This window comes from Doryrhamphus excisus, chromosome 11, assembly GCF_030265055.1.
Source record: "Doryrhamphus excisus isolate RoL2022-K1 chromosome 11, RoL_Dexc_1.0, whole genome shotgun sequence".
NCBI lineage: Eukaryota > Metazoa > Chordata > Actinopteri > Syngnathiformes > Syngnathidae > Doryrhamphus > Doryrhamphus excisus.
The window spans coordinates 5,981,130-6,489,464 of record NC_080476.1 but is presented as its reverse complement, the minus strand read 5'-3'; the positions used below and the strand labels follow the sequence as shown (position 1 = coordinate 6,489,464).

The window sequence follows — 508,335 nt, the reverse complement described above, 5'->3', positions numbered from 1 at the left end:
AATGTTATATTAAGGGCGGCACAGTGGTTGAGTGGTTAGCGCGCAGACCTCACAGCTAGGAGGACCAGGGTTCGATTCCATCCTTGACCATCTCTGTGTGGAGTTTGCATGTTTTCCCAGTGCATGCGTGGGTTTTCTCCGGGTACTCCGGTTTCCTCCCACATTCCAAAAACATGCTAGGTTAATTGGCGACTCCAACTTGTCATAGGTATGAATGTGAGTGTGAATGGTTGTTTGTCTATATGTGCCCTGTGATTGGCTGGCGACCAGTCCAGAGTGTACCCCGCCTCTCGCCCATAGACAGCTGGGACAGGCTCCAGCATACCCCGCGACCCTTGTGAGGAAAAAGCGATAGAAAATGAATGAATGAATGTTATATTATCCACTTCATTGTCTCGATTGCTCAAGTACCCCCCCCCCACGACTCTAATGAGGATAAGCGGCATAGAAAATGGATGGATGCTTACACATTAAGCCAGGAAATCCTTGAATCATCCATATTATTTATGGCCGCACAGTGGTTAGCATGTTGGCCACGCAGTCAGGATCTGGGTTCGAATCTTCATTGAGCATGAACGTTAGCTTAACTGGCCACTCTAAATTACCCAGAGGTATGAGTGTCAATGATTGTTTATCTACATGTGCCTCGTGATTGGCTGACAACAAGTCCAGGGTGTACCCTGCTTCATGCCTGAAGTCAGCTGGGGTAGGCTCCAGCCTATGTTATCTGTATTACGTGTGGGCGGGTGCTTTAAATGTTGATAGAACACACTAACAATGAACCACCCCGTATTTGTCTCCTTTCTTCCTCCTCGTAAGCACAAGCAATGATGAGGCATTCAAGTGTACTGCATATTTCTGAATTTGTGCTTTTTTCAAATCTGGAATGGCTGCAAAAATGTTGTCAGAACTTTGATAACTAAGGTGAGAAACACTATTGAATTCAAGTACGAACAATAGGATTGGAATGGTTCCTTAGGTAACAGGTTGCAGGGGGAATGGTTTAAGGGAGACACATGACGGAAAGTTAGCTGGTCTAGTTTATCATTATTTTTGTTTTTTGCATGCAAATCTATAGTTATCTATAAAATATGTTTTCTCAGGGTATTGAATTGATCGTAACTGGACTGTTCTTATAGAGGACGAGGTGGGACACACACCAATAAGACTGGATAGGACAGCTCTAGTCTGAGAGCCTGGTGCAAGATCCAATCTATTTATCCTGTAAAGGAGGAGGCAGGTCCAGACAGGATTGGCTGCCTTTTTAGGGGGTGTCAAATGACACTGGTGACACCCACCTATAGTCTTTGAGAATGAACGGAAGAGGCCTGCTCTTCTAAGACGGCCTGTGCAGTCCAGTTGGGATCAATTCAATGCCCTGAATGAATGGCAAAATGTGTTTTTGACTGATTGGATGAATATTAATTGTGTTCATTTGTTTTTAAAACAGAGGTTCCACTGTCATGCTAAAACAATGTAATGTAGGTGAAGGTGTGCTATGAAGTATAGTTACCTCAGTTTTGTCTTACAGGAGACAAATAGTTTAATTGATAGTGTTTCATTTTGTGTTTAGAATGTAACGGTAATAGTTTAATTTAATTTGAACATGCATCAAATTACAATTGAGTGCATCCCATAATCAGTTCACAGTTCCACATGTCCAAAAGGAGTAGGAAGAAGCAAAGCTTATTAAATCCTACCCCTCCATCTGGTACTTTTACAATCAGTAACTGTTACATTTGTTCATTTCCTGCTTTCCTAATATAATTATAATAACTGCTTGTATTGTTTCTTGAATTGGCTCATCGTTGTGCATTGTTTGAGGTCCTTACTCAATCCATTCCATAGTTTGATTCCACATACTGAAATGCTATGGCTTTTTAACGCAGTCCTAGCATATAAGTGTTTCAAATGTAGTTCTTCCCTGAGATCATATTTCTCCTCTCTTGTAGAGAAGTATTGGATGACATTTTTAGGTAATTTGTTGTTTTTAGCCTTAGCATTATTTTAGCTGTTTGAAGATGAACTATATCAGCAAGTTGAAGTATTTGTGATTTTAGAAATAAGGAGTTATGTTCTCTGTAGGCGGCATTATGAATCATCCTGTCGTACATTTAGCGAGTGAAGATTGCTTTTATAGTTATTAGCCCATATTTCCACACAATAAGTAAGATAGGGTAGAACCAGAGAGCAATAAAGAGTGTGGAGTGATTTCTGATTGAGAACAAATTTTGCTTTGTTCAATCCTGAAATATTTCTGGCCACCTTATGTTGTATATTTGTAATATGAGGTTTCCAGCTCATATTTTCATCTATTGTGATCCCCAGAAATTTATTTTCGTTCACCCTTTCAATGTCCACACTGTCTATTTGTATTTGCTGGCGCGTGTCCTTTCTGCTGTTACCAAACAGCATGATTTTAGTTTTACTAAAACTGTTCAAGGACAATCTATTATCATCAAACCATATTTTTAGTGTGACCATTTCTTCTCTGACCTTTCTAATGATTTTGTCTGTACTCCCTCCAGAACAAAAGAATGTGCCACGAGATTAAAAAAAAAAAAAGGCCAGACTTGACCCACCTGACATAAACCTTAATTATTGTATAATTTGTACATAATAAAGCCTCAGTCGTCATATTTTTATTGTACCATTACCCCTCTACTAGCATCTCACTACAGCTATTTTAGCAATGATGTGTGTGAGTGTGTGTCGCACTCCTGTGGGCACTAATCACCCCCCATACCCACAATGATTCCTCCTGCTTTCTTTGTGGCTGTTCAGCTTCCATCACACAAAGGGCAGTGTAGTGGAAAGACGGTCACCAATGAGACAAGGATGTTGCTTTCCTACTGCTCTACTGGAAACAGCTTCAGGCTGGGACTCACTATTTATTCAGTGCACGGCCACTCAGTCTGCACTACATGCCAAATACTCTATTATAAAGTAAGACTAAAATAGTAGAATTATTTATCTGGAGAGTTACATTATTTGGCTACAGCGAATAATTGAAATCAATATTTACTTTGATGTACCCACATTATTGACATGATAATCAATAATCATAGAAAAATGTGTAGGAAGCTGTCCTGTCAGAGGGACTTAACAAGCCATACCATGTAAAAAGAAATAATTACAATACACCATTTATTGTGATTAGAAACTATTGTGTTTTGTGTAATTCTAGCAATAAATTGAGTTCCATTAACAATAAAAGATGATTGATAATTAGATGTTTTTAAGGAAGCAAATTGAAGGTATTATTTTGCCTGATTGTTTTTCTCTTCCAACCTCCAGGTGGCACCATAAACCGTAATTTCTTTGTAAGTTTGTTATTCAATGGACTGGACTAGAACAGCGCTGGCAGTGGTCTTTGGAGGGGCATTTCCCATCTGGCAACACTAGAATAACTACTGTTGGTTTCCTGAAACTGTCATTTAAAATAATACAAAATAACTTAGTAAGCAAAACACATTTGTGACAAGGATGTACTTCAAAGTTCCTATAAGGAAGCAGTAAAAGTATAAGACTATTATATTGGTCAAATCGTGTTTCTCTGCTGGCGTTCTTTAGGGAATGATTGACAAGTACTTCCTTTAGGGAGGCGGTCAGCGTGTATGGAATAATAATGACAGGCTCCACTGTAGCCTGGAGTGAAGACATTCTATGGACTACGAGTCTTTTCATGTATATTAGGATTGGATTGGATTTGGATTCACGGTATTTGATTCGGTTTTCATTCACCGATGAATTATGAAACAGAGGTTCTAATGTATTTTTTTTTTTAGGGGGAAACAAGAGGTAAAATAAGTGTAATAAAATACATGCATCTTTTATTTTCCCAGACAATGGTGTGTCCTATTTTCAACTACAATGACACCCAGTGTTTTTGTTTTCTTCCTGCACAAAACAGTCACCTTTTGCTGTGAGTGTTACATTTTTACGAACCATACCAAAACTATTCATCACCACACAGGTGAAGGTGGCGGCCAGGTCCTCAAAGGTGACATTCTTCAGCAGCAAACTCCCCTGCTGAATTGTACCATTCATTAAAGTGGATCTGAAACATACACACAGAAATAAATATATATGCATTACAAATACATGCATGAGTTTGACGCGGAATACAGAACTCACATCTCCAATTCGGTTATTCTGTCATTGCTCTGAATGTCTTCAGGGAATGAGCCGTTGATGAGCCAGTAGAGGAGCGTCACATCATGCACACAGTTGGTCAAAGCTTCACAATGTAGAATCAGAGGCTGGCCTGTAAAAGAAAACCATCCACACACATATATAGTTAGTAAAAACTATTGTAATACACTCAGTAATTGTTATACACGGGCTAATATTGGAGTTAAAGTGAATGTGTATCTTATAGAGGGGAAGGATTCCAGAAATTCATTCATTCATTCATTCATTCATTCTCTACCGCTTTTTCCTCACGAGGGTTGGGGGGTGCTGGAGCCTATCCCAGCTGTCTTCGGGCGAGAGGCGGGGTACACCCTGGACTGGTCGCCAGCCAATCACAGGGCACATATAGACAAACAACCATTCACACTCACATTCATACCTATGGACAATTTGGAGTCTCCAATTAACCTAGCATGTTTTTTGGAATGTGGGAGGAAACCAGAGAACACGCAAACTCCACACAGAGATGGCCGAGGGTAGAGATCCCAGAAAATGTGCAACAAAAATGTAGTCTTACCTGGTTGAGCTTTTACTTGAATGTGGTCAGGTCCAATGATAGCTGGAGATGCATATTCAGGAACTGCAGGACACATGACTACCATGAATAACGACATAAAAACTGAGACAGAAAGCCACAAAAAAACAGCCTACCTGGAGTGACATCTGTCAACAATAAAGTTAAAGACCCCAGAGCTGTAGAGGGAAATGACTTTTTATACAAGCATGATACGCTGAATGTGATGGTGTTGGTTGACAGAGTTACCTTTGAGAACAGATGACAGCGTCATGACAACTCTTCCAGTGGTTCTCTTGACTGCTCTAAACGTACGTGGGTGAATTTCTTTATATACACACATAACAGGCTATCCACTTCCTCGTTGCCTTCTCAAATACTGGTCAATGTTCAGGTCTAACTTAGGGGATTTCCTCACAGGGTACTTTACTCGTTTATGTGGAAGAGATATATTAACTCAAACTGTCAATTAGATTTGTTTCAACTGTCAAACACTGACGTCCAAAATTACCTTCAATTACACATATATACAAGTTTTTGTATCTCTTATGATTTGTAAAAAATGAAATCTAAGTATACAACATGAAGTATATTTATATACTTGGAAAAAAGCGTGTGTGTAACAAAACATTTACAAAAGCAGCGACATCATGATTATGAACATCTTTACTGGGCCATTCGATGCACAAACCAATTAAGATGTGAAGAAAATGCTGAGAAATTGACAGGAAAATCGTATCACTAATCAATTGAAACATTAGTACTGGTAATGTGTGTCTATAAATATATACAAAAAGTACAGACACTTCTTTTTTGTTTCAGTTCATTGTTAGGCTCCTTGTCATTTCAAATTGGAGCATTTTCTTCTTCGTGTAGTCAGTATGTCCGTTTTCCACACTGGTGGCTCACTCCAGACCGAGCACATAGTTGATGCCTTGCACAATGCCAATAATAACAGGCTGCCAGGCCACCAAGTAGCGAAGCCAGTCTAAAAGTTGTCCATACATGACGTGTGGTCTCTCCCAGCTACAACATGTCAGGTTAAGGAAAAAACTCGAACCCAACTACTGTATTATATACGCTGACAGGTCACAAAATTAGGTTGGCATTTTAAATGAATTCCAAGGATGTACCTAATGATATGAGCAGTGAGTATTAAGTAAAACAGTGCTGCAAAACTCCACAATCTTGTTAGAAATACTGGCTTTGGTAATGTCCTCAAATAGTCACCACATTTTGCTATTGGGGCTGTAATTACTACTGATCAATATAAGATTTTTACCTCAGCAAAAGACCGAAAAAGACTGGCATTGTATTTGGGGTCCAGAGATTTATATATCGCCCCAAGTAAGCCGGAGCTTTTCTATCCGTCACACAGTCACACAAGGGACTTGGCGAGATATATCCGACCGGCTCAAAGGTAAACAAGTTAGCAAACAGAGACGTTATGATGCTAATTTTAAGATAATTGCGATCACTGAAGCAGTACATCCTTTTGAAACAGTACATCCTTTTTAACTACCACCTAGTATTTAGGGGTTCATTTTTATTTTTTTACTTTTTAATTTGGCCTTTTCTCACTTTTCTTCCTCACAACAACACCATGTGTGCATCACATTGTGTGGGAACTGCGCACGACTGTTGGCGTTAAGAAAACTTAAAAAGGCCGTCAAGTCTCTGTTTTGACTATCAGGACGCGACAGTACTCTGCAACACGCATTTTAAATACACAAATGAGCGGTTAACTAGTGGACAAGTGGTTAACAACATTGTCACGTCGACTAAATCATAATTTGACCTTTTAAATGCTGTTTGTTACTTAAGCAAGTATTAGAATAAGCTGCATATAGCTTGTGGTTGTCGGCAGTGTCAGTTGTCTACAGTCACAAAAAGGAAGAGGAACTTTTTTTTTTTTTAAATATATCATACCTAAACTCAGCAGCTAAGCTTCCTCTAAGTGACACGAAGATTTAATAATCTATAGTAAACAGACAGGAATGGGCCGGTATGGTGTATCCCATGAGAACAGGCTGTCCAGCTACCCAAGGAGACAATGTATTACGTATACTTGACAAAAGGATACGGGTTACTGAACATCCTCTTCAGGTCCACCTTCTCTTTGCAGTACGGGCACATCTGCTTCTTTCCCACGATGCACCAACCTCTTATACAGAATTCATGAAACCTGGATGTGAAGTTAAGGCAAATCACATCTATACAGGGAATTAGTATGAGAGGAAAAGCCAAACAAAAGTAAAGCACAATTGTGAAATGATCAAAAAACTTGGCCGTGAACAACTATTGGAAAGTAGATCTACATCCTCAAAGAAAAAAATATAGCTGTGCATGTCATCACTTTTAATCAGACGCGGTCAGAGATTCCTTTAACAATATCTTTGTAATTGCGGAACTCCACTTCATCATACCGCTGTAACTTGTATTGGAGCAATGATCATTATGGTACTCTGGGACATCTTACATTAGCACGTAGGTACTGCAAGGTTACCCAGCATGCTTTGCTGGTTGTAAATGTGGCCATAGTTTTGCATGTACGTTGGTGTGTCTACGTGTTATTTCAATACTCACATAGTCCGTGTGCTGTAGTCGCATTGTGTGCTCTGTTTGTGTTGACTTTTTGTGCTGGTATTGCTCGCAGTGCAAGTTAACTAGGATGACCTCCTGTCCATTTGTGCTGTGTTGGCAGGGGGTGTTGTTACTTTTGCAACTCAAGCTCAGCAAAATATACTGACAAACTTTATTGGCCGTCTTCTATGAAAAGGGGTTTCAAATAGCACTGTGCTGTTGCAACCTTCAAAAGTATTAATAGATGACAAACCGCTGCATAAAAAAAAAAAAAATCTCTTCAGAACGAAAATGTAAGATTATAACATCATCGCAGTGACAGAAATTTGTTTTTGAAATTTGTTGGTTTTTTTCTTCTGAGGCTCCATTACTCATTATGTACAACTCCTGACATATTTTCCAGTAATCGCTGCTGTAAAAGACCACAATGAATTCCACAGAGGAACACCCCATTTGGAAAGACCGAAACAAGAAACAGTGCATTGTTGACACTGATGTAGTTGCTTGTTACGTTACTTGTGGTTCCGGCAATAAAATGTAGAGGAAGTGAGCTGCTTTACAATGAACCAACTTGCATAATAGCAGTAGTAACATAAAGGTCGAGCGGGATGTACAGTATTTCCCTTTCACAGCCATGACAAAGCTCCTTTGATAGAAACACATGTATTTGTCCTTCATTGCAACAAATAGGTAGTAGCGTTCAGCTGGAATAAAGGATACACATGGTTGCAGGATAACCTGTATGTGTTCTCAATAATGCCCTCCTCGCTGACATCAACAAGGATGGCCTGACCACATACAGCACAGATGTTATCAGACAGGTGCTTGGTTGGCATACCAGACGCACTGTAATACTACAAAAGACAGAGACAGAACAACAAACGTTACTTTTTGGTTACCAGCCATCACATCCATGAGGAGCAAAGCCAATCTGCTGCTTACCCCGACTGTTGACGCCATGAAGTCAGCACATATCTCTGCAAAGTCCCTTCCTAGGACTCCGTAGTACAATCCGTAAAATAGGAGGGACACACCGAAGTCCATTGCATCTTCTGGCTTTATCCTGCACAGTGAGGACATTTCTTGGTGAGCATCGTATAATTCAATTAACTCATTCAATACCAGCCATCCCTCTTGGTGCAAACCATTTTTGATTATTTTGACTGATTTTTTTTATTTTTTGGCTATACAGACACGGTTTGTACCAAAAGAAAGTTTGGACTCTCATCTTTCATCAGGAAAAAACAAGCCTGTTCCTACCTTTTCCCTTCTTTAGTAATCAGCAGTAGAACAAAGGTACGTTTCAGTAAAATATCAGTTCAACAAAAAAAACTGAGAAAAACAGCTTTTTGTGAAAAGATGCATTTCAAGCATAACTTTCACTTTGACACCAATTTAGCCACACTTATTTAGCCAAAACAACTATAATACAACAAACACAAAAAATGGTTGTTTTACATGTAAATGACCATTTATTTACAAATATAACAGCATCAACTATTTACAATATTTACATTTGGAACTGAACTGTGTTTGCATACGCATACAAATGCATAATAATAATATTTCCCCTCAATGCGTAATCTCTTCAAGGCTACAAGATTCCCTGCCGTTTCACTTCCTGGTTTCTACAGGCAAATATAAAATGCACTTCTGTCACCATGTGGCCGTTTTTCCAGCCTAAAACTGCACCAAACCCGCTCTCTTTTATTGTGGAATTGCGCCATCACTTCCTTTTGAATCTAGCGCAAAAAATCGAAGCAAGTGGTCAGGTTGAAAACGTTACTGGAGTGTCAGTACGTCTTACCAAGTTAATGGAACCACTAAACTCATGCAAATAACAGCTGATATGTTAATTGTTGTGTTGGGATACTACAGCTTAACTACACAATAGCTCTATTAAAAGAATGCCTTCGCAAAGGTAACAATGCTCAGAGCTCTATTGATTTTACAATATGTTTATCAATGTGGTTGTAGTCTAGAGTCGTGTTGAACTGCACTGCCTGATGCCGAGGTTTTATATTATATATATTATATAAAAATTAATTTTATATCAGAAATGTGTTATTTTAAAAGTATTTATTTTCTCCAAAAATAGATATGTTTTCTGCAGGTGAAATATACATCATATACAGTTTTTTGTGCTGTTTTTTTCCCCTCAAAATCTGTTCAGCCAGCCTCAACAGTCAAAACTTGCAGTTTTCATTGGCGTATCAGTTACTCTCCATTTTTCGCCATTCGGCGGTGGTCTTGGACTACGACAGTACTGGTTTACTGGACTGTCATTATGGCAATACAGTATACAAAGGGTGGCAAACAGCACCACCTGTTGGCAGTGAAGTGGAACATACTGTGTAGGACCGTGCAGCTCTAATTTGAAAGTTTAGGAAACAAATGGTTGTGGCTAGAAACTGAAAGTGTTAAACAGAAGTGAAACTCATATGACCTACCTGAATATAAGATTGATACCAAAAAGAGTAAACATGACAACAGTGTAGCCAACTATTCCTGTGGCATAGCTGATCTTGTAGAGGAGGAGGAACCACTTATACACCAATCTGCAGCAGCCAAGAAGACCATCTTTTAGGGATTCAACTTGCACTTCAAAAGGAACAGTCATATGTGGTCAAATGTCATTTTACCTTGGCGTCGTGCAGGCCAGAGGCTTGCGAGTGGCACGGTAAGAAATGTATGCTGTGATGACAGAGAAGATAAACCACGTGGTCAGGAACCTCCACCATTGAAGTTTGGTTGTAAAGTAGAGAGGAACTACCCACATCTGGAACAGAGTCACCAGCTACAAGACAGAGTGCACATGTTGACGGATGGATGTACACCAGGGTGAAAAAGTTACCAGAGAATATTAACTAATAGAAGTAATAATAGTATTGCTTGTAGGAATGGGCACTTGGAAAATTGTCAATCAATCATAGGGAAGAATAAAAACAATCATAAAAACAACAATATAGTACCTCAAGAGGTATAACATCCATATCACAACAACAGTAGTTTTATATTTTGGATGGACAATGACACACACACACACAGCCAAGCAAAAATGGGGCTTTTTCATTTGTGCGTATTATAAGGTACATGCATGCCCATCTACCGCTGTTCAAAATGAAAGACACTCGTGAGTCTATAACTGCGTATTCTATTGTTAAATATAGTTTAAAAATATAAGATGTCATACATCTTTTATGACGCACACCAAAAATCAGTTTTTACTGGTCCATGCACAAATGCTGAAGGTGGGAGCTTTTGAAAAAGTCCACCCTGGAGTCTTTCAAAAGCTGAGTTTAGAAAGACCAAACCCTTCATTTGCATGTGGACGAGAGGACAAAAAATGCACCGGGATGGCCAATAATATCTGTTGACTGATATTGACAGCATTTTTGGGGAAACTTTTTTCATTAATTAAATGGCCTAAAAATGCAAGTAATCGTCCCAAAAGTTTTTTTTTTAAGTATTTAACATTGTAATTGGAATGCCAAAAGCTTTTAAATAAATTGAGACAAAAAAAAACATATGGAAATGAAAATATTTAGCACTTTGGCACTTAAATAAAACTCACAATCATAACCGATATCAAATATCAGGTCTCAGCAAACAAAACTGCACTTGAATAAATAATATTAGGCTTAACACATAGTGAAAGACACTGTCTGTGAGCGTGCACCATTTTTTACTGTTTTCTTTGTATTTACTTTGCCAACGAAAAGTCACAGTAAACATTGATTGTCGGGTGAAGGCTCTGCTGCACCTTGACTGGTAGGACAGGATGGTTGTGTTTGAGATGTGCTATACCCTTCTTCATCATCACTACTTTCCAGCAAATGCCACATACCGATTTGTCGGCGTTCAAGCGCTCCCCTTTCAAATTCTGTTCAAAAAGTATTTCGTATGATGAAGGCAGTGGCTCAAGTTGGCCCACAGCTGCCCATCATGAATGATTTGGTGGGCAAAGCCGTTTACACTTTGACTGTGACTGCCAATCACAACAAGGATGCCATCTTGGTGAAGATTTCGGCTTTGCAAAAGCAGTTGCATCAATTGGGAGACCAGAATGGACAATAGGGTGGACTGGTCTATTGGAATGTGGCTGTCCCGAACTAACCCAAACAATATTCTTAATCTGGATTTCGGCGTCCCCACCACGGCTACTCATGGTCGTGTTGTGAAAACAACTTCTCCCAAGAGATTGCTGCAGCGGGACGCTCTGACCCTCCATTATGTCTTCACAGACACCTGTTGTTTCTCTTCTCTGGGCCCACCATGGACTTCTCCATGGCAACTGCTGTGTATCGCAATGACACCCTGCGAACTGAGCTCCAGGTTTGGGCACCTGACGGGGGAAGCATTGCAGGCCACGCACTCATGCATCCAAAGACACACTTATGCATTGCACTTCCCCCCACATCCAACGCCTTCACCGCAATATCCCCCCGATATGTATGGACGGATGATTGCACTATTTAGCTTGTATAAGAATAAAGGGCTTGCTCTTGTGCTAACACTAACCTGGCCTCTGAGCATCCTCACCTCCACCTACTGAGACAAAGAGGCTGAATGACTGAAAAAGCTTCTGTCAACGTCAGTCTTGGTTGATATTGGTAAGTGCTACACAATATCGTCGTATTGGGAAAGTCCATTAAGGCAAAAAAAAACGACTGGACCTGAATTCACTGTGCCCCCAGCTGCTACCATAGGAAAATCATTCATACTGCTTCAATTATATTCCATCACATAACTTTGGAGATGAACAAATCCAATTACAATTCAAACAATACATTCAACTCATTGTTAAAGTCATGGAAAAAGCACACCCAATTGTCATCACATTGTGTTGTTTCTTACATTGTAAGACTTAGAGTGTCTCTGTTTCCACTGCACAAGGACAAGCTGGGCGATGACCAGGGTGACGATGAGGATCAGCACCATCTCGGCGTGCATTGCCTCATGGCCTTTATGTTTGGCATGCATCTTGGCATGCTCCACCCTGTGAGATAAACAGGCACATGATCACCTGAGCACTGATAAACATTTAAAGCTATCTACAACAAAAGTGTGCTTTTATAACTGCTGTGCATTTTGAGCCTCTTGCTGGCCATAAATGGGAACTACAATTTGACAATAATGACAATAAATCATTTTTCAACTTCTACCTGTATTGGGGAAATAGTGTTGCAAAGACACAAACCTCCACTTCTCTTCTGGCGAAAGCTTGGACACGTCAAACTAAATAGAAGGAGACACAAAGTCACACTTAAGGAATGTTACCACCAGTTGCCTGACTGAATATTACCAACTAAGACGCCACCTAGAAACAAGGGATTATCCTATACACACAGTGACATTTACCAGAAACACAACTGAGAGGCGTGGCTGGTGTTTGTGATGTCTGCTGTTGGTCATCACAATGACATCAGTGGTGTGACCCGCCCAGGTGATTGACTGACTGACTAGATTGAATCTTCCATTTTGAGACTAATGGCTACACCTTTATTGGCAAAAGGAGTTCTTTCGTTCAGCTCTATTCCTAAAGGTCACAAAGTCAGCAGTGTGACATTTTAAGCGTAATTTTGCATGTGAATATTAAAGGGAAACTGCACGTTTTTTGGAATATTCATTTCCTTTTTCTGTGCATTCTAGTACGAGAAAACACGTTAATATGAGCTAGCTAACAACAGACACCATGGGAAATGCCTATTTTGACGCTACAAAAAAAACGGCAAGTGTTCCATTTACATAACTGACATATTAACCACGCTACAGTGATATTATTATTGTAGCTAACATGAAAAACTATTTTTAATCAGGCGGACTAACAAGACACCTCGCTAACCACTCGCCTCAGCATCATTCACAGACGGAAGAGTCTCTATAGAGAGAAAAGAGCTCCCCAATGAGAGCGGACACTGTTGTTGAAGGAACTAGCATAAGTATGTGTATCAATGTGCCTAGAAAAAAAGTTATGGTTGTTTTAAATCATCAAAATACAGCAAGATACTCAGTGTACGTGTTAATGCATGATCACAGCATTTATATCAAACTTATATCAACGTTGTTAAGAGTATTTCTTGAGGGCTTTGTAGTTAAAATAGGTGTCCCAATGACGTGCAGTGTTAGCTAGGTGTTATTAACTCGTTTTCTCATGTTTTTAATACAAAGAAAAGAGAAATGCATGTGTTCATGTTATATGGATTATAACTAAATCCATTTTTAGGGCAACTAAAAAAAGTGCAGTTTCCCTTTAATAAAGAGACAACAACTAGTTAGCCTCTAAGTGAAAATGACCTTCTTTGCTTAGGTGAGGAGTGACTGCAAATATGTAGCCTAGCAGCAATATAACTAGCCTAGCAGCCAACCATGCATTTCACTAATGGGTGTTTTCCCGTTGTAATGATTTGTCGAGTGAAAAAAACATATGGAAGGTGAAGGTGAGAGTGACGATACAATGGAAAGAGGCATAACATTTCCGTTTGTAAGCAGAAGGCTTAGAGGGGAGTAAGTGCTGACGTTGGGCTAAATCTTTCAGCACAAGCTAACACGGCGTTTGCTAGCCACTACCGCTCAGGACCGAAATGCACTCCGCCTGTCCTAACTGTCACGTGTACGTGCGTGTGGTGCCTTACACTCACATGGATGGGTTCATCGTGATGGTTCAGTCCATGGTCGTGATCCACACCATCTACCTCTACCTCAAACACCCCGGCCATTTTCGGAGTGCTGCTTTATCTTTCCGGAGCCATTAGCCGTGGCAACTTGTCATTCGGTCACTTCCGGTATGCTATTTCCTGGTATGACCTTCACAATAAGGTCTTGGCTTTTATTGCAACATTGACTGTACATTGTCAAAAATGTTTGTACATGTCTGCTTATATATAAATAAAATTACTGTGAAATTATTAGAAATTGATTTTTCATTTAGTGTTTACTGAACTACACAGAGTACTAGGCTTTTATTGGGAGGAAGATGAAGCATACCTTGTGTTTACTGGGTGCACACTTGATAATAATACACTTTTTTCCAAAAGATGTTAAAACTAAAATAACCTTTTACACTTTAATTTAATAACCATCAAAGACACATCAACTGAACCAGAGCCGGCCTGTGTGGCACTCTAGAGTACCCACCACAAAATTAAAATCATGTAAATCAGGGAAAGAATAACAATAGTGCAGTCATCCCTCATTTATTTTCTGCGGATTAAGATTCAATATTAATAAACTCAATATTTTTGCAGTTAGAGCATAGAAACTTTTTATGACTTTCTAAACGCGAGTTATAACATGTTTGTCCACATCTGCTGGGTCCCTCCAGCCGCATCCGCTGCATTCTGAACCACAGATACAGCAGACTCCCTGTTCTGTGCCCTTGACATTCCTTTGAGGTGACAAAATGCAGACACTCGTCCGTCAGCTCAGCAACACTGCTGAAATCAGTGTGCTCAATGCACGTTTCAAGTGTGGCGCAAATGCTCACTTGTCACTGTCCATGTGAGCTGTGTGCCGAACTGGGACATGCCAAGACTGACCAATCTAGATGTAAAAATAAAGCGTATAATAATGAGTTAAAACTATTTTTTACTTATTTTGTTACTCATTTTATTATACTTATTTTGTAACACTTTGTGTATATCTCTAGCAACATTCACTGCTTTTGAAGTCATTACAAAACTGCAGCATTTATGTAGAATATGGAACCTATTATTTCAAGTCAAAACCTGTTGTTTAAGAATTCGCGCCACATTTACAACAGAAATGGCAACCGGATGTTGTCAAAGCCCATATGGTGGATGATGATTGGCCAAAAAGACCAGTGAAGTCTCTTCTAATTGGTCGAGAATGTGACGACAATGCCGTCTTACTGGTTTTCGGTTTGTTGGCGCTCTCATTGTGAGATTCAAGTGTGTCTGTTGTCACAACCTGACATATAACTTCTAATTCTTTCCATCTTACCGCAAAGGCAAAGCCAGCAAACGCAACACGAAGAAACTGTCAACATGCATGTGGTTAAACGAGGTAAGACGGCTCCTTTTCATTTACGTTTTTTGACAAATCATTGACATGATTTTAGAAGAGTGCTTTTTAATAGTCTTAAATGACGTGTTGGTAAATAAATGTATTAAATCTTGGTTGCGAAGATGTATTTTCTACGTTTTCCGGGCTGGTTTACGCGTTGCCTTCATCATATTCAAATATGTTATTTAAATACAGCTTTAGATTCTGGCGTTTTTTGTCAACGGCGTTTGACCTACTTTTATTGTTCCAGCTTGATTGACAAACAGCTTTTGTCTATATATTTATTAGAAAGTATATACACCCACAAAAACGTAATGTTGTTACATACTGTTGGCGCGAAGTGCTCTTTGTTGTTGTTGTTGTCAGACAGGTGTCTTTTTTGCCTCATTATTGAGGGCGGGGGGGCAAAGTGTAGCTCATTTGCCCGCAGCTATTCCGAAAATAAAACTGGAAAACTACATTAAAAAAACTGCCAAAAACGGGGAAAGTAATGAAGAAAAAGTTTAAATCTTGTTGACGTCTTAGCATATCTACGTTGGTTGTTTTAGCCTAGGCTAGGGTGTCTCAAAGGGTGGCCCACGGCTAGTTTTTTTTTGGCCCACAACACATTATAGAAATAAGGCTGAACTGAAAAAATATATAAATAATGTGAAAAAAATATATAAAGATATATATATGAGATATATATTATATTATATAGCTATAGATATTTAGCTATAAACAGCTAAATGCTATTTTTGAGTTATGTCTTTAAATACTGAACATATGCATATATATATATATATATATATATATATATATATAGTGAATGTGAATAAAAAAATTATATAAGTGGCGGGGGTGCTGGAGCCTATCCCAACTGTCTTTGATTTTATTTTATTTATTTATTTTAGTATTCAACCCTCCATGGAAAACGTTTGTACACCCCTGAATTAGACCAATAAGATTTAATGTGTTGCACATTGCAAATATATGCATATCATATACCAAGAAAGTGACAATTAACTTGGCTGATGTGTTTTTTTTTAAATCCCAGATGGACACCAGGAGGCAGTTAGCTTTGACAAAATCACATCTCGCATCCAGAAGCTTTGCTATGGCCTCAATTCTGACTTTGTGGACCCCGTAAGTTCACATCATTGGTCAAACTGTTGAATCAACAAGTGTATGCCTCATTTTCTTGTCTGTTACCACAGACCGCAATCACAATGAAGGTGATCCAAGGTTTGTACAACGGCGTGACCACTGTTGAGCTGGACACTCTGGCAGCAGAGACCGCCGCCACCCTGACCACCAAACACCCTGACTACGCCATCCTGGCTGCACGTATTGCCGTGTCTAACCTGCACAAAGAGACCAAGAAGGTCTTCAGTGGTGAGTTGGACATCGGCTGAATCTCATTATTGTGTGTCAATCATCATGAAGACAAGCTGACGTGTTTTCCTTTTTTAATGATGCTGAAGATGTCATGGAGGACCTGTTCAGCTATGTCAACCCCATCAACAAGCGTCACTCCCCCATGATCTCCAAGGAGACACTTGACATTATCCTTGAGAACAAGGCAGTAAGTTACTCATGGTAAAAGATATGTTTGAGTAGTAGGTGTGAAAACTATATTATTGTTATTTATAATATATACATATACAGTATATTGCATGTAAAGCAAAAAACATCTATTTAGACAATCGTGTATTTTTTGAGAAAATAAGCTATTACAGAAATTATGTTGTAATTTTAAGGAGTGAAGAAGGTACATAACATTTCTGGTAATATTAATTCCATCCATTAATTTGCTATACCGCTTGGTCCTCATTACGTTATTAGGGTGAACCGGAGCCTATCCCAGCTTCAGGCAGGAAGCAGGAACTGGGTACATGCTGGACTGGTCCCCAGCCAATCACAGGGCACATATAGACAAACAACCATTCAGACTCACATTCATACCTACGGACAATTTGGAGGAGAACTTGCAACCTCCACACAGAGATGCCCAAAACAACATGATGACTGCAGCAATTACAACTTCAGCCTAACCATTAAACTTATGATAGTTGAGTATTTTGTATTGTCATCGTGATCACAATACTCTGTTTTCTTTTTCAGCGTCTCAACTCTGCCATCATTTACGACAGAGACTTTTCCTACAACTTCTTTGGGTTTAAGGTGACCTTGCTGCTTAAATAAACACTAGTGAAACATCCTACACTGACAATCTAAAATGTCTTCCCTTTTAATCCGTAGACTCTTGAGCGATCGTACTTGTTGAAAATAAATGGCAAAGGTAAGGATGACTTTCAAAGTGTTAGTGAATCAATGAAGAATCATGCAGGGGTATTTAGTTGTCTTTCATTTTTTAGTGGCCGAGAGACCCCAGCACATGTTAATGAGAGTGGCAGTGGGGATCCACAAAGGAGACATCGATGCCGCTGTTGAGACATACAACCTACTGTCAGAGAAGTGGTTCACACATGCCTCCCCCACTTTGTTCAACGCTGGTACCAACAAGCCACAACTGTCCAGGTGACAACGAGGATCCAGACAGCCGGTGTTTCCTGTTTTCGCTTCAATTGAATTCATTGTTGTTGTTTTGCAGCTGTTTCCTGCTGGCCATGAAAGAGGATAGCATTGATGGCATTTATGACACACTGAAGCAGTGCGCCCTCATCTCTAAGTCAGCTGGGGGCATCGGACTGGCCGTCAGCTGCATCAGAGCTACCGGCAGCTACATTGCAGGGGTGAGTTTCTGCAAACATGAAGTCATGGTTTTGGTCTATGAAACAGCCAGTGTATTACGAAATGCATTTCTATTCCAGACAAACGGTACCTCGAACGGACTGGTTCCTATGCTAAGGGTCTACAACAACACGTCACGTTATGTTGACCAAGGAGGCAACAAGGTCAGGATGGCACTCTTTGTCATACAATGGAACCTCCTGAGGTTGAACACAATCAAAACAGGTGGCCAGTTCACCTCAGATTAGTTTGGATATAGAGGCCTATTTAGGGCTTAAACCTGGATTGTGTGCAAGTGTAGCTCATTTGCCCGTAGCTATTCTGAAAATAAAACTGGAAAACTACATAAAAAAACTGCCAAAACTGGGGAAAGTAATGAAGAAAAAGTTTAAATCTTGATGACGTCTTAGCATATCTACGTTGGTTGGTTTAGCCTAGGCTAATGGTTTTTTTTTTTGGCCCACAACACATTATGAACTGAAAAAATATATAAATAATATGAAAAAAAATTATAAAAAAGACACAATATAAAGATATACTATATATTATATAGCTATAGATATTTAGCTATAAATAGCTAAATGCTGTTTTTGAGTTATGTCTTTAAATACTGAACATAAGCATATATAAATACATATATATATATAGTGAATGTAGAGATTTAAAAAAAAAGTGGTGGGGATCCTGGAGCCTATCCCCCGTCTTTGATTTTTTTTTAGTATTCGACTATCTATGGAAAACGTTTGTACACCCCTGAATTAGACCAATAGGATTTAATGTGTCTTAAACCTGGATTGTGTACAAGTGAACAATGGCAATTGAAGAGAGAAGGTGATGGTTCTGGAGCTGAATCCAATCTAATAATTACAATTATGATTTATGATATTAACAGCCACTTTTAGTGCAAATGTCAAGGAGAACGTCACTGTCAAGCTAGCAGGAGGGTTTTGGGGGAGGGGGGTTCAGTTACTCCCAATTGACTGTATTTGCAGACATAAAAGGGCTGGGTTTCAAGCATACCGTTTAAAAAGTCACCAATAAATATGACTAAAAAATAAACATATTGAGAGTTCAAATGATCATAGTTAAATACTCTTATAGTGTTATAGTGTTTAAACCCCTCCATCTTTTGCAGTGTACTTTCCAAATGCAAGCATTAAAGGAGATGATTGGACCATTCTGTATGTTCTTACCTTTATAGAGGCCGGGTGCGTTTGCTGTCTACTTGGAGCCATGGCATTTTGATGTGTTTGACTTTTTGGATTTGAAGAAGAACACGGGCAAGGAGGAGCAAAGAGCCAGAGACCTGTTCTTTGCCATGTGGATCCCAGACCTCTTTATGAAACGAGTGGAAAGCAATCAGGTGAATGTCAATGAATAATAATAATAATCATCTTAATATTAATAATAATACACTTTACGTTACTTACTCCTCTCTTGCAGGACTGGTCCCTGATGTGCCCCAATGAGTGTCCCGGGTTAGATGAGTGCTGGGGAGAAGAGTTTGAGAAACTCTACACCAGGTGACTAATTTGTCATCTTTAACAAACACATTATGTGGTGCCAACATACTTTCATACTAAATCCTGTATGTTCCTCAGATACGAAAAAGAGGGACGGACTAAGCGCGTGGTGAAAGCTCAGCAGCTGTGGTATGCCATCATCGAGTCCCAGACAGAAACCGGTACTCCATACATGCTCTACAAGGACGCCTGCAACAGGAAGAGCAACCAGCAGAACCTAGGAACCATCAAGTCCAGCAACCTGTGCACAGAGATTGTCGAGTACACCAGTAAGGATGAGGTATGACGGGTAGAAGTGGATCTGTCCTATATTATTTACTGGCAAATGTCAGAACGTCTCCAAATCCTCTTCCTCACTATGCAGGTCGCTGTGTGTAACTTGGCTTCCATCGCCCTCAACATGTACGTCACGCCAGAGAAGATCTTTGATTTCCAAAAGCTTGCATCCGTCACCAAAGTGATCGTAAAGAACCTGAACAAGATCATCGACATCAACTACTACCCTATACCTGAGGTACTCCGCACTCGTGTACTCTTAGCCGTCGATGTGGTGATCACTTATCGGACTATCCCTTTGCTCTGCTTTGCAGGCTGAGAGATCCAACAAACGGCATCGGCCAATAGGAATCGGCGTTCAAGGTCTGGCCGACGCCTTCATCCTGATGCGTCACCCGTTTGAGAGCCAGAAGGCCCAACTGCTCAACATCCAAATATTCGAAACCATCTACTATGCTGCTCTGGAGGCCAGCTGTGAACTTGCTGCAGAGTTTGGGCCATATGAAACCTACGCTGGTTCTCCTGTCAGCAAAGGGGTAAGCAGCTTTTAATAACAATCCCAACGTTTCAGTGCTAACCGCTTTACTCTTCAGATCCTTCAGTACGACATGTGGCAGCGAACACCAACAGATTTGTGGGACTGGAGAGCATTGAAGGAGAAAATAGCCAAGTAAGTCCTACTGATAGTCAACTGGAGCAACTTCTCGTGTTTGGTTTCTTCGGACTGACTCTGTTCGTCCATGTGTGTCCTCCAGGCACGGTGTGAGGAACAGCTTGCTCTTGGCCCCCATGCCCACAGCCTCCACGGCCCAGATTCTCGGCAACAATGAGTCCATCGAGGCGTACACCAGCAACATCTACACCCGCAGAGTGCTCTCGGGGGAGTTCCAGGTCAGAGATCCTTGCTTGTAGTCCTGCTGAGTGCACATAGAAAGTAACTGAGGGATTCCTTTGCTGTTTCAGAGACACCTTTTTTCATTATATATTTCTGCTGTAGTGTAAGAAAATAAACAAATATACTTGAAGTAAATATGATTTAATATTTAACACTTGGTATTTATCCTGACCAATCACTGTGTGTGTGTGTGTGTGTGTGTGTGTGTGTGTGTGTGTGTGTGTGTGTGTAGATTGTCAATCCTCACCTGCTGAAGGACCTCACAGAGAGAGGCCTGTGGAGCGATGACATGAAGAACCACCTCATTGCTCAGAACGGCTCCATCCAGGTAACACCAACACTGATTAGCGTCATGGTTGCGTTATGATTGACGTTGCTTTTTCACAGGCCATCGAGGGCATCCCAGCAGATCTGAAGCAGTTGTATAAAACCGTGTGGGAGATCTCTCAGAAGACTGTCCTGAAGATGGCGGCAGACCGTGGCGCCTACATCGACCAGAGCCAGTCTCTGAACATCCACATCGCTGAGCCCAACTACGGCAAACTGAGCAGCATGCACTTCTACGGCTGGAAGCTGGTAAGTCAAAACGACAAGAGACCTTCCCCCGAACGCATTCCCCGAATCCAAAGTCCTAACACTGTGGTGTGTGCAGGGCCTGAAAACTGGCATGTACTATCTGAGGACCAAGCCTGCTGCCAACCCCATCCAGTTCACACTGAACAAAGAGAAATTAAAGGACACCCTGCCAGCTCAGAGTTCAGAGACCAAAGAGCGCAACGTTGCAGCAATGGTGTGTTCACTCGCCAATAAAGACGAGTGTCTCATGTGTGGCTCCTAGCTCCATCGCTTGATGAGCACCACTTCCTCATCTTGAAACACATTGTAAATATATTATATCCTCACGGTGGATTTTTTTGTTTGTTTTAAACATGCAGGTTTGTGGTTATTTATTATTTGCTTTTGTGTACATTGTGGATTATGTGGAATAACAAAATGCAATTATTATTTACATCCAAATATCCTATTTTCCGGACTATCAGTCATTTTTGGTCTGGTCCTCTGATTTACACTACATAACGAATCCCCCCCCCCCCCCCCCCCCCCCCCGCCCCACACACACACCGACACCCAGAAGAGTGCGCAGTAGGCATGTGTGCCAGTATCTGCTAATCCTATCACTCCTGGACCACTGAAAATGTACAATGTAAACATCAACTGAGAAAGATGGAACACAAACGCCCCTAAAAAGAAAATAATTCTGCAGATTACATGTTGCAAATGAACTAGTTATGTTGTTTGAACTATTAATATGTTATGTCACCTGTTCTTCATTTTATTATTACTATAACTTGCCTTTCAAGATGACAAGGCTCTTCTTGGGCTCTGATTTTAAACAATAAATCCAACTTATATGTTGTTTTTTCTTTGTGCATTTTTGTCTAGTGCGACTTATAGTCCGGAAAATCTGGTATGTTTTGTTGGTTTTTTTTTTTTTAAAGCATTTTGTCAGAATAATTAACTTTACATCTTGACAGGGCATTGAACTGATCGCAACCAGACTGTTCAGGTTGTCTTAGAAGACGCTTCACCTCTCATAGGACTGGTTCATGCTCAACTACTAGGTAGGACAACTCTAGCTGGGTGTGGGTGCAGGATCCTAAGTATTTATCCTCCCAGGGTAGAGGCATGCTCAGACAAGAACGGTTTCACTCTTCTGGTGAAAAAGATGCAGTGGAGTGGGGCCCTCTTGTCGTGGAAACACTTGTGTGACCACCAAAACAGTCCAGTTGTGATCTGAGAATACAATGACCTGGATAAGTGAGAGCATTCATAGTCAATATTTATAAGTACTTTAAATATATTAGACACTATCGTCACGTAATTTAAGTTCAACTCCGACATCTTCAAGTATACAGCATGTCTTCGTAATCTGCCTTGACAGAAAGAATACTCTTTGACATGTAGATATGAATTATTACTGTCGCTGCTAACGCACACATAACTGCACTCAATAATGTATGACATGAGGCAAAAGTTTGAGGACACTTTCCCTTTTAGTTGAATGCAAAAGTGTCTCCAAAGTTGTGACTGTACATTTGGAAATGGGGCCTTTGTGTTGATGTGATTATATAACACAAAGAGTGGATAATGTTTTGTGGATAAAACTTTGTAATTCATCACACAAATAAATATGAACAAAATGGAGTTCTGTGGTTGCCATGGGAACTACACTAAACACTTCCACGCATGTCAACTATGTGATTTAGTGACAGGATAAAATACAGTGGCATACAGGCAAGGCGCTTACTGTTTTTCCACTGGAATATTTTGGATGCAGTCCGCCGAGGGGACACTGAAGGCTTCAGGTGATGAATTAATGAAGTGGCGTGTTTATAAAGTACATCTCATGGGGGCAGAATGAAGCAAGCTGAGACCTCTGTTACACTGTGGCATCAGGTGCATACACACTTACACAGGTTTTCATAGCTGCAAACATGGAAATAATACTGTGGTGTGTAGCCCCTTCCTGATTTCTTATTTTCTACATAGGCCAAAGCCATTTCTAAAGTTTTGGGGCTCCAGCAAACCACAGTGAGAGCCATTTTCCACAAATGGCAAAAAGATGGTACAGTGGTGAACCTTCCCAGGAGTGGCCGCCCAACCAAAAAGACCCCAAGAGCGCAGCAACGGCTCATCCAAGAGGTCACAAAAGACCCCACAACAACATCCAAAGAACTGCCGGCCTCACTTGCCTTAGTTAAGGTCAGAGTTCATGACTCCACCATAAGAAAGACACTTAGCAAAAACAGTAAAATGTGGTGGTGGTAGTGTCGCTAACGCTTGATTGCAGTTGTTGCTGCTAAGGGTGGGCCAAGCAGTTATTAGGTTTAGGGGGCAATCACTCTTTCACACAAGGCCATGTTTGGATTCCCCTCCCTTCATAATCGAACGTTTCATTTAAAACTGAATTTCAGTTTGGTTGACATTGATTCAATTTGTTTGATGATATATAATTTTTGCCCCTGTGCTGAATGTTTGCCAGTGTCATCATGGTCACTCATCCCTTCAGCCTCATCAGGCTGGCCTGACTATGTTTTTACCATTCATTCATTCATTCATTTTCTACCCCTTTTTCCTTATGAGGGTTGTGGGGGGTGCTGGAGCCTATCCCAGCTATCTTCGGGCGAAAGGCGGGGTACACCCTGGACTGGTCGCCAGCCAATCACAGGGCACATATAGACAAACAACCATTCACACTCACATTCATACCTATGGACAATTTGGAGTCACCAATTAACCTAGCATGTTTTTGGAATGTGGGAGGAAACCGGAGTACCCGGAGAAAACCCACGCATGCACGGGGAGAACATGCAAACTCCACACAGAGATGGCCGAGGGTGGAATTGAACCCTGGTCTCCTAGCTGTGAGGTCTGCACGCTAACCACTCGACCGCCGTGCCGCTCAACGGGGTGTGTTTGAAGGCTCGGGGCGGCCAGATGGCGGGAGGGCGGCCCGCTGCTACATTTTTACCAATGTTTTTAATTTATAAGATAAAGTGTCACCAAATTTCCATGATTAACAAAGATGCAACACCAAATATGATATATACATGTTAATCTAATGTTTTTATAAATATTTGATCAATAATTATTATAGTTTTACATGCAGAAAGCAATACAAAATAATAATAACTGATGAATGAATGGAAATTATTGTTGATGCGGACTTCCTGTACATCCTGGCGAGATTTAATTCAATAGTGTTTGTCATCGTTATCAATGTTCTTTGGCCCCACGGTAGATTATTTAGCAGTCGTACTCCAAAAATACACAGACAATGAGTGGGCAATCCTTAGGGTGTTTTAGGGACACTCGATTTCGTGGAATGATACAATATTGAATGAAAACCATACAAATGTTCTATGATACAACAACCGGGACCAACCAAGGACTATACTATCTAATATTTGGGTCAATACAGTATTTCATTAATAATAGAGCCAAAGCTGAATAAAAACATTGGACGACTTGGAAGCCATTTTCTGTACGGTATCTCAGTTTGGATGAGTTTGGTGTGGAAGAACTAACCCAAACCCCTTCCAACAACTTTAGGATGGACTAGAACAGAGATTAGCACAAGCCACATATGTTTTAAGAGAGGCTACTCACATACCCCACCGTCATGAACCAATCCTTCCCCTTCCTGAGAAGCAAAGCCAGTGTCTGTGGAGCTGCCGCTGCCGGATGGTGAAGGGATGCTTTTCTGGCTCGCAGGCTTTTCACCTCCATCGCATCTCTCGGCAGCATTGGGCTCGAACTGTCGACCTTTTATCCACGGAGGCTCCACTTTGTTATCCGGCAGCGATCCGTCTTTACGTTTGTTCAGCTCATTTTCCGTGTTGGCCTTGTTGTTGCTTACTTTGGGAAGTTTGGTCGTCTCTGGGAGGTTCTCCCCTCCTCTTCGCTTCTCAGACTCCAACATTTTCTCTTCTTTAGCTTCATTTCCTGTTGTTTCTTTCTCCAGTTGTGTTCTGCCCTCCTCCATCTTCACCACCTCGGAGTCAGACGCATGCTTCGCCTCTATCGCTCCACAGTCGCCATCCTCATCATCACCCCCTCCCACTTTTATTTTGTCCACCTCGTCCTCTCCTTGATGTACTGTTAGATTTTGTAACTTATTTTTCTCATCCAGACCGCTGTTAAAACATCTGAAATTGTTCTTGGCACCAAAGATGTATCTTCCCAGGAAAGACGAGCCGTCTTTGGACCCAGCATCGTCCGCAGGGTGTCCTCCATCCACTACATGCTGATGGACCACTTTCACGTCACTGTGCATCCTCACGATGGCTTTGCTCAGCTCAGTGATGCGATTACCAATATCTGGTAACAAACGAGATCAATAATGCCATGGGGTTTCTTTCTGCTGTTTTCTCGCTTTACATGAACTCATGAAGCACTTTAGGATTATCATTCTCAAGTGATATCTTATATTTGATGGGTTTTATTTTTTTTAATATAGGGGATTCACATTTGCGGGTTATTAGCAAAAGATAAAAATAAATTTGAAAATTATGTATACATTTTTAATTCATTTAAAAAGTAATTAAAAATAAAATAAAAATAAATACATTTTTTAATTATTTATACATTATTTTTTAAATTATTTTATTTACAAAAATCAGATAATGCAGCTTTTGTTTTTTTACATTATGTGGGTGGGTGTAGGGATTCTACAGCGGAATCTAACGTAATAATTACATTATAATTATAATTAATCATTGCATTTATTGCAAATGTTGATCCAAAATTGGAATAGAACTTCAATGTCACGCTAGCAGGAGGGTTTGGAGGGGGAGGAGCCAGCCAGTGTGGCGTAACACAATTAATGTGTTTTACAAGTTTTTGAGATTTGGGTTAGAGATTAATCCATCCATCCATCCATCCATCCATCGTAAAAAAGCAATGATAGATGATTGTGATTTGATGTGTTACCTTTCCTCTTGGTCTCTTCAAACTCCCTACGAGCAGATTCGATGTATCGCTGCACCAGGGCTCGGATCACTTGCTGACGGTACGGTAGCTGGCTGTCCTCAGAGCCCTTCTTGTTGGACTTGGACACACACATGATATTAAATGTAGTACCATAAACAAATGACATATAGACACATTCCATCTTACCAGTGAAGCTATTGGTGGGTATTTCCTCTCAGCATTGCAAGTGAAGCAGCAGCAAACACGTCGAAAGATCCCCCTGATTTAAAAGAAAGAAATAAACAAAAAAGTACTTTCTGTGCAGATGTGTGTTGTTTTGAAGCTCACCTTAAGATGTAAAAGAAAGCTTTAGGGGATGGGATGATGTTGAAGGGGACGGGCATTGTGAGACCTTCTCGGAAGTAACTGAGATACAGCTTTGACCTGGCAAACTTCCATTCCACGTCTGCATCATCCTAGAACAACATGAATGGAGCTCCGTTAAAGGGCCTAGCAGGAGGGAAAAGGAACAAGTCAACAATGGTTTTACCTCAATTTTTTGAAAGGAGTTAGTGATCATAGCAATAAGCATGTTGAGCAAGACGATGACGATGACCAGCGTGAAGATGCCGTACAAAGTGCGGCCCACAAACTCGGCCAGGACAAAATGTGGCATGTCCACATAGTCCTGGTTGGCAACACCAAACATGGTCCAGAACAGGAAGTGGAATGTCTCATTAAACCTGCATGTAGAGGAGAAACAATCAATAGTCAGGATCTCAAAATGTGATCCATCCAACCATTTGCAGCTTATCCTCACAGGGGTCGCAGGGGTAAGATCCGGGGTACACCCTGGACTGGTCACCAGCCAATCACAGGGCACATATAGACAAACAACCATTCACACTCACATTCATACCTATGGACAATTTGGAGTCACCAATTAACCTAGCATGTTTTTGGAATGTGGGAGGAAACCGGAGTACCCGGAGAAAACCCACGCATGCACAGGGAGAACAGAGATCATGGAGGGCAATAATTACATGGCTCGACTGGAAGACCAAAAACCAACAAGTGTCAGAGTGTTTATCCCCATCATACTCACAGCCTCGGGTGGGGGGGGGGCCATATTTGCATTTGATCTTGGGGTATTTTAGTACAGTAGTACCTCATTCGTAATTTGTTATTAATTTGTTCCAAAAGGTCAAACAAAAACCAGAAGCTATACAAACCTATGCAACCTTTTTCTTGTAGGAAATAATGTAAATACAGTTACTCAGTTTCAAAACACTCAAAAATGTTTATAAAAAATACATATATACGTTTACATGCAAAAAATGAGGAATGTATGGAGCTTATTGTTGAAGCAGACTTCCTGTACATCCTGGTGAGATGAAATTCAACAGTGTTTCTCACCTTGTTTATCAAATGGTGATTGGTACTCCCAATTTTATTTGGCCCCATGGTGGGTTGTTTAGCAGTGGCACTCCAGAAATGTGGTTAGCGCGCAGACCTCACAGCTAGGAGACCAGGGTTCAATTCCACCCTCGGCCATCTCTGTGTGGAGTTTGCATGTTCTCCATGTGCATGCGTGGGTTTTTTCCGGGTACTCTGGTTTCCTCCCACATTCCAAAACATGCTAGGTTAATTGGCGACTCCAAATTGTCCATAGGTATGAATGTGAGTGTGAATGGTTGTTTGTCTATATGTGCCCTGTGATTGGCTGGCGACCAGTCCAGGGTGTACCCCGCTTCTCGCCCGAAGACAGCTGGGATAGGCTCCAGCACCCCTGTGACCCTCGTGAGGAAAAAGCGGTAGAAAATGAATGAATGAATGACTCCAATGCAAATGTTATGTTTGTGTCCTAAACTAAGCATTTTCAAACATAAAAATTGTCAATGAATAAATCAGTGTTGTTTCGTGGTTGCCTATGAACTATTAGTCAAATAAATGATGGTATGCTTCTGGTCTAAATTCAACATTTTCAAGCATAACATTGCTTAAATGAACTAAAAAACAAATATAAGGCATTCAAAAGACACATTCAAATACATGTTGATATCACTAGGGGTCAGTAATGTCACATTGATGAGTCCGTATTATGTCTTATTTAGGGCTGGGATTACTTATTTTTTCCTATATTGTGTATTCCTATATATATAAGTGTAAAGGTGACAATAGGGGTGTTATATCATGTCTAGTGGACTCAAACTATTTTAAAGTATGTATTTAGAAGGCTGTAAACAAGTTTCTATGCTCTAACTAAGAAATTATTCCATCAATAAATAAGGAATCCTACTTTGCCGAAATGTACTAATCACGGTCAGGTTCAGAACCAATTAACAGTGATAAACGAGGGATTACTGTACTGCTGTATATACTATACCTTAAGATTGGTGACACTTGGATGTTGTGTGTTCTCTCACCTGCCAAGATGTGGTGAGATGACATAGGGGACGTAGACGTTGTTGATACCACAGAGGAAGGCGGTTCCGATGATCATCAATATGAACATGAATCTAAAGACAAGGTAAGGATTCAGATGCAAACATCAAAGCTGTATGACAGAAAAGGCGGGCATAGTGTTATCACCTCATCATGTCATCAATCATCTTCCCGATGGAGATCTGCAGCGTCCCCAGGGACTCATGAGCAGGGAGGATGTAGGCCAGCCTTGTGAAGCTCATCATGCTGGTGACTGCAAACAGAACCTCCGCAATCAACTGAGGGTCCTCCTGACGCCAGTCGTCACGCACTGCAACACCAGAAGCAAAGATCTTGTGAAGAAAAGTCACTTGATGATGTAAAGCGATGCCTCCTTGTTTTCACACCAGTTTGGGTGAAGTAGACGCACTCCTCTGTGCCGTCAGCATCAAGGCACAGGAAATGTCCTTTCAGCATGATGACCACACGTAAAGCAAAGGAGGCCAAGTACATGCTTAGCACCATCATGTCCAAGCAGTTCCACCAGTCCAGGAAGTAACTCCTCAGGCCCTCAATCCACACTTCCTTACACTCATACCAGAAGAACCCTAGTCAGACAACAACAACAACTTAGACATGAGTCGATGACATAGGCACAGAGGTCCAACCCACCAGAAGAGCATGCACCCACCGACTACCCACACCATGTGGAAGGAGCTGTGGAGAATGTTCTGCTGCCTTGATGCAAATTTATCTCGATACATCTCCATGGTGATGGATTCACCAAGCAGCGTGATGAGGAACCACAAATAGGAGGCCGAGTGAAGGAGAAACTTGATCACGGGGGTCCTTAGGATCTTTCCAACCTGGTGACAACATAAGATGTTATCCATCAATACCGATACTGGCAGCAGCTTCTTCTCCTGGATGCATTCACAGACAAACGTTTTGTGCTCTTATTTTAGTTTTAGGTTTTGTGGTCAACTTTACTGAATAGTAGTCAGTACTACAATTTAGTTTGATGAGGTCTCACAGAAAACCCTCTGGGTAGGAAAAACACAATATATACTACACATTTACACGTTTCTCTGCTGATTGTTGTATCTTAAAGGTCCTACAAATAAAATGTATTATTATATTTTGTAACTATATTGACATGAATATAAATATTTTTTCCTGGTTGTCTGATATTCCGGTTTAGAGATTAGAGATTAGAGATTAAAGACATGCAAACAAACATCTAGCGCCAAATTAACTTCTCTCCGGAGCTTTTCTTCCTGCTACTCACATCAGTGACCTGATGACATACAGAGTGTGTCAAACATTGTTAACATTGTTAGCAAACAACTGTCAAATAGTAATATAGGATATAAGAAATCTATCCTTTTCATTGTAATTAAACAGTTATGTCATTGATATTGAAATTGTACAAATACGTATATTAAAAACTTTTTTTTTTAACAATATTTTTCTAAAACTGAAGGGTCATCTTAAATTGTTCCCTATCCATCCATCCATCCATTTTCCTCCGCTTTTCCGGGTCCAGGTCGCAGGGGCAGGAGTCTAGGGAATTAGGGAAACCCAGACTTCCCGGTCCCCGGCCACCTCCTCCAGCTATGGGGTCCGGGAGGACCCCAAGGCGTTCCCAGGCCAGCTGTGAGACATAGTCCCTCCAGCGTATCCTAGGTCTGCCCCGGAGCCTTTTCCCGGCTGGGCATGCCCAGAACACCTCACCAGGGAGGAGTCCGGGAGGCATCTGAACTAGATGCCCGAGCCACCTCAACTGACTCCTCTCGATGTGAAGGAGAAGCGGCTCTACTCTGAGCCCCTCCCGGATGGCTGAGCTCCTCACCCTCTTAAATTGTTCTCTTATTTTAATAAAAACTTTATTTCAACTCTTTACAACCAGATTCAAATTGGATTTATATTATGGCCTGGGGGGGGCATTTGTGGCCTGCAGATATTTTTTTTATTTACATCAGGGGTCTCAAACGCGGCCCGCGGGCCAAATGTGGCACGCAGAACACTAGTTTGAGGCCCCCGCCTTGATATGAAAGTTTAATGTTAGTGCGGCCCGCGCAAGTTTGATATGGATGCTGTATGGTATCATGTACCCAGAAAAAATTATTACGTTTGATTAATGTTCATGTTAAAGGTTAAATAACTGTTAATAGTTATCGTCTCTATCCGTGTGGAAGTGGTAAGTTTTTGGCTATTTAAGTTTAAAGGAAATAACTTGAAGGCTACCGTTTAGGTCGCTAGCTCTCTAGTTTGCGAGTTAGCATGTGTCTCAAGACCCTGCAGTTGCGCAATATGTTGTAAATAAAAAGAGTATAAATGTGACTATAGTCGTGTTTTGTCATGTCTACAGGGCTCTAATAATGCTTTGTTCATTTTAATCTGAAAAAAAATATTTGTCTACCCACCAACTATATGTGGTTTCTTAAGTTTTTATTTGCCGTTTTATTATTAATATTAATATTATTTATTTATTTATTACTGATTGATCGATTTTCTTTATTCTTGATTTGTTTATTTATTTTTCATCTTATTTTGTGTAGAAAAATAAAAAGTAAGATATTTGAGAACAGTGGAATGTTTTATCAGAGCTTTTCTTGTAGAAAATTGGAACCAAAACGAAGTTTTTTAAAATTTTTTGTTTTTAATAAATGCATTTTTTTTTGGAAAACCTGATGCGGCCCAGTCTCACCCAGACCCGAGCTCCAGTGGCCCCCAAGTAAATTGAGTTTGAGACCCCTGATTTACATTATAGAAATAAAACTAAACAAAAATGCATAATGTAAGAATGTATCACTTTTTTGCCATTTTACAAAATTACAAATATTAAAACTATCCCTTGCATCCTTTTATAGTAAGAAAATGGAAAACGTTTGGACAATGAAAATATGTTTCTTTCTATGGCCCCTTGTGGACAATGCAGTATTGAACACCTGTGCATCCATCATCAGCGTGTGTAAACACCTTTGACTTTGGTGCAATCCAGTAGGCAAGGCAAAGGAGGGGCATGGTGAAAAAGATCCCAATGGAGACGAAGAGCTTCCAGGCTGTTCTGCTGCCTCTCCATCCTGCCAGGTTGCCGCACCAGATTGACGACAACACCTGCTGGCAGATGGGGTGGGCCACAAACTGCACAAAAGAACAAACACACAGAATTGATCAATATACCAGATTAAGTCTTCCTCACATCTCCGGCCAACCTGTTTCTGGTTGTAGTTGACAGCCAGCCGCAGACGTGACAGGTTGGGTATTCCCTCCTCGAAGGCCTGCTCGTCCAATGAGTCCTGGCTCTCGTCTCCACAGCTGTTAAGAATGGTGGTCACCTCGCTCTGGTTGCGACACATGCCAAGCAGCTCCACTGCAAACTCTTGACAAAGCTCTTCCAGGCTCAGATACTGCGGCTGCGGAGGGAAGCAACCGCAATCAAAACAATCATGGAGACGGACATCTGCAAGCGACCACTGACCTTGAACTCTGGCTCCTTCTGGGAGAGCTTGCGAAGCTCCCTGCTGAGGCTGAACGCACTGAGCATGGCGTCGTCAGAGGTGATGGAGAGGTAGGCGCGGCTGGCGATGCCACGGTAGGTGTTGATGCGGGACAAGGAGAACTTGAGCAGGTCATACTGACGCCCGTTGCGACACTCCAGACAAGCGCAGGAAATTTTGTGTGGCCACGGGATGCCATGGCCTTTTTGTGTGAGCATGGTGACGATGTCGTATAGATCTTTCTGACAGGCTAACGTCAGCGGGGTCACACCTGGGGCAAACTGGGAGTTGTCGATGGAGTGGTCAAATATAGCCTGAGAGAAGGAGCGCACGTCCATCTTGTTCCCTTTCTCCTGGTCCAAGCGGTCCAGCAGGAGCTTGACAACTCGCGGCTGGTTAGTATCCACGGCAACGAGCAGGGCCTCGTGAATCTGACGGAAGTCGAACTTCACCCCCTGCAGGAGGGCATCCATGACGCCCTCGCTGCCCAGGCGGATGGACAGGTTGAGGGCCTCCCTCCATAGGCGGTCTTCCGAGTCATCCAGCTGGCGAATGATGCCATCACCGGTCTTCAGAAGACCGCATACCAGCTCGATTTTTCCTTCCTGTATGGCAGCGATGAGTTCCGGAGGGAACTGCATCTTCTTGTTCATGATCTCGCGCCATTGATCTGGCTGAGAGACAGCACAGAAAGATGCATTTTTTAATGAAATAGCAGCTTAAATGAAAAAAAAATCTACTAACGTGTAAACAAGAGTACTTACTGTGAGGTTTTCCATATCCTGATTTTCCTTTGATCAGCAATTTTGAAACACAAGACATACAAGAAGATGTAAAGGGTGTTCCAGTCCGGAGAAGAGAACACTTGTGTTTAAGGGACTAACACTCAATTACTCCCATCAGTGCCCCATGTGACCCCAGCCAATTAAAATGTAACCGCTTCCAAGTGTTTCACGCTTGGCTAACAAGAGCCCACCCACCCACCCAGCCCAAACTGTTTCTTTGAACTGGGCTCTCCTTCTTTGACAAGAGTGCCCTGCTATCAATTAAAACAGTTGTTACTGTGCAGGCAGCGCTCATTTCCCAGGAGGAGCTTGGGGGAAAAACAACAACGACGGGCTTGGGTGCATAGCAAAAGCGATGAAAGTGATGCTTCCTCCTTTCAGTTACTTTTACCAAGAGGCTGGGTATGATTTATTGGTTTGTTTGAAAGTGGAACAACACAGTTTATATAATGGTACAATACAATATTCAGTATTGAAGTTATACAGAAAATGGACTGAAGTACAAGAAGTTTCTGATGTCTTTGCAGGCAACAATCAAGTGCAAAGACAAGTAAACGTCGCAAGGAATGAACAGCAAAACCTGGTAAAAAAAAAAAAAAGAAGTCAAAATCAGAAATCAGTATATTAAAAAGGAACTACCTGAACAAAAGTAAATATTAATTTAAAGACAGACAAATTACATCTCTAGGAGCTTTTTTTGTTTCTTTAAAGAGGGAGGTTGGCATATTTATTTGCTCTACATGGCATATAAATCCCTGTCAATTACTTTCCTGGTTTCAAAAGACTTAAGAAATACAAAAAACCCTTGTCACTCAACAAAACAAACATTTTTTTTTACTTCAAAAAAGAATGAGTAATTATGTATAGTATGTATATGAGTCCATATAATCTCTGCAATTCTCATTTAAAATAATCATTTTTAAAACTGATTGGCCAGATTTGAAGCAAATAAATCATGATTTAACACTGCAAATGTCACATTATGATTGAAACATGAAAATAAACATACAAAGTCAGTATTGTGTCGCAGTAAGGCTGCTCTTAAGCCAAACAATGTTTAAAAAAAAACAAAAACAAAAGGCACCTAATCTCACAGCCAATGATAATTAGGTTAAAACCCTCCAAACCTATTATTGACATATTGCTCTTTAGGAAAAAAAAAGTTAAATACAAACTAAAATCACACACTAAATGTACAGAAAAGCTCAAGTTTTCAAGAGTTGACATTGTGACAAACAGTGCAGGGTTAGTTCAGTAGTTTTTATTGCTTCTCCCTTCGGGATTCTGCATCCTCCTTCATCCGACTGCAAGTGGAGTCTGTGTAGAAGGAACGGAACAGTGTGAATGAAATATTCCCTGTAAAATGATGCACGTCAAATAAAATGAAGTGTCCACTTACTCATCTCAGTGAGCCTCTTCATCAGTGTTGAATCTCTGCCAGATTTGCTATTTCAATCAAAGTACACAAATCATCAACCATCCATTACAGACATGTATTTCTACATTATTTCAGATAACTTAAATCTTTTAGCTCACTAAAGGTCATATATATTATAGTATTTTTCAATTGTATCCCACAGTAGTGTATTGGAAGAATGGCGGCCAAAATCTAGCTTTGATGCTGTACTTGAGGCAGTTTAAAAGCCCAAAGGGAACATGTCTGTCCCTTCAACAGGGCATTTGTTATTAAAAAAAACCCAAAAAACCTTAAACTGTAATATGGAAAGCAGGAAGTGAACAAATGTAACAGTTACTGATTGTAAAAGTACCAGATGGAGGGGTAGGATTTAATAAGCTTTGCTTCTTCCTACTCCTTTTGGACATGTGGAACTGTGAACTGATTATGTGATGCACTCAATTGTAATCTGATGCATGTTCAAATGAAATTAAACCATTACCATTACCATTAATACTAGTGAGTGTGCCTCCAGGTAGTCTATTGCGTACTTTATTACTTTATTATTTATTTAAGCACGGTAATGGTAATGGTTTAATTTCATTTGAACATGCATACCAAAGTACAAGGTGATATGACCATATAATGACATAACGGGTACCAGAGTAACTGATGATAAAGTGTTAGTGACAGTGATATGTATAGCACATCATGACTGGTTCAAGACGCTTCATCCTTGTATTTAGCAAACATCAACTGCTTGTATTGTTTCTTGAATTGGCTCATCATTGTGCATTGTTTGAGTTCCTTACTCAATCCATTCCATAGTTTGATTCCACATACCGAAATGCTATGGCTTTTTAATGTTGTACTAGCATATAAGTGTTTCAAATTTAGTTCTTCTCTGAGATCATATTTCTCTTAACGATGCTAACAATTTCTTGAATTATGTGTAAACGTACAACATTTCCAACCCACCTTCCATCAGCTTCATCTTGCCCATCAACATCAAATCTCAACCTCTTCAGAGGCTTGGGAGTGCCTCCCATATCCAAAGTTCTCTTAAAGGGGCGTTCGCCACTGTTGACCATCTGGTTGATCTTCTGGAAGCGATTGGACTGCTGCGTATGACAACAAAGCATAAAAAAATGACTTTGTAATTGTTTATCAAGAAGAGGCTGGATATAATGTGCTCAGAAGTAAATATACATACCCCAAAAGATTCCCCAATGGACACCAGCATCCTGTAGAGAGACAAAGTTAGCCATAACTTGAGTGAAGCCGACAGACCAGATTGTTGCGCTGTGAATGCTGACCTGCTGCGAGGAGTCATGATGCCAGGTGACATGCGCGGGCTTTTCATGGGTGAAATGTACACGTTGTTGCTTCCGGGGACACGCAGAGGAGAGCTGGGGAATTTATAAGGGCTGCGTGGGATTTGTGGGATTGGAGAGAGGGTCGGCGGCTGGAACAAAATAAACAAGTCAAGTATTGCAGGCTTGACACTCTACTTTAAAGGTGTGCAGAATGGTTAGCCTATTTTTTTACTCTCTGTTTGTTATGGTACAGTCTGGAATGCTAAACATTTTTCCCCTCAAATCTACCTTAACAGTTTGGTTTGGTTTGGGTCTCCTGTATTTTATTTCTTAATTTTATTAAGAAGAAGGAGGCAGCAAAGGGTGAAGTGAATGTTTATTATTGCCTTTTCCTGCCCTGTACCCTCAAATGCTATGATGACGCTGTAATGATAAATCTGCTCACCCAATGAGAAAAAAAAATGTTTTATGGAGATAATTATAGTTTTATACGCAGAAAACAAATCAATATAATTCTACATGACAAATGGATGGAAGTTACTGTTGATGCTGACTTCCTGTACATCCTGGTTAGGATGGTAAGTCATGTTTCTCACCTTCTTTATGAAATTGCTGACATTTGCAGCTTTCTTTGGCCCTGAGGTAGGTTATTTAGCAGTCACATTTAATAAATAATGCAATAACAGTGAATCAGCAACGCTGCAAACATTTTCAATGAAAACCAAGGTTTGGCTGTATTTAATCATGGTTATCTTTGTTTTTCAGTGTGCTAAGCAAAATAGGGGCTGCACGGTGGACAAGTGGTTAGCGCGCAGACCTCACAGCTAGGAGACCCAAATTCAATTCCAATGTTCAATGTTATTCCCGTGCATGCGTGGGTTTTCTCCGGGTACTCCGGTTTCCTCCCACATTCCAAAAACATGCTAGGTTAATTGGTGACTCCAACTTGTCCATAGGTATGAATGTGAGTGTGAATGGTTGTTTGTCTATATGTGCCCTGTGATTGGCTGACGACCAGTCCAAGGTGTACCCCACCTCTCGCCCGAAGACAACTGGGATAGGCTCCAGCACCCCCGCGACCCTCGTGAGGATAAGCGGTAGAAAATGAATGAATGAATGAATGATTGAATGAGCAAAATAGGCACTATGAACTAGGAAGTGGCATTTGGTTCGCCAGGAGTGTTGAATGTGTGTGTTTGAGAGTGTCTCACCCTTTGGGAGGCATACTGCAGGATGTTTGTTTTCAGCCTCTGCATGAACACCTGGTTGTAGAATACAATGATGGAGTCATAGTGGCCCTCTGTGATGAGCACATGCTTGAAGGTCTGCATAACACACATATACACACGTCAAGATTCACAAACAAGCTGTGTTTGATGATGAAGTGATGAAGCTTGTCAAGAGCTGACGTCACCTCCTGACTGGTGTTGGGCATGTTCTTGTATGACGACACAATGGTCTTAAAGCGCAGATCAACGCTCTTCACCTTACAGATGGCATACATGGCCGACATCATCAACTAAAGAAGGAAAGTGGAAGACATGCATCATGAGAACAAAAGAGAAGTAGAAATGATACAAATGGAGATTTGAGGCTACCTGGTCGAGGTGACGGTCTCTCATCAGCTCGTACTCTTGCTGCAGAGTGTGCTGGAAGAGCGTCCAGATGATGGGCTCCAGCTCCGGATGGGAGGACAGGAGATAGGAGCAGAGCATCTTCAGTCTGATGTAGGCTAGGCGGTACACTGTAGGGGAGGAAACCACACATGAGATGCAACAATTAAGAACATCTCAGAATAATAGAACCGAGCAGTAAGTGGTCCAAAGCAAACAAAAAAAGAAACTACCTCCACTCTAATATTTATTACAGCTGCTTGTACATTTCTTTACAAGCAGCTGGTGCCGGTTTGCTACATAGCACCGCTGAGGTGCCCTTATGCAAGGCACCAAAACACAGAATAAGGCAACACTCTCACTCTGATGTCTCTCCCTTACCCTGTGCTCACACTGAATCCACTGCGGCTCCGTTGCAGCCGCTGGAAGCATTCCGCAAGATTGAAATCCCTGTAGGCTCACACTAGCGCTGTGCGGTGCAACTATGGCGGACGTATGGCCAAATGGAAAGAATCTGTTTCGGTTCTCACTTTTTTCGGACGCCGCAGACACCCAAGCACCCTCATATCATTTCATCATCATATCAATACAAGAACCTGCTAATAGTTACAGTACCAAAGTCAGTGTGAGTAGCACTTTGCGGCAAGCCAGAGTGGATCAGGACCAGAGTCGCAACGGATTCAGTGTGAGCGATTGTTGTGGTTCTTCCATATTACTGACAGCATGTAGAAAGGTGCTCTTAAAAGATAACCTTTAGAGCTAAAACTTACATTTCTTATAGAAGAGGCTGAGAGAGTTGGACCTTGGGTGCTGAATGTTCTGGCCAGCAGGCTGTGGGCCAGGCTGGTTGGATGGTGGAGGGGCAGTTTGAGACCCAGGATTGGCGGGGGAGTCAGGAGGCAAGATGCGAAGGCCCGGACGAACAGGGGAGAGATACCTAGCAAGACAAAGATGAAATTATTTGATAAAAATCCATGAATAAAATACCCTTGAAATAAAGAATTTCTTAAATTGTGACATCAGCCGGTCCATCCACTGGTCTATTCCATTCTACAAGAAGAACAATGCCAACTGAGGTCTCTCTACTTCCACTTCTCCATTGCAACAGACAAACATTGCAACATCACAGTGTGCAATCAAAGTGACAAGCTATGACTAAACTGTGCTATTTCATTCTAATCCGTGATGTGCACTGTGACTCCTTTTGACTTTTTTTTTTTTTTACTTTAATACAGGTTGCTCATTAAGAGGATGACCAAATAAAGAGACCAATTAAATTTTGGTTCATTATCATAGCATCTTTTCTGTCGTGTATTTCAAGTAAATGTGCAAATTCAGCAATTTTTACTTAAGAAAATGGTAAAAACAATAGGTATCATACAGAAAATACTTATTGTATGTTATTGTTTTTTTCTCATCATGACAAGTCACTGATTCTAACTTGCAGTCGGTCAGTTTGCAACATTCGACTGACAATGCACAGAAAATGAGCTACCAAGCGGCCAGATGGACTCACAGGTCAGCGGCAGTGTGGTTGTGCTGTAGTGGTTGGTTGAAACTGGCGGTCGTCTCCGCTTGTTCCATGGAGCCGCCTTCATGCTCCTGCTTCAACAGCTCAAAGAGAGGAGAACCCTGAGGAAGCAAACAAAACCAAAAAATAATTTTAAATAAATAAAATATCACTGATGATCAATTAATTACATATAGAGAAGATAAGGACGTTCATTTTGATGCAGAGAGGGGAAAAAAGTAAGTGATAAGAATGCCTTAAAAGAGCTTGCTCTGCTAGGGCAAGCACTAACACATTATCACAACAATGTGGTAGATAAGAGCTCTGTGAGTGTGAGTGTGCATTTCATTGCTGCTATGCTGAAAGATCATCACACAAAATAATCTTATCAAAGAAAACTATGCAGTAAGTAAAAGTAAAGTATTTCACAGAACATATCGGCATGTATACAGCAGGAGGCAAACGGGGATGAGCCCGTGTCGACACATGGATGTGGTTTCCACAGATCATGACAGCTACAGGTATGGACCTGCAACTAGAGTGTACCTCTTACGTGTACTGGCCACACCCTGTTGACGCCACCAGTCTGCCTTGTACTTGACAGCACTTACAATATTCAGTGACACGTGACCAGAAGTCAGCTTTCACTTCCTATTTGACAAAAAGGGAATCGTTACTGTAAACCTGGCCTATCCCGTACACAAATATGTTAGCAAGTTTGACAATCTGCTCTCAGGGACACATATTCAAATACAGCAGCCAATAGAAGAAGCCTATTCAAACATTGTGGAATTGCAAAACCCTATGTGTATAAATATTCAAATTTAGATGCAAAAACAAGGTAGCAATGGGAGGACTTTGGCCCTGGTAGAAGCTCCTCCCTTTGTGTTTCACTTCTTTTGTGTCGGATCGTCTGACAACCAACAGTTTGTAAAGATAGTCACGCCCAGCAGGCTCACTGCTGGGACACACGGGAGAGAAGGAAAGATCTCTTCGTCTTTGGAAGGCTGAGAAAAGACTTTCAGCAAAAGTCAAGCAGGAACTTCACACCACTGAGGATTAAACAACGTGCAGGACAGCATTCACAAACGGACTACAACCAAGGAGTTTAGTGGGCAAGTGACTTTTCTTCGGCGGGTTCCTCTCTCCCAAGTGAAATGCAAACAAGTGGGCTGTTACAGAATATTGAATAAACGGGTTTTCTGCCTGGAGATGACTTAAAAGTGCTCCACTCTGCGCATGTTCCAGACTCCCTGACTCGGTCTAAACATGTATAACAGTTCCCTACAAACGCTGGGTGCCACTCACACTTTTATGAAGTGCAACAAGAGCGATGACTTCAAATACCCTCTGTACAGCACCGTTTTCAGCCTGGTGTTTGTGATTGGATTCTTCTTCAACATGGTGGCCGTTTACATTTTTGGGTGCACCCTGAAAACAAGGAACGAAACCACGACATACATGGTGAACCTGGTCGTTTCAGACTCTCTCTTTGTCCTCAGCCTGCCTTTTCGAATAGTCTACTTCATTAAACGGGAATGGATGTTCGGAAGTGTGCTCTGTAAGATTTCTGTGGCGCTTTTCTACACCAACATGTACGGCAGCATCCTCTTCCTCACTTGCATCAGCGTTGACCGCTTTCTGGCTATTGTGCATCCATTCCGATCCCAGGCCATTAGGACTAAGCGGAACGCCAAGCTGGCCTGTCTCACGGTGTGGGTGTTGGTTCTATCTGGAAGTATACCTACAGGGTTCCTTCTGGACACCACTTCACCCAAAAATGTCAACGCCTCTTCAAACTACTGCTTTGAAAACTACTCCAAAAACCAGTGGAAGTCTGAGCTCTCCAAAGTGGTGGTGTTCATTGAAACGGTCGGCTTTGTCATCCCGCTGATGCTGAATGTTTTCTGCTCCATGATGGTTCTACAGACTTTGAAGAAACCCCAGACCATCAGCCGCGGTGGAAGCATCAACAAAGCTAAGATTCTGAGGATGATTGTTGTACATCTGCTCATCTTCTGCTTCTGTTTCATCCCCTACAATGTCAATCTCATGTTCTACTCTCTGGTCCGCTCGAATGTTCTGAAAGGATGTAACGCGGAACACGTGGTGAGAACCATCTACCCCATTTCACTGTGCATAGCCGTGACCAACTGCTGCTTTGACCCAGTGGTTTACTACTTCACCTCAGAGACCATTCAGAGCTCCATCAAACGCAAGTCCACGGTGTGGCACAACGGCGTTAAGCTTCTAGATAGATTACAGGGGGACAGTGCACAGAGCAGCCCAAATTCTACCCCAAAAAGTCTGGCCCTGAAGTCATTGAGAACCAGATTCACAGACACAAACACTTTACAGTCTAGTGAAAAATCTAGCATCTGACAGAAGAAATTGAAGATTGTTGGTGACATTATTCCTGATGTCGGAATGGAAACTGATGACTGGGACTTAAGACATTGCCCCTAATAAAAATGAGTCTGAATACGCATGCCATGGTGACTATACTACACTCATTTTAGACTGACTTCTACAAATGAATGTGGACACTTCCAATCAAGTATCAGTGTTGGCACATGAAACAGTACATATAGTTTTAGTCTTTTTATGTTGTTGTTCTGCAACGAGTATTAAAGCTGTTTGGATGTACTCAGTCGTTTCTATGTACTTTTGGCCTCCCTCGAGGCTATCGGGTACTTTATTGGTACACCCTCATCAAGACAGTCATGACTGGCTCATGCCACAAACAATGACACAATAGCTTTAAGGTGTAGTCAATGATTAACACAACTATAGTACTAGACAAAATTTCAATATTACTGCCAATGGTCATAACAAAACAAGTCATTCAAATATGTGATAAAGCCAGCATACCTAGTTCTATATGTTACATATGACATGTTCTCTGAACCTGCAGAAGGTTATTCTATTCTACGTACATTTTGAAATTCATAGTCTTGGTGAAATGGAAAATCCATGGTTGTACTTATTACATTATTGAAGCATAGTGTTGATAAAATCAGTCTTGGATAACATTTGGTCTTTTCTGGACTGATTGGGGTGGGGGCTGTAATTGCATCCTATAAAATGAGTTGTACCGAGTCATTATTGATACGCACACAATTTGTGCTACACAGATACTACTTACACAGTATAGGAACTTTGGAAATTGAATAACAAACGTCACCCTATGTGTCCGCCGCCATCAAGCGTGTTGATTAGCATGGGAAGCATCTTGAGCGGCTTCAATTTTGCTTATAAAACATGCAAGCTGCAAAGCAAGACCCTAGACTATAAGCCTAATTACTCCACGTGAATAAAATGGTAAGTTAATTATCAATATAAAAATCTTGTGGTGTCCAATCATCACGATTGTTATTATGCATTATTAGGGACATTGGCAGTGAGCGCAAGGTTTTATTTGCTACTATTTTTCATGAACTAAACATTGTATGGTTATGTTGTTTATGACATGTTAGGTCTTTAGTTTGCCGTTTTGACAAATGTGTCATATACGAAAGCAAAATGGAAAGAATCAAAGCTTAAAACAAACACAAACAAATCCCACAAAATCTGAGAAACCACTCAAATGATAATGTCTAAATGTCTGACAACAGTAAAAGCAGTCTACGTGGGACATGGTGTGGCTTGAATGCATGTGAAATATTTGCTGTTTCTTGTAAAAGCTGTGCGCTGTAAGTGTGTGTGTGCTACATTCCTGGCAGGCCGCTCACCCCGAGGGTCTACTCTGACACTGGCAAATGCATCACCACCTGTAAAACATCAGCATGCAAGCAGCAACATGCCTCGAGAAATTTACCGGATTACTCACCATATTGCATGTCACAAGGGTTACAACCAAGGACAGAGATCAATTGCGATATATCGATCGGGCGTTACCGTGACTACAAAAAATGCATTTGCACATGTGAAAACAAAAAATATATAAAAGGTGAATTGATCCTACTCCAGAGCAACCAAGCGAAGCCCACTAATGCCCCAGCAACAAAGGTCTGAAAGACAGATAATAAATTTTTACAGCTTCATCTAACATAATCATTGATTAGTGGTGATTACCCATGCATTTTATATTTTAAAGTGCATTTTATCTGATGCCTCCTGGAGATGAATGTAATCTAATCATTACAACAGTCATTCTTAATGCAAATTTTGATCTGAAATTGGAGGACAACGTCAATGTCCTTTTTTGTGGGCGTCTCAATTACTCACAGATTTTGCGGAATGTAAACAGGGAATCTACTGGATCACTGGATCTTTTTCTAGAATGAACTGAATTCTAGATTGAAATGTCTGTTTGGCAAAACATTCTCAATTGTTTTTCTAACTTGACATAATATTTTAATACTCGGACGAGTGGTTAGCACGCAGTCCTCACAGCTAGGAGACCTGTGTTCAATTCCACCCTCGGCCATCTCTGTGTGGAGTTTGCATGTTCTCCCCGTGCATGCGTGGGTTTTCTCTGGGTACTCCAGTTTCCTCCCACATTCCAAAAACATGCTAGGTTAATTGGTGACTCCAAATTGTCCATAGGTATCAATGTGAGTGTGAATGGTTGTTTGTCTATATGTGCCCTGTGATTGGCTGGCGACCGGTCCAGGGTGAATCCCGCCTCTCGCCCGAAGACAGCTGGGATAGGCTCCAGCACCCCAAATTTTGTGGGCTAATTTAGTTAGAATGAAGCCTCTTTTTCCAACCACAACCTCTTTTATGAGAAAAGGAAGTGAACACAAAAGTATTGTTGACCGTCAAACATTCAGCCAGCCCTATCTTCTGGGTTTGTCTCCTTCTGCAAATTTACTCTCAATAAAAGCAGTGGACTATTTGATTTCATTATGTTTTCACCCGCCATGGGTTTCATTGCTCCAACAGAAGGTCATGAAGGTCTTCTCACGTTTTATGTTCACATATAACAACCTAATTTCCTCCACTGAGCTTCACTGTGGACACGAGCTACTGATTCATCTTCTATGAAGTTACCTTCAGCCTGGCTCTGGGTAGACTGTGCAGAACCGGACTCTCTTCTGCTGACATGGTTTTTGTGGTCTCTCTTCTGCTGAGAATCCACTATAACCACCAAAAGGCCCGAGCTCTGGGGTGGCATACTGTAGTATTTTCTTCCTAGTGCACCCTACAGCATCACGGTGATGCATGGTGCTTGTTGCGCAGTTGCAATCTGGTGTTTGGTGGTGGGGCTCAGTCCTTGCCTGTTGGACCCTTCCTCACAGCGCCGCAGCACGGACATAGAAACAGCCCTGGGTCGAACCATACACCCTCATACTCTTCTACAGTGAACACCCCATGCTGAGTGCTCTCTGCCAGTCACACAAACGCAAATGCAGCCAGCAATACTGGCAGGCTTTCACCCACATCTACTGCCAGCTACTGGGTGGTGGGCATCTTCTTGCTCTGCTTTGTCCCCTACCATTCTGCTCATGCAATGTGTCGTTGTTGTGTCTGTATGTGCTGTATGTGCTAAAGCTCACTGACCGTCCTCCATGCGATGCGCTCCATGATGAGGTTCTCGCAGGTCTCCAGATGTTTGACAGTGTCTTTGCTGAGAGTGGGGTCAGCTTTGATGAAGCTCTCAATGACTTTGTAAAAGTCAAAGGCGGTGAGGTTCAAAACGTCCAAAATCCAAGGGAAGCACATGTCTGTTTCGGCCAGGTCACCAACACGTCCGTGATTGAATCCCCCCGTCTTAAAACTGCTCTCTAATCCAGAATTGTGAACCAATATTAGCGCAACGTGTCAATACACGGCAATACATGACAAGGTTTGTATTAAAAAAACAAACACATACTGTACCTCCATATGTTGCCATGACAACCTCCAGAGCACAGGCCAAGAGAGAGGTGTGGAATGTGGAGTTGTTGAGGAGTTTACTGGAATGAAGGACATGTGATATAAGGCCAGGAATGCTTCACCAGATATCACAACAAGAGAAAGCACACAACTTCCAAAGTTTAACCCAAGTAGGGAGGAATATTAGTACCTGAAATTTTGCACAGACAGCCGTTTCTCTTCCTAGAAAGCAAAAATAGCATCAAGGACAATCAACACCAGAATCAGTCAATGCCTCATAATTCCAATATTACAGTTCTACTATTCTATTTACAGAATATTTCTTGAATTTGAATCAATCATACCGATTTTAGCATTGCTTCCATGACTTTGTAGTAAAGTTTGACACCAAGGGTAAATCTCTGAAAGAGAAAAAAAATGCAATCGCAGTACACAGTACAAGTCGCGTGGCACTCTAGATGAGTGTTATTTTATACCTGCTTGCCGAGGGCAATGCAGCGTGGGCCGACTGCCTTGGCAAATCTCTGACTGAAGGTCTGTCCCAGTGTCTCTAAGCGCTTCAGCACATCCTGAGTTGGGTCTGTGGTGCAGTTCTAACCACAGCAAAGAAAGGGGAGAAGCAATACAGATGAATTACCACAGAATGGATCCCAGCACATCCACAATTCGGCATGAGCACATTTTGGGTCAAAAATGTTCTCCTCCAAAAATAAGCCATGTTTTCAGCAGAAAATATATACAAGTCTGTAAAAATGTATAAATATGTGCTGATAAGGTAAAATGAACAGAATGACTGTACCAGCCCAAAATTTTGAATTTTTTCCGCACTTTCTTCTGTGATCCTTGAACACACCGTTGTTGAGTGTTGCAAAGTGTAAGTGAAACTTAATATAACTTTCTACAACCTAGGTTACCAAAGCGGGGTACGTGAATAAAAATGAAAAGGCTTGACAACAATAGTGCCGAACACTGACATTTACGTAATGCATTCGAATGCGTCCTATGAACAGCCACAGCCAGTAGTACAGGGGAGATGAAAGGTGACGGCATGAAGTTGTTCATTGTTCTGTGTGCATCGGATGTCATTTTCTGAGCTGAATGAGCCAGTCATTTGTTTGTTGACTGGATGCACTGACTATCGTAGAAAGCCCCCAATTTTGCATGTAAATTTATGCTTTCACGACTAAGGTTCTACTTTGAGCATTGCAGCCACTTTGTTTGGCGGCCCTTGAACACACCAAGTGAGATGCAGTTTAAAACATATGTGTATCAGTTTGTGTTCATCCTTGTTCATAAATATTAATGTTGTGCTTAAATGCACAGAGGTGAGCTATGTGGAGCGACATTTTGGGGGTGTCTTTAATTATTCACAGATTTTCGCTATTCGCTGGTCAGTCCGGAACAAGCATTTACTGTTCAACAGACATTTAAATTCTTGCAAACACAAGACGCACCTTGAAATAGGTTGCCAAGTTGGTAGATGGTTGGTCACCACGAGAGGTGAGGTCACCCCTCAACTGCTGAATGGAGGTCATAGCAGCTCTGAAGACAGAAAACAATCTCAAAAACATAAAAGAGCCATCACAATCTGACATGTGAAATACCATACTGGAAGGATAACCTACGTTCCATCTCAGTATTTAATTATACTACCCTTGCATGTTGTATTGTCTTCAGGGTTGGGCATGGCGTTTTGAATATGAATGGGAACTGGCACTAACATTCCCATTCTCCTGAGCTAGTTTATTTTCGATTCCTAGTTTCGATGCCCAGTCCACTAACTGGAAGAAACTTCCGTCATTCTGGCTGGGCTCCAGGCACCATTTCCAGGCTACTGGATGCCCATTTCCCCGCTGCACTTCCCCAACTCCCATGAGCCTCTGTGGCCATGGGCCAAGCAGAACACCCTGTCATTGTGGTCGGGCTCCATGCACGATTTCTAGGCTGCATGAAGCTCAGTTCCCGCTAGACTTCCCTGTCTCCCCTGCAGCCTCGGTGGGCTGCTCCAGGCTCAACACCTTGTTGCTTTGGCCGGCCTCCAGGCACCATTCCCAGGCTGCTGGAGGCTCTTCCATGGAGCCTCTCTAGGTATGCATAACAGCCTGCCTTTACTGTCCAAGCCCAAGCACTCACACAAGAGGTTTTCAAAAAATAAATACCTTTTGTGAAAGTACTGCCGTGGAAAGAAACTTCAAGAACCTCAATTATTCAAATTCAAACAATGCCCAACCCTGTTCATTATACCACACTTGTATATCACACCAATATCTTTTTATGCACAATGTGACCATCTGGTTTCACACAAACCCTATTTGAATCAAAAAAGTAAATGCACTTAATATTTTGAATCATCTTATACATCATATAAGATGATTGTATTAGTATTGAACCAAATGTACTACTTTTTCGTTGGGAAAAAAATCAGGAAAAAACAGATGGCAAACGACTTCTCCCCAGTGAGACAGAGCCTTTCAACCTGCTGATTAATTAGAGCAACAGCCACCTACCTGATGGGAGTCTGAGGAGGAGGGCTGGCCACGGCGTCTTCATCCAGCAGGTTCTTCTTTGGCGTTCTCTCCATTTGTACCCTGGAAATCCATGGATATAGTTTTTGATTTTTTTTCCTTCATCTATTAGGCGACACCACAAGGCAGACTTTGATCCCAAAAACCTTACGTTTCCACTTTAGCCGCAAAAATGGTCTCATCATTGTCCAAAAAAAGCCGTCCATCAATGTCTCGACTTTTGAGGTAGTGCTCATCATACTGTTGGTTGAGGCTATTGACCTGTGGCAAGAATTGAAGCTATAGGTTAGTAATTTGCTCCATGGTGATATTTGTATTTGTGTTATGCAGTTACATGAACGGACATTGGGTGCAATTTATTTGTGTTAAGAGTTTTGATGTTTATGGAAAGTTGCTTTATCTCATGGTTTTACTGTGAAAATGTACGACAAGTATATAATAGAATAATATATTACATGTATATTGTGATGTTGAAGCATCAGTTGGTAAATCGGTAGGTAAATGTGCTAACAGTGCCACAGTGTCAGTGCCTTACAAGTGAAAGACCATTTACCATCCATTTTGTATGCCGCTTATCCTTACTAGAGTTGCGGGTATGCTGGAGCCTATCCCAGCTCTGGGCAAGAGGCAGGGTATAGTACCAGTCCTTTGGACTGGACTGGTCACCAGTCCAATTATTCACACTCACATTCATGCCTAGGGACAATTTGGAGTCAATGTGCCCTGTGATTGGCTGGCGACCAGTCCAGGGTGTACCCCGCCTCTCGCCCGAAGACAGCTGGGATGGGGAGAACATGCAAACTCCACACAGAGATGCTCAAGCGGAGATTCGAACCCAGATCTTCCTGATCTCCTGACTGTGGCCTACAGTGCATCTGGAAAGTATTCACAGCTCTTCACTTTTTCTACATTTTGTCATGTTACAGCCTCATTCCAAACTGTATTAAATTAATCTCTTACCCCAAAATTCTACACAAAATACTCCATTATGACAATGTGAAAAAAGGTTTTTTTGACATGTTTTGAATTTATTAAAAATAGAAAACAAAAAAATCACATTTACATAAGTATTCACAGCCTTTGCTTAATACTTTGTTGATCCACCTTTGGCAGCAATTACAGCCTCAAGTCTTTTTGAATATGATCCCACAAGTTTAGCACACCTATCTTTAGGCAGTTTTGCCCATTCTTCTTTGCAATAAGTCTCAAGCTCCATCAGGTTGGATGGGAGACGTCTGTGCACAGCCATTTTCAGATCTCTCCAGAGATGTTCGATCGGATTCAAGTCTGGACTCTGGCTGGGCCACTCCAGGACATTCATGGAGTGGTTCTGAAGCCAATCTTTTGAGATCTTGGCTGTGTGCTTCGGGTCGTTGTCCTGCTGAAAAATGAACCTTCGCCCCAGCCTGAGGTCAAGAGCGCTCTGGAGCAGGTTTTCATCCAGGATATCTCTATATATTGCTGCATTCATTTTTCCTTCTATCCTGACTAGTCTGCCAGTTCCTGCTGCTGAAAAACATCCCCACAGCATGATGCTGCCACCACCATGCTTTACTGTAGGGATGGTATTGGCCTGGTGATGAGCAGTGCCTTGGTCACCTCCCTGACTAAGGCTCTTCTTCCCCGATCGCTCAGTTTCGAAGGCCGGCCAGCTCTAGGAAGAGTCCTGGTGGTTCCAAACGTCTTCCATTTACGAATAATGGAGGCCACTGTGCTCATTGGGACCTTCAAAGCAGCAGAATTTTTTCTGTATCCTTCCCCAGATTTGTGCCTCAAGACAATCCTGTCTCGCAGGTCTACAGACAGTTCTTTTGACTTCATGCTTGGTGTTTGTGCTCTGACATGCACAGTCAACTGTGGGACCTTATATAGACAGGTGTGTGCCTTTCCAAATCATGTCCAATCAACTGAATTTACTGCAGGTGGACTCCAATTAAGCTGTAGAAAGATCTCAAGGATGATCAGTGGAAAAAAGATGCACCAGAGCTCAATTTTGAGCTTCATGGCAAAGGCTGTGAATACTTATGTAAATGTGATTTCTATTTTTAATAAATTCAAAAAAAGTCAAAAAAAAAAACTTTTTTCACATTGTCATAATGGAGTATTTTGTGTAGAATTTTGAGGTAAGAGATTAAATTAATACAATTTGGAATGAGGCTGTAACATGACAAAATGTGGAAAAAGTGAAGCGCTGTGAATACTTTCCGGATGCACTGTACATGCTAAATACTAATAATACTAATAATAACAAATACTAATACTAATTATATATAATTAGTCACCGTGCGGCCACCATTTATCATAATAAATATAAATTTTTTGATTGTAAATTTGAATTACTTTAAACCAGCAAGACCCTTCACTTTGTCTAAGGCATTGCAGGTTTTATAGTCTGCTTATAAAAGTATCACACAACAGTTGTCTCTTAGTGGGGGTGTTCTCGGAAAAATAATTTTGCTCAGGGTCCTGCAGAGGAGCGTGTCGCCGTCAGCAAACAGTGGTGTCCTCTCTGTGTAGGTGAACTAAACGCTCGAGTAAACATTTTCCTGACAGCGCCCAAGTGACAAGGACAATAAACACCTGTCATGTGCTTACATGTTCGACAACTGAGCAGCTGGCAAAAAGCGAGCGCTAACATAAACAGTGAGAGTGGCTTGAGGCTAAACAGTCCTGCTTGCAAAATTTACAGTACCTGGGGAAGTCCTGAATATTTAGGAAGATCCAGAGAGTCCAGGAAGGCGGAAAAACTAGTTTGGTACACATTTTTAACCTGCAAATACAAATAAGTGAATGAAGCGCAGATGAGGTCAAACAAGGAGAGGAATATTAATATTTAGCTGTTGAGTATAAAAGACCTCATCTGCATTGCAGTCGTTCTCCTTGCACAAGGTTTCAAGAAGCCGCACGTCCACCTCTGGCTCAGGAGGTCGTGCTTTGGCATTGTGCTGGTTGCGACGAGAGGTTCGGGTCACGGGGCTCTGAACTTTGCTGATGGCTGATTCTGACAGAGAAACATTTAAGAAGTTACAACAACAAGACTGACTACAGAAGCACCGATCCATATTTTTTCCACTTCCAATCTGATACTGATACAATTCCGGCACCAGCCAATTAATTGCTTTCATATGCAACCACGCCAAAAAAATGTACATGCAGATGTAGCTACAAGAAAATCAGTGTAGAATACCCCACTCACCACTAGGGCTCCTGTAAGGGATGTGGGGCCAAGTGGAAAAATTCACAATACCGAATCGATATCAGCACAGAACATAAATACTGTTATTACTTGTTTTGTATCAGAAAATGTTTGTCGTGTTCAGAGATTGGGATGTCTGACTGTTTTGTGTTGTGGCGTGGTGGAGGAGGGCGGCTGCATGCATGTGTGGAGACAGCTGATGATATTCATCAAGCTATGTTTACTGTAAGCAACAAGCTGGCAACGTTAAAGCACAGATATGGCTCGTGGATGGTAAATCTCTGCAGGTGAAATCAGAAATGTCCAATATGTAAACTATGCTGGTATTTGAACCCGATACGGATATTGGATCTGATCGGCCCCAACCTGTACTAAATTAAATTAATTTTGTTCAGGTTTTAAATAAAAAACTATCACCAAAACATAGCTCACACGTCTGATTAAAAGGCTGCATAGAAGAGCCTAAATGAAAAAGAAAAAGTAGTGTATTACGGTAAAGAGGCTGCAGGAGATCAGGCGGGCCTCTCTTGATGAATAACTCCAGCGTACACAGCAGCAACTGGAATGATATGACCAGGTCATCCTCCATCTGCAATGCCCTTCCTGCAAGAGAAACATGAACAGCTGTATTGGAGCCCACAAGGGGACGACACAAAGTATCGGGACTAAAACATTCCAATCCAGGCATGGCCACAGAGAAGGAAGGAAGACAGAAAGAAGAAACATCAAGCAATATGGAAATGATTCCATCCAGCGTGTTGACAGCTTGAAATGAGAGTGATTAGTGTTCATGAAAACGGATCTGACCTTTGGCCAACAGAAACATCGTCCAGCAGCTTCGCATGATCTCCTTCTCCCTGGAAAAGCAGGCAGCAAACAATCAGCAAAGCCTTAACATGATACTGAAAGTTGAAAAACAGACGGTGACGTCTTCAACTTACTTTCCTTCAGGTGCCAAAGCAAAAATTCTTTTGCAGGTTCTGAAACAAAACATATATTAGTACCGATTACAATGTAGCCTCCACATTAGGTATTTGTACAATTACTAGTATGTTAGTGTGTTTTCACTAGTACTTACTTCTCAAACCTCTGGTAGAGAGCCAGCGACACATCGTATTTGTTCTCCAGGCGTGTCAGTGCTGAATTCACCTTGGTGCTTATTGTGTCCAAGTTGACATCCAACTTCCGAACCAAAGCCACAAACTGCTTTACACTGAAACATCGGTTTATGTAAGGGGCCACATAAAAAGGGGTTGAAAAATGACATTTGCCACATACATTTGATACATACTTCATTGCGTACACCAAAAAAAAAAATGCATTCTCAAAAATAATAATGCTACATTTTTGGTGACCATATTATTGTGACACTTGAACACAACAGACTATGACTATGAGACACAAAAGGTTCACCCTCTCCGTTTTAGCCTCCTAAAATCTCTTCAATGCATTTGTCACTGGTCGGTTTCCATTTTTGAAAAGGAGGGCTCTGATTACTCGCTAAGTATAGCAACAACGTTGCTATGTTAATAACATTGAGTCCTCCTGCTACATCTTCTTATTCTCTGGCAAGCCAGGTGGCAGTCCCATTATAGTGTGGTTATGAGCATGTGTGAACAGGTAGCGCCTAATTTATTCGTGGTGGTCCAACAATTAACTGCAGAAATGTGAAACACTACGAGACATTATCATGTGCACTACTTACTTCATACTGACTGCTTTTAGGACCTGAGTTATGGTGAAAGGGGCAACATCCATGTCGGTCACAGCCACAAAGAGACAAGCCCCCCAAAGCCTTTTCTGATTTTCCTACAGTTGAATGTCAGAAAACAACACACTTTCAAACTTTTAATCGAGGAAAGAATATTAAAGTTGCTGAATCAGAATCTGTGTAGACCCTTGGGTATCAAGCACAGACTTAATCACACACCATAAAGAGGTGGATAAATGGTCTCTGCTAGAAGGAAAAGTACATTAATACATACCGCAGGTTCATCCAGGGATTCCTGAACAGTTTTGTAAATCTTCCAGGCACGGTCACACACCGTGTCGGACACGTGAAGGCTCATGCAGAGAGCAACAAAGTCAGCATCTTTGTCTCTGTGCCTGGAGAGAGAAGATAGTGAAAACATTTACCACACATCACATATACACTGTGGAGGTTTTCAATTACTTTCAGCGTTGTTTTCAGTTATTGAATATCCCTAAAAGTGAGTCAGGAATTGCAGTCAAATTGAGGTCAAAGAATCAGTAGTTTAGATTTAGTACAGTCCTCTTGGGCATGGAATTCACCATCACGTTCCTTGGCAAGGCACTTGTCACCTTGGAGGTGCCTTGCAGCCCAGTTTCCCAAGGGAGGGGTTCAGGATGACATCACAATGTTACAATACACATTGGAATTTGTGTTGCTCTGAATAAAGCACACTCATGCAGCCTCAGACCATGATGCTACCACCACTGCCCTGCATGACTGCTGGAAAGACAACGATCTTGCTGTTCAATTGTGTCGCCGGTTATTTAGACAGTAATGTGTCTTTTGTAGTGGATAGTAAAGTGGTAAAGCTGTACAATGACTATCTGAAAGTACATCAATTTCTACTTTTCAGTTACTATTGTCCCTTGAACAGATATCATGTTATATGTATTGTGCTGACATATGAGTAGTGTACTGTACTCTTGTGAGATACTGTGAAAAAGTATTGTTATTACTAGTTAGTTTGTCCTCATTGTTACGTACAGTTACACAACTAGACTAAACACCTCATTATACAAGTGCTATATTACTTCTAAACTACTAATTACATTACTCAGCCTCTCTCTGAAAGAGCAGATGTACTACTAGGTTATGTACTACAGATTTAGTACTATTACTACGACAGTACTACTTATTACTATGGCCACCGTTAGCAGTTCATACAACTCTACTATGATATAATAACATAATTATAAGCTACTCTATGTTGTTCATTTCATATATCTTTAATGGTGTCGCTCAAAATTGAACTTTTTGTCCACGATGTTATGGCACAAGGTGTATGTTACAGAAGTATATGTTTACTATGTATGCCGACGTGGGCCCTATTGCATAGTTACAGTGACCACAGCTAGCTAAACCGCTCATCCCCAACGCTAGCTTAAAAGAGCAAACATCCAGCGTATTCGTTTATTTTTATGATATTCTTTGTCTTATAAATGCTGACAAATAGTGACTTCAATAATATGAGAATGTCTTACGTTTTAACAGATAACTCTGGGCTCTGTTTGATGTTCGGAGATGAACTTTTTTCAGCTGTGTTCTTCGTCTGCTTGTTTTGGCTCGTCCCGGCATTACGCCTTTTTGGTGGCATCCTTGCATCCGACTAATAAACAAGTAGACGCGATAATTCTTGATGGATGTTGTATCGAAAATGTAGATATTGTTTACTATATTTAAATCCCACTCCACGGCTTGTGTGTTTGGACGAACACAAGACCTGGATGACTTCCTGAAACCGGGGTTTAGTGGGTGTTAGTTTTGTGTTACCGTTGTGCCCGCCAGAGTGGCGACGCCGTCTGGTTCGCTACAATTGCATGGCCTTCACAATCTGCTGTTTGGAAGAAGGCAACCTTTATCGCTCTATAATGTTTGTTGTCATTTGAATATAATCGTAGCCATTGTGCTGTCCATACCAGCTTTTCATATGGATATTTTACGTTTATCGATAAGTTCAGCAAATGTCGGCATGCCAAAGTATTTGAAACGAACAACCCCAAATGCTGGAGACAAAAACGCGGGAAAGTATTTACGCAACATCCGCTTATTTGCATTTATACCGCCATCCAAACTGATCACAAAGAATCGAACATTAGGAGCCAGAAAATAGTGAATCCATATTAATTACATGTTTCTTATAATTACATTCGTTAAGTCTATACGATAATCCTTCAGTTGTCTTTGCCCTGTTTGCAACAGTTGAGTTTAACAGATGCACAAATTAAGTAGTACTAATACCCTCTTGTGGTAGAATGCAAGCACTATACTTTGTCGATGAAAAGTCATTTTGTGCTGCCTGTGATCATAAATACATGTTTATTTTTTAAACGTAATAATTATATTTATTGAATTATTTTTATTTTGTAGCTTGCTTATTTTACTCAGGCTTACTTTTATTTGACTAGTTTTCCATGCCACTGAAATTCAATCATTTTTTTTTATTTTATTGTGACAGTTAAAAAGCAGCAGTTTAATATAAACAGTCCATGTCCAATTCGATCATCAAACTACAGAAAGAATGGATTCAGACAATTATTTATATACACGTAAAGGAGCACATTCTGTATAAATACTAGAAACATTGATGAGGCTTGCTAGTTAAAACAAAATAAAATGATTGCTGTTTAAACAATCAATGATATGATCTGGTGACTGTCCAGTCATTTGGAAATGTATCTTGTTGTTATTACACCCATGCCTTTTTGGAAGTTGTGTATCCCATTGCACTGGTGTAAAAAAAAAAAAAGAGTAAAATATTGTGGTGGTTGTGTGATGGTCTGGGGCCGTTTTGCTGCTGTGCTTGAGGACCTGGATGACTTGCTGTGATGAATACAGGCATGTATTCTGCTGTCTGCCAAAAATCCTGAAAGAGAATGTCCGGCCATCAAGATCCTGGGGCCCATTGTTGTGTCATTCATCAATGACTCCTCCTCATAATAATGCTCTGGGATCTGTACATCCCGGTTCTTGCATGGTCAGCATACTCACAGACACATCACCCACTGAGCATGTTTGGGATGATCTGGATCAGCATATTAAGAGAGTGTTCCAATTTTTCCCAACATCTAGCAACTTTACACCGCCATTGAAGTGAGGTTAATCAACATTCCATAGGTCACAATCAACAACATGATCAACTATCTATGTGAAGTAAACGTGTTGCACTGCGTGGGGCAAATGATGCCGACTTGTTTCCTAAAACAGTAGAACTGCACATTTTGTCTTTTTCATGTGGCCAGCCGAAGGCACTCCTGTGCAATAATAATGCTGTGAAATCAGCACATTGACATTTAGACAGATTTATGAACAATATTCAGCCTTTTGTGTTTCAGATATTTGAGTGCAGCTCATGAAAGATGGGAACAGTTTCTATTCATGTTGAGTGTAATAAACAATCATCAAATCAGCACCAACTTACATGATAAATAAAAGTTCTAGGAGCAATAAAAGCACACAAAAGCAGCATTATGCAGGGGTAAAAGCGGAGTTCATGTCTTGCATTTTTGTGCCACTGCTCTGAAAGTTTGTTCTAGTGCTACTTATTATGTGTGGGTCCATCATCCACCTGATAGTGACACAAAGTAGCCCTTTGCACTTAGTTGAAGTCTTGGAAAGTCCTTCCAGCGTGTGCAACATGACTGTATGGTTACTTGCACCCCGTTGCTGTTATTTACAGCAACAGCATTTACAGAGGCCACCGCGGCTCAAGCGCTATTCATGCTGCTCGCTAATACTATTGTACAAGGTGAGTTCAAAACAGAGCAAAATAGTTTGCTCATTTCTGTGTGTTTGTCATGCCGTCACGTCCCTCTTCCCATGTCATTGCGTTGAAGTCCATGTCAGTTAGAGTGACGGTGAAAGGAGCCTCCACTCGCTCTGCGTCCACGCGTGCCTCCGCCCTCCCGGCGCTGTTGTTGTTCACCCGCCAGGAGTTCAGAGGTCGAATGGATTTGTGGAAACGCTGAAAAAAGAAGAAGAGGCCCCTTCATAAACCTACCTGCATGGATCCACCTGTTCACCAATTGATGAGACAAAAGTGTGGTACTGACTTCTTTCAGTGATCCAGTTTCCTTGCTGATAGCGATGATGCCCCAGATGGGGATCTGCAGGCAACAGGTAGATGCCATGCACACGCCCAGGGCTTTGCCCCAGCGAGGATACACATAGGAGCCATAGTGGAGGGATGTGTTGTACATCTCGATGAAGATGTAGGTCAGGATGAACTACAGCCACAAGGGGGAATCAAACAAAAGTGAGCAAAGGAATGTTTCATAGAAGTGACATATAAGATGGACGGATGTTGCAGGAAGCAAACATTACACCACTCTCACAAACAGCATAGATGTTGTGCAGTGTAAAGGAAAGGCATTAAAGCAGGACACCACACTGCACACAGCGACCTCTACAGGCTGCAATTGTAAAAGCTACAAGTGATGGGTTTTTGTCAGTGGCATTGATTAGCATATGCTGATCATGTGCTTTTTCCACAGAAATCATTGGCCGATTAATCGGCGCATCCCTAGTACTATACATAGTGTCATGTTTATGTGTTTACTCACCAAAAGAAGAAACGGCGTAAAGAATACCCAGCATGCTTTGAAGTACAACAAGGCTTTACTGCACCAGGGAGGGCAGTGGCAGATCATGTCAAGGATATCCTGGCAAAACTGGTTGACTCCTGATGAACAAATATGACACGATATCATAGCCATTACACAGAATAAGATGTGATCTAACATGTAATGAATGGGATGTCGAACCGTAGAAGAAGGAGATGCCGATGCACATAAAGAGGGTGATGATGATGAGGCCGAAACTAGTGCTGAAGGAGTCGATGAGCGTGAACCAGTAAATGCCCCCCTATGAAGACAAGGCAATGATGAGGATGGAGGATGCAAGTGGGGGGTGAGCAGCGGAATGAAACTTACATCCGTGATCAGCAGAAGTCCCATCAGGTAGAAGCAAAAGCAAAGCATGCCCAGAAACAAGGACTTGTGCTTGGTGTTGCCTCGCAGTTGTGGAAACTCATCCAGCACGGCAGTTGTGATGCCCTCGATGTTGCCAAACTGATACGGTAGAGCACAAAATGATCATACAGTGTGCATGACAGCCCATAAATGATATTAACTTGTGTGTGTGGTCTTACAAGTGTGTCAATGCCAAGCATGAAAAGCATCAAGAAGAAGATAATAGACCAGAACACTGAACCTGGCAGCAGTGCAAGGGCTTCTGGGTAAGCGACAAAGGCTAATCCCGGACCTGAAGCAAAGAGACAAACATCATGAAAACAACATTTGAATTTTGGCAGTTCATCTCTTGGCACATAGAGGAACCGTCTAATGCATTGCTAGGCAAAATACGGCCCACGGGGCCACATCCGTCCTGCCAAGTGTTGAAATACGGCCCGCACGTTCTATCCAAAGTATTTCATTGAAACTTAACATACACCCTGGCATCATGGCTTGAGACAACCTTTTCATGGTTTAGGTAGCTTTTTTTAATCGATTTGGGTACTTGATGTGGTCTTTTGTTTACAAAGTGCTCCTGAAAAAAGGGACACAAGTACATATAGCAGGTTGCATGACACTTTTACAGATACAATAATTCTAGGTGGACTGTTAGAATTATATGTGTAAAATATATAGTCTGGCCCCCCTTCAATTTTGTTAAATCAATGCGGCCCGTGAGTCAAAAAGTTTGCCCACCCCCGGTCTAATGTGTCCATCCCCATTCCACTTTACAATTGTCTTAGTGCTTCATAAAAAGGGTGTGTCTGACTATTAGCACACCCTGTGTTTGATGAGTAAAACCTGAGCCATGTGGAGCTTGGCAAACTTAATTTGGAGGGAAGCATGTCTTTTATTCAAATGACCATAATCTCCATCAAAAAACGAAACCTACAAACGTCACAGTTCCACTGTGCTCTGTTTAAAGTACAACCTGTTCTGTAAGGGCAACCATCAATCCAATGCAATACCAACCTGAATCTGCCACATTCTCAACCGGCACCCCTTTCCTCCACGCCATGTGGCCCAGGATTGAGAATATAGCAAACCCTGCAAAGAAGCTGGTGCAGCAGTTTCCTATGGTGATAATGATTGTATCCCTGTAATCAACAGAATCAAGATTAAGGAACGCTTGCTTGTATTCTGCACAAGAGAGTGGACTAACCTGATGACATTGTTGTCAAATTTATTATAGGAAGCCATGGAAAGCAGCCCTCCAACCCCTATACCCAATGAGTAGAAGATCTGTGAGGCTGCATCATTCCAGACCTGATGAAAATGATGAAAAGAAATCATCTTGAACTATTTTGAAAGGCAGTAAAAAACACATTCCATTTGCAGGTGAAGTACCTGTGCACTGGATAATCGCCCCCAGTCCGGTGTGAGGTAGAAAGCAATGCCCTGAAGAGAGCCCTCGAGTGAAGCGCCCCTGATGATCAAAACAATCAGCACGACATATGGGAAAGTAGCGGTGACATAAACCACCTGAAAGCACAGACAGCACAGGCAGCCATGAGCAGGATGGAAGCAAAGTGTGATGTTACATGATTACGTCTGCTGAAAGCTGTGTAACTGAAGCACCTTGCCGGAGCTGTGAATACCCTTTAGTGTACATAGGAAGATGATGATCCAAGCAGCCAGGAGGCACAGGGCAAGGGGCCATCGAACTGGACCTGGGTCATGAAGTCCCTCACTGTTCACCACACCCAGCACACGCTCGCTAGAGGACAAACATGGAGACATGTGAGACAAAGAAATAAGCCGGTGTTGATCATACCTTCCTGTCTGCATTGTTCCAAGACAACAACACTAATCTTCCCACTGAAATAGTATACAGTCGTTAAGGAGACTAAATATGTATAGTATAGTATTGTTCCTGGTTTATCCTGGTCAATTGGTTCCAGACTCGACCGCGAGCGTTAGAGCATAGAAAATGCATTTATGACTTTCTAAACACTATTAGAGCCTAAAGAACTTTTACACTCCTATTATTATTTGTTTACAATACATTGCACCACTACGGGATCACTGGAGGGATATAACAGGCGGCCACTGCTAGCATAGCAAGCTGCCGAGCATAATAGTTGGCCTCTCTAATTGACTTAAACTCTAAAACTCTAAAATAAGAAAGTGTTTCAAACAGAGTGGGGAGGAAGGACAAATAAGCTTACCACTTCCACATGGAATGGGAGAACCTTTTTTCCCCCCTCACTCCATGTCAGCCATGGCATGTCAGCTCGGCTGTGGTGGCTCAGTAGGCAGTAATTGTAATTTGTGCACACCTTAAGGTAAGAACGCCTCAAACAATGTTGGGTGTGACAAACTGCACCAAATATTATGACATCACTACAATTATCAAAACAGTTAAAAAGTCAAAAATAGAAGAAGCTCATAGGTACAAAACAGTGGCTGGCTCATATCTCACTATACGATGTCAAGTTGTTTTATTAAATCATAATTAAGATGAGGACATTTTATAACATTTTAAAGCTTCAGGCAAGATACAAATGAAAAAAAATCTTATCTAATGAGAGCCCCCAAAATAAAGTAGGCCATTCTCTTTTTGAAATAAATATAGACAAAGTAAAATCTAATCTTTTTTTTAATAACAAACCTATGCTCAATTCCTCAGCTAATAACAAAATAACTAAATATGAAGGAGTGCCTGGTTCAATAGGAGACCTATTATGCTTTTTTCACTTTTCTGACCTATAAATGTAGTTAGAGTGTTGTATTCTCGTGTTAAACGATGCCAAAGTTTCAGATAATGAGGTTGGCGCATTTGAATGCGATCCCTAAAAGAAGTTTGGAATTGCTAAAATGCTTGGTTTCAAAAGGCGTGGTAAAACTACCCCTTTGTGACATCAGAGGATCGGACTTCCTTATATATAAACACTCTGCCCTTCCCCAAGCTCTGCTTCCCACACCCAGGGTTTGTGTTCCATTTCCTATAAGTCACACAGACACTCTCAGTGTTCTGCTTGAACACTTTGAGTTTGTTTGCTGTGAATCAATACCTCTTTAAGTCATACAGTGCATAAATAATCATACATCATAGCCTCTTTGAAAAGCAAACTGACAATGACAGATGGATTGTGCAGAGTGTTTGAGTTTGAGTATTCTGCTGAATGGCTCCACTTACTTCCAGAATATCTCTGTGGGGCTGAGGAGTTCTCCACTAGAGCTATTGCTCTTATCACAGACAGCAGCATTGGCGATGGCTTCACACGACCAAGGCAGTGGGCTCTGGAAAGAGCTACCCAGGTAATAAAACGTCCATGCTATAATGACATTGTAATATAGAGACACCAGCACGGCTACACAGAGCATCCCAATGCCGATACCTGCAACATGGAGGAGAGCCTTTAAGTAATTTACAAAAATAAAACAGAAAATATAATAACATTCAGGAATTTGCATTATTTTCTAAAATCACAAAAAAATATATTAATAGGGGATTGCTGAAGTTCTATATTTGCTGTGAAATATTGCGAAACGGTATAGAGTTTATCATAACGGGCAATATGATGTGAAGCAGTACCACTATACAAAATATAAACTACAGTAACACTTAACTACAATACACTAAATTAAAACTTTCAGTTCAGGAAGAGGATGGGTGATAATATTGAATACCACATAATGGCATACATATTAAACTTCCTGGTAGAAAAGGTGGGCATCACCTTTGAGCAGAGGGCAGCATTTCCACACAGTGATGGGTCCGGCTGATCCGTACTGGCCAAGACTGAGCTCCATGAGGAAGAGCGGAACACCCGTAACAAAGAGCATGAGGAAGTAGGGGATAAGAAAAACACCTGAAAGAGTACAAAGAGGTGAGGGAAGGTGGGGAAGGCAGGAAGGCTGGGGAAGTATAAGCAGGTAGCCTGTTGCATTAGACAGCCACACTAGTAGGTACACACAATCCAATGGGAAGAGCTGGAGCAAAAATTACATCTTAACAGATATAACAATGCTCATGTGCATTATTTCTAGGGATGTCTAATAATACTGGCCAATATTGGCAGAAAATTAGACATCAGTTCATTCTCTATCTGTATCAGTTTTTACTTGTACTCAGTGTTGAATTATTTGTAAGTTTGGCCTTTAGCATATTGTAAATATGCAATTTGCAATGTCAGTAACGTGCTGGTTATGCAAAAGGGATGTAAAGTGTCTCCCTTTAATACTTCTAATCTAATGGGCTCCGTTTTCATAGACCAGGCGGGCCAACGAGGTGTGGCCAGAGCCTTTTTTGTGAATCCGGGGCATTGCGGCGCACCCACACCTCCGTCCCTCCCCGCCGGCACAAGTGGCAAAGAGGGAGGAGAGAAGGCGTGAGATGGTTTAACACAGCAAAGAGTAATCTTAACCAATCAAATGAATGCTTCTCATTGCCTTTAAATGCGCAGGGCCCACTGGACTGCTTATCAGAGGCGTGACCACGTGGACCACCTAGCGGGAAGCATGTAATCTATTCCTGTGTCATGAATTGGAGTACAAAATGAAGTGACATTTACATTAAATACAGCAGCAGGCTAATCCAGGCATCATGCTTGTTTCAATATTTCAACGTTATTATTGTAGGATGCCCACAGTCCTTTCACAGCTCAGGTTTGATGCTGAGCTCTGAGATAAAAAATGAGCATGTCTTTATAAAGACTAAATGCGGATACCCTACTCTTGCATTGGATGTTATTAGATTGTGCAAGGGTACTAATGTTTTATGCCTTTACATTTACTCAAATTGCAACTTATTATTGCCTAGGCAACATTGTCTAAGCAATCGGACATTTCCCTGGAGTGTCATCAAAGAAAACGCTGTCCTCCTATTGAATTAGTGGATTCTTTGTGTTCAATCACCCCATCAGGAAGCATGACTGAGTTGACTGTAAGCCAACATGATTATGAGCACACCCAGAGTAAAGAGTGCCTCATGCTCAAATGGGTGTAACAAATGTTCAAAGCCATACAGTATACATACAGGCATGTGAGGCCTGCAAATGTGCTGATCTCTTACCTCCTCCGTTACGATAGCAGAGGTAAGGGAACCGCCATACGTTCCCTAATCCCACACAGAATCCCAGGCAAGAAAGCAGGAACTCGTATTTCCCACCCCACTGCCCCCTCGGGACGGCATCGTTTGCAAGGGGCACTGGACTCTGGACTTGGGATTCATGCTGGACCTGGGATACAGCTGTATGGCCATTTTGGGCATGTCCATTCAAATGTGAGGAATTCTACAAGCCAAGACATACAAATTAGGGACAAAAATGCATCAAAACATAAAGACAAGACCAGACAAATGTATGCTTATACCCTTTTCTGCACAAAGCAAGGTGTGCTTCAGTGAGTTAGTGAGTGGAGTAAAAAGCCACAGAAGAACTAAGAAAGTCATGTGAGGTTGTTGTCGTCATTGCAAAGGGACCAAATAACTTTTCATGCATTTTAATTTTATGAAGGTGCATTCACACGCAAAAACCTCTCTTCTTTCCCCTTCACTGTCAAAGTTAAGAGGAACTCTTTACACTCCGAGGGGGGAAGTTCGGTGAAGATAACAGCAGTTAGGTGCAATGCCATCACACTGCAGCAGATGAATAACCATAAAACAGTGCATATTTATCTGGTGTACTTTATAACCAGAATTTAGACAGAATTGTCAGGCAGCTGAATGCCCCTGAAGTTAAGCTCAACAAAGGGATCAATTCCATGGTTGTCTTGAGCTTTTTTGGAAGGTTCTTTGTGATGACAGACACCTATGATGGCAAAATGTCTAACAGTAGTGTTTGCACATGTCTTTAAAATGCTCATGTAACAATACCAGGATGGTAATAAACTTGTCACCCCCCCCAAGCAAAACTGTGTGTTTTTGCTGGTCTGTGCCATTACAATAGTTTATTTTGTAGGGCAACCTAACTTCATACAGATACCCCACTTTGTCTAAATTCAACAAAAAGTCGAAGAAGTGTATGATGTGGTGAGAAACCAGTTTCTTCATTTTTCACTTCATCATTACAACTGTGAGGCCTTTTTTTCTGGAAATTGGGATGATGACATATCAAGTAAATACATGGCCAGTATCGTCAATACAGATACCAGTATTAATACTTTTAACTTGAACATTTTTCAAAATTATTGAAATATTCAGTGATGCCTTTAGTTTGTTGAACATGATTTAGATGAAAAAATGACGAACATACTTATTTATGGACAATTAAAAAATATTCAATACAGTAAAGTGGCCGCATGGCGGACGAGCGGTTAGCACGCAGGAGACCGCAGTTCAATTCCACCCTCGGGCCATCTCTGTGTGGAGTCTGCATGTTCTTCCCGTGCATGCGTGGGTTTTTTCCGGGTACTCCGGTTTCCTCCCACATTCCAAAAACATGCTAGGTTAATTGTCCAAATTGTCCATAAGTATGAATGTGAGTGTGAATGGTGGTTTGTCTATATGTGCCCTGTGATTGGCTGGCCACCAGTCCAGGGTGTACCCCGCCTCTCGCCCGAAGACAGCTGGGATAGGCTCCAGCATGCCCGCGACCCTCATGAGGATAAGCAGTATAAAATAAATGAATAATATAGTATAAGACAATGTAATAATATCAACAAAATAATTACTTATTTCCTCATTCTCTTTCATGACATACAATTGTTTGCAGAAAATAAAATAAATAGTGAAAAATAAGTCAACAGATGGAAAAACTACTATTGGCTCTTGTTCAAACTATTTTGGCCTCCTGTGTCCAAGGCTTATTCCAGAGTTTGTAAATAGTACAATACATATCATTTGTATTTATATTATAAAAAAAATACATACTGTAGAAGAGAATTCAATCTCATCACGCTAGTATCGGTCTACGCCGTTATCAATGATATCGGTGTTCGGATCGAGCGGTACAACAGAGGTGGACGGACAGGTCTGACAACTTATTCCAGACTTTTGTTTCGCCGTGTGAGCGTGACAGCAAGCGAAAGCAATCGGAATATAGTCACATATTTGTTATTTTAAAACTAAAAAATACATTGCGTGAAAGAACATGATAATGAACTCTACCTGGGTGATGCTAGCCAACGGTGGATTCCCCAGCTCGCCTCTGCCGCCGTCGTCGTTCATTTCCAATTCCACCCCCCACATCACAGGTGGAACTTTCCTCTCTGATTAATGGTTCCGCATTCTAAACATGTACTGCGGAAGCTCTTCCCTGGGGCACACTGTGGCGCCGCTGACTTTAATGTTAAAATGATGCTTTCTCGTTAGCTTTTAAGTGACTTTACAAGTGGGCCGAAACAGGCCAATGGAGGTGAAGCCAAGGTAGAAGCAGGGCGCAGGTGCAGCAGAGAAACACCTCCCCCTTTTTTGTTGGATGACTTCAGTGGGCGGGGTTAGTAAGCCCGATGTGAATGGCTTTTGTTTACAGTATATGGGGTGGAACCACACCTTATCAACACCCGAGTTGTAATGTATTGCACTGATATAAACTTTTTTTTTTTTGGGGGGGGGGGGGATTTAAATCCATATATCTATTTTTTTTAAGAACACTTGTGCATTAGGGTTACCTGGAGCATACAGTATCCCAGTTTATTTGGAGTGAGAGGGTACACCCTGGACTGGTCACCAGTCAGCATATGAAGTACAGGAAAACTACATTTCACCAAACTTTTTCCATAAGGCTGAATGTTGTGTGGTTACCTTGATCTTTTTTTTTTTTATTATTTTAGCAGCAACTTACCAACACTTTAATCCACGTAATCTCATGATGCTTCTCTAAATCCATCCAGTCTGTTGAGGCTCTATAATTAACAGCCCTGCTTTAGAAATCTGGGTCACTAGATTGAAGCCAGATTCTAGTAGCATCGTGTACTACGCTTTTGACCGAAACTGTAAGAAATGGAAGTCCAAGAACTGGTGGACTGGAGTGTGGATTTTTACCAGGACTCAAACTCAAACCATCCTGTTCTCAGGATGCCATGGAATTCTGATCCACGTCCCGGCATGTGGCATGAACCGACGGGAGTTAAGTCTTGCAGTTCTCACTCATTTGCCAGAGATGCAAGGATGAGACTTGACTATTTAAAGTTCGGATCTCATCCCCAAGTACCCTGCTGTGCCAAAGATGGAACAATGCATAGTGCAGAGAGTGAAAAAGACCAGGGACTACACACTGTTTTGGACTTAGTGGAGCTACTTGAAATAAAGGAAGATGTGGAGGATGAAGAGACATGGTAGGTACCATGGTAACTTGCCACACCAGCTACTGTATGTATATCTATTCAAATTTGCAATTACTGCAGGGCTGTAAGGCTGTGCTAGAAAAAAAATCAGTTGTGATGGTCCTTGGTCATGCCCAGTGTTTTTTGATCCCTCACATGCAGGCTATATGAGTCTCCAAGAAGGCCAGTATCAATAGATGCTGAGTCTCCCCTGAGATGGTGTAGACAAGTCCTGGATAACCCAAGTCCTGAGACGAAAGCTGCATGTCATTTGCTAACAAACAAGCTGAATCAAAGTAAGAAACACAAATGCAACCATTACCTTGGAAACATGTGACTGATCCCATCGCTGACCTTTGTCTATATCCAGGCTCAAGCAAAAGCGTATTCTACGGACACCATACGGACAGTGCATCTGTTTATTCTTATAACGGCAAAAGATCGACAGACACAACACCCGATACTTCCGACAGTTCAGGTAGTAGTACCCAAGTAGCATTTTTGACAATCTGCAAAACATAAGAAATTAACAGCATTTTAAAAAATGTTGGGGGCTGGGATTGAAACCTCACCAGCTGTCTTTAAAGGTAGCAGCTGTACCATTACACCATTGCTGTGTGCTATGCTCTATGCTCCACCTTTGTAGAGATTTTTACTATCCACTGAAAATGACTCACACAATCATGATTGTCTAAATGGCTGGCAACATAAGTGAATAGTAAAATATTGTTGTCTTGCCAATAATCGAGGTTGGTGGTGGTAGTGTCATGGTCTGGGGCTGCATAAGTGCTGGCGGTACTGGGGTGTTCAATGAGGGAAACATGAAGTTTAATGTGTGCTGTGACATTCTGAAACAGTATTATCCCCTCACAGTAAATATTCATTCCAAGGACACATGCTATGTGTTGACTTATTGTCAGTAATAGAGTTACTGTGTTTGTTTAAACAGATACAAATGCTCTGACCGTGCCCCCTGAGTTCATAACTAGCAGCTACAAACTACAGGACATTACAGATGTTCACATCATGGCTCGTATACAAGAGGACAGTAAGTATACGAACCATCCATTACATTCGACTCAGTTAGTGTTGACGTTGGTGTCTGTCATCCATGTTGTAGGTTTACGACAGGACTACATTTCCATGCCCACCTGCCCTGAGCCACAGGTAACACTCAACACTGATGTTTCTATTTAATATTAGATTTCCACAGAGGAAGAAACAACATGTGTTTATGTGTGATCACAGGTCAGACTGCGCCAGCAAGTCACCCAGTTCAAGTTGCTTAAAAGAGCTCAGACTCGAGGTACACAAGACCTTAAGATACTCAAAAATCAATACACTAAATGGCCGCAGATTTCGCATTATTTGGTTTTCATCAACATTTTCTGCAGAAATTGTGCCTGGGTTTTCATATAGTAGTAATGCACGTAACAAACAAGCCTGTTTGTCTTGTACAGTATCATTCTGGCAAATCATGTCCCCAAACAAAGCCGAGTGTCAATGCTGAATAACCTGCCATGGGGCCAAAGAAAGTTGAGTTCCACTAATTTGATAATGAAGGTGCGAAACACGATTGAATTCTATCTCACCAGGCTGTACCGGAAGTCCACAGCAACAGTAAGGTTCCTCTGTTCGGCATTTATAATTAGTTCCGAATTTCATCCATTTTAAAAAAAAACGTCTGATAAAGTGAAATTACCACTGTATTTTAAAATTTTGCAATCAGACTAAAAAACAATTTATATATATTAAATGACAATTAAATCTCAAATAATTATTATTGTTTTTTTTCTACAATGTAAAAAAAGCTGTGGGCCCGGTTTGTTTTCATGTACTTATATTGACATCCTTGCTGTGTACATTTGGGATCAGTCTATTTGCTGCTTGTTAACCGTTTCTGGAAATGACTCAACAGCCAGGACGGAGTCTCCCTTGCGGACCAGCCTTCGCTCACTCCAGGCTGTGAGAAACAGTCGAAGTTTGGACACAGATGACTACCTCTCTGCTCATCAAACAGCAAACACCTCGCTTCCATCAGGTTGGGAAATGTTAAAATGGCATTTATTCTCCTCCCCCGTTTACACAGAAGTGGAAGGGCCATATCAAAATGCGAGCATCTTTGTGTGGAGTGTGCATGTTGTCCAGGTACTCCGGTTTCCTCCCACATTCCCAAAACAATGCTAGGTTAATTGGTGACTCCAAATTGTCCATAGGTATGAATGTGAGTGTGAATGGTTGTTTGTCTATATGTGCCCTGTGATTGGCTGGCGACCAGTCCAGGGTGTACCCCGCCTCTCGCTCGAAGACAGCTGGAAAACCCGCGACCCTAGTGAGGATAAGCGGCACAGAAAATGGATGGATGCCACACAGATGGGCGTCCCACCTCTGAAAATATATCCTCCTATTCTGTGTCATTTAACAGTAATGACGGGCGTATCAATTCTTTAGTATTGCTACATCGATACAAAAATAACAAATGAGTACCGATTACGCTCACAATGCAAACTACTTTTTTTTTTTAAATATGTCAATCTTTTAATCACCTTCAGTTTTTGTCATAAACACCAGCTATTTGATTGATTTTTACCTTTCCCACCAGGCACTATTAATCTATTAGTACTCCCTCATTTATTGCGGTTAATTGGTTCTAGACGCGACCACAGTAAAATAATTCAGCTGGAGTATTTTCATAGATATGACACAGAGCCATCTAGACATGAAATAACACCCCTATAGTCAACAGTAAGCTGTGTTATCATTATCATTATTGTGCCTCTTGTGAGATCATTTCAACCTGCAATAAAAGTAAAGTGTGGCGCTTCCGAGGTGGCCTCACAAAATACTGACACCTAGTGACCAATGTAGAATACAACTTTCACAAGATGGAGGGCTTAACGAATTATACTGTATTTGTATTTTAGTTCACATAGCTATTTTTATGCTTGAAAATGCTACTTTTTTGGGGGAAAAAGCATTTTCTGACTAATAATAGGCCATAGTCAACCATGAAACAGCCTCATTTATTACTTAATGTTTGAAAAAAAGGCAAGAGAGTTGTGGAATTATGTTTGAACTGCAACGTCCATGCACCCTAGGCTGCACTTTGGACACACTTGATCTAATGCATGACTCTAAATATATGTACAGGTAGTCATCTCATAGATATCAAATCTAGAGATGTGTAACATGCATCTAATTGCATGCATTTAAACATAATTTATACATACTTTAGATGCAGATCAGATTGCTGTAATACATATGACTTGTATTAATATAGTATAAATACTAAAATGTTTAGAAAAATGTATATGATACACTCAGCACAATAGCAACAAACTAATAAAAATTTCCAGCTACTTGAAAAAGACTCAACACTTGTATAACCGGGCAAGTTTAGTGTTTCCAAAAAGACGTGCCAATAATAATGACCACAAGTATCAGGCCAACAAAACTAGGCAGCCAAGCCTACACTGTCAAACTCACAAGCCTCTCAAGTTTGCAAACCAAGGTAACACAGTATGTGTCCAATCAAAGTACAGTACTGCTGGCAGTTGTCTTACACTGCAAAGTTTGTTCATCAAATCAGTATTAACGCTCATGAAACTGGAGAACAGCCTCTGGAAAAACAGGCAATCATAATCATTGCACCGCCATTTACACTGAATAGTTAAAAGCATAGTTTGAGAATTACTCATGCCCCTTGCATGGATGCATGGTCTAATCAGAATCAGAATGGATTTATTGCCATTTTCAGCGAAATGTTTCACAATTGTTTTGGTTTTTCTAAACAGTGCAGTGGTGTCACATAAAACAGACTAATAATAATAACACATAAAAATAAAACTAGAAAGGCATGCAAAATAAAAATAAAAAACAGTATGATGAAGAAAAACGAATACAATGAGAACAATGGAACCTTGGTTTGTGTGTTTTTTTGGTTCATGTCCAAAATCGACACAATTTTGCCTCATTCTCTGTTTAGCGTACAATATGGTGCACTTAATGTATTTTTATCACAGACCGGCCTTCCTTGTTAGCTCATAGCTAGCAAAAGAAACTGGCAACAAGACCCAGAAGTTACATTGCCGTCTAGGATGTTTTAGTAAGTAACCATAAATATTAATTAATCCATTTCATTAATCATTCATATGTATTTATTAGGGGTGCTCTGATTGATCTGTATCAGCCGATATCAGTGAAAAAGCACCGTATCGATTGGCTGATACTTGCTTTATAACGCAGGCAACCGCCGCAGCATTCAGAGCAAGCATGTCTGCCGTGAGTGGGACTTTTGTGCGAATGATATAAGTTTTGCACCTTGCAAAACATGCCACAAAATGTTTCACTGCAGTGCGGCTTTAAAAAGCTTGAGATTAGGGCGGCATTTGGGGTGCTTGCGAGCCCCGGTCCCAACCCACTGTAATTGAAAAAAAAAAAAGTGTGGGCAAAATTTGGGGATGAGTACCGCCTCGGTACAGATTTGGGAGCATGCAGACACTATCTAGCACTTTTAGTGCAGGAGGAACTTTCGTTGTGTGGCGGGTTTGCCTCGGGCTATGGAAGATGAGTGGCGCACGTGCCTTCTGCAATCACTTCTGAGTCCGTGAGCACAGTCGTGGTGGGTGCACGTGAGTCTCAGCACTCCCCTAGTTTGGCTGTCCAATGAGCGCGAACAGCACGCGTGGACCGTGACAGGTGAGCGTGTGCACCGTGCTCGAAACGGGCGTTGTGGGCACTGATTACAGCAGTGGTGCAAAGCCTTTTGTCTCCTCTCCATGATGCCGAGGGCACAGAAGAGGGTGTCGGCTGCCTCTGCGGTTCAGAAGGCAGCGGATGTGGCCCAGCAGAGGCGGGCAAACATGCTTTTCATTCAGGCTTTCAGTTAATGTGAGAAGACTAGAAAGAAATGCATTGTGAAATACAAGACTTGAGTTGTAGATAACAGCATTTTGTTCTGGTAAAACAAGCACATATTATAGCCTGTGCATTCAAACATTCACACTGCATGTACCGTATGTGATCGGTATCAGTATCGATATGATTTCACTCATGGATGATCAGGATCAGCAGCATAAAACCCTGATCGGAACATCCCTAGTATTTATATGCTTTCTGGAACAGATTAATAAGATTTACATTATTTCTTGTGTGAAAAATGGATTTGGTTAGTGTCCGTTTCATTTAGAGTCAGACCCTCTGGAACATATTAATTACACTAACCAAAGTTCCACTGGGAAAGATAAAAATACTAAAAATATATACACATTTACTGACATAAAAAGTCGCATAAAATGATGTACATTGGTCTGATATTTGGTGTTCGCTATGGGGCGGTGCGTAATCCTTGTATGTGGAGTACATACGAGAACTCCAGTACACTTTCCACAGCAGACACTAAAATAAACGGTAAGTCTGCAGGAGTAGTAGATCTGATGTTAACGAGCTCTTCACATGCGTAAGAGCATGTGGGGACACAGCTTACACACAAGAACATATAAAACAGGGCAGACCAAGACACAAGACTAGCCTTACACGGCGCCATCTTGGTCCTCATCATCATCATCATCATCATCATCATCAAATCGTAGGGTAGAGATATTTCAAACACACGTGGAAGATAATTTCTTCCATCCCTAGCTTTTGGGTTGGCACTCCTTTTGTTTGTGTCCTCCATGTTGAAGATATTGTGCAGGCTGTTAGTCAGGCATCTGAAATGATAACATAACATCTTACATTCATGAAATCGTTGCTACTATAAGAACATTTTATTATCCATAGCTGCAAAGTGAAGATAAAGTTCACACACCACTTATTTAATTTAGCACACAATCACTGACCTTTGAAGAGACTGCAACTTGTTCAATGATGATGATGATGATGATCTGCTGTGCAATACTGAAGATGAAGCGGTGTACTGCACAGCAAAGAAGAGCAGGGTTACTGCTCCTCTGAAGGCACCGCTTCAGAAGGAGAGTATTCGAGTGGTGCGGTATATTCGGCAGGTGTGTAGTCGTCCTCTTCTGCTGAAGGAAAACTCGACCTCGGTGTCGGGTGTCCGGGTGTGTGGCTGAAGAATGCAGAGATGGACAGTTGCTGTCGCTGTCTTTTCATCTGCGTGAGGAGACTTTTGTAGGGTTCCATCGCTCCATCAAGTGCATTCCGGAAGCGCAATGCGCGCATCATCTGTGGGTCCCATTCGTCAATCATGTCCTGAACTTTCTTAATGGTTCTCGCGACTTGTGTGAGACGCTCAAGTGTCAGGCCAACTTCCTCCTCCTCGCCACCGGGAAACTCTGGCTGCTCTTCCTCTTCCTCCTCCTCCTCCTCACTCTCAGAGTTAGTCGTCTCCGCCGTATCCTCGCCAGTTAAGGGATCCAAATGAGTCTCCAGCAGCTCATTCACATCATTGCTGGTCATATCTCTGAAACCTTCACCTCCAAGCATTCGGCCTAGCCTAACTGCCTTAGCCACTGCAGAGTTGCTTATATCCTCCGGGGTGACTCCTGTGTTGTCGTGGACAATTTCAGGCCATAACTTCTTCCAGCTGGCATTCACGGCTTCCATATTCATGTCGTTCAACGCGGCCTGGATATTCTTCAGACAGTTCGTTATGGTATACTGCCGCCAGTGCTCCTTCAGCAAGAAGTTCTCCTCAAGGTCCATGGCTTCCACAAGTTGTAGCAGGGTGTTTTGCGTGTAGAGGGCCTTGAATGCGCGAATAACGCCTTGATCCATGGGCTGGATCAGCGAAGTGGTGTCAGGAGGCAGGAACTCAATCCGCACCCCCTCGTAGGACAGGTCATGGGCATGACCTTCAGCATTGTCCATGAGCAGAAGGACATTAAACTCGAGTCCCCTCTCAGCGAGATACAGCTTGACTTGGGGGATGAAACATTCATGGAACCAGTCCGATGTCAGCTGCTTCGTGATCCGGCCCTTGGCGTTGTACATCCAATGCACTGGCAGCAGGTTCTTGTTTTTATTCTTGAGGGCCCTCGGGTTCTTGGCCTTGCAGATTAAGGCAGGCTTGAGCAAAAATCCTTCAGCATTCCCACACATAATGACAGTCACACGATCCTTGTACGCCTTGAATCCACAGACCTTGGCCTCATCCTTGAAAATGAATGTCCGGGAAGGCATTCTTTTCCAGAATAGTCCTGTTTCATCCATATTGAACACCTGTTCTGGATGATAGTTCCCCTCCTCAAGGATGTTCAGGAATGTGTAGTTCACATACTCCTCTGCTGCTAACTGGTCCGCAAAAGCAGTTTCTCTGTGGAGAACCACACTCTTCATCTGGTACCTCTTCTGAAACTTATCAAACCAACCCTTGCTCGCTGTGAATGTTGCAGAAGACGTCCCGGGTTGAGGTTCGTCCGTCTGGTCCGCCGTAAAGTGCTGATAGAACTGCCTCGCCTTCTCCCGGATGACCAGCGAATTCAATGGGATGTTTTGCTTGCGGCTATCGTTGATCCAAACGGCAAGGGCGGACTCAGTTTTCATGATGAACTTATTACGGTTTGTCATGACGCGCTTTGCCTCCTTGTTTAAGGAGACAGTAGCCGTTACACGGATCTTCTTTTCATCTTTACAGATGGAACGAACGGTGGACTCGTTCAAGCCATAATGACGGGCAGCCTCAACTATTTTCTTGCCATCCTTGATCATATCCAAAAGTTTGACCTTCTCCTGGATGGTAAGCATCTTCCTCCTCCGCTTTGTGACAATGCCAGAAGGCTGAGAAGAGGCAGCACGTTTGGGGGCCATCGTGGGACTTTGGCCCTTTCCAAACGGGAACGCTCCTGGGGTTTTGTATTTCTTTCAGCAGGTTGAAAAATCCCGTCCACACAGTGTGGGATTCGCAAATAGTCACATCCACATGGGAATGGATCACTGGGTGAAAACGATGTAATACATAAGGCACACCTACATGTGGCGCTGTAAACAGACACACAGACAGAGCCATGTGACACACAGAAGCAGAATCCTCCATTTGTCTAGACTGAAGACGAAGTAGAATTTCTTCAGCGAGTCACTTAGTACAAGACAAAAACATATCAGGAGATATGGGAGTCATGCCAGTCAGAATATTCAGATGTTACTTTTTCTGTCATGGCAATGTCGTTTTCAATAAGCGGTGTTTTGTCACCCAGAACGAATTTTAAACTACATATACTCACCGTTTTGACCTGAATACATTCCCTGTGTAGACAGACGCTTACATAAAACATTTACTCACAAGAGCAAAGATACGTAGGATGCGTAGCGATACAGAAACACCTATGAGAGAGACAAGCATGCAGGATTGGATGCTGCATGAGGCTGAGCCAATCAGTGGCCTCGAAACTTAACAGTACCTCTGATAGGCTTGGTTTCTTCAATCAGCCAATAGTGTGTCTTGTATGAAGTTATGAACCATTAGTTAATTGAATGAGTTTTCTGAATTTGTATGTTATTTCATTTAGCCATTAATATGCTTGAACACATTTCATGTAGGCCAAAGACATGTATAATCTGCGTACGAATACGTTTTTATTAACAATTAGTCAACCACAGAACACCAATGATTTTTTAAATGAATATTTTTAAGAAAACTGCGATAGTGTGAAGCGGTGAAAGACTATACAGAGTACTTACAAATATGCTATACCGACAACATGCTAGTCGGTGGTGGTATAATCAATATATCTTCCATAGCACCGGTTCATGAGTTTGAAAGGCTTAAAGTTGTACTTAATTTTTCAAGCACTAATTTGACTCAATGTGGTCAAACACGTAATATAAATCCGATACGAAATTTAACATGAAGTAGTAATAATCTACCTAATACACCCGGTATCTTTCTGAGGGCGTACTCTTTTTCATCGCTAAAATACGTATTTTGTAACGTTGCTAATTATAGCTCAGAAAGCTAATATGTGTAATATGCCATAATACCGAAATTATTGTTGTAGCAATAATATAGCAACAAAGGACAAGCCGTATTCCGAAATTGCCCCCCAATTGGCAATATTTGGAAAGTGCAAACGCAAACGTCACCGTTTGAACAGTCATCAAATATATTTACATTTCAGCAAAATGAAAGTTCATTATTACCTTAAGTGCAGCATTAATAATTCCGGTTGGTAGAACAGTTCCCTCCATCTACATGTCTTTGTCCGTTTGGACTTGAACGACGGAGGCGAGCATCTAGGCTTCTCCTTAGCATTGGCGGCTATCTGCTGCTAAATTAACACGGTAAGCCCAACTGCACTGTTGTACTCGTCTTAAATGTCAATTTTCTGCAACGAATCCTCTCGTTTTTGCTTTCTACACGGTACACTACCCATACTTTTGGAGAATCGTCGGTACGTCGAATGTATACTTCCTGTCCCTCACTTGAAATGTGCACGTAAGAAATTGGACTGCAGATGTATGGCTCCGTAGCATGTACCGTTACACCCCCTAAAAACTAAGAAATCTGAAACATTTGTACATACTTGTGTTACTACTAGTTGTGACGGAAACGTATGCCCACTTCGAGTTCTGCATCCTGTACCGCAAGACTGTAGTTTGGATGTTTACTTCGCCTGGCTGCACAGCTATCGAACTAATATATAGCGTTATCTGCTTACACACACAAGTACACTTTCGACACAAGACAATTATACAAGACAAGACAAGTGAGCTTCTGCGAAGTACAATTCAGCATTAATAAATTGAATGCTTTCGTTGTTACAGCATAGAGAGCTTGTTTGTGACTTTCTCAATATGATTTTCTATCATTATTAGAGTCGTGACATGAAAATAACACCCCTAAAGCCCCCATTACACTCCTAATAGCTTTGTTTACACCGCATTGCAGGCTTCGGACATAAGAGACGGCCTCCGCTAGCATAGCAAGCTACCAAGCTAATTAGTTAGCTTTTATTTAATATGACATTATGGAAGTGTTTCTAAAGGAATGGGGAAGACTGACAACAGTAAAAAACGAACTTTCCACTTCCACATGGGACAACTTTTCACTCTATAATATCGGACATGTCATGGCTCCATGCAATGTGAAGGTAATGTAAAGTACAGTACAACACTTACAGCTTGTTTGTTTGTAACACCGGCACTACATTAATGCACATGCAGACATGCAGTTTCGCTGTCCCATTCATTTTAAAGCCATGTAATGCCTTCCCCCTCCTTCCCGCTGATAAGAACACCACGGGTGCACACTTTGTAATATTTTATCTTATATTGCATACACATCACATATATACTGTACATATATGCATACTCTCACATGCCACTCACCTTCATCGCTGCTCTTTTCCGTCAAAACAGACGAAACACTTTCGGGCTGTTTAAATATTTTTTCGCGCGACATGTTGATCACATGATGTGGCTTAATACGTTAAGTTTCTAAACACACCAAAAACAGTTTATTATTCTTTTGATTTGTGTTTTATGTTGTAAACATATTCGATCCATTAACCCTCTTGAGTTGTTGTTTTATTTTTTTTTTTTTCATTTAAAGTTAGGCGAAATGTTAACACACGGTGAGTGGTCAGCATATTGATCTGGGTTGATCTCGTGTGGAGTTTGCATTGCTGTTGAGTGGGTTTCTCCGTGTAACATTCATGTTAATTGGCGAATCCAAATTGTGCGTAGGTATGAATGTGAGTGTGAATTATTGTTAGTCTATATGTGCCCTCTGATTGGCTGGCGACCAGTCCAGGGTGTACCCCGCTTCTCGCCCGAAGACAGCTGGGATAGGCTCCAGCATACCCGAAACACTAGTGAGGATAAGCAGCATAGAAATGAATGGCTGGAAATAAAATCCATGTTATCAAAAAATCTGGTATTGTTCGTCACGAACAGCTACACAGAGAAAGCTGCGTTTGTATGAAAAGGCCTCGTGGGCTTGGCAACTTCACTGATTGGTCTATGCAGCACAAATGAGTTACTTCACAAATTCTGCCTAGCAACAAGTAGATTTGAATATGTGAGCTGACCAGGACAACAAAATTGTGTGATTTTTCACAGTTAAATTTTATGAAACTTTATGCTGTTCAGATTATCTATAGCGTGATGGTGTGTAACACTAAACAATGGTTGTTTTAGGTGGTTCCTCTTCCAGAATGGGGCGAACTTGCGAGTCATCATTCCTTCCAACAGCACCCAAGAACTCCAAGGATGCATCACAAAGGTCGTCAGTGCAGACGACAGCCATGAGGGAAGTGCAAAGGTCTCAGTCGCTCAGCCCCCGCAGGCTCCCCCACTCTGCCAAGAGATATTTGTCTTTTACCTCATGTGTTCATGCGTCACCTGAGAGGACAACCACCATAGCTTGGGGCAGCAATATGCCATCCACTCAACGGTAAATGTTTATAGCAGGATGAATGAAAGGTTGGCTTTCTTTAAGCATGGCTTCAGCATTGTAAATTATTATTATCATGACAAAAGTGTTTTAGGTGCAGCTATGAGATGTGCCGTTATAATCTTCACTTATGATTACGCTTTAGCATTGAAAGTCAGTGTCAAAACTATTGTGTTGTGTGTTATTCTGAACCACGTGTCAATAGATGTACTGTTCTCCTTAATGTTTATAGTATTAAAGGGCAGTGCAGTTGTGTATAATATAGATAAGCGAAGCCTCACTGAATAAACATTTTTTTTCAGAACTATAAATGATGTTGGTTCAGTGAAATAGTATTTCTGGCAACGAAAACAACCCCAGACGAGTGGATGTAGCAAATACTAACGGTGTCAAGCTAAAAAGGGCCGTCAGTCATTCAACCATATTATTTAAAAACATATTACACAACATGTTCACTACTGTGTTACACGCATGATGGTTGACCTACTGTTGACAGTGTGTGAATCAGTCATCACTCCAGTTTAGGATATATAATGACTCAAAATGTAAAATAAACAAATGTACAATGGAAGAGCTAATGGTTAAAGTTCTAAAACTGTACAATATATTCACACGACTCATCTGAAATGGCTGTCTTCTAAAATGTGCCTTCAGGCAGTTTTTCTTGAGTCTAGTCCGAGTCCATGTCACTGTCGCCCCCGATGGATCTGAACTCTTCACTCTCCTCATCCTCACTGAGCTGAACCTGAGAGAGCACAGCGGGGCCTCGCCTCCGTGCGTCTTCCTCTTCGTCATCCTCCTCCTCTTCACTGTTGCCGTCATCTTGTCTGTCTGCTCGTAGCTGCCATAGCTGAGACAAGAGAGGGACAGACAATGTAAAAAAACAAACAAAAAAAAAACTACTTCCTTTTGGTCTACCGCTCTCCAAGTCCATGAATGATAGTTTTGCATCCTTCTCATCATGACAATGCAGCTACATCATATTCACAGATGCATGTGAGTATTCCCATTCATCCATGTCATTGAAACCACACGTGATCAGCGTATGCCTCTCAAAGTTAATTACAAAAAATGTGCATGTGTGCTGTGTCATGATAACCCATATTGAGCCAACAAGGGATGTACTTGGTCCCGTATTGCTGCGAGAATCAACACTAATCTGTAAATTCTCAATGGTTTCAAGTGACAGCTTGACACAGGCTATGCCAACTTGTTTGCATCTTTCTTTATACACTTTGCCTAGCTGTCACTAGCTGTTGTGTTGTTCGCTCTCCTCCAACTCTTTTGCTCCCCTCATCCTCAATAAGACTAACCTGAGAATGTGGAGCTGGGGCTCTTCTCCGTGCGTCATCCTCCTCGTCTTCCTCCTCCTCCTCGCTGATACCATCGTCATCTGCGTTTCCCCTGCTCAAGGGCTGCATCTGACTGCGGCTCTCTGTCTCATCAAAGCTGCCATAACTGAGAAGCAAAGGGGAGTGTAAGAACAGTAACAGGAATATTGCAGAGTATATATTCATTTATAGCGGCCTGCCACTAATAAATTTGAGTTCCCACAAATTGTTTTGGTGGGAGCTCCACTCCAAATTCCCACATGGTACGCATTAAAAGTCAAAGACAGGAAGTGTGTTTTGTATCCGTAATCAAATGCAAACGGTCAAAAAAGGCTAAGTATTCAGCATGCGAGCGTAGATCCAGGAATGCAAGGCAGGTCCCCAAGCTAAGGAAGTGTGCAAACTCTGCAACAGCGTTAAAACTGGCCACATTTTGCCAGGACAATGTTGTCACAGTTTCATGTCAAAAGGAACGACTACTAATGGGTTTAAGAGGCTCTTGGGCCCAGTGTACCTGATGTTGCTGTCTTCCATGTGGGGCCCGTCATCACCCCCGTCTCCTTCATATGACATCATGCTCTCATCCTGCTCCATGCCCATGCGCGCTGTGTCCTGGGCTCGCCGTGGTGGTGGTGGAGGTCGCACCTCGACTTCTCTATCAGAGTCGCTGCCACTCTCTGACAAATGAATAGCTGAAGAGAGACAGGCCAGAGAACTGGTAAAACGGTTTCTTAATAAATATGGCACTGTATTAGTAACAACTCAAGGTAAGCTGTTTTTTCACACACATGAGAACGGATTGTCCCCCTCCTCCTCGCTGGCATCGTCCTCTCCGTCAGACATGAGAAGGTCCTGATACAACACGCTGGCATGGGTGAGTGGATTGGATCTGCGGTCTTCATCCTCCTGGCGGGTGTGCATGCGTCTGCGAGGAGGGAGCAACAGCTCTTCGTCATCTTCGTCGTCTTCTAAATCTCCTTCCGCATCCTCTGCCTGCGAAGGTAAGCATGGGAATGTCACATAAACACATCAACATGACTTTAAATGCTTCAAAGGAAACAAAGGCAATAGAAAACTATAATCAACCTCTAAGTAGACACTAATCCCAATTTAGATTAGCAACCTACTATACAATATTTATCAAGACTAGGGATGGCGGTTAATAGTGGTCAACCGATATTGGCATAACAATATAAATATCTACGTATCTGTTTATCTGTCAGTGCGCAAGTGATTATGTCGTACTCCACACAGCAACAAGAAGCTAGCACAGTATGTCTGTTGGTTGGGATTGTTTCCAAGTTTGTAAATATACAATTTACAATGACTGTTAAGGGCTTCAAGAGAGGCAGGAACAATCATTCAGACTGACACTTAGTTTTAGAAAACTAAAACTCCTCGGTTGTTTGTCAACTTGCTCAACCTTTGAGCATGTGTCAGAGTGCCATCTCTCCTGCCCATTAGTGTGCGTGAGTGACAGGAAGAAAAGCAGTGATTTGCCAAAGGAGTTGTTTGCCGCTACCTACTGGTGTGCGTCTACAAATGTTGACCCCACAGATAAAAGGACTAAGCACCTTTTTGCAGGGAAGTAATTGTCTCTTGAATGTTGTGGAAACTGTCCAAAACAGTGAATAACCTCCTTTGACCCATGCTTGCATACTTCTTGAACACAGTGATGATAGAGGAGTAGCACTCACAGGAGCAGGTGTTTTAGGTTTGCCATCATCTTCCTCCTCAAAGCCTTCAATATCTACATCTGACTCTTCTTCCCTGTTCCTTCTGCTGTGGCGAGCCTGAGAAGCAGAGTAATCACGTTTGAGCGCTAACTAACAACTTCTCCACGTCTTTTCAAGAAACAAGATAGTCAGAGGGGTGAATGACCAGAGCTGGGGAAGCAAGCTTTATCTCGCTCCGTACCTGCCCCCCTCTCTTCTCAGCAGCAACCCCTAGAGGTCCGTCAGAGAAAAGGCCGCCAGGCGCCCTGGACGGGCCTGAAGCACCACTGTCAAACAGATCAGCAGGCTGGCCAACAAAGATGCAAACACAACAGGGAGGTCGACAGGTTTGAAGGAGAAGCACACGGAGGGGATGGGGGTGAAGACAATAACAGTGAGGAAACTACATGACTGCAAAAGTGAGACAGTCTGGGAAGGAGCTTTAGCAGGAAATAGTAGAGGCAGGAGAATTATATGATATGACGAGGAGACAAGAATGCTGCCAGTGTGGTTTCCCAAGTGATATCATGACCTCTAGCGGTTGCTACATATAGATCGCACGTTAAAGTTGACCAAATATATTGACATAAATAGTCAATACCTAGTATACACACAAGTTCCATAAGTTGGCCATAAGTCCACACTGTCAGCCACCTGTTTTGCTCCCTGTGTATAAGTTCTGTGCTGTGAACCGATACCTTTGTCACTTCAGTCCATGCACATGTGGACCAGGCTGTTGTCATACCTGTGTTATGTATGGCGATGATGCTGCACTCAGCCTCTGTAAGTCCATGAATGACCCCTTGGCGGTGGCGATGTCCTTATCCAAATCATCATACTGGAGGCACATGATAAATGCAATCATTACACAGTGAGACATTCATTCATTTTCTACCGCTTACCGTAGCCCAGTGTTTTTTAATCTTTTTGAGCCACGGCACGTTTTTTACGTGGGAAAAATTTTGCGGCACACCAATAACCAACATTATTTGCTTCTTTCAGCTTTTTCCTGATTACGGACTCGCCACAGCAGATCCTTTTGATCCGCATACTAATTTAACCAACAATGTTACAAAATGTCACGTGCATCACTAAGTCTATTAGAGGAACGAGGCAATCAGCTACGTGTTGCCACACGGACGAATATTACATTGCTCTGCCAGTCTTTACACCAATGACACGCGACAATGACATAATATTTGCAGAAAATTATTAATACATGTTAATTAAACAAGTGATATTGAATAATTCCTCACGGCACACCTGATGATTTCTCACGGCACAGTTGAGGAAAATCACTGCTGTAGCCTATCCCAGCTGACTTTGGGCGAGAGGCGCCAGCCAATCACAGGCAGTGATTGAAAAGAAACCTCACCAACATTTCATGGGCTGAAGCTTGTGTGCTTATTTATGTTTACTTTCTGAGCTGGTAAAGCAAAATAAGCACCAGGCTAATGTTGTACCTGTGGTATGTATGACGAGTGGGTCATGTCTAGACTGTCAAAGTCTACGGCATCCAGAGCAGCCTCTTTGGCTGTGGAGATGTCCTTTTCAAGCTGGGTCAAGTGTTCATCATACTGAAGGCACAAGAAAAGGAAATTATTATTAATGAAATATAAATATTGTGTAATTTCTATATTACACACACATTTCATAAAACACTAACTTCCTTTTCTTTCATTATGCAAAGTAATGACTTGGAATACCTCATCCAAGGTCTGTTTGCAGACATTGATAATATCAAGTGCCGTCTTCGTGTATGGACTGTCACGGCCTGCGAAAGACACAGAAAACAAACAATTATATTTTTCTCTTCTTTGGAGCTACACGTCACAGGCTAGTAAACACACCTACCGTTGTACTTGATGCTGTTGGCGTGTATAAGAGTGACATCTGAGAGGAACGCGTCTCTGTTCTGGTATTTGTGTTTGGAGATGTTCTGATTATTCAGGGAACACAAAAAAACATATTTTAACAGGGTTTGGGATATGGTTATGCTATGGACGTGATAACAGTCTTCACCTTGCGAATGGTCTCAAGGTCCATGGGGTCTATGATCACCTTGTAATAATCAGGTACAAACTTTTTGTTGACAGGATGATGGAATGGCCATGACTACATGAGGGGAGAAATGTATTTATTTAACGTTATTCAACAACAAACCAGCACATCTACAGTAAATCAGTAACTTTAGTCAGAACACGAAGGGAAAAGTAAACTTACATCAGGAACGACCATCATCTTCTGGGTAACGATATTGTCCAGAATGAAAGAGAAAGCCACCTGATCGTCATCATCGAGCAATGGATTGATGGCTTTTTCAAGCCTAACCAGTCTGTCCTCCTTCTGTGCATGCACACACAAGCAATTAATTCAGTATCTATTAAAGAAGACATGAATAAAAATATTAAAAATGAGTCTTAGGAGTCCCACGCACCTCTTTCAGTTTTGCATCACAGAGGTCCAGCATCGACTGTGCCACCTGTGTGATTGGATGTTTTGCTCCTAGAATGACAAGCACATACCAGCATGCATGGTTTAAATTCAAAAGTCATTTATAAATGTAGCGGCAGTGTTGTTCATTGTTATGTCTCAAAAGTCTTCACCATTGTATGTGGCACTGTTCTTATAGATGAGCTCAACTGCTTCTCGGAACTCCTCCCTGGACGGATACATTCTCTTGCGCACATTCTCTCTGAGCGTCTGCAGGTCCATGGGCCGTGTGATAATCTTGTAGTAGTCTTTCACAACCTTGGCGTTGACTGGGGTGTGGAACGGGTATGTCTGCAGGGAGCAACATCTTTAAGCACTTTGTGGGAGGAATATGGGAAGAGTTGACTGTTGTTACTCATAATGCTTACATTAGGGTGGTCCCGCATGTCATTAATGATGCTCTCAAGCACAGAGGACAAAGTCACCATAGGGTCAGTGCGTCTACGGTGGATTGCCTTGTGTGGTTTCTAGTATGAACAAAAGTAATAAGTCAAAATCAGCTTGCTTTCATTTCATGTTAAAACAGGCTCTGAAATGTTTTTGCTTACATTGAGGTAATCACAGTGCACAGCATTGCCAACTCGTCTTTTCTTCTTTGGTGGGAGCTGCTGCTTGGGGAACTTGAGCACCAAAGACTTTCTGCGCACTTCATCAGCGCTGCAAAATATAAATGTTGAAAATGAAAAACTCCGTAATAATATTAATACAAATGTTAAAATGACAAAGCTGAATCGCTACCTTTCGATGAGTTGCTTGCCAAGCACGATCTTTGTGCCCTCCACCTTGATCAGCTCCTCGTTGTCATTGTGGATGACTGTCTTTTCTAACTCCTCCTCCTGCTCCTCAGTCATGGCGACTGGGTTAGAAGGTGGTGCGTTTGTCTGATAGTACAGTGGGCAGAACTTGTTGGTCCTCATGTGCCCGATGGCTCCGCAGGCTCCGCACTTTAACTAGGGAAGACAGGTAAAAATTGAGGAGCATGAATACCAATCTGTGACGAAAAAACTCCACCACAATACTTATTAACATCACATCGACATTAAACAAGGAATATTATTACAGAACATTATAAAAAACAATAATGATAATGCAGCGGAGCAATGTTGGCTTCTGCAAACCTGTCAGGCTAGTGGCGCTACCAACAGTTTTGTTGGTTTTCATCTAGTCTAGTAATTGTTGCTTGATCACCTCCTCATCATTCGTATAATGTCTGTAGATGCGTCAACATAAATAATAATAATAATAATAAAGCCAGCATAGCGTTGGTATCGTAATTTACTAGGCATCGGGATCGAAAGATCGGTGCATCCCTGCTTCAAACCAGAAAAGGACTAAAGTAGGACAGAGAAGAATATAGTATTTAATCAGTAAGCTTACTTTTACCTTGAGGTCTGGTCTCTCTTTCATTTTCTTCGTCTTCTTTTCTGGTGGTCCCTTTATCTTGTCCTTCTCTTGATTTCGCTTTAGCCTCCTTAGCTGCTCCTGGATACGACGACGTTCCTTCCTCATTTCTTCCCTGTGCTGCTCGTCAAAGAGAGCAAACTTTCGTCTGAAGCCAAAATAAAACAAAAAATCCATTCACTCAAAAGAAACATTAATTCATGAAGTGCACATGGATACCTTGAATCAAAACATCATCATCATCATTCACAAGAAGGTGTAAGTGGAGGTACTAACATGAATTCATCATCTTTGGTAGTCCTGATCCTGGTGTATGCATCGATGACAGAAGACTTGCGCACTGTCTCACAGCGTACATATTCCTTGCCATCCTCATCCCTGAACGTTCGATAGATCTTAAGTCGCCGTCCTGTGGCTGCAGAATTCAGGCTGGTGACTGATGATGTGTCATCGTCCTTATGGGAGCTGGTGGACAATGAACTGGCTAAAGAGCCGGAGGAAGAAGAAAATATAGTTTGTGCCTTGACGGTGTCTGCCAACCAGCCAACAAGAAGCCGTGACTTACACAAGACTTTGCGTCGCTCTTTGCGTCCCTTATGGTCTCGGTCACTCTCCTCCCCCATCAGCATCCTTTGCAGCTCCCTTCTCTCCTGCTCCTCCCTCTCACGTGACAGCTGTGAGCTGGTCTTCTTGTTCTGCAGCATGTTCTCAATGTTCTTTCCCATTTCCTCAAAGTCACTATCTTCTGCTGAGCTGCTATCAGTGTCAGTGGACAGCACTTCAGTCGACTCCAGCACCCTGCGGCGGAGAACAACAAAGTTAAGTTTTCAACAGACTCAATCAAAAGTCAATTACAATGTCTTACTTGTTCTGCAGGTCAAATATCCTCTGGCATTCTTCCTTGTACCGCTCCTGGTGCTCTGCGACGGAGAAACGAGAACCTCTGGCAAACTTGCTCATGGGGCCTTCTCCTGAACGTGCCTGCTCAGTTGACATGGTTCTCACGACGTCAATCACTTCCCAGCGAGAGAGCTTCTTTATCTAACATATATAAAGCAACACGGTCACTTTCAAGCTATTTAGAAGTCAAGTCAGGTGTTAATGTGGGGAAATAACATACACAATCTAACATTGAACAACATTTTGATTATAAACCTACTTCTTCTTCTGGCACACCAAACTTGCGCAACAGTTGCTTGGCATTCTTCAGTGAGAGTCTCCTCAAATCTGCATCTGTCCCGGTCACTGTCTTCTTAGCAGGCTGTGGCTCTTTATCATCCTAGAGGAAGAAAAAATATATCCGCATTTTTAAACCTCTGTAAATGCAGGTGAAGAACATCTACAAAGGATACACGGCCATTACACCAACAGGAGGAAGATGTTAAACTTACTGTAAATGTTAGAACGCTCAAGCATATGGAAGTAGAAGACTTTGGCCAAAAGACTATCTGACGCAACTTTTAATAGTTATAGTAATAGTGTCCAGTGACATAATGATATTATTATTGTTATATATTGGTAAAATGATTAGTCTTCATATAGTCTACCTCTGTACTAAGACTTGGCGCCAACCTGCAATTGAATACTGAAGTCATTAACAGACTTATGTCCATATATTGATAGATTTACTCATTCAGACCTTCTGTTGAGTGGGCTTATTGGGCACTTTGACGTAGGAAAAACCTTCTCCACAGCCTGTTGGGTCTGCAACACCGGTAACCTCCAGTAGGCATTTCCCTTTCATGGCAGAGATGAAGGCTCTTGTTGTGTTCCAGGGAGCTGTTCGCACCTAGTATAAACAAGAATGAATCAAGAACACAACAAATGTCATATTATAGTAAGGAAAGCATCACCACTGTGGGGACAAGTACCTCATCATCAATCTTCATTTGAAAGTCCTCTTCGTTCTCCTCCTCTGGGGCAAAGAATGATTTCTCACCATATCCAGCATCCTGAAGGTAGGTTAAGGTCAAATTACTCCCAGTGAAGTTTGGGTACGTGATGTTGATAAACAATTTTCGTAGCAGAAAACGATACCTTGAGTCTTTGCTCAGCCACCAGCATGCTATAGTAAGCACAGCACTGCTCTGGAGACACCATGGCTCGGATCTCCTCCTCCGTGGGCAATCTGAAATCAGGCTTCAGCACCCACCAGTTGGAGTCCATCCCTGGCATCAAGAAAAAAACAACAATGTTTCCCATCCATTTGTTTGTGACAGCCTGCCACAAACACATTTGTCAGTAGCTGTCTGTGCTCACTCAAACACATATAGTGTCCCACTATATAAATATAGTTTGTATAACTCTGCTCGTTAACGCACCAGGTCTCCCAGAAAATAAGAACATGCAGCAAGAAGGATGAGTGTATGTGTTGAAGTTAAAGAGCAGAGTTTGTCTTCTATCACCTTGGGGAAGTCATGTCTAATTTTCACTTTTTCATCTCATCAAACATAACTGGGATGCGTTCAAGAACCGCCAAACAAAGTGCAAAATGTTAATGTTTATAATGTAAATATCTGGGTTCTCTGCTGGTTGCTGGACCAAACAACATAATTATGTAATTGTTATATCAAAATTCTGCAGTGCATCCTTCCCCAGTACCGATACTAGGCTTTTCCTCAAGGCAGTCGAGAAAACAATCACCTCAAAATTCATACTGTCTAAAATGTCATCTTACCCCCATAGTAATCCACAGTAAAAATAATTGAGGTCTTTCCATGCTCTGATTACTTTTTGGGAATTCCACTCACACTTCCATAACCTCAACTCTACAGTACAACATGGTCTTGTAAATGATGCACTCTGCCATTGGGAGCATAGTAAATAAGTATACACGCTGTACCTGTACGTTTGAAGTCAGCACAGAGTTTTAGTCTCTTCCTGATGCTGCTCTCAGAATGTGACGGAAATGCTTTCTTTATATCCTCCATGCGGATCCTGCGCGGACGATCCTTGCTCTTCCAGAACAAGCGGTAAATGAACACCTGCAGATAAAGATAAAAGGTGTCTAGTAAGTACGACAGTTCAGCTGTGACACAATTGCAGGAATTGGGCAAGTCATCATACTTGAAGGAAGTCTCTTATGTGGGTATTGGCTCGTTTGGAGTTGGGCCCCGGAACCTCGAATAAGGGGCATGCCTGACCAACCACCATTATGTCCACTATCTCTCTGATATAATAGCCATGGCGTGTTCTGATGACAAGAAAGTCTGTCTCTGGCATCTTGTGCAGGTAAATAGGAGCACGGAAAAGGTTGTTTTCAAAAGCCTAAAGAAGAAGAGGAAATAATCACATTAAATAGTACAAATGTAGCATGCAGCATGAGCTTCATCTATAGGTCATGTTTTGCTAACTTGGAGAAGCTGTCCAGGATGAAGGGAGCCCAGGAAAGGTGAGGTATGGCAGTACACTGTTTCTCCGTATTTGCAATCTGGTGCACCAGGATCCTTTCCGGGTTTCTGAATAATGTAGATCCAAAGAAAGATTAGTAATGTCATCTCATCTGCATCTACAAATCCACTGAAAATAGTACAGACCCTTTTGTAGTAGTTTTTAATCTTAGTGGCCATGCCAACTTGCATGATGAGAGGAGGGTATTCTTCACTATACTCTGCCAAAATAAGATCGCCATCTTTGCCTGTCAAATCCTGCGGGGTGCGCATGAAGAACATGTCTCCACCCCCTGCTGCCTGCCGCTCCTGCTCTCGCATCTGTATTCACAAGGACAAATCAGCGTTTATGCACTTACCTGCACAACTGCTGAACAAGGCAGAACATTGAACATGGCACCACCTTGGCCTTCTTCTTAATGTGCTTGAGCAGAGGCTGGACAGCGTGTGGGCCCGGCTGAGCCAAAGGTCCAAACGAATACTTCTTCAAAGCCGATCTATGGAACTGGCGCAGCTTCATGGGTCCCATGTGGGTGGGGAAGAATGGCTGCCTTAACTCCAGTGCTGGTATGGAATGCTGTTCGAGGACACACCATGATTTATTCATTAGGAAAATGTTGTATATACTGAATGGCTGTACAGTTGTAGCATTCTGTCACCTGAATGATGTTGCCACCGAAGGTGCCCCTAAGACCCTGCTGTTTGGGGTAGTAGAACTCGTCATTGGAGAGATTCCAGGGGTCCTTCACCTCAGGTTGGGACATGTTCTGAGTTGAGAGAAAACATCTTAAAACACACAACACTGAACTGAACAGGGTCTTTCAATGCACCAACATTGTAGTAACATTTCTCAAGGTCCACCTCAAAATCAAACTTCAGACCCAGTGAGTTGACTTGCCTGTTGCGGCTCATCTTTTATCACCCCAGTCTTCCCAAGGAGGATGCGACTCTTTTTGATTGCTGTTTCCTTCTTATTCTCTTTGGATGGGGAATGAGATGTTGTTGCTTCCTTTTCATCAGGAATTTCTGTAAAAAGAAAAAAAAAGATTGATCAGGGATTCTGTTTTAGCATATTGCCACTACTTACTTTTCAGATAACAATGACAGTTTGATTTTAACACGATGAGCTCAGAAATATGAACCTACCAAGAATTATATTTTCATCATTGGGATCAAGTGTAAGAACAGGCGGTGTGAGTATGCGGTCCATCTCCTGATCATCCCAGATGATGTTGTCCTCCCAACGTCCGTACACCAACTCTTCATTGTCAATGGGAAAAATAGAAAACCATGGGGCATCTTCTTCGTGATTGGCTGAGGAGAAGGAAAGAAATAAAAAAAGGCATTTTGGCCTCACATCTTTGATGAAGATCTTAGTAATTTTGTTTCTTGCAAACAAATTTACCATGGTGATCATGGCTGTTTTTGTGCTTAATGCCAGTTATTGACAAAGCTTTGAGCATGGGAGGCGGCGTAGGTGGCACTAATTGGGAATTACTTCTTGTCAGACCTGAAAGGATAAAAACATTCAATATTACTGTGTGCTGATTGTTTCTTTTCAACACTAATGTTGCTGAAGTTTAGATTTATGTCTATCAACATCCAGTTTGCATATTTAAAAAAGCCTCGTGCTCAGTGGCACAGAGTACGTACATTCAGAGAAGACACACATTATTTGCATCTCACCTTGCTGTGCATTGTAAGCATTGGCATTGCGGGTCATGCTGGACGGCAACCACCCTGCAAGACTGGCACGTTGAGTCTTGGTGCCCTTGTGTTTTACATCCTCCCCATTCCAAATAATGTCGTCTTCCCACTGCAGTTGAGTGACCATCAAGAAGAGCTCATTCTCCAGGGTGGATTTATCTTTGTCTCCCTCATTATTGTGGTCATTAGGATCATCACACCACCTCACATCCTACAAATGCATTGAACAAATCATTCGTAAATAAATATTTTTTTGTGTAGTAAAGCTCCATGGTCCTACTAACGTCCTGAGCTGTCTCTGTTGCTTCTGAAGGTGCGTTCTGCTCCATCGGCTCACTGGACTCCTTTTCCTTCAGCTTCAGCCCATAGTTAAAATTACCTCCGTCCTCAGGGACCCCTATCATGTCGTACCAAAGCTGGGCAGGCCCATATCGCCATTCTGCAACTTTAGGTCGCGATTCTGCCTCCTTGTCTCCATCACCGCATGCTTGGGAAAGTTTAGACTCTACAGGAGCCATCATGGTTATCTGGGGTCACAGAAAAGCAGTGACAGAGTCAGTACAAAGACACGTGAAAACACTACTGTGTTACGGTAGCTGGAAAAGTCACCTCATCATCTGAGAGACACTGCTCTGGGGGTGGAGGGTTCGCATACTCGTAAACCCATCCAGATTTCTTATCCTGGCCTTGTTCTGTGAGCTCTCCTTCAGGAGGCGGTGTGCCAGGCAGAACGTCCCGATGCTTCCGCTTTTTCTTCCTGCGAGCACTCCTCCAAACTGATGGCATGTTCTTCCCTGGGCCAAATAGCCTTAGGAACCTCAGCCCCTGGGAGGGTATCCAAAATAGTGCTTGAGGCACAGGAGGACTAATCAGTAGATCAATGATGAGAGGATGCTCTACTGTACCTTTCCAGGTCGAAACTCTGGGAAGAGCTCAGTCACACTTGGAAGTGTTTTGGCAGCATCTTTCTGCATGATGCCAGCGAGCGGAAGGTTAAGCCTATCTGGTGAGCCTCCAGCACCAGAAACCTGGCAGGGGCGGTCTGTTTCTGACTCGGAGTCTGAGGAACTGCTGAAATCAACCTTATCAGCGGTAGAGGATGGCGCTATGATGGACGGCAGGATGATACCGTCACCTTCTTCCCCGACTGTTAGGAGAGGCAGGGACAAATGAGAAATAATAATGATTACTTATTTAATGCTTCGGAATCTGGATGTGCAAAATGTATGTAACATATTTTGGTAACACATCAACACATGATAGCTGACAAAATGTATTTTTCTGTAAAGGCTAATAATAACATTAAAACAGTGGTAATGAACGCGCTCCTATTAAGTAATTCAAAACTTAATTTTGGTACGTAAACACGAGAGTCACTCGAGAAGAATACATGCCACATGCAGCACAAGAATGCAGTGTGTGACTCATGCTGGGTGGAAGAATACAGGACAACATTGCTTATTAGTTAACATGTTGCACTTCATTATATTTCCGAAGCAGCAGTGTGGTAAAGAAAACAAAAGCCATCACCATGGAAGGGAAAACTAACATCCTAAAATGCTCAGAGAGGAGAAATGCCCAGCAATATTGGTCTCCACTGTTTGACTGTGTCAACCATCATTAAGACTAAATATTATTGTATGGTAATGAATGCCAGAGTAGTCATGTGAGACCTGAAGCACACAATGAGCCCACAAAACATCAGAGTGATAATGATCCATACCATTTGTGCCCTGAGAAGTCAGATCATCTTTCTTAACAGCTGTTCCAACACTTGGCGGTGGCGGAGGAGGCATAAGCTTTGAATCAATATCTTCACAATCTGCGTCATAGTCGTCATCATCATCTGTTATGATTGAATTTGACAGAAATGTCACTATAATCTCATGATAATTGCTTTCCTATGTTGCATGACAAGCAAAATTATCCACTTTCATCACAACTATTGTTTAAAGTTGACAATTATATGTATAATGTAAAGAAGAGGAGCTTAAAGAGGACCTGGTTTCCTGCAGGGCTGCAACGACCCCATGGCCTGGCGGTACTTCCTTGTTTCATCTTCAGCAACCTCACTAATGTCAGAATAATCAACTGCATCGTCAGTGCTTTTCACCCAACCTGCACCAAAATTGACAAATTGAGTCTGGACACCCTTCCTGGTGGTAGTCATGCAATTATCCTGAATTTTTCTACTCACCCTCAGCATCCACACTAGTGGAGTTTTTACTTTCCTCTAGCTCACCATCCTCATTGGCTGTGATCTCTGTGATGAGGGAACCCAGACCTAAATTTCCCAAGCCAGACAGATGTTTTTTGGACTCCTAGATACAATAGATATAGGGGTATATTTATATAACAGGAATGGTACAATATATGCAAGCTCTACAGCCTTACTACATTGTTGCTGATACTCACATTGTCCAGGACACTGTCATCCTCCAGCTGACCATCTTCATTTATGTTCCCAAATAGGAAGCCAGTAATTGAGAAAGGGCGATCTTGATCTTCGTCACTGTCGGAGTCGGACATTCTAAAAAACAAAAAAAAACAATAACCACGTAAGACGTCTTTAAAACAATACCGAGGTCATCGCAACAATCCCCTATCACCTCGACTGAATTTTGCATAATAACCTGAGTTAGGAATGTGGAAATATTTTGAAGCATGTACTCTATGTAACATATTCACACGAATGTGCTAGCTCTAACTTTAGCTAATATCAGCTACAAGGCGAAAACCAATGTTTCCACTTACCTGACTTAGCTCTACTCCAAGTTTAGTAGACCATTATTTAACCAGCTTGATAATAAACCCAGAGCTACTAGGCTGCAATATTTCCTTTCGTTGTGCGGCAAAAAATATTAAACTACCAACAGCCGAGTTCGCAACATTTGTAACAACAGGGCATGAAATAAATACTTCCCGAGCGCGTGCGTCAGTTTTGCATAGTTACACGAAATTCCTTTAAAAATATTTCATTACAACGTTTTCCTGAACAGTTACAGTAAAAATATTTTTTGTGTGTACAAAAGCCTGCTAGTCGCAGAAGATAGCTGTTAGCTTATAGCGCAAGTAAACCGGATGGACAATGTGTACTTCCGGTTTCAAAGTACACTCACTCGTAATACATTGCTGCACATCATTTATTCACAACTGTAAAGCGGGTATGTTTATTTTAGAGATATACAGTAATACAACAAAATACATGGTTTCATCTACAGTATGTTATTTTCTTTGTTAGTATTTGAACAAAACCCATATAACAACAATAGTCCAATAACAATAGCTAAATGTTTTTAACAAAATGTGTGGTTAGTATATAAAATACTCACGATCCAAGCTATCACCTTTACGCAAAACCAAATCCACATAAGATCACACTTTAAGCATTGGGCCAACTCTACCGCTCATGTACTAACTGCAAAATATAAAATTAGTGGATCAACAGGTTTTTTAAGGCGTTCTAAGCTTCAGATGATTACCATACTTGAATATAGTTTTTGTTCCTTTATCATTTACTAAAAATTCATATAGAAAAGTAAGCTTAAATAGCTCCAGGCATTAAAACAGAATACCCACACAGTGGTTTAGCCAGTTTTAATTGTTTTAAAACACTTGGTTTTCGAAAAAAATACAAAAGTGTTGTCTGACAGCACAGTATGAAACCAGCCCAATAATGAGAGGTGACAGGAGTGTATCTTTAAAAAGCATCCTCTACATATATGATCATTTCAACTGGCCATACCATACACATACTGTACTTACTAAAACAGATACGAGCAAGAGTTTAAATATACAACAGCTGACCCCCAATATAATACATTTAAAAGTGTTTCTTTAAAAAAAAAATTAGATGTGGGAAATTTAAAAAGTCCCTGGCGGTAAAACCATGCAGAATTACAATCGTTCCACTGAAGTTAAACAGCAAAGCTGTCACACAGTGAGAAGGAGGGCAGCCAAAAGGTATTTTCATTCAGGAGACTTCCAATGTGTTCACTGTTTTTTTTTTCATTGAGTGTTACCGAGTGTTGTCTAGAGATGAGCAGCAACTCAGTAATCACACTCGCCGCATATTTGCATCCATTGTAAAGTTGCACAGGATCTCCCTTTAGGAGAACACAATCATTTAGAAAAATATAAGTAATAGCTCTTGAAGAAACCCGCAAAACGTGGGATAGGTTGACTGTAGATTGTGAGGAAATAAAGGGAATAAGCTAAGAAATACAGTTGAATAAATAAAAAAATATCGCATAATACCCATATAAAATCCAGTGGGGATTTGATGATGCTTGTTACGTGTTTGTTTGACCGGCAGTGTGAACCCACAAGGGTTCCATCGTACATCCACAAGTTGCATCCTGCAAGCCAGTGAAAAAGTCACCCACAAAAAATATCTAAAATATGTCGAGCTTAAGGAGAGTTTTTTTTTGTTTCCATGTGCAACGACATGAAATTTACCAACAAAGAAGAGATCAATGCTGATGGCAAAGGAGGGAGACTTTCACAGTGTGGAAACGATGACGTCACGCTCTATGTCAGCACCCACTGGTTGGGAGAAGTGTTAGGGCAGCAGCAGTGAGCTTCCTGTTCGATCAAACTTTTTCCCCTTTGACAGTGCGGCCACTTGTTTCATCAGCTCTCTGTTCTTGGTCTGTGGAAAACACAAACATACGCCGTTAAAAAGCTTGGATATCCTGCACTGCTTGCTAATGCGGTGACGCCAGCTGCATCTCTTTAGCTCTGGTGTGTGTGTAAGTGAAAGAAAAAAGAAAGCAACGAAAGAAAAGCTCGATTGGGAAAAGTTATTTGGGACTAGCTGTTGGTTTGCATGAGAAGGTGGTCCAATCGGTGTTGCAGCGTAATTCTGGTCCGTAAACTCACGGGACAACTAATTACGGCACGGTGAAACAATGCCCTCATCATCAGCTACACTGAGGAAGGATAACATTGCTTATTAGTGGACTTTTTGTAGTTCTGGTTGCAATGTGACACAGAAAAGGGAAGCCAAATAAAGATTCTAAAAAGCTACAGTCAGGACACAGTCAAGACTCAGCCTGTCACATTCACAGGCAATCAGAAATCACAAACTCTTATGATAAACTACACATAACTGCCAGGTCGCTACAGTATCCTTGAGCATGTTAAAGGATTTGCTTCTAAAAAAGTGATAGCAATAACCAAGCAGGTCTTCTTATTGAGAGGAAAGGGTTAGAGCTTTGTCTGGAAGACCAGAATCAACACTTCTCCCTCCCAATAAGAGACATTATTACCATTTGTCTAAATTCCTGTATATAGTGATTTTTGTCCTTCGTGTGTTCTGTGGGGCTACACGGCCTCCGAGTGGTTAGTGCACAGGCCTCACAGCTAGGAGAACTGAGTTCGATTCCATCTCTTTGTGGAGTTTGCATGTTCCCCGTGGATGTGTGGGTTTTTCTGGGGACTCCGATTTCCTACCACATTCCAAAAACATGCATTGTCCATAGATATGAATGTGAGTGTGAATGGTTGTTTGTCTATTTGTGCCCTGTGATTGGCTGGCGACCAGTCCAGGGTGTACCCCGCCTCTCCCCCGAAGACAGTTGGGATAGGCTCCAGCACCCCCTCAACCCTCGTGAGGATAAGTGGTGAATGTGTTATGTGTGTAGGTAAGAGTCCCATGTGACCAAGCATCTTATGGTCACCGGTAAAGACAAGTGTCATTTACCTGCTGCTGTTCCATCGACTCTTTGTGTGCCTTCTCCATTTGGTTCATCTTGACTCTCATGTTGGACTCTTGATACTGAAAGTCAGCTTTCAGCTCTGTGAGCTAAAAGCAAATGTGCCGGTCAGCAGAAGAAAAAAAAAACAACAACCATCAACAGGACCCAATGGTGCCACTTGTGCAATCATCAACCTTGCGTTCCTTCTCCAGTATGGTCTGATCCCTCTGCTGCAGGAGTCTCTTCAGTGACATCACCTCTTCTTTCAGTTGGCTGATGAGTATGAAGTTGTCAGTACCCCCTGAATCCATGGACTGGGTGATGGAACTACTGCTTAGGGAACAAGGTAATCACGTTTGCCAGTCAGGACCAGGACAGGTGCTGAAATGTGCTGAAAACAGCCTTATCATACCTGTCACCGTTTGATGGCTTCATCTCCAGTTTTGGCTTCTTCTTTGGAGTCTCTTTTTGGATTGAAGATGATTTATGGCTAGAAAAATAGATAGCAGAGAATTAAAAAGGATTGTGTGGCTCCAATAAACACACATGGTTGTTTACCTCTGCTTCCACAATCCTTGCTCCTGCTCAGGACTCAAGCTCCCACTCAGCCTGTCAAAGAGAAGTGATCTTAGACACATACATAAGAGACTAACATACGATTGGGGGGGGGGGGGGGGGGGGGGGGTGTATTGTTATACAGTCATCCCTCGCCACTATGTGGTTTAAATTTCACGGTTTCACTCTATTATAGTTTTTCAAAAATAAATCATGCTGTTTCATTGAATACAGCCTATTATTCATAACAATGATGCATATTAAAGCAAATTTTACATATTTTTTGACTAAATTAAGCATTTTCAAGCACAAAAATGGCAAAATCAAGTATAATACAAATATAAGGCACTAAGTATTGTACACTGGCCAGTAATGTGTCAGTAATTTTACTGTAATCATCAGTGAGACACACAAGTACCGGACTTGAGTGACGGAAGAGGCTCAAATTGTCTCACAACAGTCACAAATCACCCCTAATAAAACCATGGGCTACCGTTGTGACCATTACCCGCGCCAAGCTATGTCATTTCCTGTCTGTTTTTTTGACATTAAGTTGGATGACACCCACATAAGCAATGAAGTCCGTCAACAGCGACTCAGTCTGATCTCGTAGGCATTTTTGTGATGCTAATTTATTATGCTTTTGAATGCATACTGTTTTGAGAAGCCAAACTCTTTACTTAACTGTCCTCAGCACCGAAATCCGACCCGAACGCTGCTCATGACATGAAGTGGGGAGAGAGTCGCTGTTGACGGACTTCACTGCTTATGGGAGTGTAATACAACTTCATGTAAAAAAAAATCTGATTATCCCTTTAAATGGTTTATTTACTCCTATGTCTACTATACTGGGTGATATATATGCATGTAAATGTGACTACAAGTGTGTTATTTCATGTCTAGAGGACTCTAATAATATTAAAAATGTTTTTAGAAGGTCAGAAATGGGCCTAATAACACGGGAGCATACACTATGTGACATACTTGTGGTGAGAGCTGCTGTGTCTGTGTTGGTGATGCTGGTGGTGATGATGCTGCCTGGAGTGGTGATCTTTCTCATTCAGCGATGAGGAATTAGATGAGCCGAAGCCTTTCCTCTGCTCCTTGGTTTTCTGCAGGACACGGCGGTACGAAAGAGTGCAGAGCCAGCACAGCAGCTTCCCATCCACCTGTGGGAGAATATACCCACATAAGACGCACTGTCAGTTTGATAATAACTATTTATGACATTGCATGTGTCAGGTTCGGTACCTTTCTCCTGCCTTCTTCCTTGCGGTCAAAGGCGCACTGCTGCTTACATTGCTCACACGTCTGAGGTGGCCCGTATTTCTTTTCTGAGTTTGTACAACGTTGGCACTTTGTCCCAATGAAAGCTGCGATGATGTTACAGTACTGGCATGGTTTGGGCTGCAGAGACAGACAATGTTCAAAATGATTCTGTTATAATGCCACTCATAAAATATGCACAATTGAAGAGTGTGTTAAGGCTTGTAACTCACCGTTCCAAACTGTTTGACGTTCTGGGCACATTTCTTGCAGATGGTGTTGGTTTTACTGTCCAGAAACAAGCATGCGTTAAATGAATTATATGAATACAACAACATGTAATTGTAAGAATTACCTTTCTTGCTGAAACTCAGATCTGCAATACGTGCACTTCACTATTGGATGGGCGATGCGACACTCCTAAAGAAAGAAAGCAAGCTTTATATATTTTATGTTTTCTTTCCGCTTATCAACATTCATATCAAATCTTTTTCTGGTTAAGCCAGTTTGCTTATTTTTTATGTTTATTTCTACAATGCGCAACATATCCATAAGAGTCACTGCAAACGTCATTATGTGTCATAATAATTCTATTCATACATGAATACCTCTCTGACACACCTGGTAATATGATCGCTTGCATTGACTCCCAATGGATTGTTCCAATTGTACCTAATGAAGTGGCCAATAAGTGTACACAACACAAGTTACTTATAAGTAGAACCTTACTAGTCTCTATAATCTGACAGTGGGACGTGACGTATAAATAAAATGTGTAGAAAAGCATGCTGCCATTTGTAATGTCTCACTTTCTTCATCGTGTTATATAAAATTGTTTACCAACACATCTTATTTATTTGTAGCTATTATGTAATCCCAACCTAGCTAACCCGATGTTTACTACATCCAGACAATAATAACACTGTTATTAGTGTATACTTGTGGTTTACACACGCTTCCATACCTTACACAGCTGCTGGCCCTGTGAGAGCTCCTCGAACGGGTACCGCTGGTTACACTTTGTGCAGGCGTAGAGAGCCGATGTTGCCATTCTCGTCCAACTATTGTCACCGAGCTAAAGCAGTCCAGTGGTGAACTGACGGGATTAAACACACCGTTTCCTGAAGTGGCACTTGCAAATTGGAACTAAGAATAAGGGCACAATGTGGCCGCAACTATAACCTAGCCACTGCTAGCTAGCCAAGCTAAACACTACTGTATAGGAAGCTGGGCAGCAGCCGAAGAACAATAAACTCTAAAAATGTGATCTATATCCGTTCGAAAATCACGTGACCAACTGCTATGGGTCGATCAATGGTGATCCTTGAACAAAAAGCTATGAGCGCAAATGAGTGTGGAAATTGTGTTGTTTCCAGTGTTCCAGCTAAAATATTCTCCTGTTTTCCTCCAGTCTTTTTTTGTATCAACGCCGTCGTCCTCATGTCGGCGGAAGTGCCCGATTACGTCACTGGAAGACAGGAAAGACGAAGTGGTCCTTCCGCGGGATTCGCATTTTGAAAAATATCCACAGCCAATCACATCCACGGATTTACTACAAAACATGACAAACTATCTTAAACCAGGGTCAATTTTGACCACAGTCTCGTGTTGCGCAGTAATTCACACAAGCTAAATACTGTCATTTTGTTTAATTTGGAACTTGGAGCATTACCTTTGCCAATGCAGATTTTTTTTTTCAATAGACATGTTTGGGTTAGTGTACCTAGTGTTGTGGGCAGTGAGTGTAAAATCTAGTAAATAAAGGGATGCTATAGAAAACATGAGGAATTGAATTGGTTCCATGTGTGTCAACAATAATTACGATGATAATTATTCTCTAACAGTGGGAGAAAAACATATATAATATTGTGAAACTCATCTTGCCCAATCATAGTGTTAATCGTAAAGGACGGCGGGTCATTGAGTTGAAATCCTCACACCAGCAAAATGAAGTCATTTCAAACATGACAAATTACACAGTGAGCGTTTTTTAATTAATCATTTAATAATCCTACATTGCTGTTGCCTATGGTATAAATTCTGCAAACAAGTTGGATGTTAAAGAAGTGCTTAGAACATTGCAGCCAACAACAAACTAATCAAAAATATTACCAAAAAATACCAAATAAGTTAAATTATACTGGGTGAGGGGAGAAGCAGCCATCAAGTTGTGTTGTGTTACGTTAGTCATACTGTAAATGTCTTGAGTTTTAATTGGGGTGAAAAGTAAAGGCACTACATTAAGGCAGCTAAGCTGAGTTTATTAGCTATCACTAAAATCACAAAGCGCTTAACAGAATTATTTCATTTATTTCTAAGTATGTGATGGAAAATCTAAGATAAACCGTAAATTATAGCTACGCATGTTTGAGAAAAAAAAAAAACACCCCACATTGCTTGTTTTGGGACAAGGCACATATTATATTCATTCAGATTTAAAAAAATATGCGTTAATATAAATTGTTAGCTGTATTAATATATTGTGCTGACAATTTTCTCAATTTAAAATAAAAGCAGTACAAATCAAGACTTTTTCCACACATAATTATGCGCACGTTGCTCCACTAAAGAAGAAATGACCTAGAGTATTGTATGGGAACAGACATGCCTGAATTCCATGTCCTGAACTATGAAATAAAAAATAATGTTGGCCAGAAGAGATGAACTAAAGAACTCTCAACCACACAGCCAGAGGAATGCCTTAAATTACACATTATGGGCTCTAAAAAAAGACAATACATTTGGTCATAATCTAAAGGAATGTTTGTGAAAACAAACCATATTTGGAAAACTGATCTCAAATAGAAGCAGTGTATGCATGTACATACACTAGCTTCAGCAGCTGTGCCTTAAAAAATAGTGGAAGAGCAGTGTTCTTATGTAGTGTGTTTGACATAAAAATTTTAGAATATCAATACTGTTGGGAGGCCAGTCAATATAATAAATTATGCTAACTATTCTTACACACACACTGTTGGAAGGATACCGAGTGTAACTAGATTAGTAGCCAAACTTTTCGCTGTTTTTTCACCTGCAGATAGTTTGGTGCACGAGAATTTGCAAGTCCTTCTGAGGACTATTTGCCAACCTCAAACAGGCAGACGTGTGGTCAAACAAAGGTCTGCACTGGTGTGATGGATCGTGTTGGGGAGCCCGCTCTGTCAGAGGAAGACGATGCCGAACGATTGGTCACCTCTCTCTGTAGCTCGTCCACTCTCTTCTGCAGCTCGGCACGCTTAGCCAGCAGTTCCTTGTAGCGCTGATGAACAGGTTCCTGGAATAAGGACAGGCACAGGTAATCTACAGAAGGCCCGGGAAATACAAGCCAGTGCTTACCTGAGGCCTCATGCGAGGGTTCCAACGTATGTAGTAGCCCACCCATAGCTCCAGGTGGCGCAAGCTGACCACAGGGAACAGCACATGGTTGGAGAAGTTTACATACAAAGGATTGCTGAACTCCTCCAGCTGGCTGTTAATGTAAGACCACAAGGACACTGTCCTTTTGGGAATCTCCTGTAAAACAGACAGTCGTGTAGTTTCAGTGGCTACTATATGAAAAGACACTGAATAAACATACTTCCTTCATCCTCTGCTGTTCGCTGTTACACAGGAATGTCCCAAACAGGCAGCTGTAGAGGTGGTCCAAGATGGTCACCAGGAAGTATTCGTTAAACTCGAAAGCGGCAGGAAACTGATGAAAGCAGTCATGTTAGAAACACTAAAATAAGGTTACATATATCAAAATGTATTACTAGCAACTTAATTGCACACCTGGCGAGTCAACTGCCAGACACAGTCAATGAATTGAATGAAAACAGGCGAGCGATCTGCATCTGTGTGGTTCTTATCGCCATGGCCAATACGCTGAAACATGGAAGAGTTGGTGATGCAATGGCTGATTTTAAAGTAAGGGTAAAAAAAACACCCGAGACATTACCAGCTGGAAGCGGTGGCCAAAGCTAAGCCATTCTTTCTCGAGTAACACCTGGAAGCCACGAATGGTGCGGTAGTAACCGTCCAGCATGAGCATGGCCAGTGAGGTGAGCTGTGCCGTTCTGTCCCAGCCGTCGCTGCAGTGCACCACCACAGACGTTTTGCCCGATTCTACCTTGTCTGCAATACGCAGTGCTCCTGCAAGGATCAACTACAAACACAGCAGTGTTAACACTATATTTTATGTCGTGTTTTTCATTGCTGTTGCATATCAGACAGCTCACCTTGATGTGCTCAAGCCAGTGGGTAGACTCCAGATTGGAAAGCCAATGAGAATCCTCAATGTTGGGGTAAACAATATCCTTCAGCTTGCGGAGTGACTCTCTCATTACATGGATGTTGTGAATATCCAAGAACACCAATTCAGCATTTTGATAAGCATCCTCGCTTTCATATCCACCACCTTTCATCTACAGAACAAAAACAGTTGTTTAGTACGATCGTGGACCATACTAGTAGTTATTTCCTCATAAAGCAACTCAGACCTTGTTAGCAGCAGCATTGACACTGGGCCTAGCATCAAAAATGAAGAGTTTATGTGATTGGGCATTGGCATCCATAATTGCTTGCAGGTATTTTTCATCCTCCTTGCTACGCTTCCCGTTCACGCCAACCATGGGCTGACTGCATCGTGTCACTGTCGCTTGACTCTCTGGATGAATCCATGACAGCACCTACACACACAGCAGAAGGAAACATGGGTGCAAGATGTCTCCAAAAATAGATGAACCAAGAATGATGGAACATTTACTTACAGGTATCCTACCCTTTGCCCGGAAGGCAGCTACCCGCTTCAGCTCCTCATCGGGGATGTTGACAGGGACTGCCAGAGTTGATGGGTAGGTGTCACACAGCTCATAGTGGTCGTTTACTTTTGTAACCCTCCAACTTTCATTGGGTATGCCCTAACACACACACACACGTAACCAACAATATAAGTTGAAGAAGTCAGCGTTTCCTCAACCACAAATGGTTGGTGGATTAATTGGATGGTGGTAAGATGAATGAACTTGTACTGTCTGCTAGAGACATGTCCAAAAGTGGTCACGATGACATACCTGTCTTTTGTATTCCGAGACTGCGTCATACACCTTCCACCCATTCTCAGGAAACACTTGTCCATACTTAAAGGCAAATATTTGCTGTGGGCAGCGGGAGGGAAATGTATCATTTGGTGCGTGGTGAGAAGCAACAAGAGCCATCATGGTTGACAAATGCAAAAAATTAAAAAATACTGTACATATTCAGTGGTGTGAAAACATATTTGTCCCTTTCCTGATTCCTATTTTCATACTATGCTCTTGGGAGTAATTTTGGTTGGCAGGCCACTCCTGGGAAGGTTCACCACTGTTCTATGTTTTCGGCATTTGTGGATAATGGCTCTCACTGTGGTTCTCTGGAGTCCCAAAGCTTTAGAAATGGCTTTATAACCTTTCCAGACAGATAGCACTCAATTATTCTTATGTTTTAACAGGTGGGGTAATCACATTTTCGCAAAGGGCCATGTAGGTTTGGGGAAAAAATGTGTTTCATTTAAAATCTGGATTTTGTGTTCAGTTGAGTTGTCATTCACAAATATTACAATGTGTTTGATAATCTGACAAACAAGGAAAAAATAAATCAGGAAGGAGGCAAACACTTTTTCCACACCCCTGTGTGTGTGTGTGTGTGTGTATATGTATGTATGTATATAATATATGTATATTTGTACAAGTATACATATCACTCACCAGCCCGTTAGAGACAGGAAACGCAAATTTCATCAACACTTCAAAAATTGACTTCCTGAGCGTGTCATCCACTTGTTTATGAGCAAATCGCAGATTGCGCATATCCTGTAGAGAGGCAGAGCAAGCAGGTCACGGTCATGCACAGGGCTCAGCAGGAGGCTCCAAACACAAGCTTTGTGGCAGGTTCATATCTAGTACCCAGCATTACATTGGACACAAAATTAATTGTCATGTTATCAAAAAGCAATAGATACTAATCTATACTATAGATTAGTATACTATCTATACAATAGATACTAATACTAAACTAATATAATCCTGGTATTCAGGCACCATCTAATCATCCATGATTGCACTTAATGCCGTAATCCCTAAATTGCATAACCAGTGCTTTCATTGCAAATGGCATATTTACAATCCAAAAGGTGAAATAATTTATTGGAAATATTTCCAGACCAAAAACTTGCTGAGCTAGCAAGGTTGTTGCTCTGCATAGCACATGGGTATCATTACATCAGAAAAAATACAATACGGTTATGAACAGACATCTCATTTTTATACCAATACGGGACGATATCAGACATCCCTAATCTGAAAGCATCATGTTCCGACTGACCTTGCAGACGAGGCCATAGGATACATCACCGCGGCTTGATGCACTGCCAATCTTCTCCACACGACTCACAACCCCAAGGGGCAAATCCAACACAAAAGAGGGATCCTGTAAATTGACTGCATGTTAACACAAAAAAATGAATGGATTCAAAGTGGATTTCGAAACCGGATTCAATAGGTGTACCCTGTCCATGCACTTGAAGAACAGTCTGTAATTGGTAACTGTGATAGTTCCACGTAGTGCTCCAGTGAAAGGACAGAAATAGGTGACGTCTTGAGCTGCAATCACATTAAACAACTTGTAGACACACCTGACAAGTCCAACATGTGTTTGCAACTAAACACATACCCATATCTTGCACAGTCTCATTTGGAAGTAAGAGTGGTTCCTCTTTATCAGAATCTCGAAGAACCTATATGAGGAAACATGAAAATCAGTGGTGAAGAACTAGAAAAAGCCTCTCAACACATTTGTTTATGTAAAAAGCATATACCTTTGTATGAATTTTGGGCTTCACCTTAAAACGGAAAAGAGTTGCATGTCAGTCGTGAGTTAATTCAGACATGGGATTAACTCCATATTCATCTTTACTAACCCTGATCTCTGGGGAGAACTCTGCAGCGGTGGCCATAGAGTCAGACGACATGGCAGAGGGGGGTTTAACCTGTGCCGAGCGGTCAGAGCGAGAAGTGGAAGAGCTGTTGTGGGATAATATATAGTGATAGGTTTATACCTGAAATGTCTAGATGGCCAGTGGGGTGGCTACGGCCACCATGTAGCTCTGCCACTGCCTGCACTTGACCAAAGTCTTATTTGTCATCCTGTTTCATTTATATTCTGAAACAATGCTTTTCTGAACAAAACAGGTCACTTTATATAAAATACCAGTTTTCGGATCCTAACAGCGAGGCTTTAAAGAAAAAACTATATCTTAAACTATATAGTTTCACAAGACTTTTTGGTCTTTTTGTGTTACAAAACACAAATGCAGCATCTGTCAAACAATCGAAAGGAGGACAGACATGACAGTTTTGTATTTACTTGCCGGTTATGACTTATAACAAAAATATTTACAATTTTGATTAGCTAGCACTACGTGTGAAACAAAAGCACCGATAGAACATAAACCATTACCAATTTTGGACTATTTTCACTTTAAAATTATCATATAAACATAGTAACAGCTTCTCCATATTAGCGAACGTAAGCTGTCAAATACAGTGGTCACTTCTCGTTCTTGTGGCTTAATTAATTACTTCTGAAAACCTTTAGAGTTACTTTGATAGTAGGTGCTTCGTAAAGTTCCATAAAATTTAATGTTTAAATAACAATTTCTTAGTTTCAAAACTTTTAGCTAGCTTATAAGCTACTGTACCTGGTCAATGAATCAACACTCGGCTGTCGAGAAGATTGCTTCGAGCCCAAACTGTCGATGCTCCCGGCTTTCTCCATGTTATTCTGCTTAAACTTCTCTTTGGTTGATATTAGAAAACCCGAGGTTGCAATAAAGAGCAGTAAACGTGTGTCTAATCCCCCCCTAAGAGTATTGTAAATCCAGAGCAACAAAAGGAAGCCGCCATCTTTCCTCAGCAGCCTCACATTAGCTTGTTTACAGGGATGTGAGACAGCGCCCTCTGTCGGTTAAGGGGCACATGAAACCACAATTCAACAAAAACATTTAAAATCACAATATCCCTTCTCATGTCTTATTGTACATTTCCTCAATATCATTGGGTATAACAATTATTCCAGTTCACACACTCAACACTCGACTTACTATGAAGTAAGATAGCTGTCAAAAAGGTGTGTGCATGATTTTAACCATTCTTGCACTAGTATAACTATGCAAATATCCATCCATTTATTTTCTATGCCGCTTATCCTCACTGTGTATGGTGGAGCCTATCCCAGGTGTGCCCACTGAGAGGCGGGTACACCCTGGACTGGTCGCCAGCCAATCACAGGGCACATATAGACAAACAACCATTCACACTCATATATAAGGACAATTTAGAGTAGCCAATTAACCTAGCATGTTTTTGGAATGTGGGAGCGTATAATACTTATTGTGTGGTGTACATGCTATGCAAATATGTATAATAAAATATTTCAACCATATCATAATTTACTGGGGCATTTTATGACTAAGGAAAAACAGGCCTTATATGATGGCTTATAAAGGCCCTTTGCTTATTGCGTCACAAGACGACATGGGCCTGCAATTTAAAACACCTGTTCTACTATTCCTCACACTTCTATTTTGCTTATTTTCTGGCTTTTTTAGATTAAAGTATACACAAGACATCTTATGTGTTACTTTATTTTACACTTGTGTAGCAAGTAGGAATGTTTCTCCCTTTTGCATCTGTCAAGTGTTTTACTCTAACATTTCTTGAACTTTTTCTTTGACTTTATTTTGCTACCAAATGCACACGCATGTTATCTTAGGGAGTTGACTTTTTTTTTTACACTTAGGTGACAAGAATGTTTGTCCCTCTTGCCTTTATCAAGTTATTTAATGTTTTATTTTGCTTTTGACATTGTAAATGAGACGGCTGTCAACGCAGTTATTTTACAGTGCTTAACTTCTCTTTACACTTGTGTGACAAGAATGCTTGACCCCTTTGGCTATGTCATGTGTTTTACTGTTTTTAAATGTTATTTGGCTTTAGTGTACAAGTTATTAACAAATATAATACAGAATGCATTTTAATGACATTTTTATTGGGACAGAAAGCAATCGGTATCAAAACACATTTCCGCCACTGAAAGAAAAAAAAATCTCAATAGTAAGTCATAATAAATTTTAAAAAGTTAAAATTAAGAGATAGTCATATTTGTGAGATAAAAAGTCAAAATTGTGATTAATTAATAAAAAGTCAAAATTATGAGATAGTCATAATTATGAGATACAAGCATGTGAAGAAGCCTGCACATGCACAGTTTGTATCAAATAACTTTGACTTTGTATATCATGATTTTCACTTTTTAATGTCATAATTATGGCTTTCTGATCTCACAATAATGACTTATCAAATAATTTTGACTCTCATAAGTATAACTTACCATAGCCATATTTTTTTTCAGTGGTAGAAACGGGCTTACAAAAAATAAAAGAAAACACAATAGTTTTTCATTTAACATACTTTTCCATAAATTTCTTGTGGAACTCAGAGCGGAGCGTGTCATTGATGAAGCGTTTCTCCTTTCTTGCTTTGTCCATGCCTTTCGCGCAGTTCTTGAACACAACATCGTCATCCCACCTAGAGAGATGATACAGCAATAAGTCGGTGAAAGTATGCACTAAGTGTTGAAGACAGACTCATTGTGATTGGTATATATTTTACATTACCTCCTTTTGACCTTAAACGTGGTCGGATTCTGAGCCATTTGTTGTTGTTGTTGTTGCTGCTGCTGCTGCTGCCCTGCTAAGTTAATCAATGGATTGCCACTCAATATATTCTCCATGCGGATCCTCTCCTCCTCGGCCTTTTGCTCCCTGTCCTAAGATGAATAATACACCATATACAGTAAGGTAATGTAAGTAACAATGGTGTGTTTTCTTTTATCTAAAAAAAAAATTTACTCTGCGTTCTTGCTCTTCAGCCCGCTCCTTTTTAATCTTCTCCAGCTCCGCCAGAAGAGCTGCAGTGTCATCATCATCGCTATCTTCCTCTGAGTCGTCGTCCTCATCGTCCTATTCATAAACGGGCATTGTTAGTGAGGCAGCTTTTCCTGAATGCATCATCAGTCTTGCAGGACAAGCATGTACTTCAGTAAGAGGATCATCTGCATCAAGATTGGCTGCTGGGATCTGATCCAGTCTGGGCCTCTTGGAGGAGGATGATGAGGAAGATGAAGATGATGTGGTGTGCTCTGGTTCGTTTAAAAAAACGGCAAATACAGAACTAGTAAAACAATTACATAAAAAGATTATTATGAGCCGAGATTTTCCTCAAAGACCAACCTCTTGGTCCCCTCTCTCTGGTCTTCTCTCGTGCAGCAACATGCTCCCTTTCCTCCAGCTCCCTGCGGAAGTCACGGGTACGCACCTCCTCAGGAGCATCCTGGGTAGGCTGCCTGAGAGGAAAAAAACAGACGACCGAATATTTGTACGTGTAGATGACCACACTAAAAACACAAATGAAGCTTTAGTTCATTGAACTACTAACCTGTACTTGATCTTTGTGTGACCTGGAAGATCTCGACTTGAATACTGCTTGGACAGTGCACTCAAATCGCCTTCCCCCTTTCCCCTGCCTCCTCTGGCTGGTTCAAACGTCGGTCTTGCAGCTGTAGTCATCGTGGATGGCTCTAAGATAATACAAATGCATATAATAACTACCTCGTACAATTAATACAATGGAAATGAGTCAAGAGTGTGAGAACAATCCACGGCACATATATCCCTTACCAACAAGGCGAATAAAACATCTGTATATTAATAGCAAGCCATTTTGATCTGCTAAATTATTCGATCTTTTCCAGTAGCCATGAGATGTGAGCTAGCTAGTGATGCTAACAAGCTAACAGGCACACCAGGTTGAAAATGGCGTTTATGAGTAAAGAAAATGCATATTCTCATTATCATCATATAACAAGCATTTACAAACGTCTTAATAAAACTGACCCTAGACCCGAAGCTAGAAAACATGAAGATAAACATAAATGTGTTAACACTTACAGCGCTCCTCCTGCTCAGCAGAAAGGATAAACTTCCGGAATTATTGCGTCACTTCCTGTGAAACAAGAAGCAGGAGGATGCGTTCAGAGACACACGGACAACAAAAAATTATTTCCTCAAAACAACAATTCTACGCAAATTCTGTAGCGGTGGTTCCACTAAATCATATACATTTCTGCTTATTATTACTACTATTAAAAAATCACTAAATATGATGTTTATGAACGCTAATGAATAAATAAATTGATATGAGAGTGTAGTGATGCAATGCAGAAGGTAGGAGGCAGAAAGTCCCACACGATGAATCATATTATTGCTTCACATACCCGAAACGGCGTTATTTTAAGTTCATATTTGTGTCGATGCTTCATATTAATGACCGCTCGCGAAATGAATAATAGAACATGGTGAAACGCTGCTAAAACCAAACATGTAAAAGAAATTTATATCCATATATATATATATATATATATATATATATATATATATATATATATATATATATATATATATATATATATATATATATATATATATATATATATATATATATATGTATGCCACATGAATGCTGACACATAAACAGGTGTTTGTAAATATTCAAAATGGAATGTAAACAATTAGACATACCACAGATGCATTTGTACTTTACTGCTCTATAGGGATTTCTGTATTAGAAGTTCAAATTATTGTGGCAATGCACATTGTCAATGGCTTGAATTTAGAGAATGTGGGAAGCAAAATGACTATTACACATCACCAGTAGGGTAAAAGTAACCTATCTCAGGCTCGTTACAAAGTCCTGATTGCTTTAATTTCCACAGTATGATGAATCTGAGCAAAGTAATTGGTGCCGGCACATCTCCAGAGAGATTCATCAAACAAGATTAAAAACTGAGGGTGGATTAAAATGTTAAAAGGAACTCAAAGTAAAGAGAGGCAAGATACGGGTGTGAAAGTGTAAACAGTAAATCTGATGTCAACATAGTCCTCAGGTGCATATAATTATTTATTATCTGAGAACTAACTTATGTGTGAAGTTGGCTCTTTTAACCTTGTCTGACCCCCAACAATGAAATAATGAGTGCAAGTATTCACAGATTATGTGTACATGTCACCGAATCTCATCGGAATGAACATGCACTCGATTTAATTGACTTGATGTGTACATCAATGCTATTCATTTAATTCTAATATTTGAGAACGCTTAGGGACTAAGTGGACTCTAAGTGGTCAGTGTTGTTGGATAATTTAACAACTCGTGTTGATAAAATCCTAATAGCAGAGCCAGGAAGTCTTCCTGTGTCAGAAGATAAATAAATGACATAACAGCTTCTGAGACAAACTGCCATCTGGGACAGTGCAGTGCAAATAGCAGCTCTAATCATGCGCGGCTCGTTTTTATGTTTGTAAACGCTATATAAATCACTCGATGGATACATTTATGCTACAAAATAATTTTTATCTTATAAACAGGAAACATTAACCCTCCCTGAATGGTTCATTTTAAGAACTTCATGAACTACATCAAGTGACAAAGACAACAGTCCATTTATTAAGGTTAAAAAAAAGTTTAATCATGTGAATTGGTGCAATAACAATATAAAGATATGGTTGTGAAGTAATAAAGCCACCCTCCTCAGTCTGCTACTTCCCAGACAAATTGAGTATCCCTTATGCACTACATTGGACAAAAGTATTAAGGAGCTGGACATTTTGGACAATTCTCTTTGCAGTTCTTTGCAGGAATAGTGCCACAGCGTATAAAGCAAGGTCCGTAAATATGTGGTTGGATGAGTTCTGTGTAGAAAAAGCGGCCCATCAAACAGATCGGGACATGGAAAGCCAGCAGGCCCTCTCTCAGGTTTTCTGGCCTCACAAATAATCTTCTAGAGCAACAGACACAGTTACAGTTGCGAAGGGGGCGTAACTGAGATTCTTTTTTCCATTTCGATTTCCTGTAAGTGTAATGGCCAGGTGTGCCAGTACTACTGTCCATGCTGTCTATCATATGGCCACTTCCAGTTGTTCCATCAGTAGTTTCTTTCAAAGAAATAGAAGCCTTGAATGATTTCTGTGAAAAAGTGTTGTAAATTTCCAAGAAACTCAGCTCTTGGGGCTGCACCATGGTCTAGTGGCATATAGCATATAGGCCACTGGGTTTGAATCTCCCACCTTCCAAAAACATGCATGTTAGTTTAACTGGCCTCTCTAAATTGTCCTTAGGTGTCCATGAACGTGAGCATTAATGGTTGATGGTCTATATGTGCCCTGCGATTGACTGACAACCACCCCTCTTGCCCGAAGTCAGCTGGGATAGGCTCCAGCGGCATTGAATATGGATGAATGGGCTCTTTTATGCTGCTTTCACTTGTCTTGTAGCATAGCATTCACACATGAGAGATAAAAATCTTGATATTACGTTAAAAAATAAGCTTGGTGGTGGGGCACTGTGACATATTTAGGCAGAGGGTCCGGGCGCATTGAAACCCCCCGCAACATGCTGAGCTGGCATGGACAATACTGCTGCATCCGTAGGGTCCATGCTGTGTGGTGACATTAAACGGGCCTCATTAGCCGCAAAGTGGCTCAAGGGGTAGATGCCACATTTCCTAAAACTTTCCTTGACTACCCTGACCCCCTCATCCTCTTTAGCCACTTGATAGGCCCCCTTGAGCACACCAGAGAAGTCCTTCTTGCTGACCGCAAAGAGAGTGGCATCAGTGGTGTTTGCGTCACCTAAGAGTGCTGAAAAACGCTTCCTGACAAGTGGACACAAGCCCGCATCCAGGGGCTGCAGGTTGGGAGAGCAATGGGGCGGCAAGCACAGAAGGATGATGTCCTCCTTACGAGCAGCCTCCACTACCTCCAGGTTCACGGGCGACTTGTGTCCCTGGAAAATGAGCAGCTGTGGACGCTCCTTGGGTGCATACACGAGGAAGTGTCGAAGGAACCACCTCTTGAAAAGCTCAGAGGTGACACATCCCGAGTCTGACCATCCATAGAGGGCGTCTGCTGGTCCTTGTGTCTTGTAGCAAACCCCTCCTGGGTATGCTTTGGAGAAGACAATAAACGGGGGAATGTCCTTCCCGGCAGCGTTAAAGCAAACGAGGACAGAGATGTAGTCCCTGTTCGCTGGTGCTGACTTGCAACCAAGACTGTTCGCTTTGGGGAGAACCACCCTCTTCCGAGCCAGCTGAAAATCCATCTCGCTGCAGGTCCAGATCTGGTGAGACTTGTTCCCCAAAGCGTGAGCTTCCACCACAGTGCTCAGGAGGTGGAAAAATTGATCCACCTCTTCTTTTCTGACATGAACTGTCCTCCTGATAACACTATCAGCAGGTTGAATGCTGATATTCTTTTCTTGGCGTTTTCTGAAGTTCAGCCACCAGGTTTGGCCCAGTTTAGAAAAGGCAACCCTCCTGTGTTGACGCTTGTAAATGGAAGATGCAAATGACACCAACTGTTGCTTAGTAAGTGGGAATCCATGCTTGGACATGTATAAAGAAAACTCCACCAATAGCTCCTCATCAGAGGATGTTATTAGCTGAGCAGGCCCGCTGCGGCTCCCCGGTGTCACCCGTCCACTCACACGGTCACCAAGTGATGATTTTGGGACTCCAAACTGCTTTGCAGCCTGTCTTACAGTACATCTTCCCGACTTCACCTCAACCAGTGCACGTTCCATTGCCTCTTCTGTCCATTTCTTTTTCTTCTTCCTTCCAACTTTCTCAAGATGATTTCTTGATGGCATTTTTCTAGGATAGAGTACAAAACACACGTCACACAACAAGCTAGTGTCTTTACTACTACTACTACTACTACTTAGTTAAGATTTCACAATAACACACTCGATCTTTGACTTGATATGTACACACAAATAAAATGGCAAAACATTTCCCTTAGCTCAGATGTGTATCTGCAGGTGCTTTTACGACAACACCGATTTTCATGAGAAACTAAAACAACAAATTGTAGCAAAGGACTTACTAAAGTTTCGCAGTTAGTACATTGCCAACACAGAGCTGAAGATCAGAAGATCAGAGTTGTACCGCCATTGTTGCTGCGTGTAAACTGCAAATACACAACCCACACAGCATCCGTAACACACATTAAATAATAAGTACACTAAAAACCCTAACTACTCGTGTTGCCGAATAACCCCGAATGTTATTTCAATTACTAAACATCATTTAGATGAACGAGCGTACTGTGAAACTGTTTGTTTGGCAAGTGTCGGTTCTAACCCGGAAATTAATAAACTGCCTTTCAAAATAAGACCAATATATTTCCGGTTACAAAATAAGTAGACGATTTGGGCAAAACACATGGTGCATTCACACACTCAAGAGCCTTTGTGGCTGAAATTCAATGATTTATTTGTATTTATTTTCTTCAGCAGGAATTTTTCTTCCCCTACCGTATGTTATAATTATATTATATTTACAATAGTGAGTCCATACAATAGTTGCAATAGTTGGTCGAGTGCTTAAAATGTTGGCCACACAATAACTGGGGAAAACTAGTATTATTAGACAGTGTATTTTTTTAAATTAAATACTGTGAGGATGCTTCTAATGCCTCTGCAGTCGCTTCTTCTCAAGTCATTCAGAGAAGAGAGACAAAGGAAAACCCAGAGGCACCATCTCGTCTGAAGGAAGCTGAGCAACCATTTTCCGTCTTTGCTTCCGATAACAACAAAACTGCTGATGCATTCCAAAACATGAAAAAAAAATCATATTTACAAAAACAACGGGGAAACTGCAGTGATCTCCGCAGCAGGAGAGCAAGCAGTTGCCAGCACAACTTTGGATGATGTCAACGCACCAACTTAGCAACATGGTGGATTCCAGTGATTGTGTGGTACATCCAAAAAGGTCCATTGCCAGGCAGAAAACCACGATGATACAAATGTGTACGTTAACTGAAACAGTACTGTGCAAAAGTCACCACTAGCTAAGTTACTAGGATAGACAGTTAGCTTGAAGACAACAAAAAGATAGGTACACATTAAAATATGAATTTGCTGTTTTCAAATGTAGTCATAAAACCATCAAAAACAATATTTTGTTTTCACTGAATTTTGGCAGTAAACATTAAAATCCACATTGAATAAAAAGTTAACATATCATATATATGTGGTCTTCTAAACTGGTCACAAAGTGTCAGTAATGTTACATTATATTACATTGATGAGGCACTAGCCAACAGTAAATAAAGAAACAAGGAACACTCCTTTAACATGTGTGAGTCTATATTATGTCTAATTTTCTCTTATTATGTTAACTATATTGTGTAATATGAGTGTAAAGGTGACTATAGGGGTGCTATTTTATCTTTAGAGTGCTCTGATATTGTTAAAAACTGTAGTTAGAAGGTCGTAAATTGGTTTTTCTATGCCATAACTATGAAGATACTCAATTTATGAAGATGTAATCCTACTTTAATTTCTTTCAATTCACATATTATATGTTATTATGGTTCTTTTTATTCCTTATCAATGGATTCTGATGGAGTAGGCATCATTTCAAAGACACACAAGTCACAGAGATCCTGCAACATACTATAGTAATGGTAGAAGTAGATGCCTTTGCTATTTATGCAGAATCTAGCTGTGTGACATCTTGTATTGAAAATCGATACGACCATGACTTTCAATAGAGCTTCGGATCTCTGCCAAAGCTGAATATTCTTAATTTGGATCAGCACCAAATTACGCACACACCTTCATGCTGCAAACACCCACTTGTGAATTATTCACTGATAAATGCAGGAACCTAATCACGCATTGTCAACAAAGCTGAATACAATTCCTGGATCCACACTTATATTCTGAAAAAACAAAACGGTTTGTTTGGCCCCATACCCCAATCTTCCACAGATTAATTCACTTCGTAGTTTATGCAAAACAAACATCCTATTTAAGTCATCACAGTCACCATCTAGTGTTTGTGATGATGTTTTCATTATGTTCCCACTATTTCAGGGATGACATGGGCGTTTGATCACTGATGGAAATGTCAAGATTAAAGCCATTCTGAATGTCGAAAACGCAGGTGGCACACTCAAGGCCAGTGGGTGAGATTTGGCCCGCCATATTGTTTTATGTGGCTTGCAAAAATCTGGATATATTGCAAATTTTAAAAATAATTAATTTTAAAATCATGATTTATGATAATTATTATATATTAATATATATTATAATTTAATCATTAGTTTGTATTATTTAATTGTATTAATTCAATTTTATTTTTAAAGATATTTAAATATTTTTAATATATTTAATAAATATTTTAAAAGGTATTATAGTCCAAAAAAATGAGACACTAAAAAGAAAATGTGTACTGCATACAATTGGAGTCTTATTTTATATCCATCCATCTTGTGAGTACCCCCTTCACATTACAGCAGCTTAGAAATAGAAATGAAAATTAAAAAAAATTAGAAAATTTTGAGTAGTCAGGGTACCGCTTTTATACAAGTATAGCTTTACTGTCCACTTAAAATAACCCCATACACATCCATTATTGTGTTACTGTGTACACATCACAGTCAACATGTCCAAATCTCCCACAGGTCTTCAATGGGGTTCATACTCCTCCTTGGTCACTCCATCACCTTCAGCTTCTGCTGTTTTGGGGCTCCTTATGTTGGAAAACTACTCCTCCGGCAGCACTCGTGCAGCCCCAGACCATGGCCACAACCACCACCATTGACTGACTGTAAGACATCACAACTATTTTGCCACCACTGTTTAGACAATAATGGCTGCGTGTTGTTTTTTTTCCAGATCCATATTGCTATAATATGCAACAAGGTTGATTAACCACAGTTTTATTAAAAACATGGCATCCATAGTTACAATAAAATTACAAAGTTAAAATGTGTAGTTTCCATTCCAACTGGCCACACATGACAAAGCTCAATGAGTAGCTTGCAGACATTAAACATGAGTTATCTGATGGAAAGTTAGCGTGACAAATGGAGGCATTGCCCCCCCATAGTGCATATAGTAAATGGCTTTGTTTCCCCCCCCACACAGTGGTGTTTCAACAAAGCAAATATGTGAGTGACAGTGAGCAGGGCGATACAACACAATCCTCCAGAGGTGCAGACAACTTTGGTACATTCAGTATGAAAACACACAAAGGTGTGAGCCATTTTCCTGGCTCTAATGCATGCATCAGTAAGCACTGAAAGGCGTACATGCAAGTTATGCTTCGAGAGCTGTCACCGCTCTTTGTTATTCCTCAAATGCCACACATCACAACTAATGAAGCTCCGCACAAAAACGGGCAAGCAGGAGATCACACATACGTGAGGGAAATGAACAACAAAGCTGAGAGAATCATCTGAGAGGACGGGAGTCTTCATCTCTCTGTCTGCTGTTCATACTTAGACACAGTGGTGAGAAATATTATTGGAGGCCGCTGAGAGAAGGCGAGCCAGGTTGGCTGTTCCAATGACGGTAAATGACATCTAGTATTGCATGTGGTTGACTGTCCCATCTCACAACCGGAGGACGCCGTTGACTGCGGTGGCGTGGGGCTGCTGCATGCATTAACGTACCCCTTTCCTGCCCAGGAATCGCAAAACTGCATAATTGTAGGTGGCGGCAACCAAATACACAAACTGTGAAGAAAAGATGGAGATGAGAGGAACAGAAATGAGGCTAAATCAATAATACAGCCTTTAAAAAATGATAATGATGACTTTTGGTACTCTGTCAGAGAGCTATTATTTAACAAAATGGTAGTTTTCAGTGGGGTAGAATTGCATAGCATCATACTTAGAGTTGTTTCTATATGGTTACATTTTTTCAAGTTAAGTTAATGAGAGTTGCACATAAAGTTATGCCCAATTGATTCATTCCCTGGCTAAAGTTGGAGTCGATTTTATTCATTAAGTGGCTCAGGGGAACACCAGAAGAAGTATCGAGATCCATCCATCTATCTTCTATAGGCCTCTTGTTCTCACTAGGGTTGTAGGTATGCTGGAGCCTATCCCAGCTGTCTTCAGCCTGGTCGCCAGCCAATCACAGGGCACATATAGACAAACATTTGTTCTTTTAAACCTGTAACATATCCTAGCCAGTATTGGTGTACTTATATTTTTTTGCTTCCAAAAAGTTGTGGATGCAAGTTGCATACAGTCCTGTTAACGGTCGTGAGAAATTGTAAGACCACTTAAAGGGGAACTGCACTTTTGGGGGAATTTTGCCTTTTGGCTACATTCAAAATCCTTAAATGAAACCTGTTCTTTCTCTTTGGGCTTTTCCCTTCAGGGGTCGCCACAACAAATCAATCTCCTCCATCCAACCGTCTTCTGTCTCTACCCTCATGTCCTCTTTCACTACATTCATAAACCTCCTCTTTGGTCTTCCTCTACGCCTCCTACCTGGCAGCTCTAAACACAGCATCCTTCTACCAATATATTCACTATCTCTCCTCTGGACATGCCCCAACCATCTCAGTCTGGCCTCTCTGACTTTATCTCCAAGGCCTCTAACATGGAATGTCCCTCTAATGTAATCATTCCTGATCCTATCCATCCTGGTCACTCCCAATGTGAACCTCAGCATCCGTATCTGCTACGTCCAGTTCCGCTTCCTGTTTTTTCCTCGGTGGCACTGTCTCATTCCTTATATGAACCATGAATACACATTTTTTTCCCTTCTCTGTGCATTCCAGTGCAAGACAACAAGTTAATATGAGTCTGCTAACAACGGACATCATGAGAAGTGCCTATTTTGACACTATAGCCCTAATAAAACGGCGACAGTGTTCCATTTACATAACTGACTTGTAAAGTAACCAAGCTATAGCTATATTATTTTAGTAGCAGCTAAGATGAAATACTATTTTTAATTAGCGGACTACAATGACGCCTCACTAGCGTCATACACAGACGGAAGAGTGGATACGTAGCTCTCAATCTCCACAAAATGCTTGTTTGCTGTCAGTATTTTTTAACCTGAGGACTGGAGCACACGTCTTGCGCTGGAAGACACAGCCATCCCAGCTGTATCTATGATGTTATTGTTGACGGAACTAGCATAAGTATGTGTATCAATACGCCAAGGAAAGAAGTAAATTATCAAAATAAATCCTTATGTGAGACATGAACACATAAGGATTGTGAATGATGGGCAAAAATCCCCCAAAAGTGCGCTTCCCCTTTAAAATCCCCTTCAAGTCACCATCTTCTTTGAAACACTGGAAATGATTCACATTTTAACACACACAAAAAGATCTTTTTTCTGTCATTTCCAGCTCCAAGATACCATTCAGCAAATATAACTTTGGCCAGGGAATGAATAATGTTACGCTTAACAGTATATTTCTATTTTATGTCCACTTCCACTAGTATTGACTGTGACCCAAATGCATGCAATTGATTCAAGTCAGTACTCTCACCAGTGCTAAGAGAGTGATTCCAGCTCCAGCAAATGCAGCAATGTACAGGTCATAGGTGAGGTGAAACTGTGACAAACACAAAATAGCGACACTCATGTCATCACTTGTACTGTACGTAACATTTGGGGAATACTGCATACAAGTGTAACATCTAAATGATGTACTCACTTCACTAGTTTTGCAAATCGATGCCAAGGTCATTCCACAGGCCTTGCCTGGCATTGCATTCCAAGGAAGCAGCCCTTAAATGGAGACATGACATAATATCAGTGATGTTTCTCATACTAATATTGTATAAAGATGCTTTATGAATCATTTAAATGGCTTCTTTCATTCGCTTGAATAGAAAAAGCATCAGCAAGGAAACTATAGTGTAGTCGTCCCATTCTGTCATTAACTGAACAACTAGTTTAGCATCTAGTCTCCAATGATTAATTCATTGCCTTGCAGGATCACATTAATATTCACATCAGGTGTGCATGCGGTCAGTCATTACAGGCCCATCGCACCATATTGCCTGGCGTCCATGCAAATCCATGCATGCTGATTTATGCTGGGCGTTGTTTCAGCCAAGATGTTGATGTCATGGCAGGTCTGCTCCATGTTGAACAAGAAGTAGACGGGAATAGCGGTGAAGGCAAACACGGCCAGCCAGATGAAGGCCAAGATATACGTCACAATGATAAACTGTTGAAATAAAAAAAAAAAAAAGTGGAACGTAAGGTCATGGGAATGCAGCACAGAGCCTCTGGTCTCTGTGTGATAAATGTGATATCATTAAGTATGCTGTCAGACATAATTCTTTCAAAAAGAATACAATGTTGAACAATATGGGGTTCATACATAACAATTGGGGAGAATATTCCTCCAAAGTCACGTTAAATCCATCATCTGTCACGCGTTTCAAAGGGTGAGCAGTTTTACTTTATTAGTTGTACTTTTTGTAGGGTGTTCTTAGAATAATTGACTATTCGATTATTTGATTCTACTATTCTGACTTCATGGGGGGGGGGGGGGGGTACAGATACATAATCAGGTTCTCAATAGTACAGTAAATCCTGTACTACACAGTCAGGCAAAATGATCTGACACATTTGTAGGTTAAATAAAAGGCAAATAAAGTAAAGAAACAAAAAAGTGTTTCTATTTTCCAAAAGTACATAGTATGTCATTTTGTTTCATATAATGCCATTATTTGTAGTTTCTTTTTCAGTTGTTGCCATGAATTGGACTGGTGAGAATATCGCTTTCATTGTGGAAACGTTTATCAAAACAAACCAATCTGTAACTGCAACACAACAAGCGTTCCGTTTGTACTTCAATCTTGGTAGACATGATCCCATGAACACCATCTTGTATGGGTTACCAACTTCAGAACTACTTAATCTGCATTGAAATGAAAATCAACTGGCCGACCTCGCACCGCTAGAACTGATTTAATTTTTAAAACATAATGAAAAACAGAAAAATAAACACTGTTTCTTTACTTTATTTGCCTATCTGTGTCAGATCCTTTTGCCTGACCCTGTACATATGTCTTCACTTCACTCTATGATGTTTTTTCAAACATATATTCATCCCACTGTTGTAAAAATAAAGTGTGACTTGTTAATCAGCACTGGATGTTCCAAACCTGCCTTCAGAATGCTCCAAAGTATCTGATGACATTGCATGATGATCCCACTTGCACCCCCCCCCCCCCCCCCCCCCGTTTGACCTTGCACTCACCGTCAGGCTGAGGCACCGCCCACATTGGGTGCTCCTGAATTCCCCGAAGGTCTGCTTGACTGCGCTCGTCGTGTAAAACCCTTCAGCCAGCAGCAGGATACCAAAGAGGAAGAAGAATGACGCCAGGCCATAGATGACATACTGGAAGTATTGGACACTGGACAGGGGGAGAAAAGGTAAGTCAGACCGGGGACAAAGATAAAGATGTCAAGGGGAAAAAAATGAAGATATGAACTCACAAGGAGGCCAAGACCTCATAGTCCTGCTCATTACGGGCGAAGTAAGTCTCGACCAGGACTTCGGTCTGGGTTAAGGCTTCATGCCCGCATCCACAAAATAGAGCCACTCCTGCATAGAACAGCAAGGTGGCCACCAGAGATGGGTAGGGCACTGCCCCCAAGCACCGGATACAGCAATCATAACAACCTGAGGGGGCATAATATATCAGCACACAGGCGGCACACACCGCACACAGAAGCACACAGCACATCTAAGCCACGCTGGGGGATTCTTTCACCCTGTGGGAGAGCTCGGACAAAAGGTCTGCCTGCAAACCCATCAGCATACACCAGGAAAGAACAAAAAAATACAACTGCAACAAACAAGTAGGCGATCAAACAAAAACAAACCAGCGCTTATTTCAAGGACATGGTGTGCACTCCCCCCGGTGTAAGCAGCTGAAGCAGGTACAAACATCCACAGTGTTAATAAATCAAAGCAGTGGCAGAAATGGGATAGAGGAAAGCACCTAAGGCTTTGCAAAGCCAAGGCTGCCGGACCGGAAACATTGGCTGCTTCTGATCCTGTACTCCACAACAAGAAAGATCCCAAGATGCACACGTCTGCCTGCCTACAAGCAACTGCAAAAGAACGCTTATTGCGCTGAGTTCATCTGCAATGTATCGACGTCTCGATGCTTCTCCACAAGCTGGTCCGGCCCTCCTTGTGGCGGCGGTCACAGGCGTCGCCAGGCTAATGAGCGACGGCGATGGGACACTGACTTCACAGGCTTGAAGAGAGAGTATGTCTTTGTGGCCAAACATAAGGTCGCTATTGTTTTTGCCATGAGACAAAGGGCGGTGATGTCAAGCAAACAAAGAGCTTAGTGCCACACGGTGTAGTAAGAAGCGGCGGCAATGTCAGGCCGTACACGGCTGACTCACACTGGTACCACGCCGCCGAGTGTTGGAGTGGGTGCAAACATTTTTCAAAATATGTCAATTTACTAGGAAGTGACTTTGTATTATACACACTGCTGTCAAAATATAAAGAAGGGTGTTGGAGTTGCAGCAATGACAATGCAGACAGACGCCTACGCTTCTGCCTTGGCTTGGTTACACTTTAAAAAGTATCATTGCGGATGGTTGATGTTAAGAAATATGGACAATTAATGTGCATGTTGTGGGAGGAAAATGGCTTTATTTAGACAAATGCACGTTAGGAGCCATGGGGGCTAGTAAATGGTAATGGTTTAGTTTAATAAAGTAACATGTTTAAACTTTTACATGTTCAAAAAAAAATAGGCATGAAAAGCATTCAAACCTATCATGTGCAGAGGAGGTAACAACTTTAATCAAAAAGTGAATAAAAGTGCTCTTTTGAGTCACCAGTTAACTATACATTATCAATCGCGAATTAATGAATGTGATGTCCAAGGTCAGGAATGCCATTTAAAATATCACATTATTGAAATCCACATTTACACGTTCCCAAACGACATTAATAATAAATGAAAAGGAGTTGTTAAAAATTCTGTTCACTCACCCATGTCCACAAAGAACTTGTAAGGTTATTGAGGTTTCTGCCAGGCGGTTTGGTGACTCTGATATGAGGATATGAGAAGTTATTCCCCGCCACTCCTATATGAATCTGACTCCCGCTTTTGTCTCATCAACAATAGATAGACCACAACTCCCCAAGTGACATCTTAAAGTCACAAAGTCCCATTTCAGCTGCCAGACATTATATATAGAGCCGTGGCTTCAGTGTTGGCCACAGAGGCAGGTCACACATTTTAATGTGTGCTTTTTCTTATTGGACTCTGGTGCTATTTAGTGATTTGAATGCTTGATAAAAGGTAAGCTTTTGAATGTATACACCAACAAATAGGAGCTCTATGAAGTTCAATTTATTTTTATTTTTATTTTATTTTATTTTATTTATTTTTTATTTTTTTATTCATTTAGCAATAGGGTTTGTTGTGGTGGTAGTTTACAGTCAAGTAGAATTCAAAATATTCAACACCTCCCATTGTGATTACATGCTACAACCACAATAATGAACATATTGTTAAATTAAAGCTCTTTTACTGCATCTCAGTTAATGAAAGATTAGTGTTAATAATGTTATTAAAATAGTGTTATTTTTATTTAGTTGTAAAAATAATTTTTATTATGAAATAGCATTAAAATCTAATATCATTTAGATATTACATTAAAAAAATCTAAAATACAATTAATTTCTGTGCAATCAAGAACACCATAGAACATTTCTATATGTATTAAACATTAAAGGTCAATAAACTGATCAATAGATGCAATGCATTGGACTGTATTAGTCTGTATTTACCTTTTATTTTCCAAATGTATTCTATTGTCAACTTGAGCTAACTTATTTACACTCTTTCCCTATTTGTCAGATGACTGTGCACATCCTCAGTGGCACTTCATCAATTTTGAGTAAACAGTAATAAGGAGGTGCGGTGGTTGTAGTTGAAGCAGTATTTTATAAAATAAACAAAGATAAAAGGTGTGCTCAGAGATAGGGGGAAAATAAATCGAAATTCCTGTGTTGGACATTGATGAAGTTGTCTAACAAGGATGACATTGACGGTCAGGTCCAGCTGCTGCCTGCTTCCCCCCCCCCCCTCCCTCTTGTTTGACCCAGTTGATGTCAAAGCTGGGTTCAGTACAAAGGTGCCAGTGTGGAACTGGACAGAACACTGTGCTATGCTCCCTTTTTTTTTTGGAACGAGCCCCTCATCTAATTTTTCCGTGGCCTTTTAAGCACATAGCTGAAATCTTCTATGGTGAGTTTGATTCTATTCAAAAAGAACACTTTGTGAGAAAGCATCACTCATCATCAAGCACTGCCATTTTACTACTCAGTATCCTGGCTGCCTAATAGATCACGCCATCTTCATGACTGATTTGTTATTGAGCAAAGACGGTTTGCATTGTCTGCGGTGAGTTTACACTCTGTTGCCTTTTGCAATAACAGCAATAACATATCAAGTAATTAACGTCTGACGGGGATTAATGGCACCGGCATTGTTAGGCTGAAGATGAAGGGAGGAGAGGAATGATGCCTGTGAAATCTCAGAGAAAACCAAGCCAGAGAGGCCATGGGAGCGATGAGAAGCATTAATTAACCTGAAGGAGTGTATGTGGACACATTTGGGAGATGTGAGTATGCAATTTGTTGACAATCAAAAAAGGGATTAGGATTCTTCAGTGGTCAGATGGAGCGAGTCCTTTATGAATAAAGTATATTCAAATGGGAAGGGGGTGGGGGGAGACGGTGAGATGGTGGGATTATGAATTATCATAACACTATGACTGCCTAAAAGTCATTAGTCAGTGCATAAATTGACTTTGAACAAACACATTTGTCTCCAAGCTGTCCGCCTGCTCACAAATGCTATTAGGTGTAATCACCAGTACAATGTTCAGCACCACGGACAGCTGCAACACATGTACATGCCAATTCTCCTGCATCTCTATTGGACGTTGTGTGCAGTATTGGGCAAATTACTGTCCTTATGAGGGTCGCAGGGGTATGCTGGAGCCTATCCCAGCTGACTTTGGAAGAGGCGGGACACTTTGGACTAATCACCAGTCAATCACAGGGCACATAGAGACAAACGACTTTTCCAATTGGCAATTTAGAGTCTTCAATTAACCTAACATGAATATTTTTGGGATGTGGGCGAAAACCCATTCACACATGGAGAGACTGTGAACTCAGGTCTTCCAGATTTCCTGACTGTGTGGCCAACATGTTAACCACTAATCCACCATGCAGTGCAAATTACATGAAAAAAGTAATTACTTATAGTTACTTGTTACATTCCTAATGGAATTACCTGTCACGATCGTGCATCAGCTTTGTGTAGCGACCCCAGGATGCAGAGAACAGGACCAAATGCAGGTAAAAAGGTTTATTAGTAGTAGGATAAAGCACTCAGGTAGGCAGACAGACAAATGATAATGATCCCACGCAGGGGGAAGCACACACCTGAACTAAATACAAACAGGAGAAATTAGGGACAGGTGTGGGTGATTAGGGCAACAATGGAAGATGAGGCAAGGCAGGAAGTTAATACAAAATAAGAGTGTCCAAACAGAAACTAAACATAAGCAAACTATCACGCGGGAGCCTACACAGGGCATGACATTACCAAAAGATTTACATCTTCATAAATTTAATTAGTTACAAAGGAAAGTAATTATTGATTATTGCGTTACTTTAAAAAAATTGTGCAAATCTGAGAGAAATTACTAAATATGGGCTAGCTAACAATGGATGTCATTGGGATGTCCCTATTTCGAAGATGAAGCCCTCTAAAAAAACTTTGTTTTATCATTTAATATACATGCTGTGATCATGCATTAACAAGTACACTGATGATAATATGTAATACTTACAGTATCTTGTTGTATTTTTATGATTTAAAACATTACCATTGATCACATCACCCATATAGCTTACGCTACTTCAGTCAACAACAGCAGTGTAGATAGAGCAACAGCACTTACTATGGCCGTTCCTGTTGGGATGGATGTGTCTTCCAGCACAGGATCTGTGCTCCAGTCCTTGGATAAAAAATGCTGACAGCAAATGAGCCTCTTGTTGAGTCTTTGTGATGAAATTGAGAGCTAGGTATCCACTCTTCTGTGAGTGACGCTGACAAGCGAGGCTAGCAAGGCATCGTGTTAATGAATATAGATACAGTAAATATTGTTAGCTGCTACAATAATAATATCACCAGCTGTGTGAGAGTCGAGAGTGCTAGCCATTGAGCTGAAAGCCTTTACACTTTACAACAAAGGTCTCTTTTTTAGTATCTGAACGACGCTTTTTGGCTTGTCTCTTCCATTCAGCAGCAGGGTCATCCCTGACCACATTCCAGCAGTAGTCAGCAAGCAAAGATAGATTCCACTTTCCCTGACATCTTTTCTCCATAGCTGCAATCTCCTGATGTAATCGTTCCTGCGCTCATTACTTCTGCAAAGTTCAATGGAAAGAAATTGCAGCCAAGGGCTTCGTAGGACTTCGGGAGGTTTGCCACCAGCTGCTTATAATTATCTGCCAAAAAAACTCTGATGCAAAAATCCATTTCTGCTACTGTTCATGTCAGTTCTCTACATGTATGCATTTTTTTCCACCTCCAAGAGTTAGAATCCTCATTTTATGTGAAAACTCTAAACATATTAAAATGAAATGTATTGGAATGTGCAGACAGGCGTTCAGCTAAAACCCGTTGCTTGTCAACACTGTACGTTTTTGCCTTATTTTGCATAAATTTCCTATTTTGACCAAATACTGTATCTTGGAAACTATAGCCAATCTGCACTTCTGATTTTGCTTGTAGACCATTGTTGCTTGTTACTGGAAAACAACACTGGTTGTATGTGATAGAATTGTTATGCACCCACTGTGCTTCCATACATGTGTTTAAAGAGGCGCTGCTGTAATAATATTTACACGTCCTCTTATCTCTGCCGTCGTAATCCGTGCTGAGAAAAACAAACAAGCAGCCATGAAACAAACAAGCAAGTGAGCCAGCTTTTGGAGGACAGGCGCTCATGTTGGGTAGTGTCAGATGTGACTTCAGTGGAGATGACCTCCTGCTGTGAAGTATGTGTTTTTACGCTTGATGAGGTAACTGAATGTTTTTTTTTTTTTACCCCAGTTCTATTTATCCACACTTTGGTGCTAATCGGAGGGAATGAGAGGGATGTGCAAGAGAGTGAAGTGGGATTAGACACCCATTATATCATCATTTGCAATAACGGCACAACGGCGTTAGGGTAGTTAGGCAATTCTCCACACAGCAGGTAGATTGAATGAAAGCATTTGTCAGTGTCACTCCATTACTTGCATGTTTTGTAGCACATATGTTCATAGTATGTTTGTGATAGTAAAACCACATTAGAGGTGTTAGTCCTTAGACATTAATTATCCTTTTTCTCTAGTAGAAAATGCCCCAACCCCACAAAGAAGACCCAAGGTAACTGTTGTACTTGGTGACTTTGGGAGACAGCTAATAGTCCCGGGCATGGGTCGCAGACCAGTATTGGGTCCTGGGACTCCTATGGACCCTTGAGGGCTGCAGAAAAAGCTTGGCTCTGGTTGAGGAGTGGGGATGCCAGACATGGACCTGATCACCCATATGAGGGTGTCTTATGTAAGATGCGAAACACTCTATGACCCCGATTACATCACTAAAGATGTGTACAGGTTGGACCACGAGGTGTAGTTGCACTTTGCAGTTGGCAATAACCTTCACGGTATCATAAATAGTTGTTTTAAATATTTAGGCTACTTATGGGCAGTGTTAGAAGCACCTTTCGATAACTACAATATAAACATTGTCAATGAATATTGAGCAAGACTGTATATAAAAGTGGCTGCACGGTGGTCGAGGGGTTAGCGTGCAGACCTCACAGTTAGGAGACCAGGGTTCAATTCCACCCTCGCCATCTCTGTGTGGAGTTTGCATGTACTCCGGTTTCCTCCCACATTCCAAAAACATGCTAGGTTAATTGGTGACTCCAAATTGTCCATAGGTATGAATGTGAGTGTGAATGGTTGTTTGTTTATATGTGCCCTGTGATTGGTTGGCGACCAGTCCAGGGTGCACCCCGCCTCTCGCCCGAAGACAGCTGGGATAGGCCCTGCGACCCTCGTGAGGAAAAAGCGGTAGAAAATGAATGAGTGAATGTATACAGAAGTGTGTTTTTTTTAATCAAGGTTTTATCAAAGCTACTGTACATTCTCAACTCTCCAAGCCTACGGTCATGGCCAAAAAGATTCCACTATTTTTAAGTCAAAAATGTCAATGTTTTTGGCCATGGTTGTATAAATTAGGATGATTTGATTGTATTCCATACAGGAAACCACCGGTATCTTCGGCCAAAAGCATCAGCAAGTGTGTGGGATGTTTTCAGCTTTCAGGAATCGTGTACTTATGTATTCTCGTCACATCACGAAGCATTCAAAATGCCATCGATAAAATGCACCTGTATCGGCAACACATGATAGCATACTCACCGGACATGTCACCCATTGAGTAGGCTTCTCTGGATGGGTGGTCACATAGTGACGCTATGTCACCCTTTTTTCCATCTTATTTTCTTGCAACAGAGCAAGCTGTTTATTGAATAATCGGACGCTTACTGTATACAGTTAGATGAAACGGTATAAAAAAATTACAAATACTTTTCAGCTGCACGGTGAGCTAGTGGTTAGCGCGCAGGCCTCACCGTGCATGCGTGGGTTTTCTCCGGGTACTCCGGTTTCCTCCCACATTCCAAAAACATGCTAGGTTAATTGGTGACTCCAAATTGTCCATATGTATGAATGTGAGTGTGAATAATTGTTTGTCTATATGTGCCCTGTGATTGGCTGGCGACCAGTCTAGGGTGTACCTCGCCTCTCGCCCAAAGACAGCTGGGATAGGCACACCTGCAACCCATTCTTTACCCTAAGCGGTAGTAAATGAATGAATGAATGAATTCCAAGCACGAAAAAGTACCCTTTACCACAAAATAACAGTATTTACTGTAGTAGCCAATCACAAAGTATAATAATACTTTGGTTTTAGTCGAAATTTTGCTTGTTGTCACTCCAACCCCAAGCGTGTTCAGACGTGGCACCACCTAATGAGAGAAACAGGTTCAGGAGACATCGCATGTATGCGCCATTTTCGCTCTGTTTTTACTCGACGAGATACAAATACGCTTGTTTGCCCCCCCCATCTGTTTGAGCCTGTGACAACAGCAACTGGATGTCACATCACATGCAACCCAGCAATAAAACGCCATGACATTTCACGTCAGGGCATCTTATAACTCACAATGAATGTTTCTGACAAGACTCATCTTTAGTTGGAAAAATTGTTTAATAGGTTAAATCACATTATGACTGCTTGAAAGAACTGAAAGTTTAAAGTCCATCATGTCCTTGAGAAAAAAGAGAACCCAGGATTGATGTCGTTATGGCCAAAGTCCAAATCACTTTGAAGAGCAGTGACACGTAGCTTTTATGAAACTACATCTTCAATGCCAGTAATTGCGTTGGGATACATACAATTACAATGTAATTACAGGTATCTTTTAGTGTCGCGTTTAGAATATCAATAAGAAATAACAATAAGATGTTATTCTGTACAAACAAGCAAAAGAATTTGTTAGAGTAAGAAAACACATTTCAAGCCTAAAGAGTTCTTCTAGTGAAGCAGAGGTTATATTCTTACCATGTATTAAGCAAAAGAAGAAATACTCCAAAGGAAAAAAGTAGCAAAGATATTCAGATAGACTACAATAAATTACACACCACTACATATGCAAAACACTTTTTTTTTGTTGATAGGAATGCCTAATTTACATTTTTGTAGCACACCTACTCGCCACCCTGCATGGGTGCGCTAATATAAAGTTTGGAGATACTCTTGCTCATGTGGACCTGTACTTCTGTACAGTTTCATTAAGTGAAGGCGTTTTAAAGGAACTGCAGTAAAAATACATTTTCATAAGAAGCAATGAGAAATATGTATAAAATAGCTTCATAATACTCCCCCCCCCGTACTTCTCCCACATCTCATCTTAATCTGTGATGAGTTGTGACATCCGGTAGCTCCACTTGATCAAAATAGACATTAAGAAAGCGCTTCCCATACAAATCCAACTGTATAAACATGATCATTAGTTCAGTCCAGGTAAAGTTCCAAAAAAGCCAAAGTGGAAAATGAGATTTTTTAAAATCTTTTTTGCCTGCCGTCGTTGAACATAAAAATGACTCTCCATCTAAGACTTCCTGTTATGACGTTGCTTGTAAAAGAAAAACAAACATTCCTATTTTATCTAAACATCCTAAATACAGCTATACATTTCTGTGTTTTCGTGTATGTGACAGTGTTTTATACCCGCGTGGTGGAGTGGGTGCTGGGCAGGCCCGCAGAGCTGTAGCCAGCTGGGAAGGTGCTGTATGGACTCATGTTGGAGAGGCCCATCAGTGAGTTAGGGATCATGGTGATGTTGTTGGGCGTCATCAGTGGGATGTCATCAGGAGAGCGGCGCTGGCTGAGAGAGTAGTCCAAGGTGGGAGAGACGTGTATAGGATTGTGGAGGGCCTCGCACTGGTTCCTGGACAGGGTCTCATCCACAGTGGTGGCATGGCCCACGTTGTTTCCTTTGCTGTCACGCTGAGGGCTCGGCTGCTGAGATGTTTCCTGGCGGCTGCGTTTGTCTTTGCGGTAGTAAAGAGCGGCGAAGGCTAGCACGTTGAGGAAGAGCAGAGACGCCCCGACGGCTATGGTGACGCTGAGCTCAGTGGAGTAATCTCTGGGGTTGGGCATGATCAGAGGACCCATCTCTCGCCCACTCTCGTCACTATTTTGGCCCGTGGACATAGGAGGTCGACCCGTGCCGCCGGATCTTTTGCCAGTGGAGTGAGTGGGATCCAGCGGTGTTACCTTGGTGGTGGTGGATGAGTAATGGAACATGTCGTGGAGGTTATAGAGATGTGGAACCAGGTGTTTCCAGAAGGCCACCTTGGTGGCGCGGTAGTGATCACGGATGCGAGGCTTGAGGCCGATGTGCAGGTAGAGCTGGTCATAGGGGTCGTACTTAGACCAGGCCACCTCCTCGAAGCGGTTGGCTTTGGTGTGGATGAACTTGGTGTCCTGGGGGACGGGCTTGTTTGGATCCCTAAAGTAACAACATTGACAAAAAGAACTTAAGTCACGTCAACAGCCACACACGCTAAACACACATCTATTATCTGCTTCTATTCACTATATTTGACATTGTTGGCGAGCCTGTTTATTCCCCTTCTAAATGAAGATGTAGTCACAAATGTAATTCCAATGGTATGATTAATGTAGGATATTCTTATGACACCCTTATCTTGTTTACACAATTACATACTGTAATATATGGCATACAGTGCTCTTATTTTGAACGCCGGAAGTGTGTTGTGTGTGTTGAGAATTTGTCTTGATACTAAGACGAGCTGGGTGCAAGAATAAACATGACTTTTGTCTTTTTTAACTCAGAACCTACATGTTGTCAGCTGGCTTAGTAAAAGCATGCTTACATTAAAGTAGTAAAACACTCATCCAGCAGTCACAAACACAGCAGCACTAGCATGCTCTGCTAAACTTCCATTCAACGTTTTCATAAGGGGGTTTCCAAATTTTTTGGCCGTTATGTTCAGTTTGGGAAGGGGGTGGGTTAGTGTTTGTGATGATGATACTTCCCCACACATACATTCCTTCTCCATATAATGACCCGTTGTCATTTGGGACAAAAACAAACTCCAAACTAATCGCATTGCTTGTTTGTTTTAAAAAAACAAAACATGTTAGGTTACTTGGTGACTCCAAATTTTTCCATAGGTATGAATGTGAGTATGAATGTATCCTCACAAGGGTCGCAGGGGGTGCTGGTGCCTATCTCAGCTGTCTTCGGGCGAGAGGCGGGGTACACCCTGGACTGATTGCCAGCCAATCACAGGGCACATATAGACAAACAACCATTCACACTCACATTCATACCTATGGACAATTTGGAGTCACCAATTAACCTAGCATGTTTTTGGAATGTGGGAGGAAACCGGAGTACCGGGAGAAAACCCACGCATGCTCGGGGAGAACATGCAAACTCCACAGACATAGCCGAGGGTGGAATTGAACTTGGGTCTTCTAGCTGTGAGGTCTGTGTGCTAACCACTTGTCCGCCATGCAGCCTCAAATAGTTTTTATGATTGACATTTATTGGCATATTCAGTTTTTTATAGAAATCGTCCGACAATAATCGGTCACCGGTCGATCAGAGCATCCCTTCTTGAAAAACAGACCTTGAAAGATTTCAAGGTCGTCTTATATTCTAGTCAATATGCTATTTAATCTTGCTTGGATTTAAATATTTGCCGTGTGCCCGTGCCAAATCTGCTGTATCCTCTCTACCTATGCCAAATTCTTACAGTATCGACTGTTGCTATTGACTCTTGTTCCTGGAAAATTGTACACTTCCAACTTTGTGGGAAAAGCTAAGAGAAGACCCTTTTTTACTCCAGCGTGACTGTGCCCAATTGTGCATCCAGGATACTCCATCTTCTCATTGCGTTTTCCAAGACAGATCGCCTTTAGGGGCAGTAAATAAACACGGCTGACAAAGGGGAACTAATGACTGTGCCACCTGTGTACTATAATTCATGGCTGTAACTGGGAACAGCGTATAACAATGTTGCTACAGTACAGCGATGGTAAGCCTGCAGTTTCACTGTTGGCATAATCAAACAAGCAGAAACATAACCAAGTAGGTTTGGGATTGTGTAATATCACCCGCCTCTCCTCAAGGACTCGGTATCCCCTTGATGCTACACTCCTACACGTTAGCCCACAACCATACAGTTTGTACTGCCTTCTCTTCTTGGTTGAGTATTCACGGATCGCTTTATTCATATGCTGATGTTTATTACATACAGCAGATGCGTGCTGTACTCCGATCAATACATGTTTGCCTCTTTAATATGCAGCATCTTCTTTACGGAGGAACGGCGTTTAAGTGTGAATATAGCCAATTTGATCCTAAAACTAAATATGCAGATCATTGTATCTTTATAGCAAGGGGTGTCCAAAGCCCGGCCAAAGAACAAATATGTTTTCACACCCCTCTGATTTGAAATACTAGAGAAAATTATAATATCTATTTATTTATCTGTACTGTACAGATTGAACTTGAAACTGAAAGCAGGAAAAATGCAACAAAATGGAGAGCATGGAAGCATATTCAAGAGTGAAATAGCATGTTGAGTACTATAAATGTGTACAGGTTGGCAGGTCTGCACTAACGTTGAAAGTACTTCCTGCCTCTTGTGTATAAATAAATAAATAAACAATGTAATAAACAATATAAATAAACAATAAATAAATAGACACATTCTCCTACTATCAAAAGCAACCTTATATTTTGGAAAGCTGCATCTGTTTTGAACAAAGTAATGTGCCAAGTACAGTATGAAACTATGGACTAACATTCCATATCAGTCTAATTACAAACTGGTTATATATATATACTGTATATATTCTATATCGGTCTTTTTTGTGCGTCCCTCGCCATCCTATGTCATGTTTTGATGAAGGCCATGGTTAATTTAAAATTTCAGTTACATTTCTAGAACAGGAGTCACTAACTGGCGGACCAGAGCCCAACACAGTCCTAAACAGACTTGGACTGAAAGGTGTGATAGAAGGAGAGAAAGGATAAGAGATATGACGAAATAAGAGAGAAATGTATAGTGAGAGGATAGCAAGATGTATAAGCTGGATACAACATCCATTCATCCATTTTCAATACCACTTCGCGGGGGTGCTGGAGCCTATCCCAGCTGTCTTCGGGCGAGAGGCGGGGTACACCCTGGACTGGTTGCCAGCCAATCACAGGGCACATATAGACAAACAACCATTCACACTCACATTCATACCTATGGACAATTTGGAGTCACCAATTAACCTAGCATGTTTTTGGAATGTGGGAGGAAACCGGAGTACCCGGAGAAAACCCACGCATGCACGTGGAGAACATGCAACGCCACACAGAGATGGCCGAGGGTGGAATTGAACTTGGCCTCATATTAACTCACTATCAAGATCTCAGTGTATAGACTGGTCATATCTTGTTTCATATTCTCTGAATACTGTATTTGAATATAACTGTAAAACTGTTGATTTTGTTAATACTTGGGTTGTTTATATTGTTTATTTTTCTATATTGTGTATTTTGTACTGCTTAACTGACTCTACTCTTGCTGCTGTGCAATGCAAATTTCCCCACTGAGGGACGAATAAAAGCATATCTTATCTTAGCGACGAGGCCTGCGTGCTAACCACTCCCCGCCGTGCAGCCCGCTGGAAACAATTGTCTGGAAAGACAATTAAATACACACGGTGCTTTCTAAGAAGAGATCATTTGGATAGTGAAAATAACCTTTAGATGAATTTGTGTTTTAATTGAAAAAAATATACATACAAGGGACGCAAATGCCCCCCGCGGACACATCTGCTATACCTTGAAGGTTGTCAAATGTTGGTTCAAAATATGCAATGTAAGTTGAAATGTTTGTATGAGCATTGAAAAGAAGGATGGATCCAATTTCTTGCGTTAGAAGAGTTGACAGTAATTGGTTAAAACTGCGCCATTCTTCACGTGTGAGTGCGTGTGAACCAACAAAGAAGAAAGGGAGTTAAGGCTACAAGAAATGACAGCCAGAGTTAAGACCGGCCTTAATTAGGCACACTACTTCCTGAGGAATACTAGTCTTTTAATCACGGTGATGAAGCAGCGCAAGTTTAAGGTCGAAAGTATCCAAATAAATAAGAGCGGCACGATCGAAATCAGGCGATTTAAAAGCGCTAGACTGTAAAATAAGAGACTAAATGAGATTGTGATGCGGCAGCTGTTACTGTTACTCACCCACTCTTAGCAAAGTTGGTCCAGTAAGTCATAACCACGGCGCTGAGCATGATGTCATTCCTGGAGAAGTTGCAAGGGAACAAGTCAGTTGGGCCAATCATGGGGATGCCAAACACGTAAGGCACCTCGTCCCCGTGCGCTGAATCGGACCACACAGGCTTCATGAGGCTCTGGCAGTGGTGGTAGAAGGCGTAAAAGTAAGTGGGTGAGCCATAGCGGGCGTGCAGGTCGGCCGTCACCACTGACGGTTCCACCCATTGGTGGTCCGTGAACAGTGCCACCAAGGTCTTCCTCCTGGTTTCCGGATTGTCCTTATCAGCCCAGTCTGTGTACATGAATTTAATTGTCTCTCTCAGCGTGTCCTTCCCTTCAGGGTAGCCGTACAAGCTGTCCACAAAGTCGGATACGACAAAGTCAAAGTCGCTTCCAGACACGCCGTCCTCAAGGTCCATCACGTTCTCCACAAAGCGCAGTCCCTCACCCTGATTGACACCAAGCATGATGTCATAGTTAAGGAACTCGCCCTGCTCCATCAGGATCTCTGGGTCATCGGGGATGACGTCTCCATCGATCACGGGACCGAAAGCCACGCGGTACTGGGCGGGCTGGATGTCTTGCTCCACCAGCTCCTTGGCAGTCTTCTTCTGCAGACAGGAGACCATGTCCACCGTGTCTAACACGTTGCAGCCCACCCTCTCGGCCAGCATGCGAGTGTACTTGACTGGTTGGTAGTTGACAGCCCAGCTGGACAGAGCTGAACCGCTTTGAATGATGGCTCTGTGGAACAAACCTTGGAGCACAGAATTGCGAACAAAAAAAAAAAACACAAAGGGAAGCCAAGGGAACAGTGGTTAGTGCTTTCATCTCATCTGCATGAGTCCTATTATCATTTGGCACAAACCTTAAGGACACCCCGCCCTTACTGATTTAAAGTAATTGCTATTCATGATTATATCAAAGGCTTGTAAGCGGAATATGTAGGTGGACAAAAGCTAAGGCAGCCTATATGTCATGTACATTGAATATTAGCCAGCTGGGCCTCAATGATAGGAAGCTGGGAGAAGAAACTAACTGATAAAGAAGAATGACGGCCCCTTCTTGTTCGATTTAATGATGTAAATCATAACACATCTCTATGTTGATGCCTGCGTTTGATTCATGTGCTGTCACTGCTGTGTGCAAATGACTGCAAACTAATGAACAGTTTGCAGCTTTGTTTCAGTAAGGTGGTGAAGGTGAAGTTTCCCCTTCATCCATTACTCACACATGTACTGTGACATAAAAATGTTTGATTGCATGTCTCTAACAAGCATGCACACCGCTGGCCACTATGCAATGTCAAAGCATTTAATGGTGATAGTAATATACAGGGTGAGGCAAAATGATCTGACGCATTTGTAGGTTAAATAAAAGGCAAATAGAAACAAAAAAGTGTTTTTATTTTCGAAAAGTACATAAAATGCCATTGTTTTTCGTTTCTTTTTCAGTTGCTGCCATGAATTGGACTGGTGAGCATCGCGCTTTCATTGTGGAAACGTTTATCAAAACAAACCAATCTGTAACTGCAACACAACGAGCGTTACGTTTGCACTTCAATCTTGGTAGACATGATCCCGTACCAGCTCCAAACACCATCTTGTTATGGGTTACCAACTTCAGAGCTGACCTCAAACTGATTTCATTTTTAAAACATAATGAAACAGAATGGCATTATTATTATAACACTTTTTTGTTTCTTTACTTTATTTGCCTTTTATTTAACCTACAAATGTGTCAGATCATTTTGCCTGACCCTGCATAAACAAGCTGCTCTAGTCAATCTTTATAAATGCAGTGTGATGCTCAAGGGTGGACAGGGACAAATATTTGGCCCTGGACTTTTTGGTTCAGAGTTTATGACGCAGTCAGGCATATAAATTGAGTGATACACAGCATCCCGGAATACTTCATAAATCGCTTTTACCTTGGTGACTATGTGTCTGTAAGTAATGAGCAATTATAATAATATGATACCTGTGTGGATTGCGAAATAACATATGTTAGACAGCAGTAGGACACTAAAGCTCTGTCCAAATGGAAATCAGTGAATACAGTAGCTGCATCTGGACAGAACTGGATCACTGAAGAAAAGAGTTTTTGTACTTTTAAAGTCGTATTGGTACTTTTCTTGTATATTTCCTAGCTACCTATTTAGTGTTAAGTTGCTGTGTGATGATTTTAGTGTTTCTCCTGCGATTTCCAGTTTGACAAGCTTGTCCTGAGTTCACGTATAGCTAGAGATTGGCTTCTGCCAAAGAAAAAGCTACAGTTTCCTCACTGACTTGCGAGTGGCACAATATTTAAGCAATTAATAGCAGTTATGAAGTAAAGGAGAGATTGGAACATGGCCACAAATTAACCGCAATGCAAGTTTAAGAAATAAGTAGCGGCTTATAAACCGGAAATTATACTACTACTACTAATACTACTTCTGCGTGTCATTATGGAGCAAAAGACAACAAAACATTAGGAAATGTCGACGGAGGTAAATCATGTCCGTGTAAATATTCAGATATTACGCTGGCTTGTTGTCAAAACTCAATTCTGGCCATGTGACGGCAACAAGGTGGAGGTCGGTCGGTGACGTCATAGATTTTGTGTCAGTGTTTTCAGATTTTCAAAGCCGTTTTAAAAAAATATATTGTTTCAAGACATACAGAATGCCGTTTCCATGTGGATGAGAGGCTGAAATGATAAAATACTGCGCCATTTTGACCTGAAAACATTTTGGATAGCCCCCAATTACTGTATGTCCAGCTTGGACAGGGGTGCCACCAGGAATTCTGGGCACCATGGAATAAAACAATCTTGTTTCGAAAAATTGTTTGTGTTATGTCCTATTTTTTTTTGTCCTATTGTTTGTGTTATGTCCTATTTTTTTTTTTAAATTGTCCTATTTTTCCCCCCCCTTGAGCTTGGAGAGTGTAGATGCTAGGTCAGCCACTGACTAAGTAAACCCACATGTATGAGTTTTAGCCTATTTTAATTCATTTGGGGATACAAAAATGAAGTTTCAGTGTTAAAATATGGCTGCTTGATAAGTTTCTACAGACCGTACACATCCTGTATTAAAACTGTCTTCTTTGAGAACATTCTGACATTTATATACCCGTATATACTTTTATACTTTATTGGGTCCATATTCTTTACAAAAATTATTTCAGCTTCTGTAGCTTGAGTTGTTTAGTCCCTCCCCATGGCTATGTCTTCTTCTCTATTGAATTTAATATTGTTAGGGGCGGCACTATGACAGCCCTTAACAGCCATGACAGCTCTGACTTGATGCTACATGTGTGCGTCATTAAGGTTGGGCGATAATATTTATTTAACGGTACACAGATATAATTTCTTCCAGTGATACGAAAAACGACTTATAGCGGCATAAATGATCATTTTAAACGGAAAAAAGCGGAGTTGATGATGTGTTTTTCTTGCGACATTACACAGTCGCACGCTGTATTGACGACTGTTCTACCAGCTGAAGCACACAGTGTTGAGTACGAAGAATGAGACACAGTCGGCACATCTGCAACTACTCAAAAATACAAAACCGTTTTGCTCATGACCTTACTTTGCTCATGATAAGAAATGTAAACGATGGCATGATGTCATAGTATTTAGCCAAAGACATGATGCCTTTATACTCAGTCGAAAAGGACAATATTTAGCTGTATTACTGTATACTTGAATTCTGAATACTTTGCACTGACCAAGTTTGGTAGAACTCCGATTTCCTCCCACATTCCAAAAACATGCTAGGTTAATTGGTGACTCCAAATTGTCCATAGGTATGAATGTGAGTGTGAATGGTTGTTTGTCTATATGTGTTCTGTGATTGGCTGGGGACCAGGGTGTACCCCGCCTCTCGCCCAAAGACAGCTGGGATAGGCTCCAGCATGCCCGCGATCCTTGTGAGGATAAGCGGTATAGACAATGGATGGATGGATAGTTTGGTACACACTGTTACTATATTGCACAGTAACAGAGTATTTTATTAAATGGGTTCAGGTTTGTAGCTTTTTTTACAGGACTCTGTCAATATCGTCAATCTCGTATGATGACAAGTGGTGTGCATGGAGTCACAGGCTAAGTTCTAGGAGTTGCTACTCGAATAGCGTCACTTTCTTCCTCCGGCGTCGTCATTTATTTACATTTTTTAGGCCACTTGCTATCTTGCCTGCTTCAAAGAGCCCTAGAAGCCTTTGTGCATCTGCTGCAGCAGAGCCAGGGCATCAAATAGAAACCTCACAAAGGACAGTTGCCGCAGCCTCAGTGTAGTCTATGTCATTGATGAAAACACCATAGCTGCTCCGCTTGTGATTCTGGCCAGCTTCAAGGGGAGGACAAAAGCTCCCAATAAGCAACAAGTAAAATGCACTCCTTTGATTCTAGCACTGGATAAAGTGCACACCAAATGATGTGTTATGAAGGTACTTTTATGAAGGTACTTATTGCCATACTGTGGTTGAAACATTGATTTTCTATTCTTAAAAACAACATTACTGCATAACTATTAATCACGGGCATCTAGAATTTGCTGCCTTTAATTACAGTGTAGTGGTCAGCCTGCTAAAGGGAGGAGGCTCTTTAAATGGGCAAGCACACAATGTGGGGGAGGGGACACTGACAAGGATCATAGCAATAACAGGTAAGTAAACACACATATGCAACCACTACTATAATAAACAACTACTCTAAACATGTACTTGTTCTGTTTGGTGGTTTTAACAATAAATTTGTCTCGCAAGGCATGCTGGGAAACACCACTTTCATGGTATCAGGAAATTGCTGTCGTATGCTGTGATGTGATCAGGGTCATGGTTGAGCAGGAGCCTATCCTAGCCTAACCACTAGGCCACCGTGCAGCTCATGCTGTGATGTACCTCAAATTATAACCTTCCTTTCATCAATTGCAGCATTTGACAGCCTTCAAATGATGTTAAAGAGGTAAAAACTAAGATCGATTGACTGCAAAATCAACTATTTTGAATAAAAAAAGGCTAAAATGGCTAAAAAGAAGAATGGCATTATATTGGCCACAGACCTGGACATTTAACGAAGAAAAGCTTTTAGGCTGATTAGATTGATTATAAAAGAAATCATATATTCCACTAAGAGACACTTTATCCAACTCCCATATCAACATGATTCATTCTTATTAATATTCTATTTTATGTTCAATATATTTTATTTCATATTCTCTCTTCATTATTGACCACTTTCTGACAAATCTCAGCTGATAGATCGATTGTTGGAAAGATGTGTACAGTCAAACCTGGGTTTTCCAATGATTAGTTATTTGACAAATATTTTGCCCCGATTTTCATCCACTGCCTTGGTTATTGGACAACATTGCACGTAACAAACTAGTCTGTTTGTTGTTGAACTGCTAAATCACCTGCCATGGGGCCAACAAAAAGGTGCAAGGGTCGGCAATTTGATACAAAAGATGAGAAACACTATTGCACTAATGAAAGAACTCATTGCAAAGTATAAATAATCTTGCCAGTGTAAGTCCACGTTATCAAAAAGGCCCATCCTGGAACTAATGTTGCGCAATGGGACAGATATGGATATTCATCTGATATTTTGGAACAAATTAATAACAAAAACGTATGAATAACAAAAAATGAGGCTCCACTGTGCTTGAATGGCTACTTTAAAAGCATAAATAATAAAAACAATAAATAGCCACCACTTTATCTGTTATAGTTTTCATCTGATTCATTTTTCGTTTTCCAAAATGTTGCCCCGGTTATTGCACGTAACAAACTAGCCTGTTTGTTCTGTACTGTGTCGTATGGTGAAATAAAGTACCCAAACAAATGGCTCACTGTCTGTGACTACTAAATGACCTGCCATGGGGCCAAATAATGTTGTCAGGGCTTTATCGGCAAATTGATAAAGAATGTGAAAAACACCATTGAATTTGATCTTGTGTTATCTATTCGTTATTTATAATTATTTCACACTGTTTTCTGCATGTAAAACTATCATTATTCTCTATAAATGTATTTTTGTTCATATTTTTGGGTGTGTGGAATGGATGAATTGGATTGAAACTGTGTGTTTTGTACGTTTTGGATATTTTGGAATGAATTAGTAACAAAAATCGAGGTTCCACTGTACATACATGATATATTAATTGTGCAAAATCAGAGTAAGGCATGCAAAGGTAATAGCTATAAATATGCATTAGATTTACGCTCGTTTTAATTAAAAGATGTGTAATGATGCAAACATGATGAAAATGATGACTTGATGGCTAATCGTACCTTCTGAGTGGTGGGAAAGTGTTAGAAGGCTCACACAGGAAGCCCCAATTCCAGATCCAAAAACCGTGATGCGCCCCGGGTCCCCTCCAAAGTATCCAATGTTCTTACTGATCCAGCGGAGAGCTTGAATCTGGTCTAGAAGTCCATAGTTCCCCTTTGCAGCCTGGTCTCCGGTGCTAAGGAAGCCTGCCGTATGGAACCAGAACAGAAAGAGTGCCAGTCAAAAGAAGCAATCCAACTTCTCCCCTCATATAAATATGCCATCTCTGTCTCCTGCAGTCTTGACCACTGCAACAGTCGCCTCCGGCAGTTATGGCGCGGGGTCTCTGCTCATCAAACCTGAATGCCCTCCTCGCAAGAGTGACTTCATAAAATTCAATGTGCATAAATAAATAAATCCTTTACCGGGACTTGTCTCTTTTAATTCCTTTCACCAAACCACACAGAGGTCACCGGTGCTGAGAATCGAGCCTGTACCTTATTCCCCCGGTCCTGCGCTGGGACAACACACGGCTTCTGAATGCTAAACACGAGGACAGCAAATTATCTTGACCTTGTGAGTTCTTGTGAATACTTCAATGACCAGCCTGCTAATTATGTACATGTATATCCATGTCAGGCTTTCACAATGAAACAATGTGCAACACATGCTGTGATAATACTTAATATCTCCTTCCCTCTGAGGACAACATTTGTATGCAAATCAATCCATCTGTGTTTTTCTTATACTCTAACGCCTCTTCCAGCAATTTAAGTGGAAATTAATTGGAGGTGTTAAAGTTTACTCTCTCTTTGATCAAACTAATTATCCATATGAAGCACCATTAAAGGTTAGCACACTGAGACGTTTTCATTACCTAATATTCCAATTCTGTAGTTGAGCGTGACGACAACAACGTTTCCATAACTGGCGAGCACGCTGCCATCCATCATGTTCCCAGTGCCTTCCATATAGGAGCCTCCGTGGATGTATACCATCACAGGTCGAGCTTCTGAGTCCCTTATATCTGCAAAGTCAACACACACACACACCGTGAGCAAACAAAAGCGGCAGGAAAAGTGTAAGATGAACAGAACCCTGTTAAAACCTTGTATTACATCGATGTGAGGTATGGTTACACACTGCGGAGAGAAGCAAGCCGAGGTGGCAGATTTATAGCTTGGAAGCTGCGATAACAATAAAAAAATACATGGTAAAATACACTCAGAGGCAAGTGTGTGAATTAATCTCTCAGCAGGTCATAAAGCAGCGATGACGCTCTCCACCATATCTGGTCACGATTGTTATTTATTCTTCTAAAGTAGTCATTCCAGTGACGTGGTACCTCAGGTTTCATTAGGAATTTGTTCCAAAAGGTCCGAAACGGAAACATATGAAATAAATAAATACCCATAGATACCCAAAAATGTTTAAAAATAATTTTTTATAGAGACTAATAATACTTTCACATCCAGAAAACTATGCAAAATAATTATGACTGACAAATTGATGGAACTTTTTGGAACTTTCTGCTGCCGCATATCCTGGTGGGATCATGATGTTATCAAATTGTTGGCACTTGCGACTTTCTTTGCCCCATGGCAGGTTATTTACGTAGCAGTTGTATTTTGCTACAGTGTATGAAATCCAAATCCAATGACATTACATAGAGAATAATTATTGCATTGTATGTGGAAAACATTATTCATTCATTCATTTTCTACCGCTTATCCTCACAAGGGTCATGGGTAGGCTGGAACCTATGCCAGGCGAGAGGCGGGGTACACCCTGGACTGGTTGCTTATGTGGGAGGAAACCGGAGTACCCGGAGAAAACCGGAGAGAACATGCAAACTCCACACAGAGATGCCCGAGAGTGGAATCAAACTCGGGTCTCCAAGCTGTGTGGCCTGCACGCTAACCACTCAAGCCCCATGTGGAAAACAATGTGACATAATTACAAATGATGAATACTACTCCGGTTTCCTCCCACATTCCAAAAACATGCTAGGTTAATTGGTGACTCCAAATTGTCCATAGGTATGAATGTGAGTGTGAATGGTTGTTTGTCTATATGTGCCCTGTGATTGGCTAGCAACCAGTCCAGGGTGTACCCCGCCTCTCGCCTAAAGACAGCTGGGATAGGCTCCAGCACCCCCGCGACCCTCGTGAGGAAAAAGCGGTAGAAAATGAATGAATGAATGAACATCTTAATAAACCTGCACCATGACAAGTCCTGTGTAGCGTCTGTGCCATCAAGACGGAGCGCCCAGTCCGACCCTCTCAGCGACAAAGGTAAATGAAGCCGCATTATGTGTAATATTAGTTAGTTCGTAGTAGTTTCTCATCGTCTTTATCAAATTGCATTAGCACTCGCAACTTTCTTTAGCCCCATGGCGGGTTATTTAGCAGTCACACTCAACAAAAAATGCACAGGGCATGAGTCAGCAATGTGTAGGGTACTTTGTTGGGGAACTTGATTTTGTGGACTGATACAGTACAGGACAAATGGAATAGTTTGTTATGTGGAATATTGTATGACAAGGGATGTCTTCTTCTTTCTCTATACGCTTTTCCCTTCAGGGATCGCCACAGCAAATCAACCACCTCCATCCAACCCTGTCTTCTGTCTCTCTCACACCAACTACCCTCATGTCCTCCTTCACTACATCCATAAACCTCCTCTTTGGTCTTCCTCTACGCCTCCTACCTGGCAGCTCTAAACGCAGCATCCTTCTACCAATATATTCACTATCTCATATCTCAGTCTGGCCTCTCTGACTTCTAACATGTAATGTCCCTCTAATGTACTCGTTCCTGATCCTATCCATCCTGGTCACTCCCCAAGGGAAACTCAGCATCTTCATCTCTGCTGCCTCCAGTTCTGCTTCCTGTCTTTTCCTCAGTGGCACTGTCTCTAGACCAAACAACATGGCTGGTATCACCATAGTTTTGTATAAAGTGAGGTAGTAAATAAAAAACAGTGGCAAAATGTTGGCAAACATTGTCGACCAAAACCAAATCGTATGAGAAGTGGGGTGCACAAAATATTGATATACACTTGGGCCTCAGCTGGGATGAATATGGAATTTTAGAGCTGAGTATACATGGATGCACAAGCTTAAATGTGTGAAGACAACGGATTTGGGCAGGAAGGCAGCACACTATGAAAGTTATCTCAAAGTGTGTAAAAATGGGTTGTTTTTCTATTAAATGGTTTAGTGCCCAGCATAAAATGGCCGGTGCTTCTCCTACATCACACACAGCCTATTTTATGCCGTTTTCTGCTTAACATTGTTGAATATTTGTCTTGTTTGTTTTTTCCAAGCTCCTGTGCCTCCCCTGAAATAATAACACTAATAAAAAATGTGTGAAAATAAGTGAAATGAAAGCGATTCTGTGAAAAGTATACACAAAACATAAAACATAACAATACCTTCTGATATGTGAGTCTCGGTGTGTGAAAAAGATGCCCCCTTTTTCTTGTGTAGGCTCCCTGCAAATGACATGAAGGCAAAAACACAAGTATTGAATTGAAATATGCACGCCGGGGGGTCTCATTCAATATGTTGCACAATCAAGCAAACAAAGCAAACACAAAAAACCCATAAATAATGCACAAAAACACAGCCCATCCCTTTCACTGTCATTTTCCACAAATATCTTGTCTGTATGTGGCCTGTGATTGGCTGGCAACCAGTGCAGGGTGTACCCTCTCTCACCCAACGTCAGTTGGGATAGACTCCGGCATACCCCTGTGATCTTAGTGTGGGCGGCATGAAAAAATTAATGACCCATGTTGTATACATGTTTGTACGGGTAATTATTGTTGAAAGCTGCAGCTTGGGATGACTGAATATGTATGGCACAGTGGGTGGTCCATACATGCATGGCTACAATATTAGGTACACATGCACAAGATAATGAGACCCAATGCAAGGGCTGCATTGATGTATTATGAATACGATTATTGAACAATGGGCGATGGTTTGCAGTGGTGTAGAACTCTGCTGCATCATACTGCCAAGTGTGTCTTATATTTTGCTGCATTGTGGGTACACCTCTCAGTAAACACGAATAAAGACGATAATACAAGGGTAATGTGTCAGAACTGATCATTATCTTTTCTTTAAGTCAGCACAGTGGCACCGTTGTTTTTTGTTATGAATTTGCTCCAAAAGGTCCAAAAATCGAGGCAACTTTTCCCATAGGAAATAATGTAAATCCAATTAATCTGTTCCGGACACAAAAAAATACATTTTATGGAAAGTAATTATAGTTTTCCTTGCAAAATGTGAAATAATTCGAAATGGGGGATGAATGAAACTTATTGTGGATGTGGACGTAGAAAACTGAGGCATATGACAACCAATTTTTTTGAATTTTTGTTGAATATTTTTGCTAAAATGTAACCTCATACAATATTAAATCAAATGGCCAAACAACGCAACCTACGTGTGCATTTTTTATTGTGTGCAGCTGCAAAATAACCCCCTACGGAGCCAAAAAAAAAAGTTGCGAGTGCCAGCATTTTGATAAAGAATTTGATCTCATCTCATTTTTCTGAATGTAAAATGCTATAAAAAGAATTCTCTGCTATAATTTCTGTGTATATGGAACAGACTAATTGAATTGACATTATTTTCTTAGCCTCAGTTTTTGTAAGTTTGGATTTTCTACGAACCTTTTGAAAAGAACTAATAACAAAATCAAAGGTTCCAATGTATGATTGTACAGTATATCAGACAACTACGTGATAAAAGCGAGTAAAAGCTGCAAACAACATCATGTCATACCTGAGGGCATTTTGTACATACCATGAATACAAATGAGGGGAGGGCCAATATCTTGTGTGCTTCTTTTGAACTATATATTATGCAAACATGCATTGAAGTGTTTAATTAAGCCGTGTTTCAGGTGAGGAGACCTTTAGTCAGCACTCAGACTGAGGGCCTCATTAAATGTGGACCGCACCATTTTGGACGGCTTCTTGTCAAGCAGGCTGTTTGTGTGCTGTTGCTACGCTACCACAGCTCGCAGGGGGCTGCGTTCCATACGCAAGCTCAACCAAATGCAGGTTTTTTTTTTTTTTCCAGGATTTTGTCATTCCACACCAAACTCAAACAATGTGGAATAGTTTACGTCTATTTGTCAGCACTAGAGACCGAAGAAAACTCCAGTATTATTGTAATATTGTTTAGATTCAGGGCATACTGTATAGTCATAATGTTCCCTGGCTGCCTTATTTCACATCTCCGCTCCATGTAAAACCAGGACGGATTCAGCAAGAGACAAAAGTTGACTCCTCTACCTCACTAATTGGCCCCCAAAAGACGCCTTGTCTCAACAAGGATGGGGTTCCATAAAATACAAAAGAGAATGTAAGGTGAATGCGATTTTTAATTTGCAAAGAAAAACCCCAAAGTCATTTCCCTCCCGAGTTTGAGGCTCAGTGGTGAAACAGACAGCCATGATGATTCCTCTGCATCACACTGCAAGGTGTCATCCTTTAATATCTAATCTCATCTAATTAGCATACTGCAGCACAGTAATAAGTGACGGCAGATGTGTTGAACAAACCCAGTTTATAATTTCATACACTTTGTTCTGATATGGATGTTTGTGCCTTATAGAAATGGGCAACTTTCTAAATTGTATCACTGCAAGCATTATTTCATTAGATACTTATTTGTGAATAAATTAAGATGAACCTATTTTAATTGCGGATAGTAGGCGAACATAATATTTTGGTCATGATGTTTTCATGGCTATTTTCAGACAAAATAGTACAAATAAATATGGTGTTTTTCTACAACTTAACTTGCATATTGCAGTATTTGTCTTATTTTTGTGACATAACAGTGTTTATGTGTCAAATAGATGACATTAAATTACATTAATGGCATCGTTGTGTTCATTCTTACACAAAATTTGACCTGACATTAGTTTGATGGAAAGAGCATCAGTACTAAAGTGCTATATCGGATGTCAGTAAGAAAGCCAATATTGAGCTATATTGAATATTGAGCTGTATGTGGCTCTGGCCACCCATTGGGGACCCACTATTGCATAACAATATAATAAACCAGGGATTCTCAACTGGTAGATTGGTTGTGGTGCCGTTTTCAGTGGGTGGTGGGGTCTTTGTAAAAAAAAAGAAAGGCTTCTTTTTAAACTTTTTGGATCACTTCCCATACAGATAAAACATGTACTGAAAACCTTTACATACACTTTACACACATACACACGTTGAAACTGTGTTGCTCAACTGATCATGGACTTCAAACTAAATTCAGGGGACCTATTATGCTTTTTCCATTTTTCTGACCTAAATATGTAGTTAGAATGTTGTATTCTTGTGTTAAAGATGCCAAAGTTTCAGATAATGAGGTTTGCACATTTGGAAGTGAGCCTGAAAGAAGTTTGGGATGGCTCAAAACGCTCGGTTTCAAAAGGCGTGGTAAAACTGCCCCTTTGTGATGTCACACAGGAACAGACTTCCTTATATGCTTCATAGTTAGGAAGCACGCGTGACCAATCACAGCAGAGTGGGCTTACCCGGAGGCGGGCCGGCCCTGGACGGAATGAATGAAAACAAACCGTTTTGGCAGGAAGCACAAATCAAAGGAAATACAGCTAGAATAGGTGCAGATTCTGGAAGATCTAAAAAGTTTTCTGTGCGGGTTATTGTGTGTAGCTGCTCTATAGGAAACCGCAACTCAATACAAAGGGTGGAAAAATTAACACAGTAGGTCCCCATTAAAGGGACTGTTTGCATAAATGTAATTTACTAAATAAATAAGATATCTGAGAAGTTCACGTTCAGAATTTCCGCAATTTGGTTTGCCGCTTGTCAGCGAGTGCGTTTCGTTGAGACAAAAACAACTGTAGGATGCCTGGTAAAATACACTGTGGTTATCTACAACCATCCAAAGCAGCAATATTACATGGGATTTAATTGGATTATGTAAACTGTCTGACCAGTCAGGATATGATGTGCTTATTGAAAATTCCGCACAGGAATGAAGCAGACTAATACCTAAACCTTACCTTACGTCAGCAATACCTCACTTAATGTGTCCTAGAGGGGAAATAATCGTATACTGTAGTTTCCTAATGGCTAGACTCTATGCAAAGCATGGCACAGAGGAAAAACCTTGCTAAAAGTATCTTGACTTGATCAGTCAATGTGAATGTGATATGACGTGGTGTCATGACAATGTTATGAATTACTAATGTTTTTGTATGTTGTAGGACCCTTTTCAGTAATAGGCCCTTGTCATCACATCCCACCCCCCTTACGGTGCCTCAAGATTCACATGCGTTAAACACACAATCATCAACAGTCATTAAAAACAAGCAGCAATCGATAGATCAACTCACCGTCCTCCGTCGGAGCGTAGATGTTTAGATATAAACAATCCTCATTCTGATCCTGAATGTACGAAGCAACTGTGTCCAGGTTGTAGGTGAACCATATGGGCATCATTATCTCTGGCACAGTGCTGTGGATGTTCTGGGGGCACACTGGCATGAAGTGGGTGGCGTTCTTGATACCCGACCAAGAGGAGGGCTGATCCGGGGGCATGAAACGCTTCTCACCCACCGGAGGTGCGGCGTAGGGGACCCCCAGATACTGGTCCACGGGCCTGAGCACTTCACTGGGCACGGGGACTCTCAGACCTCTAAGCTTCCCAAACTGGGTGGTGACCGTCGGGTAGAACTTTTGGCTTGTCGCCTTGGTAAATGACCAGCATGAGCATAATATCCACCAGAGAAGAGCACAGTGGGTGATGGTAACAGTCCTTTGCTGGTGTAGCAGGTGCGCAGGCAACAGATGGTCTTTAAACGTAGCCAGCCACATGGTGTGTGTTTGTGTGTGTGTGTGTGTGTGTCAATGGCGTGTCCGCTCGGACCCTTTGCACTGAGCTCGTCACACAGACATCACTCACTCTGCCATGAATGGACCACCACAGATTCTTACTTTCAGTGCAGAACGCACCGATCTGAAAAAAAAAAAAGATTGAAAAAATATTTAAGTTCGAAATATAGCCAAAGGACTTGTAGCAGTGGTATACTGGCATCAAACAATATGTACACTATTACATCAGAAGTAGTTTTTTTTTGGTGTTTAATAGGTCACAAAAGGCCCCCAGGCTGCACTTTAAACACTCCCTGACTACTTGCTTTAACAACAAGTCCTTCTGAGAAAAATGTTATTTTTGGTTTACCAAATCATGCCAGGTAAGTCTTTGCCCTGGAAAGTGCAATGACTTTAAATATACGCCCTTTTGAGAGCCAATCAATATCAGTAAATACTAGCCTTAAAAACAATCATAGCTTGCCATTTGCCGGTACGGCACATTATTGATAGACTAAATAATATTACAAGACATTTTTCTGTAAAAGCTGGCAATCAAGGCAATTTCTTATTTATTTTCTCTGTCGCTGTTCTTTTAATCCAGGGTCATTCCAAGCAGGCTGCACGGTGAACAAGTGGGTAGCGCGCAGGCCACAGAGCTAGCTGGGCATCTCTGTGTGGAATTTGCATGTTGTCCCCGTGCATGCGTGGATTTTCTCCGGGTACTCCGGTTTCCTCCCACATTCCAAAAACATGCTAGGTTAATTGGTGACTCCAAATTGTCCATAGGTATGAATGTGAGTGTGAATGGTTGTTTGTCTATATGTGCCCTGTGATTGGCTGGCGACCAGTCCAGGGTGTACACCGCCTCTCGCCCAAAGACAGCTGGGATAGGCTCCAGCACCCCTGCAACCCATTCTTTACCCTAAGCGGTAGAAAATAATAATAATAATAATAATAATACATTTTATTTGTATAGCGCTTTTCAAGATACTCAAAGACACTTTACAAAAGAATGAAGTTGAATAGAGCAAGTAAACAGAATAAAAGACACACCAAAATACAACATATATTGGTTAATACACAGTTTAAAAAGCGGGGCGGGGCACAGCAGTCAGATATATAAGGTTAGACATTAAAAACAGATTTAAAGAGGTGGGTAAAATGAATGAATGAATGAATTCCAAGCACGAAAAAGTACCCTTTACCACAAAATAACAGTATTTGTTAGCAATGTCCAATAATATCGACCTATGATGATGATGAAGAATGTTGCTTAATGTCTGCTGACGTTGTGCAAGCTCTACACGTTGAAAAGACAGCAGCTGAAAGATGAATTTATGTATTGCCACCTATGCTTTTTTGGTTTATGTACACACCTATTTTCATGGGATTCCATTTTCATTATTCATTATCGCCACAAATGTGTCTTGGTTATCATGCAGCCTAACAAACTGGAGGGGGGGGGGGGGGGGGGTCTGCTTCCTTTATCCCAATAAGCACTGTGCACTCTGTGCTGATGAGGTATTCAAGCACACTGCGTATTCCTGAGTGTTAGACCAATATACTTTCAGACAGTCTGTGTGTTTTTGAATGGAATCTCGCTGCAATAAAGCACCAACACTATAAAGTTTTTGCTTCTTTGCCTTCTCTGCCGGATTTCTGTGTTTGTTGAGTTATGTCCTTCAAGATGCCATTCTGCTCAGCTCGTTGCTTCGCCCTTGTGGTTTTGTTTGTCGTTTGTTTTTTCTACTCATGCTTGTCACAGTGCTTAGGTTTTGTTCAAGTCTTTCTCATGCACTGTAGTTTTGCGTTTATTGCCTTTTCATTTAAGACTGTCTATATTTTGTGAGCCATCATGTCATCCTCTGCTTCTGGGGTCCACATAGACACAGAACCCTTACAAACATGTAACCCTTATAAAGATATAGTACATATAATCCATCTTGCAAACATATTGGAATGTATTCAGGACAAACTGACTAAAAATGCTCATAACACTGTATGTAGATCTCAGTGTTTGAGTAGAGGAGGAATGCGAAAGAGCCATCTGCTGTGATGTTGCAGTGATGCTGTGGAAGCATATAGATAAAAGGTGTGAAACGCCGCTTGTCTCTTATGTAAAAGAAAATTCCCCCAAAACACATTTAAAGTGAAAGAAGATTAAAACATCTTCACTTGAGAGGAGGCTCTCCGATTGACGTTTATCTCAAAGATATCCAAATCTCTCAAATCACGATAAGTCATGTTTGTGCTTCACATCCAAGCGACCCTGTCGGGAGCAGGATTTTAACAATCCCAAAACAAACATGTGTGATGAGCCAATTGAAGCACCAACACACCCTCATATAGAGCCGAATCATTTCAGGTTAATTAAAAGACTTGGTGGGGGGGCTTACAAGCCGTAAAAGTCTATTGGAGCCATTTAAGTTCAATACGAAAAGCTCTGACAGCTGGAAATTGGAGATGGGCATCGATCGACGATGGGGAAAATTAACATTTAAATCAATCATTAAATGTTATTTTAATTGGATGAGAGGGTCTGTATTTGCCACTTCCTGTTTATAGTGTGGATGTACTGGAGCTCAACGTCCCGCTTCTTTTTTAGACAACTATCCATCCATTTTCTATATTGCTATACCGAGTCCCGGGCATGCTGGAGCCTATGCCAGCTGTCTTGGGGCGATAGGCGGGGTATACCCTGGACTGGTCACCAGCCAATCACAGGGCACATATAGACAAACAACCATTCACACTCACATTCATACCTATGGATAATTTGGAGTCGCCAATTAACCTAGCATGTTTTTGGAATGTGGGAGGAAGCTGGAGTTCTACCAAACCTGGTCAGTGCAAAGTATTCAGAATTCAAGTATACAGTAATACAGCTAAATATTGTCCTTTTCGACTGAGTATAAAGGCATCATGTCTTTGGCTAAATACTATAACATCATGCCATCATTTACATTTCTTGTCATGAGCAAAACGGTTTTGTGTCTCATTCTTCGTACTCAACACTGTGTGCTGATTCATTTTCTACCGCTTAGGGTAAAGAATGGGTTGCAGGTGTGCTGGAGCCTATCCCAGCTGTCTTCGGGTGAGAGGCGGGGTACACCCTGGACTGGTCGCCAGCCAATCACAGGGCACATATAGACAAACAACCATTCACACTCACATTCATACCTATGGACAATTTGGAGTCACCAATTAACCTAGCATGTTTTTGGAATGTGGGAGGAAACCGGACTACCCGGAGGACATACAAACTCCACTCAGAGACGCCCGAGCTCGAGGGGGGAATCTAACCCTAGATGTTTGCCCTGCTCGCTGAACACTTGTCCACCATTCAGCCCTTTTAGACAACCTAGTTGACTAAATGAACAGTGTCATACAGGCATATAAAACGTATGGGTATTCTTTGACCCTTTGCTCAAAATCAGAAGCAATACAGGTAGCTCACAAGGTACTTGTTGGAGAGCCCTGGATTCCCATTTAAGGATTTGACTTTAAACATTGCCTGTCCAGCTAATAAGGTTTCATGATGGTGGCAGTTTGAGCCTGGAACAAATTAATTCACTTTGCATTATTTCCTATGGGAAATTTGTTTTATTGACTTGGAAGTCAACCAGCAACACATAATAGATTGTGTTCAACTTTGGAGGTGACAAACAAAAAGAGAAAACAATGTTCTCCTTCCATGACTGCATAAGTTCCCCATCTTAAAATCCTGATGGTCCGTGGCTGCAGTGAGCGCACTTTGGCCATCATTGACTTCTCACCGGCTTGTCAATGAACATGGAAAAAACAAGCTTGTTAACCTAATCAAATTTATTGACGAGTGCTGCCTCCAGCATTGTGAAAGACTGCCGCTGAGAAGCAGCTCTCTTTCCAACCGCTAAACCTATTTAAGATTAAGACGGGAGACAATTTGTGCCGCCCGAGGAACTAATTAGCTATAGACGAGCTTGCTTCTTCCTCTCCTAGTTTACAAATAGCGGCATGCAGCACCTAACTTTTTATAACGCTCATCACTTTGTTGGTTTCATAGAATGAGACAAGTCTTGTAATATCACGGGGGGGGGCGTTCAACGACGGCCTACTGTTCATCCCTGCCTGAGGCCTGCTTTGTTGGCATGAATTAAGATGTATGATCATACCCTTTAGCCAAAAAGGATCTTTCCATACGCTAGCTTTTCACAAAACATTCCAATAAAAGAAGATGAAAGATGATTTTATGCGGATCACGGTGCATCTCCAACATACTCATTAGGAGGTGAAAGAAATCCTCAAATTAAAGGTGCTGCCTGCGTTGCTTAGTTTCTGCAATGTGGTGAAGGTTGGCATAAGCCCGCCCTCTTCCTCCTCCGATACTGCAAGCCACGCCCCATGTAACACACAAGCATGCACATTAGTTATGTTTGCTGTCAGCTAATAATAGCAATTTGGCAAAGTGTAACTATTAATGTTAGATATCGTTGATGGCCTATCAAAACCACACCATGACTCCTAATTGTCAGTTGCTTCTCTGAGACCTTGTGTGTGTACATGCACACGCTTTGGACATGCATGTGTCTACCAGGCAGCGATTAGAGTAACGACCTTGAACGTCACGCATCTTATTCGCCGCGCACAAAAATTTTAGTTTAACTTCCAATTGTGACAAATATATGATATTGATGCTTGATATTGGCTTCACTCTATCATGGTTTTATTCTACTCGGGTCAGCAGGTATCAGTAATGTTACTGTAATGTTCTACGAGACGCACAAGGAGCAGACAGGCGTTTGAATGAGCTCACGACAGCCAAGCTGAAACTCACTTCCTGTCCGCCCACCACTCAGCTACCCTTTGTAGCAACACATGCCAGCATGAGTCTTATTTACTTTATGTCTTAAATGGCTTATTTACTCTTATTATGTCTGCAATATTGGGTAATATGGGTTTAATGTTGACTATTGGACTGTTATTTCATGTGTAGAGGGCTTGAATGTTCAAAACGGTATTTAGAAGGTTGTAAACAGGTTTTCTATGCTCTTCTAAGTAAATATTCCATTCATGGATAATTGATCTTACTTCATATTTTGTATACAAATTATTATATAATTTCCACATTAATGGAATTGCGGATGGAATTGCACTAAAAATGGAATTTGCTGTGACGCAGAATTTCACGGAAAGTGACATAATGTAAATGAAATAAATAATAATTTGTGTGTGGAAATATTTCCCCCGGCGGACAGCTCAATTGTGGTGAAATCTAATCACAAACTCGAGCGCATCAATCCATCCATTTTCTATGCCGCTTATCCTCACTAGGGTCAGGGGTATGCTGGAGCCTATCCCAGCTGTCTTCGGGCGAGAAGCGGCGTACACCCTGGACTGGTTAACTCTAACCCTTCCACACTAATCATGTAAAAATGGTGGCCAAAAAACGTTGCAATGGATTGTGAACAGAAGCTACTGGGGTTAGCTTAGTTTAGCAGAGCATGCTTATCCATCCATCCATTTGCTATGCCACTTATCCTCATTTGGGTCGCAGGGGAATGCTGGTTTATGAGTACAGATAGAGATAGGGCGTCATAAAAATATGATGGTATAAACATGGTATACTGTATACCAAAAGAAAGATTAGACTCTGATCTTTCATCAGAACAAAAAAATTCTACCTTTTTCCGTTCGTCTTTTTCCATTTTTTTTTTTTTTTTAACAAAAAAGGCTTTTTGTGAAAAGATACATTTCAAGCATAACTGAATGACACAATTTTACCCATGTATATTTAGCCAAAATGTCTAACCAACTACGCCACAACATAAATGTTACATGAAAATAACTTGATTTAAATACAAATTTAACACAACACAATTTTTATATTTGCAACTAAACTGTGTGTGTGCACGCGGGCATGCGTGCGTATGCGTGCGTTAAAATTAACCTCCTTTGCAAGATGCCTTTTCACTTCCTGATTACTGTGCAGCATGTAGTATTTCAATGGGAGAAAGTTAGGCCGAGTTCTTATAAAATGAACTTCTGCTCACCTTGTGGTTTTTCGGCTTAAAACTGCATCACTCATGCTCTCTTCTATTGTAGCATTGCATCATCATGTCTTTGTTTTCCAAAAAAACATAATATGTCTTTGGGAGCGAATGAGTTCAATAAACCAGGTGCCTATACAATTTTGAAAACTGCACATTTGTATGTGGCACAAACATCTCTAGAAGAATAAAGTGCACAGTATGAAACTAATAAAGCATGTCATGCATGTATACATTTTCAAATTTCATACCAAGTATTCAGTGCAAGGCTGCACGGTGGAGAGTGGTTAGCGAGCATGCCTCACAGCTAGGAGACCCGAGTTTAATTCCACCCTCAGCCATCTCTGAGTGGAGTTTGTATGTCCTCCGGGTAGTCCGGTTTCCTCCCACATTCCAAAAACATGCTAGGTTAATTGGTGACTCCAAATTGTCCATAGGTATGAATGTGAGTGTGAATGGTTGTTTGTCTATACGTGCCCTGTGATTGGCTGGCGACCAGTCCAGGGTGTACCACGCCTCTCGCCCGAAGACAGCTGGGATATGCTCCAGCATGCCCGCAACCCTCGTGAGGATAAGCGGTATAGAAAATGAATGAATGAATATTCAGTGCAAATTCCATACTGCTAATCAAAAGGCAAAACTTCCAGACTGCGGACATACAGACCTCAGAAGCACGTCATCACTCATGTGCTGACATCTTTATCGGCAGAAAATATGATACCGATGTTAACCGATTTCCTTTTAATGCCAATATCGGCACATTGCTAGTTGAACCTGTTCTTTTAAAGCACTACTAGTAACATACAGTACTATAGCTGGTGGTGTTTTTACATTTTTTGTTTGGAAAAAAAAAGTACTTTGCAGCCGAAGAGAACCAGCATCACCAATTACATTTGGTTAGTTTTTGAAAAGATATGTATTGTTAAAATCAGCCTATTGAATAATACATGCCACTGCTTTAAAAGATTAGCATTTTTCCATTCCATGCTTCCACTTACTGCTGCAACGTTACAGCATTTTATCTGACTGCAGATATGCTTATTGAATACTATACATACAGTAGGGGGGTGGGTGGGGGGCATTTCCAGCTTGTAATCTGTGACGGGACAGATGTTGAGAAAGGCTTTATGACTCATATCAAATAAGCTGTGTCATAAAAGTAAGCCATTTAAGTTTACACACTTTTTGGAGCAATTCACAGCGGAAAGAAGCTGAGATCCTGGATTTATTTGCCTATAACTCAGCAACTGGGTCATTTCTATATATTTATATATAGGTTCAAAAAATGTAAACCTCCATGAACCGTAACGTTTTATTGCAAGGAGCCGCAGATGTTTATGCATCAGAGCGGTGGTCCCCGGGGCTTACTGGGACCTGACCAGTATAAATCACTATATACCACAGACGTGCTTCTACTTAAATTACAATGATTGTTCCAATCATGTTTCACTCTCCACCATTACGAAACCCACATCTACATCAATGACAGGCACACAAATCAACACCTATTTGCCACTAATAAAAAAATCCGTGAGGACATCTTATTGATCAGAATCTGCTGGAGCCTGAGGGGGGTTGGGGAAGGGAGAGGGGGGGTGCGCTCTGGAAAGGCAAGCAATTAGGAAGCACTACAATGTCAGACAACATCACCTGGCTCCCAATGCCCTTGTAATTTGACATGTGTGTACATCCAAACCGATTTAGTGGAATCCCCAAATGTCCCTAAATAGTGTATTATAATGATAAGAACTAATAGCTGGGGAGGACATGTAGCTTCATGTGATCATTAGAGCTTTTTAATTAATGCAATGATGTGGATCATAGAAGGGGGGTTGGGGGGGGACAAGCCACAGCCCAGATAGGATCGGAACACATTAATAATGGCTTGTTTGAACCAGAATGCTGTATTAATAAATATGCATGTGCGAAGTAGCGAACGACCATCCACCGGATCAATGCATTTTCAAACAGATCTACACGGAAACACATGAGGTTAACTCACCTGCTTTTCCAGACGCTGTTAGACGCTCCATCTGTGGATGTCCTCCATTGCTTCCCCCCCCCGCTCGGTTCGGCGATGAGACAATGGCCACCAAGTGAACGGGCGCCTCCGGTTCCCTGTATCAGAGAGCCTACATCAGATCTCTCCTCACATCACACATCTCCTGCTTTGCACAGTCTGCGCTGCTTGCAGGCTTTGCGCATACACGACGCCAAGGTCAGGAGCGCCAACGGTTTTAATGGAGCGCCCACCATAGAGATCTCTCTCCACGGCGCCCACTGGCCGCGCGTTGCTAGGCGACCGCCGGGATACGCCAGTGCATTAGATTCACCCTCAAAACAGCCCAGAAAATCCTGATTTAGAAACCATTAACTAAACACCTAAGAGTCGGACACAACACACACACACATAGTGCTCATATCCCACCTTTTATCTGATAAACAAGCCAGTCTATATAGGAATATATTATTTTTTTATGCTTTTTATACCACATGTACATTTGTTCATAATCAGTGTTTGAAACAAAAAAAAGGTACAAGTTGTGCTCTTTTGATATTAGAAAAAGTAACAAGCACTAATGCAGTGTTGAAAAGCCTTGCAAATTAATGACAGGCCCAAGCCACCGGGCTACACTCCAGTTTAATAAGCAGAGTGGGAGAGAGGCGTATGGGGGTGGGGGGTAAATGTCCTGAGTACAGGTGTGACAGGAGTCCAAGACAGAAAAAAAATTAGACCAAGTTCCTTTAAGATGGACCATGTGTGTTACCATGGCCGATGTCGCTCAAAAGAATAGAAATGATACAAAATCCAAAATACACGTGCATCAATTAGAAAGACTGTAATCATAAACACTGGAACAGTGTAACAGCTGGTGTGGCTGTGTGATAGTACATCAGTAAACCTTACTCCTTGATGCTTTAAGAGCAGCACTGGACAACAAGTTGACAGCTTTTTGTCATGTCCTAGTAGTGTCACAGTCCGGCTTGTGAGTTTCTCGGTTCGACCCCAGGATGCAGAGATTAGGACCCAAATGCAGGTAAAAAATATATTTATTTTCACTATGCAGTAGAACAATGCACTAGCATGGCAAACTCGACCAAAGACAATGAACCGACAACGAAGGGAGCGCGCACCTGAACTAAATAGGCAAGACAAAATAGGAAACAGTTGCGGGAGATAATTGAGAGGAACGGAAAACAGAACAGAGTAACAGAGGAAGTGAAATACAAAATAAGGGCATGAACAAGGAACAGAGGAAAAGACGAAAACTAAAAAGGCTGTCACGAGGGGGTGAAGCCCGATCGTGACAAGTAGAGCTCCAACAATTACCGTATTTTCTGGACTATAAGTCGCACAAGGCCAAAAATGCATAATTAGGTAGAAAAAAACATACATACGTCACAGTTGAGTATAAGTCGCATTTTTTGCGGGTAATTTATTTTACAAACTAATTGACCAAAACAGACATTACGTCCTCTTGGAATGCAAGTTCTAATAATAATATAATAGAGAACAGGCTAATAGGTGTAAGATATGCTGACACAATGCTTATTCAGCTACACAAAAAATAAACATGAACAGAAAAGTTGTCCAGTGTTTATGTAACATAAACAGTTTTTTCATTAATAAGTCACTCTGGAGTATAAGTCACAGAAGGCCAAAAATGCATAATTAGGTAGAAAAAAACAAACATAAGTCGCACTGGTGTATAAGTCGCATTTTTTGCGGGTAATTTATTTTAAGTACTTGACCAAAACACAACACAATGCTAACACAATGGTTATTCAGCTACATAAAAATAAACAGAAAAATAAACAGAAAAGGTGTCCAGTGTTTATGTAACAGTTTTTTTCATTTCTAAGTCGCTCTGGAGTATAAGTCGCAGGAACAGCCAACCTATGAAAAAAGTGCGACTTGTAGTCCGGAAAATACGGTAATCAATGAATAGATTATCCTCTTAAACAATTTGGCATTTGATTCAATTTTTTTAATTAAAAAATGTAAATATCCTTTGATTTATATTTATATTTTTTGTTTACTTAGCCATGAAGCAGAGCTATTATTTTTGTTTATTTTTGAGCTATTATCAGCTTTGAGTTTGTCTTTTCCGATATACAGACCTAATCAAAATCTTTAGACCAGTTGAAAAATTGCTCGATTATGCATTTTGCATATTTGCGAAACAATATGCAAAATCAAGAAGTGGGGGTAGCATTCACACGGTCATGCCTTCCTGATGGCTAAAGCTATAAGAAACTTTCTCTTCTTGAATGTGGTCGGATCATCGAGCTGCATAAGCAAGGCCTTTCGCACTGTAAGACAGTCATTCTACATTTTCTGAAAGATCCTGAGCATTACGGAACCAAAAAGTCAAATGGTAGACCCAAAAAAAATGATACCTGCACTGAGCCAAAGGATCTGATTGGTTGTCCGTCAAGACACAGGGCAGCGGTCCTCAACCCAAATGAACTACAGCGCAATAACCATCAGATGGCATCTGCGGGAAAAAGGTTTAAAAAAATGAATAAAAATTTAAAGTTCTCGTCTCCGTCAACACCACAAAACTGCCCGCTTAGACTTTGCCAGGGTGCACCAAACATGGGACATTGAAATGTGGATAAAGTTTTATTTTCTGATGAGAAAAATGTAACCTAACGGTCCAGATGGCTTCAAACGTTACTGGCATAACAAAGAGATCCCACCTGAGATGTTTTCTACCCGGCACAGTGGAGGGGGTGTCCATCATGATCTGGGGTTCTTTTTCATTCAGTGAAACTGGAGCTTCAGGTGGTGCAGGGTCATCCAACGTCGGGCGGTTACATGCAGATGTTGCAGCGGGCTTCCCTCATGACTGACGGCCCTTGTCTGTGTGGTAACAGCTGGGTTTTTCAGCAGGACAACACTGCGGTTCACAATGCTGGCTTGACCTAGGACTTCTTCAGGGAGAATAACATCACTCTTTTGGACCATCCCGCATGTTCCCTATAGAGAACATTTGGGGATGGACGGCAAGGGAAGTTTATAAAAATGGCCATCAGTTCCTTTGTGAAGTCATCTTCACCACATGTAGCAAAAATACCCTCCTGGAAACACTCACATCAAGCATTCCCAAACCAATTTTTGAAGTGATTAACAGGAACAGTGGAGCTACTCATTACTGAGTCCGTCTGAGAAATTTATTTGTTCTGGTTTGAAGAGGTTTTTGTAATTTTGGCCTTAAACTTTTGATAATTAAGATCCGAATAGATACAAAAAGGTAAATTCTAGCTATTTTTCAACTAGTCTTAGGATTTTGATCAGGTCTGTATTGCGGACCAAACCACTAACTGCGTGTGTTTGGTTCATATTGATTTGATGCGTCTAGGGCCTAACAGACTACTACAGTAATCGAAACAAGAAGCTTTGGATGAACTGACCTAACTCTCGAATCAACTCTCATTTAGAGAGGATTTGTAGATGTCATTTCGAGCCCCGACCTGGGTGGAGGGCTGAACTGCGTTACATTGGGGCCGTGACCCCGGTTAAGAGTGAGATTGAAGGGGGTCGGTGTAACAGACGCCAGCTGGTGTGTGCAATAGTATGCTGGTAAACCTCCATTCCTATTGTCTTAAAGGGCCTAATTACATTGTTTTTTTAACCAAAAAAATTGAAAAAATCCAAAAGCAATCTCAGAGAAGTAACAGCCAATTTGGAGTCATTGTGTGGTCATGATAGATTAGATTAGATTAGATTCAACTTTATTGTTATTGCTCATGTCACTTGTACAGGACAACAAAATGCAGTTAGCATCCAACCAGATGTGCAATTTTATAAGTACCTTAGTAGTAAGTAAATGAAATAGAATAGAGCTGTAAATAGACAGATCTATGTACAAACTATAACAGGCTGTGACTATAATACAGTGAGGATATATACAGGGATATAAATGACTATAATATGGCTATTGCAGATGATACAGATTATAAACAGTATGCACAGTATGGATGTGACAATATATAATAATAATGATAGGATATATATTCAAGATAGCAAACACAACCAAAATCCCCAAAGCTATCAGGGAGTAAGATCTACGCTAGGTAAATCAGTTGGTCTATAATACAGTAGGGTGGCCCTTATTTTCGAAAGTTTGAAAATTCAGTCTCCAAACCCGGATTCTTGTTCCACTCCATGAGAAAACCACGCGAGTAATTTTTTTTTTAAATCGAATAATATTTACCCGGTGCTCAACGACCTTAAAGTTTTACTATATAAGATCATTTTCACGTTCAACGATACAGGGGCTTTGTCGGTGACAAATGCCGCGGCTCTGTTCTCAGGTGCTCTCGTTGGTGGACTATGGACCAAGGACTGTGTGTGGCAACTCTCGTCTAGTGCTCCTTTTCCTCTGTCTAGGATTTGTCTAGTGCTTGGCAGTACTTTTTCAACGTGTTTGCATGTTTCTGGAGTGCGTTCTGATTGAGAAGGAATTCCTCTTTTAATTTATTGAAACTCTTCCCTCCATTGCCCTTATTAATCATGTAAATACCACACATACTTTATGTGCTCATACTCAGTCAATAAACTCGTGAAAACACTCGTGATACGCATTGCGAGCACTTTCTTCATCCCCAAACTAACTGTTGTCAATCCTTTTTCATTTTCAGGCTAAGATGGCTTGTAAGCGACGTTATCTGTGTGCCCCCATAAACGAGATATCTGGAGGCCAACTTCCATCCTCTGGAGAAGTTCTGGGCCTCCTGACCTACAAGTTGGACGTAGAGAAGATGACGGTGGTGGACGCGTCCTGGAAGGTCTCGAAAATTGTTGAGGCGCTGTGGGCTAAGGCTAGAATTCCCATGCAGCGGATTGACACCGTCGTCAAGAACATCCAGACCTTGTACAAGGAGTACACCCTTGTACGCAAGAACAAGGCACGGACAACAGGAACACAAGTGAAGAGGGAGGAGGAGTTCAAGGAGCGCCTGGCGAATCTCTTCGACGTCGCGAAGGCCGGCGCTTTGGAGACAATGACAAACGAGGAGGACAAAGCTTTTCTTCTCGCTCAACGTGAACCAGGACGCCGGGGACGCATGGGAGGGGTGGACACAGCACTAGCTGCCCAAGAACAGCGATCGTCACAGCGGCAAGCGGCACAGGAGGTGAGGAAGCGACGCGCGGAGGAGGAGGCGTCGACGTCCGCGGCAAGAGTCCAGTTGGAGGATTCGTCCTCAACCTCCTCTAGCACCAGCGCCGAAGGAAGCCCCACACGTGGTATCTCCCCAGTCCCACCCAAACGGCCTCGAGCGAACCTCAACATCGTCACCCCGGACGTGGCGGCCTCTTTGGATCGCGTCAAGGTGAGCGACCGTGGCGCAGTGTTCGTCCTCACCGAGACAGCCCGTGCCCTGGGGCACGACACAGTTGAGTACAACATCAACAGGACATCGATCCAAAGCCAGCGCCGTCGTCACCGCGAGCAACTGGCCTCCGCCCTCAAGGAGAAGCTGCGAGTAGAAGGCCCCTTGGTAGTCCACTGGGACGGGAAGCTGATGCCGGATCTCACCAGCAACGCCCACGTCGACCGCCTGCCCATCCTCGTGTCTGGGGGAGGGGAGGTTCAGCTGCTGCAGGTGGCGAAGCTTCCCAGTGGAAGAGGGGCGAATGCAGCGAAGGCCGTCGTGGAGGCGTTGGAGAAGTGGAGCGTCGCTGACCGGGTCGTGGGGATGTCCTTTGACACCACCGCCGCCAACACGGGTCGCCACACCGGGGCGTGTACCCTGATTGAGCGGCAGCTGAAGAGCGACCTCCTCTACCTCGCCTGCCGGCATCACATTCTCGAGCTCGTGATCGAGGCGGTCTTCACGTCGGTGATGGGGCCAACTACAGGGCCTGCTGTCCTGCTGTTCAAGCGTTTCCAGGAGAGGTGGCCCTTCATCAACCAAGGCGGGTTCCAGCCGATCGAGGATGGAGCAGGAGAGGTCGACATCGAGTGGTTCCTTCAGGCCCTGAAAGAGCGGACAGACCTTCGGGACGACTACCGGGAACTTCTGGAACTAACCGTCATCTTTCTCGGCGGCGTACCTCCCCGCGGAATCCGCTTCCGTGCCCCTGGCCCCATGCACCACGCTCGGTGGATGAGCAAGGTGCTGTACTCGCTCAAGGTGTGGCTGTTCAGGGGACAGTTCAAACTGACGCCGAAGGAGGAGCGCGAACTGTTGAGGGTGGCCATGTTCTCCGCCCGCCTCTACAGCAAAGCCTGGACGCAAGCCCCACTTGCTGTCGCGGCTCCGCTCAACGATCTTCAGCTGCTTCAGGCACTGGACGGGTACGAGGACGCGGAGGTCTCCAAGGCCGCGACAAACAAGCTCCTCGGCCACCTCTGGTACCTCTCGGAAGAGCTGGTAGCCCTGGCGTTCTTCGACGACCGGGTTTCATCAGAAACAAAGAAGAAGATGGTAGCGGCGATTGAGGAGAAGGATGGCAACGACACAGCCCAGAAGCGAGTGACCATTCCCGCTTCAGCGATCAGCGGCTGCAGCCTTGAGGACTTCGTGACCTCCAATACGTCCTCGTTCTTCGACAAGATGTCCATCGACAAGGGATTCCTGGCGTTGGAACCGGCAGACTGGAAGAAGGATGAGGCGTACGGCAAGGCGTGCAAAGCGCTGGGGAAGCTGTCGGTCACCAATGACCACGCGGAACGAGGCGTCGCCCTGATTCAGGAATATAACCGGCTCCTGACGAAGGACGAAGAAAAACTGCAGTTCCTCGTCCAGGTCGTCGCGGACCATCGGCGCCAGTTCCCGGACACCAGGAAGGGAACGCTTGCACGGACCGGGCGACAATGAGTGGCTAGCAGCCACATAACCCCCGCCAGGAGAGGAAAGCGGCTAATACTCCCACGAGAGCAACGTGGGAGGGGGACCCGGAGTGCTTGTGACTAGCGTTCGCTGAGTAAAATTTCAGAGTCGTTGAGCACCGGTTAAATATATTCCGATTTCAACGAAACTTTGCACAGCACGTTTCTGGGTCAAAAGGAACAAGAATCCGGGTTTGGAGCATAGACATTATTCGTTTGAAATTTCACCCCCTTACAGAGGGCCACCCTAATAATACAGCCACATCTCTAACCAAGACAAAAATGTCAATTTTTATGCCAACATAGTTTCCCCATTGTTTTTTGAGCTTTGTCAACTTTCCGAAGATGACTCATCAGGAAGCTGGGCGCTGCTTTTGTCATATAAAATCCACAGTGTACATAAATACAGACAGTTGCTTACATATCAAATGCCTCTGGACAATATATATGACTCAGATGCTATTATAAAAGACATATTAGAAACTGCAGGAGATACTATGCCTCTATGTATTACCTTTACTTTCTCCATTTGAGTAATGTAAGAAGTACTTCGGAATGAAATGATGCGTTTTTCTCTGGGGAAAGTCAATAGCGCATGAGACCCTGCCGCCCTCACTGGAGGGAGGAGCTTCACTCGAAGGTAAACTCCAGTATGGGAGACATTTGGAAAGGACACAAGATGGTAAAATGCATCAAAGAGCCCCACAGCGTTCTTCACTGTGGGAAATAAATGCAGTGCTTTGCTGAGTTGCACATTCAGCTGGGAAAAGACCCAGGGGCAGTCCCGGAATATAATAAAGGGATCAGAAAAGGAGCTCCTCGGGATCCCCCAAGAGAAGATGGAGGACTTGGTGGAGGATTACTAAACTCTATTCCTGATGCAATCACAAATAACAAAAGCCCATAGAAAATTGCAAAGAATTCCAATTGAAACAAATAGAATGCTAATTCTTAGCTTAGCCTTGTTGTCTTAATTACCTTTTTGCATTGTGGTCATTTGGACATAGCTGAGTAAGACAGTTAGCAAGACTCATTCATTCATTTTCTACCGCTTTTTTTCTCACGAGGGTCGCGGGGGAGCTGGAGCCCAGCTGTCTTCGGGCGAGAGGCGGGGTACTGGTCGCCAGCCAATCACAGGGCACATACAGACAAACAACCATTCACACTCACATTCATACCTATGGACAATTTGGAGTCGCCAATTAACCTAGCATGTTTTTGGAATGTGGGAGGAAACCAGAGAACCTGGAGAAAACCCACGCATGCATGGGGAGAACATGCAAACTCCACTGAGGGTGGAATTGAACCCTGCTCTCCTAGCTGTGAGGTCTGCGTGCTAACCATTCGACCGCCATGCCGCCAGTTAGCAAGACTACTTCTGTCCATCCATCTTCTTACACTTATCAGAGGTTGGGTAGCAGAGGCAGCAGCCTAAGCATAGAAATCACCTTCCCTCTCCCCAGGGAGGCGTCCAGGAGGTATCCTGACCAGATGCCCGGGCCACTACATCTGGCTCATCTCAATGCTGAGGAGCATTGGAGTTCTACTCTAAGGTTCTCCCGGAGAGTATTTTTAAAGGGAGAGCCCAGCCACCCAATGGAGAACTCTCATTTTGGGCACTTGTTCCTGCGACCTTTCTTGATCCTTTCTTTAGCTTTCTTGATCACTACCCAAAGCTCATGGTCGTTGGTTAAGGTAGGAACTTAAATACACCAATAAATTTAGATCTTTGCTTTCAGCTCAGCACCCTCTTCACTACAACCAGCTGGTGCATAGTCCACGTTACTGCAGACGCCGCATCCTTCCCTCACTCGTGAACAAGACTCCAAGATATGCTGGAAGTCCTCCACAACCAAGAGATGGCAATAGAACATTTCCCGTGCTAATAGCAAGTACTTGGTCTTGCGGATGCTGAGTCTTATCCCAGTTGCTTTACACTCATTTGTAAAGTGACCCAGTGAGAGCTGAATATCACGGCTCCATGAAGCCAGCAGGACCACATCATCTGCAAAAAGCAGACATCCAGTTTCATGGTCCAACCCTGACTGGAGAAACGCTCCAAACCTAACTTATTCTCGGCAATGCAGGCCAAGCTGCCATCCCTGAGACCTCTATAAGGTCTCAGGGAGTGAGAGTTACCAACGTACTTTATCTAATACTAGTGGCCCAAGACTTTTCCTGAGTACTTTTTACAGTAAATGAAGTCTAATAACAAGAATCACACATTCCTGATCCTGCTGTATAGTGTATGTCTAAAGGGTGCCATTTGGAATAGCCATCTATGCATTTGAGCTATAAAGACAATGTAATGATAACGGTAATGGTACAGTGCACTTAAATCAAGACCAATGGAGATTCTTAAAAACTCCCTGGTTGGATCTCAAAGAGAGACATTTGCAGTGTTTGCATATGCACACAGATTGTGAACATAGCATTTATAAACATTCTGTACGATGTGTCAGAGGGGAAAGGTAAAACGTTGCCAATTTTAGTGAACTGAAGAAAACATTTGTGTGGCATTAAACCTTCACTGGCTATTAAAGATCCTTCAAAAAGAGCTGCATCATAATTTGGCCACCTTCCTAATCAGCATCTGTGTTGTGTTTGATTCCTGGTTCCCTTGAATCGTTTCCAATTCTTTGAAATGCACAGCAGCGTTATCTTCAGATAATAATTTGACTAGATAATGGCGTACATCCAGGACGCTTCTTTTTCAGTGATGTGCATACCTGTCAACATTTGCATTTGATAATATGGTAAGTGACATTTTCTAGAAAATAAAGGAAATTCTGGTCTGCAAATGCAAATGCAAGAAAAAAAAGACCCGACTGTTAACTGTGGTGCAACTGTGTTATTTGTTGGGGTGGTAGGAAAAAATAATATAATACATATAAATAAAATACAGGCGTTTGCCAGGAAAAACGGACGGGTTGACATGTGGAAGCAAAGTGAAACCTTCTTTTTCCCATCATAAATCCAATTACTCTTTTACAGATGTAAAATATTACCAAAAATACATTACATAGGGAATCATTCTATGTTTACGTGCAAAAACAACATGGGCTGATCTATAAGAGAGGAGGTAGGAGTACACAGGTAGACTACATCTATGCTATAATCTGAAGGAGATCAGTGACTGCAAAGTAGTGGTAGGTGAAATTGTAGCATAGGATGCTGGTGTGTAGAATTACTCTCATGGTGAGGAAGATGAAGAGGGCAACGGCAGAGCAGAGGACCAAATGGTGGAAGCTGAAAAAAGAAGAGTGTGCTGCGTTTAGAGCTGCCAGGTAGGAGGCGTAGAGGAAGACCAAAGAGGAGGTTTATGGATGTAGTGAAGGAGGACATGAGGGTAGTTGGTGTGAGAGAGACAGATGCAGAAGACAGGGTTGGATGGAAGCTATTGATTTGCTTAGGCGACCCCTGAAGAGAAAAGCCAAAAGAGAAAGAAGAAGAAGATGCAAAATAATTATAAATGATGCATGAATGGCACTTTTTGTTGATGCGGAGTTCCCTTACATCCTGGTGAGATCAAATGTAACAGTGTCCCTCATCTTCATCATCAAATTGCTGGCATTTGCGTCTTCCTTTGGCCTCATGGTAGGTTATTTCAGCAGCCCCACTTGATTAAAAAAAACACAGTGAGTCAGAAACATTTTACATCCAGTGAAACAGTTTGCGTTCAACTTATAGCTTCTACTGTGTTTGGTTGTACCATTCCATATCCTGTACATCAAAAGGGGATTCAATGGCATGAAATTTTAATGAACCCCTGGGGAAAGTGGGTCAACTCGTCACCAAACAAGGTGGCTCTACCAAATTCAGAATATATATGCCCTTTAACAGGCTATATAGATGCACTCTGTCATTGGATTGCCATAATAAATTCATCACTCCAGCAGATGCACACAGCATGTCAAAGTATACAAATGTGAGGCGTTCAATTATTAATGGGATTATCACTTTGCTGTTGGGGGTACTGTGACATATTAATGAATGCACCAGAGCCCAAAGTGGAGCTACATTAACAGCATTAAGCATTAGACCCTCTACCTACACTATTTGTATTATGGAAATGCGGTGCCTTTCCTTGATTATGCAGAAACCGTCAAAGACACCTGGTCGTTCTTGGGGTGGAGGAGACCTTGGCAAAAAAGGAGCAGCTTTGTTAATCACGTTGTTAAGTGCATTTTAACAGAGCCTCCCCTCCATTAATCATCTCAGTGATTTCTTTATCTGGATAAAAATATCTTCTGGAATAACACTAAGAGGCACAAAGTAGTGGAGTCCTCCTAAGTAAGCTCTCACATGAATATCTGTCACATGAATGCTCTTCTGGACCACAGTGTTTACAAAATTCCCAATCATGCAACATTTGATTGTAAATTTCCCTGACTTTTTGAATTCATTTCTTATTTTACTTTACCCTGGTTTGTTTCTTTTTATTGTGCAAAGTGGCGATTGTCATTAATTACATGCAAGAGGAGCAATCATGTGACACATCTTCATTACACACACCAAGATGTATTATTTGTCAAAAAATATGCTTTTATAAGCTTAAAAAGGTTAATTTTTTTTTACATATAAAAGGTTAAATGAATTAAATACAAATACAAAACAATGTACTCAAAGATGTGGATTGTATTCGACACTGGTCACGCAGGTGTCAATAGTGTTACTCTAATGTTCTGTGAGACACACAGGGATCAAACATCTCTTTCAAGTTGCATTCATAGTAACACAAGAGATCAAGTCTTATGTATGTCTTAAAAGACTTATTTGCTCTCATTTAGTCTACTATATTGGGTAATATGAGTGGAAATGTGAATATAGGGTTGTTATGTTATTCTAGAGGGCTCTAATATGATTAAAAAGTGTATTTAGAAGATTGTAAACAGTTTTTATATGTTCTAACTACAAACATATTCCATTCATAAATAAGGATTCCTACTTTGTGAAAATTCAGTTATTATTGTTGGGTCTGGAACCTGGAAATGAACCGCAATAAACAAGGGATCACTGTACATGCAATGGCGAGGCCTGACCCACCTTTTCCAATTGGGCCAAAGGAGAGGGTTGTGCCGGACTTGAGCACTGATCAGAGCACTCGCACAACCTAAACATTCCGAACTTTAGTTGTTAAGTAGGACAGAAGCAAATTAGATTCACATGATATGACATATGGATGTCTTTACTATGATTCAGCAGCCATGTTCTTTGTCAGTGTCAAACAAATGGTTTTGTAATTTCCCCTGCCTATTTGATAAGGATCACCTGCAGTGACCTCGTCAATCATTGTCAGCGCTCATACTAGATGTCAATCAAGCGCTGTGCCCCGCCTCTTGTGCATGGGTCGAGTTTACTAAGGGTGGGCGATACTGCAAAATTAAATACAGGGACCAGGATTACTGATAATCATACTTTTAAAGAAAAGATCGATATAACCCTGGTGTCAACACTGTCGATCTACTCACCTCTACGGTGTTGTCTAGAAAAAAATAAGGTCCAGAGGTAACACAGGTGGACAGTCGTACGTAACAGAGTACGTTTGGAAATTAGATGAACACTTGCGAAATAGCCGGTAAGTCCTGCAAGACTAAATTCAGGGTGCATAAATCGGTGTTCCATTTTGCTTGCTTACCCACAACTCCCCGCGCGTGGTAGCTTTGGCAAATTGGTTTGAAAGTATCGTCAAGTTCTCAAAGTTAATACAAATTAACGTTTGAGCATCAATTTTAGGATAAAACAATATTACAACTAGAAGTAGTATTGCTAGCTAGCATGAGTACAGGAGGAGTAATCACGTAACCAAGGCAAATAATGCTACTCGCGGGAGAATCACCGCCTAAAAACGTCAACAAACCCATTACTTCCGGTAGTGTGAAAGACACGAATTATCTGCACTGATAATGGACGGATATAACGCTGGGAAAGAAATTCTTAACACACCAACCGATTTCATCACATCGGCGAATTCCAGTAAGTTAATAGATAGTTAATAGCACAGTACTGTACTTATCTAGTGGTGCCTGACTTGCATCAGACGCTATGAGACGTCTCATGAAGCAACTACTGGTATCTATCCCAGCTATGTGCCTGGCTCAGAAATAAAGTGTTTTTTCTTAAATTTACTGTGTGGATGCTGCTATAAATATTCAAGAAATAAATACATTCTGGCTAATAATCTAGTTTATGCCCGCTAGGGATGGGCCGATAGATCCAAATATCAATAATAGCGATCAGTACAAGCACGATGATGATGGTTCGAATCTCCGCCTGGGGATCTCTGTGTGTAGTTTGCATGTTCTCCCCATGCGTGGGTTTTCTCCGGGTACTCCGGTTTCCTCCCACATTCCAAAAACATGCTAGGTTAATTGGCGACTCCAAATTGTCCATAGGTATGAATGTGAGTGTGAATGGTCTATATGTGCCCATGGCGTTGAGGGGTTCCGTGGTGGTCCTGCTGGCTTCATCAAGCTGTGACCCTCAACTCTCAATGAATGGTTTGCAAGTGTGAAGCTGAGTGTGTGAGAATCAGCACCACCAAGTTTTCGGGTCGGGGATGATATCCTAGCCCAAGTGGAGCAGTCTAAGTACCTCAGGGTCTTGGACAAGATTGTGGGTTCAAGCAGCTGAAATGAGTTATCTCCGTCGGGTGGCTGGTCTCTCCCTTAGAGATAAGGTGAGAAGCACTGTCATCCGGGAGAAATTCGGGAGTAGAACTGCTGTTCCTCTACATTGAGAGACACTAGATGAGGCGGCTTGGGCATCTGGTCAGGATGCCTCCTGGGGAGGTGTTCAGGGCACATCTGACCTGCAGAAGGCCTCTGGTTAAACCCACGACCGGTTGGAGAGACCATAACTCTCAACTGGCCTGGGAACATCTTGGGATCTGCTTTGGCTGCTGCCTTTTCTACCCAAACTTGGATAAGCGGTAGAAGATGGATGAATGGATTGATAAAATATGTGTTTTGTCGTGATAATAATCATGGTAACAAATTAAAGGCAAAATCACCAAATCATTCAAACTTCAAGAAAAATCTGCAGTACTAGCCCTGTGTATTTACTTGGAATTGAATCGATACCAAAATGTGCAGCATCGCCCACTTCTGTGCACAGCTCAGCCACCTCCAACCCCCCCCCCCCCCCCCCGTGGCTGTTAGAGAGAGTTTAAATAGTGTAGGGATTACAAGGGGTCTGATTGCACATACAAAAAAAATGCTTTGAAGGTATGTCATAAAATGTTTGCTGCATCATCGCTTGTCTTTGCAGGATCTTGTCTGTTGACACCATATATGTGAGCAAAATAACAGGATGAAGAAGCATTATGACAGGTTAAATACTCATCTCCCATCATTCACACAACTGATCCACATTTCATATTATACAGGGAAACCCCAGAATGACCTGGTGCCTCCATCGCATTTTGCATCCAGCGTCCAGGCTGCTGTACGGCCTCCAGGGGATCACATCACCTTCCCCTGGATGAAGCCGAGCGTCCCACTAGCTCCACCGAAAGATCCATGGCTTGTTTTAACTCAGATCCAACAAGACGTATCAACGCTGAGTAAGGAAAATCAATGCACTGTGGTGCTGCGAGGACACAACATAGGAGGGAGGACTCCAGAGGATAACCCGTCAGACTTGAGGACAAGGTACTGCACAGTATGATTTATACGGTCAAAAACACCATCAGCTGGGGGCATGGCAGGTACACAAATGGCTCCATTTGTTCAAACACAGATCCACAGAGGGAGGCGTGCAGTCGTCCAGATGGGAAGCAGAGTGGTGTCTGGAGGCTGGGAAGCACAAAGCAGAGGCTGAGTGGTTGAGGGAGCAGATGGACGCCCTGAAGGACACCGTGCAGAGATACAGGGACGAGATAAGAGTCAAAGACAATGCCATAAGCAGGTAGCAAATGTAGCTTTAGTTATGATTATGTCAGATATTTTTCTAAATCGCGCTGAGATGAATGAGGCCTCAGTGAACACGGGTGTAATTCTACATCAGGCGCAGTCACGATTTGGAGACAATGCGTGAAGAAATAGGTAAGTTGAGGACTGAACACAGCCAAACCAAGGAGGAGCTCATGCACTGTCGTACACAGAAGGAGAAAATAAGCTCGCAGGTAATTCTGTTTACCACCCAAACATTTCATTTTGACAATAATGTTGCCTGTGATCACCTGGGACTTGCTGACATTTCATATACCTTCAGGCTATGGCTTATAAGTTTTAGTTTTGCGGTGCCGCTAATGGCTTGCAATCACTTTAAAATATGAAGATGCGCCTATGCAAAAACATTCCACGCTCACTTTAATGTTTGTGCCACTTGTGTTTTGCAGCTCGAAAGACTTAAGAGGGAGTCTGATGAGGAAATTGCTACGGTGAGGAAGGAGGGGGAAGCAAAAGGAGAGATGAGCAGGCAGCAGGAGGCAGAAAAGCAGTCTTTGAGATTGTCACAGCAACTGCAGCAAATGCAGAAGAAGCAGGAGGAAGAGGTATTTGCAAATGACTTTTCCATTTTAAATATATGCAAAGCAAAGTGAAGCACAAGTGATTCATTCATATTTAATGAGAGTCCTTTGAACAATGTGGCCTGAGCATAGTCTAAAAAACTCACCATCATTTGCATTTCTAAATTCCCCTTTCAGCTGCAACTGTTGAGTGCCTCTCACCGTGTGGAGTTAGACGCATCCACAAAAGCAAATATTGAACTGCAGAGCAAAGTTCAGACTGCCAACCAGGAAGTGATGCACCTCAAAAGCAGTCTGATGATGGTATCTGCGGAGAGAGATGAGCTGAGAGAACAGCTAAGGTTGCTGCAAGTCAACCAAACTTTGATTTTCACATCGCTGAAAGTGATCTGATTTGGGTTTTTCAGGCAAACCAAACAAGCCAACGACACACAATCGGCAACTTTGCACAGCCTTCGGAATTACATCGGCCAGCTGGTCCCCGACACAGTAGAGAAGCAACAACTCAATGAAGCTGTTGAGGTCAATGCAACACACACCGTGTTTGAGGAGGATTAGAACTACTTTTGACTCGTTTGGTAGATTAGTTAAGAAATTCACAACATTTTATTTTTTTTTTAAAGAGGCTGAACAAAGAGAAAGCAGCATTACAGAAATCCGCAGAGCTTTTGACAGTCAGACTTAACTCCATGAGTGAGATTGTCTCCCTTCAAGAAGAGAAGATGCTGAAGAATGTAAGTACTTGATTCTGTAAAAGTTCTAGTCATACTTTTGGGCCGCTCATAGCTTGTAAAATTGTGATTTTTGATAGGGCTGTTTTGATCTGATATTGAGATTGAAGAGAGGCGGGGTACACCCTGGACTGGTCGCCAGCCAATCACAGGGCACATATAGACAAACAACCATTCACACTCACATTCATACCTATGGACAATTTGGAGTCACCAATTAACCTAGCATGTTTTTGGAATGTGGGAGGAAACCGGAGTACCCGGAGAAAACCCACACGCAGGGAATCAAACTTAGGCTAACCACTCGTTCACTGTGCAGCCCAGCACAGAAGCAATTAGGTTTAATATAACCAACCTCCTCGCATATATGAAGCGGCATCACACAGGAAACTCCCACGGGATGGTAGAAATCAATTAGCTATAACAGAAAAGTAGTAATGTTGGCTTGTCCATGTACCTGGGGTGTACGCCGCCTCTCTCCCGAAGACAGCTGGGATAGGGTCCAGCACGCCCGCGACCCTCGTGAGGATAAGCGGTAGAAAATGAATGAATGAATGAAATCCACACAGCAGACATACTAAGCTAGCAAGCTTGTTGCTGTGTGGAACATGACGTCGTCACCATTATCAGTCGAAAAAAACACTGATGTGAACCAATCAAATTTTTACTTAGCTCTAGAAATTAAATGGTTGTTTATGCATTTTATTAATCAATTATAATGATTTTGAATTGTTTTCTGCATGTAAAACTATAATTATTCTCTATAAAATGTATGTTTTGTTATTATTTTGGGTGTCTGGAATTGTTGAATTGGATTATAAGGTTTTGTAGATTGCCATTTTAAATCCAACTATTGGAAGAAATGAATAACAAAAAACTAGTTATATAGGTTCATAGCATTCACTGAAATGCTATATATATGTTTCAACAGGCCTCGCCAGACCCACTGGTGACAAAACGATCCAATAGCCTCCACGTGCTTCACCTGTGGAGGGACAAGGTGTTCAAGCTCTGCGTCCAGCTTCGCTTGAAGGACATGGAGCTGCGAGACGAGAAGGAACGACGTCTTTCCGAGGTATGAAAACAGTATTCTGTCAAGATTCTTCATGGCTTCCAGCATGTGTGAAAACAAATATGTGGTGTATCTTTCAGCTTACACTTATGGACCAACAGCTTCAGGAGGAGAAGCATGGCACAACTGTGCTCCAACGTAGTCTTGACGCCAAGATAGCTGAGCTGGACCAGGAGAAAGTGGAAAAGGAGGTTAGCTCCTCAGCAAGTGGTGTGATTCTATTTTTTAGTATTGACGATACACAATAACTTTGGGTGTTTTAAGGCGTAATGATTTGTCACTGAAAAATGAGCAGATGCCAGGGTGACTTTGACATGTTGGTAACCTACACATGTACATCTAAGTTATATATATTTCACAAACTTTGTGATATAGGTGAAAAGATACATTATTAGTGTGAACTTCAGTCTTTGCTTTTTTTTTTTTCCTCATCTCAAAAAACAGCCTTTGGCTACAAATGGCCCCCGGGCCTCACTTTGGACATTACTGCTATTGATGTATGTTTTTTCTTCTTAGACTTTGCAGCAGCACCTGGCACAGGCTTGCAAGGAGAGCCAACAACTGAAAGAACATTGTCTTAGCAAAGAGGCTGAACACCAAATCACAAAAGAGGCTGTGTGCGGGTAAGGAGGTTGATTCATTATTTTTAATGTTGACACTATATGATGCTGATGTTATTCTCTGTGCCTTACAGGTTCAGTATTGCATTTCATCGTAGAGTGGCTGAAGTGGATGCAGCACAAGCAAAACTCAACACCTTTGGCCAAAGGTTGAATTTTGCCAGAGGCAGAGTAGAGACGGTCCAAGGTGCCGCTATTGTGAGTTGTTTTTAATTTGTTGCACTTGTACACCTCAATGATTTTATTTCACAGCTCTGCTCATGAGGAGAGTCGCTCTGCACAAAGCCCAGCAGGCCAGTAAACAGGCGGAGCAGGCTGCTGAGAGGTAGTCACAGTAAATGTACCTCAATGACTCATTACCCCAGAGAGCATCGGCTGAGATGCTTACCTCTGCTCTCTTGTACTTGTTTGTCCGCAGCATCAGGAATCTACAGACAGAACTTAGTTTGGTGTGTGAAGAGAGGCGCAAGCTCACACAGGAGCTCAAAAGAAGCCCAGAGTTGATTGAAAAGGCACTGGCTGACATGAAAGAACAGTGTAAGCACACTCCCCAACCCAAAAAAACTATCATTCCACACCGTCTGATTCTATGGCGTCTCGCATTGCTTTCAGATGAGAAAAAGCTGAGCCAAAAGCAGAAAGAGCTGGAGCAGACCCGGATGGAGGTGCAGACAGTCATGTCTAGCAGAGAGGAGGTCCAGCAGAATCTGCAGCAGGTCTTGGCCCAGATGGAGGAGAGCAAGGTCACACAGGAGAAGCTCCGATGTGACCTACTCGACCAGAAGGAGCGGAGCGAGCATAGTGAGATATAGCTAACGTTATTTTCACATCCAATGTCACTGTCACTGCTTACTTGGCTGCAGACATAAAAAGCCCTGTGCACACACACTCTAAATTCATGTCAACAAATGACAATGCAGATTTAGATCCCGACATAACAGTGTTTGGCTTGGACAGGATTGACGAAGGCATCTAACATCAGCACTTTCCACAAACATCAAGTGTGTTGTTTTTTTTTCCATGATGTTTTTCGGCTTGCAGTGACAAGCTAAAGCCAATCTGTGATCTTCCACTACAGACGCATGGCTGATATCCAATTCATATTATTATTATTTTTATTCACATATGCTTAAAGTCTGATTATATCTTATTTCATGTGGATTTTTTCTGCTTATACTCCTATGACTCACATCTGAGGTGGCCCATATGGGAGAAAAATATGGTCACTGTGTAAATCCCACCTCATCACAGTGTCCACATATTGATACCTGGGATCTGTCCGCCAAGAAGGCACAGTCGAGGTCACCTTAACTTTCCAAGAGTAGGAAAAAGGAGCAGTCAAACAGCAAAAGTTTTCTCCCAGCAATAGATTTTAAACTCAAAGTCAATGATGTTTGGCTCCGCTTTGCATTTTTGTGATAAATAGCGGCCATGTTTTTTCCCCCACAGCCCTGCAGGAGCGGGTGTCTGAGATCGAGAGTCGCTGTGCTGACAAGCTCAGTGAGATGGAGGTCCAAGTCAATACAGCGAAGAAAGAGCACACCAAAGCAGGTAGCACACATCACCCAATAGCAGACTGCCATTTTAATCCCAAATCCCATTTTATATGATTTTGCAACAATTTCTAATGAGCCTGAGAGGTCCCACATTAGTGTACAGTGGAACCTTGCTTTTTACAAATGTATATGTCTCTATATTTGCGTACTGCCAAAACAGTGACCTAACAAATCTTTTATTTGAATTCAGACAGTTTAAAAGTGCTATTCTTACATTAGACGGCTGTAATGGGAACACACTGTTATATGTCTGTAGCTTTAGTGCTAATGAGCCGTGTGTCTCCTTGAAGTGCTATTGTACAGTTTTTACACATGCATGGTAAGTACACAACAATGCTCCAGGCTTTATTTTTAAGATGTGCAGCGAAGCCTACTTTTTTTTTTTTTTTTTTTACAAAGGGACACATATCACATGATAAAATATTACATTTTGCAAATAGGTGACAGTTCAGGGCGGCACGGCGGTCGAGTGGTTAACGCGCAGACCTCACAGCTAGGAGACCAGGGTTCAATTCCACCCTCGGCCATCTCTGTGTGGAGTTTGCATGTTCTCCCCGTGCATGCGTGGGTTTTCTCCGGGTACATGCTAGGTTAATTGGCGACTCCAAATTGTCCATAGGTATGAATGTGAGTGTGAATGGTTGTTTGTCTATATGTGCCCTGTGATTGGCTGGCAACCAGTCCAGGGTGTACCTCGCCTGAAGACAGCTGGGATAGGCTCCAGCACCCCCCGCGAGCCTCGTGAGGAAAAAGCGGTAGAAAATGAATGAATGAAAGGTGACAGTTCATATGATGCAGACCGTCATGTCACCCAACTTCATTCGCATTTGCAGTCATGACTTTGCGGGAGTTTGAAAGAGAGGTATCCAGGAGACAGAACCACTGGAGAGAAACTGAAGGTCTGCCAGGTGAACACACAAAGGAGGAGGTCCAGCGTAAACAAACGGAAGAAGCTGAGAGGCACAGGCACCAACTGCTGGTGAGACTTTTTCAAAGCAGTTTTGATGTCAATGTTTGACCATCTGTCTATTTGTTTCAGGCTGCTGCTGTTGAGAGAGAGCTGAGCAGTCGCTTCCCAAGAGTTTGCACCTTAGCGCTGCAAAATGGGGCAGACAAACCTTCAGAGAGGTCTCGCTTTGTGGGGCTGGGATCAGAAGGTGAGGGTGATATTACACATTTTATTCCACACTGGCCTGTTCTCACTGTCTTAACTCCAGCAGAGAGGCTCGTTTCTGTATTGGAGGAGCTCCACATGCTCAGTGCTGCGGTGGTAAACAGCTCTGAGGACTCACTAGAGGAAGAAGAGGGGCACAGCTGATTCTGTGACGATTCATCATCTTTATTTTGATTATTTATTGCCTTTGTAAATGCATTGTTTTCATTGAAGCCTTTTATACATAATAAAGTGTCCAGTGAGTATACTGAATATTATTTGGGCATTTATCTAATCACTGCTCTTCCAGCAAGATGTTCAAAATCTATTCAATTCAAGGCAATGCAGGGATTCATGTGGTTGGAATAAATTCCTCACATTTGATAAAACAAAAAAAATCAATATTGTCTAGTTATAGTTTCTCTTACACAAGCCAATTGGAAATTATTTTGCAATTGTTGGAGGGATGCTGATAAACATCATGATGAGCCAGATAATTGAGCTATTTTTCTTGTCTTGCATGCTGATAAATTTTGCAATAGCTTTAACTTCCCACCCCGAGGTGAAACCGTCGATGGAGGGAAAATAAGAACAAAGTCGCGAGTTTCCTACTTTATTTTCTAAGAGCATCAGAAATGATTTGCAGGGACACAGTGCTGCTGGAGGGGTGATTCATCTTACCAAGCAGAGAACATGAAATAACAGTTTTTTTTTCATAGGACATCAGGAGAATTTGAACAGTGCACCTTAGCTTTTTACTGAAGGATGTTGGAGAACACAAGATGCGAAAACAGTCTTGATATGAAAACAATGATGGTGCAAAGATGCTGCCCGTACTAAAAGGGAGTACAATGATTTACCACACATTTAACATCCCATATTTTGACCATTTGTCTAGTTTGATCATCTCGCCTCTCATCAAATGATAATTTATGCCACTATGGGAATCAGTGCATGTATGGTAAGTTTCCAACCGCTAGATGGTGCTGTTGTCAAAGCGATTAGCTTTCAGTCCTTCAGTATTCATTTGAAAAGAACAGATACAAGAAGAAGCGAATAGTGGACTTTATGTATGTAAAGACAGACAGAACATCAATTTGTAGGTACTTCAATATTAAATATTCTACTCTGAATTACAGTGGACCCCTAAAATGTGACGTCAATGGACTTTTATGCCCTCTTAAAAAAAAAATCAATTTAAACATCCATTTAACCACCGTTTACCCCTGTAATATGAATACAGGGGTGTCTTGGTTAACGTTATTAATTCATTCCAGAAGATCCAACTCAAACCAAAACGGACTCTAACCAAAGCAACATTTCCCATAGAAAATACTTTAAATACAATGAATCTGTTCCAGACACTTGCACACAAAAATATATGAAACTAAATATTAATGTTCTAGAACCAATAAACACGCACTTTGTCATTTAATATAGGAAATAACAACAACCACTGGCGCCAAGTGGTGACATATTCTGTTTGATTCTGGCTTCTGCAAATATACTATTGCACGTTTGAATGCTTATGTTTTGTTGTTGGAACCAGAAATAAGTGTTATGGTTATTAGATAATGATGTAGATGTTAAATGTAGATTGGTGCTTCAAGGGTAACACTCGGTGTTTTTATCGTTGGGTTGACAGACTGAACAGGAATTGATAGTGTATTTTTATGCTATTAAAAAAAATATATACATTAAAAAATATTTTATGCTAACAATAAAAAGCCATATTGTACTAATACAATACATGTTTTCAACTATTTTTATTTGAGTTTGATTGAGAGTTGATTGAGTCAAACAAAAAGGTGAACAATAGCAAAAGTGTCCCCCGCAATCCTTCAAAGTCAGCTCCAAACATTTCAGTGCCCTTTAAATTCATTAATTAAAAATAAAACTGTTTTAAAGACGATTATTGTTTTTTTCTTCACTGTTTATTTACTATGCATGTATTTTCAAGACTTGATTATGAGACTTCTCCCAGTATTAGCCATGGCCTACTATTGAAAAAGTTATGACCCAACAGCAGCAGGCCTGTATTATAAGTCAAACTAGATGTTTAATTCATCCTCCTTCTGTGTCATGCTGTGCCGAAAGTCCCTAAAGTCACTTCCTCCAGAGGCCAGTCCTCGTTCAAGTCTGCTCCAGCCAGACAGCCTCTGGAAAATGAGCCAAATGATTTTCCTCTGAAATCTGAAATCTGTTTGTTCACATCATATCCATTTGTTGAATTTGCTTAATCTTCCCTCCATCTTGTCCTCATCTTTCCCATGATGTTCCGGGTTAGTTTTCAATGCAAAAACTTTGGTCCTTTACGTGATGACACTTTGATTCAGTAAATCACGGGTGTAAACAAGGACCAGTAGTGCGTGCCTTAGTGGAGTACCATGGCGAGGTCGTCGTGCTTCACGGTGGCAGGCCACGCTACAGGCGAGGGGAGCGGCCATGGCAGAGCTCTGGGAGGTAGACAGCCAAATATATCCACAGTATACGTAGATGCACGCCATCGTGGACGGGGGGGGGGGGTTGCTTTCTGGCAAGTTATTTAGTTGTTTACTGTACTGAATGGGGGGAAGGTCAGAGGAGAACAGTAGCAGTTTGCTTCTCCTCAGTGATGTTGAAGTGTGAGCTGGAGCTTACCCCAGCCAACTTGGGGGTGACAGGTGGGGTACATCCTGCACTGCAAGGCACATACCGACCATTCACACTAATATTCACACCTATGGATAATACTGTAGGTGTGAGTACATTGTATTCACTCTGCATTTTCATCACTTATCATTATATAGTAATTATTATGAATGTTATGTAATCTAAATGGATTTACAGATTGACATGGAACTCTTGCCTCTGCATCTTGGGATCCTGTACACTGGCCTTGGCCAGCCCTGCTGTATACTGCATTATCATTTTATGTTATTTCAGAATTGGCAAAGTTGAATACAGGGGGTGTGAAATGTATTAGCAATTAATGTGAAATAAAGAATTATGTAGGATTACATAAGTAAACTTCTTCCTACTCCATTTTGTGGAATTGTGTATTGTAGTATAACATTTGCAACTTAAATTCTTGTATTTATTCCCAGCAGTGTGTTAAGGTAAGTTTGTCTCTTGGCTTCACTGTTTCCAGTAGTGTATGTATGTATATATATATATATATATATATATATATATATATATATATATATATATATATATATACTGTGGTGTGAAAATGTGGCATTGTTGTGGGGTCTTTTGCGACCTCTTGGATGAGTCGTTGCTGCACTCTTGGGGTAATTTTGTTTGGTCGTCCACTCCGGGGGAAGTTTGCCATGTGTGGATAATTGCTCTCACTGTGGTTTGCTGGAGTCCCAAAGCTTTAGAAATGGCTTTATAGGTAAGTGTGTTTTTTTTTCTCCCTTAATAAGAAGTTTCATTGAAAAACTGTGTTCAGTTTTATGTTGTCATTGTCGGTATTGTGTTGTCATTGACTAATATTTACATTTGTTTGATCTGAAACATTTGCATGAAAAAGAAATCAGGGAGAAGGCAAACACTTTTTAAAACAATTGTATATTGTCATACTTTGCCACGTTGCCTGACTTACACATGAGGTGTGTTACAAACGTAATCATTTATCTCCCAATACATTATCACCAATACACCGGAACACGGATCGAGGTTGGATTGCAATGTTTACAGTGTGCGTAAAGCAGTTAATGTATGTTTAAAGAATCCTACTTTGTGTAAGTTCACTTATCACAGTCGGGTCTGGAACCAATTAACTGTGATCAATAAACTCATTCTTCAAATACATGTAGATCTAAATATATGGTTTATTTTCATTCATTTTCTACTACTTATCCTCACGACGGTCCCGGTGGTGCTGGAGCCTATCCCAGCTGTCGGGCGAGAGGCGGGGTACACCCTGGACAGGTCACCAGCCAATCACAGGGTACATATAGACAAACAACCATTCACACTCACATTCATACCTATGGACAATTTGGAGTCGTTTTTTGGGAATGTAGGAGGAAACCTGGAGTAAACCCATGCATGCACAGTGAGAAGATGCAAACGCCACACAGAAATGGCCGAGGGTGGAATCGTACTCTGGTAACCTAGCTGTGTGGCCAGCTCGCTAACCACTCATCCGCTGTGCAGCCTGGTTTATTTTCATTTGACTGACCAAAAGAGACACGTTCTCATCTTTCAAACTGCTGTGGTGTCAAATCTAAACTTTTGATCCAAACGAAGAGGGTCGTCACTCCAGGCTGAAAGTCTCTTTTGCACAAAAATACTTTTCTGAACTGCAGTGTGACAGTTTTAGCAAGTGCATATGAGGATAAGATAAGCTGCAGATGTTAAAACAAACCATTAAATAAGATGTGTGATAGTGGAGTTAATTGAAAAGCAATAAAGCGAGGGCTTGTAATTTCAGACGAGGCGCATCGAGACGTTCTGTCTAAAACTTTACAGTGAGCAGTAACTACAGGACGGAGATTGAAAGAAGAAAAATGTCATTGTGGACTTTCATATTGCTCCATTTACTCTGTTTCAATATAACCTTTCTGGGGTGCAAAGTAGAAAACTGTTCACGTTCACGTAAAACACTCTCCTGTGGTGCTATTCATTACCCTGCCCATTAATTTTTACATACTACTTCATTATTGATACTCGTTAATTAGTATTCCCTCAGGTTGTCTGCTCTTTTTATTGCCTTCATGCAGATTGTGAAATAACAGCAACGTAAGCTCCACAGTGATCTGCTGACCACCTAGTAGTAAATACTCTATCCATGTTTTAGACCCCCCCTCTGCCCAATTCAACTCTAAGAATGGATAATGGCATGAGATGTGTGCAATGTTCTGGTTGTTTTTTTAAGACACTGTTTACAACTGCATTTCTCATCTTTAATTAGCCGGTGCCAGGCTTCATTTATGTTATCTGCCCGTGGAGAATGAGGCAGTGCGTGCATGAAAGCGGCCAGGCAGTCCATCCCAACAGGCTTTGGCCCCAGTGTCATCTTAAATTTTGAAATGCAGAGTGGCCACGACACACGTTCCACAGACAATTTCACACTTTATAAGGCACAAATATGAAATGGAAGCTTTTCCTATATTCATTCATTCATTTTCTACCGCTTTTCCTCACGAGGGTTGTGGGGGTGCTGGAGCCTATCCCAGCTGTCTTTGGGCGAGAGGCGGGGTACACCCTGGACTGGTGGCCAGCCAATCACAGGGCACATATAGACAAACAACCATTCACACTCACATTCATACCTATGGACAATTTGGAGTCACCAATTAACCTAGCATGTTTTTGGAATGTGGGAGGAATTCGGAGTACCCGGAAAAAAAACACGCAGCACGGGGAGAACATGCAAACTCCACACAGAGATGGCCAAGGGTGTGAATTGAACCCTGGTCTCCTAGCTGTGAGGTCGCTAACCACTTGACCGCCATGCCGCCCGCTTCTCCTATATCAATTTCAAAAATATTTACAGTATTTAATGACAATGTGCATTGTTAGGGACACCTGCAGTATGATGATGTGCAGGTTTACATCACAACCACAATAATAAACACAGTCATGATCAAAATCGTCCCCTCTCTTTTGCTGTGTACAGTGGATATTCCAAGGTCTGGTTTGATTACATATACAGTATTCCCTATCACATGTACAGTGTCTCACAACAGCGAGCACACCTCTCACATTTCAACCTCTCAGGCGAAAATACCTTCTTTTTCTTTCTCTTTGGGCTTTTCCCTTCAGGGGTCGCCACAACAAATCAATCTCCTCCATCCAACCCTGTCTTCTGTTTCTCTCACACCAACTACCCTCATGTCCTCCTTCACTACATCCATAAACCTCCTCTTTGGTCTTCCTCTACCAATCCTTCTATCTATCTCTCCTCTGGACATGTCCCAACCATCTCAGTCTGGCCTCTCTGACTTTATCTCCAAGGCCTCTAACATGTAATGTCCCTCTGTTGTACTCCTTCCTGATCCTATCCATCCTGGTCACTCCCAGTGAGAACCTCAGCATCCTCATCTCTGCTACCTCCAGTTCAATTTCAACAACAATTATTGTTGAAATAGCTTGCAATAAAAGTTAATATCCAAGTGTCATTCATACTGTACAGTATTGTCCCATGAGAAGATCAAATAGTATGGTTGCTGAAATGTAAGCTTACTAACCCAAAGGCAGTTACCCAGAATGCCTTGCGGGTTGTACATACTAGTATTGTTTTGCATGTGTATATTAGTGTGTACGTACAGTAGTTGTTTGGGTTGATGACTACCTGTTAGTTTTGTAAGGGTATAAATGTCATGGCCATGCAATTTGGTGTGTCTCAAAAATAGACAAATTTACAATAAATTGATTTTATGGGCGTGTCATGTAATCCTCGTAAATAGGAGGCTCTTCTGTATTTCCATGTCAGCAGCCGTCATCAATTCAATCTATCAATTTTAATTGTAAGTATATAATCAGCTGTCCTTTTGTTGACTTCATTATAGTAAGTGACTGATGAGTGGGATGCTAACTGTGTGTGTGTTTTCTGTTAAGCGTGCTACATGTAACACTGGATGTGTCTGTATTTAGGCCACTCCACTCCCTCGGGCTTACAACTTGTGTAATTCTGTGGGTTATAACAAGCAGCGCCATACAGTATATATATAATTATATAAACAAGGTTAAGTTCACAGGATATGCTGGATGACTACTGACAAGTAGTCCACCAGATTGAATTTGGTTGCTCTATAAAATGGGGATAAATCCCCAACAACTAATTGAAAACGTTGCTAATATTCCAATATTTCACCATCATCATCTCCATCATGAGCTGCTTGGAGGAATGCCATCAGCAGCATCCTCATCCTGTTAAATGTACCCACCATATGGCCAAGTCGTCATGACACCCATATTTTATTAACTCTATACAAAGTTGGTGAACAGTTAAGCTCACTTGAATGCCAACAGAGAGGTTGTGTGTGGAGATTTATTTGCTGCACTAGTCCTCTGCAGACAGCTATGTCCCTCTGGTGCACACGTTGAAAAGCAATTTAATTAACAAGGCCATGTTTTAGTCAAGTGAAACCATAATGCATAAATACTGGTGGGGAATTTTGTTGTGTTGTATGCCGAGCACTGAAGTGACATTTCAGTCGATAACGAAAGACTGAGCCTGTTCTGCTGTGCTCGTGTTTCACAGTCTGAGAAGACTGCAAAGATTTCTACACACACACACACACACACACACACGGATCTATGAAATCACACTGTGGGTATAATGGATATTGTAGTACTCCACTAATCGAATGGAAAGCCCAGTGCAGTGAGTAAGCAATAAATGAATAAAGCACTCTTAAATAAAGCCCAAACATGTGTATCTTTAACTAGTACGCACATCTCTATAAACTTAAAGCACATCACAACGATGCATATAATATAATAAAAGACATAAAATGCTATAAGCCTTGGTAGGATTTCATTATTTTTTGAAAAAAAGTACTAATTAGTCACCATGTAAGATTGAACACACAATATAAATTAAATCTACAAGATTGAACACTATTAAAACACAATACAATCACCAATCTTACTTATCTGATCATTTAATTTACTACAGAACAATGAATAACAACTGCCAGCTTTGTCTCCTCTCTTCTGCACTGTTCTCCCTGATCTGTTCAAGCACACTGCGTACATCTCTGTGTTAAGACTTTCAGACACCAATACAGTCATGCTGTTTTGAATTTTTATTCACGTACCCTCTACGGCAATTTGCATACCCCACTTTGTGAACCTATAGTGGTTAGCACATCTACCTTAAAATCAGGAGATGCAGATTGATGCCGTATTATTAATTAATTCATTCATTCATTTATTCATTCATTTTCTACTGCTTATCCTCATGAGGGTCGCGGGCGTGCTGCAGCCTATCCCAGCTGTCTTCGGACAAGAGGCGGGGTACACCCTGGACTGGTCGCCAGCCAATCACAGGGCACATATAGACAAACAACCATTCACACTCACATTCATACCTATGGACAATTTGGAGTCACCATTTAACCTAACATGCATGTTTGTGGAATGTGTGAGGAAACCAGAATCCACACAGACATGGCCAAGGGTGGAATTGAACTCGGGTCTCCTAGCTGTGAGGCCTGTGTGCCCACCACGCCATCCCCGATGCCATATTAATAAAGTTAATATTTTCCTAATTAGAGCGAAGAAAACCTGGTTATGACTTTCTGAATAACATTTTTACCACTATTAGAGCTCTGTAGAATTGAAATAACACACCTATAGTCTTATTTACTCTCCTATTATTCGATGAGATCACTGCAGGGACACATACCATACTGCCGAGCTAACTAGTGTGTATTTATTTTCTTTTTTTTTTCAAACAGAGGAGTGGGAGAGAAGGACACTTTTACATGAAATGGGAAGAAAACTTATTTTCAGTATGTCCAGAGATGCTTTCGGACATGCTGTAAATGTCATGTCTCATCAATGTAACATCACTGATGACTGACTCTAGTGGCCAGAATACTACATATAACTTCCTTCCATCCATCCATCCATCCATCCATCTTCTCCAGCTAATTGAAGTCGGGTCCCAGGGGCAGCAGTCTAAGCATTGAAGCCTGCACTACCCTCACGCTAGTCAAATCAGCCAGTTCCTCCCTGGCAATCCCAGCCCTGTTGAGAGACATTGTCTCTCCGATGAGTTCAGGGTCTTTCCAGCGACCTCCTACTGGTTGGACGTGCCATGCAGGAACCTCCCCAGTAGGCACCTCATCTGGCTCCTCTCAATGCAGGGTTTACTTTTATGAATATATTCATTTATATCATCACTGAATACAGGTCAAAATATATTTTCTGTATTTCCTGTAGTACTATTTGACTGGGAAGAGGGCGCTATATGAGTGGCCAAAAACACTCCTGGGAAACATTCCCCTCATTGAAGCATATGTGGTCATTGGGTACAGTGTACAATCATACCAGCTAAAGCAACACACACACACACACACACACACACTGCAGTGAAGCTGGCAAAACAAGTTTGATACAACCGCCCCCCCCTTTCCTCCCCGCCACCCCGAACTCGCTCTCGCTCTCTTTCAGTGGTCCATTTGCGCGCTTCTCATCCACAGCAAAGGAGCTCCGCGTCTCCGCTCTTCCCTCCTCCAGCAGCACCTCCATCATTGCCAACAAAACGCCGTCTTGCCGTCTTTTACGTTTACAAGCCTTGCAGGGCGCACACTCATATTCGGTGTGTGTGTGTGCACACAAGCCCCCCCCCCCCAACCCACGCATCTTGTGGATTTCTTTCCCGACCATTCCGCGTACATGGTGCGCTGTGCTCTACCTCACCAGGAGTTCTTTTCGCTTCTCGGAGAAAAATGTGGCTGGTCGTAGTGTCGACAGTTTTGTTGTGTTGGTGTGGAGTCTCCAAGGCCGGCTTTCCAAACCAAATCAACATAGGTAAGTTGACTGAGATGCACACAGCTGAAATAGGACCCTGCGTCAAACTCCATTGATTAGCTTTGCATAATTCATCAACAAGTTCATTCAGTGTGGGGGTTTGCTTTATAACGAATCACATTTCTCTTAGAAATGACATGGAAATGCTGATAGCTAATGTCATAGAGCTATAATGAGTATAATGACTTTTTAACATACCATAGCAATACCAGATGGTCGTGAGCACAAATTACATTGGATTGGATGACACCATCAAGTGTCTATTCCATTGCTTCCTGTTCAAAATCTCAAGCAGAGACTTCCTTTAATTAGTTAATCAGTGAAACTCTAGTCTTTGTCCAGCACCCATGAGTCAGTGAAACTCAAGTTATGAACCCGTGAGTCACAAAAACTCGGGTCTTTGTCGACTCGTGAGTCAGAAAAAAACAGAGTCTTCTGCAACGCACAGGTCAGTTAAATTTGAGTCTTAGTCGAGTACTCCGGAGTTAGTAAAATCTGAGTCTCCATCTATAAGCTGCGAGTCGCTTAAACTTGAGACTCAAGTCTTTGTAGAGCACTTGTGATTCAGCAAAACTAGTGTAAAACTCAAGTCTTCAACTTGTCAATCTGTGAAACTCGAATCTTTGTCAAGCACAACTGAGTCAGTGGAACTCGAGGTTTCATCAAGCACCAGTCTTTGTTCCTAAGCACCGTGTCAGTGAAACTCAAATTTCCATCAACCCATGCGCCGTTAAACACAAGTCTTTGTCGAGCCCTCAAGAGTCAGTAAACCTGAGTCTTCATTGAGAACCTGTGAGTTACTGGAACTGAGTCTTTGTGAGTCTTTGTCGAGCACTGATGAGTCAGTGAAAGTCTAGTCTTTGTGTAGCACCAGAGAGTCAGTGAAACTCAAGTCTTCATCAAACCAGTGAGTCAGTGAAACTTGAGTCTTAGTCAAGCACCCGTGAGTCAGTGGAACTCGAGTTGTGTATGTAGTACCTGTGTTTTTATGAAACTCCAGTCTTTATCAACCCGTGAGTCAGTGAAACTCCAGTCTTAGTCAAGCACCCGTGAGTCAGTGGAACTCAAGTTGTCGTAGTACCTGTGTTTTTATGAAATTCCAGTTTTTATCAACCTTTGAGTCAGTCAAACTTGAGTCTTCGCTGAGCACCTGTGAGTGAGTGAAATTCAAGGGCTGAGTGAGTGAATCGTTTCTTTTGTTGAGCCTGTGATGCAGGAAGGGGAAAGTACCCGTGGGTCTCGATTCAAGTAGTTTTAAACTACTTGTTCATAGCTCACATATCTGTAATAATAGCTAAATATTGCACAATTCAGGTGTAGCACATGGTCAGGATGTGTGTGAATGTATGTTAAGGCAAGTGTACTTTGCAATGCATAACAACATGCAATTGTAAGGCATTTGGACTTGGATTCTACCAAGTGTAATATTACTTGTTCCTTGTTTGTAGGTGGACTCTTCATGCGCTCCACAGTCCAGGAGCACAGCGCCTTCAGGTTTGCAGTGCAGCTATACAACACCAACCAGAACGTGACGGAAAAACCCTTCCATCTCAACTACAATGTTGACAACCTGGAGTCCTCCAACAGCTTCTCTGTCACACATGCCTGTAAGTAGTCATGAATTGAACGATCGGCCTACTGATGGAGGTCAAAATGTCATTTTTCATGTGTGAAGCTTGGAATTTGATGCAATTCATATAATTGATGGACATTGTGGTGCAGTGAGATTTATTAGTGTAGTGGACTGTTTGTACTTGCATGTATTTTTCCAGGTTGGAAAAGCTTTGTTTTCTGTGATTGCATTCCCAAATTGCATTTTGCATTGGGATGAATGCCCATAAATTCCATATTGGAGTCTTTACTATGCGCAACTTTCATGGACTCCCACCAAGACTTGCCAGATGTCCAGACAATCTTGTAGCCATGTAGTCCAAAATCACCAGCTGGATGATGGTGCATGATGGGTGGTCATTTGGAAAATTCTCTCTCTCAAGTAATTAAATAATTCCACTGAAGCAATGTGCTTCACTTAGTCGACTATGCTCGAGAGTGGTCATACTGTATACAATCCTGTTGGCCGAAGACTCACTCACCTATTGGCAATGTCAAAATTCCATTCAGACAGTCCATATTAAAAGAAGTTTCTAATACAGTATTTTGGTTAACATCAGGGCAGACATTATGTCCAAACCTTTTAGAGCTTGTCAAAATTGTGTAATATTTTCTTCCCTATAAAGTTGGGGGGGAAATAGGGCTGTCGATCGATAAAAATATTTAATCATGATTAATCAAATTTTGTCCACAGTTAACTCATAATTAATTGCAGATGGCCGTTTTTGAATAAAATTGTATATTATAAATGATTTGGAAAAGGTGTATGTGGGGCAAAATATAACAATTAAACAGCCAGTAAAAAACGATGATTTAACTCAAGTTGTAGGGTTTTTTTTTTGTTAAAAGGAAACAAAACAATTCTTTTATGAAGGTTGAGAGTTCCCCGGGTCTCGTTGGTAAAAGATCATTCATTAGTTCAGTTCAGGGCTTAACGACCATTAAAGATACAACAAACAGAGACAATTATTTAAAAAAACATAACAGCCTAAATGAAATTAAGAGCATAGAAAATCTGTTTATGACTTTCTAAATTGTGGTTTTAACATTATTAGAACCCTGTGGACATAAAATAAAACCATAATACTCGTACTCTATTATTCTTTGTTTACATCACGTTGCGCAGGCTGTGGGATCGCTGCATTGACGTCAGTCATAGCAAGCTACCAAGCTAACTCTCCTATTTACTTATTTGGATTCTAACAAAGTGCCTCAAATGGAGTGGGGAAGAAGGTGAAAAAACTTCCCACTATTTCCACAGACAGCCGTGGTATATACTGTAGAAAATGCTTGTCACCAGGCAACTGCAAGTAGCACAAATGTTGTTTGGTGTTTTATTTTTTTCTATTTTTTACACTGTATGCAGTGAGAGGAGGTCTGAGTTTATGTGCAAACATTCACAATATTCATGTCGCTTTTCTGACCTAGAAATGTAGTTAGAATGTTGTATTCTCATGTTAAACGATGCCAAAGTTTCAGATAATGAGGTTTGCGCATTTGGAAGTGAGCCCTGAAAGAAGAAACGCTCTGTTTCAAAAGGCGTGGTAAAACTGCCGCATTGTGATGTCATAGAGGGGCGGACTTCCTTAGATATAAACTCTCTATCTTCCCCCAAGCTCTGCTTTGTTTACCTGCTAGCAAAGCCACATTTGTTTACAATTCCTAATAACGCCACCATCAGGCAGTGGGTGGAGTTCCTGATTCCCGACCAGAAAAAAAAAATATATTTTAATCTGTCAAAGGCATTTCACACTGGACTGTTTTGTGAACATGAGCCAGTATCCAGCTGGACTAGCCGATAAACTTTCCAACGTTACTTGGTCTTGTGGACTGAGCAAGCAGTAAGTACCAATTTATCAGTGTCCTAACTGTGTTTATTTTAAGTCATGAAACAAAAGCGGTGCATACAGGGAGCGGGGTTGCTAATACCCGTTTCCCACCACAATTAGTGGCCACTTTCGGTTACCAATGCTGTAGAAAACCTCACGCTAAAATGCTAATGCTACTTACAATTGAGCAATGTCTTGAAGTAGCCGCTTTTCTTGAGAAACTTTGGACTGTCCAGTCTCTACTTCCGGATTGGATTCGGAATCCAACACATATTGCTTTATGTTAAAAGCCAACATTTAAAAAAGACAAATCTGCATTTATTATGAACTTCTATACCATTAGCTAGCGGCATAAACCGGAACTCCTTTTAAGTACTCGCTAGTTTGACCAACCAGGCCGTGGGTGGAATACATTAAAACAGACCGTTTTCGCGGGAACCGCAAAATCTAAAGAAATACAGCGGAATAGGTGCAGATTCTGGAAGAACTATAAAGCTTTGTGTGCTGGTTATTGTGGGTAGCTGCTCTAAAAGGAAAAAAATGAGTACAATAGGTCCCCTTTAACAGGACCTGTTAGTGATTATGATTGACTGCAGGTGGTAGTTTCTCTTTAATGGGACTTATGAAAAAAATCTAAGAAGCAGATTTGTCTTATATATAAGCTTCTGACCACAATGGTATTTACTGTGCATAAGTCGTCACACAGTGAATTGCTGTCACACAAAAGTCCACAGCGCATTTATTATTTTTTTGCACCAACAATAAATCACACAGAGGCAAGTCTGCCATTTTACATCATGCGTCTGCGGCATTCTCGGGAGACTTATTGACACGTTGTTGTTGATACATGGGCAGACCATGCAAGTTTGCCTCACAAACATGTCCAAGTGACAGCCTTGCACAGTCAGCTGTTTATTAAACACACTGCAGCTGCAGGGAGGTCACTTATTAGCTCAAGGGCACTCAGGCAGTCGCTGCTACGGTTTAGATGAATATTGTGCCCTTATATGTATGAATTTTGCCAAATGACAATTGAATGTAGCTATTGTGTGATACTGTAATGGGATGTAATGATAGTTCATTGTACTGCATGCACTTGAAAAAAACATTACTGAAAGGGATTTTCTGCATCCTACCATCACTTGAACAATATAATAAAATATTCATATATCAAGTATTTAAAACCGTATTTACTCACTACTGACAGGGGCTCGCTCTTTTCTAGTAACGTCAATGACTTTTTGCCGTCCCATGGCATATTCTCACATGTTGCAAATATGTGAAAATCTTCCTTCAAATGCACGATGAGGTTGGTGGTATTAAACTTCCCTGGTTCTGTGCTACCATGGGAAACTCAACTGCAACGTCTTTTTCGGACTTCAATGAAAAACACACGTGATCATTAACACATGTGATCATGTTGTCATGATCCATGTGACAGGTTGGCTTGTTTATTTTATTTTACTTTGTTGAGTGCTCTTATTTTGTATTTTTTGTTTCCTTGTTTACTTTGCATCCCTTTGGGCACACCTGATACTGATTGGTAATCACTTACCATTTAGTTCAGCTTGGATTTTCAGCTAGTTGCCAGATTGTTGTAAGTTGCTTTGTTCTGAGCTTATTCCACTTTTCCTGATGTTTGCACTTTTGTTGCAGCTTTTTTTTTTGCAAGCTGTGCTGCCCCTACAAGCTTCCATCTTTTTTTCCCCAAAGTGTAAAGGCTTTTTACCTGCATCACACACCACACCAAGACATAACACAGTGGGATCTGCATGCTGAATCAAAGAGCTTATGCTGGATAGAAGTGCTGGTGTGGAGTCTGGAATGGACTACTTGTATTGGCGTGCCAATATTGGATATTTTAAATGCAGGCCGATATATTATGATACTGTTTTTTGGGCTGATATTGAACCAATCTATACTGGATCGGGACACCCCTAGTTTTTGTGATTTGCTTTTTGTCAGAAATTTTCCACATATTTTTGTGTCGTTTTTTTCTACATTAACCCAATTTTCATACAGCATTGCACCCAACAAACTAGTCTGTTTGCCCTGTACTGTATAGTACCTAAACCCTGACTCACTGTCCATGTCAAATAGAGTTTTTGTTTCTTTCTGCTTTTTCCTGAGTATTAAATAACGGGGACAAAAAAGTTGTGACAGCAATTTGATGAAGATGGTGAGAAACACTGTTGAATTCAATCTCGCCAGGATGTACGTATCAACAATAAGTGGCATCCAGTCATCTCATTGTTTTCATTAGTTTGCATTGTTCTGTGTAAAACTACAAGTATTCCCTCTAAGACTGTTTTTCTTCATATTTTTTGGTGGATAAGATTGACATTATTTCCTACAAGGAAACGTTGCCTTGGTTTTTGTACATTTATGTTTCTGGCTTCTTAAGATTAGAAGAAATAAATTAGAGGCTAACCTTTTAGCTTGCTAGCTCTCTAGCTGGCTAGCTTTTTTGTAGACAAAGAATAATAAGAGTGTGATGGTGACTATAGACGTCTTATTTCATGTCTACAGGGCTCTAATAATATCAAAAACTGTAATTAGACAGTTTTTCTATGCTCAAACTATGAAAATATTCCATTTATTAACATTGAATGCTATATCATGGATATTAGCGGTGAAGTGTGGACCCAGTTAACAGCTATAAATGAGGGACAACTGTAATAACGTAAACCAAGGTGCAACTATACATTGACGTAGGGCTGGGTGATATATCGATATTTTAAAAATATCGATATTTCTGTTAAGCACGCTATCAAAAACAAGCAAATAATTCATATCGATATAGACAGGATTAGACGCGAAGGTCTCAAGATGGCACCGCTCGAGTCGTTTTTAGTGTTTAGTAGTGCTTTATTTACATTTTCTTATTATTTTTTTGTGCCATAGCGACCCTTCAAGCAATTCTATTGATTAAAATATTGGCAACATAATCAGTAGGATTACTGTATGAATGCTGAAAAAATGACATTTTTAAAGAAAGTCAACTGAAACTAAAGTTTTTTTTCCTACTTTAGTCATCTGGGTTGCATAACAGCGCGCCAGGCCGCTGGGTGCTTCTGCAGCAAGTGAAAGTGCTGATGATTTTGACACATTTCTATTCTATGGAGAATGATAGGTTAGTCATTCCTGAGCGTTTGCCATGGCAGATTTTGATAATAAAGAAACCACTGAGATGTTGAATCTCCTCATTTCTTCTGTTTTTGCAAAACGTGACTGAAAAGACGAATTACAGGTGTGATGATGTGCTTTGGGCTGTGAACGAGTGGTTAGCGTGTAGGCCACACAGTCAGGAGACTGGAAAGACCTGGGTTTGATTCTCCATCTCAGTTTTCCATTGGCTGGCGATCAGTCCAGGGTGTACCACACCACTCCCCCAAAGACAGCTGGGATAGACTCCAGCATGAGGATATGCGGTATAGAAAATGGATGGATGGATGATGCGGAGTGGAATGAAGATGGCTGCCGTCCTCTGGCTGGTCACTATGTAATGACTCTATACAAATCCCTCCTGGCGAACGTCTCTTATTGGCATTTTGATCAATACATGGAGAGCTGCAGTCCAGCACTTTGCTGTGTGTGTTTGTGTGTGGATTCAATTCTGTGGAAAATCAATTCTCCCCCATGGTCATAGGCACAGCATTTTCATTGTGAAACCAGCATTGTACCAAAGACAAATCTGAAGTGACAATGTATAATAGACTATAGAAACCTGTCACTAATACTGATCCCAACAGAGAGAACTTATGAATCTGTCTGTTGCTGCAGGGAGCCTGTAGGATCATATCAATGTAAGATTTTACATAAAAGTAGGGCACATTGTGTACATAAAACATGAGGTCACATATCTTGGTGGAAAGAGTCTGATAAATAAGCAGTTTGTTTTTCAAAATGTCATTCTGATACTATTTGACCGTAATGAAGAACAGTTACACCCAGCTACAATAAAAGAACATCGCCATCATCCTTTCAGGTCTTAACACAGACTCACCCCTATCTTTGTATTACTGATGATTTGTAGATGGACTTTAAACTATATTTACTCAGTGGCGGTTCCAACTATGGGTTACATGGGTCACATTGCCCAAGGGGACGTTCTCTAGGGAACGCAGCAAGGATCCATCCATCTATTTTCTATTCTGCTTGTCCTCACTGGGGTCGCAGAGATATGCTAGAACCTATCGTAGAAACCCCCAATTCACATTAGATGCGTCATGTGGCGTGGGCGTCATACGCTTTCAAATCGCTTCTATTTTAATCAGTCTGGCAATTCACACCAGCAGTCACGTGCGACTGACGCCTCTTAATGTGAATTGAGGTTTTTAAATCAACGTGACATAGAGATATGTAGCGTGGATTTGGGGTAAGGATGAGAGGAGGGGGAAAAGGTTCACATTTATTTGTGCTCATGGGCGCCCACTACAGGAGGGATAGTGCATAAAACATTTAGTAGTGAGGGGGGTGAGTTCAAAGTAAATTGCTTAAAGTCATCCCTCATTTATTACGCTAAATTGGTTCCAGACTCAGTGAATTTCGGAAAAGTAGTATTCAATAAATGGGATATTTTTATAGTTATGCTATATAAATTTAATTTAAGTGCTAGACCACCGGCAAATAAAAGCCATTGATTAGGCATGAGTGGGTGCAGGTACAAAAAGCGACACAAACACAAAACGTTAAGAATAGGTAACTTGCACCAGGTACAACACATCTCAGTAGAGGAGTTTTTCCTCTTTCCGAATGACTTTTCCAAAAACATGGTATACATGGAAAGGAATATTCCAATCTCTTGTCTGCATGCGCCGCTATTGTCAAAGGGGCATGCGCAGTAAAGCGTAAACATCAACATCACGTGGTACCGGCTTCCCCAAGTTTTTCTTTCACTTATTGGAATAACAATATTGTATTGAGAGTTTTTTGTCCGTCCAGTCTTGAAATTTAGTTTGGATCAAAAACAAACTTTCTGCAGCAGTCCAGTGCCGATTGCTCGCCTCCATTTTTAAAACCGAAGAACGTCTTGAGCTGCGTGATACGTCATATCTGAGCATGCGCTGAAAGAACACATCCAGGATAAATTGAAACAGGAAAAGATAAAATCCAATCTTGTTAATATTTTATAATTAAACATCAGGACATGGGTTATATAGATATATATTTTCTTTTTAAAGACAAACTGGACTTATGAATAAAGTATAGAAGTGTTTAGATTCAGTTAATGCACACCGAAAGCTGCTTGCCAACCACCAATAAACAACAGAAGAAGAAAAACACAACAAGGAAGAACGCACACTGACAACTTTCCGTTTGAGCAGGTACAAGATACCTCAATCGGATTGGGGAAAGGAATATTCCACCCCTGTGAATCCGATTATATGTTCATTCGGATTGGCACTTTTCTTTCGGAATGAGGTGTCCACACAGGTTAAATTCTTTCTGTTTGAGCAAATAAAACAAATGCAATTGGAATATTTGGGTCCATGTATACGTGGCTACTGACAGCAAGGAGAAGAACCAAAGAAAGGCCATGAACCAGCAAAGTCAGCTTGAGTCCTCTGGCCTAATAAAGCCACTGATTGTTAATTGTCACCAGCTGTTACACACTGGTGTCAGGTGACTGCACGTTGCATCCAACAGGAAGTACACCAAAATAAGAGCGCGGTAATGATCACTATAGACATAATATTGTCTCATCAATGCATTTTAATGGAAGCTTTCAATGACTTTACAAGAGTAAAGATGATGATGATGCATCAACCCCTGCTATAGTTTTCTCATAGTTTAGCTTCATGGCATGTCACGTTCGTGCAGATAATGTTCTCTCCTCTGCTATGAGTCAGCTGTTGTGCTGCCGGAAAGACAAATGGCTAATGTTACTAAGAATGTGTATGGGCAGTGGACCAGCCAATGAATACAATACCAGCCACAAGACGCCTGATCCCATCCTGCGTGTCATTTTCTGCCGCTGTTAATGTGGTAAATACTTTCAGACATTTACATTTTTGCGATACATTTAAAGCACCATATAAAATGATTGCATGGAAGGCTGTTAATGCTGGGCTGTCTCAGCATTCACGCTACAATCACATCATCACAAGGCATGGAATAGAGAGTCTGCACTGCACTGTAGATCCTAAAATTATATTCAATAGCATGCATCCTCCACTTCATGCTCACTCATAGATATTTGGCTCATCTGGATTTGCGAGCCCTTGAACAGCAAAGGAGGAGAGTCATACCCAAAAGCATGTCCTATTATTACCATGCTTGGTTAAAAATATCTAAGATACAGCAGCCAAGAGTCCTGTCAACTTGGATGACCTGCCACAAGATGACAAACCCTTAAAGTGTTTTCATTGATTGTATTTGACTTATTTTATTCATCAGAAATGTGTACTCTTTGGTATTCTGTTTTCCAACATATTAAAATACAGTAATCCCTTTTTAGCACGGATAGTAAGTGGTTCCAGACCCAACCGTGATTAATCAATTTCCATAAAGTAGGATTCCTTATTTTTAAATAGAATATTTTCATAGTTATTGCATAGAAAACCTGTTTACAATATTCCAAATTTTTTAAAACAATATTAGAGCCCTCCAGACATCAAATAACACCCCTGTAGTTGCCTTTACACTCATATTACCCAATAGCAGACATAATAACAGTAAATAAGCCATTAAAGACATAGTACAACTTGTGTGCGTTGCTATAAATGTGTTACCCAGGAAAGGAGCCTAAGTGGCACACAGGAAAAAGCCCCTCCAAATCCAATTTTTTTCCACAGAGTAATCTACTGGGAAATCAAAGTAACACTCAACAAAGTCAACCCTCAGTTTTCGTACACCCGATTTTTCGTAGTTTGCTTTTTGTTGAAAATTTTGCCTGGGCTTTTGTATACTACCTCTGTTTTTTTATAACGTTGCACTGTATCATTCTGGGAAATCAAGTGCACAATCAAAACACCCTAGGTGTTGCTCACTCGCTGTCCATGCATTTTTTTTTAATTGAGCGTGACTTGCAAAAACCCACCACGGGGCCAAAGAAGGCACTTTGATCAAGAAGGTGAAATTTTGAATTCAATATTGCCAGGATGTACGGGAAGTCACATCAACAATACGTTCCATCCATTCTTCATTTATAACTATTTTGCATAGTTTTCTGCATGTAAAACTATAATTATTATCTGTAAAATGGATTGTTAATGTCAACCCCAGGAACAAATTAATTGGATTTACATAACTTCCTAGGGGAAAAATTACCTTGGTTTTTGTATGTTGATGACCTTTACGTACCTTTACAAGCAAAAAAAAAAAAACGATTACTGTATCTATATTTGTTTATTTTGTAAATAGGCTAAAACCAACCCATTTAGATATGCTAAGACGTTATATGTGCATCTGGGTTTGCCACAGCGAGTCATTCTTGTGAGTGATATGGCGTATGCTCTTCCACATGCAATCCTCCTCTTTGTCCGCCCTTGGGAATGGCACAGGATATCTCCGGTGGATGAATGTTGGGGCTCTGGCTGGGAATTTAACCTGTGTCGTGTGCATGAAAGACATTGTGTGTCTTTATACCACCAGAACAAGAAGTCAAAAGCCTGTTTCAGCACATTTCGGCACATTTGCAGTATAGTTAAGAATGTGTATTATTACTAGTGTTAAGAGTATTAACTGCTTTTTCTTGTTACGTTATGCCTTTATGCTCTTTTGTCAACTTTTGCTGCTGTCTTGTTTAATTTTCTTTTCAGAGTAAGCCATAGGTCAATAACAACAAAGTGCCTGCTCTAAACGAATCAATAAATGGCTTTAAGTACAGTACAAGCTTTGGAATATCCATTGTGTGATGACATAGTTAGTTTTAAGTGTAAAAAAACTGTGAGCGAGCTCACTGGCACTAGGTGGTCGAGCCATAGTGCTGTAAAATGTATTCTATTCCACCTAATGCGTTTGGAGGCACTAGAGATGTGTTCATTTTTCAATCTTTCAACGTCAGTGCGGCAGCACAGCGACAGTGATGACTCGTGACAAGACGGTCGACAGTACGCTGTGCCACATTGTGGCAGGCTCAAAAAGAGCCTCTTATTTCTGTAAATCCTACCTGAAATTATTCAAGGCCACACAAGGATGCCTTTAGACTAGTGACTCATTCTTTAAATGTGGATAAATGCACACATTTTTATTGCAGTTGAAAGAAAGAAATGACAAGTGCTTTTTTCTTTGTTTTTGCAAAGCAACTAATGAAAAGAACTGTGTGCAACTCCCTCAAAGTAATATTTTTTTCAAAACATGAAATACAACACCACCACCATTTTACAAATGGTGGTTTAATTTAATTTAACAGATTATACAAAAAAATAAGCAATGAGCCGATTGATCAGCGTTGATTTCCTTATTTCTGGGGCATCACCACTCAGCTGATCCTTACATATGAAATCGATCTTATCCACCGATCTACCTCCGTAAAAGTATGAAAGTCAGCCACAGTCTCCTTTTTGCTCTGCTAGACTAAAGCCAAATCTAGCTTTTCGCGCTTATGAGCAGAAGTACTACAAGAAAAATTATGGTTCATGGCATTGGAGGACCAGACATGCTTGGTCGCTGGGCATTTTATTTTTGGTAAGAGGCACAGATCAGGTCTGCAGTGTAACCTGTGCAGTGTCCTAACTCTTTTTTTTAATTTTGTGTAAGTAATGGAACAAAAGTGGTTGTCTGTTTTATGGACCGATATGTTTTTTTTTGGGCCCATGCCGATTTTTTTCCATCACCCTTAGCCAATGGATGATTTTGCTTGGGCCGATATTTGTGGCCGGTACTGCTTTTGCTCCCCCAATGCACATGAAAAAATGACAAGAGGTACCGCGACTGCGTGTGTTGCAGGGTCTTCTGCCAACACAAAAGCTGCCCGGCGGATTCCTGTCTGTAAATTATGCGGCGGAAAAATACATCGAGGAACACACGCGCATATCGGCCGATACCGATTCAAGTAAAGAACACAAATATCGGCCCGATATATCCGCTGGCCGATGTATGGGTCGATCCTTAGTCTGTGTAGCATTATAGAGCGTGCATACAGGAATCGGGGTGCAAATTACAAGTTCACTGAGTCTGGAGTTGCTAATAGCCATTTCCCAACACAATAAGGAGGTCAACCGGAGTTATTTAAGCACTGGTAGTCCCTCAAAAAACGTGTAATGCCCACATTACACGTTACCGATGTTGTAGAGAACGCTAAAAATGCTAACTCTAATTACCATTCAGCGAGGTCTTGTAGTAACCTCTTTTCCTGAGAAACTTTGGACTGTCCAGTCTTGACTTCCAAATCGGATTCAGGATCCAACACATATGGCTGTAAAGTCCTATAAAGTTGGGTTCGGTAGCTATCCGGAAGTCCTCGTGAGCACTTGGGAGTGTGACTAATCACAGCGGAAAGGGCGTGCCTGGAGGCGGGTCGTGGGTGGAATAAATTAATACAGACCGTTTTCGCAGGAAGCACGGAATCCAAAGAAATGCAGCTGAATAGGTGCAGATTCTGGAAGATCTATAGCTTTGCGTGCTGGTTATTGTGTGTAGCTGCTCTATAGGAGTTCACAAGTTAATACGAAGGGCCGAAATATGACCATAATAGGTCCCATTTAAGACATGGATGAAGATTGGTCACAGGGCTCGACAATAACGATGTACCGATGGCCCGGGGCAAGTTCAAACAAAATTCGGGCAAGTAAATCCAATCATTAATATTCCCGTCGGGCAAGTGCACTTTAGCATGCCGTACTGGCAAGAGTTTTTTTTAAGCGGTTCTTGTTGGGTGTTGGTAAAACACGGACTGCGTAATTCCGGTGGTAATTTGTAAACCAATCCTTGCAAATCTTGAAATGGACCAATCAGAATCGTTTATTTAGACCGCGGTCCGTAATCCACAATCCGCGTTTTACCCACACCCGTTCTTGTTCGCGATCAACCAATCAGCGATCGTTTTACTAGGAAAACATCTATCATGGCGTCCCTGCCAACATCGTCTAATTCTTCAACAACTTCTGAAGGAAAACAGCAAAAAGTGATGAACCAGTGCCTCCTAAACAAGTATTTTATTAGCGGCAGCAAATCAAATGATGGCACAGGTGAGTGAATCACATTGCTGTGACAATTTGAAGCGGTCACAATGAAACACCACCCATTAGATCCAATACCAAGTGCTGATTTTGCACAAGCTGCAAAATCTAGCGGTTCAATTTCTCTGTGTATTTTTCTCACCTTTGCTTCACAAATTATTGTTTGACCATTGAGCATTTTTTTCTGGATTAAAAACACTTTACTAGTACACAAATGTGTCTATTCAATGTTTAATTGTGGTGCACAACTTATAAATATCACTGCTTACTACGACTACGATGTGTAAGGTAGCATGTCTGAAAATTGTGGAGATGTATTTAACATACATCCTCCAAATACAATGCATCAGTACTATTATCTGATGAATTATCAGCATATATTGATATATGATATCATTATGGCACTTTTCATTTTACATGGGGCAAGTTCGGGCAAGTAGTTCTCACCTTAAGGATTCCCCATGGGCAAGTAATTTTTGTTTTTAACGTAGAGCCCTGGGTCATTTTCAAAACACAAAGGGAGAATAAGCAAACTCCACACAGACTGTGGGGCCAACATGCTAGCCACTTGTCCACCATCAGCCATGTAAGGTTAATTTTTTTGCTTGTTTCACTCTCTTCCCCTGGGTTCTGAAAGTAGATAAGGTGTTAACTCATTGATTTCACAGGAGATGAATATTTAGGCCTTGGTGGGATCAATGCCCCTGGATTGTTGGTAATAGAATTGCTATTTAGTTATTAATACTCCAGACGTATTTGGTTCTTCTTAGATATTAATTTGAACAAGTATTTGCATTCCTTGTTCAAGTGTCTTGTGAAGAGGCTTGCAGCACTTGTAGCCCCATTCCTCCACCTCCTGTTGTAGTGGTCCTTGGGTAATTATATTGCTGTGCATGGAAAGTCAGCGTAGGTGGAGTGTTAGCAGCCTTTTCACTTTGCTGCAGTGAAATAATAAAGTGTACTTTCTCCCTGCAAGCCTCTAATAGCCACAGGCCATGTCTCTGTGGCGCTGCTGTAGATTTTCTCCTATTATGTTCCTTTAGCACATGAGCCGCATGGAGCTGTGTATCTCAGCTAATCCAGCATTGCTACACTTCTATCTACTATACATTGGGTAAATACCCTGGGAGTCAGTGTGTGCTTTGCAAAGCTATTATCTATCTGATATGCAAGGACGCCGCCAGAGGAGAAACACCTACTTTAAGTCCTAACATACCTTCTCTTATTGCTGTGCTTGGTCAAATGAGACGGATTGCACAACAATGCAGACAATAAGTCAAATGTGAATAGGAAACATTTGACCGGCATAACACAGGTGTCATTCATTTACTGGTCATCATGAGGTACACCTGCGTCGAATGAAATCCAATAAAATGAGATCTATCAACATTCTTCATAAAGATGCATGCGTTGGATTGGCACTGTCAATTTTAAAGGCTTTTTCTTATTGCAGTTTGCAGTGGTTATTGCCAGGGATATGATATTAACATAAAAATGACATACCGGATGACATCGGTTTTGTATTTTGCCAATATTGGCAGGGCTCTACATTAAAAACAAAAATTACTTGCCCATGGGGAATCCTTAAGTTGAGAAGTACTTGCCCGAACATGCCCCATGTAAAATGAAAAGACTGCTATAATGATATCATATATCAATATATGCTGATAATTCATCAGATAATAGTACTGACAAATTGTATTTGGAGGACTGTCTGAAAAATTGTGGAGATTATGTTAACATGGCATGCCATATTACCTTACACATCATAGTCGTAGTAAGCAGTGATATTTATAAGTTGTGCACCACAATGAAACATTATTGAATAGACACATTTGTGTACTAGTAAAGTGTTTTTAATCCAGAAAAAATGCTTAATGGTCAAATAATAATTTGCGAAGCAATGGTGAGAAAAATCCACAGAGAAATGGAAGCGCTAGATTTTGTAGCTTGTGCAAAATCAGCACTTGGTATTGGATCTAATCGGTGGTGTTTCATTGTGACCACTTCAAATTGTCACAGCAATGTGATTCACTCACCTGTGCCATCATTTGATTTGCTGCCTCTAATAAAATACTTGTTTAGGAGGCACTGCTTCATCACTTTTTGCTGTTTTCCTTCACAAGTTGTTGAAGAATTAGACGATGTTGGCAGGGACGCCATGATAGATGTTTTCCTAGTAAAACGATCGCTGATTGGTTGATCGCGAACAAGAACGGGTGTGGGTAAAACGCGGACTGTGGACTGCGGACTGCGTACCGCGGTCTAAATAAACGATTCTGATTGGTCAATTTCAAGATTTGCAAGGAATTACGCAGTCCGTGTTTTACCAACACCCAACAAGAACCGCTTTTAAAAGACTCTTGGCGGTATGGCATGCCAAAGTGCACTTGCCCGACGGGAATATCACTGATTAGATTTACTTGCCCGAATTTTGTTTTAACTTTCCCCGGGCCATCGGTGCATCGTTATTGTCGAGCCGATTGATATCGGTGCTCGAGTGAGAACTCATCAAAGTGCGGCGTGCTCAACAAAGCTTGCTAGCTCAGTGGAGCTGCAACAATGAGTCAATGATTAATCAACTATGCAATTAATTGACAACAATTTTAGTATTTGATTCATTGTTTTTGATGTAAAAATGTAAATATCCTGATTTCAGCCTCTCCAATGTCAATTGTTTTACATTTACTTTGTCATTCATAAAAGCAGACTTATTATCTTTGTGTTTTAGGTAAAAGAAGAGACAGTACAGTACTTAGTTCTTATACGGAAATTGTATTGTTGCTGTTGATAGATGTTGGATATGTTATAATTAGGGATGCTCCGATCGATCGGCCACCGATCTATATCGGCTGGACGGTATCGACATCAGCTGATATTTGCTTTAAAACGCTGATACCCTCTCTCAAAAATGTGTCACCGGGTTGGCGCTTTGAAAAGCTTTAGATCTTCGATGGGTAAGAAAGACAATATCAACCATCTCTTGTTTTTTTCCAAGTGTGTTTTAAAAATGCATTTGTATTGAGAGTATTAGGTATACGGTATCTAAAAATGTGGCAGGTGAGCGGACATGCATGAATAACTAAATATCTGCCAAAGCATGTCACCTCAGGCTGTTGTATTTGGGTGTCAGCGCGCCTACACATTTTAGTCCACTTTAAACAGGCTTTTGTTTGTTTTCCTCTCACAGTGTGAGCCATGTGTGAACACCACAGAGGATGTAATCTCAGTCCAGTTCTTACAGTACTCTGCAAATACTTTGCAAAGTTGAGCAAAATGGCCCCTGTAGCGTGTACTGTGCACTTTGCATTCTGGGAAGCAGCAAAGCACTGAAGCAGCTTGTGGGGTAGCCTTCCGGTCATGGCAACACAAACAGAAACTTTGAGGGTATTGCTCAAATCCTATCAGGATGGTCCCTTTTTCTGACTGACTCTACCCAACATCATACTAGCCCCATTACACTTTAACTGTCTTTAATTATATTGTATAAGACCACCCGGAATATACCACTATTTGGGTCAATATGGTAATAATATGACCCCTAATATACAGGGTCAGGCAAAATGATCTGACACATTTGTAGGTTAAATAAAAGGCAAATAAAGTAAAGAAACTAAATAGTGTTTTTATTTTCAAAAAGTACATATAATGCCATTCTGTTTCATTATGTTTTTAATAATGAAATCAGTTTGAGGTCGGCCGGTTGATTTTCGTTTCAAAGCAGATCCAGTAGCTCTGAAGTTGGTAACCCATAACAAGATGGTGTTTGGAGCTGGTACGGGATCATGTCTATCCAGATTGAAGTGCAAACGGAACGCTCGTTGTGTTGCAGTTACAGATATAATACAGATATAATAAACGTTTCCACAGTGAAAGCGCAATGCTTACCAGTCCAATTCATGGCAGCAACTGAAAAAGAAACGAAAAATAATGGTATTATAAAGAAACAAAGTAAAATGGCATTATATGTACTTTTCGAAAATAAAAACACTTTTTTGTTTCTTTACTTTATTTGCCTTTTATTTAACCTACAAATGTGTCAGATCACTTTGCCTGACCCTGTAAAAACTAGATTGTAAAACTAAGCTTTACTTCTAAGAGTCCACCGCTGATGACATCACAGACGATCAACATAACATAGTAACATGACTTCTGGTTTCGGTTGCCATGTTGTTAGCTCGCTAATAGGATGCTCACGATCTGTACCAGAAACACCATCGGTTCTACACATGTGCACAACATGTCTACATACGGTCGGCTTTTTTTTCTGCGATCACGTGTTAGGCATCTCGATTTGTACTACGCATGTGTAAACTATGTGATCCATTGATCTATTTTACGACAGTTTAGCTTTCTGTTAATAAAATACAGCAAATGCTAATTATGATGAATTTATAAATTGTGACATTCCTAGAAACAACACATCCCAATTCCCATACATTGCTCTGTAGTGGGGCTGCACGGCGGACGAGTGGTTAGCGCGCAGACCTCACAGCTAGGAGACTCCCCATGTTCTCCCCGTGCATGCGTGGGTTTTCTCCGGGTACTCCGGTTTCCTCCCACATTCCAAAAACATGCTAGGTTAATTGGTGACTCCAAATTGTCCATAGGTATGAATGTGAGTGTGAATGGTTGTTTGTCTATATGTGCCCTGTAATTGGCTGGCGACCAGTCCAGGGTGTACCCCGCCTCTCGCCCGAAGACAGCTGGGATAGGCTCCAGCACACCCTGTGACCCTCGTGAGGATAAGCGGTAGAAAATGAATGAATGAATGAATGAATGCTCTGTAGTGGACCTGCCCATTGTGGACAATAATGGGGGATAACGGGCTCTTAAAAGTTATAATTAAATGCAAAGAACAAACATGTCCGACCAGATGCTCCGCTAAAAATCTGTGTCGAAAAAGAGGACAAAGTACTTGATTATTTATCATCATAGCCTCATGTGAGACCTTCTGCTAGTGTAATAATAGAACTGGACTTCTTTGACCCCATCATTTATAAAACAGCCATTTTGGGACAGCAGCTGCATTTTTATGTTGCATCCTCTCTAAGTGACCCTGACAAAGCAGGACAGCTCCTTAATTCTCTTTGGGGAAAACAACCTGCTGCAATTCCTGCGGCATTCTCCTTTATCCTTTATGAGGTGCTGCTTTTTAACAGCAGCAAATGACCAAGCAAAATACAAAACATTTTAGGGCAGCCACTAAAAGAAATGTATGCTTTGTGTTCATTTCCGACCAATAAAGGGACGTATGTACATTTATCACTATGGCAAAAAGAAGACTTATTTTTGCCACTTTTTGTGCAAGATGGCATCCCATCACACCTCACGTACCATCTCAGCGTGACCACTCCTCAAACACTTTTCTCTTGTTTCTTATCGACATGAAGATGTTGAGTTTCTGGAAGATGTGTGGCGGTCACAGAGCTTATGCTTTATGGGATGACAAAATACAATCAAACAAAGAAAGGGAAGATGACGAAAGAAAGACACCCCTCAATTATTAGGCCATCAATTATACAATTCAACATGTCAGAAAAGGAGTAAGGAGGAGCATTTGGAGTTTATTTACGCCTATACGATGTCCTACTACAGCTACATCTCAGGAATTATAAAAAACAGCCACACTTGAAACAAGCCCAAATTATCCAAATTATTTATGAATTTTTTCCATTTCATGCAAATTTGGAAGCTTGGCTAGAATTAGATTCTTAAAAAACAAAACATTTACATAAGCAAGCTACATTGTTACGTTGTTATTGCAGGAGCTAAAACTGAATGGGGAGAATACTGTAAGTCTGGTGCTGGAAGATACAGCCATCCCATTAGTTGGCATCAGAATCAGAATCAGGGACCATTTTATTATGGTCAAGTGCCAAAATTCTTAGTTTTTTTTTTTATCAAGAATGGCACTCAGCATCGTTATTCTCTGCGGGGGTGGAGTAAAAGTAAAACATGTCTTACATGTCTATCTGCATTCTTACTCCATGTCAGTCTTCATGACTAGGTTCTTGTATGTGTCCGTCATTGTTTTGCTACACGTATGAACATGAATTTGCTGTAAACAATGCTATCGCAATTCTATTAAATTGCTTCCCAGTGCCAACAACCAGCAGTTATCCTAGCTATGATTAGATTGTATATAGATTGTATTGTAAACTGCGCTCCACTCGACGAGATTGACAGGTTCCGCTTTATGATGGACTGCTTTAGTTATACACCTCTGCAGTTCTACCATCCATTCATTTTTTTTAAATACCTCATTACCAATACCCTCCTCATAGTATAAGGAAGTGCTTGCTAAGGAGACTTTAATTTACATAAAACCTCTTAAAAAGAAAGTTATGACTTGTGCTTGACCCTGACAGTTACTCATAATGAGGGCACCTCTTACTGGTATTAATCACCTAGATCAGTTGCCGGCAACCCGCGGCTCGGCTCTTCAGCCTCCTTGTTGCGGCTCCCACATCGAGCTCTGTGGGGGTTTTTTTGAACACTGAAGCAGAGGAAATGTGCGTTTTCAAAAAGAACCCGAAATATCAGACTCACTGAGTTCTGCAAGCAAGGGAAGGGGTCTGATTTTCTGAGGAGGCGTTTTTGTGATGCAAATGTATTACTGTTTTGAACACACATGATAAGTCAAACTCTTTACCTAAATGGCCCTAGAAACTAAACGGACCTACGTTCCTCGTCACGGATCGTCGACCAGTTCTGGACTCAAGGGACCAACTGGGGCATTAAGTCAACGTTGCTGATGGGGATGTCATACAACTTCATGTCAGAAAATCCTTTTAAGAGGAATGAAGACATTCACAGATGGGGAATACATGAAAGAATTGTTCATTAAAATATATTTATAAACAAGGAATTATTCCGAAAATTAATGAAATGCTCCTCCATGCAAAGATAGTCAAGGATGAGACCAACAGAACAACAAACATCAGCAGTCGGCAAACTGACATTCATTCTGTGCAATCATATTGAATTGCCTGTGATGAGTCAAGTGATGTCAACGATATTGAGCAGACACACTGATGTGCAGACTTTTGAACTCTGGTAAGCTTTTTTATGTTAAAGTTGACTATGTTTTCTTCTAATTTTACACAAAAAGCCTACATAGTTCAGTGTGCACTCTGCACTGTTGTTGTTTTGCTGCTTGAGACATTTTTTCTTGACTGGAAGAGGAGGTAAAATAACTCTTTTGATGCTAAAGGTTGCCAACCCCTGCCCTGGATAAAACCTGTGTTTGTATTCTGACCAGCAGTGCCCAAAAAATTCTCTTCTTCCTTTTGACAATAAAGAAAATGACATATCTGCTTTGTAGAATATACTTCATAGTGGTATTGTTCCCATGGGAGAAGGCTTGCCCATACAAAAGTCGGTTCCATGGGTGTCTTTAATTTTCTACGTGCAGCATGACCTGAATATCAAGCGCTGTAGCTTCAATTTAAGAATGACATGTTTTATGTTGAACAGACAACATACTGAAATTAACATCTTGCAGGGGGTTCATCCGTATTGGACAGTTGATACAATACCGTTCTTATGATGCTGTTTCTCTTATAAATCATAAAACACAGGTAAACCAGAGTTTCCACGGCAGGGACAGAGACACAGTGCATAAATGAAAGTAATTATGAGGCACAACACACAACAAAACTGCTATTATCAGCATTCAGCAGCTGGTCAGAGCATTTGCCTCAGTTAGTGCTAATCCTAAAACCAGGCGCATATCTCTGATTGTAGCGATGCCCTTTGTTGTGAAAACATTTATTGCGTTCAAGCAAAGCAGATAGTTAACACCTTGTTAGGCCAAGAGTCCATGGCTCGGTATTTATGGTTGGAGCTCATTTCCATGGACCTGCACACAGCGGAGGCTTGGGTGCAGTATAAATCAACGACAGCACAGCCCAGCGCTTGCACATTTGCATGCTCATGTTTCAGTGTGGTACTGATGATCCCCATTATTTCTACATGATTGCCCATTGCATTAAGCCTTGGGACAAATGAAGGGCATGGGACATCACAGCCTGGACATGTTAGGAAACAGCCCATCAATTGATGAAAACCTGACAATATGTACACATTTTTTGTACTCACATGACCCTTTAGCATGCTTTGCTACTCTCCAGGTATGCATTTTGTTCAATTTCATTGTTGCATGAAAAGATTTCGGCCAATCGAAGTATTCATCCGCTTCCGTTGTTCGTGTTCAATTCAATTCAGTCAGTCAGCGCCCAAAAACAATCCAGATAACTGATTTTTACAACCCAACTGTTTTTTGCCTGAGAGGCACAAAGAGGTGATGATGCAACTCCATAATAGAAGAGACCACGTTTGGTGCAGCTTTATATGTATCTTTCCCGTTGAAATACATGCTCCGCAGCAACCAGGAAGCGAAAAGGCATCTTACTGCGTTGCACAAACGAGTTTGAAGGGAAATTGACAGTTCAGTTCAGTTGCAAATGTGAAAATTGTAAATAGTAACAAATTATATTTGTAAAAAAAAACACCCAAGTGGAAGAGTGAGGTTACAGGGAGAAGAGATACAGAAGGAGGATAATTTTAAGTACAGTTCAGAACAATGGAGATTGTGAAAAGGAGGTGAAGAAGTGTGTGCAGGCAGGATGGAACGGTTGGAGAAAAGTGTCAGGCGTGATGTGTGGTAGAAGAGTTTCAGCTAAAATGAAAGGAAAAGTATACAAAACCATGGTGAGACCAGCCATGTTGTTTGGTCTAAAGACAGTGCCACTGAGGAAAAGACAGGAAGCAGCACTGGAGGTAGCAGAGATGAGGATGCTGAGGTTCTTATTGGGAGTGACCAGGATGGATAGGATCAGAAACGAGTATACATGAGAGGGACATTACATGTTAGAGGCCTTGGAGATCAAGTCAGAGAAGCCAGAGGAGAGATAGTGAATATATTGGTAGAAGGATGCTGCGTTTAGAGCTGGCAGGTAGGAGGCATAGAGGAAGACCAAAGAGGAGGTTTATGGATGTAGTGAAGGAGGACATGAGGGTAGTTGGAAGGGAGGGTCCTGAAGGGAAAAGCCAAAAGAGAAAGAAGATGTTGAGGCATTGTTCTTTAAACATTTTGGCAAAATATAGTATAAAATATAGTACAAGGCTATAAAGTTTGTGTCGAAGTGAAAGTTATGCTAGAAATGTATCCCTTCACAAAAAGCCATTTTCTCCCTTTTTTTGTTGACAACTGATATTTTGCTGAAACGTACGACTGATTACAAAGTAATGAAAAAGGGTAGAATGATGATCTCTACTATGGTAACTTAGTTGCATTGACTTGGGATATTTAAGATATTTAGACACATGGTTAAAAATGAAAGCTACTCAATTCTCAATTGTTTTTAACTCAATTACATAACATATTTTATAGTGACTCAATATTTTTTAGTGTAACAATGTTTTATAAAAAAAATGAGCACAGCACGTATTTGTTTTTAGAGTGTGTAACTGTTATTGCATATTGCAGTATTTGTCTTATTTTGCACAGTGTTGGAGAATTGCATCCAGTTGCATCGCCGTAAAAGAAGCATAATGTGTTCATTTCACAACATTAGCTTGAGGGAAGACAGCTAGACAGCTCGACAATATTGATATATCGTAGAGTAAGAGAGCCATTATCAAGGATTTTAAAATATTGAAAATGATTCTTTCCAGTGAGTGTTCCTTAAGTCATCCTGATCCCTCTTTTTCTCTCTCTGTCACCAGTCTGCTCGCAGTTCTCCCGAGGAGTTTACGCCATTTTCGGCTTCTACGACAGGAAGTCCATGAACACGCTAACCTCCTTCTGCGGGGCGCTGCATACCTCCTTCATCACGCCCAGCTTTCCCATCGATGCCGATGCGCAGTTTGTCATCCAGATGAGGCCTGGCTTGCGAGGTGCCGTTCTCAGCCTTCTGGACCATTACAAGTGGGAGAAGTTTGTCTACCTTTACGACACTGATCGAGGTAAGAGCTTCTATCTGGGGGAGGGAAACGCTTGAGTAGTGCAGCGGATCTGCTTGCCATGTTATTATTACAGAATCTAATATGTCTCTCATTGAAATCCTTTAGTCGCCATCATCTGATACATTTAAATCTATACTCTTAATGACCCTAAATGGCTTCACTGCACAGCTGAATGCCTCTCAAGAGAATTGTTGAAAAGTTCCTTGCTTCCGAAGGAGTGAGTCAGCCACAGGTGCAGCCAATCTACCGCCTCCTCGAAACCTCAGCGCCCTCTGATTATCATTTGGCTCTAATTGGATTAGATCATCAAATAACAGCATATTGTAACTTGTGGATGTGCTTCACAGCGCTTTACTCTTTTTATGTAGGCCAACTATTTACAGTCTTGGGTCTGGTCGTCCTCTAAGGGTCTGCGGAGTGGCCCACAAACAGGACACTGATTGGCGGTGGTGCCTAAAATATACTTTATGATGTTCCTTGTGCATCATTAGCATTTCTTAGAGGTGAGATTTTGCAGGTAGCTCCAGGGCGTATCTAGGGTCAAGCACCCCTAAATTTACTAATGGTGATAGCAGTGATAATATTGCGATTTATTTTTATGTTCTTAGTGTTTTAGACTTGAATGACTAGTTTTCTATCACAGCCAACCAGTCTATAGACAGTTGTCTCTCGCTAAATCTCAGTTCAATAACTTGTACTTTCATAAGGAGTTATTGCATGGCTACTTAACCGTTACAAAACAGTTTTTGTAAAGCAAAAAACAAAAAACATACAAATATCAAAATGTCTTACGCATGCTTTGACATTTTCGTATATGCCGCTATGTTAAAATACACCCCTGGAATAAATTAACATTTAAGGTGGCTTTTTCCTCCATTGAAGGCGTGCTTATTGTCAAAGACGGCAATATATTTGGAACTCATTCATTTGACTTATATTAAAAGTTTTGGTTAGAGTACGCTTCGGTTAGAGTTAGACCTTCTTAAATGGAAACATTATGCTAACCAAGGTTCCATTGTCTATCACATTGCCATGCCCAAAATGACATAATCATTATTTACATATTTATAGTATAAAACTAAATGGACTATCATCATATTGACAGACAATGCAGTATGTTGATTATTTTTGTAGTATTTTCTAGTCATTTTAGTCAAATAATATTGAGATATTTTGCAGATTGTTTTTTTTTTTTTTTTTCCCAAAAGAAGAGAGCTAGTGGCGATCCCGACAAATTAACTGATCTCATTTATGACTTTTCGATCTACAATAACAGGCTAAAACACTCAGACAAATGGTAGGTGAGCAACAACAGCACCTTCATTTATTTAGTGACACAGAAAGCATGATGAACAAACCCAGAACATGGTCACTGTCGGCACAAATTATATTCAGTGGTGATCCAGAGATGCGGTTGTCACCTGATATTTAAGAAGCGGCTGACACATGATGCACTTCTTTCTGGAGTCATCTTTAACCTTTTCAAAATACAGCTCCACTTTGGAGGATTTTTTTGTAGCCATTATGAGCCAATAGATCTTCTTCAGGGTTCAAAGCTAGCGCTCATCTCGGATCCTTTGGATTGGGCTACTGAAGCGGGTGATTTTATTCATGTAGTATAGGTCTTCTGATAAAATTACACCATCACACCATAGACAACATAAACAACCATTCAAACACGCAGCTAGGAGACCCAAGTTCAATTCCACTCCCGGGCATCTCTGTGTGGAGTTTGCATGTTGTCTCCGTGCATACGTGGGTACTCCGGTTTCCTCCCACATTCCAAAAACATGCTAGGTTAATTGGTGACTCCAAATTGTCCATAGGTATGAATGTGAGTGTGAATGGTTGTTTGTCTATATGTGCCCTGTGATTGGCTGGCGACCAGTCCAGGGTGTACCCCGCCTCTCGCCCAAAGACAGCTGGGATAGGCTCCAGCACCCCTGCAACCCTCGTGAGGATAAGCGGTAGAAAATGAATGAATGAATTCATATCTTCTTATGGACAATTCGGAGTCACCAATAAACCTAACATTCATGTTTTTGTGGCAGAAAACCGGAGTACCCGGATAAAACCCATGCCTACAGGAGGAGAACATGCAAATTTCACACAGAGATCAAATCCAGGTCTTCCCGATGTCCTGATGATGTCCAGCATGCGGCATTAAACGCACACATAATTTTAAATTCTTTATTAGTACAAATTAGCCTAAATGCGTACCAAAATATGCTACATATGCAACCCCACATGAGGTCAAAATGGGACAATCTTGAGCATGTGCCATTTTTTATATGATTCAAGAGTGAGATTGACAGTCAAATCAGACTCCTCGGAAACTCTGCATAAACTTTTGTCCCACGTTGTCTATCTTAGTTTAATCGTTGTCTTAGTTTCCATCAGCAAAAGGCTCCAGCTTGTAGCAAGTTTGTCATAATCAAGTCTCTGATTATTTATTCACACTCTGATAGGGTGATTGATGAAGTGACTGCCATGCATATCTTCAGTAAACGTATTCTGGTTTTCTGAGGTGAAAAAGATCCAGTGATTGCAGGTAGAAACCCATTTTGTAGTGTCTTAACTAAAAGGATCGTTGTGTTCAGAATGTACTAACTGCAATGTGTGACAGGGTGGCCACCCAAAAACTTCATATACAGAATGTTCTGCCCCTAAAAATGGATTTTTAAACGGACGCTGAGCATTTCTAGGACAAGAGCACTTCTTTTTCCACCACTTCCCCCGCGTCACTTTACATATTTCCATTTCAGGTGGGTGTCTAATCTGCTGCTCACTCATGAAACGGACTCTCAGAGATATCTGATAACACTAGTGGAAGATCTTTTTCCAAACCCTTTTCAACCCACACGATGCTCCAAAAGTGAAACATGTCTTTTTCGGAGTCATGTTTGAGCTCATATTTGGGTGGGCGGGGACTCTATTTTTATTGATCTAACCAGATACCTTTCAGTGGCAGATTGCAGAAGATGATAATTAGGCCGCTGGTGGGGCAGTGACAAAATGATTAAGTAGTGTGGAGCCTCCCTTGGGCGCACTCATCCTTCTCGGAAGCGCGTCGTGATGAGGCCCTCGTGGCTCCTCCTGATTGAGTGACTTTTTTGGCCTGCCGTTTTTTAACACTCCACAGCCAGACGCAGTGTAAACACTGCAGCTTAGGATGGATTCCCACATGCTGCACAGCTTGTGTTTACTGAGAGACACATTAGCCATCCTATTCTGGCTGTCTCCTCCCTGTCAGGCCTTTGGAGCCATGCAATCACCACTCATTCACACGTCAGCTTGACTTTCATTAGACGGAGGGGGCTCAAGAAACGCTAGAATAGGACAAGGAGGCTCTTTGTGACAAAATATGACAGTAGAACTCAGCTGAGGCGTGGACAAAAATAGGGAGACAATGACTCAGTTGGCTTGACGTACTGACTCGAAAATAAGACGATATTTTCAGTCTGAAAAAGACAACTTCTTTTGGGGTGCGTTCATTGGTCGTTTGCCTCACTTAGACTGCCCTGAGTCCTGAGGCAAGTGTGAATGCCGACCACAGCAACGCACCAAACTATGAAGCCATGAAGCCAACCATCTCAGGTGCACTCAGGGGCTAGGGGGGTCGGAGCCAGGTGGGTTGGCTGGCGGGGTTGGTGGTGTGCTTCGGCAATGTCCTGGGGTTTTGCTGGGGTGTCCGATGTTCCCACTCTTCTTTTGTTGTTTTGTCTTATGTAAGATTCTGTGATTATATGTGTGGAATAATGACTTATTGAATTGGTAACTGCTATGGCGTGGAGAAGGGGTAGGATTTAATAAGCTTTGCTTCTTCCTGCTCCTTTTCAGACATGTGTAGTAATGAGGTGTTATGTGTTTGTATGTATGTATATGTATATATATATATATATATATATATATATATATATATATATATATATATATATATATATAAATAGATATTGTAAGTGTATTGTATTGTACGTGTATATATGAGAAACAATAATGTAACATAGTATGCATGTCTGAAATAAATTAAGAAGAAGAAGAAGATCTCAAGCAAACCAGGTAATGGTTGAGTGAGACGTAGAATCATTGTACAACAATTATTTAAGGGACTGTTTGCAACTTCCGCAAGATTCATTTTTCTCAACCCAAAACTATAAGAACACCACTACTGGCTAGCGTATGTTGTGGTGTGCGGTGCCACTAGATTTGGTATCGATCCGATACCAAGTGAATTCAGGGAGTGTATCGCCGATATTGATACCGATCAATCTAAATCTGAAGGAATTTTTCTGATCAGTTAAAATTCAATAATAAAAACAAAATTGTGACAGACATATCGTCTGTGCAGCAATACCATTAATCTAATCTGAGCAGAGCCTTCAGAATCAGGATTGCTGGCCCATTTCACATACACACTATGAGCAATATGGCTGTATTTTTTTTTTTGCCAAACAGACTTCACATTCACCTCTTAGGGCCACATAGCAGGCCCACAGTGACAGCGGCACAATTCTGTCCTCTGATTGGTTGAGCAGAGCAAATGGCTTACTAAGGGGGAGAAATTGACATCTCTGGTGAATAGATGCTCTATATTTTTTCATGTCATTAGATAAATATTGATGTGAACTGCTCAATAATAATAATAATAATAATGATAATAATAGTAATAATGATAATAATATGTTGTAGATGTTGGCTGGTGGAAAGTAGTCAGTAACTTTAGTAAAATTCTAAACAGAAATGTTTTCTATGCTCTATAAACTATGAAACCATGAAAACATTAAATTTTTCATATAGTCCATTCCATAAATAAGGAATCCTACTTCACAGAAATGCATGTACCACAATGAGGATGGGAATAAAACTGCAATAAAAGAAGAATTACTGTATAGCACTTTTAAGATACTCTGACACAAAATTACTTACAAGAATAAGAACAAATAACTATGTAGTAAAATACAAATAGACAAAAAGAAAAAGAAAATACCGAATTAAGTATTGGGTAGTCAAATATTAAAAGCAGTTTAGCTGGGGTGACACAGCGGCCTGCGACACTCCGAAGCCGCACACCACGTCTACCCACTTTAAAGGAAGATGGAGGCAGGCTATGAGGTTATAGTGCTTGACGATCAGGCTAAAGTTCTATCTGTTCTGTTGATCGTCATTATCATGAAATAATGGTGACTATTTTATCATTTAAAATGTGATTAATAAGTGTGTGAGGCATGTATAGGAGACGGGGACCATACTGGATTGGAATATTATGTAATATTCATTCATTCATTCATTTTCTACCGCTTTTCCTCACGAGGGTCGCGGGGGGTGCTGGAGCCTATCCCAGCTGTCTTCGGGCGAGATTGCTCGCCAGCCAATCACAGGGCACATATAGACAAACAACCATTCACACTCACATTCATACCTATGGACAATTTGGAGTCGCCAATTAACCTAGCATGTTTTTGGAATGTGGGAGGAAACCGGAGTACCCGGAGAAAACCCACGCATGAGCGGGGAGAACATGCAAACTCCACACAGAGATGGCCGAGGGTGGAATCGAACTCGGGTCTCCTAGCTGTGAAGTCTGCGTGTGAACCACTCTCCCACCGTGCCACCCCTATTATATAATAATCAGTTATTATTATTACAAATGCTGATCCGAAACAGCATCAACATCAAGCTAGCAGGAGGGGTTTTTTTTGAGTGAAGCCTCAATGGACGTCTCAATTACTCACATGTATGAACTGATGCTTGTGGAACGTAAAGGTATAGCTTGGATCTACTGTATTCTAAATGGAGGTGATGCTTTCCTGTGACAGCAGTCCATGCTGTTCATCTAAAAGGAACTGACACAGCGACTATGATTTGGAAATAATGAGCTTAGGTCTTTTTTCCCCCAACTGTCAACGCTGCTTTATGCAGCCCACTTTTCATTGTATCAATTGACTGTTTGATGAACATAAGTAAGACAAAAGAGGGAACTGAGACAGCTAGTCTGCAAAAAAAAAGAAGAAAAAAAAGAAAGCAATTTCATCAAAAGACGACTCAAGCGCTGCACGGAGTTTATCTGCTGCAATGTGACGTCACCTCCTTGCGGTGGATGAACTGGCTTTGAAATGTCCTCATTTACCAGCCTGCCGGCAGAAAAGACCTCTCGAACTGAGGAACATCTGGTCTTCACCAGCTGGCCACTCAGTGTGGGACCTTGCCGTGCTTAGCTGGTTTACTGCTAACTGTATTTAATGCAATGTAGTCTTTTGTAGCTTTATCAAAATGAAGGGTTGCATTCAGCCAATATGGATTCAAGTTAAACCTCCTCCATCCCTGCATCCTTTAACAAACTTCATAATGTTATGATGGACTACTGTTGAAATGCCCATAAGAATTGCTTCCCACCCCAACCCTCCTCATCGCTTGATATTGACATTCAACTAAGGTTTTGGATCAACATTTGCAATAAAAGTGTAATTGCTAGATTAGATTCAGCTTCAGAACCATTTCCTTCTTTCTGCAGTATGGCTCACACACTTAGGGTTGTGGGGGTGCTGAAGCCTATCCCAGCTGTCTTCAGGCGAGAGGCAGGGTACACCCTGGACTGGTCGCCAGCCAATCACAGGGCACATATAGACAAACAACCATTCACACTCACATTCATACCTATAGACAATTTGGAGTCGCCAATTAACCTAGCATGTTTTTGGAATGTGGGAGGAAACCGGAGTACCCGGAGAAAACCCACGCATGCACGGGGAGAACATGCAAACTCCACACTCCACTCGCCCGCCATGCAGCCCTAAACACAATTATACACAAAGTATATAATGTAAAGGTACTCACCACTAATAAATGATAATGTATGTTCATTGTTGACCATGACACGATCAGGCTTGTTGGTGTTGCGTTGCAACCCCAGGATGCAGAGAGCAGGACCCAACTGCAGTTAAAAAGTATTTTTAATGGTTAATGATATGCAGCAAAACAACTAGCATGCACCTAGTACATACACAAAATTGACAATGAGCCCACAAAAGGGAGGAGCACACACCTGAACTAAATAGATACAACAGAAATTAGGAACAGGTGTGGGTGATAATTGCAACACGGGAAAACAGAATAGGGCAAAGCAGGAAGTATATACAAAATAAGAGCATCCAAACAGAAACTAAAGCGCAAAACTGGAACATAAACAAACTGTCACGCCGGAACCTACACAGGGCGTGACAGTAAAGATGTAATCAGAGTTTCACTTTTGTGTCTCACAGAAAGTATGGTGCATTCCATGACCATGAAGAAAGTATGAAATCTCATGAAAAAACATGAGCAGTAAAGCATAAAAACATAAACAGGTACAAATGTGGGGCCTTTTGTGGAAATTTCACCCCTTATCCTCACATATTTATAAGGCTGGTGTTCTGTGGGCCAAAAATCCATGAATTTGCAGGGCAGTGAATATTGATACGATAGAACTATCCATCCATTTTTGTACCACTTATCCTCATGAGGGTTGCGGGCATGCTGGAGCCTATCCAAGCTGTCTTCGGGCGCCAATTAACCTAGCATGTTTTTGGATGTAGGAGGAAACCGGAATACCGGCACGCACAGGGAGAACATGCAAACTCCACACAGAGATGCATGAGTGGGGAATCGAACCCCCAGTCTAGCTGTGTGGCCTAACCACTCGGACGCCGTGTATCCACTATGGAACTAATAATATCACTTTACTTATGGATAATGTAATAACATGTAACACATGTAATATTATTAACTGAATTTCATTGTATTTTTAATGTGATTGAACTCAATATTACAGTGTAGGCCTACAGTATATATTTTATGTGTATGTATTATTATTATTATTATATAACAAACCAAGAGCCTAGTATGTAGCAAATTGATTGTATGAATGTTTTAGTTCTCAGTCCATCGTTGTAAGGTGGATGAATTGCCCCGTTTGGGCCACATGTTGATGTGTTTTCCAAGGGGTTATTATATACTTAGCATTCATCATAATGATATCACACTGTGCAATCATATCTCCACTGACATGAAGCCTAGCTTTATGTTGAAGTCCATAAAGTGCAATGATCTAACAACCACAACGGCATCGTCCTGCCCCCTCCAACAAACAACAATGACCGGGATGGTGGATACTTAACATTTGTTGTCGATCTCTACAAGGAAACGTCTGATTAATTGCAGATTGCTAAAGAGCTGCACTCAGCAGTCAGGCTCATTAAGAGAGTAGTAAAGAAAGTGGGAATGACTCAAAGCAGCTGTTCCACTCTGTAAACACCTTTACTTGGAGATGGACACATATCATTAATTCTGACCCTGACCCCCAGCTTGTGTACGCCACTTTTTATCCCAGCTTCTAATACCGGGGGGGGGGGGGGGGGGGGGGGGGCGACGCAGACATTCATCAGTCGCTCCCTTCTGCTTTCAAGAGCTGCTTTCTTCCCTCCTCAAGGACTCTTTTGTAGCTCATAGAGATGGTAGAGGAGAAAAGGAGAACAAAACTGTGAAGACACAGCCCGGTAGAGGCTGAATGGTACTTTCCATGGTTTTTCAATTGTGTCCAAAACAAAGAGATGCAGATGTGAAAGCTACATTCGGGTAGAAATCTGCAAGGTCACGCAGGAGTTCTGTTGAATTCAACCACTCTCATTATGAAACCTTTTTAATTGCACACAATAGACGATGCTCCCTTGAGCTTTTGAGACTCATTTAAATTAGAATTTTTATGATAATGTGCATACATACACAAAATCTGACCTTTGGATGGAAAGATTGAATCCATCGTAACCATCCATCATCACTGATACACTCCGGAGTGGATTCCAGACACAAAGGTGACATAGAAACAATTTAGAATCTACGTTGAATTTTCAACATTAAATTAAACAAAGTTGATCACGGGCTGCACGGCGGTCGAGTGGTTAGCACGCAGGCCTCACAGCTAGGAGACCCGAGTTTGATTCCACCCTCGGCCATCTCTGTGTTGAGTTTGCATGTTCTCCCCGTGCATGTGTGGGTTTTCTCCGGGTACTCCGGTTTCCTCCCACATTCCAAAAACATGCTAGGTTAATTGGTGACTCCAAATTGTCCATAGGTATGAATGTGAGTGTGAATGGTTGTTTGTCTATATGTGCCCTGTGATTGGCTGGCGACCAGTCCAGGGTGTACCCCGCCCTCTCGTCCAAAGTCCGCTGGGATATGCTCCAGCACCCCTGAGACCCTTGTGAGGAAAAGCGGTAGAAAAAGCGGTAGAGAATGAATGTGAATGAATGAGTGTCATCGTCATAATGATCATCATAATCATCATAATGAGTGTGAATGGTTGTTTGTCTATATGTGTCCTGCGATTGGCTGGCGACCAGTCCAGGGTGTACCCCGTCTCTTGCCCAAAGCCAGCTGGGATAGGCACCAGCATACCCATGACCATAGTGAGGATAAGCGGCATAGAAAATGGATGGATTTTTCTGTACCATATTCTCAACCATCGACTGGTTGGTGCCGGTTCGCTCCAAAGATTCTGTGATTGGTGCATAGTGGCTCACTGTGGCGCCAAATAATGGCAACATGCCGAGCGAACATTAATTCGGCGCCACTGCTAGCCACTACGCGGCAATCACATAATCTTTGGCACCAACTGGCGCCGGCCCAGTGGACTATTACAGTGCTACGCTGAACATACGGCTGACAGTCCGCGCTTTTGGTCGAGCGGTCAGCGTTCTCGACTCCCATTCCGAAGGTTCTGTGTTTGAACCAGGTGACGCAGGCGCTATCTATAAGCATGAATACCATGCAAGCAGTGCACGAAGACACATTACCCAATTTGAGAAGCACTGTACTAAATCATGTTAACGATTTCACATTCATTCAGTGTAACAAACCAAAATAATTTCTCGATTTTTGCAGCCTCGTAGGCTAGTGACTTTAAAACACATGTTTTTATTCCTTGGTTAATTATTTGCAAATTCAACGTTGAAATAATAAGCACAGCCCCGGAAGTGTAGCTGCAGTTAGACCTACTTTGAACTTCATCTTTGAAGCTTGGTCTCATTACGTATTGTGTAAGCAGCTCAGACATCAAACATACGTGAAGTAATTATTGCAGCATGTAATAATAAGCATGTGCAGTGGAAAGACAATTTACATTAGGGCAAAGGCACTTTATGTGCTGTGTCCATGCACACTTCTTTTTTCTGCAGTTTGCTTTAGGAAATTGCTGTCGTTTGGATAGAAAGACATGTTTGTTTCAGGACCTTGTACAGTTCTTATTGGGCACAGCACTGAAGGTGATGCCTTCAGCGCTGTCAACCTGCATGTGCCCTTTCAGAGGCTTCATGCAGCTGCAGACCAAACTGAAGGATAAAGTGGAATAAATGAATAGAAGAAGATACTAAACACTGACAGATGAGGGCTTGTCTGGTCACGATCGTTGTGTGCTGCAAAAATATACAATCATTGAATCTCTTTTGGGCTGAGTAGTTAGCGCACAAGCCACACAGCTAGGAGACACAAGTTTGATTCCACCCTCGGCCATCTCTGTGTGGAGTTTGCATGTTCTCCCCATGCATTCGGATATTCTGGTTTCCTCCCACATTCCAAAAACATGCTAGGTTAATTAGCGACTCCAAATTGTCCATAGGTATGAATGTGAGTGTGAATGGTTGTTTGTCTATATGTGCCCTGTGATTGGCTGGCGACCAGTCCAGGGTGTACCCCGCCTCTCGCCCGAAGACAGCTGGGATAGGCTCCAGCACCCCCGCGACCCTCATGAGGAAAAAGCGGTAGAAAATGAATGAATGAATGAATGAATCTCTATTGGGCTGAGTAGTTAGCACGCAAGCCACACAACTAGGAGACCCGAGTTCGATTCCACCCTTGGCCATCTCTGTGTGGAGTTTGCATGTTCTCCCCGTGCATCCAGGTACTCCGGTTTCCTCCCACATTCCAAAAAAATGCTAGGTTAATTAGCGACTCCAAATTGTCCACAGGTATGAATGTGAGTGTGAATGGTTGTTTGTCTATATGTGCCCTGTGATTGGCTGGCGACCAGTCCAGGGTGTACCCCACCTCTCCCCCGAAGACAGCTAGGACAGGCTCCAGTATGCTGATCTTTCAGGTTTCAGGACAACCTGTTCTACTTCCTGTGCCTCTCTAAATACTAAAGTGTAAAGTATGTGACTTTGAATGTTCAAAATACCCCAAGTATCAAACTCCTCTCTTAACAGCTCTGTTCAGATCAGCCAGTTTCAAAGGACTGTTAAGTTAAGTAAAAGTGAAAATATTCACTCGGATGTCCTTTGTGGCTGGAATGCGATGTAATGATGATGTGTGACAATCCAGCAACACTGTAGTTCGGCTTAGCCTTTGGCTTAGTAATGATACTGGTTCCGTATAGTTTGTTCTGCAAAAAGACAATGCCGATATAAACTCGGTGTCTTATGTAATTCAGAATACCAAAATCTGAATGGCTTACTGAAAAACGTTTTCGGAAAAATGGAGTAAAGACATGGGTATGCGATGGGCATACAATCCATAGACCCAAATAGTTGTTATTGTTATCTTTACATCCTGCATGCTATGATGAGCCGTGGACCATTTACACCAAGTAGCACCTCAGGTCACACGCATACAGTACATCCAGACAGCTATTAGAGGGAAAAGAAAGAGGATAAGCTATGCCTTTCTTGCAAGATCAGCACAGTGGTTGGGAGAGATTGATGCATTTAAAGTGTATGCAAGCCAAAAATACTGGCCTTGGGGCTCCGCACTCATGAGATGACTGAGTACCACACGCACACACACACTCACAAAGAAGCCCTCTATATTTCTCTTAGATATAAAGTACAGGTTTAATTCCACCTGTACATCAAAGTCCGCCTCAGTTATAGCCAGTCCAAGAGCAATTGGGCAACATTTCTCCTTTTCTCAACTGGTTGTCTCAGCATCTTTGCAGCTGGATAAATGGCTGCATCTTCAATGGAGTGGAGGAGCAAATGAAAGTGTATGGAGGCGGCGGAGAGTGAGGCAAGGAACAGAGGAGTCAGCAAAGCCTTTTTTTTTTCCTGCATGGCCTGCGTCACAAAGCAGCCAATGGCACAGGGGGCCAAGCACTGTCAGCCATGCTGTCAGATGCACCCATGTTTTTTTTTAACCTCATGAAATTCATGCCTCCCTCTTCCTGCATTTTTTTGTGTAAGATCTAGCTTGTCGTATCTAATCTGCACTAACCTCAGTGCTTTAAGGAAGCAGGTGACTAATAGACCACCCCCCCTCCACATCTCTCTGCTATGAGGCACTGCTCGCTTTTACACCGCTACTCTTCCCCTCATCTATTTCAGGACTATCGCTTTCAGGATAACGAAAGGCCATTACAGCAGATGTCTTTTTGCATTATGAACGGGATTGATGTGACATGCGCAGCATTTTTATTTGCTTAAGAAAATACAGGATGAGAGAGAGCGGATTACATTTAAATGTGTGCGCTTTGTTTGTGTTGAGTCTCTTGATGTTACAAGTTGACGGTGATCAAAACAAGAAAACAACAGTGGCACAAATCGGGGCAGGAATGCTCAACATGTTGTCAGCAAATACACATTGACTGTTAGATAAGAGGTGATCTGTTTGCGCTTTTGGCAGGAATGTCCGGGTGATGTTGCAGTGTCTCTTATTGGGAATAGAGAGAGGCTGTGCACTGGGAGTCTGCATGCTTAGGCTAATTCATTAGGCATTAAAGTCTTCTTCTTTCTCTTCAATCTCCTCCATCCAACCCTGTCTTCTGCATTTGTCTCTCTCACACCAACTACCCTCATGTCCTCCGCCACTACATCCATAAAACTCCTCTTTGGTCTTCCTCTACCAATCCTTCTACCAATATATTCATTATCTTTCCTGTGGACATGTTCGATGTCAGTCTAGCCTCACTGACTTTATCTACAAGGCCTCTAACATGTAATGTCCCTCTGATGTATACTCGTTTCTGATCCTATCCATCCTGGTCACTCCCTATGAGAACCTCAGCATCCTCATCTCTGCTACCTCCAGTTCTGCTCCCTGTCTTTTCCTCAGTGGCACTGTCTCTCGACCAAACAACATGGCTGCTCTCACCACGGTTTTGCATAACTTTCCTTTCATTTTAGCTCTTCTATCACTGAAACTCCTCTATTTTAGGCATTAAAGTAGTGTTTTCTCACTAAAAACAATCCTGTTTTTAACTTCAGAGATTTCTAGAGCTTTTTTTCTTTGAGCTTTCTCAGATTTAAAGCTCACAACGTCGGTACAGATGGCTGCTTTAGGATTTTAAAGAGGTCACCTCCTCCAGGGAGGCAGAGAAGGGGGGCGTCTGAGTCACAGATGAGATGACACACTATACACACTACACTATAGTGCCCAAGACACACTGGAGGAAATGTGGTTGGATGCCAACTGTCCCTCGGTTAGTACTTCTAGCCTTCAGAGGAAACCATCTAAGAAGATAAAAATGTTTTAGTAAATAGAATGACTATATAAATAGTCATCTCATAGTGGTTGTGTTTTATGACAAACAAACATATAAACATAGCCCAATTAAGTAATAACCCTTAAAGTAAGAAATTGCAAACGGAAAATGAAATAAATGAATGTAAGTAGAGCGTTTTTTTTTTCAGAGCTGCATATAGCCTTGGCAAATGACATTCCATTTTGAATATGTATTCTTTTTCAGGGCAGGACTGAATAATTGACTCGGTAAAATGCCCTTGATGGTTGTCCTGCCTGCTGGTGCTCATAAAAGGTGCCATCTGTTTACAAAGTCAACCAGAAGACCAAAAGACTTTCAAATGTTCAGCCACTGATGAATCACAACACTCATTTCCACCAAGAGACTTTGTCTTATTTGCCTTTTGACGTTTACAGTTCATATTTGTTTTGAGCTTAATGAAGTCTTTTGGTATTGGGAATTTTAGTCCGACCCAAGCTTGATCTCGCCGGGAAGCTTAAAAGCTAAACAAATGTTTGAGTCCAAAATATCCAGCTTAGCTTAGTTTAGTGTCAGGGGGAAAGGAGCAAGTATAAAACCCATTTGGAAATTCTTTTTCTTTTTTGGCATATTTGAAGTGTTATGCACATCCAGGCTTACAGGGGCTCAGCGGTACAGACTCTAATTGTGGGAGGAGTACTGACACTCAGCCTTTTCATTGCCACAACTAATAATACCGATACTACATTCATGTTTTGGTGTATTTACACTTGATATTGACTTGAGGTTGAGGTCAGATTGCGTCCTGGTTTGGTGTAATTAGCAGCCTCTTAGCCACAAATGCCCGAGTCTAAGGATGTGCTTGTCTTTAAAGGCTACATGTGATTGGAGAACGACTCGGTTAATGTTCTTAACTATAGAGGTCACCGTGTCACCTGAGTCCCAGCCTGTATTCTGCTGTCTTTTTGGTATAAGGGATCAACTCGCACTAGTCAATAGCTGGTTCATGTACCTGTGCATGCATAAAGTATATTATTGAATCAATACACATCAGCTGGCTAATGGAATTCATGGCAATAGCTGACCATTGTCCTGTGCTACAGAGGAACAGCACTTATTCAGCATCCAGGAGACAATCTTTGTTGATGATTGACATCCATCTAGATGTGTCACGATCGTGCATGGTTGCTTTGTAGTTCGACCCCAGGATGCAGAGAACAGGACCTAATGCAGGTAAAAAATATTTATTGCTTGCAATAATAGCAGCAGCAGGATCAAGCAACTCAGAAAGGCAGACGGACAAATGATAATGATCCCACACAGGTAGAAGCACACACCTGAACTAAATACAAACACCAGAAATTAGGGACATGTGTGGGTGATTAGGACAACAAAGGAAGACAAGGCACAGCAGGAAGTTAATACAAAATAAGAGTGTCCAAACAGAAACTAAAGCCCAAGAAGGTAACATAAGCAAACTGTCATGTGGGAGCCTACACAGGGCGTGACAATTTGAGGAGTAGGGTTATAGTCACTAATAATGATGATATATATATATATATATATATATATATATATATATATATATATATATGTATATATATATATATATATATATATATATATATATATATATATATATATATGTATATATATATATATATATGTGTGTGTGTTTTTTAATTTCTGTTGTGATATTGGGGGGTTTTGCAGAAAAACATAAAAAAAGGTGTGAAATGTTTCTGCATGCTTTGAATGGTAAAAAGTAGGACCATCTGGCGGAAAAATAGAAAACATATCAATTCATGGTTAGAAGTCCTAATTACAGTCTTAACGTAATGTTCAGATTTTCTGTGGTTTTCAAATCACCTGTTTTTGTCATGAGGAACAAACAGGTCGTTTTAGGTGCAACTTGACCATTCATTCATTCATTTTCTACCGATTATCCTCATGAGGGGGTGCTGGAGCCTATTCCAGCTGTCTTCAGGCGAGAAGCAGGGTACACCCTGGACTGGTCGCCAGCCAATCACAGGGCACATATAGACAAACAACCATTCACACTCACATTCATACCTATGGACAATTTGGAGTCACCAATTAACCTAGCATGTTTTTGGAATGTGGGAGGAAACCGGAGTACTCGGAGAAAACCCACGCATGCACAAGGAGAACATGCAAACTCCACACAGACATGCCCGAGGGTGGAATTGAACTCGGGTCTCCTAGCTGTGAGGCCTGCCTGCTAACCACTGAAACAAAAGACTGGATGGCACAAAGTACATTCTCTCAACTGTTGGCAACAGGGTAAAAATACACACAATAAGTAGGCCTTATATGCAACTTTTAGCATCAGTAATAAAGACACACAAAAATTGCAGATACCCCTTATAATCCAGTGCGCCTTATGGTGTGTACAATATGATCTATAAAGGCACTGTCACATATTTTGCATCACAGTGACAGAATTGGTGCTGTACCAGAGATGGACCACTTAAACAAGGACCGTTGCCTCAGGCTTGTGGCAGTGACCCAGTTGATTGCAGTCAATCAGTCACTGTTTGTAACCATCAGATTCCACTGACCCACACATAAAACACAATGCTGCACATTAATATATAACAGCAACCTAAATGTGTTTGGTCCATGGATTATGAGGAAGACCGGGGTAGCAGTGACATGTTGTTGCTCCTTGTGCACATTATAGTGGTTTCTTCCTTGGCTCATGCGACACCATCCACAAAGTTGAATAGAAATTAAGCAAAATAAGAAAACAAAGCTTTTTAGAACTGTATGTGGACTGTTGTAGTACTTTAGAGAAAGGTCACATGTGATTGACTAGTCATGGAAAACATGGAAAATGGGAAAAAAGGTAAAATGTGAAGCGGTGAAGCTATTCTGCAAAATAATTTATCCCCTCTTACCTTATGAGTGCAAATGAGTTAAAAGTTCTGGGCAACATTAAGGCACAGTGCATCTCTACTCCCCACTCCCAAGCAATCAAATTTGTATTTCTCGGCACCCCAAGGCTTCCAATTCACTTTGTTGCTAATTTTAGCAACTTTTCAGAAGTTAAAGGGGACCGGATCGGCCCTTTACATTAAGTTGTGGACTCCTATAGAGCAGCTACACACAATAACCCGCACATAAAGCTTTCTTAGTGCATCGTTTCCATGGCTTTCCATGACCTCCGACCCAAACAGTCAGTTTAATTCATTCCACCGACGGCCCGCCTCCAGGCACACCCCGTCCACTGTCATTGGTCACATTCCCAAGGGTTCCGTAGGACTTCAGGGTACGTAGGTCTGCATTAAAAATAAGAGTTTTGAGCCTGACTTCTTTTCGGGGCTAACTTCCAAATGCGCAAACCTCATTATCTGAAACGTTGGCATCGTTTCACACGAGACGAGAATACATTCTAACTACATTTATAGGTCAGAAAAGTGGAAAAGCATAATAGGTCTCCTTTAGGAATTGAGCACCTCCTGTGTGCACATTGTCGTACTATGAACATAACTGAAGTTTTTTTAGCTTTTCAGGTGTGAGAAGGATGTGTTTCTTTATTTGTTTCATGGTGTCACAGGTGATGGCCACCTCTTTGGAAACACTTCTTAAATATGAAATGGTCAGACTTTCCAAAAAGTTCAAGGAAGAGTTTCCTGGAACAATACCAACAATTTCACAGTTTCATCTTCATTCAGATGGAGTTTCATTGCTGCCAACAGCCAATTAGACGACAGAGTATCCTAGTTTGACTTTTTTTTTAATGAATCTGTCTTTTCTGTGCCAGTATTTGTGTAGCAAAATCCCTACTCCTCAAACTATTGGTTGCTCGTTATCATTTCTTTGCAATTAAGCAGTTAAAAAGTGCATATGTATGAATAGGAAGCACTAGATCAAGAAAACAAACTAAGCTTATAAAGTACGATGAGAATAATGACAGAAGGCCAATATGTGATATGCAAATGAACACATTATATTCCTCACTTCTCTGACACTCATTATAATAAGAGGCAGTAAGTAATAACAACATTGATGTTCAATTTGAACTAAATAAGTTATCTTTAAAAGGCTTTTGACAGAAGGCTCTGGCTTCATTTGGGTAGCAGTGGTTCAGAAGATTAGCGGTTTAACCCTCTCTCCCGCCACCCAGTCACTGTCTTTGTGTCCTTGGGCAAGACACTTCACCCACATTGCCTCCAGTGCTGCCCACACTGGTGTATGAATGTGAATTAATGTTTAGTAGTGGTTGGAGAGGCACCAATTGGCAGCCATGTTTCCACCAGATTACCCCCAGGGCAGTGAATGAATAATGGGTTCACTTCATTGTGAAGCGCTTTGGTTGCCTTGAAAAGCACTATAAAATATAATCAGGATTATTATTATTATTATTATTATTATTTGGACTGCTGCTACTGTTCTTATTGTGTAAGCTTTAACATTTATTACATTAATCCTTTTTCTATGCCGCTTATCCTCACTAGAGTATATATATATATATATATATATATATATATATATATATATATATATATATATATATATATTAGGGCTGTCAAATAATACATTTTTAAATCTTATTCATTCATTCATTCATTTATTTTCAACCGCTTATCCTCACAAGGGTCGCGGGGGTGCTGGAGCCTATCCCAGCTGTCTTCGGGCGAGAGGCGGGGTACACCCTGGACTGGTCCTTAGGAGCCAATCACAGGGCACATAGTATAGACAAACAACCATTCACACTCACATTCATACCTATGGACAATTTGGAGTCACCAATTAACCTAGCATGTGTGGAGGAAACACAAGGAGAACATGCAAACTCCACACAGACATGCCCGAGGGTGGTACTAATTCAAGAAAATGGTAAACTTGTTCTATAGTCAATAGAAGTTCATGAAAGTGTAATATTGCAGCTTCCTACAGCACTAAATGATTTTTCACTTATTCCACACTAACTCCATATTGACCCATACATCCCTCCCTCCATTCATCCATTCTTCCAACCATCCATTTTCTATGCCGCTTTCATCCTCACAAGGGCTGCGGGGGGTATACTGGAGCCTATCACAGTTGACTTTGGACGAGAGGCGGGGTACACCCTGGACTGGTCGCCAGCCAATCACAGGGCACATATAGACAAACAACCATTCACACTCACATTCATACCTATGGACAATTTGGAGTCACCATTTAACCTAACATGCACCGTGCGTCCACAAGAAGAAGTATTAAGTTGAAATGGTTAAAATACAAAAGAATATCATTTTTTTGTCATTAATTAGTTCCAAAAGGTCAGATGAAACCAAAACATACGAAAACCGAGGTGATATTTCCCACAGGAAATAATGTCAATATAATTAATCTGTTCCAGATACCCCAAAAAAAGTTATTTCTGAAATTTCTGGCACTCACAAATTTGTGTCGTTCACAGTGAATCAGCGATGCATCGGGTGCTTTATTTGGGCACTTGAGTTTGCGGTGGGCTAGTTTGGTACGAAATCCGTGAAAGTGGACGAACACTGATTCAAAACATTTTGAACGAAAACTGGGTTTGACGTTGTAAATAATTCCTTTGGCATCTGGAAAAATGGCACAGTATATATTTTATTTTTCTTTTAAACAGCAGTGGGTTCATAAGAAGGTCAATGAACAATGTTCTCTCTTGTAAGGGGTCCGTGGTTCTAAACGGTTTGAGAAGCCATAATATTAGGTATCATAAATGTAATCTATAACTGTAAATGTAAATGTAAACCTATAACGTACGTCACATAGCAGTCATTAGGCATTCCAACATTCATATTTACAGGCCCCAGTGAAGTAAACACGACTGCTTTAGGTTTGTAATAAGCAGAAAAACCCATATAAGCACAGAGAGAACATTTCACAAGCTGGTCCGTGACCTGATATGACTGCTGACCATGATTCTTTAACCTCCTGTGTGAACTCTGTGTTGCTGCTCAGCCAGATTAGCATCAGCTTTTCTTTCTAAAATGACTCACCTTATTCCTCCCACTCTTTCCCACTGAGCTCTGCCACCGACTTACACCTATTGTGCTCGCTAAACTGCTTCTTCAGCTCGCCATTTTGACTGCAGATTAGACACCGGCACGCCTGCACATGTGATAGTGTCAGTAAAAGGCTACTGAATGTACAGTGAATCACATTCGAGATTCAGCATTCTCCCTTGCTATATTGTGCTTTTTCAAAAATGTATTAATTAATAAATGACCACGTGGAAGGGGTATGTTTTTTTGACTTCTTTCTTTGTTCTTCTTCCCCATTCCGTTTGGAATCCTTTCTTAAGTTTGGAATAAATCAATTTGAGGCCAAGTAGGTAGCTCAGTAGCATGCTCTGTTTAAGGTGATCTCTTGTGTCCCTGCAGTGATGCAGTGTGGTGGAAATGAAGAATAAAAGGTGACTATAGGGGTGCTATTTCATGTCTCCAGGGCTCTAATAATGGTAAAAATCTAATTTAGAAACAGTTTTTCTGACAATTTTGTTAATATTTATTCCTACTTTGCGGAAATTCACTTAATTTAATTAAATTAACCACAATCAATGAGGGACATATATATATATATATATATATTAGGGCTGTCAAATAATACATTTTTAAATCTTATTCATTCATTCATTCATTTATTTTCAACCGCTTATCCTCACAAGGGTCGCGGGGGTGCTGGAGCCTATCCCAGCTGTCTTCGGGCGAGAGGCGGGGTACACCCTGGACTGGTCGCCAGCCAATCACAGGGCACATATAGACAAACAACCATTCACACTCACATTCATACCATTGTACAATTTGGAGTCACCAATTAACCTAGCATGTTTTTGGAATGTGGGAGGAAACCTGAGTACCCGGAGAAAACCCACGCATGCACAGGGAGAACATGCAAACTCCACACAGAGAGGGCCGAGGGTGAGCTTGAACCCTGGTCTCCTAGCTGTGAGGTCTGCGCGCAAACCACTCGACCGCCGTGCCGCCCTAAATCTTATTAAGTGGTTTTCAAATGAATTATTCTAGTCTGGTGACAATGAGAAGGTGTCATTCTGAGGCTGAACGGAGACATGTTTGTGAGTTATATATATATATATATATATATATATATATATATATATATATATACTGTATATATATATACGGTGTTAGAATTGTACTGCTGGTGATGTGTTCAGGTCATACTAAACGTTTTAAAAGAGTGTCACACTATTTGTGAATGTGGTGGCGCTACACTGTGATGGCACGCCTGCTGTAAAGTCTGCTTTTCTAGTCTGTGGTTGTATTTTGAGTTACTGATAAGCTGCATTGCCGTATACACACCTCTCCAGTAACTAAATAAAATATTTGACACCCCTTTCAGTAGTAGCAATGCAGTTCAACAGCACTGCAAACTGCAGACACCAGAAATAATACTAAACAATGACGACCTGTCAAAAGAGTGCTTTGTTATCTTTGTGAAAGCAGATTTGTTCATGCAGCTCTAGAATTGGATGTCTGTTGGATGCCATTAAAGAGAAAACATGTTGTAGGCCGGCATCTAAATGTGCCACCACTTTGTTCTCCGTGCAGGTTTTTCCATCCTCCAGGCCATCATGGAGTCGGCAGTGGCTTACAATTGGCAGGTGACGGCTCGCTCAGTGGGGAACATCGTGGACCCCACCGAGTACAAACGCATCATCGAGGAGATGGATCGTCGGCAGGAGAAACGCTTCCTCATCGACTGTGAGGTGGATCGGATTAACTCCATACTGGAGCAGGTAGTGAAAACCTTTATCATTCTGAAGGCATGTTTGACTCATATCAATCATTATGCGGTCGACTGGAAGATGGTGTTAAAACAGGGAAAATGGCTGCATTCATTCGGCTTTGTTATTATTGCTTGCTGCTTGTTTGAGGTCACCTGCGCTTCAGGCAGGAGGAGGAATTAAACAGCCTCCTCGTGTTTGTTTCCTTGGCAAGCTGCACTTTTCTCACATGAGTCACACCGACTGTTTGCTTGCTATGAGTGCACTTTGGAGAATATGTGCGGCATGTAATATATTGAAATTCGGAATTGTACTTATTTAATTGGAGCATATTTTCAGTTTGTTTGGCTGTCCAGTACATTGGCTATCCACGTACACTGTTTCTTTCGTGACGAGTATTTCTACATAAAATTATACATATTTTTCTTGGACTGCATAAATACATAAATAAAAGCTTTACAGTGAAAAGGCATTGTGGAATTGCTAGGAGGTGGTTGCCAACTTAATTTCAGTGCTTTAACAACAACCACAGTTGAAAACAAAGACAATCATGCTGTTTGACGGTCGAATACAGCCTATTATTGGTTTTAAAAAATGCATATTGAAGCAAATTTTGGGGGGAAATTAAGCATTTCCAAGCGCAAAAATGGCTAAATTAATGAAAACACATATTCAAGGGATTGAGACTATGTATTAAAAAATGTGATGTTATGTAGAACTCCACACAGGTCAGTAGGTGTCAGTAATGTTACTGTAATGTTCAGTGAGACACACAAATGCCAGGCTTTATTGCTGGAATAACAGGCTTTTATCGCAGGTTTGAATTATCTCACACAGTCACAATTCTACCTAATAAACACACAGGCTACTGACTGCCTTAAGCTAAACAGTAAGCTAAAACTCACCTCTGAACCCCCAATGTGACTTTCAGTCCACCCACCACTCAGCTCCCCTTGAGATCACATTTATAGGAACACACATGAGCACATGTCTTATTTACTCTTATTATGTCTACTATATTGGATAATTGCTGACTATAGGGGTGTTATTTCATGTGTAGAGGTCTCTAATAATGTTAAAAACTGTATTTAGAAGGTTGTAAATAGTGTTTATATGGTTTATATAAGTACACAAAGTTTCCATTTATAAAGAAGGAATAATGTTTTGCGGAAATTCACTTATCACGCTTGGGTCTGGAACCAGTCAATTGTGATAAACAGGGGATTACGGTACATATAACTAAAAGTGGACAATGAAGAGGCGTGCCTAGTTCCTGGTTCATTTACTTCATAAAGTGTGTACATTTTAGCATATTTTTTGTGCGTCTCAGTATTGGGGCTAGAGAAGGAGAGAAAAGGAGACAGAGGGGCGATTGTGGGGACAATAACAGCAAAAATGACATAACAGGACTACAAAGTGACGCTTTGCATTATGAAACTGAACGTGTTTCCAGAAACCTCTGCAACCTCCCCCGCAGTGACGCAGTCCAAAACAATGGCAAATCCTCCAAAACAATGGCAACATGCCGCAGACGTGACACTCTGAAAAGACGTCATTTCAGGCACATTATCAATATCCAATAAAAGCAGCAGAGCTTCCGTCAAACTAATGTCTAATTCAATATCCAATGTAAGTTATAGAAAAAAAAAACGCCAAAATGCTCCATGAAACTCTTTCAGAGTTCGATATTAAATGAGTACGGGTAGAAGACGCCTAACCACACACGCATACCCAGCACTTTATGTCATGCTCCACATGACTTCAGTTTTGGTTTTCCTTAGTTTCCTTTAGTTTCCTGTTTTGTTCTTACGTTTCCTATATGGCCCAATGTACAGGTGATACAATTTAAGTGGCAACACTTTAAATACAAAGAGCAAAATGAAACACAAATTATATACACTCACAGTCAATAGAAACTTTTGAAACAGGATTTTCCTCATATGAATCATATTGCCATACAGAAAAAAAATGGCGCACCTGCCAAACCCAAAGTCACCACAGTCAATGTCGACATCAAAGTCGACGCACAGTGGGGCTGCTGATCCAGGTGTTGTTCCTGTTGCGTGTTTCCTGTGCTGTACAACTGGCACGGTGAAACTTGTCCCGCAGGTGCTGTGACCGGATCGTCAACAGAGCCTGTTGTGTTGTGGCGTTCATGCAGGTTTCTGATTATGGGTTGGGAACAGCCTATACACCTGGCTACCTCGCTGTAGCTAAAACCGGCCTCTGCAAAACACAATGCCCGGATATGTTGTTCACATAATAGACGTGGCATGATGTCCGTTCACTGGACTAACAATACTGGCCGTTTTTGGGCCTCCAAAACCAATTCTCATGTGCATTCAGTATTTGGTCTACTTTTGCACAGAGACCAACCCAGACGCAATGAACGGTGACGACATTATCTCAACTACCCAACCACTAAGCCAACAATAAATCCACACGGTAGAATTACAACCCTCCGACAAATACAACTATTCATACATTTCTACCTCAAAGTTTCTATTGACTGTCAGTATATTAACAGCTTGTTGCTGTATGGAGAACGTCATCAATCCTGTGCCAATATCATTATCGTCAGGAAAACTTGACCAGTATGATGTGATATCTTATTTTTATGCCAATATCAGCCAATATTATCGGACATCCCACCTTTATTTTGCCATAATTGTAATCAAAATCACATGTCATGACTTCTTACTATTACTTTTACCGCATTAGTTGTCTTTGCTGCCATACACATATGTCCACAGATTTTGGAATACTTTGGGAAAAAATCAACCCAGTTGTAAGACCAAGTACATCATCGACCGGCCTTAAATCGCAATCTAACTTAGTTATTGTAAGATTACAATGTTTTGTACATAATCCTACCAATTTCTACCAGATCAGACTGTCTTGTCATTTTACATTCAACATCAGTGTTCGTCCTGATAAGAGTTAAGGATATTCCAAACAGTTTTGTCTTGAAATGAAATTTGTTTCCCGGTCACGAGTACTGTTTGTACGTTCACACGCTCATTTGAGCTAATGATCCTATCACCGCTTGTTCTTTGCTGAAATATCTTCAGTATGTGTGGAAAAACGCCCTCTGCCCTTTCTATAATGATCCTCAGTAATCTCAATTTGGCTTGTTTTTGTCTGACCTTCACTGCAGTTGGATATTTTTTTCTGACGAGAGGAATAGTTTTAGTGACAGCACATCCTGACAGCATGTTCATTAATTAAGAGAGCTTGTCAAGTGCACCCTTTCTGTAGGAAAGGGTGGATAATCTGTTTTTATCAAACCGTCTTATTAGTATAGTCATTTCATCTGGGACTTTAGCTGTTGTGCGCTTTCTCTAGAACAAAAAGCAATAGTATCATCTGCAAATAATAGTAGTCTTTTGTGACGTCATTAATACTCTATATAGGTTGAACAGTTTTGGTTCTAGTCGTGACCCCTGGGGTACACCAACAGACATATTTAAGCTTGCTGATGTACAGTATATTCTTCTAGCATCACATATTACTTCCTGTTTGCTAAGTAGCTTTTGGCCTAGTTCAAAACTAACCTTTCTAATTTTTAAAATTAAGATATTAATTGATTAATTGTATCAAATCCATAAATACTGCAGCTACACACTTTCTGTGGTCTATAGCATTGGTAATTCCCTCAGTTATATAAATTAGGGCCATGGAATTTGTTTATAAAATTGTCCAACCTGTCATGGAATAGCTTTTCAATGATGTAAAAATGAAAATCACAATTCCATTCATAAATAAGTAGTCCTACTTTGCTCAAGCTTTCTTATCGTGGCCAGTTCTGGAACCAATTAACCGTGATGAACAAGGGATTACTGTATTAATTATGACTTTTGCTTTTTTCAGTATTCATTACTTGATTGTCGCATGGTCCTACTGTATTATAAGAAGACATGTGAGATGTTTTGACTACAGGTGAGGTAATTCATCATCTAAAAAAATCTTGGTTGATTTATCCCAATCGTAGACAGGAAGTACACAGATGTAGTACACAGGTGTAATCATACTTTCCTTGGTGAGGTAATTAACCCATCAGAGAATTGGCGTCAGGTCCTGCTGACAGTACCATCTACACCGTGTAGCCCTCAAGTGAACGGGAGGGGGTGGGGGGGGTGGTCTTGTGGGCATTATCTGTCAGACAAGTGTCCCCTCCAGAGAGGCTCAACACGCCTTCATCTCTGGAGAACAATCCCTTATATGAGCTGTGACATCAACACTTGCTTTAATGTAATATCAGCTCCAAATGTAAGTAGGACACACTGTCCCATAACAGCAACAACAATGAGCCTACTATAAATAGCCTAGCCTCCTAGCCAGAGGGAAGATCTCTCACAAAGGCTGGAGTGAGCAAACACAACCGAGATCACGCAGGCATCAGGAGGCAGCTGTTTTTTTTTTTTTTAAATCGCTCTTCAGGCCTCATTAGAATCTACATTTGCACCTGCTTTTATATGTCTTTGCTTGGTGTAGGCATCTATTAAGCAGGGCGGAATAACTGATTTCAGCAGGAAAAGGATTTATATAAATGTAGGTTTCATTTTTCCGACCACCTTTCAAAATATCTGTCTGTCCGCCCTCCTCTGGCACAGAGATAAACACCTCTAAGGCCTTTCATCAATAAAAGCAGCGCAGTGGTGTTCAAATCACTGGCAGAAGGCCAGCCACCTCCAGCCTCTTCAGCACTCTGGACAGAGTCAAAGCGAGAGAAGGGCCGAGAACTGATGGGAATTGTGCCACATTGTGCAAGTTTGACCTGTTTTGAGTTGTGTTTAGACTTCCCATGAGGGAAGAGGCAACATGGAGTTGTGAATGGAATCAATGACACAATCTGCGGCATGACTCAAATGAAGCGCTTCTCATTTTGTTCGGGCCGCCGGAACCACCATCAATCTTTCAAACGTCTCACATATCTTATATTTCATGAAAACAAGTTTCATGAGCATTTCAGGGACAATACGGTTTGATCCACAAACACAAGATGATTTTAACACAAGGGATTATTATAACGGTGCACGGTGTACAAGTGGTTCGTGTGCAGGCCACACAGCTAGGAGACCCAGGTTCGATTCCACCCTTGCGTGGGTTTTCTGCGGGTACTCCGGCTTCCTCCCACATTCCAAAAACATTCTTGTCCATAGGTATGAGTGTGAGTGTGAATGGTTGTTTGACTATATGTGCCATTTGATTTTGATTTAGGGTGCTCCGTTTGGGCCACTCGATTTTGTGAAACGGTACACTACAGGACAAACAGACTATATTGCATAAAAACCAAGACAGTGAAAATGTTAGTTTTTTGACCAAATACCAAAAACTGTTGTGTCCGAATGGGTGTTTGACTATATGTGCCCTTTGATTTTGATTTAGAGTGCTCCGTTTGGGCCACTCGATTTTGTGAAACGGTACACTACAGGACAAACAGACTATATTGCATAAAAACCAAGACAGTGAAAATGTTGTTTTTTTGACCAAATACCAAAAACTGTTCCGTCCGAAAGCAGTGAAACCCAACAGCGTAGTTATACAAATGGACCAGAGCACTATGGAGCTTTGCCACTCCATGCACATATTTTCAGTATTTGCACAATTGTAAGCGTGCATGTAGGTGTGAAGCGTTCCTATTTGCACATCACTGGCAAAAGGCCCCCGTGTGTTGCTGTTAGTTAACACATGTAAACAAAAACAGTGTCATCACCAAGCATAAGTACACTATACAAACTACAGCGCTCCTAAAGACGAGCTATTATCAGAAGTACTATTTCACAGCGGTATTTGGGCCAGTGTTTGATGTAGCCTACTTTTCCTCCTTCTTCTTCCTTTCATGCAGTTTTTGGCAGCTCCATTCAAACTCAACAATTTTTTGGGGGGTAGCATAACAATAATTGGCTGACTAGTGAATAGGGATACTTATCAACTGTTGTGAGTTGTGAGGAAGGCAGAAGACAGTGAATCCGTGTTACAAAGAGAATTTTCCATCAGTGGGAAAGAGAGGCAAATCCTCTTGAAGGCTCATGGGCACACATCCAGCTCGGCACTACGCTCTGGCTCCTGTCTGCGTAATTAGACTTGATTCCATTGGGAATATTCAGACTGCAGCCCAACATCAAATAGCACAAAAAATCCTGAGTGTAGTGAGACTCATTGCAGACATTATTAGGTACACCTGGTAAGCTGTGTCAAAAATAATAATGATGACTTTTGATTGACACTGCCAGGTATTCACTTATTCTTTTCACAATATGTCCATCATGTATATTAGTTATAGTTTGCAGATGCAGTGCGGTTCTACACAACCGCCCCAGTGCATTACTAAGAAGGCATTACTAATTCAAGAAAATGGTAAACCTGTTCTATAGTCAATAGAAGTTCATGAAAGTGTAATATTGCAGCTTCCTACAGCACTAAATTATTTTTCACTTATTCCACACTAACTCCATATTGAACCAACCATCCCTCCATCCATTCATCCATTCTTCCAACCATGACTTTGGGCGAGAGGCGGGGTACACCCTGGACTGGTCGCCAGCCAATCACAGGGCACATATAGACAAACAACCATTCACACTCACATTCATACCTATGGACAATTTGGAGTCACCAATTAACCTAGCATGTTTTTGGAATGTGGGAGGAAACCGAAGTACCCGGAGAAAACATGCAACATGCAAGACAACATGCAAACTCCACACAGAGATGGCCGAGGGTGGAATCGAACAAAGGTCTCCTACCTGTGTGGCCTGCGTGCTAACCACTCGGCTGTCATGCAGCCCCATTCCAATATTCCAAAAATATTATTGGTGAATTTTCTTTTCTTTCTTTTTTTCCGATCCAAAGTGTGAGAGATGCCACTGTCAGACATACTGTACATGTTTTGCTTTTTGCTGAAAACGGATGTCGTCTGACTGAAGGAGCTTCGAGGAAGTGTGACAATAAGAGTCTTGTTCCCTGTGTGATCATCACGCTGACCTCCAGCAGCTTTTTTTGGTGGTTTCAAGCCGTCACAAAAAGAAGGCAGTGATCCCAGGGGAGCAGGAAACTGGATCATCAGAAACCTAAAAATATTTGTTATGCCCACATGCTTTTTCCTTCTGAACAGATACTAATAGAGGACAACAGTTTTTGGAAAACAGGAAATTAAAAATGTCAGTAAGGAACGTAACTATCTAGATACACGTGTTAAGAAACAATTAAAAAACAATATGTTTTCAAAACAGAATTATTGAATGATGATTGAATATTTGATACAGTTTTGATAAGATTCAACGGTTACATTTATTGATTAAGTCATTCATTTTACATTATAAAATAAAGAAACCAATTAAATAACGGTGGCATTCTTAAGGTGGTTTCAAATATGTATATATATCCCCAAGCATGCTTTGTGCCACACTGTACAGATAAACTACTGTACTACGTATATACTGTAGCGCATGAGAGGTTACACATTGAAGGGAATGAGGATGAGGATGCTGAGGTTCTCAATGGGAGTGACCGGGATGGATAGGATCAGGAACGAGTACATCAGAGGGACATTACATGGTAGAGGACTTGGAGATAAATTCTGAGAGGCCAGAATTGAGATGGTTGGGACATGTCCAGAGGAGAGATAGTGAATATATTGGTAGAAGGATGCTGCGTTTAGAGCTGCCAGGTAGGAGGCGTAGAGGAAGACCAAAGAGGAGGTTTATGGATGTAGTGAAGGAGGACATGAGGGTAGTTGGTGTGAGCGAGAGAGAAGACAAGGTTGGATGGAGGAGATTGATTTTTGAATACAGTATCTTTTCACAAAAAGCCTTTTTTCACCCCCTTTTTGTGTTGAGAACTGATATCTTGGGGTGGTTAGCGTGCGGGCCACACAACTTGGAGACCCAAATTCGATTCCACCCTTGGCCATCTCTGTGTGGAGTTTGCATGTTCTCCTTGTGCACGCGTGGGTTTTCTCTGGGTACTCCGGTTTCCTCCCACATTCCAAAAACATGCTAGGTTAATTGGTGACTCCAAATTGTCCATAGGTATGAATGTGAGTGTGAATGTTGTTTGTCTATATGTGCCCTGTGATTGGCTGGCGACCAGTCCAGGGTGTACCTGGACTCTTGACCGAAGACAGCACCCCCGTGACTGACCCTTGTGAGGATAAGTGGTAGAAAAATGAATGAATGATTACAAAAGAACGAAAAAAGGTATAGAAGCAATAATCCTAACCCTAACCTTAACCCTAACCCTAACCCTAACTCCTAACCCCTAACCCTAACCCTAACCCTAACCCTAACCCTAACCCTAACCCTAACCCCTAACCCTAACCTTAACCCCCACCAAGAACACAATATTGTGTGCTCAAGTTACTACCGACTTAAAGGGAATGAGATGTATTTTTTTTTTTTAGGTAAAGGGCCTATTTTCATTAAAAAAATATCTAAATAAAACATTCCGTTTTTATAATCCAAGATCTGCAAATGTGACCAGTCCAGGGTGTACCCTGCCTCTCGCCCGAAGACATACCCCCGCGACTCTAGTGAGGATAAGCGGCATAGAGGATGGATGGATTGATGGATGGATGGAAGATCCATGAATGCTACATTGTGAATGCGTGTGGATCCACTGAGCATCTGACTCTTTCCCTAATGGAATTGAAGTGTGAGCTTTCGAGACTTTGTGGTGTGAGACAAAAAGTGTGTTGGTGACAAACAGAAGCTGTACACACACCACTGCGAGTCTACATTTGCAGTTTGTTGTATTTTTGCACCTGTGTCATTGCAGCTCCTCCTCCCTTGGATGCATTAGTTCACAAGCAGGAAACTAATGACATATTTTCACAGGCAGGCGCTACAGGTGTCAATCAAAATTGGGTATTATTCTGTGTTTCCATGCATCTCTTTGTATTGGCTGTTATTAGTTGGTTGTGCAAGTGTTCTCAGAAAGACCGTGGACAGTAGAAATGATGCCTGACTGTGCTTATCTAAAATGTGGGGGAGGGCTGTAAGAGAAAAGGAAGAAAAAGAACACAACTCACCACCCCCATTGTGCCATTTTTAAGCTGCTATAGAGAATCCGACTGGCTGGAAGTATGGAGAAGTAAAGGAGGATTTGCCTGGTGAAGAAGTTGTGTGTAGCACACTGCAACAATTTGGCTCTAATTAGAAGGCAGCGATGCGAGTGGGAGCAGGAAGGAGCCCCACTGTAGAGAAGAAGCAGAGCGAGAGGGCAGTTTCGCTGCAGCCTTGACCTTATTTTACTTGTTGAAGTTAATGGAAAGGAACAGGCGCTGTCATCATGGCATCTCTCCTCTATGTGTGTGTGTCTCCCACAAAAAATAAAAAGAATTAAAAAAAAACTCACACGTTGAAATGCTCTCACACATTCCCTTGCAAATGTCACTCTTTCTCACATTGTGTTCTTCATGTGTTTTGGTTATACAACTGTTTGCAATGTTAGGAGCTGTGACTCACTGGAGGTTTCTTCCTTGTAGGTGGTGACCGCAGGAAAGAACACCAGAGGATACCACTACATCCTTGCCAACCTGGTGAGAAATGATACAACACAACAGCCATATTTTAAAACGTGTCTCACTGAGATGCAGTACATCATTTTTGTTTCATACCGCATGAAAGCTAATATAAGATGATGGGTGGAGTGCCATCTCTCGGTCGGGGATGAGATCCTGCCTCAATTGGAGGAGTTTAAGTACCTCGGAGTCTTGGTCACGAGTGAGGGAAGAATGGAGTATGAGATCAACAGGTGAATTGGTGCCACATCTGCATTGATGCGGACTCTACATCAGTCCGTTGTGGTGGTCGATCTACGTTCCTACACTCACCTATGGTCATGAGATTTGGGTAGTGACCGAAAGGACAAGATCACGGGTACAAGAAGTCGGAATGTGTTTTGGGGCTTGGTTCTCCCTTAGAGATAAGGTCAGAAGCATTGTCATCCGGGAGAGACTCGGAGTGGAACCGCTAACCCTCTGCAATGAGAGGAGTCAGATGAGCCCTGGAGTCAAGGCCTTGGGGAAGATCCAGGACACGAAGGAGAGAGAATGTCTCCCACCGAGACTGGGAACGCCTCGGGATCTGCCTGGAGGAGCTGGAGAACCAGGAGGAGCTGCTCCGACCTCGGATAAGCAGTAGGCGATGAATGGATGGTCCCCCCCTTCAGAAAAAGCTTGAAAATGACCACAAATGAGTCATTTCCCGTCACGTACACACACTAGTGAATTAGGGATTTGTTTGTTGCAGCAAATACTCCAATGTTAACCATTTGCATTCCTTTACTTGCAGGGTTTTTCCAACATGAGCTTGGACAGGGTCTTTTCCGGTGGCGCCAACATCACAGGCTTCCAGATTATCAGCCCGGACAGCACCATCGTGCAGCAATTCCTCCAACGCTGGGAGCGTCTTGATGAAAGAGAATTCCCAGAAGCCAAAAACGCTCCACTAAAGGTCAGCGAGTCTTTTGTTTGTTTTTAATTTTAAACCAACTGACTGGTGGGTTTCTTATGTGTCACAGTACACATCAGCGCTGACCCACGACGCCATCCTTGTCATTGCCGAGGCCTTCCGCTACCTTCGCCGCCAGCGTGTTGATGTGTCCCGTAGGGGCAGTGCAGGCGACTGCCTCGCTAATCCTGCTGTGCCCTGGAGTCAAGGCATTGACATCGAGAGAGCTCTTAAAATGGTCAGCACGTTCACTGTCCAACTCATATTTTCTTTTATTCTGATGGCGCAACAGCTGGAGTTAGACTCTCTTTTCAAAGTATTCCACACATACGTAAATGGTCTTTAATATGCGTGGAAAAGGAGGCATTTAAAGCAGCGTTTTCCTTCTCTTGTTGCTGGGCAGGTCCAGGTTCAAGGTATGACAGGAAACATCCAGTTTGACACATTTGGGCGAAGGGCTAACTACACAATTGATGTGTATGAAATGAAGACGGGAGGTCCCAGGAAGGTATGTCAGCACACACCAGAGACATCACCGGGTAACCATTTGTAATGCTCATTATAACGGTAAAATGTTCCTTTGTTTGAATACAGTATTATACAGATAATATTGCATTGACCTGAAAGTGTAAGTCAAATATTATGTAGGGGGGTCTAGAGTTTTATACATGCAAACCAGCACCAAATGCCTTCTCCCCAAGCAAATCAAAGCTTTTCTTCCTGTAACTCACACATAGCTGTGATTCTGAGACCCGTATACCCACTAATTGAGAATTATTTGATCAGCATTCGGTAACAAGCTAAAACCCCGATGTGTAAAGTTGCTGTCCATCGTGGCCCTTAAAGTGGGATTGACTTTTACCAACATACTTTTGCACAACCACACCAGCTGGCATCTGCTGCATTGGCAAACAACAGAGAAGGAGTTATGATGCTAATTTTACGATAATGGTGACCAATGAAACCGAGTACTCAAGCAACTTTTGATGACCCAAGACAGGGAAATCTTAGGTCTTAGCATATTACAGTGTGCAATCACACAACTCCAAAACGACAAGGGGTTAAAACATGACAAGATGTCTCATTCAGAAAAAGGTGTCTCATGAGCACGAGGCCTGGGACAATAATAAGTAAATTAATAAATCACACAATAAATCAATATGACCATCATTTTGCTGGCTGTGTGCATGCAGGTCTGTTTTGCTTGTCTCTCACCTCCAAACAGTTCACTCTGTGCATTGGTTTTAGCACCTTGGTGCGTTTGTTCCATAGATCAATGGCGTGAACGCAGTGAGCCCTTTTCATTCATTCATTTTCTACCGCTTTTTCCTCACGAGAGTCGCGGGGGTGCTGGAGCCTATCCCAGCTGTCTTCGGGCGAGAGGCGGGTTACACCCTGGACTGGTCGCCAGCCAATCACAGGGCACATATAGACAAACAACCATTCACACTCACATTCATACCTATGGACAATTTGGAGTCGCCAATTAACCTAGCATGTTTTTGGAATGTGGGAGGAAACCGGAGTACCCGGAGAAAACCCACGCATGCACAGGGAGAACATGCAAACTCCACACAGAGGGTGGAATTGAACCCTGGTCTCCTAGCTGTGAGGTCTGCGCGCTAAGCACTCGACCGCCGTGCCGCGTGAGCCCATAAATATGTGAGTCATAAATATCTTTGTTGCGGTGGGTGGAGACGGGGCCGCTAGCATACACACTGAGTGTAAGGTAGTGTAACGTATGTTTGTATATTTTTTGTTCGTATATGAGTTTTTCTGACAACAATGCTTCAATCTTTGCTGCAATGACTGACGAGGTGGTTAAAGCAGTGGTCACCAACATTTTTCAGCCCGAGAATCCTGGTCTCAGCCGTGAAAGATGAATGAAAGATTCCTTTTGTGATAGCAAAGACAGATTTTGAGTCCTAATAATGTGCAGTAACTACGGTTGTGTGTGCAGGCACATTTCTGTAGTCTCTCTCCCCATCTCTCTCAACCTCTGCACGCTTGTCGCTCAACGCTTATTGCTTGCAGGGTGTGCGTGCATTCGCTGGTCCCTCCAGTCGGGTTTTGGGAAAGTCCCAAAGCTCTACTGGTCGATGGATATTGGCGTGTTGGTGACCCCTGGCATAAAGGGAGATGACCTCCAAACTGCAGTATGAATCGGGAACAAGTAAAATAAAGTCAAAAGAAATGAAATTCTGCCCTGCTGCTGTGAGGTCTTTCATCTGGATAATGAGCTCACCTTGACCACGTTAGCAACAATGTCAATTGGCAGAAGAAGACTGACATTCTATAAGACGGTTGACCTCTCCTCTAAAAAGACTCCTTTCATGATGTCCATCTGTTGTGACTGATTAAATTGCAACCAAAATGAAAGAGCGCATTTAGCAGATCTGTCACACGTCCTCGGGATCCTTCGAGGGGGGGTACTGTTAAATCTATTGTGTGCTCATGTGGTCAACATTTACTCTGGATTTTCAGCCAAGCAATAACTGTCATTCTTGGATTGTCGGCAAGACTGTGACAAACAGTCAGACATCAATGTGCGTCACCACACAACAGCTAGACACTCCACTTCTGTGTGTGTGTGTGTGTTTGTGCCATCATTCTGTAAAAGTGCAAAAAGCCCAGCTTCTCAGCAGTTTTTAATCACAGTGGAACCTCGGATAGCGTTTGCCCCAGTTTGCGTGTTTTTTGATTTGGCCTCAATTTTCATGCATTCGTCAGTAAGCATACAATATGGCACACATCTTGTGTTATTTCACTGCGTGACCCCAACTGTACATGTTTAATTTTAGCACAAAATGTCCTTCCTTCGTAGCATCCTATTAGCTATCTTACAAAATGGCAACCGGAACCAGGAGTTGTGTCACTCATCTAGGATGTCATAAGTGGTTGACTGTCAAAAATGTTAAAACAAAACAATTCTAAATGCATATTGAGTAGTTAAAGGGGACCTATCGTGCTTTTTTCACTTTTATGACCTATAAATGTAGTTAGAATGTTATATTCTCATGTTAAACGATGCCAAAGTTTCAGATAATGAGGTTTGTGCATTTAGAAGTGAGCCCGAAAGAAGTTTGGGATGGCTCAAAACACTCAGTTTCCAAAAGCGTGGTAAAACTGACCCTTTGTGATGTCACAGAGGGGCGGACTTCCTTATATGGGTTATAGTTAGGAAGCACTTTGGGCGTGTGACCAATCACAGTGGAGTGTAGAATAAATTAAAACAGACCGTTTTAGCAGGAAGCACAAATCAAAGAAAATACGAAAAAACGTGCTCTGTGCTGGTTATTGTGTGTAGCTGCTCTATAGGAGACCACAACTCAATACAAAGGGTGTTAAATGAGAATAATGGGTCTACTTTAACCTTCTGGAACGAACTAATGACACTAACCAAGGTTTGATACCTGTACAGTTGTACTCATGAGCTGACATACTATGGCAGAATTTGTGTTTTTTTTGCCGTTTTACTAAGAACATGAATGGTGTTGACAAATATTTCTCTCACTCATTGTTAGGGGTTGAATGAAGCCATTTATTAACAAACAGTTGTGTTTGCTCTTTTGAAATGATGACAACAGAAACCAGCCAAATGACCCTAATTAGTTTACATAACCTAGTATTAAAACTGTGTTTGAACATCAATGACAGTTTGAAGTGTTCCTGCCAAAATACTTTGTTTGATGACACCGCTTCACTATTATCTTAACATTAGCATCACAGCCTGTCCAGCCTTTGAGGCACTTTTTTTAGTGTCAAGGAAAACTCTGACTGGCTTGGGGAAAAGTGGCTCAACGCCACCTGTTGGTTTACATGAATAAATCTGGTAACCCCCTATTCTAAAATAAAATCAAGGTTGCAATATGGAAATGTGTACACAGGAAGTCACACAGATGAAAACATAACCTTCTTGGTGCAGGTAAAAATAACTTGTGAAATTGGATTTGGACTTTAATACCAACAGATAAACAAGTGAGATCTTGTAGTGATGTACTGTAGCCACACACACAAAGCCACACTCAGTGGCTTGACAACCCGCTTGCAAATGCTGGCATGGAAACTGGCCCTGTCCTGTCCACATATCTCAACTTACACGACAACATGTGAGTGAGCGGCCCACAGCGTCATTGTCCCACCCGCGGTGACACCCGAGTGAGTAGTGAGTGTCATGGGAGGTTCATTCTCGACGCTTACATGAGTACAAAGGAACTACTATCCTAACGCTTTGTTTTAAGGCTTATTTCATACTCATGTACGGTTATATCATGACAGAAGCAAAACATTACGTTTGTCTCCCTCAACCCATGCTGCCTTCTTGTTATGTAAGAGAACATTTGCACAGCCCTGAATAGCTTCCTCCTACTCAGCTGAAGCAAGGTGAAGTGAGTGGTACCAGAAACAGAGAAACTCACCATATTAGCACAATGTAGTACCAGTTATATTGATCATATCACAGTAAAGAAAAAACAAAAACGGAATGTCATTATCGATAGGAAAATACATAATTATTAGTGGTGGGTAGTGTTTACCTTTTATACATTTTTTTTTCATTGTTACAACAAATAGTTAAATAAAATTATAACTAAGCAACAAATGTAATTTACGTGCATTCTTAGCAGCATCTTTTTAGCTGTTTTTACATTTTTAGAACACACAGAAAAGAGAAAGATGTGAGATTTTCCTTTAAATTCACAACAAATTCTTATGATTATCACATAAGACTCAGCGGCAATTCCGAACATGTGGAATGTGCATAACAATAGATTTTTTTTACAGTACTCCTAAGTACGAATGCTCAGATGGATCAAAATCGTCTGATTTTTGTGAAAAAGCGTGTGATTGGCATATGCCGATAAATGCGGGCATCCCAAACCCAAAACAAACATGTCTGCCTTTTATGACAATTTTATTAATATTGTAGTCTGCAAAACATCTCACGAAAAATATCTCACTGGTGTAGCACATTAATACGGCTTTTGCAGAACAAACACTTGATGGAGTACGGTGAGTTTCGTGGCTCACGATGTGATCCTCGGCAACTAACATAGCCAACGCTGGACAACACTCTCCCGTATGTGCAGAAGTCTAAAGCAAATAATCAAACTAGAAGACCATGCTCTCTCTCATTGGAACCCTTCTGCATGATACCTGTAAGTCCTGCTAGAACGCCATCAAACAATGTACTCTCACATCCAGAGTTTCACCAGCGAAACATGTTCTCTGGAAAAAGTAAGTCAAATATGTGAAATTGATATTATTTTACAAAAGACTTCATGTAATTATCATTGCACATTGAATCGGTTACGACAAAGAGATTCCCCCTACTTATTATAGTTAAAAACTTTGTTCTATCTACGATTAAATGTGATTAATTGTGAGTTAACTATGTGGGCATGATTAATCATGATCACATATTTTAATTTATTGACAGCCTTAGTACTTACACAATGTTACTTGCACAATACCACCAATAGACATGTTTATGGCCGCATCTTGTAGGCTTGAAACTACGACTGTACTTAAAGTACTTGGCGGTGTTGACAGCATTGAGGTTGGGTTGTATGACTGTTGGCTTCTTGTAATAACCCTCATCATTTGTGTTGTTTTTGCAGATCGGCTACTGGAATGAATATGAAAAATTTGTATTTGTAATGGATCAACAGGTCACCAACGAGTCGTCTTCTGTGGAAAACCGAACAATTGTGGTCACTACTATTATGGTACACTCTCAAGCAGGTTTTAAGTGTTTTCACCTCAAGATTTCTGCCACTCAAGGTCAAGGTGTCCATTGTTGCAATCTGTCCTGGGAGGGTAGAATTATTTTCTTTTGAGTTTGCTTTCCATCCACTCACTACATGTTGAAACAGTCGACTCACAAAGAGTGTTTCAACTGTATCCGTGTGGGTGTCAAAGCATTTTGGTTTTTTTATACTCCAGTGGGCTGTTGTAGTAGTGACATCACAATAACGGCTTTGGTAATAGTAACGATAGAGGTAGACACCTATTCACATTCAATGCGTACGTAAGTAACAGTGATTCCGTCTCATCAAGTAAACAGCTCAGTGACAGAGCCTGAAGATTTGAGAGGACATAAACAACCAAAGGTCACTCTCCCTTGGTTGCTTATCCCTTTTTTTCCCGCTAAAAAATATACTCAGCCTTTAAAGTAAAGGAAAGTAAATTAATTGTAAATTATTGTGCTGACTGTAAATATTCATTCATGACTCATCGGCCATCTTTAAATGTAAAATAAGGTACGCCTTATCTTACATTTAAAACCTTGGTCTTGTCTTCCTTCTGACTTTGTCTATTGTGTTTTCATCTTAGGCAAATTCAGAACATGTTTCACACAAAAAAAAATCATCTTGAGTAGAATATATACCATAGAAAGTGTAATGTTCCATATGTTATTGTAGGAGCATCATAGTCATTTGTATACCATCGAAATTCTGGATGATAGTAAACATCAATGGACGTCTGAACGTGTTCAATGGGATTTTCCATAGACAATATCAATGGCTGGATCAGATCCGGTGGCGTTAATTCCACAGTTAATTCACAGACATCAGTTAAACAATGTAATTGAAGGTCGACTATAGTATTTTTTTAACAATATCTTCCTGATGTTCCACAATAGTGTCTTCTCCAAAATATTGCCTTGATACTGAAATTTAGACAACTTCAAGTAAGTCATAATGGGAACACGCCGTTTTGGTTGTGTCTGGGTTTGTCCGTGCCTGAAACACTACAGTGCACTTTACTTTAACCACTTTTACCTCAATCCATCCTCACTAGGATTGCAGGTATGCTGGAGCCTATCCCAGCTGACTTCGAGCAAGAAGTGGGGTACACCCTGGACTGGTCGCCGGCCAATCGCAGGGCACATATAGACAAATATATACCTATGGACAATTTAGAGTTGCCAATTAACCTAGCATATGAAAGGAAACCGGAGTACCCGGAGAAAACCCACACATGCAAACTTTGTTGTTCATAGACCTGGAAAATTATCAAATGTAATCTAGTAAAAATATTCCAAGGGCATTAAATCTATTGGAACTGCACTGTTCAGTTTGTCTTAGAAGTGACATTTGAGAAGGTTTCATCCATTCGTGCTCAACTACTAGGTAGGACAGCTCTAGCCTGACCAGATGGGACAGATTCAGTCTGAGGGGTTGGTGCAAGATCCAAACTAGGACTCTTTTGTGGTGCACAGTGACATCGGACACTAATTATATTTCAACGTTCTGTACCTTCAGAGGATAAATACTTTGGATCCTGTACCAACCCCTCAGACGATAGCTGTCCTATCTAGTTGTTGATGATGAACTGATGAGAGACGAAACATCTTTGAAGACAACCTGAACAGTCCAGTTGGGATGCCCAAGAACACAATGAGCTAAAATAACTACTAAAGACTACTAAAGACTAAAATAAAAAGAAAGGTGCTCATCTAATGATGATGGTCCAATGAGATTGGCCGAACGTTTCTTCTGTCACTGACGTTTACTTTATGAACTGGAAAAGTTTTTTTGTACAGCTTGTAACGCACCCTCTTTCCCTTGTGTGCTATGCTGACGCAATGCACGCACGCACGCACAATCCAATCTTCCCATCATGCCCCCCCACACAAAGTCATAGATTTAGGATGAGGTTCGTATGAGGGAGCCCTGACTTTCTGCTTCCTGCGCTACTCTTCCCGCTGGCCCACTTGGCCTATCTACTGCAGCAGCGGCCCGCTTTTTTTTGTGCGCGAGTTGACCCTCCCTCCCCCCCGTGCTCTAGTTGCGTGGCTGTAAGCTGATGCTGAGTGATCACCGTCCACTGTCTGTGTGTGTGTGTGTCATTTGTGCTTGCTCTCCCCCCAGCATGCGTGCATGGATGCATCAGTGTGACCGCTGAGGTCCAACCATTGTTCATATGTGGGTTCTGTCTTTACTTTCTACTCAAACTGTGTCTAATTAACAGGAAGCTCCGTATGTGATGTACAAGAAAAACTATATGCAGCTGGAGGGGAATGACAGATATGAAGGCTACTGTGTCGATTTAGCTTCAGAAATTGCCAAACATGTGGGGATAAAATATAAGCTGTCTGTAGTTCCGGATGGCAAGTACGGAGCCAGAGATCCAGAGACTAAGACTTGGAACGGGATGGTGGGTGAACTGGTGTATGGGGTAAGTGTCACCTTCATGTATCGAGTGAAAAGTCACTACTTTGTGTGTCATAACAGTGGAACTTCTGAAGCTGTACACAAACGGGGCCTTTGTTCAGATTTCCAAAACATTTTTCATACATTTTTAACAGTACAGCTAAACTTTTAAGTAGCATTTTCAGACATGTCACATTTGTAGCCAAAATTTATCGTAATCTACAAGGTCTAATATATGATTTTGTACACATCTAGTGTTATGGGTAAGTATGAATGATGATGAAACAAATATGATGAGGCATATTTTTCCAGAAACTATGCTCAAATGCCAAATTGGATGACCTTAAAGTCTTTTGAGTACAATTCTTATGTATTGTTGCTGAAATGAGCAAGAGTAAGACTCAATTCACTCAATTATTTTTAAGCATCCATCAGTACCGTTGTTCCTTGCCACTTCACATGTCGCCGTTTTACTTTGACAGTTTTTGTTTTAATAATAATAATAATAATAATACATTTTATTTGTATAGCGCTTTTCAAAATACTGAAAGACACTTTACAGAAAAATGGAGTTGAATAAAAGCAAGTAAACAGAGTAAAAGATACATAAAATACAACATTCATTTGTTTATACACAGTTAAAACGAGTAAAAGCGGGGCAGGGCACAGCAGTCAGATATAAAAAGTTAGACATTAAAAACAGATTTAAACAGGTGGGTTTTGAGTTGTTTTTTGAAGGTGGGAAGGTCGGGGCAAGCACGGAGGGAATGGGTAAAATTGGCGAAGAGTTCCAGAGGTTCGGTGCTATAGTTCGTGCTATAAGTCAAAAATATGCATATTTGAGCAAATTTGACATATTCCTGGTCTAAATGAAACATTAAAATGGTGAGATGAACTAAAATACAAATATAAGGCATTCAGAAGACTTAATCAAATACATGTTGTTGATATGCAGTATTCTACAATGCTAACATGTGAGTCAAAATTATGCCTTATTTATGTCTTAAATAGCTTATTATCTTTAATGTGCCTTGTCCTATTGGGTAACTGGGACTGTGAGGGGGTGTTATTTTATGTCTAGAGGGCTCTAATAATAACAATATTTTGAAAATCGTAAACAGGTTTTCTATGCTAACTATGAAAATATTCCATCCATCCATTTTCTTTACCGCTTATCCTCATTAGGGTCGCGGGGGTATGCTGGAACCTATCCCAGCTGACTTCGGGCTGGTGGACTGCCAACCACAGGGCACATATAGACAAACAAATAACCGTTCGTCCATACTCTATTCATACCTATGGACAGTTTAGAGTCCATAGTTAACATAACATGCATGTTTTTGGCATGTGGGAGGAAACCGGAGTACCTGGAGAAAACCCACGCATGCACGGGGAGAACATGCAAACTCCACACAGACATAATCACTTGGTCTGGAACCAATTAACCTGGATAAATGAGGGATGACTGATTTAAGGTTAGAATATTTGAGTATGTACTGAATGTTAAAAACATGTCAATGAGAATTTGACTTGAAAAATGCTTGGCCTGGTCGTGTATCAGTAGCTATTTAACAGGGCTGTGACACTTCAGCAGAACACCCTGCACTTCTGAATGCAACCCCTTTTAATATTAGTGATGAAAGGCAGCGTTTGGCTGGCACAACCTCTACTTTAACACAAGCTGTGCACAAGTAGTTTCCGCCCCTCACATTGTATAAAATGTGTAAGTGAGATTGTTGGGGGTTGGATTAGAGGTGAATCTACCAGGCTGATTCACATTTCAAGAACTGCCCACATAAGCTTCTCCACCTCTGTCTTCCAACCCTCTTGCTTGGTTCATAATGGTGAGTTGGATCAAGACAAAGACACCAGCCAACACAAATGATGGTGACTCATCTCGGATAGAAGATCCTCTCTCTTGCACAGCATTCTGAACTCCCACATCCTTCTACATAAAACACACTGAAGTTCACTAGATGGCTAACTTATAAGCTGGAAGATGCTCAATGTTGGCTTTTTACCCACAACCGCTATACTGATATTGACCAATACTGATATTGGCAGTAGCTCTCCCCATAAAGTAATGTCGGTGGCAAAATAAGGCAAATGCTGCTCTTGAAATGTGCCATATTTTGTATTTTCAATTAAATAATACCGGTAACAATACAATTTGGAAAGCTGCACATTTCTATGTGGCACAAACAAGATAAAGTGCAATGTATGAAACTCTGGACTAATATATTCGTTAATTTTCTACGGCTTATCCTCACGAGGGTCACGGGGGAGGGGGTGCTGGAGCCTATCCCAGCTGTCTTCGGCCGAGAGGCGGGCTACAACCTGGACTGGGCGCCAGCCAATCACAGGGCACATATAGACAAACAACCATTCACACTCACATTCATACCTATGGACAATTTGGAGTCACCAATTAACCTAGCATGTTTTTGGAATGTGGGAGGAAACCGGAATACCCAGAGAAAACCCACGCATGAACGGGGAGAACATGCAAACTCCACACAGAAATGGCAGAGGGTGGAATTGAACTTGCTGTGAGGTCTGCCGTGCAGCTTTGGACTAATATTCATTCATTTTCTACCGCTTTTCCTCACGAGGTTCGCGGGGGATGCTGGAGCCTATCCCAGCTGTCTTCGGCCGAGAGGCGGGGTACACCCTGGACTGGTCGCCAGCCAATCACAGGGCACATATAGACAAACAACCATTCATACTCACATTCATACCTATGGACAATTTGGAGTCACCAATTAACCTAGCATGTTTTTGGAATGTGGGAGGAAGCCGGAGTACCCGGAGGAAACCCACGCATGCACGGGGAGAACATGCAAACACACACAATTGTAAACTCAGAAGAAAAACAAAGAAAAAGACAACAAAGGTCATCCTTTAGTAACTAATGTGTCTTTATTTTCGATGATGTGTGATGATGGTTTGAAATCTGAGTTTTGAGACATATTGTAATATCGTTCAGCTGTAGAGGTTCCACTGTTGTGTTATTTTCCTGAATATATTTTCCCTCTAACTGTCAGTGTGTCTGTTCCCCACTTCCACAGAGAGCTGACATAGCCGTGGCTCCTCTCACTATAACATTGGTACGAGAAGAAGTGATCGACTTCTCCAAACCCTTCATGAGCTTGGGCATCTCTATTATGATCAAGAAGCCGCAAAAGTCCAAACCCGGCGTCTTTTCCTTCCTGGATCCGCTGGCCTATGAGATTTGGATGTGTATAGTGTTTGCCTATATCGGCGTGAGCGTGGTGCTCTTCCTGGTGAGCCGCTTCAGTCCTTACGAGTGGCATCTGGATGAGAACGATGAGGCCAAAGACCCTCAGAGCCCCCCTGACCCGCCCAACGACTTTGGCATATTTAATAGCCTCTGGTTCTCCCTGGGTGCCTTCATGCAGCAAGGATGCGATATCTCGCCAAGGTTTGTTGCCGCGTTCCTTCTCCACCTCTCATCATCTCTTTGCATTTTATAGTCTCTTCCAAACATCTCCATCCCGCCATGGTGCATATACGTTATTTTAAAGTCTTCTTACTTGCCTCACGATACTCGGTCACACCTTTACTTCAAGCTGCGTGTGGGCAGCGGCGCCCTTCATCCACAAAATAACTTATATTCACCATGCTGAGGGCTGTAAAATGCACAGGGCTCATTTCATTGCCAAGTCTTACTTCCTTGTTGACTCTTGGAGGGCTACCGTGTTTTTGCTGCATGTCCCATTTTACGCTCATCAACTTGGTGCATATAACGCATTTCATGTGGAAACGCCTTGGCCGCCTTGCATTGATGAGGTGAAGTGACTGCATCACATCACATCACATCCAAAGCCATGTGACTCCATCCATCTTTCTTGTTCCGTTCCTGACCACTTCTTCAAGGATTCTCCAAGACCGCAAAGAAAAATCACAGTTTCCGCTGAAATGCTGAAAGATGCCGTTGCTGACACATTCTGGTTGACAAAGCATTTCATAGAAATAAGCCCCCTACTGGCTGTGAGCAGCACGGGGGATGGCATCGCAGCAATCTGATTGGCTGCATAGTAAGTGCTTTGTTCTTCTGGCAGTATCATGGCATCACCATTTACTTTTCTACCCAAAAGTCTGATACTTCAGACCTGTTTGGAAAGAGAAAAGTAATAGATCTCAAAGTCAAGCAATGGCAATGCCATCATGACTGTTAATGTTGGAAATGTTTTGTTTGTTTGTTGCAAAATAACAATATAAATGCTTGACTCGGCATTTACACTGTTGTTTGCCTTCAACCATGCATACATTGATGATAAAAAAATCATACATTTTCAATCACTCGCCTGCGTACACTGCAAAAACGGAAATGTAAGCAAGATAAAATATCTCTTTATATTAAAAAAATGACATGGATCACAACTTTTGCTCTCAAAGTGAACTGTCAATTACAAAGTTATGATGGTCATTTGAATTTTTATTGATTAATGAAGCAGAGTCATCAAAACAGCCATTGAGAAATATCATATTATATTTATAACACTACACTTCCAGTGGTATTTTACAAATCATTTATTCTTTATGAAATGATTTTTCCTAAAGAGGAGTTGTCTTCTAGTATTTGGGCCAATATGATAAATTTACCAATGTGCTTAATTTAAGCAGTATTAAGTATGAAAATGGAATCTTGCTTAGATGTCAGGCTTTGCAGTGTGAAGTGGATGAACAGTCAGCTAAAATCATGTTTTGGATGTTGTTATGTATATATATATATATACATATACACACACACTATACCTTATGTACAGTGGAACATATGCTTTTGTCATTTATCCAATCCAAATATAGTCAGACGACAACTGAATTATACCAAAACTGAATTATACAAAAACCGAATTTAAAAAAATCTGTTCTAGACACCCAAAAATATTTTATAGAGAGTAATTACAGTCTTAAGGGCAAAAAGCAATGCAAAGTACATATAACATGAATTAAACCTACATTGAATAATAGTAAAGTGAGGAGAGGAGAGGAGGGGCGGGACGGAAGAGTTCAAAGCTGAACAGTTAGAGCTGTATACTTCCTCATTTTATTGTAAATGTAGTAAGCTACAGGTACAATCCTCATTTGTTATGTGTCGCCTATAAACCATTTCTCCTGCAAACTGTGCTAACTAAGGAACTTTCACATTACACTCCTATTCAGATTCTACTTTCTAGGTATTTGATCTTTGAGTTTTATCAAAGTTCTTGTAGACTGTCTAACTCTGAGAAATACGCAGTGCTCTTGAATGCGTCATCTGCGCAGGATGCACAGTGCTAATTAGTAAGGAAAAAAGGAGACATATCCAGAGTTGTTCATCGTTCTGTGTGGATTCTATGGGCAAATAAACCATTCCTTGGCCGGAATCTGTCTATTGTGTCCCAACTCTAAAAGACCCATGATCCATTCTTCACAGAGACAGTGGATTCTTTGTTTGGGCATTCGATTTTGCGAAATGATATACGGGTAAATAGACTAGTGTGAACTGTTGGGTCGTACAATAACCGAGCCTGTATGTAAATTGATACATATTTTGGGCAATAATTTTCATTGAAAACCACTGTATATACAGTGTATATATTTCCCAGACTTTATTTGAGTTTTCAGAATTTACAGTATTAAGACACCCTTTTTTTTAGGTTTATATTTTTATTTTATTTTTTTTACCACTGTCGATGTAAGAAAAGTAGCTTTTAGCTGTGTTAAATAATGTCATTGGCTAATTTGCATGTAGAATGTTGTCACAAATACTGGAGGGAAAAAGAATAAGGCAAAAAAGTGATTTAAAAACAATTGAACTCGGCCATCACTTCATGAAAATAAAATGAATGTTAATAATTTATCTCACAGAGCACCTCTGAAAGTCTGGATATACATCATAATAATTACATCTGGGCTTGCCTACAGTCTCCACTACTTGTTTAGCTTGCCAAATAATGTTCCTCCATCACTTGTTCTGACACACTGACAGGTAAGTGTTTGACTTTCAATGAGGCAAAGGGGGACCTCCACTATGCTCTCATTGCCTGCTTGTGTTTGCATTGGTGCGGGGTGGACCTCTCGGCAGCACTCGCTGTTGCTCAGTGAAAACAGAAAGAATAATACGTAATTTCACTTTGAAGTCCCTAAATACCTGAAAAATGTCCAACAACACCAGACAAAGTCGCTAGATTTGTCACTAGTCAAAGTGACAAAGTTGCCAAATTAGCAACTGACATTGACTTCTTTTTGGTTAATTTTGACAAGTTTGAAAAATAAGTGCTTAAGAGGAACAGCAATGACCCAAACATGAGTAAAATAAGAGAAAAATAATAACAATAATAATATAGTCTATTGAAGCAGTTAAAGTGAAAAAGTGTCCTCCTGCTGCTCTTACGTCTCCATCCCCTCTGCTTTCTCCTGCCAGATCGCTGTCAGGTCGCATCGTTGGAGGAGTGTGGTGGTTCTTCACCCTCATTATCATCTCCTCCTACACGGCCAACCTGGCTGCCTTCCTCACAGTGGAGAGGATGGTTTCTCCCATCGAAAGTGCCGAGGACTTGGCCAAGCAGACGGAGATCGCCTATGGGACATTGGACTCAGGTTCGACCAAGGAGTTCTTTAGGGTGAGTTTGTCGCTTTCCATTCAGAGTACATTCAATTATTTTCTAAAATTATAACCAATTTCTTTTTTTTTTTAGAGATATAACACTTTCAGTTCATTTTCTCACACGTATTTGTCATTCCTGCATGCTCTATGCTGTCATTCTAACACTGCAAGTGTACAGACACCCGTCCCTTAAGCCATTCCGGTTTCTTGACGGTGTTGATAAAATATCTACTGAGAATGCTTGTGTAAATATGCATTAATACAATAATTGGAGGAGCATTGTCAGTAGTCCACTAGGATCACAATGAAAGCAAGTGTTGCTCCCCAGAGAGAAGGTGAGCGAGGAAATATTTTGGCAATATTACTTCCTTTGGGGAATGTTCTTGTGTGTTTAATAGTAGAAGAGAATGAGCATGGGTTTGTGTTTGTCTGTGCAGCCTATTTTTAAAGGCGTCCGGGCATAAAAGCATTGTCTGAAAGCAGCGACATGGAGCAATCGCTGTGATTAGTGAGTTACCTCGCTGCACCCTGCAGCTCTTGAATTGGAGGGGGAAAGGTTTTGCATGGGAAATGAGATTTCAGCCAGGCTGAACGGTGCTTGTAACTTTTACCTATTGTGGATAAAACTTTACATACGCCAGAATAGTTGTAAATTGAGTAGTTTAAGCTGATTTATAACACAGCTTTTCAAGAAATGACACTTTGATACAAAGGAAAGTTACAGCTTATATAACAGTGTCTATGTACTGTCACCTCAAAATAAAGAAAAATATAACATAAAATAAAACATAAAATATTCAAATTAACAAATCTTGATTTCATTCATTCATTCATTCATTTTCTACCGCTTTTTCCTCACGAGGGTCGCAGGGGGTGCTGCAGCCTATCCCAGCTGTCTTTGGGCGAGAGGCGGGTACACCCTGGACTGGTCGCCAGCCAATCACAGGGTACATATAGACAAACAACCATTCACACTCACATTCATACCTATGGACAATTTGGAGTCACCAATTAACCTAGCATGTTTTTGGAATGTGGGAGGAAACCGGAGTACCCGGAGAAAACCCACGTATGCACGGGGAGAACATACAAACTCCACACAGAGATGGCCGAGGGTGGAATTGAACCCTGGTCTCCTAGCTGTGAGGTCTGCGCGCTAACCACTGGACCGCCGTGCCGCCCAAATCTTGATTTTTGTGGTTGAATACAGCCTATTATTAGTCAAAAAGAAGGCACATTTAAGCAAGTGTTATGTATTCTTAGCCTAAATGAAGCCTAAAAATGGCTAAATTAACTACAATACAAATCAGGTATGATTCACATTCAATGTGCGGTGAGACACACAAGCACCAGACCTGACTGCTGCAGCAACAGGCTTTTGTGACAGATTTGAATGATCTCATAACAGGCACAATAATCCCTAATAAAAACACAAGCACCGTTACCGCAGTAACCCACACCGAACTGGACCTCGACTGAACCCGTAACGCCACTAGCACAGAACACATTCATAGCAATACAAACAAGCGCAAGTCATATTTATGTCTTAAATGGCTTTTTTTTATTTTTTAGTGTGTAAAGGTGACTATAGGGCTGCTATATAATGTCTAGAAGGCTCTAATAATGTTTAAAACAGGTTTTCTATGCTCTAACAACAAACATATCCCTTTTATAAATGAGGAATCCCACATTGTTTGGGTGTGGAACCAATTAACTGCGTTGAACGAGGGCTTACTGTACACCCCTACATGAAAATATCCCCACTGTCTTCATGTATCTATTTTTTAGATTAGCTTTATTTGGGATGGAGCTACATGTTACCTGGAAAGGTCTTTAAGTCACCACTCTATTGTCTTTTAACAATAATAATAATAATAGTAACTCTGTGATTGGCTGGCCACCAGTCCAGGGTGTACCCCGCCTCTCGTCTGAAGACAGCTGGGATAGGCTCCAGCACCCCCCGCGACCCTCATGAAGATAAGGGGAAGAAAATGAATGAATTATAGTAACTGTAATAGGTCTTTGTGCTCGGGTCCTTAATCCCTAAATTAATAACTGAATTAATTACAGTTAATAAAAGCTTGCTGCTGACATGTTGTGGGCCAGAAAGTACCCGGATCAGTACCGTTATCAGCCATTACTGTCATGTGTTTACATGAACACTGCGATGAACTCAAATTGTGCATATGTCAGGAATGATTCACATACCATCGCCCAGACACACAATCTGTTACGTTTGCAGTGAATTATTTATATTGCTGTAGAGCTCAAGCCTGATTCATTGATTAAACACTAAATATGCACATCATAAAATAGACTGTGAGTGAAAAGAACTCCATTTCCCTTTATGGCAGGACTTGTGCAATGAATTGTTATGGTGATTCAGTCATTTTTGGAGGCTTTTCTGCTTTTGTGCTTGCCTTAGTCCTTATGACGTGTCATGCTCTAGGCAACGGGGTGACAAACAGCCTCTTGAAGACATTTAGAGGTAATGAAAAGTTTTCTCGGTTTTTTTTTCCTCTCGCTCAAACCATTCAGAAGGTCACATTATCCCAGTTTAATGCAGCATCACTCCGCTGCCATGTACTCCAGCTCCCTGGGGTGGGGTGTGTGTGTGTGTGTGTGTGTGTGGTATTGAACCGAGCTAAAAAGGTGAGCTGTCTCACATACACAGAAAGACGGTTCAGGAGTTTACACCATGCAATGACAAATAGATGTCAATCATATTGCCCTTAATGGTTTGTATTGAAGACATAACCTTAACCGTAAAGATCCCCTATAATGCAAAATGTACTTTTGAATGATGTTTTACAGTAATATGTGTCAATTTCACTTTTGAGAGAAGAGGCACTCATTGTTGGTTGGTTGGTTGGTCATGGTTGGTTTCATGACAGTCTCATGACATCATGAAGTCCTTGTGATACCACCTTTCAACCCCTACGTATGAGCCGGGAGCTCTGTTAACTATCTCTTAGTCTCCTACAGACACAGGGGCTGCAAGTTTTTTGTTTTTTTTTCAGTGAATGAGTGTAAAGGTGACTATAGGGGTGCTATTTAATATCTAGAGGGCTCTAATAATGTTAAAAACAGAGCTCTGTTAACTATCTCTCAGTTTCCTACACACACAGGGGCTGTAAGTTTAAATATTATTATTTTTTTCAGTGAATGTGAGTGTAAAGGTGAATATAGGGGTGCTATTTCATGTCCAGAGGGCTCTAAAAACAGAAAAAAATATTCAATTTATAAATGAGGACTCTCACTTTGTTGAAATTGACTTATCAAGTTAGCAATGCAGTTCTGTAACTATGCGACAAGTGCAGCTCATTAGCATTAAAGCTACAGACACACAAAATGCCACGTTCCCAGTACCTTTAAACGTGTTAAAGGTACACTGGCTTGTAATGAGAAGAACGCCTCCATGGTGGCCTGGAATCACCTTTAGTGGTCTTTCATTTTGTCACACCAGCGCTTCTTGTATATTGTAAGGGTGCTAGCCACTTTAGCCACAGTGCTAATGCAATGTTGATGTAATATATGCTTCATTGAAAACATGATAGCTTCCACTTCCTTCCACTTGCAGTTCATTTCAGTAATTTCCTGCTTACTTACTGATACAGCCGCCATGAATGAAAAGGTTTCATATATAGGCTGACTAATTAAAATAAGAAACAAATTCCCGTGACACCAAGCTGTGCCCTGCCGGTTGGGGCAGACAAGGACGAGGTCATTCCCTCCTGTTAAGCCCGAGTCGGAACACGGCCTGTCATTTATCTCTGCTGTGCTGCCAGATTGTCTGACCTCAGGCAGCTGGCAGAGAGCCCGCTACGTCTCTGCCTCAAAGCAAGACCTAACTGCACTCAATTAGCTGGAATACAATGGACTGATAACTGTGGACTTAAAAAGAGGCAATATGGATGAACCGCAAACGCTGATGTCATTTTACTGCGTACTTCAGAGAGCGTCTGCTTTTGTCTTTTACTTGTTTACTAGTAAAAAATATGTGTCAAATATAGTACATGATTGTGCAAGCCGTGAGTACAAGCGGCATAGAGAGAAGTATTTTGTTGCTTTATGACATTTGGTGGTCACGAATGCACTCCAGTAAATTCATTAAAAACATAATCTTGGTCCGTAAACCCGAGAGAAGTATTTACAAAGCTGGCCGGTGGAAGAATAAGGATGCAGTGAAGGTTTTATTACTGCATTTATGTCCTTCTTGTGTACTTTGTGTGTGATTTAGGTCATTTAGGAATAAGTTCCAATGAAAACTCATCACAGTCTGGAAATTTAACTTATTCATAACCTGTACATAAGACTAAATATACCTCATATTACTGCAAACTGCAACCACAATAACAAACATATTGTTGAATTAATACTTCATTAATGAAATCAGAGGTGTATCAGTAATCCTTTCCTCAGTGACTATAATACCGTTGAGTGGTTAGCATGTTGGCCACACAGCTACGATAACCGGGTTTGTTTTCTCTGCTCGGTCATCTCTGTGTGGAGTTTGCATGTTCTCCCCGTGTATCCGTGTTTTTTTCCACATTCCAAAAACATGCTAGGTTAATTGGCGACTCCAAATTGTCCATAGGTATGAATGTGAGTGTGAATGGTTGTTTGTCTATATGTGCCCTGTGATTGGCTGGCGACCAGTCCAGGGTGTACCAGCTGGGATAGGCTCCAGCATACCCGCGACCCTAGTGAGGATAGGATTTTAGGATAATCGAAAACTTTAAAACACATTAAAAATAGTCCAATATCTTCCCATGTGACATTGTATTGTATTGTATTATTATTATGACTGCCAGTGCTTCTGAGTGCACGACTAACTCTCTTCTCTTTCTTTCCCTTGGAACGCAGCGCTCCAAAATAGCGGTTTATGAAAAAATGTGGTCATACATGAAATCAGCGGAACCGTCGGTGTTTGCCAAGACAACACCCGACGGGGTCTCCCGGGTACGAAAGTCGAAGGGCAAGTTCGCCTTTCTCCTGGAGTCCACTATGAATGAATACATAGAGCAGCGGAAGCCGTGCGACACCATGAAAGTGGGCGGCAACCTCGACTCTAAAGGCTACGGCGTGGCCACACCAAAAGGCTCGGCATTAAGGTGGGTGGGATAATATAACAATGTGCTCCATGTTGTTATAGTATTCCACCTACCCTGATGCCACCTTTTCTCATTTTCTTCCTCCTGAATTGTTGACCAGTATAACTGAATCCAGCCAACACATTGAGCCATCTTCTGTTCCGTCTGTCTGCTTCCTCCTGTCTCCTTCACCTCTGCCATCATTTCAGTGTCCTCCATCTCTGATCGTTCTCCCCTTCAGCCACTTCCTCCCACTTGTTTGTGCGCTGCCTTCGCTTGGAATTGAACTCCTGAATGAACTCCTGTCTTTTTTGTGCACATGCAAGTGGAGAGAAACATGTGATGAATGTTGAGCAGCATGCTGGATGTCCTCTTTGCTAACTTACAATGTGACCCTCCATGCCACCTCTCTCAGTATTTCTTTGACCTTTTCCACACTAGTGAAAATCTCTACCAATTTGTCCCTTCCGTGCTCCCCCTATGAACCATTGATATTGACCACTATTATTATCACTATTAGATTTCTCACGGACCTGTTCCTTTTTTTCTTACAAGTTATGTTTTATCGTTTCAAGAAATGCTGTTAACCTGGCAGTGTTAAAACTGAATGAGCAAGGCCTCTTGGACAAATTGAAAAACAAATGGTGGTACGACAAGGGAGAGTGCGGCAGCGGGGGAGGTGACTCTAAGGTCAGCCTCAATGTCACCAAAGTCGGGTGTCCTCAAGTAGAGTAATCGGCAAGGCTGACGTCACGTCAAGTTAACTTTTAAGGATAAATGATGTTGATTTTGACAAATATCGTGCCACTGTGATCAACTGGAAACCCTTTACTAGTGCAACGCAAGGGAGTCGGTGTGTGGCTATGAAAGATGGGAAGCCTTTTTGCCCGTTTTTTATAACCACATGCCAACAAGGCAGGTTTAAGCTTATTCTACCTCCATCTTGGCAGCGTACTGTATGCACCCCCCCTTCCCCCCAGTGTGCTCAGGGAACAGCGTTGTCTTGAGGGGACGAAGCATCACAGGCAAACGTGAGAATTCTAATGAGTCAAATGACAAACATCTTCTCTCCGGCGGGTCCTCACACATGTGCCTTAAGTGGTTAAGCCATGCAGGACATCAGCAGGGGCCCCATTGGTAACATGCTCTTTGTTATACAGTATACACTCTGCAAAAGTCATCGCCAGCTTTGTTGTTCCAATGACCTTTTGCACTCACGGTAGTACAATCGTTCATCACCATATTGTGGTTCCAAGATTGTGGCTTCACATTAAAAAAAAACGTCACAGTTTTTCAAAAATGTATTAATTAGAAATCACGTATCACGTATATAGTCACCTTTATATTTGTTATAATAATATTTGGTTCCAGTGAAGTAGGGTTCAATATTAATAAATGAAATATGTTCATGGTTATGGTATAGACAGTCTGTTTATAACCTTCTAAATACAGTTTTTAACATTATTGGAGCTCTTTAGGCATGAAATAACACCCACAAAGTCACCTTTATATTTTTATTATCCAATTTAGTAGATGTAAAAAGTAAGATACAATATATTAGTCAAAAATATAAAGATATCTTAGCGTACTACAGCGTACTTCCTGCGGTGGATCTTGTCTGTTCTTGCAATCTGTTGCTTGTCTGACTGAACAATTACTGACATCTAGTGGCCAGTGTAGAATACTACATTCACAATTTTGTGTTTTAGTTCATTTAGCTATTTTCAAGCTTGAAAATGCTTAATTTAGTCAAAAAATAAGTATGATTTGTATGATTTCATTTATAATACAAAGCGATCATTTATCCATGCATCCATTTTCTATGCTGGAGCCTACAGTCACCATTTATGAATTTGTGAAAACCCACTACAGAGTGACGGCATGATGTAGTCAGGGACAACTGTGTAGGAAAACCTGAAGAATCCATTACCATTCCCAGTTGTGCATGGTAATTCCGAGCACCTCTAAAAATGACAATTCAATAGATAACTACATTCCACGAAAACAACATTTTGTAAGGCTCAACAAGAGAGAGGACTGACACATTCAACACCTACTATTAACACTGTTGGTCTTCTTCTATGACAGCAGGTTTCAAATAGCACTACAGAGCGTTGTCGCCACCTATAGGAGCATTAATAGATGACACCTTGCTGCACAAAAAAGTGCAAGATTAAGAATCCACACAAATATCATTTCCTTTTGAAATCTATCAATGATTTCCTTAATATTGAAAACCGGAACAACAAGGCTGAGGATAAGACTGCTGCACAGTATTGTCATATTTTCATTGTCAAGTCCCCATCTTCTTATTGTGTGCATTATGTTTCCTTCACAATGAGGCCCCTGATGTCCAGTACCAGGCACACACCCGTCCCACCGTGGATCCATCTATCTTGCACCACAGCAATCTCACATGCAGCATTATGTCGGAAAAGAGGAGACCGGGCTTAACTTGGCTGTCTATCGATCCATGTCATTCTCTCCTTTGCTCTTCTCTCTGAGTGAGCAGGATATGGATACTCATGGGGGGGGGGGGGGGGGGGGGGGGTGCGAATGCAAAGCGAGACGTCTCCTCGAGCACTGTGAGGCGGCCACATTTCTTTGTCCTTGTTTCACTTTCAGACATGCACTGGTGGGTAATCTTACAGCGAGGTGGAAATATATTGTGTGTGACAACCACTGACACTTTGATTGTAACATGTAACAAATCATCATACCAGCTATGTAAACAATTACAACCTTTCTTTTATATACCGTACGTAAGTATACCAGCTATTGTAGTCCTTTATGTGTGTATTTGGGTTTCAGAGTCACGATTTTGTTTGCATTGTTCATGTATTGTGTTGCTCTGTGTCGCTTTTCAACATTTAGAAGCGTATGTTGCTGCCTTGCAGACAAGCTGAAGGGTAAAAGTTATGATGACAGCATCATTGGGCTGCAACACAAGCACAAGTGATGTCTGTGTGATAAGAATTCTGTTCTTGTGCTGCATTGTTATCCATTGTTCAGGTGCCAGGTGAGGATTGAAGGGTAAACAATGTGATCCATGTATGGATATGCAGTACGGATCATCCAACTGGCAATTCATTCAATTTTGTTACTGATTACCGAATAATGGTAATGGTAATGGTAATGGTAATGGTTTAATTTCATTTGAACATGCATCAGATTACAATTGAGTGCATCACATAATCAGTTCACAGTTCCACATGTCCAAAAGGAGTAGGAAGAAGCAAAGCTTATTAAATCCTACCCCTCCATCTGGTACTTTTACAATCAGTAACTGTTACATTTGTTCACTTCCTGCTTTCCATAATACAGTTTAAGGTTTTTTTTTTTTTTTTTATAATGCACCTCGTAATGTTAATGCTAATATTTACTATACAAATATTCTACAGGAGCATTTGCACTCTGGTATTTTTGCATTTCTTTATGCTGCTTTATAGTGTGTATTTTTTTTATCCGTAACTTAACTAGAAAGTGGTTTGATGGCGCAATCTGCAGGAGAAAAAGAGTGCTGCAACTGATGATTCTAACAGAGGGCGCTGTCTCACAAGTCAGTTCATTCAAGATTTTCCAGCAGGAAGATGCTTTGACGATGTTTAGTAACGGCACATTTTGTAAGTACAATACTGTATAGTCCATGCCTGTGTAATTGTGAGAGGTGTGTTATAACGTACATACTGTACCATTCAATTTAGCATCTGTGGATGGACATGTGGAGTTCTCCCCGTGCATGCGTGGGTTTTCTCCGGGTACTCCGGTTTCCTCCCACATTCCAAAAACATGCTAGGTTAATCGGTGACTCCAAATTGTCCATAGGTATGAATGTGAGTGTGAATGGTTGTTTGTCTATATGTGCCCTGTGATTGGCTGGCGACCAGTCCAGGGTGTACCCCGCCTCTCGCCCGAAGACAGCTGGGATAGGCTCCAGCATACACGCGACCCTTGTGAGGATATAGAAAACATCATAGAAATTGGATGGCTGGATTTCTATGGAGATATTGTATTTTTTATGCATTTGTCGGTGTGGGAACCGCTGGTTTAGAGTATCAAAAATAGGCATTTTATGGGTGCATCCATTATTTTCCTCAATTGGCTGTGATCTACTGCAATAAAATATTATATACAACGGCGTATTAGGGCTGAAAGCTGACATTTTGAGAATGATGTCATAACTTTACTAGCAAAAAAGTTTTAACTTTACGAGATAAAAAAGTCATACATTTCCGAGAATAAAGTTGTAAATTTACGAGAAAAAAAGGCATAAATTTATGAGAAAAAAGTCGGAATATTCACTTAGTAATCACATAAGTCCCTCCTTTTCTTCGCTGTCTCGGGCAAGGTCAGCGTATTAAAATGATCTAAGATTTTGAGAATAAAGTACGACAACAAGGTCATGAATTTATGAGAAAAAAAACTCACAATATCATGAGAATAAAGTCGTAAATTTCTGAGAAAAAAACTTGTAACTTTGTTATTTTTCTCTTGTAAACTTACAAGAAAAACTAAAGTCGTACATTTCCGAAAAATTTTTTTTAACTTTGTTATTTTTTTCTTGTAAACTTACAAGAAAAACTAGTCGTGAATTTATGTGAAAAAACTTGAAACTTTGTTATTTTTTTCTCGTAAACTTATGACTAGTCATGTAAAAAAAAAAATCTTCGCAGATGTTTTTTCAATGTTGCCCTAATACTCCGTCATATTTATAACATACACATATGTATATGCGTGTATATTATTTTCGTGTGTGTATATGCAGTATATGGTTTCATGTACAGTGCATGTAGGGAGGGCCTGCCCAGGCTGATGTACTAAATCATCATAACTTTACCTTTCAAATTGCTCTGAAAACCGTCCTGTTAATATCATGCATGACGTGATTGACATGTGTGTGTGTGTGAATGAGATTCAGTGGTGAACACAATATATTTGATGCTGTTAGATTCCCAACACTGCATCCTTTCTGGAATAAGGAAATACGTCTGGGAATGTGGCAGCCCTGGGAAATGGCAAAAACCATCTGACCAAATTGCCTCTGATTTTGTGAGACATGAGCTTACAAGAGCTGCGTTTTGCTGTTAGTCAACAAAGGGTTCCTGTTCAATCCCAGCCTGCACTCGGCAATAAAGAGCTTTTGAAGTGCATTTCATTTGGAGGAAGTCATGCGGCTGCTTCTTCAAACTTGTGATCAGCGTGTGCCGATTGCTCAAAGCGATACAGGTAGGGTCTGGCACGCTAGGGTACATATTGTAGGCTCAGGTGACAAGCTATACATACAGTGTATATATACTGTACCATGTATTTCTCTTTCTAGCCTTTGCTTGCTATCTGTATGTCTTGGCCAGCACCCTACTTCCTATCGCTTTGTATCAAGTAGTTGAAAAGTCCAATAACATAAAATAACATAATGCAATGTTATTTATGTTATTTCCCACGTGAAGAACTCCTGTAAACCTTGCAGTATTGAAACTCAGTGAACAAGGCATCTTAGACAAGCTGAAAAACAAATGGTGGTACGATAAAGGTGAATGTGGAACCAAGGACTCGGGAAGTAAGGTCAGTCGCTGCAGGTCTTTTTATACTGATACTGCCAAAAAATACACTTAGTTAGTAGTCCATTTACATCTCTGACTTCGACACTTCACACATAGTTAGTGGATGGTCATATAAGTCATGCATGTAGAACAATTTGATGTATTTGTTATATCAAGTGACAGCATGATCACACACAGCTTTTTAACTCCATGCCATCAACGTCTGAATCCAACCATCCTGCTGCTATTTGACTATTTCATTGAACCGCCGTGTAATATGAATGACATGACTAATACAGTAAACAGCAGCGCTGCTCCATCTTCAAACAGTAATAATTTAATAAGGTAGTCATAAGAAAATATTTAGTATTTTAAATAGTTCTGCTCCCCTACAAGGTAAACGGTCTTAAATTGTTTATTCCCTCTGATTATACGTATCCACTCTATTCCCCTAACACCAGTGTAAATGTGACTATAGGGGTGTTACTTCAAGTCTAGAAGGCTCTAATAATGTTACAAAACACATTTTGAAGGTCGTATGACATAACTGCAAAGATATTCCATTTATAAAGAAGGAGTCCTACTTTGTGGAAATTCAGTTCAAGGGATTATTATAGTTGTGTCTCTTATAGGATGAAATAATAATAACTGTGTAATAAAGTATAATGAGCCAGTGAGCTCACATGGAACAGTTTAGGCTTCCGAAAGGTGTCATGCCAGTAAGAAACACCCAAAACAAATAGCAATAATCAAGTAAGCTCACATTTTCGCATCCTCAGCCTGCTAGACAGCAACGGGTGATTGTCATATCACTTAGATGGACTGTTATAACACTGTAATAAAGCAGTAACAGGCTAATAAGGTTATATTTTTGTCTTAGAAATAATAATCCTATAGTAATACAGTAGTAATAAACCAATGGGAACATTTAGCTTGGTAACTATTGGTCAATATTCTAGCCAGTGTGACTAGTGAGATACAACTTTATAATAGTAATAATTTAATAAAGTAGATACGGGCCAAAGAGGTCACATTTTCTTATAAAAATACTAATACTTATAAAAATACTAATACTAATTTTCTTAAAAAATACTAATCCTATTTTAACACAGTAGTAATAAACCAATGGGCACACATTTAGCATGGTAACTATTGGTCAATAATAATAATAGCCAGGGTGACTTGTGTGAGAACTTTATCATAGTAATAACTGTAATAAAGTAGTAACAAGCAAAAGAGGTCATATTTTCTTCTTAGAAATACTAATCCTATAGTAATGCAGTACACATTTAACATGGTAACTCAGGGGTGGGCAAATATTTGGACTCGAGGGCCGCATTGAGTTAACAAAATTGTCTGGGGGGCCAGAACATATATTTAACACACACACACTATTTTATGCTTATCATTTTCCTTGAATTATTTGTCTAATTTTATCTGTAAAAGTGTTATCCTATATCAGTTGTATGTTCTCATGTCCCTTTTTTAGGAGCACTTTAAACATCACACCACATCAAACTATGTCATTTAATTTGACAGTTTTGTTGTTTATTTTTTACTAAATCAGACATCCGACTTGCAAGTCATGTTGCCAGTTTGTATGTTAAAAGTTGAAGTTACTTAGAAAGCAACTGGCGGGCCGGATTCAAACGCTTGGTGGGCCGCATGTGGCCCCCGGGCCGTAGTTTGCCCACCCCTGTGGTAACTATTGGTTGATATTCGAACCAGTGTGACTTAGTAGTAATAGTAATAGTAATAACAATGTAGTAGAGTAGTAATAATCTCATGCTCATGTTATGGTTATAATGTTATGAAAAGTACCATAGGTCAAATCTTGTGAGAATAATAGTAGTAATGATGTTATAAAGCAGTAATAAACCAGATAGTTGTATTTAGCAAGCTAAAGAGTACCACAGGTGTTGTATGTCAGACAAACAGTAGTAAGCTAGTAAAGGTCACATTATCTGAACGTTAGTCTTGTAATAGCATAGTAATAAGCCACCAAGCTCACATTTTCATGCAAAATAGGCACATGCGTTAATAATAAAAGAAATGGCTTTGAGCACTATTGTTTGGCACTTAATAGCAGCAAAATGGTTTGTGCTTGTGCAAATGCAGTTAGTTTTGAGCTAGCCGAATGAGGGTTTAATACGTAGACCTGTACGACCACGACCACCTTCCTTTTAGAGCAAAGCAGCAGCCTTCAGACTTCTCTGCATTCACCTTCCTAGCGCTTAGGTAGAAGAAGAAAGTAGATACATTGACTTTGTCCCAGTTGACCCCCATCCCCCCCACCCCATCCCCACCCCAACAGGGCATTTTATGTAGGCAGTTTAGGGAAGTAACAGTATTTTCAGCATCAGAGCACCCGTTCCAAAAAAGCCTGAATAGTGGTCTTTACCTCCCCCAGGACAAGACAAGTGCACTAAGCCTGAGCAACGTGGCAGGGGTCTTCTATATTCTGGTGGGGGGGCTGGGCCTGGCTATGACCGTAGCGCTCATAGAGTTTTGCTACAAGTCTCGGCAAGAGACCAAAAGACTCAAGTTGGCAAAAAATGCCCAAAATTTTAAGCCAGCCCCTCCGGCAAACTCCCAGAATTTTGCCACGTATCGTGAAGGCTACAATGTGTACGGGACGGAGAGTGTCAAAATATAAAGGGTAAGGCATTTAGTTGCTGTGTTTATCTTTCATATCCAATGCAATTCAAACTTATGTACATTTTTTTTATCAATTATGTCGGACAGAGAAGGAAATAGGTGCCAAATTCCCAGCGGTGCATCCGGATGGGAAGGACCACTGTGTGTGTGACCCCTCTTCCCCCTGCCCCCAACACTCCGCAGCGGGAGGCACTTTTTGCAAGGATGGTCACACTAACACAGCGCCAAGACGCGACAGGACCACAGAGGTTGTGGTTCCTCTCGTAGTGCCTTACGGAGCATTCAGCGTCCTGGCAGTTGTAAAACCAACCGGGATGTTGGCTTTTCTATTTGGACCAATCACAAGCCAGGATTTGGAACGGAAAACATCCCCTGGGACTGATTTCAATGCTTTTACAGACATATTTTTGTGGTGGAGCTTAAGTTGTACAAATGTTCTATTTAGTGAAGTCATTTTCTTGTTTTACTATAAGACTTTTCAGTGTCATTTTTCCAGTTTGATGAATAAGATCAACAACGAAGTGGCAAAAGTGCTAAAAGACTGGATTGATGTGTTCCACCTGCCACCACTTAGTGCCATGTTGTGTTGAAGAAGAATCCAAAAGCCCTGTAGAGACAATTCATCAGCCCTTCTTCTTATGTGATGTCAAATGTTCAACTGCGCTTATGGTTTACACGTTGTACTCTTGTAGATGCACAATCTGCAGCAGTTTATTGAAACATTTTGGCTTTTTTTAATGGATTGTGAGGCGCTTTGCGTGTCTCTGCGTTACGCAGACGTTGAGCTGTACAGTACAGAGGCCAACACGCGTTTATAAAAATAGACTTTTTACAAACTTCACAAGAAGAGACTACAACGGCCTATACATTTCTTTGTCTAGCTGGCATTATCATACTTTTCTTTAATAAGTGTCCAATAGTATTTTTGGTTGATTTGTTTTGTTTTTGCCACTTCATTTGTACCTCAAACCATGAGAGATGCATGCATGGGCACAGTGGACCTCTGTAGAAAGGTCACATACAATGGATTTTACTACATTTCCTTAATAAAAACTGCTTTATATTATATCAAAGTTGCAACTGTTTGGTGTGTGGGATTTGCTGAATTAGAAATGATGGGATTAATGGTAATGGTTTAATTTCATTTGAACATGCATCAGATTACAATTGAGTGCATCACATAATCAGTTCACAGTTCCACATGTCCAAAAGGAGTAGGAAGAAGCAAAGCTTATTAAATCCTACCCCTCCATCTGGTACTTTTACAATCAGTAACTGTTACATTTGTTCACTTCCTGCTTTCCATTATACAGTTTGTTTGTTTTTTGTTTTTTTTTTAATAATGTACCTCGTACCGAAGTACAAGGTGATACGACCATACAATGACATAATGGGTACCATAGTAACTGTCAATATAGTTACTATCATAATCATCATCAATACACCCAAACATTGTGTTGGCTAAATAACTTGGGTGTCGCTAGATTAAAACTTGATTTCTCATTCAGAAAAATGTCTTATTGGCACAATAATAAATGAAAATGAACTTGATAATTTTGCCGGGACTCAATATACCGTATTGCCTATATATATATATATATATATATGTTTATATATATAAAGTCACCCTTTTCTTCATAGGTTGGCTGTTCCTGGGACTTATTAATGAAAAAACTGTTTATGTTAGAGAAACACTGGATACCTTTTCTGTTCATGTTTATTTTTTGTGTAGCTGATTAACCATTGTGTTAGCATATCTTACACCTATTAGCCTGTTCTCTATTCTTTTTGTTATGTTTCCCCACACAAGTAGAACACAAACTGGTGAAATAATGGTTGCTAAGGGGGAATCAAACCTAAACTGCATGTAAATCAAACCTGGGTCTTGGGTTCTAAAAGGTGGCAGGGGGATATGAATTCTTCCTGCCACCCACTAAGTCTATTAAATGATAGAACAAAAAAACCCAGTTAAAGAAACGAGTGGAAATCAGTGGACCAGAGGAAGGCCAAAAGCCAAAACACTAAATCCCACACAGCATAGTTTATTGTCACTAAATACCAAGAGAGTCACAACAGAAGTGATCAGCAAATGCTCCTTATATACCCGCCCTGCCCTGCTGATGACCTTCATGACCTTCAGCTGGGAGTGGACACCACAGGTGCTTCCACTTGCTCCTAACAAACAAGCTGATTCTTGTGGGAAGAAAACAAACAAAACTCATAACATTTTATTGTTAGAACTTTGCCTTCCATGAGGACGTAATGTCTGTTTTGGTCAAGTAGTTTGGAAAATAAATTACCTACAAAATATGCGACTTGTGCTCCAGTGCTACTTATGTATGCTTTTTTCTATCTAATTATGCATTTTCGGCCTTGTGCGACTTATAGCCCAGAAAATAGGGTATATTGCAATGAAATACGGGATATAACCAATATGGTACTAGAGAATGAAATCAAACAATGAATGAGTGGGTTTACACCAATATTTGGAGTGCAAGAAGAAAGAGACCATAGCAAAGTGGCACTATGGGAAACTATTTATTTGTCTGTTTTTTAATAAATTACAATGACCTTCATGACCTTCAGCTGGGAGTAGACACCACAGGTGCTTCCACTTGCTCCTAACGAACAAGCTCATTCTTGTGGGAAAAAAACTCCTAACGACTCCCCCCTAAAAGACAACAAATCTAACAAATTTGTCGACAAATACATAAACAAACTTCCACTCCAATATCTCCAAAATAATGTTGGAGAAGCATCCACATGGCTGAAGATGATTGAACGGGCACAAAACCATATCGAGTCCAAATCATCAATTTGAATAGCCAATACTCTAAACCAGGGGTCTCAAACTCAATTTACCCAGGGGCCCCTGGAGCTAGGGTCTGGGTGAGGCTGGGCCGCATCAGGTTTAAAAAAAAAAACCCACACATTTATTAAAAAGAGAAAAAAATAAAAATAAAAAAACCTGCTTCTGCTATACACTTTTTCAGTGCTTTGGTTCCGGTTTTCCACAAGAAAAACATTCCACTGTTCTCAATTATCTTAATTTTTCTACACAAAATAAGATAAAAATAAATAAATAAACAAATCAAGAATAAAGAAAATAAATCAATCAGAAATAAATAAAATAATAATAAAACTTAAAATATATTTTTTTCCAGATTGAAATGAACAGTATTAACAGTTATTAAACCTTTAACATGAACATTAAAGGAACGTCATAATTTGACCCAATTAGCAAGTTAGCATCGTACTCCATCTGAGAGCAGCGTGGTAACTTTAACCACAGCTGAAATAAAGCGCCTGGAGTTGGCTTCCTGCCTGGAAATCCTGGCACTAACCCGAGCTAGCAGGTCCTCAAACTGAGCATGAAGTACTGCTAGAAGCCGCCTCGACCAGGTGGAGCTCCGGTAAGAAGCGTTGGAACCGGCCGAGCTCCGTGCGCCTCCAGAGGGAATGATAGATCATGTACCCAGGAATGATAGAAATGAGCTTGGGACTTTCAGAGCAGTACAGCACAGTGACGGTGGTGATCTCAGTCATGGATGATGAGAGAAAAAGCAAAACAGGCGGGCTTGATCGCGTTAATAGTGTCTGGTGTGCACACAGCTTTAATCTGCCATTTTTGGGTACATGATACCATACAGCATCCATATCAAACTTGCGTGGGCCGTGTGCGGACCGTGGCCCGCGAGTTTGAGACCCGTGGCCTACACAGTCCACCAGCACTTTGCTGAAGGCTTGCTGGTTGGGCTTTCCAGTAAACTGGCAAATTTTACACAACTTACAAAATTTATTAACATCTGTTTTCAGATCGGGCCAGAAGAAATTTTATAAAACTCTATCAATCTGTGTTTTATTGACCCCAAAGTGGCCAGCCATACTACTGGCATGTGCCAGATGCAGTATCTCAAGACAAAGTGGTGTTGGAATACAACGGATTTTGCAACTTCCTTCTGGGCACATGGCTGCCATTTCCTCACCAAAACACCATCCCTTTTAAAGTTTCCCTTCAGGACCTCCTCACATTCCTCTTCTGAACGGATATCCACATACAGGAACGCCAAGGAGTCATCTTTTTCCTGTTCAGCAATGAGTTACTTACGAGACATTTCAGTATTGCCTTGTAAATACTGTATTTTATGGACTAAAAGTCATTCCGGAGTATAAGTCGCACAAGGCCAAAAATGCATAATTAGGTAGAAAAAAACATACATAAGTTGCATTTTTTGTGTGTAATTTATTTTCCAAACTAATTGACCAAAACAGACATTACGTCATCTTGGAAGGCAAGTTCTAACAATAAAATAATAGAGAACAGCTACATAAAAAATAAAATAAACATGAACACGAAAGGTGTCCAGTGTTTATGTAACAAACAGTTTTTTCATTAATAAGTCGCACTGAAGTATAAGTCGCATTTTTTGCGGGTAATTTATTTTAAGTACTTGACCAAAACACAACACAATGCTAACACAATGGTTATTCAGCTACATAAATATAAACAGAAATATAAACAGAAAAGGTGTCCAGTGTTTATGTAACAAACAGTTTTTTCATTAATAAGTTGCTCTGGAGTATAAGTCGCACAAGGCCAAAAATGCATAATTAGGTAGAAAAAGACAAACATAAGTCACACTGGAGTATAAGTCGCATTTTTAGCGGGTAATTTACTTTAACTACTTGACCAAAACAGACATTACGTCCTCATGGAAGGCAATAATAAATAATAAAAATAAAAGAATAGAGAACAGGCTGAATAGGTGTAAGATATGCTAACACAATGGTTATTCAGCTACAGAAAAATAAACAGAAAAATAAACAGAATAGGTGTCCAGTGTTTATGTAACATGAACAGTTTTTTCATTTCTAAGTCGCTCTGGAGTATAAGTCGCAGGAACAGCCAACCTATGAAAAAAAGTGCAACTTGTAGTCGGGAAAATACGGTACTTCAGATGTGCTTACCTATGATACGTCCAAACGTAAAGCACACTCAGGGGTTTTCATCCAACTTTTTCCCCATCAGCATCACCGTGCAAGCCCCCCCAAAGAATCAGGGTACTCAGGGTAATCAGAACCACACAAAAACATTTCAGACAAATCCAAAGTGTGGTCTTGAACATTTTCAGAACAAATGCTATCAGCCTCCCTCTTGGCCGTAGCACGAGTCCAACTCCTCATCCCTTTCAATCATAGGAACTTCAGTCACTATGGGGTTTGGTACATCCATCACCTGTGACTTTGTCACCTGCCAAACCATTTCCGAGGAGAAAAGAGATTCCCTCAGCAGGAAAACCATCTCTGACAACGACTTGGACAGGTCCAGAGACAATACCAGAATCCAAACAAAGGTTCACTAAACCATCATAGATTTTTAGCATCATCTCCGAGGTAAAGGGCTTAAACGACTCTTTTGACAGGTTCAAATTCTTCAAATAAAGGCCCACTGATTATGGGTCCTCTCAGCAAGGCAACCACCTTGGTGAACAGGACAGTCACGGACCATGTGACCTTTTATATGGCAGTAGTGACATTCCGCCTGACCTGAAGTGATTGGCCTAGCAGTGGGGATAGATCCTTGTTTGGGGTCAACTGAGGGTTTTCCAAGAGTTAAATCTTGATGTTCATTGAGATACCTCAGGTAGGGCTCAACAAGAGGAAACTGATGTTTGGGTTGGTCACCTGCCCAGACACAGTCTTAAGTGCTTGTTTTTTAATGCACAAGATTAGACACATGCAATCCAGAAAATGATATGTAAATGTTACAAAAAAGTGGGCTAATCAATTGACAATAAAAGAAATAAATAAAAAAGAAAACAACAGATGGAATGATACAGCACTCTACAAGAAGCAATGAAGTCTGTAAAATTAAATAATTTAAAAAAAAATCTAAAAATTGTTAACTATAATGATGAAAATGGTAATAATGTAAGGTAATAATGATAAAGATTACAACAATAATGATAATAACAATAATAATATTACAATGATAATAATAACAGGGGAAAACAAGACAGTGGTATGAACATGATTATATCTTGCGAAAAGGGGTAGGCATTTATAAGCTTTTGCTTCAGCCTACTCCTTTTGGGCTTGTGATCAGATAGCTGAATACAAATATAAATAATGGAAAGTATGGAAAATATTTTGATTGATGTAAGAAAGGCAATGTAATGTTTCATATATTTGCACAAATAAAATAAAATAAAAAAAAGATATGTAACAATTCTCTCCTGAATTCTCTCCTGCACACACCACACACAAACTTAGCTGCTCTGGAGCAAAATCGATACAAGTGTTTTTCCCCTTTTGGTACTTTTTATGCCTCTGGCAATAAAAAAGTCATATGCCCGAAGAATGGCCTCCTTCACAGTACGATAATCTGAACTCCGAGCCACAGACAAAGAGGCCTAAACACATTGAGCTTTACCTGCCAACACACTTTGAAGTAGCAATGGTCTGAACTCTTCAGGCCATTTCAAAGTGCTGGCAACCTGCTCAAACAGTATGAAATATTCATCCACTTCTTTTTCATTGAATGGTGGCACCAGTCTGCCGTTAGCAGCAACATCAAACTCTAGTCATGGGCTGTTGTGTTGACTTTAGTGTGAGTTCTTTAAGTTCTAATTACTTGAAATGGATCATGTCTTTTCTGCCGTTTGCTCTTTTTCTTGGGATTCCAGCCTTTTATTTTTATGTTCCAATTTTAGTTGTTCCAACTTGAGTTTCATTTCTAATTGTTTTAATGGAACATCCTCAGCAGGGTCAGTTTCACCCTCTTCATCAATATTCACTGATTTTGCCTCAGAGTCATCAGAGAGAACCACAGCCTCTTTAATGTCATTCTTACTTCTGCCTGCCTTGACTGTGATGCCATACTGAACAGCAATTTTTAACAAATCTGCCATCTTACAACGGTTGAGTACCTCCCAAATGGGGGTTGCAACAAAGGGCTCCAAATTGAAATCCATTGTACATACATGCAGTGTTTGATTTTCATAACTTTAGAGCAGGGGTCTCAAACTCAATTTACCTGGGGGCCACTCGGGCTAGGGTCTGGGCAAGGCTGGGCCGCATCAGGTTTTCCAAAAAAAAAAAGCATTTATTAAAAACAGAAAAATTTACGTTTTCAGTGCTTTGGTTCCGATTTTCTACAATAAAAGCTCTGATATTTTTCTGCGCAAAATAAGATGAAAAATAAATAAACAAATCAAGAATAAAGAAAATCAATCAATCAGTAATAAATAATGCTCCTTATATACCCGCCCTGCCCTGCTGATGACCTTCATGACCTTCAGCTGGGAGTGGACACCACAGGTGCTTCCACTTGCTCCTAACAAACAAGCTGATTCTTGTGGGAAAAAAACAAACAAAACTCATAACATTTTATTGTTAGAACTTTGCCTTCCATGAGGACGTAATGTCTGTTTTGGTCAAGTAGTTTGGAAAATAAATTACCTGCAAAATATGCAACTTGTAGTCCAGTGCTACTTATGTATGTTTTTTTCTATCTAATTATGCATTTTTGGCCTTGTGCGACTTATACTCCAGAGCGACTTATAGCCCAGAAAATACGGTATATCACAATGAAATACGGGATATAACCAATATGGTAATAGAGCAGGGGTGGGCAAACATTTTGACCCATTGGCCGCATTAAGTTAATAAAATAGTCCGGGGGACCAGAACATATATTTAACACACACATACACACAATATTTACACACACTATTTTATGCTTATAATTTTCGTTGAATTATTTGTCTAATTTTATCTGTAAAAGTGTCAGCTGTATGTTTTTCAAGACCACATCAAACTGTCATTAAATTTAGTTGTTTTTTTTTTTTTTACTAAATAAGACATCCAACTTGCAAGCCATGTTGTCAGTTTGTGTGTTAAAAGTTGAAATACTTAAAGCAATGGGCAGGCCGGATTGAAACGCTTGGTGGGCCGCATGTGGCCACCGGGCCGTAGTTTGCCCACCCCTGTACGAGAGAGTGGGTTTATAATATATAATATTATATTTGGAGTGGAAGAAGAGACCATAGCAAAGTGGCACTATAGGAAACTATTTGTCTGTTTTTTAATAAAACAAAACAAAAAAACAAGCAATCACTCATTGAGTACAGCAGATAAAAATCTCCAAAATGTCTTTCATTTTGGAGAACAGAGCTTCAGAATTTTTTTGCCATGTGGCATTCTGTAACAATTCTATACTTAAATCGAGTCAAACTGCCATTTTTACTGTGATAAATTATGTAAAAATGTGATTTGCACATAACCACATAATGACACACTGTGGGACATACAAAGGGAGAGGAAAAAACATGTTACCTTCTTTATTATTGTACACAATTTACAAAATGGTCCTTTTTTTTTTTTTAAATCACTTTCATTTTTTTATTCTATTGCCAAGCGGGGATTAAAAAGTGGAGATAAATAAATAAAAAAAATGAGTATGGAAAGCATATTAACTTTCAATAAAATGAGCCAAAGCAAAAAGAACAGAAAGACATAACTCTACAGGCAGGTGCTACACAGAGATCATCATTTCTTACAGTAACCACTTCACTAAATTGCAACATCGTCAGGAGAGCATTTCTTGCGGCGGGATACAAATAGTAAAATAATGATGTGATGCCGCAGCAGCACACAGCACATGGGAGGGCATTCATTAAAATAAAAAAAAAGGAGACGAGCTAGGTAGGAATGGAGGTTAACAAGGTACAGATGGAGTTGAGATATCGCAGATAAAAGCAGCGTTTCCAGATCTGCTGGTGGACACGACGACCAGAGAGGAGAAGACGTTTAGAGATGGGCATACCGTGGTCCTTCTATCAGGGTTGGACAATATGCAGCATCTTACCTTCTCTGATCAGTGCACATTATCTGTGCTTGTCAGAGGACTTATGGGTGTGCGTGTTAAGGGAAATGTCAGATTTACATGTCACATAAAACATCATGATTACGTAGTACCAAGGGGTGGGGGATTGGCCAAGACTTCACTGTATTGTGATTCGCTGATATATTCAGATATTCTCCAAAGTTCATACACAACACTAAGTTAATAGAGCTTGTGTCTTCCATTGTAGAACTCTACATTACCCATTGTAAATTTCACTATTTAAGAGGACAAGCTCGTCTGGTCAAGATAACACAAATACGTGTTGCAACTGAACAGCCTATTTGTCCAAAAAAATGCATATTTAAGCAAACTGTAGATATTTTTGGGCAAAAAATAAGCATTTTCAAGCATAAAAATTGCTATATAAAGTAAAATATAAATACAAGCCATTCAAAGACGTGATATGTAGTATTCTACACTGGTCACTAGATGTCAGAAATGTTACATTGATGAGGTAATGGTCACCGCAGGAAGTCCATTACAGAGCAGGAAGTTAAAAAAAAGAATAAAATAACAACTCTCCCAATGCTAACACAAGTCTATGTTATGTCTTATTTATGCCAAATACTTTTCACTCATGTCTACTATATAATACAAGTGTAAAGGTGACCATAGGGGTGTTAGTTCATGTCTAAATGGCTCTAAAAATGTTAAATATTTAGAAGGTAAATAAGTTTTCTATGCTCTAACTACAAAAATATTCAATGTATGAAAATGGAATCCTACTTCGGGAAAATTCACTTATGGTCTGGTCTGCAACATTTGGATATTTTTATCTACCCCTTACTATTGACACTATTAACTCTGTTGCTTCCTACTCCTCAACTTCCATAACGTATATTCCATCCGTAACACTGCTGACTTTACCGCCTTCAAGATTACTGTCATTTTCAGTGTATAGTTACTACTTTTTTCTAACGCTTTGAACACTGCTGTTTGTACAGTAATGTGGAGAATTTATGGAGTGATGTGGAATGACGGTCCTGTAAAGCAGTGTCTTGTAATAGTCTTTAGAACTGCTAGGACCACAGATTCGGCTGAAAAGGATATTGTTTTTTCTCTTCCTTTCCTCCGCTGCTGTCCCGCTTCTCTTTCTTTTCAGACTTGTCGTGTCGAGACTCCTGCAGCATATGGACAAAGTCACACGCATTGAATGAGACGGGTCACTGACGGAACAGAGGAGAATGCAGCAACAGACCTTTTTTCCTCCGGTAGAGGTCCGCTCAAGCTTGACGGAGTCCCCTTTCTCTTTGCTGGAAGATTTGGATCTTTTGCTCTTCTCTTTTTCCACTGACACTGGGGAGTCACAGGGACTTACACTCTGGCTGGTTTTGGACGAGTCTGAGAAGAGGAGATGTTTCTGAGAATGGTTTTGTGTTGGTGCTTGTAAGGTAGAGACGCTAACAACTTACTGGTTCCGTTCTCGTCCTTCCTGCGTTTGGGTTCTTGGCTGGACTCGCGCTCGGCGACAGCATGGTCCTGACAGACAAGAAAACGTCCAGTTAACATATTGAAAAAAATAAAACATCTATGCAATGATATTCTACTGACTCTCTTCCTGTCTTTGCGCTCCTTTTCTTCCTTCTTCTCTTTGCAACGACCTAGTGCATTCTCTGGATCTTTCTTCTCCAGCTCCCTCTCTCTGCTTTTGGACCGGGCTACAGAATTGTAGTTGATGTGATGCTGCAATGACAATTAGACCCAAACAGAGGAAAGCAGAGAGCAAGTATCTTAATGTCTGAGGTTGACAAGTGCAGTTTGACATAAATCAAAGAGAAAGAATTCAGTTGTAAATGTTGCATATAGTTTTAAATGCAACTGATGTAGAGTTAGAGCGCAAACTGTGTGGTGACTTAAATCAATTGATGTCTTTATAATTGAGTGCCATTATTTATTTCTTTATTCTTTCTGTTTTGGTGTAAGGGTATTTATATTGACTAATTGTATTAGTCGGTGGTTAACCTTTTTACAAAATAAAGACCCCGGTAAAAAGACATGTCAATTTCTTTTGTAAACATGTGTAAATCTGCACAAAAAAGACGCTATATAAAATCTTGCATAGTGCCCACATTGAGTTGGGCCAGCTATGTATGAACTGTATGTACTGAACCTATGGTTGGACTTTCATGTCACCCCAAAACGGTCCCCTATTACGCAGGAGTGGCCTTTTAATGAAGTTGTAAGTCCCTAGTGCATGTTTATGAGCATCAAACAGGAGAAAAATCGATCATCTCTCTCACTTTGCTCCACTTTCGAGAGAACGGATGGAGTTCCGCTTTCATGACGCCAAAACCACAAAACCTCCTTTGTCTTGGGCAAGATGCCACCACTGACCCAGAAATCCATCTTTGACTGAATATATTTTTACAAAATCACAAAAAATCCCTTCAATATTTGGTAATCACTTCCTTTTGCAAAAACTAAACAACTTAACTAAGGAAAAATATGTGCATAATAAGACATATTTGTAGTGGTATGACACATGTAAACAGTAGTCCCTCATTTATCACTGAATTGTGAATTTCCAAAGTAGGATTAAATATTACATTTTCGTTACAAACCTGTTTATGAAATAATGTTTGCCATTATCAGAACCCTGTATACATGAAATAACACCCATATAGTCGCGTTCACATTACTATCCTATGTTTACAACACATTGCTTGACTGTAATACACACAGATGTCCATGGCTGATAGCAAATAGCAGGCTACCAGCCAACTGGTAACCAGTGGTTAGCCTCTAATTTATTTGTTCTAAACTTAAGTGTGTCAAAAGGACACACATAATGGGGGGAGGACCTTTTTTCCCCACTCTCATGCCATGGCTGACTCCATGTAGTGTGTTAAAATAATCAATGTCTTGTCAATGTAACATTTGTCATGCCTTAGTGACCAGAAAACTACATATGACTTATCCTTTAATATTTATTTAACTTAATTATAGACCTTTGTAAACTGCAAAAAAGCAATTATGCATTTATCAATTCATTAATTTCGGAAAAATCGAACAATGCAGTAGAGATGGGGAGTACATCCGGAAAGTAATCGCCATGCTTCACTTGTTACAACCTTACTTCCAAATGGAATCAATTTTTTTTCTACTAAAAACACCACATAACATGAAAAACATTTAATAATGTTTGCAAATGTATTACGATTAAAATACTACACAATCACATGTACTTAAGTATACACAGCCTTGAGTTCAGGTGCATCCTGTTTCCAATGGGCATCTTTGAAATGTTTCTACAACTTAGCTGGCCTCCGCTTGTGGTAATTTCAGTTGATTGGACAGACACATACCTGTCTATAAAAGGTCTCACAGTGCACGCCAGAGCATGTGCCAAGCATCTAGTCAAAGCAACTGTACATATTTTTAGAGCTGCAAAAAAACTTTTTTTTTTTTTTTCAAAATGTAAATATCCTCTGATTTCAGCCTGAGAAATGTGGGTATTTTTTTTCATTTCCACAGTCATCCATGAAAGCAGACCTAGTTTCTCACAAGTGAGTACACTGATATTTTAGAAACCATTTTTTTAATATCTTAAAGGACAACACTTTTAAAGTGAAACATGGACATACTTTAAAGTAGTCAATGGATGTCCAAGTTAAGCATCATGTGGTCTGAGATTGAATTCAAACATCTACTGTGACATGAAGCGCAGCATGATCATGTTCCTTGGGAAACTAAGCCACAAGACAGAGTCTAAACACACCTCTTGTGCTGCCAGATATTTAGACAATAATGGCTGTGTTGTGTTCTGTTTCCAGGCTGTACACTGACTGCTCTAAAGTATATCCACGTTTCATTCCTATGGTATCGTCCTTTGAGAAGGTCTAATAAAATGATTGCTGAAATGACTTGACAAATAAAATAAAACAAATAAAACTGCCTTATTCAAGATGCAGTATGTTCAAGGTTTCTCCCCATTATTATAACCACTGTCTCGTTTATCATTCTACTCTGTCTACCTGCTGATGTACAGCGTATATAACACCATCTCCAAACCTTCTGACTAAAAACCTGACAAAGTATTCAAACTGTTGAGGTGCACTAAAAACGTGCTTATTTTTCATATCACAAAATGTTTAATGTAACAAAACCGTTCAATGTCAAGTTCATAAAAAAAGTGGCAAATACAACCTTGCAGTCACAAAACATTCATGTTAGTTATGTTATAATGGTGGTAACTGGGCATCACATGATTTTAAGATATCAATACATAATATTTGATTCACTTGGAGTGATTTGGCCGCATACTATTGTGTAGTGTAGCTGTGTATGTTATAACAGAAGCTGTTCAAGTTGCTTTCCACAGCAAGCGTGACGGTGGCAGACACATAACATAACGATTGTTATTGGATTTTCATCGTCAATATCAATGTCAATATCTATGCAGCAAAAATTGCGTGCGTACACATCACATCATCGTTTCTTCTACTATAAATCCTTTCAGAGACCGCAATTACAGCTCATATCAGAGCCATTCAAAAATGACCAAAAAAAATCTTAAAATAGTTTGTGGACCTATAGGAGCATTTTACCTTGTTTTTCACTCACATATTAAGCGTGCATATGAATTTCTTGGCCGAATGAGTGACCTGGGCAGACTTGGCAACAACAGACATTCCATATAAAATAAAACAGTGACAGGAGTAGCAGAATAGGTTCAAACCTTGGATGTGGACTCCTTGGGATCGTTGCTATTGTCCTGTAGGGATGAATGGAGATGACAGATGAGCTGAGGGAGGGTGGGAGGTTTGGGAGGAGGTTGTCAGACAGCAGTAGAGAGTCGGAAGATAGGATTTGGGGGCTGTGGGAGGGGCTTGACAGGCCGGACCAACAGCGTACTGCTCCCTTGACATCTGACCTTCGAGGACTTAGGCTTTGACATGGTTATCACATAGAGGAGAGTTATTTGGCTCAACATGTGGAATGTAAATACTTGATAGAAAAAACCCTGAGCATGTATTAAATAATTACTAGTGTCATTAATGCAGTGTGGCCTAAGGCATCATACTATACAAAAGTCCTACTATGTTACAATATGTATAAGAATACATCTAAAGTGCAAGTGCTTAAAATAATGTGTTTGCGCTTGTGGGTGCAAGACAAATCATTCTGCATTTGTGTGTGCATGTGTGTGTGAGTGAGACTACATCCCTACAGAGATGACTGTGGCTGTCACTTACAGTTCAGGATATGACACAGGGAGCCTATTTCTCTGGTGGAAGGTTAAATATAGACCTATCACAAGCTCCCAGCAGATTGGGCAAAGCTCCAGATGTTCCCTCATGCCCGCAGCCTGTCTTTGTTGTAGTGGCAGGCTTATATTCCATTGTATTTTTGGCTGATTCAAGGCTGTGGCATTCATCATACATGTTGATCTCTGCTGCTGGTGGCTCCATGGAATGCTTGCCAGGAGGTAGTGTGGCAGCTGATGCTGATGGCTGTAGTCGTCAGGGCAGCGCCGCAAAGGCTGGCAGGACCAAATGATTTGCAGACTCGCATACAGGAAGATTGATCAAACAGTGACCAACGGGGGTGGGGGCTGATGAATCAGCCGCAGCGAAGAGGCACTCCGTCAGCAGAACAACATTCCCCTCTGCTGGATTTGGCAATGATGAAGGGGATGGGGGGAGCAAAACGCTTTCATCACTGATATCAGGAACTCTTCTCAGCTCACAAAAAAGGAGGAAAGTGGTGTAAACTCTCAGTTTGGAAAAAATGAAGAAGCTGTTGCCAAGCCATTTTCCTCAAAGGGCAAAGAATGGAGAAAAAAAAATATCCACAAGGAATATAGAAATGCGTATAAAATTTTCTTCCAAAAAGGCACACCGACCACTTCCAATAGTATGAAAATAGATACATCTTTCACTATGAAAATACTCTCCATATTTACAATATTCTCTTTGCTAAGTCCTTCAGGAGTTGTCTCCCAATTCAGGAAAAAAAATACTCTGCAAATGTCCATGGAATGCTTTCCAATTCATGGATTTGATGGGGTACTCCAGATGCCACGCGGCCTGCGTTAATGGACACTCTTCTTGGTGATCTTCAGGGATGCTGGAATGTGCAACACCAGGGAACGCTCCGGCAGATAGAGAAGTAACGGGCACAGCCTTCCTCAAGCCATACTAACCTTAACAGACGAGGAGTGGGATGGAGAAGAGTGACTGTCGAGCTTTCGTCTTTTGTGATCTGAAAGGAGGAAAGACAAAATGTTTTTGGCGACTTTATCAGTTGTATGGAATGCAGCAGTACCAGGTAGGCAGAAATGTCCCTTACCCCTCTCAGATTCAGCTGACTCTGATCTTGGAACTGGTAACTTGAGGGACCCGGCCACAGTGGTCCTGTCTCCTTTCTCCTTGTTCTTCGACTCCTTGATGGCATCACGCTCTCTGCACGGCTCCATGGGCTCCCCGTTGCCTGCTTTGGCCTTGTCTTCTTTGTTCTTCTCCTCAGCCTTAACTTTCTCTCGGTCAGACTTGGGTGTCTTCTCCTTACCCTCGCGAACTGCCCGCTCATCCTTCCCTGCTCTCTCTTCTCTCAGCTTCTCTCTGCGGGCATCTGCCTTTGTGTCTGGAGTGTTGCCTGGTGTCTTTTCTTTTTTCTCTTTTTTCTCCTTGCCGCTCTTCTCTTTGTCATCCCGCTCTTTTAGGGCTTTAGCGCTGAAACAAAAGTTAACATTTGGATTTTGCAAAAGGCTTCTTATGAGATTCGGCTGAACCTACAGTAATTATGTTATTACCTTACATTTACATCTACAGACAATAAGTGTTGACGGTGTAGTTACTAGAGCAGGGTGAGTTCTGGAACACTGATGTGCTTACCTGGTAAGAGCACCATTCCCATTGCTGGTTGTCACTTTAGCTGCTGCACTGTTGGCTTTGTTTACTGGCTTTGTAGTCTGAGATTTATCTTTCCCCCGATCTGCAGATAAGGTACAAAAAATGTTTAGCACAATTAATAGCCGCTAGTAAATGGCTTCTATACATTGTCAGAATAATGCCAAATTCCAATCACTCACCACCATCTTCTGAGACCCCATCCTCTGTCTTGATCGTGGTAGTGGCAGGCTTTCCCGTGCTGCCGGGGCCATTCTGCTGACTGGCAGGGGTAGCATTGCGTACTGGTGGCTCCTTATGATGAAACTCATTCTCAGGGACCATATTCACCTTCTGGCTTTTCAACCGACCTGAGTAACTGCAAGATGTAAAGGGTTTATAAAAGGTTTTACACAGAAGAGATGGAAGACAGAGAAACAAGGTGATCCCTTGTAGTGCAGTTGACAGATAAAAGATTATAATCAGTTTAATAAATTTATATCCTTTATATTAGCAAAGAAAATGTTTTCCTAAAGCCTGAACAATTTCATTTTTGTTTGCTATTTCCTATGTTGACACCAATAATCTATAATTGGCATTGAAAGTGTAGTAATTTGCAACAACAAACAACAAATACTTAATTTTACTCCCTTCTTTACTCCCTTCCCTCCCAACTGAATTCAAAGATGTGAAACTTTTTCTGTGTACACAAAAGACTTATTTCTCTCAAATACTGTTCACGAATCTAAATCTGTGTTAGTGAGTACTCCTTTGCAGAGATAATGCATCCACTTCATGTGTGGCATATCGAGATGTTTGTTGGATAGGTTGATTATTGTACAGGTGTGTTGGGCTGGCAACAATATACGGCCAGTGCAGTTTTATTACACAGCACAATGCTACAGGTGTCGCAAGTGTCAACTGAGCGTGCAATAGGAATGCTGACTGCAGGAATGTACAACAAAATTGTTGTCCATGAACTGAAAGTGTGAAATGAAAGTCTCTGAAGAGGTTTCGGAGAATTTGGCCTCATGACCGCAATCAGTGTGTAAACACACCATCCAAGGACCTTCATATCCAGCATCATCACCTTCAACAATGCCCGAGCCTAGCCACCTGGACCCTATACAGTTAAATTGCATGTTATTTTTATTGTAGCCAGTTTAAGGGATCTTGATGTCACATCTTTGAAGCGGATGGATTATCTCACTAAGGAGATGTGCTCACTAACACAGGTTCAAGACAGATTTGTGAATATATTTAAGAGAAATATGTCTTTTGTGTGCATGGAAAAAGTTTTTGTTGTGTACATTGCTACTGTAAAGTTTCATTTTCGCTGTGAATGCAGTGTTTCTTCTGTCCTGATATAGAAGTCAGTGGGTCATGTCATCAACCTGGTGTACTGTATCAAAAAGGACAATTCCTATGACATTTGAAAGGTCCACATGAGCTGAACTGCATAACTATGTTACCCCATCGCTAAGGCATAGAGGTCTGGCCTCTTGTCCTTCTCCTTAGTGCAGATCTTGTGGACACGGTACTCCAGAGCTTGGCCTAGATTAAGGACCTTGGGGTAACATGGCAGGATCTTGATGAGAACAATGAGAATGTTTCGGATGTGGGTATAGTCTCCAGTTTCCAGGCAATGAACTGAAGCCTAGATGGACACAGGGATACATCAGATATGTTCCACAAAACAGTCTTCTAGAAAGCATGATTTCAGAAAAACTGAAAATTCAAGATGGCTTACTTTTGTCAACATGTAATGCCATTTGTGCACCACATGCCTGAAGTTCTCATAATCAAGCGGGTTTGCTTGTTGTCCTCCATCAAAGCCACTGGCTCTCAAGATGGTCAGAAAGCCGGGGTAATTGCCACACTCCTATGACCAAAAAATTGACATAAGATAGTTATCAAGCTCATCAAACATTGTAAGACATTTGACAGACTATGGGATACCTTCTCATAAACTGCACGGTCACTGTGCCAGCGGGTCACTGTCTCCAGCATGCAGCAGAGGAAACGCCCATAGTGGTGAGACTCATTCTCTGTACAGCTGGCCACTGTGTAAATGATGGCTGAGAATACCTGCAGAGCCAAACAATGTTGAAGTCTTTGTTTAAACAACTGAAATACATATTGCATTGGGTAATATGGGATATATAAATTGTGTGTGTATGCACGGTTTGACGTGAATCAGATAGATATTATTAGCACTTTAACACTGACACAAAATACATCTGTGATAATAAAATAAGTGTAAAAAGTAAAAAAGGAATTTATATAAATTAAATTTAAACAAAAATACAACTTGGGGGGAAAAAACAAAACAGAAAATGAGATAAATTAAAAACAGATTTCACATGCGCTTGAAAGCTGCATGTGCAAAGACATGTCTTACCCTGTCATAACAAAGGAGCGTGCAGAAATTGGGTGTCATTTGCTGGTGAACCAACTCAACAAAGCGGGCACAGTACACAGCATCAATGGAGGAGAAGATACAGCGAGGGAACAGACAGAGCTGTAGGAACTTTGTTATGGTCTCATTCTTTGTTGATTCTGTCAATTAATAGGCAAAGTTGTATTAACAGACAGGGAGAAAAATAGAGTCATGTTGTGATTCATGTCAGAACTTATCAGAATTTCTCCAATGTTCAGTAAGAGTAATATTCTTTTGGATACATGTATTATATAATTTAGCAATTTGTTCTTTGTTGCATGCTACTTGAATTAACAGATAACTGCATTATAGCAAGAGCTTGTATACTCTAAGCTTTATAGATTTGCATGACAAAAGACTTACTGGTCATCAACCATTTGTCTTTCTCCAGTTTGAGGCGATGAAGCACCCGTTGGACGTGCTCCAACTGCTTTTTCTCCTCCTCCTGCAGTTTTTCCTGCAGAGCAGTGCACCGTTCCTTCTCTTTCTTTTTCTTATTCATAGGCTGCAGTGGACGGAAAGCAGAATATTCACACACTGCCTACAACACGTCTTGCTGAATTGTAGCACTGATTTATGATGGTGCAAGGTTGGTAAGGCTACACCGTTTAAATGAGATGTACATCTATTACAAAATGGCTGTACATTGCCCATGAACCAAAAACTCACAATTTCAGGATTATCTTCGATCGCCTTGATCTGGGCCTGGAGCTTATTGATCTCCCGCTCATAGGCCGCATGTGGCACCGCCAAGTCATACATGGTAAGAGACCAGAAGGTGGCGTAGAATTGGGGGCGCAGGTCTTCCCAAACTCTGGGTGGATGAAGGGACACCACGGCCTCATGCACTGGTGTCATTACATGTTCACAGGCCGCCACGTACTTCTGCACCTTCTGCTGCTGCCGGTTGCCTTTCTCAGCTTTCTTTAGCTCGTCATACTTGGACTGGTAAAAACACAGAGGGACCAATTTATAATTGCAGCATTATCACTTATTAGGGGTATCACAAGGCGAGGCATGAGCTTGCGTCTACAAGAACGAGAAGAGAAGCTCATGCCAGTGTGTCCACTTACCAAAATTTGATGGGCATACATTGGCCGAGAAAGGAAGAAGGCAGCATCATGTGGAATGTGGAACTGGTTACAAAGGATGTCAATGGAGGGAACACGCTTGATGTAGTCCTCTGTGCTGAGGTTGGAGGCCAAGAAGCCTCCAAACTGCACCAATGTGTCATGACACTGCAGGAAAAATTTTAATGATTTTAACAAACAAATTATGACAAGTAGGAATAAAAATAACTTCAAATTTGTGACATACCTGGTCATAGAGGTGACCGACTAGTTTGAGGTGTTTCTCTCCACCTTCAAGGAAAACCACACCATTCCTTTGCTGAGATATGAGTACACACAGTGGCAGGGCAAATTCATGATCCAGAAGAGCATCCTTCAGACGCTGCGATGACTTTTTAGTGTTCCTAATCTGACCAAAGTAGCCACCCTGTGGAAAGAGCCACGTCCAATGTGAAAATTCCCAGCAGTTGATAAATGAAAAGCAATGCACTACAAATCGAGTACAATACAAGTAAAAAAAAAAAAAAAAAAAAGTACCTCAGCTTTGAGCTGTTCCCCTCCTGTCATTGCCTCAAGCTGCTCTGACGTCATTTCATCTGTGATCTCAATGCCTGCCATTTTCTGCACCACCTCCTTCAGGATTAGCAGGTCAAAACTGAAGGAAGACAAATATCCAATATAAATAAACTCCATCTGTGAAATGATATTCAAATACAATTTTTCCATCACCACCATTACCATACATCAAATGATTTCATGACCTTAGACATGGCTTTATTTTATGAAATTTCATATTTTATGAAACATAGGACACTTACCTTTTTCCTGCTTTCAGCTGATTGGTGACATACTGAAGAAGGCCCGCCAGTTCAATTGGATATTTCCTGAAGACGGCGCCACACAAAATTGCCAGGCCTTGTTTTGCAAGTATGACAGAAGTGTGTTAGGTACTGGTATGCTTATCTTCACATATGTCACTCTACAGCCACTGTATGCAGTCTCCTCTTAAGCAACCTACTCTGTAGCCACGATGAGATGGTGGTGTCGTCATGCTTCATCTTCTCCTTCTCGGGATTGGCCAGCGCCTCTATGATGCAATCTGAATATAAAAGTTAAGAGAACTAATGCCCCTTGACATGCACACCCCACATCTTAAACACTAAGACAAGTCATATCTGTTGGTCAACAGGCTGAGAATAGCACAGGATACAAGCCAAGACATCATAATTGAGGGATGTGAGGTATTTCAAGGAGTCCACCACTGGAGCAATGAGGTTGTCGTACCACTGGATCTGAGACAGCATCTGATGAAAAAAAGATAGTGAACAGTGGTGAATGAATATCAAGTCCTTACCAAGTGACAACAAATCTGGCACACATGTTTATTTACAATGACCATTTAAAGTGAAGTTATTAGTGCAGTATCAGCATTCCACTAAAAAGGTCTTTAGTCCATGATTGTTTGAAATTCAATTGCCTTAGTTGTAATTCAATGAGAATAAGTTGAATATACAAATAAAATAAAATAAAAAACTTTACACTTACATAATCAAAAAAAATGGTAGGGTTGCTGTGGCTTAGCTTGCCAACCTGCCTTCCAGACTGTTTCACATTCTCTTTGGTCAACCGCCTGGAAAATAGAAAACCACATGAAAACAAGTGAGGAAAAAAAAGACAATCACTGTATATCACATGGTTGTTCTCAATGCTGCAGCGAGGGCAGAGCTGAACGGCAAAGGGGATTGGCATTTTAAAGCACAAATCGACCCATATATTTTCACAGATACCAGTCAATGACAGTTTGTGACCGATTGATTGGAGCACCCCTATTAAGCATGTTTTTTCATAGATAATCATGTAAAAAAGTGACTTACTTCATAATGTATCTAGCCCTTTCCACTGTCTGAGCTTTGACTTTGACCAGCATGGGGTGGCTGGAATAGGTTTCGTTCTTCCACTGTCCATATAAGCGGTACCTGGAACAAATAGTAATTGTCATTAACCCCTATAGATAACTGAAAAGCTGTAAAGCTATTTGACTCCACATTCAACTTATACACAAATATTAACAATATACAAATTAACACATTCATTACATTTGACAGGTGTTACAGTTAAAGAATGCAGCATTTTGTCTTGGTGGATTTATTAAACTGCAACTGCTGTGGGTCACTACCCCAACTCAAAGCACTCAATACCAGTCCCGTGGCATTAAAAGTGACAAAAAGAAGGAACAGAAGAAAGTTCATTTGTAATTCTAAGTATTTGCTGTGCTTTTCTTGTTATTCCCCCCCACTCATTTTATTTCCTACAAAATGTATCTCCTACAGCATCCGTTACAATTGCATGCAAATACCTGTACATCATTGCCAATTCTGCAAATTATACGATGACATTATTACATCATACCCACTCCCAACAAATCACAGACACAAACAGGCAGCAGTTATGTGGGGAACATTTTACTATCAGTTACACCATGCAAGTGATGTGTATGCATCTCACCTGTGATGGTAGGGAAACAGCTTAAAGAGACCCCACATTTCCTCAGACATGCAAGCATTGCAATCCATCAGAGAGAGGGAGGGAAGTAGCACCTGGTCTGCAATGCTCAGGAAACAGCTTAGTAGCGTTTCCTGGTACCAACAAACAATAATGTGAATAAGTACCTCAGTTATTCAACTGTTGTTTCTTGTTATATCAAAATATGATTAACACATACCATTTTGTCTTTGACATCTGACCCCTCGCTGCATTGGTACTGTAAATAAAGGACATGCATGTTAAAAATGATAAGTGTCCAGCTATCCATCCATTTTCTATGTTGCTTATCTTCACTAGGGTCGCAGGGGTATGCTGGAGCCTATCCCAGCTGACTTTGAGCGAGAGGCAGGGTACACCCTAGACTGGTCACCAACCAATCACAGGGCATATATAGACAAACAAACAATCATTCACATTCATACCTATGGACAATTTGGAATCACCAATTAACCTAACAACCACGTTTTTGGAATGTTAGGTTAGGTATGATAAGTGTTACAAATGCAGTGTAAAGCTGCCATCAATTTGCGTTTGCAATCTGGGAAATCCACTACCAGCAGTTGTGCAGTCATATACCTCTTTCATGAATGCCTTGCCAAGGCGTACAATCTTGGCAAAGAGGATTGGGTCATGAGCAAGGTGAGGGCCCAGGTAGCCCAGCATACTGAATGTGTCCCTGCGCAAGTCTTCAAAGCTCTCTGCAGGCTGAGGTACGCGCTTGCTCTTCAGTGGATGAATCACGCGTCCCCGTGCTCCTTTAGGGAGGCCAGACCTGTGGAAAACAGGCATATATGTTAAAGGCACTGTCTTTTCCAACAAGTATGCATGAAATTAAACACAAAAAAAGACAAAAAACAAATAGGTACCCGCGGTAAAGAGGATCCACTGTCAGGTGTAACAGCTGGCAGAGTGCCAGTGCAATGGATTTATGGGATGTAGCATAGAAGGATGGCAACTGGTCCATTACACACTGCGCATGCTGCCAGTCTCCAATCCTGAGTAGTGCTTCCAACAAACCAAGTTTCTGGTTATCAGGAGGCTATGGGTGCAAAAAATGATATTGTTGTTAGTAATTGAATATGCCAAGGTCTCCAACATTTACCTCATCTTAAAATCATTATAAAATATAACTATAAACTCAAATTAAAATGTATATAATTTACAGAAGGCAAACATACAGATAGAAAATACACAAAAAATAAAAATAAATAAAAATGGAAAAGTGTCCAATACCTGCTCAGTCTTCTCTTCTTCCTTGTCTTTCTCCTTTTCCTTGTCTTCACTTTTCTCCGAAGGCACCACAACCATGACTAGCCTGCGGGCGATCTGTTTGGCCTCTGACAAAACTCTTTTGTGTTCTTCTACAATAGTGGCATCTAGTGGCAAAAGCTGAAATGACACATACTAGGAGTTAAAAGAATGAAAAATTTTTGTGGTAGGTATAATGTACTATTCATAGTTCTACAGTAGATTTGCAAGTAAAACCGCACTGACAAGTAGACAGGGTAGCTCCTTTTCCTTACATGTACATAGAGATCTTCCAAATCTATCAGATTGTGATGAAGCAGAGCAGCGGCAATGTGGTATAGTGACTTAGGCGTTTCCTCATTTGGTTCCTGAAAGAGATATAATAACTCAACATGACAATATCAGTGCAAAATCTTAATAATCATGAATATACTAACTATTTACCTGATAGAATTTGAACTTAAAGCCAAGGATGTGGCAGAGAGTCAGTGGCTCGCACATGTAGGACTTGATGAGGGACAGAAAGAACTCATCTTGGTCTGATCGACTCTCATAGACTTCCAGGATTATGTCCAGGACACGGTTAGGATCTAAATTGAAACATCCTGTTGGCACAGAAAAATAGGTGGAATAAGAAAATAAAAATGACAAATACTATGTTTATTTATTTATTAAATGGGGGTCATAGTCTATGTTCACACTGATTTCAATTCTAATTTCTTTGCCCATTGCAACCTGAAGCTGATTTTTTTTCATGTCAATGTGAACAGCACAATTCAGATTTTTTTCAAATGCACAGGCCTCATTCATATGTGGATATAAATCCGATATGTATGCGATTGCAGTATGAACGGTCAGGTGGCATATATCCGACCTACTATACGTCACGGAGTGGCATGTATTGCCGTGCTTACCTAAACTTTAAAAAGGTACTCACTAATGTAGGCAGTCATGAAAAGGCCTGGTTTATCATGCAAATCTTAGATGAAGTTACTCACCGATATAGGCAAAGTTCTTCTAATCCAAAAATTATTTTTATTTTAAAAGGTGTTAGCGAGGCAGCTCTCATCATGTCTCACCACTCCTGTCACACACACGCAGCTTGGAACAGACACGGCAGCAAGGAGTCTCCAAACTGCCATAGCTAAAACGTTTACCCTCTTTCTTCTTCATCTCCTACACTGAATCATTTGGTTGAGATAAAATTGGCTCCTGTTGCCCAAAATCCTTGAAATTGCCACATACTGTACATAGGAGAGCACTCTAGTTGATCAATACTGAAATGTGGATGCTTTGATACCAGCTCCTTCATGCTCTAAAGTCAATTCTAAAATAAAAATAGTGATACTTTTGATACGTCAGCTATATCATTTGTGTCCTTGTTTTTTCTTAGCTTTGTTATACTGTAAATCTCCCCATCAGCTCAATATACTTAAGGGTTTAAATACATCAATAAGTGACTATGATGTACTCTTTATGCTATGATTGTAAATACTTTTTAAAAAATTAGGTGAATTTTTACATAGAAACACCGCGATCCCAGTGAGGATAAGCGGCATAGAAAATGGATGGACGGAAGGCACAAAGAATCAGAGCGGTATCGCCGATACCAGCCTAAATGTTCAGGCAGTATCAGCTTAGAACTGAAGTCAATGGTATCGCACATCACTAGGGCTCACATTGTTTACAGAAATAAACACAGGGAAATGTGAGCAAAGCACCGTGTCACTTTTCAGACATGTTGCAGATGACAACACCACATACGGCCTAAAAGCATCTCTAGACTGTGATCGATGTGTCCCCTATATATGTATTCACCATAATGTAAGTCTGAACCAGAACAAAAAGCTTGGTTTGTACCTATCAGGGATTTGATGCTTTCCAGTACAATGTGACTGGTGATGCTGCCGGACAGGTCTTGGCCGAGCTCTGTGATCAGTTTGGCGTAGCCCTCGTTTTCCTCCCTTAGCAAGTTGAACTTCTGTTGCTTGTAACTGTAAACGATCATCAAGTACAATGAGCCTAGGTCAAATAAATCTTTATCCACATGTGTGTGTGCTCTACTTACAATAGTTTGGTCTTGATCTTTACAATCTTCTGATTAAACTGAAAGGCTTGTTTTATTAGTCCAAGAGATTCAAGGGTTTCTGGATCCAGACGCTCCTTCAAAATTACCTCTGGAACAAAAACCTGAAAAACAACAATCAGTACATCAGCGTTAAGCAGTGTGACACGATCCAAAACCAATCACTACATGCGACAACACTAGGCATTGTATTACCAGCAATCAGTGCACTGCAATTACTAGCAGGTAGAAACAGCCAACTGATCTCTTATTTTGAAGGCCAGGGGAGTGTGTTGTGTGAGTTGAAAAGGTGTCTGTGACTGTTGCTAAACAAGACTAGTTGTGCACATGAATAAATGCACCTCCTAGAATCATAGCTCCCATCCTTTATTTTCACCAAACTTCCACATCAGTGAGCACACAGAAACCGTCCTTTACACTTGCGCGAGACAGTCATCATTTACGCATGTTGCGCATCAAAGACAATGTATTCTTGTTATTTCCACACCATGAATTTGGGGGTGTTGAATCACGTCACCCCTCCTTTGTATGATACTGTGTTGCAAATGTTGTAGGGGACTGTCCGCTGCTTCTTCGTTGGGGTTTGCAACTATGAGTGAAGTTCATTCATTCATTCATTCATTTTCTACCGCTTATCCTCCAGGGGCGTGCTAGAGCCTATCCCAGCCCCTCCCTTCGAGTGTCGAAACTATTACTATTACTAAACTACTACAGGGAGAATCGCAATGTTAGTCCCAGTTCGCATTGAGACTCGATGCCCAAACCCAAGTTTGAAATGTTCATTGTCCCACATTAACGCTCAGATATTATTGTCAAAATTTTGGAGACCAAATAATACAAATAATATAATACAGCTCTCGTTTTTTTACATTTGGAATGCTTAGATTTGTGTTCCATTCATAGATTACGCTGCTTATGTTTTAATCAATATATATCTCATTAGTCATGGATTTCAGGTTGTGCAGTGTATTACCTCTCTTCAGATGGTTTATTCTATTGTGTAAATGATTATTCTCTCAGGTAAAAACGAAATGTCATATTCTTACCAGACACGCTCCCACTAATTGGATGTAATGGTCACGTTTGTGTTTTTCCTCCAGTGCAACAGTTTCTACATCTGCAACAGAAATAAATAACAGAATTTCAAATGGGCGAAATTTGGCATTCGTAGTACAAATCCTGGACATACTGTACATGCTTCATGATGAATATAGAAAGACATAATTACCTAGAATACTAAACACATCCACTAAAATTGATGGCATGTCATCTCGAAGTTCCTGTTGGAAAAAATAAGAAAAAAAATTAATGTTTAGTCATCTTTTGTCAAAGTGACTGCAAGGTGTTCGTAAAATTATGACATATTATATCATGAATTCCACTACATTTAATGAATTGTGGCGGAGAATCACAGTAAAATAAAAGCCGCCACACTATGGAAATGACTTCTTTTTTTTTTTTACATAAAAACAATGTTAACTCATACTTTGTACGGCTGGACATATATGCTATATCAGGGGTGGCCATTACAGCGATTGAGACAGTGTTGTGTCAGCAGACATTAAGCCACCTCCTGATTTGCTCTTGTGCTTCGGCGGCATTACTGAGAGGAAATGTTAATATTTTTTATAATGTGCTGCCACAGCAATGCAACAGTGGCGGATGTCCGCCTCCCATGCAGCCCACCACCAAAGCTTCAAAAATCATATGTGAAACCCTGGAATACATGAACTCTTACCATCATTTCTCCGAGAACGTTAACGATGAGGTCCAACTTGAGGTTGCCTTGTACAACCTGCCAGCAAAGCTCATATAAGGCTGTCTGGATATCTGAGTGGGACAAGAGAAAAGACATAGAAATACACTTTTCTGTAGTTGTGCTTCCGTCTCCTCCAACAGTAACCAAAAGCTTTACGATTCAGGACTGGTCTTCACTAGAGACCAAACAACTATATATGTACTACTTAACAGACATCCTACAGCTTTACCCTTCATTTTGTTGAATTTACTTGTGTGGAAAAATTGAAAGAGACATGCTAATCATACAGCAGCCAACAACATTTTGGCATGACTATGGATGAAAAATACACTGAACTAAGTCGACGATCTTCCTCGAGCAGCAAGTGTTCAAAAACTGAACAATCTAGAACACAATTACAACCAATATATAACATGTTCAAGCAAAGTTGATGAATAATTTCAGGGAACCTTTAACAGCTAAGTGCTAATCTGTGGTATACCAAAGAATTTTAAATTAGTTTAAAAGTACTTATTCGTTTTACAATTTACCTTTAATCCGACATCCATGATCTATTTTCTCTGTAAGTCCTTTGCAGAGCTGTACGCTGAAAAAAAAAGACAAAAACATCAGTGACATACTGCTAACATAAAGGGCCCCACCAAAACAGAAAATAATAAATAAAGTAGAGGAATTGCAAGTAAGTCTGCAAAAACACTCTTACTTGTTGACGAGCGTAATGTAAGCTGGCTGGTTTAGCTTAGTTTAGCAAAGCATGCTAACACGAATAAGACAAAATTGCCCAATGATGTATTGTATCAATAAATGGAAGGATTTTGTAAGTCATTTTATTCACTGACATAAGAAAGTATACAATAGATGGTGATAAAATAAGTGTAAAAAGAAAAAAACAAAACTTTAAAAAATCTAAATGGGAAAAAAACTGAATTTCAGGGGAAAAAATACAACAGAATTTAGGAAAAAAATATGATGGAATTTGGGGAAAATGGGATGGGTTTCATACGGCCCTAGTGTTAGCTCAGTAGATTGCTGTGCTTTAAGCGGCTGCCGTCCCTGTAGTGATGCTGTAGCCTGCGCATTATAGTTGCACAATGTGATGTAAAGAATGAATAACTGGAGTTTAAAGGAGACTATTTTGAAATATAAATATTGAGACTATATTGACTTATTATGTAGGTCATAAACCAGTTTTCTATGCTCTAACCACGCTGCGGTGGGGTCTGGAATAAATTAACTGCACTAAACGAGGGACGACTGTATGTGTGTGTGATATATATATAATGATTATATATATATCTCACAATATAGATTTTAGGCCATATAGCTTATCCCCATGGCCAATAATTGACAATGACATCTTCGTGTCACCTGCGGGACACTGGTTATTATGTAAAGACATCTAATGAGCTACAAGGAGACACCATTTCTGGAGACTTTGGCAAAGTGTAGTTACATGATCATCGCCTTATTTCACTTCCATTTGGTGACATATCATCTGGTGCTCTGGTACCATACTGGCAGAGTAAAAGGGCTCTAGTCTTTTTAAACAGGTTTAAAAATGAAAAGTGTGAACACACCCTAGATATCAACATGACTACTGAATGCATTACCCTGTGTGCTAATACAAATAATATTTTGGAATTACCCTTGGGAAGCTGAAGACTGCAAATGACGGTTTACGATGAAAATGCAACGTTAATCTGGCTGTGACCACTTCCAATAGATTATGTCATAATGATTGACCACTGCACTGAAACCAGTAGCTAGGTCGATTAGAATCCGAACGATGCCAAAGCTTGTCTGCATTTTGGTTTCAATTTCAGCGTGCTATGAGTTATGTTAAATATAACTTCATATGACATTAATGGTTTGGATGGATTTCACTATATTACAGATTTCTTTGTGAAATCAAGCAGAATGGTTAGCAGTCCTGCTAATACGCTAGCGTTGTGTCAATATGCGTCTTTCCCTCCACTTCGTTATTAGCTGTTACTACAGGAAATATTACACAGCAATCGTCAACATACGCTTACGACGTCTTACTATCACGCATAATAACGTGGACAAGATGTGTAAGCGTTGTGTTTGAATTCTGAAAATGCGATATGGACATGCAGTTAAGCTAGCTGGCCAACTAGCATCGTGTTTACAATCCCATGAGGTATATATGCAATGATTACAAATATTAGCTAACATTTGCAAAGTTTAATAACCATTGCCACTTATTGGGCAAAGAATGAGCCCGCTAAATTGTCAACTGTATGTGTTCAACACGACATCTTTTCAAATGAAATAGCGGACGTTGAAGTGTTTCCAAGCTAGCTAGCGTTAGCTCTAACAAACACTTGATTGGCCTAGCAGATAGCTCTACAATGCTAAGTTACTTTTCCACATCGCCACAAAACTTAACAATATGTTAAAGTTGAACCACTCACAATTCGTGTTTCCCTGTTTTTTCCCAATTTTTGACCCATTCGCCTGGGAGGATAAGTGTCGCCATCTTCCATCCACACCGCCCGGATGTCTTGTCGCTCACGGCACACTCACAGGGTCAAATGTGGTTAGCTAGCAAGTGGATGCTACTGTGGCTAGCTAGCACACAGATGCATGGCGGGAGGAGGAGCGCCTCTATCACAAAGGCTCGCATATTGAATGCTCTGAAGACACCAACTACAACAAACACGTAGATAACGGGGACACAAACAAACACATATGTGACGATGCTTCTTATTCACATTTGTGAAAGTAGCCGTGACCCAAACGGAGTCCAATCACACATTTAATAGGCACAAATGAAATATATGCATGTACAGAACATAGAATTTCCACTGGTTCAGTGCAAAACACAGCCAGTGACTGATTTATGTTAGTCTAATACTACATGTATTTCCTTACATATATTCATTCTGTATTTTTAAATAACTATAGAAAATGAATGAATGACATTAGTGATTGGAAAATGTGTTATTTTTACTGACGTTAGAGCTTATGAGTCACTCACTGAAGTGAATCGGGTACTCAGTTCACTCGAGTCACTCCTCATGAAAAGTACATAGAAACTCGCCCATGCGCAACAAGTTTGGCAGCTGAGCTGTATTTCTCAGACAGCACACACGAGTCAGTGAAATGTGAGTCTTTGTCAAGTACCCGTGAGTCTTGGTCGAGTACCATTGAGACATGTTACCTGGTTTCCAGTTTTAACAGGGATGAGTCAGTGAATGAGTTAACAAATACAAGTGCCTGTGCGTCCCAGTTCAGTTTTCTACTTTTAAATGACTCCTTCATGGCTTGAACATTTCCAGTATACATACGTAGAGGGACATATTAACTGTAAAAATGTCTTGTGCCTTTAACTGGTGTGGAATGAAGCCCTGACACATACAGACCCATAAGGTGATGTAACCATGGGATGACATAAATGGTCATCATAATATTCATAGATATTACCATCAAAATGGTGATATATAATAACAAATAAACACAACATGACTCGTTCAAGACTCTTCTTCTTTGTATTGTTTCTTGAATTCTGTCATTTTTTTCAGTACAATTAGCGAATTAAGCTTGCTTTTATAGTTATTACGCCAAATCTCCACACTATAAGCTAGATAAGCTAGAACCAGGGAGCAATAAAGAGTGTGGAGGGATTTTTGATTGAGAACAAATGTTGCTTTGTTCAATATTGAAATATTTCTTGCCACCGTATGTTGTATATTTTTAATATGAGGTTTCCAGCTATTTTTTTAATCTATTGTGATCCCCAGAAATTATTATTTTCCCTCACCTTTTCAATGTCTGCACATTTTATTTGTATTTGCTAGTACATGTCTTTACTACTGCTACCAAACAGCACGATTTTAATTTTACTTAGGTTCAATCAATTATGTACTTAGGACAATCTATTATGATGGTTTTAATATGACCATTTCATCATTTTAATATACTTAATATGACTGGAACAAAAGGCAGTGCAAATAATACCAGCTGTAAGTCTTTTGTGACTTTGCAGATGTCATTGATGTACAAGTTGAACAGTTTTGGTCCCAGGATTGAGCCCTGGGGTACTGCATGCATAATATTTAAACATGCAGATGTGTGTTCTCCTAGCTTCACATACGTATTGTATTGCTTACTTACTTGTATTGCTACTTATCTTGTCAGCTAAGTAGCTTTTGATCCAGTTCAAAACTAGTCCTCTGATTCTGTACTTTTCTAATTTGTAAAGTTGCAAAAAAGTTCATATTATTAAATAATTCATTGAGAAGTTCAGACCTTACATCCAAGAAGAACTCTGTTTAGCGCCCTCATTTAAACTATACAAACTTTTATGAACCAGCCTTGTAAAAGCACCGGAATCAAGAATCTTTAGGAGCAGGAATCGAAAAGAGGAATCAGAACCAGAATCGGTCAAATTCAAATTACATCCAACCACTAGGCCACCATACGACTGTAAACAATTCTACCTCTTCTCATACACCAGACAAACATGGTGGTGGTATCATGGTCTGGAGCTGTGGTTTGATGAAGGGAAACTGGGCCACATATCGGTTTTCGACTGTAAGGAGTCCAAACACACCTCTAAGATGACAAGTACTCTGCTGAGGGCGCTGAAGGTGAAGGAGTGGTCAAATATGTCTCCACACGGGAACCTCAAGCAGATGAAGTAGTGCATGATGTTTTAACATCCACCAGTTCCACCATTGATGTCACCATGAGGAGCAGAAGACAATTCCAGTAAGAACCTATGTTATCATTTTCCTCCCAAACCTTTAACTGAACGACCAAAACAGAAAAAAAGAGAAACAACAAGGTCTTGTAGTAAATACTGACAGCTTCGATGTTTATTGTTCCATTAATCATTGTCAAAGGGTTTTGGAAGCAGTACTGAAGTGAAAACCACCAACAGTTAGTAATAATGATTAAGTGTAGAAATCCATGCCATTACGTCCTTTACAAATGTATACAGCGTGATCCATTTCAGCATAGCGCAGTGGAAGATCGGTTATAATGCAGCCTCATGCTAGAGTATCGAGGGTGTACATGAAATGAAGGGAAGGGATTGTGACGCTTGGGTGTGATGTTTGGGTTGTATTTACATGAACTCAGTCATAAAACCATATACTGTCCCTTCTGGTGTCTCCTCCACAGCCAATCCTTGGCAAAAGGACGGCACTGCAAGGAGATCGGGATCCTTGATCTCCTGTTCAACGTCCATGTTGCTGAAAAAAAGTGGTTGGTGTGGGAATAATAAGAATAAGAATAAGAATATTTTCCTTTTATGCTATACGAGCATACAGACATACCTGAAAATAAGCATTGTGTCTTCTGCCACGTGCATTAAGCTAATAGGTATACAACCCATCGATAAAGACATGATGCTCTGGCCTTTAAAGAGAAAACAAAGCATGTCAAGGCAGTCATAATGTATTTCTACTGTACTGAAGCTATGTCTGTCAGAAAATTATCTTTTGGAATTGCAATGACAGCAATACAATACAATACAATGCAATACAGGACTTTGGAAATTGTGTGTGGACTATTATGTTGACTGAAGGTCCCCCTGGTGGCGGTCAACGGCACCACATGTGATGACAGAACATTTTCATTGGACAATTAGTTAACCATGTGATGCCATTACTTTTTTATATCCATCCATCCATTTTCTACCGCTTATCCTCACAAGGGTCGCGGGGGTGCTGGAGCCTATCCCAGCTGTCTTCGGGCGTAAGGCGGGGTACACCCTAGACTGGTCGCCAGCCAATCACAGGGCACATATAGACAAACAACCATTCACACTCACATTCACACCTATGGACAATTTGGAGTCACCAATTAACCTAGCATGTTTTTGGAATGTGGAAGGAAACCGGAGTACCCGGAGAAAATCCACGCATGCACGAGGGGGGAATCGAACCTGGGTCTCCAAGCAGTATAAAATAATATATAAATTTTATTTTAGTTTCTTATTAATATTATTAAAATTATTATTTTTCTACATCTTTTAATAAAATATAAAGTATAAATAAATACCAAAGACACACTTTTTGTTGCTTGACTGAGTTACTGTAGGTTCAAACGATGGACAAGCACTGGTAGACACTGGTCTACAAGCAAAATACTTCCTGAACAAAAGTAGTGACATTTTTCTTCATTTTAGTCACTAATAAGAAAAATTAAGATATTGAGTATTGGGTAAAAATAAGCAATTTATGCAAAATATGGCAAAAACAGTTGTTTATCAGAACATATAGTGTGTCAACAAGCAACCACTTCTATCCAAACGCCTGTCTGCACATTCCAATATATGCATGTAGAGAAATTGACTTTTGCATCAGAGTTTCTTGGAAAGGCTGCACGCCGGGCAAGTGGTTAGCGCGCAGGCCGCACAGCTAGGAAACCTGAGTTCAATTCCACCTGCTGCCATCTCTGTGTGGAGTTTGCATGTTTGCATGCGTGGGTTTCCTCCCACATTCCAAAAACATGCTAGGTTAATTGGCCACTCCAAATTGTCCATAGGTATGAATGTGAGTGTGAATGGTTGTTTGTCTATATGTGCCCTGTGATTGGCTGGCGACCAGTCTAGGGTGTACTCCGCCTCTTGCCTGAAGACAGCTGGGATAGGCTCCAGCACCCCCGCGGCCCTTGTGAGGATAAGCGGTAGAAAATGAATGAATGAATGAATGAATGAATGAATGAAAGTTTCTTGGAAACTACAGGGCAGATCATTATAAGCAGCTTGTGGCAAACCTACAAAGCCCTTGAAGATCCACTTTTTGCATTTCCATCTAGATTTCTTTCCATTGAACTGTGAAGTAAGTGATGAGCATGGGGAAGGATTCCACCCGCAGGAATTTAAAAATGCTCAATCACAGGGCTGAGCATGAAAACAGACAAGCATGAAGACTCTTATGCATATCTACGGACAATTCAACATCTTTAAAGTTATCATTGTCTTGGTCCCACCTTTGACGTCTGGCGTTGGGATGAACCATATGTTGGCTTTTAGTCCTTCCCCTTCAATGGATGCGCTCCCAAAGACCAGAGTGGCCTGGTAAACAGCATTGCTGGGAAGAGCAAAGGGGTGGTATGTGGCTTGTAGTGCCTTCTTCTCACAGCTCTGGTTTTTGCTGTCGATCTTGTATAATATCCCCTGGGAGATACAAGCGTGACAGACAGAAGAAGAAAGTGAAACGGCAGTAGCGGCATTGGCTGGAGACACCATTGTCTTACCTCCTCAAAGAACACCAGTAAATCCACTTCCAAGGTTGCGTTCCATTGATTGCTACTGTTTGATCGAAACCGAAGTTTCTTATTCGTTGCGTCATACGTGTAGGGTGCAAGAGCTTTTACTTGATTCCGCAGTGACACCTGGTCTCATCCAAGAACATTGGGAGAGAAACAAATGATTTCCAAAATTGTTCCACATTTTGGTCTCAAGCATGAAGTTCAGACTCACCACAGACATGACTCCCGTCAAATTGGTCGGACCTGCAAGGCATACATCTCAATGACAAGGCTCCTGCATACATATAATGCAAGGAAAGAGGACAAGTGTAATTCTTACGGCAAGACTGATGGTGATCCGCACGGGTGGTGGCGGTCCAGCACATGAGGACAAAGAACAGAACTGCTGCATACATTTTCCCAGCTCCGATGGAAGTCTGAAAGGATGGCAGAAACAGGACTGAAGCGCTTCTGCCTCCCTGCACAGTTTGCAGAGCTTTTAAAGGGGCCGAGTGCAGCCCAAGATGACGTCAACAAGTCAGCTTTCAAAACAAGCACCCTGCTTTGTCCCTGCAGGTGGTGACCTCATAAAAAGGATTTGTTCAAGTCCTCATTTGACTGATTGATTCAGCTGTCCTTTGGTGTTTTGCCACAGGCCCTGCATCTTGTTTTCTTAAGTTTCTGCATCCAGCAATATGTTTGTTTGATGTTGTTTTGAACTTCACATTGTCTCATAGTGGTACGTATGGAAGTGTAACAGAAAATTAGGATTAATTGCTTTTATCCTGTTCTATGGTAATGGGTTAGTTTTTTTTAGAGGTTCACAATTCAACATGTCTGAAAAATCTATCTAATGTTAATGTGCAGGCTACAGAACACTGGAGGGACACAAGAGACAGCCGCTGTTTTAAACATAGCATGCTACCAAGCAAACTGGTTAGCCTCCAGTGTATTTATTGTAACCTTAAGAAAGGGTTTCAAACAGAGTGTGGAAGTAGGACAAAGTAAGAAGCCAAAAACGTACCACTTCCACACAGAATGGGAGGAGACATTTTTATGTCAGACATTTATTCTAAACTTAGGAAAGGGTTTCAAACAGAATGGGGAAGTAGGAAGTAGTAGTGTGTTCATTCATTCACTCATTCATTTTCTACTGCTTTTTCCTCATGAGGGTCGCAGGGGTGCTGGAGCCTATCCCAGCTGTCTTCGGGCGAGAGGCGGGGTACACCCTGGACTGGTCGCCAGCCAATCACAGGGCACATATAGACAAACAACCATTCACACTCACATTCATACCTATGGACAATTTGGAGTCACCAATTAACCTAGCATGTTTTTGGAATTGGAATGTGGGAGGAAACCGGACTACCCGGAGAAAACCCACGCATGCACGGGGAGAACATGCAAACTCCACAGAGATGGCAGAGGGTGGAATCAAACTCGGGTCCTCCTAGCTGTGAGGTCTGCTCGCTAACCACTAGACCGCCGTGCCGCCCCGTAGTAGTGTGTAAGAAGCCAAAAAGTTACCACTTCCACACAGAATGGGAGGAGACAACTTTATGTCAGACATGCCTTGGCTCATCAACGTGGCATTGCTGACATCCAGTCAATATTTAGTCAGAAAATCAATGATCAATTAGTGATTCTAAAAATCACGCTAGAGTGAGGAAGCAATGTTCGAACGATGATGTAGCTAGGGATAACTGTACAGTATGAATATGACTATAAAAGTGTTTCTTTTTGACACACAGCCTGCTCGCAACCCTTCCCCCCCACAGACTCTCCTGCTAGCTTGATACTGACCTCAGATTTCTGATCACCATTTAATTTCAATAAAAGTGATTAGATTAGAGTCAGCTTCGATTGCCATTGTATACTAGTGGCAGAAGCTATCAAGCTAAAGGCTAAATGCAGAATCCGGGTTTAAGACCTAAATATGCCTCACAGATTTATGATACGGGCATTTTAAAATTGTATCACTGATGAACACAACACAACATAAGCACAACTTGGTTCTTATCCTCTTAATTAGCAACCTCTATTAACATTGAAAAAACTCCAAACTCCAACTCTGTGCTTCTGGGGGTTCCAACGTCATCTGCTCTAATGCAGATGAATGTTTTTCTTTTTGTTCTGCTTAGAAAAAGGGGAGCCATTTCCTGCCCACCAACCGTACAAGTCAAGCCAGGAATGTGTTGTCGTCCGGAGTTGGTGCAGCTGTCTTTTGTTATTCTGCTCAACTTTCTGTCCCTGTTTCACCTCTACCCATCCAACCAGTGATTCTTAAATTCATGTTTTCTTTTTTTTCTGGTAAGATAAGGAAGAGCCATTCCCTCCCCGCCAACCGAACAAGTCAAGTCAGCAATGCGTTGTCGTCCAGAGTTGGTGCAGCTGTCTTTTGTTATTCTGCTCAACTTTGTATCCCTGTTTAATTTCCACCCAGCCAACAAATCAGTGCATTGCAATAAACAACAACACATTCGCTTACGTACAATTTGAATAACATGTCCTTTGTGGGCTGCACGGTGGTCGGGGCGCAGGCCACACAGCTAGGAGACCCGAGTTCGACCCTCGGCCATCTCTGTGTGGAGTTTGCATGCTCCGGGTACTCCGGTTTCCTCCCACACACATGAAATACAGACAGAAAGAAAATGGGAAGGAAATGCATAGCAAAACCAAGAGTGAGACTGAAAATAGACTGTGGGGTAAACTGAATGCTCAAGAGGGAAATTTGTTCTACAGAGATCATCGGGGTGGGGATTATGAAAATGAGGGAAGCCCTTCTACTGATGACCCAACCACGTGATAGTTTCTGCCTGCGAGGATTTCATATAGTGTCATGATACAACACTCGTATTAGATCATATGCTTATGACAGGTTGAAATTGTGACATGCATTCATAGTCACTCACATACAGTATTGTGACTGTCAGGAGCTCCTATGATCCATGTTGGACACCTTTATTAACTGATTTGCTGCCAAAGGCATACTGTATATATGATGATGCAACTCCACAATAGAAGAGATCACATTTGGTGCAGGTTTAAGCCAAAAAAAATGGCCACAAGTTGGTGCATTTTATTAGAATTCGGGCTGCATCTCTCCCACAGAAATACATGCTCTAGCAACCAGGAAGTGAAAAGGCATCTCGCCGTGGTTACACATTGAAGGGAAATTTTAATGCATACACGAACACTCAAACGTGTGTACACATACAGTTCAGTTGCAAATGTGAAAATTGTAAATATTTAATCTTGTTATATTTATGAATGAATGGGTGTCGTAAGCCGTACCAAGAGCAGCAAAGCGGGACATTGTCGTAAATGTGTGGAAAAGGTGCTGTCCATAGGTATGAATGTGAGTGTGAATGGTTGTTTGTCTATATGTGCCCTGTGATTGGCTGGCGACCAGTGTACCCCGCCTCTCGCCGGAAGACAGCTGGGATAGGCTCCAGCATACCCCCCGCGACCCTAGTATAAGGTACATATTATACATCCAAATAATTGCGAACCACTGCTTTAGGGTGATGTATTCTTCTACTGATGAAAAGTTGATTTATTTGAGCGTGGTTACGACAAATAAAGGGTGCAGACAGGGTGAACTTTGAAGCTTGTGAACACTGAATGTGCCACAGACAACCTTGGCAGAGTACAAAGGAAACACTCAGACTGCCCTCCTAGCAACAGATATGCCCAAGTGAAACTGGCATGGTTGCTTGAAACCAAGGCAGGAGAGGTTTTATGCAAATTTGTCAAATGTTTTGAAATGGTTTAGTCAAGTGTAATCTAGTGAAAGATCTTGTTTTTGCTTCTGATGTGTTGGGTGTCTTTCGCAATCCATTATAAATAGTGCAATAACCACAAAAGAACAAAACACAACAGCATTGTGCTCATTTTGATGTTATTGTGTACAAATAGGCTGTTATCAGCAGGTCATCATGGAACATCCCTACTCATCATTTCTGCAAATGTTGGGTGACTTCCCATTGTGAATAAACTACACCAGTCCCAAGTTAGGAATTCCTTTCCTTGTACAGTAATTAACAAGTAGCAACAAACTGTTCACCCAAAAACAAATAATACACATGCAGGCTTTCAGTTTGGTGTGCACTGGAAATGTACAAGCACACAAAAAAGTCAGTAAACCTTTATAAAAATGTGATTGTGAAAGGGGGAGAACATGGGTGGGAATCGAACTCGGGTTTCCGAGCTGTGTGGCCTGCGAGCTAACCATTTGCACACCATGCAGCCTTTCCAAGAAACTCTGATGCAAATGTCAATTTCTCTACATGCATATATTGGAATGTGCAGACAGGCGTTCGGTGGTGCTTGTTGACACACTATATGTTCTGATAAACAACCGTTTTTGCCATATCGCAGCGTATACATGTGGTAATACAGGTAAAATGTACTACATACATGTGCCACTGTTAAAAAAAAGCCCACAATTACACGTTTATGCCTCACTGATAATGTTTTTTCATCAAGCATTGAGATTTCCTACTTTGCTCGGCGGTCCTTGAATGCCCCGTGATTGCCGTCAGAGGTAAAAGTGAAACTTTGATGAATATAATATTGTTCTTCATACTGTAAGTATGTCAATCTTACACCACATCATACATTCAAAAAAAACCACTAACTTTTTTCCCCTTTTAAGATTCGGTGAAACTGTCTTCTAGTAATTAGTCATCAGTATCATGAGACTCCTGGAATATTCCCTTTAGGTGCCCAGTCAAGTCTGATGGCTGATCAAATTAAAATAAGTATTTTGAAATCAATTTCAATGACAATAAATTCCCTTTTTGGTTGGTGTGATATTGACTGTATGATGAAAAAGCTTCCACCTTTTCCAAAGGTGAAAAATGTACTTAGATGAGTATCTAAATGAGAAACCATGAGGAATATGACACAAATCTTTAAAGCAGAGTATTAACAGATATAACAAGAGAGTCAATAACAGTGTGGCGATAGACATGGGACCCAATGAATGGACAGACTAGGAGAGACAGTCTGCAATACAGTCACACTGGCACACTGGCACAGAGGAATTCGTCATATCAGTCAATTAAGGGTACTTTGAAGTTTCTGATTGAGCAACTTCCCCTTTTTGGCATGAATCATGTTTGTCACAACAAGACGCCGTAATACGCCAGAATACGCGGGAGAAAGAAAAAAAAAAACTCCAGACCTGTCAGGAACCGAAAACATGACGAGTGATATAAATTAAGCGCGCAACCTCACAATAACATGATGCTTCCACTGGCTCAGAGTACTCTTTCCACTGCTCCTCCAAGGTATGTTCATGTTCATCTTTTTTATATGCGCACGTGGGATAAGAATCAGGGTACATGCAATGGAATACATCTTGTCTATGATTATTTTGGGTTGTTTTAGTGGTGTATTGTGGGGTTCAGAATTGTGACACATTGAATTCAGTGAGTTGACTGATTAAAAGCTCAGATTGTTTTCATTTAAAGGGAAATTGCTGACAACTACTGCACATTTCAGACAGTTGGGCACAGCATTTTGACTTATCCAAAGCACAAATGACAGTGTACACTAGGGATTAGTGTCCGAGTCCACCCGCTTATGGCATAATAAAGCAAGAGTAATTGAGACGCATGTAAAAATGCCTACTTTTGACACATGGTTCGCTCTTTCACTCCGATTTTGGATCAACATTTGCAATAAAAGTGACTCAGATTCAGCTCCCTGCAATTGGCTGGGGACCAGTCCAGGGTGTACCTAACCTTTTGCCTGAAGTTAGCTGGGATAGGCTCCAGCATACCACCATGATCCGAGTGGATGGATGGATGGAGATTCAGCTCCAGAACCCTCCCCGCCTCTCTTCAATTGTCATTGTTCGCTCATGATGATGCAAACAAGCTAAATGCATAGAAGCACAATCTAGGTTATGTTCCACACACACTTTAAATGCATTCAAAGTATAAAATGTATAGGTACTCACCACTATTGAATGATAATGTAAGATGATCCAGATGGAATCGGAGTCGCAATTTAGTCCAGGGGTGTCCAAACTTTTCCCAACAACGGCAGATAAGGTAAACTCAAATAATAATGGGGGCCACAGAATTGTAGAATATTTTGACTTCAAAATGTGTAACTTTATTTTTTGTTTTGTTACTTCAATTCATCCATTTTCTACTCCGCTTATCCTCATGAGGGTCACAGACATGCTGGAGCCAATCCCAGCTGTCTTTGGGCGAGAGGCGGGGTACACTCTGGACTGGTCGCCAGCCAATCACAGGGCACATATAGACAAACAACCATTCACACTCACATTCATACCTATGGACAATTTGGAGTCACCAATTAACCTAGCATGTTTTTGGAATGTGGGAGGAGAACATGCCAACTCCACACAGAGATGCCCGAGTGGGGAATCAAGCCCGGGTTTCCTAGTTGTGTGGTGTGTGCACTAACCACTCAATTCTGTCACTAATACTGGGAAATGATTATGAAAATGACATTGACATTGCAATTGCCTACATAATTGCTTATTTCATCAAATTCCATGAACATGTTATGATCATTGTCTATATGTGCCCTGTGATTGGCTGGCGACCAGTCCAGGGTGTACCCTGCCTCTCGCCCGAAGACAGCTGGGATAGGCTCCAGCACCACCCTCGTGAGGATAAGCGGTAGAAAATGAATGAATGAATGAATGTTATGATTATTTATTAAAATGCGTTCACTTCATTGCTGCAAGTTTGAGGTGGGATTGTAACAAAACCAACAAAGCTAGTTAAAATGCTGGTCAAAATGCTCATTCACAATTTACCTTGGTGGGGCGTGGGTAGCGTGTAGGCCACACAGCTAGGAGACCCAAGTTCAATTCCACCCTCGGCCATCTCTGTGTGGAGTTTGCATGTTCTCCCCGTGCATGCGTGGGTTTTCTCCGGGTACTCCGGTTTCCTCCCACATTCCAAAAACATGCTAGGTTAATTGGTGACTCCAAATTGTCCATAGGTATGAATGTGAGTGTCAATGGTTGTTTGTCTATATGTGCCCTGTGATTGGCTGGCGACCAGTCCAGGGGTACACCAGTCCAATCAGCGGGGTACACCCGCCTCTCGCCCGAAGACAGCTGGGATAGGCTCCAGCACCCCTGCGACCCTCGTGAGGATAAGCGGTAGAAAATGAATGAATGAATGAATGAATTTACCTTGGTATCTTTGCGTACTACTAATAGTAGCTCAGGTTATTAATAACTGGTACTGCCGCACATGCTTTTCAGCAACCGCAAAGCTACTGCATTACGGCAAACAGGAAACCAAAACTAGAGTGCAATCTATCATGCGGAACATGACATGAAGCGCTGGTTATGCAAGAAGCGACTTCCTTCACTACTTCTGATCTAATATCACACTTTAGGAAGGATGGCTTGTTCACTAACTTGTATTGCATATTGTAGTACTTACAAAAACAGTGTTTATTTGTGAAATGCATCCTGTAGAAAAGTACATAATGTGTTCATAACACAGCATTAGTTAAGGGAAAAGCTACTGCCTATATTGCTATTGGTTGACATGGGTTATGATGTGCTGGTATATAATACATATTGCACATCTCAAGCTGTTTTTTTTGTTCAGTTTTTGAACCTGCATCCTTCTGGTTCAAAGGACCGAGGATATCAACCTAAAAATGTGTACATGCAAAAACTCTGTTGACCCAAACTGAGTTTATACCTCGTGTATCTGCAGATGACTCTTTGGTGTTGTGCTCTCGTCATTCTTTGCTGCATCCTGAAGCCTGCCGAGCTCTCAGCTCCACCTCATGGCCTCCTCAAGGCAAAATACAACGACTCCTTTCTCCTGGCAAGGTCCACCCGCAGCCGTGTCCAGCAGCTGCTAAATAAATATGTAAGTGATGAACAATTCCAAAAGATGGCCTGCATGCTCAGCTAAACTGTGAACTCAAATATTCTGATTTTCTCACCAGAAGGAGCAGCAGTTAGGAAACAAGCACTTTGAACACAGAGGTGGTCATTTAAAGGACCTTCCAGTGCTTTCTACAGACTTCAACAGCTGGCTCCAGCTTACCGTGAGTGACTGTTATCATCATTTATTTAACTAAAATTACCTTTATTCCACTTCTTGGTTACACTTTGTTGTGCGTCCAGGATTGGGAACGACTACATACCGTTCTGTCAGACTTGCAAAGCTACAAGAATATGCTGGAGTGGAAGAGGAAAGGTTTGGAGAAGGAAGAAATAGAGAAGAGGCTGGTGCACAGCACTTTATCTCAGAGCATCAAACACATTGAACTGGATGTGAGGGACCTGATGAGTCAAGTCAGCAATCAGGTATGCTCACACACATTTTTATCCTCGTTAGCATATGAAATGTTGACATTTTGCTTGAATGTCTAGATGAGCCACTTAAAGGGCAGGAAACTAACTTTCCCCACCGCTTGGACGCCTTCCAGCCAAGCAAGTAACTCTAAAACGGTGTGGGAAAGCCGAGTGGAAGGTTACATCATTCTGCGGGATCTGGACCTTTACCTCACCAGGCTGGCCCGTGACTTCCTCCTTCTAAAACATAGAAACACTGAACAAAAAGATGAGCTTTCGGTGTTGTGAAGTTAAGTGAAAGGGCTTTTCTGGGTTTTTCCCACAGTTTCTGCCTTGCCTCTGACTGTAAATTTGTGCTAAAATCCCACAACACAACAAATGACAACATCCTGTTTTGTCAGCCAAGCTCTTAATCTACTGGACTTTCCAAAGAATAATATATTTGCTATTTATTTGACTTATTTATTTCAATGTTGTTTCTCCTACAGAGACATACAGTGTTTTACATATTTAATATTTATAGAGTAAGCATGTGTTTGTATAAGGATGTCAATAAAATGTAGAAACATGCGAGGACTTCATGTATTCTTCCAAACAATTCATGCATATTTCCTCAAATAGTGGCCTCAATTCATTGTACACTTCAACAAATATGTAGCTGCAGTCATGGTAGACTTAATGTATTCCATCCCTGTCTACATTTACATTATCAAAAAAGGGAAAAATTCTGATCTTCCACAATAATTTACACCAGCACCCCCACCTCCAATCTGACATGATCTACTTACAGTATATGAAGGCCTGACTTTACCAGCTACAGAAAAGAAAAATGAAAGAAAAGGAAAATAATACCACTTCCACACTGAATGGGAGGAGAACCTTTTGTTCACTCTATCATGTTGGACATGCCATGGCTGATTCCATGCACTGTTAAGGTGATGTAGTGTAAGGTAATGTTTCATCAATGTAACATGACTGACTGTGAGTGACCAGAATACTACATATGACTTGTATTTCAATATTTGTCGACTAATAATGGGCCATAGTCAGCCACGAAACTGAGCTTTTGTAAAACTCCAGCTTTAGTATTTGTGTATGGATGGGTATGGATGTTTTAGTTCACGTCATGAGCAATGTGTGACATTATCTTATATTTTCAAAACTTAACAACAGAAAATTAGGTTTCATTGAGTGTAGTGGGAGATGTGTGGGCATGCACCGTATAACACACACTGCAATAATAAAAAATACATTCATGATGTTTCCTGGACTCCATATTAGTGTGTGCTGAGAAAGATAATGTACACTTCACTGCACACCCCACATCTCACTACATGGAAGCGTTTACAGGCTTCTGAATGGCCAAAATGTGCATGTGCAGCCAGATGAATATTTTTATGTGGCTTTGCATGGACATTTTTAACACCACAGTGGGGGAAATATATGTTTTTGTGTTCATATGGACATAATACAGTGGTTTCTCTGTGACTGACAGGTACGTACTCATTATTGTGACATCTGCTGACAAGAAGAGAAGGCTTGTTGCTGGAGAGCGAGTGGAGAAAGTTAGAGAGTGACATTCAGATGAGATTTATTGCATGCAGGACAAACGCAACTGAGGAGTGTCCTTTAAATGATGATAACATCATGCAATACAGAATACTATATATTATGATATTGCTTTACCATTCATTCATTCATTTTCTATCGATTATCCTCACAAGGGTCGCGGGCATGCTGGAGCCTATCCCAGCTGTCTTTGGGCGAGAGGCGGAGTACACCCTGGACTGGTCGCCAGCCAATCACAGGGCACATATAGACAAACAACCATTCACACTCACATTCATACCTATGGACAATTTGGAGTCACCAATTAACCTAGCAGGTTTTTGGAATGTGGAATCGAACTTGCGTCTCCTAGCTGTGTGGCCTGCGCGCTAAACACTCCTCCGCCATGCAGCTGGCAATGCTTTTCCAATTATATTAAATTAATATTAACATATTATATAGGCCTTACACCAAATAGACGTGTGGTAAGCTCTATATGATCACTATATGAGGAAATATGGTATGATTGTATTGGGGGTTTTTTTAATATAAACTGTGCGCTTGTGGTATCAGGGGTGCTTAACCCTCCAGTAAGCAAAAAGTGTGTGGTTCTTCATGTGTTGTTGATCCGAGGAACGGTCTGTGGGACAAAATCAAATTGAATGCAGTAAGTCGGATGTTTTGATATTCCATAATGATTCCGATTCTTCTCTCTATGAGAGCATCTCCTGACTCACCACTAGCAGATGTCCTCGTTTACCCTTGGCCACCTTCAGCTCGGAGCCTCTGACGAAATCTATAATTCCCTCATCGCCTCGAGCCCCCGCATACCTAATACTAATACAATGAAGGCTCTTTTAGAACACTGATTGTGGAGCGCCGGTGCAGCAATCAAAGAGAGCCTCACCTTCCAGGCTTGATGTTGATATAGTTTAACATGCGGGCTATCAGGGCTAGTTTTGTCACCAGCTCTATCACATGGTTGCAGTGCAGCAGGACGTCACCCTGAGGGGAGATGCAGGTAGATTGAGTGTGAGGCCATTTTTACACACCTATAAACAGATCTTGACTACTCAACCTTTTGCTTCTTGTCTTCAGGGGGCATGTGCAGAACAACCATCCCATCACTGAGGGAGCTCACAGAGATACCTTACGGTTGGAATGACAACATCGTTAGTCACACAAGTGTACAGTACAGTTGGTGTATGCGGTTAACATGTCTTTCAGTTAATGTTGAACATTTTGACCCAAATTTTGCCTTGGTTTGTGTAAATTTTCCAGTTAGTGTATAATATGGCAGATGTCTCGTCGTGCTTTTCATACACTGCGCAAGTTTTTATATATAACAAAACGTCCTTGTTAGTAGCTTGCTAATACATAGTACCAGGAAGTCAGCGCCGTCACCCATTTCTGATGTAATCAGTGGTTGACTCTGTAGGTCTTTGCTAACTAACACAGTTACACCACAACTCTCTAAAATGTCAAAACTAAATATGCTTTTCGAATCGTAAAACTAGAAAAATAACATTTATAATAACATTTTTGTCTTTCTGGAACAGATTAACTGGATTTACATGATTTCTTACAAGCAACCTTTCCATATTTTATTAGTGTCACTTTCGTAGAGAAGATCCTTCAACATACTGAAGGACACTGTAGCAACATGGCAGCAATGTGTCATGTTAAAGAGTTTTATGATTCCTGTCATAAAACATCATGAATACTGTCTGTGTGTACGGTCAGTGGAGTTTGCTGACGTTGTTTTGGTGCGATTCAGCCGACAGTAGCCTGTTTTGGCATTACAATATCATCTTTATCCTTAATGATGGTGGCGATTGAGGCAAACATTGAGGACAAAGTGCATTGTTGTCCAAATGCTTCAGGACTGCAAGATGACCCAGAAACCCAGTCCGTGATTAAATGTTCCCAAGTACCGAACACTAATCCAATCCCCAATGCCCATCCCTATACCAAATACAGCCTTAGGTTGAACCCTAAAACCAGTCCTAACTGCATTCTGCTGTCTAGCACCTTGTCTTGTTGTGTCGTACTCACAGGAAATGCGAGTCTGTCGTTCATTGACATGTTTTTCTCATATTTCTCTCATCCTTCTCTGCCATTGCTGTAACAGCAGGGGAATTAGCTCAAATGGTAGAGCGCTCGCTTCGCATGTGAGAGGTAGCGGGATCAATGCCCGCATTCTCCAAAAACTCCTTTGTTTTTTTGTAGAAGAGATGTTGGGATTGGAAATGAGTCCAGGATCTATCCCTAAGCGTCAGACAAATACCTCAAACCTAATCCTGGCCGCATATTCTGGACTCGTCTCTTGTCAAGTCTGTGATTAAATGTTTCCAAGTACCCAACACTAATCCGGACCCCAATCCTGATATCTACACCAAATACAGCCATTGTTCACACCCTAAACCCAGTCCTTACTGCATTCTCCTGTTTGGCACATTGTCTTGTGTGGTTGTGGGATCAATGCCCGCATTCTCCAAGGAGTTCTTTGCCTATCGTAAAAGAGATGTTGGGATCGGAAATGAGTCTAATATCTATCCCTTAGCATCCGACAAATACCCCAAACCAGGGGAATTAGCTCAAATGCTAAGTGCCAAGTTCTCCAGTCCAACTAGTTCTGCAGTCTCATGTTTACAGACCAAAGTTAGGTTTGAATTCATTAATAGCACTTTTACCCAGATCCTAACCAGAATTTCATTCATTTTCTACCGCTTATCCTCACGAGGGTTGTAGGGGTGCTGGAGCCTATCCCAGCTGTCTTCGGGCAAGAGGGGGGTACACCCTGGACTTGTGGCCAGCCAATCACAGGGCACATATAGACAAACAACCATTCACACTCACATTCATACCTATGGACAATTTGGAGTCACCAATTAACCTAGCATGTTTTTGGAATGTGGGAGGAAACCGGAGTACCCGGAGAAAACCCACGCATGCATGGGGAGAACATGCAAACTCCACACAGAGATGGCTGAGGGTGAGATTGAACCTGGGTCTCCTAGCTGTGAGGTCTGCACGCTAACCACTCGACCACCACCTCAACAGAATTTAATAGATATAACAAATAACAACTAGTAAAAGCCAAATACTTTTACACAGTACTGTATATACTAGCTACTCATGTTCTAACTATGATGATGATGACAATTATAACCTCCAAGAGCCGCGTAGTCAATCCTCTGCTTGATCTTGGTCCTGTCCACCAGCACAGCAAAGGTGTTGGAGAGAAGGAGCTGCCGAGGTCGAGGCTTGAAACCCCTTCGGTCATACTTTGTGACGGGGACGCCATACTGAGGAGCACAAACAGATATAGTACGGTGCCGCACATCCTGAAGCCTCGTAAGAGAAGGCTCACCAGCACTTTGTCACTGTCCAGAGTCTGGAGGACTTTGAGATTGATCTGCTCCCGTTCTATGAAAAGCAACAGAAAAGTCAGTTTACTGTATATTTGTTGTGAAGTCATTTGGCAGGGTATAAACAAGCACCGATCCTGGTGTCCAAAAACAGCCTGCCAACGCTCTGAGGGTAGTTGTCCTTCTGATCCTTGAAGAGCTCACTGGCAACAACCTTTTGCGTCATCTAGCGGAGAGAAAGATGAATGCTGAATCAGCACTACTCCTCTTCAAGGAGATCATACATTATTTCAATTTGTCACACAAACCTGATTTTTCCATTCAGACTGGATCCTGTTGCAATACTTCTGGACCATGTTTCGCATGTTCAGTTTTCGCAGGTGCTCTGACGCCTGCAAGTGACAAAAACAATATGCAGTCTACATTTCTATTGATTATTCTCAAGGTTTAATGGTTATTATAGACAATACGTCACATTCTAATAATAAACAATGGTGGGAAAAAATGTTTGCCCCCATCCCAATTTCTTTTATTTTGCATGTTTGTCACACTTAGTATGTTTCAGATCATCCGTCCATTTGCTATACCGCTTATTCTCACTGGTGTGCATGCTGGAGCCTATCCCAGTTGTCTTTGGGCAAGAGGCGGGGTACATCCTGGACTGGTCGCCAGCCAATCACAGGGCACATATAGACAAACACCCATGCACACACAGGGAGATGCCCAAGTGGAGAATTGAACCAAGGTCTTCCCTGACTGTGTGGCCTGTGCGCTAACGGCAAAGCCCTAACCACTGCACCACCGTGCAGCCCTGCTTCAGTCAATAACAACACGACTGAACACAAAATGTAGTTGTTAAGTAAAAACTTTTGTGATTAATGGAGAAAAAAATGAACTTGTGTGGAAAAAGTGATTGTCTGAAAATACTCTGTGGTCTGACGAGACAAAATCTGAACTTTTTGAAATGTGTGTGTGTCCCATTACATCTGGCTTAAAAGTAACACCACATTTCAGAGGAAGAGCATCATACCAACAGTAAAATATGGCGGTGGTAGTGTGATTGTCTGGGGCTGTTTCAGGACTTGCTGTGATAAATGGAACCATGAAATCCTGAAAGAGAATGTCCGGCCATTTGTTCAAGACCTCAAGCTGAAACCAACTTAAACCAAGCAAATAATACAAAACACAGCAGCAAGTCCACCTCCGAAAAACACAATGAAGACTTTGGAGTGGCCTGAATCCTATTGAGATGCTGTGGCATGTCCTTAAAAATGTGCTGGAAAAATCTCCAATGTGGCTGAATGACAAGAATTCTGCAAAGATGAGTGGGCCAAATAATCACTTTTTCACACTGTGCCACGTAGGTTTGCATTTTTTTTATAGTAAAAAGTTTCATTTAAAAACTGCATTTTGTGTTCAGTTGTGTTGTTTGATGGTCTGAAATGTTGAAGTGTGACAAACATGCAAAAGAATAGGAAATCAGGAAGAGAGCAAACACTTTCACACCAACGTACTTTGCAAAGCTGAGATGCAGTGTGTCGGTTTAGAAAATATCAAAGCATCAATTTGCATCAATTCATTTTAAAGTATGGAAAAAGTTGAGAATCGGTGATTCTACCTCAGTAAGAGAGGGAGGAGAGGCCAGCCAGCTTTTGTCCAAAACACTTGTGGGTAGATTTTTGCTGAGCTTCATGAGGAAGGAGTAGCGTACATGATCCAGGAAGTATTCATTCTCTGGGCAGTAGTCCTCATGACGGTAGATGAAGCCTTTTATGAACCTGATGGAAAAACAAGCCCCAGGATAAATGAACCAGATATAATACTTACGTGGACCTATTCTGGCGGCTGGTGAGTGTGATTGAAAAAAAAATAGACAGTTTGGCACCTGCGGATCAAGTCAGCAGCCTGTCGACGTCTCTTTGCACGGCGGCGTCCTTTCATCCCTCGCCATGCAGACTGAATCACTATGACTGTACAAACACTTGACATTAAATATGTGTATTTATTACCACTAAGACATCAACAATACAGGGATTTTCTCGTGTTCCTGAGAACCACGGAGCCTGTGTACCACCAGTGGTACTTATACCACGATGGTGTAATGTGTTGCACTGACTTGCGTGTCTGATTCGTTTGTATTTGGCTCTCTCCCTGTAGCCTCTCCATGATGTCTGCAGCGTCAAAGCTGGAACAAAGAACATCAATTTAGGGGGGAATGAGACTATAAAAATGAGCTGTGATGATATTTTTTAATTTGCGCGTCATCGTGTCACACACCTATCTCTGGCTTTTTGGCTTGGAGTGCGTCTTCGGTCAGGAAAAGTGTTTTGGGCAAACGGATGAATATTTTGGACCTGCAGAAAAGAGCAAAGTACAGTGGCATGTCTGTTTTTGTTATTAATTTGCTCCAAAATGTCCGACCAAAACCAAAACATAAGAAACCGGAAGCAATTTCTCCCACTAAAAAACGTAAATCCAATTAAACCGTCCCAGATACCAAAAAATTATTAAACCAGCCTTGTTTCTTCAGTTTATTGATCCATTTTAATGCCTGGTACAACCAAAGATACAATTGTTTGACATATATAACGATGAGAACAAAAATAGCTCAAAAGAGTTTAACGTAAGAGCGGATATCGAGTTCTGTTGCCATAAAATTTAACTCGTATAAGCTATTTTGTTGTCATCACTGTATTTGTCCAAATAAAGGTACCTTTGTTGTTAAATGAACAAGAAACTGAAGCAACATAATAGTTTTTTCCATGACTGTACATTTGATACAAAATGGGAATTGTTTTATATGCAGAAAACAATGCAAAAAAATCATAACTTATAAAATAAATTAAAATTTAATGCAAGTTTTGATTCAATAGTGTTTATCCCGTCTTTGTCAAACTCCTGCTACTAGCAACTTTCTTTGGCCCCATGGTGGGTTATGTAGTTGTCGGACAAATGCACCGACAGTGAGTCAGCAACGTATATGGTGTGTTTTTTGTTATGTGCAATCTTCTACAATTACAGAAAGAGCGAACAAAACCAAAGCAAAAATTTGGTTAGCACGCAGGCCACACAGGTAGGAGACCCGAGTTTGATTCCACCCTCGGCCATCTCTGTGTGGAGTTTGCATTTCTCCCCGTGTATGCGTGGGTTTTCTCCGGGTACTCCGGTTTCCTCCCACATTCCAAAAACATGCTAGGTTAATTGGTGACTCCAAATTGTCCATAGGTATGAATGTGAGTGTGAATGGTTGTTTGTCTATATGTGCCCTGTGATTGGCTGGCCACCAGTCCAGGGTGTACCCTGCTGGGATAGGCCTGCGACCCACGTGAGGATAAGCGGTATAGAAAATGAATGAATGAATAAAATGTAGGCATTACCTGCCCAGTTTGTACTCCTCTGGTTGGTAGCCCAGGTGGTTGACCAGTGTGGCCACGCCATCTTCAAGTCTGCCATCCCAGTTGGGCCACGTCTCAGGACACAGAGGCTTGTACCTGAAGGTGTTAACCACATAAACATGACGACACAAGGAAGAGCTAAGAATATTCCAGATGAGCCGCCACTCTGATGAGTGAGTCACCTTTGCAGAAAAGCTTCAAAGCTGCGTCTGTAGGCAAAGCCAGCTCTTCTGACTCTTAGGTTCTCCATCAGGCCCAAATACCTCACCTGATGCCTGACTAGCACTTCATCAAAGTGACCTGCAGGTGGAAATCATAATAGTTTTCAGTTTTCATAGACTAGAGCATAATATTTGAACTTTTTTCCCCATATTATTATAACTTTCATTCCAACCGAATTGATCAGGAATGACTTTATTTTGTTTTGTATGCTTCTCATACAGGCAGAAGACAGTGTTACTCAGTGGAATAGGCAACACGTATGGAGTGTAACTTCACCTGGCTGCTTGGCATCATTAGGTTTAACACAGCGCACATAGGATGGCTCTTTGGTCATGAGGATCTCCAGAAGTTTCAACAGGCTGTTTTTAAAGTGCGTGGCAGCCTGAAGAAACCACAAAAACAACAATGGTTACGTTAATGATGTCATGATGTCATGATGTATACCAAGTTTCGTTTTCAAAATCATCCCACACGCAAAAAAAATATATATTGCATGAGAGAGAACGAGAGGAAAGTGAGAGACGCCGATACCATCTGTGGGCGTTTTTGGTCCGTAACTTCCTCTCTTGAGAAGCAGTGACTTATGATCAGGTTGCCTGACTGACACATGACCTGAACACACCAAAATCATTCAACCATGTCAACACAGTGGGAAGTCCTCTTTCTAACCACTTCAAATTGTCTTTACCTCTTTTAGGTTCCTGTTCATAGAGTCGTTGTTCTTGTCTAGGAAACCTAAAGAGGACATGAATGGAGTTTTTCATGGCAAGGTTGCAATATTCATTCATTTATTCATTCATTTTCTACTTTCTATTTTCTCTGATATAATGACACAATGTGCCTTCAGCACATTATTAAAGTACAATCTAACAAGACAAAAAAACAAAAAAAATGGAAAAAAAGCTGTATTTTTTAAGTCAAAATATTAGGAGAATAATATTAAGAGTGAAAAAAGGTTTGATGTTATGAGAAAAAAGTGGTAATTTTACGAGAATAAAACAAAACTCAAATTTATTCATTCATTCATTCATTTTCTACCGCTTATCCTCACGAGGGTCGCGGGAGGTGCTGGAGCCTATCCCAGCTGTCTTCGGGCGAGAGGCGGGGTACACCCTGGACTGGTCGCCAGCCAATCACAGGGCACAAATAGACAAACAACCATTCACACTCACATTCATACCAATGGACAATTTGGAGTCGCCAATTAACCTAGCATGTTTTTGGAATATGGGAGGAAACCGGAGTACCCGGATAAAATAGTATAAATAGTGCATGTACTGTAAACATAAATTGACTTGATGAGTGAATGAATGCTCACCGTTGACGTTGTAGTTGACTTCCCCAGCATAGTGCAGCAGCCTGAACTCCTCTCTACTCATTACCTTCCGAGTTTTCCCATTTGCCAGCTTATGGCTGCAAAGCACAAATAAAAATACACAAACATGGAGCAGTCCACGCCTATAAGGGACGGTATTATATAGCAGTATTTTGATATTGTTCAATCATACGTGACAAAATGGGGATGGTTGCCAAATGTGTCCTCCAGTTTCTCCAAAAATGAGGCATCGCTTGTCTCTCCAGGTCTCATGCACTCCTCGTCCTGCAAGACCAGCATGCTACTGAACTGATAACAATCACAACAATGAGATAGGGATATTAGATACACACCAGAATGGAGATGATGCCTTTGTGCTTCTCCTCGATCAGGTCGCAAATGATCTTGTTGTCAAAGTATTGCACCATCTCCCACTGAAAGAATTTTGTGTTAGCAAATATCAGTCAAACATTGGATAGAATAGGCAATGCACTCACTGCTATTCCCTCGGTTGTGTATTCCTCTTGCTCAGATCTGAGGGTGAGCTCAATAAAGAGCTGCTGGAGCTTCTCGCTGCAGTAGTTGATGCAGAACTGCTCAAAGCTGTAAAAGAGAAAAGGTGACCAACCTGCACTGGGGTGCAGACAAACGAGGAATCAATGTCATTAGACCTGTTGTTCTGTAGGACCTCAAAGCCGTAGATGTCTAGAAGCCCTATGACTGGGAAGGCTTTATTGCTATGGTCCATGTCGTCCTGTGTAACAATATAGGCAACAATGGGCATCATGAAATTGTCACGGCAGTTGTTGTCTTGTTACAGGAGCAACATCTGCACCTTCAGAGCAAGCGATTGGTTGATCTTCTCCACCAACCAAGTGAAAGTGCGGCCATAGACGGCTTTGGCCAAGGCGTCTCGGGCTGCCACTGCCTGCTCAAAGTTCAGCGGGATGATCACCTGCATTGAACGTAGGATAGAAAATCTAACTGGTGTTACAAGGCCTATTTTGGTGGGGATGAAACCTCCCTAAAATATTCTTCAGTTTCTTCAAATACTTATGTGAGATAAAACAACATATTATGTTGATTATGCTCATATGTTGGCTATATGATGGCGGCTGAGGCGATGCCTCTGTCCACCAGAGGAACCCGAAGGAAGTCTTGACATGATTTTTTTTGTTAACTCGTATTGGTACTTATATTGTATATTTCTTAACTACATTTTGAGTGTTAAGTTGTGGTGTGATGAGTTTAGCGATCTAAGATAAGATAACAAGGTGAGTCTGACTGTTACATTAAGAAATGACCTCCTGCCATTTCCGATGGGTTGACAAGCTTCCTGTGAGCTCACTCATAACTCTTTATTGGCTAATGCTAAAGAAAGAGCGCTTTATGGGAATCCCTCATCACATCTCGCTTTGAGTTTCACTCTCATGGTTTTTCAATCATGTATAATGTAATAATAATAATAAATCGTGCTGTTTTGTGATGATATGTAGTATTCTAAACTGGTCATTAGGTGTCAGTAATGTTACGTCGATGAGACAATAACCACCACAGTAAGTACTGTACAGAAACCAGAAGCAATAAAAAAAAAGTACACTATCCAGTGCTAACATATAAGCTAACACATAAGTCTATATCTTATTTACATTTATTACATATATACAAGTGTAAAGGTGACTATAGGGGTATTATTTCAATGTCTAGAGGGCTCTAATAATGATAAAAACCCAATGTAGAAGGTTGTAAACAGTTTTTTTTCTATATTTAACTATGAACATACTCACTCACTTATCACGGCCAGGTCTGGAACTAATTAACTGCAATAAACAAGGGATTACTGTATCACTGCTTTGTTTTAATTCATGCATGCAGTGTTTAATGGCTGTATTTTATGTCTCTGTAAAGTATGACTGACTTGGGAGTTAATTTAGGTATAATTTAGGTGTAAGATCACCAAAACTCAACATGCACCACAGTCTTGGAAGTATTACAGTATTAGCACATGGAATCAAAATGTTGAAAAGTTGTTGCCACCAGATTCCCTGCCTAATGGTACTCTAGCTGGTACTCTAGCTTTCTAAATATGGTTTGGCAACCCCTCCTGTGCATCTCCTGGGGGCTGTCCTGTCCTTAAAACCTAGTGACGTCTCTAACTCCGACCAAAAACAATAGGACCTTTACCTCCTCCTCTTTGGTGGTGAGCTTCTTATGAGTGAGAGCCTCACCCAGGGCTGAGGCATTGACACCCAGCAGCTGCAAAACAAGAAAACATCTGTTCATTTCAATTCATACTTGAACACGCACCAATACTTGTGGGAACACGCTGACCTTTGCAACGTTTGCTATTGGCGTCTCATTGGTAATGTGAGTTTCGCCTTCCTCTCCCTCTCCAAACTGAGTGTTTCCCAGATGGAGAACGCTGGCGATGATGTTCAACAAATTCTGAGAAAGGACAAAGTCAAACAAGGTCCAATCCCAGAGAAGAATGGATGAATGGATGAAAACAAGACGCAGCACAGTGATTTCAACCAACCTGCACGTCGTCTTCGTTGAAGCCAATAACAAGCAGGGCGTTCATCACAACTTTCCAATTATTCTTGTCACTAATGGAGCTGACTTTGGAACAGCTTCCCTGATCAAGAAGATTCAATATCACACCCCGTGATCTCAGCTTGAACAGATGCGTGCAGTGACACTACGCACCTTGACCAGATATTGGTAGTTCTGAGGGTTTCGCTCAAGGTCGAGCATCTGAAGCAGGTCACTGTCACCGCCATCTAGGAGCTGATAGAAGATGTGAAAGTTTCTTTCTCCGTGGTTCTGGTGGACTACACGAGATTTCTCCAGCAGGTAGTTGAGAATATGGCCACCAACTGGCGCGCCCTGGAAGGAATTTAAATGGAAATAAACACCATATATGTTGATAGTATTATGGGATGGTGCAATTACAAAAAAAGGCTGTGTACCTTGAAGTCAAACTGAACATCCATATATTTTCCAAAGCGACTGGAGTTGTCATTCTTTAGTGTTTTTGCATTGCCAAATGCCTGTGCAAAGCAAAAAAGTCTTATGTTAAAAAAAACAACCTTAGAAAGTCAAGATGACCAATTTAAGAATAAACAGATGCTGTCTAACTAAACAGTGCCATGAAATACCTCCAGAATAGGGTTGGATTGGAGTAGGCGGTCTCCGACAGTGGTCATGTGATCATGAGTGGGGCAGGTGACAGCATAGTAGAGGAGGATCTTTTTGGAAGCTTCCGTTTTCCCAGAGCCACTCTCACCCGATATGAAGATACACTGATCCCTCCATGTCGTCCGCATGGCCCGGTAAGTGTTGTCTGACACTGCATAGCTGAACCAAAAACAACACAACACTCGGGTCAGCATTCTGATCCATAACAGTTGCATGACATGGGGTATGAAATAGAGGTACAAATGAGTAAAAACAAATGACCGCATCGACATGAATATTATATAATATAGTTCATATTTCCCTTGACAAATTCTGAAAAAATTAAAGAAGCAAATAGGACGTCAAACAATGACACTACATAGCTTGTGCTACATTAAGAACAGTAACTTTAAATAAATGGGAATAAATGGTTAATAATAAATACAAATAAATAAGTTGGAATCATTGGAGGCATTTACATATAAATCCAAAACATTGAGGATAAACACAGTATATAAATACTGGAGTAAAAATGTTAACTGCATGGTGATCAATGCAGCAAAATCAAACTATACAGCAGCTAAAAAAATCTTCTTCTTTCTCCTTAGGTTTTTCCCTTCAGGGGCCGCCACAGCAAATCAGACTATCTCAGTCTGGCCTCTCTGACTTCATCTCCAAGGCCTCTAACATGTAAAGTCCCTCTGATGTACTTGTTCCTGATCCTGTCCATCCTGGTCACTCCCAATGAGAACCTCAGCATCCTCATCTCTCTGATTTCACAAAACATGAGTTGTCTAAAAATGGGACTGGAAAAAGAGGCCTTGTCTTTTGTTATTGCTGATTAATAGTACGGCTCATTTCATCAGTGATTTATGTACACGCATGAACACTCTGTGCTTGTAGTTTGCAGTGTGCAGCATCACCCTAAGACAGGTGCCTCAAGCCCGCGGGACCATATTTTTCGGCACCCTACTTGACATCAATGTCTAGTGTGAGTGTGGCCCGTGGAAAAAAATGTCTCATGGGCGCTAGGCCTCTGATGATAATTAATTAATTAATTAATCACACAATAAATTAAAATGCACCCTTGGCCATCTCTGTGTGGAGTTTGCATGTTCTCCCCGTGCATGTGTGGGTTTTCTTCGGGTATTCCGTTTTCCTCCCACATTCCAAAAACATGCTAGGTTAATTGGTGACTCCAAATTGTCCATAGGTATGAATGTGAGTGTGAATGGTTGTTTGTCTTTATGTGCTCTGTGATTGGCTAAGGACCAGTCCAGGGTGTACCCCGCCGCAATACCTGATGCGGCCCAGCTTCATCCAGACTCTACCTCCAGCGGCCCCCAGCTAAATTGGGTTTGAGACCCCTGCCCATAATAACCAGACTTTTCCATGCAGTACACTGATAAATGCCATTATTCCGGGTTATTACTTGCATGGCAACAGAAGGTTTGACACAAGACTCACATGTGAGGTGATATTTCATAGAAGCTGACACCTCTGTAGCGTTCCATCTGTGGCTTGGAGTAAATCTCTAGATCTTTGTACGGGTTCACCGACACCAACACTGATCCTATGTACGTCTGGGACAAAACAGAAATAATGACATCACACAGAGCAGATGTTGTGGATGTTGAGAATGCTGTGAATGAAGACCCCCTGTGTGGCTTTATTACATATATGAGGTTCTCTCTGAAGCGCCGCCGCAGGTTCTCTATAAAGGCTGCCTCGCTGTTGTGGTTCTCCAGCAAGACAAAGTCCTGCACCCCAACCCTGTCGCGGGCCGTTAGGGTGCTCTCCATCACCAAACGGACCCTTCCTTCAATGTCCACCTCCTATAGAGAGAAGAGTTATTGTAGTTACACAGCTTCGACACGGGAGGGCGCTGTAGAGCTGCTCTCGTTTCATTTGTCGAGGTAAGACTTCAAATCGCTGGTAAATCTAATTGCAAACAGATCATTTTATTTACATGTTTATGTTACATGATGTTACAAAGCAGTCTTACAAAAATTGCAAATGACTCAACACTTACTCAACTAAAACCTGTAAACAACACTTGACAGTTCTGCAGAGCCTTGCCAGTACTAAATGACGACATCCAAAGAATCCAAATGATAAACACATTGGACTTATGCTTATCTATGGGATTAATGATGATGTACACCATACACAATGTGATAACACCAGCGATAATACAGTGTGTGTCAATGTCAACCATGAGAGGACAACCCTAATGCTGCACATGGGTAGAATTTGGTGGGCTGCAGTGACATTCTCTCTGGCCTCTGTGTAAAATATCACATGCACACACAACCACTGCAGCATTCATCCATGCAGCTAAGAGGGAAACATTCGTCACTTTGCAGTCCTTATTGATGACGAACACTCTAAAAGTAGCCTTCAACATATCCAGGTATGATATAATGACACAAAGTGCCCTCAGCACATTATTAAAGTACAATCTAACAAGACAAAAAACAGCAAAAATGAAAAAAAAAGCTGTATTTTTTTAAGTCAAAATATTAGGAGAATAATATTAAGAGCGAAAAAAGGTTTGATGTTATGAGAAAAAAATGGTAATTTTACAAGAATAAACCTAAACTCAAATTTAACAAAATGTAATTGTATTTGAATTTTTTACAAATGTGATTTTATGTGGAAAAATTAGAAAAGGCTGGGTAAAAAGTTACATTATTACCAGAATAAACTAATACTATGATGGGAATGAAGACAAAATCCATCCATCCATCCACTTTTCTTACTTAACGGGGGGTGCTGGAGCCTATCCCAGCCGTCTTCTGGCGAGAGGCGGAGTACACCCTGGACTGGTCGCCAGCCAATCACAGGGCACATATAGACAAACAACCATTCACACTCACATTCATACCTATGGACAATTTGGAGTCACCAATTAACCTAGCATGTTTTTGGAATGTGGGAGGAAACCGGAGTACCCGGAGAAAACCCACGCATGCACGGGGAGAATATGCAAACTCCACACAGAGATGCCTGAGGGGGGGATCGAACCTGAGTCTCCTAGCTGTGTGCAGCCATCTGCATGGGTTGATTTACAGAATAAAACAGGGGTCCTCAATTACATTCTAGGGACAGATGGGACAATAGAGGCCGTTTACGTATCATTAAAAAACCTCGGTGATCAAATGCCCCGGTGAATTTTATTTTCAACATTTTGCCTTTGTTTTTGTAAACGGTATGGGATATTCTAGAACATTGGACCAGTGTTTTTGGCCTGTAACATTTTGTTGTGTGAAATCCAATGTCCGAACAAAGCAAGCCTTATGCTTGCTGAATCACCGTCCATGTATTTTTTTATTTGAGTGTGACTGCAAAATAACCCGCCAAGGGGCCAAAGAAGGTTTGAATTCAAGATGGTTTCTTCCCCACTCCTCTCTTTCTGTTTTTTGCTGTTTACTTTGATACACAATAAACACATTGGCTTCTGCATTGCATTTTCAGTCATTGCATATTGTGTAGTTCAGTTACATTTTTCATTTTTGTTGATAGCGTGATATTTGTTTCAGTTTCAATTAACCTTCTTCTACTGCTGCTTCATCGTGATGCATACATACGCCTCTTTGTTATACCCTGAAAAGCAAGGAAAGTCGTGCATGAATAAGCACTTTTCTAATGGTTGTATTATTTGGGTGACATTTGGCGGGCCACAGGTCAAATGTGTGTAAAATAAATAAGTGGCTCTAGCATCGTTCAAGTTTTCAGTATGTGGCCCTCAGTGGGAAAAGTTTGGACACCGATGGTGTGGACTGTACCTCCTTTCTGCCACTCAACACTCCTTTTTTCCATTATCTCATTATCTACTGTATCTGCAACCCCTGCGGATTGTGTTTACACAGCTATGAAAGATTGTTAGTGGAACAAAGGGGCTAGACTTCCACAAGATTTCTCTTCAATACAAAAGTGTCTCTCAGGGGACTCATTTGGCCGCTCCATGTCGGTAAAAGGCCTTTCCCCTTGACTAGCATTCGCAGGGAAATCCTTGCAAAAACAAGAGGACAACAGTGGAAGGTAGCCAAGGTGTGAGAGCAAAGGAAAGTCACCACTCCTCGTGGCTTCACCTTGGAGCATTGTTCTCTCATTCCTGCAGGTGGGCTCCCTACAGATGTGATTCTCTGTCAGATTTTCCAAAGAACACAACGAAAGAATGTTCGGGTCGGTTTTGGGGCAAGCGGTCAGAGGATGCAACGAAATCTTTTGTTGCTCCATGGTAATAGCTGTGCATGTTTTGTTATGTGTGTATATTTAAGCCAAACTACACACATTATTTACCACTTTTGTCTTGAATTTGAAATAAAAACATTCCCATAGGAAGGTAGGCATGCCTATCCTGATGAAACATACCTCAGTACAAGACAGCACAGAGCCAGATAGCCATTGGCAAGAACAATCTGGCTCTGTAACAACTCCAACGTAATCACTCATTCCTCGGCTTGAACCCCTTTAAAGGTACTCACTCATGCTTTTGCAGATGTGCATCAGCTGTCAAGCTAACAGTCTGTTTGTGCAATGACCTCATTCCTCAATGTTTGGGCAATAAACTCATTTTTTTCTAACTGGAGAAGGGCATCGCTTGATAAACATTAAGGGTTTCCGGGCAACCAAAGTATTTTGTGTCATCACACAACACAGCACAACATTGTTTTGAATCGCTCTGTGATCACGAGGTAAGTAAATGATAGGCCTCAAATAAAACTTCACAAATAAGAAATACTTCACAATAACACGGCTTTTGCGTGCATCTCTGCATGGTGTGTCTCTCTCGTATTGTGCAGGCACGTTCTATACCTCTCTGAAGGACTTGGCTCTTGGCCTCATGACTAAACTCTGCCGGGCTGACTCCATCTAGAAAGTCTTCCTTATTTGGTCAGTCCCGCCACGCTGTTCCTTGGCAGGGTTTGGTGCTACCACAGCTGGATGAAACCCACTTGTGAACCCCCCCCCCCAACCCTAAATGTTGTTGTTGTGTTTTAGTGTAGAAGCACTGGTTATCATCAGCAGTGAAAAACAACACAAGGGGCATCTTGGTAGTGGTGCTTACCCTCCCTTGGTACCTCATCCTGTCTTGTAGTTGCTTGAAGAAGGATGAAGTGCTGGGCTGGAGCTCCTCCTCTTGTGCCAGGCAGACCCCTTAAATGCAACCTCTCATTTAGCGTTGCCCGAGGGCGACGGCGCAAGACAGCTTAAAGTCTTCTGTCTGCTTTTCACTTTCTGCACGTCCTTCTCCCTCCTGTTCAATCTTTCCTGCAAGTGAGGATTTAAAAAAAAACACTCACAGTTCCTCACAGTTTAAACCTTCGATTTGCCTTCTGCTTGAGGTGGTCAAATATACGTCTGCCTCTCCAAAGCCTTTCACGCTCTCTCTCAACTGTGCTGCCTGAAACAAGGGCAGGAACTTCACTTACACGTCACAAGTGGGTTGCAAAAAAAAAAAAAACACATGGGAAAGTATGCTGCTGTGGATAATGAAAAAGCTGTGCCAGAGCAACAGAGAGTGGAAAATGTTGCTACCAGCTCCAAATGAAGGAGTAACATAACATCCCAAAAAAATGAGATGATCTTAAAACATTCTTTCCCTCCCATTTGAGTCGAGTGTGCACCCTCCCTTTTCTCTCACAAGCTGAGACACATTCCAATAGGATGTGGCTTATAGACTCCTTCCAGTACTGTAGGCTCCTGCAAGGCTTATGTATCAAATGAATATCATCCAGCATGTTCCTTTTATCATTTATAGTGACTAATATATCGTGCATTAAGTAACACAGTGGTATTCAACTAACATTCAAACAGGTACTTTTCTGTGACTTGTGTGACTTTGGTGAAACTTTGCCTCATCGTTTCACATCGCCACAGTCCCTGCAGTAACTTTCAGTCGTCTCGCTGTCCTCTTTATCCATATCTATCATTCCTTTCTATCGTCTCAGTCATTATTCCGTGTCACTTGCTTCGGTTCTCTCCTCTTTGATCAATCAGTATTGTAAAAACTATGTACCTGTCAAAACAGAAGGGATCAAGCCTGGATTTGAGTGATGAAGTGTGATGATGACCATAGAATCTGAATTGGTACTTAATGTGACTTAGGAAAGTGCATAAGAGGTTAATTAGAGAGGCTAAGGAGGCTCCTTTCCATCATGGAGAAGCCATCATCCAATACACAGCGTTTTCTAATGACAGATCAGTGGCAGATTACTATCACTGCTCTGCTCTACCGAGTGAGACTGAGCAGATCATTCCTTCCACGCTATGCAACTTTTCAACACAACAGAAAAGGAGCGATTACACACATTTGAGGACTGGGCTTATTACCTTATTATTATTTATTGTGTATTATTGAACTCCATATTTGACGTTTATTATTATTTTAGACTTATTGTTCTTGTTCAATTTTCTTATCTCTCTTATCTCTTGCCTTGGTTATTTTCATTATGTGATTAAGGCAAGTTATACTAATAACAATAAAATAGAGAACAACAGGCTAAATAGGCGTGATTAGGTGGTATGTTCATGTAATATATTCAGATAACTATAGCCTATAACAACATAACATAGCTAGTTTACTTGCAACTTGTCATCTGCAGAATATGATTTTCTTTTTTTATGATTTTTCTTTATCAGTTGTCTTAAAAAGTTGATGTTTACATTGTGAATTTTCAGTGGTACAGGAGCGATAGGAATAGCAGATACTAGCACACAAGCCAAGACTGCCCTGTCGTGGCTGTCAGTGTCAAACAAACATCTAACATATAAGTGAGTCGCTTTGGTGTATAAGTGGCAGGACCATCCAAACCATGGTAAAACGTGTGACTTACAGTCTGCAAATACAGTATCAATCTATCTATCTGAGCTAATTGTCTGTGTGAGCTACTTTTGAATGATTTTACCATATACAGTCCTGTTAACCTTAGTCCATGTTGTTTTCCTAAATAATAGGTTACTGTAGCTCAATGTTCAATTGGCGAACCAATTCAACAGAAACTTACAAAGAGACAATAGCTAATCATTTATATGCTGTGGGAAAAAAAGTCATCTGTATTGTTTTGCTTTCCTATCAAAGCCAAGCAGTCCCCGGAGGAACAATTATGGACAGGCGATTATGTGAGTTGTGAATTAGGTCCAAGGGTACGACGCAAACATTGTGTTGACATTCCATTGGAATAGTCAGAGATGAATGAATAGGTGAAGAACAATTGTGTCTCGCAAGCGGCAGTGCACCAAAGAAAAGGAAAGCCATCATCATGGAAGTGAGAATAAACCTCATAAAAATGCTAAATACGTAAATGCCCAACAATACTGGCCAATACTGTTTTGGTCCCAACCACTGGATTCTCGAATCCTATTGAATACTAGCAGGGTCATGGATTCTATGCACTACTACAAGAAGATCTGTGAAGAGAAGTTGTCTATTTATTCTTTTAATTATCTTATTCCTGTTTTTATTACTATGTTGTATGTTTTACATGTGTTCTGTGTACATTGTGTGTGAATTTAAGTAAAAGTTCCAACTTTACAACTAAAAGTTGACTTCACAGTCTAGGAACAGAACTCGTACCGTGAAAGCTCAAACGTGGATTAATCCTGATGCATACAGTCTGGAATGAGACATTTTGGGAGAAGTATACTGATACAGCCGCACCAAACTTTAAAGTTTGAACTGCTGTCATGCATGAAGGCACGGGAGATCTCAGCAAACATTGCAAGACCTCAGCCTTCCATTCAGCACTGCTATGCTTTCTCTTGGATGTGTTGGTATAATTTTCACTGAAATAAGCACTGGACTGGACAGGGTGTGCTTGGAGTAGAAGAATGTGAAAAGAGAGAAGAGAAATACACAACACAAGTTATGTCAAGTGAGCAGATTCACATTCAAAGCCAGACTCTGGTTTCACCACGTGTTGTTACTGTTTTTGTAGCAACTGTTCCTGTTAATCATCTTGACCTATTATGCTTTTTCCACTTTTCTGATCCATAATTGTAGGTAGAATGTTGCATTCTCGAGTTTTAAACGATGCCAAAGTTTCAGATAATGAGGTTTGCGCATTTGGAAGTGAGCCCTGAAAGATGGGATGGCTCAAAAAGCTCAGTTTGGAAAGGCGTGGTAAAACTGCCCCTTTGTGATGTCACAGAGGGGCGGACTTCCTTATATGGGTTATAGTTAGGTAGAACTTTGTCCGTGTGAGTGGGCATGCCTGGAGGCGGGCCGTGGGTGGAATAAAACATTTTGGCAGGAAATCAAAGGCTATACAGCTGGAATAGGTGCAGATTCTGGAAGATCTAGACAGTTTCCTGTGTGGGTTATTGTGTGTAGCTGCTCTATAGGAGCCCACAACTCAATATGAATTGCTGAAAATTAGCATAATAGGTCCCCTTTAAGGTATTGAGTGATTTATTGTCTTTTTCTTTCATTCTTAATAGATCTTCACTTCTCTTTACACCTGTATGGTAGTTACTAATTCTTAAACGTTACATAAATGATGCCAATATTTGAACATACTCCTCATAAGGATCAATAAAGCCAATGTTCATGGCAAAGTAAATCGGCATATGCCAATCAATGCCTTTCAATGGTGACGACAAAACACGATTAACTGTGGCTTGAGACAGAATTTCCACCCTGAGGAAGACAACCTCACTCCGGGCCTTCATAAATCACAGCAACATGTGTATCCACATACATGTGCAAAATATAAAGGTGTGCCTTTACACCGCTACAGCACGTAAGAGGTTCAAACTGTGCATAGTACCCGAGAGTTGCATCATTCAGTGTTGTTTTCCAGATAAAATTCCGACACTATGTGCTCCTATTTCTGTCCAGCAGTTCCTGTAAGAGCCAGTTCCTTCCTTGCACTTTCCTGAAGTTCAAGATTTTCCTTCCTTAACCTGAGCTACTCCATAGACTAGCTCATACTTCATTTGAAGGACACGCTAATGTCTCATTTAAAAGGAAAGATACAATTTTGCACAGAGAGGCCTCTGCGGTCTCATCATTAACAATAAACTCCTGTGTCCTAAAACTAATTCTTAACATGTGACTGTTTTTGAAGGAATCCAGAAATCCAAGCATAACCTACCCGTGTTATAAACTGTCCGCCTGGTGGTTTGGTCTTATTTTAGTCTGCAGAGCTTGTGTGACTCAACATGCTAATATATCATGGAGGGATGACTTTTTAAGGCGGGGTGGAAAGTGGGAAAGAATTTTACCTCTCTCGCTATTTTGTCAAACACACACACACACAGCTATCCATGTCAATCGGTCTGTCTTTCCCGTCTCTTCAGCCTATATCATGTTTCAGTCTATACGCTTCAATGCAGCTTTTATTGAGCCATTATACCCTTGATGGAGAAGTGGCGAGCGGGCTATTGTCCATCTGCGCTGAGCTCCATCAGCACCCATCTGCTGTCACTTTCACCCCGTCTTCACCTTTGGCACCTCTCATCACCCCATATCCCTGTTACAGGCACAAAGGCCTCTTGGTGAAGAGATACGGATGCACAGCAAATACTGTATGGATGGCATATGATCCAGGTTAGAAACTAATCGTGGAAAGCAGAGCATCAACATAAAAGACAGCATTCAGAGGCAAAAATTGACTTCTCATTAAGTAAAGGCCGGTGGCGCCTCCTAGTGGATGCAGAGCTGCCAATCCTTCCCCTCCTGCCCCCAGGCCTGACTGTTTCTGTGTGATTGGGTAAAATGGAGCTTGTGTCATAAAAAATGTGCAACATTATTTTGTGTTTTTAAACGTTATTTCAACAGAACATGGCGGTTTTCATATCATGTAGACATGTGGTAGACGCCCATATGTGCGCCGCACTATGGTGTGCACTGCTTTTAAAGATAATTCATCACTGTACATCTAAAGTATCACTGTGGAGCAGATGGGTGAATGCAAGTCATGTGACCTGGATTTGAGTCACAATCTTTATGACTTTAGACTCGACAATATCGTTAGGACTTGAACTTTGACATTAATCTACCAGTTATTCTCACAAGGGTCGCGGGGGTGCTGGAGCCTATCCCAGCTGTCTTCAGGCGAGAGGCGGGGTACACCCTGGACTGGTCGCCAGCCAATCACAGGGCACATATAGACAAACAACCATTCACACTCACATTCATACCTATGGACAATTTGGAGTGGCCAATTAACCTAGCATGTTTTTGGAATGTGGGAGGAAACCGGAGTCCCCGGACAAAACCGGGGAGAACATGCAAACTCCACACAGAGATGGAATTGAACTCATGGTCTCTGAGCTGTGGGGCCTGCACACTAACCACTTGTCCGCCGTGCAGCCTCAATTTGATAATAAGTGAGAAATAATATTAAATTATTGAATTCATTCTTGTCGGGATGTATGGGAAATCAGCATCAACATTTTTTTTACAGTTTAGTTTTCCTTTAAGATCAAAATTCTTGCAATTTTCTTAACATTTTGATCAGGAGTGCATCTACAGATACATTTTTCTACCCATATGTGTGAATTTGCAGGGCCATGACTGCTGAATGGCGACTGTATAGATAGTACATGAGTTTCAGCAACTGTATTTCTTCCACGTTGTCATGCAGACATTTGTAAATTAGTAAGTTATTTTTTTATATTGTGTAAAAACCAAAGCAAATCATATTGACAATCCACAATGAGCAGATGTACTTACATATGAGAATTCCTCTTCGCAGCAGCAGTCTGCTTCTGTTCACTGACAGCAGAAGGTGAGTCAACTTGGATGTACTTTACATTCCATTCCCATGTGTTTTTCACCCGGCAGTGGACACTCCCTGGAGGTGCAGAATCTAAACATATAAAATGAAAGCACATTAGAGGTGCCCTTCGAATAAAACCTGCAAAGTTTAAAACCTCATTGCAAAGCTAATAGTGGTCTACATCATGTTAGTTAGCTTGGAGACTATAAAGGAACATGAGGGGGGCCAACAGTCAAGTCACTGGGCTGCAAGCGGTAATCTGAGATGCTGATGATGGCTGGCATCAGCATCGCAGCTCACTGGCTTCCATTTGGTGGTTTGAAAAGATGTTAGATAGTCTTTAAATATGTAAAATAAATATACGCAGATGCAATCACATTGAATTTCAATATGTCCACATTTAACGAGGCTATTTTTTAATATGATGTCTGCTAGTGTAGGACTGGAATGTTCTACTATCATAAAAAATAATATTATAAATTAGAAATGGAATGTATTGTACATAGGATAAGCGGCATAGAAAATGATTGGATGAATGTAAAAATCTGTTTGGTATTCCTAATAGCCTTCCTCAAAGTAAATTTAACAGTAGATGCTGCCCTCTAGTGGATAAATGGTGCAATATCAATATAAAAATGACCAGATATATTGACTTTTAAAATATGATTAATTCATTTTTGCATTTCAACGACATAAACAACACAAGAAAAACACGGATACTTGTAAAATGTCGAATTGATCACGCCAGTATCGATGAGATCGATATTTGGATCGACCCGCCTCCCACCCCCAATGATCTCGCCGTGCTGCAGTAGTGTGCGGGCGCCGCTGGGTGAGTCCCTCTCTCCGCCGCCTCTGCCTGCACCGCTCCGCTCTCCCGAAGAAAAGAAGAGGAGGACTGGGTCCGGGGAAGGAGGAGGGCCCCCGCTACCACCACCACCACCACCACCGCCGCCATTATCGGGAAAGCTGGCTCAAATCTCACTTTCACACAGGCGATCTTGCTCTTAAATGCAGGGTACTTGAACGCAACGGTGGATGTTTTCAGCGAAACGATTGCAACAAAGTGGCCCGTTTTGTGTGAGGCGTGTGCGGCCGGCCCAGCTTTAAATGTGCACAACAATGGACACAATAATGAGTGAAAAGCAAGCAACGTGGTGAAGTGAGGAGAGGGCGGCTTTCAAGCTTTTTATTTTTGCACGCCGGGGATTTCTTATGAGGCAGTGAACAACATTGGATTGTTCAGTCTTTTTGTGGATATTTATTGGCTTTCCAGTGTTTTGTTCAATTACAACGGTGCAAGAAAACGGACAAGTGATGCAGAAGAGGAGGAGGCAAACACGGGTAACTGCTGTTTAGCACACAATCCCACATTGAATGTTAGCTGTAGCACACCGGCCCAGCCAAGGTGTGTTTTGTGCGGCTTTATGCGGCTGCACATCAGGCGGCTGGGCTGCGGCAAGCTGGCCTGACAGATGCAGGAGGTGAAAGGGAGGTATGCAGTGGTATGCACGCCCTCCTCTTACTCTACTCATGGCTTTAGCGCACCGGTGCGTACACTTACATAAAGCAGCAGTTCAACAAGATGTGTGTGTACTAGTGAATGCACACCAGATTTGTTCAATGCTTCTGCAATCTCATTATGTAGACAGCAGCAGCAGGCCTGGCGTGGTCAGCCCCTCTTGTGACTGGCCACCCCATTGTTAATCCTTGATAAGAGAGTAGTATGTAACGTTAGCAAATATGATCCCCCCCCCCCCCCCCCCCCCCCCTTAGGTCGATGAAGGTAGCGGCTTTGTTTGGATGAGCTCCCAGGTTGCATTTGGGAATCAGCAGGGTTGCGTTTATTTATTTTGGATGTCAGGCCTAGCCCAGCTGAGTAATGTGGGCTGCTTATAGTTGCTTCTGACCCAGCTAAATATGTCTGCTTATTTACCTCCCTTTATTTAGAATGCCTCCCAATTGTCCTGATTTGCTCCCAATGGCTCGTATCGCTTCACAGGCATTCTATTGTTTATCACAGAAGTACAATAGGAGTCCATTTATGAAGCATCATTGTGGTTCAGTAGTATTAAGTAAATGCTCCGAAGCTATCAAAATGTTAAGTGAACAGCAACAGAAGCGGTTGGAAATGACTTTCTGTCATAGTACTTTGCATATGAACCACCCCCTGATCAGCCATTTACAGTATTTCAATGAACTATACATTCAGAATATTTTTCTATAGTAGTAACTTACAGGCATGCCACTTGTCATTTCCTGTTGAAAGGTATGTATTCCAGAAATTCTCAATTCGATTACTCAAACAGACTAGTTCAAACAACAAGAACAAAGTAATTTGGCGATTAATTGCTTACCCTAGTGGTCTATATGATACCAGTGGATACAGCGCTTGACAGCATAGCTCAGCAATGCAGCATGGTTGCATTGATTGGTTTGGCATTGCCCACTGAAGGAATGGTTACGTGCATGGCTATTTATTTACCCCATGACACCAGTCACAGTCTCGAGTATCTGCCCTTAATGATCTGACTACTAGATCAATATTAGGGATGCTTTGATCAGGGTTTTATGCTGCTGATCATACAGGACTGAAATCGGGCGATTTCCGTCAATGATTAAAGACACCTTAATTTAGACAAAGATATTTGACTTAGTTTTTTAAGAGAACATATATCACTTACAGAGGATGAGATGACTTCTTTAAGGAGACTTTGGATGTGAGAGTACATTGGTGGACCTCTAGCAGTACTTCCAGGTAAGTGGGAGAGCACTTGGCGAACCCGGTGTCTTCCCGGGTATTCCAATAGCGTTCAAAATGAATGCTTTTTAATGTGCTAGCCCTAGTGGCATGTGTTTCACACAGCAGGCATGATTGTTATTATTATTACGCAGTGTGAAGGACAGTGGGAGAAGGACGCTGCCCAAGACATGAGTTGGGGCAAGACACTACATGAATACACGGTTCCCTGCTGCCTCTACTAGTACTAGTTGTCCTCAGTGTTGAAAGGCATTATCGGGATATGCCGATACTGATCAGTAGCCGATCGATTAGCGCATCCCTAATCAGAATTATGTCAAACGCATCTTATGTTGTCTGTGTCATTGTATTTTTCATTCATTCAAGCTGTAAGCTTTGTGTTCTTTTGGTTACGAGAGGCTGTAATGAGGTACTTACAAGTCATTTTATGGCTGCAGCACAATCAGATATGAGCTGATAACAATGTCATTTAAAGAGCACACACTCCCGTCAGGGTCCTTCACATTGAATCACTTTGACTCTGATTTAATGTGAGAAGAAGTAATCAGACGAAAGCAGAAATTGATATTATAAAGTGTCATGTTTTTGGGAGATTGAGTGTTTGTGTATGATGGCTTATTGGAAAAAATAATCTTCTTACTTTGTTTTGTATTCCCTGTTAATGCGCCTCAAAAATATAATCGACTATTGCATTTGTTGTGGGAACTGTATGACATTACTGATTACATTTGGTTGACTGGACGTATTTATTTCCGTAAGATTGTACTTCTAAAATGTATTTCTTTTGTCCTTTGTGTTGCAGGACTTGCACAGGGGATGAATTAAAGAACCTTCGCCACATATCATTGCAGGGCTGTTTATGTTGAAAGTGAAATTTGAGCTCTTCAGCAACTTTATGGACAAACATTTCAGCAAACCTTTTACACAGTGCCTGTTTATGGCAGGATGATCGTCGGTCAGTTATGATGGCGAAAAAACAAGATGTCCGATCCCCCATTTACAACCTCATTGTGGTGGGTTTGTCAGGTACAGAGAAAGAGAAAGGACAATGTGGGGTTGGAAAGTCCTGCTTGTGTAATAGGTACGTACGACCCAGTGCAGATGACTTTTACTTGGACCACACGTCAGTGTTGAGCACCAGTGACTTTGGGGGTCGAGTGGTGAACAATGATCACTTTCTCTTTTGGGGGGAAGTCTCACGCCTCCTGGAGGAAGGGCCTGAGTGTAGAATGCATGTTGTGGAGCAAACGGAATTCATCGATGACCAAACATTTCAGCCCCATCGTAGCACCGCTATGCAGCCCTACATCAAACGGGCAGCCACCACCAAGCTGGCGTCGGCAGAGAAGCTCATGTACTTCTGCACAGATCAACTGGGCCTAGAGCAAGACTTTGAGCAAAAACAAATGCCCGAAGGCAAGCTGCAGGTTGATGGTTTCCTGCTTTGTGTCGATGTCAGCCGGGGAATGAACCGCAACTTTGATGACCAACTGAAATTTGTCACAAACCTCTATGGTCAGCTTAGCAAGACTAAGAAACCCATTGTGTTAGTACTCACCAAGTGCGATGAAGGAGTTGAACGTTATATCAAAGATGCACATACCTTTGCTATCACTAAAAAGAGTCTACCAGTGGTGGAGACGTCTGCACGTTCAAATATAAACGTGGACCTGGCGTTCCTCACGTTGGTTCAGCTGATTGATAAAAGTCGAGGCAAGCCCAAGATCATCCCTTATTTTGAAGCACTTAAGCTCCAGAGTCAGCAGATCGCTTCGGCCAAGGATCGCTATGAATGGTTAATCAACCGGATAGTGAAGAATCATAACGAAACCTGGCTTAACACCAGTCGACGCATGAACACTTCCCCCGAATACAAGGAATATGTCTTCTTGGAGGGAACGGCTAAATGCAAGAAGCTTTTTCAACAGCATGTTTACCGTCTGAAACAGGAACACATTGAGAGGCGTCGTAAAATCTACCTAAGCACTCTTCCTCTTGCACTTAGCTCTTTGGTGCCTGATCTGGATGAAATAGATCAACTCAGCTGGTCCGGCGTACAGAAGGTTCTTGAGTCCAAGCAGCACTTTGCGCACTGGTTTGTTGTTCTGGAGGACTCGCCTTGGGAGGACACGTCTCACATCGACAACATGGAGGATGAGCGGATCCCCTCAGACCTTTTGGAAACCGACGAAGCAGAGGAATTGTTTAATGCCCACCTGGAGCATTTACGCAATGAGTGCCGGCGTGCAGAGATGAGGCTTGAGTTTAAACAGAAACTATCTTCTTCTCCTTTTGTCACCCCTGGTAGGCCTTGGGAGGAGGCTCGCAGCTTCATCATGAATGAAGAGTTCTACCAGTGGTTAGAGGAACCGGAATACTTGGATCTTTACAACCGACATCAGAAGGAGATCATTGATCGTGCTAAAGAAGATTTCCAGGAGCTCTTACTGGAGTACTCTGAGCTTTTTTATGAACTTGAAGTAGATGCCAAGCCAAGTAAGGAAAAGATGGGGGCAATTCAGGAAGTGTTGGGGGAGGAGCAGAGGTTCAAAGCGCTGCAAAAGCTTCCAGCAGAAAGAGATGCTCTGGTATTGAAGCATATCCACTTTGTATATCACCCTACTAAAGAGACCTGTCCGAACAGCCCCCACTGTGGAGACTCGAAGATTGAACAACTCCTTGTGTCACGATTCCCGACATGTTATCCTTTTTTTGATGTGAAAGCTCATTTCGGGGACACAAAGGCTGACAGAATCAACCTCGTCATACTGGGGAAGGATGGGCTGGCCAGAGAATTCGCCAACGAGATTAGGGCTCTCTGTACAAATGATGACTGGTACGTCCTTGACGGCAAAATGTATGAGCTGACACTGCGGCCCATTGAGGGAAATGTACGTCTTCCTGTAAATTCTTTCCACACTCCGACTTTCACCCCTCACGGATGTCTGTGTCTGTATAATTCAAAAGAGTCCCTCTCCTATCTGATTGAAAGCCTTGAGCGTCTAAGGGAATCTACGCTAGGTCGGAGAGACAGCCAGCTAGCACAGCTGCCCACGTCACTGCTCTTAGTCACCAAAAGAGGCGTAGGCTCATATGTGGACATCGGAGGTGAAACTGCCTTAAACTTAATAACGCAGGGACAGCAGGTTGCAAGGAGACTGCAATGTAGCTTCCTGGATCCTGCCTCTCCAGGTGTAGGCTATGGGCACAATGTCAGTGAGTCACAAATCAACCAAGTGTTAAGGGGCCTTCTGGATATTCGGAGGAGCACAGCCTTCAGTAGCAGCTCCCCGCCTCATCTCCCGGAGCCTCCAGGTCTGAGAGACTCTCCTCATCAGCCGGTCCCAGAGGCAGATCTTCGTATTGTCATGTGTTTAATGTGTGGCGACTCCTACAACATCGAGCAGCTCTTATCCCCCTTCCTGATGCATCAGCACTGTAGGCCCATGTCAAACAGCGGAACCTCTGTATTGCTGGAGCAGACCATTGCAGGACACAAGCTGGCTATCGAGCTCTCTCTTCTGTCATACCACGGCTCCTTCACTTTACGGAAGAGCAGACTGGTACACGGTTACATTGCAGTATATTCGGTGTCCCGAAAAGCATCCCTGGAGACCCTGTGTGCATTCTTGTGTGAGGTTCAGGACATCATCCCGGTCCAGCTGTTGGCAGTGGGAGATAGCCAGGCCGAGCTTACTGAGAGCGAGTACGCCCGTGAACAACAGCTCCAAGGAGAGGAACTTGCTCATGAGATCGAAGGTCGTTTCAATAGTGTCGTCTGCGGATCCGGGGGTGTCATGGGAGGCCTGCACAGGATAGAAATGTTCCATCCATTTCTCATGGAGGTTGTGGAGAAGCGCAACATTGTGGAAGCCACGCACATGTACGATAATGTTGCTGAAGCGTGCACCAATGAAAACGTGTACTCCCCACGCTGCAGTTCTCCCAGCCCTGTCACGATGTTCCTGGATTCAGAGGATGATGTCGAACCATCACCACCGTACTATGATGGCACTCTCACGTCTCACAGTGTGGGCTTCAACTTGCCCGACTTGGATTCCGGTGACATCTCTCTTATATCTGATATTAGAGACCTTGAGAGCAAACTCAACAACAAAGTGCCACCCCACGTGAGAGTTAAACCCGGTGTCACTTTCGACTTTCGAAAAGTCAGCCGAAACCCATACATCGACACACTTGGCCACCGTCGCTCCCTGCCATCTGCAGTCACCTGGGTCCCAGGGGGAGACATGGGCTACGATCCCTCAGACTATGCTGAACCAATAGATGCTGTCTCCAAACCACGCCCTAGTAATGAAGAGATCATCTACTCTGTGCCACATGACAGCACACAAGGAAAGATAATCACCATACGCAACTCCAACAGGATGCACTCCAATGGCAATGGATCTGACAGTGAAGCAGACAGCAGCTCGCTGGAGCGCAGGAGGAAATTCTCAGCAGCTGGCGTGAAGCCTCGTTTGTACCGCGACCGATCCAAGAGGCTCGGAAAGTTCAGCAGTTTCCGCACGAGTTTCATAGGCAGTGATGATGAGATGGGAGCGCTCCCAAAGTCCAAAGAAGATGACTTTGGGACGCTAAAAAGTGAAAACCTGGTGAATGAGGAGAATGAGGACCCCAAGAAGAGGAATATTTTGAAGAGTCTGCGACGAACAGCCAAGGTGCGTCCTACTTTTGTAAAGATACTGTGTGCTGCATAAAATTGCAAGTAGAAACTAATCCATTTATTACACTCTGTCTATCATTTCCTCTTAGAAAACAAGAACAAAGCCTCGTCCGGCGATCCCCAAGCCCATGGAGAGTAACTATTTTGGGGTCCCCTTAGTCAACGTGGTGTCCCCAGACAGACCTATTCCACTCTTCATTGAGAAGTGTGTTCGTTTTATTGAGACCACAGGTGGGTAGTTTTTTTTTTTTTCTACACTACATGCACTCACTGGTTTGTGCAATTTTAATTTAATGCAATGCAAGAACCTCCGATTGACTGGTGACCAGTACAGGTGTACCCCCGCCTCTTGCCCAAAGTCAGCTGGATATTACTGTATTGAAAAGTCTGAAGAAGACCGATCCTATGTTTGGGACAAAACTTCAGTCCCCTTTTTGGGTCAGACTGGAACCACCTAAACCCCCTTATGAGCCTGTTCAGGTCCAGGTTTTTGGAATAACACCAAATAATTTTGTTTCATGCCCACAGGGATTATTTGAAATAGTATTGAGAAACTGATATCTGAAACTGAAATATTTATATAATAAAATATATAAAAAGAAATCTCAAACTGAAACCAGTGAAATGCAACAAAATGGAGAGCAGTGAAGCATACAAGCGTATGCTAACAGTTGACCATGCATGTGTCATGACGGTGATGTGCATATGGTCCTCTTATACATAATGGCCGCCCCACCACTCTGTTTATTTTAAAGAAAAGTATAATATTGCTGTCTGCTGATTTAATTTCTACTACATCACCTTGCATTGCTTCTCCCGAGGCTACACTCTTCTGCGCTCTGTGTGTGCTACCAGCCCCGCCTCCACCTACCGAGATAAAGAGACACTTGGACTGACAAAAGGGCTCATTCCGTTCATGCTGTTTTTCTAACGCACCAAGGTGTTGAAACCAATGCACAGACCTCCTCTCCCTGCCTGTTTGGAGATGGGAGATGGGAAAAAACAGATATACATGCACATGGCAATGTCTGGAGACGGGCAAAAATCAATCATTCATTCATTCTCTACCGCTTATCCTCACAAGGGTCGAGGGGGTGCTGGAGCCTATCCCAGCTGTCATCGGGCGAGAGGCGGGGTACACCCTGGACTGGTCGCCAGCCAATCACAGGGCACATATAGACAAACAACCATTCGCACTCACATTACAGGCAAAATTGTCAAGTTAATTTTTCATTAATTGGGTGATTAATTCATACATTTATTATTGTCTCAGTCTTAGACACAAGACAGCTTTTAATATCATGAGATCTTGCGACACACCGAGTACTAACCAAGGCAAGGCGCAGCAAGAACTATATAAATAAATAAACAGGTGCCAATCAGCCCATTATTGATGGTTGGTCCGTGCCTGCATACCACAAAACTGCATACCACGTCTTTGCCAATTAGCACAGTGTCATTGGAAATGGATGTTTGTTTGAAATATAGTCATCTGTGTGCCCCTTTCCCTGCTTTCCTCAGGTCTGAACACAGAAGGATTGTACCGTGTAAGTGGGAACAAGTCAGAGATGGAAAGCATGCAGAGGCAGTTTGAACAGGGTGAGTTAACCAAGCAAAGTCATGCTTTAGTCCAGAGATCTGACGCTTCTTTGACACCTTTTTATCCCTATTCTGCTTGTACAGACCACGGATTAGACCTGGTGGAGAAAGACTTCTCCATAAACACTGTGGCTGGAGCCCTTAAGAGCTTCTTCTCCGAGCTGCCTGAGCCCTTGGTGCCTTGTGCTCTGCAGGTGGACCTACTGGATGCTTTCAGTAAGCAAACACTGCTGGGCTGAGAGGGGAGGGTCTTGACTCCAACATAAAAAGATGATTCTTTGAGGGGCTAAGAGGGTGGGGCGGGATTTGTCATATTTTCATGACGGCGTCTTGGAGTGAAATAATGCTAAAATAACGCTGGCTTGTTGCTGTGAATGCAGAAATCAATGACAGAGAACAGAGGCTGTACACAATGAAGGATGTCCTGAGGAAGTTCCCCAGGGAGAATTATGATGCCTTCAAATACGTTGTGAGCCACTTACACAAGTAAGTTCCTTGAATTAAGTAGCCTATTTCTAACGAACAGTTCTTGAAATCTGCGTGGAATGGATACAGTCCACCCTAGAATCAAAAGGGCGTTGATTGTTTTAGGCCATATAACAAATGCTAATATGTTGTTTTTGGCTATGGGTAACCTATACATGCTGATTGAAGACTACAGTTTAATTCATGCATATTATTTGCTGCCATTTTTTTTATATGAATTCAGTAATCCCTCATTAATCCATGGTTAATTGGCGCCAGACCCAAATGTATTAAATGCATTTTTTATTTATAAATTGAATCTTTTTGTAGAAACCATGAAAAGTTTACGACCTCCTATGTTTTGTTTTTTTTACATTAGAGCCCTGTAGATATGAAATAACACCCCTATAGTCACCTTTACACCCGTTTTACCCAATATAGTAGAGTACATCAGAGAAAATAAGCCATAAGACTCATGCTCCTGCGTGTCACTGTAAATGTGTCCCCTAGGGGACCTGAGTGAGGGGTGTACAGGAAACGATGCTAGGGGTTCAGAGTTGAGTTTCAGCTTTGCGTCGGTAACGGCTACATCAGACTGGTTTTATTAGGGCTCATTGTGCTGGTTGCGACTGAATTCCAACCCGCAATAAAAGCCTCCGTCTCAACGAACATTACAGTAAAATTACTGACACCTAGTGACCACTGTAGAATACTGCATATCATCATCTTCAAAAATGCGCATTTCCTGATCATATACAGAACAGAAACCACAGGTGAGCTTCACTTGTGACCTTGCAGTCCCTCACAAACTAGGTTATTGTGTGCCACATGCCCCTTTCTGATTTGCAGCATGGCGCCAATATAATGTTTGCAGATTTATTATACGCCATGACTTTCTATGGCCTGTTTAATGTCTTCATTGTAAGCGTGACATCGTTATTCTTGCTGAGCCGATGATAAACTGCAGCGACAGGTCATAAGGTGAAGCAGAGATCTGCAGCATCCAAAGGGGGCGTACTTGTAAATCAGACAGCAAAGGACCTCGCTGCTTGTATCGTTAGTTAGGAGGACTACACATAAATTAATCGATTTGCTTAAAGGGGAGCGACTATGCTAATTTTTGACGCTTTGTATTTAGTTGCGGACTCCTATAGAGCAGCTCCACATGTTTACCTGCATAAAAAGCTTTCTAGATCTTTCTGCAGTGCTTCCGACGCAAATAGCCTGTTTAATTTACTCCATGTCCAGCTCTCCTCTAGGTACGCCCACTCTGCTGTGATTGGACACACTCTCAAGCTCTCCCGAGGACTTCGGGATACATAGGTCCGTGTTTACTGCAGTTTAGTGCAGGCAATCTGCAGCCCATACGAGAAAGGTTACAGTGACGTCAGTAGAACTCTATATAACCGAGCGTGCAGAGCCATCCAAAACCTCTTTCAGGACTCACACATCATGATCTGGAGCTTTGGAATTGTTTGACATGAGAATACAACATTAGAACTTAGAATTTATAGGTCAGAAAAGTGGAAAAAAGCACAACAGGCCTCCTTTAAAATGAATTGCTTTCGTTTGTCAGGGTGAGCCAGCTGAGCAGACTAAACCTGATGACCAGCGAGAACTTGTCCATCTGCTTCTGGCCCACTCTCATGCGACCGGACTTCTCCACCATGGACGCCCTGACGGCCACGCGCACCTACCAGACAATCATCGAGACCTTCATCCACCAGTGTGCATTCTTCTTCTACAACCAGCCCCTCATCGACTCCCCCACGGGCCTCGGGGGGCTCCCCGCCTCGCCCACCACCACACTGGGAGGCACCTCGGCCTACTCTTGTTACCGCTCCTCCCCGCCGCACACGGGTGCGCACTTCAGCCCCCTTCAGCAGCAGTCGCCGCCTACCACCCCGCAGTCCCCCCTGCAGTCCCTGCTGCCTGCTTTGCACCAGCATTCGCACCCCCATCCGCACCCCTCCCCTGCTGAACAGGAGACACTGTGAGATGAAGAAGCCGTGTGTGCCCAGGATGAAGCCGGACCTCAACGCAAACGACACACAAACATGAGCACTTGCACACCATTTAATGAAGGCGGAGGTGAGGGGAGTGCCCCCCCACCTCATAATGGTTGTGTGCTAGCGTTGCCTGGACAGCTAACCTTGTAAGCTGCAAGACCACCATATTTTTATCTGTGTTATTTCTTTTTCCTCATGATAGTACTGCCACTGGATTTGTCCACTGTTTCTCTTTAGGGGCAATTTGCGCCCCCTAGTGGAGGCCTTGAGGATTTATTTCATTGGGGTGGGGCTTACACATCCAGGGATGCACTTTAACGTTCACTGTTTTGTTTTTTGGGGGAGTTTTTTGGACATACTGTGTTTTTAATTTGCTCAGCCATACCCATTGCCTCTTCAGAACAGAGCTCGGGCAGATCAAACTGTTTACATGAGTTGTTTTTTTTTTGTATCCACATACTTATCTGAAGCACTTTTTGATAGTGTAGCGTTCCATTTTGGAATTGTCCATATTATTTAGCGGTTGAGTGTGGCGTTCTAGTGCAAACAGGATCCCCTTATGTAAAAACTTTCATTGACTCCATTATTCCGGAGCGGTCCTGTGGAATTTAGTGTTAGACTTTTGTCTTCTTTCTAGCTGTTGGGTGTTTCAGGAAGTTGGGTTCAATAATGGCAGCCATATTTGATGTTCCAAACAGATCTGATACGCTTGAAGCCAATCCCGTTTAGTGTCCACACTCTTAAAGGATATGCTAGGAATATGTTTACGTGCTCGAGTGAAGTACTTTAGCATATCGTTCGAAGAACTTTTTCTTTTAACCTTTACAAGAGGAAGCTCTGTGTTCAATCACTGGATCGACTCATTTTTCAAGGAATCACGATGCTGTCATTATTAAACTAAGAGCCGTACGCTCAATCCATCATGAAATATACTGTATCATCTTACCTGCACCTCCAAACACACTACTTGTGACTGTATACTGCTTGTTTGTACCTGGGGAAGGACACCCATCAAGTCAGTGGTAGGAAGCATTTCTAGTGTGTATTTCAATGACTGAACGGCCATTCTTACAATTTTTTTTGTGAATGGTTCAAGGCCACTGCATGATTTAAAAAAAGAAAAAAACACCATAGGAGGGCGGTTTGATACCATTACTTCCTCCTGTTTTGAAAACATGAAATTAGTCCAAGAATGGAACTTTGAAAAAAGACAAATAGGTTATTATAATGTATTGCGCACCAACAGGAAACCATGGAATTGGTCTGAACAAGAAAGTGTTTGAAAATGAAGGCCTTATGTGAACTGTATGATAGTTAATAAATTAAATCTTGTAAAATTGTCTGTAGCTTTCGTGTGATTCATTGGTTGTATAAAAATTTATTTTCAAGCTCTTTTCTCTCTCTCTTTTCTCTCTCTAAAAACACTTTTCCTTTATTTAGTCATGATGCTTGAAAATGCTTAATTTAGGCCAAGAATAATACTGACTAATAATTGGCCGTATTCAACCACGAAACAGCGATGCTTTATTAATTTTGAAACATCGTGATGGAGTGAAGCACGAAATTGAAACCGCAAAGTGGCGAGTGACGACTAATCCGTTGCCGACACCCAAAAATGTTAGCACACCTTCGTACTGTGCAACGAGTTATTTCTTGAGTTCAATAGTGTTTCTTTTATCAAGGTGCTGGAACTCGAAACTTTACTTGGCCCCATTGGGGGTTATTTTGCAGTAATATTCAATAAGAAAGAACAGGGACTTGTGGTGTAACTGTGTTCGTTAGGAAAGAGGTCAATTGATGATGATGTCATGGGGGGGCGACAGAGCTGGCAAACAATGAAGTCTGGGGAGGAGTTGAGAGCAGATTTTGCGATAAAGCCATGTTAGAACAGAGTTGGACTCACGCAGTGTATTATTAACGCCACAAGGCCGAGTCACCAACGCGACAGATTCTCTGTTTGGGCATGTGATTCAGGGGAATATTACAGTACTGCGTAACATTCTCATTTGTGTTTGACAAGCAAATGTTCCTTACATATAGTAGTGTTACATAGGCACTTTGTGCACTTTTGTGCACATTTAGAGTAACACACACGGGTCTTATTGATGTCTTCAATGACTTATTTACTATTACTTTGTTTCGTATATTTGGCTGTAATATTGCAGACCAAATTCAGAAGGTTGTAACAGATCTTCTATGCTCTAACTACAAAAATATTCCATAAGGAATCCTACTTTGCTGAAATTCACTTATCCTGGTGATGTCTGGAACCAATTATCCATGACAAACACGGATTACTGTCTTGTATACACTAACTTTTGCTGGATTTGTGCAACGGTATCAATGTCGCAAAGGATAAAATGTAAGTTTGTTATGAACAATATTGTACCATAGCAGGGACAATGAAAACCGAGGCAAAATTTGAAAAATTTTCATCCAAAACTGAATCACTCAGAAACAGGGGCGTTCTATTAATTATTATTATTATTTATTCAAAATTATTTAAATTATTTGTACAAATTACTGTTTATGCTGTACATTGTTGTTCATATTTGATGTCATCTATTCTCCACATTGTTATTATTTATTATTATTCGGGAGCCAGGCAACGACATTTCTTTGGCAATTTCACTGCTGTGATATTGTGCAATGACAATACAGAAAGTCTATCTACCTATGGAATATCCAAAGACACAATGTGGCAGTAGAACACCCCATGGATACCATCTTCCTGTTTTGCCATGAGTCATTTCCTGAATTCAATAGTGTTTCTCACCTTCTTGATGAAAATACTGAAATCCGTAAATTCTTTGGCTCCATATTAGGTTACAGTACTCAAGTGAGAAACAGTATTGTAACAACTCATGGCAAAACCGGAAGGTGGTGTCCGTGTGGATCTCGCTGTCACATTGTGTCTTGGAGAACAGTCATGTTTTCAGTGAAGGTAAAAGACAAGCACTTTTGTTTCATGACTTACACAAAATAAACACAGGACAGTTACTTACTGCTTGTGCTTTTGACTCTTCCACACGACCAAGTAACGTTGGAAAGTTTGTCGGCTAGTCCAGCTGGATACTGGCCCAGTCCAGTCCAAAACAGTCCAGTGTGAAATGCCTTTGACAGATTAAAATACATTTCTTTTGCTGGTCGGGAATCAGGAACTCCAACCACTTGTGCCTGATGGTGGCATCTTTAGGAATTGTAAACAAATGAGACTTTCCCTTTTGAACCATTGCTAGCAAGGGGGAGGACAGGGGAAGCAGAGTTTGGGGGAGGGCTTATCTAGCTTAAAGCCACTCCCATATAAGGAGGTACCCCGTTTCACCACGCCCTTTGAAACAGAAGTATCCCAAACTTCTTTCAGGGCTCACTTCCAAATGCAACCTTATTATCTGAAACTCTGGCATCGTTTAACCCGAGAATACAACATTCTAACTACATTTATAGATCATTAAAGTAGAAAAATAACAATAGGTTCCCCATTAAAAGTTCAACTGTAACATTAGCATTTCCTGAGTAGGTACTATATAGATGACGTCAACTAATACCGCTTTCTCATTGGTCGAGAAGATTCGTCTCGCTGGGTCATTGTAATATTTGCTACACGTGTGTGGCGAGAAATTAGGAAACACACTTGCTAACGTTAGCTTACCGTGTTGTGCTGTATCGCTGGGAAGCTGTGTAGTATTTACTTTTTCTTGACTCCTTTTGAATAGATGTCCTCTCTTTATCTTGGCCAAAGTTATCATTTTGTGAAGTAAACACAAAAGAGGCCCTCGTTCTTTTACCTTCATTGTTTCATTAGCTAGCATGACTCCTATTGACTGATGTGTTCACAGCTGCTTGGATTCCTATCTAAGGGTACTTTAAAAAGTGGATAAGACACCCATCTCTAACCAAACGAAGTCGAGTCGGTACCATGTAATCACATTGGACAACGAGTAAAAGCCATCAAAAGTCCCTTATGTCGGACCGTGTAAGATTTAGAGCGCCCTCTTGTGGTGGGAGTGGACTGTTACGTTCAAGAGCAGTTGATTGCGGTGTGGTTTAAAAACAAGAGTACAAAGGTATTGACACAACCTTCTCTTAGTCCCCTTTTTCCTTCGTGATTTGGATTTACATGACCCACTAAAGCAGTGCTTCCCACCTCCATTTGAAATACAAGAGAAACTGCTATTTATTCATTTTTCTGTACTGTAGTCACTGAACTTGAACCTGACTGAAATGGAAAGCATACAGGCGTATTCAAGAGTCATATTGCATTGTTTAGTACTATACATTTGTACATGTTGGAAGGTCTGCATGTATTTCAATATAATATAAGATAATTTGTAACAAACAGAAACCATGAGGTATGAAAGATAGCTTTATTGCACAAGGTGTTAGAATGATCTTTTTAGTTTTTGCTTTCATAGAAAATGTACTTTTGAACACAAGCAATTGCTATAACAAGCAACTCAAACAAATGTTTGGGATACCCTCAGCATTTTTTTTTGTAAGTTTTTGATTTTCATATATTTTTTTTCCTTCAAATGTTTTTCCCTTTTAAGCAAGCATGCAATGACTTTTTTAGAGGATCAACAAAATAAAAAAAGATAAATAAAAAAAAAGAATGGGACAAAGGACAACATCAAAAGACCTTTTAAAAAAATGTAAAAAAAAAATCAACAAATTAGTATCAAAAAATGAAGGGAAAGAAAAGTGTTTTACCCATTCTGAAGTAAAATATTGTATTTTGGATAGTATTTCAATTCTTGCAATTGGGGGATTCAATGTGATGTACCCCCTGAAGCATTCTGACGAAAATAGCTCTTCATACAAAAACTGTGTTTTTATGTACAAGACTTCATCTATAAACAACACCAACAAAAGGTAGCCATTCTGGATCTAATATGTTAGGGCTGGGGATACAGTATTTGTAACTTGAATCATCCGTAAAGGGAGGGGAGGGGATAGGAGCCTGAATGTGTTACTTTTACATTCCCACTCCACTATTTATATACATATAATAATAATTTGTGTGACCAAAAGAGCTACGAGTCCCTGATTTGGTTTGGCTGAACTTGTTGAAGCCACAGGCCATATGACTTGACTTTCGTCTATAACCTAACAACCAAATGGATACACAGAAAATAAATCTAAAGAACAAATCACTACAACGGAGATGCTTGAGAGAGACATTCCAGTAGCTTGTTGTGTCAATGTACACATTTAGAGGGACATTTACAGTACTTCAGACGGGACACCGACAAAGATATTCATTGGGTGACAATTTGATCACGTTCACACCTCCAATCCCTGACGTTAACATCTCTTCACGTCATTGTCATCACTCTGGTGGTCAATATTTTATTCATGAAATGCGGTACCTACAACCAGAGTGCTAATAACGATCCATTCACCCAATACAATAATAATTAGTAACAATAAACAATAAGCAGCCTAGCTTTCTTTTCCCATAGACACTTTAATACTTCTTAACCATCCAGAACATCCACACTTTTACTTCTTTCTTGAGTCAAACTTCTATTATTAAATCTTTTTTTTTTATTGATTGAGCGATTGTCTCATTCTTCTTAAATTTGTCATTAAATTTCTGTAAATAGGACTACACTATTGTAGTACATAGCATTTATGCTTTGTCATAATTTCAACTTAGATGTCAATATACCTACATAGAAATATATATGTTCATTCTTTATTATAGCAAACATTCTCAGGGGGGGAAATTGCAGATGGTTGATTTGGGTTGCCATGAATTCATATTGTGGTTATGCAGAAAGATCGTTTTCAGAGGAAGTTTGCCAAAAGTTATCAGGGAGACACACGTAGGGTAAAAAGATACAGTAAGAATAAGGAACTGAAGTCAAAGTCCTCCAAATTGTCAGTAATACTCAAATTATGAAGGACAGTGTGTGCGCAAATGAGACAGGTGAGAGCATTCGGAGTCCTTGTCATCATGGACTCACATTTGCTCTGGGCGGAGCTGAGCACCAGCCGGCTGGAACTGTTAGTTGGAGTTAGTAGTTCTTTACTAGAGTCCCATGTGAGGATTAAAAAGCAAAGTTAGCTGGGTCTCTGTCGTGGAGGACACCTATGGAGAGGGGCAAGGGGCAGCTCACCTTTAGTTGGGTGCAAAAGGTGGTGATGTGCCCTTCGAGGCCCGGACTGCAGGGTATTGGAGTGGCGCCGGCTGAGGGGCGGGATGGCACTGATTGGACTAGACCAGCGTGTACGACTTGGAGTACGCACCCACGCTCTGTTTCTGCAGCCGGCCCAGAGCAGAGGAGCTACTCTCCAGCAGTGAGTCTCTGGAGCCGCCCATCTTGTTGCCGCTGTTGGTGGGGTTGCTGCTCGTGCTGGACGTGGAGGCGGTGGCCGCCGCGTTGGAGCTGGGCATGGTGAGAGTCCGCTGGGGCAAGGTGGCGGTGCCTGAGCTCGCACCCAAGCTGCCCAGTCCGGAGTGGCCCAGCGTCACGGCCTGCTGCTTGGCAGAGTCTAGAGTCTTGTGGCGACCCTGCGTGTGATACGCACGCTGCGCCAGGCTGCGGATGGACGCCTCCCGCGGTGGCACGGCCGGGCAAGGATCGTGCAGCTCCCCCTGCTTGCGGAAGAACGGGTCTGTCTTCATGTAAAGGGGTAGGTTGCAGAATTCACCTGAGAAGTGCAATTACAAATTCAAGTGAGTTGTTTGTACAATTGTATTATTATTATATAATATTATTAGGAATGTTACGATCAGGGTTTTAAGCTGCCGATCCCGATCATCCATGAGTGAAAACGTCCAATACCGGTACCAATACCGACCACATACATGCAGTGTAACTGTTTAAATGTACTACTGGCTATATTAGGAGTCACCAAGGGTTTTTCTTGTGTGTGCTACTTTTACAAATTTCAAGCCAAACAAAGCCAATATTCTTGTTTTACCAGAACATGCACTCAGAAACGCACTCAGAGCAATAAACAACTCTGTTTTTGGTTCCTTTCTTCCTTCTAATAAGCAAGTAGTGTCTGCTACAATACCATAGTAATGTAGCAATAGGAACCTTAATCACATCTGGCAGAGGGAATGGTTTAAGAGAGACGCATTACCAGAGATGTGTGGTCAGGGGGAGGGAGGTGATGAAAAACATTCATTCATTTTCTACCGCTTATCCTCACGAGGGTCACGGGGGGCTGGAGCCTATCCCAGCTGTCTTCGGGCAAGAGGCGGGGTACACCCTGGACTGGTTGTCAGCCCAGGGCACAGGGCACATATAGACAAACAACCATTCACACTCACATTCATACCTATGGACAATTTGGAGTCACCAATTAACCTAGCATGTTTTTGGAATGTGGGAGGAAACCGGAGTACCCGGAGAAAACCCACACATGCACAGAGGAGAACATGCAAACTCCACACAGAGACGTCTGAGGGTGGAATTGAACACGGATCTCCTGGCTGTGTGGCCTGGGCGCTAACCACTCAACCACTGTGCATCCGTGAAAAAAACAATAATTCATAATTATTCCTAATCATAATGATACATAATCAGTCTAGGTTTTTGTCTACCTACCAAAATTGATTATTACTTACTTTTGTTTGCGCGGTGAGGAATGGGCACAGCCACGTTTTTACCACGGTCGTAGTCCTGTGGTTTGGGCGGTGAGGCCGTGAAGCGGCAGATGCCAGGCTCCGACGGCGTGCTGAGGGAGGTCATGCTGTCGGCTGGGTCATTTGTGCCTGTGGTCATTTGGTCGGAGGAGCTATCCGAGATGAAACACTCGGTGATGGTAAATTTGGCATGTTGCAGGTGCTCCTCCAGCTTGGCGTGCTCGTACGCCCTTGCTAGCTCCTCATAGGTGGACGAGGCGCTCTCTGTAGACACCATGCTGTTGCGTCCCTTATCTGTCAACATAGAAAAAATGGTGCTTGGCGTCAAGTGATAAACAGTGTGTGTTTGTGTTAAAAGTGTCTCAATGTGCCTCACCTGTGTCTTGGGACAGGCTGGCGCTGTAGCTGTCACTCTCAGTGGCAGTGATGCCGTGAGAGCCCATGGTCCGCCAGTCTGAGGTCAGAGTTCGTGCGGAGGCTGTGGACTGGCTCTGACTGGGTCGGCTCAGGGTCCACTGGCTGGAGTATCTGTTTCTGGAGCTGTGAGCTGATTTGATGCTCTTCCTAGAAACAGGGTCTGAGAGACAGTCCAGATGCTCAGAGAACAGCTGTAGTTTTTTTTTTTTTTTTAAAGAATGTGTGGGACACATTGTTATTCATAACTTACTTGTACCAGGTCGGATGTCTGACATGTCAATCAAAGGGCCGGAATTCTGAATGAGGGCTTGATGGTGAAGAGATACGCCTGTGCAGAAGTTCTGTGGATTCACCGACTGGCTGAACTCGGTGTCTGTCACTGGCACCGCTGCCTTGTCTTCTCCTGTAAAGACAGCATGACAAATGATTATTATCATTTACGTCATGACTGTATGCATTTTTTCCAACTCTAATAAAAGGAGTAAGAAGAACCAAAGCTTATTTAATCGTACCCCTTCTCTGTTTCAAATCAATTGCAATACATTTGTTCACTTCCTGTATTCCAAATGCACTCTTTGACAATTTTTAAATATATAGGAAAATGATCAGGTAATATAATAATGTGGCAAGGTTATAATATCAGTCAAGGTTTGCTATCACTGTAAAGAAATGATATAACAGTCAGTACAAACAATGTAATACTTCAAGAAGATAGTAGCAAGTGCAAGAGTGGTTAGACATTGTGTAGGGTGGACACAGTGGTTCACGGCTTCTTGTACTTTGTATCAACTGCTTGTACTGTTTCTTTAAATCACTCATTTACTGCATTTTAGTGAGTTCTTTGCTAAATTCATTCAATCATTCATTTTCTATGCTGCTTATCCTCACGAGGGTCGTGGGGGTGCTGGAGCCTATCCCAGCTGTCTTCGGACGAGAAGCGGGGTACACCCTGGACTGGTCGGCAGCCAATCACAGGGCACATATAGGCAAACAACCATTCACACTCACATTCATACCTATGGACAATTTGGAGTCGCCATCTTTACTAAAGCTGTTCCCTCATTTGTTTCCACATACTGATACAGTATGCTGAAGTTTTTTTGCGTTGTTTAGAAGAATTGTATTGTGTTTTCTGGGTAACAAGTTATTGTTTGGATTTTAGCTGTTTGAAAGCAAATTTGAAAAATGGCAATAATTACAAACCTATCTGTTTGATGCCTTCCTTGTCTTCGATGAGCAGCTGAACTCGAGGGATGTCAATGTGGAGCCTTGGACCTTGAGGAGGGCCTTTCACAGGGGTGTCGATGCTACGATTGTTCTTGCTGCACACATGACCATAAGTGGTTTATCAATCTTTGCGTTTTTGCATGTTTAGTCACTGTGAAAAGTGATATAAGAGTTCTCACCTGATGAGCATTTCAGCCAGGCTCTTTGCATCTGTGTGACAACATAATCATACAGTATTAGATAAGTGCTGTTAGCAATTCTCAGACTCCGTCATCTCACCTCTCAGGCGTTTCAGCCTCTTTTCTTTGCGTTTCTTGCGGATAATGAAGAGTAAAGCAACACCAATGGTGACCAGGATGACTGGCGAGCCGATGGAGAACAGCTTTTTGACATCATCACCCTCCCCACGGGCAGATTTAATGGGGGGAATTGTACCTATTGGCAATGGAAGAATTTGTTTGAGATCACATAACATGATGTGAAATGTTGGGTGACGAGAAATGCGATCCCCTTACTTCCATCGTAGTCGGTGGTGGCAAATTGGGAGCTCTGGTTGCCGCAGCCAGCACTGTTGCAGGCCTTCATTTTCAGCTCATACCATGTTGCTTCCCGCAGCTCACTGAGGAAGAGCTGAGTGGTGGAGTTGGCCTTCAAGCTCTGCCAGGCCCAGGTGCCTTTGGGCCTGAACTCCAGCATCAGGTCAGTGATCGGGCAGCCGCCGCTGGTCCAGCCCTGTAGGTTGAGGCCCGCGTGGGTGGAGTTGATGTGCATGAGTAGGGGCTGGTCCTTGTTGAACACGGGCTCTGTGGAAATTAACAAGATGGTGCCATATTTAACAATATAAAAACACTTGAAACGTTATTGCTCAATTTATATGCAGAACTTACTATGGCGGAAATTGTGTCTTATTTACCTTCTAGTTTATTACGTTTAAAAATATTAATTTCTTCCTTTTATAGTGTCATTATTTTAGCTCCTATTTATTTTTAACACCTTCCTTTATTTATATGAGTGTGATTGGTTGTCTATATGTGGCCTGCCATTGGCTGGCAACCAGTCCGGGGTGTACCCCGCCCTCTCACCCAAAATCAGCTGGGATAGGCTCCAGCATACCCCAGCGACCCTAATGTGGATAAGCGGTATAGAAAACGGATGGATAGATTGACCTTCCTTCATTTTCACACAGGAAGTGAGCACAATGTCCATCCATCCATTTTCTATCCCGCTTATCCTCACGAGGGTCGCGGGCATGCTGGAGCCTATCCCAGCTGTCTTCGGGCGAGAGGCGGGGTACACCCTTGTTGTGGTTGCATATTAAAGGCAACAGAGCTCCGGTAGCAGAATTGTATCGGCATCAGGGATCCAAATTCAGGTAACAGTATCGGATGGTCGCAATATTTACATTCCACACGACCGGTGCTTACCTCTGCCATGAGTTTTAGCTTCAATGATCTCGCTGATACGCCCTGAGCCCACACTGTTTTTTGCCGCCAACTTGACCTTGTACCACGTTCCACAGCGCAGATTGTCCAACCTGAAAGAACGCTCACTGGAGCTGATAAGCACATCCCGCCACTCTTCTGTGTTGTCCACCGAATACTGCAGTAGGAATCCTGCATGATCACAAGCACATATTTTAGTTAGATTAGATGTGCTTGAAGCCAATGAGCAAATCAAATATTTACATTTTGTAACCACCAGATGGCAGCAGTCGGCTGCATTGAGTCTGCCTTCTTCTTATTCAGAAGCAGCTCATATGCAGCATAAGTTGAGGCAATGTAAACAATTTGTCATGCAGAGGATAGGTATTTCATGGTGACGTGTACCTCTAATGGAACTTCCACCATTGTCCCCTGGGATCCAGGCTAGTGTGATGGAGGAGGTGGAAGTGGTGGAGACCGTCAGACGGGGTTGGTCTGGAGGAACTGCGTAGAAACACAAGGACATACAGTGACTTCACAAACGGAGAAAAAAATAACATAGAAACAGTTTGTGTGGTGTCTTCTGTTTGCTTTTACCTTGCACTACCAGATTGACTATAATGGTGTCAAATCCCAGGGTGTTTGTAGCCGTGCATGTGTAGTACCCCGAATCTTCTGCTTTGACTAAGCGCAGTACTAGTGTGCCGTTTGATAAGATCTGCCGCTGACTGTCAGCTGTCACTGGAATGGCCGAGTCCTCACTGGCAAGAGACACATTAAAGATGTTAACATCATTCTCAAGGTGGAAGCTTTCCCAAGGACGTTCACTTCCATTGGTGGGGGGGGGTTATTGATTGGTAGTTTATTTGGAGGTCTACTTTGTAGAATTTTCCCATCAAATTGTGTAGCAAATTACATAATGATCTTAACCTTCTATAGTAGGTGGAAATGTATAATGTGAAAAACTAATTAACATGGAAAGGCTAACATTTCATATGCTTATGGGACATCTTTGTCAATGTTTGTGAAAAATGAGGCAACTTTTCCTGCAGAAATGTTCCAGATATCAAAAATGTGATGAAAAAATATATTTTACAGAGAATAATTATAGTTTTACATAGAACTTTCATAGTGTTTCTCACCCTGGCACACACATTTTGTTTGGCCCCATGGCAGGTTATTTAGCATTCATGCATTCATTTTCTATTGCTTGTCCTCACGAGAGTCCTGGGGGTGCTTGAGCCTAACCCAGCTGTCTTCGGGTGAGAGGCGGGGTACACCCTGGACTGGTCGCCAGCCAATTACAGGGCACATATAGACAAACAACCATTCACACTCACATTCATACCTATGGACAATTTGGAGTCACCAATTAACCTAGCATGTTTTTGGAATGTGGGAGGAAACCGGAGTCCCAAGAGACAACCCATGAGGAGAACATGCAAACTCCACACAGATGGCCGAGGGTGGAATCGAACTTAGGTCTCCTAGCTGTGGGGCCTGCGTGCGAACCACTCGGTCGCCGTGCAGCCCGGTTATTTAGCAGTTACTCATGAAAAAATTCATAGACTTCATCTAGGCACTCGATTCTGCAGAATGATACAACATAAACCAGCCAAACGGACGTGCAATATTGTATGAAAACAAAAAATGAGGCAAAAACCGGGGTGTACTAAAACCGAGGTTTGACTGTATATAATCAACTCTGACCTGTCTTTTGTCCATTTGATGGTCGGTGCCGGCTCTCCCACTGACTTGCAGGGCAGACGTACTTCCTTCTTCCAGGGTGTGGTCACCGTTCCCCCAAAGGACAAGATTTTGGCTGGGACTGTGAAGGATGACACAAAGGCAGCTGAAGAAAAACTGTTCCAGCATCTTTTATCCTTTCGGGTGTCATAACCCCCATCTTTTGTTTACTATACAAGTGGCCCAGTTTGTCTGCAAGGAAGACCTTTATTCACCGCTGAGCCCCTCCTTTGACCTCCTAGTTTCTCTAGTCTATCTTCCACACATAGATCTTCCCCTCTATTGATTCCTGCCTGCTCCCTCTCTCCCCATGGGTCATTTTACTAGATAGGCCCTGTTCATCACCACATAATTAACAACAGCAACATAGCTGGCACTCAATCAATACTACGGCTGTCAATCAATAGCGAAGAGTGCAGACAGAGCGAGGAGGGCGGCGAGTGATGAAAGTGATGTGTGAACAGATCATGTTGCTGTTTAATAGCCATCTTTTAAAGCGCTACGCCTCATAACCTTTACAAGGCTCGCCGTCCTCGTGACTCACCTTTCCCGGCTGGCTCCACAATGACCTTTGAACTCATGTTGCCCCGGCCGGCGGTCGTCACGGCTGCGGCCCATATGTGGTATTGTTTGCCTCGGCTCAGGTGTGTGATGTGGTAGAAGAGCATCTCCGGGTTGGCCTCGTACTCGCTGGGTGCCTGAGGACGTGAGTACGAGTCTTCGGTTAGCTGACATTTTGATGGATTGATTACACTTCTGTCAAACATACACTCGCAGTGGACTGCTCAAAATTACATCCTTCAAATCTGGATTGCAGTAAAACATTTGCTGGGAAACAGGCCTTTTTACTGTCCTACATTCTTTAATATGGAGAGACGTCTAATCTTTTTGTGCTGATCATCATATTTTTACGTATAGTTTATTCATTCATTCATTCATTTTTCTACCGTTTTTTTTATGTTCTGTTAAATAAAGGACAGATCCTCTCAGTGTTCAAGGTTTTTATGGTTGTTTTTCCTCACCCTGGTTTTCCTACGCCACAGTTTTCGTCAAAACTCGCCATTTTTCGTACACTGTCTCGGTTGTCAAAACAAAGTACCGTACACACTGCTGATTCACTGTCTGTGCATGTTTTTTATTGAGTGCGACTGCTAAATAATGCACCATGGGGCCAAAGAAAGTAGGCAGCAATTTGATAAAGAATGTGAGAAATACTATTGAATTCAATATCACCATTGGTGACCATAATTATTTCACATTGTTTTCTACAATTATTCTCTATGAAATAAATTTTTGCTCAATATATATTTGGGTGTCTGGAACGGATTAATTGGGTTTATATTGTTTCCTCTGGTAAAAATTGCCTCGGTTTTTGTACGTTTCAGTTTTTGGAACAAATTAATAACAAACTGCTATATTTTGTAAATTCTGTGTTAACCTTTCACACCTTTTCAAATTATTAGTATGGTTTGCCACATTTACAAAAATGACCTTGAGAGTACTTCAAAAGAAATTATCCTTCATTTGGCCTTCCAAGAATGAAATATTCATTCAGTACTATGGGATTTTATATTTGATTTATCATCCTTTTATAATCATTTTTCAAGTAATAAAAATATTGAAAACAACAGTAATCAAACAGTGCAATTCTAGAACATTGGAGACCAAATCATCGCTCAAAATTGATCTATGATAAAGAATTATGATTGGATGAAGAAAACATAAAATGTAATATGATCCCATTAAATCATGCCTACCGTTGGTTAAAAAAATGGCTAAATACAGGACTAAGGATGTATTATTAGTAAATATTTCTTTAAAGTGATTTTCGTCCAAAACCACAGCATTCTATCAAGTCTGTCTCCTGTTCTGTCTCTTTAATCTGTTCATCTTTTTAGCGCTCATCTTCAGGCTCCTTCAGCATTTGCTTTCCCCTTTCCCTCTCTGTCTAAATCGGTGGAGAGGATGGAGGGGCCGAGGGAGGGAGGACGTGTGCGAGTGTGTGGAGGGGGTGCGAACATTCCACCAGAATAGCGGCAGTGTTGTGGTGATCCAGGGAGTGATACAGGGAGATAATGAAAAGACGGACAAAAGCACTCTCATCTCGATGTGACTGATACCCTCCTCTGCTCCTCCCTCCTTCCCTGCCCGTCTGTCACCCCCCCCACACTCCCCCATTTCCCCTCAGCCTGTGCCTACCTCTAATGGTGTCTTTCTTTCAGCCTCCCCTCCCTCCCCGTCTCCCAGCCCGTGCTCATTTACATGGCACTCATGCACAGAAATTGAGGAGCATTTTGGAATAACAACAAAAGGGGGAGATATCAGAATTCACTGCGCGATGCCGCTTGTGTGCACATGATATAACCAAAAAGTGAAATGCCACACACGGGTGTATAAATAGCAAATGGCTGAAATGTGATGTCTGTGTGGCTCTCTGATGCGGCAGTGTGCATGTGTGAGCTTGTTCCCTGCCTCATTTGCATATCTACGTCTCATCACGTTGCCAAGACAACCTCATCTGTTCATCTGGGAGGACAGGCAATAAGGCGATGGCGCAAACAGAGTGAAAGAGTGACAAAAAAAAAAGACACATACAAACACACATTTGTGCACACGGGCTCAGTTAATAATAGAAATTGTAAATATTGTTGTTTTTTTTACTGATAGCCAATATAATATGGCACTTACCAATAAAGATATCAACATATACCGATATTGGCAGCAGCTCTTCCAACAAAGGAATGTTGTGTAATGAATCAACACGGTTGTTTGACTGCGATGCCACTGGATGCATTTCATATTTATTTCAAAATTAAAAATAACACTCAAAATCATCACCAATAGTCAACTAATATAATGTGTTCTTCTACTGCCAACAAGTAAGACAGATTAATGAATTAAATGAATTCAAAAATTACAATCCAATTAAATTTAAATTTAAAAAGTAAAAAGCAGGCTGCATGGTGGACACACAGTTAGGAGACAGCGGTTCGATTCCCCCCTTGGGCATCTCTGTGTTTCCTCCCACATTCCAAAAACATGCATGTTAATTGTGGACTCTCTGCCTCGTGCCCAAAGAAAGCTGGGGTAGGCTCCAGCACACCCGCGACCCTCGTGAGGATAAGCGGTAGAAAATGAATGAATGAATTAAATTAAAAACTGCACATTTCCACATAAGAACAAAATAAAGTAAAACTTGGGACTCATACAGATAGTGAAATTATCAACTGGGCTCCTTCAATACGTCTCCAGTTGATTATTATTTTGCATAAATGTGAACTGCGTGTGAATCACAGTGATTCTTCCTGAGGTGAGATATTACAATTCAAAGGCAAAACAAAATATTTCCAGACGGAAATTGACAGATATTGAGCTAGTAAGCTCATTGCTGTATAGAACAACACAATACGGCTTGCGTGCTGATATCATTATTGGCAGAAAAATTGATACTGATACACTATGAAACCATTTTTTGTTAACCAATAATGGCCGATACAAGCAGACATGCATGGTTAATAATGTTTGAATCAGCTCACAAAGAGCAGACATGCTTACCGGCTGTCCGGACCCTGGACTAGAGCAGTAAATGGTGTACTTGCGGATGACACCATTTGGTTTGTGGGGGGGCAACCAGGACACGACCACACTACTCAGTGAGGAGGGAACTGCCTTGATGCCAGCGGGTGGGCCAGGAACTATAGAAAATAAACATACAAATTAGAAGGGCAGGCATGTTTTGTATATTGGTGTTTTTGTCACGCTGCATCCATCCCACACCGAGTGTTGGATTGCTATTAAAGTGATCAGGCTTGTTTACAGATTTCCAGTCTTATCCTGCACTAAGCCGCTCCGGGAGGACTTTGAAAGAAGTGCGTTGGCATGGCCAGTGGTGACATATGTTCATTCAGACATTGGTCAGCAGTTCTGATACTGTGACAACCAGCATTCTCCTAACTCGCAGACCCACAAACAGATTAGACACGAGTGTCTGATCCTCTGTCAGCCACTTCAGCTTGACACTGGATGCCACTTAATACGCTCCATTGTAAGTAATCAAGCTAAAGCCTCAAGGAGAGTTTAAAATGCATGCTCACTTTAGAGTACACACAGCAGGGCGCTGCATGGCATGAGAGGTTCACAATAAGGCTTTTGTGTCCTCGGCTATACAGTGTGGATTTCACAGCGTCCAAACTATTCAATTCCCGACATAAATATTAGCTGTATCTGACAGTGGGCCTCATCTCAGGCACTGCAGTGTAATACCAAGCCTTGGTAAATCCATCATTCCTTTTTTTAGCGAAATGTAAGGACCCCCTGATCCTGAGTCAATGCCTCAGTTCTCAAATACTATGTAGTGGAGCAGGGGAGCTTCTACAAGAGAGGCAAGGGTGAAGGGAATATGCGGATCCTCGGGAAGTGAGAGGGTGGGTGATTGTGGGGAAGCACTCATCATTATCATAAACGAACCTCTATAAAACCGCATAGTGGGAGTGGCAGCGGAAAAAGGGTGTGGCGGGGTTCAAGTCCCATCTGGTGCCCGAAATCTGCCCAGACAAACAGCCTGCAGTGCAACCAGCGTGGCCTGTGTCAAGAGGCGCGGCATAATGGTACAAAGGAAACAGAGCCACCTTCACTATTATGATCTATTGCATTGATAAAGGGGCAATTGATGTTTCTATTCATCTTATCTCCATTGCATCATGTTTGCCACCCAAAGACCCCTCCTTTATAAAGAGACATGGATCTGACTGTAATCCTGCCTCCAATGGTGTAAGCACAAAATTAATTCTTTCTAATCCAAGAAGAGTTAATCCCTCTGCCTATGGCAAGAAGGCTGGTGAAAAGGATGTGGGCTGGGGATGATGGTTGACTCCTACGCGCTATATGCTGTGCGAGAGAGAGCAGCCCCCCCTCCCCCCAGCTTCTCCCGCCAGGCCTCACTCAGCTCTGAGCCGTGTACCCAAAGCCTCTTAATTCTCATTAGCACCGCTAATGGAGCTTCGTAGCATAAATAAGATTTTGTCACGGGCTTGAGATACACCCAGCACCCATTTATCGACTCCCCGATCTTTTGTACTCCATAAATTCTTCCTTTCAGACAATTTCTCGAGTGTATACTCACGATCTTCGTGAGTTTGGATGTACAGGATGTTGCTGCGGACCCCATCGCCAGCTTGGGTGTAGGCAAGGACCTGAACACTGTAGTTGGTGAACTTCTCTAGTCCACGTAGCTCCACCTGTTCACGTGTGGTGGTGATGTTCTGCATCTCTCCCGACTCTAAGGAAAATAAGGGCGGACAGTCTAGAAATGATCATTAGAACCGTGACTGAATTTTCCTTAGGGATTGGCCATATCTATGAAAACATAAATCACCAGACACCAACAAACAACTTGAGCAAATCGCAACTAGACCATATATTGCGGTACTACTGCATGTACAATATTTATAGTACAGTGGAACATCAGTTTTTGTAGGATTCCGTTTTCACCGAACATTGGTGCCACAAATACGGTACGTCTTGGTTTTCGTATGTATATTTATATCGCTAGTTAATTAACCAAACAAAGCTGTTGACTCGATCTCTGAAGGAATGGATCGTGGTTCTTTTAGTGTAGTTGGGACACTATAGACAGATTCAGGCCGGGAATCCTTTAATCATCTTTTTTTATGTACGTGTGTGGTTTATTTGTTCATAGAACACACACAGAACTTCGTAACTGTCCTTCCTCCTTTCAGGCACTGCACTTTGCACTGATGATGCGTTCAGGCACACAGTATCTTAGAGTTAGATGAATCTGTGCTTTTGTAAATTTGGGACAGGTGAGAAACACTTGTGTATTCAAGAAAGATTTCATAGCAAGAGGGTTGTATGTCAAGGTGGGTAGGGTTGGGCGATATGGACCTTAGCATTTATCACAATATGATTATATAAAATTGAAATTAAGCAAAGTCTTGTATAAAAAGCTACAAACCTTAAGCCATATAGTGAGATACACTTATCTCTCTTATTGGTAAGAAATTCACTTACTTTTCTAATGGGATGTCAGCCTCTGCACACATTGCTACTATCTTCTACAAACTATAATGGCTGTGTTTGTCATGAAGGAAGATGTAGTCACCCATGAAATTCCAACTGCATACTCTTGTTTACGCAGACATGAGGCTAACGGTGCTCTTAATTTGAAGGACAGTCACGGAAGTGTGTTGACAATGTCTATTTACATCTAACATGAGGTACATTCAAAATAAACGTGTTTCTCGTGTTTTTTTCACTCAGAATCTCCACAACTTCATCGGACATTGTAAAATGTTGCTTACATTAAAGAATTAAAACACAATGTAGCAAAGATATACTCATCGAGCCAGAGTTGAGGACGAACACACACAACTTCTTGGCATCCTAAAGTAAGATAACCCTTGCTAGCTTCTATTTATGCTCTGCACGAGGAGATTCGCTTGTGTAACCTGTTTGGGTCGGGAGGTCCGTTGAGTAAATACTTCCCAACAAGAACGCTCCTTCTCACGGTGACAGCATTTGATTCATCGTATGTATCAACTCGTCATTATAATTTATACCGATTAAGTCATTTTTGTATCATTGGAAGAATCTATATCGGTATATACAAAATATTGCACAACCCTAGTTTAAACTCTTTAAAGTTGCATTTGTAACAGACTGGCTCTTTCATCCCCTACACTTAAAGGTCAAAATCACAATAAATGTTCATTTATTCATTTTATTTGTCATGTATATTCACTCTGTTTTCTGCATGTAAAACATATAATTATTCTCAATAAAATGTGTTTTGTGTTAGATTAATTGGATTTATATTAGTTATGTGAAAGTAAGTATGTTTCGTTTTCATCTGACCTTTTGGAACGGATTACATAGTGATAAAAACCGAGGTTCCACTGTATGAAAACATACAATTGCCAGTTTCCCAACATTCAATACTGCTAATCGAACAAGCACAGACACAAACACAGTTAACTATAGTTAAACACATCAAAAATACACAGAAATAGGAAGTGCTTTATGAGATACGCGTCAACATATACTGGCACATAACGCTGACAATGAGGTGAGAGGACTGGTGAAGTTTAGAATGAGATAGATGATAATTACTCTGCATTGGCCATTGGGCCCGGCCGCCACAGCACCCACCTCCGTCGGGGAAGAGGGACCAAAACACAACCCGGTAGCCTTTCAGCACACCGTGCAGCGTCAGCCGTGGAGGCTCCGCCCATGTGATCACCGCCTCGTCCGAAGTCACCGAGATGGCTCGTACATTCTGTGGTGGTTCGCTGGGAACTGTAGAGACAAAAGGGGATGAGTTTGGTAATGGTAATGGTTTTATTTCATTTGAACATGCATCAGATTACAATTGAGTGCGTCACATAATCAGTTCACAGTTCCAATGTCCAAAATGATGTCCAAAAGGAGTAGGAAGAAGCAAAGCTTATTAAATCCTACCCCTCCATCTGGTACTTTTACAATCAGTAACTGTTACATTTGTTCACTTCCTGCTTTCCATAATACAGTTTAAGGTTTTTGTTTTTTTAATAATGCACCTCGTACCAAAGTACGAGATGATATGACCATCCAATGACATAATGGGTACCATAGTAAGTGTCAATATAGTGATATATATAGCACATCATGACTGGTTCAAGACTCTTCATCCTTGTATTTAGCAAACATCAACTGCTTGTATTGTTTCTTGAATTGGCTCATCGTTGTGCATTGTTTGAGGTCCTTACTCAATCCATTACATAGTTTGATTCCACATACTGAAATGCTATGGCTTTTTAACGTAGTCCTAGCATATAAGTGTTTCAAATGTAGTTCTTCCCTGAGATCATATTTCTCCTCTCTTGTAGAGAAGTATTGGATGACATTTTTAGGTAATTGGTTGTTTTAGCCTTATGCATTATTTTAGCTGTTTGAAAATTAACTATATCAGCAAGTTTAAGTATTTGTGATTTTAGAAATAAGGAGTTAGTATGTTCGCTGTAGGCGGCATTATGAATTATCCTTACTGACCTTTTTTGCAGTACATTTAGCGAGTGAAGATTGCTTTTATAGTTATTACCCCATATTTCCACACAATAAGTAAGATATGGTAGAACCAGAAAAGTGTCAGTGCTGTATTGAGCAAATATGGGACTTTTTAGGTTATGTTGTCGTTAAAATGACCTGATGGCTCTACTGTCCAGCTTGGCTGCCAAAGCAGCCGACATTTGAGGAAGTACTCAACACCACAACCCACAGGCAATCACTGCATGGATAAATCAGTCCAATAAGCTCAAATTAGCTCTCAATGGCTTCTTGTTATCTGCAAGCTTTTAGAGAAATGGAGGAGAAGTGTCTGTGGGAGGAGGTGTTGATGGAGGGCTGAAAAAGCATCAAGAGTGCTGAGTGCATAGTAAAACCGCTACACCTTCAGGGGTTCAAATGCAAATGAGGGCGGGGTGGGATGAGTTTGGTAGACAACAATAATGTTCATTTTTTTATGCAATTGATGCTTTATGAGCTATCTGGTCGATCAAATGAGCAACTATGATCAAGGTGTGAACGCTATTCACAAAGATGAGCGATGTGATGGTTGTATGACAGGATTGCTGTGTTGGACAAGGATAGACCGAAAAGCAGCAGGGAAAGGAGGTGAAAAGGAGCGTAATAAGGTTCCTTGTTCCTCCCTGGGCCTCCACCAGCCTAATGAGGGTGCTAATTAAAGTGGAAAGCTTCATGGGGGGATGTGCTGCAAATCTAATTCAACAATTTTTAGTGTTCTTGTGTGTCTGTGTGTGTCTATAAATGAATGTTAGCTGTTCTGACTAATGTGCTTTTGTCCCATTGCCACTTTACTAAACAAAACAAGCAAATGCATCTTTTCTAATGTCTCGGACACTCTTTCCTACTCCCTCATCATCTTGTCATGTTAGGTTTCTTTCTTACCGTCTTCCAGTGTGGTAGCATTGATCTCAGTACTGGACGGGCCTGTTCCAGCTCTGTTGAAGGCCTGGACCACCACGCCGTACTGGGCAAACTTCTTGAGGTTGTCTAAGGTGTACACTTCACTGTCTCCAGTGGCCTTCATCTCCACAATGCTGTACTGGCCATTGCTGCCGGGCCCATTTTCTCTGTAGCCAATCTGGTAGCCGCGGATCACACCGTTTTGCAGCTCCTTCTTTGGGGCCTTGAAGAGATTTGTTGGTCAATTAAAATACAAAAAAAAATGTATTCAAATCTGTTACTTAGAAATACAAAGCAAATAATTAAAATGGAAGACATTCTTTGAAATGATAAGCATAAGTACTGAATAGCAACCAAGTCTCTCATCAGCATTCACACATTTTAAGATGACAATAGCTTTCTGGAAATGTATATTTTTCTGTTATTTTGGAAAAAGAAAATCCCAAAAACAATACATATTTATCTTGTTACATTAGGCTATTTGCTCTATTTTTTCCAATTTTTGTTTTTTTTTTTAGCAGGAAGATAAAGTTATGGATCAAAAAAATTGTTGATTTTTTACAACAAAATAATTAAATTAAAAATATAACACAGTGAGCTATTTACGATTTTTATTTGGAACTGAACTGTGTGTGTCTGTGTGCATGCGTTTGGGACGACTCAAAACGTTCGATTTCGGAGAGTTTGTGAGAAGTCACAGGCTGGGTATAAGCTGTAGGGGACTTCTATACTGACAAAATTAGAAAGTGGGGTTCGGCAGTTGTCCTGAAGCCTTCAGGAACGTTTTGGAGTGTGACCAATCTAAGTGGAGTGGGTGTGCTGTCGGTGGAATCAAGTAAAACCGAAAGCTAAGGAAATGCAGCTGGAATAGGTGCAGATTCTGGAAGATATACAAAGCTATTTATGCGTGTTATCGTGTGGAGCTGCTGTATAGGAGACCACAACTCAATACAGATATTTCATTCATTCATTTTCTACCGCTTATCCTCACGCCTATCCCAGCTGTGTTCAGGCGAGAGGTGGATTACACCCTGGACTGGTCGCCAGCCAATCACAGGGCACATATAGACAAACAACCATTCACACTCACATTCATACCTATTGACAGTTTGGAGTCGCCAATTAACCTAGCATGTTTTTGGAATGTGGGGAGAACATGCAAACTCCACACAGAGATGGCCGAAGATGGAATCGAACTCGGGTCTCCTAGTTGTGTGGCCTGCGCGCTAATTATAAAATTATAATTCAATAATTTACCCTCCATGTGACCCGAATGCTCTGTGATGTCATGGGCTGCAGGATTACATCCATCGGTGGCCCGTCGGGTGCTATTGATGAAAGAAATTCAATGACTCACGACTGTCACATTTCAGAGATTCAATTCCTTATAGTGAGAGATAAACACTTACGAGCTTCTTCTGTACTGATTGTCAACTCTTTGCTTGGAAGGCTACGGCCAATCTTGTTATAAGAATACATGCGGATGCTGTAAACACAGGCCGGGTGCAGCTCTACAATGTTGGCTTGGTTGTTGGTGGGGGAGATGTTCCGGGTTGTGTACATGTGGTCCCAAGAGTCTGAAAAGTGGAGCCATGAGTAGTTTTTATGACAATATCATAACATGCCATGAGTTGTGGTTTTAGTTACCTACCAGATTTGTTCTTGTACTCAATGTCATAGCTTGTGATGATGCTGTTCCCATCAAATCTTTGGATCCAGCGCAGATTCATGCTCCGGTCTTTGACCTCCCTCACTTCCAGCTCAGGGGGATCCGGTGGTTCTATATATGCAAAACAGGTGAGCTCAGATGTCTTCAATGGACCTAGAGCTTCATGAAACGATAACTTGCAAGTGTTTGCTATGCACGATACCTTGCACAGTGAGTTGGATGAGTCCTCTGCCTTCTCCATAGGAGTTGATTGCATGACAAGAGAAGAAGACAGAATCTCCTCTTTCTGCTGGGTTAAGCTATGAGCAGCAACAGACACGAAAAGATTCCAATTTGAAAAGGAAATCAATACAGCCTTAACAGTAAAAACAGTGTTAAAAAACTTTTGATGATGATGATAATGATGTAGCCTTTCTTGTCACTTATACAGGAGTACAAGCGAAATTGTGCAATCATCCGTCCATACATATACAACATACTATGCAGTGAGACAGCTTTTGCTAGCTGACTAAAAATGGTAGAGCACAAAGATGAAACATGGAACACAGTTTTATATCCTTCTCCCCATTTCAAGCTTAGCAATGCAATATACTATGTGTACTCAACAAAAATATAAACGCAACACTTTGTTTTTGCTCCCATTTTTCATGAGATGGACTCAAAGCTCTAAAATTCATTCCAGATAAACAATATGACCATTTCTTTCAAATGTTCCCAAACTGAACAAATTGCTATGCTGATATAATCCATCCCAGCTCACAGGTGTGCCACATCAAGATGCTCATCAGACACCATGATTAGTGCACAGGTGTACCTTAGACTGTCCACAATAAAAGGCCACAACAAAACGCACAGTTTTGTCTCACAGCAAAATGCCATAGATATTCCAAGCATTGAGGGAGCGTTCAATTGGCATGCTGACAGCAGGAATGTCAACCAGATCTGTTGCTCGTGCAGTGAATGTTCATTTCTCCACCATAAGCCGATGGACGAAGAACACAGGTGGATTTTATTGATGACATTTTGAATGCACAGAGATACCGTGATGAGATCCTGAGGCCCATTGTTGTGCCATACATCTCTGAACATCACCTCATGTTTCAGCAAGATAATGCACGGCCCCATGTTTCAAGGATCTTGGCCAGCATACTCACCTGACATGTCACCCATTGAGCATGTTTGGGATGTGCTTGACCGGCGTATACGACAGCGTGTACCAGTTCCCGCTGATATCCAGCAACTTTGCACGGCCATTTAAGAGGAGTGGACTAACATTCCACAGGCCACAATTGACAATCTGTTAAACTCTATGTGTTGCACATTTCAGGATGGCCTTTTATTGGGGACAGTCTAAGGCACACCTGAGCACTAATCATGGTGTCTGATGAGCATCTTGATGTGGCACACCAGTGAGCTGAGATGGGTTATCGCAGCAAAGCAGAAGTGCTCACTATCATACATTTGACAGATTTGTGAACAATGTTTAAGAGAAATGGTAATATTGTTTATCTGGAATTAATTTTAGATCTTTAATCCACCTCATGAAAAATGGGAGCAAAAACAAGAGTGTTGTCTTTATATTTTTGTTGAGTATATATAAAGAATACTGCTTCTCTAAGGCAGCATCTGATCACCTTCACCGCATCTTCTAAATACAGTGGTACCTCGTTTTTGGCAAAAACGTAATCCTACCAAAACAAAGGCACCACTGTTTTAAAAACAATGAATTCTACCCTTCAGTCATACAGCTCCTAAAGATGTCCGACAAGTCATGTAAGACGTATTCCTTATCTGACCTTTAGGGTTGAGATGACTTCATCCCCCTTCTTGTTGATGGTGATTGAGTATCGCGGGTTTCTCTCCGCGTCGATGACCGTGTCCCCTCTTTCCCAGCGGATGATGATGGGCTGCTCGCCTCGAGCTGTGCAGTTCAACTCCTTGGTCTGGCCCTTCCTCGCCATGGTGGTGTTGGGGTGGCTGGTGATCATGGCAGGAACTGAGAGGAAGCATTGACGCGAGTCAGTGTGACAAATAGCATTATATGGCGTAATGAGACAAGGGAGGGGGGATGAGGTGAGGAAAGCGAAGATATATTACAAATGTATAGACATCTCTATTGCTACCTTTCCTTATCCGGTTACATTTCACGCTTTAAGCCCTGCTGGCCTTCTTGCGCTGCATCTCTCCTGCCTGTCTCCTTCCACAGGTCTCCCATGCTCAGACATAGATTATTGATCGTAGGGGTTCCCGTGGTTTTGTTTTCATCACTAATTCATCAGCCCTTTTCCCCACCAAACATTGAGCAGCACACAGACTGGCAGATGGAACACATCCATCAATAGCAAATCCACCCCCAGTTAAGGACAGAGACATGTTTTTTTATTAGGTTTGGTACAGGCTGTACTACCCTGGGGCAAAAAAAATGAATCTTGCAAGAGTTGACTCTCCACCAAAAATCTGTGTATAAACACCATGCACCGTTTGGGATATGAGCTCATAAAAGGAACAATTTTCAAAGCAGAAAGAGCTGACTGATACGTACTCTTGACAGTGAGGATCATGCTTTTACTGATGTCAGAGCCAACTCCATTGGAGGCCTGACACAGGTAGTATCCACGGTCATCCTCCAGCACATGTCGGATCAGCAGAGATCCATTTGACATGATCTGGATCCGACCAGTAAGGGGGACTGAATGGTACTGCTGGGGGTTTCCGACCCCTGCATAAAGGAAATGCATGTAAGAGTTATCACATCTTCATACGTTATTTCTTTAAGCTGTTATGCAGTGATCATTTTACCTTTTGCATGTTTCCACATGACTTTTGGAGGTGGGTAACCCTCCACAGAGCAGTTGAGCACACCGGCTTTGCCATAGATGCAGTCCTGGTTGTTGGGCTGCACCACAAACCGCGGCGGCACTGAAGGACACAATATTGCAGTCAACTTTAATCAACGTGTGATAATATACATAAATATTAATTTATGCATACATACATATATAATTCAACAAGAAAACTAAAAAAAATTATAACAGCAAAAAATTTGCAGTAATTAACAATTACAAATAACAATTTTAACAATTATAACAACATTAAGAGAAAAAATGTCATTTTATTTCATAAATTTACATTTTCTTTGTAATTTGTTGTTATTTTTGGATTGTGGTAAAAGATACATTGCAAGAATAAAGTCAAAATATTATGTGAATAATGTCATAATTATTTGAAGAAAATTTACAAAAAGAAAGTTGAAAAAGTTGGAACATTTAAAAAACATTAGAAAAACAAACATTAAACTAGGAAGACAAAAAGTGCAATTTTGAATATAATAATATGATGAGGAATTTTTTTAATGATGAACAAAAAAAAACAAAGTATATTAGATTAAAAAAATAATAAAGTTAAGAAAACATTCTTAATTTTATGGGAATATACTCAAAATACCCTTGCATCCTTTCATTTTTCAGTATATGAAAAAAAGTTCTGGCACCTGGACTGAGATGGTACCTGCAGGTTGGTACAAGTAAAAGATCCCTATATGCAAATTAGGCAGTCACAACTATTCTGACCCAATTCATCATCAGCGCCTCACCGGTAACAATCAACTGTCGCTCCCAGCTGACAGTAGCGGCGGCGTTGCTGGCGATGCAGGTGTAGTTTCCGTTGTGCTTGAGCGTCACTTTAGAGATCTGCAGGGAGCTCATGAACTCTTTGGTCTCGATTGCAACGCCAGAGGTCGGGCCCGGCACAATGAGCTGGCCGTCTTTGTGCCAGGTGATGCGTATGGGCATGTCCCCGGATGACACCACGCAAGCGATGTAGATGAGCTTCCCCACTGAGGTAGAGGGAATGTCGAAGGGCTGGATGAGAGGTGGCACTGGGAAGAAGAGAAAGGTTGGGTTGAATAATGGCAGTGGGGAGACGAGTGGACGGGTGGCATTCTCGCTATCTGCAGCAATGTTGAGAGAAGGTCATTGGCCAGTAGGGCCCCTCTTCTTTACCCCCCCTTCAAACACCATCTCTTGTAGCCCATAATAGCTGCTCTGGTTTGGATCCAATTGGCAGGAGGAAGTCATCGCGTTGCCATAGTAATGGAGGTTGGGGTGGGGGTACTACAGCTGAGACATCTGGGGGATTTAATCTAGGCTTCATTATTATTCATCTAATTAAATCAGGCACACGCAGGCGCATGCACAGACCCTTAAACACCTCTGCAGCTGCCCTGCTCCCATCGTTACATCACTAAAATGAATCCATCAGTCAATCCTGGAACACAAAATAAAACAACCACGGCAACTGCGCTGTTTTTTTTTTTTTAGCCCAAAAACAACTGCACCCCAAGAAATTGCACTTTCTTATCCTCACTTTTTTTCTTTCCGACAGCAACAATACAACACAAATCTTTCATGATTCATCCTATGTCACTATTTTAGTCATTATGCAGATTTGGCAATATACAGCACCAGTTAGTGCGACCACTTGTCGCCAGGCAGACCTGCCGACCTTATAGAAATAGAGCTGTTTTTTGTGTTTAATTTTATTTCTACAATGTGCCACGGCCCAAAAATGGTCCCTGGGCCGCACTTAAGTCAGGGTTCAGCACATGATCCACTATTTAGCTTGTCAGCATATACTTCATACCAAGTGAACAATGACTGTGTTTCTGAGGCTGGTGCTAATCAGTGTGTTGTAACAGTACAGTTAGGTATCATCTGCATACTGTATTATCCAATACCAAATCGGAATCAGTATTACTGCAGACTGAACCATCAGCAACAAGTGCGTAAGGCTGCTATCGTGCAGGTAACGTTTTGTAGAATCCCGACAGTCTGTTTGTTGTTTGTCCGTTGCTCTCCACACCAGCAGCATAACACTTCCTCAATCCTGACGTTACCTGCATGATAGCACCTTCCTGCACTTTCACGTTGCTGGTGGTTGAGTCTGTAGTAATTTAGCATTGAGATGATGCGTCATGATGATAGACTTTCGGTACGCATCCCATATAACGGTCATTTATTTTGAAAATATTGAAAACAGACAGGAAATAATGTACCGACCAATCGCAGCCTTGAGAAAATGCGTACGTTGAAGCAGCGAAGAATACAATTGGGCCAAATGTGTGACATATACAAAAAATGTGTACATGTTGGCAGGTCTGTCTTTGGGTTCTGTCATTTGTGCCCCATTAAACTTATCCTAAACACAACTGCTCATGAATTACTCCAAAAAAGCAGGATGAAATGAATCATTACTTTTACCAGTGCTAAAATCTGACCTAAAAATACAGTAATAATTGTAGTTACATGTAGACCACTTGAATGGCTTTATTCCACTTACCTTTGACAGTGACATGAACAGTCTGGTTGATTGACACCTGGGGCTGGATCAGAACGCTACACAAGTAGGTACCCTCATCTGCGCCCTTCTGCACGTCCGTCAGTCTTAGGGTGCCATTGTCAAACAACACTTGGCGGTGATTATCCGGCAGCTGCATGCCGTCCTTCAGCCACTTGATGGAGTAGTACGGGTAGCCGATGACGCGGCACGTTATGTATGTGTTCCTGCCCGCCACTGCGGTCATGTTCCGCATGGGTCTAATTCGGGGTGGACCTGGAGACACCGGGACGAGAGGGAGGGGGCGGTGGGGCAGACACAGTGGTCGGAGAGACGGGCCGATGAGGTGAGGGAGGTCATGGCAGAGCGAGAGAGCAGCCATGGAAACAGAAGGTGAAGCGATAAAAGGTCGATGGACAGAGTGATTGGGGTAAGTTGAGAGGTGGAGAGGGAGGTTAGTTATGCTCCCTTTGCTAAAATATGACTTGAGGATATTTGTGTTTTTTTCTTATCTTAACCCTACATACTATATACAGTATACGGAAGCTCAAAATTTGTATATGTGGATATGTATTTATTTAGATATGTATACTGTGTATTTACATATATAGGTCATCTCTATTTTATTTGTATAGAGTCAGGTGTAGAGTGCATTTATATTGAAAAGCAGACAGGCACCTCTTACGTTTATGCGCGCTTGGTACTCGGCGCTGCCGGCCGAGTTGCGTGCGACGCAACGGTAGACTCCCCCATCTCGGATGAGCGGGTTGCTGACGTTGACGTGGGACACTGTCAGGCCATCCGACTGGGTGTACTGGCTGGTCTTGTAGGTGGAGTCTCTGACCACAGGCTCATCATCTAGAGTCCAGGTGATGGAGGGAGGTGGTGCTCCTTTGGCCTCGCACACGAGGGAGAAAGGCTCGCCGGGGTTCACCACCCGCTCGCTGAAGGAGGTCACGATACGAGGGGTACCATCTGAGGGGCAGGTATTTGAATATGTTGGGCTTATTAACACTATAAACACACATTTTCACAATATTTTGTACACGAATCTGCACTTGTCTTTCCTACATACCCTCCAGCAGAATGATGGAAAAGTCCTGAGCTGTGTGACCCTTGCGAGAAGCAAAGCACTGGTATGCCCCAGAGTGGAACTTCTGTGCTGCGGTGATCTGCAGCGTGTCATTGTGTTGCCCCTGGATGGAGATGTGCTGGTCGGGTAAGATGGGCTCCGTGTTTCGGTACCAGCTGATGGTATATTCTGGCGAACCTTCTACAGTGCACGTGAAGAAGAGTGTGCTGCTAATGCCAGTTTTCAGGTTCTTGGGAGACAAGGTGACTCTAAGTGGATCTGGAAGAAGAAATTACCATGGAAACATTAGAGGCATAAATCACAGATAATTCAATAATGTTGCATTAGCACAATACAGTATATACCGCAGTAGCTTTAATAACATTTCAAACTAATTCGATTCAGTAGTCTCAATTTGGATAAGATGATTTATGCATGCATATGCAAATACAGTGAGCGCCTTTTCCACAGTCATTTGATATATAGATATATTTACAAAAAAATAAAGGTTTTGCATTACAATTTCTGCGTCATAAAAACAGGAATGTCAACACACAATTGTCTTTTCAGCAGTAATTCTTGTATAAAAACGAATAACCCAATTAATTCCATGTTTTTATTGTAAAATACGCAAAAAACCACTGTCATTTTCTAAAAAATAAAAATCAGGTCTCAAAGTCCCATGCAAACACTCACCCACCCCAATAACTGCACATTTAGGAGTAGCCTTTTATTGTAGCCACCCTAAGGCACACCAGGAAAAGGTAAACTGCTAATTAACACACGTTTAGACAGATTTGTGAACAGTATTTGAGAGAAATAGGCCTTTTGTGCAGCACGGTGGACGAGTGGTTAGCACGCAGGCCTCACAGTTTGCATGTTCTCCCCGTGCATGCGTGGGTTTTCTCCGGGTACTCCGGTTTCCTCCCACATCCCAAAAACATGCTAGGTTAATTGGCGACTCCAAATTGTCCATAGGTATGAATGTGAGTGTGAATGGTTGTTTGTCTATATGTGCCCTGTGATTGGCTGGCGACCAGTCCAGGGTGTACCCCGCCTCTCGCCTGAAGACAGCTGGGATAGGCTCCAGCACCCCCGCGACCCTCGTGAGTATAAGTGATAGAAAATGAATTATTTTTGACATTAAACTCTCCTTGGGTCACCACGAGTGGATGAATGAATCAGCCATGGGAAATCCTAACTTACTTTACCTATTGGCTCTATTTTATTAATACATAATTTACAAAATACAGTCCCTGACCACTTTGCGGTTCAAATTCTGTGGTTTTGTGGTTGATTATGGCCCATTATTAGTATTGAAGTAAGTTTTAAATATTTTCAGCCCAAGTGAAGCATTTCAAGCATACAAATGAAACGACTAAATGAACTAAAATACAAATAAGGCATTCAGAAAACACATTTAAAAACAATGTGAATGACATGTAGTATTCCAAACTGGTCACTGGGTAAACACCAGACTTGATTGCCTGAACAACATGCTTTTATTGCAAGTTTGAATGAGCTCACAATAAGCATAATAAGCTCTAAAGAAAATCCCTAATCCAATCATCCAAGCCAAACTTTAAACTCAACTCTGAATCTCTGACGCCACTTCCTGTCTGTCTGTCACTCAGCTCCCCTTGACAACACATTCATAGCAACACTCACTAGCATGAGTCTTATGTCTTAAATGGCTTATTTACTCTTATTTTGTCGACTATATATTGGGTGATACAAGTCTAAAATCATATTTATACAGTCATAAACAGTTTAAAAAAATATCCTATTTATAAATAAGGAATCCTACTTTGCGGAAATTCACTCATCACAGCCGGGTCTACAACCATAAACAAGGAATTAGTGTATCCCAAAATTATTCTCCACTGTAAAGTGACACCAATGTTCCGGTTGCCAAGTGACTGTGTAGTGACACCAAGTGTCACACAGATTTATGAGTTGAGTGTACATTTCAATTCATGGAGGAGGTGGGAAAAAAAGCAAGGGAGAGCACAATCAGTGGTGGTGACTCAATCAGTTGGACGTCCTCATTTAAAAAAGCAGCTGGAAATATCTCTTCACATCAATGTCCACTTGTGCGTGTATGTGTGTGTGTGTGCGTGCAAATGTCAGCGAGCAATAAGGCAGCTGGTGGTGTGTGCTGGGGGGCATCCCTGTGCCTTCCAAGCACCCCCCCATCCTGTCAAAGTCACAGAGTGTGCTGCCATGATGTGCCCATTGGCAAGGCTGACCTCCTCTAGCGTCTCTATTCGTCTCGTCTTTGTTTTGTTGTATGTATATACACTTTGACCTTAATGTCCCCCTATTATTATCTTGTTATGTTGTTGATAATGTCATTCTGGTCTAATCTTAGTGGGACGTCTGCTCATCCCGTCTTCGACCCCCTGGTTTCTGGTCTCTAACTCCATCGTCTTCAGACTCCTCAATGATGCTAAGTGGTGTTGGCAGCTGTGTTATGGTTTCAGTCTCACTGAATTACAGCCCTGTCGCCCATTTTGAGAGCTGACATGTTGGGGCATCATATATATACTGTAGCGCTCACACATTTGGTACAGACACACTCATGCATGTGCGTGAAACCAATATTAGAGGAGTGTGTGAATATGTTTGTCTGCCAGACTGAGGGGACAGTGTGTGTGTGTGTGTGTGTGTGTGTGTGTAGTGCTCACACACCTATTATGTGAAGCTGCCCAGACACTTCCTTTGAGCCAAAGCTGTTGGTGACTTCACATGCGTAGTTGCCGCTGTCTTCCTGTCGCAGGTCACTGATGGTCAGCCCCGTCAAACGCCGTGTCCAGCGGGCATCCGAGGGCAGCGGGCGGCCATCTTTCAGCCAGCGCACAGTGGGGCTAGGGTACCCGCCCGCTATGCAGGGGAGCTCGATACTATGGCCTGCATACACCTCCCCTCCTTGGAAGCTGTCCAGGATGGTGGGTGAGGACTCATTGGGGTCTGGAATAGAAAGGACATATTGACTTAAACAACAAATGCAAAGTTGTAGACAAACAAAATGCATCACCGGCAATGAAATATTAATTATAATGACTCTATTTGTTATTTGATGTGGTCTGAAGTTTAAAGTTCTCCTGAACATAAAGTTTGTATGACACTTTTTAGTATTTATTACGGCCCCTAATGAACCGCGGGGCCCGCCGTCCCACATGTAATAACAACATAATAATTATAGTAACAAGAAATCTTAAATGTCTTATTTTTCTGATTTAATCAACTATACTGAGTAATACGAGTGTAAAGGTGACTATAAGGGTGTTATTTCAGGTCCACAGGGCTCTAATAATGTTAAAACTCATATTTACAAGGAAGTAAACAGGGTTTTCAATATATGCAAAAACTTCTTAGAGACACAAACCTCTCATTAGCATTAAAGCTAAAGATGCACAAACTGGTGTGTTTGCAGTTGGACTTTAATGGAAACACACTTTGAATATACTGTTGTAGGACATCCGAGACAAAATTCTTGTAAAATAGTACAGTACCTTAAATCCTAAATAAAGAAGCAATACAACTTTAGGTGCACGGTCGCTCAGGTTCTGGCCTCACAAATATGCAGTAAGTGATCCTGAATCCAGTGAGTCCCCCTACGTACCGTAGATTACACAAAAGAAAACAGAAAGCACGGGTCTTACCCATTACAGAGAGCCTGGCCCCATTGCTTTGGCGCGTCTCCCCGCTGTATTTATGCTTGGTAATGCAGCGGTATGTGGAGAGGGCATCCTCCTTCTGAACATCTGAGATGTAAAGAGCCCCGAAGGAGGTCAGTAAGAACCTGTTACCTGAGGAAAAGACAAAATAAAAAACTTTACTTCCTGGGAAAGGAGGGACAGAAAGCTTGGCTTAAAAAACATAACTGTGCCATTAAATACAATTGTGGTGTTCAAAAGTGGCACCTTTGAGAGGTGTTCAGCACACTGCTGTTACTTATATCGCTCACAGATAGATAGGATAGGATAGGATAGGGTAGGGTAGGGTAGGGTAGGGTAGGGTAGGGTGGGATAGGATAGGATAGAATAGGATAGGATAGGGTGGGATAAGATAGGATGGCATGACGAATAGGATTGAATTACTGTTTGGTGTTCCATGTTACAGAATTTCTTGGTAACAAATTAATTTATAAAAATTAATATTGGCCCGCAAATACAAGACTTGCTCAAACACTAGATGCAGCGGAAAAATGCACACAAAAGATCATACTGCCACGTCTACTCAAACCTTGTCAGGGAGTGGTCAATCAACAACCTCTTTTTTTGCCAAAACAAAACAGGCTACAATGCAACCGTGCCAAAACAACATCAGCAAACTCAACTATTCTCTCTACACGCATACGTCCCCCTCGTGCCACAGTCACAAGACAGTCAGGACTCTCATTCATCCATCCATTCATTTTTTATGCTGCATATCCTCACAAGGGTAGCGGATATGCTGGAGCCTATCCCAGCTGTCTTCGGGCCAGAGGTGGGGTACACCCGGGACTGATCGCCAGCCAATCACAGGGCACATATAGACAAACAACCATTCACATCACACTAGTAGCAATAGTATCCTTGAGCATGTTGAAGGATCTGCTCCTATGGAAGAGACACTAATAACTAACCAGTAGTGTTTTTGGTTCTCTTTTTGTAGTGTTCATTTAATACTCAGAGCTAATGTTTTTATTACTATATTTTATGTCCATTTATTCTGTGTACAGTGTGATTTACTTTAGGGTCAAAGTTGTGACTTGTACTAAAATTAAACTTTTTACGTGTGGTAGAAAGGGAAGTCTATCGTCTATTGTAATGTTGACTATGATGCTTGTTTTCTACAGGCCAGCAACTGCTTGGCCAGTGTGTATATCGGGTATTTGTCAGAATTCATGTTTAATCAACATGTAACATAATTTATGAAGGCCCAATAAAAAGTTGAGTATGCTGTTCTTATTTCCTGCATGCTTGCATTCCCTACGTAGTGCGTAGAGAGGAGGCACAGGGTGCAATTTCACTGCAGGCTTTGTTTGCCCCCCCGCAAAGAAGCCTTGCAGGATAATGAGTACTTTAAGAGCGCTACTCCCACAACACTGACAAGTGGCCTGTCACAACACTCAGAGCAACGGCAAGATCAGCAGGATGTGTCAAAACCACAATTTCTGTCTGTCGCGGCAGACTGAATTTATCCGATCTGCTGATTCAATCACATGATTCCCCCCACCCCCCCACCACCACCCCCGCCGTCTGTCCATCTCCATCGAATGGCTTGTGCATAGAATCAATCTATTTTATAGTCAACTCTCATTAGTCAACTCTCGCCCGTCATCTCAGCTGCCTCGGCTCACTTCTCTCGCGGCCTCTGCAGCCTCCTCCTTGCAGTCTCCAAGCAGAGTGGCAGACAGAGTAAAATATTAATTACTAAATCACTGCACTCCCTCAGCTTTTATTCCTGCTTACTTGACAAGCTAAGGAGAAATAGAGCCAATGGATGTTAAAAGCCCCCTATACACAGTGCCCTCCAAAAGTATTGGAAGAGTGAGGTTCATTTCTTTCAGTTTTGCTGTAGACTGAAAACATTGGGACCTCGAAATATCACCTTTCTTGAACCCACCCATTTTTCATCAAGTATTGTTAAGTAACATGTGACTGACTGCTGTGTTTTGTTTCCCACGTGTGTCCAATTGTATTGCTTAGCGGCACTGAATGTCTACGCTTAGTTCAAAATTGGGTACAGGTTTTGGCCATGTAGACTACATTTAGAGATGAAAACAACATGAAAAAAATTAGAGAGCTGTCCATAGGTGAAAAAAAGCAATTGTGAATCTGAGCGAAGACGGAAAAACAATCAGAACTTTGGTCATAGCCAGTACAACCATGGAATGTCGTGAAGAAGGAAGAAGTATGTTAAACACCAGAAGGTGACAGCAGAAACATTGAGAGAGCTGTTAAAAAATTCTAAAACAACTGTTGCGCCGTGTACAAGTGGTTAGCGCGCAGGCCACATAGCTAGGAGACCCGGGTTCGATTTCCTCGATTTCCATCGATGTCCATCTCTCTGTGGAGTTTGCATGTTCTCCCCGTGCATGCGCGGGTTTTCTCCGGGTACTCCGGTTTCCTCCCACATTCCAAAAACATGCTAGGTTAATTGGTGACTCCAAATTGTCCATAGGTATGAATGTGAGTGTGAATGGTTGTTTGTCTATATGTGCCCTGTGATTGGCTGGGTTGGATTGGCCAGGGTGTACCCTGCCTCTCGCCCGAACACAGCTGGGATAGGCTCCAGCACGGCCGCGACCTTCGTGACGATAAGCGGTAGAAAATGAATGAATTAATCTCATGTAAGGATGAGTGGTTATCTCACAGGCCACACAGCAAGGAGACCCGGGTTTGATTCCCCCTCAGGCATTTCTTCTGGTTTTGTCCTCCCACATTCCAAAAACATGCATGCTAGGTTAATTCTCCATAGGTATATATGTATATGTGCCCTGTGATTAGCTGGCGAGCAGTCCAGGGTGTACCCCGCCTCTCACCCGAAGACAGCTGGGATAGGCTCCAGCACGGCCGCAACCCTTGTGAGGAAAATGACTGAATGATTCTCATGTAATGAATGAACACCTATTATGTTTCTTTTACTGTGATGCCACTGGATGCATTTCACAAGTAAACGCTGGCCATCATTATGGGCAGAAAAAAACTATACCAATATGAACAGATATCTTGTTCTTATATAATATAGGTTTAAAGACAACTGTATTCATTGTGATTTTCTTCTTCCAGGTATGGATTTGAAACACATGCTAAAAAACATGCTAAGGTTAATTGTCCATAGGTATGAATGTGAGTGTGAATGGTTGTTTGTCTATATGTGCCCTGTGACCCCTGGCAACCAGTCCAGGGTGTAACCCGCCTCTCGCACGAAGACAGCTGGGATAGGCTCCAGCATGCCCATGAACCTTGTGAGGATAAGTGGCAGAAAATGAGTGAATGAATGAATGAACTGTTAGTGACAGCAGGAGTGATGAACTTCTATGAACCGCTGTTCATAGAAGACTTCATCAACAAAAGTACAATGGCTACACCACTCATTAGAAAGAAGAATAGGAATAGTCTTTTTTTAAAGACCAAACCTTTATAGACTAATACATTTTGAGGCTCATCTCATTACGCTATTACGCATATACATTACGAATGCATGCCAAATGTCTTCGTTCATTCAATTGTACTAACCTTCAGAGGACAATAGCCATCAGTATTGTTGTGTCAGTATCATTCTACCTATATAAAACGGTACTATTTAGACTTATTTTACTGCACATATTTGTATTCAACAAAAATGGCTTTTTAAAGAGCTCATTTATCCATAAAGAGATGATGTTGCCTCCAGGAAAGCTGACATTGTTGATATTTGGCAGGAGGTCCATTTGGGCTTTATTAAAACCGATTAGTGGCAAAATAAAGCATTTTTAGAAGAGAAATGTTGGAATATGTAATCATTTACATACACATTTGTCATGAATGATATTCTGTTTTTCATGCATTTGAAAGCTTTAATTTTAGATTATATTGTTGACTGAGATTAGGGAATCTACAAAGAGCATTATTGGCATAAAAACAGTTCTTATCAATATCTTTTACCTTTTTCTTGCTAAGACAGATATTGGTGCCCGACTGATAATGTCATACTAGCTCAGTATGTCAGCGATCTGAACTTATCCCCAAGTTTGGCCTTTGGATTGTCAATCCATCCATCCATCCATCCCTGCTGTACTATGAAAGGTTTAACCAATGTGACGACATGACTGTGACCGCACATGCAAACAATAATAATAATAATAGTAGGGGGGGTAAATGAAGGTGAGAGATGAAATTATGAATGTGTGAGAGAAAAATAAAAAAAATAAAAGGCAGTGTCTATAAATAGGATGCACACAGTACCCCGGTAGCACTGCATGTGAGCACGAACGAAGAGTTAGCAGCAGCCGCATTTTTCCACATGCAAATGAAGGCGTCGGCGCAAAGATAACGAGGCCCATATTTCCACCTCCTCAGTGAGCCCATTATTTATTGATGTTCTGCATCTTTCCCCTGCTCCCCCTCCCTCCTTCCTTCACACGTTCTTCATCCTGTCCCTGTTGCTAGGGTCTTCTCACTGCCATCCATGTGATTTAAGCAATTATTAAAGCACAAGGTTCTCCGTTCATCACAGTGGGAAAACAGTGAAACCAGACTGTGTTGTGTAGCTGCAACATTATATTGGTATAAGCATGAGGGAAGTTTACTGAAAAAAACACTCATTATGTGGTTGCTAAATATAGATCTTCAATCAAACAAACACGCAGGCCTAGTTTTGTTTTGTTCAGCCCGTTTAGCCTAACAAAACCTATTTTAGACCTTCATGCCTAAACTATGAACTTTTTTGCAGCCGCAATTAGCAGTTTTTCAATGTTTTTTATGGTTAAATATGGCCTATAAGTCAAAACTAGGCATATTGAAACAAATTGTGAATATTTTTTTGCATAAATTAAGCATTTTCTGGCAAACCAAATTGTTACATGAACCAATATACTAACATAAGGAATGCAAAAGACTCATACAAATAATGAGTAAAAGTACAAATTATTACAGTCAAACTAATAAAAACAAAAACATTTAAGACATTTAAAACAACAACAAAAGCCAGCAATGTTATTGTAATGTCCGGTGAAACACAGAATGGTCAGACTTGATTGCTGGAACAAGAGGCTTTTATTACAGGTTTGAATTACCTCTCAACAGGCACAATAATCCCTAACCACAAACACATGCTACTTTTACTTTTAAGTCTTATTAAGTCTACTGTATTGAGTAATACAAGGTAACTATAGGGGTGTTTTCATATCTAGAGGACTGTAATCATGTTAAAAATATTTTTAGAAGTTGTAAACAGGTTTGCTATGCTCATACTACAAAAAAAAATGACGGCCATGTCTGGAACCAATTAACAAGGGATTAATGTATTTCCTTTCATATTTTGCTAAAAAATATGGATTCAGGTCTCGTATGCTGTGTATGGTGTGAATGTTGAACATTCTACATCCATAGTTGAAGCCCTGGGAACTGCTTCCGTCCGAGAACACTTAAGGGGTTATTTTGTTTAGTGATTTTTAACAACATCTGTACATTTTTAACCCACAATTGAATGGAAAAGAAACAGGAAGCACTCCTCACTGTCCATTTCAGAGACATCGATATGAAATTCCCAACTTCTACCCGAGGCGTGACAGTTGCTGCATTATTAATCGCAAGTATGCATTTGCAAAAACACTTTTGTCGAGAAAATAGAATAATAATAGCAACAGCGTGAATGGATGACAACAAAACAGCTCTAACAGACAACCTTTTGAGTTTGACGTTAAGTAAAAACTGCATTGTGTCGCAGAGAGGAATTTGACAGAAGGTAAGAAGATGGAGGGGGAAGAATGGACAAAAGATGTGAGAAAAAAAGTGCGTACTATGTAGGTACTCTCTGTGGTACTGGTATAAGCACATCGCAACACATGCATGAATGCGCATGCACACATACACACACACACACACACACACACGCACACACACACACAGAGCCTTCAACAACCAGGCTTAAAATAGGACAACGCTTGTTTCTCAGTAGGAACAAAACATAAAGCATGTTGTAAATTTAGCATAATGGAGTGAGTTGTGGAAATTGTAGCGAAAGCAGCAACAATGGACTGACAAACATGATTGAGAGGAAGAAAAAAGGAGGAAGGGAAATAATTGAAACCTGCAGAAAAGGTAACAGCTAAGGATGGGTACCGAAAATCGTAATGGACGTAACAAGATCAGAAGAAAAGTGGTTATGAACGCCTCATTTTGGTGCTAAATTGATGCAGACTCTGCTACCATTATCAAGTGTTTGTTGGTGAAATTGTGTTGAGTTTCATCCAAGTCATAGGTGTCAGACTCAGCAAGTTTATTTGGAAGATAGCATTGACTTGGCACTAATCACTGACCTCAGCAATCAAAACAATTGCAACAATCAGCGTAATCCATTCATTCATTCATTCATTCATTTTCTACCGCTTTTTCCTCACGAGGGTCGCGGGGGGTGCTGGAGCCTATCCCAGCTGTCTTTGGGCGAGAGGCCGGGTATACCCTGGACTGGTCGCCAGCCAATCACAGGGCACAAATAGACACACAACCATTCACACTCACATTCCTACCTATGGACAATTTGGAGTCGCCAATTAACCTAGCATGTTTTTGGAATGTGGGAGGAAACCGGAGTACCCGAAGATGCACGGGGAGAACATGCAAACTCCACACAGAGATGGAATTGAACCCTGGTCTCCTAGCTGTGAGGTCTGCGCGCTAACCACTAGACCGCCGTGCCACCCTCAGTGTAATCCAAACGTATTTAAAATGTCAACTTTAGTCGTGTCACGTTTAGTCATAGTCATATACCCGTAGCCATCTCCTCCACTTTTTTCCTGGCTCACCGTGACCCGGACGTGAACCTCTATTTGTTGCAACCCTGAAGTAAAGTTGCCGAAAGATAGCAGCAGCTCCACCAGCATAAATAATGAACACATATGTGTCGTTTATGGAAGGAAAAAGACAGTGTATTGTTTGTCCCCCCCACCCCCCACTTAGGCATTAAGGCGTAATTATTATAATTGTATATTTAGGCGTGAATTGTGACACTTGGGTAAAATAATGCGTAATTCTCTCAGTAAAAGCCTCCAAACTTGACATTGCGTGTTAGTTCAGCAATGGGGTCTGTACTACGAAGCAGGTTTCTCCTGATCGTGGATAAGTTTGGGGATTATACCTTTACTTGTTGTGTACTATGCTGGTAATAGTGATGTGCAGCTCCATACTGAAATATCAACACTTCCCATATCAGCTCTTCATGTTCTATTTTAATTGATTGATGATTGATTTTCATAGTTAGAGCATAGAAAACCTTTTTTACGACCTTCTAAATCTTTACCATTAGAGCACTATAGACATGAAATAACATCCCTATAGTCACCTTTAGACTTGTATTAGCCAATATAGTAGATATAAGAGAAAATAATTAAGACATAATAGACATAAATAATAGTTAGCACTGACAGCTCCTGGCGGTGGCTATTGTCTCATCAATGTAACGTTATTGACACCTAGAGACTAGTGTAGAGACTCATGAAGCTATGCAATTGCTTTGCAATTAACAAGCAGAGACCACATGCAGTCTACATTCACACAGCCACTCTCTACACTGAAGCCTCCACTAAAGCCAACTCTCGGAAGCTGATGTCACACACATCACTTCCCAGGCCCCGCCTCTTAAAAGGCGCACACAGATACATTCATTCATTCATTTTCTACCGCTTTTTCCTCACGAGGGTCGCGGGGGGTGCTGGAGCCGATCCCAGCTGTCTTCGGGCGAGAGGCGGGGTACACCCTGGACTGGTCGCCAGCCAATCACAGGGCACATATAGACAAACAACCATTCACACTCACATTCATACCTATGGACAATTTGGAGTGGCCAATTAACCTAGCATGTTTTTGGAATGTGGGAGGAAACCGGAGTACCCGGAGAAAACCCACGCATGCACGGGGAGAACATGCAAACTCCACACAGAGATGCCCGAGGGTGGAATTGAACCCTGGTCTCCTAGCTGTGAGGTCTGCGCGCTAACCACTAGACCGCCGTGCCGCCCCACACAGATACAGTCACTGATAAATTATCACATCTTCTGAAAGTTTTATATTTGCCATTTACTGCGGAAAATGCCCATGGAACAAACCGCTACAAACCTGAACGTAAAAAAATGACTAGCATCTCACATAACTAGCTCTTAATTTGTAATGTGTTGCACCAGGAAGTGACGGACACCATCTGTGAACTGATGTTCATGGTTGTAGTCCTCAAGCTACATGCTGATGTCATGTATTTGCTTAGTTCTCACACGCAAGTAGAGGAGCGCTGCCAAATATTTAGTCTGGATGTGCTGTACTACGAAGCTGAGTCATTTCTTAGCAGGATGCAGGACGTGGCCATGCTCCCGTGTAGGTTACGTTGATGCAGTATAAGATCTGAGCCACCAATAGTACCGCGCTCCCACCAATAAGAGATCAGTTGTCCCTAGGGTAATGAGGTCATCGTTTATTGACAATCCTGTGTTTATCCGCCACATCGATTAGGCGCAGATAGTAAGAGTTAAAAGCAAGGATTTGGGCAAACCCCTTTTGATTTTCTGTATGATTTTCACAAGGAAAGATTGGTTTATCTCTGCCTGCTTCTGTGCTGGTGTGTTTACAATGAGACACGGTGAAACAGTGCGCTTACATAAAAAGTAGTTTCAACTTTCAGGTGCTTTATTTTCACATATCCATTATCTGTTCTGTTGCTCCTGTAAATCAAAGTTCAATTAATCTCCGATCGTTATTATAGCTGTCATGACAGCTCCTCAGCCAGAGTGAAATTGAGTGTCTCCTTTCTTCATTATTTTATCTTAATTCCTGTTCGCTGCATCAATGTCCTATAAGTGAGTCAATGATGTAAAACCATAACTACCGTAGACACATTTAAAGAACTGTACTCATATGACACGGTGTGCCGCTTTCAATATTATTTTTCTGTTCTATTTTTATTTGTTCACACGTTACCCTCGGGTTGTAACTGAAAGGGGAATTTGAACATGTGACTTTTGGCCATATATAAGCCACACTTGTTTATATGGTGCAAGTGTCCATGTTGTAACATGGTATATTTACACAGAAAGACACACTATAAACCTTGCAATCATCCCTACGCTCGGTGTTCCCAGCATCGTTTGTCTATATGTGACCTGTGATTGGCTGGCGACCAGTCCAGGGTGTACCCCACCTCTCGCCCGAAGACAGCTGGAATAGGCTCCTGCACCCCCCGCGACCCTTGTGAGGATAAGCGGTAGAAAATGAATGAATTAATATTTTTACTCACTTTTTTGCCTCTTCTACGAGATGCTTTTTTCCGACAGCATATGCAAATTAGACAATGATGTCATCTAGTAACGTCTGGCGACTTATGTGAGAGCCAAGTGCTACCTTTCTTACAGAAAAGGTTGGCAACAGAGATCAAAACAGAACATAACATAATGAGATATTAGTTACTGCCGTTATCGTTATTTCTGGCAACCTCAGTTTAATTCACATGTCACACAATTCAGTACAAATAAAATACGATTGTTTTCGGACAAAATGAATGTGTTTTCCTTTTTTAAACTACAAGTCTGTGCACCGTTGAAGCACCGGCATTGTATTATCTGATCAAAAGTATCAGATAATATTGTTTGTGGGATCTTTGTGTACCCCCACGTCACCCTAACATTTCTCCCTCACTCTACTGCACGTGGATTAATAACACAAGTAGAAGCAGGTGTCAGGCATATACACTTTTCTGGCCTTTATGCTGCTACACTTACTAAACATCCATGAATGCCGTCCTCTTAACTCCTCCAATTCACATTCAAAGCAGGTTTTATTGGCCCGACTGATGTATAACAAGTCATCATGCATTGGGAGCCCACCCCGCTGCAGCTCCTCCATAAAAGAGACTTTGTTCAGGCGACCGAACTGCTCAGACGGACGGGGCAGAAGTCACGCTGCCAGTTACGACCACGCTGCATGAGCAATATCGGCCTTTTCGCTCTCGCTTCCTTTCTCTTCATTTTCTGGGAGATGCGGGAGACTGGATGGTGGGGGGAAAGAGGCAGCCGCCGCCGCAATGTCATGTTTTCATTAAAAAGCTACGCTTCACTGTCTAATCCAAACTGCTGCGCCCTTTCTCGAGCAATTCTGACCGCTTACCTCGTCTTTCAATCATGTACGCCCCTTTGCCACTGCTAATGCTGGACAGTCGCGTGGACAGACATGATAAGAGGACACAAAGGTGAAGAAGAATGGACATAGAGAAGAGGAGGGGCAGAGCAGACAGAATGAAAGTCCAGTTTCAATTGCTCTTCTGCTCCACTGACTGCTCTGTCCCAAATTACCCTGTGTGACTTTAAACAGTAAACACGGGGGGTGGGGGGTGGGATGTTGAACGATGAGTGGGTGGGGAGAACATCTATAGTGCTACAGCGGGGAACCTCATAAATGTTCTCCTATGCAAAGGATGTAGTTTCCATAGATACAACTTCACAGCGCTTAGCCATGCTCCCCTCCATAAACAAGGAAGACGATTCTGCAGGAAACTAAACGGACCATTGCAGAAAAAAGAAAACCGTCCGCAGTAGAAGTATCAGTACAAGAATCTGAGGAAAGGTGCTATGCGGGCAGGGAGGGAGGTGAGGAGAGTGGAGAGAGATGTAGAAATAGGGCTCCATTATTCATGATGTGTGTTTCATGTGCTTGGTGACATCTGGGACAGCAGTGATAATGAGGGTCCCGAGAGACAGAAACCACATACACACATCCCCATGTAACGTGCTTTGGAGAAAGACGCTAACCTACGGACAACTGGCCTCCACTGACTCTGAAACTGCACTTTCAAGCATCAATCACTGAAAGGGGTTTGTCCTTTCCAAAGTCATTAAATAATTAAAAACACACACACATCCAATGGATGATCTTTAACCCCGACCAACTTATTGTGGTTGAGCAGTAGATAAACAACGGAGTTGACTATATGGTGTGTGTGTGTGTGTGCGCTGAGGTGCACTCCAGCTTAGCCCGTGGCCTGGGGCCGTAAAGCTGCATTAGCGGTGCTGAGTGAGCTGCCCGGTCTAAACCCCCCCCACCACCCACCCATTAGAGTGCTGGTGGCAGAGGAGTGTCACTGCCCAGCGTGTAGAGATGGGGCTTAACTGCTGCACACACACACACACACGCACACACATAGATTGGCAATGTTTACCAGCGAGCAGAGTTAAGGGCAGCAAAGGAAACAAATAACCCAATCTGACATGGATGGGTGAGGTGTGGACAAACATGAGTGCTTTGGGATGAACTCAAATAAATGAATGACCTCACAAATGACATTGGGATTCTTACATTTTTACTTGACAGTGTAATGGTCAGGTATCCCACTACTTCTGGTTATAAAGTCTCCTGGTTAAGCAAGTTATGCCTTCTGAAGCACAGGAAGTAGGGGAGGTGAGGAAAGGCAGGAGGAAGAGAAGTAGCTGTACTCTCATCTGTCAGGGAAGGCTCAGAGGAACTGGAGGAGAACTACGAGGACTAAACTAAAGAGTTAAACACTCACTACAAGGTAGGGGGGTACGTTTTCCCTTCAACAGCAACATGATGAAAAATTACGAGTGGTTAGCTCGCTCTGCCACAACTCTAGGAGACCTGAGTTCGATTCCTGTTCTCCCCGTGGGTGCGTGGATTTTCACCGGGTACTCCGGTTTCCTCCCACATTCCAAAAACATGCTAGGTTAATTGGCGACTCCAAATTGTCCATAGGTATGAATGTGAGTGTGAATGGTTGTTTGTCTATATGTGCCCTGTGAATGGCTAGCGACCAGTCCAGGGTGTACCCCGCCTCCCGCCCCTGAAAACAGCTGGGATAGGCTCCAGCACCCCCCTTGTGAGGATAAGCAGTAGAAAATGAATGAACGAATGAAATTTTTAAACTGTCTGAAAAGATATGCTGAGAATTTATACTGTTTTTAAAAGAAAAACAGCCAGCTGTCTGTTTTGTGTTATATAGCTGACAAAGCATATTATTAGCATTATTAGTATTTTTTTATTGTATTTTTCAAAATGAAGCCTCCAGAAAGCGAAATGCCAGCAAATGGCCTGTGCCACACTTTGGACACCACTGGTCAGTACCACATTAAACCCCAATAGGCTCACAGTAGAAAAATAATGATCACTTTTGTACGATTGTGCAATACATATTCAAATATTTTTAGTGAATAATGTTTTTCCAATGGAGAATTAAACATTGCCCTATGATGTCATGCTGTTTTTTTGGGGGGTCTTTTTCTCAGCCTTCTATCCAGAATCGGTTCGATAACGGTGTGCAGTGTTCATGTGGCCTCTGTGTGTTTGGTCAGCAAATAGAGAGACCGATCAATAGGTCTGATTGAGAGGTCATGTAGGAACATGACACTTGGAGGACCACCAGGGATTACATTTGATTCTTGATTATGTTTCCTCGTGACCCCCGTACAACCGGCACCGTTCATCATGAAATAGAAAACTGGAGTGATAAAGCCATCCATTAAATTCCTCCCAAAATTGTTACATTTTGGGAAAGCTTGGCAGAAAATAACTGACAACCACTGCACTAGACATTGTGGCATGTTTATTATTTTTAAACAATCACTTGAAACTGATAAAACAAGGTCATACAACTCCTAACATGGAGATAATTTTGAGTCCTCATCTCTGCCGAGATGACATCAAGTTAAACCGAGCGGTAACAAGTAAAGAGCTGTTATTAAAGGATAAGCGGGGATTAAAAGGAAAATGATTGCTGTCTATAAGAGGCAGACAGAAATGGGCCCCAACAAAGACGGAGATGAAAATCAGCACCAAACTTCTTAACAAGTGTTTCCTTAAAGACAATTTCTTGGTAACGCGTGCTGTAATCTCCTGCACTAATCCGTCTTTCACTGGCCGAAACAACACAATGGATGAAAAGCGGGAGAAAAGGGGTAAACCCTCTTTACTTAAATCCTATTTCTTAACCCAATCCAGGCCGGATAACTCCTTCACTTATTTTCACTAAGCCTTGGCACAAGCCTCGTTGCTTTCACTTGTCTTTAGCGACTCACAAGACTTGGAAAATGAGAAGTGTAACTTAGCCCTAATAAATGCAGGGAGTAGGAAAGACTGCAGCTCAGGTGAAAATCAGTATTAGTACGGAGTTTAAGTGAAACTGGGGGAAAAGCCTGAAGATGCTTACAGTACAAAATGCTCCCAGTTCTAAAATTCATTCATTTTCTACCGCTTATCCTCACGAGGGTCCCGGGGGGGCTGGTGCCTATCCCAGCTGTCTTCGGGCGAGAAGCGCGGGGTACACCCTGGACTGGTCGCCAGCCAATCGCAGGGCACATATAGACAAACAACCATTCACACTCAAAATTCATACCTATGGACAAGTTGGAGTCGCCAATTAACCTAGCATGTTTTTGGAATGTGGGAAGAAACCGGAGTACCCAGAGAAAACTCACGCATGCACGGGGAGAACATGCAAACTCCACACAGAGATGGCCAAGGGTGGAATTGAACTCTGGTCTCCCAGCTGTGAGGCCTTCGCGCTGACAACTCGACTGCCGAGTAGCCCACAGTGAATATATCTTGCATAATATAACACACATTTATAGAAACTTAACCTAAAAACCATCCATCCGTTTTGTATGTCGCTAACCCTCACTAGGGTCACGGGACCCCTGGACTGGTCGCTGGCCAATTGCAGGGCACATAGGAACAATCATTCACACTCACATTCATATGGGCAATTTTGAGTGTCCTTCTTTCTCTTTTGGCTTTTCCCTTCATGGATTCGTTCCTGATCCTATCCATCCTGGTCACTCCCAATGAGAACCTCAGCATCCTCATCTCTGCTACCTCCAGTTCTGCTTCCAGTCTTTTCCTCAGTGGCACTGTCTCTAGACCAAAGAACATGGCTGGTCTCACCACAGTTTTGTATATTTAGAGAAGGCAATTTAGGAAAACGAAATACCTGGAGAAAAACCACACACGGGGAAAACATGCAAAGTGCTGGTGGAGATTCAAACCCAGGTCTTATAAATATCGTTTCTCACCATCTTTATCAAAGTTCTGCAGGCAAAATGACTAGTTTGTCAGGCGCAGCGTGGTGGTACGACAACAGAGGACATCTTTTTGCCAATAATTTTCAAAAACCAAGGTACCACTGTAAAACCATCTCATAAGAATGAAGTCTCCAGGAACTCAGTTGTACAGTCACTAAGCCTGGCTTGAAGGGTGAGGTGGGGCCAGATTTGTGTCAGAGTGATGTGCTCGCAGGGACTTTCCCATCTCTCCCTCTTACACTGATTGACACTGATACACTGATGCGCGACAAACATGCTCATACTGCGAGTGTTCTACTCACTGTTAGTGTCTTTGCGGTGTGTGCTTGATAGAGACACAAAGGCGGATGGGGGTGGGGGGAGTGTTCTGTGTTAAGTGCATGTGAGCAGGCGTGTGTCGTAGTGTGTAAATAGTCAATAATAGCCGACACTTGTCAGCCCTTTGCTCTACACACACAAAGCCTGTGCTCGGGCCATTGTCGTACTCCGCCTTTCAATGCCCCCCCCATCTCCAGCTCACACTCCCCAAACCGGCCTCTCAAGCAGAAATAATTATGCCTATTGTGGCTCTTGTGCACATGCGCACGCACACACACTAGTTTGTGCTAATTAACACACTCTTCCCTGTGCCTACTCAACCTAACTGAGTAAAAGATGGCTGCCAGCACCCCATCTGTTCCTGCCTTGCTCTCACTGGGTCTTACCACACAGAGGCAAATGAGATGGACAAAATCCGGAAAGTAAGTGCACGCACACAAACACACACGCACAGACACAAGAGTGTGGAAAAAATGCATATAAGTGGATCAGTATGGAGGAAACAAATCAATATAATCTACTCCCTTTATTTGATCAGATTAGGTTTTGTATATGTTTGCGTGCCTACATGATATCAGCTGCGCAATTATAGCACAAACACGCCTGCTGTGTGCCACAAGGGACAGGGGCATTAGAGGGAAGAATGGGAGGGGGGGGACATGTGATATCAGGGGGCAGTTTGGGGTTGTGTCCCATGAGCATCGCGGACCACATGTGCTCCCCAACCTCCTGTCACACCACATCCTGCACCAAGGCGGTCTTAGCAAGACACAGGACTGCTGCCACAGTAGCAGGCATCGTCTTAATGTACCCCAAGTTAATGTTTAATGACTTCTTCCCATTCAAGCAGGTTCATGTCAAATCTGGAAATGGCTTTATTGTGTCCGATTGTGCATGTGGTGGGCTTGAACAAGGGAGTGCCTTTGTAAGACCGATGTTTACATGAGTATGTGGTGTCCCAGACAAGTGTCTTATTGATGTATTCTTGCTCTGTGTGCACCAAAACACTCTGCATGTTTGTGTTCTTACCAGTCACGCGCAGTGACAAGCACCAGCCAACTCACGGTGAGGAGGTCAGCGACATGCTGACATGCTAATAAAACACGCCATCCAACCCAGTGCACTCATTGCAGTACACTCATAACACTTAAGCCGAGAGGAAAGACTTGCTACAACCTCATCTCAGCTTTTTACACTGTATTTCATCAGAAAATGTACAAATTGAGCACAAAATGCTGTAACTAAATGCATGCAGTTAATTTAACTCCACTACTAACGATGAACTGATCTAGCCGAGATTAAGCAAGGATCATCCTTAAACTGACATAACTTTGCAAAACCTCTCAGTTTAGCTGTGTTACAGTAACTTGTTAAGCCTGCAAATTGACTGTAATAGCAATATTCAGCTATTCTCAATTAACCCCTACAGTGTGTATGTGTGTATATGTGTGTGTGTGTGTTGAACCGCCTGACTCCAACAAGGACGCCAGGGGCAAAGAATTGATCAGTAATGTAGCCTGTAAGTGACCTTGGCACCCAGTAACATCCATTAGTAACCATGCTTGGTAAGGCAGATTTACATTCTGACAGATTTCAATTTTATAGGTTATGTTTGATATTCATCATTTTTACAACACAAGACAACACGACACTTGTAAGTGTGTCACTTGTAAGTGTGTAAGTGTGTCCCCTCGAAGCTGCACTGATCTAGCATTCTAGCATACAATCCGTCCTGAACTCTACATGAAATGAACACAAATTATTCTGTACCATTTTGCAATGCAACTCAGTGACGATTCTTTAACAACGACTGGTACACCAGAGTTGAATGTGGGAATGTGTGCCGTTTTGATGGCAGGACATACTTAATAAAAGAACCGGAAAGTAGTTGAGAGTTAAATTTACATTTTTTTTGTTTAGACAAAAGTAAACATATAGTACAACAAATATGGCATTAATTTCAAGGAAAAATCCAGGATGGAATACATCCCAGTCTCTCCATGTTACCACAGGCGTACCTCAAGGCTCTATCCTAGGACCCCTCCTCTTGATCATTTACCTTCACCCTCTCCGCAATATCTTCTGTAAATATAACATCTTTGCTTTGGGTGTGTCACCCAGCAAAACCAAATGTCACAAACCAAATTGCATCCATCTTCCGTCCCCCCTCCCTCACCACCTGCTTAACTGAAATCAAATTCTGGCTCACCTCAATTTTACTTAAACGCAATTATGAAAAAACAGAAGTCCTTCCAGTCAATTCTAAATTCTAAAAAGTTGACAGTTTCTCCCACAGCATCAACAACACCATGGTGTCCCCCTCCCCTTAAGAGTCTGGGTGTCATTCTCGATAGCTTGCCGTCATTCCATTCCACATCAATAACATTACCCTGTCTGCATACTTCCACCTACGACCCCATACTACCTCTGGTTTCCTCCCATATAGATTCTCCTTGTCGGCCTCCCTCACAAATCCATAAGCCTCACATGGTCCAGAATTCAGCCTCACGCATCCTCACCAGATCCCCTTCTTTTCATCACATCACCCCCATTCTGCAGCACCTACACTGGCTCCAGGTTACATCTAGAATTGAATTCAAAATCCTGCTGTATACATTGAAGGCCAAATGCTCTTATTTTCTGTGCTATTTCAAAGTATTTTTCCCCATTACGTGTATGAAATAACGGTGCCAGTAAACAAACAAAGGCAAACTGTGTGGCAGGTGGTTTATGTAGAGCATAGTTGGGTATCTTCTGTGGGCCATCTGCTGGTCCAGTCTGTATGCATCGGTGCCACTCATTAGCTCTCTGCTGGTTACACTGACAGCTTAAATCTGTGCTCATGGTGTTTTTTAATGGCCTTCCACAAACTCCCCATCTCTTTGTCACTACTCCAACATTCCCGCTTCAGAAGATCACCGCTCAGACTTGTAGGCCCCCCTATTTACTCGCGCATGCACACTGGCGCGAGACTTCACACCACAAGGATGGTATGGGACAGGAAAGTGAGAGGGAAATAGGTCAGTCTGCCTGCACCCCTCCGCTCTTAAAACCCCCCCTCCACCGTCCTGGCTGGACAGGAAAGTGGGGCAGACATGGGGACACACGCACAGACATATTAAAACACACACACATATTAATATACACAAACACAGATGGGAAACATGTGCGGCCGTCAGAATGGAACCTGTTGGGCATCAAAGGGCACGGCAGCATGGTGTTATGTCATCTACCAAACTATCCAACCAATGTGTGATTGTGTTACTAATCAAGGTTCAGAGGCACATGTAGTGAAGCAAAGGGAATGGTGTTTCATTTATGCACTAAAATCAGTACATGAAAAGTAACTACACTATAAACACCGTTAAAGCATGTCGCCTTTTAGTCTTACACCACAATATATGCCCACACTAACTTTCAAAAACTTAAAAAATATATTATTTTCTCTTTTTTTTAATTAAACCCCACCCTTGTGGGTAGAGATTGGAGTGAAAGAAATATATATGTATCCGTGTAGCTGTGGACATAGCTTTGGTCTCCCATTCCGAATCCTCTGTTCAGTGAGGGCTTACTAACAGGAAGACCAGAAACTAATTTTTTTTTTTTTTGACCTGTGTGTGTTATACGTTGGATGTTCACGTCTACTGTTGCGTGAAATGAAATCAGCACCCGTACGTCGATACCGTCATGACATGGTCTGTTGTTACATATGGTTTAAATTAGGGATGCTCCGATTGATCCGCCACCAATCAGTATAGGCCGATTCCTGTGATAAAAAGCATGTGATAGGCATATGCCGATAAATGCCTTTCAACACTGACCACTGCAGGTGAGCCAAACCTAAAACAAACATGTTGGCTGTGTGGAATGTAGCCGCTGTTTGAAAGAGTGATATCAATTTTGCAGTTTAGAAATATGCCACAACAAAAATGTAAAAAAAGAGTAGGGTGAGTCTAAGGAAAATAACCTAAAAAATAATTGAATCCATCTCGACCTGTCTAAGTTACACGAGTGATATACTGTATATTGTCTTGAAAAAGTAAGTTAAATGTGTTTTTGTCTAAATGAAGGTAATTTTCTGGTTCCATTTTCTATATCATATAGCCAGTAACAGGGTCCAATCAGGAAGTCTGCCCCCAAACCCCTTTTTTATACAAATAACTACCGATTTCTTGGGTCCCCTGGCAGTCAGGGGACCTTGAAATTGTCTTTAGTCTCCCCAAATTATATGGCACCCCTGGCCAATGGCACTAATCATAAATAAATAGACATTTACAGTTAATTTATGTGATCGGTATCAGCCGATTTCCCTCAAGGATGATTGGTATCGGAATCGGCAGCATAAAACCTTGATCGGAGCACCCCTGGTTTAAATACATGAAAGTCAATACATTTCTTCAAAAACCCATGTTTTACCCTTCCCACACACAAACACCAAGGCAAAATTTTTTTTTAACTCAAATATGCCTGATCAAAAAAATTGGTATATAAGCTGTAAACACCGGCACAAATTCATTTTGTCAAATGTTTGATTATGCCTAAAATATCCTCCATCCATCAATCCATTTTCTGTACCGCTTATCCTACCAACGGTCGCGGGCATGCTGAAGCCTATCCCAGCTGTCCCAGAGTACCCGGAGAAAACCCACGCATGCACGGGGAGAAACATGCAAACGCCACACAAAGATGCCTCAGAGGGTAATTGAATTCGGGTCTCCTAGCTGTGTGGCCTGGGCGCAAACCACTCGTCCATGGCACAGCCTAAAATATCCTCCCACATTCCAAAAATATGAATGATAAATTGTCTATAGGTATGAATGTGAGTGTGAATGGTTGTTTGTCTATATGTGCCCTGTGATTGTCTGGCGACCAGTCCAGGGTGTACCCCGCCTCTTGCCCGAAGACAGCTGGGATAGACTCCAGCATTAAGTTTTCCAGCATAGACTCCAGCATTAAGTTTTCCAGCACCGCTTGTCCTTAGTCAGGACAAGTGACTTCATATATGCAACGGCTTGGTTGGCACACACAGACAAAGAGGGTCAAGGTTAATGCCAGCCTGGCTGTGAGGGCTTGCAGCATTCTTCCTTTGCGTTGTGCATTCTGCTGTTTATATGGAGACAAGTGCAGAGTTCAGTGAGCAGCTCATCATGTTCAGCATCTGATCTTCACACTCACTGCTCATCAAGTGACCTATATATCCATAATTACACACAGCGGCCTCGTGACGATATACCCAGCAATGACCCAAACACGAAAAGCATAAAAATCCTCAACAAAGTCTTGCATTTCTAAATCAGATCAGTACTTGTGATAAGGAACTGTGTGAAATCAACCTACAAAGGTGATCCAAAAGAAATATGTTGTAGATATGCAATTAATCTTGTTTTTTATGGGTTGTGTAAAAACTGCTGGACCGCTCCAAAACAAATGACTGCAACCTTGATGCCTGTGTATGTGTGATACAATGTCTGACTGTTTTGCATACATAAGACATAAAACACCATCTGCCAGAACCTGAGGCCATTCTTGCCCTACTACCCTCCTTGCTTCATTTTCCCTATCCTTCCCTCGTATTTCTCCAACATTATTCAAGAGCTATAGCACACAAAATACAGCAGTGACCACAACGTAGGGAACAAAAGACATCATACTTGACAACACGGTTGTTCTTATGCCTCTTATCAGCACTCTAACACACGCAAATGAGGTTAATGAAGATAAATGAGAGGACACTCTGCTATTGACATCCACTGTCTCTAATTGTAAGACCCGATGAAGACAATTGTGGTATTGTAGTGTCCATCTTAATGGGATGTCAATTACAGTTAACATCAAGATTTGACATTTGTATCGCTTGTACTGTAAACCCGACGATATCTGACAAATGGGAAAGTCTGCCCAAAGGAGATGGGGGCGAGCTAAGAGGAAGAGGACGGCCAGATCAGTGATCCAGAACAGTGAGCAGACAGAAGAACAGAACATGTGAAGGATTTGGTCAAACATCAAAACCGATCAGTGGTACTCAACTGGTTTGGCTGCGGGACGCACCATTATCCGTTACTGAAGTGTGGACTGATGCCTTGCCACTTTGTACTTAGAATTTCACAGATTTACTAAATAAATTAAAAAAAATATGCTGTTTTGTGGTTGAATGTGGCCTATTATTAATTTTTGAAAAGCATATACATGCATAAAAATGACTTTATTAACTAAAATACAAACATAAAGCAATCCGAAGACACAACCAAAGCCATTGTCATATGCCAGAATGTCAGTAATGACAGACTTTATCAGTGGAAAAATAATTGGAATTATCTCACAAGAAGCAAAATAATCCCTAATAAAAACATGGGCAACCCAGGCTGAGCCCGATGTCACTTCCTGACCACGGCACCGGAGCACAGGTAAGTCTGTTGTATGTCTTAAAAGCTTATCATCTGTCTACTATGTCGCCTATATAGGGTAATAAGAGTGTAAATGTGACTATAGGGGTGTTATTTCATGCTTCACAGGTGTTTTATACTCCAACTACAAAAGTATTCCATTTATATATAAGGAATCCTACTTTTGTGGCTGCAGGATGGCCAAGTCGTTCGGGTTTGATTCCCTGCTCGGACATCTCTGCGTGGAGTTTGCATGTTCTCCCCGTGCATACGTGGGTTTATTCCGGGTACTCCGGTTTCCTCCCACATTCCAAAAACATGCTAGGTTAATTGGTGACTCCAAATTGTCCATAGGTATGAATGTGAGTGTGAATGGTTGTTTGTCTATATGTGCCCTGTGATTGGCTGGCGACCAGTCCAGGGTGTACCCCGCCTCTAGCCTGAAGACAGCTGGCATAGGCTCCAGCATGCCTGCGACCCTCGTGAGGATAAATGGTAGAAAATGAATGAATGAATGAATCCTACTTGATTTCTGTGACTGTACAACAATAAGTAACAGTGTCACAAAATCATGCAAGATTAAAAATGTCTTGTGGGCACTAGGCCTGGGATGACAATTAATTAATTAATTCATTCATTCATTCATTAATCACACAATACATGAAAATGAACAAAATTAATTGCCAGCCTGAATATACTGCTATGTGTCTGCGTTTTCCTTGTCTCTCCCCTCCAGATAGGCAAGAAGAGAGTTCATTCTGTGTGTAACATTATTGTCATATTTTTATAGTACTTTGTTTAAAAGTCAAATCCCGTCGAGCCAATCTCATATATTGTCGTATCTTGTGTAAATACTTTGAGTCAAAGACTTTCTAAGGCTCAACCGGAGACATTACATCACATTAGTAGACAAATGATGAGTCCCATTCCAACCCACCAGTTGAGAATCACTGAACTAGATCCATCATGTCCTACCTGGGACGATGGAGACGGTGTCTCTCTCCCAGGACACGACGCTGACATACTCCTGCACGGCTGTGGGGATGAGGCACTTGAACACGGCTACGTTGCCCCGCATCGAGCGCTGGTCTGCCACCCGCACGGTGTAGGGTTCCCTGAAAACTACACACACACTGATTAACTAAAATGTTCTCTCTAATAGTGTGAGATTAAAAACAAACAAACATGAAATACAGATCAAAACAACAAAATGTTGAAGACATTGCCATCACATCACCAAGCTTTTAAATAATGGAGAAGTCCAATATTTTTCTTGCTGTGAGAATAAAATAATGTTTACATCATTAAAAACACCCCATTAACACAGAGTTCTCTCATCAATTACCGCTGCACTTTGCAGCCTACATTTACTGGAAATGACTTGCCAGCTCTTGAATTTAGTTTAAACAGGTCTAATGCATGCCCTGCTCTCTACATAAATAGAGCAAGCCTCCATTAGACAAGAAAATAATATAAATACTTGTTCAAGTAGGGAATGGAATCAACATAGTGTGCTGAATTTTGTAAGAGATCGATTGAAATACTGTATATTTGAGTCTCTTTTTTGTGACGCAGTTTTCCCACACAGTGTTGAATGACAATGAGCTCGTTAGTAAAGTCTCATTCGCTTTGGATGTATCTGAAGGTTGCTAAGGAACTGCTGTTTCACTTCCAGTCAATCAAAGAAACGGATATGCTCATGTTGTAATGGAATTACAAAAAAAAAAATGTAAACAGAAATCACGATCTTACATGTGATCTCATTTCTATACATCTATATTTTTAAAAAAAATTATATATGCTGTCCTTTTACAACCATTTCCTCCTCACGCTCACAATCTCCCAACAAGCCAGACAGCCAAGGAATTGGAACCAACTCACCCTGACACTGGCAAGGCACACTAGCTATCATCATCATCAATCACTTGCATTAGTTCATTGATGTGTTTTTTAACTTGTTTGTATAACATGTAGGAATGTATTGTGCAGTGAGCAAGACTGCCATTTTTTGATTTGATTTTTGATTTGTTTATTCTTTCTCTGTCCATTTCTGTTCCCCCATCCACTTTGCTTTTAGTACCTCCCACTTGTAGTTTAAAAAAGGAAAACACATTCATTTTGTCTGAAAACAATCGTATTTTATTTGTACTGAATTGTGTGACATGTGAGTTGAACAGAATAGTCATTTAAACTGAGGTTGCCGGAAATAACGATAACGGCGGTAACTAATATCTCATTATGTTAAATATGCAAGTCGTACCTCTCTGTTTTGATCATTGTTGCCAACCTTTTCAGTAAGAAAGGTAGCACTCGGCTCTCACATAAGTCGCCAGAAGTCATCATTGTCTAATTTGCACATGCTGTCGGAAAAAAGCATCTCGTAGAAGAGGCAAAAAAAGTGAGTAAAAATATTCATTCATTCATTTTCTACCGCTTATCCTCACGAGGATCTGGAGCCTATCCCAGTTGTCTTCGGGTACACCCTGGACTGGTCGCCAGCCAATCATAGGGCACATATAGACAAACAACCATTCACACTCACATTCATACCTATGGACAATTTGGAGTCACCAATTAACCTAGCATGTTTTTGGAATGTGGGAGGAAACCGGAGTACCCGGAAAAAACCCACGCCTGCATGGGGAGAACATGCAAACTTCACACAGAAATGCCGGAGGGTGGAATCAAACTGGGGTCTCCTAGCTGTGTGGCTTGCGCACTAACCACTCTCTGCCGTGCAGCCCCACCTTTGGAAGTTTGTCAATAATAATAATAATAATAAAACAGCGTGAAAGCACATGGCCGCCAATTTGGTGTGTGTGTCAGGCTTGTGCAAAATTCCAAATTTTAATTCAATTGATTAGGGTTTTCTCCAGGTACTCCAGCACGCCCGCGACCCTTGTGAGGATAAGCGGTAGAAAATGAATGAATGAATGAATAAATTAATTAGAAGAAGTGGAATTGGAATCATATTGGCTCCAGCCCACAACCAATTGAATTGGAAGTTGAATTCAACAGTCAGGAAGGGGAATTCAATATAATTCAAATAAATCTAATCAAATGAAATCCTCATGTTAAACAAACGTTTTGGTTTACATACAACACATATGAATACTGAAAATGAAGCATTTTTGGAAATGATGTATTTTTTCACCATTTGAAACATCATTACATGATTTTATAGATGATGCTTCCATTCCACACTTTGCTATAATTACAATATCATGTCATAATGAAATCTAATAAATTATACTTTCTGCAATTTGCACTTTTATTCAAATTCATGGACTTTAATTGGGATTTGTGGAATTCTCAATTTTAGAATTTGGACAAGCCTATTATTAAAAAAAATAATCGCAGATAATTGCAATCTCAATTCCAAGCTATAAAATGGTGACTGACTTTTTTGTCAGAATCATGCCCAAACCTGTTGGTCTGAGCCAAAAAACAATACATCAACAACTTCTGCAAGCAGTTCGAGAGGCGGCTGGCTACAGGATGTTAGGTTGACGCTAATCCCTCGTCTCCTGCAGCCAGGCTTTTGGGTCATGTGGGAATGAAGGCAGCACCCGGCTGGCATGCAGCTCAGGGTCCTGGCTCAAATCCCCAACTTGGCGCTAGTATTAGTATTAGAATGAATATGAGTATTAGTTCGGGTCGGTGTTGGGAGGCAGAATATGAAAGCAGATGTTGACGGCAGGAGGGAAGAGGGAGGAGGGAGGGAGCGGTTGGCCTGAATGAACCACTGAGAACAGACGCAGTGCAACTACTGTATCATCCAGATTTACTCTGGCGGTGAGGTGAGGTTACTATTTGTTTAGTCAATTCAGTCCCATGTATCTCAGCTTGTTCTCCGACCGAAGGGCGCCAAACCCCCAAATGCGCAATTTTGCAGGAGCTGAGGTCTGGCTTATTAAAGCAACATCACACAGTCTAATCAATGAAAAGCACCAATTAGGATTGTTAATGAGAGATAATTAAAGAAGTGTGTTGTGGCTATATTTAGTCTGACACGGGAGGACAGTTTGAAGAACACGGGCGGAGAGGCAGAACAAAAGTGGGAATAAATGGCGGCAACTTCCTATCACTGCTCATTGATTCACTGCAATAAATCTCTCCTGCAAACATCAAAACTTATTTTGGCGAGTGCAACGGCAGTACACTCAATCCTGATGTGAATGATCAAAAAAAAGGCTCACTGGAGGTGCTACTTGTTATGTTATGTGCTGCAGGGTGTGTTGTGTTACCGCTTTCATGCCTTAGACAGCACGGTGCCACTCGGCGGTGCAGATGGAGTTAGAGGGGATGGAGCTGTATAATGTGTGTCTGAGTCCGCTCTGAATAGCGTCTTCCAGGTCAATTGCTGTTCAGGTTCAGACGGGCTATTTTAGGGCAGGTGATCCCTTGTGTGGGTTGGTCTTTTTTTTTTTTTAATCTGCCAATCGCATCCGCTCCACACAGTTTCATTTCAACCTTTTTTTTTTTTCTACCCTCCATCATGCAGATCTTCTGTCTTACTTTGTTTAACAACATCCGCCTAACTCACCAGCTTTGATTCGGATGTTGGGGCTTCGGATCTTGCCCGCCTGGTTCTCGGCAGTGCAGAAGTAGTCGTTGTCGTGGATGTAGCTGTTGTAGGCGGAGGGCGAGAAGGGGTACAGTTGCAGGGTGCCATTGGCGTACACGTGGCGGATGTGGGGCACGTCATAGATGTCATCGCCGGTGGCCAGGTACCAGCGCAGAATGGCACTGGGGGTGCCCCCTGCTGGACAGGGTAGGGACACCCCCACCGAGCTGGAGTAAGTTACCCTCTGCAGGGAGGCATTCACAAAGTACAGCCTGGTAGAGCCCACATCCTCACTGTGTACTGCAGGAGAAAAACACACAATGTGGCATCAGACCGAGGTGCAGGTGATAATCAGTGTCACTAAAAGTATTTCAGTGTGTGAATGTCCTTCAAATGCATTGCAAAATAATCATAACAAATGTATGTCAAATGTCCAGCTGCAAACATCAGTCATGTGATGCCGAAAGCCAGGGATTTGGGCTAAAGCCTGTGGTGGTTTAGGTGGATGGCAGGGGGAGGAGCCTGCTACCTCCGTACAGTTGTACACATACACAAACAAAGAGGAAGCGAGAGAACACTGATGATAGGTTATGTGATTGGAATTTCTATGCCAGACGCAGAGATTTAAGTCTTTTTAATCTCCTTACATATTTAACACACACATACACACACATACACAAGGACAAATACACACATGCAGGAATACTTTTCATTGGCTGTCAGATTAAACACATGCAGAGAAAGGAAACTGAGAGGGAAGATGGAGAAGGGGGGCGGGTGGGGGTGGTAATTTGGGGTCATCATAGTCAAGATTAAAGAAGAAAAAAGTAGTGAGTGTGGACGTCTGATTGTCCTGCCATGTGCTCATCCTTTCATTTGCCTTCAGTGTATTGGCAAAAATACACTAATATTATTTGAAAGGTTTACATAATTCAAATGAATCAGTTATGTTGGTTCGTTGAACTCCCCCCCCGATTAATCCTCACTGCTGGCAGACAATCCGATGCTGACATAATGGCTATATACTGCTTGTTTTGTATATAATAATATCATCACTTCATTCTCTCGGTATACTACAGTTAATATAGTCTAACAGTGCTTTTACACCAGACAATTTCATTTATTCCGGATACATAAAAGTCTGTCTGTATGAGATTAATGCGAGGAACATAAAAGTTGAAGGTAGTTGCAGTAAAAATGTCCGCTCGGTTATGATTTAACCCAAATAAATCCATGGAAGCTAAAAATGGATGCACTATAAGAAAATGGGTTAAACACCTGCTCAACACAAGTGAAGCTTATAGATCTTCAACACTGTCATTGTGCTGGTACCAAACTCTTGATGTAGGCGGGGGGAGGACAAAGATGCTAAAAGTGAAACAGACACATAAGAAGTGAAAGTACCGCTAAGCTTGATAACGCACACTACAGAATGTTACAGATGGTATATGAAATGTGTCTAGCAGTCCAGTGGTGGGCTGAAAAATCCAGGTCAGACTCCCCCCACTGCAGATTACTGATAATGGCCCCTGAGCATAAAGCCCATATTAAAGATTGCAATATCTATAATCTCCCAATGGGGGGACAGGACTAAAGTGGAGGAGTGCGGGGGTCACCCTGAGAGCTTCATGGGGAAGGGCAGGACTCTGACAGTAGATTATATGCCCCGGGGGCCTGGGTGCAAGGGGGGCTGGGGAGCACCGAGGACTGATGGAGGGGGAAGTGGAATAGAAGCGGGATCAGCGCAAACTCCAACCACTCGGTCTGTCAAAGAGCAGGTGACGCAAACACACACTCACCACAGGCGTATAACACACAACTCTGTCAATCTGGGAGGAGGACAGTGTGTTGTCATGATGGCATTGGCATGACCAAGACCATACAAAAAATTAACTAAACAGCAGCAACATAAAAGACAATAGTAGCTGGGTGAAAAACTACATTTAGACCCTAACAGTGATTACCATACAATATTTTCCGCACTATAAGGCGCTCTTATACTGTCGGACCATTTCCCACTGACACAGGGACGTAATACATAAACCAATCAGAGAACATGACGTGATGCGTACAGTACAAACGCTTCCAAGGCTGCAAAACAATATTGTGCCCATCTCTCCACAACTGTGAAAAACCAAGTGAAGCAAATGAATGAGCGGCTGTTCAATTCAAATAAAGAAGATGAGGACTTTGATGGATTTGTGGGAGAAAATGAATTAAAAAACGCAGTGAGTGTATTGTTAAATAGTAGAAAAAAAGTGAAACTAAACTTCCTTTTTTTTGGTATACCATGTAGGGTGTTGGTACATATAGTATATAATATATAGTACATATAATTCACCCCGGAACTATTAAAGTTGAGTGTGTTGCCATCCGAACAGTTCAGGTAGTAGGAAGAACTATTTTGTTGTGGTTTTTGAAAAGAAAATAAAGTTTGCTCCTGCATCCTCAGACTCCCTTTCTTCTGCGCTTCAACTATGTTTTAGCATGCGCCTTATAATACGTGCCCCTTATGTATGTGTAATTTATACAAGTAGACCCCGTAGTTGAGACTGTGTCTTATAATCAGGTGACCTAAAAAAAAGAAAATACCTTAACTGTACTATGGAAAGCAGGAAGTGAACAAATGTAACAGTTACTGATTGTAAAATTACCAGATGGAGGGGTAGGTTTTAATACGCTTTGCTTCTTCCTACTCCTTTTGGACTGTGAACTGATTATGTGATGCACTCAATTGTAATCTGATGCATGTTCAAATGAAATAAAACCATTACCATTATCATTACCATTACCATTACCTAATGGTGCGTAAAATCCGGTACACAGAACATTGATGTGGCTTGGAGGAGTAACACAGCTGCCCGGGCGCCGTTCAGTGAGTGTTAACAGTCATCAGATTATTACTACTATGCAGGTAAGTGTGTGTCAAGGAGCTGTCACTCAGTTGACCTGACTTGAACAGCAGGTCTCAGTGTAGGTCAAAGTGCACCTCAGACACACGGAGAGCATGATGACAATGTCAGCAATTGTGGATGTCCTCCATGCTCATCTGAAACAGCTACGAGCATTGTGTTACTGACAGAGGAAATTATTTAATAATCTATAGTTGTCAAAGCAGAAAGCAGACCCATGATTGAGTAAGGAAGTCAAACAATGCACAACGATGAGCCAATTCAAGAAACAATACAAGCAGTTGATGTTTGCTAAATACAAGGATGAAGAGTCTTGAACCAGTCATGATGTGCTATATATATCACTATATTGACACTTACTATGGTACCCATTATGTCATTGTATGATCATATCACCTCGTACTTCAGTACGTGAAAAAAGACAAAAAAAAAACTTAAACTATATTAGGAAAGCAGGAAGTGAACAAATGTAAACAGTTAGTGATTGTAAAAGTACCAGATGGAGGGGTAGGATTTAATAAGCTTTGCTTCTTCCTACTCCTTTTGGACATGTGATTATGTGATGCACTCAATTGTAATCTGATGCATGTTCAAATGAAATTAAACCATTACCATTACCATTATCTTTGTGTAATAGCCAAAGCAAGATATTAACAATCGGCTATGACTTTGGAGAACATGAGCAACATTTTGGCCTCTTTTCTGATATGTTGTTCACCAAATCACTAATTGTATGTGTTTCGCTAAGGCCTGCAACTAACAATTATTTTAATAGCCAATTAATAGGTTGATTATTTTTTGATTACTTTGATTTATTTTTCAAACAAAGGCTGACAAATGATTTCAAAATTTAATCATGCTAATCTAAGTTTTTTATCTAATTAAACTAAATTAATCTAAATTACCCAAAGTTGATTAATCATGATTAATCACCATTTCAAACTATGCCTGAAATATGCTCATATTTACAGCATTTACTTAACAGAAAGAGAAATGACAGGACAGTATTATTTATATTTTTATCCATTGACAGATCCAAATGAACTGAATATGTCAATCAACCTAAAAGATAGCAAACAAGTCTAAAAATCTATTTGTCAAACACTAGTCTCTTTAATGGTAGCAGAATATTTGAATCACACTTTTAACTGAGTCACTATGAGCAAAGAGGGGTTGCGTTCAAAGACGACAAGTAATTAAAGGTAAATTGAACTTGTTTTTTTCCAGCATATTTAAAATTGTCCGAATTAAGAGTTAAGAAGGGAGTGATAAGAATATCCATGTCATGCTTTATAATGCTGTTTATTTTCACACATATTTTTATTTTTGTGAGTGTTCCTGAATGCATCCTGCGTTCTTATAATGACATTGTAGAAATGTCGTTCCCAGGATGAACGGACCAGAGACATGTGTGAGTTGGAAAGACATACATACTAAATATGGTGCTGGAATTGTACTGCCGTTGATGTGTTCAGGTCAGAATGAAGTTATAAAAGAGCATCAGACTCTGTGTGACACGCCACTGTGATTCCGTCTACCACCATGTCATAACAGGTCGGCTTGCTCTGGTGTGCTTACGTTAATTACAAAAAATGTAATTAATTAAATAAATGAGTTCCATTAACGTGTTGTTTTTGACAGCCTTAAAAAAAAAAAACACATTTTTAATTTCCGCCTCTTAGCAGCAATCCCTTTAAGAATGCATGGATGGAGTTTTCCCCCTCCACAAAATCATGGCAAAGGGGCGAGGAAGAGGAATTTCTCCAACACCAAAATTGAAGTAGAGAAGTACAAACAATCTACTGCAAACCAAAGAGTCACTGGCACAGACTGCTACATGTGCAAATAAATAAGAAATTCAAATAAATAAATTGCTCATAATTTGCTCTGGGGCGGTGCCTTGTTTGATGGTCAAGTTGTGAAGCACATAGCAAGATGATATGGCAAGCACAGCCGTACTATTTTAGTTTCACTGTTCTACCACTAGATTTTGTGTGTACGCATGGTAAGACTTGTGCAGAAAGGTACGCATTTACGTACAAGTGGATAAATCCAATACTTTGTGTGGGAATGTTCTTACGTACGCTCTCTGCAGTGGTTTGCTTTGCAAGATATCAGAAAGCGGCAAAGCTGATGTGTGTGACAAACATTATTGGTCTTCTTTTATAGATGATTAAGGACATTAAACATAGTCATAGTCAGGATAATCGGGATATTCAGAGTACATTTTAAAGTGAAATGATTAATCGATTACCAAAATAGTAGCCGAGAAATGCAGCTGTAGTTTGGCTCATATTGATTTGGTCTGTGTAGGTAGGGCCTACCCAAACACCCAATTCTCTAAACAACAAGCTTAAAATTATTGTTACTTGCAGTTACAGTTTCTACTATAGCGTTCGCTTTTGTAATATAGTTTGTGTATGATTCCGTTTTGATGAACATTTTCGCAAAAATTTGCCTTGGTTCCCGTACAGTTTCGTTTTTTGTCTGACTTTTTGAAAACCAAGTAATAACAAAAACTGAGGTAGCGCCGTATTTGCCATATCGGCCAGCTTGGTAAGCAATACAGTAAAACCTCAGTTTCCGTATGATTTGTTTTTCAATGTTGGTTACTTCCATCCAGTGATGCCTTGTTTTTCATACACTGTCACATAAAGTTTGTTTGCACATAAAGTAGTTTGTAGCCCTGTACAATATTATTCCACGAACCCGAGTACCCAAACAAAGCATCATACATATTGCTGACTGAGTCATGGGACCAAAGGAAGTTGCAAGTGACAGCAATCCACACACAGTCCACATCATCAATACGTTCCATACATTTGTCATTTTTAATTATTCTGTTTACCGTCCATCCATCCATTTTCTATGCCGCTTATCATTAATAGGGTCGGGGGGTATACTGGATTTCGTCTTCTGCATGCAAAACTATAGTCTGCATAAAACGTATTTTTGTCTAATATTTTTGGGTGTCTGGAATGGATGAATACGAGATACATGTTTTACTATGGTAAAAATTGCCTGATTCTCCAAAAAGCGAGCTACCACTGTATATCAGAAACACCATTCAGTATGATACAGTGCAATTCAACACCACTACAAACTACAAATATGATTATTAACATTATGCACATTTTCAATCAACACCATTCAGTTTCGCTGAAAATGTTGTATTATTATTTTCTAAAGTATTTTTGTGCATGTGTACGTAATGTTCTGGCAGGTGTGGTGACGCCGCACACCTCACCTCAATCACTAACACAATATTGATAGGAGGGAAATCGTTCAACTGTACAGATTTTTCCATTCAGATTATTTATTTTTACCTGTGCCTCTTCTGCCAACCTAAACAAAAGCGGGAAAAAGTTATGTTCTTGACCTATACCTCATCATTCCACAACTACTGAACTAAACTCAGGTAAAATTGCTGAAGTCCTGAAGTGTTCTCTGTTCTCTGGTGACAAAATGCTTCCCATCTTAGCAGCATGTGGACAGTCACTATACTCACTTAGTAAACTCAGATGGCTTCATCAGCCGCACTCAAACAGAGTCAGGGAGGGAGCGCCATAATGCTGGAGGTAGTGCTTGGTCTGCCAGAGCTGCAGCAACTATTTTATACATCCTTCCAGAACACTGCATGAATATGTATGTCGTAGAGGTAGAAGTCATAACCTATGCAAGGTTTCATCATGCATAATGCAGCTGATCTACGCCTCTCTGGGATGTGTGTGCGTGTGTGTCTGTGTGCATACACACACACACACTCACACACCACTCAACTATAACAGGGATGAGGAGGTAAACAAACCCCAGAGCCACCAATGTGGCACCCCCATGCCAAACCAGAGGTGTAATACCACATGTTCTTCCACTATCTTCATCCTTTATTTGATTTGATGATAAACCTAGCCAGAAGGACAGGGCACAAATGAACTTGATTGAGATGTGTCATGGAAGCCAGCTGTAGCTGTCCAAGTATGTGCTCCTCCTTTTCATAAACAACTTCATTACCAAATAACATTGGGGTGGTTTATATCAAGATTGTTTTTTTCCATGTGAAAAGAGAAATGTAGTTTTAGCTGTGTGTTTACTTGACAACAGCATTTCAGAACTTACAGTTCTGTACAGCGGGACACCGATTTTTGCTATTAACCTGTTCCAAAGAAAACTTAACTTAAATCTTAAAACTTAAATCTGTTTCAGATACCCAAAAAAGTTAACACAAAACTGTGGTTTTGTTCGCAAAGGTTCTACACGTTTTTTTGTCCCGTAGAAAATTATGTAATGCCAACTATGCCATCTGATACCCAAAAATAATAACGTATTTATATTCTGTAAAGAAAAAAAACTGTACATGCAGAAAACAATGTGAAATTACTATACATGAGGAATTGATAGAACTTCCCATTCATCTAGTTCAACAGTGTTTCTATTGAAACACTGGCACTTCCCAACTTTCTTTGGCCCCATGGTGGGTTATTTAGCAGCACCACAAAGAAAATGCACGGACATTCTGTACAATACAGTACATAGCTAACGGACTAGTCTGTTAACGTGCAACATTGTATGAAAACCAAGACACTGTACAAAATTTGGGCAAAATTGGACAAAAACTTTGGACAAAACAAGTAATTCATTCATCCATTTTCTATCCCGCTTATCCTCACAAGGGTTGCGAGGGTGCTGGAGCCTATCCCAGCTGTCTTCGGGTGAGAGGCGGGGTACACCCTGGACTGGTTGCCAGCCAATCACAGGGCACATATAGACAAACAACCATTCACACTCACATTCATACCTATGGACAATTTGGAGTCACCAATTTACCTAGCATGAATGTTTTTGGAATGTGGGAGGAAACCAGAGAAAACCCACACACGCACGGGGAGGACATGCAAACTCCACACAGACTAAGTCAAATTTAGAATTATTCATAATAATAGTTTTACATGTAATGACTTTTACCTTTACTGAAGAATCAAGTTGTCGAGAGAGGAGTGGAGGAGAGAGCCACACAGATGCTAGGACTTATTTCTTCAATTCAATAGAATTCAATACTTTCTTTATCCAAGTGGTGCCACTTCTGTTGGCGACACGGTGGGTATTTTGCAGATCCACTCAATATAAAAGGCAGAGACTTCAGTCAACTATTGATGATGTCATAAAAAGGTGACCTCGCTGGACACAGACACAGACTTTGGGGTGGGAGTTGAGAACAGGCATGTTTTGTAATGAAGATACAGTTGGACTCACACAGTGTATTAATAACACCACAAAGCTGAGTCACCAACGTGTGGGATTCTTTGCTCGGGTGCCCAATTCCACTGTATAATACGTGGGCACACAGACCTGGTCTTGTTGTCTTGTCTGTACCTCTTGTGAGTTTTGATTTCTGTGCTGCAGAACTTTTTTAACTGAGTCTGGCACTAGTAAATCTAACACAACCGTTGCTTATAATTTTTCCTGTCTGATAAATAAAATGTAATTAATGCCTATTTTAGGTGCAAAGTTTGGCTGTACAATAACTGACATGGTGTACGACAACTGAGACCTACTTTTGCCAATACAGTGGAACCTTGATTACCATTGTAAATCAATTCACGAAGGTCTGAATCTCAATCATTTTTTTTCATGAGAAATGATGCAAATCCAATTAATATGTTCTGAAGGCTTAGAAAATGAACAAAAATATGTTACCAATTATAGTTTTGTAGTCTAACGATTCAAAATGAATATAAATACAAATATGTGATGAATGAAAGGTATAGATTTTGCTTTCAATGAAAATGGAATGTGACACAAAGACACGATGTGGCATCGAAATCAACACAGACACCATCTTTGTATTTTACCATGAATTATTTCTTGAGTTCAATAGAGTTTATCACCTCAAGTGTCTCCTTTTCTATTGATCACGGCTGCAAAATCACCCAATGGAGGCAAAGAAAGTTGCATGGTGAGAGACACTGTTGAATTCAAGAAATAACGATTCACTGTCAACCAGTCCAGGGTGTACCCCAACTCTCGCCCAAAGACAGCTGGGATAGGCTCCAGCATACCTGTGAGCGGTATAGAAAATGGATGGATGGTTTTATGCGTATGTAAAATGGTAAAATGAGTTTTGTGTTTAAATTTGTGTAACTTGTGGAACATAACTGTCTCAGTCGGCCAATAACTACATCGTCAACCAATGATGACATCATAGACGAGTGACAGAACCGACCCACAGTTCCTGTTTCCATATGTTAGCAATATACTGACAAGTGTATTAATAACGCGACAAGACGATTGAACGCCAACCAAAATTTAGGCACAAATTTGCAACGCTAACATACTAATCAGGAGTACGCTAACCGAGGCGTATGAAAACTGAGGTACATGAAACTTTTTTCCAAAATGCTAGGTCAATGTCACATTCCCCTTCATGTTCTCGCTCTTCTTGCCCTCTCTGTGGATGTTTTAGCGGTGACTTCTAAATAACATATTTTTTCTCGTGTGGAAACCTGCACAGGGGGGAGGGGTGGGGCAAAATGGGTGGATACTGTCATAAGGGGTGTGAATTGAATATTGGTGAGATGTAGGGAGATAAGGTAGGTGTAAGCTTCCCTAATCCTCAGGGGTCTCATGTAAGTAGGTGGACCGTAGGAGGAGAAGTAGGAGGGAGGGTGTGGTTGGGGTTACATCTAATCAACAGAGGGGTATCGGCAGCTCCCCATCTTGTGTCTTTCTGTACACCCTGTCCCCAACAATCTGCAACCCGCCCCACCTACCACCGCCAACACCCTCCCCCCCCAGGCCTGTGCTGTGTCAGTAAAAAAAAAAGTGTGCTACTTCAGCAGTCCCCTGGGACCTGCTCCCCCTCACATCAAAGCAGCCAGTTTCTCTCCTAATGTGAATATCAAATCTGTGGATCACAAGTCCCAGCACAGTCTGCATAAACTGCCCCTCCCCCCCAGCCTTTAATTCTGCCTAGTGATGAGGGAAAGAGAGGGAGGGGAGTTGCTGCGAGAGGAGAGGAGGAGGAAGCTACAGCGGGAGGGAGCGATGGAGAGGGAGATCGAACAAAAACAGCGACTTGTTTCCGAGATTTGACATTTACAGAATGCATCCACTCCAAAAAAAAACAACAACCCAAAAACGTGCATCTCAACCAGCATGTCAGATTTAAGGTTTTGCATCAGCAGTTCATATTAGTTGTGTAATTACTCATCGACTGGTGGGTGATGAATGCCTGCAGTGACACACTACAGTCTGCCACATCCAACTTTGCAGCATCAAAAGTAGGCTACAGCTAGTGACTTTGTTTGCCCAGGGTCATTAATGTTGACCTTCGTGTCTTTAAAGTTACTACATTCTGACTGCTCTCATTTTGCTTCTGTATTCATGCTTTGATCATTTCAGCAATTTTGCATATGTAAGATTAAAAGGTAAAACATGACAGATTTGAGGCCTGCTTAATAATGTCACCCCGGTGGAGCCCACAGCTCTGTCATTGAGCGGTGCCTACTGCTCACATTGCAGCTTTAATTGTGCAGCCTTGCAAAGACAGCACTGGGAATTGGACTGCAGGAAGGGAGGGCGAATTTAGCATATTTCTATTTGTGGAGGTTGAGCTGCATATGGGGAGGACACGAATGTGCCAGGGTGAAGGATCACCTTATTGCTTCACGAGCTTCACATTTCCGTTTAACTTGAACGCCTCACGTTGTAATGGGGGGGAAGGCCAGCAGGGCTCAGCAGGCCTCTCTATACATCAAACTGATCCTCATCCGTTCCGTGACTTAAATGACCAACTAGAACATCGAAATAAAAGCCTTCAATTTGATGTAATATTTAAAATAAGCGTAGAGTGACCGGCATTGTGTTGTAATTGACTCGGCCCTTTAACCAATTGTTCGATAATGACTCTTTTTAGTACACCTGCGCGTGACTGCTTCCGCCATTTTTCCACTCCCACTCTTACTTTCGATTTAAACAAGCCGTTATAATAACATCAACGGATGTAAACTTTATTTAATTCTACTGGATACAAATGTGTTGAAGCCAAGTGTTTACAACAAACAGGGGTGTCCCCGTCCTCTTCCCCTCCTCCTCCGTAATACACACACACGCGCGCGCGCAGGGAGCAAGGGACCCACGTCCCGGCACGCGCGCGAACACGTCTGAGGGGTCCAGGTGCGCCATTAGTGAGGAACATGACCGGGCAAGTCTGCAATCTGGTCCCCCCACGCCTGTAGACACCCTCATTTGCGTATGTTAAACATGCACGTATAGACACGCCATGGCTTCATTAATCCGCCCTTTAAGTTCATAAATAAATAAGACAAGGTCATTTTTAATCAACTAAAATAATCATAATAATCAGGCAGGGAATAGGTGGCCTTTATGAATTCAAAATTGACTTTTTTTCGTTTGCAGAGCGAACAGACATAAGGTGAATTATTTTTTTTAATGTATTAATTTCTGTAATTTACGAATCAGGATTCTTATAAAGCAGATATTTGCGTGATATTGAGGAAAAATGTATTAAAACACATGCATCATATTTTGCTTTTATACATCAATTTTAACCCCACAATGGTGAAGCAACTAATTGCACCAATTAGGGCCTTTATGCGGGTTTCGACCTATTTAACTAACAGGGCCGTTGTCAAGGAGAGGCCTTTTGTTTATCATCAAATTACTAATCGTAACAAATTGCCACTAATTCCACCCCCCAAAAATCGATCTAAAATAATCAGGTTGAAAAAGACTGGCTTCGTGATGGAGTTTTAACACGGCCCTATCAAAACAGCTGCAATTAGCAAAATGTGCACGACGAGGTGGAGGGGGGGTGCAATCATTAAAAATGGCAAAGGCTGCACGGTCCAAAGTTTAAAGATTGCAACATTTGTGAGTAAATTCCTTGCGATGGAGATGTTGCATTGCTACATTTGCATGATTTGCATGTTTTGACTTCTCCCTCAGCCTCTCGCTGTATTTGCACCTCATTCTCCCCATTCAGCCATTTTACATATTCATATCCTTACTGGTAATGCGAAAAAACAATCCAGGCGTTGCGGTGGCCTAGAAGATCGAAAACACACTCACACACACTCACAAAAAACACTTTTCATGTATACTTTGTTGAAAATATCCACATTTTTAACTGTCGTTTCTATTTGGGTTAAAAAAGAGCGTCGATTTTCTCTCTTAATTAGAAAGCATAAGACGACGCATCGACGCCTCAATCCCTTTTCAAAGCACCGACAACAAATGGATCAACTTAGAAACTATCACACTAAACACGCACTAAAATGTCAATATTTCATTTGTCTTACCTTCTTGGAGAGAGTACAGCAGGAGTAAAGTTACAAGCCACATGCCATAAATAGCAGGTGTATTTTTCGGAAATATTTGGCAATCCTGGCAAGTGTGAGGCGCAGCTTTTCTTTTTTTTTTTTCTTTATTTTTATTTTTTTTCTCCGCCAGGTGGGTCTCCGTGCTGGACTGGCGACTGTGCTCCCCGGAGGTCTCTCCAGCCCTGCCGCCCCACTACGAATGGAGGGGAAAGGAGAAGCGCCTCAGCCCCGCCCATGTCCCTCCTCTCTGCCCGGGACTTGCGCGTATACAAATCCAACACCCCCCTCGACCATTACGCACCACAGAGAGTGGACCCAGCATGGTCGAGAGGGGTTCGTCTGAGCTGGACGGTGTGGATTTTTGGCAAAAGCGCGTCTAAATGGGATCACTTTGGCAGTTGGCACCCAAGGGAGGACACCCACCTGTGACCCGGGGCAGGACTGACCACATCTCTTTGCGCAGCGTGGACAGCAACAGGGAAAGGCGCACTGAGGCTCTGCTACTCCACTTTTGTTAATTAAACATAAACTACAGAGATCTATGCGAGTCCATTACACGATGCGAGACTTTTCTTTGTCTACAACACAAGCGGGTACAAAGCACTGCGGTTGGAGTGGAGCTGTACGCGCACAGCAAAAGCAAGTAGGTAAAACCAACCACGAATCATTGAAATATTCTGATACATTGACACAATTTACTACTTCATTTGCTATGCGCCATTATGGAAATTGTCTACTGGGTTGAGTGGGCCGATTTAACATTCGATATGACACTCCCATGCAGCATACTGTATATTTCAAGTGAATATACACATATAGTGAAATACTTCGAACTTTTGTTTGGAAATGATTGATAGTAAAAACTATAAAGTTGTCAATGAAGTTGTTTGATTTGACGCCACCACTGTGTTACTGATGATGTTTGTACTTAGTGCTTGCAATAAGCCAGCATGGTCTTCCCTTTCAAACTGTACACATCAAGTGTGTGCTTGTTCTTAATTTATCCACCTTGTTAATCAAAGGGGATTAAATAAACAAGTTTACTCTCTTTCTATCCACTGTAATTCATCTGCGGTTGCTGTATATGAGAGAAGTTGTCGGTGCTTACCGATCAGTGCACCTACGGAATATATGCCTTTTCAACTTCAAGCTCAGTTGACACGCTGGTGTCAAATGAAGCTCATTGCTGACATCTACTGGTTAAACGTGTACATGCAAGCACTGTCAGGATAACAATGTGTTTTATCCACATTTATCCACATTTCTATTGCGCTGGAGGTGTTCCCAATTAATTTCACTACCAAGCCATTTTTTAAAATACATACAGTGGTTCTCTCCTTACTTTCCAATACTGACATGGTGAGGTTTTTTAGGGTACACACATGGAGTAATTGATATGCTCATAAATACTGTATGTCTATTTTTCAGACACTGCTCTCATAGACCATTCTGCTAGCTTAACGTTCTCCAAGTTTTGGATCAACATTTACAAGAAGAATGGCATTTTATTGGATTCAAATTCAGAACCTCCTAACCCCCACCCCCTTCTCTTTGTTCACTTGCTACACAATCCTCAAAAATGCCTCACACACACTCATAAACCTCATTTTAAAGTATATAGGTATACTCACCACTAATGAATGACTGTCAACTGTTGTGTCTCATCAAACAACTATGGTGTGTTCAAGGACCGTCGAACAACGTGCAAAATCTCAACGCCTAATGAAAAAACATTATCAATGAAGAATCAACATGAAATATTGTGGGCTTTTTTAACAGCAGTGTACGTATGCTGGAAATTTTACCTGTATTATCACGTCCTTATACATTATTACTGACTTATGTTGAATGAGATGGGTCGTTACAGGGAAAGTCATTTTTGACCAAAAATCACAAATCCAATATTATGCATTTATGTGGTATGGCCAGCTCCTTCAAATAACAAATAACTTTCTGTGAAGGTCTCATATTGCTAAAGTTAGCAATACACTCTTCAGAATTCACACAAAGGTTCAATTCTATCATTCTGTTAATGAAAGGGGAAAAAAACATTAATACCAATCCAATGTCAATCATATACGTAAGCTACCTGAACAAAATGTGAACAATTTAGCTTTGTGTTATACAATAGGTGACAATGCAACTTATTTGATCTAAGTAATATATCTAAGTAATGGGTTTTTCATGGTTTTCATAGTTGTTTCATCTAAACAACCATGAATTCTCAAGTATCACTAATGTGATCAATCACTAAATGAAAGTAAAAAAATCATAAAAACAAAAAAATTATGAATGATCACCGTTTCCTCATTAAGTATGGCTTTAAGCAAGCATATGTCACGTATTCTTGGCCTAAAGTATGCCTTTTCAAGCACAATAACGGCTAAATGAACTCCATTCATCCATCTTCTACCACTTATCCGAAGTCGGGTCGCGGGGTCAGCAGCCCAAGCTGGGAGGCCCAGACTTCCTTCTCCCCGAACACTTCCACCAGCTCCTCCTGGCGGGTCCTGAGGCGTTCCCAGGGCAGTTGGGAGTCTCTCCAACGCGTCCTGGGTCTTCCCCGAGGTCTGCTAACAGTTGGACGTGCCCTCGACACCTCCCCAGGGAGGCTAAATGAACTAAAATACAAAACAATTGCATGAATTGTAGTATTCTACACTAATAACACAAACACCAGAACAACAGGCTTCTATTGCGCAGTAAAATATCATTATACTCACAATAACACCACTAATGTTTGGGCCATAATCTAGCTACAACTCAAATCTGGGCCTGTGATGTCACTTCCTGTCCACAAGTCAGGAAAACATTTTGCAACAGTTTTATGGCAATTATTTTATTATTTTATGGCTATATCTATCTACTATATTGTGGTAATACGAGTAAAAAGGTGACCGTAGGTGTGATATTTCATGTCTATGGGGGCTCTAATAATGTTAAAAACGATCTAAAAGTCATCTGGAATCAATTAACTGCAATAAATGAGGGAGTACTGTATACAAACAGAAATCATACACGTATAAATATATTTATACATTTGAAAAACACTAAGGACACCAGTTGTTATTTCGGCAGCTAGGCTATACGTCAAAGCTAACAGTTAACCTCCTTGCAGAGATGCTTTAAAGTGAAGCTAGCACAATACAACTTGCCATTAAAACAATGTAAAGACCGCTTTTGCGTGACAGCAAAAGGCGTATCATTTGTCAGACTTTTAAAATGTATTAAACATCAAGTTGGTACTAGCTAAAGTGCTTTTCTTACCAGTACTAAGGTTGCTGCCGTGTGCTTCAGGAACCACCAGATGAGCATGAAATTAGAAAAGTTAAAAACCAGGAAGTAGAGTACCCCAGAATGTAGAGCTAATTGGACCGTACCAAGTTCCCATAGTATCAAGGGAGGTTAGGGATTCATTTCACTGACTCTACTGCGTTTTATGTTAGGTTTGGTATTTTTATACTTTGGGATACTATTGTTAAAATGTATACAGTATTTTGTTGGCTCACTGTCGCATTTTAGCGTTTTATGGAATACCATTTTATTCTCCACGAGTTCTAACTACATAATCATATCCAGTATGTCTGTGATTGCTGTGGTTCATTTTACTCATGGGCCATACTGAATACCAAGTACATACAGGGCTGATATTGCCGATGCCAATATATTTTACTTGAAAATGTTCAAAATTATTGAATGATTTTGTGATTTTTTTCTTTTAATATAGATCAAAATTATTTGAGAACAAATATCATTACATAATATAATATATTATAACAAAATATAAACACAATATAAGACATTATCATCAAAACTAAATAAATAATGTGAAAAATAACCAAACGTTTTAAAAAATGTAACGGTATGAACACCACAACAAACAAAAAACACTCACACAAAAAGTGTGCAGATAAACATAGAAAAAAAACTGAAAAATATTGATATCATCATGCTAATATTTAGGAGTACATAAGATCGCACAAGATTAAAATGTGACAGTGAATTTTTTCCACAATGTAACTCAGCCCCGACCAACAAATCCAAGGAGATGTTGAGTTTGGACACAATCCTCCATTACTGAGCCTTCCTGGCAGAACATGCATGGGTGTCTAAGGTGTGGCACAGGAGCCATTTGTGGAATGTGGCTCATTCCAATAAAAAAAAATGTTGAAAATAGTGCAAAAAGACATAATGTAGGAAAAACTAAAATGTTGATAATAATAACTAATGAAACTAAAAAAGTGGGTAGCAGACGAGAAGAAAAGGATGAGACCACTGGAGAACCCCTGTTTTATAGTGTGTTTGTACCTTCATAACATAGCAAAAACAAAACACATTTAGCTCCAAACTTGATTTTATTTCATGTTTCAGTAACCAACAGAGAAAGAGCTGACATACAGGGAGAACCTCTAAAGGCGTGGACGTCATTTGAAGGAGAGCGAGAGCATCGTATAGCTGAATACTGGCGTGCAGAGGTGGGGAATGAATTGATATGAAGTCTGCAGTCTAAACAACTAAAGGGGTCCCAACCCACCAGATGCTCCTCTCGCTCTTCTCCCTGCATCCCAACATCCGGCTCGGGAAGATTCTATTGCTTGCAATATCATCACAGTGACGCAGAGGATCATTGTTACAATTGTTCAGAGCATGCACTTACATATATTCGTCATTTGCATAGAACTGGTGATCATCACACTGCTCTCACCACATAAACAAACAGAAGCTATGTCATCAATTCCCAAATAAAGTCTCCATACAGTTCAAGTATCTAACAACAATGCTGCAGTTTGTTTTGTTGTCCTCAAGTTCACACAGAGGACATTCTTGCTGAATCGCATTGTGTAGCTCAATCAAGATGCAAAAGTCAGTCATTTGGGTTTTTTCTTAAATCAGGACAAATTCTTGCTGTTTTTACATTTTATAACCCTAAAGTATTAGTCGGAATTCTTCATTTGCAGACATATATTGCATTGTTGTACTGAAAACCTTTTTAGTCACAAAATAAGTCCACTATTTTATTATTTCTTCTCAAGGGATGATACCATATACTTTAGAATAATCAGTGTACAGCTTATATAGCAGTATAGATTTGCTATGCACTGAAAAAAGATTAACAAACAAATACTTAATTAAAATATTATTCTGTACCACTTATCCTCACGAGGGTCGCAGGGGTGCTGGAGCCTATCCCAGCTGTCTTCTGGCAAGAGGCGGGGTACACCCTGGACTGGTGGCCAGCCAATCACAGGGCACATATAGACAAACAACCATTCACACTCACATTCATACCTATGGACAATTTGGAGTCGCCAATTAACCTAGCATGTTTTTGGAATGTGGGAGGAAACTGGAGTAAAAAAAAACATGCAAACCGAGCGGGGAATCGAACCCGGATGTCCTAGCTGTGTGTCCTGCATGCTAACAACTCGTCAGCCATACAGCCTTAAAGTGCAAGATCTCTCGACATCAGTGAAGGCATTAACATGTAAATTGTATTTTTTTTAAACAATAGAACATGCTGTACATTTGAACTGGACTGTCACATATTCATAAATTATTACTGACTCAAGGGAAAAAAATCGCAGAATAATTTCCAATGAACCAAAAATGGTTAATTAGGAATCTTCCTGCCATAGACGTTGCTAACTGTACATCCAGGTTTTATTTCTATAGCATTGTCCCTAGAGAAGAAATACTGTAATAAAACTGAGGGGTGGACTCACTTTTGTTTGACTCTGTACCTGAAATTCTCTGAACCCTGAGATGGGATTATGAGATCATTGCACACTTTCTGCAGTACCAATCCAGCCTCTTCTCATTCTTTCCACTTAAAGCCACTCCATTGCTTCTCATCTTCTGCTGTCACAAAGATAACCTGACCTCAATTGCTTGCTTTCTTTGTGTTTTTTTTAGCCCTCACTTCAATGAATGCATTGATAACCCTGCAATGACACACATCCTCCATGAGTACAACAGCAGTATTGCTTCAATTCAACAGTTAAAGAATGGAGGCACAACAAGAAATGCCGTTACAGTATGCTGATGTAACACCTGTTGAAGGCATCTACATTCACATTTGGCCCGCTCTTTGGAGGTATTCTTCTCAATGTACAATACTGGAAAAGAAATACGTACAGTTTCCATTCATATCATGACATGATACTTCACGATTATCCTTGCTTGGCACAATCAGTACCCGTGGATATGACACCGTGTCACATGGTCATGGAGTTAGAATCATGTTCTTACTTCATGGGGAAGACAAAGCATATTTTTAGCTCCCCTATGGTATGCATGGAGTGATGCGGTGGACACAGACAATACATAGCACTTATAGCTTTAGCCATATACAGTAATTTACAGACATATGGGTTACAATGACTGTACATCCCAAAGCTAAAGCTATTACTTTTAATGTAATAGAATATATACGTCTCTTATTTTTAAAGCTTTATCTACTTGTTGGCTCATGTTACATGCATAAATTGCATTGGTTATTTTCCATAGAAGCAGCGACAGTAAATTTTTCTGTAAGAGGGAGAGAGATTGTCTTTTTATTATCTTACGTTGTCATTATCTTTGTCATGTTTTACAGCATGTACTGCGACCTCACTTGCGGAGGAACTGGGATGCAACAACAGGCACCTCTGTTTGATATCAAGCCAAGACAAGAATAATGAACGTGTTTAAAGGTAAGCCATAACTATCATAACTGTATAAAATGACATTTCAGTTATGTAATGTGTGACTATGTAAGTTCCATACTACAATGGTTAGTTTTCCCTCGAGAATTGTCCATTATTTGTGTCCAATAAATGACTGTGTTTTATAATAACTGCCATGACATTAATCCACTTTGACACATTTGAGAATCACTCATAGTGTTTATAGTCATTCCATATTGACCTAAATATAAGTCGGGATTTTGGATGATGGCTCTCACTGTGTTTTGCTGTAGTCCATCCATCCATTTTCTATACCACTTATCCTCACGAGGGACACTGGTATGCTGGAGCCTACCTCAGCTGACTTCAGGCGAAAGGCGGAGTACACCCTGGACTGGTGGCCAGCCAATCACAGGGCACATACGTATAGACAAACAACCATTCACACTCACATTCATACCTGTGGACAATTTGGAGTCACCAATTAACCTAGCATGTTTTTGGAATGTGGGATGAAACCGGGTTCCCCGGAGAAAACCCACACATGCACGGGGAGAACATGCAAAGATGGCCGAGGGGGGAATCAAACTCAGGTCTTCTTTTAGCTGTGTGGCCTGCGTCCCACCGTGCAGTCTTGCAAAGAAATATGATAAGTCAAATGTGATGAATTGAATAAATGTTTTTCCTAAAATTAGATATGAAAAAGAGGGACTGCAAGGTCGTCTTATATTCAGGTCAATATGGTATTTTTTTAGAGCAACATGGAATCAGTATTATTAATGCGCTTTGAAATTGTGCCGCATACATAATAATAACACACGACAAAGATGCAGTCAATGAAATGTATAATTACACTGTCATATGTATATATGGTGAAAATATGCTGATGGCTTATGGAGTTCGACATATGAGCAAAAACAGTGAGCTAAAGTGTCTTTGGTTGTGTTTTTTTTAGTGCAGATAAAACAAACACTATTGCATTATTTGTGTGCTAGCGTGCTTGTACAGTACAATTCTGCAATGAAGGCGCATACATAACAGCACTCCTATGCTTTAGAATACATGCACTTCCTCATTTCTGTTTTGGGGTTTTGGGTTTTGAATCCACTTTGGATCCCGAGAGGCCGTTTTCTGTGTTGTCGATCCCTGATGAAGTTACAAGGCACTCCTTACTGCTCGAGGAGGACAGAGGAGGTGACGTAGTTAGACAACAAGATTATCTAAAAGTTCATGTATGTCGGGAAACGACATGAATGTTTGTGCAGTGACGCTAAACTCACTTTTTCTCCTCAAGCTTGGAAAGGACAAAGAGAGTGAAGTTCTTCAGCAGCATGAAGCCCATGAGGAGTGCAATGGCTCCGCCCACCGCTGAGGCGATGATGATGGTCAGCGTGTTGTCGACCACCCTCACTGCAAACAACAGAGGAGTCGCTGCACTGTCGTGAAATGTTGTGGATCACATGTACATCAAATGTTTCATGTTTAATCACCGTTTAATCCAGTGTACAAAATCAATGTGAATAAAAGATGTTTTTGTAGTCATTTCCTCGTGTGTTTGACTCCCTGTCCCTGTCCCTGGCTAACAAACTATCATTGGTCTATGGCACTGGTCTCAAATTGAGGCCCCATATTTAACATCGTTGTATGACACCCCCCTAAGTGTATGCTTAGCACCCTCCTCTACAGCAGAGAAGCATGGACCATCTATGCAAGGCATGAGAAGAGACTCCACAGCCTTGGCAGGACAAAATCCCAGACACGGAGATACTACAGCGAGTTGGCATGAAGAGCATGGATGCCATCTTGAGGGAGAGAAGTTTGCGCTGGCTCGGGCACGTGCGCAGGATGGATGCAGGTCGAATTCCAAAGAACATCCTGTATGGAGAACTCGCTGAAGGCACACAACCGAAGGCGCCCCCGCCTCTGTTTCAAAAAAGAGACATGAAGCTGTGTAACATTGACGTCTCAACCTGGGAGAGCCTTGCTGAGGACTGGTCTTCCTGGCAATTTACTTGAAATCTGTCGAAAAGATGGCTGAGCATGCGAGAAATGCAGCCTTGGTAAAGTAAAGGAAAAAAAACGTGTTTTTATTTTGGACCAGTGAGCATCGCACTGTGGTAACGTTTATCAAAACAAACCAATCTGTAACTGCAACACAACGAGCGTTCCGTTTGCACTTCAATTTTGGTAGACATGATCCCGTACCAGCTCCAAACACCATCTTGTTATGGGGTACCAACTTCAGAGCTACTAAATCTGCATTGAAACAAAAATCAACCGTTCCACCTCGCATGGGCCAGAACTGATTTCATTTTTAAAACATAATGAAACAGAATGGGGGCTGCACGGTGGTCGAGTGGTTAGCACGCAGACCTCACAGCTAGGAAACCAGGGTTCAATTCCACCCTTGGCCATCTCTCTGTGGAGTTTGCATGTTCTCCCCGTGCATGCGTGGGTTTTCTCCGGGTACTCCGGTTTCCTCCCACATTCCAAAAACATGCTAGGTTAATTAGTGACTCCAAATTGTCCATAGGTATGAATGTGAGTGTGAATGGTGGTTTGTCTATATGTGCCCTGTGATTGGCTGGCCACCAGTCCAGGGTGTACCCCGCCTCTTGCACGAAGACAGCTGGGATAGGCTCCAGCATACCTGTGTCCCTCGTGAGGATAAGCGGTATAGAAATTGGATGGATGGACTACAGCAAAACACAGTGAGAGCCCTCGTGAGGATAAGCGGTAGAAAATGAATGAATGAATGAAACAGAATGGCATTATATGTACTATATATGTAAATTTACTTTATTTGCCTTTTATTTAACCTATAAATGTGTCAGATCATTTTGCTTGACACTGTATGAAATAATCATGAAAAAATGACTGTTTTGTGGTTGACTATGATCGATAGAACAGATGGAATCGGAAGTCACATTCTAAAACCGTCTCCATCCCCTTTTAAAGCAGCTAGCGGTGGTACGTGGCTCGACTTCGCCACAGACCTCCAGGTTGTCCCAGCTAACTGTCGGAGAAAGCGTTCCTCCAAGCAGTGTCTATGTAACCAATACTGCTGACCTATTTATGAATACATAAGATAGCCAAGCATTTATATCATATTAATCTTGATGAATTTATGAAAAATTATAGCAGCTACCAATCAGATTTCCAGCAGATCGCTCGTGCACTCACACTCGTCCACGACAATGAGTCTGAAGATGGCGCTGTGGTTCTTGCCCTTTTCTTTGCGGTTACGTCCAAAACAAGTGTACTCGCCTCCATCCTCAAAGGTGATGTTCCACAACAAGATTGAAATGTTGTTGTTTTTGTTCTTCCCCACAAATTCAAAGCGCTCTTTGTACATCTTCACATTGGGCACCGCCCCGTCTGTCGGTATCATGGCCTCACACACCTGGTGGTGAGGAAAGAGGAAAGCTGTCACGCTGTGGTGTTGTGAATTTATCCAGCGGTAAGAAGGTATTACCTTTTGCATGGTACCGTTGTCGTTGAACTGCCAGTTAAAATAAAGGTTCTCAATGCCGATGCAGCTGGAGTAGGTGCAGGGCAACATGACTGTGCTGCCATTCACGGCCTCCAGGAAGGGAATCTTCCCCACGGACATCTCAAGGGCCTGAACAGCCCCCACACCTGAGGAGAAAGATATAAGGATGATGGACACTGTTAGAGAGGAATTAATAAATACTTTCAACCAACATCTTTACTACTGAGGTTTGCAGTGTTTTTTTTTTTTGTTTGTTTTTTTTTTACCACATATTGACCTAAATATAAGGTTGTGTTTTATCCCGAGAAAATCTTATCATTGGATTTTTGAGATGTTTACATGCAGACACATGGCAAAGCACACGTCAAAAGTAATTTTTAGAAGATTTTTGTTAAATCTGAGCTGGAAAAAATGATGAATAGAATAAAAAACTCCATATTCAACCCAGCAGACAGAGTTTTGATCATTTTTTGTGTGATTCGATTTGTGCTGTCCTGTATCGTTTCGCAAAACTGAGCGTCCAAACAAATTAACCTGTATTAATAATCGTTAATACAGTTCTTAATCGTTAATCGTTCTTCAGGGAAGAACTAAATTTGAAACACTTATATGCCAGGACTATGTTAAAAAGCCATAGCATTTCAGTATGTGGAATCAAACTATGGAATGGATTGAGTAAGGAACTCACACAATGCACAACGATGAGCCAATTCAAGAAACAATACAAGCAGTTGATGTTTGCTAAATACAAGGATGAAGAGTCTTGAACCAGTCATGATGTGCTATATATATCACTATATTGACACTTACTATGGTACCCATTATGTCATTGGATGGTCATATCACCTCGTACTTTGGTACGTGACAAAAATTAAAAAAAAAAAAAAAAAAAAGAATAAAAAAAAATTAAACCATATTTGGAAAGCAGGAAGTGAACAAATGTAACAGTTACTGATTGTAAAAGTACCAGATGGAGGGGTAGGATTTAATAAGCTTTGCTTCTTCCTACTCCTTTTGGACATGTGGAACTCTGAACTGATTATGTGATGCATTCAATTATAATTTGATGCATGTTCAAATGAAATTAAGCCATTACCATTACCATGTATTGATAATCATTAATAATATAATCAGCCATAAATCTTGCATGCACCAGGGACATGCACCAGGTATTGTGAGAGAAACTATAGGCGAAAAGCCTGCTGCCGAAAGGTTTGTCACGCATGCTCCACAGCTTGAATGACAAGAATGGGTATACAGTAAATAGTAGCAGACGTGCTAGCTCGTCTCTGTGAAAGATTTTCAAAAAAGTTCGGAACGAAGAACAAAGTTCTTTGGATTTCTCAAGAAGTGCCATCCATGTATATATATATATACAATTAAATTCTATATTTTGTGGTCTGTATCTTAACAATAAATACATTTGGCGTTTTATTCTGTTGACTGTATTTTTGCCTTACAGCATACTTAAGGATATGATGTGTTCTCTTACACTGTAATATAATTGCCCTTTTCATTTTATAATGTACGATTAATGTTTATATCAACAAAACGTTTGGTTACTGCATCAAATCGCACCATTTAAAAAATATGTGTATCCTGTGTTGATCTAGATTGGAATCCAATCATCTATCACAAAGAGATATTGATGAAGGGGTAATTCTGTTGCAATTGTGAGAGTTACTATTAACACTAATTTGCCCAACTCATGCTAAAACACTAACTGTGACATTTATGTACTTAACATATTTTTGCATCGCTTTACTGTCACAGTTTGCTTACGACAAGGTCAAGGTCAACATGCAGTCTGAGCATCATGGCTTAAACAACAGAACGCTCTGCATGGAGACCGTGGGGCACAGTGAAGGGGGTCATATGTGAGACTGTTATTGATTCATTCACATCGCACCCTCACTATCGCACGCTCTCCTCTAGCATGGTGCATGGTGAGTTTGCAAAAATAGAAACATTAGAGGGGAGAGTGACTGACACCCCTCCTGTGTCCATCCTCTTGTGCTTTCACAAGTACACAGCACAGACACATGCTTGTACTACAATCATTCTGTAGTTTTTACTAACAAAAACAATCACATCAAGTACATATGTATACCAAAGTCCATCTCTGTTGAATGTTTTAACAAGTGTAATGTACCCACAAGTACCATTGCATCAACCGTGTTTATACATAATGCAAAGCTGACCGAAAACAATAAGAGCATCATGAGCTTATAAGAGCTTATCACTGCTATCAACTTGTTTTACTTTAAAAAGTTCAAGTTCTGATGAAGGAGACAAATGCTGGTCAATGTCAGATTAGAAAAGTCACTGCATCATTCTGATGTGATTAATCAACATATGCTTTCTAAAAATATCTATATAACGCAGGAGAAAAACAGTACCAAGCAGAATGGTGACGATCAGGTTAAAGGCTGTCTGCGAAAGGCCCATCTTCAGGGTATCAAACCCCATCCAATGGACCTCCACGGCCATAGAGTATCTGCTCCCAAACGATGATGGATTCAGGCCTGATTGGTGAATTAATATCCTTTATCCCTTTTCAGCCTTGGTAGTTTACTGGGATGAACTGGAAACTGCTGAAGGTTAGAAAGAGGACACAAATAAAAGACAGCTGAGAAAAAGTTGCTTTATTATTGTCATGCATTATGCATTATTATTATTGTCATTGTCATTGTACATGCAGAAACATGTCTAAGCTTCAAAACTTCAAAAGGAAAGAAGTTCATGTGTTCCTAGTTCTTACCTGCTTTGGTATGAGGTAGCGTTCTTTCTTCTGAGGCCGCCCCCCCAGCACAGTGGATGAGCGGCTGCTTCTCACTGCGTTGCACAGTCAGGGTTCATTCAAGGAGAATCCGCTAGCCCCGCACTCTCACTGCAGCGACTGCCACATTGCAGGAGCAGCCGGGAGACGAGAGACAATTAGAGAGAAAAGGCAGCTGGACGGGAGGTAACGCCGCCACTGGAAACTGACTCCTCCTCTTTCTATATTCGCCCCTTCGGGCTATCTAACAACTTTTGCTTGTGTCCTTTAAGCTGGCTTCAAGCCACCTCTCTCCCTCATCCCTTTGTCTCGACACACTCAGCTTCTCTCGTATCCCTCTCCTTCCATCCACTCCCTCCCCTATCGCCTTTGCTGACTCGGGGTGTGTATGCAGGCACTTTTGTCAGAGTATTTGTGATGAGCAGAGAAAAGTTCTGCAGTGCAGGTTGGGCTTGTGTGATGCAGCCGCAGGGTCCAGCCAGACCATGATAAGCATACGTAAGGATGCATTATTTGGCTAATGCACCATGTGTGGTTTTGCTTAGCTCCTTCTTAGTGGTCAATCACGTTGTTACATCTCTTGTATTGACGCTTGTCTTATCTGCTGCTCAGAAGGTCAAACCGTCTTTTATGGATGCCAGTAGCATCTGCTATGTCCCGTTGATGCAAGTGCATTGTGATATAATTGGTGCAATCATTTTTCACGACAGGACGGCACCTTTAGTCTAAACACACAAAGCATTCTGTCATTCCCGAAGTAGACTAAGTCACTATTCAGTGCGGGATATTACAGATGAGAGACGTATCACACAATAGCCAGACTTCATTAGTCATTGTCAGTTGACTGATGTTGCATTTTTAACCCTTAGCAAGAGCCGTACAATAACATGAAATAGGTGGCAATTTAGAATGGGGCCGCACGGTGGTCTGGTATTTAGCAGGTTGCCTTCACAGTCAGGAGATTGTGGGTTTGCATCACTGTCGGACAATCTCTATTGGGGTGTACAAGTTCTGCGGGGGAGTGGGTTCTCTACGGGTGCTCCGGTAACCGCAGTGGGAAATGTTCCAAACCTGTAACAGGAAGAAAGAAAATCAGCATCCTGCTGCAGAATGGTAGGCTGCTGCTGCAGGACAACACACAGCAGCATGTCAATGCTCAGTGGCTGCTTGCGCGTGCCGTCAGTGCGAGAAGATGAACTGACCTACTGTACATATTCAACTTAAATTCTAGGATTTGTTCCATAAAATTGTATTCATTTATTCCCAACAGTGTAGTATCTTTATGTGGTAGCGTATCTCTTAGAAGCACTGATGTGTATGTTAGATTACAGTTTCTATGTGTTGCCATGTCAATCTAATCTGCCCAGGGCTTTCAGAATCAGTATTGGTGGCCCATGTCATTAAACTGTTAATAATGGGGTTGTGGCTGCACGGCGAACAAGTGGTTAGCGCGCAGGCCACACAGCTAGGAGACCCGAGTTCAATTCCACCCTATCTCTGTGTGGAGTTTGACTGACAGTGACTACCATATTCACAAGGCTGTTTGAAATGACATTGGGGAAACCTTTCTTTAAGAGGTGGGATGTACTCTGGGCAGATTGCCTGTCAATCATGTGGATGGAAGCTGTTGAATCACCAGCGCACCCCAGAGTTCACATAGACAGTATGTTGTTTGTTGGCATATGTACCTGTAAACTGCTTCACAGGGTTATCTGTTTTAAGAACACTCTGAATCCAAATGGAAAAAAACTGATTTTGCTGCAATTACGGCAATTCTGGCAATTCTTGCTACGTGTTACTATAACAGGCATTTAGTGGTATAATGAACATCAATAGCACTTGTTAAAGTTGGATTACAGTTTGTGTGGCAATACAGATTTACTAGCCACTGAAATTTGCATTTAAATGCAACGCCCGCTGAGGTGGTGCTCAGTCAGCCTGCCTGAAAATTCCACTTTGCAGCCTCACCCCTTGTTGTCAAACAAAGCAAAATAAAATTGTCATTTTTTAAAAATTAGGTTGGGGATAAAGTTCCAATATTATGGGAATGAAATCCAAATATATATTTACCAACTGTTTTTTTAATGGGTTTTATCCCTTTTTATTGCGTTGTGGACTTTGTAGATCTTCCAGTATCTGCACCTATTCCAGCTGTATTTCCTTGGATTTCAAAACGGTCTGTCTTAATATATTCCACCCATGGCCCGCCTCCTAGCATGACTACTCCACTGTGATTGGTCACGCACCCAAGTGCTCCCGAGGACTTCCGGACTACTGCCGAGCTCCACTTTGTAATTTTGTCGGTGTAGGAGTTGATAATCAAAAAATAAACCTTTTGGAGAGCTACTTGAAAAGTGGTTAGGAGCTAGTGGTAGCTAATGAGCTGCTGGCTGGAGACCCCTAACTTGACTCTGGTAGATCACTGACTGCAATGGGAAAGGATTATTAGCAACTCCAGACACCGGTGAGCTTGTAATTTGCACACCGCTCCCCGTATGCACACAATAATGCTACAGACAATCACTTATTTACACAAAATAAACACAGTTAGGAAATTGATAGATTGTTACTTACAGCTTGCGCTTCTGACTCTTCAGCTTCACCCATGTTCACAAACCAGTCCCACAGCTCGTACCCAGGCACACCATATAAGGAACCATTCCAAACTTCTTTCAGAAGCTTTCAAAGCTTATCGTCTGAAACTTTGACATCGTTTAACACAAGAATACAACATTCTAACTACATTTATAGGTCAGAAAAGTGGAAAAAGCATAATAGGTCTCCCTGAAGAAGCCAAAATGGAAATAAACACTGAAGTTCATACTAATAATACACATTTTCACCTAAGCTGAATGCAGTTTGTCTTGAAATAACTAGCATATCTTGACAAAATATCATCCTTTTTCCGGTATGGGGCCTACACCAATGTATAAAAAGCTTTCCTTTTGGCAAATATTGGGTTAAAGACAAAAATAAACAAAGCAAACACTCCCATATGAAAGGTGATAGCACTTTCTGAACATAACATTAGGTTGTACATGTTCAGACACTTCATGATGAAGTGATAAACTATTGGATGTTGTGTTTGTCTATGAAGACAAAAACAACATGCACACATTAAGGATTAAACGTATAAAGAAGCCGGTTGTTGCTGCTTTCAGTGAAATCAAACAAATCCAATGCATTTATAAATGGTAATGGTAATGGTTTTATTTCATTTGAACATGCATCAGATTACAATTGAGTGCGTCACATAATCAGTTCACAGTTCCACATGTCCAAAAGGAGTAGGAAGAAGCAAAGCTTATTAAATCCTACCCCTCCATCTGGTACTTTTACAATCAGTAACTGTTAAATTTGTTCACTTCCTGCTTTCCTAATATAATTTAAGGTTTTTTTTATTTTTATTTATTTTTTACATTTTTGTCCCGTACCGAGGTAAGAGGTGATATGACCATAAAATGACATAATGGGTACCATAGTAAGTGTCAATATAGTGATATATATATAACACATCATGACTGGTTCAAGACTCTTCATCCTTGTATTTAGCAAACATCAACTGCTTGTATTGTTTCTTGAATTGGCTCATCGTTGTGCATTGTTTGAGGGTCTTACTCAATCCATTCCATAGTTTGATTCCATAAAGATGATTAGCACACATTACACAGACTCAACTTCAGTCTTAGAAATATGTTTATTTCAAAATATAAACAAGTGATAATTCAGATTTGATCATAAAAAAGGTGAATCTCTAACAGTACGGTATGTACAAAATCAAAATACAAAATAATGTGTGCAACGTTACCAATGTACAAAAAACGTATCGCATTGTGGAAGAACAATCATAATTTCGCAGCAGTGTTGGAACGCCTCATTGAAGTATAAAGTATGGCAGGTGAATGTTATGTCGTGCATTGTTCAACTCATCCATAATGGTGGTCCTAGTAAGGGGAAAGTGGCAGCAACATAAAAAAACATTGTATGCATTGTACTGGTTAGTTGTAAGATGACAACTCCAACACACAGCGCTGACCCAGCAGCAGCAGCAGCAGCAGCAGCAGCAGCAACAGAGTCAATGAAGCTAAAGAGGAAAGGCTTCACCTTGAACAGACGCACAAGTTGAATTGACATCAATCGACGTATGCCGCAACACCTTCCTGTGCAGGACATCTGCTGTATCTGGTGGGGGTCACTGCCCCAATTGGCCCCAATGCAAGTAGACGGTAAAAGCGTAAAGTCAAAAGTACCAAAATTGTTTGTGTTTGCGTAAAACAAACAGAGCCAAAATGGCGGGTGTACATGTAATGATGTACAGTAATGTAATGGCAGTTGTGTCCCATTTAATCATCATCGCCGTCATCACCATCATCGTCGTCGTCGTCATCATCATCTTCTTCACTTCCGTCCTCCTCTTCATCGTCATCGCCGCTGCTCGGCTCAGACTCTTCATCATCTGAGCTCTCAACTTCCTTCTTCTCTTTGATAAGAGTGAGATGCACTGCCTCCTCGGGTTTACTGATGCAGCCCAGCATCCACACACACACACACACACACGTACACACAATCAAACAGGCTGCTCATGAGAAGGCGTAGCAAATAAGCAATAACCCAAAAGTGGAATACAATACCCACAATGCTGCGCTCCACCCCAGTCAACATATCGCAAAGGACAAACAATTTCAAGCCACATGAGCGTTTCTCCCGCCAAAAGCAGTTAATAATTGTCTTGATCTCTGTAGATGTTAGTTTCTTCACCTGTATTCACAAGGAACAAAAAGGCACACTAGCTGCTTGAAGAGGAAATGTGTTGTGCCGGGAAATGTTAGTCTGCTCATAGATTTCAACCCTTAAAAAAGATGTGACTCAATTCACTGCAACAGCATTGGAAGGAATCAATTGGGGTAAGTTCCAAATCACGAGTGTATAATACAGTCCAACCTCGATTTTCCTACAATTTTTGCATAAAATGGTACATGACAGAGTAGTCAGTCGTTCCACAGTATAGAGTGTGTATTGAGTGAGACTGTTAAATAATCCTCCATGGGGCCAAAGAAAGTTGCAAGTGATACAGAAAGGTGAGAAACATTATTGAATTCAATCTCGCAAGAATTTACAGAAAGTCTGCATCAATAATAAGTTCCATTAAATTGATCTTTTATAATTATTTCACTTTTCTAATTTATTCGTTCATTTTATACCGCTTATCCTCACGAGGGTCGCGGAGTGTGCTGGAGCCTATCCCAGCTGTCTTTGGGCGAGAGGCGGGGTACACCCTGGACTGGTGGCCAGCCAATCACAGGGCACATATAGACAAACAACCATTCACACTCACATTCATACCTATGGACAATTTGGAGTCACCAATTAACCTAGCATGTTTTTGGAATGTGGGAGGAAACCGAAGTAGAAAACCCACGCATGCACGGGGAGAACATGCAAATTCCACATAGAGATAGCCGAGGGTGGAAATGAACTCAGGTCTCCTAGCTGTGAGGCCTGTGTGCTAACCACTCGTCCGACGTGCAGTCTTATTTCTATTTTATTCTTTATAAAAAGTATTGTCTTATTTTATGTTTGTAGGTGTCTGGAATGGATGAATTGGATTTACATACTGTAAATAATTTTGGCACAAATTAAGAACAAAAACCAAGGTACCACTGTACTCATATTATTTGCTTCTGATGTACACTGCTGCTGTGAATTGAGATGAATCATTTCAAGAACAGTAGAAAGATTCCTCCATATGCACGTCTCCTACTTGGCATGAACAAAATAAAGTCCACAAATGCACTAATGCCTAACACTGAAATGATAAGCTTAAATAAGGTTCACATTGGAGGAGCAAACATGGAAGAAAACACTCCCAATTTATCATGAGTCTCTTTCCCACAAGAGCCAATCAGATGCAACACCAGTCCCGAGAGAAGGAGCAGAAGAGGATCGAGGAGCGGCGGCCCCTGTGGCCCCTCACCACACGGTCGGATCCTTGCGCTCAGGTTCCCGGGTGTGCATCTCCGTGTCCTCCCCCCTCCTCTTCTTCCTCTTGTACTTCAGAGCCACAAAGATTCCGAGAATGAGTAGGATCAGTGCGCAACTGCCGGCGATGGCGATGAGCAGGATGGTGCTCTCGGAGAGCGAGGCTGGAAGCAAGCACAACAAGAAGATGATAGCAGGAGAACGGAACAGGGTAGTTTGTTCGGCTGTGTCACTGCAGCTGTGGAGAACACAACAACGATAACGGCAAGGTTGTTCCAGTAGATAAGATCCAACTCCATGCTCAACTATTTTTTTCTGTATACTGACATTTAATATGTCTTTGGAGGATGCTTATAAATGCATAATATTGATGTTAATGACAAATGCATACTGTAAATTAGTGATGGCTGATGATGTCAGTATATTAGCAATTAGAATTAAACAAGCCCGTCGGTAAGCTCTTACCCAGCTCTTACCTTTGTTGACAACTGTGAGGATGGTTTCTCTGTTGCTGCCGTGCACATCTGGACGGTTGCGTACGTTGCAGATGTATGTGCCATTAAAGGTCGGGGGTACCTCATGCAGGGTGATGGAGGCGTCATATCTCGTAACATCTCCTGACCACACCGCACGGTCTTTGAAACGTCCGCTTTGGGGTGGGTATGGTACCTCCTGGTAGTAGAACACCTGTATACAGTGTACAGTACACACATCACTAGGCAGTCCAAATGAATAGGCTCATGACTAGATAGGACAGCTCTAGTCAGAGGGGGTGGTGCGGCCTTCTCTGATGCAAATATGTAATATAAATATAACATATACTACTCAATAGAATATATAAACATGTACTTTACTGTTTATTATTGGAAAAAAACCACCACTGGTGGTAGTGACGTTGCGGAAGCATGCTGCAGCAAGTTTGAATGGTTATTTTTTGTTGTTGGAACCAGAAATGTGTCTTATGGATGTAAAATGAGACAGGCAGAAACGCAGAGTGTGACCCTTGATGCGCCGTCGGGATGATGACGGAGCCACTCCCATCACATTTACATAACTCTATAATGACAACAAATCTTCTCTTTTCAGAGGTCTGGCATCCTTGTCTTGGTACGGTCCATTTGTTTGTTATGTCGTGTATCTCTCTAGAACACTATCCTAAAATGCCACTAGCGGCCCACAATGCAATTTGCGGTCACATGCAAGTAGCGTGAAATTTTGTCTCGGCCGCGTGATCCAAGATGGCGGCACAAACAAACTGGACGGTATATTGGCCAAACAAAAAAGCAAACATTTTAGCAAAAATTTTGGATGTTCACCAAAAAACATGCTAACCAGGGCGAATGTTAACCGAGGTACCTTTATCCCTAAATGATTAAATCATTTTACCTCCAACAAATCAACCTAATGGAATACTAACAAGGGTGACTCCACCCAAACGACATTTTAGCGAGGGATTCTGCACAATTTCCACCAAAATTTCCACCAAACACTTTTTTTGTCTTTGATCCCACTCCAAAGGGGTCTTGAAAAAGAAGAGTTGTCTTATTTTCGAAATTAGAAGCAATACGTACAGCTAGGAGAATACACATCTGCAATTTCATATATTACGTGCGGAGTTCCCCAGGGGTCAATACTGGGGCCAAAACTGTTCAACTTGTACATCACTGATATCTCCAAAGTAACAAAAGACTTAAAGCTGGTATTATTTGCGGATGATACCACTGCTTTTTGTTCTGGAGGGAGTACAAATGAAATCATTAGAAAGATCAGAGAAAAAATGGTCACACTAAAAAGATGATAATAGATTGTCCTTGAACCTAAGTAAAACTAAAATCATACTGTTTAGTAACAGCAGAAAGGACACGCACCAGCAAATACAAATAGAAATTGAACAAATGTAACAGTAACTGATTGTAAAAGTACCAGATGGAGGGGTAGGATTTAATAAGCTTTGATTCTTCCTACTCCTTTTGGACATGTAGAACTGGGAACTGATTATGTGATGCATTCAATTGTAATCTGATGCATGTTCAAATGAAATAAAACCATTACCATTACCGAATTGTCTTATATTTGGCCTAATACAGTACAGCGGTAGCTCAGTTTTCATTATTAATTTGTTCGAAAAACTAAAATGTATGTAACCCAAGGCAATTTTTTCCAAAAGGAAATGATGGAAATCTAATCAATCTGCTCCAGACACCCAAAAATATGCACTCAGATAATTCACAGAGAGTGAATCGGCAATACCCTAATGAGAATAAGCGGCATAGAAAATGGATGGAATCAGCAATGCCTTGGTTTGGCCACTCAATCTTATGGAAAGTTACAGTTCAGTATGAAAACTGAGACAGTGTACTAAAACCGGGGCAAAATTTGGGGGACATTTGTCAAAGAAAGCCAAATCATACAAAAACTACAGTGTATGTTTTAGTGAGGTTTTACTCTATACGTATGTAATAACAGGGTACTAACGGTGCACTAACGGTGCACTAACGGTGTACCGTCAATGGAAAGCAATAAGGATTTTTTGGCATGTGTTCACTTTTAATTTTTAAGTTTACAGTCATAACTGACGAGTAGTTATTCTATTATTTCTATGAAAAAAAACAACAATTGAGTGGAAAATAGGTCTTTTAAGAATAGTTATTGACAGGCAATTCACATACGTCCTTTCACCACCCTTCAATTGACAGTGGTAATTTCTGCTTCCCAACTGAGGGGGGAGCCCTCGAGCAAAAAAAAAAGTCACATAATCATTTTTTTCAGTCAAAATTTTTTTATCACCTACCGACTCCTCTCTTTTGGAATTCAGTGGCCGGAAGTTCCAGGACACGATGACGGATTGGGCTGACACAGGGTGACTGGAGCGGAAGGTGCACTTGAGTTTAACATTGGTCCCGTTAACTCCTTCCACTGCAGTGGGAGCAAAGATCTCAATACCTGAGACGAGAGGCACTCCTGAATAGAGAGGACAAATAGTGATCAGTGGGCTCATTCTCAACAGGTTAATCATTCCCTGCTGGGTCCAAAGGTCACGTGCTGACATGAGTGATGATGGACAGTTGTGTAGACTCGTCCAGAGCATTATAGCGTTCCTTCTGTTCTGTCCTGTGACTCCCTAAAGAAATACAAGATGGAAAAAGAAGACTTCTAATGTTTAATAGGACTAGACTGTAGATACAATAAAGCTAAGCTTCCCAGTAAATTGTGCAGCTGGTGTGGTGGTGCTATTTCATCCCAGGAGGGGGGGGGGTTCCACATAGTGCCTGTAGCGAGTACAGTACATTAAACATTTATAGCAATAAATCTAATGATATAGCAATATAGTGTATATAAGTGATCCTTTATTTTAATACACAAATTGCTTAAAGGCTGCATCGCGGATGAGTGGTTAGCGTGCAGGCCTCACAGCTAGGAGACTAGAGTTCAATTCCACCCTCGGCCATCTCTGTGTGGAGTTTGTATGTTCTCTCCATGCATGCGTGGGTTTTCCTCCCACATTCCCAAAACATGCTAGGTTAATTGGTGACTCCAAATTGTCCATAGGTATGAATGTGAGTGTGAATGGTTGTTTGTCTATATGTGCCCTGTGATTGGCTGGCGACCAGTCCAGGGTGTACTCCTGCTCTCGCCCTAAGACAGCTGGGATAGGCTCCAGCACCCCCGTGACCCTTGTTCACTAGTTAACGTGTCACTACTTCTTGAAGCTGCACTCTAAGTATCATGGGAAATGTAGTTCATTAGCCACATCACAGAAAACGGATGAATGGACTGTACAAGCTGTACACTCAGAAAGCCAAGTTGATTTTTTTTTCTTGAAACAAATATTATATTGTATATAAAAGTGTAAAACATTAAAAAAATAAAGGGAAAAGTAAGTGAAACGGGATAATAAACAGCTCAGATTAAAAATGATTATAACCCTGATAAATAAAACAGGACTGGCATGGAAGTGCCAAGCAGAAAACGCCTTGTGTGGTAAATCACAGCAAGTGTTTCCTTATCTGCGTGTTCAAACATATGGTGTCTGTGTCACCACAGCACATCTAATACCAGCACTCTTATAATATGTCAACATGGCGTCTGCCTTGGTGAAACACTCAAGTGGAAAGTACAACTCTTGAACACATCTGGACCGTGGTGGCGGCCGGAACATGAGTTGGCCGCTCAGGAATGTTGGAAGCAATTTTGCCCTGACTGTCTCAATGTCTCAATTTAACTCAATGGACGGCTTTTAAGGATTATTGTCAACCAATGTTCCTCATGCATTTGCCACTGTGAGCCTTTTAAAAGTGATTTTGTTGATTTGCAGCAAGTCAACTGTCTTATGTTTACCTTAAAGTAGGAAACATGCTATTTTTGGTAGTGGATGTCGACTGCGTCAGTGGAAATGCCGAAGTCCACAGCGCAATCTAATTCAAGAGTGACTGTATACTATATACAGTACAGTAATGTACAGTTCTAAGAAAAGTTTTAATTTAACTATGTGTGTTTATTGTGTTGTTTGGCAACAGTTTGGCAACATACCTATCCAACATCAAGATCAAGATCTCCCTGCAGCAGTGCACGGAATCCCTGACTCCATGGTCACCACACTCAGGCAATTGGGACTAAAAGAGTAGTCAATATTAGGGGGTGCATGTCCTCTCTGAGCTTTTCACTTCCATAGTGATGGCTTTCCTTTTCTTTGATGCACAGCCGCTTGTGCGACAAAATGAAGTGCCAATCCGATATCAATATCGCAGCCAATAACAATATCAGCATGGATCACATATACTTTCAGTGCTTATTTTGTAGTTTTGAATGCTTGTTTGAGTGATATGACTTATTTGCAGGAAGCAGCTGATTGACCTCACCTCTTTGGGAGCCTATAAATGGGCACAGTTGTGCTTGCTCCAGGGCCATGCTGGCTGCTGGCTGCTGGCTTCAGGCTGAGCAGTAGGCTGTTTTTCAGGTTTCTTTATTAGTATGTTTTTTTTTTTTTATTCATGTTTGTCCTTGTGTGACCGACTGTTGTTTTCGGTTTTGGTTTTGGGATTTTGTTGTGTAATTTTTCCTTGTTTAGGGGGAGCGCTGAGTTGACAGGACAATAGACCTGTACAGGGTCGACCTGTTCACCTTACCGTCCTTTTGTTTGTTTGGCTTTTGTAACAAACAAACAAAGTGAAAAATAAAATTGGAAGAAATGGGTGTGCAAAATATTTTTAGGGTAGGACTGTTCATTTAACAATATTAACAATTTCTTCATGGCCCCTAGTATAAACAACCAGTGGTTACAGCAGTACTGGCACAGTGAGGGGGAACTACCGCTGTATCTACATCCAATGTGTAATTTTACCACGGTATACAGCAAATCAGTAGTTAATCCCAATCTGAATAACAGATCGGAACATCTGTAGTTCGAGGTACGGAATCAACACTTCAAACCCAACTTTACTCACCACCAACAGTGGCTGGTTATATTTTCTGTTATAGTTAATGACTTATTGTTATCCCGTGGGAGTCTCCCAGGCAATGCTACTTCCAATATGCAATGGGTTTGGTTGTAAATACACATATAATGCATACTCAATTAGTACTCCGGTTTCCTCCAACATTCCATGTTGGGTTTATTGGCGACTCCAGATTGTCCATAGGTATGAATGTGAGTGTGAATGGTATATGTGACCTGTGATTGGCTGGCGACCAGTCCAGGGGGTACCCCGCCTCTCGCCCAAAGACAGCTGGGATAGGCTCCAGCATAGCCACGACCCTAGTGAGTATGGATGAATGGCCCACCCCTAGTTTGAGCTTCAACCAGAGCATTTTGCCGAAACTGTATGAAGTAAATGGCACACCCTTTTCCAAAGTACTAACTGCACATGCTCAGAATGCCATTACTATGACCTGAAACACTAGTCCATTGCATGGAGGTACATTTAGGAGCTAAAAGAATCCACAATAACCCACATAATCACTGTGATTTTGTGGATGTGGAAACCAAACTATATGCATCCAATGTCTGACCTTTAATCAGCAACACATACACTCAACCTGCAGGTATTATGGAATAACAGTTTGTTTTAAAGACTACTTGTAGACATGCGTCACTTTTTCGCTCACCTGACAGCAGCAACCCTCCCAGGAGAAGCAGAGGCCATGTCCGACACACGAGACGGAAAAACATCGATGCTTTCTCAACTTCGACAGTCCCTTGGGGAAGGTTTATGGGCGGCAGGCATGTAGGTTCCCACGGGTTGTTGATCTAAAGTAAAGAACGATCCCTGAAGTACAACTCTCTTCCACTCCACTGATCCCTGATCCAGTGAGTCACCTCTCCGAACACAACACACCTGATGGGCGGTGTTTGACAACTTCTTGCATAACCTGTTACGCTCGCCCCCCTAAATCGCTTCGACGCACGTCTGGCTTCAGCGCATATATTTGCGCAAAGCTAAGTGATGATTCAATGTTGTTGTTTTTTTATCTGGATTCGGTTTGGAGTTCTGCAGGGTTGCAACTGTAAGACAAATTACACGAGGATCTCTATGTCGCCACCTGTTGGCCAAACTACGATATGGCATGGAAGTGAGACAACTGTTGTATTCAGTCATATATAAGCATACCTGTCAACACTCTCGTTTTCACTTGGAAACTACCGTATTTATCAACAACTTCACGTTCAATAGTTACCCGTATTTTTAATTTCATCCCAAAAAATCTACTTCAGTTCTGACGAAACAACACAGCTTCCTGTCCGCTCGGTAAACCTCGGAGAACATCGGCCTACTACAACCGGTAAAAAGAGGCCTTCAAAATAAAAGGTGGACATTATTGTGGAAGATCATATTTTGCCTTAATTTCCGGATCATGTCCCTTATTTTATAATGCAAATGTTGACAGCGATATATTTATCAAAATGTGTAATATTTCATGGCCAGTTACGTGTAGATAGTGAGCGACACATCTGTTGAAAAGTTTCAAAAGAGGTTGGATTGTTGAAGTGAAAGTGAAATTCAAATTCAACGTATTGTATTACATATCCTGAGTGTAAATTAGGTTACGGTTACTGATTTTTTTTTTAAAAACGAATTAGAGATGTTTGTTGAGGGAAGTTTCTCATCTGAAAACCCCATGATTGCTTGCGAAACATGTACGTGCCACTGGTGATACTACTTTGAGAAATAATTAAACATGTATCTTTTACACCGGTTGCATCTGTCATTCAAACAGTTTAAAATTGTCGTCGTTCCTGATGAAACGTTTGTAAGATTTAAACTACTCCGACCCTCATAGCGTTCCGGAAAAATGGTGAATCTACACACTCTCTTCCGTAATAGGATCTCTGCTTGCTGTCTTGACACGCCTTTTGTTGTCTCGCCTAGCTGGATCTTGCCTGCTTGATGCTACCGTAGCGAGCATCACCCCATCAACAACCAGACAGCTGTCAAGTCTACAACACAGCAAACGTCAGCCTCGAATCGAGAAGTGACGGTCTGCAATCTGCCAGGTTTTAAAATTATAATATTCATCTCCTTGTGTCAAAGGCGGGCATTATAGTGTCAAATGCTGCTGCCATAATAGTCTCCAGCGTTAGCTAGCTAACAACCTAACGATACAGTCAATAAACCATGCTGTGGCTGACCTCTCCAATAGCAGAGTCACGTATGCGGTTTATAGCATTCGCATTGAACGCAAAAGCACCACAATGTGCATTTTATGCCATGTTGTCTGTTCCTACCACGTTAATCTACCACTTCGCGGCAAACGTCTCTGCTAGCTGATGCTTTGCTACTCAAGTCAAGTAGCACATAAGCAAAGCAGCTTTGACCATGCATCTTGATTTGTAACGGTATACCATTCATTTGTGGTAATAGTGTCCATTTTGTAGCAATTAAATGCAGTTGTCTCTGCAGGATGAGTGGTGATGGTGATGGTTTCAACCCTGCTGCAGTGGCACAGCCAGTAGACGATGTGCAAGGAGATGGGCGGTGGATGTCACAGGTTGGTTCCATGCATTATTTGCCTAGAAGCATGTCGTCACCAATTTATCTTCTAAGTTTAAAGAATTCCTGTAAACTAAAGTAGCCAGGGAATGCATTTCACCTAATTTATAGCTCACAAGCTAGAATACACATTTTTAACGAGTTTTAAAGCATAATTTAGATGCAGTTAAATACTTTATAGAGCTTGTTTAGTAGCATCACATGGTAGATCTCTGGAAGGTTAATCCACTGATTCTAATAGGACTGAGACAGTCTGCTTCAGGGCAAGCACTCCTTCCCAACTAGGAAGACTAGATGTTTCACACCACTGCTGCAGGGTTTTGTCTGGATGGGACTATTTACAAAGATGCTGACTTAACCTATTTTAACACATATTGTTGTTGTCTGTTTTTTTTTGCCTCCATTCTACCCACCATTGCACTTCTGACAGTTTTGTGTTTGTTATTTTGCAGCACACTCGATTTGTGCAGGAGTGTAAGGATGGAGAACCAGATGTGCTTTTTGTGGGGGACTCGATGGTACAGCTAATGCAGCAGTACGAGGTGAGATGAGAACATTGGCTTTCTGTGCAAGTTTTATGTTCTGTGCAGCAAAAGCATTTATATGCAGAATAGGTTTTGTACTGGAATTGATTGCACAGACATATTTTTTGTGGGTTAGAACAGGAAAAAAATGACATATATCATATAGAGTAGACGTATTTATGCATCTGTAGAAAGTATCAAGTCTTTATTAGTTGTTGTGCGTTCAAATGTATTTTATTAATATTGAAAAATCTATAAATATATTACTATTCAGAATATTCCATCCATCCATTTTCTATGCCGCTTATCCTCACGAAGGTCCCAGCTGTCTTTGGGCGAGAGGTGGGGTACACCATAGTCTGGTCGCCAGCCAATCACAGGGCACATATAGACAAACAACCATTCACACTCAGATTCATACCTATGGACAATTTGGAGTCACCAATTAACCTAGCATGTTTTTGGAATGTGGGAGGAAACTGGTGTATCTGGAGAAAACCCACGCAGACGCAGGCCTGACTGTGTGACCTACATGCTAACTACTCGGTCACCGTGCGGCCAAAATCATAATAGTAACACATTTAAATATTATATACAATATAATATGTGGCTGCACTGCAGACGAGTGGTTAGCGCACAGGCCTCACAGCTAGTTTGATTCCACCCTCGGCCATCTCTGTGTGGAGTTTGCATGTTCTCCCCGTGCATGCGTGGGTTTTCTTCAGGTACTCCGGTTTCCTCCCACATTCCAAAAACATGCTAGGTTAAATGAATATGAGTGTGACTGGTTGTTTGTCTATATGTGCCCTGTGATTGGCTGGCGACCAGTCCAGGGTGTACCCCGCCGAAAATGAATGAATAAATGAATATAATATGTATGTGATAAATAGTATGCAGTGTATTTTATATATTATTTTGCAGTGGACACCCCTGTTTTACAGTCTAAGTGAGGCACTGAATACTAGATCTGTATTGCTTTAATTCAATTTCGTTATTTGATGTGATTGGATGTTTAAAGTCCTTCTGATAAAAGGGGAAAAACCACATGGTTTCATTTAAATAATTATAGGTGTAAAATTGTGTGTGTGTGAATCAATATATATAATATAGTTTGGCCCCCTGGTCAATCATTTTAACTTGATGGAGCCCATAATGTTTGCCCACCTTTCAACTATGGTGTCACCAGTACTGCTATCGTGGAGGACATAAAAAGGAAGGCTCTAAACTCTTTTAAAGTAGCAGCACCAAGTCACTGGTACAGATATGTAGATGACACATGGGTGAAAATGAGAAGCCAAGACGTGCTAGCCTTCACTGAGCACATGAACTCAGTGGACAAAAACATCAGGTTCACACGTGAGGATGTCAAAGACAATACGCTGCCTTTTTTGACTGTGACGTCCACATTGCAGATGGTGGGAGCCTCCTTGTTGTTTTTTCCAGAAAACCCACTCACACTGACCAATACCTACTTTGTGACTCACACCACCCACTGAAGCCCAAACTGGCCATTATCAGAACCCAACAACACAGAGCTGAACATGGTCCCAGAAGCCCAGAGCCCAAAGAGAAAGAACATTAGCACATGAGGGATGCCCTCAAAACCTGTAGTGCATCTTGGTCCATAAAGAACAAAAGCAAGGTGGATGAGGAAAAAAAAGACTAGAAGACACAATAACATTGTCATCCTGTATGTGTTAGACCAATCTAAGAAGGATAACTCCTCTGGTCAAGACTCTGCAGTCTACTTGTTATTGTCCACTTATAATGCGTCAACACAACACATGTGAGTACACCTCACAGTTAGCATATGCAAACTGTAGTCAAAATGTGACTATTTAGTGCAATCGCAATTGGTATCCTTGATCCTCTTGGGCTTGGAATTCACCAGCGCTGCACAGGTTCCTATTGGAATCCTCTTGCACTCCTGCATGATGGCGTCACTGGTGGGTGTTAGACATATAGTGCTCCTCCACCTTTCTTCCACTTGAAGATAATTGCTTTCAAGCTTCAGCTTCCTCAGCAAGGCACCTGCTCATGTTTGAGATCATTGTCATATTGGAAATCTGACATGTGGCCCCGTTTCACAAGAGAGAGGATCGTGCTCCGCTTCAGAATTTCACAGTGCATGTTAGAATTCATGTTTCCCTCAATGAACCGCTACTGTAACTGACTGTGGACGAGACACGCTTATCTTGCCACTCAATGTTGCGTTTCCTTTAGAGACATAGAGACAATAATGTGTGGGACAGCTGCGCCAAAATCAGAACAGTTGTGTTAGCTTGTACTTTTGGAGAATTATCAAAACATATGAGTGAGGGGGTACTCATGGTATGACAAAAGACTATGGGAGACACTGCTTTACACATGAAAGAACGTGTAGACAACATCATTCATTCATTCATTTTCTACCGCTTTTTCATCACGAGGGTCGCGGGGGTGCTGGAGCCTATCCCAGCTGTCTTTGGGCGAGAGGCGGGGTACACCCTGGACTGGTCGCCAGCCAATCACAGGGCACATATAGACAAACAACCATTCACACTCACATTCATACCTATGGACAATTTGGAGTCACCAATTAACCTAGCATGTTTTTGGAATGTGGGAGGAAACCGGAGTACCCGGAGAAAACCCACGCATGCACAGGAAGAACATGCAAACTCCACACAGAGATGGCCGAGGGTGGAATTGAACCCTGGTCTCCTAGCTGTGAGGTCTGTGCCATTCATTCATTCATTCATTTTCTACCGCTTATCCTCACAAGGGTCGTGGGGGTGCTGGAGCCTATCCCACCCTGGACCCTACACCCTGGACTGGTCGCCAGCCAATCACAGGGCACATATAGACAAACAACCATTCACACTCACATTCATACCTATGGACAATTTGGAGTCGCCAATTAACCTACTTTTGGGATGTGAGAGGAAACCGGAGTACCCGGAGAAAACCCACGCATGCACGGGGAGAACATGAAAACTCCACACAGAGATGCCCGAGGGTGGAATTGAACTCGGGTCGGCCACCGTGTAGACAACATGTTCCAAATAATTCCTGTGCTTGCACCTAACTAGTTGCTGTCAGAGTGAGAGAAGAAACGAGAGCCAAGCAAAATGTGTAAACAAAGATGGTCTAAAAGTCGATTGAAACGTGATGCTGGCATCGATAAGCTGAGACTGTGACAAGTTGCCGTTAGTTGACGCCTCGTTTTACAGAATATTTTTAATTTTCACGGTAATAAGATATCAAACTGCATCTATTTAAACAGGCGTACTTTTATCTGGTGGCACATTTGGTCACAGTTTGGAGCCCTGCAGTAGCATTACTGACACCTAGTGACCGGTGTTGAGTACTTCATATTCACAGCGTGTTATATTACTAGTATTTTAGTTCATTTAGCCATTTTTATGCTTGAAAATGTTTAATTTGGGCAAACAATATGAAACATTTCATTAAATACGCTAAAAATAAACAAAAATTCTCATAATATGCTGTATTCAAACCATAAAACAGCCTGATTTATGAGTGAGTGATGCAAAATTCAAAATTCCTGTATATTAAAGGTGAATTTTTGGCGCCCCCTTGAGGCCATGGCACCCTTTGCATACATCTATGCTGCTTAACGGGCCACCCGGCTCTGGGAAGCAGTCGAAAAAAATGACTTCTGTGTATTTTCCATCCACAGGTCTGGAGGGAGTTGTTCTCGCCGCTTCATGCCCTCAACTTTGGCATCGGAGGCGACACCACCTGCAATGTGTTGTGGCGGCTGCAGAACGGAGAGCTAGAAAACATCCGTCCCAAGGTTGGTGTGACTCAGCTCCATCTGCTGTGCAAATGTGTACGGACATAAACACTGTGTGCTGGTATCCTTGTGCACGGGTCACGGTCAAACACACACGCCTCTGACCTTGCTGTCTTGGCTTTATGGCGGGCAAGGTGGCATGATAGAGTCATCAGAAGTAGCGCGTCCAACTGGAATGTTGTCATTGAGTTTTCTAACTGTGATATAGAAAATGAACACACAAAAAATGAGCCCAACATCTGTATTTTGGTTTTGTTCAGATTGTGGTGGTGTGGGTAGGAACCAACAATCACGAACACACGGCGGAGCAAGTCGCCGGGGGAATTCTGTCGATTGCAAAGCTGCTCACATCCCGTCTACCCAAAGCAAAAGTAGTAGTGCTGGTAAGTTCACTCTCTTTTTTGGATTACGGCTTTAAAAGTATTAGTATAAATTAGTATAAATGATACAAAAACAAGAGTAATTTAGTCATTGCCATGGCAACCCCACATCACCTACAATGAGCGGTCTGTTATTGGTGGACTGTGCGGATATGTTGCCAGGGCCTCCCCAACCCTGATTTCAAACACTATTGATAATTATAGGTTATCACATGGTTTGTCTGGTATCAGGCCCGGTATCATGCCCCCAAGTGTCAGTATCAGCCCGAGACCTTACATGAGCTTATTATCACATACTATTTAATCAAAAGACCATTTTGTTTCCAGAAAATTTTCAGTTTATTACATGTATTATATCTTTCGCCGGGAGTGTCAACCGCTGACATGTTGACAGAGCACAGACAGCAGCAAAACAAACGCTGTGTGTTCACGCTCGTGCGCTGTTCTCTGATTGGTTTGCGCGCTCTGATTGGACAGCTACGGGGGCTGATACTGGACATGGTTAAACTCTATATTTTATCAGTATCACTGCCCTGGGCTTTGACACAGTATCATTTCGGCCTTTTCCCGTATCATTCATGGGCGGTTTCTAGGGTACAGGGCCAATTAATACTGTAGTATGTGATAACCTGTAATATGAATTTATTCATCTGTACAAACCAATGTATGAGTTGCACGCGCCAGCTTCGGTCAAGGATGAATAAAGACACTAACAGACTTGCCAACCTTGAATGAAATTTTATGAGTACAGTCCCCCCCGCTTCGTACGCCCCATCTCATAGCTAATGTTTCCTCAATAAGCAACATATTTTTGCATTTATGTTGTGTTTACATTGGTTAAAACAAAGCAAAAAACGGTCCTCAGGGTTTGTTACCACGAGGGGAGCGTCCAAACCCTCTGAGAGAGAAAAACGCCGGTGTCAACAACTTTCTGCGATCCTGGCTGCCACGCTTGGCGCAGGCTCAGTTCCTGGATGTGAGCGGGGAGTTTGTTCACTCCGACGGAACCATCAGTCCGCAGGACATGTTCGACTTCCTCCACCTGACGTCAACAGGTTACCGTACCGTGGCCAAGCCCCTCAGCGACCTCTTGCTTCAAATACTCGAGGAGACGCCGGAGGAGCGACGGGCGTCGTTGGTTTGAGTATCCGAGACCGAGCAGCGCCGGGGGGTCATGTCTCGCGCGCTGATGTGGGAGGAACGGGGGAAGACGTGCCTCTGGGTTCAATAGCAGGAAGGCGTCCTGACATGTCTTGGCGTTGATGAGTGGCGGATTGGTGTGGGTGCTGTAGAGGGGGGAGGGACATCACTACACTCTTCAAATGACTTACTGCCTGAGATCTTGTGTGACTGCGCTCTCATCAAATGAAGTATTTCCGAGCACCGTTACACACCAATATGTGGCAAAATACAACAAACCAGTTTATCTTCCTCGATTACATCCTTACGGTAAAAGGTTGGCTGCTTTACAACACTGTACAATGTTTATAGTCTGGTTAAAAGAGGGGGAAAAACATCATGCAATAAAGTTTATCCTTCCATAATGATTTTTTAAATATGAAACAAATAGCACAGCAAAATAGCACAGTGGATGTGTGTTTAGACACGCTACAAGATGTTGAATCAAGGTGTCATGTTTGTTTGATGCGCGGTCAAAACTTCATTCAGCTTCACGTGGAACCTCTTTAAATCCCAGCTGGACGCGATGTTTATCCCATAAACATATATTTTGCAACACAATGTAAGACAGCTGCCATTTTAACAAATCTGTATCATGCTGGACAATGAATGGCACTCTCTCCCTCTCATTCAGTATTTTCTTTCTTACGCACCTCTTGTTGAAAAATGTATGTGGCTGTTATCTTTTCGTCATTGATCTCTCACGCAACCCTGCCCCTATCGGCCCCTCTTTGCTTCTCTACATCATTCCCCAACACTTGTATGAATAGAAGTTGCAGAAGCTACTGAATATTACTAAGCAAAAACTATGCTAAAGTTTCACAATAAGTCACATACCGAGCTTGAAATGATACTGCTGTCTTAAGCTCTGTATACATATGTACTATGTGTGTGTGTATGGATGCGTGTCTGCGCCTTAAATGTCCATGGGAGCGGCTGTGTACAAAATGACTGTCTTTTGGTTGGAGTGGTGTGATTGTGTAGAAATGACCCCAGTTGTAAATAAGCTTTGTGGAGTTTTTTTTTGAGGGGGGGAAAGTGATGTTTGAAGGGGGGGTTTAGATTGTGGGTGTCTGTAGGTGTGATACGATACGTGCACTTGGTTGGCTTGTTGTCTTGTTATTGAGTTAAAGCATTCCAATAAAAACATGGATGTGATGATTTGTGTCTGAGTGGTCATGTTTAGAGTTCGTCCTCGTCTATTTCAATTATTTCCTTGTTTTAACGCAACAATTCTTAATTCCTTCCATCAGGTTGGATGAAAACCGGGGCAAATGTGTAATGTAAATCCAATGAATCCATTCCAGACACACATAAATTTGAACAAAAAATAAATCAGTATCGTAGTACATGCAGAAAACAATGTGGAAAATAAATAGCAGATAAATGGAAGTTATTGTTGACGCGGACTTCCTGTACATCCTGCCGAGATTGACTTCATTTGCTCACCTTCTTCATCAAATTGCTGGTACGGCGGGGTATTTAGCATGCACACGTAATAAAACATGCATGGACAGCAAGTCATCAATGCTTGGGGTGGTTTGTTTGGGGACTTGATTTCGAGGAACAATACAGTGCAGGGCAGACAGACTAGGTAGATTGTTATGTGTGTTTGTGAAAAACAGCCGGAAACAAATCATACCTAAACCGGGGCGTATGATAACCAAGGTTCAGACAACAGAGCTTCACCTGTCGTAAACATTAGTAAACATTGCTAAATTTGAACATTTCCTGATGAAGGTAGGTAGAGTTTTATATAAAGAAAAAAGGGTGTAGGATATATTTGAACATTTTAATAGAGGTAAAAACAATAATGGGCGGCACGGCGGTCGAGTGGTTAGCACGCAGACCTCACAGCTAGGAGACCAGGGTTCAATTCCACCCTCGGCCATCTCTGTGTGGAGTTTACATCTTCTACCCGTGCATGCGTGGGTTTTCTCCGGGTACTCCGGTTTCCTCCCACATTCCAAAAACATGCTAGGTTAATTGGTGACTCCAAATTGTCCATAGGTATGAATGTGAGTGTGAATGGTTGTTTGTCTATATGTGCCCTGTGATTGGCTGGCGACCAGTCCAGGGTGTACCCCGCCTCTCGCCCGAAGACAGCTGGGATAGGCTCCAGCACCCCCGCGACCCTCGTGAGGAAAAGCGGTAGAAAATGAATGAATGAATAAAAACAATAATGAATAACCAAGATTATCATCCATCACGGGCATGCTGGAGCCTATCCCAGTTGTCGTCGGGTGAGAGGCTGGGCACATATAAACAAACAACCATTCACACTCACATTCATACCTATATGGACACATTTGGAGTCACCAATTAACCTAGCATGTTTTTGGATTGCACACACACGGAGAACATGCAAACTCCACACAGACATGCCACGATGCAGCCCCAATATCATCATTAAAAACCCAAATGCCTCACCAGCCATGAACCTCACATCATTCATTCACACTGTACATACTGTACATATGCAACAAGATGATGTCCATGTCTTGTGTCGAGAACTACATAAGAGCAGCTTGTTGGTCACATGAGACCAACATTGAGCTCTTTGGCATCAACTTTGGAGGCAGAAAAAGTAGAGTACGGAAAGACTTCCCTGTATTGAGGGGGCAATGACTTGAGAACCTCCTGGACTCAGCCAAAACATTGAAGATGAATAGTGGCTGGGTCTTCCAGCATGAGGCTCAAAAAGAAGCACATTAAAAAAAAAACTGCTGAGGGAGCTGAAATGGCATGAAATGGAGCATTCTGAGAATAACTGCAAAGAGGGGTGGACTAAAATCCCGCCTGAGCTGGAACTCAAAGACATGTCTGCCTTCTGGAGTCAAATACTTAATATAGTACAATTTCTATTTATTGTTGCTATTTTGTCTTTCTGTGTTCAATTAAAGCTACTACTGTATAGTCTTTGTAAGGACATCCTCTCCACTGCATAAAGTCAATGCATGATATGCTGTAGTATGGAATCTCTGCCAGCAGGGGGAAGTATTTATTTAACCAAAAAACTACCTTCCTTGTAATAACTCGTTGTTAGACCATATACTTGATTTGACCTCACTTTTAAGTGTGTAGTCTAAGCATGTATCTCAGCAACTATGTGAAAAATATATTTTAAGTTTTGATTTCTGCTTGATTGTTCATCATTATTTATGAAAGCTGATTTACTCCTAGGCTGCACGGTAGTCAAGTGGTTAGGATGCAGGCCTCACAGCTAGGAGACCGGAGTTCAATTCCACCCTCGGCCATCTCTGTGTGGAGTTTGCATGTTCTCCGGGGTGGGTTTTCTCCGGGTACTCCGGTTTCCTCCCACATTCCAAAAACATGCTAGGTTAATTGGTGACTCCAAATTGTCCATAGGTATGAATGTGAGTGTGAATGGTTGTTTGTCTATATGTGCCCTGTGATTGGCTGGCGACCAGTCCAGGGTGTACCCCGCCTCTCGCCTGAAGACAGCTGGGATCGACTCCAGCACCCCCCTGACCCTCGTGAGGATAAGCGGTAGAAAATGAATGAATGATTTACTCCTAATCATGAGGTGTGCTAAAAGGTTATGTGAGGAATGTAAGGAATGGTGATGGATATTCCACAAAGGTTAAAACTATAGCAGTGCAATAATGTAGGAATGATTGAGTCCTCCACAGCTGGAATGTTCACAAAGCCCATCTCTCTCTCGTGTTGACATTGTCATTGATCCAAATCTGCATTCATGCAAATAGTGCAAACGTCAGCGCCGTCTCACAGAACACTTCTCATAAAGTTGTGAAACTTTCAAATCCCGGCAGGATTTTGAAGTTGGCTGACACCATCGACACGGCGGCCCGGTTTGCTCGTCAAGCGCTACTAACCCGTTACATTTGGCTTCAGTTCACTTCTTTTTATCACTCTGGTTCTGAAGAGTGTTTAAGGGTTTTTTTATCTGCTGCCAAGTGTGAGGATGGATCAGCAGTTACCATATGCTTATTGGATCCTTATGTTGACGGCCGCACATAGTTTTATTATTAAAGTGTATCCAGTGACAGCGCTGCACCACAGTGGGAGTAAACTCCAGCATTCTGTAGTCCGGTTCTTCTCAACTGGTGGATCGCAGGCCGTGTGTTGTCTAGTAATACTCTTAGAAATAACAACAATGCTCTGTGTTTCCGGATTCCCGGTCCATAAGCCACATGTGTGCTTTAATGTTGTCAGCAAATGTCGCTGTATAACACAAAACTAACAGACTAATTAACTGTTTGTGAACCTGTCAACATGTCAACATTTGCTGATGTTCTTTTGGCTTGGTTGCATATTAAAGCAAACAGAGCTCTGATGCCGGAATTGAATTGGTATCATCAGATATCCACATGCAGGTATCCGGGTCAGATTGGAAGTGCATTCCTAACCCTGATGTTGACACACAACCATTGCCAATATTAAATTCCCTCTTCATATATTAGGGATTTCCACAGCTTCCTGAAACCACTCGTGAAAACAATCAGAGAAAGTCATAGCAGCCACTAGAGCAACAAACATGGGGCTAGTAGTCACATTAAGAAATATAACATTATTTGAAGAGGCACAAAGTCTACTGGGATACTGGGTCAGTGAAATCCGTTCATAGTTATTGATTATTGATTTGTGCACTGCACCTCTCACTAATTGTTTTGGTGCTTGAGCTAAGTCAGCAGATCTCAGGTGGAGTCAGTTTCCCTGAACTTTCACCTTCAACAGTCACTTCATGATTTCTGCCTTTTGGCATCACACACAATCAACCAAAGCAGACTCACTTACTTTATGTAAGCAACCATCAAGTCCTGACCTTGTAGTTAAAGGGGACCTATTATGCTCATTTTTTTTACCCTTTGTATTGAGTTGTGATCTTCTACACACAGATCTTCCAGAATCTGCACCTTCTCCAGCTGTATTTCCTTTCATTTGTGCTTCCTGCCAAAACAGTCTGCTATCATTTATTCCACCCACGGCCCGCCTCCGAGCATGCCCACTCTGTTGTGATTGGTCACACACCCAAAGTGCTTCCTAACTATGAACCATATAAGAAAGTCCGCCCTTCTGTGACATCACAAAGGGGCAGTTTGACCAAGTCTTTTCAAACCGAGCATTTTAAGCCATCCCAAACTTCTTCCAGGGCTCACTTCCAAATGCGCAAACCTCATTATCTGAAACTTTGGCATAGTTTAACACGAGAATACAACATTCTAACTACATTTATAGGGCAGCAAAGTGGAAAAAACACAATAGTTAAATACATCTGTATTTATTTACAAGGTTTAATAAGGTGTGCCAATGCTTGTCTGCATATAATAGCATGTACAGTTGGTGTACAACTATTTCATATAAAGGGCTGTCTTCAATGTAAAGCATTTTTTTTTGAAAAGCCATTCTGTTCTGTAATACCTCTTTGTACCTTCGGAGGCGACAGTGAGTCACAGTGAAGTTTGCATAGTAAATTATGTCCAAAAAATGTAAAAAAATAATGTTTTTGGGATACGATGTGGTTTCATTTCGTCTACAGACACGTCAATTTGACTGTCTGCATAGTCCTTACAGTTTTTACAAATAGAGCCAAATTTTATGTCTACTGTTTTGCATTTCATCGAGTTACAATGTTAGTTATGATTTTGATTATCGTACAAACTACACATTTTGGTCTACATCTGAACCCATTACATTTTCAATGCAAAAGTGCTTAAAATGGTTATGGAGGAATTTATTTACACTTTATTTAGACATTTATTTACCCGCTTCATCATCCAAATCAATGATGGCAGTGTCATGGCATTCTCCCTAATAACGGATTAGATTGAAGCAGAAAATAGCCAACTGACTAACAACTAGTTTAACGGCTAGAGTCAAGTTTGGACACACTTTCTCATACTGTTGAATGCAAAAGGGTCTTCAAACGTTTGATTGGCAATGTATAGATTACATCATTGTCCATGAAACGGACTAATGGATAGCCAAGAAATACACATCTTTCGTACTTTACTGTGAATGTTGTTACAGTGTTACAGTCCCTGGGGCTGTGGGGCTGTTGTCTGGGGAAAAGAGATGACTACAGAGGCGTCCGGACCTGCAAACAATTAAAAGGAGTCAGGTGGCAAACAGGAGGCTGGGGCACACGGCACGCAACTCCCTCACCCCCAATGGTGATTTGCGGGAACCAGTAATGCCGCAACAAGGCATTCGCCAAGACATTATCCCTCACTGGTAAGTTTTGGCTATTTCACAATCACACTGTAACTTGTGGCAAAAGGAGCTGACATAATGGATTATCTTACAACGGTTTGAGTTGTTGTTGGAATTTGGCTTTGTCAAACCATATTTGAACCGCCCTGATTGCCATTACACAATCAAACTCACAGAGGTTGACACTATTTAGGTAGACAACCCATCAACAGCAAGTCTTACATTTCTCATGAAAGCATTCATTCATTCATTCATTCATTTTCTACCGCTTTTCCTCACGAAGGTCACGGGGGGTGCTGGAGCCTATCCCAGCTGTCTTTGGGCGAGAGGCGGGGTACACCCTGGACTAGTCGCCAGCCAATCACAGGGAACATATAGACAAACAACCATTCACACTCAATTTGGAGTCACCAATTAACCGAGCATGTTTTTGGAATGTGGGAGGAAACCGGAGTACCCGGAGAAAACCCACGCATGCACGGGGAGAACATGCAAACTCCTCACAGAGATGGCCGAGGGTGGAATCGAACCCTGGTCCTCCCGTGGTGCCCCTTATGAAAGCAAGCAATGATTATTTTTGGTTATGTTGACAACCGCTCAGCGTGTGCAGGCAGGATGGAACGGGTGGACAAAAGTAACAGAAGAGTTTCATCTTAAATGAAAGGAAAAGTATACAAAACTGTGGTGAGTCCAGCCACTGAGGAAGGAAACAGAACTGGACGTATCAGAGATGAGAATGCTGTAGTTCTCATTGGGAGTGACCAGGATGGATAGGATCAGGAACAAGTTACATTACATGTTAGATAGTGAATATATTGGTAGAAGGATGCTGCGTTTAGAGCTGCCAGGTAGGAGGCATAGAGGAAGACCAAAGAGGAGGTTTATGGATGTAATGAAGGAGGACATGAGGGTAGTTGGTGTGAGAGACAGATGCAGAAGACAGGGTTGGATGGAGGAGATTGATTTTCTGTGGCGACCCCTGAAGGGAAAAGCCCAAAGAGAAAGAAGAAGATGTTGACAACTTCTCATATCGAAGTTGTGCTTCTTCCTACTCCCTTTCTATGTACTTAAAGCCTGTTCAAAATGAACCACTGATTACCCCTGAATTAGTGTAAGCCCGTGGGAGTAGGAGTTGGTGGTTGTTCCCTTCTGGCTTCCCAACCTTTTGAACTTGGCTCGTCATGGTGCTCCACTTGGGATGGAAGCCAAGTTTTTGCCTTTTCCACTGTGTCACTGAAATGCTAACAGTAGCATTTGCTCCGACTTGATAAGCAGAAGAAATTCACCGGAATCCGCGGATGCTTGCAAATGTACCGAAACCAGTGGTGTACATAGTAAAATGGCAGTTAGGCGGTCTTTGGGTGTGATGATGCAACAGTCTATTGCAGCAAAATAGTTATCAGCTTCCTGAATCAGTTTCCCATATCCTCTGGATTGAAACCGACGTCTTTATAGTCAAAAGGTCACATCTTTAACCTGAAGGCTATCGTTGCCCCAGTTATGCCCCTCTACGACTTCAAAGTACATTCCACTGGAGTGAGGTAAGTGGTGTGTTGCCTTTTCTCACTTTTAATAAACCTCTGATGAAAGAAAAAGAAAATAGAGCCTATGTAAAAAAAGGCTCGGAGCCACTGAACAGTGGCACGGTTGTCAGTACAACACAACGCCCTGTTAGAATATACATCCCCCTGTGTGTAGTCCCTTTCTCATAAGTGCCCAATATCCTTTCTAGGTTACATTTGGAGCAGAACAAGAATGAGGAGGAAAGGGAAACGGAAATATCTTTGTTTGCCCTCACTCTGCAATGATCATTCCTTCTTTGGAAATGCTCACATGATTTCATCACTGACCTCAGCTGACATAATCTCCTGCATCTGACTCTGTCCAAGTCAGGGGTGTCAAACATGCAGACAACACTACCAATAATCACAGCCTATATAATATAATAAACAACAACTATGTTAACTCTGGTGGTGTTCAGTCAGGGCCAGCAAAGTCTTCTCTGCTGGCCTAACAATATCAGAAACAATGCATTGATTTATCCCCATCTGTCTATTATCGTCATTTTGTTGCTTTTGCTGCACTGCTTCCAGTAGGGCATGTGATCTTTTTTTTGTCCAATCAGGTTTCAGCTTCTACATGTTGCCATGTCAATGTAATATTTTTATCACAGGTTTGGATTATCTCAGGCTGCACGGCGTACGAGTGGTTAGCGCGCAGGCCACACGACCAGGAGCCCCGAGTTCGATCCCACGCTCGGCCATCTCTGTGTGGAGTTTGCATGTTCCCCCCGTGCATGCGTGGGTTTTCTCCGGGTACTCCGGTTTTCTTCCCACATTCCAAAAACATGCTAGGTTAATTGGCGACTCCAAATTGTCCATATGTATGAATGTGAGTGTGAATGGTTGTTTGTCTATATGTGCCCTGTGATTGGCTGGTGACCAGTCCAGGGTGTACCCCGCCTCTCACCCAAAGACAGCTGGGATAGGTTCCAGCACCCCTGCGACCCTTGTGAGGATAAGCGATAGAAAATGAATGATCTCACAACAGGAATAATAATTCCTAATAAAAAAACACATGCTACTGTTGCTACAGTAACCCATGGCAAGCTAAAACTTTTACTTCCTGTCCGCCCGCCACTAATCCCCCCCCCCTAGGGAACACATTTAAAGCAACACACAAGTCTTATGTTTAATATATTGAGTAATGAGGGGTGTTCATTCATGTCTTGAAGGCTCTAATAATGTTAAAAAAAACATATTTAGAAGGCCGTAAACCGTTTTCCTATGCTCTAACTCAGAAAATATTTCATTTCCAAATAAGGTATCCGACTTCACTGAAATTCACTCATCACAGTCAGGTTGGGAGCCTGTTAACTGTGATCAACGAGGGATTACTGTGGTCCCCTTCAGTCATGCAGTGGTTCCATTTTACTATTACGGATTCATCACAGAGGCTTTGTAAGAGTTTAAATCAACTTTATTTTGAAGTCATTTTCAAATGTATGAAACCAAAAGAGGGCCCAAGTATATCATTATCAACAGAAATGCAGTAATTGGTTGCTTACTGCATCCATTTCATCTTTAGCATAACTGCATTGCAACATAGCCAGGCTGCACTACTGCTGTAAATGTTTTTTGTATTTTCAACTCAAAAAAATCAAATATCCGACATTTGACAGCTGTATTATGATGAACGATGCCCTGGAACGCATCACTAGGTAGAAGTAATGTCACATTGTAGTAATACCAGAGAATTTTAAATGAATGAATGCAGGATATGTAATTTTAGCAGGTAAGGTGAGATCATGTCAGATTCTCTTAAGTGATCAATATTTACACGTTTTGTTGTTGTCATATGTGCACATGGTCTTCTTGGTCCCCGTTTTGGTCCAGTTTGGTCTGTAAAACAGACATGTCACATTTGTCCTCATGGCCTGAAGATGAATCATGGCTTTGTCCATCTTTGGGAATGTCAAAACACGTGGGATTCAGTTGTTGTTGATGATTTGTCTGGGTCTTCCGTAGCCTGTCATGCCAGCTTGAGACGCCAGCTTGTTTGTGCCCATTTGCAGGCCAATGACGTTCTTGCCTTCGCTCAGCTGCTCCTCGGAAAAATCTCTCCTGTTCTCTTGGGCCTTCCTGTACACAAACAATCCCCGGTGTCATTGCTTAGACCGGTGGTCACCAACCTTTTTTAGGCCAAGATCCCTGGTCTTGGCCGTGTACCTAGAGAAAATCTATGCAAGATATTACATAATGTATTGTATGGTATCTTATCACCAAACACAGACAGGCATGAACATATATGCGCAGAGGACCCTAAGCTGCCCTGTGAACTGCCAGGCATTTAAAAAAAAATTGGAGTCTAAACGTACTAATTACTGAATTTCCAAAAATGATTGATTGTTCAAGTCCCAAAGATGGACTAGTAAATCAAGATAGACAGGTTGGCAACTCCTGGCTAACGCCCTGTCCACACGGAAGAGTTCCTGGGCTGTTTTTTTTAGCAGATTATTGCATACACAGTATTTTATGTGTGTAAGTCAGTTGCCTTCCACTTTCCAAAGGCTTAAACGATTAAGTGGGTCAAAGGCTATGTTTCCATGCAGTCAAATAACCCTACCATAACCGGAATATTAGCAATAACCCGGTTGCGCACAGCCATGTAAACACCAATAATCCTTTTGAAAAACAAGAATATGCTCATATTGCGTTTTCTTAAAAACCTGAATATTACCCCTGGGTCTAACCTGAATATTGGGTCCTGTATACGCCTATCGGGATATCCCCATCGAAAGGAATATTGATTTTGTTCTGCACATGTTCTATTTGAATGGAATCATGGGTCTTTGACAGGAGGTATTGAATTTGAAAACATGGCGGCATGCAAAACTGCACATTTTTGGAGCAAGGAGGAAACTAACCATCTCATTCATGTCATGAAAGACAGAAAAATGTTTTCCTTTATAGGTGGTCGGTCAATAGTCTACAACCGTCTCGGGTTTTTCATTATACACCTTGCTGGTATTGTTTTTGTGTACAGGAAAAAGCAAAAATTCATGACGTCATGACGTTCTCCGTACATCGAGACGTTTTGTCTGTGCGTCGCTGTTTTGATCCGAATATCTAGATTCACAATTACCAGAACATTGACTTTATGTAAATGTAGTGCAATGCTTGTGAAATAGTGGGGCGGGCCCCCAAGGGGGGAGCTTGAGGAACTGTCAGTGGTAGTTGCGCAAGAGGCTTTCATTTCAATCGACCTACAAGACCAACATGTACACATTTATAGTACTCAATATGCAATTTGACTCTTGAATCTGCTTTTATGCTCTACATTTTGTTGCATTTTCTTGGTTTCATTTTTATTTCGGTGTGTACATTAATTAATATAAGATAATTAATTAATTAATATTAATTACATTAACTATATTAAATAATAAATAGTTTATAATTAATAAATGATGAATTTTATAACAAATTAATAAATAGTATCCACCCTCGGCCATCTCTGTGTGGAGTTTGCATGTTCTCTCCGTGCATGCGTGGGTTTTCTCCGGGTACTCCGGTTTCCTCCCACATTCCAAAAACATGCTAGGTTAATTGGTGACTCCAAATTGTCCATAGGTATGAATGTGAGTGTGAATGGTTGTTTGTCTATACTATGTGCCCTGTGATTGGCTGGCGACCAGTCCAGGGTGTACCCTGCCTCTCGCCCAACGATAGCTGGGATAGGCTCAAGCACCCCCCGCGACCCTCGTGAGGAAAAGCGCTAGAAAATGAATGAATGAATAATAAATAGTATCAGTTTCTCTAGTATTTCAAATCAGGGGGTGGGGGGGAGAGAAAAAATGATTTAATAATTGAGATGCACTGACGTAGTGTAAGTCATGCCGGTTGAAATATATGACGGCGACAGCTGATGACAGACGTCATCGTTTTCAGAAAGAAACAGGATTCTTGTCTACATGGAAACAACCATTCGCCGTTATCAGATTTTCACACTTTGGAAGCCATTTTCAAAAAATACCATTCCCGTCATATCCGTATGGATTAAAGACTGAAACGATGAAATACTTTGCCGTTTTGTCCTGAAAACCTTCCCGTGTGGACAGCCCCTTACCTTAAACAACTGTCTGCTATGTCATACTAGAGCAAAAAAGCAAGAGAAAAACACTTACTTATGGAACCAGCTGGGGTCTCCTTTGTAAGTTCCATCGTTCTTTGTGACAGCCAAGCTACCTAGAGCCGCCAAGGTCCTCTGGACAGCTGCCAGGTCCTTGTCTGGAGATGAAAAATCCATTCAATAAAGCATGTCACAATCACACACTCACAGACACATTGACGCTCGTCTTACTGTCAAAGAGATCAACTGTTTGGAAGGTGTCCGTTTTAGTGACTCCGTAGTTTTCTGCAGCTTTTAGGAATATGGAGATTTGCTCCATTTGTGTGAAGGCCATTCCGGAGCTCTTTATGTTCTTAATCGGCTTGGTGCCGCTATGCAAGCTGTTGATGAGCTCACACAGCACCTAAAGAGACACAGAATGAACAATTCCAAAACAATAAAGTAAGCAGTGAGGATTATGCCGCATCCAACTCACAGATCCATTCTTTAGCCATTCCTGGAAGCCAATTCTGCCTGGCTCAGGCCTGCCCACTTTGGGTCCACATTGAGCAATGATCCACTCCACCAGCTTTTCTTCCAGGTCCGGGTCGTATTTCTTATCAATTTTGTTCTGCACCTCACGGGTGAGACCGTAGGCCTGGCCTCTGTTTGCCATGTTGATTCTGTGGGGAGAGAAAAAAACAGTAGGAGGATTTCCTGGCTATTTCTTCTTGTTAAATAGTTTTTTTAGTTGCTTCCATTTGTAACTCTGTGGAAGCCTGGCTGGAGAAAGCAAGCACTTGGTCTTGGAAAGCGTTTTATATCAGGTTAGATAACCGCTAACTTTAATGTGGGTGTTGACGTTGAAGTCTTCCATGTCTTTGTGGTGTGTGCCTTGTCTTTGAAGTCTCTTGCGTCTTTGAAACAAAGAGCATCCTTTTTATGGGAATTTGAGAGATTTTATTTCATCCTGTTTACAACTCAGTAAAACCTTCAAATATTCTCTTTTCTTATTTTTCAGCTGCATTTCAAATGAATATGAAAAGGGAAAGTTATACACGAGTTGGATCACGAGCACATGGCAAAATACCATACTTGCACGTCATTTCACCATGCATTGTTGGACGTTGGCGCCGTTTTAGGATGTTTGCATCAGAGTTGTAGAGACACACAAACCACACAACAGAGAAAGGCGATGGACCGTACCCGGACAGGGGTGCAAGACCTTACACACACATACACACATACACAGCATCCCAACTAATATTGTTCAGTTGTACATTCATTTGTCATTATTTTTGCATCATTTTCTGCACATAAAACTAATTAACAAATTATTGTCTAAAAAATATGTTTTGGGTTAACAGTTTTGGGTGCCTGGAACGGATTAATTGGATTTTCATTATTTTCTATGGGAAAGTTTGCTTTGGTCAGAGTCCGTTTTGGTTTGTGTTGGACCTTCTGGAAAGGATTACTGATGTTAGCCAAGGCACCGCTGTATTTATAAATTACTAGCAACTCATAGTGAATGAAAATGTGTTGTTTACAGAAAAAAACATACTTTATTTGTATAGTCTATGTCAGCCCTATTCAACTAGTGATGATATCATCCTGGTCCACTGTGTTTTCACTTACACAAAAAATATTCCACAAAAATCCAGAAAAATTTGCAACATTTTTTTCAGTATTCCTTAAATTAGCAGCAGAGGCAATTCTCCGTTTATATTACCCAACTTTGATGTTAAAAAATTCTCTATCCTCACAATAGATGGTGGATGTCTGTACACATAAAAACACATTCACAGCCGACTTGGTCACGCATCACGATGCTTCTGTTGATTAATATAAAAATAGCCTCAAAGGTCTTTACAAGTTGTCAACAATCAACGACGTCCCCTGATCTGAACTGGTGTCCTTGTTCATCCAGCCATCTTTTGCAGAGACACTGATCATTCAGGCTGAAGTTGGTGGGTTTGTCGTACATTATATCCTATCTGTATATAACACGTTCAGAGGCAACCTCCGCAAACACTCTTCTCCTCCAATTTCAGATCTAGACACAATCATCAATGAGTTCCAGCTGCAAAAACACTCCCCTTTTCTCAATTGCCATCGCTCCTTTGCAATAGAAAGCTAAGACAAGCTAAGTAGTCATCACATCGTTCGCTCAACCCAAGAGCGGGGGTGTTCAAACTACGTCCTATGAGACATTTGCAGCTCGTGGCTCGTCTTTTCTTTCCCTGCAGCACATTGTAGAAAAAAGTCAACAAAAAACAGCAAAAAATATGAAAAATTTAATCAAAAAGCATAATATAACAAGAATAAAGCTAAAATGTAACAACAAGGCTTTGTTAAAGTTGGCTAGTAGAAGCGCTATTTTTTGTCATTTATATAGTAGTATATAGTAGTATAGTAGTTGATATAGTAGTACCATGGCACACCAGTAACCCAACTAATGAGTGTTTTTTTTAGATGCGAGCCTTCTATCGGCTGTTTTTTTTTATTTGTATTGTGAGCTTAAAATTGGATTACGAGATGCTAGTTACCGGCAGGCATAGCCGACAGCAGCTATTTTGGGACTTGTGTCAATGTAAGGTATCAGGAAGTAAGCAAGTACACACACAGTCCTCAATGGGATGGCAGGAAAGGCTCATGAAGGAATTTATTAGTGGTATTATTATTATTATATTATTATTATTATTATTATTATTATTATTATTATTATTATTATTATTATTATTATTATTTATTAGTGTGAAAAACCCACATTGTCAAAGTGGCATAAGCCTGACTGCACTGCAGTATATGGCTGCAGTCCTAGGTCTGTAAACTACTGACTTTTCTTCAGCAATTTTGATGCTATAATGTCATTTTGGGAGATTATTTACTTGAAGAGAATAATATTGGAGTGAGCTTCTTACCAATGTCTACTTGTTATACATAGTGTTTGTTTTTTTTTATACATTGAAGTCCATTTTGTGTTGAGCTGTTTAAAAAAACAGTATGTTTAATAAACAAAACATGGCTTCAAGCACACATATTTCCCAGTGTCATGTTGATAAGTGTCATAAAACCTTTAAAAGAATCTTTCAAATGTTAACATTATAGATAAAAACTTGTTTCTAGCTGTGATTAATTGTGATTAATCGTGAGTGGCCGACCACACCTGAGATTAATCATGATTAATCATCACTCGAAACAAGTTTTTATCTATAATGTTTACATTTGAAACCTTTTAAAGGTTTTTGATAAACTTTTTAAAGGTTTTTGATTAATCTCATGTGTGGTAGGTTAACTCATGATTAATCACACATGAACATAATAGATTAAAACTTGTTTCTAGATGTGATTAATTGCGATTAATTGTGAGTTACTACCACACATGAGATTAATCACAATTAATCACAGTTAGAAAGAAAGTTTTTATCTATAATGTTTACATTTGAAACCTTTTAAAGGTTTTTGATCAACCTTTTAAAGGTTTTTGATTAATCTCATGTGTGGTAGGTTAACTCATGATTAATCACACATGAACATTATAGATAAAAACTTGTTCCTAGCTGTGATTAATTGTGATTAATCACAGCTATAAACAAGTTTTTATCTATAATGGTTACATTTGAAAGATCCTTTATATGTAAGTTTTTATTAAATATCCCCTCCATCAATTTTCACAATTTATAAAATGTATTCAAGATTGGCATGTCTGCATCTGTAATGTACAAAATGTATCCAAGTGTTTTCCTGCTTACTGAAACCTTTCTGTATGCTTGTGTAAGGTTAAAAAAATGTGAAGTCTTAATTAGTAGTCTTAATAAAAAGACAAACAAAAAAAACTCCAAGTCGTGATGCGCTACAGCTGAATCACAGCTGTCTTATTTCCCCAATGAATGCAGCATGAACTTCCTGTTGGCTTCAACGGAATAGTCCTCCTTCCTGCATCCTGTTTGCTCATTCAGCTGTCACTTCCTTCCTCCCTCACGGACAAAGACCATTATGTGTATACAAGACTCTAAACAAAACACCAAACAACACTGCTATTCACTGCCCTTAAGCTAAAGAACCTACATCATGTCAGCATGGCAAGTAAGGAAAATACAAAGAGGTAATTGCTTATAAAACATCCAAATCACTGATTCTGGGGTACTTTTTTCTTTTTTACTGACGTACATGTCATATGGAAATGTTTAGCCTTGGTTGAAACATTTTCCCACACTTCCATTTCCTGCATCCAAATCTACGGTATGTATGCCCTCAGCAAACATTAGGAAAGGGCTTGAGTGAGTGTCTTTTATGGCTGCATTTGTGTTTGTGAGGCAGCTTTGTTCCGAGAGGCCAGAAAGACACACCTATTTGTGACCTTACAAAACACACGTTGTGCAATGTGAGTTGGTGCTCTGACAAATGACGGTTTTGTGTCTGAGTTTGCAGCGGTTATACAGGTATGTGACGGTGTACGCTTGTCCCTCAAACCAACTCGTAATATCCGCAGCATCTGCTTTAGCTGTTGTATCTTTTTACGGTCTCAACATCTGCGTTGTCCTGACATGTCCAAAGTACTGCAGACTTATCTCTGAATTAAATGACGGCAGAAAGTCTGTAGTCTGTGACCCCTGTGTGCAAGTCAACAGCTGATTGGAGGTCACAAGGTCCTCTTTGGATGAATAGTAACGGATGATGTTTGGTAAACACATGACACCATGTGAAAACATGATCATGTGCTGTGATTTATCAATTGTCATTTGACTTTGCCAAATGAATGTGCCCAACAGCTTTCTAGTTATAATATGTTCTGATAATAGGTTGAATTCCTGTAAATAATGTCGATTGCATTACACCGTCATCATGTAAGTTAAGACTAATAGCTTATAATGTGTTTATATATTCTGGCCCAGCAAGGCCTACATTTACAACTTAAATTTTAGTGTCTATGAAATGGTATTAATTTATTATCTTCATAGTGTGCCTTTGCTCAAGGCCTTCAGAATCAGGAGTGCTGACCCCTGTCACTTAAACACTATTAGCAATTAGCTATTATATTATATTAGCTATTTTTTTAGATTTCGGATTTCACACCTTATCCACAGTGGAGTCAGCATTTTTCTGTCTTCTGATTGGTTGATTCGTGTAAACCTGTTAAACAAGCCGAGTTATGCCTACAATGGAAATTAAACATCTCTGTTGAGTGGATGTATTTTATTTAAAAGTTTGATGTTTTTATCAAGTTTTTAGATGAATATTGACTCTGAACTGCTTCGGGCGATGTCGTAATGGAGAAGTTGAAGTTGTTTGAAGTCACCAAGCCCTTCTATTCACACTCGGTACATTTGGCTGACCACCAACGATACAAGCACTGCGCATCAACGGTGGAAGTATCGTGTTAAGAGTTGGATTTTTTTGTGGGTAACAGATGGCACAAGAGACTTCCAGTCGAGCCTAATCTGTGTTTTGGTAGGTTCCATGTTTATATATCCAAAGAACACAATATTTTGTGTGTCAAAATAGTCTAAAATGGCCAGTATTGAAGAGGTTGTCGTTTTAAAAATGGCGGTGATTATGTTCCTCAGAAATATTAATAAAGTATGCTCTTTCGCGTTTAATAGGGTGTATGGAAATATTATACTTTTGACAATACTGGCGAAAAATTCTGGTTGTTTAAGTGCTCACTGAAGGCCCTGGTACAAATCTTTATTAATACCACAAGATTCAACGAACCAAAGGGTAACATATGCGTAATAGCCGAGACACTCTAAAAGGACAGAGGCAAAATCTGGGCAAAAATTTGTGACACAAACAGAATCATACTTACAAAAAACAATGTAATATATTAGTCTTTCTGCATGTTTTGCAAAGTCCCTGTTGTTGCATAAGGTGTTTTTTTTGCATGAAGCTGTAGTACATGGAAACATGGAATGAAACCCAGAGACTGTAAATTCAGTGTCCTATAAGCCTTTAGCTTATCTAGGCACTTGTTCGCTCCGGGCAATGACTACGTTTGTGCTAGCTTTGTTCTTCATACTGTACAAAGTATGGAAACAGAAATAGCAAATAAAGTAGCGTTGACTTACTTTGTCTTGTAGCGTTCAGGTGAGTGCAGGTACACCGGTCTTGCTCTCCTCCCTGTCTTATCTAATCCTTTCTGCACTCTACACTCTGCACTCCGCAGGTTGCCAAGGTAAATAGAGCAAACACCCTGGTTTGAGATATATGACTTCACCACATTGGAGAGAAAAGAGGCGTTTGGAGGAAGAGATACGCCTCCACGTCCTCTTATTTCACTCTATGACACGCCCCTTTGCTCTTTCTCCTTTTCTTCACTCAAATTCCTTATTTAGGAGAAGGAAGAGAAGGAAAAAGAGGCCATGTGACAGGGGAGCTTCGTGTGGTCACAGAAAAGAATTCTCCAAATATCTTTTCCACCCCACCAGTGTGGAACAGCAGCGGATTAGTCGAGAGGAGGAATGATAGGGGGCATCAAGGAGGTGGACTTATGGGAGAGCTCATCTCTCGCCTTCATGTTTACCTTCTTTTAAATCAACACACTCGTCTCCACTGGCATCCATTTCACTCTCATGTGAGAAGAACGGGTCACAACACGTCTTTGTTAGGAGTTTGGAACCTTACGTCCCACTATGAGCTATGTTCATAGTTTACTAGATCTGTAGCTTGTTTCCACGCCAATGGGGAGAGACACTCCCTGCCAGGAATTTCAGAGAGCAAGTCAGCACATGGTCAAACATCAGGAGCGAGCAATGTGTGGAGTCATCAGCAGATGTCATAGATTGCTGCAAAAATGTTGGGACACGCATGTCAGTGTGAAGTCACGATCGCTGATTCACCACTACTTCCTGTAAGCAGTCTGATATAACTACTGGGTTAATCATTACCACGCTTGAACTGTAAGCTCTGTGGTGCAATTGTTACTCCTAAACAACCGTGGGCCTTTTTTGGTAAAAAAAAAAAATTGCATACTTTTTAGGTGTCTGGAGCAATAAAGTTACAGAGAACATTTGGTTTTGAAGTTCCGGGTTTTCATGAACTAAATACACCCACAATTTCATGGAGGACAGCTTTGTGAATGTTTTCTTTAAAGGCTTTGCTACACATCTTAAAATAAATCATAGCTCTCTCCCAACTGTCTATCAGTCAGCCGTAGACATGTGAGGTGTGAGTTTGATTGCCCTCTAAACCAAATAACCGCAATCAAGCGTTTGCGATAACTTGCAATGAGTCTCTTCTCTCTAGCAAAACAGCCCTAGACCATCACACTACCACCACCATATTTTACTGTTGGTATGATGTTCCACTTTGTCTTTCTTATAGTAGAGTCATAAACACTGGCCTTACCTGAAGCCTGTGAGGCCTGCAGTTCTTTGGATGGTTTTTGCGGGGCCTTTTGTGATGATTGGATGATTTTTTTCTGTTCTTGTAGGGTAATTTTGGTTGGCTGGCCACTCTTGAACAGTTTCACCACCTTTCCATGTTTTCACTGTTTGTAGATAATGGCTCTCATTGTGGTTTGCTGGAGTCCCAAAGCTTTAGAAGGGGCCTTTTGTGACCTTTTGGATGATTTTTCGCTGCTCTTGCGGGGTAATTTTGGTTGGCTGGCCACTCTTGAACAGTTTCACCACCTTTCCATGTTTTCACTGTTTGTGGATAATGGCTCTCACTGTGGTTTGCTGGAGTCCCAAAGTTTTAGAAGGAGCCTTTTGTGACCTCTTGGATGATTGTTCGCTGCTCTTGTGGGGTAATTTTGGTTGGCTGCCCACTCTTAAACAGTTTCACCACCTTTCCATGTTTTCACTGTTTGTGGATAATGGCTCTCACTGTGGTTTGCTGGAGTCCCAAAGCTTTAAAAATGGCTTTACAACATTTTCCAGACTGATAGATCTCAATTAATTTCTGTTATGTTTTAACTGGGGGGTTGTAGGTTTGGATTTTTGTCCATTCTGTGTTCAGTTGTGTTATCATTGAATAGTATTTAAATGACTTTGATGATCTGAAGTGTGTTGAACATGCAGAAAAATAAAAAAATCACTTTTTTACACCAGGACATGTACAGCATCCAGAATCCAGTGTCAAAAAATGTGCCTTAAGCATTGATGACTCCTGTCCGTCCATTTTTTTTTTTAGTACGACAAACTCTAGCTGCTATGAGTCAGGTTGTGAGTGAGATCGACATTCCAAAGCAGGGGAATCAGGTAATCAAGTGAGCTAATGTTGTAAAATGAGTAACAGTATAATCACAACAAAGACCAGACACCATCAAAGATGTTTAGACGTTGTTGCTAGGAGTGATGTGCGATATCATATTTAGTTACCTGATCCGATCCTGTGCAGACATTGGGCTGGTATAAGTGATACTGATCTGATACTTCACTTCCTGTGCCTGGTGTAGAAGGCAGCCGCTTTACACCAGTGCCGCTGTGTGTGCAGCTGTGCACTATTAGCCATTACTTGGGTTTATAAGCCCAGCGTCGTGACTTTGATGGCACTGGTTCATTGACATTGTTTGGTTCTTGTCTCGTTTGCTGACTACCAGTTCTATGTTTGACTGATCCTTATTTCTCCGTCACTTTTGGTTGACCTTTTGTCAGGATTACTGCAAGTATCTGCACAGTAAAATCAAAGAGTAAAAGACTCTTGGCTCCTGTCTCTGCAGTCGACAGCTTATGAAAAACTACTTTAAGAATGAAAACTAACCCTAACGGTCAACGTTTCAACAGTTCAGACAAATATTACCTCAAGTGACTGAAGTGTTCAAAGTATCCAATCCAATCCACTTTATTTATATAGCACATTTTATAAACAGAGTTTCCAAAGTGCTGCACAGACGAGTAAAAATAAAAAGTAATAATCCAAAACTAAAAGAGCATTTAAGAAATAAAATAATAAAATAGATATTAAAATATTAAAAACAAGAAACAAAGCAATAAAAGTATAAAAAATAGAACCAATTACAATAAAAACAAAGAACTAAAAGACACAGGACCATACAACTCACTCTGAGTTAAAAGCCAGAGAATAAAAGTGGGTTTTAAGACGAGACTTTCGATGTTGGGGGCCTTTTTTTAGGGGAGAGAGTTCCATAGCTTGGGGCCAACCAAAAGGCTCGGTCTCCTTTGGTCTTAAGTCTCGTCTTAGGCGCCACAAGTTGGAGCTGGCCCTCGGACCTCAGTGACCGAGCTGGAGAGTAAACTTGGATGAGGTCCGAGATGTATTTGGGGGCCAGCCCATTCAACGCCTTAAAAACAAACAATAAAATCTTAAATCAAAGTATCAATATTTTGATTTATCAAAAGTATCGGTATTGATCCGCAAAACACAGACAGTGTGTCAGAGGCGAGGCTGCTGCATGCGGCTGTAACAAAGGAAACACCTACAACGGATAAGCCTGTTGGCGGATTTAAGGCAAGCAGAGGCTGGTTTGAAAATGTTAAGAAAGGAACAGGCGTACTCAGTGTTGTTGGGCATGGCGAGTTTGCAAGTGCAGATAAACATGCCTCCATCCTTTGTTTTTCTGGCTGTTGTTTACCAAGGGTCGTGCTTCTCAAATAGTAGGGGGTGAGACGCAGGAAGAGCCAACATGTATTGAATTTGTCCTACTCAGCATACAATTTGACTCTTGAGTATGTATGGTATCTTAATGCTTTCCTTTTGGTTTCAGTTTCGAGTTCAGTCTGTACAGTACAGATAAATAAATAGATATTGTCAGTTTCTCAATGTTATTTGAAATGCAAAAACATTTCTGTCGACAAACAAAATGACCAAGAACCACTGACCAACGGTGTAAAAGTGATGTTTTAGTGCAGTAACAGGATTAACCCTTAGATGCACGAGTGACTGGACTCTACATTCTTCCATAAGTGGGTCAAAAATGACCCATACTGGAATCAATGTGTTTTTATGCCAATTTTGCCTTTTTGGTTAGGAATAATCACTTGTATGATATTTAGTATTATATTTAGCACCACACAAGAATGATTTCATGTTAGAAACATCTTAATTTTTCACTTTTTTACATATTTGAAAAAGAAAATGACCCTGTACAACAATAGAAAATGTGAGGATCCATTGTGTGTTACATAAAGGTAAGTTAAAAATATGAATGGCATGATATCAAAAATATGTTTTTTGAGGAATACCTGGAATATGAAATGATAAAAAAAAATTCATTACGAAGATATTTCACGAAAACAACCTGACCGGGTCGTTTTTGACCCACTTATGGAAGGTTAGGGTAGTAACACAAAACCAAAAATGTCTTTAAATATATAAAAGGTAAGTTAAAAATGTGAATGGCATGATATCAAAAACATGTTTTTTGAGGAATACCTGGAATATGAAATGCCAAAAAAAAGTTAATTATGAAGATATTTCAAGAAAAACAACCTGACCAGGTCATTTTTGACCCACTTACGGAAGGTTAGGGTAGTAACACAAAACCAATAATGTCTTAAAATGTATAAAAGGTAAGTGAAAAATGTGAATGGCATGATATCAAAAATATGTTTTTTGAGGAATACCTGGAATATGAAATGATAAAAAAAAAATTCATTTCGAAGATATTTCATAAAAACAACCTGGCCGGGTCATTTTTGACCCACTTATGGAAGGTTGAGGTAGTAACACAAAACCAAAAATGTCTTTAAATGTATAAAAATGTGAATGGCATGATATCAAAAATATGTTTTTTGAGGAATACCTGGAATATGAAATGATAAAAAATTTTAATTACTAAGATATTTCAAGAAAACAACCCGACCGGGTCATTTTTGACCCACTTATGCATCTAAGGGTTAAACAGCATAGAAAATGAACGAGGGCAGTAACCGTACAAAAAAAGAGATTGCCCTCCAAGCATAATCTCCTCTCCTTTGCAAAACTACAATAGGTAAAAGTGATGTTAAATGTTCAGTTGTTTCATGAATATGCGGTGATCTACTGGCATTGTGATGAGTCACTCCATGAGCCTCCTCAGGCTTCTCGTGCAAGGCGGCAAAAACATCTGGTGGCTTCGACTTTACCTCTTCCTGTGAACAGACTTAACACGTTTAATTTGGTTTTAGGGTGCATGTGACACTCTGCTGTGTGTTAACGACCCTGCTGGGAGCTGCTAATTGAAAAAGAGACGCCTGGAGGACACACCACACTGTGATGTCATCAGGGTGCCAAAAGTATATATATTGTTGGACAGAATTAGAACGTTAACACATGGAAGAGGACAACAGAGGCTAGATAAAGGCAGGGTAGTTTTTCGGGATTCATTAGTTCCTTGTTTTGAAAGAGCTGAAATGGGCTATTTTGGGTGAAGAAAAAGAATAATATAATAAAAATACTGTCTAAATCAGCTGCACGGCCTCACAACTAGGAGACCCGAGTTCAATTCCACCCTCAGCCATCTCTGTGTGGAGTTTGCATGTTCTCCGTGGGTTTTCTCCGGGTACTCCGGTTTCCTCCCACATTCCAAAAACATGCTAGGTTAATTGGTGACTCCAAATTGTCCATAGGTATGAATGTGAGTGTGAATGGTTGTTTGTCTATATGTGCCCTGTGATTGGCTGGCGACCAGTCCAGGGTGTACCTGGACTCTTGTCCAAAGACAGCTGGGTTAGGCTCCAGCACCCCCGCGAACCTCGTGAGGTTAAGCGTCAGAAAATGAATGAATCATCTTGGTCTTCTATAATCTTACATTAATTAAAGCAGTTTAAGAGTCATTATTTAACTCAATGGAGCCAAGCAGCTGACTTGACTGTTATTAAATCCCTAATTAAATCTGCATATTTCTATAATGGCATCAACAGTCAAACGTAGCGTGATTCCCTGTAGGCCTGCTCTTCATTAGGACATTCACAATGCTGTATTGTCTTGAAGTGGACTTGTGCAAGATACAGAGAAGATGCAGCATCTTTATTTTTACATTTCATGTGCTCAACTACTAACGGCCGTGCACTGTGAGAGGTGTGCAGATCACCAGATAGACTACGTGCAAGCATAAAAGGATAATAGATTACAACTGCGTGATACCTCAGGACCAGATAATAGCAGGGCGCAGCATGGAACACATTTATAGTCCCTATTTATTTCCATCCTCTGTTCCTCACAGCACAAATTCTGGGCCCCAGCACAAAAAGCTCCCTGAAGGGCACCCCTCCCCACCCTAAATACATCCCCCCATCCCCACACAAACTCAGTATGTTTCCATATGCTAAAATGAATTCCTCGTCACTTCTCCGTTCAGGTTTTGTGACTTTAGTCTATCATGTTTTTAAAAAATATATATTATGGTGTTTTATGGCTGAATACGTCATATTGTTAATCCAAATACATGAATATTAAAGATACTCTTGGCCTAAATTAACCATTTTCAAGCATAAAAATGAAAAAATCCCTAATAAAAACACTGGTTAGTGTTGCTGCAGTAACCAATGCCAAGCTAAAAGTCAACTTTTCCTGTCAACACATTTATAAACACACATGAGCATGAGTCATACTTATGTCTTAAATGGCTTATTTACTCTTAACAAGTCTACTACCTTGGGTTATATGAGTGGAAACATCATTGTAGGGGTGTTAGTAAATGTCTAGAAGGCTCTAATAATGTTCAAAACTGTATTTAGAAGGTTGAGACAGTTTTTTTTTCTTGTTTATGTCTTAAAAGCGGTTATTTACTCTTATCATGTCTACTATATTGGGTAATATGAGTTTAAAGGTCATTGTAGGGGCGTTAGTAAATGTCTAGAGGGCTCTAATAATTTTAAAAACTGTATTTAGAAAGTTGAAATAGTTTATTTCTTATTTATGTCTTAAATGGCTTATTTACTCTTGTCATGTCTACTATATTGAGCAATATGAGTGTAAAGGTCATTGTAGGGGTGTTAGTAAATGTCTAGAGGGCTCTAATAATGATGAAAACTGTATTTGGAAGGTTGAAACAGGTTTTCTATGCTCTAACTTTTTTATGCTCTAATACACGGTCCTCGAATCTAATCTAGACAATCTAACAACATGACTAGTTAACATAAGATAACTTTATCTGGCGTGTCTTTTTCACTTTCATCTCTCACTTAATCCGTGTTCCGAAATGTTGACATTGTGTGTGAATACATAAAGATGAGTTTTAGTGATGTACAGTAGGTGAAAGTATTGGAATAAACCATTTTTCAAGGTAGGCGTACTCTCACACTGTCGTAATTTTATTAAAGTAACCACGTTATTGAATTTTAACAGCTCAATATACATTATATTTACATTAATGACGGCCGTTTTTACAAATGACAGATTAAATAGAAGAAAAACATTTGTGGATGTGGTACAACATTCTCTACTACCGCTTCGGCAGCCATATTGCTTTTAAATCTCTGAATAGTGTGTAATATTCCTCCGTATAGCTTTCTGATCATCTTTCTCGAACGCTGTAGTGCCCAGTTAAATCCTCTTGGGGGTGCTGTGTTTCAGTTCACACACTGCAGCCACTGAGCTTCTAAACTGTGACCCCTAAATGTCCATATAAATCTTCAGGCCGCCATCTCTCCCCTCTAATAATGCTATAGGATGCTGACCAGCTGCACTGTGGACATGTTCAAGGTGGCCATATGCTGTGCTGTCGTCATTCACTATACCATATTTGTGTCACCGCATGTAAACTGTGCATGCAAGCCATCGCACACAAGCTACATGCTGTCTATAAGGCGGTAATTTAAAAAAAATAAGATTAAACTTCCCTTTCATTTATGTGGCCTGTGTTTATTGATCTGGGAGGCAGGCGGTTGGAGGGGGGGGGCTGAAAGATTGAAGAAGTGAGCGCCGCAGGTCGACAAGCAAGTGAAAGCCAGTGTCTTTGTGAAGGGTGCATACATCATCAGCATGGCACAGGAGGCCAGCATTAGAAAAACCGGTTTCACACATCTTTTTAGCATTCAGCAACTAACGGAGGCATGTCGAGATGAGAAATGCACACTGTGGCGAGATAGCACGCTGACTGGATTTATTGCTGCCGTTGCTAATTTGGGCTCCCCATTGGAGGATTAGGTGCTCTTAAAGCCAATCCGTGGAGATATGTGGGTGCAGCGGTGTGCTCATGTGTCCGTGGTCACACGCCATTTAAGTCCTGAAAGATATTCTTGGGTGTGTGTGAAAAATCCATTTTACTAAGCTGTATGGTGGCAATGCATGTGTCCTTTCTGTGAAAAACCTTTTCTTTGTTGTCCTTATCTTTTCTTAGGAAAACAGTCAATACATCCGATATAGTTAATAGGGAACTAATTACAGCTTGGTGAAAATCTAGATAAAGGTGTGGACAGATTTTTAACCACTGGACTACTTGTACAGTTCACATTCACATCCACTCCGCATGAACCAGGAAATAGCCTGCTAGCTAACAAATACAAATATATATTTGCTATAAACGTGTACCTACATTTTTCTTATTAATTTGTTCCAAAAGCACAGACCAAAACCGAAAAGTACAAAAGCAGAGGCAATTTTTTCAAAAATTATATGAACATTCGGGGGTACGAAAACTGTACATTGTGGGGTGGTCTGTGTTGTACAAAATTACATTCAGCCAATTAGAGGTCTCAAAGAGAAACAGCAAACCCCTGGGCCACAAATTAAAATTGATTAACGTCTCAATTTATTCCAGTCTGACTCTAACCAAAACAGACATCAACCAACAGCATTTTTCCCCATAAGAAATAATATAAACCCAAATAATCTGTTTCAGAAAGCCCCAAAAATGTTTACAGTGATAGTTTTACATTCACAAAACAATTGGCAGTGCATATAAATACACATAAATGATGAATGAAACGTATAAACAAACATGCAAGGTGACTTTTCCATTCATTGAAGACAAGATTCTTAACATGCTGTTCCCAAAGACAAGACATAACAGCGAGACCACTACCATCTTCCTGTTTTGCCATGAGTTATTTCTTGAATTCAATAGTGTTTCCCACCTCAACCCAAAATAGAGCCAAAGAAAGTTACAAGTAATATAAAGTGTTACCAATTCAAGAAATAACCAAACAGGAAGATGGTGTCTGTGTGGTGTCTTGCTGCCACATTGTGTCTTTGGGAAAAGTCACGTCTCTTCGTGTATCTTTAAATGTTCATTTAGCTCTTTCATTCCTAATTTGCATGCAGTTTGCATGCAATAATAATACATTTTATTTGTATAACTCTTTTCAAAATACTCAAAGACACTTTACAGAAAAAAATAGTTGAATAAAAACAAGTAAACAGAGTAAAAGATACGTTAAAATACAACATTCATTCGTTTATACACAGTTTATGTTTGTGAAACTGTAATTATAAAAGTATGAAATTCGGATTTGTTTTAATAAAGTATTAATAAACATTAATAAAGTATCTATCTAATGACGTCATAGTTGAGCAACGGAAGGTCGGTTCCGGTTGCTTTTTTTTTCTTTATCTAATAGGATCTTAATAAGGAAATGTAAAGATAATATGAATAATATGAAATATGAATATATATTTAGAATACAGATAGAATCACACAGTGTATTAAGAACACAACAAGATGTGTGTCTAACCGGAGTAGGCACGCAAACCCAGGCTAAATTGTGGAGGTTAACCAAAACATGCGCTAACAGAGGTTCCACTGTCTTAAAAAATAAGATTTTCAAGATTTACAGTCAAACCTTGGTTTTCAAACGTAACGCTTTGACAAAAAAGAGATTGTGCATAAGAGATTAGTCCCTGAAAATCAAGTGCCCAAAGAAAGCGTCCAATGGATTTCTGACTCACTGTCAGCTTTATATTGAGTGTGACTGCTGAATAACCTGCCATGGGGCCAATGAATTTGAGAAGAAGTTGGGAAAAACTATTGAATTCAAGACAGAATCCATCCCAAAGTATAAAGACGTCGTCTTCGCCAACACAAATTTTCAGTAAAGGTTTAGTAATGTTAAATGATAATTCTTTATCATTTATAATTATTTTGCAATATTTTCTGACTGGACATGTGTCAAATAGAATGATGTATACAAGTTATAAAATACATGATATTACAGAAATTATAGCACATAGCAGTATAATATTAATACACCCCTGTCCAATAGTCTTACAGTATATTGTAGCATTACTTTAATAGCCACAGAATGTGAATGGGACTTATTTTGGGAATGTCTTTGTTTCTCAGCTGTTAGCAGGCTACTTCCTGTTTCCATTATGATTCTAGAGAGGTGGCACATTCCTTTGATGTCATCGTGACTCAAACTGTGATGAACTGTTGTCGTTCCGACTGGCCGCCAGCAGGAAGAAGGAGGACTCAAGGTCAGCATTAAATTAACTTTGGCTATGCCTTCTTTAGATGTTTTAGGTAAAATAACGACACAAAAAGGTGAATAATAAATGATGTGTTAGCCCCTTTAACCAGTTTCTTCTTGGGTCTGTTTTTTATTCAATAACTGTTGATTATGCAGGTTAATAATTATGTCCACACGTATCTTGACTCCACTGGCAGGTTCTGCTGTTTCTCACTCGGTATGATGTCATGCTATTTATGTAGCTGACGCACATACCGCCATCTCACCTACACGCCCTGCCAAATCAGGACAACCTTGTAAACATAGCTTCTAGGCATGCCCATAAGGAATGCTATAGCATCAGATAAGAACATGAATGGAAAGGGTGAAGAAAGAGCAATGGGGGACAATTGAGAGACAAAAGGAACGGTCCCAGCCTGCTGCGACCCTAAATGGTGTACATAATGGATGGAGAGCTAGATGGATGGAGTCATTGTGTTTTAATGTTACCCAGGTGGTAAAGAAAGAACAGGTCCATGTGAGTGAGGACAGGCAAGGTCACATCTAGTCAGGTGGAGGAGGAGAGGAGCAGATGGATGCAGAGAGAGAGAGAGAGAAGAGAGAGAGAGAGAGAGAGGAAGGACAAGGAGAGTGTGCCAAGCGGGGTATAGCACGGAACGAGAGCAAAATGGAGACTGACACAAAATGATGGCACAAGACATTAAGAGGCTGCAAGAGGAGCAGACTCCAGAGGGACATGCCAACTCCACTTTCATCTTTATGAATGAGCCCAGAGGCAGAGGGGCAAATATCCAAGGAACAATAGCGACTAATTAAATGATCCTTCTTTTAGGCCCCCGTAATAATGAACAAGCCGTGCTGATATGTGGGTCGCACGGGCGGGAAAATGTGATGAACGAGGCAACCTTGCGAATGGCCGGTTAATGGAAATCAATGCGCTTAACTCTGACTCACCCTTACTCACACTAGAATAAAAATTTTAAAAATGGGATCGATTCAAGTGAAAGATTTGATCACTGCAGCTCTGGTTGAAGGTCAGGAAGTGACATCATGATGAGCAAACATGCCACATCCGCACAAGCATCATCAACATAGAGCATGCAAGGCAGTGGAAATGTACGACAAATGTGGGGAAAAAATCGTTAAGGGGAAAAATATTTATAATCTAATATTTACAAGGATGGGGAAACTGTGTATCACGACTGACACCGCCTTCTTGTAATGCAGTGTTTCTCAAATAGTAGGGCGGGCCCCCCGGGGAGGTGTGATGAACTGTCAGGGGGGCGGGGCGTGAGAGGCAGGGAGGACTTTGGATATGAATGCAGACCTGCCAAGATGTATGCGTTTGTCATACTCATACATGCAATACGACTCACCGCTCTCCATTGCTGTTTTCTCTTTGGAGTTCAGTCTGAGTTCACTTTCTCGGCAGTGATTCTAATCGAGGAGGGCAAAAACGTTTTTGTCCATGACAGAAAATAATTGAGAACCACTGTTGTAATGCAATACTGCAACTCTTTTCACCCCCACCAACTCCACCAGCTGACTGAATGCTTCTTACATGTGTTTATTAGCTATTTGCGAGTATAGTATGTACTGTACCGTGGATCTACGGTACTATCAGATGTAATAATAATAGATATACAGATATAAACAGATATAAAAAGTTAGACATTAAAAACAGATTTAAAGAGGTGGGTTTTTAGTTGTTTTTTGAAGGTGGGAAGGTCAGGGCAAGCACAGAGTGAATGGGGCAAAGAGTGCCAGAGAGTGGGGGCAGCGATGGAGAAGGCTCTGTCTCCCCAGGTTCGGAACTTGGTCTTACAGGGGAGTGCCAGGAGGTTGGAGTCTGAGGAGCGAAGGGGACGCGGGGGATTGTGTGGATGGAGCAGGTCTGTGAGATATGGGGGGGGGGGGGTCAGATCGTGGAGAAAAATGTTGAAGTGAATGCGTTGGGGGATGGGAAGCCAGTGGAGGTTTTGGAGAACAGGGGTAATGTGTTCACGGGAGCGGGTGGAGGTGAGGAGGCGGGCAGCGGAGTTCTGAATATATTGTTGAGGGTTTTGGAAGGTGTACCGTAGAGAATACTGTTGCAGTAGTCCATTCTGGTTGTAATGAATACATGGATCAGGGATTCAGCGGCAGAGAATGTACTTCTTCTTCTTTCTTTTTGGTCTTCTCTCTTCAGGGGTCACCACAGCAAATCAACTACCTCCATCCAACCCTGTCTTCTGTCTCTCTCACACCAACTACCCTCATGTCCTCCTTCACTACATCCATAAACCTCCTCTTTGGTCTTCCTCTACGCCTCCTACCTGGCAGCTCTAAACGCAGCATCCTTCTACCAATATATTCACTATCTCTCCTCTGGACATGCCCCAACCATCTCAGTCTGGCCTCTCTGACTTTATCTCCAAGGCCTCTAACATGTAATGTCCTTTTGATGTACTCCTTCCTGATCCTGTCTATCCTGGTCACTCCCAATGAGAACCTCAGCATCGTCATCTCTGCTAACTCCAGTTCTGCTTCCTGTTTTTTTCTCATTGGCACTGTCTCTAGACCAAACAACATGGCTGGTATCACTACAGTTTTGTACTGTATTGTCATAATACGCAAATGGCTTATTGCGTGTTATTAAGTGTGAGACATGAACTAAATTTTGTGAAATGCCATATGTTTACTTACTTACTTATTACTATATGTACTGGTCACACACACCTCTTCTAAAATATCCTCTGCAGCAAGTGTGAATGAGTTAATCTGGAATGAGTTTTGAGGCTTCTTTCTTAATCATTCATCACTTTCTCTTCTAGCATGTTAACCCCCCACCCCCACTCCCACCCCCCTCCTCAACCCACACCACCTACTTCCTGTTAATTCAAAATGCATAAATGTGTGATGTAATAACACGCAACGATGAACTGTCGAGACATTTGCATGTGTTAAAGAATAAATGAGCGCTCATGTTTGATGGATGGCAAGGGCATGGGGCTTCCGAGTGGAGGCTCAACTCCAGACATTCAATTAGATGCATAGTCATGTGGAATGATAATCCTATTAATCCTATATAATCATAAAAATCATTTTTAACACTACTAGAATACTCCAGACATAAAATAACACAGTGAGTGTGAATGGTTGTTTGTCTATATGTGCCCTGTGATTGGCTGGCGACCAGTCCAGGGTGTACCCTGCCTCTCGCTCGAAGACAGCTTGGATAGGCTCCAGCACCCCCGCGACCCTCGTGAGGAAAAAAGCGGTAGAAAATGAATGAATGAAATAACACCTATAGTCATCTTTGAACTCATATTACCCAATATAGCAAATATCATCAGAGAAAGATATAAATAATAGGGAGGAGCCGAGTGGTTAGCATGTAGGCCACACGCTCAGGAGATTGGGAAGACGTGGGTTTGATTCTCCGCTTGGCCATCTCTGTGTGGAGTTTGCATGTTCTCCCCGTGCATGTGTGGGTTTTCTCCGGGTACTCCGGTTTCCTTTCACATTCCAAAAACATGCTAGGTTAATTGGTGACTCCAAATTGTCCATAGGTATGAATGTGAGTGTGAATGGTTGTTTGTCTATATGTGTCCTGTGATTGGCTGGCATCCAGTCCAGGGTGTACCCCGCCTCTCGCCCGAAAACAGCTGGGATAGGCTCCAGCACCCCCGTGACCCTAGTGAGGATAAGCCGTTTCGAAAATGGATCTGTTCATCTATTCATATGTGTACTCAACGTGGGCGGGGCATAAACTGGAAGTGAATGTGGGTTGACCGGAAATGGGTGGTCCAGTGTGACCAACGCACAACGTACCTACTGTACCATTCTGCCCTACGCGATGCTAACTCACTGTGTGTGCATTTTTTTAATTGAGTGCGAAATAACCCACCAAGGGGCCCAAAGAAAGTTGCAATCGGCAGCAATTAGATAAAGGTGAGAAACACTTGAATTTGGGCCTAGACGTGTCCGCATAAACAAAAGCTTTCATCCATTTGTCATTTGTGATTATTTTTTCATAGTTTTCTACATGTTAAACTGTCAAACCTACCTGATGATGCACAGCACTGTGTGGTTCAAACTGAGAAACACAATACAGGGGAGATGATGCACTGGCGTTTGTACTCCTCATTACTGTCTTATGTATAGTGCTTATGATTGCCCCGCCCCCCTGTCACCACAGCAACCAGACTGGCCACATCCTCACTAATGCTTTTGTCTGGCCAGTTATTGACTGTGTATGTTTGTATGTGTGTGTGTGAGTGGTTGGTGGATGCTTGTTGATGTGAGCGTACGCCGCAGTGTCAATCTCATGTCAGTAAGAATCCAGTGTGGCCTTTAAGTGAATGAATAAGCCCAAAAATTCATTACCCTACATCCCATCAGACAATCAACTTTATTAACACATGCTTCCTCTTCCTTTGCTCCCACTAAGCCTCCCTGTGCTCCCCAAGCCGCCGCCGCCGCCGCCACCGCCTACACTGACTGAAGGTTTAATAATACTAAAAGGTTGTCTGCCCACCCACTCCTCATGCTCTCATTTCCCCACTAACCTTGCTCATTCCTCAAATGATCAGGTTGGCGCTAATAACTTTTATGCGTGAGCCTGCAGTAACAACAAAAAGCTATTTCGACAAAGTTCTTGAATGTTGTTTTAAGATGCATTCACTTTAGTGCCGAGCTTTTGAGTTGTATAGAATGTTTTTACATGTCTAATTCATCAACAGAAACTCAATATGAACTTATGTATCCACCCTCTCACAGATGTATCATTTGTCAAGGATTAATAATAAATATAAAAGCAAATTTTGAAATCTGTGCAGGGAAATTTGCTGCAGTGTAGTCACATGTTAATTGGACCTGCTAAGTATTTTTTTGCATGTTTGTCACACTGAAATGTTTGCAAACATCAAACAACTGTAAATATTAGTCAATGACAACTCAACTGAACACAAAATACAGTTTTTAGACAAAACCTACATGGCCCTGTGTAAAAAAAATTGATTACCCCCTACAGCTAATACCTGGTTGGGCCACCCTTAGCAGCAACAACTGCAATCAAGTATTTGTCGTAACTTGCAATGAATCTCTTACAGCGCCGTGAAAGAATTTTGGCTCACTCATCTTTGCAGAATTGTCGCCATTCAGCCACATTGGAGGCTTTTCCAGCATGAAACACCCTTTTAAGGTCATAAATGATGAATTACAGGGATAAATGAACATTTAAGGTTGATTTTACCTTCTTTGATGATTGTTGCCAAAGACATGATGTGGCAACAAGATCAGCAAGGACATTGTCATCTCAAGTCTCTGCTTTTCTTTTGATTTTTCACCACATTGTGTCTTTGAATTTGTGTGACTCACATCTTCCATGAAGTTAAATTAACCTTAAGTGTTCATATATCCCTTTCACTCATCATTTATATGCATTTGCAATTCTTTCATGCATGTTAAAATGTGTTAAAAAATTTTTAGGTTTGTGGAGTAACTGTGTTAATTAGCAAAGAACTACAATCAGATGTAGTGCGTAGCTGATGTCACGTTCTTGTTTCCATGTATTAGCAAGCTAATGGGCTGCTAGCAAGGACAATTTGTGATAGAAAATACGTTAAGAAGACTGTCAGAACCCTGTTTACGTACCCCGGGTGAAGTTAATGATGGATGGTCAAATGGGGCTTGCTGCAGTGATGCCAAGACTCCATCGGTCGGTCGTGGTGAAGAGGTCATGAGTTTTGGGTAGTGACCGAAAGGCGGGTACGCGCAGTCGAAATTAGTTTCCTCCGTAGGGTGGCTGGGCTCTCCTGTGAACTGTCTTCAGGGAGAAACCCGGAGTAGAGTTGCTGCTCCTCCGCACTGAGAGGAACCAGATGAGGTAGCTCGGTCAGGAGACCCCCAGGTGACCCAACCTCGGATAAGCAAAAGAAGATGGATGGACGGATTGCAGACCAATTTCCAAACATGTAAACAGAATAATACTATTAAAAAAAGCTATCTAGGATTACTGTTGACAAAGTGATACTGACATCCAGATGTTGGCTCATTCGTACGTCTTGAGGATTGGCCCGACTATCTTTACACAGTCTTATCTATCTTCTATTTTGCATTTTTTATATTTATTAGAGCACTAGCTCCATGCGACCCTGCACAGGAATAGCCTTAAGAATGATGGATGGCTGGACAAAGAGGCCAAAAACAGTTTGCATAATCATTTATTCATTAATTTCTTTTCACATATTATATATTAATATTATTGCTGCAGTTTGGGAGCCTTTCAAATATTCACTTTCAATATTCCCCCTCAACGGGAGGCTATGTATCTCGTAATAGTTTTCATCGTAATGCATGCTGAGTACAATTCACAGGAGCAGGATGCAAATAAATAAAACTCTTCATAAGTTATATGTCTTAATCTATCCATTCTAGTTATGCTTCTTTAACATGCCTTTTTCAGTCCATAGGGCGGGAGACACTTTTCAGAACATATAGTTTCTATCAGAAGGGTGAAGGCTTAACAAAGAGCACATTGATAATACACATTATTAAAGCTGCTCATCTAGGATTCTTCTTCATGACCAGCTTAATTCTCAAGTGAAAGCCATCAAAGGTCATTCCTATACGTCTTATATGTACAGTACCTTTGAAATATGGCACCAAATCTGCTTGTGAAAAAGCTTAAAACGTGTGACAACGATATATATGCTTTTTTTTCCTGTTGGATTGAAAATATGTGCGTGTTGTGCCCACGGATGGTGATCGGACGCACAAAGTGGAAACACCGGCACGCGTTTCTTGAGTTTTTTTTTTCTTGCTTGTGAGAGTAAACGTCCAACCTTGCAGGCATCATGAGCACTGAGGTGTGTAACACAGTGTCGGGAGGTAAAAGTGTGACTCATCTTCAGTGCGTGAGTGTGTTTCACTGACTTTGTTGTGGTAGCACAGCAGCAAATGTTGCCAAATCGGTGGCAAAAGCAGCAAGGGCCGTTTGGAGTAGATGGTGAACACGTTTTACTGTAGTGCCGCTATATTTAGTGTGGAATTTCATCATTGAATAAAAATGAGATGTACGAGTCTTTCCTTCAGCATCTCAGATTATCATTTCAATTTTCCGACTCATGTCAGAGATTGGCTTTTGTTCCCCTACACTCATGCGTACGCATGCACACGCGTGGTTTTTGCATATGTGCACATATTCGCAAAATCGGAGGATTATTCATAAGCTACAACAAAGGCAAATAATAAGGGGCATTGCTTTATGCAATTGAATCAACCTTTACAGTATTTTAGTATTATTAAATTGCTCATTTATGTCTGTTGGGTTCTTAAAGGCACCTAGTGTCACCTAGGCAGAGTAGAACTCTCCATTTTTACCAAGGAGCTCGAGCAGCACCAAGGTCAGTGTCTTTACTTAAAGCACATAGTCCGTCTGTGCTCCTTCATAGTAATAATGCAGAGGTGACTTTTTGTGCCCTTATGCTCGGGGGTCCAGGGCCATAGCTTTTGTCCAAATGTCAGACGACCTTGAGCCCCCAGGCAGAGAAGCCTCTGTCAGACGTAGGCCGACTCGCTGGACTGGGTCCTGCCCAGGTTGGGGGTCTGAGACAGGTGGGACACGTCCTTCTTGCGCACTTCGCAGATGGACTTCCTCCGGGCTTGCACACCCCGGATGGCCGTCTTTATCTTCCGCCAGCCGAGGTGGTTGAGCTCCGCCAGGTTGAGCACCACGCAAATGCCACTGACAGCAAACATGAAGACTAAAAAGACGGTCTTTTCGGTGGGACGGGACACGTAACACTCCACCTCCTTCACGCATGGGTAACGGTCGCACTCAAACATTCCCGGTACGTTGAAGCCGTACAGGAAGTACTGGCCCGCCAAGAAGCCGATCTCCAGCGCGTTGCGGAAGACCACCTGGATGACATAGAAACGGGATATTCCTTCCTGGCGTCGCACTTTGGCGCTCTTGTGCGTTTGAGGGAGCCCTCGAGGTCCGTTGGGGATCTCTTTGACTTCCAAACAGTCATGGTCCTCCTTACTGCTGTCGGGGTGTACCAGAATGCCGTTGATGTTTCGGGCGTGAAGCTTGCGTGCGTGATGGTCGTGATGACGGCCGTGGTGACCGTGACCATGGTGGTCCATGTAAGGATGCAGGAGGGAGTAGCTGCGGTCCCGGGCTTTGGCTGACTGGTGGACAGAGTAGGTGATGAAGCACAGGCTGGGCGTGCACACCAGGATGATCTGAAAGACCCAGTAGCGTATGTGCGAGATGGGGAAGGCTTTGTCATAACAAGCCTGGTTGCAGCCAGGCTGCATGGTGTTGCAGATGAACATAGTCTGCTCATCCTCGTACACCTTCTCGCCCACTATGCCCACTATCAGGATGCGGAAGATCACCACCACTGTCAGCAGGATCCTGCAGAAGGACAGAAAGAAGAAGCCAGACATGGACATGAATGTTAACAGGTCATGGTTTTTATTTTGGTTTTCATCATTAATTTCTTCTAAAAGGTCAGACAAAAAACAAAAAGTAGGAAAAAACATGTTCCCTTAAGAAACCAGGCCAGCTGTGAGATGTAATCCCTGCAGTGCGTCTGCCCTAGGGCTTCCTTCCGGCTGGGCATGCCCGTAACACCTCACCAGGGAGGTGTGTGGGGGGTATCCAGACGAGATCCCCGAGCCACCTCAACAGGCTCCTCTCGATGTGAAGGAGCAGTGGCTCTACTCTGAGCCCCTCTCAGATGGCTGAGCTCCTCTCTTAGAGTGAGTCCAACCACCCTACTGTGGAGAGTCATTTCAGATGCTTGTGTTCGTGTTCTCGTTCTTTTGGTCATTACCCAAAGCCCGAAAAATCACAACATTTTAACAGCAAATTTGCAAACATTAATTTTGTTTGTTTCATAAACAACATTCCCCTTCCACCTTGAAAACTACTAAAGACAGGGTATTTGTCACACCACTGTATGTGTGTGTATGTGCACGAGTGTGTATCCAACGTCATGCATATGCACAAAGTTATCACTCTGCAGCTGCAACCAAAAAAAGGAAAGATGACTGCTTCATTTATGAAAGCATGCACACACAAGCTGACTAATTATGAGATGCGAGTAGAGTGACTCACTTGACGTTGACATCAATGTGTGTGTGACTCCATCCGAGCTTACACAGCGGATGCAGATTTTGATACACCCCTCAAACTAGATGTGTTTTGTTGTTATTTTCTGTGTTGTTGATCCAACTCGGCCACTGCAAAGGAGGACTGGGGGGGGGGGGGGGGGGGGGGGGCTTTAGGATTGCACGGTCAGCGCTTTGTGATCAGCAGCGAGCGCCTGCACATTGTAGGGGCGGGTCGGTGCCAAAATGCAGTGGATGCGCACGCTTCCTACGATGGAGGAGCCTATTACTTAGGACGCTTGTCTCCATGAGAGACAGAGAGTGGAGATGGATACGATTTTTATATCATGCATGTAAATATTACACACAGAACATGAGCTCTGCATGGCCCCCCCACCATCCATGATAATGTTATAATTTGATATATTTTTTTGTGTTGGCTCCACCTCTTGGCCAAAGCCAGCTGGGGTAGGCTCCAGCACACCCCTGCGACCCTCGTGAGGATAAAGCAAAGGATGACATAGAGTATGTGTTGACCTCATTAGGATGTGAGGGTGTACCTAATAAAATGACTCTGTTTAAGGCCTCTCACTTTTTAAGACCAGTTACCAAAGCAACGGCTGCAATGTGAGAAAGACGAGCAGGGTGAGAAAAAGATATGTATTCAAGATTAACATGTATTAACATGTAAATCTTGTCCGGGGAAGTAATATCGTGTGTGAATGTGACATAGAGTTGAACTGCTAGAGGTCATGTTCAAGTTCATTTATCTCCTTGGAGAGCACGTGTCATCCATTCAGGGCATGACAGAGTCAAAGCAGCCGAAAGGAATAGGAAGACACGTGTCGTTAGCTTGAAAAGGTCTACAACGGAGCGGTGTTTCACCTGCCGGTGCATGCCAAGCGTCTTTCCCTGTGTGTGAGACGCAGACACAGCGACAGAGACAAAGACGGAAAGTCAGCCATGTGTGTGACTTGTGCAAAATGGCAAACGTGACCGGCTGTCTGAGCTGGGAGCAGCTGCCAGTGCGTACGCTACACTGACTTTTACTCTGTTAGCGCACGGAACGCTATAAAGCTCAGCTGCACCTTTTGTCATAGAGACTTGAGCTTGAATCAAAAAGGGGGAGATTGGTCAATACTGTGAGCAAGAATTATAGTACTGAAGGAAACTATTACTGTTTGAGTTTGATGACGTTGCCATCTGAAGGCAGTAACACCGCTCATTACGCTTTCCATACCGCTTACCCTCACTAGGGTCGCTGGTATGCTGGAGCCTATCCCAGCTGACTTTGGGCGAGAGCATTTTCCAACATTTATGCATTTATTTGCATAAATGTTGTTATTTCATTCATTCATTTTCTACCGCTTTTCCTCACAAGGGTTGCAGGGGTGCTGGAGCCTATCCCAGCTGTCTTCGGGCGAGAGGCGGGGTACACCCTGGACTGGTCGCCAGCCAATCACAGGGCACATATAGACAAACAACCATTCACACTCACATTCATACCTATGGACAATTTGGAGTCACCAATTAACCTAGCATGTTTTTGGAATGTGGGAGGAAACCGGAGTACCTGGAGAAAACCCACGCATGCACGGGGAGAACATGCAAACTCCACACAGAGATGGCCGAGGGTGGAATCGAACCCTGGTCGCCCAGCTGTGAGGTCTGCGCGCTAACCACTCCACCGCCGTGCCGCACACCCTCAATATTGTTGTCATGATCTGTACTTGTTTTGGTCTGCTGCCCCCTGTTGTCTCTTTTCTTGTCCTGCAACGGACCCCTGCCTTGCTCTCCTGGTCGGCACAAATGTTGCCTTCATATACCACTCCACTTCCATTGTTCCCCTGTCAGATCGTTGCCTTGTCATGCGTCGTCCTGCCTGCACATTGCACGCTTCATTTTTGCTCCTGACCTTTTGTCTCTCTGCCCTGTAACTCGTATTTTTGCTACCTACTGTCTGTAAGTAGTTGAGCCACTTTGGAATCCTTATTTGCTACTTTGTAATCCTTTTGTTTGTACTTTTAGCTTCCCACTGACCTTCTGTCACTGGCGTCTTTTGTTGTACTTTGTTTTTCCTCCTCTGTGAGCTCCCTTTGTTTATTATTAAATACTTTTTTATACATTTGCCTTGGTCTCTGCTCTGGGGTCCTCAATACCTGGCGCAAGTGCCACCCAGTGTGACAATTGTAAATAAGTGGTCACCTACCTTTTTGAGCCCACAATCTTTGGTCTCAGCCGTGAACTTGCGTAAGATTTACAGATCTCGAGGACAAACACAGATGGCCCCTGGGCCACACTTTGGGCACACCTACTTTAATGTATAATGTTGGGGCTAGGCTAGTGGCGTCGCCTCTATGAACTACAATGATGGTTGAGGGGCAGAGGGGCTGCATTACAATAGTCAGTCAGGTGGTGCACATCTATGAAGTTATATTTGGGCCTTCATTTTACACATTAACAAGCAATAATTACTGTTGCGTGAGCAGGCATTAATGCGCTCTGTCACTCTCTCTCTCCTTATCGCTCAACCTGTGAACGCTGTGCGGCAAGAAGAGAGTTTATGTGTGCAGTCATGGTACCTCCGGTCAGGTTTTGGGGACTGGGCTCCTGGCTGGAGTTTGCGGGTTGCGTGCCCGGAGAACGACAAGGCCTACAGCCGTGTTCTGTGCTCAAAATGCATGCTTGTTGGTCACTCTCCGGGAGGGGGAGCACTGACGTAATAATACTTTTTTTCTAATATTCTCACGATTGACCGGCAAAGTCCCAATGATCATGATTGACAGGTTGGTGACCCCTGCTGTAAATGATGCTATAATGCTATGGTTCTCATTTAACTCCATCAATGGTTATTTTGCTACTGGATTGTACTGCTACACTGTCATTTTTTATATTTTTACATTTGTATTTCCATTTTCAACTTTGTAAATAATATATGTACATTTCCTGGCAATTACAGAGGGTTAGGCTGTGCTTTTAGAACATTTATTATTAAAAATATAACCTTATGTTTAAATAACCAAAATAAGTACATTTCCCGGTAAATATAGAGGGTGAGTGTACACTTTATAACATTTTGTTAAAAAATATCAAAAGTTATGTTTATGTAACCAAACTATATACATTTCCTGGTAATTACAGAGGGTTAGGCTGTGTTTTTAGAACATTTATTATTAAAAATATAACCTTATGTTTAAATAACCAAAATAAGTACATTTCCTGGTAAATATAGAGGGTGAGGGCACACTTTATAACATTTTGTTAAAAAATATCAAAAGTTATGTTTATGTAACCAAACTGTTTACATTTCCTGGTAATTACAGAGAGTTAGACAGCATTTTTAGAACATGTGTTATTATAACATATCAAAAGTTATGTTTAAATAACCAAAATAAGTACATTTCCTGGTAAATATAGAGGGTGAGGGCACACTTTATAACATTTTGTTAAAAAATATAAAAGTTATGTTTATGTAACCAAACTATATACATTTCCTGGTAATTACAGAGAGTTAGACTGCATTTTTAGAACATGTGTTATTATAACATATCAAAAGTTATGTTTAAATAACCAAAATATGTTAATTTCCTGGTAAATATAAAGGTTGAGGACACACTTGTTATCTCAGACAGAGGTAGAGCACATTTATCACTGAAAAGGTTTTATATGACCCAAAAAGTGTGTGTTTTTTTATTGCCTACTAATTACAGTATATATAATTACAATATTTGATAATATTTACAGCATTTTGTCTTGTAACATGACACAAATAGATGAAGTTCCACAACAACTCTCCTTGCAGAGATATGGTACTTTCTAGTCATGGTATTGCAGATATTAAGCAATCATTGCTGGGTAGATTGTATCGTGATTAGGTTCTGGCATAGTGAACGTATCGGCTGTTTTGCTGTGTTTGTTTGCCTTGTGTGCATGTGTGTGTGTGTATATGTGTGTGTTTGTGTCAATACGTGCAGCGTGCTGCAGGATAACAGGATAATCAGCACATGGCAGATTGCTGCATTAGCAGAAAGCAGTGAAGGAAGGTTATCTGCAAACATCAGTGTTATGGAGCCAATAGTGTACTTTGGAGCAGCTTGGGTCAGCGCCGCCTTGAGCTCTGCATCTGCACCATATTCAATACCTATGACTTCTGTGATTTTCTCAGTTTTTTTTTCATTATGTTGCAGAATAAAGATAGAAAAAAAGTACAGGTTGTGCTCTGTTACACCTTGTGGCGTGCGACACATACGGCGAGTGCGTTTTCCCTCCATCAGTTACCGCTCATTGCCTCAGTAACAGCAGCTGCCCGCCTCCCTGAGGGTGTCCTCTCGGTTACGACTAATCATTACGTTTTTGACGACGGGGTGCCACAGCTTCAATAACATTTGGAGGGGACTGCTGTTTTAATCTTCTGCAAGGATGTAGCCCGCATGTGCTCGCATTTATTTGCTTTTTTTTGTCATTTGTAGCCATGTATCACTGTCGCTTGATAATGTCAACACCAGCATGGTGAACTTCAGACATGGAGGTAATATACTGATTCATGGATGAGTATGACAGTCCCTGCTCTGCTGCTGGTGTGTTGGCTGGATTACTGGCTTGGTCAATCCCACAGGCGATAACACACACACGCATTCATTCGTTAGGTATCTGTTGCTGCCGGCCCCAAGGGGCCTAAGGGCCACAAGGGGCCAAGGCGTGACAGCAGATGTATTAAAGAATGCACATGTATTCTCTCACTATACACCATGGGCTGGAGCCTATCCCAGTTGTCATAGGGCAGGAAGGTGGCTTACACTCTTGGCTATAAATGACCGAAGGAATCGGACATGATGCAAAAGTCTGTAAACAAAAGCAATGAGACAGCAGAGCATGGCGGAATGAGAGGCAGTAGAATAGAAATGCACCAAGATGCGGTAGCCAGACGGATGGGAGTCGCTCTCAGTACCATAAGCCGCCTTCGGAGACGTTTTCACAATATTGGGTTGACACGTGAGACCGACCAGGCCAACCACGTGTAAACACACGTGCACAGGATCGCTATATCCGGACCACAAACCTGCGTGATCGGTTCCGAACTGCTTCACAGACTGCTGCAGAGACCCAGGGACGTGGACGACTGCAAGTTTGTGCACAAACAGCTCCAGGAGCATGGCGTACGACCATACCATGCACACGTAAACAACATAAATTGCAACAACATAAACAACATAAAGTCCTTTAAAGTGTCGATCTTGGCTTAGAGAAATGCCTTGACTAGCTACACTGTGACTCCAATTCCATCACTTTACATTATCATTCATTTCTCTACTTTAAATGGGCTCTTAAAGTGTAGGAGGCATATTTAACGCTAAAACCCACTCATTATTTGCTCACAAGTGAATAATAGCAACTGAAGAGAGAAAAGGGTGGGTTCTTGAGCTGAATCAAATCTTATAATTTCAACTTTTATTGCAAATGTTGATTTGAAATCGGAGGTTGATGTCAACATCAAGCCAGCAGGAGGGCTTGGAGGGGGAGGACATTTTCATAGATGTCTCAATCACTTACTATTTTCTGCCATTACAGAAGAAGCAACCACCAAGATGTGTACTTATTCTGCCCGGCAACTAACAGACAAGATATGTTAAATATCCATATATCGCCTCAAGGGGACAGTATCACTTTGCAAACACCTTCATAATATTTCTATTGATTACCTCATTATTTTTTAAATTAGTTACATTATTTTAGTGGCAGATATTTACACATACAATTCTGTGGTGTTAACGTATTTTACTGTTTTTATGGTTTTCTTATTTTACACTATGAATGTAAAGAAAAGAGATTTTTTAAATCATAATTAATTTGTAGTTAAAACCGTTAAGAATGTCAAAATGCGACTTTTTAACGATAATTTCTTTATTGTAAGACATTTCACTGGTAAAACTACTTCCATAGTAGGATTTTTCCCGCTTTTTTCGTGAAAAATTGTGCATTGCATAAACAGGAAAACACATAACACAAGTCTGTCCAAAAATACATACACACACATAAACTAACTAAATAATAATAAACCCAAAGTGAACCCATTATACATTCACTCCACAGTCACACACTGGTGGTGGTACTCTACATCTGTATCCACAGCTGCCCTGGAGTAGTCTCATGGAAACATGGCTGCCGATTCGTGTCCACGGCCTCTCCGACCGCCACCAAACATTCATTCATATTCATACACCAGTGTGGGCATCACTGGAGGCAAGGTGGGTGAAGTGTCCTGCCCAGGGACATAGCCACAGTGACTGGGTGGTGGTGGGAGTGATGCAACCTCCTGAGCCACTGCCACTGTTTCCATGAGTTCCTCTGGGAAAAATCTTTTACAAATGGGAACAAATCAGCTGTGGCATATTAATAATGTACCAAGTTTGACCTCTAGCCGTTGCGTATCTTCAGGTGGATGAGGTGCAGCTGAAGGGTCAGTAATAATCTCTGCAATAAGGCCCTGAGCTAAAATATTCATCCCGCCAATACGCTCTCAATAATAAGCTCTACTGATTGCTCTAATGAATAAAGACTTCAGCAGGCGGAGGAATTAGACAGCTAATGATGAGCGTGCAGACATTTCTATCCTGCTGCCACTCATTCCGCCATGCTCTGTTTGGAATATACGGCAGGCAGGCGGCCTTAGGGTCCTCTAAAGCGCTGTGTGACGGATGTTTTTGTGTACGCTCTGCAGGTTCACTAAATTCAATCTGCGATTTTTACGGAGAGATTAAAATGCAAATATTTTATAAATAGAATGGACGTAGTTAAGAAGTTCTGTAGTTAAGAAGAGAGCTGAGAAGCGGGAAGGTTTTAATCCTCATCACAGTGGAAGGACCATACAGATTTTCTCTTTTCCATTCATTTTTGGAATCAGTCTTTCATCAAAAATGATCATTTCATCTCACACCAACTACATTTTTGCTTATGGCATCAAAATGCAGTTTCTGAAACATCCATAAATCTTATTGTTCTGCTATGTTTGGGGCAATGACAGCTTCTCCATCATCACATTTATTCTCCGTCTCTCTTCCTCTCTCCCTCTCTCCCCCTCTCTCTCTACAAAGGTTTTGCATGGATTTAAACATTCTGTGCTCTCAGCATAACCATAAAACTTTCATAACTCTCTGCAGTCTCTTTAACTTTGAGGATATCAGGGGACAAGAAAGTCCTCTCCCAAAAACTGCAATAGAAGCACAAAAGAGTACCTTCATCTATTCATTCATTTTCTACCGGTTATCCTCACGAGGGTGGCCGGGGTGCTGGAGCCTATCCCAGCTGTCTTCGGGCGAGAGGCGGGGTACACCCTGGACTGGTCGCCAGCCAATCACAGGGCACATATAGACAAACAACCATTCACACTCACATTCATACCTATGGACAATTTGGAGTGGCCAATTAACCTAGCATGTTTTTGGAATGTGGGAGGAAACCGGAGTACCCGGAGAAAACCCACGCATGCACGGGGAGAATGTGCAAACTCCACACAAGCGGAGAATCGAATACAGGTTTTCTCAATCTCCTGACTGTGTGGAATGCTAACCACTTGAGTTATATTTGATTTGATTTGATTTGTTTTTGTTTTTTTGCAGTGTCAGGTTCGTAATTGACAACTCTTTCAAATCCACAATTTAAACGCACCCTCATTATGCGATATAATCATGCATTGTCTAATTTCAGGGTTTCATTTTGTAGAAAAGTACAATTTGTCAGATTTACTGTTTCAGATTAGATGTAGTGATTTTCCCATTAGGTCCCTCGGTCTACAGAGTGTCGTTATAGGCTATGTGAACACTTCATGCATGATAAGAGCTCATCATGGATTTCATTAGGACAATAAATCTCAGTAATTGGAAATTAATTTTGCACATTATAAAACTGCAAATGATTACACAATATGCGTTGTGTTTTGTTGTGGTATTTACAGAATAAATTAACATTAACATTCAGGCCTTTTGGAAGGTCAGATCCCCCATATGACACACCTGTATGCAATGACCACACAAACCCTCAACCTAAACAGCATTTTAATGAGATTATTGCTGTAAGTCATGGTAAAATAAGTCAAATTTTACCATGTGGCGCCGTCTCAGTGTGGGAATGCTGATGATAGAATATGGTTTGTTTTATATGCAGTGTTCACTAATATTAAGAACATTATTTGAAAACAACTGATTCATTTTGTCTTTACAGTTATTTTTACCCAAAATTATTAGCACTACTCTTTTTTAATAGCGGAACATTTTAATCACACTTCAACAGTGTTAATTAACATTTGAACTCATGTTCATGTTTTTGTATTTTCTGAGATTTCCAAGCACACTTAAATGCAGCAAAATGAGTGACAATAATGGCCACTTTTTGTTTTTCTTATTACTTCTGTTAGGTTGATCACACGTAATCCATTAAATATTTCAGTTACCATCGTTACCATGGTATTTTTGCTAGCCTATATACAGTATATACATCATATGTGGTGTATATTTAAAAACACCTCCATGCTCCAGTATGGGGAATGGGAAAAGACACACAGTGTAAGGTTAAGGATGAAATTAAATTAGCTGTAACCCTCCTGTCTTAGTGAAGTGTTGATTGATAGCTTTCCTTGGCCTATGGCCTTGTGTGTTGTCTTTGTGGATATACGATGATAAAACAGAGTGTCTGACACAAGTGGCCGTATGGCCCATTGAGCCTGTCTGTCCTCTCTCTGCTCTCCTGCAGCCTCCTCCGCAAACCCATGTCATCATTCATGAGCCCAACCTCACCCCACTCCTTTTCCCCTGAGTGTTTCCCACTTCCCAGAACGGGATGCAGTGTGGTCATTCCGCCAAGCAGCAGCTTACAGCTAACCAGTTTGTTGCCTGCATTGCTTGGCATGTGGCTTGACCTGGATACAAGGCTTTTGTAGTGCTAAATATACTGCATCGTATTAATTTATAAGAAGATGAGACACAGACAGTCACTTATTTAGTATGTTTTTACAACGTTACATTGGCTCGCTGAAAGTGAAGTGCTACACAACGACTGACTATTGTGCAGTCAGTGTGGGATGGCTGTGGGTGAATGGTGATTGACTGGTCATCATTTGTTCCAGAAGGTCCAACCAACACCGAAACGTACAAAATGGAGTTACAGCATCCCTCGTTTATCATGGTTCATTTCCGTGAAGTAGGACTCCTTCTTTATGAAACCTTTATAAACATATAAGACATATATAAGATATATGTGTGTTGCAATAAATGTGTTCCGGGTGTCTGGAGGACAGGAAGTGATGTCTGGGGTTCAGATATAAGATGGGAGTGGATTATGGCCGCAACACATAATTGTTATAATGCTGATTCATATAATGTTATTATATTAATACATATATATATATATATATATATATATATATATATATATATATATATATATATATATATATATATAAATTCATTCATTTTCTACCCTTATCCTCACAAGGGTCGCAGAGTGTGCTGGAGCCTATCCCAGCTGTCTTCGGGCGAGAGACGGGGTACAACCTGGACTGGTCGCCAGCCAATCACAGGGCACATACCATGCGCGCTAACCACTACCGCCGCCGTGCCGCCCCTATATATTAATATAAGATATTAATATTATGTTAATGTTATTGGAGACTGAGGTAATTCAAACCTGCTTGTTATGGCGGTCAACTTTGGCATAGTATGTGTGTGTCTCACAAAACATTACAGCAACAGTACTGACACCTAGTGACCAGTGTAGGATACTACATAGCATCACGTTTGTGAATGCATCTTCTGCATGCCTCATATTTGTATTTCAGTTCATTTCAGTCCATTCTTATGCTAGTAAATGCGCAATTTAGGCATAACAAATAATTTAAAAAACTGCTTAATATACAAATTTTTCGTCTAATAATAAGCCGTATTCAACCTCAAAACAACACAATTAATTAATCCATTCATTTTCTATGCCGCTTATACTCACTAGGGTCAGGGGTATGCTGGAGCCTATCCCAGCTGACTTGACTACATATGGACAATTTGGAGTCGCCAGTTAACCTAGCATGTTTTTGGAATGTGGGAGGAAACCGGAGTACCCGAAGAAAACCCACGCATGCACGGGGAGAACATACAAACTCCACACAGAGTTGGCCGAAGGTAGAATCGAACTCTGGTCTCCTAGCTGTGTGGCCTGCACGCTAACCACTCGTGCAGCCGCAAACAGACTACTCTGTTGATTAAGTGTAAAAAAAACAAGAATGTATGAAAAGCGAGGCAAAATTTTGGTGAAAACACCGGGGTGTACACAAACGGAGGTTGGACTGTTTCATTGTAGAGTTCTGCTGCGTCATGCTCCCTGCCTATAGGATACTACCATTTAAAGCTGTAGATTTAGAATTGAAATACGTACTGAAATTTGTCTTCATTCAAACTCAAATGTGACTGAAACACCCAGCCGCAACCATTACACACGCTCTCGGAGCTTCCACACCCCATCAATATGTTGCTGGGATGAATAATATCCTGCAGTGAGCAAGTGCTGAGCTCAGCTTTACTGGGCAAATCCGCCATCAAGCAATGTAATCAATAGCAGTCAACACCGCGGATTGCTGCACAAATAAACTAATGACAAGCCCACGTAGTGCAGACAAATAGTTTAATCAAAAAGACAAATGAACTCCTTCAGGTCATCATAGGATGATGGATCATTCAATGCCAGTGCAAAGAGCTTTTATCATGCACTCTGACGATGGATGATTCATGAATTATTTGTCGGTCTACAGGATGTCTGCAGTGTTCTCACATCTGAGATTATTTTGGGAGAACTTGTGTGCTCTTGTCAAAGTAGGGTACATCCCCCTGCCGGATATCTTGACCTATTTAGGCTAGGAGGCAGCTAGAATACAAAGAACCTCTGCGGCAGGCACCTACTTTGGGGTAAAGAGGTCAGTCCTCATCTCTGCTTTTCCCTTAGAATCCAACAGTGTTGAGGATTCTCCATTATTGTACCTAAAATCAGTTACAGGGTCAAACGGTCGGCATCAGACCTACTTCAACTGCAAAGACAACTTGTGAAGGGGCGTTATTATTTGCATAACTGGAGTTAAATTACTCAGACATTGTAATATGAGCCAGCTGGGAAAAAAAAAAGTTTGAACCACAGTGTCTGATATGATTTATCCTGAATTTTGCTCATCTAAATTTATTGTATCATTTATTTTTATTGTTTATTTATATATTTGGTATGCATTTGAAATGTTTATAGAAGGGAACAAACTCTCAGTAATTGCTGAGACCTGGACAAGGAGTAGGATTAATTAAGCTCTTCTTCTTCCTTCTCCTTTTCGGACATGTTCAGACAAGTGTTAACATGACGTCCATGTGATGTCCGAAACAACATTATCTGTTATGTACATTGCGGTTTGAATATCGTTCCCTCGCTATATTGCGGTTTTTCAAAAATGAATACTGTTTCACGGTTGACGATAGCCAATTATTCAGTGTGGAAGTGGTACTTTTTTTTCTGGCTTATTTTGTCTTTCTTCCTCACTCAATTTCATACCCATTCTTACGTTTAGGATAAATACATTGGAGGCTAACTTGTTAGCTAAGTATACAGTATTGCTATGTTTAAAGCAGGGGTTGTCTCTTGTGTCACTTCATAGCCTGCATACAAGTGGGGCACGATGTGATGTAAACAAAGGTATCGACCCATATTCCCAATGCTAACGGTGAGTTATTGTGTCTTATTATTAATTATCGTGTCTACTCTATTGGTGGTATAAAGGTGAAATTATTTTTCCTGAAGATTTGGTTGGACTTTTCAATTGTACAAACCTGAGGAACATTCAACTTTTGAATTTCCATGAACGCAGGGAAGCAACAAGGCGTGTCAAATGCAGCTGATGCTCAACAGCGCAAGGCTGGTCACGTCTCCATCCATTTTTAATAAAGGACATGACATCTGTTGCAGCTTGTAACGGCGGCCACCTAATAGTCTTGCAGCTTTTACCACCTTTTTACACTGTGCATTAAACCAGTGGCAGTTGGCAGGGAGATAAACAAATTTCGAAATGTACTGTCCGGCGTGTAAATGTTTGATTTGAATGATGTTGGAACAGATGCAGCTCAGGCAGTGTATAAAAATCTGCTTTAAAGAGCGGCATCATTCTTTGGAGGATGCAGCATGCGCTGCTGATTAAAGGTGCTGTTTATTCAGCCAAAGCTGCATTGCTGTGTCTGCGTAGATGGTGAATATTGCATGTCATTCCTCTCTAAATAGCACTGCGGTACCAAATTCCGTGCAGAGCAGTGGCGCTGGGTCATGTGTGATATTCAGAGGGCACATGTTGAATATGTATATATACTTTTTTAATCATTAAACATTTTTCCATCACTATCATCTTCTTTTCAGCCCAACATCCACTCTTTATCCCGCAGCGTTTGTGAATTTATCTTCCTAGGATCTACTCTACTCTTCCGTTATCTCTGCCGCTCCACTTATCTTTTGTTCCGGCCCCGCAGCATTGCAGTGGAGAGGAGCACGCATCAACATGCTTCCTGCCTCTATACCTGCAAGGTGCAAAACTGAAATTTATTAATGCAGCCTAAAGGCTTTGTGCTTTCATGCTAGAAAGTCTCACACACACACCTGTGGTCTTAAGAACATATGAGCCCAGCACAATGATGTTTTTGTCAAGTATATATTGTTATGTAGCATTGTTTGTTTGTTGTCCTGGTTCTAATTTGAGTATGAGTATTTGAGTATTTGAGTATTTTTTTTACATTTATTTAGCAACTTCATCAGTAATAGTGTATGGATAATGGCATAAAAATGAAGTATATCGGTGTGTGAGTGACACGCAAGTGTACCTGCAGCAAATTAAGAAGCTTTCTAATTTCACTGCTTTACTTTGTTCTTTACTTTGCTGATGTTTGTGACACATAGAAATGTACAGCTCTCCAAATTGTATCATTCCCAGCCTTAATTTGCTTATTTGTGAATTTATTAAGGGTTACACTTGTTATAAATAGAACATGGTCAAGATTGGCACTTCTATAAATTACATTGCATATATCAGTGTTTGTCTTATTTTGCCCAAACAGTGTTTATTTGTGAAATGCATCCAGTAGAAAGAGATCATTTCACATTAAAAGAGCTGCAGTCAATACGTTATATCTTTGGTTGAAAGGCAATGTTTCATGTGATTTCTGAGTTGGTATAAAATGTGTAAACTGGTTCAAAGTTTGTAATAAATATGTTAAAATCTATAGTACAACTAGTTAAAAATATAAAAAGTGAGACATCTTTTCAAAAAAATAATCGTTTCAGTGACAAGAGTGAGTACTCTTCTCGCAATTGGACAATCTTTGACGTTTTTTCTTCTCTGTGAAGCACAAGCTAGCAATGGCAGAAACGAAGTTTGATAAGCTCGTAAACAAGCTGTGTTTGTTCTAAAACGTGGAAAACATGGGAAACGTTCGTCTTTGTGAGTCTTTATGTGTAAAAAAAAAAACACTTAAAATAGCGGTCTCGAATGTTCCTGAATTATTATTTGGAATGTGTTTGTAAACTTCATGGTGCGATGCACTGTAGCTGTTAGCGATCTTGTGTTTTGGCTAGCTTCAGCATATTTAATGTACATTCACAGATAGTAATTGTATTCTCTGTATGTTACAGTTACATGTACGACAAAGAAAGCTTCCCCGTGTAATTATTGTCTGGCAGCATACAGTCACCTGTTGTGAGGACGGCACAAATATTGGCGGTTGATGATCAGTATGGGTAAGCAAATGTTGGACAACATCGGTAAGTCAGATATCAATATGAAAACCTTTTTGGGAATTTTTTAAAGTTCTAATAAAAACTATTATATTATGATTAATTCGTACATGGGCTGCACGGTGGATGAGTGGTTAGCGCGTAGACCTCACAGCTCGGAGAGCTGAGTTCAGCAGCCATCTTGCATGTTCTCCCCGTGCATGTGTGGGTTTTTTCCGAGTACTCCGGTTTCCTCCCACATTCCAAAAACATGCTAGGTTAATTGGTGACTCCAAATTGTCCATAGGTATGAATGTGAGTGTGAATGGTTGTTTGTCTATATGTGCCCTGTGATTGGCTGGGCGAAGACAGCTGGGATAGGCTGCAGCACCCCCCGCGACCCTCGTGAGGATAAACGGTACAAAATGAATGAATAATTCATACATTTATTGAATTAATGAAAAATTAAAGGAAAAAGGAAAGTCAGTATCAAGCATCGTTAATTGTAATACATTTATATTACTACAAAAATGCATTTTTTGTTTCACTGACTCACTAGCACCCCTTGAAGAAAGCTGTGTAATAGCCTAGTATTTATTTATTTATTTATTTATTTATTATTAATTGCAATAAAGCTAATTTAAAGAATCCAGGAAATGTCCAAATTCTTTTCATTCATTCATTTTCTACTGCTTAGCCTCACGAGGGTCGCAGAGTGTGCTGGAGCCTACACAGCTGTCTTCGGGCGAGAGGCGAGGTACACCTTGGACTGGTCACCAGCCAATCACAGGGCACATATAGACAAACAACCATTCACACTCACATTCATACCTATGGACAATTTGGAGTCGCCAATTAACCTAGCATGTTTTTGGAATGTGGGAGGAAACCGGAGTACCCGGAGAAAACCAACGCATGCACGGGGAGAACATGCAAACTCCACACAGAGATGGCCGAGGGTGTAGGCAAAGAATTAATTAATATCAAAATTGCCCTGGACTGAAAATCCACTTTCAATAAGTATATTTATTTGTTGTCATTTTACTTTACTTTGGTTTTATTTCGTCATATTATACAGCACCATTGAGAGTAACAGTTTTTGATGGAATGTGGGAGGAAACCGGAGTACCCGGAGAAAACCCACGCATGCACGGGGAGAACATGCAAACTCCACACAGAGATGGCCAAGGGTGGAATTGAACCCATGTCTCCTAGCTGTGAGGTCTGCGCGCTAACCACACGACCGCTGTGCAGCCTTCCAAATTCTTTTCATTTTTAAAAACCTAATATTAACCGTAAATACCGCAGACTAATTGAATCATTGTGCCAAAAATGTACCTAAAATGCTTCTGTATGTTTACCTCTTAGGCAACCAGTGCCCCCTAAGTCCCCTAAGAAAAGAATATTCACACATCACACAGTATGCTGAGGCTATACTTAAATTATAAAATAACCTCTAACGCTGAGAAGGCTGTGCCTGCTGTATAAATTAGCCAGTGCATGAGGAGACTTGACAATGACTCCCTATTCTGCATCGTAATCATGAGGGCATTCATTGGTTAATCATGTACAGTACATACTGTACAAGGTGAGACCGGCCTTAAGAGGAAAAGGAATACACTATCCACTTGTTATGATGTACAATGTACAATGATGCAGGCCACCTGTGGTTGGTATGAGGCATAGAAGCAAAACTCAGTGTATCTGTTTTAAAGACTATAATTAAATAAACTCGACTTTCTATTCCTAGCTTCATCACCCACCTAACACCAGGGCATGTGTTAGCTTAAAGTCTGCAATTAAGAAGAACCTTAATTGTAGCTGGAATAGACAGAGAACGGTCAAACAGGTGACTGACATGCAACCATGTTCAACACACTTTTAAAGCCAAGGACACTCATCAGCCAATGGGAGATCATGTTGTGATTGTTTTTTTTGGAATAGCAGCCTTGGAACTATACTACAAACATGCAAATGTATTTCTTACAGACTACACAAGCTGAATATTCTGCAGTATGTGTGATGCCATCGAGCTGTTGCAGCATGCAACGGTGGGAAAATGCACTTCACGATGCACAACTGTGAATCAATGCGTCACAGTTGGTTGCGTTGGCAGACAGACCACACCTGACCACACCCAACTGGGGCGTTGGCTGTGATCAGTGGTGCGACAAACGTGAACCTTTCAACCCGTAGAGGTCAGTGCAACAAATTTGGACTTCGGAGGCACCCGTACAACGTAAGACTGTGCCAGAGGGTGAACAATTCTCCAACTTGCTGATACATACCCACAAAGTAATTGGGATTGGTTATCTGACCATGCAAACACATGCTTAGTGGGAGGGAGTCTAATCCTAACAAATACAATAAGGGTTTTTACTCTGTTTGGGCCACATGAAAAGAAAAAAGTGAGGAAAAAGTTGCAACATTTTGAGAATAAAGTCATATTGAACTGAGACGGTGGTCATTTTACTGAAATTAAGTCATTATCTGAATCATAAGTGACTGTCAAAATTCCCACGCAACTTTCTCTATAGACCTACCATAGATTAAATCATTAAAAAAAACAAGGTTTAAGTCCGTGTAGTTCTATCTCAAGAAGCTGACCCATCTATCCTGACTACTTTACTGTTGCCGACATTTTCAAATTCTAACTTTTTTCTCGGTTTTTGTTTGTAATTGATTCAAAATGGTCAGACGAAAAACCAAAACGTACATACAGTACGTATGTTTCCCATAGGAAAAGATGTAAATCCAATGTAAACAATTTGTAAGGAATAATTACAGATTTACATTCATAAAACAATGTGAAATAATTCTAAATAACGAATGGATGGAACTTATTATTAATGCGGACTTCCCATGGCAAAATGGAATTTCAATTAAGTTTCTCACCTCCTTTCTCGAATTCCTGCCACTCTCAACTTTATTTGACCCCATGGTAAGTTATTTAGCCATCACTCTCAATAAAAAGTGCACCGACATTGAGTCAACAACACGTAGGGTGCGGTACGATACAGTACAGGGCAACAGGCCGCCGTTTGTTATGCGCTACATTGTACGAAAACTGAGGCAAATTTTCAACCACTGTACACTTAATGCTTCACTTAACGCTGCATATATTCAATTAACGGATGTGTATAGGTCTACAAAAGCAAATAACATTGGCATTAGCAGCTTGGGTGCATTTGAAGCATGACGAGCAGGTATCTATTGTCTACCTCTGCATGTACTTTAAAATGTTGGTTCTATTCCTGCTGTTTTGTAGATAAATGGCCATGTGGTCAAAGACACACTACTCATTACTAATGTATAATTGAGTTTTCACATTTCGGAAATAACACTCTATACAGAAGAAATCCTATATAAAGAAAATTCATTTATCTTGGTCAGGTCTGGAAGCAATAAAAAGCGATAAACGAGGGATTGCTGTATATACAAAAGCCATAAAAATAATTTCTCTAAAACTATTTGCAAAACTGTACAAAAAATTAGGAGACTTTCTTATTATTATGTGTAGTAATATAAGTTGGCCATTGCTTTACAATGTGAGCGTTTCCATTTTAAGAGTTAATAGTAATAACTAGTTTTAATATAACCATACTGAAAGTGAATTGTTTCCCAATTTTTTAGCAACCTCTGGAGCCTTAACATCGGCCTATTTTGCCTCGTGAGCCAGCCGGCTATGACTTTACCTGCCGAAACTGCCAATCGGGGGCATTGATTGGAAGCAGGCGATACTTGGATAAATGGAATATTTTTGTAGTTATGGCATAGGAAACATGTTTACAACCTTCTATTTCATTTGAAATGCATTTATGTATTATTAGAGCGCTCTAGAAATTAAATAACACCCCTGTGGTCACATGGTACACTGGTGTTACCCAATATAGTAGAAATAATTACAGAAGACACGAATAAATGTGCTGGTGCAGTAAATGTTTTCCATGTAGAGGACATGAAGTCGATGGTTCAGAGTTGCGTTATAGCTTGATGTACCAGCAGTATCTCATGTTGTTATTGTGATGATGCTAATGATTATTATTATTCTGCCTGTTGTGCGATATTTGAAACCTGCAATAAAAGCCTGTTGTCCTGGCTTGTGTGTCAGACCAAACAACCTAGAGACCAATGTAGAATAGTCACAATTTGAATGTGTCTTCTTAATGACTTATATTTGTATTTTAGTTCATTTAGTTACTTAAGGTAGCCATTTTTATGCGGCAAATTATTATACATTTAGGCAATTTGCTGAATTATGCACGTTTGGACTAAGAATGAACCGTATTCAACAACAGCATGATTTGTTAATTAATCTCTCTCTCTGGCCGCTAAGTCTTGTTTCTGGAATGGCTGTGAAGGGAGTGGCTGTCTTGACCACATGTGTGGCGGACAAAAGTTGATGATGCGGCAGTTGGTTATGCTGGTGTATATGCTGCATGCACAGATCTTAGGGATTCTGCAAGGAGGAGCCGAGAGTGAATGCACTGACACCAGGAAGCACAATCCCAGTTCTCTATAGGGATGTTATACGACTTCATGTCCCGCCTGCAGACGTCCTTGAAGCAGAGGAAGGGTCTTCCAGTGCATCTGGTGCCTTGGGCTAGCTGATTATTCATTAAAAACGGTGATAGGGTGAAGCCGCAAAATTCATAGCAAGGTACGACTGTCACTGTGGTGTACTGTACTGTTACTGTACTGTTACAGGACATTATTCTGTGGTAAGGGCATTTATATTACATTTCTGATTTTTATATGCATTTATTGGTGTATAAATTTGGGTGAAATGTTAGACGACAGTAAAAACAACTTTATTTTTTACAAATTTATGACTTTTTTCTTGATAATGTCACTTTACGCTCCTACAATTACAACATTTTTTCCCTTAATGTCACAACTTTATTTCTTTTTCATAATACAATTACTTAAATCTGATCATATTAATTTTTTTTTCAAACTACAGTATATTATTGTATTCTCATATAATGTTGTATTATTATTTTTTGTACTTTTCACTGTGGGTTTAATATTATTACACCTGCCCACAGATAAAATAAATCCACATCCAACCAGGTCGCAATAGCTAATTCTCTCTCCACCTAATTGCATAAGAAGACTCCCTGCAAACAGCTACTATACATAAGAAGGACATATTAAAAATGAATCGTCTTTTCAATTATCAAAAACAAAATGGTTTCATCTTGTTAAGGCAGACAATGTTTCTGTCCTCCAACTGCATTGTCAAGCAGGAAAGATGGCGGAAACCTCATTGGAAAGCTCTAACGTTACATCTAATGCCCCGGGGCCCGCTTGAGAGGCTTGCAGGACAAACACAGTTTGAGAGAAACCAAAACACATTTACGGAGTATATCACTCTATTTAGCCCAGTCGGGATGTTCATGTCCTGCGGGTATCAACTACTTTCTGGATTTGTTTCCAATTTCCCATTTACACTTAACCCTATTTGTGTCATTTTGGGTTATTAATCTTGTGGCCTATCTATAAAAAACAAACAAAAACAAGTACTTAAAGCACTACTATAAAATGAGCCAGAACAGCTTCAAGGCTAATGATTATAGTAACTCAGGGAACCATTTTAATGTTCTGCCAGTGAAGTGCATGATCAACAAATGGCTTAATTAAGCACAGGAAAGGGAGCCGTTACATTGTTAGAGTATTCGTTATGACTTTTAAAACCAATTGAGAGTTGCCTCCATGCCTCTGAAAAACTACAGGTGGCTTTCTTTGTATGGTGGACTAAAAAACGCATTCAATTCTTATTTTTTATTGACCACTAGGGGGCGGAAAGACTCCAAAACAAAGTCACAACAGTTAGCATTTAGCTTAGCAAAGTAGTCATGGCTGACAGGTTAGCAAACAGTTGCCTACTTACACATCCAGTAGAAAGAGAGCAACACGGACATCCCTTTGGTCTCCTTTTTCTGGCCACCTGTTGAACGCAATTCCAATATTCACTGGCGTTTTAGCCCTTATGCTTGTTGTATTTATCGCTTGCGAGAAATGTAGCATTCGTCAGCGCTAACTGCGTTCAAGAAAATGAGTGAAAAACGCTCCAGAACTTGAAAGTTGGAGCTTCATTCCCAGTAGCAAACCCATAAACTGCGGTCATAAAATCCCATGATTTGAAGCCATAACTTAATGCATCTTTACTCATTCAGCATGCTTTCAGGTTTTCCTTTCCAGCACATTTAATTCCTTAATAATGTGCTTTCAACCACAAAGAAAGACCTCTGTAAATGTCATAGTAGGAAGGAAAATCTCCAGAAAACCGACAGAGGTTTGGCGTTAATAACAATAACACGGCTCCCGTCATCTTTGTCTTTGTGATGCAGTGACAATGACCTACTTGCTGAAGGGTACAACCTATGTGCACACACAAGAGGATTTCCCCCAATTCAATCCAACTCATCCCAGTGTGACATGAGGATTGTGTGTAATGGGCGTAAAAATTGGAGTTCATCACACAGAGATGATGCAGACAGAGCATGTTGTTTTTGTGTGTTCCAGCTTGTCGCCACAATGCCAATCCAACTGAAGACAGCCATTCAGATAAGATGCAATGGAATTATCTTTTATTTTGCACTTTTTCTGCTTTCCCACCATTCACACCTAGTACTTCTGTCGGAGCCTTATCTTATCAATAACGAGACTATTCTGTAACGTCAACACAGGAAACTCTGAGAATGAATTTGAATACGTGTGCGTGATAAGGGGAAGGAAAAAGGGTGACTTTAGAGGACAGCGCTGGGACAATCCTGAGTCTGGGGTTGGGGGGTGGGGGGATACACTATAGAAATGTCCTCAGCACTGTGAAAAATGAACGGGTTCCTTACCTGCCAATCATAGTAGAGTGCTGCTGGACAGCCGCCTCCAGCAGCCTCTCCAAAATGGTCCACTCTCCCATGGTGAGGTGTCAGGGGGGTCACACCAAACCGGGTACTCGATCTTTCTTCCTTGCTTTGCTCTTTGGTCGGTGGGGGCACATCCACTATGGCCCCCCCTGCCCGTTGCCTGTAGTCCCCCTCCGTGCTGCACCAGCTCCCTTTTGACCTTTACACCTGGCCTTGGGAGATGTTTTTGTGCTTCCTCCAGGCTTGTAGTGCTATGATTCTCTTGACAGTGGTGGAGAGGTGCTAATCTGATTGCGTTCTTCTCTCCCCCCCACCCCCTTTCTCCCAGGCTCTCTCTTCGCCTTCACCCCCCCTCCTTTCCCTGTGCAGTGATGCTTGTCCTCCCCTGCCGCACCACTCTGTTCTGCACTACAGCATATGCTATAGCTCACTGTTTGACAGCCATGATCACCCTCTCTTTTCTGCTTCCCTTTCTTTGCTCCTCTGCTACATCAGCTGGCCTCCCTGCCATCAGTGCTCCTCTCCTCCTAGCATTGTCTTTTGCTACTCTCACCTAAAGACCTCAGTGCAGAGCAGCGTAAACAAAGCCACTTGCACTGGGTAAAAGCTCCGAATCTAGAGTCTCCTACTTCCTACTGAGGACTGCAGAGCCACACCAGCATACACACAGCTCCTGCCTGCTGAATGTCATTTTATGACTGGAGGAATGGTCTCTCCCAAAGCTCCAAGCGCTACAGTGCAAGGACTCATAAAAAAACTGCACACACACACACTCGTATACACTAACACACACATGTACGCTGCCACCCAGCCCCCTAGCAATAAATCAGCTGCCTTGCTGCATCCAGTGAGGCTGAACCAAGGTGCTGCAGACCTTCCGTCCTGTCTTGTCCCCCTTTTGCTAATTTGAGCACACTCCAGTGCTTAGAGTCATGTCTGCGGCACATGAAGAGCTGTCCTGTCAAGCATATTTCTGTGCTCCATCATCTTGACTCCCCCCTCCAACCTAACCTTCTCCACCCCTCTCCTCATGCTAACCCCCACTCTCTTCCACCCTCCACCTTTTTTTTTTACTCACATACGTGTGCAGATCTTCCCCCGACTAGCTCTCAGCGCTCCGTCCCCATCTCTGTGTTCCCTCTCCACCTTTGTCTCTTTCTCCAGCATGGAATCGCTCTATCTCTGTCACATTGTGAGCATGCAGAACCCCCCCGTACCCACTCACGGATCTGCTCTCTCTCCTCCCTCTCTCCCGCCCTCCCTTGTAAATGTGCTTACCCTCATCACAGCTTCACTTATGCTTGCAAGAATGCCTCCTTCTGGCCACAAATGCAGGGATTCAGCATCTTACATTGCATTACGCCTCATCATTGCTGCAATCCTTTGTCCTATTTTTCATACTCCTCTCATCTGGGGAAAATGATTACAGTGGGAATGTGGCTTTGTTCCCCCACCATCCCCCACTGATGTCCTTCTCTACTTCTTACTGTTCGGGATGACCACACAACTACTTTACCATGACCCAACGCTGATGCTATTCCCTCTCCTAATCGGTCCCTGTGTTCTTCACTCTTCACCCTCCTCCTCCTCCTCCTCCTTCATTTCATCCAATGTACACCCCACCCCTCTCAGGAGACCTGAGTGCTGTGTTGCACTTTGCTGTGACATTGAAAGCTGCATTCATTAGATTTATATTAAGGTGATGTGGAGATGGGAAGGTCTCCCTCCATCATGCGCACAGTGGCAGGCAGAGGTGCGTCATTGATACACTCACACATCAGCAGCCAGCTCAGGAAATCCATACTGGTGTGTATCTTTGGGAGAATAAAAAGAGAAGTGTGGG

At 41.4% G+C, this 508,335-nt stretch overlaps 27 protein-coding genes and 3 long non-coding RNA genes across 68 annotated transcripts; 9 read left to right on the top strand and 21 right to left on the bottom strand.

Moving 5' to 3' along the window:
• Window positions 1–5,356: 5,356 nt before the first annotated feature.
• rnf121 (ring finger protein 121) lies at window positions 5,357–14,098 on the bottom strand. Of its 3 annotated transcripts, none has more exons than XM_058086956.1 (9): window positions 13,933–14,098; window positions 12,492–12,529; window positions 12,149–12,290; window positions 9,934–10,088; window positions 9,742–9,849; window positions 8,234–8,354; window positions 8,012–8,145; window positions 6,792–6,893; window positions 5,357–5,734 (listed from the first exon to the last, which is right to left on the bottom strand). In XM_058086956.1, the coding sequence occupies exons 1-9, from the start codon at window positions 14,008–14,010 to the stop codon at window positions 5,614–5,616; spliced, it is 999 nt and encodes a 332-aa protein (XP_057942939.1). In that variant the 5' UTR covers window positions 14,011–14,098; the 3' UTR covers window positions 5,357–5,613. The 3 variants fall into 3 exon arrangements, with proteins under 3 accessions (XP_057942939.1, XP_057942938.1, XP_057942940.1); XM_058086955.1 differs by having other exon boundaries at window positions 13,927–14,075; XM_058086957.1 differs by having other exon boundaries at window positions 12,457–12,529; window positions 13,933–14,001.
• A 1,050-nt stretch (window positions 14,099–15,148) lies between these two features.
• On the top strand, window positions 15,149–22,941 carry LOC131138782 (ribonucleoside-diphosphate reductase large subunit-like). The gene is made up of 19 exons (XM_058088013.1): window positions 15,149–15,316; window positions 16,353–16,441; window positions 16,513–16,690; window positions 16,780–16,880; window positions 17,420–17,479; window positions 17,558–17,597; window positions 17,674–17,836; window positions 17,910–18,051; window positions 18,130–18,213; window positions 19,251–19,412; window positions 19,493–19,572; window positions 19,651–19,852; window positions 19,937–20,086; window positions 20,163–20,384; window positions 20,442–20,518; window positions 20,604–20,739; window positions 20,976–21,071; window positions 21,131–21,319; window positions 21,396–22,941. The coding sequence occupies exons 1-19, from the start codon at window positions 15,298–15,300 to the stop codon at window positions 21,579–21,581; spliced, it is 2,376 nt and encodes a 791-aa protein (XP_057943996.1). The 5' UTR covers window positions 15,149–15,297; the 3' UTR covers window positions 21,582–22,941.
• Window positions 22,942–24,201: 1,260 nt separating this feature from the next.
• On the bottom strand, window positions 24,202–32,921 carry LOC131138452 (short transient receptor potential channel 2-like). Its single transcript, XM_058087372.1, has 13 exons — window positions 32,907–32,921; window positions 32,124–32,816; window positions 31,858–32,058; window positions 31,622–31,786; window positions 29,331–29,505; window positions 29,047–29,247; window positions 28,808–28,970; window positions 28,642–28,734; window positions 26,766–26,958; window positions 26,564–26,691; window positions 26,423–26,495; window positions 26,237–26,354; window positions 24,202–25,624 (listed from the first exon to the last, which is right to left on the bottom strand). The coding sequence occupies exons 1-13, from the start codon at window positions 32,919–32,921 to the stop codon at window positions 24,906–24,908; spliced, it is 2,937 nt and encodes a 978-aa protein (XP_057943355.1). The 3' UTR covers window positions 24,202–24,905.
• A 387-nt stretch (window positions 32,922–33,308) lies between these two features.
• On the bottom strand, window positions 33,309–53,803 carry rb1 (retinoblastoma 1). Its single transcript, XM_058087806.1, has 27 exons — window positions 53,538–53,803; window positions 52,289–52,409; window positions 52,009–52,112; window positions 51,382–51,516; window positions 51,245–51,283; window positions 51,111–51,160; window positions 50,796–50,906; window positions 49,963–50,108; window positions 49,800–49,877; window positions 47,259–47,368; window positions 47,090–47,170; window positions 46,037–46,124; window positions 45,059–45,175; window positions 44,927–44,983; window positions 44,773–44,804; window positions 44,586–44,662; window positions 44,268–44,491; window positions 38,769–38,884; window positions 38,023–38,189; window positions 37,238–37,383; window positions 37,054–37,158; window positions 36,851–36,964; window positions 35,640–35,788; window positions 35,537–35,567; window positions 35,302–35,444; window positions 34,327–34,373; window positions 33,309–34,244 (listed from the first exon to the last, which is right to left on the bottom strand). Exons 1-27 carry the CDS (start codon window positions 53,648–53,650, stop codon window positions 34,189–34,191), a joined length of 2,757 nt encoding a protein of 918 aa, XP_057943789.1. The 5' UTR covers window positions 53,651–53,803; the 3' UTR covers window positions 33,309–34,188.
• LOC131138675 (lysophosphatidic acid receptor 6-like) lies at window positions 39,704–41,680 on the top strand. Its single transcript, XM_058087807.1, has one exon. The coding sequence runs from the start codon at window positions 40,032–40,034 to the stop codon at window positions 41,142–41,144; it is 1,113 nt and encodes a 370-aa protein (XP_057943790.1). The 5' UTR covers window positions 39,704–40,031; the 3' UTR covers window positions 41,145–41,680.
• Window positions 53,804–54,521: 718 nt separating the features above from the next.
• Window positions 54,522–64,534, bottom strand: slc6a7 (solute carrier family 6 member 7). Its single transcript, XM_058086295.1, has 14 exons — window positions 64,117–64,534; window positions 62,083–62,302; window positions 60,749–60,880; window positions 60,205–60,406; window positions 58,644–58,782; window positions 58,413–58,547; window positions 58,228–58,331; window positions 58,038–58,162; window positions 57,203–57,315; window positions 56,985–57,122; window positions 56,817–56,916; window positions 56,616–56,734; window positions 56,106–56,279; window positions 54,522–56,017 (listed from the first exon to the last, which is right to left on the bottom strand). Exons 1-14 carry the CDS (start codon window positions 64,195–64,197, stop codon window positions 55,832–55,834), a joined length of 1,968 nt encoding a protein of 655 aa, XP_057942278.1. The 5' UTR covers window positions 64,198–64,534; the 3' UTR covers window positions 54,522–55,831.
• Window positions 64,535–64,598: 64 nt separating this feature from the next.
• LOC131137897 (SLAIN motif-containing protein-like) lies at window positions 64,599–78,126 on the top strand. 2 transcript variants are annotated; one of them, XM_058086299.1, is made up of 8 exons: window positions 64,601–65,285; window positions 65,436–65,569; window positions 65,644–65,751; window positions 66,223–66,321; window positions 66,394–66,440; window positions 66,522–66,579; window positions 67,192–67,314; window positions 76,371–78,126. In XM_058086299.1, exons 1-8 carry the CDS (start codon window positions 64,951–64,953, stop codon window positions 76,628–76,630), a joined length of 1,164 nt encoding a protein of 387 aa, XP_057942282.1. In that variant the 5' UTR covers window positions 64,601–64,950; the 3' UTR covers window positions 76,631–78,126. The 2 variants fall into 2 exon arrangements, with proteins under 2 accessions (XP_057942281.1, XP_057942282.1); XM_058086298.1 differs by having other exon boundaries at window positions 64,599–65,285; window positions 66,223–66,440.
• LOC131137896 (tigger transposable element-derived protein 1-like) lies at window positions 65,679–74,824 on the bottom strand. Its single transcript, XM_058086297.1, has 3 exons — window positions 74,373–74,824; window positions 71,114–73,214; window positions 65,679–70,984 (listed from the first exon to the last, which is right to left on the bottom strand). The coding sequence occupies exon 2, from the start codon at window positions 73,041–73,043 to the stop codon at window positions 71,214–71,216; it is 1,830 nt and encodes a 609-aa protein (XP_057942280.1). The 5' UTR covers window positions 73,044–73,214; window positions 74,373–74,824; the 3' UTR covers window positions 65,679–70,984; window positions 71,114–71,213.
• taf1 (TAF1 RNA polymerase II, TATA box binding protein (TBP)-associated factor) lies at window positions 75,625–91,757 on the bottom strand. 3 transcript variants are annotated; one of them, XM_058086292.1, is made up of 42 exons: window positions 91,417–91,757; window positions 91,078–91,192; window positions 90,860–90,983; window positions 90,664–90,780; window positions 90,386–90,508; window positions 89,568–89,809; window positions 89,272–89,487; window positions 88,947–89,189; window positions 88,642–88,873; window positions 88,361–88,465; window positions 88,102–88,269; window positions 87,854–87,981; window positions 87,615–87,722; window positions 87,359–87,532; window positions 87,103–87,276; window positions 86,920–87,024; window positions 86,633–86,833; window positions 86,409–86,550; window positions 85,604–85,734; window positions 85,438–85,518; window positions 85,206–85,355; window positions 84,726–84,845; window positions 84,432–84,607; window positions 84,132–84,364; window positions 83,843–84,050; window positions 83,543–83,714; window positions 82,904–83,115; window positions 82,714–82,822; window positions 82,534–82,632; window positions 82,279–82,456; window positions 82,110–82,177; window positions 81,896–82,018; window positions 81,695–81,787; window positions 81,527–81,611; window positions 81,379–81,446; window positions 81,136–81,249; window positions 80,418–80,510; window positions 79,655–79,750; window positions 78,746–78,950; window positions 78,472–78,649; window positions 77,940–78,084; window positions 75,626–77,476 (listed from the first exon to the last, which is right to left on the bottom strand). In XM_058086292.1, exons 2-42 carry the CDS (start codon window positions 91,189–91,191, stop codon window positions 77,297–77,299), a joined length of 6,033 nt encoding a protein of 2,010 aa, XP_057942275.1. In that variant the 5' UTR covers window position 91,192; window positions 91,417–91,757; the 3' UTR covers window positions 75,626–77,296. The 3 variants fall into 3 exon arrangements, with proteins under 3 accessions (XP_057942277.1, XP_057942275.1, XP_057942276.1); XM_058086293.1 differs by having other exon boundaries at window positions 75,627–77,476; window positions 83,549–83,714; XM_058086294.1 differs by lacking the exon at window positions 79,655–79,750 and having other exon boundaries at window positions 75,625–77,476.
• A 487-nt stretch (window positions 91,758–92,244) lies between these two features.
• Window positions 92,245–97,658, bottom strand: fam76b (family with sequence similarity 76 member B). 2 transcript variants are annotated; one of them, XM_058086301.1, is made up of 10 exons: window positions 97,147–97,658; window positions 96,538–96,602; window positions 96,416–96,470; window positions 96,168–96,323; window positions 95,901–96,085; window positions 94,920–94,970; window positions 94,774–94,851; window positions 94,556–94,694; window positions 94,367–94,468; window positions 92,245–93,313 (listed from the first exon to the last, which is right to left on the bottom strand). In XM_058086301.1, exons 1-10 carry the CDS (start codon window positions 97,231–97,233, stop codon window positions 93,224–93,226), a joined length of 1,008 nt encoding a protein of 335 aa, XP_057942284.1. In that variant the 5' UTR covers window positions 97,234–97,658; the 3' UTR covers window positions 92,245–93,223. The 2 variants fall into 2 exon arrangements, with proteins under 2 accessions (XP_057942284.1, XP_057942285.1); XM_058086302.1 differs by having other exon boundaries at window positions 94,556–94,691; window positions 97,147–97,657.
• Window positions 97,659–98,154: 496 nt separating this feature from the next.
• mtmr2 (myotubularin related protein 2) lies at window positions 98,155–104,137 on the bottom strand. Its single transcript, XM_058086296.1, has 16 exons — window positions 103,897–104,137; window positions 103,117–103,219; window positions 103,015–103,038; window positions 102,870–102,933; window positions 102,705–102,799; window positions 102,522–102,626; window positions 101,906–102,010; window positions 101,234–101,317; window positions 100,931–101,080; window positions 100,661–100,849; window positions 100,400–100,585; window positions 100,120–100,326; window positions 99,954–100,046; window positions 99,760–99,873; window positions 99,519–99,695; window positions 98,155–99,456 (listed from the first exon to the last, which is right to left on the bottom strand). Exons 1-16 carry the CDS (start codon window positions 103,971–103,973, stop codon window positions 99,292–99,294), a joined length of 1,938 nt encoding a protein of 645 aa, XP_057942279.1. The 5' UTR covers window positions 103,974–104,137; the 3' UTR covers window positions 98,155–99,291.
• A 1,079-nt stretch (window positions 104,138–105,216) lies between these two features.
• cwc15 (CWC15 spliceosome associated protein homolog) lies at window positions 105,217–107,294 on the bottom strand. Its single transcript, XM_058087333.1, has 7 exons — window positions 107,206–107,294; window positions 106,694–106,835; window positions 106,489–106,601; window positions 106,294–106,397; window positions 106,108–106,218; window positions 105,874–106,025; window positions 105,217–105,784 (listed from the first exon to the last, which is right to left on the bottom strand). The coding sequence occupies exons 2-7, from the start codon at window positions 106,822–106,824 to the stop codon at window positions 105,655–105,657; spliced, it is 741 nt and encodes a 246-aa protein (XP_057943316.1). The 5' UTR covers window positions 106,825–106,835; window positions 107,206–107,294; the 3' UTR covers window positions 105,217–105,654.
• Window positions 107,295–108,766: 1,472 nt separating this feature from the next.
• LOC131138405 (uncharacterized) lies at window positions 108,767–111,463 on the bottom strand. The gene is made up of 2 exons (XM_058087292.1): window positions 111,196–111,463; window positions 108,767–110,963 (listed from the first exon to the last, which is right to left on the bottom strand). Exon 2 carries the CDS (start codon window positions 110,957–110,959, stop codon window positions 109,667–109,669), a length of 1,293 nt encoding a protein of 430 aa, XP_057943275.1. The 5' UTR covers window positions 110,960–110,963; window positions 111,196–111,463; the 3' UTR covers window positions 108,767–109,666.
• A 2,091-nt stretch (window positions 111,464–113,554) lies between these two features.
• Window positions 113,555–120,259, bottom strand: plp1b (proteolipid protein 1b). Of its 2 annotated transcripts, none has more exons than XM_058086914.1 (7): window positions 120,114–120,259; window positions 118,589–118,775; window positions 118,350–118,506; window positions 117,131–117,308; window positions 116,790–116,863; window positions 116,622–116,687; window positions 113,555–114,837 (listed from the first exon to the last, which is right to left on the bottom strand). In XM_058086914.1, the coding sequence occupies exons 1-7, from the start codon at window positions 120,115–120,117 to the stop codon at window positions 114,766–114,768; spliced, it is 738 nt and encodes a 245-aa protein (XP_057942897.1). In that variant the 5' UTR covers window positions 120,118–120,259; the 3' UTR covers window positions 113,555–114,765. The 2 variants fall into 2 exon arrangements, with proteins under 2 accessions (XP_057942897.1, XP_057942896.1); XM_058086913.1 differs by lacking the exon at window positions 120,114–120,259 and adding an exon at window positions 119,098–119,766.
• A 5,861-nt stretch (window positions 120,260–126,120) lies between these two features.
• Window positions 126,121–154,510, bottom strand: nlgn3b (neuroligin 3b). The gene is made up of 7 exons (XM_058087525.1): window positions 154,238–154,510; window positions 145,726–146,348; window positions 141,779–141,838; window positions 139,221–139,370; window positions 138,364–138,549; window positions 132,050–132,839; window positions 126,121–128,281 (listed from the first exon to the last, which is right to left on the bottom strand). The coding sequence occupies exons 2-7, from the start codon at window positions 146,204–146,206 to the stop codon at window positions 127,492–127,494; spliced, it is 2,457 nt and encodes an 818-aa protein (XP_057943508.1). The 5' UTR covers window positions 146,207–146,348; window positions 154,238–154,510; the 3' UTR covers window positions 126,121–127,491.
• A 9,997-nt stretch (window positions 154,511–164,507) lies between these two features.
• Window positions 164,508–166,943, bottom strand: LOC131138800 (uncharacterized). Its single transcript, XR_009132138.1, has 3 exons — window positions 166,125–166,943; window positions 165,133–165,219; window positions 164,508–164,697 (listed from the first exon to the last, which is right to left on the bottom strand). It is a non-coding gene; the product is annotated as an uncharacterized LOC131138800 (long non-coding RNA).
• On the top strand, window positions 166,426–175,110 carry cchcr1 (coiled-coil alpha-helical rod protein 1). Of its 4 annotated transcripts, none has more exons than XM_058088038.1 (19): window positions 166,426–166,656; window positions 168,466–168,730; window positions 168,819–168,986; window positions 169,086–169,203; window positions 169,420–169,575; window positions 169,729–169,892; window positions 169,959–170,073; window positions 170,175–170,285; window positions 171,214–171,357; window positions 171,435–171,545; window positions 171,871–171,977; window positions 172,049–172,161; window positions 172,227–172,299; window positions 172,393–172,511; window positions 172,587–172,775; window positions 173,424–173,525; window positions 174,364–174,509; window positions 174,570–174,687; window positions 174,748–175,110. In XM_058088038.1, exons 1-19 carry the CDS (start codon window positions 166,635–166,637, stop codon window positions 174,846–174,848), a joined length of 2,442 nt encoding a protein of 813 aa, XP_057944021.1. In that variant the 5' UTR covers window positions 166,426–166,634; the 3' UTR covers window positions 174,849–175,110. The 4 variants fall into 4 exon arrangements, with proteins under 4 accessions (XP_057944021.1, XP_057944019.1, XP_057944020.1 ...); XM_058088036.1 differs by lacking the exon at window positions 166,426–166,656 and adding an exon at window positions 166,704–167,054 and having other exon boundaries at window positions 174,748–175,108; XM_058088037.1 differs by lacking the exon at window positions 166,426–166,656 and adding an exon at window positions 166,704–167,054 and having other exon boundaries at window positions 174,751–175,107.
• Window positions 175,111–183,801: 8,691 nt separating this feature from the next.
• On the top strand, window positions 183,802–268,487 carry LOC131137771 (glutamate receptor 3). 11 transcript variants are annotated; one of them, XR_009131973.1, is made up of 16 exons: window positions 183,803–184,160; window positions 185,609–185,767; window positions 207,457–207,696; window positions 228,730–228,917; window positions 238,393–238,446; window positions 239,201–239,362; window positions 239,430–239,597; window positions 239,763–239,867; window positions 244,978–245,085; window positions 247,334–247,540; window positions 250,584–250,957; window positions 253,946–254,144; window positions 258,995–259,242; window positions 259,797–259,911; window positions 264,669–264,783; window positions 267,172–267,320. XR_009131973.1 is itself a non-coding variant. In XM_058086021.1 (16 exons), exons 1-15 carry the CDS (start codon window positions 184,079–184,081, stop codon window positions 267,415–267,417), a joined length of 2,655 nt encoding a protein of 884 aa, XP_057942004.1. In that variant the 5' UTR covers window positions 183,803–184,078; the 3' UTR covers window positions 267,418–267,420; window positions 267,507–268,487. The 11 variants fall into 11 exon arrangements, 9 of the variants coding, with proteins under 9 accessions (XP_057942005.1, XP_057942004.1, XP_057942003.1 ...); XM_058086021.1 differs by lacking the exon at window positions 259,797–259,911 and adding an exon at window positions 267,507–268,487 and having other exon boundaries at window positions 267,172–267,420; XM_058086020.1 differs by lacking the exon at window positions 264,669–264,783 and adding an exon at window positions 267,507–268,487 and having other exon boundaries at window positions 267,172–267,420.
• A 6,983-nt stretch (window positions 268,488–275,470) lies between these two features.
• Window positions 275,471–296,908, bottom strand: thoc2 (THO complex 2). 6 transcript variants are annotated; one of them, XM_058087375.1, is made up of 39 exons: window positions 296,740–296,908; window positions 294,835–294,890; window positions 294,284–294,375; window positions 293,774–293,825; window positions 293,592–293,662; window positions 292,528–292,649; window positions 292,320–292,453; window positions 290,904–291,064; window positions 290,735–290,827; window positions 290,445–290,600; window positions 290,078–290,250; window positions 289,788–289,983; window positions 289,390–289,428; window positions 289,173–289,303; window positions 288,542–288,643; window positions 288,213–288,297; window positions 287,878–287,971; window positions 287,686–287,766; window positions 287,486–287,582; window positions 287,205–287,322; window positions 286,915–287,094; window positions 286,671–286,835; window positions 286,267–286,542; window positions 285,961–286,102; window positions 285,559–285,716; window positions 285,117–285,245; window positions 284,908–285,039; window positions 284,630–284,814; window positions 283,361–283,536; window positions 283,164–283,263; window positions 282,619–283,001; window positions 282,473–282,531; window positions 281,006–281,071; window positions 277,879–278,010; window positions 277,740–277,806; window positions 277,526–277,668; window positions 277,378–277,448; window positions 276,289–276,335; window positions 275,471–276,193 (listed from the first exon to the last, which is right to left on the bottom strand). In XM_058087375.1, the coding sequence occupies exons 1-38, from the start codon at window positions 296,802–296,804 to the stop codon at window positions 276,308–276,310; spliced, it is 4,710 nt and encodes a 1,569-aa protein (XP_057943358.1). In that variant the 5' UTR covers window positions 296,805–296,908; the 3' UTR covers window positions 275,471–276,193; window positions 276,289–276,307. The 6 variants fall into 6 exon arrangements, 5 of the variants coding, with proteins under 5 accessions (XP_057943358.1, XP_057943357.1, XP_057943360.1 ...); XM_058087374.1 differs by having other exon boundaries at window positions 275,471–276,335; XM_058087377.1 differs by having other exon boundaries at window positions 275,471–276,335; window positions 281,006–281,041.
• Window positions 296,909–299,117: 2,209 nt separating this feature from the next.
• Window positions 299,118–302,006, bottom strand: epd (ependymin). The gene is made up of 6 exons (XM_058087225.1): window positions 301,869–302,006; window positions 301,761–301,792; window positions 301,535–301,672; window positions 301,268–301,454; window positions 299,608–299,689; window positions 299,118–299,523 (listed from the first exon to the last, which is right to left on the bottom strand). Exons 1-6 carry the CDS (start codon window positions 301,942–301,944, stop codon window positions 299,397–299,399), a joined length of 642 nt encoding a protein of 213 aa, XP_057943208.1. The 5' UTR covers window positions 301,945–302,006; the 3' UTR covers window positions 299,118–299,396.
• A 6,707-nt stretch (window positions 302,007–308,713) lies between these two features.
• On the bottom strand, window positions 308,714–349,071 carry LOC131138617 (unconventional myosin-Ic-like). Of its 5 annotated transcripts, none has more exons than XM_058087700.1 (34): window positions 348,774–349,071; window positions 333,555–333,690; window positions 327,945–328,147; window positions 324,547–324,705; window positions 324,338–324,453; window positions 322,852–323,050; window positions 322,663–322,743; window positions 322,400–322,579; window positions 322,230–322,328; window positions 322,025–322,138; window positions 321,878–321,949; window positions 320,529–320,648; window positions 320,365–320,447; window positions 320,191–320,296; window positions 320,047–320,127; window positions 319,887–319,978; window positions 319,697–319,791; window positions 319,067–319,113; window positions 318,910–318,990; window positions 318,655–318,760; window positions 318,339–318,456; window positions 318,139–318,252; window positions 317,039–317,115; window positions 316,878–316,946; window positions 316,647–316,731; window positions 316,380–316,539; window positions 315,070–315,153; window positions 314,894–314,987; window positions 314,764–314,819; window positions 314,563–314,698; window positions 312,469–312,539; window positions 312,298–312,395; window positions 312,128–312,227; window positions 308,714–312,030 (listed from the first exon to the last, which is right to left on the bottom strand). In XM_058087700.1, the coding sequence occupies exons 3-34, from the start codon at window positions 327,960–327,962 to the stop codon at window positions 312,004–312,006; spliced, it is 3,138 nt and encodes a 1,045-aa protein (XP_057943683.1). In that variant the 5' UTR covers window positions 327,963–328,147; window positions 333,555–333,690; window positions 348,774–349,071; the 3' UTR covers window positions 308,714–312,003. The 5 variants fall into 5 exon arrangements, with proteins under 5 accessions (XP_057943683.1, XP_057943684.1, XP_057943687.1 ...); XM_058087701.1 differs by lacking the exon at window positions 348,774–349,071 and adding an exon at window positions 348,127–348,261; XM_058087704.1 differs by lacking the exon at window positions 327,945–328,147.
• On the top strand, window positions 334,443–346,545 carry arhgap35b (Rho GTPase activating protein 35b). Its single transcript, XM_058087699.1, has 7 exons — window positions 334,443–334,944; window positions 337,164–341,043; window positions 341,138–341,279; window positions 342,570–342,647; window positions 342,732–342,863; window positions 343,028–343,133; window positions 344,689–346,545. Exons 2-7 carry the CDS (start codon window positions 337,324–337,326, stop codon window positions 345,107–345,109), a joined length of 4,599 nt encoding a protein of 1,532 aa, XP_057943682.1. The 5' UTR covers window positions 334,443–334,944; window positions 337,164–337,323; the 3' UTR covers window positions 345,110–346,545.
• Window positions 349,072–349,478: 407 nt separating the features above from the next.
• Window positions 349,479–418,430, bottom strand: LOC131138615 (cell adhesion molecule DSCAML1-like). Of its 5 annotated transcripts, none has more exons than XM_058087697.1 (34): window positions 415,983–416,116; window positions 415,845–415,948; window positions 403,595–403,915; window positions 400,024–400,170; window positions 378,252–378,398; window positions 377,278–377,556; window positions 374,590–374,865; window positions 374,193–374,489; window positions 373,518–373,790; window positions 371,773–372,057; window positions 370,980–371,099; window positions 370,723–370,899; window positions 369,977–370,176; window positions 368,383–368,479; window positions 368,163–368,291; window positions 367,921–368,088; window positions 367,769–367,839; window positions 366,494–366,734; window positions 364,661–364,846; window positions 362,655–362,810; window positions 361,088–361,227; window positions 358,077–358,230; window positions 357,497–357,614; window positions 356,384–356,547; window positions 356,192–356,290; window positions 355,790–355,978; window positions 354,881–355,168; window positions 354,645–354,800; window positions 354,545–354,575; window positions 354,342–354,460; window positions 353,389–353,541; window positions 353,098–353,298; window positions 352,704–353,015; window positions 349,479–351,778 (listed from the first exon to the last, which is right to left on the bottom strand). In XM_058087697.1, exons 1-34 carry the CDS (start codon window positions 416,099–416,101, stop codon window positions 351,342–351,344), a joined length of 6,354 nt encoding a protein of 2,117 aa, XP_057943680.1. In that variant the 5' UTR covers window positions 416,102–416,116; the 3' UTR covers window positions 349,479–351,341. The 5 variants fall into 5 exon arrangements, with proteins under 5 accessions (XP_057943680.1, XP_057943681.1, XP_057943679.1 ...); XM_058087698.1 differs by having other exon boundaries at window positions 364,700–364,846; window positions 415,845–415,957; window positions 415,992–416,116; XM_058087696.1 differs by lacking the exons at window positions 415,845–415,948; window positions 415,983–416,116 and adding an exon at window positions 418,279–418,430.
• Window positions 415,857–424,306, top strand: LOC131138622 (uncharacterized). Of its 3 annotated transcripts, none has more exons than XR_009132117.1 (4): window positions 415,857–416,508; window positions 421,779–421,959; window positions 422,461–422,557; window positions 423,825–424,306. It is a non-coding gene; the product is annotated as an uncharacterized LOC131138622 (long non-coding RNA). The 3 variants fall into 3 exon arrangements; XR_009132118.1 differs by having other exon boundaries at window positions 415,857–416,512; XR_009132119.1 differs by lacking the exon at window positions 421,779–421,959.
• On the bottom strand, window positions 420,213–429,094 carry scn4bb (sodium channel, voltage-gated, type IV, beta b). Its single transcript, XM_058087708.1, has 6 exons — window positions 428,785–429,094; window positions 428,423–428,617; window positions 426,006–426,169; window positions 425,714–425,933; window positions 423,811–423,940; window positions 420,213–423,702 (listed from the first exon to the last, which is right to left on the bottom strand). Exons 2-6 carry the CDS (start codon window positions 428,511–428,513, stop codon window positions 423,603–423,605), a joined length of 705 nt encoding a protein of 234 aa, XP_057943691.1. The 5' UTR covers window positions 428,514–428,617; window positions 428,785–429,094; the 3' UTR covers window positions 420,213–423,602.
• A 3,371-nt stretch (window positions 429,095–432,465) lies between these two features.
• LOC131138619 (myelin protein zero-like protein 2) lies at window positions 432,466–441,407 on the bottom strand. 2 transcript variants are annotated; one of them, XM_058087706.1, is made up of 6 exons: window positions 441,390–441,407; window positions 440,887–441,283; window positions 437,573–437,742; window positions 435,258–435,468; window positions 434,777–434,945; window positions 432,466–433,320 (listed from the first exon to the last, which is right to left on the bottom strand). In XM_058087706.1, the coding sequence occupies exons 2-6, from the start codon at window positions 440,948–440,950 to the stop codon at window positions 433,146–433,148; spliced, it is 789 nt and encodes a 262-aa protein (XP_057943689.1). In that variant the 5' UTR covers window positions 440,951–441,283; window positions 441,390–441,407; the 3' UTR covers window positions 432,466–433,145. The 2 variants fall into 2 exon arrangements, with proteins under 2 accessions (XP_057943689.1, XP_057943688.1); XM_058087705.1 differs by lacking the exon at window positions 441,390–441,407 and having other exon boundaries at window positions 440,887–441,359.
• Window positions 441,408–441,563: 156 nt separating this feature from the next.
• On the top strand, window positions 441,564–449,763 carry pafah1b2 (platelet-activating factor acetylhydrolase 1b, catalytic subunit 2). The gene is made up of 7 exons (XM_058087709.1): window positions 441,564–441,587; window positions 442,149–442,273; window positions 442,680–442,767; window positions 443,222–443,311; window positions 446,976–447,092; window positions 447,353–447,475; window positions 448,338–449,763. The coding sequence occupies exons 3-7, from the start codon at window positions 442,681–442,683 to the stop codon at window positions 448,614–448,616; spliced, it is 696 nt and encodes a 231-aa protein (XP_057943692.1). The 5' UTR covers window positions 441,564–441,587; window positions 442,149–442,273; window position 442,680; the 3' UTR covers window positions 448,617–449,763.
• An 8,040-nt stretch (window positions 449,764–457,803) lies between these two features.
• LOC131138231 (transgelin-like) lies at window positions 457,804–466,686 on the bottom strand. The gene is made up of 5 exons (XM_058086989.1): window positions 466,522–466,686; window positions 460,950–461,136; window positions 460,706–460,877; window positions 460,530–460,632; window positions 457,804–458,487 (listed from the first exon to the last, which is right to left on the bottom strand). Exons 2-5 carry the CDS (start codon window positions 461,127–461,129, stop codon window positions 458,337–458,339), a joined length of 606 nt encoding a protein of 201 aa, XP_057942972.1. The 5' UTR covers window positions 461,130–461,136; window positions 466,522–466,686; the 3' UTR covers window positions 457,804–458,336.
• Window positions 466,687–482,891: 16,205 nt separating this feature from the next.
• LOC131138230 (gap junction delta-2 protein-like) lies at window positions 482,892–507,502 on the bottom strand. 2 transcript variants are annotated; one of them, XM_058086987.1, is made up of 3 exons: window positions 506,475–507,502; window positions 505,514–505,570; window positions 482,892–485,152 (listed from the first exon to the last, which is right to left on the bottom strand). In XM_058086987.1, the coding sequence occupies exons 1-3, from the start codon at window positions 506,543–506,545 to the stop codon at window positions 484,288–484,290; spliced, it is 993 nt and encodes a 330-aa protein (XP_057942970.1). In that variant the 5' UTR covers window positions 506,546–507,502; the 3' UTR covers window positions 482,892–484,287. The 2 variants fall into 2 exon arrangements, with proteins under 2 accessions (XP_057942970.1, XP_057942971.1); XM_058086988.1 differs by lacking the exon at window positions 505,514–505,570 and having other exon boundaries at window positions 482,897–485,152.
• LOC131138232 (uncharacterized) lies at window positions 499,057–506,352 on the top strand. 2 transcript variants are annotated; one of them, XR_009132075.1, is made up of 4 exons: window positions 499,057–499,348; window positions 499,540–499,668; window positions 501,610–506,070; window positions 506,149–506,190. It is a non-coding gene; the product is annotated as an uncharacterized LOC131138232 (long non-coding RNA). The 2 variants fall into 2 exon arrangements; XR_009132074.1 differs by having other exon boundaries at window positions 501,610–506,352.
• Window positions 507,503–508,335: the final 833 nt, after the last annotated feature.

What these genes read in the sequence shown, in the direction of transcription:
- rnf121 (XM_058086955.1), bottom strand. Translation starts at nt 14,010, where the DNA reads ATGGCCGGGGTGTTTGAGGTAGAGGTAGATGGTGTGGATCACGACCAT. An exon ending in CTGGCCTGCACGACGCCAAG is followed by an intron (nt 9,850 to 9,933) that starts GTAAAATGACAT and finishes TGGCTGCTGCAG; the next exon opens with ATTGGTGTATAAGTGGTTCC. An exon ending in GGTATCAATCTTATATTCAG is followed by an intron (nt 8,355 to 9,741) that starts GTAGGTCATATG and finishes CTCACTGTGCAG; the next exon opens with GATAAAGCCAGAAGATGCAA.
- LOC131138782 (XM_058088013.1), top strand. An exon ending in GACCAAGAAGGTCTTCAGTG is followed by an intron (nt 16,691 to 16,779) that starts GTGAGTTGGACA and finishes ATGATGCTGAAG; the next exon opens with ATGTCATGGAGGACCTGTTC. An exon ending in GTTGAAAATAAATGGCAAAG is followed by an intron (nt 17,598 to 17,673) that starts GTAAGGATGACT and finishes TTCATTTTTTAG; the next exon opens with TGGCCGAGAGACCCCAGCAC.
- LOC131138452 (XM_058087372.1), bottom strand. An exon ending in CGTCTACTTCACCCAAACTG is followed by an intron (nt 28,971 to 29,046) that starts GTGTGAAAACAA and finishes CTGGTGTTGCAG; the next exon opens with TGCGTGACGACTGGCGTCAG. An exon ending in ATGATTGATGACATGATGAG is followed by an intron (nt 28,735 to 28,807) that starts GTGATAACACTA and finishes CCTTGTCTTTAG; the next exon opens with ATTCATGTTCATATTGATGA.
- LOC131138675 (XM_058087807.1), top strand. Translation starts at nt 40,032, where the DNA reads ATGTATAACAGTTCCCTACAAACGCTGGGTGCCACTCACACTTTTATG.
- rb1 (XM_058087806.1), bottom strand. Translation starts at nt 53,650, where the DNA reads ATGCCACCAAAAAGGCGTAATGCCGGGACGAGCCAAAACAAGCAGACG. An exon ending in ACGACTGCAATGCAGATGAG is followed by an intron (nt 49,878 to 49,962) that starts GTCTTTTATACT and finishes TTGTATTTGCAG; the next exon opens with GTTAAAAATGTGTACCAAAC. An exon ending in CTGTCTGTGCAAAATTTCAG is followed by an intron (nt 44,663 to 44,772) that starts GTACTAATATTC and finishes CCTTCATTCCAG; the next exon opens with TAAACTCCTCAACAACTCCA.
- slc6a7 (XM_058086295.1), bottom strand. Translation starts at nt 64,197, where the DNA reads ATGTGGGGGGTGGAATTGGAAATGAACGACGACGGCGGCAGAGGCGAG. An exon ending in CCCACAGAGATATTCTGGAA is followed by an intron (nt 58,783 to 60,204) that starts GTAAGTGGAGCC and finishes TTTGTCCTCTAG; the next exon opens with CGAGCGTGTGCTGGGTGTGG. An exon ending in TTACGCCGTTTCTTCTTTTG is followed by an intron (nt 56,280 to 56,615) that starts GTGAGTAAACAC and finishes TTGTGGCTGTAG; the next exon opens with TTCATCCTGACCTACATCTT.
- LOC131137897 (XM_058086298.1), top strand. Translation starts at nt 64,951, where the DNA reads ATGGAAGTCCAAGAACTGGTGGACTGGAGTGTGGATTTTTACCAGGAC. An exon ending in GTGGAGGATGAAGAGACATG is followed by an intron (nt 65,286 to 65,435) that starts GTAGGTACCATG and finishes CCTCACATGCAG; the next exon opens with GCTATATGAGTCTCCAAGAA. An exon ending in CGATACTTCCGACAGTTCAG is followed by an intron (nt 65,752 to 66,222) that starts GTAGTAGTACCC and finishes TTGTTTAAACAG; the next exon opens with ATACAAATGCTCTGACCGTG.
- LOC131137896 (XM_058086297.1), bottom strand. Translation starts at nt 73,043, where the DNA reads ATGGCCCCCAAACGTGCTGCCTCTTCTCAGCCTTCTGGCATTGTCACA.
- taf1 (XM_058086292.1), bottom strand. Translation starts at nt 91,191, where the DNA reads ATGTCCGACTCCGACAGTGACGAAGATCAAGATCGCCCTTTCTCAATT. An exon ending in CAACAGAGACAGCTCAGGAC is followed by an intron (nt 88,874 to 88,946) that starts GTTAGTAGGACC and finishes ATGCATTTGTAG; the next exon opens with GATGTGAGGTGGTGTGATGA. An exon ending in AACCTAAAACACCTGCTCCT is followed by an intron (nt 78,951 to 79,654) that starts GTGAGTGCTACT and finishes TTACCTTCGCAG; the next exon opens with GCAGAGGATGCGGAAGGAGA.
- fam76b (XM_058086301.1), bottom strand. Translation starts at nt 97,233, where the DNA reads ATGGCAACATCGGCTCTCTACGCCTGCACAAAGTGTAACCAGCGGTAC. An exon ending in TCTGAGTTTCAGCAAGAAAG is followed by an intron (nt 96,471 to 96,537) that starts GTAATTCTTACA and finishes GTTTCTGGACAG; the next exon opens with TAAAACCAACACCATCTGCA. An exon ending in AGTCGATGGAACAGCAGCAG is followed by an intron (nt 93,314 to 94,366) that starts GTAAATGACACT and finishes TGTTTTCCACAG; the next exon opens with ACCAAGAACAGAGAGCTGAT.
- mtmr2 (XM_058086296.1), bottom strand. Translation starts at nt 103,973, where the DNA reads ATGGAGAAAGCCGGGAGCATCGACAGTTTGGGCTCGAAGCAATCTTCT. An exon ending in AGTGTTGATTCATTGACCAG is followed by an intron (nt 103,220 to 103,896) that starts GTACAGTAGCTT and finishes ATCCCACAACAG; the next exon opens with CTCTTCCACTTCTCGCTCTG. An exon ending in GGGCAAAGGGTAGGATACCT is followed by an intron (nt 100,850 to 100,930) that starts GTAAGTAAATGT and finishes CTGTGTGTGTAG; the next exon opens with GTGCTGTCATGGATTCATCC.
- cwc15 (XM_058087333.1), bottom strand. Translation starts at nt 106,824, where the DNA reads ATGACTACAGCTGCAAGACCGACGTTTGAACCAGCCAGAGGAGGCAGG. An exon ending in CACACAAAGATCAAGTACAG is followed by an intron (nt 106,602 to 106,693) that starts GTTAGTAGTTCA and finishes TTTTCCTCTCAG; the next exon opens with GCAGCCTACCCAGGATGCTC. An exon ending in ACGTTTAAGGTCAAAAGGAG is followed by an intron (nt 105,785 to 105,873) that starts GTAATGTAAAAT and finishes TCATCTCTCTAG; the next exon opens with GTGGGATGACGATGTTGTGT.
- LOC131138405 (XM_058087292.1), bottom strand. Translation starts at nt 110,959, where the DNA reads ATGCCATCAAGAAATCATCTTGAGAAAGTTGGAAGGAAGAAGAAAAAG.
- plp1b (XM_058086913.1), bottom strand. Translation starts at nt 119,392, where the DNA reads ATGTTTGGCCACAAAGACATACTCTCTCTTCAAGCCTGTGAAGTCAGT. An exon ending in TATGAGGTCTTGGCCTCCTT is followed by an intron (nt 118,507 to 118,588) that starts GTGAGTTCATAT and finishes CCCCCTGTCCAG; the next exon opens with TGTCCAATACTTCCAGTATG. An exon ending in CATGGACGCCAGGCAATATG is followed by an intron (nt 116,864 to 117,130) that starts GTGCGATGGGCC and finishes TCTCCATTTAAG; the next exon opens with GGCTGCTTCCTTGGAATGCA.
- nlgn3b (XM_058087525.1), bottom strand. Translation starts at nt 146,206, where the DNA reads ATGTGGCTGGCTACGTTTAAAGACCATCTGTTGCCTGCGCACCTGCTA. An exon ending in CGAGACTCACATATCAGAAG is followed by an intron (nt 139,371 to 141,778) that starts GTATTGTTATGT and finishes TTGACTTTGCAG; the next exon opens with ATATAAGGGACTCAGAAGCT. An exon ending in ACCAACTTTGCTAAGAGTGG is followed by an intron (nt 128,282 to 132,049) that starts GTGAGTAACAGT and finishes TTGTTACTTTAG; the next exon opens with GGATCCAAACAAGCCCGTCC.
- cchcr1 (XM_058088036.1), top strand. Translation starts at nt 166,985, where the DNA reads ATGGACGGATATAACGCTGGGAAAGAAATTCTTAACACACCAACCGAT. An exon ending in AAGAGAAGATGCTGAAGAAT is followed by an intron (nt 170,286 to 171,213) that starts GTAAGTACTTGA and finishes ATGTTTCAACAG; the next exon opens with GCCTCGCCAGACCCACTGGT. An exon ending in GGCACAGGCACCAACTGCTG is followed by an intron (nt 174,510 to 174,569) that starts GTGAGACTTTTT and finishes TATTTGTTTCAG; the next exon opens with GCTGCTGCTGTTGAGAGAGA.
- LOC131137771 (XM_058086021.1), top strand. Translation starts at nt 184,079, where the DNA reads ATGTGGCTGGTCGTAGTGTCGACAGTTTTGTTGTGTTGGTGTGGAGTC. An exon ending in CCTTTACGACACTGATCGAG is followed by an intron (nt 207,697 to 228,729) that starts GTAAGAGCTTCT and finishes TTCTCCGTGCAG; the next exon opens with GTTTTTCCATCCTCCAGGCC. An exon ending in TTGTGGTCACTACTATTATG is followed by an intron (nt 245,086 to 247,333) that starts GTACACTCTCAA and finishes TCTAATTAACAG; the next exon opens with GAAGCTCCGTATGTGATGTA.
- thoc2 (XM_058087373.1), bottom strand. Translation starts at nt 296,804, where the DNA reads ATGGCGACACTTATCCTCCCAGGCGAATGGGTCAAAAATTGGGAAAAA. An exon ending in AGGGCTAGATACATTATGAA is followed by an intron (nt 288,298 to 288,541) that starts GTAAGTCACTTT and finishes TCTATTTTCCAG; the next exon opens with GCGGTTGACCAAAGAGAATG. An exon ending in CGCTCCTTTGTTATGACAGG is followed by an intron (nt 285,246 to 285,558) that starts GTAAGACATGTC and finishes TTGGCTCTGCAG; the next exon opens with GTATTCTCAGCCATCATTTA.
- epd (XM_058087225.1), bottom strand. Translation starts at nt 301,944, where the DNA reads ATGTATGCAGCAGTTCTGTTCTTTGTCCTCATGTGCTGGACCGCCACC. An exon ending in TACTGGTGTTCTTTGAGGAG is followed by an intron (nt 301,455 to 301,534) that starts GTAAGACAATGG and finishes TGTATCTCCCAG; the next exon opens with GGGATATTATACAAGATCGA. An exon ending in CCCAACGCCAGACGTCAAAG is followed by an intron (nt 299,690 to 301,267) that starts GTGGGACCAAGA and finishes TTCTCTTTAAAG; the next exon opens with GCCAGAGCATCATGTCTTTA.
- LOC131138617 (XM_058087700.1), bottom strand. An exon ending in AAGGCATCATCTCCATTCTG is followed by an intron (nt 319,979 to 320,046) that starts GTGTGTATCTAA and finishes CTGGTCTTGCAG; the next exon opens with GACGAGGAGTGCATGAGACC. An exon ending in TTTGAAGCTTTTCTGCAAAG is followed by an intron (nt 318,253 to 318,338) that starts GTGACTCACTCA and finishes TAACACCTTCAG; the next exon opens with GTACAAGCCTCTGTGTCCTG.
- arhgap35b (XM_058087699.1), top strand. Translation starts at nt 337,324, where the DNA reads ATGATGGCGAAAAAACAAGATGTCCGATCCCCCATTTACAACCTCATT. An exon ending in GCAGAGGCAGTTTGAACAGG is followed by an intron (nt 342,648 to 342,731) that starts GTGAGTTAACCA and finishes CTGCTTGTACAG; the next exon opens with ACCACGGATTAGACCTGGTG. An exon ending in GTTGTGAGCCACTTACACAA is followed by an intron (nt 343,134 to 344,688) that starts GTAAGTTCCTTG and finishes TTCGTTTGTCAG; the next exon opens with GGTGAGCCAGCTGAGCAGAC.
- LOC131138615 (XM_058087697.1), bottom strand. Translation starts at nt 416,101, where the DNA reads ATGGGCGGGGCTGAGGCGCTTCTCCTTTCCCCTCCATTCGTAGTGGGG. An exon ending in GGCCAGGCTCTCTGTAATGG is followed by an intron (nt 377,557 to 378,251) that starts GTAAGACCCGTG and finishes TTTCTATTCCAG; the next exon opens with ACCCCAATGAGTCCTCACCC. An exon ending in TGTGGAGCCAGCCGGGAAAG is followed by an intron (nt 357,615 to 358,076) that starts GTGAGTCACGAG and finishes CATCCTTCACAG; the next exon opens with TCCCAGCCAAAATCTTGTCC.
- scn4bb (XM_058087708.1), bottom strand. Translation starts at nt 428,513, where the DNA reads ATGGCCGTGGAGGTCCATTGGATGGGGTTTGATACCCTGAAGATGGGC. An exon ending in GATCGTCACCATTCTGCTTG is followed by an intron (nt 426,170 to 428,422) that starts GTACTGTTTTTC and finishes CTTTCTCCTCAG; the next exon opens with GTGTGGGGGCTGTTCAGGCC. An exon ending in ACAACGGTACCATGCAAAAG is followed by an intron (nt 425,934 to 426,005) that starts GTAATACCTTCT and finishes CCTCACCACCAG; the next exon opens with GTGTGTGAGGCCATGATACC.
- LOC131138619 (XM_058087706.1), bottom strand. Translation starts at nt 440,950, where the DNA reads ATGTTTTTCCGTCTCGTGTGTCGGACATGGCCTCTGCTTCTCCTGGGA. An exon ending in GGGAGGGTTGCTGCTGTCAG is followed by an intron (nt 437,743 to 440,886) that starts GTGAGCGAAAAA and finishes CTCTCTATTCAG; the next exon opens with GAGTGCCTCTCGTCTCAGGT. An exon ending in CGCAAGGATCCGACCGTGTG is followed by an intron (nt 433,321 to 434,776) that starts GTGAGGGGCCAC and finishes GGGCTGCATCAG; the next exon opens with TAAACCCGAGGAGGCAGTGC.
- pafah1b2 (XM_058087709.1), top strand. Translation starts at nt 442,681, where the DNA reads ATGAGTGGTGATGGTGATGGTTTCAACCCTGCTGCAGTGGCACAGCCA. An exon ending in ATGGGCGGTGGATGTCACAG is followed by an intron (nt 442,768 to 443,221) that starts GTTGGTTCCATG and finishes GTTATTTTGCAG; the next exon opens with CACACTCGATTTGTGCAGGA. An exon ending in AAGCAAAAGTAGTAGTGCTG is followed by an intron (nt 447,476 to 448,337) that starts GTAAGTTCACTC and finishes AACGGTCCTCAG; the next exon opens with GGTTTGTTACCACGAGGGGA.
- LOC131138231 (XM_058086989.1), bottom strand. Translation starts at nt 461,129, where the DNA reads ATGGCAAACAGAGGCCAGGCCTACGGTCTCACCCGTGAGGTGCAGAAC. An exon ending in AACAGTTGATCTCTTTGACA is followed by an intron (nt 460,633 to 460,705) that starts GTAAGACGAGCG and finishes TTTCATCTCCAG; the next exon opens with ACAAGGACCTGGCAGCTGTC. An exon ending in GACCCCAGCTGGTTCCATAA is followed by an intron (nt 458,488 to 460,529) that starts GTAAGTGTTTTT and finishes GTTTGTGTACAG; the next exon opens with GAAGGCCCAAGAGAACAGGA.
- LOC131138230 (XM_058086987.1), bottom strand. Translation starts at nt 506,545, where the DNA reads ATGGGAGAGTGGACCATTTTGGAGAGGCTGCTGGAGGCGGCTGTCCAG. An exon ending in CACTCTACTATGATTGGCAG is followed by an intron (nt 505,571 to 506,474) that starts GTAAGGAACCCG and finishes TGCGTTCAACAG; the next exon opens with GTGGCCAGAAAAAGGAGACC. An exon ending in GCTCTCTTTCTACTGGATGT is followed by an intron (nt 485,153 to 505,513) that starts GTAAGTAGGCAA and finishes GTCCTTCTGCAG; the next exon opens with GATCCTGCTGACAGTGGTGG.